Source organism: Lepus europaeus, chromosome 3, assembly GCF_033115175.1.
Source record: "Lepus europaeus isolate LE1 chromosome 3, mLepTim1.pri, whole genome shotgun sequence".
Taxonomy (NCBI): Eukaryota; Metazoa; Chordata; class Mammalia; order Lagomorpha; family Leporidae; genus Lepus; species Lepus europaeus.
In genome coordinates, this window is record NC_084829.1 from 85,564,736 (window position 1) to 86,140,615 (window position 575,880).

Here is a 575,880-nt window from a genome sequence, read left to right on the forward strand (position 1 = left end):
TAAGTAGAGATGCTCCCCACACACTCACCAAGCTGGCAATCCCAGACCTATCAGAAGCTATCAATTAATTACTCCTCTAACTGGCTTTCAATGCTTTGACAAGAACTTTCTAATCCAAATCCCTCTGTGCTATGGTGGCATCTTGTCCTGGCCTGAGACAAGCACATATTAGGTGTCATAAATGTCTCTTAATATTCAGGAGCAGAGCCTAGACTCAAACTTAATACAGTTTGTTATGGGCTGCGGATGTCTTACCCACTGAGCTAAATACCTGTGCCCTAAATGCTGCTTTACTTCCTACCCGTGGCATACTCTGAGTTCCATAAAGCCCCCAAAGGGCTCTGCTCCTCTTTCACTTTTTACCTTCCGTACACAGCACAGTAATTCTCTTAGTGTTAGGGTGATCATAATAATTATCATGGAAACCAGGAAGCTGTGAGAGTGAGAGAGGGTGCTAGCTTGATGAAATACTAGGATGGTAGGTGTAAACCAGGAACATCTTAAGAAAATTGGATTATGGTAACTCTGCTGGTAGGAAATACTTAGATGTTGGCTGGATTAACAAAATCACTCAAATGAAAGAGATTCGTGGGATTGGTCATTCCTGTGAATTTGACAGGTTTGGGTATCTCTTAGCTGAGATAAGGCTTCCCTAAGAAACCCCATATATTACGAAGCATGCACTGAGTGCTGAAGATGTTGTTTAGTATCCACTGTGCCCTGACCCCACAAACAAGCTAATGAAATAGCACCTGGCACAGAGCAAACACTATAAATATCTGTTGAATTGAATTAATGCACCTTGCCAGAACACTCACAGAGTTGAGGTCAAGAATGGTGTTGTGTGTTGAATGATGTCCTCCAAAAACACATTCACATCCTAACTCCTGGTGACAGTAAATATGACTTTATTTAGAAATGGGATCTTTGCTCTTGTAATCAAATTAAGATGAGGTCATCCCAGTTTGGGGTCAGCCCTGAGCCAACAGCTCTGTGGCCTCTTGGGATGCAGAATACCACATGGAGACAGTGGCAGCAGTCGGAATGATGAGTCTGCAAGGCAAAGGGCCCCCAGGATCGTCAGCAACCTCCAGAAGTTAGGAGAGCAACACGGAACAGATTCTCCCCGAGATTCTTCAGAGAGGACCAACCATGATGACATCTTCATTCCAGACTTCTGGCCTCCAGAACAGCTGGGAGAAAATCAGTTCCTGCTGTTGTAGGGCATCCAGTTTGTGGCAATGTGTTCCAGAAGCCTAAGGATACTGACGCAGAACAGACATTTTCATCATGAACGAGATCAAAAAGTAGAAGCACAAACATCATCACCAGACATACCCAGTTTTTGGAGTCTTACCCCAACCTACCTCTCCACCCTCCTGTCCTACTCTACTGCTTTGGCCATCCTCCCCTCGAGCCATGTAGACTTGCCTATCATCCCAAGGTCATTCTTGGAATTAGTTCATGATTCTGTGCCTTGGCTCGTGTTGTTCCCTCTGAGTTTGTCTTCCAAGCCACCTTCTCTGGTAGCCTTCTCTAAAAGAAGGAAGAAGTGCTTCCTCCTTCAGAGTCCTACAGAACGCTTTCATCTCAGTCCTGGTGTTCCTTGCAATGATCTTTATTCTTATCCACTTTTCCACTTGGGTCCTGAGCCTTTCTCCTCTCTGAACCCATGGTGCCTGTCCCAGCACCTGGCACAGAGTTGGAGAGAATAAGAATTCAAATGATAGGTAGGAGAAATTTGAAAATGGAGAGCTCCAGAGTTTACTAAGTAGAGTCCAACATGCCACTGGTTGAGAGGTACAAGATAAGGGGAGGAAGGATATGTGCTGTAGAACGATGCTTCTCATAGGAGTGGAGACAGGACAGAGGGGAAGATTGGTAGGACTCAGAACTTCCCTTCTAGGTGAGACATGGCAAGTGAATGGATGAGGACCAAAGGGAAGTGATTCGCCTGGACTCAAGAGATGCATCTGAGACACAATCAGGAATCTTCATGAACAACTCCTTGGACAAAATAGTGGAGGAAAAGACTTGAGGAGTATGCTAAGGTTCCAGCTCATGAACATGGGTAGGCAATGAGATCCTCCATCATGAGAGGGATGGATGCTCAGGACTGGGACTCTCCAGGGAGCAAGTCCTGTTCTGGACCTGCCTAGAGATTCCTGGGAGACTGCTGTCTAAATGGCTCCAGAGCTCAGGGGAAGTGGAGGCAGGAGATGGAGCTTTGGGAGACACTGAGGCACAAGGAGGGATGTTGAAGGCTTAGGAAGCTGACAAGATCCTCAAAGGAGAATGCCCACTGCAGATGGAGCGATGGGCCGTAGGCAGAATGCTGGTGGGCACCAAGAGCAAGCCAGGGCATCCTGTTCCACATGGTGCTTCTGGGTGTCCTTGCTCATGCAAGTGTCAGGCAACTGTGTGTCTCTGCAGCAGCTGTCCTCAGAGCCCCTGGGCTACCTCCCAAACTGCTCTCTGATGAGGAATAATTCTTTCAGTCTGCCATCTCTCAAAATTATTTTTCTGTTTGCTAATAATACTCAGGCACAAAAACTCTGGCTCCCAAGCTTGAGTTTAATGTGATGAAAATCCATATTCACCTTGAACAGGCTATTTCACATAACAGATATTTATTTGATCAGACTCCATTATGCCCTGGGCTATATCCCCTGCCTGCAACAAAAGAAGGCTCTGTCCAAGGTTTTGGAGACCATTGTTCAGGGTCCTTCAGTCCCTGGGACACATGGCAACCACAAGAAGAGACAGATTAAAAATTAATGAATGTGCTGTACTCGATGTCTTATCATCAAGGATATTTAAGTAGATAAAAGAGCTGGGGGAGGGGAAGGTGTTATTGCCAATGTTTTTCTCTGTAATTATCAGGTGGGAAAAACTGGTGAAGAAAGGCGGAGGAGGGGCAGGGCCTCGGAGACAAAGTGAAAGGCTTGCCTTAAGAAGCAAGGCCAGCAGAAAGAGGCTCTTCAGACAAAAGAGGCATTTCTAGTTTTGTATCATGAAGTGGGTGGATGGGGGGAGTGACAATCAAGTGTGGCCTCCGGTAGGAAAAAGGGCAGAACATTTCCACCCAGTACTTCCCCCAAAGTCTGGCCGGCCCTGACTTGAATAATGAGGCTGTCTGGGCTAGCCTGAGGCCAGTAGCTGAGACTTCTGTAATATAAATATATATATATATATATATAGAGAGAGAGAGAGAGAGAGAGAGAGAGAGAGAAGTCTTTGGTTTACCCACCATCTCCAGAGAAAACCGGCGACTTCCTACACAGTTGTTTCTTGTGGCCGTGGAATAGTTTTGTGCAGCTGCTGTGCAGTGGTTCCCACCAAAGAAAACGTGTGTTTCTTAGGAAGCAGTGAATCAAAATGCCAAGAATCAAATAAAACCACTCCCCTCACTCCAAACACACAGGCACATTTGCTGAACTCTGAAAGGGAACAAGCCAATACTTTTTAAACATTAATTATAAGATCAATAAGATTTGAGAGAGAGAGAGAGAAGACTTGGTGAACTAGAAACAAGTCTACATATTTTCTAACTGTATGGAAGTATTATAGCTCCAGAACGTCATTTCCAAATCAAGCCAGAAACAAAGATTGCATTTGGTTCAAGTCATGCTTCATAAAATACACTCCAATGCTATCTTAAGGAGAATACTAAAATTTTGTGGCTTAAATCCTTACAGAAAGTAAAATATGCCTGGGATGGGACAGATTGGTTAAGAGTTGAATTATTTGGGGACAGCTATAGCACAGTAGGTTAAGCATCTGCTTGTACTGCCAGCATTCCTTATGGGTGCCAGTTCAAGTCCCAGCTGCTCCTCTTCCAATCCAGATTCCTGCTGATGCCTTGGGAAAGCAGTAGAAGATGGCCCAGGTACTTGGGCTTCTACACCCGCATAGGAGACCTGGAAGAAGCTCCTGGCTCCTGCCTTTGGATCAGCCCAGAGCCGGCCATTGTCGCCATTTGGGGAGTGAACCAGCAGATGGAAGACCTCGCTTTCTTCCTCTCTCTCTCTGTCTGTAACTATGCCTCTCAAGTAAATAAATAAATCTTAAAAGAAAAAAGGAGTTGAAGTACCTGCAAAGCAGCCTGACTTTTGGTAAATTCTGTCAATTGGCTACAGCTTGGGGAGCAGCAGAGACAAGGTTAGGGCTGCCCTTCCATGGAGGTAGAGTTGTGTGAGGGCCCTTTATCAAAACACATAATCCATATCTAAGAGCAGAGCCCGCGGAGCTCCCAGCACAGTGGCTGTAGTAGTCACCATGCAGCAGAATCCCCCCAGGAGGACACTCAGACCTCAGCCAGAGCTCCAAGGGCTGGGAGACAGCGCTGGGGTAAGCTCTGCAGGAGGTTCCAATGGGCAATCATGGTGACAGCCCTGTTTTCACCCATCCTAGCCCATGGTCCACTCCCTGTCACACTTCCTTCTGGGTCAGAGAATGTCATTCATGTCCCCTCCTAAACCAAATGTCTGCAGATGGTGCAAAGCCTAGTCGTGCTGAGAGCTAAGCGAGTGGAGACTGTCTCTAAGCAAGGAGTGTTGTAATCAGATTTGTATTTTAGGAAAGCAACGGTGTAGGCAGGGAGGCAGAAGGGCTGATGAGGAAAGCCCCAGGGCAAGGAGACCAGTTGGGCACCTGACCGACACTCACTGTCCAGGCCGGGGGCAGGGTGGGGGGCGCTGGAAGCTATGGGAGAAGGTCCAAAGACATGTTTGAGAGTGAACCAATTTGATGACTGCTTGTGGGAGGGGCAGCGTGAGGGAGGAGTTGAGGGTAAAATTCCAAGATGGGGAAAATAAGGTTAAGAGTGACAAAATCAACTAAAAATAAGCCTGACTGGTTCTGGGAAGGAAAAAGAGCACACACCTGTTCCCAATGCTTGTCCTCCTTTCTCATCCGGGGCCCTGGCAGGGCCAAAGCAGGCTGCGCAAAGCTGACCCTGGAGCTGTGCCACTCCTTTGCACCACCACCACCTCTTTTCATATTGAGAAAGTCAGGCACTGTATTCTTCATCTTTTTTTTTTTTTTTTTTTTCAGCCTCAGCACCTCAGTGAGCACACAATAGGCACACAACATGTTTTTGCTAAAAAGGTGAGTGGCAAAATGGAATTGGGAATGGCCTCCCTGGGAAATCTCACCGTCATCAAGTCGGCCTTATGACAAGAGTTTCACATAAAGAGGAGCCAAAATTCCTTGTTCACCTGTGCTGCAAATGGCCGGTGTGTCCGTGATGGTGCTGGTGGCAGCCTTGGGAGGACGTGTTAATGAGGCAGGTGTCCAGGCTGGAGGCCTCGTGCTTTGCTTGCCAGGAAGGTAGGCAGCCTCTGACAAGGGCCGCTGTCCAAGGGAAGTGCCGTCTTCCTGAGGGAGGGAGCCCTGAGATCAGATCCTACAACCGTCCTTGCATGGACTCACTGGCATGGGGTGGGGGGACCCTGAGGGGCTGGAAGTGAACGTGAGGATGTGCCCCTCTGCTCAACACCAGAGAAAACCCCCTCTGAGTGGGGGATGCGGGGTGGTGGCGGTAGCTGCCCACAGAGAGCAGTTACTGCCCAGAGCCTAGGAAAACAGACTTACTCCCCACTTTGCCACAACTGCTTCTCTTTGTTTTCAGCCCTCCCCATGACACTCCCTTCTTTTCCAGAGTTCCCTAAAACACAGTGGATATGTTTGTTTAATCAGTCAATCAATAGCCGGTGATTAGCAGACAGCTGCAGCGCTCTTACCCCAGCATCACCAGCATGCAGACCGGGGGGTAACCCAGACTGGGATGCAACCAGCCTCCCAAGTGCCTGAGGCAGCGTTTGACCCGCGCCCCATCCCACCTCTGCTTATGCACACGTTCTAAGGAGACTGAACCCTCCTAGACCAAGAAATTGATCATGTCAGCCAGAGTTAGGTTTTTCATGCAAAATTCCCCCCATGTGATTTTTTTTAAACTGGAAGCATCTCCCTCTTCTCCCCTCCCCCTCCACCAATCCCCCAAAGGCGGTGGGGTGCAGGGGACAGCAGAGCAGGGCCCCTGAGAAGGATCAGGTGCAGACTTCTTTGTCCGCGCTGCAGGGGAGGCTTCATTTTCACATTTCTCTCTGGCTGGAAGTGTTAGCACCACATTTCAGGAGGCAAGGGTGGGTGAGCTTTTCCCTATCTGTGAAATCCCATATACATTTGTGCTCACGTGCCCTGCCCTGCAGGTTTTCCTCTTGCATTTCTCATTTCCTGCCATCAGAAGTGAGCAAAATTCTGTGCTGGGAGAGTCTGAGGGAGCTGTTGACAGCTTGAGAGGACAGAAAACGAACAAGGGAGAAGAAAGACGAGAAACAAAAGACGAGGAGAAAAAAGGACCCCGGAGGCAAAAGGAGCGGCCAAGACCGGGATGGAAACCACTCGCTGGCTTCTGTTGTCTACCTCGGGCTTTTGTTTTCTGTGCCGTGAGCTCAGTCACCACCTTATTGATTCTGTTCTGGGAGCCTGGCTCAGCGTCTCAGCTCACTCCCTCTGAAGGCATCAGCCGTGGCAAGGAAGCCATGTTGCAAGAACTCACAACAAAAACTGAGGAATTGAAGCTGTGAGACACGGAAAAGAAATATTAACATATAAATATGCAGAGCCTTGCTCTCTTCTCTGCCTGAGAAAGTTCTGGGCTTTTTCTATGAATCACAGAAGCCGTGTGGGGGAGAATCTCAAAGCCTGGCTGGGTTTGCTTCATAAACAGCAGAGAATAAGATAGCAAAAAGCACAGGGAGAGAGGGCCCCTGCTCCCAACAGCTGGTTAGAGAACAGCTATGGGAAGGAGAGGCAGGCTACGGTGGGGGAGGGGAGAAGCAGCGGTACTGGGGCCAGGGAGGGAGCGGGAAGAGCATCTCAGGGAGTTTTCTGTGCATTAGGAATAGAATCTGTCTTCGGCATTTTCTCAGCGAACTGCAGTGAGGACTGTTACCCTTGAGGACTTGGCGTGATGGATTTGACTCTATGCCTCCGTGTGGAGCAAAGGTCACACAGCAGCTTATCTTCCTATGGGCTCCATCACTGTAGACACTAAGTCAGAGACAGCAGGCAAGGAAAGTGGCATCGGTGGGAGGGGAGTTCAAGGAAAGAAAAGCAAGAGAATCAGGGTATCAAGAAGTCAGGCTCGGTTTCCTGCCAGGCTGTCCTAAACTCCGTCACTCACAGAGCAGTGACAATCACGAGGCCCCAAGGGTGTTACTGACATGCAACCAGGCCCGGGTTCCCAGATTCCACTGCGGTGGAACAATCTCCTTCTTGTCACTAAATGTCAGTTAGTGGTTTCCTCGGTGACCAAAGCTAAAAAGCTGACCCCTCCCCAGGCTGCTAGGGAGACCCCATGAGTGCAGGGCAGGAGCTGTCAGCTGGACTTCCCCAGGGATGAGCAGCCTCCCTTTGCTGGACCTCTTAGCAGTTTACCTGGAGTCTCCACCTCTGTGAGGGCTGAAGGGAATCTAGGATAGAACAAGCCTTCTCTAGGGCTCATTGAAATTATTAACAGATTGCCATAGGAGGGTCACTTTACAGCAAAAAGATAGGAGCTGTCCCCCAAAGTCACCACTCTGGAGATTTGAGGGGAGAATGTTTGAGATTCGCTCGGAAGTGGGAGGGGGAAGCCCCCAGCCTTGATGCCACGGCTGCAGCTGTCTGCCATTGAAAGCAGCACAGCAGGTTAAGCCACAGCTTGCAATGCCCACGACTCATACTGGAGTGCTGGTTCAAGTCCCTACTCCCCTGTTCTGCGCCTCTGCTTCTGATCCAGCTTCCTGCTCATGTGCCTGAGAGACAGCAGTGGATGGCCCAAGTGCTTGGGTTCCTGTCACCCGCGTGGGAAACCTCATGGAGTTCCTGGCTCCTGGCCCTTGGCTTTGGCTTCAGCCAGCATAATCCATGCAGGCGCTTGGGGAGTGAACCAGCATAAGAAAGGTCTCTTTCTCCATCTCTGCCTCTCTCCATGTCACTCTTCTTTTCAAATTAATAATGAATAAATAAATCTTTTTTAAAAAAAGGAAGAAAGCAAGCTGCACACCTGGGGTTCTAGCTGGACCTAAGAACCTGCTCCCTAGGCAAGAAGTTCGGGAACACACAACCTCCAACCCTCACAAGCCCTCCTCAAGTAGGACATGGGAGTTCCCTAACCCTGTGAGACGTGGTTTTCCCTAAGCAGCTACAACAATTCTACCCCAAGAGCTCAGCCCCTAGAGTAGCCCTTGGAACCCCAAATTCTCCCTGAAGTCCAGGGTTGAGCCTTTGTACCCAGTATTTAAAATTATATGAACCCCATAATCTCTATTAAACAATGTCAGATAGATAGCCCGAGTCTATATGAGAGCTACTCTTATTTTCTCCATCAAATAAAACTTTTCTACTTTCCCAGTCACAATCATTTATAAGTTTTATAATGAGAAAATACCTCTTTTAATTACGAAAAGAATTAAAAGCCCTAGTTTTGGCCCATGACTCAAGAGTAATTAACCGCTCTAAGCCCTGGTTTTCTCATCTATGAAATGAGAGGGTTGTATATGACTTGCTTGCCAACATCCCATTCAGCACCAATATTCTGGAAATCTGTGAGAAATTTGATTACAAGTTATACTAACTTAGCCACAAGAGAGCACAATCCTCAAAAGCTTGTGAGGAATCCCGGTTATTTGTACCTAAATCAACAGAAAAAAAATTAAATTAGGCTTGGCATAGAGGGTAGTCAGCATAAACACTGATTCTGTTTTATCTTTTGGAGAGCTTAATGGTCCATTCATTTATCAGACGTTATTAAGAGCCTGCTATGTGCTAAGACCTCTGCCAAACATTGTTGTAATCTTCACAACAATTCTATGGTGTTGATGTATAGTTAAGGCAATGCTAGTTGCTACAACAGATAAACCACCAATTATTGTTCACTTTCTGCAAGAGATGTTTGCAGCTCACTCACTTGAGGCCCAAAATGGATATTCCTAGTTGGAATAGAAAGATGTTCTCACCCAAAAAAACAATTCAGGTGCTAAGGCTGTCCTTCTGTGTCTCTGCTACCTTCAACATGTATTTTATTGGGTTCTAGCTCTCTCCCCAAATTCATCTGGAGACAGGGGCATCTTGGAGGTTTTTAAGGAGTAATGTCTTAAGTGGTCCTCATAACTTCCACTCGTATTCCATGGGCTCTCCTTGGGAACATGACCATGGGTAATGGGTTGAGTAATCAGCTCTCAGTCTTTGCCTCAATGAGATTCATTTCTGCAGATGAGGAAATTGAAGCTTAACTAGTAAGGGGCAGCTCTAGAATTGGAACCCAAGGCATCTGACAGTAAGGCAATGCCACATTCACATAAACATCAAATAGGCCATCATGGTGAATACTGTAATTGTGATAGGGAAGCAAAAATGACAAAAGAAGCCACTAGAAAAGGAGATCAGAGACTGTGGGAGACAGGATCAGAGAAGTTACGTGAGCTGCTCAAGATCAGGCAGTCAATCAATGGCTACGCTGGGACTCCAAGCCCATAGGCCTCTTTCTACTGGTCTACCAGATGGCCTGAGACCCCATAATGAAGGATGAGGATGTGTTGGCTAGCTGACAGTGGGAGGCAGAGTATAGGGACAAAAGAACATGTCTGAAGGGTCTTCAGGCAATACATGGAAAACACATCTGATGAAGAAAACTACACATGAGTTTCAAAAGTTTTTGCACCAAAACAAAATTGTCTTTTAATTCCTTTTTCATGGAGGATCCTCATTAGTTCAGAGGTAGGAAAAAGACTCCAGACAAAGAGCCAGTCACTTCATGTGGCCAGTTGTCTGTTACAAAAGCAATCAAACTGTCTATAGCCAGGCTGAAAGTAGATTACGTCTGTGGAATATTATTTCTTGGATAGCTCAATTGTTATATTGCTTGTCATTTTTATTTTTGCATAAAATTGAACTTTATGGTTTTATGATAATAAAATCCTTTCATTTATACCATGTTCCTACCCACTAAGCTTTCACTAAGATATATTCTTTTATGTTACAGCCATATACTTTGATTAAAGCAGTTACAGATCCATCTCATTCTACTCTCAAATAACTGCCTTGATCAATTTTTATTTTTCATACTTTCCCTTTTGATCCATTATCCCATTTCTCTAGAATGGCTATAACATAATTTGCAATCTCTGGCATTTTTCTTTATGTGTAGGTGCCAACCTATATGTTTAATACTTGTGCAAATCAACCTGACTTGATCTGTGTTATTCTTCATCCCTTGCAATCTGATTAAAGTCATGAATCTCTGAAATATAACTTTGTTTTCAAGATTGTCATCTAAATTATGTAAATAACTAGCACTGTAATTAGCTCTCTTCTTTGATGAGCTTCCGTTCAGGTCCAAGGTGCTTACATCTATATTTATGGGTTCAAGATGAGCTTGTCTCCCAGACAGGCAGGGCTTTGCAGGAGGTGAGCCTCCCCAGGGAAGTATACAGCAGCATTCTGACTGAGCATGGCCTGGTCACCTGCTTTCCTCTTTAGGCTCAACCCATAGGCTTGCCAGTCCATCCTCAATCCTGGAAGATTCTTTCAAGGATGCAAACAGTTGAATCCATCTTCCTCCTAGCTGTTTTTCTGGACCTCACAATGGAATACCATTCTCCTTTCCACATCCTTCTAGAAGAACTTTGCCTGTTTTTCATCTTCCTTTGGAGATAAGAAAACAATTAGGCCAATTTCCCTTCATAATCAGTGGGTCTTCTTTCCATGAGATAAGAGCTAAGGCTTCCAAACTGGCCTTCAGGAGTCAGTCATTGGTACTGTCCTTGGCAGCATTACTTGAGATGAAGATTTTTTTAATTGTTGCACACTTTTACTCTTAAAAAAATATTTTTTGAAAGGCAGAGCTACAGAGAGGCAGAGGCAGAAAGAGGGAGAGCAATCTTCTATCTTCTGGTTCAGTCCCCAAATGGCCACAAAGGCTGGAGCTGAGCTGGTCGTAAGCCAGAAGCCAGGAGCTGCTTCTGTGTCCCACACGGGTGTAGGGGCCCAAAGACTTGGGCCATTCTCCACTGTTTTCCCAGGCCATAGCAGAGAGCTGGAACTGAAATGGAGCAACTGGGAATAGAACCAGCACCCACATGGGATACCAACACTATAGGTAGTGCTTTACCCACTACACCATAGTGCCAGCCCCTAGAGATGAAGACATTTTAACCCAGGTTTGAATCTTGGTTCTGCCACTTTTGAGCATGATAGGCCTTCTCTAAGCATCAGGTTCCTCATCCTGATGAGTGAGTGATAATATTCACCTTATAGGATCATCATGAGAACTAAGGGGACCTATGTTCATCAGGGCCCCTGGAAGTGTTGCTTTGAAAAGCAGTGTTGTGTAACATTTGTAGGTCCAGACTCTAGACCAGAATATCCCTCTACCAGTTTCCAGGGACCTAGTGTAACTTACTCGGGTCTATGGATCTCAGTCTCTCCTCCTGTAAAATGGGCATACCTGAAAGCCCCCAGCTCATTGGGCTGTTTTCAAAATTGACTGTGAGCACTTGGAGCTGAGCCAGGCACTCTGTTCTCAGCTGTGCTCATTCTGGCCCAGTGCAGACAGGTGGACCTAGGGAAGAACCTACCTGGACTTATACTCTCAAGAGCAAAATCCGTTGTATACCCTGTAGCCACTTTATAGGACTGGAGCACACTTCAGTCCACATCCCCTAGTCCTAATACTAGGGCTGTTGGTATTATAAGCCACAATTCCAGCTGGACTCTCCTAGAAGGACCTGAAGAAGGGTCCATCTGCATCACACAGTCCTAGAGCCACATCAATTGATGCCACAAGCCCTGGCATCACTCAGGCTTGCCAGTAGACCAAAGGAACAGCCACCTATGTTTCCCTCAGCACCAAGCATAAGATCCTGGCTATCACATTCATAACTGACACAAAACTCTCTGTGGACCAAAGGCATAAACCCTGGAAAATCCATATTCTTCTCAAAGCCATATTTCTATCCCTATGAACTGTAGCAGACTAGACCAGTGTGTCACTTATAGACACAGCTGACATTGATTCAAAAACTCCATTCCTGGGCTCACATAGAACCAAAGCCAAAGCCAAGTGATACCCTGCATTCCAGTTAAACCATAAACTCTTTTTCAATAAAACCTACTTCATAAAGAAGAAGGGAAAATTTTATTTTTTTTTATTTAGTAAATATAAATTTCCAAAGTACAGTTTATGGATTACAATGGCTCCCCCCCCTTATAATTTCCCTCCCACCCACACCCCCCCCATCTCCTGCTCCCTCTCTCATTCCATTCCCATCAAGATTCATTTTCAATTCTCTTTATATACAGAAGATCAATTTAGTATATATTAAGTGAAGATTTCATCAGTTTGCACCCACACAGAAACACAAAGTGTAAAATATTGTTTCAGTACTAGTTATAGCATTACTTCACATTGAACAACACATTAAGGACAGATCCCACATGAGACGTAAGTACACAGTGACTCCTGCTGTTGACTTAACAATTTGACACTCTTGTTTATGGCGTCAGTAATCTCCCTAGGCTCTAGGCATAAGTTGCCAAGGCTATGGAAGCCTTTTGAGTTTGCCGACTTCGATCTTATTCAGACAGGGTCATAGTCAAAGTGGAAGTTCTCTCCTCCCTTCAGAGAAATGTACCTGAAGGGACAATTTTATAAGATGCACAGATATCAGTGTAGGGACACAGGAGACATGAAAAAGTAAGGTAGCATGACACCTCCAAAAGAACACAATAGTCCTCCAGAATTAAAGCCTGAACAGAAGGAAATCTATGAAATGACAAATATAGAACTCAAAACAATGATTATAGGAAATTCAATGAGCTGCAACAGAATACAGAAAGATTAAAGAGATGAGATGAGGAAATCAATCAGTGATGTGAAGAAAATACTACTAAGGAGATAGACCTCATTAAGAAGAGCCAAACAGAAATTTTGGAGATGAAATCCTTAATCAGGAAAATAAAAAACACAGTTGAAAGCTTTAACAGCAAAGTAGGTCAAGTGGACAAAAGAATTTCTGACCTCAGAGGCAAGCATTTTGAAATAACACAATTGGACAAAAAAATAAAGAGAAAAGAATTAAAAAGAATGAAGAAAGCGACAAGAAATGTGGGATACTATTAAATGACTAAATATCCATATTATAGGTATTCCCAAAGGACAAGGGAAAAAAAGGCATTGAGAACCTGCTAAATGAAATAATAGTTGAAAATTTCCCAGGTCTTGAAAGAGACACAGGCATCCAGATACAAAAAGCTCAAAGAGGAACTGGCTCTGTGGTATAGTTCCAAGAAGAAACCCAAACTCCCCCAAACTCCCCTCACTCCTCTGCTTCCCCTCGGCATCCCTCTTTCCCTCCCCTCTCTTCATCAGTTTTTGCAAAGACATAATTTTACCCCACTCTATATTCACAGGGTTTCTGAAGAATGTTCTGTATTAGAAGTAAATACAAAAATACATAACACCACCAAATTCACTAACAGAGCAGGTAGAATCATTACCCAATCAACAAAATGACAAGTTTTAGTTTGTATCTATCAATACTAACCTTGAATATAAATGGATTAACATCTCTAACTAAGACTTAGGTTGGTTGAATGGATAAAATACCATGACCCCACTATATCCTACCTACAAGAAACTCACTTCACCAAAACACACACAAAGACTGAAAGTGAAGGGCAGGAAAAAGATGTACCAGGCAACTGGTAAACAAAATAGAACAGGAGTAGCTATCCTGACATCAGATAAAACAGACTTTGAATCAAAAACTGTAAAAAAAGATAAAGAAGGATATTATATTTTAATAAAGTGTTCAGTTCAGCAAGAAGTCATAACAATCATAAATATATATGTACCCAACACACCCAGATATATACAGAAAATACTATTAGACCTAAAGGGAGAGATAAACTCCAGTACGATAATAGAGAATGACTTCAACATCCTACTCTCATCAATGGACAGATATACAGACAGAAAATGAATACATCAGATTTGGAACATACTATTGAACACATGGATCTAACATTTACAGGACATTTCACCCAACAGCTAAAGAATAAATATTTTTCTCATCAGCACATGGATCATCTAGGATACACCACATATTAGGCCACAAATCAAGTCTCAGCAAATTTAAAAAGATTGAAATCATACCATGCATCTTCTCAGACCACAAAGGAATAAAACTAGAAATCAACAACAAAAAGAACAAATAGAACATTCATAAGTACTTGGAAATTAGACAACATGCTACTGAACAATCAATGGATATTGAAAAAATTAAAAAGAAAATGGAAAACATTCTTGAAATAAGTGAAAATGAAAAACAACCTATCAAAACCTGTGAGATACAGCAAAAGCAGTATTAAGAGGGAAGTTTATGGAATTAAGTGCTTACATTAAAAAAAAGAGAGAGAAATGTCTCAAACTAAAGATCTAATGATGTATCTTGAAGACTTAGAAAAACAAGAACAAACCAAACCCAAAATCAGCAGAAGCCAAGAAATAATAAGGATCAGAGCAGAAATAAATGAAATTGAAATTTAAAAAAAAAGAAATACAAAAGGTTAACAAAACAAAATGTTGGCTTTTTGAAAAGATTAACAAAATAGATAAACCTCTAGCTAGAATAACAAAGAAAAAAGAGAAAAACTCAAATAAATAAAATTAGAGATGAAAAGGAGATATTACAACCAACACCTCTGAAATACCAAGTACTGTAAGAAACTACTATGAAGAACTATACACTAATAAACTGAAAAATCTCAAAGAAAGGGATAAATTCCTGGATAGATATAACCTACTAAGATTAAATCAAGAATATATGGACAATCTAAGCAGACTCATAACAAACAATGAGATTGAAGCAATAATCAAAAGTATTTCAAAAAGTCCAGATCTGATGACTTTACTACTGAATTCCACAAAACATTCCAAGAGGAAGTAACTCCAATACTTTTCCAACTACTCCAAAATATTGAACAGGATAGAACTCTGACAAACTCTTTTTATGAAGCCAATATTACTTTGATACCAAAACTAGACTAATACACAACACAAAAAGAAAACTATAGAGCTATATCCTTAATGAACATAGATGCAAAGATTCTCAACAAAATGCTAGCAAATCAAATCAAAACCACCTCAAAAAGATCATATATCATGATCAAGAGGGATTTATCCCACAATTGCAAGGGTGGTTCAACATTCACAAATCAATAAATGCCATAAGTCACATCAATAGAATGAGAATAAAAGTCATAAAATCATCTCAATAGATGCAGAGAAAGCATTTGATAAGATTCAGCACTGCTTCACGATAAAAAAAAAAAAAAACTTCAGAAACTAGGTATAGAAGGAACATTCCTCAAAATTCTGAAGCCTATAGATCACAAACTGACAGCCAGTATCATACTGAACAGTGAAAACCTGAAAGTATTTCCTGTCAGATCTGGAACAAGACAAGGATGGCCACTTTCACCACTCCTGTTCAAAACAGTTTTAGCAAGAGCAATTAGGTAAGAGAAAGCAATAAAGGGCATCAAAATTGGAAAAGAGGAAGTCAAATTATCCATGTTTGCAAATGACATGATTTTGTGCATAGAGGAACCTAAACACTCCACCAAAAAGCTCTTAAAATTGATAAGCCACTCCAGTAAAGTTGCAGGTTACAAAATAAACATAGAAAAAATGGTAGCTTTTTATATGCTACTTATGAACTCACTGAAAGAGAAACCAAGAAACAAATCCCATTCAAAACAACCACAAAAAAATTGGGGGAATAAATTTAATCAAAGAAGTGAAGTATCTCTACAAGGAGAATAGTCAAGCATTGATGAAAGAAATCATAAAGGACACCAAAAAATGGAAAGATATTCCTTGCTCATGGATCAGAAGAATCAATATTATTAAAATGTCAATACTACCTAATGCAATCTACAGATTCAATACAACCCCTTTCAAAATACCAAAGACATTCTTTACAGAATTAGAAAAACAATCCTAAAACTCATATGGAATCACAAAAGACTCCAAATAGCCAAAGTGATTATTAGCAAGAAAAATCAAGCTGGAGTTATCACAATACCTGACTTCAAAGCATACTACAAAGCTATGATAATATGCTACATAGATCAACGAAACAGAATAGAGAACTCAGAAATTAATCTACATACATACAGTCAACTGCTTTTTGACAAAAGTGCTCAGACCACACAAAGGAGTAAGGATAATCTCTTCAACAAATGGTACTGGCAAAACTGGATAAGCATATATAGAAGAATGAAATTAAATCCATACCTCTTACCAGATACAAAAAGTCAACTTCAGATGGATCAAAGATCTAAATTTAAGACCTGAGACTATCAAGTTGCTGAAGAAAACATAGGGGAATCACTCCAAGACACTGGCATAGGGGACGACTTCTTGGACAAGACCCCCTAAGCACAGACAACTAAAGCAAAACTAAACAAGTGGGACTATAGCAAACTCAGAAGCTTTTGTACAGCAAAAGAAGCAATTAATAGAGTGAAGAGACATCTAACAGAATGGGAAATAATAATCGGAAGCTACAGACGATTAATATTCCAAATATATCAGCAACTTGAAAAACTCAACAACAGCAAAAATCAACCCAGTTAAGAAATGGGGAAAGGACCTCAATAAACAGTTCTCAAAATAAGAAATAACAAATAACCAAGAAATATATGAAAAAAAATGCTCAACATCACTAGCCATCAGGGAAATGCAGATCAAAAACACAATGAGATATCACCTCACCCCTGTCAGAATGGCTAAACTCCTAAACACAGTCAGTAACAAATGCTGGAAAAGATGTGGAGAAAGGGGAACACTTGTAAATTATTTCAGCCACTGTGATAAACAATGTGGAGATTTCTTTAAAAACTAAAAACAGACTTGCCATATGATCCAGCAATCCCACTACTGGGTATATATGCAAAGGACATGAACATATTGTATCAAAGAGATACTTGCACCACCATGTTTATAGCAACACTGTTCACAATAGCTGAAATTTGGAAGTATCCAAAGTGTCCATCATCAAATGAATGGATAAAGAAAATGTGATATATATATATATACATAAAAATACATATATACAGACACAATGGAATATTATTCAGCTATAAAAAAGAATGAAATTCTACCATTTGCAGCAAAATGGATGTAACTGGAGGATATCATGTTGAGTAAGATAAACAGGATACAGAAAGACAAATGCCTTGTGTTCTCCCTTATATGTGGGAGCCAAAATTTTTTTAAAAAGAAAAAAAAAAGAAAAGCCTGTGTGTATCAGTATTGCTTCAAAAAGAGTTTTGGAAAACTTTGTTTTATATCTGTGACAAACCAATGGTTAAGAATGCTATACTACTGCTGGCGCCGCGGCTCACTAGGCTAATCCTCCGCCTTGCGGCACCAGCACACAGGGTTCTAGTCCCAGTCAGGGCACCGGATTCTGTCCCGGTTGCCCCTCTTCCTGGCCAGCTCTCTGCTATGGCCCAGGAGTGCAGTGGAGGATGGCCCAAGTGCTTGGGCCCTGCACCCCATGGGAGACCAGGAGAAGCACCTGGCTCCTGCCATCGGATCAGCACGGTGCGCCGGCCGCAGCGCGCCAGCCACGGCGGCCATTGGAGGGTGAACCAACGGCAAAAGGAAGACCTTTCTCTCTGTCTCTCTCTCTCGCTGTCCACTCTGCCTGTCAAAAAAAAAAGAATGCTATACTACTATAATTTTGATGACCTGTGATTACTTTAAAATTTACCAATTATTAATGAAATAGTCACTTTTCCATTCAATTATTATTTATGCCTATTGTCTATATTCCCAGTAAACTAAGACTTTTTGTTTTTCTCTTGTTAAACTTCCTATTTGGTGAATTATTAAAACTTTTTACTGTAATGGAAATTTAAAATGTTATCTCAAAAACTAAAAAAAAAAAAAGAGAGAGAGAGAGAAGGAAAGACAGTGGAGGGTGAGGGAGGAAGGAAATACCATTATGTTCTTAGAATTGTATCTACAAATCATATTGAATCTGTTAAAAACTAAAATAAAAATAAAAAACAAAAACAAGTGTAAAACAATGAAACACCTAAGGCAGTGGGGAGGAGTCATTGGATGAAGACATGGCACCCCATCAACATTAGCTATTAGATTTTGTTATGGATACAGTAAGACTTGTCTCCCCTAAAGTTCATGCAGGTCTAATGTTAGTGGTTGACAAGTTAAGGATAGAGACTTAATCTAATTATGGCATCTCAGAGGTGGATCTGGTAAGAGGTATTTGGGTGACTAAGGGCGTACCCTCAGAGACTGGTTTTTGTGAGATGGTTGATCATTGTTTGAGTTTCAGTTGAGCCTAGCTTTTCTCTCTCTGCTTCCTGGGACCCTTCCTCTGCACCGTCCATGAGTAGCCTCTACAGACACCAGACTATGGAGCCACCTGAGCCTGAGCTGGAACCTCCAAACTCTAAGCTGAAATAAACCTTGTCTTTGCCAAGAAGCTCCTGTTGGGGATTTTAATGAAAAGCAGACTAACACAGCATTTAAGCCAAACATCTCACATTTGAGAATGGAACCTCACAAACCCATGGGGGCAAAACATTGAACAGAGACTGCCAGGGGCTGGGAGAGCTAATAATGGGCTGACTGCACATGGATGTGCAGGTTTTTGGAGGTAAAGAAAATGTTCTAAGCTAAATAGTGATACAGGTTGCACAACTGTGGATATTCTCAAAACCACTGCATAGTACTCTTTAAAAGGGTGAACTTTACAGCTTGTGAATTATATCTCGATAAAGCTTTCTCTGTTTTTAAGAAGAAGAATAGAATCCTAATATGATCCCATAGTGGAAAAGTCTCTCTGTTCCGCCAGTCCCCCTGGGGAATGGTTAGGAAGCAGCTGTGCTCTTGGTACAATGCCACAAGCCGTGACAATAAGCATGCATATTAATTGATGATTATGTTTTTCCACCCAGCTCCGTGGTTCTCAACTGCATGTGATTTTGCCCCCAAAGGACATTTGGTAACACTTGATGGCATCTTTGGTTGTCATGACTGAGTGTGCTACTGGCATCCAGTGGGTGGAGGCCAGGGATGCTGCTGAACTCCAGACCAGACACCCACCCAGTGAAGAAATATTTGGGGCCAGCACTGTGGCATGGTGGGCTGAAGTCTCCACCTGTGGAGCCGGCATCACACATGGGTGCCAGCTGCTCCTCTTCCAATCCAGATCTCTGCTATGGCCTGGGGAAGCAGCTAGGGCGCCTGCACTCATGTGGAGGACTTGGAGGAAGCTCCTGACTCCTGGCTTCAGATCAGCTCAGCTCCCACCGTTGCGGCCATTTCAGGAGGGACCCAGTAGATGGAAGACCTTTCTCTCTGTCTCTCCCTCTGTTACTCTACCTCCCAAATCAATAAATAAATCTTTAAAAAAAATTATCTAACCCAAATACCATCAGGGTTGATGTTGGAAAACCAGATCTCATTGAAATTCTACGTGTTCCTGTTATCACCTCTCCTTTAGTGCAAGGCTATTTTTCTATGTCACAGAAATGAATATCCAAAACAATTCAAAAGTTCTCTCCTCAAAGTATTTTTCCTATGGCAAATTATAACAATAATATTCTAGTTCAATTTATTCCAGATTCACAGGGGAATTGGACTTTTCCTATAATTTCCCAGTCTATTCCTCTTTTATAAACCAAACTAGGTGGATTCTTTACAGAAATATGGGATTTTCTGTAAATTAAAAATTTGGGGGCCAGCACTGTGGCACAGTGGGTAAAGCTATCCCCTGTAGTGCCAGCATCCCATATGGGCCCAGTTCAAGTCCCGGCTGCTCCACTTCCATTCCAGCTCTCTTCTATGGCCTGGGAAAACAGTAGAAGATGGCCCAAGTCCTTGGGCCCCTGCAGCTGCGTGGGAGACCAGGTAGAAGCTCCTGGCTCCTGGCTCTTGGCTTCAGATCAGCCCAGCTCCAGCTGTTGGGGCCATTTGGGGAGTGAACCGCCAGGTGGAAGACCTCTCTCTCTCTCTCTCTCTCTCACTCGCCCCTGCATCTCTGTAACTCTGCCTTTCCAATAAAATAAATAAATGTCTTTTTAAAAAGTTTGTATGTTCATATTATTCTCTAAGCCTTCTACATATTCTTCTGCATACAAAAAAAGTGATTTTATTTAACTGAACAAAAATAATATTGCTTTTTCTCTTTAAAATGAAATATAGAAAAAATATCTTATTGAAATAACAGAAATGTGTGTCTAGTTGGGGGGATGCCTAAATCAAGAGGCAGTTTGGTGGTGGGAAAGGCACTGGGACTTCGAATTGGACTGAGTCTGATTCTGTCTCTACTTGACCAGCTGTGCAGCAAGTCACTGCTCCCTCCAAGCTTCAGTTTCCTCTCCTGGAAGAATGGGGACATCCGCACTCACTGTACAAGGTGATGGTGAGCATCCGGTGAGACCAGATGTGTGTGCAAACCAAGCCAATGCTTCATGCTGTTTCTCCAGGAGCTTGTGCCATGGGCCAGCCTGCATCCCCTGGCACACCACTGATGCAAACCCTGAGAAAACGCTCACAAGGCCTGAGCTGGATGCACCAGTGGTCATTTCCAGGGACAGCCCTAAGGGAATGGGCTGGTCCCTAGAGGCGGCTCTGTCCATTGCCAGGCTTGACACCTTGGGGAGTTATAGCTGCCATTCTCTTCTCAGGCAGGCTCCCAGGGCTGCCCTAAACAGGGCGTGGCACAGAGACCTTGGAACTTGCTGCACACTCGCTCTCAACCAGTGTGCAATGTGCGCCTTGAGTCCCAACCTCAGAATCTAGGTAGGCCATGAAATGCCTTTAGGAGAGGGGCATTCCCACTTATTGAGGCCCTGCCAAGCAGTAACAAGGTGCTGGGCATTCCCCGTGGTCGTCCCATGTGACACTTTGCAGGAAGGGCTCATGGCCCTGAGCACAACAGTCACAGATCTTTAACAACTACCTGACCATGCCAGGCGGTGCTCGGGACCTCCCATGCATTAATGCATCTTTACATCAAATAGCTGGAGATGATGCTAACAGGATGCCTATGTCACAGATGAGGACATTGAAGCAGAAATGGACTAAGCAAAGTTCTCTGAGACAAACAAGAGAAAACTCAGAACCCTGCACCTGACTCACTGGAGGGTTTTATGCCATGTAAGGAACTGACACTTCCCTCAGCCCTTAGCACCTTGCTTGCTTCCCTCGCCCTGGTCCACCTTACCCTAAGCCAACCGCTTTCTGTTTAACACGAGCCTGCCTCTAAGCTGGACAGCATCATTAACCTCCTTCAGCTTAAACTGGCACATGTGGAGCACTGTCCACGGACTAGCGCACCAGAACCGAGTCCGCCTAGCTCCAGTTACAAGGTGGAATGCTTCGAAAGTCAAGAGCAGGTTTTTTAAACCCAGCCACTGACTTAAAAGTCAAAAGCATACTTTCAAAAATGGAACAGTAGTAAAGCCTCAGCCTTCAAAGTGCTTTTGATTTTCAAATGAGGCTGCTTCACTCGTGTTTTATTCCTCTTGGGGTAGAGACATCTTTGTTGAGTCCTTCACGGGCCAGGTGAGCTCTAGGTGAATCGGAACCATGGTGCCTGTCTGTGCATATCACTACAGCCTTCGAGCATCCTGGTTTATGCCCCAGGACCCCAGGAGATCTCAAGCGGCTCCAGGAGCTCTGTTACACCGTGAGCCGGTTCTCTTCTCTCCAGTCAGCCCTCAGTTCACGGGAAGCTCTGGAATCAATATGGTACCTCTGCACCCACCAGGCTGAGAACAGGCCACATCTGTCAGCACAGCTCTGAGCTGTAATCAATTTCCATGCACAATGCAATCTTGACTCTGAACCAGCAATGTCCTCTGGGCAAATGGAATATAGGTAATAGAATGTACCAAGGAGTCTGTGTTTCATCACATGCTACAGGAGCAGAAAAGAGCAAAGTGAAAGATCCATCACCTTGAATACTCATCAGAGATGTCCCCCAAGTGATACCGCTCTCTGCTTAGGGCAGCTGTTACCAGGCTTCTCACCCTCCAGAGAGAGGGCTCAAATGCTCCCACCACCACCCCCTGGAAGAATGCCCCCCTAGGCCCACTGAATGAATTGTTCCCTCTTTGTCCCCACAGACACCCCAGCGGCTACTGTACTCAGAGTAACATGTTGAGGGCTGTGCCCTCCCCCAGACTGAGCCAAGGGCAGAAATCATGCACACTCATGGCAGGAGTCCCACTGCCCAACAGTCCCTCGAGTGGAGTCGTTAGGGAAGACATTTATGGGAAGAGAGGAACCAAGGAAAGTGAGTTGGAAGGGCGGATGTGGGGAGAAAGAAGAGGACAGAATCCAATAGAGTGGAGTATGCACGTGTTCGTGTTCAAGCTACTCACATGGAAAGCAGTGACAAGATGGAGTTGGATTTGTTTCCTAGGGTCATTGCAGCAAATCACCGGCAAGCCTTCTAGCTTAAGCAACCAAAATGTGTTCTCTCCCAGTTATGGAGGCCAGAGAGGACCCCAAATTCAAGGTACCGGCAAAGGCCCTCCTGGAGAAGCCCTCCTTCATTCTTCAGTATCTGGCGGCTCTGGGAGTTCTCGGGCATGTGGTTGCACAACCCCCATCTCTGCCCTGCTCTGCCCATGGCCTTGACTGTGAGTGTCAAATCACTCCTTTCTCTTGGGAGGATGCCAGTTGTTGGATTTGGAGTCCACCCAACATCCATGATGATCTTATCGCTACATCTTCATTACATCTACCTAGACTATTTCCAAGTAAGGTCAGATTTACGGACACTGGGGATTAGGTCCTGCACATATCTTTTGGGGTGGGGGTGGGGACACAGTTCAACCCACTGTAGAAATAAACCCCACATCCATCCTCAACTTCCCCCCCACCTAACTGCCACCAGGACTCTCCCAGAGTGAGGAGTCTGCTTCAGGGCTCCGCATATCATCCGTAGAGATGATATGAGTATTTCAGCAGTGCACTGGGGCCAGGGGACTCTGGCTGCCCCTGGCCTGAGGGTATCATTATTTCTGCATCCCTGTGACCTGTTATCAGCTTCCCCCCCCCCACCAATGATCTGTGAACACATCAGAGCCACACAACTTGGGGTTGCCCACTCCAAACCCATACTGTCTAAAGCTGGCAGAGGGCTCAACAACAAGAATTCCCTGTTGGGAGCTTCCTCTTTCTCCCCTTCCTTCTCCTCCAGCATCCACCCCACCAGAAGTTCTTGCTCTCCCGGCTTGTCCTCTGAATGGGAAAAGACAAGACAGGCCAGCTTGCACCTTTACCTATGAAGCCTCAGAAGGAGTCAGGAGGGGCTGGCGCTGTGGCCATAGCGGGTAAAGCCGCCACCTGCAAAATGCCAGCACTTATATGAGCACTGGTTTGAGTCCTGGCTGCTCCACTTCCCATCCAGCTCTCTGCTATGGCCTGGGAAAGCAGTGGAAGATGGCCCAAGTCCTTGGGCCCCTGCACCCATATGGGAGACCCGAAAGAAGCTCCTGGCTCCTGGCTTTGGATCGGCACAGCTCTGGCTGTTGCGGCCATTTGGGGAGTGAACCAGCAGATGGAAAATTCTCTCCCTCTCTCTCTCCCTCTCTTTCTCTCTCTCCCCTCCCACCCCCCCACCTCTGCCTCTCTGTAACTCTGCCTTTCAAATAAATAAATCTTTAAAAAAAAAAAAAGGTGTCAGGACCCCCTTGCTCCCTGGGACCCTCTGCTGCCACAAAGCATGGATCTTACCTTTGCAGCTTCAAATCCAGTGTGGAATCTACTGTTTTCAAGCTGCTCTCATTATTCCAGGGGGCTTCCAATTGCATGTAAGCCATGCCCAACACACACAGAAGACTGGTGTCCTTTGCACTTTCACTCAGGTAAGTGCCTGGGGAGGGGCTGCTATTTGGCAGTTCTGTGGCGTTTTTAGCTTGAAGTCATGAAGAGAGGAAGGTAAGATTTTCTTTTTTTCTTTTTTTGACAGGCAGAGTGGACAGTGAGAGAGAGAGAGACAGAGAGAAAGGTCTTCCTTTTGCCGTTGTTTCACCCTCTAATGGCCGCCGCAGCCGGCACACCGCGCTGATCCGAAGGCAGAAACCAGGTGCTTCTCCTGGTCTCCCATGGGGTGCAGGGCCCAAGCACTTGGGCCATCCTCCACTGCACTCCCGGGCCACAGCAGAGAGCTGGCCTGGAAGAGGGGCAACCGGGACAGAATCCCGCCCTGACCGGGACTATAACCCGGTGTGCCAGCGCCGCAAGGCGGAGGATTAGCCTATTTGAGCCACGGCGCTGGCCCTAAAGGTAAGATTTTCTGACATGGAGCACTCCCACTGAGCCCCAGTGTGGGATTCTGGAAAAGTCCATTCCTAGATAGAATTCACTTCACATCTCTAGTTTGTATTCTGCTGGTGATTGGAGCATAATCTGTCCTTCCTGAAACACCCTAATCAACTGACTTGGCCAAGTTCTTTCCTAAACAAACCCTGTGCAGCTTCCAGTTCTTTTTCTGCAAGAAATACCAAATTAGCTGCTTTGTGGTTTGCTGGTGAGCCCAGAGACCTTCATTTCATTATCAGGCACTCCCTGGCCTACAGGGAGAACTGCCTAGAATATCTAACACTGTCTATTGTTGAAGTTCATTTCATCTCATTGCTATGCCTGCTTCCGTCTGATCGCACACATGGGCTGTATATCACAACGTTATCAGAAGAGTGTGCTGGGGCGGAGGGTGGAATACAAGAATAACATGATTGTGATGGCGAAAGGATCCAACTCTTTGGAAATACTCACATTTCTTCTCAGATTTTATCATTCATTCTTTCACCTGTGCAAGGATGATAGGTAACGTTGGTTGATCCTAAAGATAATCAGCTAATTCTTCCAGGAATATATTCTCAAACCTACTGCAAAATATATGTGGCTTAGCTCTCCGTGTTTTCATGGGAGGTAATTTTTATAAAAGCAACCTCTGCAGAGGACATTCAGGGAAGGTCATTGTGGTGCGTAGACTGCCCGCCCTGTCTGAGCTCGCATCTCCGCGAGGACCCTGATAACCCTGGGAATTTGACAGGGCTCATTTGCAGCTTCAGAGACAGGAACCATTTAAATTCACAACCCCCGTAACAGTTGGATGTAAGGAATGGTGGTGAGGCTGACATTTGCTCCTTCACTCAGCTGTGAGTCAGAACTCAAACCATCACAGTGCCAACATTTTCAAAGGCTGACTTTAATGCTCCCCGTTGGATTAAGATGGACCGTCTAGGTGCTTGTCCTATGCCCTGTGACCCTCTGGAATGACTACATAATTTAACATCCAAATGAGGACACTTTGGAGAGGGAAAGGGGCTACACTTCAATAATTTACAGGAAAGGAAAAAAAAAAAAGTCAAGTCAGGCTCATCTCAGGTAAACTGGAAGCTTAGTCATTCTAGCCAACCTCCAACTTCCCTTCCCTCCCCATGTCCCTGGACCCTATCTGAGTCCCACCACATCCCCGAGTGTCCAGTGACTGTGGATAGCTGTGATTAATGGGTGAGGATAGGATTGGGTGGGTGTTGGTAAGTTATCTCTGCAGTGCCCTCCCATCACTTCACTATCACATTTTGCCACGTGGTCATGTGGTCATGTGAGACCACATGAACATGACTGAGCAGGGCTCTCAGCAAGAATGCATGTCTCCCGCCTCCACTCCCCCCACAGCTGAAATGTAGGTGGGGAACTTTTCCCATCTCCACTCAGTCTACTGCTCTTGTCAATTCCTGCCTCACTGCATGAGTACCCACCCACCTCACTCCCCCCAGCTCCCTCAATCTATTTATACCATGGAACCTGAAGCACCTGAACGTGCACTAGGCAAATGATACTTAGCTCTTCTGGCTAATCAACATTTATCCAAAAATAGCTTTAGAATCATGGATTTGGAAGAACATTTGAGAGCATTGCTGCTCTAACCACTGACCCTAAAGGAAATTAAGTCCCACAAAAATCAATACATTTTTAGAATTTGTTTAGAGATGGAACTTCCAAAATCTATTTCAATAAATCTATTCCCATGTTTGCTGACACAAACAGCAAGAAATGCCTTATATTTAACACTCACTGCAGTTCTGGGCTTATTTCCACTTGTTTGTTAATGGAGAGCATCCTCTGTAGAACAATCCATTATTCTTCCCTTTCCTTCAAACACTTTAATCATCTGTCTTGTTCCATGTGGCTTCATAATCATGTTTGTTGCACAGACTATCAACCAGATGACTTAGGAAGGACAGTTTTCCCACCTGTTGCTTATAGATCCTAGAAATGTGACTCTCATAATGACATCATTATTCATGGTTTTACATGGGGATACCCACATGCTATTCTGCCTGACTTGGTGATAGCCAACTTCTATCCCTTGTTTCTAAATATGGACTTTACTTCTAGAGAGTTCAAGGCTGCTTTGCACCAGGAGTTTTTTCTCCACTCAGTCTTTGGCTTCTAACTGCCCCTCTGATTTATCAAGGACATTTTTCCTTTTTATTATGACTCTCAGTTAAGCCAACTAAGAAGAAAACCATCACAAAGTTAGTGACTGATGAAAAAGATCTATAAGAACCTCATCTGGGGACGAAACACAACACTTCGCATTTACTGGGTACTCAATATTTTTGTTGAATTGAATTCATCTCAAGCCCAAGCTGTCTTCTTTAAATAAATGTCCAGACATGTTTGCAATGAATGTCTCCAGTGAAAAGTTCTAGCACTTACCCTGGAGTGACAGCAGGATATATGTCATCACTGACAACATTTTGCTTCTGGACCACAGCTATCACACATAGCTGAGGGATCTCAGAGACCTGAGTTACATCCTGGTGGCACCCAGCTCTGTGACTTTCAGAAAATTCACTTGACCTGTCCAACTTGATGTCCTTATTCACAAAACATGGATCATAAACTAGTATTACATTTTAATCTCTCAAGTCATCAGTTCCATGATTCTATTCCTCTCCTCAAGCACACAGTACATTTCCTTAAACTTTTTAAGAAATGTCTTGTGTGAAACAAATAAAATACACAAAAAATGTAAACACTAACACAGATATTTACCATCTACCAATATTCAACATATCTTAAAATTTTACCAAAATTCCTTGAAATCTTATCTTTAAAAAAAGAAAGCAGCACAAATGAGTCTGAAGCCCTGTTTAAAGACTTCTTTGATTCCCTTCCACTCCTTCTCCTAAGAACTTAACACCATCCTAAGACAGAGGTGCTTTTCATTCGCATCCTTGTTTCAGACTTTCACAATATGTGCAGGTACCCACAAACTATACTCATATTTCTGTGAGTATGTTTTAAAATTTTAGATAATGATGCCATGGCTTAAACACTTCAATCCCTCTTTCTTCTCAGATCTCACATGTCAAATCCCTGTTCCTATTAGTTGTTTCTTTATTTTCTCCTGGGAAATCCTTTTGGTTTATATTCAACTTCATTTGAACTCCTTGCTCTTCCTTGTCACAATCTGAAGATGCATATTCTTTAAAGGGGAAGGAAATTCCCATTCAAAATTCAAATATTAAATGAGAGTAAAAATCATAGAAAAAGATACCATGTTGTGGTATAGTCTCTCTAAAAAACCCTGAACAACTTCTAGTTCATTTGTCCTATGGAGAAACAATTTCTTCAGGATGTCGAATAAAGAATGACGGTTTCATTTCATTTATAACCAATGTCCTGTGGGACGGCCCCTAGAAAGGCTTGCTAAACACTTGGATGGACTGGTAAATTTCTCATACTTATTCATCGACATTGTCTCTCTTAAAAGGTAAAGCACCAGGGAACTCTCTGTCTGGTGGAGTGCCGTGAAAAATACCCACATGTAATAGAAGTTCTTTGATAATTGTGATGACAGTCAGTGTTCTGGACATAAAGCACGGGGAAAAAAGGGCTGAGACAAATCAAGGCAGATGTTAACCTTTATTTGTACTACAATCACATGCCCTGTAATTATCAGACCAAAAGGAAATTAGAGTCAGCATTATTAAATCCCTTCAGCTAAAAATGCGTGAGTTTGATAATGACCACTGTCTTTGGAACATCTCACATTAATATCAGAGTACAAAACAATATTCTAGCATCTGATGGAAAATATAGCTTTTTGCACTTCAGAAATATCAAGCTCTGGGGTACTGAGAGTCCGGACTATTAGATAAAATTACGTAAGCCAGTGAATGGTCAAGCCAGCATCTGAACTCTGACAGAATAATAAAACCATTCAAAGATCTGCCTGTTAGGCAACAAAAACATCTCTAAAGCTGATGAACTACAAGCATCTGAATCATGAGTAAATGAATTCCCCATTTGGGGAACATCTGCCAGATTGGTAGCTATCCACCTGGAGAAATGATCTTTTTCTAAGGTCCTAAGAGATGGGAGACACGTGAGAGAACTGAGATTAGCATCCAATGGAGTGTGTCAGATGAGACAGCTAGTTGTGGTGTTAAACTATGTGCTTTCCTGCATCCGAGACTCTAAAATCAAAATTCAGAAACAAAAGCTTCTTTGAGCATCTTTCTAGCTTACTAGGAGAGTATGACAAAACGCCTCGGGAAATCAGAGATGATGAAGGGAGTTTGTTAGCATGCAAAAACACTCTTTACACAGGAGGCAATGCTGCTGATCCTCTGGAAGGTAACAAAGGGAAGTCCAACTTCAAATGCAAGCCTAGGTGTTTCCCTCCCCCTCCCCCCACCTCACATTCCCAAGGTCTCAGCTTTCATTGCTGCACAGAGCTGGCATTACATCTTATTCTTAACTGCTGGGAAAATGACGACTGAAAATGTTTAAATATTATGTCTTTCTGCCATCACTATAATAATGGCTAACATTTACTGAGCTGTTCCTTTGTATGAGGTGCTATGCTCAGCACTTTATATGCACTGTCCTTTATCATCATCATCATTAGTTGTATAGAGTGGTATTGAGGGGCAGAGTAAGTGGGTAACCCAATGCAAAATTGAAGAAAACCTGAGATAAAAACCAAAAACACGGGATAAGGACCGGATAGTCTTTAATATAAGATTGTAAAATGTTTGAGGGATGATTCGAGGGAAAGACCTGTCAGTGGAATTCGTTGAACATTTCTTTACTTCCAGCAGGTCAGCCTAGTGGATAAACTAACAAGCTGCGTCTCAGGGTAAAATGCCCCAAGACATAATTCTCTGGCTTTCCCTAAGTATGCCAGCCATGGCAGTGGGGACAATTGAAGCTCTCTAAAGGTGAAGGGAAGGTTATGAGCCAAGACAGCTTCTTGGCCCCCAGCATCTGGGGCCATAACATGAAGGAGCCCCATGAGTTTCCACCGAGAAGCCATTGGAAAGGCCCTGGGGTTTCGGAAGTAGGTACTTCAGCTCTTGCTGCTGCTATAGACAAGTGACACAACCGGGGCACTAACTGGAGCCAAAAGATTGTAAAGGCTGGGGCTGACATCGTGGCCCAGCCAGTTAAACTACCACTTGCAACATTCGCATCCCATAATGGAGTACCAAGCTACTCCATGCTTCCAATTCAGCTCCCTGCTAATGCACCTGGGGGAGGCAACAGCTGGTGGCACAAGTACTTAAACCCCTAGCACTCATGTGGGAGACCAGAATGGAGTTCCTGGCTCCTGAGTTCAGTCTGGCCAGATCTGGCTATTGGAAGAACTCTCTCTCTCTCTCTCTCTCTCTCTCTCTCTCTGCCTCCCTCTTTCTTTCTTTCTCTCTTTCTCTGTCCCTCTGCCTTTCAAATAAACAAATGTATATTTTTTAAGTTCTTAAAGGTCTTCTTTCAGGGAAAGAAGTGGCCTGAGAGAGGAACAGTTCCAATTCAGAATTTTTAGTTGAGTAAGTCTGCGTCTAAAAGTGTGTGCAAAATGGTTCCCAGACCTTGACACAAACTGACCTTTAGACAGACATGGACAAATATTCTGGGAACTAACAGGGTTAAACTTTGGGTTCTGAAAATTTGTTCTCCTGTTTCCCTTAAATAAGAGCATAGCAATTTTATTAGTACAGAGGCAAGCAGTTGCTTTTTTGAAATTGGTATGCATTTGTAACCTATCCATGGAGTATTAAAACGTCTGAGCTAAATGCAGGAGAAGGAAAAGAGTACAAGGCCCCATTCTCTGGAAGTTCCGAGTTTCCTATACTGAATTAAAATGGTCTCAGGACAATTCAGCAAAAGCATTAAGCACCTAACTTTCATGTTTTAGACATGATTTTGTTTGGGGCGTAAATGATCTTGCTGGAGCCCAGCCAACAGAGATAAGAGGAAGGCTGGCAGTGTGCCCAGCATCTCCGAAGCTAGAAATCCTAGGAAAACAAGTGTTTTTCCTTTCTTTTGGATCACTGTAGGATCCTGGCCTGAGGCCATGATGTCTTTGGTATCTGAGCTTCAGGGCTAGGAAGGCAGACTAGACAGCCACCTCAATACTTCCTAGGGAAACACTGAGGAAGATGGATACTGTGAAAGCTGGCAAGTGGGTGGTATGGAACAGAGGGTACAGCACTGAGCACTGGAAGAGAAAAAAACATCAGGGTGCTTATTAGAAAATTGTCCCCCTTGGAGCAAATGAACCGAGGCAGTTGGGGAAGAAGACCCAGACAGAGGTGCACAGGAGAGCTTGCACTGTTACTTGGAATATAGTCATATGGAGATGGACAGACAGGGCAAGCAGGAGAGGAGTGGGTGGTGGGAGAGCCAGCTCCTGATCCAGGTAACACCAGGCCGCCACAGCCACTCAACTTCCCCAGACCAGGGAAACTGAGGTGGCGGCCCCTGTCCAGCCCGGAGCTGCTCGGGCTCAGCGAGCCACATTGAGACTTCCTCCTCAAGAGCCTGCCAGCTTTCAGATGAAAGAGCGAGGAGAAAAAAATCTCTTGTTTAATCACTACTGCCCCTGGAGCTGGGGCAGAGGCACCGTCACCCAGCGAGCCCTCCTACCTGTCAACAGCAAATGCAAAAACTGCAAACCAGCATCCAGGTGAGTATGCAGCCCAACCAGTAGAAGGCTGGACAATGAAGACCAGGCTTTGGTCAGAGGGGAGCCTGTTCCAGGACTCCAAGAGGCTGGAAGCAGAGGTTCAAGAGCATAAATGCTACCATCCCTTGCAAGGAAAGGCACGACTGCTTAACCAAGACCTTCTGAATGGTGCTGTGAGCTCGGGTCTGAGGTCTGAGCAACAGCAAGAGTCGTGGGACCAGGTTGCCAGCACAAGGGTGTCCCCAGGTCCTGGGAAGTCCTCAGAGCCAGGCCATCTCTTCCTGCCCTGAGTGTTCACCGCACATCTCACCAGACCTATAGTCTTCAGCTGTCAGCGCCAGGAGCTCATTGTAACCTCCTTGGGAATGAGTGTGGGAGGGTGGCAGGCGTGTAGCAGGAGCTCTCTTTGCCCATCTATAACCATGGACATATTATACAGACCTTCACTTGGGGGAAACGTTTACCTTAACCAAAAGAGCAGGACTGTAACTGCAGGAGCCGGAAGTCAGAAATCTCTAAGTCGTATCCTCTCCCCATCCTTTCAGACATTGAGGACTTTCACCACTGCTGAAAGCACTTCTGATTCTTGCACGGAAAAGTAAAGTTTAGCTTACAAATATTTTCCCCTTACATCTCACCGGAGGCTGTGAGATTTAACAAGAAGGCATTTATGATCTCTGATGAAAGGTACTCATTAAGCATAATTGTTATCATTACCTGAATTCTATTTTTACTTTCCTCATCTTTTAATATATAGATGGCGTGATGGGATGCACAAGATCTGCGGCATTAGCATTCCCCTCCCCCCACCACCACTCCCAGGGCCTGTCCTGGGCTACACGGTGGGCACTGCAAAGCCTTGAGTCTCTGGGCACTGGCCTCGCGGCACCCAAGGTCTCCCACTTCTGTTGGGGGCATTTTCTGGCAAACCTGAAGTCTCCTCCCAAAAACAGCAAGCTGAGGGTTGGCTTGCTGTGGGTACGATTCGTCACTTTCGGAGAATGAGGAGCAAAGGGCTAATCGTTCTGCGAGTGGACAATTGCTGCTGTAATTATTAGCCCTGTAATTTTTCATCCATACATAATTGCACACGCCGCCGAGGCGAGCGCGGGCTGCCGCCCTGCAATGCCGCTCAGGAGGCGTCTCATTGTCATGTTCAGCTTTCTTCCACTTGTGCTGGTCACAGTTGATTGTGTTTTTCCATGACGGTCCTTTTCTACTCTGGAATATAAATGCTGAAGCAGTTTTTAAAAACTTTCCTAGAACCATTTAAACGCTGAAGCAGCCCTCGAGTTACTTGGTTTGTGTTAAGTGTCACTGGGTTATTTACAGAGGCAAGCTTCTGCCTGACATGGAAGCAACCACAGGAAAGAAGGCAGCCAGGAGGCCAGCGTTGTGGCACAGCAGGTTAAGCCATCGCCTGCAACCCCAGCATCCAGTACGAGCACCAGTTTGTGTCCCAGCTGCTCTGCTTCCAATCCAGCTCCCTGCCAGTGCATGTGGGAAAGCAAGAGAAGATGGCCCACGTGTTTGGGACCCTGCACCATGTGGGAGACCCGGATGGAGTTCCAGGCCCTTGGCTTCAGCCTGGCCCAAAGTTGGTCATTGTGGCCATTTGGGGAGTAAACAGTGGATAGAAGATTCTCTCTCTCTCTCCCACCCCTGTGCTGCCCCCCCCCCCCACCCGGACAGTCTCACAGTCTCCCTTTCTCTCTCACTCTTTCTAATGCCGCCTTTCAAATAAAATAAATCTTAAAAAAATAAGAACCCTCCTCCCCAGTTTCCAGTAGCAGGTCTCCCCTAGACTGCTCTTCTCCACGTCTCCAAGAAAAGGAATTGAATTTCATCCCAGCCTCATGCCTCAGACTCTAAAATACCCAGCATTGCAGGACCAGGCTCAGCAGGAAGTGAGTGGTTGGACTCCCTAGGTACTGTGACAGAACTCAATTTGTTATAACCAGGTCTGTACCAGAAGCCGTCTCGAGAGGTAAACTACTGTGCTTGAATTTTACATGTGAAGGTTTGGATTAAAAGGTTCTAGAAGCAACTCAGAGTTCTAATGAGACATTTGGCCAAAGTCCACTTGGCTGCAGTTCACCTGCTTCCCCAGACCCTCAGTGCAGGGCAGAATTGCATCTGGGTGATGGAGGCAGCCCTGGAGGAGACTGTCTCCCTCCAACTTACAAAGCTGCCTGAGAACTCTTTGTACCTAGGGCATCTCACTCTTCCCTTCTTCCCCAGCAAGGCTGGGCGCCCTGACAAACAAGTTTACCCCAGTACCCTTGGAGCTGCAGGCTGCTCTTCAGACAAAAACTCTGAATACTCAAGAGAAGGCTTTTTAGCTTTGTGAACTCACATAATACAAGAAGTCACAAAGCTTGGTAATGCAGGGGAAGGCAAAATTGATTTAAAGGATTTGGGGAGAGTCATGCTATTAGGCAACCCTTTGATTTTTTTTTTTTTCTTGTTCTTTCACTGGTTCCAAATAAAAGCGAAACTCCCTGAAAGACATAATATGTACCTGCTGAAATTGAGAAATAGGCTCGGCAAAATCACCTGCTATTAGAGGTAAATCTGCCTGTTCGTAGACAGTAAATGTGTACCCGCATGCCCGTAGAGCTTTCGGCAGCCTTGAAATAAACTGAACTGCTCTCTATCTGAGGACCCTAGGAGCCATGATCTGAACCCCATCTAAGAATGTTAATAGCCTCTGCAAGATCGTGCATTGCGTTTCCAGCACCAAAATCCCCTCTTTTTTACTCAAAGTGAATAGGATCCTAAATGTGCCACATCTGCTTTTGTGAGGATGCATTTGCCAGAGTCTCCATGCAAGCCCAAGTGCTTCAGCAGCATTGATAAGAGGGCTGGGAATCTGAAGAGCCTTATTTTTGTCCCTAATGTTCACCCCGAAAGGAAATGTGCTTCTTACTAATAATAGAGGATGTGACCAAAAACACTGAGTATATTTATTTGTTCCTAGTTCATTTGCCAAGGCTGGTATTTCTCATCAGAGCGCTTTTAGAAAGGCTAAGACAATTAACCTCTTTCTCACTTGCCCTGCCAAATGCCAAGGTCTGGCAGATTTTTGTTTAGGAAGTTAACGGAAGCTCAGCCCCTACCCACCTGCCCCACAGCCAAGCCAAGTTAACACATCGTAGTGATGACAAGAGCTAATATTTCACCAGGCTGGCAGCCAGGCACTGTTGTAGCATTTTACACGTTTAGCTCAGTTAATCCTGTGAGGTGGATCCCATAATTCTCCCCATTTCACAGCTGTAGACACTGAGATACAGAGGCCACGTAGCTTGCCCAAGATCATAACAGCTGGTAAGTGATAAGCACCTGCACACGCTACACACCATGCCGCTATATGGTGGCGCCTCTGTGTCACCGCCGTTTGGGGCTTTCAGATGTCAAGACGGGTGGGGTTTTAGGGTGGCAGCGAAGGCACTGCCAGGATATTTATATAGCGCATTGGACTGCCTGGCTCAAGTCCCTGCTCTGTTCCCACTCCCGGCTTCCTGCCGCCGATGTGTACCCTGGCAGGCAGGCGGCAGGTGATGAGGGTCAGATTTATTAGCATCCAGCACCTGGCAATGACAGTCACCCAGCCGTAGGGTGTGCTGTTGATTTGCCATGAATGGTGCAATGTTCTCAATTCAGAAGGCAGCAATGCGTAGTAAATCCTGTTGCCATGTTGATTTGGTTCCTCTTCAAATACCATGTCATAATGATCTTTTCTTAATCTGTGTATAAATTCCTTTATTATTTCACAGTAAGTTCTAAGAAACTATTAGCTCTTGTACAAAGCTGATGGCCACTTGTTTGTTGAGATTTGTTTGGGGCTTTTTCAACAAAAGCTAAATTTCCTTTTTTAATTGTTTATCCTGATAAAACTCCTATACTTTCATTTTTAATGCCTTCGACAAACCGTACAGATAAGGAGTTGAAAAGGGAGAGCTGACTCCAAACAGTATTCTCGAGTGTCATAATGCTTCTCTCGGGTGTAACAAAAAGTCAGAGGCAACTTTATTCTACACTGAGCTTGGACACTGTGGCCCCGGGAAATCCACAGGTGCTCCAGGGGTGTGGTCCTTGTGTCTTCCTGAGTATGCCCAGGTCCTGGTGCTCGTCTTCCTGTGACGTCAGGAAACCTAGGAGCAGATGGATCTCCACCAGGCGAGCTGCTCCCTTCTCAAAATCCGGTTGAGGGGTAGGAGGGGCTTGAGAAGACCCTTCCCCTCCAACTGGGTGCAGAGTAATCTCACTCTGGGTTGGATTAACAGTGGTTTTTAACTTTTTACAGAGGGTCAGACCAGCTGTGGGGTTTGGGCCACATGAACAGCTTGTGAGCAGTATGTAAAACACCTCTCCAGTCCCCCAGTCCGTGGTCTTCCAAGCTTTCTCCCCATGCCTAACAGTGTCCCTTCCTCAGAGTAATTAAATCTAGAAGAAACCCGCAGATGCGTCTAGCTTCACCTTCGCTGGTTTCCAGCCAGAAACAAAAGGCACAGAATCGCACACTTGGCCCATGGCCCCGTCACCCACTCCCCCTGCCAGGAGATTTTCAACAGAGGCTGCTGCTTTCGGAGGCCGGGAGACTCAGACTTGGAGCAGCAGGCCCTGCCTCGGCACAGCAGCCCTGGGCTTCCTTCTAGGTCCTGAGGCCACGGTGTCGAACCAGGGCCCGCAGATCGGGGAAGAGGAGTTTTTTTTTCCATGCCGAGCAAAGGAAAGCACAAAGCCCAAGCTGCTCCAAAAGGCAATTTCCCCGCAGTACTTTAATTAAGTGTTAACCTTTCTGTAGAGAATTATAAATTGCAGGAGAACATAAACGTCAAACGACGACATTTAAGACCTGAGCTGAACTTCTGTAATGTTTCCAATAATAAGAGTGTCTATTTAAGATGCCAGTTAAAAGTGCAAAGCCTTGATTGGTGGGTGCCACCCCGGAGGACGGGTGGTCCGGTCTCCTGGGAGGATTTCCAGAGAAGTCACAGATTTCGACCAGAAGTGAAGCTTACTCGCTCTGGGCCTGAAGTTGTGTCTTCTTCCCATTCTCCCGGGGCTCCCAGCTGCGGAGGAGAACAACCTAATAACACTACACACGTGCACAAGTCAGACTCCTGTCCATTTCACAGTCAGGGTCTATAATGCTCTTTCCCCTTCTGCACAAGCTGAGAGCCCCGACTGACATCCCTTCTCGCCGCGGCGATGCTATTGCTGGTTCTAATCTGCCAAAGTCCTTTCTATCTGCTTACTGGTAAGAGAGCCTTTCCCTTCCCGGCGGCTGCCAGGTGCCGTCAATTGCACGTTACTTTGTCAGCCCTGAAGTCAGGGCATCGGTAACTTCCACAGGGACACCGCGGATCATCATCTCCGGGTATAAAAATGTCTTTTAGAAAAATTAGATAAATGTGAAATCCTCCACACTGGCAGGCTCATCACTCAAGGCCGCCTCGCCCGCCGTGACAGCCCATGACCCACGCCTTCGCTTTCGGGCCTGTAGCTCTCCGAGCCGTCTCCCTCTTCACTTGGCCCCACAAAGCGCCTTGGCCACGACCTTAAACCTGGGCAGGCCTGACGACCCTGGGGAATCTGCCTCTCAGAGGCGGCTCCCAGGGCCACTTATTCCGAGGAATAAATAACCCATCTCCCTCTGCTGATATCTCTGTTTAGGGAGCGTTCCATGACAGAGGCTCACAGTCGCCCCCTGGCTGCTGCTGCTGTTGTTTACTTAGAGGTGAGTGAGGAGAGGACCTGGGCAGGGAAAGACGGAAACCCTGGATTGACTTCTTTCTCACGGCCCTCCTGGGGAATTGTTTAAACACAGAAACAAAGTGGATTTCTAAGGTCTCTGCACTGGCCCACAGGCCTGTTGGGTTTACATGAAAGAGAGAAAGAGGTCTTCCATCTGCTGGTTCGCTCCCCGAGTGGCCCCAATAGCCAGGGCTAGGCCAAGCTGAAGCCAGGAGCCAGAAACTCCATCAGGGTCCCTCACATGGCTGCAGGGGCCCAAGTACTTGGGCCTCTTCCACTGCTTTCCCAGACATATTAACAGGGAACTGGATCGTAAGTGGAGCTGCCAACACTCAAACCAACTGTACCACAATGCTGGCAACAACTGCTTCCTGTTTTTAATGGTCCAGGGAGGAATCTCTTTTCCTGGGGCAAAGTTGCATCTCTTGCTGCAGTGGACACCTCTGCTCGAGCGCTTTCTCCTTTCCCTGCCCGCCAACAGACACTGCTGAGGGATCTCCCAGCAGAGGGTACCTGGACTTGTCCCCTGTCCAGCCACCACCCCGACAAGCACTTGGGGTGCATTCCTAAGCCACGTGGCATCTACGTGGAGCCCTGCGCTCCAAGAAATCATAGGCTAAGCTTTAACATTTCGTGAGTTTGCAAAGTTCCAGGAGCAGCCCTGGCAAAGCCTTGCAAATCTGTACGTCACTCTCCTAGACTAGTCCTCGGGACCTGCAGACCTGCTCCCACTGCCACCACCACACACACATGACTGTGATGACTGGAACAGCTCCAGCATCCGCTGCTGCCCTCTTCACCTACCGGGCTCCAGCCACGTGCCTGAGCCTCTCTCAGTCCAGCTCCTACCTTGGGGGCCTTTGCTTGGCCTGTTCCCACTGCCTCCTCCCTCCCCGCAGCATGTCCCTTTAACTCACTCCTCCGTCCATTCAGATCAAGTGTTTGAGCCATCATCTGCTGCCTAGCAGGGTATGCAGTAGCAGGAAGCTGGAATCAGGAGCAGAGCCGAGACTTAAACCCAGGCATCCCAGTGTTCTAACGGCTGCACCAAACACCTCCTTCACTCATCATTTATAACTGGGCCCTGCCTGCCAACACTGTTGTATTGGGAGTTACGTTTCCAACACATGAACGTTGGTGGACACATTCAGACCATAGCAGAAGGGAGACTGATGAGTGAAAGGATCAGAGAATGGAAGGATGGATAGATGGAAGGGAGGGAGGGAGGGAGGGAAGAAAGACTTGAGGAGCTTCTTTACCTCTGATGGAGGCCCCTCTCCAGCCTCTGAGACTGGCTCATGCCAAGCTTCCAGAATTGAGCGCTGTGGCTGACCATGTCTCGCCCTTCCTGAGAGACTCCCTGAGGCTGTGCTTTTGCTCTTTCCATCTCTTCCCTTCCCTGTGGGGCCCAGGGTTTGTGCCCTGGAGCTGGACAGCTTGAACTTGAACCTTGTTCTGTTGCTCCCAACTGTGAGACCTCGGGCTAATCATGAGCTCAGAGAGTTTTGCAGCCACAGTGCCCAGACACTGTGTATCACAGAGTTCAGTTATTGTGATCCACCCTGCATTTCGCAAATGTCTTTTTTGCCTCTAAACCCACCCTTGGGTGCTAGTTTTGTGCATTCTCCCTTCCCGGCACACCTCCACTTTTCCTGTTTCTTTTAGGCAGCACGAGGGACGTCAATGGGCTCACATAAGTGGGAAGAACAGGGAAGAAGCTGGCCAAGCCGAGCCAGGCCCCGCCCCAAGCCTGGCTCCTGCCAATGCGCTCTGTTCCTGAGTGATGGCCTGGTGTGGCCCCGGATTTTCCCATTACATCATCACACCTTGGGGCCTGGGACCTGCCCTGAGATATTCTGCTTCTGACTGTTGCCAAACTCCTGGAGGCAGCTCTGTTTCCCAGAAAATACTTCACAGTGACGGAGTGCAGCCAAGTGGAGTGGATTTAGCACGGTGCCCTTCCATCCTCCTCCTCACTGGTGTGGACGCATTATATGGTAAGTATTTCTGTAAAACAAAACAGCTCCTCCCGACTGCTTCGCAGTTGAGATGACATACCCGACACACAGGACCAGCTCAGCTTTCCTCTAACTGTGGTAAAATACACACAACACAAAATGTATCCTCTAAAGCATTGTAAGTGTACAGTGAGGTGGCTTGGAGCACATGCTCACGGCTGCACAGTCAGCACCCCCATCCACCTCCAGCATTCCTTTCATTCTTCAAAACTGAAATGCCACACTCAGGCAAACATTAACTCCTTGTTCTCCCTCACCGCAGTCCCTGACAGCCACCATTCTCTTTCTCTGGGAACTTGACCGTTCCAAGGACCTCGTGGAAATGAGGTCCCATTGCATAGCTGGGAAGTTGAAGCTCAGAGAGTTTAGATAAGTTGCCTAAGGTAACACAGCTGGCAAGGCACTGCGAGTGAACCCAGGCCTGATCCACAGCTCACGGCCTTTCTGCCTCCCTTTCTGTTGTGTGGTTGGGGAAGGCGGGAGGCTGGACTTCTGTCCTCCTTTTCTTGTATCTAATGGACCAACATCATTTTGTCAGTAGAGAACAAAGAAAAGTACAGAAAATTGAGCCTAAAAGCTGCAGAGAGAAGCCTGACCCTCTAGTTGGAATCGTGAGAAAGGGGGAGGAATTCTTGAAGTCGTCTCGGAAACACAGAGGAGTGGAGGGGACAGTGGACCAGGAAGTACTGTGAGGCTGGTGAGTGGACGGACAAGGGGCAGATGAGCTTTAACCAGGCAAAAGCAAGGAGCTGCACTCACAGAAGATCCCCGAACTGGACTTAATGGGAGGATTGAACTGAGCGCATGGAATAGCTCCATGCTGCAAAGGCCTTGGGGTACATGTGGGCTGGGCAGTGCCGGAGGACACAGAGCTTCCGGGGCATCTCTAAAGGGGTGGGGTGTGAAAACCACTGGGCATCACTGGAAAGGACGTTGGCCACAAAGAAGCAAATGAAAACAAAACCTTTACCAAGGAAGGAAGGAAGGGAGGAAGGAAGGAGGGAAGGAGGGATGGAAGGAGGAAGGAAGGAGGGAAGGAGGGATGGAGGGAGGAAGGTAGGAGGGAGGGAGGGAAGGAAGGAAGGTGAAGACAGGGCTTTCTTTAGGAGAATGAATAGATCCCATTGTGTGACATGGTGGGAGGAGGGGTGTTGCAGCTTGTCTTTGAAAACATCGGGACTGCCTGTTGCTGGCATCAAAAAGTTTGCCAAGGGGCTGGGCATCCTCAGAGACACTCCATGGACAAGCTGAGAACTCGACCCTACCCAGAAGCCACTCAGCGCCCGGCATGTTCACAGCGAAACACCCACCAGGATGCAGCCAGGGGTGAGGGATGACAATGCTCTTCCTGGACCAGTTGTATCCAGGAGCCCCTCTTCTGGTCTGACTTCCTGAGCCCCTCCCTCCCGGGCTCAAGTGTCAGTACCACACTGGCCCTGCCACCAAGCTCTGAAGGGCGGGCTTGCCCAGGCCCCTCGATCTGGCAGGTGCCTGACCCAGGGCCCAGGCCCTGACGTGGGCTGTAGATGTCTATGGATGATCTCACTCAGGGACCACCCTGATACATACTTGTTCCCATGGAAGAGCCCACTTATCACCTGGTGGGCTCAAGATTGGAGAAACAGCAGGGAATGAGTATAGGATATAGGACATGACAAGGGCATATGGCAGAGTGGGGAAACCATATTGCATAGGAAAAGGGTAGACAGCCAATCAAGCTCTCTCAGTGCCAGGAGAGACTGATGGGGGCCCAGTGTAGTTGTGCAGCTCCCGCACTGCACAGAAGCACCCCACAGGGACAAGAGTGGAAGCAGAGGCTGCATGTGGAAGATGCTTGCTACCCACTGCCCCAGGACGGAGCTGTGTCCACCCCGAGGACGGGGGCTCTTTCTCATTCATACCAAGATGCAGCATGCACCAGAGGGCAGCCCTGAGCTTCCCACAAAGGGGATACTTGGCACATAGCACTGGCCTGAGTACAAGACATGTCATGCAAGTGTTTATTTTTTTTTTAAGATTTATTTGAGGGGTAGAGTTACAGAGAGTGAGAGGGAGAGACAGAGAACAATGGCTGGAGCTGCACTGATCCAAAGCCAGGAGTCAGGAGCCTCTCCCAGGTCTCCCACACAGGTGCAGGGGTCCAAGCACTTGAGCCATCTTCTACTGCTTTCCCAGGCCATAGCAGAGAGCTGGATTGGAAGAGGAGCAGCCGGGACTCAAACCGGAGCCCATATGGGATGCCGGCACAGGATTAACCTACTACACCACAGTGCCAGCCCCCATGAAAGTATTTTACACCCTTCTCCTTGGGAACACGTGGGCTACACAGTGAGATGTACCTGTGCCTGTGCTTGATAGGCTGGCTCAGGCTCACCAAAACCACATCCTTGGCTCGCAAGTGCAGGGGAGAACATTGCACAAGAACTGGGCTCCGTAGGCCAAGGACCTACCTGATGTGAACCCAATGGCTGGGCATTAGGCCCTTGCCTGCACCCAAGAACCCAGCCTGCAGAATGGAAAAATGGTCCCTGACCAGGGCAGCCAGCCCCCCGCCCATTCCCACTCGTAGGCACAAGAATCCCTTATTCCCATTAGTCAGCCGTCTCCCAGGGCGCAGGGGATAATGCCCTCCTGGTGGCTGCTCTGTAGGGATGACATATAAGAAGCATCCGAAGTGCGAGGGATTGACCCTGCTCCACAGCGCTCTTTTGGCTTAATAGGAACAGCTGGTCAGTGAAGTGTTTGCTAGCAATTTAACAAGGCTCAAACAGCAAGAGGCATCTGCCGATAAATCAAAAGAGAGCACCCAGTGAAATGAGGCTTAATTTAAATTCCTATCTCGAGCTGAGAGCAGAACCACATTGTGCCTTCCGGTTGCATTAACACCAGCAGGGCCTGGGCCAGTTTGGCACCGGCTGGAGCTGGCCCCTATACTCAAGCTAAATTGCCCAGAGCAAGGTGGAGGAAGACGGGCAAAAAGTCAGGATGCCATTTTTCCTCTCACCGCTGCGAAGAAAGCATCTGGACTCAATTTGGAAGCCATAGAACTCTTCGTGGCCATCAACACATCCACCATGGCGTCCCCGAGATGAAAGAGGGCAGGGCACCAAGGAGCCTGGGAGCACGGGGGACTTGTCCTGTACCAATGTCACAGTCAGAGCCAGGAGGTCACCCAGAGGAGAACAAGGGTCGCTTCTTGCTCACTGTTTCTTCACACAGGGCTGGCACAGACACTGCAGCCCCCACATGAGCCGAGGGCTGGAAGTCAGTCCTCCTTCAGCTCTGAGCTGTCCACGGGCCTGCGTGTGCGTGGGCAGCTGTCCCGTCCTGAATGGACTTGAGCTGCATCCAGGATCCCCAGGCTTGCATCAGCTGCCCGCTGCGAATGCATCCTCACTGCATGTGCCTGTCTGGCAGAGGCGGGGCAGTGAGTCACCCCAGGTGCAGTGACTCAAGAGTGCCTGCAGTGAGGTACTCTTCAAGAGGCACCCGGCCCAGCTGTCCAGCTCCCTGGTTTCATTCCACAGGGGCCAGTGATGGCTTCCGAATGGTGGGGTCTGGAGGTGTAACAGGCAGCCTCCTGGGCAAGGAGAGTGACTCAGAAAAGCAGCCTTGGAACGAGATGACCCTTCCACCCACTTACACCATGGCTTGAAGTTCACACGCATTCACTCAACAATCACGCTCCATCCTCCCCAAGGCAAAGTTCATCCTCTTCCCCACCTACAGCCTCCTCCCAGCTACTCTTCTAACTCTGTCTTCCTTCAGAGTTTCTGATGAAACCAGCACGTGTTCTTCAGGAACCAGCCCCAGCAGAGGCCCCTCAAGGCTGACCGGCCAGGACAGCACCTGGCCCGGACGATAGGCAGCTTTCGGCAACAGTATTCACCTGCTAGGAAAAGCAAAGACAGGACAGAAGCGGATTTTCCCCTCACATAAACCTCCACCGGTGGCATTCTTGGGAGGGCCTGGGCATCAGGGGCCCAGGTGCCTTCAGTCTTTTGATGCTGTCTCTTTAGCTTCTGGCTCTCATCCTGTAGACTGGCTCATGAGCAAAGACTGATGCGAGAACATCAGCTCTCACACCTGCATTCCAGGCAGGAATCAGAGGGAAGAGGAAGGAGCAACCACAACAAAGGCACATAACAACTGCCTGTCTTTTTTTTTTTTCTTTCTTTCCTTCCTTTTTTAAAGATGTATTTATTTATTTGAAAGTCAGAGTTACACAGAGAAGGAAGGAGAGGCAGAGAGAGAGAGGTCTTCCATCCGCTGGTTCACTCTCCAATTGACCACAACAGCTGGAGCTGTGCTGATCTGAAGCCAGAAGCCAGGAGCTTGTTCTGGGTCTCCCACGTGGGTGCAGGGGCCCAAGTATCTGGGCCATCTTCCACTGCTTTCCCAGGCCATAGCAGAGAGGTGGATTGGAAGTAGAACAGCCGGGACCTGAACAGGCACCCATATGGGATGCCAGCAACGCAGGCAGTGGCTTTACCTGCTACGCCACAGCGCTGGTCTTTTAAATAGCTTTTCCCAGAAGCCCCGCACATTACCCTCATAGTGTGTTTCATTGGCTTGACTAGAATTTACTCATGTGGCCACACCTACCCATGCAGGCAGCTGGGAAATGTATCTATTAGCTGGACATAGAACTACCTCCTACAATAAATAGCAATTCTACAAAGGAAGAGGGGAGAACGGATTTGGGTGGCGCCAGCAGCCCTGATCACAATGGGCAGCATCTGATTTCCATTACACCATGGAACGAGTGTTCTCCTGACGTTTCTGAGACCAAGATTGTGACGCCTGAACTGGGGGGAGAAACAATCCAGGTGATTCTGTCTATGCAGCATCTCAAAGGATGTGAAGACTACGCCAGGGTTTGGCACAGTGGGTAAGACCTCCACATCCCGTATCAGAGTGCCTGGGCTTGAGTCCTGACTTTGCTCCTGACTCCAGCTTCCTGCTGGCCCCTGGGAGGCAGCAGTGACAGCCTAAGTACGTGGCCTCCTGTACCTATGTATGAGATCTGGGCTGAGTTCCTGGCTCCTGGTCTCAGCTTGGCCCATCCCCAACTGTTGCAGGCATTTGGGGAGCAAACCAGCATATGGGAGCTCATTCTCTCTCTGCCCCTCTCAAGCAAATAAATAAAAATTTTAAAAAACATGAAAGACTACCCTAGCTGGGACTGAAGTATGTGATGACCATCACAGGGCCCAGTCCTAGTTGCAAATGCCACCAATGTCTGGAATGAACATATCCTGGACGACAGGATCTTTGCTCAAAGTGAGCAGCAACACAGAGAAAAAGCAAATAAGAGTTCCACTGTGGGAGAGCATCTACACGAACCCCAGTGGGAGTGTTTTCGGGCAGCACAATTGGTAGAATCCGGGTGATTAGCCCTGGATTCTGACCCTGGACCCTTCTGGGCCAGCCATGACATCTACAGAGGTTTATGCACATAAGCAAATTCCACTCCTCTTAGCTTATTCTATGTTAGTAATGCGTGATGATTGGTCAGAATTCCTCACCAAGTTCCTCTTACATTGATTTCCAGGGAAGCCAATGGGTGGAGCAGATGCCTAGAGGTTAAAGATTCCTCCACACCTGGAGACAAATCCTCAGCTTTCCTCATGCAGGTATTTTGAGCACGACAGTGTTTGTGGAAATTGCTCTCAAGATGCTCTCTGACAAACGGGGTATCTGATGGTCTAAAGTAAGAGAGGGAGGAGAGAGAACAGGGCAGCTGGAACTCTCACATCTTGCCAGTGGGAAGTTACATAATGTGGCCACTCTGGAAAATAGTTGGGCAGCTTCTTGTAAAGGATGCTTCACATCCTTGCCAGCAATTGGCATGGCCAGGACTTTATTTTAGTCATTACAAGAATGGTGTCTTGGGGCTGGCGCTGTGGCATAGTGAGCTAAGCCTCCGCCTGCAGCTTCGGCATCCCATATGGGTGCTGGTTCGAGTCCCAGCTGCTCCTCTCCTGATCCAGCTCTCCGCTATGGCCTGGGATAGCAGCAGAAGATGGCCCAACTGCTTGGGCTCCTGCACCTGCATGGGAGACATGGAAGAAGCTTCTGGCTCCTGGCTTTGGATCCTGCATTGAGGTCATTTGGGGAATGAACCAGTAGATAAAACACCTTTCTCTTTGTGTCTCCCTCTTTCTATCTGTAACTCTCTCAAGTAAATAAATAAAATATTTAAAAAGAAAAAAAAAACAAGAAGGGTGTCTCATCATGATGTGAATCTGTAGTTCCCTAATGACTAATGATGTTGAACATCTTTCCATAAGCTTATTTGGCCATCCAGGAGGGCTCTTCTCAAAGTTCGTGGAAAGATGGAATGAAAAGACTAGTATATTTTCATGCAAAAAGATTTTGAAATCCATGCGGTTTTTTATAATATGCATTTTTTTCTTGGAGACCACTTACATATTCTATCTGGTAGAGCATCATTAAAATCTTTTGCCTATTTTCTGTTTATATTGTGCTCCTGCTGTTGAGGTTAAAGAGTACTTTATATTTTCTAGGTTCAAATTCTTTGTCAGACATATGATTTGCAAGTAGTTTGTTCTCATCTGTATCTTGTTTATTCTATTGACAGTATCTTTCACCTAGCAAACATTTTTCATTCTGATGAGATCCAAATGAACGGTTGTCTTTTATGGATTGTGCTTTTGGTGTCCTGTCTAAAGAAACCTTCCCCTAACCCTCAGTCATGAGGATTTTCTCCTATTTTTTTTAAAGATTTTATTTATTTGAGAGGTAGAGTTTCAGACAGTGAGAGAGAGACAGAGGGAGAGGTCTTCCACCTGCTGCTTCTCTCCCCAAATGGCCACAATGGCTGGAACTGGGATGATCCCGAGTCAGGAGCTTCTTCCAGGTCTCCCAAATGGTACAGGGTCCCAAGTGCTTGGGCCATCTTTCACGGCTTTCCCAGACCATAGCAGAGAGCTGGATCGGAAGAGGAGCAGTTGAGACTTGAACCGGAGCCCATCTGATCCGGATGCCAGCGCCGCAGGTGGAGGATTAACCTACTGCACCACAGTGCCATGCCTAATTTTCTCTTAGGTATTATTCGGAACATTTGGATTCATAGTTAGACCATGATCCCTTTTGAATTATTTTTTTTAAAGTGCAAGTGTTTGTCATATTAAGGTAAACAAGCACCAAATATATTTCTTTCTCTCTTTTTTTCCTAAGAGAGATTTGTTTATTTGAGAGGCAGAATTACAGGCAAAGGGAGAGACAGAGAGAGAGGGGTCTTCCATCCATTGGTTCACTCCTTATATAGCAGCAATGGCCAGAGCTCAGCTGATCCAAAGCCAGGAACCAGAAGCTTCTTCTGGGTCTCCCATGCTGGTACAGGTGCCCAAGCACCTGGGCCATCTTCTGCTTTCCCTGGCCATCAGGAAAGCTAGATCAGAAGAGCAGCAGCGGGACTCTAAGACATGCCCCTATGAGATGCCAGCGCCACAGGCGGAGGATTAACCTACTGCGCCACAGTGCGGGCCCCTGAATTAATCTTTATCTATAGTGCAAAGTTTAGGTTGAGGATGCCATTCTTTTCTCTAACATTTGTTGAAAATATTCTCCTTTCCCTTTGAATCACTTTTTTTTAAAGATTTATTTATTTATTTGAAAGGCAGAGTTAGAGAGAGGTAGAGGCAGAGAGAGAGAGAAAGGTATTTTCCATTCACTAGTTCACTCCACAATTGGCTTCAATGGCCAGAGCTGAGCTGATCTAAACCCAGGAGCCAGGAGCTTGTTCCAGGTCTCCCACACCAGTGCAGGGGCCCCAGGACTTGGGCCATCTTCTACTGCTTTCCCAGGCCATGGCAGAGAGCTAGATTGGAAGTAACAGCCAGGACTAGAACCAGCGCACATATGGGATGCTGGCACTGCAGGCAGCAGCTTTATTCACTGTACCACAGCGCTAACCCCCCTTTGAATCATTTCTGCAATTTTATCAAAAAGCAGTTGCAGTTTTGTGGCCTTATTCTGGATTCTGTTCTGTTGATTCATATGACTGTCCCACACTGTTAGCAAAACCAGATAACGTGATTACTCCAAATTTATTTTTCTTTTTCAAACTTGTTTTCGTTCTATTGCCTCTACATATAAGTTTTAGACTCAGCCTTTCTACATCTGCAAGAGATCGTGCTGGGGCTGGAATTTAATGAAACCTATAAAGCAACTCTTTATCGTGTGAAATCTCCCGATCCCTGAATACACTATGCCCTCTACTTGTTGAGTTCTTAGATTTATTTCATTAGTCTTTTGCACTTTTCAGCATTCAGACTGTATCCTAAGCATTTTGTTTATTTGAAGTTGTTATAAATGGCATTCTGTTTTTAATTCTGGTTTCCATTTGTATCCTGAACCTCACATTTTAGCTTTAGGAGATTTTGTATTGATTATAGGGTTTTCTACACACAGAATTATATCATCTACAAGTAGGGAAATATTTTTATTGGCTATGATGTATCATTATGTTCCTATATTGCTGGATTCTATTTGTTGGCTTTTTATTGGGGATTTTGTGTCCATGGTCATGTAGGGTATTGGTCAGTAGTCCTTTCTCTGTGTCTCCCTCTGTCTGGTTTTGGTACCAGGGTAATGCTGGCTTCATAGTATGAATTGCAGTATTCTGCTTTCTTCTACTTTCTGTAAGATATTATACAAAATTGGTGTTATTTTTCCTTAAATGTTTGATAGAAATAATTAGTAAATGTGGAGATGCTTTTTTCAGAAAAATTTCTAACTATGAATTTTATTTTCTTAATAGTTACAGGACTATTCAGATTATTTGTTTTATCTTAGTGAGTTTTAGTAGCTTATAGTTTTTGAGGAATTGGCCTATTTCATCAAAATTGTCAGATGTAGGTGTGTAGAAGAGTTTTTTAGTTTTCTCTTGCCATCTTTTAAATATCTTTGTGATCTTTAGCAATATCCGCTTTAATTCTTGATATTGATTATTTCTGTCTTCTACATTTTTCTTTGTCAGTCTTGTTAGAACTTAGTTGTATTGGTCTTTTCAAAAAATCGAATTTTGGTCTTATTAATGTTGTGTATCATTTTCTGTTTCCAACTTCATCAATTTCTGCTCTTACTACTTTTTATCTTTTGTTTACTTTTTTTCCTCTCCTCTGTTTCTAGTATCTTGAAATGGAAGCTTAGATTATTGATTTGAGTTCTTTCTTCTTTCCCAGTGTAAGCATTTAGTGCTACAAAGTTCCTTCTAAGCACTGCTTTAACTGTACCCTATTGATTTTGATTTCCTTTTATTGTATTTTCTTTTCATTTAAGTCAATATATTCTTAGTTTGTCTTAAGACTTCCTCTTTTATGCACAGATTATTGAGAGGTATACTATTATTCTATGCATTGAAAGGTTTGTCTAGTTTTTTTTCTTGTTGCCATTGTCATTACTGATTTAATAGAGAACATACTGTGCTATACATAGATGGTCTTAATTCATTTAAATATGGTTGAGATTTATCTTAGGATTCAAGATATTGTCTGTCTTGGTGAACATTTGACATGCGCCTGAAAAAGAATATGCATCATGTCATCATTGGGTGGGTTTTCCTATATACGTTAATTAGATCACATCGGCTAATATGCTTGTTGAAATCTTGTCTAGTTGGTTTTCTCAGTTACTGAAAGAACAGTGTAGAAGTCTGTCACTAATTGTATATGTCTTTCGCTATGTCAGATTTTACTTCCTATATTGGAAATCCTAATGTCTGACAGATACACTGAGTTCGCATGTCTTCTTCATGAATGGACCCACATCATTAAGGAAAATACTTAACGGGTTAACACCCTGGCCTGAAGCGCCAGCATCTCATATGGGCACCGGTTTGAGACCCGGCTGCTCCACTTCCGATCCAGCTCTCTGCTATGGCCTGGGAAAGCAATGGAAGATGGCTCAAGTGCTTGGGCCCCTGCACCCACATGGGAGACCGGAACAAGCTCCTGGCTCCTGGCTTCGGCGCAGCTCTGGCCATTGCAGCCAATTGGGGAGTGAACCAACGGATGGAAAACCCCTCCTTCTCTGCCTCTCCTCTCTCTCTGTGTGTGTAACTCTGAGTTTCAAATAAATAAATAAATCTTTAAAAAAAAAAAAAAAGGAAAATGATTCTTTTTCCCTGGCAATTTATTTTGCACAAAAACCTACACTGCCTGATACAAAAATACTGTGTCTTCCTTTTGATCAGTTTTGCACAGTCTATATTTTTGCACCCTTTTACATTTAAACACTACAGCCCTTCATTTCAAATGAATTTCTCATAGACCACTTATCACTGGAACAAGATTTTTTACTCCACCCTGTTGATCTCTTTTATTTATTTATTTATTTTCATTTTCTATTATTTGAAAGGTAGAAAGACAGGGACAGACAGAGAAAAAGATAGAGATTGTCCATCTGTTGGTTCATCCCCCAAATGCCTGCAACAGACAAGGTTGGGCCTGGTCAGTCAGGAGCTGAAGGTTCATTCCAGGCCTTCCACATGGGTGACAGGGACACACCTTGGGTATCAACTGCTGCCCCTCGGGAATCACGTGAGCAGGAATTTGGATTAGAAGTGGAGCCAGTGCCAGAACTCAGCACTCTTTTTATTTATTTATTTTTTAACTTTTATTTAATGAATATAAATTTCCAATGTACAGCTTATGGATTACAACGGCTTCCTCCTCCCATAACTTCCCTCCCACCCGCAACCCTCCCCTCTCCTGCTCCCTCTCCCCTTCCGTTCACATCAAGATTCATTTGCAATTCTCTTTATATAAAGAAGATCAATTTAGTATATAGTAAGTAAAGATTTCACCAGTTTGCACACACACAGAAACACAAAGTGAAACATACTGTTTGAGTACTAGTTATAGCATTAAATCAAAATGTACAGCACATTAAGGACAGAGATCCCACATGAGGAGCAAGTGCACAGTGACTCCTGTTGTTGACCCAACAAATTGACACTCTAGCTTATGGTGCCAGTAACCACCCTAGGCTCTCGTCATGAGTTGCCAAGGCTATGGAAGCCTACCAAGTTCGCCGACTCTGATTATATTTAGACAAGGTCATAAAACACAGGGTGAGGATAGTAACCAATGATCCTAAGAGTGGCATTAACCAGCATAAAGTGGGGAAGAGGACCATCAGTACACAAGGTTGGGAGTAGAGCCATTGGAGATACAGTAGAGGTTATGATTACGAAGGAATGAGGCCCAGGTGCGCTAGACAGGGGTCTAGAACAAAGGACAGAGTCATTAATAGAGGAGCTAAGAAAGGTGCTGTCTAAGCTACAATTAAGTTTTCTGATTGAGAGGCAAATAGAACCTGACAGAAGGGGCTTGATAATAATCTGTTGGGCTTTAGGCCTTGTAAGTTAAGAGGCCCAGACGTACCTATCTCTTCACATGGGGTATATCCTAAGGGAGGTGTGAACCTCCTAGGGGAAGGCACTCTGTTGACTTTCATTACTTGGCTGCCCTGAGAGGAGAGCTGGCCAGGTAAAGGCAGGTGGCATCTCTAACAAGAAATTTACAGTTCTGTCTGCAATGTTGCTGACCCTGCTTGGCCGTCCCCTCAGCTGTGGTGGTCACTTTGGAAGTTGGGCTGAGTGAAGGGCTTTTCAGCTTAGAGCCAATAAGATCTGTGGCTCTGACCTGGACATCCTTCGACTCCAGGGCAGGTCCATTTCCAGTGATCCAACTCTTGGCAGAGCTGCCAGGGCTCTTCACAAGCTGACTTCTGCTGAAGCCCAGGCTTACCACATTGAAAGCCATTGCAGTGGACTGGCCTGTTGGGTCTCCTTGAGGGCAGATCACTGTGCAGATCAGCCATTAATAGGCCTGCCACCCATTGCTTCTGATGCCGAGCTTTCTTTTCCTCCTGGTTAGTGTTAAAGCAGACCAGAGGATGCAAGTCAAGGGAGTGCCCAAGTCCCATCTCTAATCTTCAGTGGCCTGAACTATAAGTCTATAGTCACAGGCATGCAGAACTCAGGCACTCTTGACATGGCATGTAGACATCCCAAGAGGTATCATAACCTCTGCACCAAATGCCTACTCTAATTTCTGTCTTTTAATCAACAGATTTAGACATTACATTTAATGTAATTGTTGGTATTTTAGGATTTCATTGTTTTCAGTTTGCTCATCCCTTTTTTTACGTTCCTTTGCTTCCCCTTTCCTGCCTTCCTTTGGGTTCCTGGAACAATTTCTAGTATCCACTTTATCTAGAATGATTTTTAGTTTATCTCCTATAGCTTTTTTAAAGTGATGACAACATAAGTACATACATAACCCAGTATAGTTCACCATTGTCAACAACTTACTCCCTCAAGTAAACTGCCAAGATCTTATCTCCATCTCCTCTTCGTTTACGATGTAATTGCCACAAATAGCACCACTGTGTACACTGGAGACCACTGCGATGTTACAATTTTTCACTGCCAATCATCAAATTTCTTCACAGCTCAAGGGACGAACAGTCCATCTGTAGACATTTACTCCCCGACTTCTTTTTCTTCACGACTATCTGTCACAATTTCCTTTCTTCTCCAAGAAGTTTGGATAGCAGTTTTTTTTTTCCCCAGCAGGTGTGCAAACTGAAATTTGAGAAGGTTTTTAGTTCACTTTCATTTCTAAAAATGTTTGTTAGATGTAGACTTCTGGGTGACAGTTCTTTTCTTCCAGCTCTTGAGAAATGTTATTCCCCTTCCAACTGGGCTCTGTGGTTTGTGATGAGAAACTCACTTCTTCCACTACAGGTAAGGCATTTTCCTCCATGGCTGCTGTTAAGATGCTTTCTTTACCTTTAACTTCCAGGAATTTCTTTCTTTTGTCATCTCCATTCTGCTATTGAACCTATTCTTTGAGTTTTTACATTGTGGTTATTATAGTTTTCAGTTCTAAAATTTCCCTTTAGTTTTTTTTTATATATCCTCCCCCCTTTTTTTGCTAAAAGTTTGTACTTTTTTATGTGTTTCAAGGATATTCATAATTTATTTTTTTAAAGATTTTTTATTTATTTATTTGAGAGGCAGAGTTACAGACAGTGAGAGGAAGAGACAGAGAAAAAGGTTGTCCGTCTGTTGGTTCACTCCCTAATGGCCGCTTCGGCTGGAGCTGCGCCAATCCAAAATCAGGAGCCAGGTGCTTCTTCCAGATTTCCCATGTAGGTGTAGGGGCCCAAGCTCTTGGGCCATCTTCCACTGCTTTTCCCAGGCCACAGCAAAGAGCTAGATTGGAAGAAGAGCGGCTAGGACTAGAACTGGTGCCCATATGGGATGCTGATACTGCAGGCAGAGGATTAACCTACTGTTCCACTGTGCCAGCCCCAATAATTTCTTATTAGAACACGTTTATAATAGCTGCTTTGAAGTCCTTGCAAAGGGCTGGCACTGTGACACAGTGGGTTAAGCTGCCACGTGCAACACCAGCATCCCACATCAGAGTGCTTGGCTGCTCCACTTCCAATCCAGCTTTCTGCTAATGTGTCTGGGAAGACAGTGGAAGATGGCCCACATATTTGGGTTCCTGTCATTCATGTGGGAAACCAGGGTACAGTTCCTGGCTTCTAGCTTTGGCCTGGCCCAGCCCGAGCTATTGCAACCAACTGGGGAATAATCAGTGGATGGAAGATTGTCATCTCTCTTTCTTTCTCTCTGGTGTTCTGCCTTTCAAATAAATAAATCCTTTTAAAATGTAAAATCCTTGTAAGACTATTCTAACATTTGTGTTATGTCAGGGTTGGCTTTTACTAATTTCACCTTCTCATTTGAAGCGGGTTTTCCCTGGTTCTTGATGTGAACATTATTTTGGATTGTACTTGGACATTTTGATTAGATGCTGGTACCTAGGAAATGCTGGATTCTCGGAGGCAGGCTGACCTGCTGAGGGTCAGAACACACATCCTCTCCCCATTTCTGGGCTTGTGATTTAAATGTTGCTTTAGTTTTCAAGGACTTTGTGGCGCTATGTCCACCTGTCCCCCCGTGTGCTACCCAGAGGTCAGCCTGAAACTTTGGTTCTCAAACCTATTGCCGGGGTGATTCTGATCAATCACAGGACACTTGAGAGTTTGCCTACGACTTCATTCATAGGCTTTTTTTTTTTTTTTAATCTTTTTCTTCAGAGAAGATTACAGAGAACCACAGCACTCCTTCCCCAGTCTCTGTAGCTGCTATGAGTAAGGGTGTGGAGGGGGGATGCTGCTGACACCCACTCAGTGCGCAGGCTCCATCCCACACACCCCAGTGGCAGGTGGGGAGCGGCAAGTGCTGCCTCCTTAATGCAGGGAAGGAGTGGTTCAGGGGGCTCCAAGCACCAGCTCCATAGCCAAAGTGGGGAGGGCAACGGCTGCAGCTTTGTCTTGTCTTTGCCTGCACAAGGTGGGCATAGTCAGAGGAGTTCTGCCCTAAAGGATCGTCCTTTGCAGGGTGCTTTACCTAGGTGAGGCAGGTTTTTCTCTGGGCTCCTCTGAGCCAGTTGGCATTTCTAGGTGTGGGGCCTCCCCAGAGCATGCGTACATCCACAGGGCTCACCTCTGGGTCCGTCTCAAATCCCAAAACTCTCCAGCTAGCCCCCTTCTTTCTTCTTTCATGCAGGTCTCTCTGGCAGGGGCAGCACATCTTTTGTCCAGGGACTTGAGCAATAATCGGCAGGAGGAACGAGAAGACTGCTGAGCTCCGGCACCAGGGTAAATCCAGCCTTGGAAGCAGGCGCTCCCCGAGGCCAGCCTTGATGCACAGACTGTGGGCTGCGGCAGCTGCCCTGTCACAGCATCTGGGCTGACATTCTGTTGCGAAGGTGGCATCTGTTCTTACTTCTCTACCACGCAAAGAAGAGGATGCCTACGGAGCATTTTGGTCTTTTTTTTTTTTTTTTTTTTTTTTTTTACAGGCAGTTAGACAGTGAAAGAGAGAGACAGAGAGAAAGGTCTTCCTTCCATTGGTTCACCCCTCAAATAGCCGCTACGGCCACCGCCGCGCTGATCTGAAGCCAGGAGCCAGGCGCTTCCTCCTGGTCTCCCATGCAGGTGCAGGGCCATCCTCTACTGCCTTCCCGGGCCACAGCAGAGAGCTGGCCTGGAAGAGGAGCAACCGGGACAGAACCGGTGCCCCCATCGGGACTAGAACCCGGGGTGCCAGCGCCACAGGCGGAGGATCAGCCTAGTGAGCCGCGGCACTGGCTTGTTCTTATTTCCTAACATCACATGAGAGGAAAATGAATGTTCATGGAGAGTACTAGGGTGCGGCCCAGCACTTGGTGAGATCTGGGGGTGCTGCGGTTCACTGAACAAAGCAATGGTGAGCAAGAGAGGTGACCAGAAATGAGGCCTCTGCAACTTCCCACCTGCAAACGGAGGCGCTGGGAAGGGCTGAGAACCTGCAGGAGGCGTTTCCCCCGGCCTGCGGCTCCCAGGAGAGCACGTGTGCAGCGCGTCGGAAAGGGGGGAGCGTGCTTTCCGGCTGCTTCCTGAGCGAGGCCAGCGCAGCTTTTCATTGGCTACAAACTGGCTACAGGCAAGAAGCAAAGTGAGTCCTTAGTCACCGCGGCTCTGTAAGAAAGGGCAGGCGTGGGGCGAGCTCTTGATCTCCGCCCCAAAGCTAGGCAAAGACCTCATCCGTCGTGAGCGTCAGGGGGGTCACCTACAAGCCCCTCCTCCGAGGAGCACAGGTCGCCTGTCCTGGGGGCGACTGCAGGGGCCGCCGCAGCCGGCAGCTGTGCGTCTCTGGCTTGCTACCCGAACCAAACGTGGTTTCTCTTCCCTCCGTTGGCGTTAGCAAGTGAATTCGCATGCCTGCTGTTGATGTGTCTTAAAAGCCAACGTTTTCAGTGTGTTTTTGGTGTGGAAAATGATCATCCTACCATTGGCACGGCAAGATTACTTCTTCGGGGAGAACGGTTCCTTTGAGACTGAGCTGCCATGTGTACGGTGCCATGATTTAAGGCAACACATTTCCTGAATGCTCAGGGAACAGAACTGGATAAAGTGACAAACTTTCCCTGCGGCGTGGGCACCAGCCTCAGCTCCTGGCGAGAGAGAGAGAGAGAGCGAGCGAGCGAGCTGGTTTTGGATGAGCACCAAGCAGACAACACTCACCTGCCTTGCTTGGGCATCAGATTCCACGTCTGCCCAGCCCTGACCTCTGCCTGCTCCAAAGCCCAGGCGGGTGCCTCGTGCTCTGGCTTCTGGCAGCAAAACTCACTCAGGGTAGAAAAGCACAAAACAGCCTCTTCTTGAGCCAAATCCGAATGGAATGCTAAATCTTTGCAAAGAAAGTGGGCACGCTTTCTCTTTGAGTCCCTCAAGGTCTTGGTGCCTCTGCCCGACACTTGCTCATTTTCCACGGCCTCAGAATGTTTCCCGGAGGAAAACGATTGGATTAGGTGTTCGGCTTAACTTTACAGATGCTCCCATTCATGCCGCCCAAATGGGCTTCTTCTGTGGTGTTTGGTGATCATTCCCCTCAAGGCGAAGGCATTGACTCAGGATATCAGAGGATCTGCGCTGAAAATAAACCCCGATCCCAGTGGACATCTCTGTGCCTCTTGCTGCTAATGTCCACAGTGGTCCGCCCATGAAATCAGATTCTTTCCAAGACGAGAAATGCAGCTGACGTTCCCGTGGGAGTGGCCAGCCTGCCCCAAAGGGAAACGGGGGCTGACACTGTCAGCGGTCAGTGAGCCAGACCACGCCCACCCTCCTCCGCGATGCCACTCCACAGTGTCGGGCTTTCAGCCACATAGATGCATGGGCACACAGATGGATGGATGGACAGAGGGAAGGAAGGAAGAATGGGTGGAAGGGTGGATGAGCAGAGAACAAGGGAGCAACAGTAGGCTGCCCGTGGGCCCCTGAGGCCCTGTGTGTTGGGCGACGGGAACCTCCCAGCCTTGCTGCCTTTGCTGTGCTCTAGGAAAGCCCAGCTCCTCCCTGGCTCTGGCCCTCACTGATGGATACAGAAGTAATGAGAAGGACTTGCAGCGCTCTCGCCCACACCGACATCTGTGTCTCTGCCTCGGCTGATCCAAGAACACGATCTCTACCAAGAAAGGAAGGAAAGAAAGGCCCACAGCAGAGCACCCAGACACGGAGCTATCTGGTTGCAAGGCCAAGATCAACCTTCTTCCGTTGCCTTAACAGTATTTAAAACGTGACTCATCAGAAGAGAAAATAAAAGAATCTGAGCTTGCTGCCGCTGTAGTAGCTCTCCCGAGCAATCCCAGCAGGAATGGGGACGCCAGCAGTGAAACTCCATGCCAGGAAGGGCCTCTTCTATTTGCAGCGGCCAAGAGCACCAGCCTCACATTGGGTGGGTGGGAGCTGGGCTGGGGTCTGGGACCTGCGTCCAGGCCCCGAGCATGAGGGGGTGGCTCTCGGGGCACTCGCCAGCAGGCCCTTGGAAGGGGGGTGCAGGCGTTGAACCATAGGGTTCCCCATGGGGTTCTGCAGGGGCCAGGATGGCTCCGCCCCCATCTTCTTCCTGGGAATGCAGCATCCCTGTCACACACCCTGAACAATGATCTGAGCTCTGAGCTGGCAGGTGAGGTGGGCATGCATAGCCCTGGGGATGAAACCACTGAGACCAGCAGGGCCCTTCTTGGGGGGGGGGGGGGGGCTTCATCCTCTCATGCACATCACAAGAACCTGCCGGGACCCAGCATCCTCCTCCGTCAGGTAGGCTCCTGGGCCAGAGGCTATCTAAGCTCCCAGCATTTTCTTTGAAAGTGAGATGAGTTATCTTCTCATTCCCCAGAACAGAGACCTGCTCCTCAGCCTCCTCGGCTGCTCAACCTGCCTGCGCCTGCGCCGTCCAAGGCCAACATCTATCCAGCCATGGTGGCACCAACATTTCAATGTAAGGTGGTGAGAATTACGCAGCTCAGCAGCTACCTGTGGCTAGTGGCTCCTGCAGGAGATGATACATTTCTACCATCCAGAAAGTTCTCCTGGACAGATCTTCCTCACCCTCCCCACCCCCAGAATGAGGGTTCAAGGACTGCAAAATGCTGTGACATGGGCAGGTGACAGACACAGCCCTAATGATCCTGATTGGAACTCTGGCCTCCAGGCTGTCCTCCGTCCTGCTTCTGAGAAGACTTCAGCGGTGACCATGAGCCAGGGAAGGGCCCCAAGTCCTGAGACATGAGCACCACACTGAGCACAGAAGCAGCTCCAGTCCCGCTGCCTGGGCTACAACGCTTCACCCAAGTCTTGAGTCCAAGAAGGCCCAGAGTCTGCAAAGGCAGGGAGGCCCCATGTCAGTGTGGCACCATTGGCCTCTTGCTTTCCTTTCACATTCTTCCCTTGCTGGGTTTTCTGGGCTGCAGCTCTCCCTCCAGTGCCCCCAGCTCTCCTCCTGCTTGTGCAGCCTCCATACTGCCTTATCCCTGGGAGGCCCCTCTGCCTCACTTTGTCATGTAATGCTGTGTTTCCTGCCTCTCTACCCACACTCTCTTTTCACTCTGTTCATTTATGCTGGGCATTTTCCACTCCCTGCTGCCAAATGCCTGCTTTGGGCTGCTCGGCGAGGCTGGCCTCTCACCCGCTGGCCTCCCGCTGGTTCAGCCACTAGAGATGGGAGCACAGCAGGAGAGAGAGTGGGGGTGTTAATGACCCTCTCACCCCCTCCACAGTCTGGCAGAGGCTGCTGGGGTGCTGGCTTTTCCCAGGTCCCTTCCATCCATGCTCGCCTGGTTCCCCATCACCTTGCTCCCTTGCTTGGGTCCCTTCTGGCCTCGAGACAGGAAAGGCTCATCACAGCGCTGACCAGGTGGTTCACCACCCTCCTCAGTTCTCTTAACCCTCCCTGTACATGTCCACTTCTTCAAATGGCGCCCTCATCCCTCCTTGGGCTTTTTATGGGGATCCAGACACAGGGACACAGTGTCCTTGCCTGCATGTTACCTGTGGCTGCATTAGAAACTCCCAGGACACAGTGACAGAACACAGTCACGCTTATGCACCGCCGATACTTCTCACAGCCCAGCCAAGTGGCTCTTCCACGGTCTCTCACAGGGCAGCGGTCAGACAGCGGCTGTGGCTGGAGACAGCACAGAGGTTCATCGCCCACGTGTCTGGTTGTCTCTTGGGCTCACTCATCATCTACAGCCTTCCACCACGGCCGTGGCTTCCTCATAGCTGGCCGGCTGGATTCCCAGGCACGAGTCCCAGGAAGGAGCCGTGTAGACACTATATTGTCTTTCAGAGTCACACAGTGCTACTTATGTTGATTGTTCTGATTATGAGAAGGTGAGTTCATCTGTATTCAAGGAGAGAATTAACGCCTTTTTATTTTTTAGGTTTCACTTATTCATTTTATTTGAAAGGCAGAGTGACAGGGAGAAGGGGAGAGACAGAGAGAAAGGGGTTTCTTCCATCTACTGGTTCACTCCCCAAATAATAGCCACAACAGCCAGGGGTGGGTCAAGCCAAGCCACAAGCCAGGAACCCCATCTGGATCTCCCACGTGGGTAGCGGGGACTGAACTACGTAAGGCATCCTCTGCTGTTTCCCAGGTGCGTTAGTGGGATGCTGGATAGAGTAGAGGCAGGACTCAATCCCAGACACTCAGATATGGGATGCAGACTTCCCATGCAGTAGCCTAACCTGCTGCACCACAATAGCTGACCTAGACTACACCCCTTAATGGGACAATAGTCACAAATCCACGAATGTCTTAAAAAACCAGCAGAGATGGTAAACTCCTGAGTCCTTCTCCTCTGGCCGCCACCTCATCCTGTGTCAGCCACACCCGCTTGGGTCCCCAAGGCAGAACAGAGTGTCTCACCCGACACCCATTGGGTCCCAGGTCCTGTGGACTCCACCTCCCAAATTTCTCTCGAACACCTCTGCTCACCTGTGTCCCTCCTGCCACTGCTGCGGCTGGGCCTCCATCATGTCCTCTGGGTCATTACTCACCTCTTGCCTCCTCCCTGGGGATCTTACTCCAGCCACACCCACCACCTTCCACTGCCCTGGCTGGGAAGCTGAGTGCCCAAATCTGCAGGAACTCGCCTGCAACCACACAGCTGACGGGAGGCAGTCCCGGCGTGCGTCCTCTGAGGCCTAGGGCTGCGTGCCACCACTACCCTCGCTGCTTGGGCTACATGTTTGGTCGTTCTTTGAAGACCTTCTGCCACCAGAACCCTGGGCTGGCCTCTCGGCCTCTGTTTTAGGCCCTGGGGTGTGGTCTCCAGTGCTGGATTTTGCAAAGACGCCGTTGCTGGAGAAGTCAGTGGCCACTTGTATTATCTTCGTGGTGTGCCAATTCACCATTTAAAGAGGCGATCCAGACTCTGGGTATCATCATCTCGTGAAGGAACTATTCTTGCTCAGAAGGAACTTCCATTCTAAAATTACCCAAGACACAGACAGAGGAGATAGACGCACACGGAGACTATGCTTTGCTTTTTTTGGTAAGGGCTAGGGGAAGCGCAAAGAAGGAGAGAAAATAGCAAAGGATAGAGGACAATCAGCACTGTTGGGCGGATGAAAATAGTGTGAGAGACAGCGAGAGAGAACTTGATGGGATCTGTCCCCGCCCGAGGAGAAAGGAATTTCAAAGCTGCCCAACTCTTTATTTATTTTTGCATATGGAATCAGCCATTTCATGCGACTGATAAAATCAAGGACAATTAGACCAAATTGAGCTTTAATTTTGGATTGAAAGTGTGATTCTTCCATGAGAACTCCCTCCCACAACATCTGAAATTACTGAGGCGCTGCGGAAGGCTCCAGCTCCCGGAGCCATCAGCCTGCAGAAGTGTGAGCTCACTGCTGATAAGATCCCCCAGCTCGCTTGCTCACTCGCTCGCTCCTGCAGGTGCGTCAGGAAGTCTGGACCAGACGCAGAGTAAGGACACACCTTGGGGAGCAGTATTTAAAGCGTGTGCTTTAAAAAAATAAATATTTTATTTATTTTGAGACAGAGAAGTTACAGAGAGAAGCAGAGCCAGAGAGAGAGAGAGAGAGAGAGAGAGAGAGAGAAAGAGAGAGATCTTCCATTCTATTGGTTCACTCCCCAAATGACCGCAATGGCCAGAGCCAAGCTGATCCGAAGCCAGGAGCCAGGAGTCTCTTCCAAGTCTTGTATGTGGGTGCAGGGTCCTTGGGCCATCTGCTACTGTTTTCTCAGGCCATAGCAGAGAGCTGGCACTGCCTGCAAGCTGGGGATTTAACCCACTGCACCACAGTGCCGGCCCCAAGCCTGTGCTGCTTTTTTTTTTTTTTAAGATTTATTTTATTTATTTGAAAGACAGAGTTACAGAGAGAGGTAGAGACAGAGAGAGGTCTTCCATCCGCTGGTTCACTCCCCGATGGCTGCAATGGCTGGAGCTGCACCAATCTGAAGCCAGGAGCCAGGAGCCAGGAGCTTCCTCCAGTATTCCCACGTGGGTGCAGGGGCCCAAAGACTTGGGCCATCTTCCACTGCTTCCCCAGGCCATAGCAGAGAGCTGGATCAGAAGAGGAGCAGCTGGGACTAGAACCAGCACCTATATGGGATGCCAGCACTGCAGGCCAGGGCGTTAACCTGCTGTGCCACAGCGCTGGGCCCACCTGTGCTTCTTTAGCTGGTTTGAGCTTGAACTGGGGAAGAAAACATGATCTCAGAGCCCTGATGTACCAGGGCTGCCACTTGGAGGTCTGGGGGATGGTGAGTGCCGCAGCCACTCACAAGGGGAATTTTGCTTATATCTTCAAGTTCTAAAATGTGTTGAGCTTCCTTTAACCTTTAAACAAATTATTCTTCTTTCCTCTTCCTCCACATCTCCCCCCACCTCTTTGCCAACCTGGGCCATGACAAGTGCCTGAGTGACCCCTCCTCCTTCACAGCCCCAGGTGGCCTGCACACGTAAGCCGTCCCCTCTGAGCCTCGGGGACCACAGCTATCGAAGGCCTGCAGCAGGACAGCGTCCATCTCCTAGGATTGCTGGGAGGCCAGCACCAGGCCTGGCACAAAGTTGGAGTTCAAAGAATGTTTGCCAGGGCAGGCAGAGCAGTTACGACATTGCTCGGGACATCCACACCCCATATCAAAGTCCCTGGTTCAAATCCTGGCTCCTCCACTGCCCATCAAGCTTCCTGCTAATGTGCCTGGGAGGCAGCAGGTCATGGCTCAAGTATTTGGGCCCCTGTCACCCACATGGGAGACCTAGACGGAGTTACAGATTCCTGGTTTCGGCCTGGCCCAGCCCTGGCTCTTATAAGCATTTGGGGAATGAACAAGAGGATGGAAAATCTCTACTTCTCTGTCTCTTGGTCGCTCTGGCTATCAAATAAAATGAAAATTATAAAAACAATTGTAGAGGCCGGCGCCGTGGCTCAACAGGCTAATCCTCCGCCTGCAGCGCCGGCACACCGGGTTCTAGTCCCAGTCGGGGCGCCGGATTCTGTCCCGGTTGCCCCTCTTCCAGGCCAGCTCTCTGCTGTGGCCCAGGAGTGCAGTGGAGGATGGCCCAAGTGCTTGGGCCCTGCACCCCATGGGAGACCAGGAGAAGCACCTGGCTCCTGCCTTCGGATCAGCGCGGTGCGCAGGCCATGGTGGCCATTGGAGGGTGAACCAACGGCAAAAGAAGACCTTTCTCTCTGTCTCTCTCACTGTCCACTCTGCCTGTCAAAAAAATAAATAAATAAATAAAATTTTTAAAAAACCAAAAAATTAAAAAAAAAAAAAACAATTGTAGAAGCATTTGCCATTGTCATCGCATGTGTTCCCACCATCGCTCAGCCTGGAACGGCTCCGGTTCCTTGCTCTTGCGGCTTGTCAGGGCTGCTGGCACTTTGCCCTTCCCGCCTCAGCCGGACTGGGGTTCTTTCCACGAGCAGTGTGGGACTCGGATGTGGTACACTTGCTGCGACCCCTTGGCCAGGTGCACAGAGGATGAAGCTTTTCCAAAGAGCATCCAAGCCAGGTGCAGCTAGGGCCGGGGAAGAGCGCAGGGCAGAGTCCGCCGCTGGTCTTCATCCCTCAGGAAGCAAACTCGGAGCTGAGCCTGCAAGAAGGCTGGCCTTCGGCTCGGGCATCATCACACGGGCATCCCTCGGGGCTAGAGGCCAGTGTTGTACGCAGCCTGTGCCTCCCTCCACACTGGGTCTGGACTGTGCCTCCCTCCTGCAGGGGAAAGGAGAGGCAGAGGCTGAGGGGACAGAGGCTCAGGGGACAGAAGTGGAAGGCGGGGAGAGAATAAGGCAAAAGGAAGGATTTGCTCTCACTCTTTTGCTTCTTCTCCAGAGTAATCAGATTCCTCAACAACCTGCACTGGGCACAGCGCCTGCCTGAGGCTCACCAAGGAGGGTGTGGGGGGGCGCAGATAATGTGAGAGGCGGGCCTGGGGCTTGCTGGAAGTCACAGTGGGGAGAGGGGGATCTGGAGTAGCACGGCAAAGGTGCGTGAGCAGGCGGTAGGGGGCAGCCAGGGTCCTGGGGTGGTGGAGGACAATTCAGACCACCATGTGGTCTGTGGTGTGGTGTGTGGTGTGTGGTATGTGTGAGTGTGGTATATATGTATATGTGGTATGTGTATGTGGTGTGTGCATAGTGTGTGCATGTGTTGTGTGCAGTATATGTGTGTATATGGTGTGTATGTGGTATGTGTGTGGCATGTGGTGTGTTTTATGTGTATTGTGTGGTGTGTGGTATGTGTGTTGTGTGTGAATATGGTATATGTGTGGTATGTGTGGTGTGTATGGTGTGTGTGTAGTGTGTGTAAATTGTGTGTATGTGGTGTGTGTGGTGTGTTATGTGTATTGTATGGTGTGTGGTATGTGTGTTGTGTGTGAATATGGTATATGTGTGGTGTGTGTGTAGTGTGTGTAAATGGTGTGTGTGTATGGTGTGTGTGTAGTGTGTGTAAATTGTGTGTATGTGGTGTGTGTGGTGTGTTTTATGTGTATTGTATGGTGTGTGGTATGTGTGTTGTGTGTGAATATGGTATACATGTGGTATGTGTGGTGTGTGTATAGTGTGTGTAAATGGTGTGTATGTGTGTATGGTGTGTGTGTAGTATGTGTAAATTGTGTGTATGTCATGTGTGTGGTGTGTTTTATGTATGCTGTATGGTGTGTGGTATGTGTGTTGTGTGTGTATATGGTATGTATGTGGTGTATATATGTGATGTGTGTGTATGTGTGTGTGTGTACTTCACTGCTACAGTCCAGTTATGTGGGTGGAGTTCGAGTGTGGGGGCGTGTTGCTGGCAGGGCCCGTACCACAGAGGCCCTGAAGGTTGTGGATTTTCTCAGGTGCTCTATGGCGAAGCCCCTGGAGACGTTGAGGCAGGCGAGTACCACCAAAGGACTGCATCTGAGGTCAGCCAAGATCACCTACATCCCGGCCATGCGTGCTCAGGCGTGCATGGGCCTGGTGGGGCAGGGCTCACACAGTGGCTGCTCCTTTTCTGCCGGGGCCAGTGAGTAGACTGGAGGCTGCAGGATTCGCTCGTGCCTTTGCTTAGCAATCGAAGGCAAACAAATCTGTTTTCCGTGACTTCAGGGCTGTATCTTTATTTTCTTATCAAAGGAGCACATGGCCATAGGTTAAGAAGCCAAACATGACGGCAGGTGTACAATAGAATACAGAAGTCCTGCCCATCCGGCGCCCTCCACGTTCTCAGTCCTCAAATCCACATCTTCCTCTGCCGCTGACCCTGTATCTGTAGCCGGCATCCTGAGGATGCTCTGGGCTTTCTTTTGTTTTCTTCAGTTTGAGATTTATCGTGGAGGACCAGGCCAGCTCTCCCACACAGACAGCTCTCTTCCTCTCTGTTTCCAGGTAAGTCAGCACTGAGCGCTGCACAGCCGAGCCCCCTTGTATACCAGAAGGTGCTGGGAGTCGTCCGTGGGCCTCCTGTGTCCCTGAGCCCGTCTCTGATTCGTTCCCAGCCTCCCCATCAGAGGCCAGCACCTCCTTTCCCGCCTTCAGGCTCAGAGAGCCTTCTGCTCTCAGGGGTACTGTAAGGGGACACTGGGGCCCCTGCTGCCTAGGGTAGGAGGAGCGATACACAACTTACGGAGAAAGCTAGAAGTTTGCACTTTTAATGGTACTGCAAAAACACTCTTATCCGCATGCGTGCTTTGGCTTCGGGAGCTTGCAACACCGAATCCTCTCTCTTTGAAATCACCACTGCCTCTACTGTGCCAATCTGATTTAAACAATGGTGTGCAAGAAAACAGCTGTTATCACTTCCAGGTGCACACACAGCCATTTCTCTAAATGCTATCGGAGGCTTTCCAAGTAAAAAAGAAAAGCCTCCTGGGCTTGTTTTAATGAATAGATAGAGCTAATTTGTAATTAGTACATTCAGTTGTTAATATGCAAATGAGGACTGCTGGTATCTGTAATTAGCACCAAATTTCTGATTGCCGAGGAGGCTGTAAAAGCACTTAGGAAAGCCTGGAATCCCCACACAGGTCCCCAGCTACCTGTGAGCTGTGACCTCACCACAGATTCCCGTCTGTGCTCCGCACCCCCACCTCATGGTCCTCCAGACCTCTCTGCGCCGTGGTCTAGAGGGACGCGGAGACAGCCTGAAGCTGAACAAGTCTGGTCCCTCCCTAAGACACCTGCTCCTCAGCCATGGTGGTCCTCTCCTCCCCCACTTCCACCTCCTCATCCCCCTCTCCCTGCCCCGCCTCCAGCAGAGTCCCCATGGGGGAGACTCTGCCACCACTCAGCAGTCGCCCCACTACTCTGGGCCTCCTCACACACCTCTCCCCTGCACCCTGTCCCTGCTGCTTCCTCTGCCCACTGCCTGCCCCTCCCTGAGCCCAGCCGTTCCAGGTCTTCCCCGGAGCCGACCGCGGCCTCCACCGCCCTTCTCTGCAGATCCACCTACTCCTCCAGTCGCAGCCGGCATGGTTTTGCCAGACCACCCCCTTGACTTTACATCGGGCAGGTCTCAGCGTCCACGTGGCTTCCACCGGAAGACAGCCAAGATGCCGGATCCCTAAGTCCCGACGAAGCACCCCTCCCAGCCCTGGCGGAGCCGCCTCCCGCCCAAACTTGCCCGCTATATTTCTCTGCTCCTGAAGAGCGGGATATGTGTGGCAACTCCCATCAGTCGACACCCAGTAGGCCGTCCGCAAACCTTCCCAGATGGTTTTAGAGTTCCCTATCAATTCTTGTTACTGCATTCGTTTGTTTGGCAAACCGATGCCCACCTGCTGCACGCAAGGGTAACCTCTTGCACTTGATCAAAAGCTTGTGAGTTCTGAACTAGGAAGGCCTGGGCGAGCTGCGGTGTGTGGTTTTACTGCTGTCCCCAGGTAAGCACATGGTCCTCTCTGGAGAGGGCCCAGAGACAGGAGCCTTGATAGAGCCCCTGCCCCGGGAGCCTCGCACCTCCGGGCGTGGCCAGTTCCCCTGTCCAGCCTGGGCGGCTTTGGGGGAGGGTGGGGGCCAGGCCTGCGAGTAGCCAGTGCCCCTCCAGCTCCAGCGCACATCGGGTATGACTCAACTGCCTCCTTCACGCCCCTCTGCAGCCGGCTGGGGCCGCAAACGCTGACGAAGGCCTCTGATGGCAGGCTCTAAACACCGAGGAAGATTTTCTCTTTGGTAGGAACGTTGGAAATCACATCTTTTCGAGTGTGACAAAGATCAGAATATGAATAGGATGGGGTGTGGTAAGAAGGGGTTGTGAAAGGAGGGGGCTGGGCCACAGCTTGGACCCTGAAAGGGGCGGTGGTGGAGTTGGCTTTCTTTTCTCTACAAAATGACAAAATCGCCGTGGAGACATTTATACAGCCAGAATCTCTTTGGCATTTTTAAATCTCTGAAAGCCTCAGAAAATAAAGCCTTGTGCCATGTGTGCTGGCAAAGAAAAGGCTTTACGTCGTGGGGTTGTTTCAGACACCAGCGGGGCCTGGTGCGTGCTGTAGTTTGTTCTCAGTTTCTGGGTAACTGAAACACTAGTTTGTAGTTTCCTGGCAGCCTTTACTGAGAAGGGCAGGACGGGTCACGTCCGAGTCACCTTGCAGACGCGGCCAGCGCACAGGGTCCACATCTTCCCTGCTTGGAAGGCAGGGGAAGGGGCAGTAGTGAAGGTATGCAAGGTGCTGTCCAACCACCACTCACTGAGTTCAAACCACCTTCCCTTTTGAGTGGTTGAGGCCAGTTGTGGACCCGGGGCTCACCCATAGGAACCTGGGAGAACACGAGGGCCTGTCTTTCAGCCCCGTGATTCCTGAAGGGTCCTGGCGTCACCCTGCCTGACGCCCTGGGACAGTAGCTGTGGGGCAAAGCTCCTGAACAGCGCCGGCTGGCACTCAAAAGCTTCTGCTTTCCCCTCTTCTCCACCACGGACTTCATTCCAGCACTAGCCTCAACAGTTTTTGCCCAGTTGTCTTTCAGCAAGCAGTGTGATGCCACAGCCCAGCAGTCCACCAGCACCCATGACAACTCCTGGCAAAGATGCTGACTGCGTCTCTGGGGAAACTGTAGGCATTGCTGAGTGTACTACTTTGCATGGAAGAAGCAAGAGGGGTGGAGTGGGAGAAGGGGCCGCGGCCTCAGAGGCTGGTGCAGCCTGACAAAGAGTCCACAGCTCCATTTAGAAGCACGAGGCAACGTCAGCTGGGGGCTGGCCTGCCTTCTCTGTCACCCTCACAAATGTACACTAAAGGGTCTGGTGGCTCGCTTGAAGGCAAGCATAAAGGAGTCTCCTCACCCAAACTTGGGTGGCCCATGCAAAGCACAGCGCTGAATTTTGGGGAACAGATGTACGCCAACACCCCGACTTCCCAAACTTGTCCACAAGGAGCTTCCATGTTCTGAAACTTTGGATTATAGCAGCTTTGGAGTATTAATTAGGCAGAAGCTAGAGACTCTGATTACAGAAAAATTTTTACTTACAATTCCCCCAGGTTAAGATCTCGGTTTAGGGGTTGACGAAAATGCCTTTCCCAAAAGAAGATTCCGCACCATGATGTGTGCATTGAGTTCCCCCTGAATGCATTATAAATGGCTTGTTTCTACCAAAAAATCAAATTATTTACGTGGTCTCAGTCTCACTGTTGCTGATAAAGTGATTCCCCTATGTGTGAAGGAGAAAGTCTGTCCCAGAGAAAGCTACAAGGGACAGGATTTCTCCAGAACACACATCAACTGCAATGCCCCCTGTTCCTAGAGACCGGGTTGGAGTGCGACTCTGCTATTTTTCTTGGGCATCCTCTCTGCCTTTGATGATTTATCTGAGCAAGGTTTGTAGGTTTGTTTACGGTGGGCGGCGTAGTGATGATGTTAGTATCGAATTTCACGCAGCTTCTCTCCCCCTGATGTGAATGATCACTGATTGGCTGAGCTGAGATTCTGTGCAGCCCACACATCTGGTACCTGGCAGCTGGAACAAGGCCACGGCAGTCAGGCTAGCTCTCCATCTATTTAGTTATGACCCTCTCCTCCCCAGCACCCTGGGTGCACTGTCTGGAGTGGTCACCGGAATGGGGTGAGGGAGAGGTTGGGAGTCACTCTTCAACCCGCATCCTTAGCTGGGATGATGCAAGTGCTGAGTTCGGCAAAGCATTTCTCTGGGGGCAGCTGGGACAGAGCGAGCTGCTTGGCAGGGCACTGGCTCTCCCTGGGAAGAGCAGAGGGGATGCTCAGGTTGGCCCCTATGGTGTGCAGATTGTGCCCTGCTGAGGATGGAAGAAGACTGAGGGCCAGCTCATGGTTGCATTAGCAATCGTGGCAATGTCTGTGCCACATTTGTACAGAAAAGGCAGGTTTGTTTGTTTTTGAATTCTCAAAGGTTCTATGTGGGTAGGTCAGGCTCAAGGAGTGACCCCCTGTGGCTGGGTGTGACAACAGGGCGAAGAAAAGCGTCACAGGCATGAGTTGCCAGGCCTCAGGCCCCCATAAGCACAGACAGGACAAGGCCCATCAACCCATTTGGCTTCGGTATGTGGAACAAGGGGTTGCCTTTAGTCTCAAGAGAAGTCAGCTCTCTCAAAGCAAGAGGCAGAATAGCTGGTGGCGGATGAAAATCAACCTTCCTTCTACTTACGAGTTGCTGCAAATCGTTTTCCAGCGTCTTCACATGGGACACACTGTTCTCAAGTTTGGAGCGGGTTCTAGGAAACTTCAGTCTCCTGGTCTTTTTAAGCCCTGTCAAGGTGCTGTGCCAAGCCCAGCCCTGAGCTTGCAGAATTCAGTGTCTCTGAGTTTGTGCCTTCACTCCTGCAGTCAGCAGTTCCCCTGAAATGCACCTTTGTCCACCGGCAAAGTTTGCAATGATAAGAATACTCTCCACCCTGAAGACCCATGTCCAAAGCCAGCACCAGGCTCTGTGGAGAAAGCGAACAAGGGGTCCAGCTCCCGCTCCACCTGCTCCTGGCAATCACTGAAGCCCCTGTCACTGCGTCCCAGGCCACTTCTCTGCACCATGGGAATAATGATACCTGCTTTCCAGAGCTGCTGTGAGGGGGTCAGTCCTGTGGGATGGGTTTTGTTCATGCCCTCAATGGTGCTTGTCCATAATGGCCCTTCTTCCAGGAAGTGGCTTCCTAAAGCCAAAGGCACTGTCTGCCCCTTTTGAATCTCCACTGCAATTTATGTCCGTCACCCCACTCTTCTGTGTACCAGTTAACGAATCACCTGTACAATATGCTAGTATATTTGCTGGCCAACCCCATGGCCCGATCCTTGGCCCTAACACACCACCCCATTTGTAAGTCTCTGAGGACCAAGCTGACGGCCAGTTCAGCTTTCCATCCGCAAGACCCTCCAGCACACAATGGGGTTAAACAAATGCTGCCTGGATTGAATCACTGAGTGTTGTGGGATAAATATTCTAGTTCCAAGAAGAAACGCTGCAGACACCCCAGTGGTGATGTTTCAAACTTGAAAATTTCCTCTGCAACAAAACTGTTTTTCTATCAGCAGCAGGCTTAGCAAGCCATGTGAATAATTTTAAACAGCCTGAAAAATTACCATTGATTTCAAAGCATTGATTTTCTGCACCACAGTAACACATTAAATCTCTTATCTGAAAAAGACAAAGAGAACTAAGAGAATAAACTTTCATGCCGAAGAGTGAGGATAGAGGGATACTTACACAACAAAATAAATTTAATAAGTTGCCTATTTTTATACTAGATGACCTGCAAAGGACATTTTGCTTCTCTCCCCAAAACCCTGTTACATAATAAGTGAAAGCTCAGATGTGCCCCAAGGATGAAGGGCGCGGGATGGATTGGCTGTGATGCGGCCCACGCGGATGCCTCCCCTGCCTGAGGCTCAGGGACCCGTGACACGGTTGGCAAGGATCTGGAGAACCAGGGGCCAAGCCTTCTGGGTCTATATCCACATGTGGTCCCCTACAGGTGGATACTTTGCCTCCCCATGCTAACTACAGCAAACCATTTCTATTGGTGCTAACTGGATGTAGCATCACAGGTTACATCTCACTGTGGACTGTAAACACTCAGGGCGCTATGATCTGAGGGACATTTAAGAGTTAGCAATGATGCTGCTAACAGAACCTGGGCATGTGCAGAGGAGGAAGCCTTTGGCTTTTGATAACCAATGTTTCCTCTGTTGGAACCAAGGAGATCAGAGTGTGACCAGAACCTGAATGCTGGAACCTTCAGAAGCTGGGGCATCTGTTGACCGGCACATCTGGCGCTAAAGTTCCCCAGTCGGAACTTGCCTCATCCACCTCTGCACACAGCTGGAACACCTGCCCAGAGCCCAGCCCTGGGGGCAGATTTGCTTTGCCTCATGCTGCTTGGCTGTCAGCTGTGTGACCAAGCCTTTCTCTCCTCTGAAGCTGAAGCCACAGTGTTGGCTGCCAATGCAGGTCGGGCAGCGAGCCTTTGTTCCTGGTCAACATCCGAGTCCTGTGAGTTGAGTGAGCCAAGGAGTTCACTTGTTACTGAAACCACAGGTTTTTTAAAAAGGAGTAATGAGACTTTCACCATGGTTTTCAACTGTGAGGAAGGTCTTCAGGCAGATGTGTGATGGTGGTGTCTTAGTTTTCCACATGGGTGTGGGGGCTCAAGCACTTGGGCCATCCTCTGCTGATTCCGCAGGAGCATTAGCAGGGAGCTGAATTGGAAGTGGAGCAGCCGGGGCGCCAAGTGGGGCTCGTGTAGGATGCCTGTGTCGCAGACCACAGCTTAACCCATTGCGTCACAATGCCACCTCCCTCCCCAACCCCATTCCTTTACCTTACCAGCCTTTCACCACTCATCCTGACCAAAAAAGTTTCTGGAAACTTCTTTACTTGGTTTCAAGCTCATAGCAGATTTTAATATTTATTTATTTATTTTTAGAACGCATCAGTTAAATCTGTTCATCTTTTTTGAGTTGAGGGACTGGAAGAAATCACACATCGTTTCTGATGTGATATACCCATGGGCGGTTTCGCATCCTACCCAAAGATAGCTCAACTTCGTTTTAAGATGTTTTGCCTTCTTTGGCAATCAAAATCAAAGTTTTCTAAGTAGACGCGTGCTCCTGGGTTACACAATGCTGAGAACACGTCGCTGTTGCCTGTGATCATCTTCATTTTGCAGTGGACACACTTCCAGTGGTGTGAGCGTGCACCAGCCTTCCCGATGGCATGTGTGAGTGTCCTGGTCTGTCCACGCATGGGATGAGAAGAGATTAAAGAGCAGTCACCTCTGGACAATATGTGGACTTCCTCACAGGTCAAACCGTCTGCCCAATTAGGCAATTATTTTTTCATCCTCATCTTTATTGCCATGGGGAATAATGCCAAATGGACTGAGAGTCAGGATGGGGGACCAGCTGTAGGACCTTGTTAAAGTCAGCTTTCCAGAGTCACTCTGCTCACCTGTTAAATGGGCACTGGATGCTCTCAAAGGCTGTTTTTGGCTCAAAGATCAGGACCATTGCTTTTCTCTTCTCCTGGAAGACCCTAGGGGATGATCAGGGACCAGGAAGTAGTTCCCTGCTCCCCACTCTTCCTCTGTTCATTCAGTCTCTTGCTTGTCCTTACTCTTCTCCTACCCCATGAACAGTATATGAAACCCAAGAAGACAGCCAATAGCACTAGGAGTGGAGAGGTGGAGAGTTCCTGGACCCAGCCATGCCTGTCTTTGGGACTATTCAGTTATGGACGGTCTGTTTGCTTTTCTGTATTTGTAGTAGTAATCGTAATAATAATAATAATAATAGCCCTGATAACCTAGAGTGAGGCAGCATAGGAAAGTCAAGTATAGGAGGAAGGGAAACCAGCACCTGCCAATCTTAGCTTCCCCTACTCAGCTCTTTGGAGCCAGCTCCACACTCTGATCTCGGGATCTGGTCCCCTTACCCTTTCCCAATCACCCAGGCTACCATCCCCTTCTGACCTGCTTGGATTTCTTACCCAGTCTCGCGTAAAATCCTCATCTTTTCAACATTTTTCTGTTCTCACCTTGCCAATCTCTGGGCTATCAGGACAATAGTTCCAGTTCTATTCACATCATGGCAAACACAGAAAATGGTATTTGAATGTTAGCCTGGGGTAAACTAAGGAAGTAGGGTATCTATCTAGGTCTTGGGGGAGGAGTGAAATCCATTTTCTTTCTGTTATGTAACTGTGATGAGCAAAAAGTAAAAGGCAAACTCCCAGGGAAGAAATGGCATTGCATGAAACTTTGAAACAAAACCTTTTCAAAATGTTTAATGAGAAACTTGGACTTGCTTCCATGAACATACCTTTTTTTTATATTAGGTTTAATGCTTTAAATGGCTGTTTTCAAATCCTGATCAAAACTTTTTAATGATAGCTTCTTCCAGTTCTTAGTTGTCACCATCAATGAGGAATTTTGCACATGTGGGGAATAAAAAAAAGTTTTTGCAACTTTTCAAAAATGTCAACGGCTGAAATTATATTTAAAGAATCAACTTTTTCTCACTTCTACATACAAATTTCTTGTACTGCCTCACTGACATTTCTTGTAATAATACAAATGGACTTCTGATCCCATGGGATTGTTTTCACATTGGTTTTTTCCCAAGTAACATGAGGCCCTGATGGGCAGAGAATGCACATGCATTGTTAAATCAGTCTCCCAGTACCTAATACGAACACCCCCAAACTGTCACATCTAAAGGCAGAGAATGAGGGCTACCCCCGAGAGCCCTCACCTGACTCCTGGCTTCCCCTCTTTGATGAGCCACGCTCTGGGCCAGGTCCACAGCAACTCTGGGCCCACTGTCTGGGAGGCCAGTGCCCATGCTCTGTGGCTGGGTCTGCCCAGTCTCCATGGTGGGGTGCCACACACCATGTGTACTGGATGCTGTCATTGCGCTTTCACTCTGGGGGCCCTGCAGTGCTCCCTGTGGGTGGAGGCCATGGTCCAGGAATCCATGGCCACTCTGTGGGCCAAGAGGATCGACACCCGTAACTCCCCAGTGACTCAGCAGGATGTCTCCCAGTAGTGGCTGGGAGGCTCCAGACAACTCAGTCATCACAAATGGAACTTACCCTACGTAGCCGCTAGCCTTTGGAGTATCAATTCATGTGCTCCACGCCTCCACACCCTCCTATTTTCTTTCCCTTGACCCTAGTCATTCCCACGGTGCTTCTGCAGGCCACCTATTAACCAAATTCAAGGTCCTTTCTCAGCTGTTGGCTCTCCAGGACTGTCCTGGAACAGGCAAAACTGTTTTTTCTCTTTCTTTATTTCTTTTTAAGATTTATTTACTTATTTAAAAGGAAGAGTTAAGAGAGAGAAAGAGAGTCTTGTATCCACTGATTCACTCCCCAAATGGCCACACTGGCCAGAGCTGGGCCAGGGTGAAACCAGGAGCCAGGAGCTACTTCTGGGTCTCCCATGTGGCGTACAGGGGCCCAGAGGCCCAAGCACTTGGACTGTCCTCCACTGCTTTCCTAGGCTAATTAGCAGCGAGCTGGATCCAAAGTGGAGCAACCGGGCCTCGAACCAGCATCCATATGCGCTGGGGCTACGCCCCAGCACCAGCCCCAGTCAAAACTGTTTTCTGCTTCCTCTATCCAAAGACATTGCTCCTTTGGCTCTGTGGGCTTGCAGGGCCTCTTCTGGACACATTCTGTGCTTTGCCGTTATTTCTTTCTTCTACAACCACTGATGTGGGGGGTCTCCGACTCCTTACTTCATTACCTCTAGTCACTACTTTCCCCACCATTGATTTGTGAACAAATTAAGAATCTTGCCAGCAGTCCAACACACGGAGCTCCAGTTCAGAACGTGTGCCTTCCATTCTACTGAACAGTTCCACCTGCCTCTCCTGATAGCACCTGCAGCCCATCATGCCCCAAGGCCCCTCATTCATCCCAGGCCCCCACACAGCTCCTCCTCCTCATGCCTCTGTTGCTTTAAGTGCACCAGAGTCTCCTCACCTGGGCTCAAACCTTAGAAGGCAGCCCTGACTTCTCAACTGAGTGAGTCTGCCCGGCAAGTTGGAAAAACAGCAAAGGAGCCAGTGTGGCTGAGCAGAGGGAACGAAGAGGACCAGAGAGGAGATCAGAGAGGTGCAGGGGCCAGGTTTTGTAGGGCCTGTGAACTGTGGTGTACACTTAGGATTTGATTCTGAATAAAGTGGAAGGTATTGGAAGGTTTTTGACTAGTAGAGTGACAATGTTCTAAAAAATGTGACACTGACAGCTATGTGGAGAACAGATAGGGGGTAGGGGACGCTGGTTATGAGGCTACGGCAATAGTCTAGGCAGGAGATGAGAGGAGAGTGCTGGAGAGGTTGAGGGCTTGTCAAATTCTGGTTCTATTTTGAAGTTAGTTCTGACAACATTTGCTGATGGATTGGACGTGACGTGCGAGAGCAAGAAGACTCAGGGATGATTCAGAAGCAACTGGAAAAACACAATTGTCATTAACCCAGCTTCGTAAGACCGTGGGATGAGAAAAAAAAAAAGTCTATAGGAGGAACAAAGTTCAGTCTTTGGTATATGAAGTTTGAGGTGACTTTTAGACATCCAGGTGAAGATGTCAAGTTGTCAGCGGGATATCTGAGTCTAGAATTCAAGAGAAGTCCAGGCCAGAAGTGAATGCGGCAACTGTTCATGTCTAGGTGGTGTCTGTCTTCAGAGATCGAGAGAGTTCACACAGATGGAGGGCAGTGACTCGGCCTGGGAAGGCAAAGTTTCCACAAGGAAGGAGACTGAAAAGGAGCAGCCCATGGATGAGAAGGAAGAAAGACAAAAAAAGACTTCACTGACCTGGAAGCCAAATGCAAAAAGGGTTCAACCACGAGGTGTAGTCTGTGATTTGTTTTAAAACAATCTTGTGTGTATGTGCACGGACAGATTGGTGTAGACAAACTGTCACAGACTGATCATTATTCAGTTGGTATACATGGGAGTTGATCTTTCTGTTTACTTTTGTATATGTTTTAAATTTCCCATTAAATTTTTTTTTAATGGCGGAGGTAAGAAATTGTGAACTACTGCTGACAGGTTGCTCATGAGAACAGATTTGACCGATGGAGGGCACTGGTGGTAGTGACATGAACAGTCTCTGGGCAGATGAAAGCCTTTAGGCAGTGAGTTCAACAGAGACTAGGAGGAAGGATGGATGCGAATACAATCAGGTCCTTCCAGAAATTTTTCTGGAAATGGGACCAGAGAAATGGGTTAGCAGCTGGAGGCAGATCAAGGGGCCGAGGGCAGTCGGTTGGTCAATTTCAGAAGGAATGGTTACAGCTACATTTCTGACTGCCCTTCCCACTACACTGCACAAACCCTTCCATCATCGCCCCCTAACCTACACCTGCTGTCCACACTGGCCTGCCCCACTCACTCCAGTTCGCACGTCCTGCTTCATGTCTCCAGCTGTTCACCTTCCACCTCCAAGCATCACTTGCAAGCACTGTTTTGTAGGAGAGTTTTGGTTGTGGTGTTTGATTGGTCTCTGTAGCTCATGTCTGCAGTGTGTGTCACAGGGCTCTGTGTTTTTACTGTAGATCAAGACTACACAATGTTCCCCTGACAGGCTTCAGAAGGGAGGCAGAACTTCTACTGAAACTATAAAGTTTCTGAATCCTTTAGATCCTGGAAGATAGCATTCGATAGCAGCAACAAGAATAACTTTCACCTGCCTTTCCCACTCAAAAAAGACAAGGCTGGAAGCACTGATTCACACTAAGGGATCGTGAACTGGAACTTATTTTTAAATCTAACAGAAAAGCCTCTATAGTTACCAAAGGATTTCTCTTTGAAAACATCAAAAACTGGGTAGGAATGGGTAGGCAGGGAGAACGAGCCTTCTAGTTTAAGACATGGCAAGTTCAGTGAAACTAGAAACAAGTTATGATTACAAACACTGCTCCCCTCACACCTCCGTGCGAGTGTGTCACAGTGAGGGACCTGGGACACTTCCTCAGGGTCTTTCCTGCTGAGCAGTTCCCCTCGGAAGCACCAGTTTTCAGTGCAAAAGTCAAGAACAGAAAGGACTCTTCTAATCAGGATTAAAATACAAGATGCATCAGAGACGGCCTCGGAAGGAATTCCCGAGATGCTATCAGTGCACCTAAAAGGGTATTTGAATCTCCCCTCCTAAGCGCTACCGAGTGCCCACCATTGCCAAGCCGTGTGAGGGGTCACCCAGACGACGCGGTCACGGCTAAGTGTGGAGCCGCTTCTTTCCTGGGGACACCAGCTGTGATGCAGAGTATGACCTAGGAGACTGTGGGAGCAGGGCTTCCTTGCTCCTGAGATTAAGGGAGACTGGCGTGGGAGGTCTAGCAGAAGCGAGCAGCAGCTCCACGTTGCCAGGGGTCCTGGGCTCAGAGAGCACGGAGTTCTAGAGGAATGAGGAGCCTCTCCTCTGTATCACCGGGTAGGAACGGCAGCCAAACCTGGGCAGACAGGCTGAAGTCAGGTCCCCCAGGGGCTTTCCTGTTGTGTGCCTGGGAGCACTGAAAAAGCAGAATGGGTTTGAGGTTTTGAAAGCTCGCTCTGGTACAGCGATCTAAAGGAGAAAGACTGCACATGAAGTTCAGACTTGAGAAAAGTGGCGATTTTCTCTTGCTGAGAGAATTCTGGAGGTGGGGACTTAGCCTAATAGGTTAAGAGGCCCACATTCTGTATCAGGGTTTTGTCCCCTGGCTCCAACTCTTTTTCCTTATCTTCTTCCCTCCCTCCACCCCCCTCTTTCTCTCTCCCTCCCTTCCTTCCATCCTTCCTCCCTCCCTCCCTCCCTCTTTCTTTCTAGATTTATTTATTTATTTATTTATTTATTTATTTCCTTGAAAGCCAGAGTTACAGATAGGCAAAGGCAAAGGCAGAGACGTTTTCCATTCACTGACTTGGCCTGGGCCGATCTGAAGCCAGGATCTAGGAGCTTCTTCTGGGTCTTCCAGGTGGGTGCAGAGGCCCAAGCACTTGGACCATCTTCCACTGCTTTCCCAGGTACATCAGCAGGGAGCTGGATCGGATGTGGAGGAGCTGGGACTTGAACTGGCGCCCACACAGGATGCCGGTACTGTAGGCAGCAGCTTTACCCGCTATGCCACAGTGCTGGTCCCTGGCTCCAACTCTTCCTGCTAAGGTAGACTCTGGGAGGCAGTGATGATGAATCAAGTGATTGGGTTCCTGCCCTCTGTGTGGGAGGCCTGGATTGCCTTTTCAGCCCCCTGATTTGGGCCCAGCCCAGTACACTGACTATTGTAGGCTTTTGGGGCCACTTGCTCTCTTTCTCTGCTTCTCAAATAAATAAATATGAAATAACTGAAGAAAACTCAAATTCTGTTCTTCGGTGTTGTGTCTGACTACGCTTATTTCTGTGCCTCAAACAGCTGAGTGTTTCATTCTATTTGGGTTTTTAAACACTCAGATCACTGCATTTTTCTCCAATACACCTATGTCACAAGGGCACAGTACAATCAACCCCCACAATCCACCACTGGGAGGTCATTTACTGCGGTCAGCTCTGCTTATGAAAATGACCTTCAGTTACAGACCCACAAGCTGCTGCTGCTTTGAGGGCTTTTCTACGTCCGTCTCCCCACTACCAGGCCCCTGGCTGCAATTTCACCGGTACAGTAGTTCCCGCCGGAGTCCACAAATAAGTCCTCAACAGCGTGAGGTGACATGTGGAAGCCAAGGACAACGTGGGGTCTTTCACAAAATAAAACGTGTTTCACGTAAGCCTTGTTCTTTCTTCTAAACTATATGCTACTTCCTTTTTGAGGGTGAAGATTTCCTTTATTTTATTAAGTGAGGACAACATAATTTTTTCTAATGTCTCATAGGGCCAAATACTGGTAACCAAATAGCTGGTAAGATCCGTGCAATTTAAAAAATGTGAGATCTGGAAGACTGGATGGCCCCTGCCGTGAGTCCTCTCCATGCCCACCTCGCTAGCAAGTACAGTGGCCACCTGGTATCAGTCGGGTGAAGGGAGGGCCACATTTGGATTAACCCAGGCTGACAACGACCTGCCGAAGTGTTAGCACTGACAGCTAACTATGCTAACAATCAGGAAAAGGTTGGCAAAGTGTAATTTCATTACGTATGTCTCCCTAGTAGCTTTGGAATTTAGCACTTTGGAAAGATCTACCTGAAAACCAGAGGGACAGAGAGAGGGGGGAAGACAGAGAAAGGCTTTTTGATCACCTGGACCAATTCTGCCATTTGACAGATGATCTGTCTCTGGGCCTGGCTCAAGGCTTTCTCTACCATGAGTTTCCAATTTGACAATATTTGGTGCTTCACTTCTAAGGTGTTTTTGTTTTTTTTTGTTTTTTTTTTGGGGGGGGGGCTAGGAAGAAATATATTCATAGTTCATTTAATCATTTAAAGATGGCAAAAAGCAAACTACAAAAATGCACGCTCAACAAAAAAAAAGTTGATACTGCATAACTTCAGAATATTTATTGTTGAGTATTCTAAAAGCATTAAGTGCATTAGAAATAATGTAGTGGTAGGCAGCTCAGGCAGAGGAACAGAAATACAAACATCATATGAAGATGTGCGTGTTCTCTCCCCCCTTTCACTTCAAAAATAAGCCTCAAACTACTCCCACCCCCTGCCCCCCGCACGTCAATCACATTTCTTGGTTTTTCACAAGAAAAATAGAGGATTTTTCCAAGTCTGTATGCTCATCTCTAGAATGCAACAGAACCAGATGGATTATACAGGGTGTGGCTGACAGCAGCAGAATCTGTGCCGGCAACAGCAGGGACACAACACATCACCAGTACAACAAAGCAGATATGCATACACACTCTGGTATGTTAAATCAGTAGTTTTATTACAATTCACACTGACACACAATGAGAGAAGGAATGTTCTGACATTTTCTGAGCATTTCACAGAAAGCAAATGTAACTATCCAGGCAGTAGTCATCCACACCTTTTTCAAACAAAAACCAAAAGCTTTTACATGTGATAACTCAGAAAAACAAAGTTTTCATATTCTTGTTTAAAAAACTTCGGTCTCGGAAAACCAGTTACTGCGAAGTAGACTGAGAGAGTGTCCTGCCTCGAGACTCCCCCGACCCCGACCTTCCAAAGGACTTCTGAGAACACTGCAGGGCGGGGGTGTCCAGGGTTCCAGGGGATCCACTCAGAAGGCCAACTATTACACTTCGATGTGATCGAAAGGAAAGGATAAATTAAGGAAATCAAGTCCTACTAAAATGCACAAAGACAAGGGAGAAAATATCTGGGTGTATTAAAAATGAGATGCTCTTTTCACATAACTCATTTAAAAGGTTACAATTACCATAAACATTTTAACTCCATTAAAGATCATTGGCAAGAGCTTGCTTTTGTATCTGCAAAAGAGCTCTGCCTTTGCGCGGGTGTGCAGCAAGCAGCGTCCTGTGTGAAGAGTCCCTAGTCCTGGGGAAGCCGGCATCCGACTACTTGGGGGTTGCATAGGCGTTTTGAGATCCACTGCAAGGAAAGACACTATGGAACCTTGAGAAGTTTCCCTCTTTCAACAGTCGTTGTGGCAGTCAGGTGTTTTAATCCCTTCCGTGCCCAAACACGCAAAAGCACTCTAGGAGAAAACATTACCGTGATGTTTTGGATAAATTCACTACACATTATGTTTTACTTGGGAACAACAAAGGAGAAGAGCCCAAGCATGACCCTGGCATTTCATATAGAAAAGCACTACAGGAGAAAACTTTGCTTAAAAACATGAAAACATGGATGAATATAAATACATTTTTTGGTTAATCTGTGCTATGGCATAGAGAAATCCTGTCACATTCAGTCTACTAGGGAACTCATTTGGATTTTCATGTCTGACTGCATCAGTAGAAGAATATACATTGTTGCATATACTTATATGTATATGCATATACATTTATAAAATTCAGATCACGAAAATGTTTTAAATACATACATTTAAAACCTGTACCTCTAAAAATAAATATATTAGCCACTAATCAGCTAATTCTCAGAGTTCCTTCACAAGCCAGTCAGAACACAGTCAACAAGGGCAGATGACCAACCAGCTGCCCTCTAAACCCATTAACCATGAGTAAATATTTTAAAATTCAGATGTATAACAGAAAGAACATCCCTAGAATAGAATACAGATGGAATTCTGGCTTTGAAACTAGTTTTGATTCCTTGATGTTTTGTGCCTACAAATGTCGACGCTTTACCTCTGCGTTTGTCTAGCAGTGGGAGAGCATTTTCTAGTGACAGCATTCGATACGGTGACACAACCTTTTTATCAAAGGACTTGGCTGGCATTTCCTTGGCTGTTTGGTTCGAGGGAACTAACACAACATTGTGTCTGATATCACTCCCGTAGATCACTGTGAGTTGTGTGTTTCAATGCCATTTCCACTGTGCAGAGACCTGTAAGGTAAAGCAGAAGTCGCCCCGGCATCCACCAAGTGAAAGCTCCCAAAGGAGAACACCACAAAAAGGAGCCGGTGGTGCCAGCGAGGCTCCCCGAGGTAACTCAACGCCATCGCCAGAACGGACACAGTGGATATCTGATGCCGTCGTTCAAACGAGAGAAACAAGACGAAAACACTCAAAATACTTCCTTTAGAAATAATGCGGTTCACAAAAACGGAGTTTCACTTTTTTACTTTTACATTTCAAAAAAAACCTTCTTAAAATGATAGAAACCAGACCAAGTTGTTTAATATAGTACAATACTTAACAACCTTGTCATTTGTATTTGAATACAGGAATCTCAGAAATATAGGAAATCCATGATAAATGATAGCAAGAATGTTTAATGCCATTGCCTAAATTTTTTAAAAGAAAAATTGTCATAGTTGAAACAACTTCTAAAAAATACAGTGTTTTATGTGCTCAAAGTTCCAGATTGCTAACTTTATAAATTAAATGTGAAAGGTATCCATATATAAACAAGGCCTCTTTTTCATTGATTTCAATCTTGGGTAAACCTTTGGATATTTCAATCTTCAGACTCCACAAGGTAAGGCTGAGTTTTCAGATATAAATAAAACGTTTTAAGTCTATGATGTACTGTAGCACTGACAAAACAAATGCACCAAATATTTACAGGCTGGCTACAATACCCTTTGCTTAAAAAAATTCAGCTGTCTATCAACATCAAGCCACACTCACTTCTGAACTTCTCTGTCTGCAAAACAAATGGGGCAACAGGATTTTTTTTCTCACTCATCTCTCCTCTTAACCCTGAAGTCAAGGCAGGGCTTAGGTCAAAGGGCGCGGTCTTTTGGGAGGCGGCGGTGGCATGAGCTCCGCGTCGGGGTCCAGATGATGCTTTCGCTTCAGTCCTTGAGAAGCTGCAGCACATCTGTCAATGAACTCGAACAGCATCTCCTTGGTGACAGGGTTTGAGATGCTATTGCACACGGCTGGGGACAAAGGGAGACATGTGCCCGCATGGGGGTTAATGAAGGCAGCTGACTCACCACCAGCTTATGACAAAGGTTTCCATCCCAGTATGCTAAACACTTGCATTTTACCACTGTGGGTGACATGCTTCACCTTAAGCTAATCTCCTCCCTCTGCCTCTCCCTAAAGAAGTGAGTCTCCAGTGGCCACACTTTACAGCAGTATTCACTTTAAACCCAAATTTTAAGTGTCTGGGATATAAGCATACGCCTTCACTACAGTTTTTCCCCGCTCCAAACCAGTTTTTATGGGATTTTGATGTAGCTCAGTGCCCTGAACTCACTTCAGAAAATGTGCACTCTAAGCTTTTCCAGCCACCATTCCTATCGAATGTATTATTGTAATAACGTTTGAAGATACAGCAAAATAACTAATACATAAAGCATCTTTTCTTAAGTGCTCAAAATTTTGTACCAGTCCTTTTTACCTACCTAGTCTGTTCTGGAAGAAAAGATGCTGGCTCAATCATTCCTACTTTTGAAATTAACTCATTTTTTCTGAACACAGATGTTGTTCTAACAAGAACCCCTGAATACACAAAGTAACTGTGAAATTACTTAGCCTAACCTGGCAACTTCTATATTTTTCTCATAAGCTTATTGTATAACCACAACCATCATCATCATTAACTGAGCACTCTAAAAAGTATACAATCCTATTAACCTTTAATCTTGGTGTTTTTCGATCAAGAGCAATGCTACTAGTAGTGTATATCTCATAAACTTCAGTCAATTTGTGTTGTTCCCCATGAAAGAAATGTACTGTTCTGAATCCCAAAGTGCCCATATTATACCAAAGAACACCCTGAAGGAAAGCATAGCTGATTTTTTTAAATGGTTTTTCATTTACTTTGTTCTCTATTATTTGTAAAGCTATTTTAGGAACTGGAAATTACATTTTCCCCTGCTAATTTTGTCTTTTACCATCTGGCAAACAATGGTTTTATAGTTTTGAATAGATCTGAAATTATCATGGCTTTTGTTGTCATTCAGTAAATTCAACTTGTGTATGGCCCAGTATGCCGCCCTTTCAACTTCTCTCTTGGGCATGTGGACACAAGTCTACCAGTTTAGGAGGAGAACACATAAGCCAACTGGAGCCAAAGAGGACACCAGACCAGCACATCATCTTTCCCACTAAACAAAGATGAGGTCCAAATGATCAGGCCCCATCAAGCGGAACAACAAAGATTGTATATTTGGTTCTAACACCTGAACTACTTCTAACGTTCCACTAGGAGGCTATACTACTTACCCATGGCAGTGTTATAGGCGTTAGGAAAACTTTTGTCTGTTCTCTGTCTCATGAAGACCCAGCTGTTATTCTCAAATTTGCATTCTATAATTTTGTTGTCATACTGTTTTAGCTCTTTTGTCACCTGTTTTAAAAGAGAGTAGAGGAAAATATTTAAATCATTTTAAAGGCTTTTTGCTTTCACCATGTGACAGACACATTAGGAAATGCCAAAAACACCTCAGCAACTCTTCACGCAGAGCTCTTTGTGATCTGAAGTGTCTGATCAGACCTGAAGCCATGGTGTGCACGCCCTTGCACACATACTCATTTAGCCGACATTTTACAAATAGTCGTGAAAATGGCTGTCAATATATAGCCATTAAAAGAAGCTAAGCAGAAAGCAGCTACTTCTGGGCCAAATGCAAATATGTTACCATGGGGACCAATGCCTTCAACACTGTGTCTCTAGAGCTTCCAGAGACTGTGTATACTGCTTAGGTCTCACCAACTCTCAGGACCGTCACGTCATCTACGTTCCTACGTCAGAACTTAACAAATGCCCTTTGCTGGTTAAAAGAGGAAGCTACACATAAAAAGTAAACACTGGGATCAAATTCAGGCAATGTGCATGCTAAATATTTTGCTATTTAAGCAGTGAATTATAATGATCCAAAAAAATATATAGTCTTTAGGCTTTTTACCTTTTCTATCTGCAAACTAGTATGAATTTGGAAATGAAGCTACCTTTCACTTTATTGGTGGTTTTCTGGCATCTTTACCCTAGATGATTGAATATGGATTACAACTTACTCTATCTATCAAAGCTAACAAGTATCCATGGTAACTAGAGAACCTTTTAAAAGATATTTCATCGGGCTGTGAGAAAGGTTTTCATAAATAGGAACCTAAGCTTATCTTTGCAGTTTCAAATCAAATGCCAGTCATGGTAATATTTTAATTCTGTCCTCATCTTTCATAGCTAACAATTTTTCCTCACAATATGGTAGATTGCAATCATTTAACTTCATTAGCATTATTTGAAACACTCTCATTTTTCTACCACCTAGAACTATGAAGGGAAGCAAAATTTTTAAAAACTGCTTTCAATTCATAGATAAGGCAGTGTGTGTCTTCATAAAAAAATTCCAAACTGTATTCGTTTTCCCTTAATGAGTATTACATTTGATTGGACCATTTGCATTTTCAATGTGTCCAACAGGTCCAATGCATTCAGTGGTTCTGGAACTAGCCCTGCCTCTAAAATGATGATCTACATGCCAAATTTGCTAAGTTTGTTCTCAAATATTCATTATTTCAGTCTCAACTCCCTTGTTCTGCTTCCAAGAGACCTAGCTCCTTTTATGTTTGATACATTATTTATAACTAAGTATGGGATACTCATATTTATGTCACACCATATGTAATGTTTAACACAAAGAAGTTTCTAAATCTTCCAGTCTCTTTTTTTATTTCTGAAATGGACAAAGGAGTTCCTAATTGATTGGATTGATGGCAGAATAATAAATAAAAGTGCCTAGCACATAGTAGACAATTGGTAAAACTGTTAACTGAATCTAAAACTAGACAATGCAACTTTGCTTTATAAAAACTAATTTAAAAAAGTAACATTAAATTTACTGCCTTAACCGTTTTTAAGTATACAGTTCAGTGGTGTTAAAGTATATTCATACTGTGTACCACACATCCCTAAACCATTTCTACTTGCAACGCTGAAGCTCAGTACCCACTAAATACTAATTCCCACTTCCTGCACTACACTGACCCTGCCCACCACCCGCACTTCTGTGATTTTGACTGCTCTGGATTTTTTTCTTGAGTCATACAGTATTTGTCCTTTTGTGCCTGGCTTAGTTTGCTTAGCATAATGTCTGCGAGGTCCATTCATGCAGTGTGTGACAGGAGGAGTTCCTCCTTCTTTAAGGCGGCCAAATAGTCCATTGTATATATAGAACACATTTTACTTAACCATTTGGGTTGCTTGCACCTCTCAGCTATTCTGACTAATGCTGCGATGAACCTGGCAATGAGAATATCTCTTGAAATTCTGCTTTGAATTCTTGTGGATAAACACCCAGAAGCAGAATTCCTGGATCATCTATTAATTCTCTGACTTTTTTTTTTTTTTTGAGGAACCTCCACACTGTTTTCTACAGCATGTGTATTACACCATTTTACATTCTCACCAATAGTGCACAAAGTTTCCAAATTCCCAGCATCCTCACATCAAAACTTGTACTTCCCTTTCTTTTTTTTGGACAGGCCATCCTGACGAGGGTCAGGTGATATCTCACTGTGGTGCAGATTTGCATCTCCCCAATGATTCGTGATGCTGATCATCTTTTCACGTGCTTGTATACTTTCTTTGTAGAAATGTCTATTCAAGGCCTTTGCCCATTTTTTAAAAATTAGGTCACTTGTTTTTTGTTATTACTGTTGCTGAGTTAAAGTCCCTTATATAATCTGGATTTCAACCCCTTATCAAACATATGATTCACAATGATTTTCTCCATCCTACTGCTTATTCACTCTATTTCCTTTGGTACACAGAAGTTTTAAATTTTGATGTAGTCCCTTTTGTCTTCTGAAAAATTTTATTGCCTCTGATTTTGGTATTACAGTCAAGAAACCTCTGCCAAATCCAATGTCCTATAATTTCCCCCTATGTTTTCTTCTAGGAGTTTAATAGTTTTAGATATTCTGTTTAGGTAGTTAATCTTTGTGTTTTTTTTTTTTTTTTTTTTTTTTGACAGGTAGAGTGGACAGTGAGAGAGAGAGAGACAGAGAGAAAGGTCTTCCTTTTGCCGTTGGTTCACCCTCTAATGGCCGCCGCGGTAGCGCGCTGCGGCCGGCGCACCGCGCTGTTCTGATGGCAAGAGCCAGGTGCTTCTCCTGGTCTCCCATGGGGTGCAGAGCCCAAACACTTGGGCCATCCTCCACTGCACTCCCTGGCCACAGCAGAGAGCTGGCCTGGAAGAGGGGCAACCGGGACAGGATCGGTGCCCCGACCGGGACTAGAACCCGGTGTGCCGGCGCCGCAAGGCGGAGGATTAGCCTGTTGAGCCACGGCGCCGGCCTGGTAGTTAATCTTTGTATGCGCTATAAGTAAGGATCCAACTTCACCTGTTTGCATTTGGATATCGAATTTCCTCAACACCATTTGCTGAAGAAGCTGCCCTTCCCTACAGCCTTGGTACCCTTGCAGAAAATCATTTGGCCATATATGCAAGAATTTATCTCTGGGCTCTGTGTTCTACTCCATATTTAATATAAAAGTGGATATATTTATACCAATAATTAAATATATCACCTAAATTAAAGTGTTTTGTAGTACATGTTTTGAAATCAGGAAGTGTAACTGTTTTAAAATCAGGCCTGTGACTTTTTCCTTTCTCAAGACTGTTTTGGCTATTCACAGTCCTTGAGATTCTATATGAATTTTAGGATGGGTTTTCCAATTTTTTTTAAATGCCACTGGGATTTTGATAGGGGTTGCACTGAATCTGTAATTACTTTAGGTAATATGGTTGTTATAAAAAATCAAGCCTTCCAATCTACAAGCACAAGCACATAACTATCTTTCCATTTATCAAGAAACATTGCTTATTTTTTTAAAAAAAACAAAACTTTACAAGTAAGTTAATAAAAGGGACTATGATGAAAAGGTACATACTGTAAAAACAGCTGTCAAGAAAATTATAGCATATGCATTTTTCAAGAATGGCTTGCTAGTCAACAATGTGCGGTCTGTATGTTGCTAACTAGCAGTATGGTAAGTCTTTAGCATGTATCGTATCATTCTTCTGTTCTCAGTTCCAAAATTCTTATAAATTATGTGTTGTTCAATCTGATGATAGCAATTAAGCAACATTATTAAGTATCTGTGTATCTGCTTGGCCATGCATCAACAACTTGGGAAACAGAGCTTTCCAGAAAATAAATGCAACTGCCACTACTAATCTAACTGCACTTCCATGTTTCAGTATGTACATCTTTCTTCTTTGATCACCCTGTTATATTCCCAAGACAGACACACTGCAAGGTACCCATTTGGTTAGGTGGCAAAGTATATTTAGCTGATAAAAACAGTTATATCCCATATGTACACAAACTAAAAACAGTTTTCACTAATGGTAAAATTAAAAAAAAAAAAAATGATTGGCTGGGGCCGGTGTTGTGGAATAGTAGGTAAAGCCTGCTGTGCTGGCATCCCACATGGGTGCCAGTTTGAGTCCCAGCAGCTTCACTTCTGATCCAGCTCTTTCCTATGGCCTGGAAAAGCAGAAGATGGCCCAAGTCCTTGGGTTCCTGCACCTGCACAGGACACCCAGAAGAAGCTCCTGGCTCCTGGTTTCAGATAGGCCCAGCTCCAACAGTGGTGGCCATTTGGAGAGTGAATCAGTAGACAGAAGCTTCTTGCTCGCTCGCTTTCTCTCTCTGCCTCTGCCTCTCTGTAACTCTGCCTTTCAAATAATAAATAAGTATTTAAAAAATGATTGGCATATAGGAGAAGAGTTTAATTTTAGTACCCAAATTCGAATTTGATACTATGATGATTATCATCCTTGGCCAATTACATATCATTATTTACTAAAACAGGAACCCATCAGGCCTTCTAAAATCAATTGTGTTATCATAATTTGAGTTAATGAGAGCTTGGAAGTTAAAAGAATAAGATATATTGTAAGTCTAGATTTCACATCTGTATCCACAATTATATCAAATTAATAAAGTGTTAGTATTTTGAAAAAAGGTAAGGAGCAACAAATAGTATATTTACATTGAAACTTGCTTTTTATATCTTTTATATATTTCATTATATATATATATATATATATATACACACACACCTTACATCTTATTGAGTACCACACTTTTTTTACTATTTGAATCTGGGGTTAAGAGACTGTCAGATGAAACTGGATCTAGCACCTCTGAGGATTTTAAATGAGCAGTTCTAAGATAATGAGTATCTGGAATGAAGGGCCCAAACAGACAAATAGTTGCTGTCTGCCACTTCTTTACAGAATCACTTTTTTTGTAACCTAAATGCTGAGAACACCACTAAGTCACAAAGACATACAGTCAGCGTTGGCTGAATTGATCTGCACAAAGTAAGCAAAGATTATTTAACAAGATCCTCTAGAATTTACTGTGCCTGCACTCTGAGAGTTCAGTTTTGCTATCAAGAGATCGGCTTTCTTTTCAACAGACTGCACAAAGACTTGGGGTAAGGGTAATTTCTCTGAAGTAATTTACTCTGAAGACACTTTACAATAACAAGTATCAGTAGACTGAGGTTTTTTGGTTTTTTTGTTTTTTGGTTTTTTTGCTTGAACTTTCATGTTTGAAATCATTGTAGATTGACAGAAAAGTTTGAGAGACAGTTCAGGGAGCCTGTGTATTTCTTTTACTCAGCTTCTCCAATATTTCTATTCTACACATTTATCAACTCAAAAAACTAATGCTAATGCAAAACAACTAACTATAGATTTTGTTCAGACTTCCTCAGCTTTCCACTCACACCGACACCTGTCTCAGGATCCAATCTAGGAAACATGTAGTTGAGTCCTTGTTAGACTTCCAATCCATGCTAGTTTCTCACATTCTCTTTGGCACTTTTAGAGAGGACTAATCAGATATTTTGTAGAATTTCCTTTCTGGCGTTTGCTTATGCTTTGACTAAGGTTAAGGAGTGGGAAGCGGCGCAGAGGGTAAGCGCCCCTCTCACCATCTTGTATCTGAGAGCAGGGACAGCAACGTGACTTGGCACTGAGCGCTTGGGGAGGGTGGCAGCTGCAGGTCTCTTCACTGCACCGTGACCATTTTCCTTGGGATTTGCTGGGTCACCACAGTCACCCCTTGCGAGCAGGTGAATTTGTAGACATTTATTAAGACTACCACAGAAAGCAAACATTTCCTGGAGAGACGCTCTGAGGACATGCAAACATTGTTTCTTAAAGCTTTCCTGTTAACTTTAGCATTCATCTGTGACTCTTACGCTGCAGCAATTACTGCTATGGTGTTCCAATGGCATTTTCATTGTCCTCCATTCCTTCCATCTGTATTATCTGAACTTCTTTTGTAGGGAAGATATGTCCCTCTTCCCTTACTTATTTGTACTGATATGGACTCATGGATATTTATTTTATTCTTTGCTTTATAATAAAACGTTGCCTTCACTTACTTTGTTGCTCAAATTGTTCTAGCTTTGGCAACTGGGAATGGCCAGGTGGGCTCCTAGGTCTTTTTAACTAGTTCCTATATTTTTTCTCTGGAGCTCTTTACTAGGGGTTTTTTGTTTTGTTTTGTTTTAAAGAATAAACTTTAAAATTTTAATTCTTTTTTTTTTTTTTGACAGGCAGAGTGGACAGTGAGAGAGAGAGAGACAGAGAGAAAGGTCTTCCTTTTACGTTGGTTCACCCCCCCAATGGCCACTGTGGCTGGCACGCTGTGGCTGGCGCACCGCACTGATCCAAAGCCAGGAGCCAGATGCTTCTCCTGGTCTCCCATGTGGGTGCAGGGCCCAAGGACTTGGGCCATCCTCCACTGCACTCCCGGGCCACAGCAGAGAGCTGGATTGGAAGAGGAGCAACCGGGACAGAATCCGGCGCCCCGACTGAGACTAGAACCTGGGGTGCCGGCACTGTAGGCGAAGGATTAACCTATTGAGCTGCGGCGCCGGCCAAGAATAAACTTTCTTTTCAACAGTCCAGGCTACAGTAAGAAAGTACTACCACTATAGGGCCAGTGTTGTGGTGTAGCGGGTAAAGCCACTGCCTGCAGTGCTGGCATCCCATTATGGACGCCGGTTCGAGTCCCAGCTGCTCCACTTCCCATCCAGCTCTCTGCTATGGCCTGGGAAAGCAGTAGAAGATGGCCCAAATCCTTAGACCCCTGCAGCCGCAAGGGAGACCCTGAAGAAACTCCTGGCTCCTGGCTTCAGATCGGGGCACCTCCAGCTTTTTGTGGCCAATTGGGGAGTGAACCAGCAGATGGAAGGCCTCTCTCTCTCTTTCTCTCTCTCTCTCTGCTTCTCCTTCTCTCTCTAACTCTGCCTTTCAAATAAATAAATAAATCTTAAAAAACAAAAAAGAAAGTACTACCACTACTTGTTTGGTCCAATTTTAAAACTGTTATTGAGAGGAAGGCATGGAGGGAGAAACAAAGCAGCAAGGGAAGAGAGAGGGAAAGCAGGGGATGGATTTATACATGCATGTCATTACTTCGAGGCTTCTACCCCAGCTTTTGTGCCCTACTATCTGCAGTTAAACTAAGTGGCTACTTTGTTTTTACTGAAGTTGTAATTCTACTTTTTGGTAATTCAAGCTCAATCTCTGTACTGTGACAGAAGGTGGGCTTCTAAAACGCATCTCAAGTAAATGAATAAAAACAAGAATCATTTTCATGTAAATAATTTCATTTTTGAGTATTTATGATGGCAGAGAAAATGAAACAAATAAATCAGGAGTGAAATGGAATTATATCAGAACAATATGAATAGTTTTGGCCTGAGTCAGTAGGCAGTCTTAGAACCACCACAACACACCAGGGGCAGGATACAGCACTACTTTCAGACACAGCATCCACCTGAAGGAAGTAAGATACTTGACAAGTTGACTTTCTTGAGAACATACTACACCTACCACTTTAAAAAAATTTCCTCCACTAGAATCTTGTTGTTTGTGCCTCCATAATGAAGAACTACTGTGTAAATGACACATTTTGCATTGGCTAGGTCACAAACACAGCAGTAGGAAGTCTCTCCTTCATGAATAGTTGGGTTTTTAAACCCTTCAATTAGACATTCTACTAATGAAAGTAGACAATTAAACAGGAAACGGCTACAATCCCAGCTTATTCTTTCTAAGTCACAACTCCAGGGGATGGAATTCACACTAAACTGCAGCTTATAGCCTCTCAAGAAAATCAGAGTGATAACTATTCAAAATATGATAACTCTTTATATAGAATACCTGGACAGATAAATAATAATGATGTTCATTCATTATTGGTAGTTGGTGGAATAAGCAATGAGTTAGTCTCTGCTGTTTGCTGCATTTTCCAAACTTCCTACATTATATATGTTTAACTTTCATACTTTTTAAAAGTAATATAGGAACCCTAAAATAAGCTGTGTAGCATTAAAGATGATAACCTTCAAGCTGGCTTCTAATGCAGAGAGGTATAAAAATAAGAAATAAACATTTAAATGGAAAATACAAAGTCTAAAGCTCTAAGTCCACAGTTTCCAAATGTACAATGAGGTACCTCAGGAAGCTGCAGCAAACCTATAGGGGCACAGCAGGATGTTTTAAGTTTTTAGGGAAATATGATGACATAGTACCATGTAAATTACTGGTTGAAGGGACTTAACAGTTTTTTTTTTTTCCTTAAAGGTTTATTTTATTTATTTGACAAGCAGAGTTGAAGAAAGGAAGAGAAAGAGAGAGAGTGAAATCTTTCATTCACTGTTTCACTCTCCAAATGTCTGCAACAGGTGGGGCTGGGCCAAGCAGAATCCAGGAACCCAGGTCTCCCATGTGGGTGTCAAGGGCCCAAATACTTGGGCCTTTTCATTCTGCCTTTGCAGGCACATTAGCAGGGAGCTGGATCAGAAATGGAGCTGCTGGGAATTGAACCAGGACTCATATGGATGCCAGCATTGCAAGTGGCTGCTTAACCCACAATGCTGGCTGGCCCCAGGACTTAACAGTTTTGATAATAGATTCCTTTAGATACCATGGTAACTGAAAAATTGAGTTTTTGACAATATTTTGAAATGAGAAAAAAAATGTGGAATAGAACATGAGGCTAGTGTTGTCCAATCTGATTCCAAAATTTGAAAAATTATGCAGACCCTAATCCATGCTAAATTGTTAGGATATACACTTACTTGATTGGCTGGATTTCTCTATTTCATTAATGGAATCAAAGGTATTTCTTTTGACTTAAATGGTGTTGTGGGGCTGGCACTGTGGCATAGCGGAAAAGGTTGCCACCTGCAGTGCCAGCATCCCATATGGGTGCCGGTTTGAGTCCTGGCTGTTCCACTTCAGATCCAGCTCTCTGCTATGGCCTGGGAAAGCAGTAGAAGATGGTCCAAGTGCTTGGGCCCTGCACCCACGTGGGAGATCTGGTAGAAGCTCCTGGCTCCCAGCTTCAGATCAGCGCAGCTCTGGCCTTTGCGGCCATTTGGGGAGTGAATCAGCAGATGAAGACCTCTCTCTCTCTCTCTTTCTGGCTCTACCATCTCACTGTAACTCTGTATTTCAAATAAATAAAATAAATCCTTTTTTTAAAAAAAGGTATTGTATGTGAGACCACAGGAACCAAGAAAGTTTGCTAACATCTGTCTTCAGTTTTTTTTATTCTTCCTTTTCCAGATCCTAGTCTCTAAAACCACACAGATTTATATCTGGCACTTGGTGGAAACCAACCAGCCCAGTGGAAAACACTGTGTGAGGTGCTGAATCCAGATCATGGTACAAAATGAGAATTTCTATCAAGTTAATTTCACCAACATTGATCTGGATCATTAAAATACGTATTCCTCTTTGTCTTCCCACTGTCATAGTACTTGGTTTCCAGTGGACCTCAGGGAAGATGCCTTCAAAATTCAAGAGAACCATGAGTCTTAGCTTATCAAGATTGCTGCTTAAATAAATAAGCTAATATTACATCTGAACGTTTTTCTGCCACCCTCTCTCCTTCCCACTTTTTCTTCCCCACCACCTCAAACAAAGCAAACAATTTTAAGGCTTATATATTCTCTGTTTGGATATAATACATTTGAATTCTCTATTACTGGGTGCCATAGGCAACATTCCCCTCTTTGACTATGAATGAATAGAGGGAAAGGATAAGACAAAGGAAGACGTCTTCCTTTTTATTGGCCAGGCAATATTAATTCTACTTGGAACTGTATAATTAAACTTTATATAAATAAATATTAATAACATTCACTGAGCAGTCAGTATGAGGCAAACATTAAAAATTTGTAATCCATAAGCTGTATACTGGAAATTTATATTCATTAAATAAAAGTTAAAAAAAAAAATTTGTGATCTGTATTTGAGGAGGTTTCAAAAAGTTCGTGGAAAAATGAAACAAAAAGTTAATGCCCATTTCCAAGACTTTCTGACACACCCTCATACATAATCTCATTTAATGTGGACTACAGTCTTATGAGGTAAGAACTACATTACTGCCCTTTCATAGCCTTGGAGACCACAGTTACAAAATCTCACCCAAAGCCACAGATCTGCAAAATGGAAAAATAATCTCAAAAGCAGTTCACCCTGTTCAAGGCCACAGAGTCATTTTATATCCCAAATACTATTAGAGGACATGGCACTCTGTGGACAATAAATGTAAGATGAGACAAACAATGTCATTTTCTTGCTCAGATTTCGGCTGATATTTGGCGCAGAAACTTCTGCCTCTTAAGCATAAAAGTTACTCAAATGAAACACAGACATTGGACTTCACTTAGCCACAGCTGTCCCTGCAGCTGGCAGCCTATGCCCTACAGTCTTCTGAAGATGGCCCCAGGAATGGTGGTGACACCAAAGTAGGGCTCCAAAGTATTAAACTATAAAACCAGTTTTGAAACAAGTTTTTTCATCTATTCTTAGTTTTTTTTAAAAAAATATTAATATAAAGAGAACAGATTTAACATATTTCATAGGTATAATTCTAAGAAGATAGGTATATGGGCCAGCATTGTGGTGTAGTGGGTTAAGCTGCTGCCTGTGATGCTGGCATTCCATTTGGGTGCTAGTTCAAGTCCTTAATGTTCCACTTCCAATGCAGCCCCCTGCTAATGTTCTCGGAAAAGCAGCAGAAGATTGCCCAGGTGCTTGGGCTCCTGTACTCACAAGGGAGACCTGGAAGAAGTTCCCAGTTTCTGGCTTCAGCCCAGCCCAGCCCAGCCCAGCCCAAGCCGTTGCAGCCATTTGGGGAGTGAACCAGTGGACATATTTTTTCTCTCTCTATTTCTCCCTCTCTCTGTAATTCTGCCTTTCAAATAAATAATCTTTTTGTTAAAAAGGAGACAGTTATGCACCAATAAAGGTTGATAACCAGAATCTACAAAGAAATCAAGAAAATCCACAACAACAAAACAAACAACCCACTTAAGAGATGGGCCAAGGACCTCAATAGACAGTTTTCAAAAGAGGAAATCCAAGTGGCCAGCAGACACATGAAAAAATGTTCAAGATCACTAGCAATCAGGGAAATGCAAATTAAAATCACAATAAGGTTTCATTCACCCCAGTTAGAATGGCTCACATACAGAAATCTACCAACAACAGATACTGGCGAGGATGTGGGGAAAAAGAGACACTAACCCACTGTTGGTGGGAACGCAAACTGGTAAAGCCACTATGTAAGTCAGTCTGGAGATTCCTCAGAAACCTGAACATAACCCTACCATACAACCCAGCCATCCCACTCCTTGGAATTTATCTAAAGGAAATTAAGTTGGCAAATAAAAGAGCTATCTGCACCTTAATGTTTATTGCAGCAAAATTCACAATAGCTAAGACCTGGAATCAACCTAAATGCCCATCAACAGTAGACTGGATAAAGAAACTATGGGACATGTACTCTATGGAATACTATACAGCAGTAAAAAAAAAATGAAATCCGGTCATTTACAACAAAATGGAGGAATCTGGAAAACATCATGCTGAGTGAAATAAGCCAATCCCAAAGGGACAAATATCATATGTTCTCCCTGATCGGTGGCAACTAACCAAGCACCAAAAAGGAAACCCGTTGAAGTGAAATGGACACCATGAGAAACAATGATTTGATCAGCCCCTGTCCTGACTGTCGAGGAACAACTTATTATTTTATTCCTTTTAGTACATTTTTGTTCTACTTAACACCATCGGCTGAACTCTTTAATTAACACACAATTATTCTGAGGTGTTTAAATTTAACTGAAAAGTGATCCCCATTAAATATAAGAGAAGGAATAAGAGAGGGAGGAGATGTACAGCTTGGGACATGCTCAATCGGACTTACCCCTAATGGTAGAGTTAGAAACGTGCCAGGGGATTCCAATTCAATCCCATCAAGGTGGCATGTACCAATGCCATCTCACTAGTCAAAAGTGGTCAGTTTCAGTTCACAATTGATCATAATGATAGGATTAAGAGTCAAAGGGATCACATAAACAAGACTAGTGTCTGCTAATACTAACTGATAGAATTAAAAAAGAGAGAACGATCCAACATGAAAAATGGGATACACAGCAGACTCATAGAATGGCAGATGTCCTAAACAGCACTCTGGCCTTAGAATCAGCCCTTAAGGCATTCAGATCCAGCTAAAAAGCCCATGAGAGTATCTCAGGCATGAAAAGCCAAGACACTCTGGCAAAAAAAAAAAAAAAAAAAAAAAAAAAAAAAAAAAAAAAAACACCCTAAATCAAAGATCTCTGTGAGATCCCAGCAGAAAGTATGGGCCATCAAAGAAGGAGGTACCTTTCTCTGAAGGGAGGAGACAGCTTCCACTTTGACTATGGCCTTGTCTAATAAAGATCGGAGTTGGCGAACTCAAGAGGCTTCCATAGCCTTGGCAGCTCATGACAAGAGCCTCGGGTGATAACTGACACCATAAATAAGAGTGTCAATTGTTAAATCAACAACAGGAGTCACTGTGCACTTACTCCCCATGTAGGATCTCTGTCCTTAATGTGTTGTACTATGTGAATTAACGGCATAACTAGTACTCAAACAGTACTTTATACTTTCTGTTTCTGTGTAGGTGCAAACTGTTGATATCTTTACTTAGTATATACTAAATTGATCTTCTGTATATAAAGATAATTGAAAATGAATCTTGATGTGAATGGGATGGGAGAGGGAGCGGGAGATGGGATGGTTGCGGATGGGAGGGAGGTTATGGGGGAAAAATCTGCTATAATCCAAAAGTTATACTTTGGAAATTTACATTTATTAAATAAAAGTTTAAAAAGGAGACAGTTATAAACAACCAATTCCAATATTACCATCAAAAGATATGTAACTGTTATGTTTAAATACTGTTTATAAACTATTCTTAATTATTAAATACTTAAGGTGTGCATATGAGTATCAGATGACATACAGAATTAACATAACAGAATTAACAAAGATAGCTGGATGGTAAGTATTTCAGGTCAATTTTCCATCTACTTTGTATTTACCATCATAGCTATCTGTCTTTACCCCAATGTGGGTTTCACTTCTACTCCAATGAAATTCTTCTTGAGTTCATCAATGATCTCTACATTGCTAAATCAAATGGACTCTTATTATTTGACCCCTCAGCATTATCTTACACACTTAACCACTGCCTCTTTAAAACTCTTGTCTTTTCTAAGCTGCCAGGACATACCATGTGGGGTTCTTATGCTACCCTTTGATGCTACTTCTCAGGTTTCTTTGCTGATGACTTCTCTTCTGAAGGCTGCAAGTCCCTAGTGTTTCTACTGGCTTCCTTTCTTTCTCTAGCAATGTCATTTACCTCTATAGTTTTAAATAACATATATATATGGAATAACTCCTCAACTTTTCCTCTTGCCACATCTCCCTGAGCTCTATACCCATTTTTCTATTGAGCAATATGTGCCAGGCAGATGTGGCAGACTGGTGACACAATAGTGCACAGGGTAGACACGGCACCTGCCCTTTCTGAAAGGCAGATGATAGACAAGTAAATAATTAGAAATTATGGTAAGGTCTACAAAGAAAACAGAGGTGTACCAGACACAACTGCAAGGAGGACCCCTGGTTTGAGATGGGCTAGCCTGAGGGAGAAATATTGAACTAGGAGATATTAAAGTAAGACTTACAGGATGATAAAAAAGCAGCTTATAGATGGGAAGAGTGGGAGGAAGAAAAGAGGTGAGAAAGGGTGGACAGATGCAAGAGACACATATTTTAGGCAGTGATTAACAATGTGTCCAAAGGCCTGAGGTTAAAAAAGCTCTTGGGATCTTGGCAAGCTGAAGCTGCAAAGGTGGTACAAAGGTAAGGCAAATGAAAATACTGTCTCCACCAGCCTGTGAAAGGGGTCCCAACAGATCTCACTCTCAACTCTCCATCCATCCACGCATCCATCCATCCATCTTCTAGCTGCCTACCAGACAACTTTATTTTAATTTTACATAGATTTCTCAAATTTACCATGTTCAAAATATCACTTTTCATCTTCTTCTAAATCTATTCCTTCTCACCTTCCCCATCTCAACAAATGGCAGTCCTACTCACCCAGTTTCTTATGCCAGAAACTTTGGTGTCCCTCTGATCCCTTACTCTTCTTTTCCCCCATACACAATCCATTACCAAAGGCCTATTAATTCTACTTTCAAAAATATTCTGAATATATCTATTTGTCCCATCTTTTACTGTTATTTTCTAAGCCATTACCCTCTCACACATTCCTGCAACAGCTTCCAAACTGGTCTCTTCTACATTTCCCTATCAATTCTTGACACTGCAGCCAGATTTATTTTGGAAAAGTGATGTTCCCCTATGTCATACTCCATTTTCTCTTGCTAGTAACACAATACAACAGAATGGGTATGTTGTAAAGAAAAGAGGCTTATATTCCTGGTTTTGAGTCTAAGGAGGAGGGAGCTGCACCTGATGAAGGCTTTCTTGATGGCAACGTCCCAGGCAGTACAGGGCACCACAAATGGCAAGAGACAGGGTACGTGTGTGTGCTGCTTCTTTTGCTTCTTCTTCTTCTTCTCTCTCTCTCTTTCCCTCTCCTTCTCTCTCTCTCTGTCCTTTACACACTGTACAAAGCCACTAGTATTCACCCAGATGACCGTATCTAATCCTAATGACCTCCCAAGGGTCCTCCTCTATACACTGTAGATTATATCTCTACCCTCCTAATATCACACCGTGGGGATTAATCTACACATGAATGTCAGAATCTACAAGCTGGAAAGGGAGAAATTCCTATTCACAGAAGATATGATTATTTACATAGAGGATACATACAACAAAGAACTCCTAGAATTAATAAGTAAGCTTAACCAGGTTGTGGATTATGAAGGGACTTTAAAAGTTGGCATAAAAATGAAATTAAAGATTAAGTTTAAAAAAGATAAAAAATTTTGAAGTCTATGTATGTCATTTTTTTAAAGATTTATTTATTTGAGAGTCAGAGTTACACAGAGACTATCACCCAAAAATCAAAAAAATAACAAATGCTGGTAAGCATACAGGGGAAAACGTACCCTAATACAGTGTTGGTGGGAATGTAAACTTGCACAACCATTACAGAAGACACAATGTAGATTCTTCAGAAATCTGAAAATAGATCTACCATATGACCCAGCTATTCCACTTCTAAGAATTTTACTCAAAGGAAATGAAATCAGCATAAAAAGTGCTATCTGTACCCCCATGTTTATATCAGCTCAACTCACAATACCAAAGATATGGAATCAATCCAGATGTCTATCAACTGATGACTTGATAAAGAAATTGTGGTATATATACATGATGGAATACTACTCAGCCATAAAAAGAATTAAATCTTGTCTTTTGCAATAAAATGGATGCAGTGAGAGACCATTATACTTGGTGAAATAAGCCAGTCTCCAAAAGACAAATATCATTTGTTTTCTGAGTTTTCTCTGATATGTAGTAGTTAATTTAAAATACAAAACAATGTATAGGAATGAAACAGATACGGTATAATTTGATTGTTGCTTTTAGCTCCTGTCTACATTCTTGAGGAATAGTGGTTTGTCCATTTATTGCTTGCTGAAGTCTTTATTTAGTGGAGAGTTAATAAGCTTGTGATAATAAAATAAATTGAAACTATATCATTGTAAAAAAAATAATAAAGGAAGAAGAAGAAAGAGTGGAAGCATGGGCGGGAGGGAAGGTAGGGCGGGAAGATCATTATGCTTTTAAAATTACATATATGAGGTGCCACTGTAATGGCAGAGTGGGTACAGGCTGGTTCCTGCACACCAGCATCCCATATGAGTACCAGTTCATGTCCTGGCTGCTCTACTTTGTTCCAGCTCCCTGCTAAAGCTGAGAAAAGCAGCGGAGGACGGCCCAAGTGCTTGAGCCCTGCCACCCATGTGGGAGAGCTGGAAGAAGCTCCTGGCTCCAGGTGTCAGCCTGACCTATTGCTGGCCATTGTGGCCATCTGGGGAGTCAATCAAAAGATGGAAGACCTGTCTGTCTGTCTCTCCCTCTCCATTTCCCTGTAACTCTAACTTTTAATATACAAATTAATCTTTTTTAAAAAAAACTATACATATGAAATTTAGTCCCTTTACATAAATATAAATTATAAAAGAAAAAGTTTATCTGCAACTGGTAGAATTCATACATGCTGACCACACAGAAGTGGAGGGCAGACTTGTGTGTACCTCAACACATTATTATTCACTGTACACAAAAAATTAACTCAAGATGGAAAGTACACCAAGACATAAACCTGAGAACCATTAAACTTCAAAAAGAAAATATACAAGAAAATCTTTGTGATCTAGAGTTAGGCAAGATTTCTTAGAAACATCAAGAATAGAATCCAAAACTGAAAACTTGATAAGCTATCTCAAAATTTAAAATGTATGTACTTTAAAGAACTGTTAAGGGGCCGGTGCTGTGGCATAGCAGATAAAGCTGTCATCTGCAGTGCCGGCATCCCATATGGGCGCCAGTTCAAGTCCTGGCTGCTCTACTTCTGATCCAGCTCTCTGCTATGGCCTGGGAAAGCAGTAGAAGATGGCCCAAGTCCTTGAGCCCCTGCACCCGTGTGGGAGACCTGGAAGAAGCTCCTGGCTCCTGGCTTTGGATCAGTGCAGCTCGCCGGCTGCAGCGCGCCGGCCATAGCGGCCACTTTGGAGGTGAACCAATGGAAAAAGGAAGACCTTTCTCTCTGTCTCTCTTTCTCTCTCACACTGTCTAACTCTGCCTGTCAAAAAAAGAAAAGAAAAGATCTTCATGACAAATTGTAATCAAACTCTTCACAGTAAAACATAAAGAAAAGATTCTAAAATGTATTCGAGAGATAACACCAGATAACTTTCAGAGGATCTCCAACTAGACTCACAGAGGACTTCTCATCAGAAATCCTGCTGCCTAGGAGAGAATGGCGAGATATATTCCAAGTCTTAACAAAAAAGAACTGTCAACCCAGAATACTAATACCTTGCAAAACTCTTATTTATGAATGAAGGTGAAATAAAGACCTTCCAGGACAAACAGAAATTGAAGGAATTCATCACCACCCACACAACCCTGCAGAAGATGCTTAAGGACATGCTGCACAGAAACACTGAAACTTGGTCATTACTATGAAAGAAGGTAAAGAGAGGAAATCTCCCTGTAAAAGTTCAAAGAAAATCCAAAGGGAAAAAATAAGAATATTTATGGAAAAATGGCAGGGCAAAAGTTGTTACTTATCAATTGTCACCTTGAATATAAATGGCCTCAACTCTCCAGTTAAAAGACACAGATTGGCTGAATGGATTGAAAAACAAAACCATCTATTTGCTGCCTATAAGAAACAATCTCAACTACAAAGATGCATGCAAACTGAAAGTAATAAGATGGAAAAAGATATTCCATGCTAATAGAAACCAAAAAAGAGCTGGTGTAGCCATCCTAATATCAGACAAAATAGTCTTTAACACAGAAACTGTTAAAAGAGACAAACAAGGACACTATATAATGATTAAGGGATCAATTCAACAGGAAAATGTAACTATTATATATGTATGTATCTAATTATAGGGGAACTGGCTATTTAAAAGAAATGTTAAGAGATCCAAAGGGAGACACAGACTCAAATACAATAGTAATGGGGGATTTCAACAGTCCACATTCACCAATGGACATATCAACCGGACAGAAAATAAGCAAGGAAACAGCAGAGTTAACCAACACTGTAGACCAAATGAACCTAACAGATATCTACAGAACTTTTCATCCTACGGTTTCAGAATACACCTTCTTCTCAGCAGTGCACAGAACTTTCTCTAGGACTGAACACATGTTAGGCCATAAAGTAAGTCTCAGCAAATTCAAAAAAACCGAAATAATACCATATATCTTCTCAGACCACAATACAATGAAGCTGGAAATCAGCAACTCAGGTATCTCTAGAACATACGGAAACACAAGGAGACTGAACAACATGCTCCTGAATGAACAGTGGGTCACAGAAGAAATCAAAAGATAAATCAGAAATTTTCTAGAAACAAATGAAGACAACAATACAACATATCAAAACTTATGGAATAGAGTGAAAGCAGTGTTAAGAGGAAAGTTTATAGCAATAAGTGCCTACATCAAGAAATTGGAAAGGCACCAAATACATGAGCTATCAGTGCAACTCAAGAATTAAGAAAAACAATAGCAAACTAAATCCAAAACTAGTAGAAGAAAATAAATAAAATTAGAGATGAAAAAGGATATTTAACAACAGAAACCACAGAAATAAAAAGAATCATCAGAAATTACTACAAAGAGATGTATGCCCATAAATCAGGAACCTAGAAGAAATGGATAGATTCCTGAACAAATATAACCACTGAGCCATAAGGACATAGAAATCTAAACAGACCAATAACCAGAGGGAAACTGAATCAAGTAATAAAGACACTCCCAGCAAAGAAAATCCCATGACTGGATGGCTTCACTGCTGAATTCTACCAGACATTCAAAGAAGAACTAACTCCAATTCTTCTCAAGCTACAAAAACAACTGAAAGGAGAGGGGGTTTAATCTTCCCAAACTCCTTCTATGAAGCCAGCATCACCTTAATTCCTAAACCTGGAAAAGATGCAACAGAGAAAAGAGAACTATGGACCAATTGCCTTGATGGACACAGAAACAAAAATCTTCAAAAAATTACTAGCCAACAGAATCCAACAGTACCTCAGAAAGATTATTCACCTGGACCAAGTAGGATTTACCCTTGATATACAGGAATGGTTCAACATTCACAAATCAATCAATGCGATACATCGCATTAACAAACTGAAGAACAAAAACCGTATGAATATCTCAATAGATGCAGAGAAAGCATTTGATAAAATACAATACCCTTTCATGATGAAAACCCTACGCAAATTGAGTATAGAAGGAACATTACTCGACACAATCAAGGCAATTTACGACAGATGCATAGCCTGTATCATATTGAATGGGGGAAAAGTTGGACACATTCTTACCGAGAGCCAGAACCAGACAAGAATGCTCACTTTCACCATTGCTATTCAATATAGTCCTGGAGGATTTAGCCAGAAGCAAGAAAAAGAAAGAAAAGGGATACAAATTGGGAAAAAGGAAGTCAAACTATCCCTATTTGCAGATGACATGATTCTATATATAGGGGATCCAAAAGACTTCAACAAGAGACTATTGGAACTCATAGAAGAGTTTGGTAAAGTAGCAGGATATAAAACCAATACACAAAAATCAACAGCCTTTGTATACACAGACAATGCAATGGCTGAGAAAGAACTTCTAAGATCAACCTCATTCACAACAGCTTTAAAAAAAAAAAAACAATACCTTGGAATGAATTTAACCAAGAATGTCAAAGATCTCTATGATGAGAACTACAAAATCTTAAAGAAAGAAATAGAAGAGGATACCAAAAAATGGAAAAATATTGCATGTTCATGGATTGGAAAAATCAGTATCATCAAAATGTCAATTCTTCCAAAAGCAAATTACAGATTCAATGTGATACCAATCAAAATACCAAAGACATTCTTCTCAGATCTAGAAAAAATGATGCTGAAATTCATGTGGAAACACAGGAGACCTCGAATAGCTAAAGCAATCCTCTACAGCAAAAACAAAACCAGAGGCATCACAAAACCAGATTTCAAGATACACTACAGGGCAGTTATAATCAAAACAGCCTGGACACTGGTACAGAAACAGATGGATAGTCCAACGGAACAGAATAGAAATACCAGAAATCAATCCAAGTATCTAAAATCAACTTATATTCGACCAAGGAGCTAAAACCAATCCCTGAAGCAAGGACAGTCTATTCAACAAATGGTACTGGGAAAACCAAGACCCCTACCTTACACCTTACACAAAAATCCATTCAAAATGGATTAAAGACCTAAAAATATAACCTGATACCATCAAATTACTAGAGAACATTGGGGAAGTCCTGCAAGATATTGGCACAGGCAAAGAGTTTTTGGAGAAGATCCCAGAGGTGCAGGCAATGAAAGTCAATTAACAAATGGAATTATATCAAACTGAGAAGCTTCTGTATTGCAAAAGAAATACTCAGGAAAGTGAAGAGGCAACCGACAGAATGGGAGAAATTACTTGCAAATTATACAACTGATAAAGGATTAATAACCACAGTATATAAAGAGATCAATAAAATCCACAACAGCAAAACAAACAACCCAGTGAAGAAATGGCAAAAGACTTAAACAGACATTTTTCAAAAAAGGAAATCCAAATGGCCAACACATAAAAAATTGTTCAGGATCATTAGCTATGAGGGAAATGCAAACCAAAACCACAATGAGGTATCACCTCACCCCAGTTAGGATGGCTTTCACACAAAAATCAACAAACACTGGTAAGGATGTGGGGAAAAAGGTACCCTAATCCATTGTTGGTGGGAATGTAAACTGATAAAGCCACTATGGGAGACAGTATGGATATACCTCAAAAATCTGAATATCGTCCTACCATATGACCCAGACATCCCAGGCCTGAGAATTTGGCCAAGGGAAATGAAATCAACAAATAAAAGAGCTATCCGTACCTCTGTATTTATTGCAGCTCAATTCACAATAGCTAAGACGTGAAATCAACCTAAATGCCTGTTAACTGAAGACTGGATAAAGAATTTATGAGATATGTATTCATGTAATACTACACAGCAGTAAAAAAAAATAAATAAATAAAATCCAGTCATTTGCAACAAAATGGATGACTCTAGAAAACATCATACATAGCAAAATAAGCCAGTCCCAAAGGGACAAATACCATATGTTCTCCCTGATCAGTGACAACTAATAGAGCACCTAAAACAAAATCTGTAGATGTGAAATTGACACTTTAAGGAGTGACTTGAACAGCCCTTGTCTTGACTGTCGAGGAAATGTTTTTTTTTTTTCCCTCTTCTTCATGCTATTTATTGAACTCAATATAGAATTAATCATATGTATACAAGGTCAATTGAAAATAGATCTCAGTAAAAAGTAAGAGTGGGAATAAGCAAGTGAGGAGGAAGTTTGGTTTTTTTTTTTTTTTTTTTTTAACTACAAAGTGCAGAGTTCTGCATAAATTCCTTTGGACTTACTTCTAAGGGTGCTATTTAAAAACTTGCCATGGGACCCCAAATCCTATTAAGCTGGATGGTAAAAATGGCATCTTAAATGTTAAAGTGACCATATCAAGTCTTAAGTAATCATATAGATAGGATTAAGTGTTAAAGGAATCATATAAATAAGATCAAGTGTCTGTTAATAATAATAGATAGAATTAAAAAGGAGAGAATGTTCCAACAAGGGAAACAGTCCACCTAGCAGACTCATAGAATGACAACTGCTTTAACTAGCACTTTGACCTTAGAATCAGCCCTTACGGCATTCTGGTCTGGCTGAAAAGCCCATGAGAGCATTTCAGGCATAGAAAGCCAAGACACTGTGGCAAAAAAAAAATGTTCTATATAAAGGTTCTCTGTGAGAGAGACCCCAGTGGGAAGAAGTGGCCATCAAAGAACAATGTACTTTTCTCTGAAGGGAGGAGAGAACTTCTACATTGCTTATGGCCTTATCTAAATACTGATGGAGATTGTGGATTCAAAAGACTTCCACTGCCTTGGCAGCTCATGTCAAGTGCCTCGGGTGATCACTGACATCATACATGAGTGTTTATTATTAAAATAACAACAGGGTCACTGTGCACTTACTTTCCATGTGGGACTACTGTCCTCAAAGAATTGTATTATGAGAATTAACTGTAAAATCTGCTCTCAAACAGTTGTGTGTATGTGTGTAAACTGTTGAAATCTTTACTTAGTATAGAGTTAGTCTTTATGTTAACTGAAAATGAATCTTAATGGAGACTGGGAATGGGAGAGGGAGGAAAAGGTAGGGTGGGAGTGGGAGTTGGAGGACAGGTATGGTGGGAAGAATCACTATATTTCCAAAGTTGTACTTATGAAATTTATACTCATTAAATAAAATGCTTATTTGTGGAGAAAAAAGCTATACAATGCATGACATACTGGAAAAGACAAAATTATAGAAACAGAAAATACATCAGTGGTTACAAAGTTTGGGAATAGGAGAAGTGAGAGATTAAAAAGGGATGTTGGGAGTGAGGAAGCAGTTTAGTGTCTTGATTTTAGTAGTAATCATATGACTGTATATATTAGTAGTTGAGTATTGCTCCAAGTGCTTTACATGAATTAATTTATATAATTGCCACAACAAACCTAAGAAGTGGGTTTTATTTGTATCTCTATTTTACAGAAATAGAAACAGAGGCACAGAGGAATTAAGTAATTTGATCAGGATATAACAGATAATAAACAGTAATGAAATATATTTTACCCTTTCTTGGTTTTCTAGTATAGTATCTAACTTAATGTGCACAAGAATCCAATGAGATTTCTAAAGGTGGAAACTGAAGCCACCAAGTTTAAGTAACTTACATAAGGACAATTGTTCTATTACCAAAACCCAAATTCTAGGTCTTCATGAATCAAACTAAGCTCTAGGTTGATAAAGTAACTAAAGGAGGCCAAGGTATATTACACTTAAGGGTCCTTGTATTATAAACTGTAATTCAACTAATCATTTCTAAGAATTACATTCCATTTGGGTGCGTGTGTAGGTGGGAGACAAAGCGGTGTATGACTGATGAAAAGCAGAGGGCAGAACATATGGTCCTGAATGAAGCACAGTATCTGTCAAGTTTTTCTGCCTTCACTCTGCAAATGCACATCATTCTGACCTGCATCATCTCTGCTGTTTGCTATTCAAGTTGCAGCACAAATCACAGCAAATTGCAGAATTTTTCAATCATTAAGGATTTACAATACGTTAATTTTAAAATGGGCTGTGTTTCACAGCTGCAGAGCTTTTGTCTGATTTCTAGACAAAATGAGAAGCCCTTATTGGGTGGAATGACCTTTCCATGGGCATGACTAGCAAAAGGAAAAGGTCATGTGGACAAAACAGGCAGCTTTGCCAGAGTAAGGTGAGGTAATGGTAATGGCTTTACTAAACAGAATGCCAGACTCCATGGCACAATATATTGGTTCCCTGTCTGTTTAGTACCAAGCATGATGAGAATTACAAGCAGATAATAGATTCATTGCATGCCTGGGATAATAAAACCGATTCATAACCAACGAAAACTTTACAATGTACCATTAACACAGAGGGGAAGTTAAAATGCAATATTCATGTCTAACACTTTTTCTCTTTATAAATAGTTTAAATACAATGAAAGACTTATCTGATTTTGTCAGTTTTTTTAAGGTGTGTACTGTACAATCCATGCATATAATTCATAAAGTATATCTGCCACATGAAAGTTGATAAACAGTCTGCCTACTTCTGGCAGTAACAAATACCTAAATTAAAATCATTTTAGTAATCATTAAAAGTACATGTTTAACAAAGTTCACAACATACTGGATCTAATATTCAAGCTAAGCAATTTACTACAATGTCAGTCACTATGTTGCTAAATCTGTATCTATGAAACACATGAAATTTGTTTACCTTAAATAAAATTAAGAAAAAGGAAGATATATAGTATATAGTTCAAATTTACTTTATGAGTACTTCATTAACTTTGAGGGACTTGCTAACAATTTGGATCCAATGATGTTCTTTCTTTTTCTTCCTTTAGCAATGCATGCTGTTTACCTTTTGTCAACTTAAAACTCAACTATTAAACTATGCTCTTCTTAAGTAGTAGATATCTAAAGACAACTGTCCTCAGATAAGTCAATATACATCTACTATCTATCTATCCACCCATCCATCCATCTATCTATGCTAAATACTTCAGTAATAAATCAGGATTCCCTCCCTTCTCAGTCTAGCACTTAGAATAATGCTGAGATTGTTCTGTTTTAATCATTAAAAGTGAATTATTTGGGGTCGGCACTGTGGCGTAGTGGGTAAAGCCGCTGCCTGCAGTGCCAGCATCTCATAAGGGCACTGGTTTGTGTCCTGGCTGCTCCAATTCCAATCCAGCTCTCTGCTATGGCCTGGCAAGGCAGTAGAAGATGTCCCAAGTCTTTGGGTCCCTGCACTCACATGGGTGACCCAGAAGAAGCTTCAGATTGGCACAGCTCCGGCCATAGCGGCCATGTGGGGAGTGAACCATCGGATGGAAGACCCCTCTCTCTCAGCCTCTGCCTCTCTGTAACTCTGCCTTTCAATCAAATAGAGTGAATATTAAAAAAAAAAAATCAATAACTGTTATCAGCCATTTCCCCTTTTTTAAAAAAAAGTGAATTATTTCTTCTTTAAAAATGACCCAATTTTTCAATTTGTTTTAGCAGCACCTACAGAATGCCAGACTCCATATGGTATCACCAAAGGCCACAGAATCACACAATCTTGGAATCACTAGCTACACAGAACCTCAGTCCAGTGAAATGTTCTTGTGTTGATCAGGACTTGCCTGAGCAACAAAGCTAGCAAGCTACCCAGGTAGCTTCCATCCTTCCTTCTTCTTTCTTAAGATTTATTTATGTATTTGAAAGGAAGAAAGGAAGAAAGGAAGAAAGGAAGAAAGGGAGGGAGGGAGGGAGGGAGGGAGGGAGGGAGGGAGGGAGGAAGGAAGGAAGGAAGGAAGGAAGGAAGGAAGGAAGGAAGGAAGGAAGAAAGAAAGAAAGAAAGAAAGAAAGAAAGAAAGAAAGAAAGAAAGAAAGAAAGAAAGAAAGAAAGAGAGAGAGAAAGAAAGAAAGAAAGAAAGAAAGAAAGAAAGAAAGAAGAAAGAAAGAAAGAAAGAAAGAAAGAAAGAAAGAAAGAAAGAAAGAAAGAAAGAAAGAAAGAAAGAAAGAAAGAAAGAAAGAAAGAAAGAAAAAGAATTTCCATCTGCTGGCTTACTCTTCAAGAGACCATGGGCCAGGATGAAGCCAGGAGCCTGGAACTCCATCCAGGTCTTCCATGTGGGTGGCAAGAACCAAACACTTGTGCCACCTCTGCTGCCTCCCCAGGTGCATAGCAAGGAGCTGGAGCAGAAACAGAGCAGCTGGGACTCAAACCAGCACTTATCTGGGATGCCAGCATTGTGAGTAGTAGCTTAACCCACTGTTGCACAACACTGACCCCTCAGGATTCCTTTCTTGAAAGTATGTACCTTATAACTCAATGCAGACTTACAGAGGCCTTTGGTGCACAGCAGCTGTGATTTGCCTCTGCTATGTTCAATCAGCCATCTAGAGCATTCTTTTACTCTCTAACATGTATGAATTATTGTTTTTAGATATGTTTTCTCAACAACTGTATTACTTTTTTCGAGAAACAGTTATTGACAAAGAAATTATAGCGTGATAATAACATTTCTCAGGATCTTAGGATTCTACTTTGCATCTGAATGTACTCCTTGAAAGACATCCATGATGGATTTATTTAAATTTGGCTCATTAGCTCCAGGTATTGAGGCTATCAAAAACTACTCAAAAGGTAGTGATTTCATTTCCTTTGGATGTATATGGAAACCAGTCTGTTGAAGATATTTGAGCATTCCCATGTTTACTGGAACTATTCATAACAGTTAAGAAACAGGAACAAATTAAGTGTCCATCAATGGATGAATGGGTAACAGAAGTGTAGAACACACACACTGGAATACTATCCAGCCATAAAAAAAGAATGAAATCTTGTTATTTGTAATAACATGGATAGAACTGGACATCATTATGTTAAGTGAAGTAAGCCAAGGCTAGAAAATAAGTATTGCATTATCTCACATATGGAACCTAGAAAGTCAATCTGAGGCCAGTGTTTGGACTAGCTGTTAAGATGCAGGTGCATGGGTTCAGCTCCTGATTCTAGCATCTGTTACTGCAAACTCTAGAAAGCAGTGCTCAAGTAACTGAGTTCCTGTCACCCACATGGGAGTTCCAATCTCCTGGTTTTGGCCCTCAGGGCCATTGTGGACATTTGGTAAGTAAATGTGGATGGGAACATTCATATCCTCTCCCCCACACACACACTCCCACTCACTCATTCACTCATAAGTAAATAAATAACTGGTCTCATATAAGTTGAGACCATAATGATGATTACCAAAGGCTGAAGAAAGTAGGAAAAATGGGAAAAAAATTTAATGGGTATTAAGTTATAGTTAGATAGGAGTAAGAAGTTCTCTACATAGTAGAGCAACTTTGGATAATGAAAATGTACTGTATATTTGTCTGAAAAGAAAGCCAACAGCATTTTAAATGGTTCCACCATAAAGAAAGTCAGTATTTGAGGAGATGGATATGTTTATCCTGACTGAACATTATACAATGCACACTTGTGTCAAATATAATGTGGTACCCAATAAATATATAAACAAGTATGTGTTAGCTAAAGATTTTAAAAACTGTTTCAAAAAGACATTGAGCCACAGCAGAGAGCTGCACTGGAAGAGGGGCATCTGTCTCTCTCTCTCTCTCACTGTCCACTCTGCCTTTAAAAAAAAAAAAGACATTGAGGAGCTGGTGTTGTGGCACAGTGGATTAAACCTCCGCTTGCAATGCCAGCATCCCATACCAGCACTGTCCCAGCTGTTCCACTTCTGATCCAGCTCCCTGCTAATGTGCCTGGAAAAGCAAAGATGGACCAAGTGCTTGGGCCCCTTACCACCCACGTGGGAGACACGGAAGGATTTCTAGGCTCTTGGCTTTCAGCCTGGCAGCCTGGCCCTGGTTGTTGCAGTCATTTAGGGAGTGAACCAGTGAACAGGGGCTCTCTCTCTCTCTCCTGCTGTCTCTGTAACTCTACCTTTCAGATAAATAAAAACAAATCTTTGAAAAAAAGGCATTGAAAGTTTGGAAATAATTACAACAAATTATCTACATCAACTGTCATACTCCCTAAGTATCTTTCTTCAAGAAAACAATTCTTTTTCAAAACACAACAGCCTCCCTCATAAAATAAAACATTTTGGAGCTAAACTTCAAACAGGAAACCTAGAGTCACCAAATCAAACACTTCTTCTTCTTTTTTTTTTTTTAAAGGCTTACTTATTTCTTTGAAAGAGTTAGAGAAAGGGAGAGAGAGTGAGTGAGAGAGAGAGAAAGAGTGATACCTTACATTCACTGGGTCACCCCCTAGATGGCCACAATGGCTGGGACTGAACTAAGTCAAAGCCAGGAGCCAGGAGCTTCACCTGGGTCTCCCACATTGGTGGCAGCATCTTCCACTGCTTTCCCCAGGCCATTAACAGGGAACTGGATTGGAAGTGGAGCAGTTGCAACATGAACCAGCACCCATATGGGATGCCAGTGTTGCAGGTGGCAGCTTTACCTGCTACAGCTCAATGCTGGCCCCATCAAATCAAAAACTTCTATCCTGAACTATTCAAGTGTGAAAGTGGACTCCAATACCTCTGTCAATGTATGTGTGTGTGAACATTTATATAATAAAGTGGTATTAAACCAGAGGAAATAGTATGTCCATTATTTTGATAACTTGTACCCAACATTTATTTAAGAATTTTAGCAAAGGAGTTTATTTTTAATTAAATAAACTTACTTACTTAAATTGTTTGAGTTTTTTCCCTTGTGAGGAAACAATGGAGAGAGAATCTTTATTAAACAGCTGGATGTGACAGGACACTTTGCATATATTGCTGTCACTTTCACAACAATGAAGAAATGAAGGATCGGAGTATAATTCTTTCAATACTTTATTTGGATCTAGAACTCTACATTATACTGTGTCTTGCTAATAATTGTGAAAATCAACATACTAGAGCAAAAGGGAATTTTTATTATTGCTTGAGCCTAATCAGGAAACAATTAAATAGCTAAACCAATTAGCTAATGGAGTTGAGCTAATGAAGTGTCCTTTGCAGTCACCATAAACCAAAGTACTCATTTGGACGCTAGTAGGTCATGTTGAGTTTAATGTAATGTAATCTTCTGAACCACAAATGCTAAGAAAAATAGCCTGTGTGAGAGGAAAAGAGAAACACCAGTACCACGAGCCTCCAGTCTGTCCACTACCTACTACCAGTCTGAAGAAAGAAGTCAGGATAGATGAAATGAAGAAATCTCAGAAGCAGGTAGGGAAAAGAGGGGGAGAAAGAGACAAAGAACATTCTGTGTGAGCTGGGTCTGTGAAACACAAAGTACTTTAGATTAATACACAAAGATTACACTGATGATCAGTTCTATGTAAATTTTTAGCAGGCTCCAGTAGTTGAAAATACTCTTTTTTGCAGGCTGGCATCATGGCATAGCAGGTTAAGCTGCTGCCTGCAACACCAGCATCCCATATTGAGTTCTGGCTGTTCCAGTTCTGATCCAGATGCTAATGTACCTGGGAAAGCAGCAGAAAATGGACAAAGTACTTGAGCTCCTGCTACCCATGTGGGAGACCCAGAATGAAGCTCCTGGCTCCTGGCTTCAGCCTGGCCCAGCAGTGCCCATTGTGGCCATTTGGGGAGTGAACCAGCAGAGGCAAGATAATCTCTTTCTTTCCCTCTTGTTCTGTAATGCTGCCTTTCAAATAAATAAAAAGTCTTAAAAAAAAAAAAAGGAATGGAAGATAGATTTTTCTGTGCTGGCAAGTGTTTTATCTACTTTATTTTCAAGTTAGGAAAAAAAGGGGGGAGGGGGCAATCTTTGCATAGCATTCTGCATGCATATATAAAAAACACATGATATTATATGAAGATTTCTACATTTAGAAGATTCTGGCTAACTTTTGCAAGACAAAATTTTCACAATTCATAATCTCTAAAGATTATATGTGAAACCAGATCAAATTTTTCATTTTCTTCTTCCTTCCCCACTTCCCATTTGCCCTTAAGTTTTTGTTCTAGGCCAGTCCTAGTAGGGGTAGGTAATGGGAATATCTCTCAGTGGGAACAAAGAACAAAATCACCTTTTTGGATGCTCACCACTTAACTTCTCTTACCAAGCCTTTAGAGGACCTATTCTAAATAAAGCAGCTATGGTTACCTATTATTTTCTGGGACATTATTTTCTTGGTACATGAAATTAAGTGTGAGAATAACTAAGGTTTTCTACCTTTCCTCAAAAAGTACCCCAAGTAATCCTGGTGCTTAATGAAAATAATGTCAAGTGCGCAATATGCTTGATAGGAATGCTTTCAAGTTGTCGGTAGTTTTACAGAATATTCTCAGCCTAGTGTGCCTCCCTCTCATTTTGACTAAATCAGCTCAACTCTATGACTGTTAGAAATCACTGCCTGAGTCTTTGAAGAGCGCAACTCCTACCAATGACGCCATGCTGTGCCTTTGCCACTTTTCGGTAGGTCCACCTATACCCCGGGTGCCTGTGGTTTCCATGGTGGTGGGTGGTTGTACCAGAACACTTGCTACATGGGGGTCTGCTGTAGTGAAATGACAGCAGAGCAGGGATGTTTTATTCACAGTTGGAGAACAGTATGGAGCACTGGACAGTCACATGTGAGCACACATCAGCTGCTCTGTGTGCCAGCTGCCAAGCGTCACGCAGGGCAGAGTGCATCACCTCCTCCTGATACCTTTCTGTGCCCAGAGACTCCGCATCATCACTGCTCTGTCTTGCCACTGTGATTCAGATGTTAGCTCCGTCATTTCCATTTTTTGCTTTTGGAACATTCTAGGGACAGAAGTCCTTTAGCTCCTACCATCTAGTTAGTACTAAGTTTACAAATAGTCTTGCTTCCCTCCCATTAGTGTAAAATGGATATGGCAGTCCTCTTTTGAGGAAAGCTCTCTGCTTTACCTGTTGCATAGCCTGGAGTTTCACTAGCAGATGGATGCTCATGAGCCCTCCTCTAGAGCTGTCAGACTAGACAGGTGAATTCAGCCCCAAGTTAGTCATGAAAAGTGAAGCTGGCAATGGTTTGGCAAGTCAGGGGAAGTGGCAGAGTAAATATGTGGGGCTTCTTCATACTTTACTTTTTATTCTGATATGATAAAAGGAAAAGTAAACTCATTTTACTTACATTTCCTTCTTCTGGTTTTGTTTTTCAAAGACTTGTTTTTGGCTTAAATAACTTTTTAGAAATCAAAACCCAACAGGGAGAACAATTATGTTAATAATGCCAGGAATTTGTTTGCTTTGTTAAATTGAGCTTCAAAAGCACTTCAATTGAACATACAGTTGTGATTGCAAGTAATGCCTATTCTTATATCCATTTAAAATGTTTACTTTATTATAGCTTATTATAAATGTGCAGTCTCAAATGCAGCATCATGGCTGTTCAATTTCCAGGCCACAATTTTATGATAATCATATGAAATGTATTCATGTGTCAACAGAACCGCCTAACACTGCCCCAAATGGGGCTGTTGGCAGATCTATCTTTCTGATGGCCACAGTTCTGTGCTTTACAACATTAAGTGCTAAGATAGGACAGCTCTCCATTTGTGAGTTTTAACTCAGCTTTTAATACGCACTATGTTTTTACACTCTGCACAACTGCTATTATCTCAGGATACAGGTAAGCTCCCAAGGGACCCTAAATACCCAAACATGAGTGGAATGAAAGGGATGCGCAAGTTCTGTTGTGCATTATATGGTTATAATCTCATATAAGGCAGCTTTCCAACAAGAGGAGTTGAGACTGCAGAATCCTTCTGTACTTGATATTCCCTACTGAACACAGTGGTAAAAAGGTACCTGGAACATGCCTCCTGTTACTCAGCATTTCACAAAGGAATAAGAGAGTACTTACATGCAGACGCAATAACAGGAAACAAACACAGGTGTACGAGTGTCTCTCCTTCCAAATATGGGTTTCTCTGCAGCATCCAGACCTCTATGGCAAGTAGCCCACAAGTAGCTTACATAACTCTATCCAGTGTAGAGGTTGAGAAGATCTTTAGCAACATTTTCTCAACTCCACATTTTCTTTTTTTTTTTTTTTTTTTTTTGAGGCTTTACTACACAGGTACCATGCCAAGTGCTTTTATGCTTATTGTTTTATTCAGAGAATCAGTTTGTATGCATTGAACCATACACTTGGGAAAATAGGGGTGAGTCAGGAACCAGGATCATGTTGTCATAGTAGGCCGTGTATATGTATTTTGCTTCAGCCATTTTTTTTTTTAAAAAAAAACTACTTTTCTGGATTGACAACAGGGATCTGTGCAATGTTCAATCAGCTTTAAGACAATTATTATTATTTTTTTTTAAATCCCAGTGCTTTTGAAGGAATGCCAAGTTGAAAATCTTGGCTGGAAAGGAGTATAAGAGCTCACTGAGGCCAACTCTTTTTGGAAGGAAAACACTGAGGTTCCTAGAAAGCCTGTAACTTGTCCACAGCATATGCCTCTGGGTGCACAGCTGGAACCAGGGTCCAGACTTCTGGCATCTCAGTGCAAGGCACTTGCTTTGGGGTAGTCTACAGGACAATCCTTAATCAATAAAAGGGATAACTTTGTAGGCCAAATTTTTACTTCTATCATATAAGTTTCACCAAAGGGGGGGGGGAGTTTTATCCAGTTTATCTAATGCATGAAAAGCAGTTTATATTCAGGCCTACTACACACATACATACACACACACACACTTGATTTATTTCCTTACTTTGTGCAAAACATTGTGCTACTTTTTCTTGTATTTTATTCCATTAAAACAAAATGAGACAAATAAAATTAGTTGAGATCCAGTCAATTTCAAGACCTACCACCAAAGTTGGAAAACACTTTGTAGAATATTATACAAAAGGAATAAGGAGCTGATTTCAAGCAAGTAGCAAGAAGTAGGGGAGGCATTTTACTTTTTCTAGTTCTGAATTACATGGAATACACAGGTGGACAACCCTCAGAAGAGCAGTCTTCCTGCTCAGAATGCCAACTCAGACCCCACTTCCTGGCCCCTCTAACTTTCCTTTCCCACAGTGTTCGCAATGTGAAGCAGCGGCGCATCTCATTCACAGCTCCTTTGGTACAGCATGCCAGCAAAGCACAGCTGGCACTTGACTTTGATGGTGGATTTCTCCAGAGAATTGAGCCTATTTAAACACTCATTCATTCATTCATTTATTCATTTTACTTATTTGAAAAGCAGAAAGACAGAGAGATCCCCTATCTGCTGGATCACTCCCAAATGCCTCCAACACCTAGGGCTGAGCCAGGCCAAAGCCAGAAGTCAGGCACTCAATTCCAGTCTTGAAAGGGGTGATGGTGACTCAACTAATTAAGCCATCACCTGTTGCCTCTCAAGGTGCACATTAGCAGGAGGCTGGAATTGGGAGTGGGGCTAGGATAAAGGCATTCAAATACAGGATGTGCGCACTCCAAACACTGGCTTAATTACTCCACAAATGCCTGCCCCAAGCCTAGCTTGTATGCTCTTGAAATATCACATGACATGTAATTCTATAGTTAAGTCCCTCCTTCTGTTTGCAGCCTTCTGCATTAGACAGTAAGAAACTTGAGCAAATAAAACAAGGGCCATCATTTTGTTTGTTGCCAGATCCCCCACTGAACACACAAATGAGGCTCAGTAAGTATGTGCTGGAGCAAAAAACCCTGATGGGCATTACAAAAAGCAATTACAAAAATGGCATCAGATTTCAAAATGTTCCAGCCATTACTAAATGACTCCAACTCAGACACACCAAGCTCTCTTGCTCCAGGCCTTTGTACGTCACTCCTCCCTGGGACTGTTACAGCTCTTCTCAGCCCCCCTGGCAAGCCACTTTCGTTTTACCAGGATCACTTTCTTTAGAAAGTTCCTTCTGATCTCACAGATTCGGGTACTTCACTGACAGCAGTATTCTTCCCTTAGCTTGGAAAGTGGTGTGTCGAATTCTCTAAATCTCAACTTGATAACATCAATCAGGATGGAACTTTAATAAGTTCCAGCACAGTTTGTGCTTGATTAAAATTTCTGCATGTGGCCTGTGTTGTGGCCCACGGGTTAAGCCACTGCTTTCAACACTTGCATCCCAGATTGGGGTGCCAGTTCAAGTCCTGGCTATTTGGCTTCCGATCCAGATCCCTGGTAATGCAGCTAGGAAGGCAGAGGAAGATGGCCAAGTGCTTGTGCCCCTGCCACCTACGTGAGAGACCAGGATGGTGTTCCTGGCTCCTGGCATTGGCCTGGTCCAGACCTGACTACTGTGGCATTTGGAGAGTGAATAAGTGAATGAAAGATCTGCTCTGCCTTTGAAATAAATAGACAGATAAACCTTTAGACAAAAAATAAAATTTCAGCCAGCACTGTGGCACAGCAGGTTAATACCCTGGCCTGAAGTGCTGGCATCCCAAATGGGCACCAGTTCGAGACCTGGCTGCTCTGCTTCTGATCTAGCTCTCTGCTATGGCCTGGGAAAGCAGTGGAAGATGGCTCAAGTCCTTGGGCCTCTGCGCCTACATGAGAAACCCAGAGGAAGCTCCTGGCTCCTGGCTTCGGATCTGGCCGTTGTGGCCATCTGGGGAGTGAACCAGCAGATGGAAGACCTCTCTCTCTCTTTGTAACTCTGACTTTCAAACAAATAAATAAATTTTTTAAAAATAAAAATAAAAATAAAAAACTTTCTGAACACATATAAATGCAAAGTTACATACTTTTGGCCTAAAAACCAAACTAAATGAAAACAGAATAAACCCAAGCTAATGATCCAGTCAAATGGTTACTTAGATCAACTGGATCAACTAAGAAGTTCCTTAAAACTATTACGCCACGTAAAATCTGGCTTTTTCTACCTTTATGGATTTGGGCAAATTTCTAGTATAGGAGCAAAATGAATACTAGCTAGTTGGGAAGACATGAAGGGGGAAATGGAAGAAGAATGTAAGCAAGCAACTCATTTATATGTACTTTTATGTCAGATGGGAAACAAAATGGTTAAAAAGCATCCTACTGCATCATATTCATTATAGACTAAGAATTTTCTCCTTAAAATATGACTCATTAAAAACAGATAACTCATCCACCCAGCATTTATTAATATTGTTTACAGTAGGAAGAACAGATAAATGTACCATTCCCTGAGTGTCCAATTAGGTGAAGTAGTAGATAATATGCACTGTAAATATGCAAATTTTAAGTAAGAAATACATTTACATAGCACAGGTGATAGAAGGGTTTAAAACACTAATCCTTCACATTTTTGTGAGACAGTTTTGCAAGATTCCTATTTTAAACAGTGGACTTAGGACCCATACACACAGGGATGAATTTAAATTAGGCTTCTGTCTCCTGTCTGCCACTCTAAAATGAACTTTGATTTCCTTCTTAATTTTCCACAGTAAAAATCTTAAGAAAAATCTTCACATAATTTCCCACCAAATCTGTAGAGAAGGATCAGCAAACTGTCTCAAGAAATATAATTTGCTAACTTAGTTCGAATTGGCCTCAGGAATAATATTCACTGTGTCTGCATGAGGCTAAAAGGCTATAGGCTGAGAAAAGACATATGACAAACATTGAGAGTCTGCCCTGAATGTATAAAGGGTTGTCTTTTCAAGTTCCTAACAATGTATCACTTTATCAATGACCTAAGGATGACTTACTGAATAGTCTACCAGCAGGATACAAAGTACAACTTGGAGGTACTTTTGAATCTTTTTAGGAAAAACAATGCAATGAAGGAATTTTAGAGAAGGTTTTCTGCAAAAGAAATGCATGAAAATAAGAAAATAACTTGGAAAAGATATAAAAATTGAAGTCCTGGTAAATATTTGATATGTAACTAAAAATAGAAACGTAATCACTGTGGAGACAGAAATGATATTAGATAGAAACTCAGAAAAAGATTATAAGAAGATATATTACATCCATATATTATTGTTACCATTAATAGCTCTTGTACTTTTTAACACAAAGAGGGTTATGTTACTGTAGCAGGACATAGAAATTTGGAGAAAAGACTCTTGAAGGAAGAAAAAGATATCCCAGTGGAGCTAACAATTGTGGATTGAGAATCAAGATGAAGTTTGAGCAGTCTTTTTTCCACCTTTCTCTTTACACTCACCCAGAAAACTACAGAATACTTACAAAGCTCACAAAAGCAATCATTCCTTTGTATTATTTTATGTTTAGGCTGCATGTGTACCCATGCACACTTTCAAGTATATGTGCATGTATGTGCTATATGGGTGTACATAATTGTTTCTTATCTTAAATTACATACTCACAGCTTTTAGAAAGCATGTAGCTGATATTTAGATTTTAAAAAAATCTAAAATTTAGGTAGAGGAATACATCAAGTCTTCTAATTGAGGACAGAATAGGAACAGAAAGCTCATCTTTCATTTTTGAACCCTCCAAAGACTAGAAGGATGAGTAAATCCTAGCTCCTCAGTGCACATGTGTACAACTGCCCATGCAGTCAAAAAATGATAGATCAGAAACAGAATCATACATTTGTGATGACAGATATGCAGATTTATATAGCTTGTAGTTTCCAGTATTCACTCTGGTATCTGAAAGTGTATTATAGATTCAACCTTCTCCTGTTCTTTAGTAAATAGGGGCATGTTCTCTCTTTTTTTTTTTTTTTTTTTTTTTGACAGGCAGAGTGGACAGTGAGAGAGAGACAGAGAGAAAGGTCTTCCTTTTGCCGTTGGTTCACCCTCCAATGGCCGTCGCGGTAGCGCGCTGCGGCCGGCGCACCGCGCTGTTCCGATGGCAGGAGCCAGGTGCTTATCCTGGTCTCCCATGGGGTGCAGAGCCCAAACACTTGGGCCATCCTCCACTGCACTCCCGGGCCACAGCAGAGAGCTGGCCTGGAAGAGGGGCAACCGGGACAGGATCGGTGCCCCGACCAGGACTAGAACCCGGTGTGCCGGTGCCGCAAGGCGGAGGATTAGCCTGTTGAGCCACGGCGCCAGCCCATGTTCTCTTTTTTAAGAGTTGTTATAGGCTGGCACTTTAGTGTAGTAGGCTAAGCGTCCACCTGGGCGCAAGCATCCCATATGGGTTCCAGTGTATGTCCCGGCTGCTTCTCTTCTGATCTAGCTATCTGCTAATATCCTGGGAAAGCAGCAGAGGATGGCCCAAGTGCGTGGGCCCCAGTACCCATATGGGGGAGACCCAGAAGAAGCTCCTGGCTCCTGGCTTCAGATCAACTCAGCTCTGGCCTTTGTGGCCATTTGGGGAGTGAACCAGCAGATGGAAGACTTCTCTCTTTGTCTGTAACTCTACCTCTCAAATAAATAAATAAAATCTTTTTAAAAAATAGAATTAGTATAGTTCTTTCAGGACATGCAGTTTGGTTGCAGCCTCCTAAGGATTTAACTTACTCTGAATTCTGTAAAATAAGAAACATTATTTTTGATTAATTCCGAATTATTATTGCTATTTAATAGCTAACTTCCACTTGACTGCAAAATTCTTATGCATATAATCTGAAAAGAATTCTCAAAGACTTCATTTTACTTTGAATAGTTTCATCTTTCTTTTATAAATTCATAAAGTCAGAGAGTCATAAATGATTGCATTTTGGTTTGGGTTTGAGAAAATAAAAACTAGAAAGAAACCTGGATGTGATTTAATGAAAAAGCCCCATTTTTAATTAAAAAATTGTTTTAAGACAAAGATGAGAATGCCCAATCTTACACCCTGTCATGAGCTCCTCACAACATATCACACTGCTTCCTATTTTCTTCTTCACAGACAACTATACAGCATGCAATTTAAGGAGAGTTCTGTGCAGCGGCCTCCCCATCTTGCTAGATTACTGAGACAATTTAGGAGAGAAAACTACAAAAAAATACACAGGGCTTTGGAGTAGGAAAAATGAGATTAATAACCCGAATCAGATGCCTCTGATAAATGTGAGGCTCCACGCTTCACAATTCTTATGTTAGTGAAATTTTAAGCTGTGTAACCTGGAGCACCAAGCTCAGAACCTGCCAGATGGTTGCTGCTGGGCTGAATGAGTTATCCTATACGCGCAGAAAGCATTTGGAAGATAGCAGAGCACTCAAACTCTGTTGTTTTGCTTTCCTGTGATTTTCTGGAATTATGCTGCCTTCAATTTATGTAGGAAAGTATGATAACATATTACATAAATAGCAGAATTTTCTTCAATTCCGTCTCCTTCAACTTCCATTTTAAATAAGAAAATAAAACTAAATAAACTGAAGAAACCAAAGCCAATACAGTTTGCTCTTATTTATCCTTTAGCATTAAATTATTAATGGTAGTAAAGGAAAATAAACAATAGGCAGGTTTATTTTCATTCTGTTGTCATCCCAAATTAGAAAAGGTTCTGGCTATTAATGAGACTATGAATTAAAATCAAAGTAAAATCTGACTGGACCTTGAGCTCAACATGTCTCCCAGTGCTGGAACTCTGCATCACAGGCAAACCCCTGACACAGCATCCCGTGTGTCCTACTTGTTTCAGGAACATAGATCAGGTTCTAGAGAGCCAGAGTCGCATAACGTGAATATTCAGAAAACATACCCTGTGGTTCTGGTGACTGGCTTGCTCAGTGTCTCATATCGCAATTTCTCAGATGAAGGGAACATGTAAAAGCAAGGTACAACTGAGGAGGCTGATAATCTGCATCCCAAGGTAAGAAAAGAAGGCTGTCTGTGTTTGTAACTGCCTGGGAGAGGGGAGGCACGGGAATGAGGGAAAGGCCATTTTGAAAAGTGCTTTAGTCACACCATTCCATACACTTCAAACAATAACTCTAAGAAGTACATTTTATCATTCACATTTTATAGACAAAAGGACAAGTCCCACCCACTACCACTACCGAATGGTTAAAAAGCCCACCAGGTCTGTTGAGGTCTAAAGACTAACCTAAGGGCCAGGGATTAGTTTGCTTTTCGATTGAATGGCAAATCATCTTTGTGCATTTTAATAGATTCATGAAAAAATTTCCATAAAGATTTCTGAAACTAATTATGACAGTTAATCCTATACCCCATAAAGGACATAAACACATTTTATACTAGCTTGCCCCCTCTCTCACAACTGAATGTAAGCAAAAAAATGACAAGAGCCAAAGCAAACTAAAAAACTGAAGCATTCTATTCCTTTGGATAAGATATACTTTTTCTCTAACGTGCCAATTTCAGTATTGCTTAGATAGTGTGAGCAAGTTTCTCACAGGAAATCTCTTGTATTTATAGCAAGCTAATTGCTTCTTAGAAGTGATTGTCACATGTATATGGATGCTTTTAGGATTCAATTTTGTCAAAAGCTGGAAAATTAATTCATGCCTCATCCCATGTAAGCCTCATGTTTTAAGAGATTAAAAGCCATTGCAAAGATCTATTACCATGGAATTTCTGAAGTCTACTCTTAAACAAGAAATCCATTACTGTACTTTTTATGATGATGATGATCTAATCTACAAGACTGTAGGTGTAACTGCTGTGTTAAGTTCAATGTTCTACCAGTTGGGAAGGATGTGTGTCCAACAGAAAGAATAGCTTTTGGTTTTAAAGTTTAAAGCAAAATTTCAACTTACATCTTAATCATGAATATACTGTATATTCACTAATTTTTTAACCAATACTATTGGTTGTGAAAAGTGAGATGTTAACCTAGTACTGGTTTCCTACCAGTTAAATGAGGTACTTTACCAATTTATTTTTAATACAATTTTTCCTCAAAGCCTACATGATGCCATTTGCTATACAAGAAGTTTTCTCTCAAGAGTGCAATGTGAGCAAGATTTTGAAAACTTCAATTTAGTGAAATATGTAGCTGTCTGTGAGCCTCATACTTTTATCAGCAAAACTGTATTATGCTATCTTTTCTACTGTCAAACAAAAAATAATTTCAAATGATTACCAATTTTGATTCTTACTGTCATCTTTTCAGTTTAATATGGCAATACATGTAAAAAATGATGTCAAAGAGGCCGGCGCTGTGGCTTAGCAGGCTAAGTCTCCATCTGTGGTGCCAGCACCCCATACGGGAGCCAGTTCATGTCCTGGCTGCTCCTCTTCCAATCCAGCTCTCTGCTTATGGCCTAGGAAAGTAGTAGAAGATGGCCACCCAAGTGCTTGGGCCCCTGCAACCATGTGGGAGACCCAAAAGAGGCTCCCGGCTCCTGCTTTGAATCAGCCCAGCTCCAGCTGTTGCAGTCATTTGTGAAGTGACCCAGTGGATGGAGGACTTCTCTGTCTCTCCCTCTTTCTTCCCATAACTCTGCCTTTCAAACAAATAAATAAAATGTTTACCAAAAAAAAAATATCAAAGATGCCATTTTATTTATTTTTTAAAAAGATTTATTTTATTTATTTGAAAGGTAGAGTTAGGGAGAGATAGATAGAGAGAGAGAGAGAGAGAGAGAGAGAGAGAGAGAGAGAGAGAGAGACATCTTCCAGCCTCTATTAATTCCCTAAATGGTCTCAAAGGCAGGGGTGAGACCAGGCCAAAGCCAGGAGCCTGGAATCCCATCCGGGTCCCCCATGTGTGTGGCAGGGGCCCAAATACTTGGGCTATCTTCCACTGCTTTCCCAGGAGCATTAGCTGGATTGGAAGTAGAGCAGCCAGGACTCAAATCAGCACCCAAATGGAATGCTGGCATTAAATGTTAAGGCTTAACCCACTGTGTCACAATGCTGGTCCCCAAAGATGCCATTTTATGACAGCAAAAATATTAGAACAGACATTTGTTGAAATCAACAGATGGTGCCTCCATGAAAAACTTGTATTTCAGAAGAAGCAACATCCTTTTGTACATCTACATTGAGTCCCTCAAGTATGTGATACTATTCTAATAAAGGTCTTGAACAGTTATGAAGCTTTTGAAAATAAATAATCCTAAAATGTCCAAATAATTCATTCAAGACTATTCAACATATACAGCACCTACTTCAGTCTCTGAAATATATTTTCTATACTTTTTCACTTCAATCCTATGGCAAATTTCAGTGGTAAGTAAAGATATACAAGGGTAACATTTTAAAGAATATGGAAAAATTTAGGGAAATATAGTATTTCACAGGCAGGAAATGAGTACTTGCCAAGTAAGTAGCACAGAACATCCCCTGCTTGCAACGTAGAATAATTGCTCCTTCCCAGAAATGGGCATTCACCTCCCTCCTGGTTCTTCCTGGATTATTCTTTGCTTTTTAGCTATTTATATTCAAGTTCCTTGAAAGGATAGATTTCATATTTTTTCATTTATGAATCCCACCACAACGCTGTAAAACAACCAGCACTTGCTCAGAGTTCAGTGGTTGTTGATAGGAATGCCTGAATGAAAGAATGACTGAGAGTGATGGTAGAGAGGATGGAGACAGCATCCACACTCAGGGCCAGGCACTGTTCTAAATGTTTTACATGCACTAACTAACTTACTGATAGTTTCTGTTGGTAACTTCACTTTACAAATGAGAAAATCAACCTATAGACAAAATAAATAGCTTGATCCCACTCATCTAACTCCTCCCAAAGCTTCAATTCTTAGCTTAAAGATGTCTTCATCAGGGAGGTCTGTGATCCATTAGACAAGACTGGCACCCCTGCCATGCTTCTGTATAATCCCTTTATTTTCTTACTCGTTATATTAATCACTCTTGAAGTACTTATTTAATTAAAACTTATACAAGAGACAGAAAGCCCTATGAAAGGAGGGACCATACTCCCAATGCTCATCAAAGAACATGGCACATCCTGTACACTTAATGAATAGCAGTATAATGGCTGAATGATGCACAGCATGTGGTAGGTATGCATAAAATGCTCACTAAAGGAGTTAAGTAACAAAAATGACTGAATCTGAGGTGATGTTGAAATGGCCAATGTAACCAGGATTCATAAGAGAAGAATGAAGAGTGAGGTAAAGAATTGAGTCATCTGCAGATTATTATTCCACAGTTGTAAATGATTATGACAAAGCTGTGGCATTAGAGTTGATTTATTTCTGAGTATGTATTACTTGCATATCAGAAAAACTCAACAATGTCTAAGCTGTAAGCACCCCAATTAACAGAAAAAAAAGATAAAATCATATTTTAAGAGGTTGTTTTACATCACATAGATTACTTCCATACCTGGTAATGTATTTCTTCTAACAAAAGTACCTGGAAACTGCAATTAACCTGTTTCTAGTTGAGTAGGAAATATATATAATATATATTATATTCCCAAAATATATAAATATATAAAATATATTCATCCCAAAATATATTCATATATTAAAACAGTTCTGTCTTCTTTAGATGGCCATGGTGATGCTGAAATACATTGCTGCTATGGCTAGATACCATGAGCGCTCAGACACCAAGGATGAGTCTGCACAGTAGAGACAAGTAAACTGAATCTGCTCATAGGCTTAAATCAGGAAAGTGAATTACAAACCACACTGCACTGCCACTGCAATGACAAAAGCAACATTTCTAGCAAGGCACCGACTGACAAGAGAATAGAAAGCAGAACTGATTCAGTCATTTTCCTGGGGACACTTGAAGACACACATGTGCAAGTGAAGTTGGAAAGAGAGGCATTTCACATCTCAACTCTATTTTAGATTGCTTGGTATGACTGTGAGTGGCAGTGACAGAGACATCAGCTGTTGCCACAGAATAAATGGAGGCTTTTTGAAGAAAACACTGCAAATTAAAGAACATGTTTTCTGAGCATAACTACTGCTGCTATCTATCTTTTTGGCTGGATTCAGACGCACATAGCCAGTCAGGAACACCCCATTCAAATGTTTAGAATCATAAAGCAGGATATGTAATTAAATGAAATAAAAGGCAAGTCTTTAGGTCCTCAGTGGCACAAAACACTGCCACTAATGGAATATCGCCTTAAGGAAACAGAATTAGCCGCTCTTCTCAAGAAAAAAAGGAGGGGGATTAGCTATCAGTGTAACAAAGTACTACATATTTCTACAGAAGGGTAAAGAGATTCCTTTACGTCTACAGGCTGAAATTTAGAATAGACATAGGTACAAATGAAGGTTACTGATTTAACAATTTTAGTTGCTTGATTTTCTCTATAATTTTTGGCACTTCCTAAATCTGTACATATGAAATACATGAAACTTGAATATCTTAAATGAAATTTAAAAAAAAAAAAAAAGATATTGCCAGAAAAAAAAAAAAATCAGAGGCAGCCAAGAAAGGGGCTGTTAGAATTTGACCCAGAGAAATGACAGCTGACAGCAAGTCAGGAACCTCAAAAACACAGTAATCACAGGGCAGAGTTTTGGCACAGAGGCTTAAGCTACCACTTGGGATGTCTGCATATGATATCAGAGCACTGGTTTGAGTCCTGGTTGCTCTGCTTCCAATCTAGCTCCCTGTTAATGTGCCACAGAAAGCAGTGGAAGATGGCCCAATCACTTAGGCCTCTGCCACTGATGTAAGAGACCCAGATGAAGCTGTGGGATTCTGCCTTCAGCCTGGGTCAGTCCTGGCTGTTGTGATCATTTGGGGAGTGAACCAGCACATGGAAGATCTCTCTCTCTCTGTCACTCTTTGAAATAAATAAAAATAAATAAATCTTTTTGACAGGAAGATCTAATTTATTTAGATCTTATGGGGGGGGGGTGGGTAAAGGATACTGGCACAACTTAACCCCCTGTACCATGCCAGACCCAGTTTAAAAAAAAACAAAAAACACAGCAATCAGAGACCATTTTTCAAGGCAGTACCTGAGTTGAGAGACATTAGCAATTCTTGAGTCTATTACTTTATTAAGGCACAGGATAACAGCTGAAGATGATACCCAAAATAAAAGTTACATAAGATAGAGAACACTGTTTTATAAAGACAGGGATACTTCTAAGATACCAAAGAAAATATATTAATATAAATGTTTGCTTTAAAAAGCTACACATAAAATACTCTATTAACTGATGATGATGCTAGACAACAGAAGCAATTCTTCCCTATCTTACATTTGTACAGGGCTTTTTTCTTTTAATTAATTAATTTATTTGAAAGGCAGAGTTACAGAGAGGCAGAGGCAGAGAGAGAGAGTGAGGTCTTCCATCCATTGGTTCACTCCCCAGATGGCCACAATGGCTGGAGCTGAGCCTACAAGAAGCCAGGAGCTTCTTCCGGGTCTCCCATGCGGGTGCAGAGGCCATCTCCCACTGCTTTCCCAGGCCATGGCAGAGAGCTGGACTGGAAGTGGAGCAGCCGGGTCTCAAATCAGTACCCATATGGGATGTCAGCATTGCAGATGGCATTTTTACCACAGTGCCGGCCCCCAGAGCTTTTCCTTTTCAATGCACTGTTGTATGTGTTGGCACCATTGAAATACTTGATCAACATTCTCAAATGAAAAGTTTAAGTCAGCAATATTTATGCATTACAGTATCATAAGAACAAAGAGAGTGGGCTTTAGGGAGTCAGAAAAATCTGGGTTCCATATCAATTCCATCATTTACTGGTTGCATGATCATGAGTAAGTTACTTAATCTGTGTGCCAATTTTTCATCTGCAAACATTAGTAATATTTATTATACAAGACTGCTAATAAATATTAGAAAGTATAACTGTATATTATATATTATATATTTATATAGTATGTGCTCGATAAAATCCAATTTTGTGCCTCTATACAACTACCTTATTTCCTTCTATACCTGGTACAATTAGAATCATACAATTCTATTCATGCTATAGCTTAGTTTTTATTATTATTATTATAATTTATGTATTTGAGAGGTAGAGTTACGGACAGTGAGAGGGAGAGACAGAGAGAAAAATCTTCCATCTGCTGATTCACTCCCCACCAAATGGCTGCAATGGCCAGAGCTGGGCCAATACAAAGCCAGAAGCCAGGAGCCAGGAGTTTTCCGGGTCTCCTACGTGGGTATAGGGGCCCAAGTGCTGGGTCATCTTCCATTGCTTTCCCAGGCCTTAGCAGAGAGCTGGAAGAGGAGCAGCCAGGACATGAACTGGCGCCCTTATGGGATGCTGGCACTGCAGGAGGCAGCTTTACCTGCTACACCAGTGTTGGCCCCTACAGTTAAGTTTTTAAAAACCATATTTGACTTCAATACAAATAACTAATTTTGAGAATAATGTCAAAGATTGCTATTTCCCAAAGAGAAGTATATACATACAAAACCAGAAATATATAAATGCTGTTATCAGGTCATATAATACCAGGGGGCAGGCTTTGGCTTCCAGATGACTAGATAGAAACTAGAAACATTTAAATGATTTAGTGGAAATGATACCCTACAGGAGCTAGAATTTTAGAGATACACAGTATTTGTCCAGTTTATAAATAATGATGACTTTAGACTCAATGCAATGTTTTTAAAGTCAAATTTTTGAAGAGAACTTTCTGAAGAAGCTGTGAATGCAGTAACAGAGGTAATTACCACCTTCGGTGGGGAAAAGGGTACAAAAACATGATTTCTTTCATGATGAAAATCTGCATTGTACATGAACCAATTGGTTTGTTGTCTTTCCAGAACACAATTCTCTTGTGAAAAATATGTCTAACAGATTTAGGCTTAATCTTAACTTCTTAAGACACAAAACACAGATGAAAATGGCTGAAGTAGAAACAGTGGGAAGGTAGAACCTTGCTTGACTTGAATTGTCAGGCTTTAAGAAACAATAGCGACATTTTAAGAAAGGCTCTCTACCTATCACATTCATTTCCTGTCTTAAAAAAAAAAAAAAAACCTCAACCACAGCCACAACAGAAGCATCAACAGAGAGAAAAGGTGACGTGAATTAGTTTTATATTAGCTGCACTTCTTTGTTTCTGTTAGAAATCAATACCTAAAAAATGTGGACGAAGATACAAAAATATTTTGCTACCTGACAATTTAGATTAGGAATCTAGGACCCTTTTGTTACCTATCATTCATGGCAGAGCCGACTCACTGTTAGCTGCTATAGTGGGGAGCTAAAGAAGTCACCTGAAACACTGATATGAATTTCTAAGAAAGATCGGATTCTTCTTTACACTAAGCTTGGTTCTTACCTAAAAATTTTTTTTTTATTTTTATTTTTTTATTTTTTTTTTGACAGGCAGAGTGGACAGTGAGAGAGAGAGAGAGAGAGAGAAAGGTCTTCCTTTGCCGTTGGTTCACCCTCTAATGGCCGCCGCGGTAGCGCGCTGCGGCCGGCGCACCGCGCTGTTCCGATGGCAGGAGCCAGGCGCTTCTCCTGGTCTCCCATGGGGTGCAGGGCCCAAGGACTTGGGCCATCCTCCACTGCACTCCCTGGCCACAGCAGAGAGCTGGCCTGGAAGAGGGGCAACCGGGACAGGATCGGTGCCCCGACCGGGACTAGAACCCGGTGTGCCGGCGCCGCAAGGCGGAGGATTAGCCTGTTGAGCCACGGCGCCGGCCTTACCTAAAATTTTGATGTTTCTCTAAAAAGGCATTAGTTTTCCACCCTAGTTCCAATTTAGAATTTATTTTTTTTAAAAAGCTTTATTTATTTATTTATTTGAGAGGTAGAGTTATAGACACAGAGAGAGAGAAACAGAGAGAAAGGTCTTCCATCTGCTGTTTCAATCCACAAATGGTCACAACGGCCAGAGCTGGGCTGACCCAAAGCCAGGAGCCAGGAGCTTCTTCCAGTTTCCCACGTGGGTGCAAGTGTGGGCCATCTTCTACTGCTTTCCCAGGCCATAGCAGAGAGCTGGACCAGAAATGGAGCAGCTGGGTCTCGAACCAGTGCCCATATGGTATGCCAGCCCTGCAGGCGAATGCTAAGCCTACTACGTCACAGCACCAGCCCCCTAGTTTAGAATTTCTTAAAGTTGTCTGCATAGTCTTGCTATTAGTATGTGTGGGTGTGTGTGTTTAGTTTCTTAAATTTTCTGGTTCCAATTTTTTTTTTTATTAAACTTTTATTTAATGAATATAAATTTCCAAAGTATAGCTTGTGGGTTACAATGGCTTCCCCCCTCCCATAACTTCCCTCCCGCCCGCAACCCTCCCCCCTCCCGCTCCCTTTCCCCTTCCATTCATGTAAAGATTCATTTTCAATTCTCTTTGTATACAGAAGATCAATTTAGTATATATTAGGTAAAGGTTTCAACATTTTGCCCATATAGCAACATCGAGTGAAAAAACTACCATTGGATTACTAATTATAGCATTAAATAGCAATGTACAGCACATTAAAGACAGAGATCCTACATAATTTTTTTTTTCAAAATAATTCATTTTCTATGCCATTTCCATTTTAACACCAGGTTGTTTTTTTTTTTTTTCATTTCCAATTCTCTTTATATACAGAAGATCACTTCAGTATATAATTAGCAAAGACCTCATCAGTCTGCGCCCACACAGAAACGCAAAGTATAAAAATACTGTTTCAGTACCAGTCATAGCATCACTTGGCTTTAGACGACACATTAGGGACAGATCCCGCATGGGGTGTAAGTACACAGTGACTCCTGTTGCTGACTTAACAATTTGACACTCCTGTTCATGGCGTCAGTAATCTCCCTAGGCTCTAGTCATGAGTTGCCAGGGCTATGGAAGCCTTTAGAGTTCGCTGACTTTGGTCTTATTCCGATAGGGTCATAGTCAAAGTGGAGGTTCTCTCCTCCCTTCGGAGAAGGGTATCTCCTTCTTTGATGGCCCCGTTCTTTCCACTGGGATCTCACTCACAGAGATCATTCATTTAGGTCTTTTTTTTTTTTCCCCATGATATCTTGGCTTTCCATGCCTGCTATACTCTCATGGGCTCTTCAGCCAGATCTGAATGCCTTGAGGGCTGATTCTGAGGCCGGAGTGTTGTTTAGGACATCTGCCATCCTATGAGTCTGCTGTGTATCCCACTTCCCATGTTGGATCTTTCTCTCCCTTTTTGATTCTATCAGTTAGTATTAGCAGATACTTGTCTTGTTTGTGTGATCTCTTTGACTCTTAGACCTATCAGAGCTATCAATTGTGAACTGAAATTGATCACTTGGACTAGTGCGATGGCATTGGTACATGCCATCTTGATGGAATTGTGTTGGAATCCCCTGCACATTTCTAACTCCACCATTTGCGGCCAGTCCGATTGAGCATGTTCCAAATTGTTCATCTCCTCCCTCTCTTTTTCCACTCTTAGATTTAACAGGGATCACTTTTCAGTTAAAATTTAAACACCTGAGAATAATTGTGTGTTCATTACTGAGTTCAACCAATAGTACTAGAACAACAACAACAACAACAAATACTAAAAAGGATAAAGTATTACATTGTACATCTAAAGTCAGGACAGGAGCTGATCAGTTCATTGTTGCTTATAGTGTCCATTTCACTTAACAGGTTTCCTCTTTGGCGCTCAGTTGTCATCGATCAGGGAAAACAAATGATATTTTTCTCTTTGGGACTGGCTTAATTCACTCAGCATGATGTTTTCCAGATTGCTCCATCTTGTTGCAAATGACTGGGTTTCGTTGTTTCTTACTGCTGTATAGTATTCTATGGAGTACATGTCCCATAATTTCTTTATCCAGTCTACTGTTGATGGGCATTTGGGTTGGTTCCAGGTCTTAGCTATTGTGAATTGAGCTGCAATAAACATTAATGTGCAGATGGCTTTTTTATTTGTCAAATTAAATTCCTTTGGGTAAATTCCAAGGAGTGGGATGGCTGGGTTGTATGGTAGGGTTATGTTCAGGTTTCTGAGGAATCTCCAGACAGACTTCCATAGTGGCTTAACCAGTTTGCATTCCCACCAACAGTGGGTTAGTGTCCCTTTTTCCCCACATCCTCTCCAGCATCTGTTGTTGGTAGATTTCTGAATGTGAGCTATTCTCACCGGGGTGAGATGGAACCTCATTGTGGTTTTGATTTGCATTTCTCTGATTGCTAGTGATCTTGAACATTTTTTCATGTGTCTGTTGGCCATTTGGATTTCCTCTTTCGAAAAATGTCTATTGAGGTCCTTGGCCCATTTCTTAAGTGGGTTGTTTGTTTTGTTGTTGTGGATTTTCTTGATTTCTTTGTAGATTCTGGTTATCAATCCTTTATCTGTAGTATAGTTTGCGAATATTTTTTCCCATTCTGTTGGTTGCCTCTTCACTTTCCTGTCTGGTTCCAATTTATCTGTTCAACCATAACTCCTTATCATTTTCTTTACATAAGCCAATGCTTCTACCCAATCCTGGCCTCTGGCAGCCAAAGGCAAGTAAAGTTCCTCACCTTAGTTTCTCTGTTTTCCTAAAACACCTGTCATCCTTCTATCCCTACAGGAGGCAAACAGTGAAAGATAAAGACACATCTGCACTCTCACTCAACACCATTCACCCACGTTTTTACAAGAATTCTTCAACTTAGTCAATGAAGACTCTGACTCATCAATATATAAAAGCATGTTAGTCGTTACTGATAATGCCCAGTCTCCACGGAACAGCCTTGTTCAAATATATTTAGTTGATGTCTACTTTTGACTAATAGTAAGCTTTGAGACACTAACAGACAAGAGAATAGTACATAGAGTCACAGGAACAGAGAACAGTGAACACATGTCATTTACTAGAGAGCAGTGGTCCAATCAAAGTGGAAGCCTGACAGAGGAGGACTTTACATGTGCCACAGTGGGCAAGAAGAAGCCCCCACTGGTTTTTTAAAAGCAAACATGAGCAAATTAGTGCAGCATAAACTAATTCACATTTCTAAAGGCCATAAATAGGAGACTGATTTATGTCAGAAAATGTCAAGATGCCTAAAACGGAGACAGTGAAGGAGTGGAAGGTTTTGAGGAAGAAAATGATGTGGACCTACCTAAAGGTATTCAAGAGGTGGTGCTAACTGTCCTAGCCCACAGAGATGACTGGGCTCCAGGGGAGTGGCCCAGGGAATGCAGTTGGGACTCCACCAAGAATGAATGGAATTCAAAAGGACAGAATTGTCATTACTTGTTTCTCTCAAGCTGTACTTTTCATGATTTTCTTTATTTATGAAATGACTCAAGTTTGAAAATCGACAATTACCTAAGGTTTTACCCACTGTGGAAAAATATGGCTCCTAAAAGAGTTGGATACACTAGCATGGAATAGTTCCCCTCTAACAGTAATTTCCCCTCACCAACACAATTCCCACCTGTTCCTCCTGTGGCTCCATTCCATTCCAGACATCACCATTTAGTGACATCTAATGGCCTCTAGCATGTGCATATTACCTTATTTCATTCATCTTTTTTCTAAATGACAACCACTCTGGGAACATCTCCTTGATTATTCTCAGTCACTGTCTTTTACATCATCCAATTACCCTTGTGCTATGCAACCAACCTACTCATCCTGAAGCTTAACAAACATCTGTTCCTTCTCTCTTCAACTCTGCTAGAATTCTTTTTGCAGCTAAAATCAGCCCTGAGTAATCAAAATGCCTCCAAGATACACTGATCTTGAAAAACATAAAAAAAAAAGAAAGAAAAACATCAAAATGTTTCAGTGCTAGCTATGCTCACAAGGCACACTCAATTTTGAGCTAGAAAATGAGAAACTGTTTTCACTGTATTCAGCATAACTGCTATACCTGATCCTCCACCCAAAAAAACAAACAAACAAAAAAAAAACTTGAGAATGAGATACTAACATTATTCTTTTGAGCTATCGAGCTATTGAAAGCACTCATGGCCGGTGCCGTGGCTTAACAGGCTAATCCTCCACCTTGCGGCGCCGGCACACCGAGTTCTAGTCCCGGTTGGGGCGCCAGATTCTATCCTGGTTGCCCCTCTTCCAGGCCAACTCTCTGCTATGGCCCGGGAAGGCAGTGGAGGATGGCCCAAGTCCTTGGGCCCTGCACCCGCATGGGAGACCAGGAGAAGCACCTGGCTCCTGGCTTCAGATCAGCACGATGCGCTGGCCGCAGTGGCCATTGGAGGGTGAACCAACGGCAAAAAGGAAGACCTTTCTCTCTCTCTCTCTCTCTCACTATCCACTCTGCCTGTCAAAAAAAAAAAAAAAAAAAAAAAGCACTCAGAGACTGTTTCAAATTAATAACATATACTTTTAGCTAAATCTTTTAGATATTAAGAAGTAGCAAAGGTAAAAATAAGAGTATTTAATCTGTAAAACAAACAAGTAGAATTGGTCCTTCTGAAGAGTGAAGATCAGGAGAAAAACAAATTCAGAGTGGGACATGTAGGAAAAAGGAAGGAAAATATTTTATAACTATATAAGACACTGTAATTAGAAACCTTCAGGTGTCTCAGGTGTTCACAAGAACTCCCACTACAGGAACTCTCAGCTCTTGCTATTAACAAATAAATAAATGTAAACACTCAAGAATGATTAAGTAAGTAGCAGAGGTGAGACCGTAACTTTCAGCTCCCTATACTCCCAGCTCTTTTTATGTAAACAATGCACAATGATTCTGTATTTTCATCTTTGTAGTAAAACCATATTCTTTGGTCAAGTCCCTTAGTTCAGTCATTGTCTTAACTACTAATACAGGGATAATTTTGGCCTACTATAGCAGCAAAATTCAGTTGAGTAGTTCATATGATTTGTTTAAGCCAAAAGCATGAACAACTACATTTTTAACTTTTAAAGTTAGTATGATAATCAAACAGAAGAATATTATAGCCAAAATTTGTTAAACATTATGTGCCAAGAACTGCTTTAATTCTCAAAAATCAACCTGCAAAATATAGGTACTTTTTTTTTAATGATTTATTTATTTTACTTGAAAGTCAGAGTGAAACAGAGAGAGAGAGAGAGAGAGAGAAAGGTCTTCCATCCAGTGGTTCACTCCCCAATTGGCCATAACGGCTGAATCTGCGCCAACCTGAAGCCAGGAGCCAGGAGCTTCCTCTGGGTCTCCCATGTGGGTGCAGGGGCCCAAGGACTTGGGCCATCTTCTACTGCTTTCCCAGGCCACAGCAGAGAGCAGGACAGGAAGTGGAGCAGCCGGGTCTTGAACTGTGCCCATATGGGATGCTGGCACTTCAGGCCAGGGCATTAACTCGCTGCGCCATAGCGCTGGCCCCGAAAGTATAGGTACTTTAACATTCCAGTACAGGGAGGCTAAGTGCTATGGTCCCACTGCTGTAGTTACTGGGTACTGCCTCCCATGGAGTGTTAATTCTGTGTATACTATTGTGAAGTCGCTATACTTATGTCGTATTATCACATACAGCAAATTATTACAGCAATTTAATTTAAATGAATAAATTAACCCATTTTTCTTTTTGATATTAGAAAGTAACCAAATATGGACAAAGAAAAAGGATGATTTGTCCCAATGAGATATCAGTGTGGTTGGAACATTTCATGGTAAATTTTTTTTTAACTTTTATTTAATAAATATAAATTTCCAAAGTACAACTTTTGGATTATAGCGGCTTTTTTCCCCATAACCTCCCTCCCACCCGCAACCATCCCATCTCCCACTCCCTCTCCCATTCATGGTAAATTTTTAAAAAATTACTATGGATTAGAGATATAGTAAATTTAAATATTCTTTCAGAACATTACTCCTTTCTCAATATTGCAGTCACCTCTGTTCACCCCTCCATTTAATTTAGACAAATTTCCCACTGAAGAGCTACTTTTATTAGTAAAAACAGAAGTCAAATATAATTCTAAAACATGTTTCTACTGATTCTAAAAATATCTACTTAGAAATTATGGATGGTCAAACAACTTAAAATAGTTTTATGTTTGCCCACAAATATTATGGATACACTTTTTTAAGTGTTATACACACACACACACACACACAGAGGTACTTCAAAAAATTAATGGGAAACTGGTGAGGGGTAAATTTATTTTGGTACAAAAAAAAAAAAATCAAGGAATAGGTGTTGTGGCAGGACAATTAGGATACCACTTAGGACACTTGCATCCCATATTAAAGTGCTTAGTTCAAGTCCTGGCTCTTCCACTTCCACTCCAGCTTTGTGTTAAGGCATACTCTGGAACACAGCAACTGAGGGTGATGGCTCAAGTACTTAGTTCCCTGCTGTTCACGGTGGAGTCCCAAATGGAGATCTGGGCCCTGACTTTGGCCTGGCCCAGTCCTAGGTTATTGTAAAACAGCAGATGAAAGATCTCCCTCTCTCTCACTCTATCTTCTAAGTAAATGAAAATAAATATTTTTTAAAAAATAATAAGTCAAAAATAATTTGTAGCATTTTTCTATTAAGTGTTTAGCTCAAGAGAGATTTGAAAGTCATTGGAATTTCAAGGTAAAAAAAATCCTAACTTTCTTAATTGGAAAACAATTTGAGGGCTATATTTAAAATGTTCTCAGAATGTATTCATAAAATCTACATTTCAAATAAAGTTGCTGATGTTAATAATTTACAGCCACAATCTTAAATTATAAAATAGAAATTAATTTATGTTACCACAAAGATATCCCAATTCAAGATGTAACAGATTAGAAAATAAGGCATTAAGGCAATAAATATGCATGTAATTAGAACCAGAATATTTAAATAGTTTGGTGAACTTCAAGGTAAATACTTAATGGTAAAATAAACCTTGGCTTTCCAGGCATTCTTCAATACTGTTAACAAATATCTATTCATTGCTTTAAGTGCCAATAATTAGACTAAACCATGAAGAAGTAGATGTGAACAATCTATATAGCTCAGCCCTCATGGAGCTTATAGCCTTGCTGATAAATTACGTAAGAAAACAAAGATAAGAATACTGAGGTTGACACTCATGCGATTAAAGGCCTTAAGTCTACTCTGTTTTGGCAACAATGCTACAGAAAGCATCCAGGAGAAGAACCACCATTACAGTGTTATCTTTTATATTTATTTGAGAGACAGAGACAGAGAGAGAGCTTTCACCCGCTGGTTTTTCCCTAAATGACAAATAGCCAGACTAAAGGCAGGAGCTGGAAACTCCATTCAGGTCTCCCACAAGAGCGGCAGGAACCCAAACACTTGAGTCGTCACTGCTGCATTAGCAGGGAAGTAGGGAGCTGGAGTCAAGTGCTGCAGCTGGGAACCGTTCCAGGCACTTAGACGTGGGACACGGGTATCATTGGCATTGTAACCACCATGCCAAACACCTGCCTTACACGGTTATCTTTTAGAATGCTGATCTGCAATCATTATACGACTTGTTAGTAAATGATGCATACTTTTAAAGTTACAATGTGGGCTCATTTGTGATCCTGAGCACTCTGTCAGCAACTGTGCAGGATAAGAAGTTGTCATCAAGTATAGCTGATTTCATTGCTTTCCCTCAAGTTCTCACCCATCCTCAGTTTTGTTGTAGTTTTTTTTTTTTCCCCCTAATTTTTTCATCTAGGGGAGATCTTATCTATCCATCCTGCCTGCCTTTCTCTTTCTCTCTCCCTCCTCTGTCACCTTTTCTTTCTAGATTTATTCATTTATTTGAAAGATAGAGTTCCAGAGGGAGAGGGAGAGACAGATAGATCTCCTACTCACTGGTTTACTTCCCAAGTGGCTGCAATAGCCAGAGCTGGGCCAGGAGGAAGCCAAGTGCCTGAAACTCCATCAAGTCTCCCATGTGGCAGGTGTCCAAATGCTTGGGCCATCTTCTACTGCCTTCTCAGGTGCACTGGCAGGGAGCTGGATCAGCAGTGCAGTAGCTGGGATTTGAACCGGCACCCATATAAGATGCCAGCGCAGGCAGCAGTTTAATCCACTGCACTTCAATGCCAGTCCCTTACTTTTATTTTTTTTATCCTCAACATACAAGAATCACTTGAAAGACAGAGTAGCCATGGAAGGCTACCTTCTGTCACTGAGAATAAAGATTTTTGATCAAATAGTTTCACATGGCTTCAAAAAACCATCTTAATTCATTTCTCATTTATGTTTTTCCATACTTTCCTCTTCCCAGGAACTGTGACCTCTCATCCTTTTCTTCCCCTTCAAAGCCACACTGAGGCTATCATCAATTCAGGAGCAGGTGAGCTTTCTCACCATCACGCATATCTCACATCAGTGAGGCATTCTCTTGCCAAAAGCATGTGGCCACATAAGCTGGACAAGAACTGAAGCAGTGTTTGCCAAACTATGAACCACAATCCATTTTCAATAGGAAAATTAATTTAGTGGATTGAGATCAGCATTTAAAAACCAAATCAATAGAAAAACAACAGAATGGCATCAGACTGCTTTGAAATTTCAGTTTATGCTGCATAAGTCTAATAAATATACATAAGTGTATGTGTAACGGATCCTGATGGGAATATATTTCTAACATTTCTGCAGGTTATGGATTGAATGGGTTGAAAGTGTCCCCCAAAGGTCCACATGCTGGAAGCTTAGGTTCCATTGTGGCAGGCCTAGCACCCCTAAATAATGGGGCCTAATGGACAGGGTTAGATCAGTGGGGATGCTCCTCTCAGGACATTTGTTCTCACGGGATCTAGATGATTCCTGCATGAGATGGTTGTTTCAGAAAGAGTGTTTGTGGCCCCTGAATCTCTCAGGAAGCCTGTCTCACCCTGTGATTCCCCTTCCACAAGTGTTCCCACCACTGTAATGCCACCTGCCATAAAGCCCAGCAGAGGCTAAACAGATGGGGCTGCCTGATCTTATACTTCCAGCATCCGAAACAATGAGCTAAATAAACTTCCATTATTTTATAAAGTACCCAGACTCAAGTGTTTTGTTATAGTTACAGATTAAGACAGGGCCAAAAACTTTGGAAGTTGCCAAATTAAACATTAATTTCTAGGGACTACAGATTTAAAATATTAAATATTTTCCTTTAGTAAAAAGAGCATTGATCAGGGGCTGTTGCTGTGGCATAGTGGGTAGAGCTGCTGCCTGCAGTACCCGCATCCTATATGAGCACCAATTCGGGTCCCGGTTGCTCCACTTCCGATCCAGCCCTCTGCTATGGCCTGAGAAAGCAGTGGAGAATAGCCCAAGTCCTTGGGCCCCTGCACTGGTGTGGGAGACCTGGAAGAAGCTCCTGGCTCCTGATCGGCGCTGTTGTAGCCATCTGGGGAGTGAACCAGAGATGGAAGACTTCTCTTTCTCTCTTTCTCTTTCTCTCTCTCTCTCTCTCTGTAACTCTGCCTTTCAAATAAATAAATAAATATTTTCTTAAAAAATAGCATTGATCTAACAAGTCAAATATTTCCTAAAAGACTGTTAGTCAGCAAATAAACCAAATCGTTGCCATCAGTTTTCCTAGTTCAATTTTTCATAATAGAAATGTTCCCCCCAAAATATATTTAATTTACCCTAAAAATGAAAACTGACTTGTTAACCACCTCAAAACTATTTTTAAAATAACAAATAATCAGAGTTCAAAATACCTTAAAGGAAATATATTCTACCTTTTTATGTAAAAAAAAAAAATTTTTTTTTTAATTTATTTGAGAGGGAGAGGAAGAGAGGGAGGGCAGGGAGAGAGAAGAGGAAGACTGTGAGGGAGTGGCGGGCAGGAGAGGGAGAGGGAGAGGGAGAGGGAGAGGCAGAGGGAAGAGGAGAGGGAGAGAAAAGAGAGACTAGTAAAGAAAGAAAGCATACTCCCATCTGCTGGTATACTCCTGAAATGCCCACAGTGGCCAAGGCTGGATCTGAGTTAAAGCTAGGAGCCAGGTCTCCCACATAGGTATCAGGAACCCTAGTACTTGAGTCATCACCACTTCCTCTCAGGGTCTGCATTATCAGGAAGCTGGAGGCAAGAGCTGAAGCCAGAAATCGAATCCAAGCGCTCCAAAGTGTGACACAGGCATCTTAATAGTGTCTTAAATGCTAGGCTAAATGTCTGCTCCTCTACTTCTCTCAAACAGGGAAAAAATGTCTGAGGAAATGGTTTCATGGATTTTCAAGTGACTTCAAAAATGAAGAGATAAATATTTCTTTGCATTTATTACATAGCACATGAATACAAATACCAATCTTATATTTCCTTAGCCGTAAACAGATTTTTTAGAATTCAAGCTCAGAAAGCTTAGAGGGTGTGACTGTGACTAATGGCACCCGGTCACTCAGCACAGAGGGAAGGAGGCTCTGAGGCAGGGAGTAACCTAGCTGTACTGACTACAAAATGACTGCCTCAGAAAAAGTAGTCCCACATAACGGTCACAGTCCTTACTTTTCACATATGTGTCTGAATGGAATTCATCTCTAAACTACAGAAGCCATTTGATAGTCTCTCTGCAGTGTCAGTGGAAACGTCTGAGTCAGCGGCACAGTCTCTCACACTTCTTGGGCTGTCAGAACTGTAAGAGGCAACTAACATCAAGCTGTGCGTGGACGCACAGCACTGTGGCCTCGAGTCTTTCCATAACAACCCTTCGGTTGATTAAAAGTGATGCTGACATGCTTCAGTCCTTCTTGGTTTTACAGCTTCTGGCTGCTACGTGGGGCCTCTACGACTGGAAACCCATGAGAATTAGCATTCAGATTTTTAGTAGGCTGTGAAACACTCTAGAAAACACCGTAGAATAACAGGTATAAAATGTAGACTATTACTTGTATCTACAAAAATAAGGTGTGAATAACAAAACATACCCATGCATGCTTGTACAATTCAGATAAGGATATCTTGCGAAGATATATTTGACTATACAAACCTCATATAAGGGACTTTTTAAAAACCTCTGATAGCTTCATTGTAGATAAACAGGAATAAACCACAATTGTATTTTAACCAAAACTTTCCTTTTTTAATTTCAAAGCCTAAATATGAAGGTACAATAAACCAGATCTCTTACTTAATAAAACCTCAAGTTGCACAGAGCCCAGAATATTTAAAAATTGAATTTCAATATAGTTGAAAGAAGTCAATCTTAGATAAAGGTGAAATCTATTTCATTAACTTCATGAAACAATTACTATGGATATGTGGCACAATTCCTATCTTACTCTGTATTGTAATTCATTATAAAATGATCAGTGCTTTCTTTACTGTATTTTAAGGCAAAACAATCATGAATGTTTAAAATCAAGTTCTTCCAATGACAAATTTCCTCATAAAGCAATTTTTTATATATTCAATATTTCTGGCTAATAAAACTTGAGAAAATACTTTATTCAATTTTTAGAGTCTGTAATTGGGATCCTTACATGCACTTCAATGGAGTTCATGAACGCTATGAAATTATAAGGAAAAGTGCATGTGTGTTCGTAAACTTTTCTAGAGAAAGGGCTCACAGTTCTCCTAGGATCCTAAAATTGGTCAATCATCTCAAAATAGAGTTACTGCCTTGGGTGAAAGTCGTATCTAAAAAGACCAATGGGGCCAGTGTTGTGACATAGTGTGTTATGCTGCTGCCTACAATGCTGGTATTCCCATATGGATGACAGTTCAAGTCCCGGCTACTCCACTTCTGATCCAGTTCTCTGCTATTGCACATGGGAAAACCATGGAAAATAGCCCAAGTGCTTGGGCCCCTGTAGCCATATGGAAGACCTAGATGGAATTTCAGGCTCCTGGCTTTGGCCTGGCCCAGTCCTGCCATTTGGGGAGTGAACTAGCAGATGGAAGACACTTCCTCTCTCTCTTTTCTAACACTGCCTTTCAAATAAACAAGTACATCTTTAAAATAAATACATAAATAAATAGATTGAGTTTATTTGAAAAAGAAACTTCCCAGTGGCTTCATCATAAATGTTAAGAGATAAAAAGTTGAGACTGGCACTGTGGTGCAGTGGGATAAAGCCCTGGCCTGAAGTGCTGGCATCCCATATGGGTGCCAGTTCTAATCCTGGCTACTCCACTTTCAATCCAGCTCTCTGCTACGGCCTTGGAAGGCAGTAGAAGTTGGTCCAAATCCTTGGGCCCCTGCACCCACGTGGGAGACCCGGAGGAAGGCTCCTGGCTCCTGACTTCAGATCATCTCAGCTCCAGCCGTTGCAGCCTTTTGGGGAGTGAACCAGTGGGTGGAAGACCTCTCTCTTTCTCTCTCTCTCTGTAACTCTTCTTTCAAATAAATAAAAATTAAAAAAAAAAAAAGTTGAAGTAACTGTCCCTAACAACAATGAAAGCTATTAACTAACACAAAGATGCACCAGTTTAAGACTATGCTTTAGTCCCAGGTTTATACATACTTATATCCTTACTTAGGGGCTGGGGCTGGATAGAAAACTGAAACCAAAAGATGAGTGAATAATGGAAGAGAGTATGTGTTGTGAGTTCAACTCTAAGAATTGTGGTAATGTCCTATGTTAGAGACTACCAGTGCAGCTATCTGCTGGCATGCCACAGAGAATTTCTGAACTCAGTCATCGTTTGTTCAAATATCTATTATCTTCTTTGTGTTTTTCTTTTTCTCGTTCCTTCCTTTATAAAATGGAGGCCCTTCTCAGAAATACAATTGTAAAATATCTCTTAGCTAACAGAGCCTCTAATAGCAAGCCACTCGCAGCGGAGAACTTATTAAGTCCTATAATGTTAATAAATGGGAATCAAGTGAACAATTTCATAAACTGATTTATTTTTAAAAATCAGCAACCAATATGTTCTTAATAAAAGCAAAACAGTATCTGCTTTTTAAAGTTTATATCTGATATCTATGACACAGAATATATTAACATTATATTTAGTTTACTAGAAAAATGAACATAATAACTACTGGAAATTCATGCTCACAAGAAGTCAGGTACAAGGCAAGGCAGCAAATGAACCTTGAATTTCTAGCTTGATCTCAAGCATTTAAACTATGCTTTGTATTGTTTTATTTTTACTGTTCTCCAATTAACTTATAAGTATTCTAGTTAGGAAGGAATTTAATTAAGGCGAGCCATAGGAATTATAAAAGAACTTCAACAATTAATAAGGATAAGAAATCTTTCCACGTGGACTAAGGGAGACCTTTCCCATAGCAACATCAAAGGAAAATAATGTATTTCTTTTCTACAGAGTTGATTAGCTAGGCATAAAGGGCTGACAAAAGGATTGACCTCTGTCACTGCGCTTGTTAGGAAAGGCCCATATAAAGAAAATATTATGTTAATGAATCAGGTAAGCGACAGAAGAATTACTCTCATACGCACACTGAGATTATGCTTTTGAGACACCATGTAACTTACATTCACATATTTAAAAAATAAATCTATCCTCCCTAAATATATCAGATAGGCTTCTCTCTTTTTACTTATTTCAGTTCTAATAAGGAGAAACAGGATTTTCCAAATCATTGGAGAGAAAAAAATTGGACTGTCAGAAATGTTCCTGCTGAAACCCATTAGGATTCCTGGGATGCTGCTGAATTCAGTAAACGGGATAGGGAGGGAGGTTCACGGAGAGACTCTTGCCAACCCTATTGTGTTCTAGGGATATTAAAAATGGAAGGGAGAAAATGAATGCTTATCATTACTAAGGAAACTAGAAGAGTTCAAAAGGAGTCACATTTTAAGGTACTAATGATAAGATTCTTTAGAGTGTTTAGGTTTATGTTAAATTAGTGGAGGTATTTAAAGAGGTACGAGTGCAATAGTAACTAAAATATAAGATTTCTCATTCAAAAATGTTGCTGCTGAACATCCTCAGTATTAAATAACCTTAATGTTCTATTCAGGTTCAGCTTACTCTGAATCACTTTTATTTCTCAAATTTTAAAAATATGTCATATATGCAGGTAGAAAGGAGTTTAAATTCACAGCCTTCAAATGAGTAAGAAGAAAAAAGTTAATGAAGCCAAGAAACAAATGTAAAGAAAAAAGTCAGAAACTAAACAACAAAAAACTCCTACAAAACAAATTTTGGACACCTTCCAGAAAACATTAATTGTAAGTTAAAAAAACTAAGAAAAGGGATGATCTCAAATCTGCCCTTTTAATAACAGCCTTGAATGTTAATGAAAGGCATCTACATAAGAAAGAAAATTAGATGACATGATCATATATGCATAAAATCCTGTGAAATTTATTTTAAGGACTATAATTGGATATAATAAGGCTGTAGGATTTAAAGTCAAGATATACAAGAATCAACTGTTTTACACACTAGCTTTGAACAATCAAAACAAAAAAACTTTTTATAAACAAAAAATGCTTCTATAATAGCATCAAAAATATGCAACATATACAGATGAATGTTTTAAAAATGTGTAAGACCAATACACTGAAAACAACAAAACACTGCTGAAAGACATTAAAAACTCAAATAAATGAAGAGAGATGTGGTTTTCATGAATATGAAGATTCAATACTGTTATGATTTCAGTTCTCCTCAAATTAATTTATAGATTTAAAACAATCTCAACCAAAATCCCAACAGACACTTAAACAGAAACTGACAAGATGATTCTAGAAATTCATAGAGAAATGAAAAGAACCTAGATTGGTAAAAGCAACTTAAGAAAAAAAAATTGGAAGACTGAAACTACTTGACTTCATGACATATTATAAAGCCACAGTAATCAATCTAGTGTGGTACTGGTAGAAGGACAGAACAGAGATTTGTGGAATAGTGGAATTTACCCAAGAGAAATAGAGGACAGTCTTCAGCTCAAAAGAAGGTATATGTCCATACAAAGACTTACACACAAATGTTCATGGCAACTCTATTTAGACAGTACCAAACTGTAAACAACCCAAATATCTATCAACAGATGAAAGGAAAAATAAATCATGCAATAAGCCATATAATAGAACAGCACTAAAGAAAGAAAAACAATAGCCTATTGATAAGTGTAAGAACATGATGGCTTTAAAATACTTATGTTGAATGAAAGAAGGCAGAAAGAGAGACAGAGAGATGACAGAGAGAAAATACACACAATTTTATTTATATAAAGTATAAAAAATTTCAAATTAATCTATAATGACATAAAACAGATTAATGGTTGCCTGGGAACAACAAGGGAAAAATAAGGGCAGAAGAAAAAAATGTCAAAGGAGCCCAGGCAACTTTGGGGTGTACATATACTCATTATCTTGTTCGTGGTGATGATTCCAAAGCTAGGCATGTCAAAATGTATCAAAGTTGTATACAGTTTGCTGGATGTCAATTATACCTCGATAAAGCTATTAGAATTTTTTTAAAGACTAAAGGGATGATCTGAAAGATTAATCTGAATAGTCCTAAATGTATTCTTTCAAATTATCACTGAATTGTTTTGGTCAAAGTCAACTCCACATTGGGCAATAATATTAAAATAATTTCTCTGAAAATCTGAATGACTTCTTTAGTACAAATATGCAAAGGTCAATAAAATTATTACTTCACATTTACAATTTTTGTATGTTGATGGTTATTAGTAAGTTTCTGGTGGGTTCAAAAGACAAATGAAAATAAGAAGCATGGTAAAAAAGATACCTTAATTTGTGCAAAGGGTCTTTCATAACCTCCAACATACAGAAGGCCAACATTCTGAGGAAGTAACCTAAAAAGAAAAAAAAATATTATTTAAAAAATACTCCTCTTCTTCCTCAAATGTATGATTACATAAATTATCAAGATTTTTACAGAATTACTATGAGAAACTAACATCTTAGCCTTTGTGCTGCAGGATAATAACCAGCCAAGGAATCAAACCCAAGCACTTCAATGTGAAATGCAGGCATATTAACCACCATGTCAAATGCCTGCCACCACCCCCCAATCATTCTTGACTGCACTGAAACACACTGAATGAATACAGTGAATGAAGAAATACTATTAGAACTGTACTTGCAGATTGTACAAAAAGGAACTGGTAGTGGTGCAGGATATGGGAAAGACAAATAGCCCTGTTGTCTAATTAAGTTAAAAGTAGGCATGAGAGTACTTCAAAATAATTCATGTAAAATTGAATTAAAAAAAGTTTATTTTAGTGCAAAAAAATCTTTGCACATGTGGAGACCTTCAAAAAATTCATGAAAAATGCATCATGAAAAAACTAGGCATGGATTTCAACCCAGATGTCCATCAACTGATGACTAGATAAAGAAAATGAGGTGTATAAACATGATGGAATATTACTCGGCCATTAAAAAGAATGAAATCCTGTCATGGATGCAAGTGGAGATCATTCCACTTAGTGAAATAAGCCAGACCAAAAAAAGAAAAATTCATGTTTTCTCTGTTTTGTGGTAGCTAATATATAGAGCACAAAAATAAAAAACCTGAATATATGAGTGAAATTCACGTCTTATGATTTGATTATTGTTTATAGCCTTGTCTATATTCCTGTGGAACACTGACTGATCTTTCTACTTTTCACCTGTTAAAACACCAAATCTAGTGGAGCATTAAGCCTGTGCTTATAAAGTAAATTGAAACTATGTTATTCCAAAATTTAAAAAAAAGGAAGAGGTGGAGGGAGGTAGGGAACTACTTTTATTTATTTATTTATTTATTTGACAGATAGAGTTAGACAGTGAGAGAGAGAGACAGAGAGAAAGGTCTTCCTTCCATTGGTTCACCCCCCAAATGGCCACTACAGCCAGCGCTGCGCCGATCCGAAGCCAGGAGCCAGGTGCTTCTTCCTGGTCTCCCATGCGAGTGCAGGGGCCCAAGCACTCAGGCCATCCTCCACTGCCCTCCTGGGCCACAGCAGAGAGCTGGACTGGAAGAGGAGAAACCAGGACTAGAACTCGGCGCTCATATGGGATGCCGGCACTGTAGGAGGAAGATTAACCAAGTGAGCCACAGCGCCAGCCCAGGAACTACTGTTATGTTCTTAGAATTCTACCTTTGAAATCTGTTGTCCTGTTTACATTAACAAACAAACAAACAAAAAAAAAAAAAAACTGTTTTTTCCTTTCCTTTTTTTTTTTCTTAAAGCTTTATTTATTTGAAAGGCAGAGTTACAGAGAGAAAGGAAAGAGACAGAGATCTTCCAAATTCACTGCTTCACTCCCCAAATGGCTACAATGGCCACGGCTCCCACGTGGGTGGCAGTGGCCCAAGTACTGGGCCATCTTCTGCTGGCCTGGCCGCCAGGTGCACTAGCAGGGAGCTGGGTAGGAAGTGGAGCAGCTGGGACTCAAACTAGTGCCCATATGGTTGCTGGCTTTATAGGTTGTGGCCTAACCCACAATGCCCAATGCTTGCCCTTAAAAGTATGTTAATAGCTGATGAATACAATCTTAAAAGTCCTTTAGCAAAAAGCTAAGTAAAATAATGTAAGTGATGACTAGTAGTAATATATTTTAACATACTGCTAAAAGTTACAAACATCACTAAAGGTATCAGATTCAAGTGGAAAGCACAGGAAATGTCCTCAAATCTCAACAGTCAAATGGAGAATTTCTTAGCCATCATTTGAAAAATAAAAAATTAATTTAACCAATACAACTTCAAAGTGAAACTAGCTTGAATCCCCAATGCCTTTGATGAAGACTTTATTAAGCCCTTGTTTCTTAGTATTCAACTCTTCTGTCTCTACTTTGATGATTAAAAGTTAAAACTTCTTACTAGAAATTAACTCACTAATTAAAGGAATGGTCTGTCCCACAAGACCTCAGACCGCAAGAATCATCCCATGGTTAACATCCCAACCTAGACTCCATTTTGGGATGCTTTATGGTAACCCCAAGTTTTGGTGAAACAAATTAGTAACCAATCTACCCAAAGACCCCATACAGAACAGAGGAACTAAGCCATCACACCATTCTCAGAAGAACATGCAGGTTTCCTATCATTAACCAGTTAAAGCAAGGCCGCAAGCGTGGCCAACTGGAGACCTACACACAAGCTGATGATGCATTCATGCCCCCAGCTTCAGGGGATAAGATTCAATAACTTAATCCCTCAAGGAGTCTGAGAATTGAATAATACATGTTTGTTTGGTACATCACAAAAATAAACACCTACTTTCAGAGGCAGGCACAGAGGTTCAGCAAGTTAAGCCACTGTTTGAGACACCTGCACCTCATATTGGAGGTGTCTGATTCGAGTTCCAGCCAATACACCTGGGAGGCTGTAGATAATGGCCCAAGTACTTGGGTCACTGCCACTCCAACATGGTTGACCTGGATGGAGTTCTTGGCTCCTGGATTCAGCCTGGCCCAGCTAGACATATGGGGAGTCAACTAGTGGGTAAAAGCTCTCTCTCTCTCTCTCTCTCTCTCTCTCCCTCTCTGTCACTCTGCCTTTCAAATAAATAAATAAATCTTTAAAAATAATAAAAAATAAGCACCTGCCTCCTTCTATGCCCCATGCCAGTGACTGGTTTGCTGTACATCAGGCAAGCAGACTCAGGTTGTGGGAGATTCTACAACAAAATCATGGCTGGGATCACAAATTTAACGTTAATTATATATAGCCATGGTAATTTATTTCCTATACAACAAATGTCCACAGAAAGCTTGACAAACCTCCTTTAGAAGAAAGAACAGTTCATACAAATAGATGCTAGAAAAGAAGAGAATAAAAGCTGGCTGACATTTAAAAATCAATATGCCTCTAATGACTATGCATATGCATTACAGGAAGCTTGCCAATATGCTATTTACTGGGCCCCTCCCACTAACCTGTCTATCTAATAATCAGCCTTTCCTAAACAAGACATTTCTTAAATCTATCATTTAGACATATATATATTTCACTTTTAAAATACTGTTCTTTCTTATTCATGTACCTATTATTCCTTACCATATACTACCACCTTCAATTGAGTGGGTTTTAATATGTACCATAATTTAAAGGCCTGCTAAGCATAACATAATTAATACTTTGAGAATACACATTTCCACTTTTAAAATAGAACATTTCTTTAAATGTTTTTACCTTAAAAAGTCATTTTGCCAAATGGTACAAATAATTATTGTCAAGTAACAGGCACCATTTTAAAGTGACAGGGTGCTTGTGTGCAATACAGCAATCACATTTCAAAACCCCAGAGTAAGGCATTAATTCAGCACTGATAGATCTATTGATAGTTATATTTTAAAATAGAAACTCCTGCTCATTTAGTACCAGGTAATTGTTTTGCCCTTAAATTAAGTGAACATTACCATAACCTTTATACAAACATTAACATCTAAAATACTTCCTTGTAACTAAACACTTCTATAGTGTGGCTACCAAAGAGGCTGTTTTGGGAAAGCAGCAATACAGAGGCACTGTTAGAGGGAAAAAAAATCTATTACAACTTTTGAAAAGGGAAGGATTAGATAAGATTATTGCCCATTTTGCTTTCAATTTTCCAAACACAAATTTGAAGAAATATCTATCCAGGACATAAAGCCCCAAAATTGTTTCCAGAAAACTCCTCACATGAAAGAAAAGCAAAATCTTCCAGGTAATAGAATAAACGTTGTTTGAAATAAGTTTATTCATTATACACGGATAGATCAGAGATATAATGATATATTCACCATATACCGATATATCAGCATATACTGACTGACCAGCTACAGAAACATGACATTTGAGCCTGTAATTATTTCAAAATAAAAGAAGGAAAAGGAGATCTTTTTAAAAAATGAGCTAAACAAATCAAATTAACTGTTCTGTCTATGTGCCTTAACTACAGTACCCACCACTGAATATATTTTTTGAAGTGCAACAAAATACCTTGAAACAATTTATAGTATCTTGAAAAATGACATACATACAAACTTTGTAAACAGACAGCCAATTATGCAAAGATCAGACTACATACAATAGACTGTACTACCTGAAAAAAAGGATCAGAAAGCAAATGTATGTTCTTAATGTGGGATCAATAGTGTCATCCTAAATTTAAGAAAATGCCTATTATTGAAAAAGCTGACATTTTTCTTTTTTTATTCTTTGAATTTTTTATACAGTATAAATTTTAAAACCATATTGAATAAAGTAAGTTTCAAGCAAATGAAATAATTCATATTATAATCTCAGAATACAATAATTCAGCTGGAAATCAATAACAAAAAAAATTCTCAAAAAATCTCTATGTCTGAAAAGACATAAGTGTAATTATAAATAACCCATAGGTCAGAAAGGAAATCTCAACTGAAATTATAAAATATCTGAAAGTGGATAACAAAATATAAAAACTTATGAGGTACAGCTAAATCCAATTTAGAGAGAAATGTATAACTTAATATACATATATATATATAAGAAATGCTTTATACAAGTTGACAAGTATCTACCACAAGAAATTTTTTAAATATTAGCAAATTAAATCCAAAGAACACAGAAGGAAGAAACAACAATAAGCAGAAATTCATAAAACTAAAAATTTATACTACTAATAATCAAAACCATATAAAGCTAGTTTGAGATAATTATTAAATTGATTTCTAATTAAACAAAGAAGATAAGCATAAATAATCAGTAATAGGAATTTAACAAGGAACACATATAAATACTAGTAAATAATGAGAGAATGTTATAAACATTTTTATGTTAACAAGCTTCAAAATTCAGGAGAAAAACTCAAAAAAATACAGTTTTAAAACTGACACAAGAATACAAAATCTTTGTTTAATGATAAATTTTTCAAATCATGCATAAGAAGAAAGCAAAAGGTCTGTATGGATTCACAGGTTAGTTTTATCAAACATTTAAGGGAAACTTAATTTCAATCATATAAAAATTTTTTCCAGAAAACAGAAAAGGAAGGAATATTCTCCAATTCGTTTGATAAAGTCTCCATAACTCTTGACATTCAGAAATGAAAATGCAATTCTACCAAGATTAGAATGAGAAGACAATCCATAGACTGGGAGAAAACATTTGCTAAAGGTACTGAGAGGAGAACGTTGCGGCACAGTGGTTTAAGAGCCCCTTGTGATGCCAGCATCCCATACTGAAGAGCTGGTTGAGTCCCAGCTGCTCTGTTTCCCACCCAGCTTCCTGCCAACACATCTGGGTAAGGCAGTGGATGATGGTCCAAGTACTTGGGTCCCTGCCACCCATGTGGGAGACCTGGATGGAGTCCTGGCTCTTGGCTTTTGTCTGACTCAGATCTTGCTATTGCAGGTATTCGGAGAATAAATCAGGGGATGGAAGATCTCTCCCCAACTTTCCATCTCTCTCTTCCCTCCCTTTAATACTCTGCCTTCCAAATAAATAAATCTAATTTTAAAAAATGTTATCTAAAATAGGACTGTCATCTGGTATATAAAAAGAAGTCTTAAAACTCAATAATAATAAAGCAAAAAACATGATGAAAAATGAGGAAACATCTGAATAGATACCTCACCAAGAAGATACACAGATAGGAAATAAGTACATAAAATGATGTTCAGCATCACATGTCACTAGGGAAATGAAAACTGAAACAAGATACCTCTACATACTTAAAAAAAGTGATTCTTCCTTTTTAAAAAGTTTTTAAACTTATATAAGGTGAACAAATTTCATGTATCAGATTAGATTTCATGTATCAGATTTAGGGCGCAGTGATATTTCCCTCTGTCCTGCCCACACTCCTACCCTCCCTCCTCCTTCCTTTCTTACTCTTTCAATTTTTACAATGACATATTTTTAGCTTATTTTATAACCATAAGTTTAACTCCTCCAGTAAGTAAAGAATTCAACAAATAGTAAGAAGAAAAAACCACTCTTCCTCAACAGTATAGACAAGGGCTGTAAACAATAATCACATCTCAAAATGTCAGTTTTGCTTATACACATTACATTTCTTTGTACTCTGAGTTACCACAGACTAGGGAAAACATACGTTATTTGTCTTTTTGGGACTGGTTTATTTCACTAAGCAAAATGGTTTCCAGTTATATCCACTTTATTGCAAGAGACAGGATTTCATTCTTTTTTATGGCTGAGTAGAATTCCGTATTTATTCCTTATATATATTTGTGTTTCTTTTTTCACAATTTTCCTTTATCCAGTCATCAGTTGATGAACATCTGGGTTGATTCCATATGTTAGCTATTGTGAACTGAACTGCAATAAACATGGGGGTTCAGATAACCTTTTCATATGCTGATTTCATTTCCTTTGGGAAAATTCCTAGGAGTGGGATGGCTGGGTCACATGGCAGATCTATTTTCAGATTTCTGCTAAAATCCAGATCACTGACAATACAAAATCTGGCAAGGATGTGGAACAATGGGATCTCTCATTCAGTGCTGGCAGGAATGTAAAAAGGTACAGCCACTACAGAAGTTAGAGTTTGCAATTTCTTGCAAAAGCCAGCAGACTCTTACTGTATCTAATGGAGCCAGGCCACAGCCAGGAGCCCGGAGCCTCTTCTGGATCTCCCATGTGAGTGCAGGGGCCCAAGCACCTGGGCCATCTTCTGCTGCTTTCCCAGGCACAATAGCAGGGAGCTGGATCAAAAGTAGAACAGCCAGGACTTGGACCCGTGCTCCTGGTGCTGCTGGCTGTGGCTTTAATCTGTTGAGCCACAATGCCATCCCCCATTGCCCCAAAACATTTTTAATTAAGGAAGAAAACTTACAAAAGAACTGAAAGCCTTCAATTAATAAAATTATCAAAGAATGAAGAAAGAAATATAAGAAAGTCCAAAAACGCCCTGGTCTGAAGCACCAGCATCCCATATGGCGTGCCGGTTCGAGTCCACTTCCGATCCAGCTCTCTGCTATGGCCTGGGAAAGCAGTACAAGATGGCCCAAGTCCTTGGGTCCCTGCACCCACGTAGGAGACCCAGAAGAAGCTCCTGGCTTCTGGCTCCTGGCTCCTGGTTTCGGATCAGCGCAGCTCCAACCGTTGCGGCCAGTTGGGGAGTGAACCATCGGATGGAAGATCTCTCTCTCTCTTTTTCTCTCTCTCTCTCTCTGCCTCTCCTCTCTCTGTATAGCTCTTTCAAATAAATAAATATTTTTAAAAAGTCCAAATAAAGAAAATAGCATGTTCATGGGAAAATCTCAATGTTAATACATCCACAACTTGATCTATATATTCAATGCAATCTCAGAATCTCAAATCCTAAAAGAATTTGTCTGAGAAACTTCAAACATGCATTTAAAAATATATATAGGAAAGCAAAGGAGCAAGATTATAAGAGATTCTTCTGAAGAACAACAAACTAGGAGGACTTGGCCCGCCAGATAGCAAGGCTTTTATACAGCGTCAGCAATAACGAAAATGTGGTGTTGGCTCAAGGACAAACAACTCAGTCAGTAGAATATAAAACAGAGCCTGGAAATGGACCTACAAAGAGGCACCAACTCTATAACAAAGGCAGCACGTCAGAGCAGTGGAGAAAGGAGACTCTTTCTAATAGGGCTGGGATAATTACCTACCCACCTAGATAAAAATGTACATAAAGAAAAATACCAATAAATTTGACATTCCAATTAATAATTACTGCCTATCAGAGATACACTGAGACCCAAATTTCACACAATTCATAAGGAAAAAAATCAAATGGATTGGGAATCATATACCAAAAAAAGGAAAAGAAAAGAGAAAAAACCTTGCAATTGAAAAAGGAAACCTTGGATGAATTTGTTTAACCTTGCTGTAATAAGACACAAGAAGAAAATACCGGGATATCACGCTATATAACAATAAAAAAATTCTGGTATGACAAAAAAATACCACCATAAACAAAGTAGAAAAAATACTTGACAAACCAGGAGAAAATATTTGAAACGCATACCATATATAAGGGAGTAAAAACGCTAATAACTTAAAGAACTCTTAAAAATTGAATTAAAACGAGTAGCATCCTAATGGAAAAAATGAGAAAAAACAATTCACAGAAAATAAAAAATATGGCTATTATGCATATGTAGAAATATTCAAATTCATTCATAATTAGAAAAATGCAAATTAAAACAGTGAGACACCATTTCTCACCTATCGGATTGGCAAAAATTAAAACGTATGGACAACACATTCTCTTGGCAAGACTTTAGAAAAGAGATACTCTCATATACTGTTTTTGGAAATGCAAACTAGGACAACCCTTCTGGAGGGAAATTTGGCAACATCTAACAAAACGACATATGCACTTCGCTTCTGACCCATTAATCTCCCTTCTAACAATCTGCCTTGATGGTACACCTCAGAAAACTAAAAAATGTATACATACAAGGTTATTCCCTACAGCACTGCACACCCTAAATGCTCATAACTAGCACGGAGATTAAATAAGTCTGGGTAAAACTATACAATACAGGAATATGTAGCTGAAAGAAAACAATGAGGAAAGTCTATTTATTGAAAAAGAGTAATTTCTAAGATGTACTTGTTGCTAAATGAAAAGAGGAAAATGTGAAAGAAGTTACATACTGTGCTACCTTCTATGTAAAGAAAAAGTGTAAGAAAACATTCATGTATCAGTTCATTTGAGCAGAAAAATTACAGGGGGCTAAAACAGAAGCAAAAGAGACTGGTTTTCTACAGGGGATGGATGCAAACAGGAAAGAAATGATGCGAGAATGAATAGGAGTTGCAGGATGAGTGAAGAGTGACACTGCTTTAAGAATGCCTTTTTGTTTAGTTAGAACCATCATAATGTTTCATACGCAAAATACACAAACAGCTGAAATCAATCAGTATACTGGGAGAAACCAAAAGAGAACAGAAATAATTACAAATGAGCACGGTCCACATTAAGGAGGATGGGGATGAAAAAGAATAAACTTAAAAATCTTCACAGTAGGAGAGCGGCAAAATGGCGGAATAGGAAGGGAGCAAACTATTAGTCCAGGGGAGAGACAGTTTAATAAAAGTGGAGATACTGCAGAGTCAAGGAAGAGTAGGGGAAGAAACAGCAGAGGAAACTCTTCCGGAACTAGCGATTCACAGTGGACCTGCGTGGAGAGCGTGGGAGCCCAATTTCGGGACACCAGCGGCAGACTCAACGCACCAGTGCTGGAACGCGAGGTGAGCCAAACCTCAATAGCCCAAGACACCAGCGGGCAAGCGGAAAGAGGAGACTAGAGGGAACGAGGCTTGAAACTCCGTGGGGAAAAGTTCACCAGGCTAACTAGAAGAGAGAGAGAGGAAAAAAAAAGTGACCGATACGGACACAAGTTTCTCTCCGCTCACCTCTCAAAGGCGAGCAAGACAAAGAGCAGGCACCATTTTGACACACGTCATAAGCAGGGCGAACTCAGGTCTGCACCAGCCCTGAGCCTAGCAGAAAAACCTGACTCTGGGGGGAGGGGTGAAATAACAGGAGATTAGCATCTAACTTGGCAACCCAGTGGGAGACTGCAGGAGAATTGGAGCCCACACTGAGGGCAGCAGAGATTCCCTGGGTGGTCCTTGGGAAAGAGCTTCGGATCTCTGGATCCTGTGGGTATATCATTTGCCTGCTAACTACCTCCAATTACATTCAGCTGTGCGGAATTACTTCCCTTTTGAATCAAAAAAAGAAAGAGAGAGAGAGATTTACCACGCCTAACCTGGGAGTGTCATCTTTGACACACCCTCAACCCTGAGGAACCAAACACAGCTCTCAGTCCACACTCATCTCAAGTCTCTAAGGCTCCACCGAAAGCAGACAGTCCACTCAATATAGAGCCATAGTGTAACAAGAAAAAACACCACAGTGAAGAAACCAAATATCTCCAACATGCCAAACAACAAACGCAAAAACCAAGCTAACAAGAACAAGGAAGACACTATGACGCCCCCAAATGAAAAAGACACCCCAATTCAAGATTATGAAGATGATGAGATAGAAGAAATGCAAGAAGCAGATCTCAAAAAATTGATAAGAACATTAAGAAGTTCTCAAAAACAAATTCTTGAACTACAGAAATCCTTCATGGACAAGATAGAAAATCTCTCTCGTGAAAATGAAATATTAAGGAGGAATCAAAATGAAATGAAACAACTAGTGGAACAAGAAACTGTGATAGTGACGAGAAATCATGATGAAATGAAGAATTCAATAGATCAAATGACAAACACATTAGAGAGCCTTAAAATCAGAATGGGCAAAGCAGAAGAGAGAATATCAGACTTAGAAGACAGAGAACAGGAAAGGAAACAGGCAAACCAAAGAAAAGAAGAAGAAATCAGAAGTCTAAAAAATATTGTCGGGAATCTACAGGATACTATTAAAAAACCCAACATTCGGGTTCTAGGAGTTCCTGAAGGCATGGAGAGGGAGAAAGGATTAGAAGGCATTTTCAGTGAGATACTAGCAGAAAATTTCCCAGGTTTGGAAAAGGACAGAGGCACCTTAGTACAGGAAGCTTATAGAACCCCTAATAAACATGACCAAAAGAGATCCTCACCACGACATGTTGTAATCAAACTCACCACAGTGAAACATAAAGAAAAGATCCTAAAATGTGCAAGAGAGAAACGTCAGATTACTCTCAGAGGATCTCCAATTAGACTCACAGCAGACTTCTCATCAGAAACCCTACAAGCTAGAAGGGAATGGCGAGACATAGCCCAGGTACTAAGAGAGAAAAACTGCCAGCCCAGAATACTATATCCTGCAAAGCTCTCATTTGTGAATGAAGGTGAAATTAAGACTTTTCATAGCAAACAGAAACTGAAAGAATTTGTTGCCACTCATCCTGCCCTGCAAAAGATGCTTAAAGATGTGTTACACACAGAAACACAGAAACATGGTCACCAATATGAAAGAAGGTAAAGGAAGGAAACCTCACAGCAAAAGATCACAGGAAGCTCAATTTCTCTTTGACATAGAATTAAACTCTGATGCTCTGTTAAAGCAATGTGTTAAAGTAATCTATTATGTTCTCTTGATGTCTGTTAAATTCTAATTGTACAAAAACAGCTGAATTTTTATTAAGAGCTATGGGTTATATAAATATGTGCTTATTTTCAAAGATTTGAATAATCACCTTGTAACAATGATCAAATTTGGTCTATGTTATGTCATGATTTTAAGGAATCTTATTTCAACCAGATATTTTGGATTTTGAGCCTTCTTGGCCTTCTTGACAGGCATTCAAAAAATCAAAGTTTCAAACAATCTGGTCTCTAAAATTTCCAGTAAATCCTGGACTTCGGTTTTTCCAGTTTGGGCCCAACTGAAAAAATCGAAGGACCTATGTCTCTCATCTTATAGAGAAACCAACTAATCAGGCTATTTGGATTATATTAGAAGTACTGTCAAGATGTGATGTGGTACCAAACTTTAAGTTTCTATAATGGAAAATGCTATCAATACAAATATTTGAGAATTAAAAAGTCTAATGATCTTCTGTTACTAGACATGATAGTTATCTTAATGAGAAAGCCCCAAAGGCCTAAAGGGTTAAATACTTGTAAAATCCTACAGGTGCTTTCAAAAATACTGTGAAGTAAGCAAGTGCCTCTTGTTGGTTGATGAGTTTATAATTTTAAACATGGCGACTTAAAGTCTTTTGTCATCCACAGTTACATATGATTTGCTGCTCATAAAACTAAATCGTTGTTGGTTCTGTGTTTAGCCGTCCTCCTATAGGTTCCTATGGACTTTTTCCAGCCACTTCTATTGTATTCAGTACTTTGGGATGGCTCTGTAAACAGATGAAGCCAATAATGTATTAACAGTACCAACTGAGAGAAAGTATGGTTAACTGAGGTTACTAAAAACAAAAAGCAATTCAAATCAATTGGCAATCTACAAAAAGAGTTAAAGACTTTAAAAGCTATTATTAAAATTGCTATATTGGTCTATTATACTATGTTATATGTGTGTACATATTGTATGTCCACATGGGGAAATTTTATTAAGAGTTTTATTTTAAATGGCTTATAGATAAGATTGTCCATAAATTTAAGCTGCTAAAATCAATCAAAGATACATTTTAATTTGTGTGACCTGAATCTGTGTATCATATGTTTTAAACTTGTTGGTAGAAAGAAACTAAAAACATTTTATATGGTTGTGCTTAAGTTTACTGGTTAAACAAACTACACCATCTTAGATATTTAAGAGGTGTTTTCAAATACATGATTCTTAAAATTTATAGAAGGCATTGGACCTTCTGGTAAATGTTTTCTTAAGTTGTTATCTAATAGTTGAAACTGTTTGCTAAGTATTCATGTGATATTGCTATTGTCAGCAAGCGATCTAGGACTTGCTCCCTCATTTCTCTATTCTAAGCCCAACTTGTTCTTTCATTTCTCTATTCTCTTCAAGGTAGGAAACTAATTCTATTATGAAGGAATCTGTAGGATACACAATTTAATCTTTAGACCTTATAAAAGAGATGGCTAACATTTTTCTGTAATAGCATAGCCAAAATAAGAACTTAAATAATAATCTCATAGCTAGATTCACTTCGCCATCAGCGAAGTATACAGGAAGTAGAAAAAACCTCCCTTTCAGACCAAAGGGAAAGAAAGTTTTAAAGTGAGAATATAATTTTCCTCATGGGCATTGTCTACCTTAGAAAAACTACTACAGAACATGCCTGTGACTATAGACTTGTAGTTCAGGCCACCGAAGATTAGAGATGAGACTTGGGCACTCCCTTGACTTGCATCCTCTGGTCTGCTTTAACAAAAACCAGGAGGAAAAGAAAGCTAGGCATCAGAAGCAATGGGTGGCAGGCCTATGAATGGCTGATCTGTACAGTGATCTGCCCTCAAGGAGACCCAACAGGCCAGTCCACTGCAGTGGCTTTCAATGTGATAAGCCTGGGCTTCAGCAGAAGTCAGCTTGTGAAGAGCCCTGGCAGCTCTGCCAAGAGTTGGATCACTGGAAATGGACCTGCCCTGGAGTCGAAGGATGCCCAGGTCAGAGCCACAAATCTCATTGGCTCTAAGCTGAAAAGCCCTTCACTCAGCCCAGCTTCCAAAGTGACCACTGCAGCTGAGGGGACGGCCAAGTAGGGTCAGCAACATTGCAGGCAGAACTGTAAATTTCTTGTTAGAGATGCCACCTGCCTTTACCTGGCCAGCTCTCCTCCCAGGACAGCTAAGTAATGAAAGTCAACAGGGTGCCTTCCCCCAGGAGGTTCACACCTCCCTTAGGATATACCCCATGTGAAGAGATAGATAGGTCTGGGCCTCTTAACTTACAAGGCCTAAAGCCCAACAGATTATTATCAAACCCCTTCTGTCAGGTTCTATTTGCCTCTCAGTCAGAAAACTGAATTGTAGCTTAGACAGCACCTTTCTTAGCTCCTCTAATAATGACTGTGTCCTTTGTTCTAGACCCTGTCTAGTGCACTTGGGTCTCCTCATTCCTTTGTAATCATAACCTCTACTCTACCACCAATGGCTCTACTCCCAACCTGTGTGTACTGATGGTCCTCTTCCCCACTTAATGCTGTGTAATTGTTCAGACCTGGTTAATGCCACTCTTAGGATCATTGGTTACTATCCTCACCCTGTCTTTTATGACCTTGTCTAAATATGATCAGAGTCGGCAAACTTGGAAGGCTTCCATAGCCTTGGCAACTCATGACGACAGCCTAGGGTGGTTACTGGTGCCATAAACTAGAGTGTCAATTTGTTGGGTCACCAACAGGAGTCACTGTGCACTTGCTCCTCATGTGGGATCTCTGTCCTTAATGTGCTGTACATTGTGATTTAATGCTATAACTAGTACTCAAACAGTATGTTTCACTTTGTGTTTCTATGTGGGTGCAAACTGTTGAAATCTTTATACTAAATTGATCTTCTGTATATAAAGAGAATTGAAAAGGAATCTTGATGCAAATGGAAGGGGAGAGGGAGCGGGGGAGGGGAGGGTTGCGGGTGGGAGGGAACTAATGGGAGGGGGAAGCCATTGTAATCCATAAGCTGTACACTGGAAATTTATATTCATTAAATAAATGTTAAAAAAAAAATCTTCACAGTATTTTGACTTTTTTTTTTTTTTTTTTTTTTTTTTTTTTTTGACAAGCAGAGTGGATAGTGAGAGAGAGAGACAGAGAGAAAGGTCTTCCTTTTTGCCATTGGTTCACCCTCCAATGGCCGCTGCGGCCTGCGCATCGCGCTGATCTGAAGCCAGGAGCCAGGCGCTTCTCCCGGTCTCCCATGCGGGTGCAGGGCCCAAGGACTTGGGCCATCCTCCACTGCCTTCCTGGGCCATAGCAGAGAGCTGGCCTGGAAGAGGTTCAACCGGGATAGAATCCAGCGCCCCAACCGGGACTAGAACCCAGTGTGCCGGCACCACAAGGCGGAGGATTAGCCTGTTAAGCCATGGCGCCGGCCTGACTATATTTCGATAAGGCTACAGACAGAAGAAACAGCTACGCACAAGTATTGTTCTTCAGATAGTACTTCACAAGGGAATGGGCTGGTAATTCTTAAATACTCTCTATATATACTTGTGTTCAGCAAATTTGTCATGGATAATGGGATGTAGGTTTCTCACAGTATAGAGAGAAATTAGCAAGGGGGAACAGCTAGAATTAATATTATGATGCTGCACAAGAATCAGTGGTATCAGTGGAACTTCATGGCTTTTAAATATTCACAGATGGATACAGAAGTAAATATAATTATATGTGTACTTGTGTATATCATACATTCTTGACCCTGACAATTAAGAGTCTGGAATGACACTCAGCCTGGAATGACACCCAACGACAACACCTAGATCTAGATTTTTGTTTCTATTCCTCACCAATAAAAGAAACCAGAGCTCCTTGGAGAAAGGATTAATTCCCGGGCTGAGAAACAGAAAACAGAAGATCCTGGAACATTTTACATTGCCAGGTAGTAAGGAAGTGCTGAAAAGAGAGGGATGCATGTCAAATCCAAGGAGGCCCCCTTGAGGACTTCCCAATGACCAAAGGCAGCATACCAAAACAAAATGACAGTACCAGATTACAGCCCATGGGGTATTCACAAGTCTATATTAGCATAAATAAACACATGGGGAACAAAGGACAGTTCTTCTTTACAGTAAAGTTCCTGTTAATATACAAAAAAGGAAAAACGGAAGTTGAAATTCACCATCACGCGAAATGTTCACAGAACTGAAAAATACCACAACAATGATTGTTGCAAGCAAAAACCCCTGAAAAACAAATTAAAAGATGAAAGTATAATGAGAAACAAGATATTTGCATGGTCTCAAATTATTGTCAATCATCTCAAACTGCCATCCATCCAAATGCCTATATATAGCATACTATACCCCAATAAAAAAGAATGAATTCCACACAACATCATATAAAACACTAAATAATTACAGAAAATTAACAATTTTAGAGTGGAAAAACCCAGCAAACAATCTTAATTACGTCATTGAGATTAATATTGGGGCAGGCATTATGATGCAGCAGGTTAAGCCACAGCCTGCAATACCAGCATCCCATGTAAGTACTGCTTCAAGCTCCAGCTGCTACACTTCTGATCCAGCTCCTTGCTAACATGCCTGGGAAAGCAGAAGATGGCCCAAGTGCTTGGGACCCTGTCACCCATTTGGGAGACCCAGAAGGAATTCTAGGCTCCTGGCTTTGGTATGGCCCAGCCCTGGCTGTTGTATAAACTATTAAAAAAAAAAAAAAAAAGCAATCAGCAAGAGACTCTTAAATAGTGTATAAACATTCCTAATAGTGTTTAGTTAGTATCAGTGTTAGTTGATATATTGATTTATTTTAATATTCTTGTATAAATAGATGACTATTTTAAAGACTGAGCTTCTAGAGAGTCTGGAAGGCCATCTCACCCTACTCTAGTAATGGAGCTACAAATTCTATGCCACATGTATAAAAAACAAGTAAGTCACACATCTGAGCATAATAGTTTTAAATGCAAAGGTATTAAAATTGGAAAAAAAAGAAACATAAATGCATTAAAGCATACAGATAGATTTTCTACTCCCAGCCAAGACAGAGTAATAAGCACCACACTTGCCCCTACACCCACTAAAACATACAGGCACGATGGTCTCAGAAACTGAACAAAAGGCAGCAAAGCTCACTGGTGTATGAGAGAGAAGAAAAATGAAGTGGATCCTAGGACTGCCCCCATTTACTCTCTGAAGTGTTCAGACCACAGTGCAAAAAGGAATTCAAGTCTAGAAAGTCTAAAGTATTTCCTATCTAATTTTCTAGAGACAAAGTTTGCCAACATCTGCTCTAGGGAAATGAAATACTTCCATAAAAAGACCTACGTCCAAGTTTCATAGTGGTTTTATTCATAATAGTCAAAAATAAGAAACACCCCAAATGCCTATCAACATGTAAATGAACAAGTAAATGGTGATACAGCCATACAATAACATACTAAGCAATTTTAAAATGGGTTGTGATGAATTAACCAACATAGATTAATCTAATTTAAAGAAACCAGATCCTACCCCCTCAAAAAAGCAGGTATTGTAAGTTTCCATTTATACAAACTTCTAGACAACAAGTAACGTTATATTCTACAGTTAAATATTGGAAGGTGCTTCTCTGAGTCCAGGAACCAGGCAAGGACACCTACTTACCACTTCTATTCAACAGCCCTGGAAGTTACTGCCAGAGAAATTAGGCAAAGAAAGAAATAAAGGCATATAAATAGAAAACGAAGTAACATAACTTTCTGTGTTTGTTAAATATAGAAAATCATAAAGACTACCAAAAAACAATTAGAACAAATCAATGAATATACTAAAGCTGCAGGATACAAAAAAAAAAAAAAAAAAAAACAGAAAAATCAGAAGGGTTTCTATACACTAACAACAACTATTTAAAAAAGTGATCAAGAAAACTCCATTTACAATAGCCACAGAGAAAATAAACAAAAGATTTACATACTGAAAATTATAGAACACTGATGAAAGAAATTAAACACAAATAAATGGAAAGATATTTCTTATTTAAAACACTGTTCAAATGTTCATACTACACAAAACGATCCACAAATGTAATCCCTATAAAAACTCCATTGAAATTTTTAAAAGAAATTTTAAAAATCCTTCACATGGGGTATATCCTAAGGGAGGTGTGAACCTCCTAGGGGAAGGCACTCTGTTGACTTTCATTACTTGGCTGGCCTGGGAGGAGAGCTGGCCAGGTAAAGGCAGGGGGCATCTCTAACAAGAAATTTACAGTTCTGCCTGCAATGTTGCTGACCCTACTTGGCCATCCCCTCAGCTGCGGTGGTCACTTTGGAAGCTGGGCTGAGTGAAGGGCTTTTCAGCTTAGAGCCAATGAGATTTGTGGCTCTGACCTGGGCATTCAGGCAACTCCCCCCAAATCCCAAATAGTCAAGGCAATCTTGAACAAAAAGAATGAAGCAAGAAGCATCGAGGCCAGCGCCGTGGCTCACTTGGTTAATCCTCTGCCTGTGGCGCAGGCATCCTATGTGGGCACCGGGTTCTAGTCCCGGTTGGGGTGCCGGGTACTAGTCCCGTTTGCTCCTCTTCCAGTCCAGCTCTCTGCTGTGGCCCAGGAAGGCCCAAGTGCTTGGGCCCCTGCACCCACGTGGGAGACCAGGAAGAAGCACCTGGCTCCTGGCTTCGGATAGGCGCAGCGCCAGCTGTAGCGGCCATTTAGGGAGTGAACCAATGCAAGGAAGACTTTTTTCTCTGTCTCTTACTGTCTAACTCTATCTGTCAAAAAAAAAAAAAAAAAAAAAGTAAGAAGCATCAAAATACTTGATTTCAATATATATTAAAAAGCTGTAGTAATTAAAACAGCATGCTACTGGCAAAAAAAAAAAAATAGACACACTGACCAATGAAACAGAAGAGAGCTGAGAAGCAAGCCTAGACATTTACAGCAAGCTGAACTTCAGCAAAGATACCAAGATTGCACAATTGGGAAAAGGACAGAGTATTAGGAAATCCTTCAAGAAAGAATATAAGGAAAATTGGTTATCCACAAGTAGAAGAATGAAATTCACCCTTCTCTCATACCATATACAAAAATCAACTCAAAATGAATTAAAAATTGCTAGGTTTTGAGTATACCCCCCCAAAATTATGTGTTAGAAACTTGATAATCAAGGGGCAGTGCTGGAAAGTAGACAAGCCATGAGAACTCTGCCCTTATGAATGGATTAATGCCATCATCACAGGAACGGGTTCCTGACAAAAGGAAAACTTTGGCATACTTTTGTCTCTCTCTAACCCTCTCTTTGTTCTCCTGCTGTGGGATGACCTGACTTAAAACTGTAGAACTACTAAAAGAAAACACCACTGAAAAACTATATGATATTGGCCTGGGTGATGATTTTTTGGAGTGAATCCCAAAAGTTCAGGCAACAAAAGCAAAAACAAATGGATTTTGACATTTGACATCAAATTATAACACTGCTGCCCAGCCCCTTCCCAAAGGGGATTAAAAAAAAAAAAGAGTGAAGAGACAACCTACAATTTGTGAGCCATGCTAATAAGGAGTTCATATCCAAAATATAAGGAATTCAAACTCAAAAGCAAGAAAACAAATTGAAATTATCTGACAGTCATTTTTTGAAAAAAAAAAAACATACAAATGGTCAACAGATATATGAAAATCCTCAATACCACTAATCATTAAGGAAATAAAAATTAAAACCATAACACCTCATACCTATCAGTATAGTTATTATTAAAAAGAGAAAGATAACAAGTGTTGGGAAACATGGGGAGAAGGGGGAAACTGTTGTACATCACTGGTGGCAATGTAAAATAGTATAGCTATTAATGGAAGACTGCATGGAAATTCCTTAGTAAACTAAAAATCGAATTACTAATATGGAATAATTATCCCACTTCTGGGTATATATGCCAAGGAATTGAAATTAACATGTCCAATAGATATCTGCATTCCCATGTTTACCTCAGCATTATTAAGGACAGCCAAGTTTGAAATCAACCTAAACATCCATCAACAGACTGACAGGTAAGGAAGAGATATGCACACAATAAAATACTATTCAGTCTTAAAAAGGAGAACCTGTCATGTGCAACAAAACAGATGAAACCTAAAGACATCATGCTAAGTGAAATAAGCCAGGCACAAGAAGATAAATATCACATGTTCTCACTTATATTTAGAATCTAAAATCATAATTGAACTCATAGAAGTAGAGAGTAAAATGGTGGTTCCTAGGGGCTGATGGGTCAGACAAATAGGAAAAGGATACAAAGTTTTAGATAGAAAGAATTTTTGGGATGAACTGCACAGTGCGGTGATTGTAGTTAACAGTATACCATATATTTCCAAAATGCTAAGAATAAGTTTCAAATGTTTCCATCACAAAATCAAAGTATGTTGGGTGAGAGATACATTCATTAGCTTGATTTAATCACTCTGCATTGTGTGCAACTCTCATAGCATCGTTTTGTAGAATTTGTCAACTTACAATAAAATTCAACATGAAAAGAAGTCTAAATTGATCCCTCCTTGTCATTCTAAATGGAAAATTGATTTATTATTTGAAGAATGACTTGTGTGAAAGAGTTGAAAAGTAACTTATCAAGAAAAATCCTTAAATATATATGGTTTCCAACCTAATTTGTTAATGACCTTAAGAATTAGTCTTTTGGGGCTGGTGCTGCGGTTGAACGGGTTAAAGCCCCAGCCTGCAGCGCCAGCATCCCATAGGGGCACAAGTTCAAGTCCCAGCTGCTCCACTTCTGATCCAGCTTTCTGCTATGGCCTGGGAAAGCAGTGCACGATGGTTCCAAGTCCTTGGACCCCTGCACCCACATGGATGACCTTGAAGAAGCTCCTGGCTCCTGGCTCCTGGCTTCAGATAGGCTCAGTTCCAGCCATTGTGGCCATCTGGGGAGTAAACCAGCGGATGGAAGGCCTCTCTCTCTCTTTCAAATAAATAAAATAAATCTTTAAAAAAAAATTAGCCATTCTTTATCTACAAAATAAGATAGAATGATTTATGTAAGGATTAGTCTCAAATTTGTAACCATCTGAATCATCATCATAAATTCTTATATCCTTGACATTGACCTCATAATGGTTATTACAAGCAACAATCACAGGCCAGATAACAGAAATGCTGAAATACACACATAGCGTATAAAACATCTGTTAAAAGTTTAAATGAAACAAAGAATTTCTATCCTGTGTTGGGAGAATCTGAATCTTCTTTTATTTTTTTCCTCTCTACTTTTCTTATAAAGAGGTTCCCTGTAAAGTTCAGACTATTTGATATAAAGATATTTGACTGTGAAGTGTTCCCTTTCCCCCTGAGAAACTGCAGGAACATTGTGTTATGAAGCTGTTTCTGCAGAAAAAAAGAAGTACAAAAGATGCTCCGGAGATTAAAAACAGAGAAATTTAAGCTGGGTGGATATAATTCACAAATCAATTTTTCAGTCTAAATTATAATACTATGTCACATGTTACCAGCTGGTTCAATAATAGCTATGATCAATCAAGGAGAAAAATGTTGTTTTTTAAATCACAGACCCCAGAATGACTGAGATTGCTATATTCCACATTAAAAAGGATAACTGCAATTCTGAATTTCAGTTTCATAGAACTCTCCACAAAATACTGATTGACACATGAACTACAACGAAATGAAAGAACTGCCTAAGTGTCACAGTGCCAGACTATACAAGAGTCTTCAGTCTTAACTCTGCTATTAATTTTAGTTGGAATATTCCTTTAGTAAATATAATGTTTGCAACTTTTTCTTTTTTTTTTAACTTTTATTTAATGAATATAAATTTCCAGTGTACAGCTTATGAATTACAATGGCTTCCCCCTCCCATAACTTCCCTCCCACCCGCAACCCTCCCCTCCCCCGCTCCCTCTCCCCTTCCATTCGCATCAATATTCATTTTCAATTCTCTTTATATACAGAAGATCAATTTAGTATATATTAAGTAAAGATTTCAACAGTTTGCACCCACATAGAAACACAAAGTGAAGCATACTGTTTGAGTACTAGTTATAGCATTAAATCACAATGTACAGCACATTAAGGACAGAGATCCCACATGAGGAGCAAGTGCACAGTGACTCCTGTTGGTGACCCAACAAATTGACACTCTAGTTTATGGCACCAGTAACCACCCTAGGCTGTCGTCATGAGTTGCCAAGGCTATGGAAGCCTTCCAAGTTTGCCGACTCTGATCATATTTAGACAAGGTCATAAAAGACAGGGTGAGGATAGTAACCAATGATCCTAAGAGTGGCATTAACCAGGTCTGAACAATTACACAGCATTAAGTGGGGAAGAGGACCATCAGTACACACAGGTTGGGAGTAGAGCCATTGGTGGTAGAGTAGAGGTTATGATTACAAAGGAATGAGGCCCAAGTGCACTAGACAAGGTCTAGAACAAAGGACACAGTCATTATTAGAGGAGCTAAGAAAGGTGCTGTCTAAGCTACAATTCAGTTTTCTGACTGAGAGGCAAATAGAACCTGACAGAAGGGGTTTGATAATAATCTGTTGGGCTTTAGGCCTTGTAAGTTAAGAGGCCCAGACCTATCTATCTCTTCACATGGGGTATATCCTAAGGGAGGTGTGAACCTCCTAGGGGAAGGCACTCTGTTGACTTTCATTACTTAGCTGTCCTGGGAGGAGAGCTGGCCAGGTAAAGGCAGGTGGCATCTCTAACAAGAAATTTACAGTTCTGCCTGCAATGTTGCTGACCCTACTTGGCCGTCCCCTCAGCTGCAGTGGTCACTTTGGAAGTTGGGCTGAGTGAAGGGCTTTTCAGCTTAGAGCCAATAAGATCTGTGGCTCTGACCTGGGCATCCTTCGACTCCAGGGCAGGTCCATTTCCAGTGATCCAACTCTTGGCAAAGCTGCCAGGGCTCTTCACAAGCTGACTTCTGCTGAAGCCCAGGCTTATCACATTGAAAGCCACTGCAGTGGACTGGCCTGTTGGGTCTCCTTGAGGGCAGATCACTGTACAGATCAGCCATTTAATAGGCCTGACACCTATTGCTTCTGATGCCTAGCTTTCTTTTCCTCCTGGTTAGTGTTAAAGCAGACCAGAGGATGCAAGTCAAGGGAGTGCCCAAGTCCCATCTCTAATCTTCAGTGGCCTAAACTAAACTTTTTCTTAAAGTATAGATTATAGGGGCCGGCATTGTGGTGTAGCAGGTAAACCAGCTGGTATCCCATATAGGCACCAGTTTGAGTCCTGGCTGTGCCACTTCCCATCTTGCTCCCTGCTAATCCATCTGGGAAAGCAGCAGAGGATGACCCAAGTGCTTGGACCTCTGTAACCATGTGGGAGACGTGGAAGAAGCTCTTGCTTTGGCTTGGCCCAGCTCTGGCCACCTCAGCCTTTTGGGGAATGAATCAGCAGATGGAAGATCTCTCTATCTCTTATTCTCTCTCTGATTCTATACCTGTCTTTCATCCTTTTAAGGAAAAAAAGTTAACAAAGTGTGAGGTAATTCAGCAACAGTAGCATAACAAGTATAATTTAGATGAAGGTCAGCATCCCGTGTTGGGCTGATAACAGGAAATCATGAGATGGTCATTTAGGAAAGAACCTCTTACTAGACAGCGCTGGTAATGCTATATAGCATGCATAACTTTAAAATAGCTGAAAACCATGACTCTAAACTGTTCCCTAGCTGATGAGGACCACCCATAAAGGACTCAGACCTTCTCAGTCTCATGGTGAAAACAATCTGATTGTTCCCAAAAAGTGAGACCCAGGTTATCTAATAATAATAGTTTTCTATTCATCTTTTCAATGCTGTTAGGCGACTGACTAAATTATGGGCACTGCAATCCTAGAGCTCAGCAAAAACATGAGGAGTGGTCTTTCATAATATTATCTTTGACTCACACAAACTAATGGGCTCTGGGGCAGGTGTTCGACCTACTTATTAAGCTGCCTGTTGAGATGCCCTCATCCCAATTAGATTGCTTAGGGTTTGACTCCCAGTTCTGCTCTTGATTCCAGCTTTCTTCTAATGCATACCTGGGAGGCAGCAGGTGATGGTTCAAATAGTTGAGTCCCTGCCACCTACAAAGCAGACCTGGATTGACTTCCTGGCTCCCAACTTTGGCTCGGCCCTGCCTCAGTGTTGTGGATATTTGGCGAGTGAATTGGTGGATGGGAGTGTTTGTATTTCATTCTCCATTTCTCTCTCTCTCAAAAGAAATTTGACAAATAGGTTTTCAAAACAACTTAAACAGTATTAACATGTAATTAAATGAAACAATCATTTCATGACGATATTTTAAAAATTTCTCATGAAAGATATTTTTAAATATAGTTGTAAAGTTGATTTCATGGTACATCAATGTTCACTGCAGTATATTCACAATAGCCAAAATTGAAATAATCCATATGCCCAACACTGATAAACAAAATGTGGTATATACATCTAATGGAACATTATTCTACCTTAAAAGGAATAGAATTCTGATAGGCTACAACATGAATGAATCTTGAAAATATTATGGGCCGGCACAGTGGCTCAACAGGCTAATCCTCCACCTTGCGGTGCCGGCACACCGGGTTCTAGTCCCGGTTGCCCCTCTTCCAGGCCAGCTCTCCTGCTGTGGCCCGGGAGTGCAGTGGAGGATGGCCCAAGTGCTTGGGCCCTGCACCCCATGGGAGACCAGGAGAAGCACCTGGCTTGTGCCTTCAGATCAGCGCAGCGCGCCGGCCATAGCGGCCATTGGAGGGTGAACCAACAGCAAGCGGAAGACCTTTCTCTCTGTCTCTCTCTCTCACTGTCCACTCTGCCTGTCCAAAAAAAAAAAAAAAGAAAATATTATGCTAACTGAAATAAGTGGGACACAAAAGGATATGCATTGTGTGATTATACTTCTATGAGATATGTCGTATATGTGAACTCATAAAGACAGAAAGAATGGTGGTTACCATGGGTGGGAAAGGGGACTAACTGGTTAATGGGTAAGAATTTCTGTTTGGGATGACAGGAAAGTCCTAAAAATGGATGGTGAAGATAGTTGTACAATAATGAGAACAAGCTTAATTAGCATTGTTTTATACACTTAAAATGGGTAAAATGCTAAATTTCATGTGTATTTTACAACAATAAAGTGCAAAAAATTTTAAACCCAAGAATGTTGACAATTTCAAGCATCTCTTCTTATTTCAGCACTTAAGATTCCCTTATATTTCCAGACTTCCTCCTTTCTTCAAATCTCTTGAGGTCCACTCCTTCCTAGTCTCACTCCAAAAAGAACAAAAAACACTTTCACTTCACACTCAAAGGAGAAGAGTTAGTCGTGGGCTACAACTTATATCCACTCTTCAATTCATGTTATTTCTAGACGTATATTCTTAGCTTTCCTTCTCAACTCCTCCTTGCTAAAGCTGCTCTTCAATTACTGGATATGTTCCCAGCTCCAACAGTTATTCTTTCTTTTCTCAAGGAGCTGTAATATTTTCTTTTCTTCTATTCTACTGAATAATAAATAAGGAGCCTTGCAAAGTCAGAAAATGCTATTTTGAAGTTAACTAAAAATCATTTCAGAATGTATAATATTTATGAAAGTATTCCACCCTACAAAAGATGACTCATGAATAGGAATTTCTAGGTCCTTTCCATTCAGGCTCTGTGATGATATGGAAAGGGTGACTTGAAATTCATGGAGCAAGTCTGATTCCTAATAATTATAGCATTTATTAACTACAGGTTGAGTGTCCCTTACCTGAAATGATTGGGACCAAATACGTTTCAATTTCCGATTCTTTCACATTTTGGAATATTTGCATATATATAATGTATCTTTGGAATGAGGCCCAAGTCCAAATGTGAAATTCATTTATATTTCATGTATATATTATACACATACTTTGAAGGGAAGGGAATTTTATATAAACTATATAAAACTTTTTGTAAAATTTACATTTTTTAAAGGATTTATTTTTATTTATTTGAAAGACAGAGTTACAGAGAGAGGTAGAGATAGAGAGAGAGAGGTCTTTCACCCGCTCGTTCACTCCCCAGATGGCTGTAATGGCCAGTGCTGCGCCGATCCAAAGCCAGGAGCCAGGAGCTTCTTCTGGGTCTCCCACGTGGGTGCAGGGGCCCAAGGACTTTGGCCATATTCTACTGCTTTCCCAGGCCATGTAGAGAACTGGACTGGAAGAGGAGCAGCCAGGACTAGAACTGGCGCCCATATGGAATGCTGGTGCTTCAGACCAGGGCTTTAACCCACTGTGCCATAGCGCCGGCCCCTAAAATTTACATTTTTAATAAAATTTTATATAAATTTTCAATGCCCATGTGCCTTGAATGTGACATGGGGTCAAGTGTGGAATTTTCCACATATGTGTTATGTTGGGGCTCTCAAAAATTCAAATTTGGGAGTATTTTGAATTTTAAGATTAAGAGTGCTTCACTGGTATATAATTTTAGGCAAGTCATTTAGTTTTTCATTGTATTATTTGATATTTTATTGGGCAAATGTTTATGACTTTACAAAAATGTTCTGAGGATTAAACAAAATAATGTATAAATTAATTGAATACATTAAAAGGCAAGGTATGTTCCCAAAATATATTATTTAAAAGTGAAGAAAAATGCTTTGTATGAAATATAGAGGTTTTTGGTTAAGGACAAGAGAATTCAAATATAAAAACTGTCATAGAGGCAGGCACTGTGGTGTAGCAGGGTAAAGCCGCCACCTACTGTGCTGGTATCCCATATGGGTGCCAGTTGGAGACCCGGTTGCTCCACTTCCAATCTAGCTCTCTGCTATGGCCTGGGAAAGCAGTGGAAGATGGCCCAAGTCCTTGGGCCCCTGCACCCACTTGGGAGACCCAGAAGAAGTTCCTGGCTCCTGGCTTCAGATCTGCGCAGCTCCGGCCACTGTGGCCATCTGGGGAGTGAACCAGCGGATGGAAGACCTCTCTCTCGGCCTCTCCTTCTCTCTCTGTGTAACTCTGACTTTCAAGTAAATAAATAAAATTTAAAAAAAAAAAAGAGTATATACAAATACGAAAGAACTAATTTTCTAAGCTCTACTAGAGTTTGAATGAAATATTCTTAAAAATCAACTAACTCATTTTCTTTAATCACCTACTCACAAACAAACCTTCTTTGGGCTGGTACTGTGCCTTAGCAGGGTTAAGGAGCAGCTTAAACACTGGCATCCCATATGGGCACTGATTCAAATCCTGGTTGCTCCACTTCTGATCCAACTCCCTGTTAATGTGCCTGCGAAAGCATCAGAATATGCCCCAAGTCTTGGACCCCTGCACCCACATGCAGGACCTGGATGGAGTTCCAGGTTCCTGGGTTTGGCCTGGCCCAGCCAAGGCCATTGCGGCCAATTGGGGAGTGACCCAGAGGATCTCAATTCCCTCTTCCCCCAAGCTGTGTAATTCTGCCTTTCAAAATAAATAAATATTAAAAAAAAAAAAAAGAAAAGGAAAAAGCTGCTGATGACAGTCTCATGAGTAGGTTAAATATTGTAATACTGTAAATAATAGTCCTGAATATATATGCATGAGTATAGTGCATATCAGTAAATGTTACTAAGAATTAGTACTGACAATCACAAAAGCAACTATAAAATTTATAATTATGTACTAAGAATTTCTATTGCAAGGTAGTGTGCTAAGTTTAATTTTACACTGCATTGGTCTTCTCTCTGCTATTAATTTAATTCGAACAATCCTTTAGTATTAGGAATTTAGGATTGTTTGATTTAACCCTTTAGGTAGAAAAAAAAAATTAAGCCTGCATTGGTGGCAACATGAAGTAAAGCCTCAGATTATCTCGGAGATCAGATTAATTTTACATAGAAGAACATAGAGGTATAGTTATATTTTATTTTACAAGGTACAAACTTTGCCATCAGATAGAACACATACTTGATGAGAAGAAAAATGACACCATGAATTTATCTACTATATATAAATAATTTAGAGATGGATGCAAAGAAATGGCATTATAAATGAGAAACACCACTAATAGATTTCTTGTCAGATAAGTAAGAAGGGTGCATTAATTTGATTTGTTAATTTAGAATGCTTCCATGCAGCAATCTGTCTGAAAGCTAAAAAGAAAAAAACAAAAACACTTTCAACCAGAATCTTATTATAATACCTGAAATGGAAATTACAACTGTTTCAACTATATTACATGGTAAATATAATTTAGTAAATATCAAAGTAGCTTAAAATAAAGTGAAACAACTTTTTATGTGTACAAAGTACAAATATAACTAAAACTTAAGGTGCACAGTTAATGAGGGAAATGTACTATTTCAAAAGTATTAAAGTTAAATTTTCACAGTTTGTCATTTATAGAGAGGTCCTGAAAAGGCTCTAAGTATGGCAAGCTAAAGTAAAGACATCATTGAAAGAAATGTCAAATTTGGTTCTATTTATCTGCTTTTACCTTAACTAATATCACACAAAATGTTTTTGCTTCATTTTTTCTTAGAGTACATGCAGTAATGTTTATCAACTACCTATCACATTTGTATTTATTGAGTTTTTAACCATGGTTTTAAAAGCCATCTGACAATGAGATCTACTCACTAGCTATGTGGTTACTGATAAATCAAAAAAAGCACAGTACTTTCATAACCATTCTGGGTTGTAAGAAACTTGGTTGTAATAACCTCAAGTACTCAATATAGTTTAAAATGAAATTTGTCAAAGGATAAGTGCACATGGATAGGAATAACTAAGTCCAATCTAGAGATTCAGTTTAGCTATTGATTCTTCATCCATCCCTCTCAGAGAAGATAAAAGGAGCACTCATGTCTCCTGGGTGCCAGGAGCATGATGAAAGAAGAGGAACTCATGTACACAGGGACTACTTGTAAGACAAAGTTAACACATTAGACATAACATTATTTATAATTTCTTTCTATCAATATTTAATATTTGGTTCAATCTTTTGTTCCTTTGAAATATTTTATGGGGCCAGTGCTGTGGCACAGCGGGTTAAAGCCCTGGCCTGCAGCACTGGCATCCCGTATAAGCTCCAGTTTGAGTCCCGGCTGCTCTACTTCCAAACCAGCTCTCTGCTATAGCCAGTAGAAGATGGCCCAAGTCCTTGGACCCCTGTACCTGCATGGGAGACCCAGAGGAAGCTCCTGGCTCCTGGTTTTGGATCAGGCCATTGCAGCCATTTGGGGAATGAACCAGCAGATGGAAGACCTCTCTCTCTCTCTCTCTCTCTCTCTCTCTCTCTGGCTCTTCCTCTTCCTCTCTCTTTCAAATAAATAAAATAAATCATTTTTTAAAAGAAGAAATATTTCATAATGCTCCTCACTGCCATTTGCTAAAAGAATGCTTGCAAGAACATGAAGCCACCAGGATACAACAAAACATAGAAAGATCTAGGATTAAAAAGAGAAAATTGATGTTGACTGCATCAACAAACAAAGGCACTAACGAGCATTCACAAGAAATCCTCTGACAACAATAAAAAAGCAAAAAGAACTTGACATGTAGAATGTGTCCTGTCTTAGAGAAATTGACAGGTAAGTACTCATATGCGAACACCATGGAAACAAGTTTCTATACAACGATACTTCCAAAAGTTTGTGGAAAATGGAATTAAAAGATAAGTTCAAGGTTTTTCAAGGTGGCAGACTAGTGATGGAGTTTCCTGCTCTAGTCTTAGGGAAGGATAGTTAATAACAAATATGGACACAGTGCAATCTCAGGGAAGGGTTAGGGAGAAAATGGCAGAAGAAACTTCTCACAAATTGGGGGGATATTGTAGACATATGTGGAAGGTGTGGAGGTGTACAACTCGGGATCACAGCAGCCAAGAGCCTCAGCACCAGCACTGGAGTGAGGTGAGACCACACTATAGCAGCTCAAGCTGTTGGCGACAAAGCTGTGGCAAGACCCTGGTGTGCACCTGGCTTGGAGCCCTGTGGGGCACAGTGTACCTGCTAACCTAGAGGAGTAAAAAGGGGAGACTTTCTATCTCCTAGATGAGCCAGCACTGGAAGATGGCCCAAGCTGTGGGCCCTTGCACCCAAGTAGGAGACCCGGAAGAAGCTCCTGGCTCCTGGCTCCTAGCTCCAGATCAGCCCAGCTCTGGCCATTGTGGGCATTTGGGAGCAGCAGATGGAGATTTTCTGTCTTTCTCTCTCACTGTCTGTAACTCTACCGCTCAAATAAAAAATAAAATCTTAAAAAAGAAAATGGTTGTCCGAAAAATAATTTTTAAAAATACTGTGGAAAGCCTTAAGAACAGACTCAGTGAGGTGGAAGAAAGAGTAACAGAGTTAGAAGACAAACATCTGGAAATTTTACAGTCTGACCAAAAACAAAAATAAGAAGAAATTCGAAAATATAAAAAACAGTGTCAGAGATTTTAAGAGATAATATCAAACGACTCAACATACAGGTCTTAAAGAGTTCCTGAAGGTATGGAAAGAGAGAATGGATTAGAAAGCCTTTGCAGTGAAATAACTACAGAAAACTTGCCCAATTTGGAGAAAGAAAGGGACCTCCAAGTACAGGAAGCACACAGAACTCCTAATAGACATGACCACAAAAGATCTTCACTATGACACATTGCAGTCAAACCCTCCACTGTAAAACATAAAGAAAAGATTCTATAATGTGCTTGAGAGAAACGGTAGATTACTTTCAGAGTATCTCCAATTAGATCTACAGCAGACTTCTCATCAGAAACCCTACAGGCTATGAGAGAATGGAGAGATATATTCTAAGACTTCAGAGGAAAAAACTGTCTCATTAAGGATTGAAGGTGAAACAAAGACCTTCCAAAACAAACAGAAATTGAAAGAATTCATCACCACTCATCCAGCCTTTAAAAAGATGCTTAATGATTTGCTACACAGAAACACAGTCACTACTATGAAAGAAGGTGAAAGCAGAAGGACAAATACCACATGATCTCCCTGATCTGTGATAGCTGACAGAGAACCTAAAAGGTAATCTATAGAAGTGAAATCAATACTTCGAGATGCAATGACTTTGAATAGCCCTGCCTCGACTGTTGAGGAACAGTTTTTTTTATACAATTTGTTGAACTATTTACTTAGCACAGAGTTAATCGAATATGTATGAAGTTAATTGAAAAAAGATTTAGTAAAAAATAAGAATAGGAATAAGAGAGGAAGGAGGAGGAGTGGTGGCAATGTGGGTGGGAGAGCAGGTATGGTGGGAAGAATCACTATGTTCCTAAAGCTGTATTTATAAAAAGAATGAAGTTTGTGTTCCTTAAATAAAAGGTCTCGGGTGGGGTGGGGGGGGAATAAGTTCAGGTTTCAGTGCAAAACAAAATTGAAATCCATGCATATAAGGGGTCTTCAAAAGTTCATAGAAAGTGTGAATTATGAAAGATTACATGAATTTCCAATCTTTTGTACTAAGATAAACTTATTTTGTTTTAGGTTTATTGATCTATCTCAGTGAGATGGGGGGGAGGGGTGTTGAGAAATGCACATATGTGGTTCCATTTGCTGGTCTGTTCCCAAATGGTCACCACAGCAGAGCTGGTCCAGGCTAAAGTTGGGAGAGCAGAGCTCTATCTGGGTCTCCCACAACAGTGGTAGAGGCCTAACTACTTGGCACATCTTCCATCGTTTTCCCAGGCACATTATCAGGGAGTTGAATCAGAAGCAAGGCAGCACGACTCAAATGAGGGTTATGAAATGGGTTGCTGGCATTGGAGGCAGCAGCTTAGTTTGCTGTGACACAACACCAGCCCTTGATCTTTCAGGCAGAAAGCTTGCTTTTTTAAATTTATTTATTTGAAAGACAGAGCAATGGAGAGGAGAGACAGAGAAAGAGATCTTCCACCTGCTGGCTCAATCCCCCAAATAGCCACAACAGCCAAGTCTGAGCCAGGTCTAAGGTGGCAGCCTGGAAGTCCTTGGTCTCCCAACATGGGTGGCAACTTGGGCCTTCTTCCGCTGCCTTTCCAGAGCCAATTAGCAAGAAATACATTAGAAGCAAACCAGCCAAAACTCGAACCAGCTCTCCAATATGGGATACCAGGGTCAAATGCGATGGGTTAACCAACTGGTACCACAACAGCCCAAAACTGATCTTTTAATTCCATTTTTCTGTGAACTTTTTGAAGCACCCTCACATACCTGGATAGCTGGAAAGAAGGAGATGAAATCGCTTAAATATAAAACTTTGCTAACAAAATGCTTGCAGACCAAGACAGGGACTTAGATCTTTCTTCAGATTTGTGTTGACTGTGGTCTTATCATGGATGCCTTCCCTGGCAAGTTTTTATAAAGCAACAATGGCAAGCCTACTTCATTTTTTTCTGTGGAATTTAAGAGTAGGTGATACAGTATATATATTACTTTACAGTACCTCCTCCTCCTCCTAGCAGAAAGACTCCATGAAGGTACAATATTTTCCGCACTGCTCTATCTCTAGGGCCCGGAATAGTGCCCAGCTCATCAGAGGTACAAAGTAAATCACTGCTGAATGAATAAGGCAATGGTCTGCTTATGTCATTTTACTCGTTTTATGTTTACATTATCTGTAATGTTTTATAACTTCATGAAACTAGCTTGACACTATTTTTGGAATAAATCACCTAGCGAAAAATTTACTTACAGGTGGTTTTAGCTAAACATTTGAAAAACCAAAAGGCACTCACCCCATGAATCATTTTGCAATGACTCTAAGCAAATAAAAATGCTACCTCCTTGCAGGGAATCTCTCAGGGTGAAAAGGTGAAGAAAACGGAAAGGCTAACTATCTACTTAATGCTTCAAAACCATCAAATGGTCTGGGGCCTTAATGTTGTTGCCTTGTACTCCACCTGGCACCCATGGGCGACTGCTATATACTGTGTACACAGTGGTCTTGAAAAGACAAACTTGGTAATAATAAATACATCTCAATGTTTCACTAACTTTTTTTTTTTTTTTTTTTTGGACAGGCAGAGTGGACAGTGAGAGAGAGAGAGAGACAGAGAGAAAGGTCTTCCTTTTTGCCATTGGTTCACCCTCCAATGGCCGCTATGGCCGGCGCACTGTGACCGGCGCACCACGCTGATCCAAAGCCAGGAGCCAGATGCTTCTCCTGGTCTCCCATGAGGGTGCAGGGCCCAAACACTTAGGCCATCCTCCACTGCACTCCCAGGCCACAGCAGAGAGCTGGCCTGGAAGAGGGGCAACCGGGACAGAATCCAGCACCCCAACCAGGACTAGAACCTGGGGTGCTGGTGCCGCAGGTGGAGGATTAGCCTAGTGAGCCATGGCGCCGGCCTTCCCTAACATTTTTTAAAAATGGTTAAATGATATAGAATCACCACCTTCTAATGTTATTAAGATAAAAAGAATGAAATGACAATGGCCTCATTTAAAAAATACTAATTCTCCCTCTCTTTCAAGCTCAACACCACTACTACTCAGAAGAAAAAAAAAAAAAAAACTCACAACTTTATCTTCATATTATCAAACAAAAAACCGCCGAGGTCAAGAAACATGGCTAGGGACAGACATTTGGTCCAGCAGTTAGAATGTTGTCTGAGATGCCCTCAATCCATACTGGAGTGCGTGAGTTTGAGTACGGGCTCCATTCCTGCCTCCATCTTCCCACCAGTGCACACCCTAATGAGAGGTAGCATGTTATGGCTCAAATATTTGGGTGCCTGCCACACATGTGAGAAACCTCGAGTGAGTTCCAGGCTCTCAATTTCAGGCTGGTCCACCCCAAGTGACTGCAGGCATTTGATGAGTGAACTAGTGGATGGGAGCTGTGTGTGTGTGTGTCTGTCAAGTGACTACGATTGGGGACAACGCTGTAGCACAGTGGGTTAAGATACCACTGGCATCCCATATGGGCTCAGGCTGCTCGACTCTGATCTAGCTTCCTGCTATTGCACCTAGGAAAGCAGTGGAAGATGGCCCAAGTGCTTGGGCCCCAGCATCCACATGGGAGATCTTGATAGAGTTCCAGACTCCTGGCTTTGGCTAGCCCAACCCCAGCTGTATAGTCATTCTGAGAGTATACCAGTTAATGGAAGATCTCTGTCTCTCCCTCTCTGTAACTCAATTTCAAATAAATAAAACAAAATATTTAAAAACAAAATGACTAAGATAAATTTTTTTTACAACATGGCTGAAGTTTTAATTAGATGGAACAACCACTTTTTCAATTAGGAGGATAAAAAGTCAAGTCTAATCATTTCAAGGTTCTAACGAGATGATGCACAATAAAGTAATATATATATATATATATATATATATATATATGACACAGAAGTCCCTCTTTACATATGGCTTTGCTTTCCAAAGTTGCAGTTACTGATGGTCAATTGTTGTCCAAATATATTAAGTGAAAACTTCTAGAAATAAATAATTTATAAATTTTAACTGTGTGGAGTACTAAATAGCCTGATGAAATCTTGCATCAAACTACTCCATTCTGTTCAAGATCAGAATAATTCCTTGGTCTGGTATATCCACACTATATTAACCTCTGGCTCATTATTCTCTTAATAAGATTAGTTTATAATTAAACTTTATCACAGGTATTATGTATAGGAAAAAACAGTATACATTTGTATGGTTCGGTGCTACCCATGGTTTCAGAGACCCAGAGGCAATCTTGGAATCTCGCCCTCTCAGACAAAAGGAGACTACTATATAGTGTGATATACAATAAACATGTTACATATACATATAATAAATCTATAATATAAAATAAAAAATTATGTTTGCCAAGTCTGATATTTTTAAATAAATGATCCTAAAGCTACCTTTTCTCTCCTCAAACCCTGTAAAACTATACAGATTTAAGCTAGTCTGTAGATGACTAACCCTATAGTAAAATATTTCCTATATCAAAAATAGAATGTTACACAGAAAACAATAACAAATAATTATTATACAAATTAACTATCTCCTATTCAAAAGCAATGACCACAGACACAGACTATCTGAAGAGGTATGAATAAGGTAGATATACTAACATTAAACATACATTTGGGCCAGCACCACAGCTCACTAGGCTAATCCTCTGGCCTACGGTGCCAGCACACCAGGTTTTAGTCCCGGTCGGGGCACCAGATTCTGTCCCGGTTGCCCCTCTTCCAGGCCAGCTCTCTCCTGTGGCCCAGGAGTGCTGTGGAGGATGGCCCAAGTCCTTGGGCCCTGCACCCGCATGGGAGACCAGGAGAAGCATCTGGCTCCTGGCTTTGGATCAGCACGATGTGCTAGCCGCAGCGCGCCAGCTACAGCAGCCATTGGAGGGTGAACCAACAGCAAAAGGAAGACCTTTCTCTTGTCTCTCTCGCTGTCCATTCTGCCTGGAAAAAAAAAAAAAAAAAAACCTACATATGCAGGCTCTATTTCTATAAATCATTCCACAATGGTTGTTCTAAGAGAAGTGAAGGTAAAGAGTACAGCTGATTTCCTGGACTCCCACGGGACTGAGAAACACATTTTAGATAAGGACTATGTTATTACGCAATTGCAAACCATGGGACCCAAGAGACAAGCCTCCTGCCCTCCCAGACTATCACTCACTTTTTTATTTCTCCAACTATAAAGTATTTTAAAAATAAAGCCAGAGATATTCCATCCACTGGTTTACTCCCAGTGAGTGAATGCAACAGCCAGGACTAGGCCAAGCTGAAGCCACATTTGGGTCTTCAATGTGGGTGCAGGGGCCGATGCACTCAAGCCACTCTCCACTGCTTTCCCAGGTGAATTAGCCGGAAGCTGGATGGAAAGTGGAACAGCCAGAACTGAACTATTGCACATATGGGATGCCAGCACTGCAGGTGATCGCTTAACTAACTAGGCACAGAGCCAACCCCCCGAGGTTTCATTTATTAGGGACAATTGAAAATGAACTTCCAACAGCTGAATTTGTTTCAGTGATGCCCTACCATTACCTATGAGAACTGAAAATATAGAAATCTAGTAACACAGTAGATAAAAGATAAAACAGCATCGGTATAAGAATGAAATCCTTGAAGACTTTTTAACTCCCACATTAAAGAAATATGGAACCAAGTGACAAGTCTTTCCAAATAATCTCGCTACAGATACTTCAGCCAAGGCAGACAATTCAAACAACTTTCCTATGCTTGATCTGATAAATGACACCATTATACACAGTAAGAAAAGATAATACTCTTCACAAATTGTATAGGTAATATCTCTGCTACATCTCCAAAATTTTGCTAAGTGGAAAATCCATTCAGGAAAATGAGAACCCACGGGTCACATCAACTAGATTTTTCTACTTTAAAAGTTTGGAATATGTATTTTTTTATTCTGTCAAATGTAACAATCGATTAAAAACATTAAAACACTAAATAATCATAGCTATAAAAAAATTGGGAATTATGACTGCATATGTAGGACATATAGTATGCGACAGATCTATTTTCTAACTACTATAAGCGTACACCACTAAAGTGTTGGTTGGCCATACTAGAAAGGACTAAGTCATGTGTCACTTGGTCTACACAAAGCTAGATCACAAGTCACAGTGATTTCATGAAATGATTAAGAAAATTATTATATTGTAGTTTTTATGACTTCTTACAGAAAGAAGAGAAATCTTAGGGGTTTTATTTTTTTAGGAAAACAAATGGATAAGAACTATTTCTTGGAAAATATTTTCACAGTTCTCTGAAATGTGGTGTTACAAACAAGGCTAATTTCTTGCTGCTATCACTTTTTCCTAATTTGGAGAGACTCTGATGGCAGCCCTGTTCTAACCATGATAACTGCTATTACCTAGTCACGCCATCTCCAAAGTATAAAAGGTCTTTTAGGACACAGGAACTACTTCTTGCTGGAACAGCAGACTCTGCTCTTCAAAATGTTTCAGTGAAAGCCTTTAAAAATAATCAAGATCAACAATTCAATGGGATGAATATATGTTAGAAAGACTGATGTACCAGGGAGGACTTCATCTGCTAGCACATTTCACTTGTCTTTCTCATGTTGTTTTTCTTGTGTTTTAATTGTAAATTTATACTGATGCCACATTAATACATTTTGCATGTTAAGGCAGAAAAGAGCTGATCTTCCAGGATCAGGTAATGCATTTGGCACAGTGTTTATGTCGCTGCTGGAGATGCCTGCACCCCATATCCGAATTTAAGTCCTGGCTCCTCCACTTCAATCCAGCTTCTTGCTAATATGCATCCTAGGAGGCAGCAAGTGATGGCTCTGGTACTTGGGTTCCTGCCTCCCACTCACAGACCCAGACCAAATTCCAGACTCCTGGCTTTGGCCCAGCCCAGTCCTAGCTGTTATGGGCATTTAGTGAGTAAACCAGCAAAAAGAACATTTTTTTCTTGTTTTTTTTTAACTTTTATTTAATAAATGTAAATTTCCAAAGTACAACTTTTGGATTATATCGGCTTTTTTCCCCCATAACCTCCCTCCCACCCGGAACCTTCCCATCTCCCGCTCCCTCTCCCATCACATTCACATCAAGATTCATTTTCAATTCTCTTTATATACAGAAGATTAATTTAGTATATACTAAGTAAATATTTCAACAGTTTGCACCCACACAGAAACACAAAGTGTAAAGTACTGTTTGAGTACTAGTTATACCGTTAATTCACATAGTACAACACATTAAGGACAGAGATCCTACATGGGGAGCAAGTGCACAGTGACTCCTGTTGTTGATTTAACAACTGACACTCTTACTTATGGCGTCAGTTATCACCCGAGGCTCTTGTCATGAGCTGTCAAGAGGCTATGGAAGCCTCTTGAGTTCGCCAACGCCAATCTTATTTAGACCAGGTCATAGTCAAAGTGGAAGTTCTCTCCTCCCTTCAGAGAAAGGCCCATTCTTTCAGCTGGGATCTCACTCACAGAGATCTTTCATTTAATTTTTTTTTTTTTTTTTTTTTTTTTTTGCCAGAATGTCTTGGCTTTCCATGCCTGAGATACCCTCATGGGCTTTTTAGCCGGACCCAAATACCTTAGGGGCTGATTCTACGGCCAGAGTGCTGTTTAGGACATCTGCCATTCTATGAGTCTGCTGTGTATCCCACTTCCCATGTTGGATCGAAGAACATTTTTTCTATCTACCTACCAACCTACCTATCTATTTACCAATCTATCTATGTCCAATCTTTCATCTATCAATTTATCTATCTCTATCTATGCCTTTCAAATAAAATTAGAATAAAAATTTGAAATTTCTTTAACAAAATAGTATTTTATATAAATAAATATTATAAAATATTATCATTTCAAGTGGTAATAAGCATCAGTTACTTGTACAATATTTTACATTCTTTTAAAGTATCAAATCTTAAAAATCTGATGTGCATTTCACACTTACAGCACATCTCACTAGCTACATATCAAGTGGTCAACAGGTAATGGTTACCACACTGAAAAGTACTCACATAGAATATGAAAATTATTTGTTCATTCAGGCATATAACCTGCACAAAAATCCTCCAAGAATCCCACTGAAGAAAGAAGAAAATTCTGCTGTATCTCAAGAAGGAGTCTGTTGTATGCTTGACAGTCAGGAGTGGAAAGCACCTGCTAACAAGACAACCTGCCCCTGTGAACACTGCCTAACAAACTAGGGTAGGCATGGGCCTTGCTAAGACCTATCACCAAGAGAGCATTAGGAAAAGTTAGAGGATCCATCTTAAGGCCAGAAGTTGCACTTTTTTTTGTAGAAAAACATTTTTTTTTAATTTATTTATTTACTTTTTTGCCAGGCAGAGTGGATAGTGAGGGAGAGAGATAGAGAGAAAGGTCTTCCTTTTTGCCATTGGTTCACCCTCCAATGGCCGCCGCGGTCGGTGCATCTCGCTGATCCGAAGCCAAGAGCCAGGTGCTTCTTCCTGGTCTCCCATGCGGGTGCAGGGCCCAAGGACTTGGGCCATCCTCCACTGCCTTCCCGGGCCATAGCAGAGAGCTGGCCTGGAAGAGGGGCAACCAGGATAGAATCTGGCGCCCCAACCAGGACTAGAATCCGGTGTGCCGGCGCCACAAGGCGGAGGATTAGCCTGTTAAGCCACGGCACCGGCCTAGAAAAACATTTTATCCTAACCTCATCCCTATTTGATTTAAATTAAACAGGTAATCTGCTATTTGGTATCTTGAATTTTTATAATCTACAACATATACATCGCATTACTTAGCTTACTTTTTAAAGCCAAGAATTTAAACTGCATTTTTCAGGCAGCTTGCTATTTATTGTGTTTCTTTCATTTAGGCTTGAATTATAATAAAAATGAGCATAAGCAAAGTCGAAGTTATGTTAAACACTGTAAGCAGTATATTGTTTATAAACAAATGAATGTAGTTAAAATTGCTTAGTGATTCTTTGAAACTTTTTTTTCTTTCAGTGGGACCAAATATATTCTTCAACATATATTTGTAATTACCAATTTCCTTTTAACTTTTATTTAATGAATATAAATTTCCAAAGTACAGCTTATGGATTACAATGGCTTCCCCCCTCCCATAACTTCCCTCCCACCCACAACCCTCCCCTTTCCCGCTCCCTCTCCCCTTCCATTCACATCAAGATTCATTTTCAATTCTCTTTATATACAGAAGATCAGTTTAGTATACATTAAGTAAAGATTTCAACAGTTTTCCCCCACATAGCAACACAAAGTGAAAAAATACTGTTGGAGTACTAGTTATAGCATTAAATAACAGTGTACAGCACATTAAAGACAGAGATCCTACATGATATTTTTTAAAAATTGATTAATTTTCTATGCAATTTCCAATTTAACACCAGGTTGTTGGTTTTTTTTTTTTCATTTTCAATTATCTTTATATACAGAAGATCGATTCAGTATATACTAAGTAAAGATTTCATCAGTTTGCACCCACGCAGAAAAAAAAAGTGTAACAATACTGTTTTAGTACTAGTTATAGCATCACTTCACATTGGACAACACATTAAGGACAGATCCCACATGAGACATAAGTACACAGTGACTCCTGTTGTTGACTTAACAATTTGAAACTCCTGTTCATGGCGTCAGTAATCTCCCTAGGCTCTAGTCACGAGTTGCCAAGGCTATGGAAGCCTTTAGGGTTCTCCGACTTTGATCTTATTCCGATAGGGTCATAGTCAAAGTGGAAGTTCTCTCCTCCCTTCAGAGAAAGGTACCTCCTTCTTTGATGGCCCCGTTCTTTCCACTGGGATCTCACTCACAGAGATCTTTCATTTAGGTCTTTTTTTTTTTTTCCTTTTTTGCCAGAGTGTCTTGGCTTTCCATGCCTAAGATACTCTCATGGGCTCTTCAGCCAGATCCGAATGCCTTAAGGGCTGATTCTGAGGCCAGAGTGCTATTTAGGACATCTGCCATTCTATGAGTCTGCTGTGTATCCTAAACACAGAACCAACAACACTTTAGTTTTATGAGCAGCACATCATATATAACTATGGATGACAAAAGACTTTAAGTCGCCATGTTTAAAATTATAAACTCATCAACCAACAAGAGGCACTTGCTTACTTCACAGTATTTTTGAAAGCACCTGTAGGATTTTACAAGTATTTAACCCTTTAGGCCTCTGGGGCTTTCTCATTAAGATAACTATCATGTCTAGTAACAGAAGATCATTAGACTTTTTAATTCTCAAATATTTGTATTAATAGCATTTTCCATTATAGAAACTTAAAGTTTGGTACCACATCACATCTTGACAGTCCTTCTAATATAATCCAAATAGCCTGATTAGTTGGTGTCTCTATAAGATGAGAGACATAGGTCCTTCGATTTTTTCAGTTGGGCCCAAACTGGAAAAACCATCTTGTTAGAGATGCCCCCTGCCTTTACCTGGCCAGCTCTCCTCCCAGGACAGCCAAGTAATGAAAGTCAACAGAGTGCCTTCCCCTAGGAGGTTCACACCTCCCTTAGGATATACCCCATGTGAAGAGATAGATAGGTCTGGGCCTCTTAACTTACAAGGCCTAAAGCCCAACAGATTATTATCAAACCCCTTCTGTCAGGTTCTATTTGCCTCTCAATCAGAAAACTGAATTGTAGCTTAGACAGCACCTTTCTTAGCTCCTCTATTAATGACTCTGTCCTTTGTTCTAGACCCTGTCTAGCGCACTTGGGCCTCATTCCTTCGTAATCATAACCTCTACCACCAATGACTCTACTCCCAACCTGTGTGTACTGATGGTCCTCTTCCCCACTTCATGCTGTATAATTGTTCAATCCTGGTAAATGCCACTCTTAGGATCATTGGTTACTATCCTCACCCTGTCGTTTATGACCTTGTCTAAATATGATCAGAGTCGGCAAACTTGGAAGGCTTCCATAGCCTTGGCAACTCATGACGAGAGCCTAGGGTGGTTACTGGCGCCATAAACTAGAGTGTCAATTTGTTGGGTCACCAACAGGAGTCACTGTGCACTTGCTCCTCATGTGGGATCTCTGTCCTTAATGTGCTGTACATTTTGATTTAATGCTATAACTAGTACTCAAACAGTATGTTTCACTTTGTGTTTCTATGTGGGTGCAAACTGTTGAAATCTTTATACTAAATTGATCTTCTGTATATAAAGAGAATTGAAAAGGAATCTTGATGCAAATGGAAGGGGAGAGGGAGCGGGGGAGGGGAGGGTTGCAGGTGGGAGGGAAGTTATGGGAGGGGGAAGCCGTTGTAATCTATAAGCTGTACACTGCAAATTTATATTCATTAAATAAAATTTAAAAAAAAGAAAAAAGAAAATTTTACAGAAGTTACATGCTGTTTTTTACACAAGAAAAAATCATACAAGTTTCCAAAGACTCAAAATCATAAACCAAGAAATATGTTTCATGTTTTTTTTAAAGTTCCATTATTCTTAGAAAATTGTCTTGGCTTCAAATTAAAAGGTCAGATATTAGTAATGTACTTAAATGCTTTCTTGAGTGAAACAAAACATTTTAACCATAAATAAACCAATCTACTGTTTCCTTCATCATTTCTAACTGAATCAACAGAAAATCTAGTCTTGTTCTTAAATAATCTCTTAAGACAGTTTAATCCTTCAAGTCCAACCTTTCAATATTTGGTACAAATAAATCTGAACCATTTCATTTACAATGAATCCCCACAGCTTCATTTTTTAATTATTGTGCTGCATTAAGAAATCTGCTTTCTAATAATCAGCTATTAAGAGTAGACATTATACAGTTATTAGTTATTTATCACTTTTCTCATACTGGAATCCTTCCAATTAGTTGGGGATACCTTACCAAGAATTAAATACTCCAGTAGTATCTAGTTCCAATCTTCATAATCTACACAAGCCAATCTATATGTTCCTAATAACACACTGCATATTCGAAGAAATGTATTTACAGTCCAGTAATATTTTGAAACATGTATTACCAGTTTTATATTAAAAGCAAAAGTTCTCTTAATGAATGGACTAATCTTTGTGCAGTACTTTACAGTTCATAGACTCCTTCAATACACATTGTATCTCACTTCATCTATACAACAGTGCCACACAATTCTTGGTGGGCCCTAATCTATCAACTGACTTTGGATAACTGTTAACCACATATATCTTAACTGAGGCAGTCTTTACTACTAACGAATTAAAATTAAGACTTTTGAACAAATACAAATGTTTAAACATAGTGAGCATAACAATAAATACCTAAATAGATACACCATTAAATGGACAGGTAAGAAGCAGTATTCATTAGTTCACTCATTCATTCATTTAGGGAGCACCTGCTGTGTGACAGGCACTGTTGTGGTTAGACTAGATATCTAAATGGAATTTACTAGAATGCAATTTATACTTGTAAATAACTTAAGAAATGATCACCTAGCTTCACACTAAGGGAAACAAACTACGGAAACAAACTCCAATAATCTAACTAAAGTATACTACTAATAGATAGCAAAACTAAAAGGAATAGATAATTAGCCCAATGAGAAGCAACCTGGAATAGAAACAAAAATCAAATATCCATATTAAAGGGCCAGATACCAGAAAAGGGATCACGTGTTCATTTTACCATCAGGGACCTGTATTTAATTTAAAACATGTACTTGAAAACAGACAAAATGTAAAACATTTTACATACTATGAGAATCAAGAAAATAGCTCACTATAACATAAGGAAAAAACTACTGTAAATACTAATAAAAATTACTGGGACTTCAAAGGCAGACAGAATTAGTTTTTATAGGAAATAAAATCTATAATTAGTTTCATTATAGACATTTTGAATCTTGTATAATTGAGACAGATGCTTTACGTTTCTTCAGTGTCACCTCAAATTCAGATATTTTATAGAAAATACCCAATTTGAGGGGCCAGTGCTGTGGTGCAGCAGGTTAAAGCCCCGGCCCAAAGCACTGGCACCAAATGGGCACCAGCTGCTCCACTTCCAATTCAGCTCTCTGCTGATATGCCTGGGAGAGCAGTGGAAGATGGCCTAAGTCCTTGCGACCCTGCACCCACCACATAGGAGACCCATAGGAAGTTCCTGTCTCCTGGCTTCAGATTGGCTCAGTTCTGGCTGTTGCCACTATTTGAGGAGTGAACCAGCAGATGGAAGACCTCTCTCTCTCTGTCTCTAACCCTCTCTGTAACTCTTTCACATAAATAAAATAAATCTTTTTAAAAAAAAAAAAAGAGTAAATACCCAATTTGAGAAACAGAAGCACTGAATGGGAAAGCAATACATTATTACCCAGTTTTACCTGACATTAACTAGAATTTTTTTAATTTTTTTTTTTATTTGACAGGTAGAGTTATAGACAGTGAGAGAGAGAGAGACAGAGAGAAAGGTCTTCCTTCCGTTGGTTCACCCCCCAAATGGCAGCTACGGCTGGTGCTGTGCCGATGTGAAGCCAGGAGCCAAGTGCTTCCTCCTGGTCTCCCATGGGGTGCAGGGACCAAGCACTTGGGCCATCCTCCACTGCCTTCCCAGGCCACAGCAGAGAGCTGGACTGAAAGAGGAACAACCAGAACTAGAACCCGGCACCCATATGGGATGCCAGTGCTGCAGGCGGAGGATTAACCAAGTGAGCCAGGGCGCCGGCCCCAACATTGACTAGAATTTTAACAATGGAGTACATTACAAGAGTCTTAGGGCCGGTGCTGTGGTGTAGCCAGTAAAGCTACCACCTGTGGTGCCAGCATCCCATATGGGCGCTCGTCTGAGTCCTGGCTGCTCAACTTCCAATCCAGCTCTCTACTAGGGCCTGGGAAAGCAGTAGAAGATGCCCCAAGTCCAGGTGGGAGACATGGAAGAAGCTCCTGGCTCCTGGCTTTGGATCGGCCCAGCTCCAGCCGTTGCAACCACATGGAGAGTGAACCAGCAGATGGAAGACCTATCCCTCCCTCCCTCTCTTCCTTCTCTTTTTCTCTCTCTGCCTCTCTGTAACTCTGCCTTATAAATAAACAAATAAATAAATAAGCCTCAGGAATAGGAAAAAAGGTACTAGTGATAACACCACAATGCTACATTACAAATGAACTACTACATCAGAATTCTAATAACCAAAAACCACAAATATGCTTCCATGAACACATTTAGCAGAATTACAGCTAAACCAAGAATTAAGGCCCCTAACTTCTAGTGAGAAATTTTTCCTTATATATTACAACAAATTTTACTCTAAAAAGAAAGCATACCTATAAGTTACAGGCTGAATATCTATGTCTCCTCAAACTGTATGTTGAAACCCTAACCCTCAAAGAGTTGGTATTAAGAGTTAGGTTCTTTAGAGCATAATTAAGTCACTGAGATGGAGCCTTCATAATGCGAAAATGCCATCAAGAGAAGAGAGGAAGACAGCTTGCATCCTTTTATGTCCCATGGGAGGAAGCAACACGAAAGCAGCCATCTGCAAGAGAGAGAGCCCTCACAGAACTTGGCCATGCTGGCATCCGAATCCTGAACTTCCCATCTTCCAGAACTGTGAAAAATTAATTTCCATTGTTTACCTCATTCATTCTATGGTTTTCTGACACTACAAATAAGTATTTCATACTGAGAAGACAAAGATGGTAGAAAATTTAAATAAGCCAGGTCCAAATTCCATTTTATTTTACTTATTAGCATTCTTTCATAGGTAGTAGCAATAGATTATAAACCTATCACAAATTCACAGTAAGCATTACTACATATATATAGTATATGTACAATATATACAGATATGTAATATATTTAATGACAAATCCATGCAACATATTCATGTTTGTTATATATCACATTTAACATTTTTGTTTAACTTATAAAAAAAAAGAGTTGTTTAGTTTCACACAATTACCATATTGTTAAAGAGAAAATGCTTTTTTAAATTGCTATATTATGGGCTTTTTATTATGGTGCATTATGAAAGAAGGGATATGAAAATGGTGAAACATTTTTGATTCATTAGACTGAAAAATGAGGTGTTCATGGGCCATTTCCAAAACTGAGTTCTAATTGGATAATCCCCCTCACCTCCCCTGTTCTCATTGTGAGATACATAGGAGAAAACAGCAGAGAAAACTCCATGCAAATTAGAGGAACTCTGTGGATCTATGCGGAAGGTGTAGACATGCATAATTCAGGACCCCAGCAGCTGAGAGCCTCAGCACCAGCTTTGGAGAGTGAGGTGAGACCAGACTGCAGCAGCCCAAGCCCCTGGCAATAAAATTGCAGGAAGAGCCTGGTTGAGTCTGGCTTGGAACCCTGTGGGGAACAGTGTACCTACCAATCTAGGGGGAAAAAGGGGACACATTTTCTTTGTCCCTGGCACTAGTGTGATCCTTTGTGTGGTTCATTTGACAGCACGGATGAATATTAAACTCTCTGGGTCTAGCACTCAGGCATTGGTCTCCTTGGAAGAGAGGACGTGAACATGAGACTATACCAACAGAGCTGAACAAACCTCCCCTCTGAATAAAAAAAATTAAATAAATAAAAAGAGAGAGTAAGATTTATCACCCCAAATTTGGGGGTCACCATGGACATTCTCCTCACCCTGGAGCACTGAACAGAGCTCCCTGGCCACACCCGGCATATGCCTCAGGGTATTCATTCAAAAAAGAGACACACCACTAAGCCACAGAGGCATAGTCCAAAAATAAAAGCCATCACAAGAGGAAAAAAAATAAAAATAAACCAACAAGTATCTCCACAAATGCCCCAATTCAAGAAACAATAAGGAAGACAACATGACACCCCCTAAGGAATACACAACACTTAAATACTAGAATGTGAAAATGAAAACTGAAGAAATGTCATAAACAGAATTCAAAAAATTGATCATAGGATTACTTAGAATCAATCAGAAGCAAAGCCACAAACTAAAGAAATCTGTACATGACATGAATATAAATTTTTCTCATGAAGCTGAGATTTTAAAGAGAATTAAAAACTAAATATGAAAATGAAGAATTCAACAGAATTTTAAAAAGTGGTAGAAAGCCTTAAAAACAGAACTGGTGAAGCAGAAGAAAGAACATCAGAGGTAGAAGATAAATCTCTGGAAATTTTACAGTCAGACCAAAAAAAAAAAAAGAAGAAATTAGAAAACTGAAAAACAGTACTGGCGATTTACAGAATATTTACAAACAACCCAACATATGGGTCTTGGGAGTTCTTGAGGGTGTGGAAAAAGAGAATAGATTAGAAGGCATTTTTAGTGAAATAACTACAGAAAACTTGCCCAATTTGGAGAAAAAAATGGACTTCCAAGTACAGAAAGCACATAGAACTCCTAACAGACATAACCAGGAACATCTTCACCACAATACATTGTAATCAAACTCTGCACAGTAAAACATAAAGAAAAGATTCTAAAATGTGCATGAGAGAAAGGGTAGATTGCTTTCAGAGGATCATCAATTAGACTCACAGCAGACTTCTCATCAGAAACCCTACAGGCTAGGAGAGAATGGAAAGATATATTCCAATCTTTAGAGAAAAAAAAAAAAAATCTGTCAATACAGAATAAGGTACCCTGTAAACCTCTCACTTAGGAATGAAGGTGAAATAAAGACCTTCCATAACAAACAGAAATTGAAGGAATTTGTCACCATTGCTCCAGCTTTTTACAAAAGATGTTTAAGGATGTGCTACACATAAAAACACAGAAACATGGTCATCACTATGAAAGAAGGTGAAGGCAGAAAATCTCCCAGTAAAGGTACAAAGGAAATCCAAAGTAAATAACAGGAATGTTGATGGAAAAATGGCAGGGCCAAGTCATTACTTATCAATAGTCACATTGAATGTAAATGTCCTCAACTCTCCAGCTAAAAGATACAGACTGGCTGAATGGATTATAAAACAAAACCCAGGGCCAGCGCTGTGGCGCAGTAGGTTAATGCCCTGGCCTGAGGCGCCGGCATCCCATATGGGTGCCGGTTCAAGAACCAGCTGCTCTTCTGATCCAGCTCTCTGCTATGGCCTGGGAAAGCAGTAGAAGATGGCCCAAGTCCTTGGGCTCCTGTACGTACATGGGAGACCCGGAAGAAGCTCCTGGCTCCTGGCTTTGAATTGGTGCAGTTCTGGCCATTGCGGCCAATTGGGGAGTGAACCATCTGATGGAAGACCTCTCTCTCTCTCTCTCTCTCTCTCTCTCTCTCTCTCTCTCTCTCTGCCTCTCCTCTCTCTGTGTAACTCTGACTTTCAAATAAACAAATAAATATTTAAAAAAAAATCTATTTGCGGGCTACAAGAAACATATCTCACTAACAAACAACAAAGATGCACTCAGACTGAAAAGATTTGCAGCAATCATATCTACTTTATCAAGCAATGCTGAAAAGCATAAATGTATATCCATTTATGGCATGATGACATACACTATAAATCAAGAGGTCTTATATACTGTAAGTATACAGTGTAAAGAGACAACACTGACTCAGACAACTAAGTAAAGACATACATACAACAAACATTACTTCTAACATGCTAGATGAAGGTAGAAGATTGAGAGTTTACTTTCTAAAGGAGATGAAGGGTCATTAGTCAAGAGAGAGAAATGACAGACAACTGAGAAGAAATGACTTTAAAATGTTTAAAAGCTAACCAATTCTGTTCAAGCCTATTTTAAATACGCAATGGAGAAGTATTTAAGAATGTTTTTATAAGATCTCAAACTGATAATTCATATTATATCTTTTTCAAAAATTAAATGAAGTTTAAGCATTAGAGTTCTATACTATCTGGATAATTTCCAAGGTGTCATCACCATCTGTACAATCTGTTTCTATTCACCAATTGTGATCTCAAGGAAAAATTTCAAATACATTGCGGTGGGGTGGGTTTGAGGGTAGAGGAGACTTGTTCAAAGTTATCTGTAGAGATCAGAGGGCTCCAGGATGTTCTGACTGTGATAAAGAATGCTGTGGGTAAGTGACACAGACCTCCTGACAAGGAATAGAAATGTTAGTGCCAAACATTAAGAGAAAACTTACACCAAGCTCTAGATGAAGTCCAACAGATCACACTACAGTAGCTAACTCCTGAAGTCTGGCAGCAGTTACTCAAAATGAATAGGTGTCAAGTTGTAAAACTTCCTAAAGGGTGCTTATGAGTAGTAATCAGACAGATTTTTTTCTATAATTATAGTTCAGTAGAAAAATAGAATGTTATTCCTATTCCATTTACATGTAAGGCTTGCTAAGTTACAGTTTAAGTTATCACCTTTCATTTAAAGAAGAATACTGATTACAGAAGTAATATCTAAGTAGAAATAATCATGTATGATAGGGTTAACCCTTCAATTTCCAAGCACATGATGATAGGTTAAATATCACAAAGCTAGACCAACAGATTCTTCAAAAATTAAAAAAAAAAAAACTTATTTTTCATTTATTTGAAAGGGAGATGGAGTCACACCAACAGCGAGAGGGAGAGTGAGAGGGAGAGGGAGAGGGAGAGGGAGAGGGAGAGGGAGAGGGAGAGGGAGAGAGAGAGAGAGAGATATCTTCCATCTGCTGATTCACTTCCCAAATGCCAAAACATCCCGGGTTGGGTCAGGCCAATCTCAACATACATTTTTCTTCTTTCTTTTTTAAATCTAGAACTTTCATCTATTCATCTTTTCACTTAAAGGAAACACTATAAAGCTTCTATGTGGCATGTCCAAACTGTAAGCAACATTGCTCTTGGGCAATTAATAAGTAAAAAAAGGAGGAAGTACCTGGCTCCTAGCTTCGGATCGGCACAGCGCGCCGGCCGTAGCAACCATTTGGGGGGTGAACCAACGGAAAGGAAGACCTTTCTCTCTGTCTCTCACACTAACTCTGCCTGTCAAAAAAAAAGGGGGGGGGGGGTGCTACGCAAACATAAGCACTGCAACACTGAGGCAGCTGATCTCACAACCAAGACAGCTACTAAGTGACTAATGGGCTGGTAGTATACACACCATACATATGCTGGACAAAGGGATGAGTAGCATCTTGGGCAGGACAGAGTAGGACAGTGCAAGACTGCATCGCATTACAAGAATGCACAATTTATTTCTGGAATTTTACACCTAATATTTTGGACTGCAGCTGACAATAAGGGAACTGAAACCTCAGAAAGTAAAACTATGGATAAGAGGGGATTGCTAGAAATAGAACTAGACTATCAGAAGGAAGCTTTGAAATTTAATGAAATATCACCATGTACCACTACTATGGCCTTCTATGGGGAAAGAGTTAAGTTTATCACCTGGGTCAATGCACAGTAAAGATATCAAGCCAGGAAGCAGATGCCCAAAGATCAGCATGGTAAACTGTCTTGAGATCTGCTGATACCACAGGGCATAGCAATGGATGGTGGTGGTGGTGGTGGTGGTGGTGGTGCTGGAGTAGGGGAGTCAAACCAATCTCAACCGGGACAGGCATTTGAACCAGCAGTTAAGTGGCTGCTTGGGATACCCACAGCCCCTACCACAGTGTCTGGTTCAAGTCATGGATAATCAGTTTCCAATCAAGCTTCCTGCTCAAGTGCACACCATGAGGTAGCAGAAGATGGCTCAATTACTTGGGTTTCTGGACTCCCATAGGAAACCCAGATTGAATTCCCGGCTCTTAGCTTTGTCCTAACGCAATCCTGACTGCTGCAGACATTTGAGGAGTGAATAAGCAGATGCAAGATCTTTCTCTCAATATCCATCTATCTCTCTGTCTTTTCAATAAATTGAAATAAATATTTTTAGAAAGTACTATCTTGAATTATTAAAAATTCATCAGAAATTCAAATTCTATAAAAATACCTAAAGATCTACTAAAAACAAAACAAACCTCCAAACAGAAGAGAGGAAAGAAAGCAAAAGCCCTGGTGTGATTTCTAGGACAAATGGTATCTAAACAATGACCAAGTAAACTAATGGACCTACTTAATCATTCTCAAGTTCAAGTATCCTTGTAAAATGAGAATATTAACATCCTTATTCAACAAGTGGAGTTCATGTTCGTGTGTAAGAGATGGTAATACTGAAAATCTTATTAATTGACAGCTAATTCATGTTGCTCGCATAATTTACATATTAAAATTATAGGATAAATAAAAGGAGATAATCCATAGGCAAAAATTATTTAATGCCACTGTTCATAAAGGTCTATGAGAATTTCACTTTTGAATGACAAGCCTGTCGCTGCTCTACTTAGCTAAACTGAAGCACAGTCAGTCATTAAGTAGATAATATATATTTCTGGACATAGACTATACAATAGAGTTCATAAAATTCTGGTTTTTAAAGCTTTCATCATGGAGAAATTTATAATGCATCAAAACATTTCAGTATGTCTACACATTAAAACTAGATATTAATTGGGGGGGAATGAAATCATACTATTTCATTTGAAAAACTCCTGAAGAACAACTTATACAAGTAAAAATTAGCCAGTGAAATCTTGGCAAAGAAAAAATTACAGAGAACTTTGCCAGAACATTTGTAATGTTATTGTTTCAAAACTACTTCCAAAACATTTTATAAGTGCAGGGTTCAGAATCTGTTACTTTAAAAATGACCCCTTCAGTTTCACTGAATCATGACAATATTATGAGACATTAGAGAAAAAATTTCCTTTCATTAGTAATAGATATATCTGTATATAACTTCAAAAGCTAAAGAGAACTAATCTAATTTCATTTGTCATATATGGCAAAATAAAATTTTAATTGGAGATTAGTAATATTCTAGTATAATATCTTAAAAATATAAACCTTTCAATACCAATATATTCATCAAATATTTATTGGTCAAAGAAACAAAAAATTATTATATTAGGTCCTTATTATTTATTAGGTATTGCTAATCTGCAGAATGGTAGATCTTAGGAAAAGAGAGAAAAATGAGAGTTGATTATTTCAAGAAGCAAATGAATAAAAGAAATACATAGAGTCGACTGTGGTAATCACAGTAGTCATGTTCTAAAATGTCACTACAAATTAGTGAATACTGAATAAATGTTCCTAAGAGAAATTCAGGAGTTGCTTTTTTTCAATGAGCCTCTGATCATAACATTTTCATCCAATCAATATACAACCTAGTTTTTTATGTGTTTAACAACTCCTTAATATGCATTGTTAATTCACTCACACTGAACTCATGGCCAACTGTATTGTAAAATAATGCTTGAATGAAGCTTACCTAACAAAGTACTTTCTTTCTAAAAGGTACATTATAGTCATCTTGCACCTAGGAACACTAGACAGCATGTTAGCACAACATTTGGAGGGCATTTAAATAGTGAAATCACCAACGAAAAGCCCAAAAATGTTGGGGGAGAAAAGCACTAAGATCGTAAAAAGGCATGTCTCCACAGAATGAGTGCTAAAAGAAGAAAGTACAACACTGTTCTGTTCTATCTTGTTCTGGATATGCCCATCAGGTGATGCTAATTCTTTTGCCACTCTGTGCATGTCAGCAAATGACTGTGAAAACACTGCAGGTGTTAATTCTAGGACTACAAATAAATTTCAGTGAGTAGGCAAATTTGAAACTACAGAATCTGTGAATAGTAAGGATCTACAGTAAATAGTCCACTGTACACAGTCAGCCACAAAAACTGAGAGCAGAAAGTTACTATAGAGATCATCTCTCCAATGTTCTCATTTTTCAGGTGACTAAAGTAAGGAGAGGAAGAGCTTGCATGACATATGCGAGGTCAGAATAGCTAATTCTTGAAGGTCCCCAAATCAAAAATTTATGACATTTCATAGAGAATGGAAACTGTCAGGATGGCTTAGTTGACTTCTTTGCATCAAACCAAATCCTTAACAAATTATTTTAACCATAGCATACTTCATTATGATGGCTCAGTCTTGCCTTCCATCATTCCTGTTTCTTTCAAAGTATAAGCTGTCCCCTCTGACAAATGGGAGTATCAGACCTTCTCAGTTTTCGCCAGTAACCTGCTATAGCCAGTATCAGATTTTAACACCTTGCATCTTTCTAGCATCCTATAAATTTAGGGGAGCAGAAGGCATATGAAGGAAAATATGGGGGTGGGAGGAATATAGTCTGAGTACTTTTCCATCTGCTCAGAGGAGATTCATAATGTTGCATGTATGCAGGAGAATAAAAGTCCCTAAATAAGGAAAATCACTTCTACTCTTCAGAGTCAGTGGTCCAGGAAAAAAAAAAAAAAAAAAAAAAAAAAAAGCCTAGGATTTCTCCTGTGAGACTACAGCTTGACTTTGTCAAAGACAGGAAAGGAGAACTAGTGAACTGGTACCAGACTCAAATTACTGTATTACTAAACCACTTAGCAACCAAGTGTTTCACTATTAACATCAGAATGAAGAACACTACTATCTTCCTTTTCTAATAGGCATTTGGATTGAACATATAACAAACAATGTAAACAGCCAAAGGCCAGACGATAGGGAAAAAAAGCACAAGTATCTTGATGGACCAAAGTCTGATGAGTTCCTACCGAAAGTGGTAAGTGACTAGATTTCATTTAAAGAGAGTACATTTAGTATATTAGCAGGAATCGAGTGAAATGTTTATGACCAATAACAACAAATACTAAAAAGGATAAAGTATTACATTGTACATCTAGTAGTTGTTGTTCTAGTACTAGTGGTTGAACTCTGTAATTAACACACAATTATTCTTAGGTGTTTAAATTTTAACTGAAAAGTGATCCCTGTTAAATTTAAGAGTGGAAAAAGAGAGGGAGGAGATGTACAATTTGGGGCATGCTCAATCAGACTTGCCCCAAATGGTGGAGTTAGAAATGTGCCAGGGGATTCCAATACAATCCCATCAAGGTGGCATGTACCAATGCCATCTCACTAGTCCAAGTGATCAATTTCAGTTCACAATTGATGGCTCTGATAGGTCTAAGAGTCAAAAGGATCGCACAAACAAGACAAGTGTCTGCTAATACTAACTGATAGAATCAAAAAGGGAGAGAATGATCCAACATGGGAAGCGGGATACACAGCAGACTCATAGAAGGGCAGATGTCCTAAATAGCACTCTGGCCTCAGAATCAGCCCTCAAGGCATTCGGATCTGGCTGAAGAGCCCATGAGAGTATTGTAGGCATGGAAAGCCAAGATACCATGGGGAAAAAAAAAAAAGAAGACCTAAATGAAAGATCTCTGTGAGTGAGATCCTAGTGGAAAGAACGGGGCCATCAAAGAAGGAGGTACCTTTCTCTGAAGGGAGGAGAAAACTTCCACTTTGACTATGACCCTAGCAGAATAAGATCAAAGTCAGCGAACTCTAAAGGCTTCCATAGCCCTGGCAACTCATGACTAGAGCCTAGGGAGATTACTGACGCCATGAACAGGAGTGTCAAATTGTTAAGTCAGCAACAGGAGTCACTGTGTACTTACATCCCATGTGGGATCTGTCCTTAATGTGTTGTCTAATGTGCAGTGATGCTATAACTAGTACTGAAACAGTATTTTTACACTTTGTGTCTCTGTGTGGGTACAAACTGATGAGATCTTTACTTAGTATATACTGAATCGATCTTCTGTATATAAAGGTAATTGGAAATGAAAAAAAAAAAACCTGGTGTTAAATTGGAAATGGCATAGAAAATTAATTAATTAATTTTTTAAAAAATATTATGTAGGATCTCTGTCTTTAATGTGCTGTACACTCTTATTTAATGTTATAACTAGTACTCCAACAGTATTTTTTTCATTTTGTGTTGCTATATGGGGGCAAACTGTTGAAATCTTTACCTAATATATACTAAACTGATCTTCTGTATATAAAGAGAATTGAAAATGAATCTTGATGTGAATGGAAGGGGAGAGGGAGTGGGAAAGGGGAGGGTTGTGGGTGGGAGGGAAGTTATGGGAGGGGGGAAGCCATTGTAACCTATAAGCTGTACTTTGGAAATTTGTATTCATTAAATAAAAGTTTAATAAATGAAAAAAAAAAAGAAATGTTTATGACCTCCTAAAAAGAAAGAATGACAATAACAACTGATAGTCTGCCAATATCAGAATTTTCAAAGTAAAATATACTTCTCAATCCAGAGATAAGTTTTACAAAATTAACTATCCTATAGATATATTAGGATATAAAAACATGATATAAAACTCAAATAGTATCATAAGGCAGTTCGAATAACAAGCTGAACACACACACATACAAGTACAAAGTAAACAGAAACATCCATTCTCAGTCTTCAATATATTTGACTTCTGAGCATTATTTGAACAATTACATTGACTTCAATTCTAAATTTTTTTAAAGATTTGTTTATTTATTTATTTGAAAGGCAGAGTTACATATAGAGAGACACACACAGAGAGAGGTATTCCATCTGCTGGTTCATTACCCAAATGGTCAACAAGGGCTACAGCTGGGCTGATCTGAAGCCAGAAGCTAGGAGCTTCTTCTGGGTTTCCACGGGGGTGCAGGGTCCCAAGCACCTGGGCCATCTTCCACTGCTTTCCCAGGTACATTAGCAGAGAGCTGGATCAGAAGTGGAGCAGCCAGGACTGGAACCAGCACCCATCTGGGATGCTGGTGCCACAAGTAGAGGTTTAACCTACTATGCCACAGCACCAGTCCCTTGACTTCAATTCTTAATAAACTTTTTCAACAAAGCTTTTAAGATATTTCTTAGGTTTTTCTTTTAATGTTAGTATTCTTCACTGATTTCTCTTCTTCCAGCCTCTATGTACTGACAAGTCCCGGAACACCATCAACCATCTTCTTTACTTATACTCCCTTAGCTAGTTATATCATCCAGTGTTGTGGCTTCAAATGTCACCTATATATTGAAAATGTCCAAACATCTCTCCAAAATTCTAAACATACTAAATTCACCACCTACATGACATACTGGAACCTATGTCTGTTTTTTACACACATAAACAATGCAGTAGGTGACCTGCTAAAAAACATAGCTGGCCCTATGACTCAGAGAAAAGTTAAGGAGGAGAGCCAGGGAGAAGTAGGCTCAAGAGCTGCCCCAGGGCCGGCGCCGTGGCTCAATAGGCTAATCCTCCGCCTTGCGGCGCCAGCACACCGGGTTCTAGTCCCGGTCAGGGCACCAGATTCTGTCCCGGTTGCCCCTCTTCCAGGCCAGCTCTCTGCTGTGGCCAGCGAGTGCAGTGGAGGATGGCCCAAGTGCTTGGGCCCTGCACCCCATGGGAGACCAGGAGAAGCACCTGGCTCCTGGCTTCGGATCAGCGCGGTGCGCCGGCCGCAGCACACCAGCCGCGGCGGCCATTGGAGGGTGAACCAACGGCAAAGGAAGACCTTTCTCTCTGTCTCTCTATCTCTCACTATCCACTCTGCCTGTCAAAAAAAAAAAATAAAAAAATAAAAATAAAAACAAAAAAAAGAGCTGCCCCACACCAATGAGGTAAGTAAGGGGAACACAGACAATGTATACACAAAATGTAATGGCTGAGGCTTTACTTTTGCCTTCCAAATATCACACATTTCTTATGATCAGCTCTAACCCAATCTTAAGGAAACAAATTCTGGGAAATGTTAATAAAGTAAAGATTATCACCATCCTAAAAACTAACACCAACTAGATCTAACCAGTTCTCATCATCACCAATGTTACCATCCTAGTCAAAAGAACTACAATAAATTCTAGGGATCAGTATTGTGGCACTGGGCCAGGTCAAAGTCAGGAGCCAAGAGCTTCATTCAGGTCTCCCATATGAGTGGAAAGGTCCAATCACTTGAGCCATCTTCCACTGCTTTTCTCAGGCATTTTAGCAGGGAACTGGACTGGAAGTGGAGTAGACAGGACACGAACCAGTGCTCATATGGGATGCTGACATCAGAGGTGGTAGTTTTACTCACAATGCCATAATGCCTGCCTCACTTATATCTTACTTAATCAGTGAGACAGCATTTCAATTTGTCTCTCCCTCCCCTTCAGCTTGGAATTCCCAATTCCTTACATGACTCTCCTTTTTCAATTCCAAACACTGATTGCTTTACAATACATTATTTATTTTATTTATTTATTTTGTCTATTTTCCATCTCTCTTGACTAAAATTTAAGTTCCAAGATTCATAGATCTCACCTTTTCTGAATGTATCACAAGTTCTGAAACCGGTAACTGGCAAAAAGAGGTGCCTAGTTTTAACTTGTTTAACAAATTAATCAGTTAGTATTCCAGATAGAGAGGGCAAATGCTGTAACTGAATAAATAATGGCAAGAAACAAAATGGAGGCATCTGGAAAACATCATGCTGAGTGAAATAAGCCAGTTCCAAAGGGACAAATATCATATGTTCTCCCTGATATGTGACAACTAACTGAGCACCTAAAAGGAAACCTGTAGAAGTGAAACTGACACTATGAGAAGAAATGACTTGATCAGCCCTTGTCCTGACTGATGAGGAACACCTTACTATTTTATTCTTTTTAGTATTTTCTTTTTCTACTTAATACCATTGGTTGAACACTTTAATTAACAGACAATTATTCTTAGGAGTTTAAATCCAACTGAGAATTGATCCCTGTTAAAAATAAGAGTGGGAATAAGTGAGGGAGGAGATGTACAGTTCAGCATATGCTCACTTGGACTTACCCCTAAGGGTAAAGCTAAAAACTTGCCATGGGACTCCAAATCTCATTAAGTTAGCAGGTACCAATGCCGTCTTATTGTTAAAGTGAAAAGTTTAAGTTCATAATTGATCATAAAGATAGAATTAAGTGTCAAAGGGATCACATAAATAAGACCAAGTGTCTACTAATAATAATTGATACAATTAAAAAGGAGAGAATGGTCCAACACGGGAAGTGAGATATGCAGCAGACTCATAGAATGACAAATGCTCTAAACAGCACTCTGGCCTCAGAATCAGCCCTTAAGGCATTCAGATTCAGCTAAAAAGCCCATGAGAGTATCTCAGGCATAGAAAGCCAAGACACTCTGGCAAAAAATGACCTACATGAAAGATCTTTATGAGTGAGATCCCAGTGGAAAGAACAGGTCATCAAAGAAGGAGGTACCTTTCTCTGAAGGGAGGAGAGAACTTCTACTTTGACTATGACCTTGTCTAAATAAGATTGGAGTTGGTAAACTCAAGAAGCTTCCATAGTTGGCAGCTCATGACATGAGCCTCGGGTGATAAATGACGTCATAAATAAGAGTGTCAATTGTTAAATCAACAACAGGAGTCACTGTGCACTTGCTCCCCATGTAGGACCTTTGTCCTTAATGTGTTGTACTATGAGAATTAACAGTAAAACTAATCTCCAAACAGTACTTTATACTTTGTGTGTCTGTGTGGGTGTAAACTGTTGAAATCTTTACTCAGTATAGAGTTGATCTTCTGTATATAAAGATAATTAAAAATGAATCTTAATGAAGAATGGGATGGGAGAAGGAATAGAAGATGGGATGGTTTGTGGGTAGGAAGGTGGTTATGGGGGGAAGAACCACTACAATCCAAAAGTTGTACTTTTGAAATTTATGTTTATTAAATAGAAAATTTCTATTAAAATTAAAACAAAAATAAATGAATAAATAAATAATGGCAAGATATGTTCAGAATTAATGAAAAACAGCATAACTGATTTTCCAAAAGTCCAATAAGCTCCAGTTGGGGAAAAAAAATCTATAGTTAAGATTCATGAAAATGAATCTGAAAAACAAAAAAGACAAAGATTTGATTTTAAAAGCAAACACAAGACAGGTTACCTTTTCAGGAAACAATTACACTGACAGATGATTTCTCAACACCAACAATGAAAGCCAGAAGACACTGGGATATGCTGATAAAAAATAACTGTTTACTTACAATTCAATGTCCAATAAATAAAGACAGAATTAAGACTATCACTGAAATAAATCTGCTACCAGCAGAGCCAAAAGAAATGTTAAAGGACCTATCTATTAGCAGAAGTAAAATGTTAAAGTATATAACTGCTGGCAGAAGTTTAGTAATTCCACATATAAAAATGCACATTCAAAAATCCATAGCAAAAGAGGTTGCAAGTATGTAGGAAAAACAAATGAATATGGAATATGTAACAAAATTAATAATGTATTGTGAGCTTTAATAAAAGAGATAGAAAAAAGAAGTTAGAAAGGAGTGATTATAATAATTATACTTCCTGAAGAGGTAAAGATGCTAATTTTAGACTTAATGAAGTAAACATGTGGGCTAAAATTTCTAGAGTAACCATCCAAAGAACAAAATGTTAAACTATGACTTTAAATTCAGCAAGGAAAAAAATAATGAAGGAAAAAAATCAATAAAAATAAAGGCAAGACATAAGAGGAAAAGTAAATGTAGAAAAGGTAAAGACAAAATAAGATGGCAAAAATAATTTCATATATATAATTAAAACAAGAGAAAATGGACAAAAATCTTCCATTTAAAAGGCAAAAACTGCCAATGTCTACAAACAAGAAATAAACCCAGCCAAATGCTGTTTATGAGAGGTAAATCTAAACTATAAGGAAACCAAAAGATTGAAATCTCAAAAAAATAAAAAATATATGTATACCAGGAGTATTTGTTTTCTAGGGTTTCCAAAACAATGTGGCTTAAAACAAAAGAAATGTGCTGTCTTACAGTCCCAGAGGCTGGAATTGAAATCAAGATATAGGGTCATGCTCCCTTTGAAACTTGTAGAGTAGAATATTTTCTTGCCTCTTCCTAGCTTCTTCCTTAGTGACATAGTATTCTCCCCTAATATATCTCTGAGTGTATCTTCTTAAAAGGGCACCAGATACTGGATTAAAGGCATACTTTATATTAGTATGACTTTATCTTAACTAGAACTACAAAGATTGTTTCCAAAAAAAGTCACATTCACAGTTACCAGAGGTTAAGACTTCAACATACCTAATAGAGAGGGACAAAAATCAACACACTAGGCAAACAGTAATGAAAAATAATGGAAGAAATAAAAAGATGACAGAGATCTAATAATGTCTAGTAGTGTCAGAGAATCAACTAGGTGAGAACAGGGGTAATATGGTTGGATTACTTAAAGGTTATCACAGTAATCTAGGTAATGTAATGCTAGTTTGAAATGAGGCCATGTCTATGCGATAGGGAAAATTCAACATATTTAAGTAATATCTAAAAAATAAATAGAACAGGACTTTACTGAAAGGTCATATAAATAAGACAAAGGTCATTCCTAAGGTTTCTGGCTTGTGAAAGTGAATGTAATATGTCAGTAACCTCCATCCTCAAGCCAGAATTACTGAGAAATACAATGAATATCAATTCCTTTTTATAATCTCCAACTCTCTAGAGTAAGTCCTAATTCTTCAATCTGCGTTTATTGTTCTATCACAATCAGGCCCATGCCTACTTTATTCAAGTCTCTCACAGGCAAAAACCTTAGGTATTTGACAAATATTTCAAAGTTTCATGTGTTCTTTCAAATTCCCTTTTCTATCTCAAATGCCATTCCTATATATTTCCAAAGTTCTACTTAAGTGAACCAGCTTCCATGGAATCTTCTTTGTCCTATTATAATCAATTAAAATATTTCCATATTTTGTTTTTAAATTTTGTGTTCTAAGATATAACACTGGCCTCTTGCAGTACTTTATTCACATGAACAGTATAGCATTGTCACACTGATATTTATATTTGTTATCCGTCAAGATATTCATTCTTTCAAGATAGAGATTATCCATCTCTTTACTCCCAGGACCTAATCATATGGCTTACACATAGATGGTTTTTAGTAAATGTTGACTGAAAAGCAATAAATCAGTTATAATTAGCACTGCTCCTTACAGTACTGGAAGTTTAAAAATAAATGAAAGACTAGTAAGGTGGTGAATTTTTTTCATAAATTAGATTCTGAAAATGATGAATAAAGGTCTTTGTTCCTTAGTAATGAATTCATGTAATTTACAGTTAATTTATTCTAAAATCCCTAGAGGCCATGTAATATGGTCTATACCTTCTACAATGAATCCTTATTCAAATGACCAGTCTACTTTTAAATCTACTACATATGTCAGCTCTACTTATAAAAATTAAAACACTACTAAAGAGAGATAAGGAGATAAGGAACTCATGCAATTGCACAGTTTTCAGTAAAAATATTTCTTGATACTAACATGTTACTTTTAATATAATTTAAGATTATATATTTCAAATAATTAAATGAAAAATCAAATGTATTTTTCAAAATGCATAATCTAGACTTCCTTTGATGATAGAAAACATGTTTCTGAAAACTGCAGTGGCTTCTTTTTAGCAATATAAACACAAAGTACCTTTGCGTTGTAAACACAGAAACCCTCCAGTTGACAGGGGTTTCTAATTAAGAGAATACAAGGCAATAATTTAATACAAACACATTGCTAAGTCTGTAGAGGTTATGTTGTGTGGACATTCTAAAAAATCTAAAGCTTAAATTGCTATTACAAGGTGAAATGCCCTTCTTACAACTGAATATAATAAGTATCAATGCAACGAAACCCAGATATCAGAAACCACTTATAAAAAAAATAGCTCTACCACTATATATGTAAGCCTGCAAGAATCTTGTATAATTGTTCCTACTATCCCATTATTCCAGACTTGGAAGTCTAGTTTGCAAAGATAGTTTTTAAAGCTTAGAATAAATTTAGCCTTTTCCATACAATCCCACACCCAATATACTCTCCCCTGAGATTTGAAGCTTAATATGAGGTCCATTTTAAAGATAAAAGGACTGCATTAACAATGATGTACTTTCTTCTATTTATAATAAATTATCATATTTTATATTTTGAAGCTGTCATATGCTAAAGGATATTAAACATCCTCTCATCAAATTTAACTCTTTAAACTAGATTAAATGGTTTGATTCAAAATATCATAAAAAACTTAAGGAATAAAATTCTATTGCTAATTCTTTTATAATTATTTTAATTGTTAGTTATTTAATTTATTCCTAACTGATTGTGATTGTGAAATAAAAAAAGGGAAAGGTACAGTGGCTAAAAAGCTCAAATTTTTCACCCTTTTATCTTTAAGGATACAAACAAGAATTTGAAGTTGTGGTTTTTAGCAAAAAATATACAGCAACTTCATAAACACTTTAGGCCAAATCCTAATACAGCAGCAGTGATAAAATGCTAATTTTTAAAATTCCATGCACAATTCTATTAATATAAGTGACTGTACTACAACATAACTGCTTTATTTTACTAAGGTTCAGTAATATTTTTATTGTAAACAATTGTTTCTGCAGTCAACGAATGCAATGGCATGGAAAATATTCTAATAAAATCCAAATTTAGGAAGAGAAATGTATACTTAGAAGTAAATAGGAATTCACCACCTTCTAAATGACTAATTTAATTATCAAGCTTAAGAAGAGAAACCTGGCCGGCGCCGCGGCTCACTAGGCTAATCCTCCGCCTTGCTTTGCTGGCACACCGGGTTCTAGTCCCGGTCGGGGCACCGGATTCTGTCCCGGTTGCCCCTCTTCCAGGCCAGCTCTCTGCTGTGGCCAGCGAGTGCAGTGAAGGATGGCCCAAGTGCTTGGGCCCTGCACCCCGTGGGAGACCAGGAGAAGCACCTGGCTCCTGCCATCGGATCAGTGCGGCGTGCTGGCCAGAGCGCGCTAGCCACGGCAGTCATTGGAGGGTGAACCAACGGCAAAGGAAGACCTTTCTCTCTGTCTCTCTCTCTCTCACTGTCCACTCTGCCTGTCAAAAAAAAAAAAAAAAAAAAGAGAGAGAGAGAGAGAAACCTGTCTCTATATACTGTTTGGTGAAGTTTCTTACAGAAAAAAAAAGTATGGGCCAGCATTGTGGCATAGCAGGTTAAGTTGCTACCTGTGGTTCAAGTCCCAATTGCTCTACTTCTGATCCAGCTCGCTGCTAATGCACCTGGGAAAGCAGCGGAAGATGGCCCAAGTCCTTGGGCCCTTGCACCTATGTGGGAGACCGAGATGAAGTTCCTGTTTCCTGTCTTTGGCCTGGCCCAGCCTTGGCCATTGCAGCCATTTGGGGAATGAACCAGCAAATGGAAGATCAATCGATCAATGGATCTATCTATCTCTCCCTCTCTCAGGACACTTGCATCCCATATCGAAGTATCTAGCATTGATATCCACTGCCACTTCTAATTCAACTTCCTGCTAATGTTCCTAGGAGGCAGGAGAAGACAACCCAACTATTTGGGTTCTCACCAACCACAATGCAGATCTGCGCCTTCAGCCCAGTGCAGCACCAGCTGTTGTGGGAATTTGGCAAAAGATCAAGCAAGTGAAAAATCTCTTTCCCTCTCTGTCACTCTGCCTTCAAATAAATAAACAAAACAGAAGGACTACTTGGAAATCAAAAATAAAATATTAAGGACTCTAGGAAGATAATAATTTAAACACATCTCACTTCTCATTCTTGATTCCAAACTGTACGTCTTTTCAGCCAATGACCTATTAAAAGTGAGGCACAGAATTTGAGGGTTTGCTGGCAGAAGAAATGATATGTAGCTTTTTACCCTCCTTGGCTCTAGAAATTCTAAAATACACCTGAGAATCAAAACTATTAAGATGTTTCATATTAGAATAACAAGAAACATGAATATCAGTTGTAAATCTCCAAAAATGAAACCTACATTGCATCCAAATATCAATCATTATATGCACAAAGAGAAATTGAGTACAAATGTACTCAAACGTGTCTCATATGGGCAGTCAGTAAAGAAAATAAAAAAACTGACTAATGCAATAAAATAATTCCATTTCATAAATACTGAGAAAACATTATATTCTTGAAATAGTGAAAATAACTTTTTATGGTCTTGATATGTCCAAGGAACATTAGAAAGGTTATTGTATGATATTAAAGTTGAGATTATTAATTATTTGTAAGATTATTAACCTTAAAAATATACTTAACATGCTATATTTTCTGTTTAAAATGCAGTGAAAGAAATTACAAAACACAACAAAATATGTTTCCATGAAAATAGACAAGACTTAATTCAAAGTCATATCACAAGATTTTGACAATATTTAAAATTTGGCAGGTCAATCACAAGGCTACATCTTCATAAATTAATACCAAACTCCTTTTGGAATTTTCAGGGATTTTTTTTCCACGAATTCTATAAAAACAACATTGACTTCTATATTTATTTGTTTAGGCAATTTTAGGCAATTCCTGTCATACAAACATTTTTTTCTGTTGTTTCAGTTTGCCAAATTTCAGATGTATGATTATTTAAGTGATTTAAAAGATTTCAAAACTATTTTTAAATGAATTTTAAATCTTTTTTCTTACATTACCTCAAATTCAGTTATTATCTCAGACTGATCTTACTTATTCACTGCTTTGCCTCTACACTGAATCACAGAAAAAGGTCAAGATGCTCCCTCATTATAAGCGAGAGGAAAACAAAAAGTCCTTAAGTGATCAACGTTTGGCAGAACGTTGTGAATTGTTCCATAATAATTAAAAGACTGTTTGATAGGAAATTTTCACAATTAATTTTAAAATGTGCTGTGATCATTTAATTCTGAGTTTCAAGTTAGAAAATATTCATTGAATACATTCCAGAGCTGGAACACAAGAAGTAATAAATGAACAAATGCGTGAGAGGAAAAGGAAAGCAAAGTATAGGAGACGAGCCTCTGAGAGAGATTACGCTTTTATGGAAAAATGATTACTGATCTAGATAGTAATTGACCTCTGGAACTGTATGCAATGTTTTATGTATCCAAGTCAACTTTCATGCCCCTGACACAGTTGAATAATGTAAACCCCTTCCAAACAAAAAAAAACAGTTCAGGGTCATAGAAGAAATCAAAAGAGAAATCAAAAACTTTCTGGAAGAAAATGAGGATAACAACATAACATATCAAAACTTATGAGATACAGCAAAAGCAGTGTTAAGAGGAAAGTTAATATCAATAGGTGCCTACATCAAGAAATTGGTAAGGCACCAAATAAATGAGCTTTCAATACATCTCAAGGATCTAGAAAAACTGCAGCAAACTAGACCCAAAACTAGCAGGAAAAGAGAAATTATTATTAGAGAAGAAATCAACAGAATGAATCAAAAAAAAAAAATTACAAAAGATCAGCCAAACAAGGAGTTCGTATTTTTTTTTTTAAATAAATAAAACTGACACCCCACTGGCCCAACTAACTAAAAAAAAAAGATAAAAGACCCAAATCAATAAAATCAGAGATGAAAAAGGGAATGTAACAACAGACACCACAGAAATATAAAGAGTCATCAGAAATTACTACAAAGAGTTGTATGCCAGCAAACAGGGAAATCTATCAGAAATGGATAGATTCCTGGACACATGCAACCTACCTAAATTGAACCATGAAGACATAGAAAACTTAAACAGACCCATAACTGAGACAGAAATTCAATCAGTAATAAAGGCCCTCCCAACAAAGAAAAGCCCAGGACTCGATGGATTCACTGCTAAATTCTACCAGACATTTAAAGAAGTACCTAACTCCAATTCTTCTCAAACTTTCAGAACAATCGAAAAAGAGGGAATCCTCCCAAATTCTTTCTATGAAGCCAGCATCACCTTAATTCTTAAGCTGGAAAAAGATGCAGCATTGGAAGAGAATTACAGACCAATATCCCTGATGAACATAGATGCAAAAATCCTCAATAAAATCCTGACTAATAGAATACAACAACACATCAGAAAGATCATCCACCCAGACCAAGTGGGATTTATCCCTGGTATGCAGGGATGGTTCAATGTTCGCAAATCAATCAACGTGATACACCACATTAACAAACTGCAGAAGAAAAACCATATGATTATCTCAATAGATGCAGAGAAAGCATTTGATAAAATGCCCTTCCATGACGAAAACTCTAAGCAAATTGGGTATAGAAGGAACATTCCTCAATACAATCAAAGCAATTAATGAAAAACCCACGGCCAGCATCCTATTGAATGGGGAAAAGTTGGAAGCATTTCCACTAAGATCTGATACCAGACAGGGATGCCCACTCTCACCACTGCTATTCAATATAATTCTGGAAGTTTTGGCCAGAGCTATTAGGCAAGAAAAAGAAATTAAAGGGATACAAATTGGGAAGGAAGAACTCAAACTATCCCTCTTTGCAGATGATATGATTCTTTATTTAGGGGACCCAAAGAACTCTACTAAGAGACTATTAGAACTCATAGAAGAGTTTGGCAAAGTAGCAGGATATAAAATCAATGCACAAAAATCAACAGCCTTTGTATACACAGGCAATGCCACAGCTGAAAAAAAAATTTCTAAGATCAACCCCATTCACAATAGCTACAAAAACAATCAAATACCTGTATCCTTCTGCCATGCTCTATTGGTGGAGTGGAGGGACACTTTCTGGCATAAGAATGTTCTAAGGATTATCCTGTATCCTCCCTAGAGTAAGTCATTTCTCTGAGGACTTCTGGTTCTCTTCTTCAAGGAATGTTATTAGACACCAGTGTCTGGGTGTTAAATGTGCTCATTATTGCTGAAGTATCTTTGTTTCTAGGTCCTGTCAGTGCACAGAGCTAGGAAATGTGTTAATACATATATCAGCTATTACACACAAATTTATATATACTCCTATTCATGCACAAGTATGTATACATACATATATGTATATATATATATGTATGAATAAATGTGTATATACATATATATGTATATATTTATATATAAATTTATAAAATATATAAAATATATAATATATTTTATAATATATATATGTGTATACACATATATATATTAAAAGGCAGAGTTAGAGAGAGAGAGAGATCAATCTTCCATCCGTTGGTTCACCCACCAAATGGCCACAATGACCAGGGCTGGGCCAAGCCAAATCAGGAACTTCATCCAGGTCTCCCACATGGGTGCAGCAGCTCAAGTACTTGGTTCATCTTCTGCTGCTTTCCCAGGCACATTAGCAGAGATCTGGATGGGAAGTGGAGCAGCTGGGACTCCAACCAGTGCTCATATGGGATGTCAGAGTTGCAGGCGGTGCTTTAACCTGCTGCTCCACAACACCCGCCCCTAGATATGTATTATTTTAAAACTCCTATCATCTAACAGGATGCTTCACTGCATTCCACCATTTCATATTTGTATCTTTTTCCTTCCTCACAGAGAACCCTAACTCCCAAAATGTTCAATACTCATTTGTTCAATCCTATAACACTTCTAAAACAGTTCAGAGGTGAGCCACACACACAGGTAACTTCTTTCCTCTCCCAGGCCACACTGGGAATGAAACAGTATCAAGAATGTTGACATTAATAACCATTTTAAGACCAGAAGTCAAGGAAGCATTTGTCTTCAAAGACATCTGGGTGATGAGAATATTTTCAAATAAGAAAGCAGTTACTATGGGCCCTTTTCTAAAAATGTTATTCATTTAGAAATATGATAAGCAATATGCCAAAGAGCTTAGTCATAAGTATTGAACATAATGATACTGACTACTTTAGAATTTGTATCTTTAATTTAACTTCTTTGAAATAATTTTTAAATGCAATATAAATGAAACCATTAAATATTTCATTTCAAAACAGAAGCAAGCAGGGATGGGAGATGAGGGGAAGGCTCTCCCAGCAAAGTAATGACTTTCCCCTCCTAGGTAGTTTATTAGCTGTATTCTTGCTGACTTACTCCTTTCTTGCATAAGGACATTTTTTCAACATCCTGAATCATATTTTACTACTGTAATCTTTCCTAAGAAATAATAACACTAGTTAAAATATGCATGAGCAACAAAATCATTTTTAAAATAAACCTAAGCAAAAGGGGGAAAAAAATCACTCTTGTCAGCAGAGCTGGAGGATTGTTTCAACAGGAGGTAAAGTTTGTGGTCAGTTCTAAATAGTCCACTGTGCTTGCTATTAAGTTACCATTTTTCAAACTTCAAATGCACAGAACTTAGTTGCTTAACAGATCTGAGTCCTTTGATAGCAAGACTAAACCAGATTTCCTTCTAGAATACCCCAGCAATACTATCACAAGTATCTACTAAAAACCCAAGGCTGGCATACTATAGTTCACCACTTATATTTGGGCTGACACCTGTCTCTGTAAATAAAGTTTCCCTGTAAAACAGCTACATTCATTCTTATATTTTGCACTACAATGTCAAAATTAAATAGTTGAGAGACTGTGTAGACCACAAACCCTAAAATACTACCTTGCCTTTCATAGAAAAACAAACAAGAAAATATGTTGCCCCTTCTGTAAATCTTCCAATTATTTTTCAAAGGACCAGTGACATTTGCTAGGGTTGATTATACAATGGAAAATAGGGAAGTTCAGACCACTTGGAGATTACCAGATATTAATTTTAAACAGTAAATAAACATGAGTGGATGCCTTTGAAGAAATAAATAACTTAAGTGGGACTGTATGTCCACAAATACAATTTGTGGTTATTTTATTTTTTTAAAAGATTTATTTATTTATTTGAAAGTCAGAGTTACACAGAGAAAGAAGGGGAGGGGGAGGGGGGAGAATGGGTGCTGGGGCCCAAGGATTTGGGCCATCTTTCACTGCTTTGCCAGGCCATAGCAGAGAGGTGGATCAGAAGTGGAGCAGCTGGGACTTGAACCAGCTCCCATATGGGATGCTGGCACTGCAGGTGGCAGCTTTACCTGCTATGCCGCAGCACTGGCCCCCTGTGGTTACTTTCCAGCTACTGGATTGTGTAAGTGGAACAGAAAGACTTGGCATTTGTAAGAATTCTCTTATTGACTCTCTGACCCATGGAGTAAGGGTCATTCTGCCAGTGCAGGCCAAAACGAAGCCCCTAACTTCGCCCTCCCTCCCAGAGGAATAAACCAAAAGCATTCCCAATGTAAGTGCAGAGATGAGTGCCACCAGCAAAGACTTGGAATGACTATGGATTATCATAAATTTGCAGTTGCTGTTCCAGATGTGCTACCTCTAGTGAAGCAAATCAACACAGCCTCTGAAATCTTACATGCAACTTCAAGCTAGCAAATATTCTCTCTATATACCAATCTAAGGTCTGTCAGGATAGCCTTTCCAAAGCAAAAGCCTTGCACTACACTTGTACTATCTACTAATAAAGGGGAGTTACAGTGCTAAGTTTTTATGGATTTTGGAGCACATTCCAACTCCTCTGGTCACTTTTTTTTTTTTTTTTTTGGGACAGGCAGAGTGGACAGTGAGTGAAAGAGACAAAGAGAAAGGTCTTCCTTTTCTATTGGTTCACCCCACAATGGCTGCTGCAGCCAGCACGCTATGGCCAGCGCACCACGCTGATCCGAAGCCAGGAGCCAGGTGCTTCCTCCTGGTCTCCCATGAGGGTACAGGGCCCAAGGACCTGAGCCATCCTCCACTGCACTCCCAGGCCACAGCAGAGAGCTGGACTGGAAGAGGAGCAACCGGGACAGAATCCAGTGCCCCAACCGGGACTAGAACCAGGTGTGCCAGCGCCACAGGTGAAGGATTAGCCTATTGAGCCGTGGCGCCAGCCTTGGTCACCATTTTTAAGCTGTGATCAGAGCACGGGAAAGGTCTACACTAAGTCCTGACTGCAGCATAAGCTGTTCTGCTCCTTGGGCTCTTATGACTCAGTGTGAGCCTCTAGCAAGCCCCAACCAGACAGCATACCACAATCTTTAGGATTTTAGGTTAAAACTGTGCCACTTTCTAAAGATCATTATACTTTTGATAAACAAACCGTGGATTGCTACCAGCCTTGACGGACACTGAAGATCAAAGCCTGGGGGGCAAAAAAGCATGTGATGACGGAAGCTGCCCATGATAAACTGGATGACTAAAAGACTGGACAGCTGCTCACAGCAAAGATGAGGTGGCAGTTGATTCTGGTAGTCCCAGCTGGTTCTGCTGAGGTTTATCCTAACAGGCCTAGACCCAGCTTCACTGGGTCTCATAAGAAACACAAACACCTGCTGGCCAAGACCCTCTTCCTCAGATGTCTGAGCACAGAGCCCCAGGACCCTTCCTGAGGCAAGAACAGCAGCTGGGCAGCAACCATCTTACGAATGCTGCAGGGCCCCACCGAATGTTTGAATTTAATGAGGGAATCCTCATTCCTGTGTTCCCCCAGTATCTGCAAGGTAAATGCTTCCTGCAGTGCTTGCTTCTGCTTAAGATTCTTTTGTCTTTTTGGTGTGTTAGTAACGAATAATAATTCTTCATGTTAAATGCATTCTACTAAAATAATTGCTGTTTTCCTGGTTTTTATTAGATTCAAACTGATATATCTATTTTAACATCATAAAACTATGCGTGAATGTAAAATCAAGTAATAAAGTAGGATGCTAGGTCTGAGTCCAATCTCAAAGCTCTAAGAAAATCTTGCATCGCAGCAAAAATTTTATGATCCAAAATGCAGATCCTTTTCTTTAAAACACACACACATACACACACAGGCCGGCGCTGTGGCACAGTGGGTTAAAGCCCTGGCCTAAAGCACTGACATCCCACATTGGCACCTGTTCGGGTCCCGGCTGCTCCTCTTCCGATCCAGCTCTCTGTTATGGCCTGGGATAGCAGGGGAGGATGGCTCAAGTCCTTGGGCCCTGTACCCATGTGGGAGATCTGGAAGAAGTTACTGGCTCCTGACTTCGGATAGGCACAGCTCCGGCCCTTGCGGCCATCTGGGGAGTGAACCGACAGATGAAAGACCTCTCTCTCTGTCTCTACCTCTCTCTGTAACTCTGTCTTTCAAATAAATAAAATGAACCTTTAAAAAAAAAAAAAAACACTATTAGAGATTCTTAGAATGTTATTAGCAAATTTCCTGGACTGAAAACACAAACAGAAAGATATATGAGCACGACTATATTTTTAAAAGAGGCTTTTACAGTAAAAAAGAGATTCAGTATTTCCAACTTTTCACTATTAAAAGTGATACTTTGGGGCCAGTGCTGCGGCGCAGCGGGTTAACGCCTGAAGCGCCAGCATCCCATATGGGTGCCAGTTTGAGACCCGGCTGTTCCACTTCCGATCCAGCTCTCTACTATGGCCTGGGAAAGCAGTAGAAGATGGCCCAAGTCCTTAGGCCCCTGCGCCTGCGTGGGAGAGCTCAAGGAGGCTCCTGGCTCCTGGCTTTGGCTCGGCACAGCTCTGGCAGTTGTGGCCTACTGGGGATTGTACCAGTGGATGGAAGACCTCCCACCCCTCCTCCCTCCCTCTCTCTCTCTCTCTCTGCCTCTCCTCTCTCTGTGTAACTGTGACTTTCATATAAATAAATAAATTAAAAAAAAAAAAGTAATACTTCATGGGGTGGGCAATTCACCTAATGTTAAAGAGCCTATTTAGGGTGCCTGCATCCCATATCAGAGTGCCTGGGTTTGAATCCCAGCTCTATTCCTGATTCCAGCTTCCTTCAAAAATACACTCTAGGAGGCAGCAGATGATAGCTCTAGCAGTTCAGTCCCTGACACCCACATGGGAGACCTGAATTGAGTTCCCGGCTTCAGGCGGACCCAACTGCGGACATTTGAGGATTGGACCAGTGGATAGGAATGCTCATTCATGCTCTCGCTCACTCTCTTCCTATCTCTGTGTCTCCCTGTCATATGATTTTTTTAAAATTCGTACATACAAACATTTTTTAATTATCTTTTGTTTATATGTTCCACAAATTACTATTTCTGGAGAGACTACTACATACTAGCCATCATGCTACTAGGTACTAGAAATACAACTCTGTACAAGACATACAATATATCTCCTTTCACAAAATCTGAGCATATCTTCTCAGGAGATTTTATATATATATAAAACATACACACACATACACACTAACTTACTGATCCATAGAAGAGTTGTACACAATTTGTATTCCTACCAAACAGCTTAGGAAACTGCCTGTATGCTTACACCCTAATCAAAAAGGACACTGCAGATATTTACAATGTGATAAAAAAATTAAATTTCACTATTGTTTTAGAATGTATATTTCTTATTATAAGGAGAAAAATATCCTTATAATTTACCAGAAAAGTACTGCTGTTTCATCCAGAGTATTTATATTTCCTCTTAATAATACCAAATGAATGTATTTTTGAATCAATGAGTTACAAATAAATTCTGAGATTAAATTAATAACCACAAACATCAAGATGAGAAAAGGAAATTCTTATCGAGTTCTGTTCTGAATTTACTTACATCATTTATTTAATCCTCATAAAGGCTTATAAAGCATTTTTTGCATTTTGCATCTTCACATTTTGCCTACTAGTTCACTCTTCACAACAAATTATGCCTCATGACTTCGGACACTTTACGGATGAGGAAGCTTAGATAGATTAAGAAACAGCCACACATTAAGTAAGAAATGCACCTGGGATTCCGTACTCAACAGCTTTGGCCAATAACCCATGTTCTTACTCACTATACATACTGCTAAGGTTATTTTAAGAGACTTGCTACAAAAAAAACTGTATGAATAAAAGTCATGTGCCTTTGTTGTGGTCTTACTCTCTGGATTTTTAACAGTTCATAATCAATTATACAAAGAAGTCAATGATACATGCATCTTAAAAGGGGAAGATCGGGCCGGCGCCGCGGCTCACTAGGCTAATCCTCCGCCTTGCGGCACAGGCACACCGGGTTCTAGACCCGGTCGGGGCACCGATCCTGTCCCGGTTGCCCCTCTTCCAGGCCAGCTCTCTGCTGTGGCCAGGGAGTGCAGTGGAGGATGGCCCAAGTCCTTGGGCCCTGCACCCCATGGGAGACCAGGAGAAGCACCTGGCTCCTGCCATTGGATCAGCGCGGTGCGCCGGCCGCAGCGCGCCTACCGCGGCGGCCATTGGAGGGTGAACCAACGGCAAAAGGAAGACCTTTCTCTCTGTCTTTCTCTCTCACTGTCCACTCTGCCTGTCAAAAAAAAAAAAAAAAAAGTGGGGGTGGGGGTGGGGGGATCAACATGGATTACAATCAAACAGGAAATAATTCACATGGACTTACACGATGCATTGGAAATTGTAGGAATAGCAGGAAGGAATATGGACTTCTAAATCTATTTTCATTAAAACAACAAAAATAACATCTAACAATTAAATGCTTAGTATGCCCAATTCTGCTCTAAATGTTTTACGTATAAATGCTTTTCAACCCTCACAGAAGTCTTATGAGGTAAATTCCTATTTTATTGTTGAAGAGACTGCTCCATGTAAGAAGTGATGTGCTCAAAGTCTCAGAGCTAGTACACAGATTTCAACCCAGGAGGTCTGGCTCTAGAATCTGTGTTCTGAACTCCTATGCTATATAAATAGTATGTTTATACTCTCTAAGTCACTGACACTGAAACCAAGAGCTCAAGACTCCCAAAGCAGAGACTACCTTTGTAAGTCTCATCATTGATAATGACAATGGTTTTCTAATACAAATTAGTTAATACACAACCACAAGATTTTTAAAACAATGGAGAGTACTCAGATGAAAATCTATACTATATGTTTATACAACTCAACACAAACTCTAAGATATATAAAATTTATTTTAGGCTATGATAAATCACCAGAAATTATAAAGGACAAAAAAAATTTAGGTTCTAATTGCCATTAACAGGGCATTTAACACATAGATCTATATGTGTGTGTGTTCATTATAGCAGCTAAGTGAGACTCAAAACCATAGTGAAGGTAGGGATTTAACCTAGCAGTTAAGACACTGGTTATGACACCCACGATCCCCACTGAAGTGCCTGGGTTTCATTCTTGGCTCTAGTTCTTGACTCTAGCTTCCCGCTAATACAGACTCCAAGAGGGAGCAGGTGATGCCTCAAGTATTAGGATGCTGTCACCCACATGGGACCTGGATTGTGTTTCCAGCTCCCAGCTTTGACCCCAGTTCAGTCCTCACCAGTAGAGGAATTTGAGGAATGAACCAGTAGATAGGAACTTTATTTGCCTGTCTCTGTCTCTCCTCCTCTCAAATAAATAAATGAATAAATTTTAGGAAAAAAAAAAAAAACCTAGAAAACCTAAGACTTCATTAAATAGAATCACTGCAGATATTTTCAAAAGTTAGTATTTATATTATATTATACCTTTCAAGACATTTCGTCCCATATTAAGTTTTGTTGAAATAATCTGGAAGCAAAATCATGAAAAGAAATTAGTTTATAGAGGCTGGCGCTGTAGTGCAGCGGGTTGACGTCCTGGCCTGAGGTGTCAGCATCCCATATGGGCACTGGTTTGAGTCCTGGCTGCTCCACTTCTGACCCAGCTCTCTGCTATGGCCTGGGAAAGCAGTAGAAGATGGCCCAAGTCCTTGGGCCCCTGCACCTGCATGAGAGACCCAGAGAAAGCTCCTGACTCCTGGCTTCAGATCAGCATAGCTCTAGCCGTTGTGGCCAACTGGGGAGTGAACCAGCTGATGGAAGACCTTTCTCTCTCTGCCTCTTCTCTCTCTGTGTAACTCTTTCAAATAAATAAATAAATCTTTTAAAAAAAAATAGTTTATCACATGGTATTTCAGTATCTTAGTCCCACTTTGTTGTTAAATACTATAATTCCTTTTTTTTTTTTTTTTTTTTTTTGACAGGCAGAGTTGACACGGAGAAAGAGAGAGGAGAGAGAGAGAAAGGTCTTCCTTTTCCATTGGTTCACCCCACAACGGCCACTGCAGTCAGCGTGCTGCGGCTGGCACACCGCGCTGATCCAAAGCCAAGAGCCAGGTGCTTCTCCTGGTCTCCCATTCAGGTGCAGGGCCCAAGGACTTGGGCCATCCTTCACTGCACTCTCGGGCCATAGCAGAGAGCTGGACTGGAAGAGGGGCAACTGGGACAGAATCCGGCGCCCCAACCGGGACTAGAACCCAGTGTGCTGGTGCCGCAGGTGGAGGATTAGCCTAGTGAGCCACGGCGCCAGCCAGGCCTATAATTCTTAAATAAATTTTTTTAAATGTATTTATTTATTTGAAAGGCAAAGTTACAGAGAGGCAGAAGCAGAGGCAGAGGCAGAGAGAGAGAGAGAATCTTTCATCTGCTGGTTTATTCCCCAAATGGCTGCAACAGCCAGAGTCAGGCCAATCCAAAGTCAGGATCCAGGAGCTTCCTCCGGGTCTCCCATGTGAGTGCAGGTGCCCAAGCACTAGGGCCATCTTCTACTGCTTTCCTAGGCAATAGCAGAGAGTAGACTGAAGTGGAGCAGCCAGGTCTTGAACTGGAGTCCACACGGGATGCTGGTACTGCAGGTGGCAGCTTTACCCGATATGCCACAGTGCTGCCCCACATACTATGATTCTTATGACCAAGGGACCCACTACTCTCCTTTCATAGTATTACATCTTCTCTCATATTTAATAACTGTTGATCATTATATATAAACTCATTTATTTACTGAAAACTGCTATACTGTCTAACATTCTTTACAAGAAAAAGGCATATTATACTACTCTAACTGAATAATGCATGTTTTATGTAATTTACCAATTATACTTCAAATTTAAATATTATTTTAAAACTGACACCATGTTACATAAATTATGTGCCTGCACTGATGTAACCTGCATATTCCTATCTGAAAATCACCTTTAATAGTGACATTGGTATGTTTAAACATGCACTAGGATTAAGAGGAATTCAATTATTTGTAAGAAGACATAAACAGGCCTTAAATTTTTAAAGAACAAAACATTTAGAACATACCAAGAAAAAAGCAGAAAACTACTAAAATAATAACTTTTTGCTATATTTCATTATAACATGTAATTGCAAGAAAAGATATCAGTTTTTGCTACGTGGAGAAATGGGCAATCTATGTATAACCTCATATTATAATCTGTAAAAGGCAAAACTAAATGATTTCTCAAAACTCAAAGAAACAATCAAAAAAACACATAGAGCTTATACTCCTTTACCAAATGTAAATAAATATCACAATAGGCAAAAACAGAGCTTTAGTGATAATGAAATTTAACACATTCTACCTTCTTTTAATATTTTCCATCTGTTTATTTTAATAATAAATAATAAGTTTTAAAAGTTATGTGCCAGCTGAATTAATTACTCAGTTTCCACTATTTTAGAAGTGCACAAGGCACTTCCATGAGATGGTATCAAGCCTATACCCAGCTTTCATGATTACTGATGGACAGACTCCACAATCCTCTGGCAACCCTTTGTTGAGAAGAATAATCCTTAACTTACTATGTATTGCCATTTATCCCACTTTTAGATAAGAGAAACACTATTTTTGTAAACTACCTCATAATCATTTGTGTGTGTGTATGTGTGTTTGTGTGTGTGTATGTGGGGGCTGGGAGTCTAAAATTATCTATCCTTAGATTAAAAGCAGAACAAAGCTAAATACCTATTTGAGGGCTTCAGATAGTTGTTTTAACAATTTTTTTTTGCCATTAAAGCCACATGGCAAATTAAGGCACAAAAATTTAAAGATATCAAATATTAAATTGTCTACTTTTTGAATATACACATCCATTATGTCTTTATCATATTCTCTTTTTTACTTAAAATTCAACAACACTGCATGGTATCCCTTCTTTGAGAATGGACTTCCCCTTAAGAGACTATTTTAATATTATGGAATCTAGACTCATAACTAATAATCTTTTTAATTAGCTACAAAAGGGTGTATCTGTGTTTTACCTTTGACAAGTAAAAAGAATGTCATGGCATGCATTGGTAAACTTTAATCTCTTTGCTAGCATTATTTTATTTACTCTCTTTATTATTTCCTTGATTAAAATTTTCTATTTTATTATATTTACTTAGATTAGAGACGGGGTAAAGTGAAATAATATGAAGCTTTGGAAAAATTATGAAAATATTCATGCTTAAGCATCCTTTACTCTAAAAGCATGTAAAAAGCATAAAAGATTAAGAAATAAAAAATACTTAATGAACATTGTGAAAAACATTAGTGAGAGTAAACAACTAAAGTATGGAAAAATAAGTATGCTTGCCATGTAGATGAAAGCACAAAGTAATTTCCGCCAATGTTGTAAGCACTTACTTTAATGTACTTAATGTACTTAACGATAATACCAATGATCACAGTTTACATAAATAACTCACTTGCCAGTATTACTTTTGAGTGAAATCTATTTGCACTTTAACAATTTAACAATCTTTAACTGTACTATTTTTAAAAAGGCTCTTAATATTGAAATTACTAAAGTTGAAAGGATATTAAATTTTAGCAAAATAACTGTCACAGGTCAAAAGAATAATCTGTGAAAATGAAACAGATGCATATGTACATACATAAAGTATACTGTAAAATATTTTACTTTATTTTTATTAAAGTATTACCTGCAGATAGTAAAGCTTTCCACAAAGAGTATTATTTCATGTAAAAATGGTAGGGAATCAAATTGTGTACTCACCCTTCTCCTCCCATTCTTGTTATCTTCAGGCGAAAATCCACAGAATTCAGACTGGGAGGTTTCCACTTCAAAATATCATCACATCGACCAGGTTTATATTTCTGTAGTGAATTAAAATGGTCATTAACAGTCAATAAGAAGCTAAAAAGTAAAGATTCAATTTAGTAAACACAATATTACTTTTTTATTAAGAAAAACAACTACTTTTATCTTCAACCACCAAGTGACGCTTGATATCTACCTTCTTATTGATGGCCTTTCTCCTTTTCCTACCAAATACATGCAGAAAGTTAGTGAAAGTTCACAAGAAAAATAAAACCAGTTATTCTGGCCAATCTTTCTATGACTTCAAAGAAGAATGGTAATGGGAAAAATTTTCTTGTTCAGCTTCACTGAGGAATAACGGATAATGAATAAAAGTTAACAGGACAAATAGATACAAGTAAATACCAAGGAGAGTGGAATGGCTGAGTCACAAAATGTATGTCAGACTTTGTAAGAAATTCTTGGTGCCAGTGCTGTGGCATGGCAGGTAAAGCCACCTCCTGCAGTGCCAGCATCCCATATGGGCACCAGTGCCAGTCCCAGCTGCTCCACTTCAGATCCTGCTCTCTGCCATGGCCTGGGAAAGCAGTAGAATATGGCCCAAGTCCTTGAGCTCCTGCACCCATGTGGGAGACCCAGAGGAAGCTCTGGGCTCCTGGCTTTGGATAGGCCCAGCTCTGGCCATTGCAGCCATTTGGGGAGTGAACCAGAGGATGGAAGTCCTCTCTGCCTCACCTCTCTGTAACTCTGCCTTTCAAGTAAATAAATAAATCTTTTTATTTGTTTAAAGAAAAAAACCTGTCAAACTGTTTTTCCAAAGTGGCTATAACATCCATCCCCACCAGCAACTAAGAGAGGTCCACATCTTCCAAGGACAAACTAGGCCCTTCTCAACTTTCTAATTCTAGTCATTCTAAAGTGTGTGTCTCATAATTTCAATTTGTGGTGTTCTAATGAAAAAACATGGTGAAGACCATTGCATCTGCTTGTTGCTAGCTGTATGAATTCTTTTGGTGAAGAAATTGTTCAGATATTTTACTCTTGTTTTTACTAAGCCTTTTCTCTCATTGTTGGCCTTTAAGAGTTGTTTATATATTCTGGACAAATACCCTTGGTTGTATATATGTACTACAGATATTTTTTGACCATTGATGACTTTTCTTTTCATTTTCTTAACAATTTCTTTTGAAAATTTTTCATCTTTTAAATTATGTAATTTGTGCTTTTGGTGTCCTACTTAAGGAATATTTCCCTAACTTAATGTCACTACAACTTTCTACCATGTTTTTATTAGAGATGGTTTACAATTTTAGCTCTTACTTTTAAGTATATGATCTATTTAAGGTTTATTCATTTATATGCTGTGAAGCAAAAAGTTGGGTTCACTGGCAAATGAGTCAAATAAATCCACAAAAAACCATTTGTTGAAAAGACAATGTTTTCCTCACTGAATGGTCTTGGTTCGTTTGTCAGTAATCAGCTGTTCAGGGACAGCAACTGGCCTAGTGGTTAAGCCAACAGTTGGGATGCCCACTTCCCATGACAGAATGCCTGGGTTCAAGTCCGAGTTCTGTCCCTGATTCTAGCTTTCTGCTAATACATATTCCACAAATAAATTCCTGTATACTTGCTTAGAATAAAAATTTGTTAGAAATGTTAAAAATAGAGACCGGCACTGTGGTGCAGCAGGTTAAACACCAGCATCCCATATGGGTACCACCAGCTGCTCCACTTCCAATCCCGCTCCCTGCTAATGTGCCTGGGAAAGCAGCAGAGGATGGTCTAGTGCTTGGGCTCCTGCCACCAATGTGGGAGACCTAGATGTGGCTCCTGGCTCCTGGCTTTGGACTGGCCCAGTCCTGGCCGTTGAAGCCATCTGGGGAATGAACCAGCAGATGGAAGACTCTGACTCTCTCTCTCTCTCTCTGTTTCTCCCTCCTTCTTTGTACTGCCTTTCAAATAAATAAATAAATCTTCAAAACAAACAAAAAGAGATTAATGAAACCTTTTGTCACTAGTGATTGTCCAGAGAATAGTATCATTTGTTTGTATAGTGCTGTCCATTGTAGTCATTTGGGGAATGAACCAGCAGATAGAAAACCTCTCTCTCTCTAACTCTGCCTTTCAAATAACATAAATAAATTTAAGGAAGGAGGGTAAATTTTTCAAGTTGTTGACTCACAAATAAAAGCAGATAAACAATTCTAGCAATAAAAGTATAAATAAATAAAACATTGATTTAAGCTTTTAAACTTAGGAAAATTTAAGGATTACAGTTTTGAAATATCTCATAATAGGTACTGCTATGGTTTGAATATGTCCCCTAAAGTTCATGTGTTAGAAACTTAACCCCCAAATTCCTGTATTACGGATTCTTAAGGTGGGGCCCCAGGACAGCAAAAGTGGCTTTGTAAAAGATCAAGCAGGCTTGCTCTATCTTGCCACATGATGCCCCCGCCATACTACAACACAGCAAGAAAGCCCTCCTCAGACACTTGAACAGATGCTGGTACCATGTTCCTGAACTTCCCAGTCTCCAGAACCAGGAGACAAATAAACTTCCATTCTTTATAAATTACCCAGTCTCAAGTCCTTTGCTATAACAATAGAAAACACATTGAGGTAAGAAATAATCAAACCTAAGAAGTGTTTTAATATGTAATTTTATTTGTATATTAAATATCATTCACATTCTCCTCTGTGGAAATCAAGACTCAATCTTCTCTATTGAAAAAACAGCATGAACTAACGCTCCTATTTTTACATAGCAATAATTCAGAAACTTAAGTCATTCCTTATCACAATGCCAAACAAATCACTTATTTTAATCTGAAATACTAGACTTGACATTATTAGGAATTTCAAAGCACTTTTATAAAAATTAATGTAATACATGAAAAAAATTAGAAAACAGTAGTTTTTTAATTACTGTAATTCCCAAATACTGAATGTACATTCAACAATGACAGATTTATGAGCAAATGTGCTGAAATACCTATTGGAATATAAATTCTACTTCAGAATTAAAATAACAATTTTGTACCTATGAATCACCTAGTAAAATGTTCAGTAAGTGTATGATAAATAATAAAATAAAAAGGAAAAAAAATTTAAATTCACTATAAAATATTTGTCAAGTATATTTATTTTTAAAATTAAAAATTTGAAATTATGAAATTAACAATGTTCATCAAAAATATATATACACATCACTATAAAAAGAAATCTTTTTTTCATGATCCCCAAAATAAGGGGAAAGATATACAACATAGGGACTTAGTATCTTAAAAATAAAAATTTGTAATTCATCAGACTTGAAATTCAAAATCTCAGTGATTTATAAATAAGGATTCAAGACATTCTTTCAAGCTACATATTCTAGGGTTTAAAGAGGGAGTAATGCACTTTATTGTTTTTATCTATTTACTTTTATTGATTTGAGAGTCAGAGAGTGACAGACACACAGAGAAACTCCCATCCCCTGGATCACTCCTCTAATGCCCTCGAGACCAAGGTGGGGCCAGGCTTTGCCAGGAGCCGGAACTCCATCCAGGTCCTTTAGGCGGGTGACCAAGGACCCAACCACTCGAAGAACTGCCTCCTGTCTCCCACGGTATGCATTATCAGGAAGCTGGAATCAGGAACAGAGCCAGAAAGAACTCAAACCCAAGCACTCTGATATGGGATAAAGGCATCCCAAATGGCATCTTAAGGCTGCACCAAACACAGGCACCAAGGAAATAATGCATTTTGAATTCACCAAATTCATCAGCACGTATCTAGTTTAAAATAAATATCAAAGCTGAATTTCTGGGTGGATGTTTGGTCTAGCAGTTAAGATGCTGTTTAAAATCCCTGTGTTTCATACACAGCGCCTGGATCAAGCTCCTCATTCTAGCTTCCTGTTATTATGGACCCTGGGTAGCAGAAGATGATGGCTAAGTAGTTAGGCTACTGCAACTTGGATTGAGTTGCCAGCTTCTACAGAAATGAACATGATTTTATCAGGTGAGCTGTCAGGGACAAAAAAAAACTGGAGATAGATTACAACTGAAGGTAATCACCAATATAAACTAAGACAGCCCTTCCATCTTAAACAAAACATGGTATGTCAGATAACAAAAAAAAAAAAAAAATGTCAGAAAGGTATTTACCTAATGACAGCAGAACCCACTTATAGGTGTGGGATGGCCAAACATCAAAGAAAAGTCTCTAAAATTAAAGTAGGAAGAAAACTGAGTGGAGGCATGAGTGATACATTTGTTGTATAAAGCAGCGGTTCTCAAGAAGGGGTCACCTCCCACCCTCCAACGCCCAAGGCACCTTATGTCCTGACCCAGGACATATTTGCCAATGCCTACAGACTTTTTGGTTGAATACAGGGAAGGGAATGTTACTGCCATCTAGTGGCTAGAGGCTATGGATGCTGCAAAACCAGCTATAATGCACAGGACAGTAACCCACAAATTGCCCAACTCAAAATGTCAGCTATGCCAAGGTTGAAAATCTTGATGCAAATGAAGCTGGTACTAATAACAGCAAAAAAGGTGAGATATTTAGCCCTTCTCGGCTTCTACTACTACCTCAATGATTTTTTTTTAATTTATTGACAGAAAGTGAGAGAGAGACAGAGAGAAACGTATTCCTCCTGGTGGTTCACCCCACAAATGGCCGCTATGGCAGGCGCGCTGCACTTGTTCCGAAGCCAGGTGATTCCTCCTGGTCTCCCATGCGGTGCAGGGGCCCAAGCACTTGGGCCATCCTCCACTGCCTTCCCGGGCCACAGGAGAGAGCTGGACTGGAAGAGGAGCAACCAGGGCTAAAACCTGGCGCCCATTTGGGATGACGGCGCCACAGGTGGAGGATTAACCAAGTGAGCCACGAGGACCCAGCCCCAACCTCAATGATTTTTAAGAGAGTTCAAAGTTTGGACATTATCCATCTCTTTAAAAGCTTTTTCTTGCCTCAAACAGGTATCTAGATCCGAGGCATCTAAACTGTCCAGTAGTCCTACATTACTCTACTATTTCCAACTATTTGTGCTAGTAGAATATACACTATTTCCAACTATTTGTGCTAGTAGAATATACATTCTAGACCCTACATTGAAAACTGAGACGTAATGTCTTCTTCACAAGAATCATGCCTGCAGCTAAGAAAATCCCTGTCTTCATTATAATAGCTTTATTTGTTGTTGTTCTAGCAGGTAGTTTTAAATGCTAAATTTAGTTTTAAATGTTCTAGCATTTAGTTTTAAAGAAAACTGAAGAAACCCTAGATGGCAATGTACTGAAGAAAGAAAGAATGAAATCAATCTGGAATACATACTCTTAATGCATCTACTCTCTGCTTTCTTTTTACTGTTACTATATATAAACCACTCTTCTAAGACTCTAAATATACCCTCAATGAAAATTACTCCCAATTCTTCATCTCTAGTCCTAATTTTTCTCCCAAGATCTTGATCCTCATTTTCAAACATGAAAGTATGTCAAGTACCAAGTCTATAATGATAACCTAATAATTATCCTTCTTACAACATGTACTACCAAATATATCTGACCCTGAATACATCTGGTTAGATCACAGAATACAAGCTTCTCAATGAATAGAATACAAGATTCTCAATCAAACACCTAAATATCTCTACCACCCTCATACCTAGCCTTACTCCTCCTCCTCTCTAATTTTAGCCTGTGCTATGTCTCTTAGACAGAATAATAAAGGCAGTAATAATTTTTGATGGCTAACACTTACTGAATTTTATTTCCACCAGTCACTGCATTGAGTGCTATTAAATCATTTTTTCTCAGAATAGCTTTTATGAGGTAGCCTAATTTAATATAAACCCCCTTCTTCTTGGATCACAAAACTGAGGCATAAACAAGTTGGTAAAGTATGAGCAGACTTCAAAATGGCCACAGAAAATTCCTATGACCTTCTAAGTCCACTGTTCCATGAACTTTCGAAGTCCTCTTCACAGATATACAGCCCAGATCCCCAAATATTTTCTAACTACCACATTATACTGGTTTAATGGAAGGACAAGAGTTCATACCATATCTTTTTTTTTTCACACCATATCTTAAAAACATTAACTCAAAATTGATAAAAGACTTAAATATAAACTTGGTGCTACAAAAACCCTAGAAGAAAACAGGAAAAAATCTTGACATTGATCTTGGAAATGACTATCCTATTATGACATCAAAAATAAGCAACAAAAGCAAAAACAAATGACACCTTATCAAACTAAAAGGCTTAGAATACAGAAAAGGAAGCAAGCAACAGAATGGAAATGCAACTTAAGTATGGGGGAAAAATTTTGCAACCCATATATCTGATAAGAGGCTGATATCCAAAACATATAAGGAAGTCACACAATTCAACAGTAAAAATACAAAGAACTTGATTAAAATAGGCAAACAGGGCAGGGTAGGCACTTGGCCTAGTGGTAAGACACTTATTGGGATGCCCATTTTCCATATCATAGTGTCTGCTCCTGCCTCTAGCTTCTTGCTAACGCACATGCTGGGATGTGCTGGATCCTTGCTACTCATGAGGCAGACCAGACTGATTCTTGGTTCCCAGGGCTTGCCTGGCCCAGCCCCAGCTATGGAGGGCATATGGGGAGTGAACAGGGACAGGAGATCATTCTCTCCGGAGCTCACTCTCTATCTCTTAAATAAATAAAAATAAAAATTAGGGGGTCAGTGTTGTGGCACATCTGGTTAAACCACCACTTGGCCCACATCCCATATTGGAATACCTGATTCAAGTCCAGGTTACCCTACAATTCTGATCCAGCTTCCTGCTAATGCAGCTGGGAGGCAGTATATGATGACAAAAGTACTTGGGTTCCTACCACCCAGATGGGTGACCTGGATGGAGTTCCTGTCCCCTGGCTTCAGCCTGGCCCAACCTTGGTTGTTGCAGGCACGTGGGGAGTGAACTAACAAATTAAGATCTCCCTCCAAACTTGTTTGTTTATTTAGGGGTGGGCATTTGGCACAGAGGTTAAGATTCTATTTGAGACATCATCATCCCATATCAGACTGCCTGGATTCAGGTTCCAGTTCCACTCCTGACTCCAGTTTCCTGCTGATTTGCATTCTGGAAGGTAACAGATGATGGCCCAAGTACTTGGGTTCCTGCCTGCCACCCACATGGAAGACCTTCATAGAGTTCCTGACCCCTGGCTTCAGCCTAGCCCATCTCCAGGTGTTGTAGGCACTTGGGTAGTGAAATCAGTGGATGGGACCTTGTGTTCATTCTCATTCATTCTCTCTCTCTCTCTCTCTCTCTCTCTCTCTCTCTCCTTTTCAACTAAATAAAAAAAAAATAAAAAAATTTAATAAGACATAATGTCTTTTAATTGGCTGAAGACCTATCCAGACACTCCCCAAAAGAAGTCCTGACAGCCAACAGGCATATGAAAAGGTGCTGAGAATCTCTAATTCTCAGGGAAGTGCCCCAATGAAATATCTCCTCAAACCTACTAGGATGATAATTATTAAAAAGGTCAGTCAGCTAGGATATGGACAACATGGGATCCTTATACCCTATTGGCAGAAGATGTAAATGGGTACGGGCATTAGGGAAAAAGAGTACAGAGGTTTCTCAAAAAATTAAAGACAGAATACCACAGCAATCCACTTCTGCATATACATATATTTGAAGTTCTTGAAAACAGATGGAGATACTCAGGGTCAACGTTGTGGTGTGGTGGATTAAACTGCCACTGGTGACACCAGCAAACAGCATCAGAGTGCCAGTTCAAGTACCAGCTACTCCACTTCCTATCCAGTTTCCTGCTAATGTGCCTGAGAAGGAGTACAGGATGGCCCAAAGGATTCAGGGCAGAGACCAAGATGGAGTTCCTGACTCCTGGCTTTGGCTTGGCTCAAACCTGGCTGTCGTAACCATCTTGGGGAGTAGACAATTAGATGGAACATCTCTCTGTTTGTCTCTCCTTCTCCCTGTCACTTTGCCTTTCAAATAAATAAATAAATAAAACTTTTAAAATAAATATTTAAGGTAAGAGAGAGAAAAAGAGAGATCCATGCTCCTGTGTTCACTGAAGCATTATTTACAACAGCCATGGATGAAAAGATAAAGAAAATGTTGCATATGTGTGTATGTGTGTGTGTGTGTGTGTGTAAAATAGAAGATTATTCAGCCTTTAAAAAAAAAGGAAACTCAGCTATTTGCAAAATAAGCAACTGGGAGAGCAGATAATGTTACGCTAGGCAAAACAAATAAGACAAACGAAGAGAAATAATGCCTGACCTCACTTAAATGTGTAATCCAAAACAGTAAAATTCCTAGAAGCAGAGAGTAGGATAGTGGTAGCCAGGAGCTACAGAGAAGTGGTAATGGATGGTATCAGTCAAAGGGTAGCAAATGGTGACTATATAGAGGGGATCAATATGTTAACAGGCTGAAATATAGTGATTATTTCACAATGTATATCAAAATCAATTTGTGTATGTCAAAAAATTAAGCTAAGGCCTGACACTGTGGCATAGCTGGTAAAGCTACCACCTCCAATGTCAGCATCCCATATGGACGCTAGTGCAAGTCCCAGCTGCTCCACTTCTGATCCTACTCCCTGCTAATGCACCTGGGAATGCAGCAGAAGACGGCCCAAGTGCTTGGGCCTCTGCACACATGTGGGAAGCCCTGAAGAAACTCTTGGCTTCTAAGAGGCCAAGCACTGGCTGCTGCTGTCATGTGGGGAATGAGTAGTGGATGGAGGATCTCTCTCTCTCTTTCTCTCTCTCTCTTAAATCCTGCCTTTTAAATAAAATATTTTTTAAAAAAAAAATAAGCTGTCAATAGATAAAGGATTTAAAAGGAAAAAAAGAAATGGGTCAAGGTGTTGACTATTCAAGTATATTTAAAAGCCCTGTAAATTTGTGAATCCACAAATCTGAGATAATATGAAGAAAGTAAAAGCATTAAATCCAAACACTAATGCAGGATTCCTCATCAACTGACACTGGAACTAGGTAAGTCTTTGTTGTGGAGGCTGTTCTGTGTGTTTCAAGAGGTTTAACAGTATCGCTGGCCTCTGTGAGATGCCAGAAACAACAACCATTTCCCCTTCAGTGGGAATAATCAAAAATATCTCGATATTGTCAAATGTTATCTAGGAAGTAAAAACCACCCCAACTAAGAAACGCAAGTCTCAAGTATACACTCATTTTTTTTTTTCCAACAAATCCCTACTAATCACTACTATGTCTGTGTCAACCACTGTGCTAGAGGCTAGAGCACAAAGAAAATGGAGGATTCCAGACAAAGAACCGTTATAATAAATCATGAGAAACACAATGAAATATGAAGTTCAGAGTGCTGGGACATGTAATAGGAAATAGAATATGATCAAAAAAATCAAGAGAAGTTCCCAGGAGAAGTAAAATTTAAGCTGAGAATCATACAGGGAAAAGGAACAAGTCAAAGAGACAATACAACAAATCTGAGGAATGAAGACATTCTGAATGTACACTGTGTCAAGCCCAGTTGTCACTCTGTATCCTTGGGAGATTGATTCCAGGACACTAAAAGGTTCTGCAACCCCCAAATCTACAGATATTCAAATACCTTATATAAAATGGAATAGTACTTGCATATAACCTACTCATACTTTTCCATGTACTTGCACTTTTAAACATCTCTAGATGACTTATAATATCTACTTGTAAACAGTTGTGTTACATTGTTGAAGGAACAATGAAAAGGGAAAAGTCTATACCTGTTTAGTGCATTTATAATTGTTTTTCAAATAATTTTCCATGGTTGGTTGAATCCATAGATACGGAACCCAGCTGTATCTAGTATTCTCCCTCTTTGAACCTACTGTTATGGGCACTATAAATACCACTGTGACTGAGACAGACAAGGCCTCTGCCTTCATGATACTTAGTGTCTAACAAGGAAAAAGGAAAATTTAAAAACAACTAAAAATCAACATAGCATTAAAAGCTTTGGAGCCAAAGAGTAATGTGGGACAGGAGTCACGTTCACCCAGTCAGACCAGGTTTTCCCAAGAAAGCACACCTATTTCTTATAGTCAAAGGATGGGTGCGCGTAACACACAAAAAAAGAAGAAAACAATCTCAGAAAGAACAGCTTGTATAATTAGGTATTCATAGAAACTATTTAAGTTTACAGTTCTTACAACAAGAATTGGTCTACCAGTAGAAACAGCTAAGTTAACACTGAACAACAGAAAGAAAACCAACTTTCTTACTCTAAACTGATAAAATGTGTGCCCTCAAATGTTTTCTTCTCAAATTCAGAATTGCTGTAAGCATAAGTGATAGTGAATGATAATAATAAGCCCTATCTTTTTCCTATTATTTCATTATGTCCTGAGGTGCTAAAATCAGAACATAACAAAATACACATTAATAAGTATACCTGGGGCCAGCGCCGCGGCTCACTTGGCTAATCCTCCGCCTATGGCACCGGCACACCGGGTTCTAGTCCCGGTTGGGGCGCCGGATTCTGTCCCGGTTGCCCCTCTTCCAGTCCAGCTCTCAGCTGTGGCCAGGGAGTGCAATGGAGGATGGCCCAAGTGCTTAGGCCCTGCACCCGCATGGGAGACCAGAAGGAAGCACCTGGCTCCTGGCTTTAGATCGGCACAGCATGCCGGCCTTAGTGGCCATTTGGGGGGGGGGGGGGGGGGGGGGTGAACCAATGGAAAAGGAAGACCTTTCTCTCTGTCTCTTTCTCTCACTAACTCTGCCTGTTTTTCAAAAAAAACCTGGACAAATTTTGAGAAGCAAACTGAAAAAAAAATTTATGCTTCTCTTCTTGAAAACTGCATCAGTACATTTGGATTTGATTATAAATTAATTCAAGGAAATTATTTAAAAATAAATTAAAAACTAACAACAGATAACTGGGGGGTGGAAAATTATGACTTTACATATTTTTAATATGTGCTAAAATTTCTGAACAATATGAATGTATTATCTACTTAAAAACTATAATTAAAAATATATCACTGTGAAATGCAAATTTTTAAATTATCAATAATTAATGGATCATTAATTATGTTATCAATAAAAAATAACTAGCCTGACTTCACTAAGTGTTTTAATATGTATCATTTATGTGAGAACTGATTTTGTGCTCTATATATTTACCCTCTAGGAATTCACTGCTTTCATTTTTGTGAAATCTTTATTTACATTTATTTCTCCCTTCTCGATTACAAATATATTATCATTAGTAACCGCTTTCAGTTTACAATAACGTTATATATCCATGTCCAGCCAAGACTGATCACAAATTTTTCATCTGTAGCTGCTTATTTTGTCAACAAAATTCAGTAGAAAGGCAAATACCTTATGTATTAAGAAAATAGAAAATGATGGTGTTCTTTTCCTTCCTTACACAAAACAAGCTAAGAATATTTTGCTGTGCTCTTAAAGTTGAACAAAGAAAAAATTCAAAACAAATAAGGTATATTTTCTTTCTTGGCACTTCAGTATAACCATTCCTTGGAAATTATTATATTTTTTCAATAAAAAAAAACCACATCTGGGGAAAAGATAAAAATGACACTTTTCCAGTCTGCCCGGAAACAGAGCCCTTCTTCAATTGAAGATCTATCAAAATATGCAAGCAAATGTCATGGAAACAGAAGCTCTCACCATGGTAACATCATCCCTGCTTCAGAGGAAAACCACTCTAATTCGTCATGTATTTCAAGACAGGGCATTAGACTAATTCCAATTTTCATTTTACAATCAATCCATAACATTCAATATACCTGGCAGTAGTAAAGATTTAATAAAAACATTAATATTTCACAAGAATGCAATATTAAAATAAAAGCTGACTCTAAATTTACATGGAAACTAATGCCAGAGACATAAAATCAAGCTGACCCACCTTAAAGAAAATCAAGATAGTGATGAAATCATTAAAAAACAATTATATCACTACTGCTTGAAAGTAAACACTCCAGACTCAATATGGTAACAATTATGCTTTCATAACCACAGTAAAGCTGGTAGATAAAGAAAAGCCATTCTGCTAAAAAAGAAAACAAACAAAAATACTTTCAAGATTTTTATTCTCACCTCAATTACACAATTCATTATAAACAATCCTGGTTTTATTTCACAGTGGTGGATTGCTGATGGCATAAAAATTCTTGTCCAGAAACATAAGTGTCTCCAGATGATAAAAGTAAAATCAAAGATGATTTTTAAAAGGTTAAAAATTAATCAGTTTAGTAATTGCTACCAGTAAAAATTTAATATGCTACATAAATCACAATGAAAATCCTCTTGTAAAAGTTAATAAACAAATAAGATTTAATGCTGCACCAACTTTACAAATTAAATTAAATCATCTGATGGTTAGCAAGGTATACTACTTATGGCATATTAATATGTCAATTTGTCATTTTTAAATATTCATTTTTAAGGGACAAACCACAAAAGATTAGTAATTCAAAATGACAATGAAATAACAAAACTGAAAAGCATATAAGTAGGAATTTAATAAAACCTACTCGTTTTATGATATGGACTAATAAGGAGATGGAAAATTCAATTTTAAATGGCTCTTTTTCAAAATGACCATTTCAGTTTAAAAAATATTTAAATCATTAAAAGAATTTGGGCGGTCAGCCCATCCCATATGGGTGCCAGTTCAAGTCCCAGCTGCCCAGCTTCTGATCCAACTCCCTTGCTGGTGGCCTGGGAGTATAGTAGAGAATGGCCCAAGTGCTGGGGCCCCTGCACCCACATAGGAGACCCAGAGGAGGCTCCTGGTTCCTGGCTTCAGATTGGCCCAGCTCCAGCCATTGTGGGCATTTGGGGAGCAGATCAGCAGACTGAAGATCTCTCTCCCTCTCTCTAACTCTGCCCTTCAAATAAATAAATAAATCTTTTTCAAAAATTGGAATTAAGTTAATACTGAAGATAAACAGCTAACATTTCTCTTCCAAAAAAAAAAAAAATCTTATTAAAATATTTGTATTGTCAAGTATACCTTACATTTGAAATTTAAAAAAAAAAAATTGTGCTATAGATGGAGTGCTTGTGCCCCTCCCATGTCTCACATGTTGAAATCCTAACCATCAAGGTGATGTTACTATTTGGGGCCTTTGGGAAGTGATTAGGTCATAAGGGTAGAACCTTCATGATGGGATTGGTGCCAACATAACAGAGGCCCAGGAGAACTCCCTCGCCCCTTCCACCATGCAGAAGGCCAATTATGAACCCCAAAGCAAGCCCTCATCACACACTCTATGCCAGTGCCCTAATCTTGGACATCCCAACCTCCAGAACTAGGAGAAATAAGTTTCTGTTGTTTATAAGCTACTTAGTTTATGACATTTTGTTAAGTCATCCCAAAGATACACTGATTTTGAGTAACACAATTAAACCACTTTAGATAAAAAATATTATAGTTATTTTTGAGTCAACAGTAAAACACATCAGGAAAGCAAAAGGCAGCATGTGACAAAAGAACAGCAGGGAGACAACAGTAGATGTTGCAAGACCAGTTAGAATACTACTACAGTTGGCCAGCGCCATGGCTTAACAGGCTAATCCTCCACCTTGCAGCGCCGGCACACAGGTTCTAGTCCCGGTTGGGGCGCCGGATTCTGTCCCAGTTGCCCCTCTTCCAGGCCAGCTCTCCGCTATGGCCCGGGAAGGCAGTGGAGGATGGCCCAAGTGCTTGGGCCCTGCACCCCATGGGAGACCAGGATAAGCACCTGGCTCTTGGCTTTGGATCAGCACGATGCGCCGGCCGCAGCGCCACTGGGGGGTGAACCAATGGCAAAAAGGAAGACCTTTCTCTCTGTCTCTCTCACTATCCACTCTGCCTGTCAAAAAAAAAAAAAAAAAAAAAAAAAGAATACTACTACAGTTTTCTAAACAAGAAACAATGAATGCTAGCTTGGACTACAGCTGTGTCAATGACAGTAGAGCCAGAAAAAAAAAACACATGGGAGACCAGGAGAAGCACCTGGCTCCTGGCTTCAGATCAGCACGGTGTGCTGGCCTCAGCACGCCAGCCACAGCGGCCATTGTGGGGGTGAATCAACGGAAAAAGGAAGAAAAGGGAATAATTTAAGAGATACGAATAAGACAGAGCAAGACTTGGAGATAGGAAAAAGAGAAAGTGTCAAAGATCACACATTTTTATTTTTTTGACAGGCAGAGTAGACAGTGAGAGAGAGAGACAGAGAGAAAGGTCTCCCATGCGGGTGCAGGGCCCAAGCACTTGGGCCATCCTCCACTGCCCTCCCGGGCCACAGCAGAGAGCTGGCCTGGAAGAGGAGCAACCGGGACAGAATCCAGTGCCCTGACCGGGACTAGAACCTGGTGTGCCGGCACCACAGGTGGAGGATTAGCCTATTGAGCAGCGGCGCCAGCCCACACATATTTTTATTTAAATAACCAGGTTAGAAAATGGTAGAAAAGGCTTGCGGCACCGGCACACCGGGTTCTAGTCCCGGTCGGGGCGCCGGATTCTATCCCGGTTGCCCCTCTTCCAGGCCAGCTCTCTGCTATGGCCCGGGAAGGCAGAGGAGGATGGCCCAAGTCCTTGGGCCCTGCACCTGCATGGGAGACCAGGAGAAGCACCTGGCTCCTGGCTTCGGATCAACACGACGCGCCGGCCGCAGCGGCCATTGGAGGGTGAACCAACGGCAAAGGAAGACCTTTCTCTCTGTCTCTCTCTCTCTCACTATCCACTCTGCCTGTCAATAAAAAAAAAAGAAAAAGAAAATGGTAGAAAAGGACGAGTATGTATGCTTGCTTGATTGTTCTGAGTAGAGTCCAGCTTGAAATTAGTCAGTTTCTGGTGTTTTTGAGAAAGTCATTAAAGTAGTATCAAGGTAGGCAATCAGACAAACTAATATGGAACACATAACAGAAATCAGAAATCTGAATGCGAGGCTGATTACGACAGAACTAAAGCCATGGGTATGGATGAGAGTCCTTTGGCAAGAGTACAGCAAAAGAAAGAATAATGGTTCAAGACATGGAGCCTTGAGACAACCAAGACTTCCACAGCTACTAAAGAAGGAAGAGTTTGACTGAAGCAGAGAAGAAATGGCCAAAGATTAGAAGAGGAATAAAAGTGTGTAGTGTTGAAGACACAAAGAGAAGTGATGAAAAGAGGGGACAAAATATAGACTAATATTAGATGATCAAGTTTCAAAAGAGCTGAGAAATTATCTTGATTGGGCAATGAAAGATCACTAGTGACTTTTCAGAAAAAGTGGCTGATTCAAATGCCATTTACTTAGCAAGCAAAACCTTTTTAAAACATATGAAGGGTCTTCAAACAGTTCATGGGAAATGTATATTATGAAAAACTATGCATGGGGGCCGGCGCCATGGCGCAGTAGGTTAATCCTCCACCTGCAGCACCAGCATCCCATATGGGCGCTCGTTCAAGTTCCCAGCTACTCCTCTTCCGATCCAGCTCTCTGCTATGGCCGGGGAAAGCAGCAGAAGATGGCCTGAGCACTTGGGCCCCTGTACTTACGTGGGAGACCTGGAAGAAGCTCCTGGCTTCTGACTTTGGATCAGCCCAGCTCCGGCTGTTGTGGCCACTTGGGGAGTGAACCAGTGGACGGAAGACCTTTCTCTCTGTCTCGCCCTCTTACTGTCTATAACTCTATCTTCTACCACTCAAATAAATAAATAAAATCTTTAAAAAAAAAAAAAAACAACCATGCATAGATCTCAAATTTTTATATACCAAAATAAATAAAACAAAAAGATACTTTAATCCCATTTTTCCACAATTTTTATAGTACCCTCATATTCTTACCCACAGATATAACTATAACAGTAATAAATCAGGGCTGCTGTGCTGTAGACAGAACACTTAGTTAGCAACTTGTTCCTTCATGTGGTTTCATGAGGCAGTCCACAGAAACCCTGAACTTTATAGGTTACTGTTTTGAAACCAGTGGACTAGATAATCCAGGAGGTACATTTGCCAGCAATTCTGTAAATGTAATTTAGTCCACCTTGTATGAATCAGGGCTTTTAAGATGATTAATGACCGTTCTCTGTTTTAGCCAAAATCAGATACTGAAACATTTCTTTATAAATGCAAATAAATATCCTAAGCTTACTGTCTAGATTAAAGCATGGATGAACTTTGTTTTTCCTCACAAAAGTAATCTATGTGCAATTCTGGATATCCTATGGTTATCTTTCTGAGAATAGAATATTAAACCAAACTAAACAAGTTTTTTTTTTTTTCTAAGCTGGTTTTGGAGGGTTGTCCTCAATAGAATTATCCCCTAAATATAGTAATAACCACTTTATCACCATCCTTTAATATTTTACCAGGATTCAAAATATTTTCTTTTTAGCAGTACTAACATCATTTACCTTTTTTTAAGATTTATTTATTTGAAAGTCAGAGTTACACAGAGAGAGAAGGAGAGACAGAGAGACAAGGAGAGACAGAGAGAGAGAGAGATGTCTTCCTTCCGCTGGTTCACTCTCCAATTGGCCGCAGTGGTGGAGCTGTGCCGATCTGAAGCCAGGAACCAGGAGCTTCTTCTGGGTCTCCCACGTGGGTGCAGGGGCCCAAGGACTTGGGCCATCTTCTACTGCTTTCCCAGGCCACAGCAGAGATCTGGATCAGAAGTACAGCAGCCAGGACTCGAACCGGCGCCCATATGGAATGCCTGCACTGCAGTTGGCAGCTTTACCCACTAAGCCACAGTGCTGGCCCCATAGTTTACCATTTATTTGACTGTAATTCACTAATTATAATTAATGTAACAGGACAGAATTAAGTTCTTGCCATGTTTTCAGTAACCAGTACCAAACACAATTAGGTCATGGAGTTTTTTCACAAGTACATGAGCCAAGAATCTGCTTTATGACTTGCCATTCCTTGAACTTTAGAAATTTCTGTGTTACCTAAGGAAGGATTTAGGGTTAAAGTCAAGCTTGGCCTGCCCTTCACCAGGACTTCCTCTCTACATAATGTAGACTTAGTTCAGATCTCCAGGCTGGTCACTTAAAAAAGCCCTTTTCATGACTGACTTGAATTGTTGGCTAATAGAAGCCAACAAATGCAACACCACACTGTGAAATGTTGGAGATTCTGATTAAGCATGTACACCTATATCCACTTTGATTTAAAGCCTCACTAAAATGCACATTACAGACAAAAGTGACACCAACAGAAAAGTTAAAAAAATGGAATAGGTGATAACAGCAGAAAAACATGTCAATACATTTTTGAAAGACAGAAAAGCAGATGGAGAATTTAACAGAGCATACAGCAAAGAAAATTGAATATCAAGTGTTTGCAAAGAAGACTAGCAATGCAACTACAATTCATTCTTCAGTGCCTCAGAATGGGCCAGGTAACAGAGGTAAAACAGGTAACAGAGAAGGCTGCAAAGAGAAGGGTGAGGCTTGCTGCTGTAAACAAGGAGACTGGTGAGTCTAAATATTGAACTTTGGGTTCCTTCCTCTAACCCAGGCAATAGGCAAGGCAAATGCTTACTCTGTGGAAAAACTAAAGGCAGAAAGCTGCAATCCAGAAGTTCAAGCAAAACCAAAGAGAGATACGGAAACCTGGAGAGTTAAGTTTGCATGCTGGGGAGGAGAGCGGCAAGATGGCGGAATAGGAAGGGAGCACACTATTAGTCGGGGCAAGAGACAGGTTAATAAAAGTGGAGATACTGCAGGGTCAAGGAAGAGTAGGGGAAGAAACAGCAGAGGAAACTCTTCTGGAACTAGTGATTCACTGTGGACCTGCGTGGAGAGCGTGGGAGCCCAAGTTCAGGACACCAGCGGCAGACTCAACACACCAGCGCTGGAACGCGAGGTGAGCCGAACCTTATAGCCTGAAACACCAGCGGGCAAGCGGAAAGAGGAGACTAGAGAGAATGAGGCTTGAAACTCCGTGGGGAAAAGTTCACCAGGCTAACTAGAAGAGAGAGAGGAAAAAAAAAAAGTGACCGATACGGACACAAGTTTCTCTCTCTCCGCTCAACCCTCAGAGGCAAGCAAGACAAAGAGCAGGCGCCATTTTGGACATACGTCATAAGCAAGGCGACCTCAGGTCTGCACCAGCCCTGAGCCTAGCAGATACACCTGACTCTGGGGGGAGGGGTGAAATAACAGGAGATTAGGATCTAACTTGGCAACCCAGTGGGAGACTGCAGGAGAATTGGAGCCCACACTGAGGGCAGCAGAGATTCCCTGTGTGGTCCTTGGGAAAGAGCTTCCAATCTCTGGCTCCTGTGGGTATATCATTTGCCTAACTACCTCCAATTACGTTCAGCTGTGCGGAATTACTTCCCTTTTGAATCAAAAAAAGAGAGATTTACCACACCTAACCTGGGAGTGTCATCTTTGACATACCCTCAACCCTGAGGATCCAAACACAGCTCTCAGTCCACACTCATCTCAAGCCTCTAAGGCTCCACCGAAAGCAGACAGTCCACTTAATATAGAGCCATAGTGTAACAAGAAAAAACACCACAGTGAAGAAACCAAATATCTCCAACATGCCAAACAACAAACGCAAAAACCGAGGTAACAAGAACAAGGAAGATACTATGACACCCCCAAATGAAAAAGACACCCCAATTCAAGATTATGAAGATGATGAGATAGAAGAAATGCAAGAAGCAGATCTCAAAAAATTGATAAGAACATTAAGAAGTTCTCAAAAACAAATTCTTGAACTACAGAAATCCTTATGGACAAGATAGAAAATCTCTCTCGTGAAAATGAAATATTAAGGAGGAATCAAAATGAAATGAAACAACTAGTGGAACAAGAAACTCTGATAGTGTCTAGAAATCATAATGAAATGAAGAATTCAATAGATCAAATGACAAACACATTAGAAAGCCTCAAAAACAGAATGGGTGAAGCAGAAGAGAGAATATCAGACTTAGAAGACAGAGAACAGGAAAGGAAACAGGCAAACCAAAGAAAAGAAGAAGAAATTAGAAATCTAAAAAATATTGTCGGGAATCTACAGGATACTATTAAAAAACCCAACATTCGGGTTCTAGGAGTTCCTGAAGGCATGGAGAGGGAGAAAGGATTAGAAGGCATTTTCAGTGAGATACTAGCAGAAAATTTCCCAGGTTTGGAGAAGGACAGAGGCATCTTAGTACAGGAAGCTTATAGAACCCCTAATAAACATGACCAAAAGAGATCCTCACCAAGACACGTCGTAATCAAACTCACCACAGTGAAACATAAAGAAAAGATCCTAAAATGTGCAAGAGAGAAACGTCAGATTACTCTTAGAGGATCTCCAATTAGACTCACAGCAGACTTCTCATCAGAAACCCTACAAGCTAGAAGGGAATGGCGAGACATAGCCCAGGTACTAAGAGAGAAAAACTGCCAGCCCAGAATATTATATCCGGCAAAGCTCTCATTTGTGAATGAAGGTGAAATTAAGACTTTTCATAGCAAACAGAAACTGAAAGAATTTGTTGCCACTCATCCTGCCCTGCAAAAGATGCTTAAAGATGTGTTACACACAGAAACACAGAAACATGGTCACCAATATGAAAGAAGGTAAAGGAAGGAAACCTCACAGCAAAAGATCACAGGAAGCTCAATTTCTCTTTGACATAGAATTAAACTCTGATGCTCTGTTAAAGCAATGTGTTAAAGTAATCTATTATGTTCTCTTGATGTCTGTTAAATTCTAATTGTTCACAAACAGCTGAATTTTTATTAAGAGCTATGGGTTATTTAACTATGTGCTTATTTTCAAAGATTTGAATAATCACCTGTAACAATGATCAAATTTGGTCTATGTTATGTCATGATTTTAAGGAATCTTATTTCAACCAGATATTTTGGATTATGAGCCTTCTTGGCATTCTTGACAGGCATTCAAAAAACCAAAGTTTCAAACAATCTGGTCTCTAAAATTTCCAGTAAATCCTGGACTTTGGTTTTTCCAGTTTGGGCCCAACTAAAAAAATCAAATGACCTATGTCTCTCATCTTATAGAGACACCAACTAATCAGGCTATTTGGATTATATTAGAAGGACTGTCAAGATGTGATGTGGTACCAAACTTTAAGTTTCTATAATGGAAAATGCTATTAATACAAATGTTTGAGAATTAAAAAGTCTAATGATCTTGTGTTACTAGACATGATAGTTATCTTAATGAGAAAGCCCCAAAGGCCTAAAGGGTTAAATACCTGTAAAATCCTACAGGTGCTTTCAAAAATACTATGAAGTAAGCAAGTGCCTCTTGTGGGTTGATGAGTTTATAATTTTAAACATGGTGACTTAAAGTCTTTTGTCATCCACCATTATATATGATTTGCTGCTCATAAAACTAAAGTGTTGTTCGTTCTGTGTTTAGCTGTCCTCCTATAGGTTCCTATGGACTTTTTCCAGTCACTTCTATTGTATTCAGTACTTTGGGATGGCTCTGTAAACAGATGAAGCCAATAATGTATTAACAGTACCAACTGAGAGAAAGTATGGTTAACTGAGGTTACTAAAAACAAAAAGCAATTCAAATCAATTGCCAATCTACAAAAAGAGTTAAAGATTTTAAAAGCTATTATTAAAATTGCTATATTGGTCTACTATGCTGTGTTATATGTGTGTACATATTGTATGTCCACATGGGGAAATTTTATTAAGAGTTTTATTTTAAATGGCTTATGGATAAGATTGTCCATAAATTTAAGCTGCTAAAATCAATCAAAGATACATTTTAATTTGTGTGACCTGAATCTCTGTATCATATGTTTTAAACTTGTTGGTAGAAAGAAACTAAAAACATTTTAGATGGTTGTGCTTAAGTTTACTGGTTAAACAAACTACACACCATGTTAGATATTTAAGAGGTGTTTTCACATAAATGATTCTTAAAATTTATAGAAGGCATTGGACTTTCTGGTAAATGTTTTCTTAAGTTGTTATCTAATGGTTGAAACGGTTTGCTAAGTATTCATGTGATATTGCTAATGTCAGCAAGTGATCTAGGACTTGCTCCCTCATTTCTCTATTCTAAGCCCAACTTGTTCTTTCATTTCTCTATTCTCTTCAAGGTAGGAAACTAATTCTATTATGAAGGAATCTGTAGGACGCACAATTTAATCTTTAGACCTTATAAAAGAGATGGCTAACATTTTTCTGTAATAGCATAGCCAAAATAAGAACTTAAATAATAATCTCATAGCTAGATTCACTTCGCCATCAACGAAGTATACGGTACGTAGAAAAAACCTCCCTTTCAGACCAAAGGGAAAGAAAGTTTTAAAGTGAGAATATAATTTTCCTCATGGGCATTGTCTACCATAGAAAAACTACTACAGAACATGCCTGTGACTATAGACTTGTAGTTCAGGCCACCGAAGATTAGAGATGGGATACGGGCACTCCCTTGACTTGCATCCTCTGGTCTGCTTTAACACAAACCAGGAGGAAAAGAAAGCTCGGCATCAGAAGCAATGGGTGGCAGGCCTATTAATGGCTCATCTGTACAGTGAGCTGCCCTCAAGGAGACCCAACAGGCCAGTCCACTGCAGTGGCTTTCAATGTGGTAAACCTGGGCTTCAGCAGAAGTCAGCTTGTGAAGAGCCCTGGCAGCTCTGCCAAGAGTTGGATCACTGGAAATGGACCTGCCCTGGAGTCGAAGGATGCCCAGGTCAGAGCCACAGATCTTATTGGCTCTAAGCTGAAAAGCCCTTCACTCAGCCCAACTTCCAAAGTGACCACTGCAGCTGAGTGTATGGTCAAGTAGGGTCAGCAACATTGCAGGCAGAACTGTAAATTTCTTGTTAGAGATGCCCCCTGCCTTTACCTGGCCAGCTCTCCTCCTAGGCCAGCCACGTAACGAAAGTCAACAGAGTGCCTTCCCCTAGGAGGTTCACACCTCCCTTAGGATGTACCCCACGTGAAGAGATAGATGGGTCTGGGCCTCTTAACTTACAAGGCCTAAAGCCCAACAGATTATCAATCCCCTTCTGTCAGGATCTATTTGCCTCTAAATTAGAAAACTTAATTGTAGCTTAGACAGCACCTTTCTTAGCTCCTCTAATAATGACTCTGTCCTTTGTTCTAGACCCTGTCTAGTGCACTTGGGCCTCATTCCTTTGTAATCATAACCTCTACTCTACCTCCAATGGCTCTACTCCCAACCTGTGTGTACTGATGGTCCTCTTCCCCACTTAATGCTGTATAATTGTTCAAACCTGGTTAATGCCACTCTTAGGATCATTGGTTACTATCCTCACCCTGTCTTTTATGACCTTGTCTAAATATGATCAGAGTCGGCAAACTTGGAAGGCTTCCATAGCCTTGGCAACTCATGACGACAGCCTAGGGTGGTTACTGGCGCCATAAACTAGAGTGTCAATTTGTTGGGTCAACAACAGGAGTCACTGTGCACTTGCTCCTCATGTGGGATCTCTGTCCTTAATGTGCTGTACAATGTGATTTAATGCTGTAACTAGTACTCAAACAGTATGTTTCACTTTGTGTTTCTATGTGGGTGCAAACTGTTGAAATCTTTATACTAAATTGATCTTCTGTATATAAAGAGAATTGAAAATGAATCTTGATGCAAATGGAAGGGGAGAAGGAGCGGGAGAGGGGAGGGTTGGGGGTGGGAGGGAAGTTATGGGAGGGGGAAGCCATTGTAATCCATAAGCTGTACACTGGAAATTTATATTCATTAAATAAAAGTTAAAAAAAAAAAAGTTTGCATGCTGGAAAGTGGGCTCTAGCTTATCTTCTCTATTCCTAGAATCTTGTAACCAGGCAAATGTCTCCACACAAAGGACTGAAGGATTAACCAACAGGCAGAGAAGTCCAGAAAAAAGAACCACAGATTCTAACACTTAGAGATCCTCAATTTAAAAATAAAAGTTAAATATATACACATTTTAATATAAAATAAGGGCTTCCTCTAATACACTGTACTATTAATTTTATAATGGTATATCATATAGCCTGCATTTAATTACTAAAGCTAAGTTCATCAAGCACTTTTAATGTTCCCAGAAGGAAACTTCTGAAATGTTGGCAGATTTCAGACTAAAATTTCTTGGCCTCATTAAGGGTTCTAAACTTCTCATTCAAAACTAACTTGCCTTCAAATCCAACAAAGGAAGGTAATTTACAAATCCAACAAAGAATCAAAAATTCAATTGGGTATTAGGATCTACAACTACTAGATGAATGTCTTATCAAGTTATAAACACAGTACCTGAAAAATGGGCTCCAAATATACTATCCAGGTGGGCCCTAAACACAATCACAAGTATCTTTATAAGAGGGAAGGAAAGGGACATTTCCCACTGAGTACGGCAATGTGACCAAACAAAGCAAGATGGTACACAGCTGGCTGTGAAGATGGAGGAAGGAGCCACAAGCCAAGCAGTGCAAAATCTACAGGTGTAGAAGCTGGAGAAGGCAAGGGAAATGGATTTTCCCTTGAAGACCTCAAAGGAAGGATGGCTCTTGCAACACGGTGATCTAACGTGGGACACCTGACCTCCAGAACTATAAGAGAATAAGTGTGGGGCCAGCCCCATGGTTCACTCAGTTAATCCTCTGCCTGTGGCACCGGCATCCCGTATGGGTGCCGGTTCTAGTCCCGGCTGCTCCTCTTCCAGTCCAGCTCTCTGCTGTGGCCCGGGAGGGTAGTGGAGGATGGCCCAAGTGCTTGGGCCCCTACACCTGCATGGGAGACCAGGAGTTAGCTCCTGGCCCCTGGCTTCAGATCGGTGCACCTCCGGCAGTTGCGGCCATTTGGGGAGTGAATCAACGGAAGGAAGACCTCTCTCTCCCTGTTTCTCTCTGTTCAAATAAATAAAAAATAAATAAAATAAAATTTTTTAAAAACTTAAAAAAGAGAAGAAGTGCATACTGTTTTAAGTCACCAAGTTTGTAGTAAAGGTGTTAGCTTTAGAGAACTAATATAATGAACTAGTACCACAGTGTTTTCAGAAATTTTGTCATGTCATGCCCTCATAATTTCTGCCGTATCTAAATACTACCAGTATTGTTATCTACTACTTTTCTTAAAATTACTTCATTCTACAATCTAAAAGAATATATTTTAAATGTAAACTTCACACTCATTTGTATATCATTTTACCATAAAGACAAAATGGACTGCTTATCTCAATAGTAAATAGTACTAAAATTAGGTATGATAGAAATTAAACAATGATACTAACTCCAGGAGACATGCTACCTATTGAATAACTGAAAAACAACACCCAAACTGATTGTTGAAAAGGAAAAGATGAGCAAGTCTTAGATACTAAAAATTAAAAATAGCTTTTCCCCTTATAATCTTAGAGAGTGAATATAAAACAGGAAGGACCCAAGTTGTCTCAGTGCATGACAGAATGTCATTTAATGCCTCGTCCCTGGACCATCTAAACTCACATCTTTTCTCACGGCTGGAAGCTACACCTGTCTGTAATCAACTCTCTTCTTCCTTATACAGAAGACTTAAAGCAGACAAAAAGGAAAATTAAGCTGTTTCTTTGGAGCATGCAATAGCAATCCTAAAAAGGCCATTTCACCTGCTAAAGAAAGTGAACATGGTGACAATGTATAAGCACAGTAGTTTCAATCCCAAAGACTTAGATGAGAAAAAATTCAAGTGCTTCTTTTAAAGCCACAAAGCAATGTAAGTCCAAAATTATTAGAAAAATGTCTTAAATTCTGCTTTTGTTAGCAAAATGCCATGAATACAGAGTTTGATGATAGCACTCAAGTTTACCTTTTTGAATAGAAACTTACATTTCTATTTTTCTAAAGGAAGTAGAAAAGTCATAAATCTTTGAGTAGAAGCAAGGTAGTGCCTCAACCAGTGCAAATCAAACCTAAAAGTGGAATACATACAACCACTCTTGTAATGGTGGCCTAACCTGATGTCACAGCAAGTAAAAACTGAAAAACCACCCTTTATGGAAGAATCCAATATTGAGATTGAAAAAGCAACATGCAAAAAAATAACAAAGGCTACACAATGGAATATAATGAAATCTTCATTCTGAAGGAGAAAGCTGCTTCCTGCTTACCCTGAAGAGATTCTTGTTCAACTGGAACCTATTCTGGACAGCATAATTAATAATGGTATTTATACTTTGAATACTTTAGAAAATTTAACAAAAATACTGTAGGAATATAAAAGAACCACTCAGTTATAGAGAATAGGCGGATATGTGACTACCACATTCTTCTTAAAGCAAGAAACCATTTTACTTACTAATGATAAAGTCCCATTAAAGGGTAGCCCATAAATATACTGAGAAGCATTTGTTAATGGTAAAAAGTTAAGAAACTAGACAGAAAATGATCACAAGAAATCACAATTAAAATGAAACATGTCAAGAAACAAAGGCTGAAATCATTAAAATTTCATAAAAAAAGGAAAAGATAGAGACTAGTAACTAGTACAAGGTAGGGTTATACTACAGATTAAACCTCTACCAAAATATGCAGCTGGGATGAGTCTTTCTTTTCTTTTCTTTTTTTTTTTTTTTTTTTAAGATTTATTCATTTATTTGAAAGTCAGAGTTACACAGAGAGAGGAGAGGCAGGGGCAGAGGTGGGTGGTGGGGATTGGTGGGGGTCTTCCATCCGCTGGTTCACTTGCCAATTGGCTGCAACGGCCAGAGCTGCACTAATCTGAAGCCAGGATCTTCTTCTAGGTCTCCCGCACAGGTGCAGGGTCCCAAGGACTTGGGCCATCTTCTACTGCTTTCCCAGGCCATAGCAGAGAGCTGGATCAGAAGTAGAGCAGCCAGGACTCAAACCAGCGCCCATATGGGATGCTGGTACTGCAGGCAGCAGCTTTACCTGCTACGCCCTGAGATGAGTCTTTCATAAACATAAACTGCTACAATAAATTAGTATTTGGGGGGAAAGTTAACAATGTTCACAGATGAACAAAATCTGACACTTTCAGAGGCAATCCCCTATTCTGTTTAATAATGGCCTATATTATACATAATAATAATTTAGGAAGTAAAGTATATAAAAGTGAAAATTCTAACAAACTGATGGCAGGAGGAAAAAAATAATAGAAATGTATATAAGTCACATAGTGGGCATATTATCAAATGCTGTAAGAAGTCTACTTTATATCAACTGTCTGATCTTCCAAGAGATATATAATTTTAAGAAAGTAAGATCTCCTATTAAAGAAAAATCTGCTACACCACAGCTCTGGCCCTTAGAAATAGTTTTATGATGTGCATATGTTATGTGTCAATGTAGCTTCAAGAGCTTTATGATTGGGACTGGCGCTGTAGCATAGTGGGTAAAGCCACTGCCTGTGACACGGGCATCCCATATGGATGCTGGTTGAGTCCCAGCTGCTCCACTTCTGATCCAGCTCCCTGCTGATGCTCTTAGGAAAGCAGCAGCAGATGACCCAAGTGATTGATCCCCTGACCATACAAGGGAGACCTGAAAGAAGTTCCTGGTTCCTGGCTTCAGCCTGGCCCAGCCCTGGCTGTTGCAGCCATTTGGGGACTGAACCAGCAGATGGAAGATCGATCAATCAATCAATCTTTCTCTCTCTCTCTCTCTCTCTCTCTCTCTCTCTCTCTCTCTCTCCTCTCTTCCCTCCCTCTCTCTATATAACTGTCTTTCAAATAAATAAAACAAATCTTTTTTAAAAATTTATTTGAAAGGCAGTTACAGAAAGAGAGCACGAGAGGGAGAGAGATCTTCTAGATATAGAGACTAGAACCAGGACTTCTTAGCTGGAATAAGTTTAAAATCAATAGCACAACTTAAAAAGGAGAGAATTAAGGAAATACAAATGGAATCCTTGTAAATATTACAAAATACTATGATTTAGAAGGGGGAGAAGTGTTGGGGGCCAAGTTATTCTATTTCAACAATAACAGCAACAAAACACATTTTGTTCTATAAGCTGGAGGGGAAAACCCTCTCATTACACACAGAATTACAATTTAAATGAAGGTTACAAACAAATTAATACAAATGTCAGGGCACAAATGAGATAAAGGAAGAAATCAATACATCAACACCTGCACTGTCCAAAACACATGTGGCCACTAAGTATTAGAAAGGTGAAGTCCAAGATATACTGAAATGTAAAATACCCATTAGGTTTTAAATAGCTAGTATAAAGCCAGGAACTGTTTTATATTGAATAAATATTGAAAATTTTTGATAGTGGGATAAATGAATATATTATTAAAATTATTTCATTAGCTTCTATCTATTTTTCCTAATGTCGTTACTACAAAATTTCAAAGCACAAAAAGGAAGGGTACTTCAAAAAGTTCATGGACAGACTAAATTAAAAACTAAGTTTATTTTGTTGCAAAAAAATTATGCAACCCAATCAGTTTTTCATAACACACATTTTCCATAAACTTTTGGAAGACCCTTTATACTACTTAACAAAGATATAAACAATACTTACTTGTGTCATCATAAAAATAGATACTGAATATTCACTTCATTTTATATTATAGGTAAATTGTAATGGAAATGAAGATGGAAAAAGAGGGTATATGGTGGTGAGGAAATTAGAGGACTCACTCTATTCTTTAGTTTACAAATTCAAAGGTAGTGTAGAAAACAGAAAACCAGGTCCAGCTTTGCGGCACATCAGGTTAAGTCGCCACCTGAGACACCAGCATCCCAGATGGGTGCCAGTTCAAGTCCCAGTTGCTCCACTTCTGATCCAACTCCCTGATAATGTGCCTGAGAAAGCAGGGGAAGATGGCTCAAGTACTTGGGCCCCTGCCACTCTTGTGAGAGACCCAGAAGAAGTTCTTGGCTCCTGGGTTGGCCTGGCCCAGCCCTGGAAACTGCAGCCATTTGGGGAGTGAACCAGCAGACAGATGGAAGAACTCTCTCTCTCTCTCTCTCTCTCTCTCTCTCTCTCTCTCTCTCTCCCCAAACCATTGCAGGTGGTTGCCTGCTACCCCACAGTTCTGGCCCCAATAAACCTTAATTTTGAGGGATAAGGTTAGTGAAGAATATAGCACATGATGGCATGGACGCACATGAAATACAACCATTTCCAATGGACTGAGTAGTTCTCACATTTGAATATGCATCAAAATCACATGGAGAGCTTGTTAAAACATAAACTGGACCCCATCCTCAGAGTTTCTAATCAATAGATCTAGGACTATTTGTTCCTACAGCCACTCCCTAGATGGTGCCTATCTCACAGGCAATGCTTGTCTATGTCACTGACTACCACAACTGGGAGGAGGAGTATCACTGGCCAACTAGTGATTAGAGACCAAGGATGCTGCCAAACATTCTACATGCACAAAACCACTCCTTCAGTGAACAATTATCTGCCCAACACATTATCAGTGCTAAGGATAAGAAACTCTGCTATTGGCCGGCGCCGCGGCTCACTAGGCTAATCCTCCGCCTTGCGGCGCCGGCACACCGGGTTCTAGTCCCGGTCGGGGCACCGATCCTGTCCCGGTTGCCCCTCTTCCAGGCCAGCTCTCTGCTGTGGCCAGGGAGTGCAGTGGAGGATGGCCCAAGTCCTTGGGCCCTGCACCCCATGGGAGACCAGGATAAACACCTGGCTCCTGCCATCGGATCAGCGCAGTGCGCCGGCCGCAGCGCGCCTACCGCGGCGGCCATTGGAGGGTGAACCAACGGCAAAAGGAAGACCTTTCTCTCTGTCTCTCTCTCACTGTCCACTCTGCCTGTCAAAATAAAAAAAAAAAAAAAAAGAAACTCTGCTATTGAGTAAAACAACTTACTCCAAACATATCATCTGACACTTAAGTTGGTAAAAGCTCTTCAGTGCATTTCAGAAATTCAACATGGACAGTCTATGTTGTGGCGCAACAGATAAAGCCACCACTTGTGATGCCAGCAGCCCTTCTGAGTGCCAGTTTGAGTCCCAGCTGCTCCACTTCAGATCCAGCCCCTTGCTAATGTGCCTGGGAAAGCAGTAGAAGATGGTCCAAATACTTGGACACCTGCCACCCACTGGGAGACCCAAATGGAATTACAGGCTCCTGGCTCTGGCCTAGCCAAGCCCTAGCTGTTGCAGCCATTTGGGGAGTGAAAGAGCGGATGGAAGATCTCTCTAACTCTGCCTTTCAAACAAAATAAATAAATCTTGGAAAAGGAGAAGAAAAAAGAAAGAAATTCAACATGGAATTAATATTCAAAAATTCTATTTTTCTTCAACTCTTTTACTCACCTATGGCAAAATGAAATTCTAGAGAGATTAATATTTAAAAGTACAATGGTTACAAAAGGATATATTCAATGTTACTAGATTTCTAATAAAACCATAATTTAGCATTCATTTGCAAGAATTAAAAGAAAAAATATTAAAAAATTAACTTCCTTGAAAAGTAATGACCAACAATGCTTATTTCTTAGTATTACATGTTTACACATACATGAAATCTTTTTTTAGTGAACAATTTGTTTAAGGAAAAGTAGTGATACAACAGTAATAATTTGTAAGCAAATAAGTCTGGAAAAGATATACTTTATATACACACACATATTTGTGCATTTATGTGAACATGTGCACACAGACACTAATAAACTTACCCCGATAGGCTGAAATATAAGTCCATCCATTTCATGACTGACTTCTTTGGCAAAATTTCCTTCAAGTAGCTGTAAATAAAAACAGAGGAGTTTGTGAGAAATATAATAATTTATATAAAAACTTCTTAATACATATGGCATAAGAACTGAAATAGGGGAAAGAGGTGGATCCAGAGGAACCTAGGTTAATATATTGGGACACATGAAAAAAATACCACATGAAGACTTCTATTCCATGTTATATCCTGAACATTCCAAACTACAACAACCAAAATAATGGGTATAGTTCTGAAAACATCTTCTATACAAATGTTCATTGATCATTCCACTGGCACATAAGTGCAAACATTTAGACAAGTTCTTTAAATGGCATTTAAAAATTATTTTGAAAGGTAGAGAAAGATCTTTAATACACCTATCTTTACAAATAATTTTTTTTATTTTTAAGTTTTGAAATTATTTTAGTTTTTAAAATTTTTTTGTTAACATATAATATACATTTTTATGGAGACCATGCAGTACTTCAACACATGCATACAATACAAATTAATGAAACTGGACAACTAGTTCTTCCATTTCCTTACCATTTCTTTGTTTTTGGTGCCTCTCTTCCAGCTCTTTATACAGTTTATAATACATTACTGTGAACTACAGTAACCTCACTGGGCTGTGGAACACCAAAACTTATTTCTTCTGACTGCATTTTGGTGCCTGTTATCAACTTCCCTATTTGCCCCAGTTATACCATGGGTGTCTTCCAAACATCCATATGTTAAAGGATTAATTCCTAGGGTTTCAGGTTAATGGATTAAGGCTAGAGCTTGAAGACTGGAGAGATTGTAGGGTAAAATCCCTCTGATCTAATCACTGTGGCTTTATGAAGAGAGTCCATATACAGAGCAGATGATGAACATGCTCTTGGTCTTTCCACTTCAAGGCTTGCTATGTGATCCTCCTTTCACATACTTTCTGCTATCATCAAATGCCAAAACATCGGGCCCAATGAGCTTGGGATTGTGAACCTCCAAAATAAACTTCCTCCCCTCCTTCCTAAGTTCCTTACTGTCTATTGTGTAAAACTGTTCCAGTGATGAAAAGATAACCAACATATCCTCCTCCCCATACCTTCCCAGCCTCTAGTAATCATCATTATAAATGCAGACTGACTATATCTTTCTGGTTTAATTTACTTAACATAATGATCTCCAGTTCTATTCATCTTGCTGCCAAATGTCAGGAATTCACATAGTTTTAAAGCTGAATAATATTTCATTTGTATACACCACATTTTCTTTATCATTCAACCATTAATGGATACCTAGGTTGATCCTACGTATTGACTAATAGGAACAGTGATGCAATGGACAAAGGAGTGCAGGTATCTCTCGCATTTCTTTCAGCTATATGCCCAAAGTGAAACAAATGGATCAAATGGTCAATTTCATTTTAGATGTATGAAGAACCTCTATACCTCATAATGGCCACATTCCATCCAACAATGTATGAGGGTTCCCTTTTCTCTATATTCTTGCTAGAATTTTTTTTTTTTTACTTTTTGATAATGATCATTCTACCTCATGTGAGATGATACCTCATTGTGGTTTTACTTTGCATTTCCATAGTAGAGAGTGATACTGATCATTTTAAAAAGTATTTGTTGGGGCCAGCACTATGTCCTCACCAGTAGATCTGCCACCTGCAGTGACAGCATCCCAAATGGGTGCCATTTTGAGTCCTGGCTGCTCCACTTCTGACCCAGCTCCCAACTAATGTGGCTGGGAAAGTAGAAGAAGATGGTCCAAGTACTTGGGCATCTGCACCCACATGGGAGACCCAGAATAAGTTCCAGAAAGAGAAGGACAGACAGAAAGAAGGAGACGTTCCACTTGCTAGTTCACTCCCCAGATGGCTACAATGGCCAAGGTTGGGCCAGGATGAAGCCAGGAGCTTCATCCAAGTCTTTCCCATGGGTGGCAGGGCCCAGACACCTGGGCCATCTTCTGCTCACTTCCCAGGTCATTAACAGAGAGCTGGATCAAAAGTGGAACAGCCAGAACATGAACCGGTGCTCATATGGAATGCTGGCATCACAGACAGCAGCTTTACCCACTATTCCACAATGTCACTGAAGGAAAAAATATTTTTCAATGCACAGCTAAGCCAGTATAAAATTAAGGAAAATTTCAAGGCCAAAAGCAAAATGAAGGTAGAGAAACTGTGAAAAGTAATAAATAAAGGGAATAAAAAAATACAGATACAGGGCTGGCATTGTGACGCAATGGGTAAAGCCGCCACCTGCAACCCATATAGATGCCTGTTTGTGTCCCAACTGATACATCTCAGACACAGCTCCCTGCTAATGGCCTGGGAAAAGCAGTGAAAGATGACCCAAGTGTTTGAGCCCCTTCACCCACGTGAAGACCTGGATGAAGCTCCTGGTTCCTGGCTTCAGCCTGATCTGCCCCTAGCCGCTGCAACCATCTGGAGAGTAAGCAGCTAATGGAAGATCTCTCTGTCTCTGCCTCTCCTTCAGTAACTCTTCAAAATAAATAAATATTTTTTGAAAAATATAGATATACAGGGGTCAGTCCTATGGCACAGAGGATAAAGCCACTGCCTGCAGTGTCAGCATCTCATATGGGCACCAGTTTGAGTCCTAGCTGCTCCACTTTCAATCTAGCTTTCTACTATGGCCTGGGAAACCAGCAGAAAATGGCCCAAGTCTCTGGGCCCCTGCACCACGTGGGAGACCTGGAAGAAGTTCCTGGCTCCTGGTTTTGAATAGACGCAGCTCCGGCCGTTGCAGTCATTTGGGGAGCGAATCATACAATGGAAGACTTCTCTAACTGTCTCTCTGTCTCTGACTCTCTGTAACTGCTTTTCAAATAAATAATAAAAAAAATAAAAAAAAAGGAGACAGCAAAGAAATGTGCTTGGAGACAAGAATGTGCAATGACCAAGTAGCTCAAACAAGGGGAAAATAGTCTCCTGCCCTCACTCCCCCCCCAAAAAAAGTATTTTCCAAAACTTTTCAGAGAATTTTTAAATATTTTTTATCTTTTTCATGCAGAAAATTTCCTTACAAAGATGCACACTATAAAAAACAATGTACCAGGGCCAGCAATGTGGCATAGTGAGTAAAAGCCGCCACCCACAGTGCCAGCACCCCACATGGGCACCAGTTCAAGTCCCGGCTACTCCACTTCCCATCCAGCTCTCTGCTATGGCCCTGGAAAGCAGTAGAGGATGGCTCAAATCCATGGGCCCCTGCACCCACATGGGAGACACGGAAGAAGCTCCTGGCTCTTAGCTCCTGGCTTCAGATCTGCACAGCTCCAGCCATTGTGGCTACCTGGGAAGTGAATCAGCAGATGGAAGACCTCTCTCTCTCTCTGCCTCTGCCTCTCTATAACTCTGACTTTCAAATAAATACATAATTTTTTTTAAAGTACCATCTTTTCAATACCATTGCTACTAAAAAGCAGAGTTACAGGCATAATTATCTTGTTATTCTGATAAAGTAGTTTTTGCTTGTTTATTTGGGAGATTTTTTTGAGAAGCAGCAAGATAGAGAAAGCGAGACAAATGCTACCAGGGATGTGGTGAAAAGGAAACTCTGATACACTGTTGATGCAGGGCAAGTGAGTGCAGCAGTTAGGGAATATAGAGGTCCCTCTGTTATATGATCCACCTATCCCACTCTGGGTATATAACTGAGGGAAGTAAGATCAGCACATAAAAGAGACTCTTGCTCTAGCACGTTCACTGCAGCACTATTCAAAAAAGCCAATAACCAGAGCTAATCTAGGGGTACATATTTAATACAATGATGTAATTAGCCACTATCCCTGGCAATCTTTTTTGAAAAACATTTCTACTGAAATTACTCAAGATGTTTTTAAAACACTTCTAACAAATAATTTAGAAACATTTAACTTCCAAACTTTGGAGAAAACTCAAGGTATGTTATGTAGCCAACTATCCTCAACTATGATATATTCCTTTTTCATACTATAATTTTATTGACTATTTCCCCTCTAGGTAAATTATAAGCTAGTTGGGTGAAATGTAAAACAGTAGACCTAATACATCAAATCATTTTTTCAGTAAAGCATGATAGTTTTTCATAAGATTTTACTTCCAAATGAAACGCCCTACAAAAAGCAAGTAACTTTCCATGGGCCAAAGCCTGGAAGATCTGAGGAAAGGTATACTACCTCATGACTGACTGAATTGGTATTTAAATGTTCTAATTGGAAACCAAATAATTACAAATACATACTAAAGAAAGAAATTCAAAAAGGCTTGAAATTAGAAACATGAGAAACAAAATAGAAACCATAAAGTTACAAAGCATAGAAGTCTTTTTAGAAATAAGCAAAATGATCAGACTATCTTAAGACTACAGTGAAGAAGAAAACGAAAGTGTAATGTTATTAGAAATATAAGTTAGCATTATCAATTCATTAGTATTTAGAAAAATATGCCAAAGAAAGCTAAATAAAGAATAAAAATAATATCTTTACCTTTCAGTCCTGATCTAGTCTACCCACAAGAGCTATTTTCCAAGTAGATATTACCATGTCTCCTCAACTGACTGCCTGAGTATGCTCAATATAGTAATTTCTACCTGCTGACCTCTTTTATGTGCTTTCATAACTCCCCTAAGTTTAGTTTAACAATCCCCCTCCCCAGAAATGGAATTTTGCACTCAGGTGGATATTAGTCTTTATTGGTTTTTAGTCCCCAAATCTAACTTTTGGTTCAGGTTAAGTATATTCACTATTTCTGTGCCCTAAATAATCGATAAATAATCACTCCACAAAAGCCATTCTTCTCGCTCAACACAGGTCAACATCATTCTGGCAGGGTCTAACGTGAAGGTCCCAAACTCAAATGCCTGTAGGCGCCAGCTCACAAATCTCAACTAGACTAGAAATATTACAATAGGCTCTAGTGAGATGAAGAGACTGGAGAGGACATCCTCACCTAAAAGCAGACAAGGGCAGATGCTTGGCCTAGCAGTTAAGGCACTGGTTGGGATACCAGCATCCCATACCGCAGTGTCTGTGAGTTTTTGTTCACACTGCGATCTGGATTCTAGCTTCCTGCTAAAATGCACCCAGGGAGGCAGCAGATGATGCCTCAAGTACTTGGGTCTCTGTCAGTGGTGGATATTTGGAGAATGAAATCTTAAAAAGGAAGCAAGCAAGCCAGGCAGACAGGCAGAGCATCAGAGAGACAGGAAGAGAGAGATCAATCTTCCCTCTGCTGGTTCACTCCCTAAATGGCCAGAACAGCCAGGTCCAGGCCAGGCCAAAGCCATGATCAAGGAACTCATCCTAGTCTACCATAAGGGTTGTAGAGGCCCAAGTACTTGGGCCATCCTTCGCTGCCTTCCCAGGTACATCATCAGGGAGCTGGATCAGAAGCAAAGCAGCTGGAACTTAAATCAGTGCTCCAATATGGGATGCTGGCATCTCAAGCAGTGGCTTAAGCCACTGAGCCAACAACACTGGTTCCTCAAGTAATTTTTTAAAATTTTTTAAGAAGTAATTTTTAAAAAATGCATCCAACTTTAGTGTTTTTACTAAAGATAGGTCTGGCATTTGAACTCTAAAACTGTGAATTATTCTGCCTAATAGGAGTACCTCTGCATGGTGGGTTTGGCCACTGAAAAGTCTTTAACAATGTGATTTAGGATGGGGCTTGGGAATATTTTTTACCAATTCTGACCTCCAGAGAAACTGGAGACTGAATGAATTGCCTAAACTCCTAGGAGGGGATGAAGACTAAAGGCCAAACATACAAGCAGCTTATAACCACAGCCCAGAAGAAACGACACCAAAGGGTTGGGTGAGCTTTTCTGGTTGGCAATACCTCTGATTATCCTCAGCTATTACAGTTAAGAGGCAATTTGGGGGCCGACAATGTGGCGTGGTATGTTAAGCATCCACCTGTGGCACCAGCATCTCATATGAGTGCCCATTCAAGTCCCGGCTGCTCCACTTCTGATCCAGCTCCCTGCTGATGGCCAGGAAAAGCAGTGGAATATGAATCAAGTCTTTGGACCCCTCCACCCACATGGGAAAACTGGAAGAAGCTCCTGGATCCTGGCTTTGTATCAGCCCAGATCTGACCATTGTGGCCTTTTGGGGAGCAAACCAGTGGATGGAAGACCTCTCTCTTTTTCTCTCTCTGTCTGTAACTCTATATGTCAAATAAATAAATAAAATCTTTTAAAAAATTAAAAACTTTAAAAAAAAAAAAAGGAGGCAACTTGACCCATGACTCCAGCAGGAAAAGACAACCAGAAACTTCATGTTTGGTTCCTCCCAGATGTGGCCCCATGTATCTCTCCTTCGGCCGGTTTTAATTTGCATCCTTTCCATTATAATAAAATGGCAATCTTAAGTAGAACACTTCCCCACATTCTGTGAGTCGTTCTAGTAGATGATCATTCATACCTGAGGGAGTTATTGGGGATCCCAGAATTTGTAGCCAGCAGCGCAGAAATGAAGGTGGTTCTAGGGACTCCCAAGCTTGAGGCTGCTGTCTGAAGTGAGGACAGTCTTTATGGGGACTGCACAGTTGGCCTACACCTAACCCAATTTCGTTTCTGTCATTGAATTTCACTAGATGATAAAATTTAGGCTGTCCTCAAAGTCATGCCCATCAACAGGAAAGCTTATGGCTTCCCCAATGGGCCCATATTGCCAAGAGGCTGTTCAGGAAGTGGCAGACTGCAGAACCATGCCACAGTTGCCCTCTCAGCTAATGAGGGCAGTGGCCCAGTTAGCCACCACAGATGAGCCCTTTCACTTAGTTGTAACAGACACTGAGTATCTCCGGATGAGGACAACCCACACTGGGATACCAAATGCCATGTAGTTGTAAAAGAAACATGTTTTGCAGCCTAATAAAGTAACAGGAAAATACAAGTGAGACTTCCAAGATATAAACTTTTCTTTCCACAACATAAAAGGCATATAACACTTCCTCATTTCAAACTAGGACACAGTGTGAAATCCTATTTAAAAGAAAAGAAAAAAAAAAAAAAAAGACCTAAGATTTTTACCTAGAAGGTGGTATAAAATACTTCACAAACAAAATAGCAAAGTATGTATACCTCTATTGTAGTGCTTTTATTTCCTGTACTTGAAGTTAAGTATTTAGCAACAATTTAATGCAATAAGTCAACTATATGGTTCACTGAAATTTTAAATAACATGCTTAAAAATACTTGCTTTCAGGACAGACGCTGTGGCACAGTGGTTCAAACCAACGCTTGCAACAACAGCATTCCATGTCAGAGCTCCCTGCTGATGTGCTTGGGAAGGCAGCAGAAGATGACCCAAGCCCTTTTGTCCCTGGCACCCACTTGGGAGACCTAGATGGAGTTCCTGGCTTCTGGCTTCAACCTGGCCCAGTCCTGACCATTGCAGCCATTTGGGGAGTGAATCAGTAAATGCAAGATCTCTCTCTGTCTCTCTCTCTGTCTCTCTCTCTCTCCACCCCCCCCCATTCTTTCTATCACTTTGCCTTTCAAATAAATACATTTTTTAAAATAACATTTGCTTTCGCTAATTGTACTGTCATGAGATTGCTATGTCCAAGTCTCAGTTGTTACTAGCTCTCTTCCCTACATCTTTATGGACATTTTCTCCCAGAAGGGCCTCTTCCCAGTGAGTTACATTGTTGTTCTCATGGGAGGTACATAAGTATATACAGAAGATGTGGGCATCCATTGCACTCAGCACCCATAGGCTAAGAAAAGGAATCCCAAGGACATGTTAAAAAAAAGGCAAAGTAGAAGAACATGGAAAGAAATGAAAAGCTTTTCAAATGAGAAAGAATGGATAAAACTAGTAGAAGAAAGCCATAACATCTGATGTAGTATTTGACATAAACTAGTTAGGCTTCAGAGATAACATGAGGCAAAATATGTTTTAGGTATTCAAAAGGCAATGCACCAGTAACAATGCCATTCTAGATTTATCACTCTCTTGTTCTTAAGAGTATGAAACTCTGAGTCATTCACGCTTCTACTTGAAATTATCATTCAAAAACATTTTTATGAGCCTCCTAAAATCAGTAATAAAATCTATTCTAACTATGTTTAGATAAAACACTGACTTATAGTACACCCAAATTTATAAAAGGTGACCTACGTATGAGTATGTGAGTACATAAATTTCAATGTCATATTTATCTGGATGTACTCAGTCTAGAGGGAAGGTAGCACACAGGTCAGGGGAGAATCTCATTATTTCCAAACAATAACATGGAGATTTAAAAATATTCACCTATAAATCACAAATGGAACTTTGAACTCAAATCTTAAAATCTAGCCAGTGGCTAAAACCAGTATCTGAAGCACTCCCCACCCTCCCCCCCAAAAAGACAGGGGTGACACCCTAGGCATTCTAGAACAGAAATAGCAAACAGCTATGGTCTAATAGACCTAAAAGGAATCAAACATATTAATGACTGTCTTTAAAAGAAGAAAAAGCAAAAAAGGAGGAGGAAGAGGAGGAGAAGGAGGAGAAGGAAGAAGAGAAAAATGAAATAAAAACGGAAAACAAAGACAAAGAGACAAACACACATCTTTTCTTCAGATAGCGAACAGCAAGGTACACAGTATTCTGAACCTCCTCATATCATCATACAACCAGACTAAGCAAACACAGCTATCCTACCTCAGATATATCATACAGGACAAAAAGCTACATTCTTGGATCATTTACAATTTGGTCAGAATTTCTGGTCACCCAATCAAAAATAAGGGGCAGTTATATATACACTTAACATATTACATCTCTTCTTAAACTAAGCAGTAAGCTAAGCCCTATATCCTTCAGGTACTGTTTCAAATTCTGAACGTAAACAATAATTAATTCATGCCACCCCTTACCACCTCCCTTACCACCTAAATCTATTTCCTGTAACTTTTACATCATTCTATCTGTACAGATGTTGGATGATGCAACATTTAACACTTTAATTTCTTTTATCAATATGTAATTTCTATGAGTTAGGTATCATGTATAATTGTTCCTAAGTATTCTCCAATTATCTAACATAGCCAGGTAAAATACCATTTTTTAAAAGTCAGAGGATTGGGAACATAATCTTAAGAAATCAGGTTAAACCAGGAGCACAATTTAACTTTGAGTCAGCCTAAACATGAATGCTCATTTACTCATAAAATAAGGCTATGGAATAAGTTACTAGTTCATTATGAGAGAGAAAATGCAGTTTAAGAAGTTTTGTCATTGTGCTACAGAAATAATAATCAACAGAGGAAAAATAATTTTGGTATAATACATACTGAAAGTAATTGTAATAAGATGATCTCACCCTAAAGTCAATAATATGATTTTTTAAAAATTTAATAATTATTTCTTTTCTACATAGAACTATACTTAGATCTCCAAACCCATTTATGTAGCCATTACATTTCTTTTTCTTTCTCAGAGTCTTAGTGACTAGAAAAATTGTAGACTTCTGTTAAAAATCTGCTTATTCATAGTTAAAACTGTATGTACATCAGTTTCAATAGTTAATAACATTATTCCTTTAATATCTTCTATCAATTTCATCATTTCTTCTAGAGATAATTCAACAAACATAGCAAATTATTAGAAGAACCTAAATGCAGTTACTACAACACTCATGAGAATCAGAAGTAAAACAAATTATTTTATACCAAGAATAGTGTTTTTTGTAACCTTTTAAGAATACCCAAAATTACATAAATTGTTCTATATTTCTTAGAAGATAAAGGAGGTAATATAAGGGACTTCTTACCTTCTCAAATGAACTACAGGAAAAAGGACATTAAGAAGGAGGTTTCAAAAAAAATAAAGAAGCTTTCAAATAGTAACAGTTTATTATACTAACAGACAGCAATAAAGAAGACAAGGTGGAGCTCATGGATTAAAGTATGAAGAATTTAAGTCCTCACAAGCCACATGAATGATGCATTCTTGGTGTTGAACTTGTCATTTTTAACAAGAAGATCTATAGACTTGTACCAATTACCCAGTGAAAAAGTCCAAGTTTATAAGTAGAATGTTGGATGATGATGATGATGACAGAATTATCTGAGGCTAGTGGACCCACACTGTTAAATAAAGAAAGCAAAACTAAAAAAAGTTGGGGCCGGCGCCGTAGCTTGGAGGGTTAAGCCTCCACCTGCAGTGCCAGCATCCCATATGGACTCCAGTTCGAGTCCCAACTGCTCCACTTCTGATCCAGCTCCCTGCTAATAGCCTGGGAAAGCACCAGAGGGTAGGCAGCAGAGGTAAGACCTCTCTCTTTCTCTCTCTCTTTCTCTCTCCATCTCTCCCTCTCTTTGTAACTCTGCCTCTTTTTTTTTCTTTTCTTTTTTTTTTTTTATTAAACTTTGATTTAATGAATACAAATTTCCAAAGTACAGCTTATGGGTTACAATGGCTTCCCCCTCCCAAAACTTCCCTCCCACCCGCAACCCTCCCCTTTCCCGCTCCCTCTCCCCTTCCAATCACATCAAGATTCATTTTCAATTCTCTTTATATACAGAAGATCAGTTTAGTTTTTATTAGGTAACGATTTCAACAGTTTGCCCCCATACAGCAACACAAAGTGAAAAAAAATACTGTTGGAGTACTAGTTATAGCATTAAATAAGAGTGTACAGCACATTAAAGACAGAGATCCTACATAATATTTTTTTAAAAAATTAATTAATTAATTTTCTATGCCATTTCCAATTTAACACCAGGGTGTTTTTTTTTTTTTTCATTTCCAATTCTCTTTATATACAGAAGATCGATTCAGTATATAATTAGTAAAGATCTCATCAGTTTGTACCCACGCAGAAACACAAAGTGTAAAAATACTGTTTCAGTACTAGTTATAGCATCACTGCACATTAGACAACACATTAAGGACAGATCCCACATGGGATGTAAGTACACAGTGACTCCTGTTGCTGACTTAACAATTTGACACTCCTGTTCATGGCGTCAGTAATCTCCCTAGGCTCTAGTCATGAGTTGCCAGGGCTATGGAAGCCTTTAGAGTTCACTGACTTTGATCTTATTCTGCTAGGGTCATAGTCAAAGTGGAAGTTCTCTCCTCCCTTCAGAGAAAGGTACCTCCTTCTTTGATGGCCCCGTTCTTTCCACTGGGATCTCACTCACAGAGATCTTTCATTTAGGTCTTCTTCTTTTTTTTTTTTCCCCATGGTATCTTGGCTTTCCATGCCTACAATACTCTCATGGGCTCTTCAGCCAGATCCGAATGCCTTAAGGGCTGATTCTGAGGCCAGAGTGTTGTTTAGGACGTCTGCCATTCTATGAGTCTGCTGTGTATCCCACTTCCCATGTTGGATCTTTCTCTCACTTTTTGATTCTATCAGTTAGTATTAGCAGACACTTGTCTTGTTTGTGTGATCCCTTTGATTCTTAGACCTATCAGAGCCATCGAATGTGAACTGAAATTGATCACTTGGACTAGTGAGATGGCATTCCTCAGAAACCTGAACATAACACTACCATACAACCCAGCCATCTCACTCCTTGGAATTTACCCAAAGGAAATTAATTGGGCAAACAAAAAAACCATCTGCACATTAATGTTTATTGCAGCTCAATTCACAATAGCTAAGACCTGGAACCAACCCAAATGCCCATCAACAGTAGACTGGATAAAGAAATTATGGGACACGTACTCCATAGAATACTATACAGCAGTAAGGAACAATGAAACCCAGTCATTTGCAACAAGATGGAGGAATCTGGAAAACATCATGCTGAGTGAATTAAGCCAGTCCCAAAGAGACAAATATCATTTGTTTTCCCTGATCGGCGACAACTGAGCACCAAAGGGGAAACCTGTTGAAGTGAAATGGACACTATAAGAAACAATGACCTGATCAGCTCTTGTCCTGACTCTAGATGTACAATGTAATACTTTATCCTTTTTAGTATTTGTTGTTGTTGTTCTAGTACTAGTAGTTGAACTCTGTAATTAACACACAATTATTCTTAGGTGTTTAAATTTTAACTGAAAAGTGATCCCTGTTAAATTTAAGAGTGGAAAAAGAGAGGGAGGAGATGTACAATTTGGGACATGCACAATCAGACTTGCCCCAAATGATGGAGTTAGAAATGTGCCAGGGGATTCCAATACAATCCCATCAAGGTGGCATGTACCAATGCCAACTCTGTCTCTTAAATAAATAAATAAATATTTTTTTAAAAATTAAACTAAAGAAAGTTGGCAACTCACCCAGCCCATCAAGTTTGGCTACTATGAGAGGCCAAATAAAAAAAATAATCAGAAGTTTGTTCACTAAGATCAGAAACAAAGCAAGGATGTCTGCTCTGGACACTCCTTTTCAACACTGTATGGGAAGTCCTAGCTAATAAAGTAAGACGAGAAAAGGAAATAAAAGGTATATGGAGTGGGGGACCAGCACTATGGCACAGCGAGTTAACGGCCTGGCCTGACGCGCCGGCATCCCATATGGGCGCTGGTTTGAGACCCGGTTGTTCCACTTCGGATCCAGCTCTCTGCTATGGCCTGGGAAAGCAGTAGAAGATGGCACAAGTCCTTGGGCCCCTGCATCCACATGGGAGACCTGGAGGAAGCTCCTGGCTTCTGGCTTCGGATTGGCGTGGCTCCAGCCATTGCAGCCAAATGGGGAGTGAACCATCAACTGGAAGACCTCGCTCTCTCTCTGCTTCTCCTCTCTCTGTGTAACTCTTTCAATAAATAAATAAATTTTTTTTAAAAAAAAAAAAAGGTATATGGAGTGGGAAAGAAGAAATAAAACTTTTTTCCACAAGTGACCTACTGTTTTGTAGAAAATCAGAAAGAACAAGCAAACATCTCCTGCATCTCCTGGAACTAACAGAAGATTATAACAAGGTTGCAGGATATATGGTCAATACACACAAAAATCAATCACTTGCTTATATACTAGCAATGAACAAGTGGAGCTTGAAATTTAAAAACAGTATCATTTACATTAGCACCCAAAAAAGAAATAAAAAACAATAAGTAGAAAGCTATTGAGAAAAATTTATGTTAGAAAAACTATAGAACTCTGCTGAAAGAATCCAAAGAATAACCAAAAACAAAAAGATATTCCATATTCATGGATAAGAAAACTCAATACTGTCAAAATGTCAGTACTTTCCAACTTTATATACAGATTCAATACAATCAAAATCAAAATCCTACCAAGTTATTTTCTGGGTATCAACAAACATATTCTAAAGTTTATATGCAGAGGCAAGAGAGCCAACATAGTTAAAATAATAGTGAGGAACACAAAGTCAAGAACTGACACTATTGGACTCAAAACTTACTATAAAGCTATAATAATCAACATAGTGTGACAAAAGATCAGACATGTACACCAATGGAAGAGAACAGAGCTTAGAAATAGACTCACATAAATACAGTAAAGTAAACTTTGACAAAGGTGCACAAAGGCAATAAATTAGACAAAAGATTATCTTTTCAATACTGGTATTGGAATTACTGAAAATTCACACTTTAAAAACAAGTTGGCCATTTTAGACATATGTAATAGCTGTTCCCCTTCATGGCACACACACAAGAACCAGCTGAGAGGAGATGCCAAGTCTGGCTGGGAAAACTGACAAGGGACTGGGTGACTGTGACTGTGGGAGGCTTATATGCCATGACTGTGAAAACACTGCAGCTGCATGGAAGGGCACAGGGTGTGGCTGTGACTTTGGGCAGCCACTGTGGGTAGCTCCACACATTCGGAACTAATGGATTCCTGGAGAGGGCCACTGCTATGGGATCCAAGCTCAAACCGAGTACTGCACGGATCCTTTGTGTGTTTCTGGTGGCAGTGCAAATGAATATTATATCACTGGATCTAGCGCCCAGGCAATGGCCTCCTCTGAGGAGAGGGGGTAAGCATAAGACTACACACACACACACACACACACAAAATAGCACAAGTCTCCCCCACAAATTTAAAAAGAGAGAGAGAGAGATGTGGCACAAGCAACTTGGGTGTCAGATTGGACACTCCCCTCACCATGGAGCAATGATCACAGTTCCCACACCACACGCAGCACATATCTCATGTCTTTGGGGATTCACTAAAAAAGCAGACACTGCACTAAGTCACAGAGGCATAGTCCAAAGATAAAAGTCATCACAGAGGAAAAAAAAAAAAAAAGTATCTCCACAAATGCCTAATAACAAAAACAGAAATTCAAGAAACAAAAATAAGGAAGAAAACAGGATGACCCCAAAAGAACACAACACTTCAATACTAGAATCTGAAAATGAAGAGACTAAAGAAATCTCAGAAAAAAATTTAAAACATTGACTGTAGGATTACTTAGAAGTAATCAGAAGCATATCCACGAACTAAAGAAATCCAATAATACATAAATTAAAAATCTGCCAATGAAATTCATTTTAAAGAGAAATCAAAATGAAATGCTAGAAATGAAAAATTCCACAGAACAAATAAAAAATGTGGCAGAAAGACGTAACAACAGGCTTGGTGAAGAAGAAAAAAGAATATCCAAGTTGGAAGACAAATATCTGGAAATTTTACAGTCTGACCCACCCTCCCCCCCCCCCCAAAAAAAAAAAAAAACTAAAAACTGAAAAAACAGAGCTGGCACAGTGGCACAATAGGTTAATTCTCTGCCTGCCGTGCCAGCATCCCACATTGGTGCAGGTTCTAGTCCTGGCTGCTCCTCTCCCAATGCAGCTCTCTGCTGTGGCCTGGGAAAGCAGAAGATGGCCCAAGGCCTTGGGCCCCTGCACCCGCATTGGAGACCCAGAAGAAGCTCCTGGCTCCTGGCTTCAGATCAGCACAGCTCCAGCCGCTGCGGCCATTTGGGGAGTGAACCAGCAGAAGGAAGACCTTTCTCTCTGTCTCTCCCTCCCACTGTCTGTAACTCTACCTCTCGAATAAATAAATAAAACCTTAAAAAAAAAAAAAAAAAAACAGTGTTGGAGACTTATGGGATACTAGCAAACAACCCAACATACAGGTCCAAGAACTTCCTAAAGGTGGGGAAACAAAGAATGGAATAGAAGGTCGTTTTAGTGAAATAATCCCAGAAAACTTTCTTAATTCGGAGAAACAAAGGGATGTCCAAGTACAGGAAGCACATAGAACTAATAGACATGATAAGAAAAGAACTTCACCATGACATATTGTGGTCAAACTCTCCACAGTAAACATAAAAAAAAAAAAATTATAAAATATGCACAAGAGAAACACCAGATTATTTATAGGATCTCCAATTACAATATCTCCAATTAGACTCATAGCTGACTGATTCTGATTTCCTCAGAAATCCTACATGCTAGAAGAGAATAGTGGGATACATTCCAAGACTTAAGAGAAAAAAACTGTCAACCCAGAATACTGTATCCTGCAAAGTTCTCATTTATGAATGAAGGTGAAATAAAAACCTTCCATAACAAACAGAAATTCAAAGAATTTGTCACCTTAAAAAAGATGCATAAGGATGTGCTTCACATAGAAACGCAGAAACATGATTATCACTATCAAAGAAGTTGAAGGCACAAAATCTCCCAGTAAAGGTACAAAGGAAATCCAAAGTAAACAATAGGAATATTGATGGAAAAATGACAGGGCAAATTCATTAATTATCAATAGTTACTTTGAATGTAAAGCTCCTCAACTCTCCAGTTAAAAGACACAGACTGGTTGAATAGATTTAAAAAGAATACCCATATATTTGATGCCTACAAGAAACACATCTCTGGCCGGCGTCGTGGCTTACCAGGGTAATCCTCCGCCTTGCGGCACCGGCACACTGGGTTCTAGTCCCAGTTGGGGCGCCGGATTCTATCCCGGTTGCCCCTCTTCCAGGCCAGCTCTCTGCTATGGCCCGGGAAGGCAGTGGAGGATGGCCCAAGTGCTTGGGCCCTGCACCCGCATGGGAGACCGGGAGAAGCACCTGGCTCCTGGCTTCGGATCAGAGAGATGCGCTGGCCGCAGTGGCCATTGGAGGGTGAACCAACGGCAAAAAGGAAGACCTTTCTCTCTGTCTCTCTCTCTCTCTCACTATCCACTCTGCCTGTCAAAAAAAAAAAAAAAGAAAGAAAGAAAGAAACACATCTCACCAAAAAGTAAAAGCCTGAAAGTATAAGGATGGAAACAGATATTCCATGCTAACAGAAACCAAAAAAGAGCTGGTGTCCCATACTTGTATCAGACAAAATAGATGTTAACACAAAAACTGTTAAGAGACAAAGAAGGGCACTATTTAATGATTAACGGATCAATTCAACAGGAAGATGTGACTATTATAAACATATATGTACCTAATTACAGGACACATAGCTATTTAAAAGAAATGTTAATGGATCTAAAGTGACAGACTCCCATACAATAAGATCAGGGTACTTAAATACCCCACTTTCTGCAATGCACAGATCTACAGGGTAGAAAACCAGCAAGGAAACAACAGAGTGAATCAACACTACAGATCAAATGGACCTAATGGATATCTACAGAATTTTTCATCCTATAGATGCAGAATACACCTTCTCACCAGTAGATGCAACTTTCTCTAGGATAGACCACATGCTAAGCCATAAAGCAAGTAGCAGCAAATTCAAAATTATCAAAATCATACCTTGCATATTCTCAGACAACAATGCAATGAATCTGGAAATCAACAATGAAAGAATCCCTAGAATATATGAAAACACATGGAGTCTAAAAAACATGCTCCTGAATGAACAGTGGGCCATAGAATAAATGAGACAAATCAAAAAATTTCTTGAAACAAATAGAGATGACAATACAACATATCAAAACTTATGGGATCCAGGGGCCAGCGCTGTGGCATAGCAGGTAAAGTTGCCGCCTGCAGGGCCAGCTTCCCATATGGGTGGCAGTTCGAGTCCCAGCTGCTCCATTTCCAATCCATCTCTCTGTTATAGCCTGGAAAAACAGCAGAAGATGGACCAAGTACTTGGGCCCATGCACTGGCATGGGAGACCTAGAAGAAGCTCCTGGCTCCAGGCTTCAGATTAGCACAGCTCTGGCCACTGTGGCCAATTGAGGAGTGAACCAGCAGATGGAAGACCTCTCTCCTTCTTCCTCTCTCCCTCTCTCCCTATCTCCCTCTCCCTCTCCCCCTCTCCCTCTCCATCTTCCTCTCTCTCTCTCTCTCTCTCTCTCTCTTCTCTTTGTGTAAATCTGACATTGAAATAAATAAATATTTTTTTAAAAAAAGAAATTATGGGATACAGCAAAAGCAGTGTTAAGAGGAAAATTTATAGCAATTGGTGACTACATCAAGAAATTAGAAAGGCACCAAATAAATGAGCAGTCACTGCATCTCAAGGACCTAGAAAAACAACAGCAAAACAAATCCAACACTAGTAGATGAAAAGATAATTAAAATTAGAGAAGAAATCAACAAAATAGAAACCAAAAAAATACAGAAGATCAGCAAAATGAAGAGCTGGTTTTTTGAAAAAAGAAACAAAATTGAATTACCATTGGCCCAAGTAAACAAACAATGAAGGAAAAAACCCAAATCAATAAAATTAGAGAATAAAAAGGAAATGTAACAACAAACACCACAGAAATAAAAAGAATAATCAGAAATTACTATAAGAGTCCTATGCCAACAAATTGGGAAACCTAGAAGAAATGGATAGATTCTTGCAACCTACCTAAATTGAACCATGAAGACAAAGAAAACCTAAACAGACCAATAACCAAGACAGAAATTGAATCAGTAATACTTTCTCAACAAAGAAAAGTCCAGGACCAGATGGCTTCAATGCTGATTTCTACCTGACATTTAAATAAGGACTAACTCCAATTCCTTAAAAGCTATTCAGAACAACTGAAAGGGAGGGAATCCTCCCAAATTCCTTAATTCCTAAACCTGAAAAAGATACTACAGAGAAAGAGAACTACAGAACAATTTCCCTGATGGACACAGATGCAAAAATCCTCAACAAAATACTAGCCAATAGAATCCAACAACACACAGAAAGATATTCACCTGGACCAAGTGAGATTTATCCCTCGTATGCAGGGATAGTTCAACATTTACAAATAAATCAATGTGATACATTACATTAACAAACTGAAGAACAAAAACCATATGGTTATCTCAACAGAGGCAGAGAAAGCATTTGATAAAATACAATATCCTTTCATAATGAAAACTTCAAGCAAAGTGTGTATAGAAGAAACATTCCTTAACACAATCAATGCAACTTATTAAAAACTCATGGCAAACAACCTACTGAATGGAGAAAAGCTGGAAGCATTCCCACTAGATCCTGAATCAGACAAGTATGCCCATTCTCACCACTACTTTTCAATATAGTCTGGGAAGTTTTAGCCAGTCATTAGGCAAGAAAAAGAAATCAAAGGGATACAAATTGAGAAGGAGGAAGTCAAACTATCCCTATTTGCAGATGACATGATTCTATATTTAGGGGACCCAAAAGACTCCATTAAGTGTCTATTGAAACTCGTAGAAGAGTTAAAGTGACAAGATGTAAAATTAACACACAAATATCAACAGCCTTTATATATACAGACAATGACACGGCTGAGAAAGAACCTCTAAGGTCAATCCCAATCACAATACCTACCAAAAAAAAAAAAACAAACAAAAATCAAATACTGGGACCGACACTGTGGCGTAGCAGGTAAAGCTGCCACCTATAGTGCCAGCATCCCAAATGGGCATCAGTTCTAGTCCCAGCTGCTCCTCTTCCAATCCAGCTCTCTGCTATGGCCTGAGAAAGCACTGGAAGAGGGCCCAAGTCCTTGGGCCCCTGGACCCACTTGCAAGATCTGGAGGAGGCTCCTGGCTTCAGATCGGCACAGCTCCAGACGTTGTGACCAACTGGGGAGTGAACCAGTGGATGGAAGGCCTTCTCTCACTTTCTCTCTCTGCCTCTCCTTCCCTCTCTGTGTAATTCTGACTTTCAAGTAAATAATAAATAAATCTTTTTAAAAAATCAAATACCTTGGAATAAATTTAACCAAGGATTTCAAAGATCTCTATGATGAGAATTACAAAACATTAAAGAAATAAAAGAAGATACAAAAAAAAAAAAAAAAGGAAAAAAACCTTCCATGTTCATGGATTGGAAAAATCAATATCATCAAAATGCCCATTCTTCCAAAAGCAATTTACAGATTCAATATGATACTAATCAAAATACCAAAGACAGGCTTCTCAGACCTAGAAAAAATGATGCTGAAATTCGTATGTACACACAGGAGACCTCAAATAGCTAAAGCAATCTTACACAACAAAAACAAAGCCGGAAGCATCATAATACCAGATTTCAAGATGTACAACAGGGCAGTTATAATCAAAACAGCCTGGTACTGGTACAAAAACAGATGGGTAGACCAATAACAGAATAAAAATGCCAGAAATCAAACCACACATCTACAACCAAATTTTAAAATCAATCCTTGGAGCAAGGACAGTCTCTTCAACAAATGGTTCTGGGAAAACTGGATCTCCACATGCGTAAGTTTGAAGCAAGACACCTACCTTACATTTTACACAAAAATCCACTCAAAATGGATTACAAACCTAAATCTAAGACCCAATAACATAAAATTTTTACAGATTATTGGTGAAACCCTGCAAGACATTGGCATAAGCAAAATGTCTTAGAAGACCCCAGAGGCACAAGCAATCAAAGCCAAAATTGACAAATGGGATTACATCAAACTGAGAAGCTTCTTCACTGCAAAAGAAACACTCACGAATGTGAAGAGGCAACTGACAGAATGGGAGAAATTATTTGCAAACTATGCAATTGACAAAGAATTAATAACCGGAATATATAAAGTGACCAAGAGACTCAGTGGCAAAACAAACAACCCAGTTAAGAAATGTGCAAAGGACTTAAACATGTGGGATACCCAAATAAAGCTCCTGGATCCTGGATTCTGATCAGCTCAGCTCAGGGCACTGCAGCCATTTGGGGAGTGAACCAACAGATAGAAGATCTTTCTCTTTCTCTGGCTCTACCTTTCTCTGTAACTTTGTATTGAAAATAAATAATTTTTTTTAAGATTTCTTTTTTTTTTTTTATTCGACAGATAGACAGTAAGAGAGAGACAGAGACAGAGAGAAAGGTCTTCCTTCCACTGGTTCACCCTCCAAATGGCTGCTATGGCTGCAGCTACGCCGATCCGAAGCCAGGAGCCAGGTGTTTCTTCCTGGTCTCCCATGCAGGTGCAGATGACTTGGGCCATCCTCCATTGCCTTCCCGGGCCACAGCAGAGAGCTGGACTAGAAGAGCAACTGGGACTAGAACCCAGCACGCATATGGGATGCCAGCACCGCAGGCAGAGGATTAACCAAGTGAGCCACAGCGCAGGCCCAAGATTTATTTCTTTATATGAAAGTCAAGTTACACAGAGAGAGAAGAAGAGAGAGAGAGATGGGTTTTCCATTTCTGGTTCACTCCCTAATTGGCCGCAATGGCTGGAGCTGTGCCAATCCAAAGCCAGAAGCCAGGAGGTCTCCCATGAGGGTTCAGGGGCCCAAGTACTTGGGCCATGATCTGCTGCTTTCTCAGGCCATAGCAGAGAGCTGGATCAGAAGTTGAGCAGCTGGGACTCGAATCGGCGCCCATATGGGATGTCAGCAATGTAGGCAGTGGCTTTGTCTACTTTGCCACAGTGACAGCCCCAAAATAAAATAAATCTTTAAAAATAAAAAGACAGCAGTCTCACCAACCATTGGCTTAAAAAAAAGAAACACTAACAGTCTGTTTCGCAATTCTGCTTGTGAATAGACTATGTTGTTATGTACACTATGTGATTATGTATATGTTAGATTCTGAAAACAGCCTGTTTTACAGTTCTGTATGTTTATATACATTTGATATCTATACAGATACTTCAAAAATGTTCATGAAAATGTAGACAAAAGATATGTTTATTTTTAGTGCAAAAATTTTGAATTCCATGCTTAGTTTTTTCATAATATACATTTTCCATGAAGTTTCTGAAGACCCTCATACGTATATTTTTAAATGTCTCTATTTATGTCCTTAATGTGTTGTCCAATGTGAAGTAATGCTATAACTAGTACTGAAACAGTATTTTTACACTTTGTGTTTCTGTGTGGGTGCAAACTGATGAAATCTTTACTTAGTATATACTGAATCGATCTTCTGTATATAAAGATAATTGGAAATGAAAAAAAAAAACTTGGTGTTAAATTGGAAATAGCATAGAAAATTAATCAATTTTTAAAAAAATATCATGTAGGATCTCTGTCCTTAATATGCTGTACATTGTGATTTAATGCTATAACTAGTACTCCAACAGTATTTCTCACTTTGTGTTGCTATGTGGGGGCAAACTGTCGAAATCTTTACTTAATATATACTAAACTGATCTTCTGTATATAAAGAGAATTGAAAATGAATCTTGATGTGAATGGAAGGGGAGAGGGAACAGGAGAGGGGAGGGTTGTGGGTGGGGAGAGTGGGAGGGAAGTTATGGGGGGGGGGAGCCATTGGAATCCATAAGCTGTACTTTGGAAATTTATATTCATTAAATAAAAGTTTTAAAAAAAAAAGGTCTCTATTTAAATATATGCAAATCTTATCTTTGCTTTGTGTTAGCAACCCCAGTTTGTTAGGAAATGGTAATGATGCTTCTTCCATTGTTCTCGATTGATCTATTAATACAATAGTTCACTACTGCATTCCAGCAACCACTGGCTATATGCACTATTGATATGATTATGAGGATTGTTTTTAAATATTGCCTAAGTATATGATATTTATGGTTGCCAAATTTCATGTGTTCATATAAACACTGTCTAAATGTTCCACTATCATCCTTCTCATCCTTTACTTAGGTTCAACTAAGGCAAGACTAAGAACACAATGACCAAAAACAACCAAACTGATGATGGTTTCGGTCTAACCATTCTAACTTATTCATATATCTGGTTTATTGGAACCAGTTTCACCAGGCAGTATAGAGAAAACATAGAAATCCACCTTCTATCAGGAAATACACATTTCCCTGCATCAAAGCCACATGTTATTGAAAACAAAACATTTCTGACAATGACATATACTTTGTTTGGCAGAGGTCTCTCTTTTCCAGTGATACATAAAATAAGACCATGTTCTTACCATTGATAGCATCTTATTGAATACAAGAAAAGAAAATCTGGTTCCAAGAGAACAATCGAAGTCCCAGACAGCCTTCTCTAATTTCATTCCTTGAAGATGCAGAACCAGAGGCCAGTGCTATGGAATAGTAAGTTACAACTCTGCCTGCAGCGCCAGCACCCCATATAGGCACCGGTTCGTACTCTGGCTGCCCTGCTTCAGAACCAGTTCCCAGCTGATGCACCTGGGAAAGCAGTGGAGTACGGCCCAAATGCTTGGTCTCCTGCAACCACCTGGAAGCCCAAGAAGAAGCTCCCAGCTTCAGACTTGCCCAGCTCTGGCCATTGCAGCCATTTGGGGAGTGAACCAGCATATGGAAGACCTTTCTCTCTATCTCTTCTTCTCTCTGTAACCGTGCCTCTAAAATAAATAGATAGATAGATAGATAGATAGATAGATAGATAGACAGACAGATTGCAGAATCAGTTATACACTAGAACCACACTAGTGATTTAGTTTGTTTTCATGTATGTATCTTCAGAATCTCAAGTCAGAGAGGTCACTTGAACCTATGAGTTTAAGGGCTTCAGCTGAATTGCTTTCTGAAATTATTTTCATGAATAAAAACAAAACTCTACCAAATAACTTAGACAACAAGAGGCTGCCAGACATCAAAGCAGTGAATCTGAGATTCCACAATTAGATCAAGTTCTTCAATGCTTCACATACACCCTTTTTGAAGTGACCAACATGGACTATATATTCTATGATTAAATATCCTATAATATATTTCAAATTATACTGCAAGTAGAAGATGGCCGAAGTACTTGGGCCCCTGCACCCACATGGGAGACCCAGAAGAAGCTCCTACTCCTGGCTTTGGATTGCCACAGCTCTGGCCGTTGCGGCCACTGCAGCCATCTGGAGAGTGAACCAGCGGATAGAAGACCTCTCTGTAACTGTCTTTCAAATAAATAAAATAAATATTTAAAAAACCGTGGCTCATTGGCCAGCGCGGTGGCTCAATAGGCTAATCCTCCACCTTGCAGTGCCAGCACACCGGCGTAAAGACATACATTACATAGGGTAATAAGGAAAGAATTTGATGAGTTAAAAAAAAATTAAGACAATGAAATTAAAGGGAAATAAAGGAACAGAAAAAATATTTCAGAGAAGGGTAAAAATTGCATATTAGAGAAAAGAACTGATATTAGGGAAAGCTAAATCTTTCATTTGATGTCCAATATCAAGATTTCCCAGAATGCAAGAAAAAACTAAACCAATATATAAAAATAATCAATATCCAAGATAATTTTAAATATGCCTGAAGAAACCATAACACTTAGAATTTATTCCAGAAGGGGTAGGTGTTGTGGTGTAGCAAGTTAAGGTGCTACTGCAGTGCTGGCATCCCAAAAAGGCGCCAGTTCCTGCTCCAGTTCCACTTCCGATCCAGCTCCCTGCTAATGTGCCTGGGAAAGCAGCAGAGGGCAAGCCAAGTCCTTGGGCCTCTGCCACCCATGTGAGAGACCCAGAGGAAGCTCCTTGCCCCTGGCTTCAGCGTGGCCCAGCCCTGGCCATTGTGACCATTTGAGGAATGAACAAGTGGATGGAAGGCCTTCTCTCTCTCTCTCTCTCTCTTTCTCTCTCTCTCTCTCTCTCTCTCTCTATATATATATATATATATATATGCCTCTCTAATAAAATAAATAAAACTTAAAAAACAATTATGGTAATACACACTATGGAATACTACACAGTGCTTAAAAAAAAAAATGAAATCCTATAGTTTCCAGCAAAATGGATATACCTGGAAACCATTATACTTAGTGAAATAAGCCAGTCCCAAAAAGTCAAATATTATGTTTTCCTGATCTGCGGTAACTAATAGAGTACCTAAAAGGTAATCTACAGGAGTGAAATTATCACTTTAAGATCCAATGATTGCATGGCACAGGAGGCAATGCCCCTTCCAGCAATGCCTACATCCCATATGGGAACCAGTTTGAGTCCCAGCTGCTCCACTTCCAATACAGCTCCCTGCTAATGGGCCTGGGAAAGTAGCAGAAAATGGCCCAAGTAAATCAGTAGATGAGACCTCTCTGTGTCTGTCTGTCTGTCTCTCTCTCTCTCTCCTCTCCTCTCTATACTTCTGCCTTTCAAACAAATAAATAAATAAATAATTTGATGATTGCTTACTGCCCTTGGCGCAACTATTCAGGAACAGTGTTTTTTTTCTTCATACTATTTGTTGAACTCTTTACTTATTATACGGTTAATCTTACGAGTGTAAAGATAACTGAAAATAGATCTTTGTAAAAAATAAGAATACAAATAGGAGAGGAGAAAGAAGGGTAGGAATGTGGGAAGGAGGGAGGGTAGGATGGAAAGTATCATTATGTTCCTGAATCTGTATATATGAAATGCATGAAATTTGTATACTTTAAATAATTTAAGGCCGGCGCCGTGGCTCAACAGGCTAATCCTCCGCCTAGCGGCGCTGGCACACCGGGTTCTAGTCCCACTCGGGGCGCTGGATTCTGTCCCGGTTGCCCCTCTTGCAGGCCAGCTCTCTGCTATGGCCCGGGAGGGCAGTGGAGGATGGCCCAAGTGCTTGGGCCCTGCACCCCATGGGAGACCAGGAGAAGCACCTGGCTCCTGCCTTCGGATCAGCGCAGTGCGCCGGCTGCAGCGCACCAGCCGCGGCGGCCATTGGAGGGTGAACCAACAGCAAAGGAAGACCTTTCTCTCTGTCTCTCTCTCTCTCATTATCCACTCTGCCTGTCAAAAAAATAAAAATTTAAATTTAAATTTAAATTTAAAAAAAATTCTTCAAAATCAAGGAAAAAAAATTGATTGATCTCGCACTGAAGCTAAAGATGGTGTATACTTTACCCTCTCCACTCAGGAACACTAATAAAATGTCAGGAACTTTATAGAAATATAATAAAGTGATGGGGTCGGCACTGTGGTGTAGCGAGTAAAGCCACTGCCTGCACTGCTGGATCCCGTATGGGCGCTAGTTTGAGTCCCAGCTGCTCCACTTCCTATCCAGCTCTCTGCTGTGGCCTGGGAAAGCAGTGGAAGATGGTTCAAGTCCTTGGGCCCCTGCACCCATGTGAGAGACCCGGAAGAAGCTCCTGGCTCCTGGCTTCTGATTAGTGCAGCTCCGGCCGTTGCAGCCATTGGGGTGTGAACCAACGGATAGAAGACCTCTCTCTCTCTTTCTCTAAGCCTCTGCCTCTGTGTAACTCTGCCTTTCAAATAAATAAATAAATCTTTTTTAAAAAGAAATATAATAAAATGCAATTACAGAAGGATTAACTATCAGAGGATTTAAAATATTTCAATAAATTCCTGAAATGTAACAAGAAAATAGGGATCTGCTGACAGATAAGAGATTACATGCCACAATAGTAGAGGACACAGAAGGATTGGGGAGACATGATCATTAGTAAAGTGTCAGCTGAGAGGACAACTCCTAACCTGCAGGGCCATCAAACAGCAAGGGGGACCAAGCATCACCTCAGTATGGTATTTGGAGAAACTTGCTGTTTTGGTATCACATCCTCAAAATCTGTGTTCTGATGTACAGTTTGAGACATCTCTACCACAAATATCGGCTAATGTTTGCAAATCTCTTCATCTAATATCAGCAAAATAAACTCCAGTGACACACAGGCACATGCCAAATGGGAAGACCCAGATTGTAAGTCTACTTACATTCTTCAGTCAAAAATAGATTACATGACATGAGACCTTAATGTGATCTCTAACAAAAATTGCAAGTATGCCCAGTGCTTCAATCAAACCCAAGGCTTTCAAATTATTGCAGCATGAACATACAAGCAGCTTTCTCCTTCTTCTCCTGCAAATCATACTTAAGCCACAGGAAAGTTTTTTTGGTTTTTTTTTTTTTTTTTTTTTTTTTTGACAGGCAGAGTGGACAGTGAGAAAGAGAGACAGAGAGAAAGCAGGAAAGTTTTAAACAGACAATGTAGCCCAAATTTTCATTAAAACTCAGAGGCAAATATAAGCCACATATTCTAAAATGAAAGCATATATTACAAAAAGAAAATCAGCTGAAGTCCAAAAGAAATATCAAAAAGGAAAAAGTGTTAAGTTTAGAGTGTGGCTGGAAGAACTAGCAACAGGACTCAAATATTGTATATTAAAATATATCCTCTAAAAGTAAACAGCTTTTCCTTAATTGCAAAAGCTAATTTCAATGACTGAAATGCTAAGTGCAAAACTCAGGATGAAAAGGGTTGGGGACAGATGCATTTCAGCTTTTGAGTGAGAGCAACAGATTTGGTGAATTTACTCAAAAAACCACATGGTAAAGCCATACTGTCTAGAACAAATGTGACTCCATGGTAGAAGTGAAGCATGGCAAGTAGGATCATCAGCCCAGGGGTGGGAACATCCAGCCCACAGGCCACATGAAGTCCATGAAATCATTTGCTCTGGCCCTGCCAAGCTATCTGCAGGCAGAAGTCAAAAGTCAATAAATCTATCGCATGCTATAATTTTGGATGGCCCACAAATCATGTTATAAATACCCAAATGGCCCTTGGCGGAAAAAAGGTTCCCCATCCCTGAATAACTCCATTCTCCTTCGCCTCCTGATAGGGACTTCCTGCAGAGAAGTGATCCAGGAAAACCAAATTTATTTAAATATGTTTAATATGAAGAGAACTGACATAGCATCAATATACAATTACTGTATTTCACCTAATGCAATATGTAAACAGCAGAAAATGCAATACTAACAGACAAATGCAGACTTGACAGAAACCACTGCCCTGGAATAGCTGACAGTTACAACCAAATACGTTATTGTGGATTTTTTAAAAATAATAAAACTCTCAGTGCTTAAAAAGGAGTTATAGAGCAGAAATGTAGAGACACAGAAAACAGATGACATAGAAAGCAAGATTAAAAGGACAATGACAAAATACTAGAGAAAAGCTTCAGGGGGAAAAAACCCATCCTCACAAAAATGAAGGCACAGGGAAGAAAATATAAATTTTTTAAGGCAATAAAAAATAGAGGATACAACAAAGTGAAATACAACTAAGGAAAAAGAGTTTTAAAGGACTAGCAAATCAATACTAGATTTAGAGCAGTGGTTCTCCATGCAGGAACCCTAGGCTAGCACCAGCAGTTTCACTAGGGAATCTGATAGAAATTTTAGGTTCTCAGGTCACCAAAATAAGCAAATTTTTTTTTTTAATTTTTTTGACAGGCAGGGTTAGACAGTGAGAGAGAGAGAGAGAGAGAGAGAGAGAGAGAGAAGTATTTTTTTTTCCCATTGGTTTACCCCTCCAAGTGGTTGCTGCAGCCGGCGCCAGCCGGCATGCTGCACCAATCCGAAGCCAGGAGCCAGGTGCTTCCTCCTGGTCTCCCACGCGGGTGCCCAAGCACTTGGGCCATCCTCCACTGCACTCCCGGGCCACAACAGAGAGCTGGACTGGAAGAGGAGCAACCGGGACAGAATCTGGCGCCCTGACCAGGACTAGAACCCGCTGTGCCGGCGCCGCAGGCGGAGGATTAGCCTAGTGAGCCGTGGCGCCAGCCAAAATAAGCAAATCTGAAGGTGGAACATGACAGTCTGTTTTAACATGCCCAAAGTTTAGGAGCTACTGCTTATGAAGATGCAGAAAGACAAAATCTGAGTAGTCAGAATGTCTAAAGAAGAAAATCAAACAATATAACATTTCAAATGCTTAAAGACACAAGTCAATAAAACCTAAGACTTAAATCTATACAGCATAACAAGTGTCAGAGAAAACTAGCACAGTCAACCCCTAAAGAGATCTAGTAAATTACTGAACAATTTTAAACAAAGAGTGAAAAAAGGCTAAGTATTACAGAGGAAAAAAACTGAGAATCAGATGCTATCCTGTTGAAAGGCACAGAGACAGAGACAGAGAGAGATCATTCTTCCTTCCTCTGGTTTACCACACCAAGCACCCTACAAATGTCCACAACAGCCACTGAAGGGGCAGGCCAAGTCAGGTGCCCAGAATTCTATCCGGGTTTCCCACCTGAGAATCAGGGGCCCAAATACTTGAGCTATGCACCTGCTGCCTCCCAGGATGCTTTAGCATGAAGCTGGACTGGAAGCTTAGTGGTTGGGACTTGAACCAGCAATCCAATATGAGATTTGTTATCCCAAGTGGCAGCTTAACCCCCTGGGCCACAATGTTGACCCCTAAAAGACATTTTTAAGAATACTTACAGGTTAAGTGTGAGCTAGGGACTTTGATATCCACCTAAATGATTCTTCTAAAATAAGGGTTATCACACACAAAAAAATTTTGAACATGTAAGAACTTAGGGACCACAGTTCTCATGAAATATTCCTGAGAAAACTAATGAGAATTTTCCAGTCAAGTAAAAATGACTGAGAAATTATTAGAAAATAACCACTGTCTATCAATTATTGAAGAGTAATTAACCATAAACTGAAACAAAGAGGGAGATTAGGGCCAAAGAACAAAGGTAAATATCTATTCCAATAATTAAAAAATAAAAATTGAAAATGGAGAAAAGGGTAAGAACTCCAAAACTGTAATTCAATGCTAGCAAATCAAATAGCACAAGGTAGGCATATTTGACAATAGGCAAATATTACTGATTAAAAACTAGCTGCATGGGGGATGGCTAAAGTGGCTGGGTCCTTGACACACATGGGGGAGACCTGGATTGGCTTCCTGGTTCCTGACTTTAGCCTCACCCAGCTCTAGCCATTGTGAGCATTTGAAAAGTGAACCACTGAATGGAGCTCTCTGCGTACCCACGTAGAACTCTAGGCTTGTCTCTGTGAGTGAGACCCCAGAGGAAAGAAGTGGCCATCAAAGAAAAATGAAATATTCTCTAAAGTTAGGAGAAAACTTTCACTTTTCTTATGGCCTTTGTCCAAATGCTGGTGAAATCTGTTGACTTAAAAGGCTTCCATAGCCTAGGCAGCTCATGTCAACAGCCTTGGGTGGTCGCTGATGTCATACATAAGAGTGTTAATTGTTAAATTAACAACAGGAGTCACTGTGCACTAGTTCTCAAACTGTTTATGTGTGTGTGCAAAATGCTGAAATCTTAGTATGGAGTTGGTCTTTGGTGTACAGTTAATTGAAAATGGATCTTAAGGGAGAATGGGACTGGGAAAGGGAGATGGAGGAGGAAAAGGGGTGAGAGTGGGGGTGGGAGGGCTGGTGTGTGGGAAGAATAACTATATTCCTAACACTGTACTTTTGAAATTTCTATTCCTTAAAAAATAAATCTAAAACAATAATAAAAAAAAAAAAACAAGAAAAGGTGGAAATGTGGAGAATAAGATTAATGCACTCCTAGTAAAGATACTTTCTTCCTAGAACACAGAGTGTGATCACAGGGACTGATTAAGGATAGCTTATGACCTATTAACAATAAGAGTATTGAGCTCCTGTGAGCATGTTGGCTCCACAAGAACATGTAGCTACTTTCCCAGACATGCATATCTAATATGTTTTGCTAAACATGTTTCAGAGAAACCTTAGTTTTATAAACTCATGCATGTGCTGTACAATAGGCTATTGTAATCCTTATCAATAAAGAAAACATACTGGGTTAGCCTGGCAGCACTTTTCTGAAGAAGAGTTCCCATGTCCTGTCTCTTCTTTCACTTGTGCACCACTACACATGAAATACCAGCAATAGCTTGTGCTGGGCCAGGCCATAGCAAGGAGCCCAGAACACAATACAGATCTCTCCTGGAGGTGGTAAGCATGCAACTACTGCCATCACCAGCAGCCTTCCTAGATGCTCATTAGCAGGAAGATGGGCTTAGAAGCAGAGCTGTGACTTGAACACAAGCAGTCCAATGTGGGATTCAGATGTATCATACAGTGTCTTAATCACTACACCAAATGCTCGTCCCATCCATAATCCTTATACCAAATATTTTATTTATGCTTACTCTGAAGAAATGTATACCCACAGAAAGCAAAGATGTTCACTGAATTACTACTGGTGACAACAAAAGACAAGAAGCCATCTAAAAGTCCACCAATAATAACCTAATAAAATAATTTGTGGCATACCCTTACTGTCAGTACTGGGTTGCAGTTAAAAAATAACATTGGCAAGTTTCATGTGCATTCATATAAAAATATTGCTGTGCCATATTCATATTGTTAAGCAAAAAAAGAAGAGAGTCAGATTATTTAGTATTACCCATTTAAAGAGACAAAGCAGGAGCAGGCATTTGGTGTAGACACCACTTGGGAGGCCTGTATCCCATAGCAGAGTGCTTGGGTTTGATTCCTGGCTATGCTCCCAATTCTGGTATGCATATCCTAGCAGGCAGCAGGTGATGGCTGGCCAAGCCCTAGGTGTTGTAGGCAACTGGGGAGTAAACCAGGAGATGGAAGATCTGTGTATGTGTGTCTCTATCTCTTTCTCTATATATATTTCAAATAAATTTTTAAAAAAATGTTTTTAAAAACTAGGTAGGCTGAGGCCAGCGCTGTGGCATAGTGGGTAAAGCCACTGGCTGCAGTACAGGCATCCCAAATGAGTATTGGTTCAAGTTCCGGCTATTCCACTTCCAATACAGCTCTCTGCTGTGGCCTGCGAAAGCAGTGAAGTTGGCTCAAGTCCTTGCGCCCCTTCACCTACATGGGAGACCAAGAAGCTCCTGGCTTCTGGCTATGGATCAGCACAGATCCAGCTGTTGCAGCCATCTAGGGAATGGACCAGTGGATGGAAGACCTCTCTCCTTCTCTGTCTCTCTGTAAGTCTGCCTTTCAAATAAATAAATAAATCTTTTTTAAAAAATTGTTTATAAAACAAAACAAAGACTATGCTATTTCCTATCACTTGAGTTCAGATTTTCAATAAAGCAATGGCAGAGGGGCTGGTGCTGTGGTGCAGCATGTTAAAGACCTGGTCTGCAGTGCCAGCATCCCACATGGGCATCAGTTTGAGTCCTGGCTGTTCTACTTCCGATCCAGCTCTGAGTGGCCTGGGAAAGCAGCAGACAATGGCCCAAGTGCTTAGGCACCTGCACCTGCTTGAGAGACCCAAAAGAAGCTCCAGGCTCCTGGCTTCGGATCAGCCTGCCTCCAGCCATTGTGGCTATTTGGGGAGTGAACCAATGGATAGAAGACCTCTCTCTCTCTCTCCCCCTCTTTCTCTCCCTCCCTCCCTCCCTCCCTGCCTCCGCCTCCCTGCAACTCTACCTTTCACATTGATAAATAAATATTTTAAATAATAAATAAAAGAAAGCAATGCCAGAGAATTTTAATTAAATAAAAAAATGGGCATCATATGACAAACAATGTTTAGTTTTAGGAATCATATAAATAGGCCTAAAAAGTAATTTTTCACTCCATATAATCCTATGTTGTTAATAGTTTTTCTAAAAAAAGTAGTATGGACTAATGGCCATGAATCAAAAACTGTCATAAGAAATCAGAAGCCACCTAGTCTAAGCTTCCAACACTGGGACTCTTACTAAAGAGGAAAAGCCCTAGAATCACACATGTCTGGCCAAAACAGTGCTATAGCCAATTCAAGTGGTTGCTGGAAAAGTCAAGACAAATGGGCGGCAAAATATCATTCATCTTCCCCTCACAAGGTAAATTAGGATACCAAGCACTAATTAGCAAGTAAGATAAATAAACTTTACCTTTCTTGAAGTATGAATGTCAAAAAATGGCTTATTTCTGACACTAAATGGTTCCTGTGTTTTGTCAATGAGCCCAGTCTTCATTTTTTCATGTCGAGGATTTATAATTTCTCGTTCTATACACTGAAGACGGATATTAAAATCACAATCTCCAACTGGCTGTGCCTGAACAGAAGAGACAATTATGTAAATTTCAATACTATTTTAAAATTGTTTTATCAGTATAATTATCAAAACTGACATACAATGATAGTAGTATATGGAAATAGTATCTTTTGGAGTTGTATAGTATACAGTCTGCACCACCATATACATCAGTCCTAACAGCTTGACTAATAAAATAGAAACAATCTAAACACACACATATATATATATGTGTGTGTGTGTGTATATATACAGTCATTTTAAACATAACTGCATAAAATAGTATAGAAAAAAGACACAAATTTACTTAAGTTGACTCAAAGATTTTTGTATCTGAATTAAGGCATTAATATACTTACCTTCTTTTGTAACATCTCTGAATTTGCAAAATACTTGTATAAAAATTAAAATGCATGTAATTCAATAAAGAACAAGAAAATTAGCACTCACAGTGCCTTTCATTGTTTGAAGCACTAACATTTTACAGGCATCAATATGTAGAAGATATTTATTAGATACATACATCCTTAACTCTGGAAACACAGAAAAAGTTTATATAGTACTTCAAAGTTATTGTTATTTAAAAAGGTAAAGTTTTCTTCTCTTCTTCCCAATAACCTTGCACTTCAGTGTCCTTAAAACATACGTGGTTTGCATGGTTAAATAACAAGCGCACGCAGGAACATGTTTGTTCTAGTGTTAGGATGCCAACTGGGACACAAGCATCTGAATATAATTCCTGGCTCAAACTCCTGACTCCAGCTTCCTGCTAGTGTAGACCCTGGGAAGTAACAGTGGTGGCTCAAGTAATTATATTCTTGCCATCCATGGACTGAGTTCCCAGCCTCCAGCTTCAGCCACCCCCAGCCTCTGTATATATTTGGGGAATGCACCACCGAATGTTACACATATTTCTCTCACTTTCTCCCTCTCTGCTTATCCACACCTTCCTGCCTCTGAAGTAAATAATTTTTTTAAAAAATACACATACACTTGTGTATGAGTTGAAGGTGAGGAGCTTGCCCTATCCATATAGTAAATAGGAACATAATCATTGCTCATCATGTGGCTGATAGTAATCATCCAGATCGGGAAGGACTGCTTCAACAGCCTGAAAACTCTGTATCTTCTCAACTGGACACCCTCCCATGCATTTTCCACCATCTTTTCTGTCTTCCTCCTCTTCCCCAATCTATATTACACAACCTAATATTTTTTCAACCTAATGTTTCTACCAGGGTAGCAGCACTTGCTTAAAGGTGAACAATGTTAGCTATGCCTAGGGATGTGTTTTTCTTAGCTTTAGAAGGATGAAAACCTGGAGACTCAACCAAAAAAAAAAAAAAAAAAAGGAGTAAGACAAAGAGAGCAGGAGTTAGGTATAAAGTAGAACATGTTCTCTGCATAAAGATATACAACTGTTGATCTGAAAAAATCATAATATGCAAGCATCTGAAAAGGACACTTATTGAAGAAATGCTAGCAAACAACTGCACAGTCTATGTGTGATCTTTTGCATGCAATCTACGTCATCAACACAGTTGAAGACCTAAGATGGCAAAGTTTTATTTATTGGGTAAATTAAAGAAATTCAGACACCTAAAAAATTAGAATGGGACAAACAACCCTTTTTTCTTAAGAAAAAGTCTAATAACTACTAGCAAGTAACTAAGTAGTCTCAATTCTTTCCTAGAATGCTTCCCACTTCAAAATATTAAAAAACTCACTGCCATAACAAGAACAGATTGAAAGCAAGCTCACCTTCAAATCCACAATGCTTACCACAAAGGAAGCCCTACAAAATATAGCTACTAAATCATTGAGAAAAAAGTACTTAATAACTATTGTCTAATCGGCTCGAAGTTTTAGATTTTTCTGAAACACTACCCATGCTACCACTAAAGTTATCTTTCAAAACAATAAATATGTGAGTATATCATTATAGAAACTAAAATTCCTCTACAGTGCCCTATTACGTAAAGAACGTTAAAATGCCTCATTCAAGTAATCCAGCCACCAATTCAACAATCCATTCCCAAATCATCTAATGTTCCTGACATCCAAGACTCAATCCATCAAACCTAATTTGTCATTTACCCTGTCTGCAAGTTCACACTTCAGTGACTCAAGAATATTCAGTGCTAGGGTTTGAACAAGATTTGCACCAAGAAGTACTAAAAGCATTATAATAATAAACACAAAATTCAGTACAGTGGCTGCTTCTGGTCAAGAAAATCAAGAACAGGATAAGAGAGGTGTACAGAAGAAACATACTGGATTTATAATTATTTCTTATTAAAATGAAGAGAGAATAAATGTTTTAACAAATCCATGAGTATTGACTGTATTATGCTGCATACTCTTAAAATATTAGAAGGTTGTCATCTAAAACAGAAGCCAAGAAGTGAGCCCATGGAGCCAGCCTTGTGGCATAGCAGGTTAAGCCATCACCTGTGATGCCAGCTTCCTACACAGTACCAGTTTGAGACCAAGCTGCTCCACTTCTGAACCAGCTCCCTGCTAAAGCACCTGGGAAAGCAGCAGCACATAGCCCAAGTGCTTAGGTCTCTGCACCCACGTGGAAGACCCAAAAGAAGCTCTGGGATCCTGCCTGTAGCATGGCACAGCTCTGGCTATTGCAGCCATTTGGGGAGTGAACCAGCAGATGAAAGATCTCTCTGTCTTTCTCCAACTCTGCCTTTCAAATAAATAAAAAATAAATCTTTCTATTTTTTAAAGATTTATTTTATTTGAAAGACATAGTTACAGAGAGAAGTAGAGAAAGAGAGAGAAGTCTTCCATCCGCTGGTTCACTCCCCAGATGGCCACAACGGCCAGAGCTGTGCCGATCCGAAGGCAGGAGCCAGGAGCTTCTTCCAGGTCTCCTACATGGGTACAGCAGCCCAACGACTTGGGCCATCTTCTACTGCTTTCACAGGCCATAGCAGAGAGCTGGATTGGAAGAGGAGCAGCCAGGACTAGAACCGCACCCATATGGGATGCCAGCACTTCAGGCCAGGGCTTTAACCCACTGCGCCACAGCGCTGGCCCCAAAAATAAATCTTAAAAAAAAAAAAAAAAAGTGAGAGCACATGAACACGTTACAGTAGAACTCACTATCAAGAGGCAAAGGAGGTAGCACTTCCTTATTCACAAAGATGCAAAGTCACCCCCATCCCTTATTTCTAGTTATAGGTCAAGGACTGTAATTCTGAGAAGTGTGATAAGATTAAGCATTATTTTCCAGGAATACAGTAGTTACAAACAGAATAAGATGAAAATATGATCTTTTCTAGCCTTGAGATTCTTAAATTTTTTCAAATTTTGAATTTAGATATTCACCCCAAAAAATGAGATACATACATGGAAAATTTCCAGAAAAAAAAGTGTGCCCTGAAGTAACCTGCAATAATACAATCCTTAATCTTAATCTTAATACAGTAACTTATTAAAGCAAAATATACCTCAAAAAGGAGTTTTTCAAATGTTGTAATAAATCTTCAGAACCTTAAACATTTTTTAAAGACTTATGTATTTATATGAAAGGCAGAATGATGACGAAAGGAGAGAGAAAGAGGGACAGGGACAGGGAGGGGGGGAGGTAACAGGGAGGAGCAAAGGGATATGTTCCATCCACTGGTTCACTCTCCTAAATTGCGACAATGGACAGGGTTGGTCAAGACCAAAGCCAGGAGCTTGGAGCTCCATCCAGGGCTCACCCATGACTGGCAGGGGTCCAAGTACCTACTTGATCATCTTCTGCTGCCTTTCCGGGCTCACTAGCAATAGCTGGATTGGAAAGAGAGCAGCCAGGACTCACTGGTGCTCTGATATGGGACGCAGTGCTGAAACAGCAACTGAGCTCACTGTGACACAATATAGGCCCCCAAACATAAATATTTAAATTTGAGAATTCTTAAATGTTTTCAGTCTGGATTGAAAACTAAATGATTATTCAGTTTGAATAATGCATGTATACAGGATTGATTATACGTGTTCACAGATATGCACCATCAAGTTTCTTGCATTTACAAAAGTCATATTATACTGCCTAACTAATCTAGATCATCACATTATAAGTAAACATAAACAGGAAATGGATTCTTGGCTACTCTAAAACTGTAGGAAATAGGTAGAGAACATAATTCTCATTCCTTTGACAACTTTTTTTTTTTTTTGACAGGCAGAGTGGACAGTTAGAGAGACAGAGAGAAAGGTCTTCCTTTGCCGTTGGTTCACCCTCCAATGGACGCCGCGACCAGTGCGCTGTGGCCAGCGCACCGTGCTGATCCGAAGCTGGGAGCCAGGTGCTTCTCCTGGTCTCCCATGCGGGCGCAGGGCCCAAGGACCTGGGCCATCCTCCACTGCACTCCCGGGCCACAGCACAGAGCTGGACTGGAAGAGGGGCAACTGGGACAGAACCTGGCGCCCTGACTGGGACTAGAACCCGGTGTGCCAGCGCCGCAGGCGGAGGATTAGCCCATTGAGCAGCAGCGCCAGCCCTTTGACAACTTCTTAAAACAGGAAATTTTGTATTTTATTTTTGTTTCTTACTTCTATTGATAAATAACAATTTCTGTCTCTAAATTACACATTAATTTTTAAGTTACAAATAAAACTAGAATGCTTTTTTAACAATAAAGTATAAAATAACTAAAACCAAGAGATTTTCACATTACTTATCAAACTATTTTCTTTATTCATTTGAAATTAAAGAAACTTAAAGGATCAGCCTTGTGGCATAGCAGGTTAAGCAACCGCTGAGGCACCAGCATCCCATATGGGCACCAGTTCAATTTCCAGCTCCTCCAGTTCCAACCCATACCTGGGAAAGCAGAAGACAGTCCAAGTGTTTGGGCCTCTGCACTCACATAAATAAAATAAACAAATAAATATTTTAAAAGAAACAGAAACTTAAAAGAAAAAGAAATGTGCCAGGGCCAGCATTGGGGCACAGAGGATTACTCTGCTGTCTACAACACAGGTATCCCATGTGAACAACAGAGGCCACTCCATTTCTCATCTAGCTCCTCATTTACGTGCCTAGGAAAGCAACAGAAAATGGGCCAAGTGCTTGGTTCCCCGTCACCCACACAGGAGACTTGGATGGAGTTCCAGGTTCCTGGCTTCAGCCTGGCCCAGACCCAGCCACTGCAGCTGTTTGAGGAGTGAACCAACAACTGGAAGATATCTCTCTTTCTGTTGTCTCTTCCTCTCTATCTATCTAACTCAGCCATTCAAATAAATAAATAAATCCTAAAAAAAAAAAATTTTTTTCTAAAATATCAGACAATAAGAGAAAGAAAAGGAGAGGTTAAAGTATTAACAAGAAGATGACTGGCAAATAACCTAAAATAGTCACAATTTTCCTAACTATCTCTCAGGCAGTGGCAAACGCTTTTTATCTGTTAAACATAAATTTATTATTTCATTGACAATTTTCATTTTCTCAATTATAAACTAAATAAATTTTAAAAGGTACTTACATTGAATTTAATGATGTCATATATCAAATATCTAGGAACAGCCTGTCCGTTTACTCTGTCAATAATCATCTCCTTGAAAGAGAAAAGATAAGTTTCTTCATTTGTTAACAGTAATTAATTTGACTGAAATATACCATATACACAAGAAGCACATAAATCTTAAAAACATAACATGATAGAATGTCCTAGTGATCACACTGTACCCAGTTAAAATCTGTAAATTGTTAGCACCTTAAAAAAATCTCACTATGCATAAAAATCACATGATAGTATCACATCTTTTTTTTTATATTTGAATTAGTATGTTACATGTTGTTTTATGTTTGAATTACTAGCTAACATTTAAGAGTGAAGAGACTACAAAATTAAGTTCTAAAAATCAGGGTCATTTATTAAAAGAATTTTGTTCTAACATTTCTTGCTTAAAACCTCATTTTATGCCAATAATTTTAATCATAACTTTGAAAATTAAATGGCCCCCTTATTATAGATGTAATTCCCATGTGACCCATGTGATCATGGTTCCACGCCATGTTACTAGACTTCAATGGAAGGGAAAAAGACAAAGACCATAAACAGGTTTCTGCAAATCTGCTATAGTGTTAAAAGTCAAAATTAATTCCAGATTCTAACAGAAAGAGATAAGGACACCAAGGGATGATTACAGGAACAATAATAAATAATGCAGTATTTTATAAAACTTTATTTTTTTTAATCTAAAATCATTTTTTTGCCTTGTATTTTTCCTAGGAAACTCAACAGATTTTCTTGCTTTCTTAATTTCATGAAAGAAAACTCACACATAATCATTTAAAATTATAAAGAACATACTGATGTAAGAAACAATTTTTATTTTAATAAGCCAGTATCAATTAATTCATTTCTTGAATATGTTTGTTAAGCAACACGCATTTGCTTAGGATTAGCACCTTTAAGTTAACACTTGACATAAATTAGAATGTATTTATTATAAACTGTTCATTAAAGCATTTTTATTTAAATACTTTTATCTGAGTATTTTACATACTAACAAAGTAATACTGATTACAAAGTTCAATTAAATATTCTTCTAAAAAATAAGTGTTTGGAAATTAAATGACAGGATCAAATAGCAGAAACCACAAGAATTTTCCTCCCAAATTACCTGATAAATGAGCAAAAATGTTTTCCTTTAAACATACTTTTAAAAGCCAAAATTCATTTTCAGAAAACCAAACAATTCAAAAGGGAAAATCAAAAATCTGATAACCAGGGCCCGCATTGTGGCACAGTAGGTAAAGCCGCCACCTGCAACACTGACATCCCATATGGGCACCATTTAGAGTCCCAGCTGCTCCACTTCCAATCCAGCTCCCTGTTAATCGCCTGGAAAATGCAGCAGAAGATGGCCCAAATGTTTGCATGCCTGTCACCCACAAAGGGAGACCCAGATGAAGATCTTCAGCCTGGCCCAGTTCTGGCCACTGTGGCCATCTGGGAATGAACCAGTAGATGGAAGACTCTGTCTCTCTAAAACTCTGACTTTCAAACAAATAAATAAATCTTTAAAGAAAAATCTGAAAACCAATAAACTACCATGATTTTGGTAAGAAAAAAAGACATACCTAGGTGCAGATCCAAGCCAGCTAAGCCTTCAGAAGCTCTAATGGAAAGATTCCTAATAATTTTCAAATTTATATAGAAGGAAACACAGTGGTTACCATTTTCTTTTTCCCCTTCCTCTTCTAACTGAACAGTTATAAAAGTAGATTAACACTCTGTCTGAAGTAAAGGCTCCAGGGATCCACACTTATATTGAGAAATAATCTAGGTATTAGTGGAATAAAATATGGCTCTCTACTAGGCAAAGAAGATATTCACCAAAAAAAAAAAAATTTTTTTTTGACAGGCAGAGTGGACAGTGAGAGAGAGAGACAGAGAGAAAGGTCTTCCTTTTGCCGTTGGTTCACCCTCCAATGGCCGCTGCAGCTGGTGCACTAGGGCAGCACACCGCGCTGATCCGAAGCCAGGAGCCAGGTGCTTCTCCCGGTCTCCCATGGGGTGCAGGGCGCAAGCACTTGGGCCATCCTTCACTGCACTCCCGGGCCACAGCACAGAGCTGGCCTGGAAGAGGGGCAACCGGGACAGAATCCGGCGCCCCAACCGGGACTAGAACCCAGTGTGCCGGAGCCGCTAGGTAGAGGATTAGCCTGTTGAGCCGCAGCACCGGCCTTCACCAAAAATTCTTTTTTTTTTTTTTTTTTTTTAATTTTTGACAGGCAGAGTGGACAGTGAGAGAGAGAGAGAGACAGAGAGAAAGGTCTTCCTTTGCCGTTGGTTCACCCTCTAATGGCCGCCGCGGTAGCGCGCTGCGGCCGGCGCAGCGCGCTGTTCCGATGGCAGGAGCCAGGTGCTTATCCTGGTCTCCCATGGGGTGCAGAGCCCAAACACTTGGGCCATCCTCCACTGCACTCCCGGGCCACAGCAGAGAGCTGGCCTGGAAGAGGGGCAACCGGGACAGGATCGGTGCCCCGACCGGGACTAGAACCCGGTGTGCCGGCGCCGCAAGGCGGAGGATTAGCCTGCTGAGCCACGGCGCCGGCCACCAAAAATTCTTAAGAGAGAACAGAACCCATAGTTCTAACAAAGACCTAACACCAGGCAGAGAATACTAACATACGAGGATATCTGAGTTCTTCACATGACCCCGCCACCACAATGTCTCCTTCCCCAAACTTCTACCACTGCCCTAGGCTACAGAAAAATAAGGAAACATCAAATATGTAAGATTAATTCTTAGTTTACTAACTCGAACCTTGTACACTACTGGTTGGAATGTATATGGAACAAACAGCATAAGGGGAAAAAAAACTAAAAACAGAACTACCATATGATCCAGTAAACCCCACCTCTCTGTATATATCCAAAAGTACTGCTTAAAAAGGGGTCTCAGGGCTGGCGTGGCGCAGCAGGTAAAGCCGCTGCCTGCAGTGCCAGCATCCCATATGGGCGCCAGTTTGAGTCCCGGCTGCCCCACTTCCGATTCAGCTCTCTGCTATGGCCTGGGAAAGCAGTAGAAGATGGCCCAAGTCCTTGGGCCCCTGCACCCACGTGGGAGACCCGGAAGAAGCTCCTGGCTTCTGGATTTGGATTGGCGCAGCCAGCCGTTGCGGCCAATTGGGGAGTGAACCAGCGTATGGAAGACCTCTCTTCTCTCTGCCTCTCCTTCTCTCTATGTAACTCTTTCAAATAAATAAATAAATCTTTTTTTAAAAATTGCTAAAATGGTAAACTTTATGTTGTAGGCTATCACCACAATCTTTAAAAAAATTATTTAAAAAAAAAAAAACTGTAGAGAAGAAAACAAACTTCAATTTCTGACCAAAATGTTTAACAGGAAATGGATTTACTCTTCTGCCTGAAACAACCAAATGCATGAAAAAAATATACAAAGCAGTAATTTCCAAGACCCTGCCTATTCAGCAACAAAGGAGGGGAAGTACACTAGGTCAAGTCTACCAATGTGTCCCAGTCACTATCTGAGGAGAGCTTCGTGGCTTCAGCGTACGAAGGAGATACAGAGAAAGCCCAGTGGTCTCTCTGAACTGAGAAAACAAAATAGGATGTTGAGGAAAAGCAAAGCAGCTGGAGTGCTCAGGGCAGAGAACAGGAGAGAAAGAACTCCAGAGATGTGCTCATTCAGGAGCCCCCTTAGATATTCAGCAGGAACCAATCAGCATATGCATGTAAGGGAACTACCCAAGGCTAGAAGGAATAGCACCTGGCTACCATCACAGGGAAGGGAACACCTGTTCACACTAGCCAGAAAAGAAATTTCATCATTCACAGAGCATCCAAATACTAAAAAGGATCTCCTCTCAGTAGTGAAGGATTGTTATCTCTAAAAATTAACCTGGTGTACCTAAGAAATCTTAAAAGTGAGATCTGTAAAGAACAAATTAGTTTCAAGTAAATTAACTGCATTCCCAAATAAGGCTCAGGAAAATTTACAGGAATTACAAAATAACAGCCCCCCAAAAAAACTAAAATTAAAATGCCTGATAGCCAATATAAAAAAAGTATCAGGCATGCAAATATGATCCAAAAGGAGGAAAAATCAAACAAAACTGATCCAAAACTGACAGAGATATTAAAGTAAGGAAATAAGACACTAAACTTATGACATATTCATTAAAAGACTCAATGAGGGGCAGGTATTACAGTACAACAGACTTAGCCACTGCTTAGGGACATCTGGATCCTATATGGGAGTGCCAGCAGTCCAGGCCCCACCATTTGCGACTGGGTCCCTGCTAGCCACATGGGAGATTCTGATGGAATTCCTGGCTCCTGGCTTCAGCCTGGCCCAGCGCCACTTGTTAAAGGTATTTAGGGATGGAGTAAACCAACAAATAGAGGATATCTAGCTCTCTTCCTCTGTCACTCTGCCTTTTAAACATATACATTTTAAAAAATAAAAAAAAAAAAACCTCAGGGCTGGCATTGTGGCACAGCAGGTTAAGCTGCCATCTGCGACAGGGATGCTCATTCAATGGAAGCCAGTTTGTGTCCCAATTGCTCCACTTCAAATTCAGCTCTCTACTATTATGCCTGGGAAAAGTAGTGGAAGATGGCACAAGTCCTTGGGCCGCCGCCACCCATGTGGGAGAACTGGATGAAGCTCCTGGCTCCCATTTTCAGCCTGGCCCAGCCCTGGCTGTTGGAGCTATCTAGGAAGTGAACCAGGAGACAGAAGATCAATCTCTCCCTTTCTCTCTCCCTCTCTTTCAGATAATAAATTTATTAAAAAATAGATAAATAAATAAATATTTTAAGAAGAAAATATAGCAATAAAAATTTCAAAAATGAAACATAAAATAAATGATTTTTTAATGAAAATAGCATTATTAATTAGATCTTTTAAGAGGAGAATGGTACAGGTTATGGTAAAATGTTTCTACTTTCAATGGAAATTGTAAACTCACATAAAAACTCAACAAACCCCAAACACAGAATACTGAAGAAAATTACACCACTGACAACTGACTAGAAATTAAATCATTGTCTTTTGGCTTAAAATGTTGCTGTGGAGAAACCTGAGGGTTGGATCCTTTTTTACAGCCCCTACTCAACTACTGCATTCACAAAAAAAAAAAAAGAAGAAGAAAAGAAATCCCATAAGTTTACCTTCCTATCCTCTGTACTTCTCTATATTCTTTTTCTTTTTTAAAGATTTATTTATTTATTTATTTGAAAGTCAGAGCCACACAGGGAGAGGAGAGGCAGAGAGAGAGGCCTTCCACCTGCTGGTCCACTCCCCAACTGGCCAAAATGGCCAGTGCCACAAGCCTCTTCCGGGTCTCCCATGTGGGTGCAGGGGCCCAAAGACTTGGACCATCCTCCACTGCCCTCCCAGGCCGTAGCAGAGAGCTGAATCAGAAGTGGAGCAGCCAGGTCTCGAACTGGTGCCCACATGGGTTGTTGGCGCTTCAGGCCAGGGCGCCAACCCAATGTGCCACAGCGCAGGCCCCTGCACTTCTCTATATTCAAAGAGCCCAGGCATCTAATTCATCTGCCTCCCTATTGAGTATTTCCTCAGCAGAAACTATGAATTAGAATAGTTCCAGGTATTAGAGAAATGAACAAAAAGTCCCTACTCTCAAGACCTATTAGAGTTTGAGAAAAAGAGAAAATACATAATGAGGTAGGTCCAATTAAGAGTTAATGGCTTGGGGCCAGCGCTGTGACTTAGCAGGTAAAGCTGCCCGCCTGCAGTGCCAGCATCCCATATGGGCACCGGTTTGAGTCCCAGCTGCTCCACTTCGAATCCAGCTCTCTGCTATGGCCTGGGAAAGCAGTAGAAGATGACCCAAGTCCTTGGGCCCCTACAATCATGTGGGAGACCTGGAAGAAACTCCTGGCTCCTGGCTTTAGATCAGCTCAGCTCCAGTCACTGCAGCCATGTGGGGAGTAAATCAGTGGACAGAAGACCTCCTTCTCTCTCCCTCTCTCCCTCCTTCCTCCCTCCCATCCTCCCTCTCTCTCTCTCTCTCTCTCTCTCTCTCTCTCTCTGCCTCTGGCTCTCTGTAGCTCAGCCTTTCAAATAAACAAATCTTTAAAAAAAAAAAAAAAAGAGTTAGTAGCTTTAAAAACAGATGGCTACATAAATAGAATAACCACATAGCCACATAGCTTACTTTCCAAACCACAATACTTTTGAGAGTGAAACAGGTTGCAATTAATAATTATACTAAAACAAGTGGAGACCTGCACTATCCCAGCCAAATTAGGACATATGGCATATGCGTAAGAAGGAATAGTTTTTCTACTTGAAGAACAAGAGGAAGTTTGCTAATATGGTACACAACATTTCTTGGATCCTGACAGACATAAAGAATATATTCCAGCAGGGCATAAGATGAGCCAAACTGTGTAACAAAGGCATGAAAAAAGACCATTTTGGGGGCCAGTGTTGTTTGACAGCAGGTTAAGCCACAGCCTGCAACACTGACTTCCTACATCAGAACACTGGTTCGAGTCCTAGCTACTCTCCCTTTAGACAGAGTTCCCTACTAAAGTGCCAGAGAAAGCAGCAGTCCTCGGGCCCCTGACAAGACCTTCACACAAGAAACCAGAACGGAATGTTGGGCTCCTGGCGTCAGCATGGCCGGACCTCAGCCACACAGTTCTTTACAAAGTGAACCAGAGTATGGAAGCTCTCACTCCCTCTCCCCTCCCTCTCTTTCTTTCTCTTTCTCTCTGCCTTTCAAATAAATATTTAAGAAAAGAAAAATTTTTTAAATTCAGTTTTGGATAAATCATCCAAAGCTCAGCATACATGAAACTTCAGGGATCACAATCAAAGATGAAACTAAAGACACAGACATACTTCATATACAAAAATATTATTCTGAGTAGTTTCACTTTTATATTTTGGAAATAACCACTGAAGGGCTTTAATCAGTGGGTGTAATCTCTTTCTTGTCATTAACTGCTGTCTGAAAAATCTGTGAGCCTGCAGAGCTCATCTCTGCAACCCATTCCATGAAATCTTTCAGATAAAGCTTTCTGGTTCTAATTATCATAGTCTCTGTAGGTAATACAATATTTTAATCAGATAATGGTAATGATTACACAACACTATGAACATACTAAAACTACAAACACTTGAAAAAGGTGAATTTCATGGCATGTGAATTATATCTCAATTTTTAAAAATAAAAATCCTTAAATTCTTTAGAATGAAGGGAATGATGAAACTTGATATATAATATATATTAAATGTCAACTACAGGGGCCCACACTGTGGTGTAGCTGGTAAAGCTCCCACCCGCAGTTCAGGTATCCCATATGGGCGCCAGTTCAAGACCTGGCTGCTCCACTTCCGATTCAGCTCTCTGCTATGGCCTGGGAAAGCAGAAGATGGCCCAAGTCCTTGGGCCCCTGCACCCACATGGGAGACCTCAAAGAAGCTCCTGGCTCCTGGCTTCAGATCAGTTATCTCCAGCCATTGCAGCCATCTGCGGATGGCTAAACAAGCAAATGGAAGACCTCTTTCTCTCTCTCTTTGCCTCTCTGTAGCTCTGCTTCAAATAAATAAATAAATGATTTTAAAAAATAAATAAAAACAAATGTCAAGAACGTATCTATCAGTTATACATGTTGTACAATACAGGTATAATCAAATGACTAAAAGGAAATACATCAAAATATTAAAAAGTAATCTCTTCTTGACAGTTTACTGTTTAATTTACAAAATTTAAACAATGAGCATGTATACACTTTTATAATAATTAGCAGTTGAAAAAGACAATTTTTCAGGCCGGCGCCGTGGCTCAACAGGCTAATCCTCCGCCTAGCGGCGCCGGCACACCGGGTTCTAGTCCCGGTCAGGGCGCCGGATTCTGTCCCGGTTGCCACTCTTCCAGGCCAGCTCTCTGCTGTGGCCCAGGAGGGCAGTGGAGGATGGCCCAAGTGCTTGGGCTGCACCCGCATGGGAGACCAGGAGAAAGCACCTGGCTCCTGCCATTGGATCAGCGCGGTGCGCCGGCCGCAGCACACCGGCCGTGGCGGCCATTGGAGGGTGAACCAACTGCAAAAGGAAGACCTTTCTCTCTGTCTCTCTCTCTCTCACTATCCACTCTGCCTGTCAAAAAAAAAAAAAAAAAAAAAGATTATTAAAAAAAAAAAAAGAAAGACAATTTCTCTAAGATACTTGCTATTAACCATTTTTTTCTGATTTTTTAAAAATTTTATTTAAGGTATACTATATATATATATATATATATATATATGGAAATTGTCCCATTTCTAATGCCAATTCCTACATAAAACATCTTTAATTCTTGAGTAACTGGATGTGATTTATTTCCTCTCCGAACTACCGTAAGACTTGTTTTAAATTCATCTCTTTGGGTCATTGTTTTATTTGAAGGTCTCTGCCATCAATAGCAAGTATTCTCCACCATACCCAATAAAATAAAATGTCTCAACAGTATGTGAGGCTTTCTCCTCAACTCTCTAAGCAACGCCTACACTACACTCTGGGGATAGCAACATGAACATAATAAGCACTCAGCAAATACTAGCTGAATTATAAACTATGCTAAATTTTGACAAATGATGTTATTTGAGTTTTTTCTTTCTTATTAATTATAATAACAAAGTTGTAATTTAAATAAAATGGATATAACAAAACCAAAAAGGTTCCTTCCTGCTATTCCCATGAACCAGCTACCAGTACTGCCATAACAGGCTATGCCGTTTATATTCTGCATAGCTCTGGAGGTGTCAGTCAAACCCACTATGATGAGAATGGCAAATCCTGGAGATATGCAGGATAAACAATGCTTCCAACTGTATAATGTGGCCCTGAAAGCCACAAAGGGGTATGTTTGGATGGATGGATGGATAGATGGATGGATGGGTGGATGGATAGATAGATGAAGAGACATGTACACATATTCAAAGTTCATGGAAAAATAGAATTATGGGGCTGGCAAGGTGGCTCACTTAGTTAATCCTCCACCTGCGGCGCCAGCATCCCATATGGGCGCCAGGTTCTATTCCCAGTTGCTCCTCTTCCAGTCCAGCTCTCTGCTGTGGCCCGGGAGGGCAGGGGAGGATGGCCCAGGTGCTCGGGCCCCTGCACCCGCATGGGAGACCAGGAAGAAGCACCTGGCTCCTGCCTTCAGATCGGCATAGCTCTGGCCATAGCGGCCATTTGCGGGGTGAACCAACGGAAGAAAGACCTTTCTCTCTGTCTCTCTTTCTCACTGTCTAACTCTGTCAAATAAATTTTTAAAAAATTACAAAGAAAAATAGAATTACAAGTTTGCCTTGGGGCAAAAAAAATGTGAAATCCATGCAGATTTTTCATAATACAAATTTTCTACTTACTTTGTGAGACCCCCTCATGTATCACTTTTAGAAAATATTTCGGCTCAATCTGACTTGGCCCAAATGGTAGAGTTAGAAACGTGCCAGGGGATTCCAATTCAATCCCATCAAGGTGGCATGTACCAATACCATCTCACTAGTCCAAGTGATCAATTTCTGTTCACAATTGATCATAATGATAGGATTAACAGATCAAAGAGATCACATAAATAAGACTAGTGTCTGCTAATACTATCTGCTAGAATTAAGAATTCATGGGAAGCAGAATACACAGCAGACTCATAAAATGGCAGATGTCCTAAACAGCACTCTGGCCTCAGAATCAGCCCTTAAGGCATTCGGATCTGGCTGAAAAGCCCATGAGAGCATTTCAGGCATGGAAAGCCAAGACACTCTGGGGAAAAAAAAAAAAAACTAAATGAAAGATCTCTGCGAGTGAGAATCAGTGGAAAGAATGGGCCATCAAAGAAGGAGGTACCTTTCTCTAAAGGGAGGAGAGAACTTCCACTTTGACTATGACCTTGTCTAAATAAGATCGGAGTCAGAGAACTCAAAAGGCTTCCATAGCCTCAACAGCTCATGACAAGAGCCTAGGGTGATTTCTGACGCCATAAACAAGAATGTCAATTTGTTAAGTCAACAACAGGAGTCACTGTGTACTTACTCCTCATGTAGGATCTCTGTCCTTAATGTGTTGTACAATGTGAATTAATGCTATAACTAGCACTCAAACAGTATTTTACACTTTGTGTTTCTGTGTGGGTGCAAACTGTTGAAATCTTTACTTAATATATACTAAATTAATCTTCTGTATATAAAGAGAATTGAAAATGAATCTTGATGCGAATGAAATGGGAGAGGGAGCGGGAGATGGGAGGGTTGCGGGTGGGAGGGAAGTTATGGGGAGGAAAAGCCACTGTAATACATAAACTGTACTTTGGAAATTTATATTTATTAAACAAAAGTTAAAAAAAGAAAATATCTCATTATCCTACTGTCACAGGAATGATTATTTACTATTCTAGTAGTCCCACAGAGTATGCAGCATAGATAACTCTTTATGATATAATAGCTATGCTTTGTTCTATTTGTCATTAGAGCTCCATCCAACTGCACTGTCTTCTTTCCTCCTTCCTAATCATTAGAGGATGGCTCAGAGGCATCCTCTCTACCTGGATTCCTGTCGTGAACCATCTAATGCTTCCTTCATCTCATTTCCAGTGCTGTTCATCTCCCAAACAGGCACTCGCTCTCTCTAGGCTACATCCTGAACCTTCTCATCACGCCAACACTATACATCAGAAGTGACTAACACAAACATCCCATTCTCCAATCACATTCTCCCATCTTCTGGTTTGCACGTTCCAATATTTACCTGGTCAAACAAACAAACAAAAGCACATGGGATAGGGGAAATAAGCATTGAGGTCACTTGGAAAATGATTTTCCTTCTGCTAAACATGTAAGTACATATTTTCTACGTGATTTTTTTAATTAAAGTAATTTTATCATTGAAATTTGAAAGAAACATTCAAACAAGCCACTCTTCAATGTCTTAACATCTATATGCTGATACAAACCAGAACAGGAGGGTAAATGTTATCTAGATTAAGAACCATTCTCATATTTTCAAAGAATATTAACCAGACATAATTTAGTTCATAAAAGGGGGCAAAATGTCAGTATGGGCATTTAGTCCAGCACTTAAGACAGCAGTTAGGAAACCTATGCTCCACACTGCAGTATCTGGATTCAGTACCCAGCTCTGACTCTTGACTCCAGCTTCCTGTTAATGTAGACCCTGGAAGGCAGCAAAGGTTGCTCAAGTAACTGGGTTCCTGCCACCCATGTATAAGACTTGGATTTATTATCCAGCTCTCAGCTGTCATGAGAGCCAAAATATACAAACTATTTATAATTTATATCTATTTTATAATTAAACTTCTATATATCAGGAGAGACACTAAAGAAGTAAAATATATTTTTAAATGTGAAACAAACTAATAAATACTCCAATAAGACAAAACATCCCATAAATCAGTAAGAAAAAGATAAACATCAAACAGAAAAATATAGAAAGGATCTGAAAAAGCAACTCTCAGAAGAACTGCAATAATTCATAAAGAAATAAAAAAGGTTAAGCCTGACTAACAATAACATTAATGCAAATTAAAAGAGAAACATGGGGCCAGCACTGTGGGTAAAGCCGCCGCCTGCAGTGCTGATATCCCATATGGGCGACGGTTCCAGTCCCAGCTGCTCCACTTCCGATCCAGCTCTCTGCTATGGCCTGGGAAAGCGTTAGAAGGTGGCCCAAGTCCTTGGGCCCCTGCGCCCACGTGGGAGACCTGGAAGAAGTTCCTGGCTCCTGACTTCGGATTGGCACAGCTCCAGCCGTTGCAGCTAATTAAGGAGTGAACCAACAGAAGGAAGAGCTTTCTCTCTGTCTCTCTCTCACTGTCTGTAACTCTTACCTGTCAAATAAATAAATAAAATTTTAAAAAATCTTAAAAAAAAAAGATGCCACTTGAGACACCTGCAACCCATCCGTATCACAGTGCCTGGGTTTGAGTCCTATCTCCACTTCTGATTCCAGCTTTCTCCTAATAAACACTGAGGGAGGCAGCAGGTAACGGCTCCAGTGCCTGAGCCCCTGCCACGCATGTGGAAGATCCAAATGAGTTCCTGTCTCCTGGCTTTAGCCTGGCCCAGCCCCAGCTTTTCTAGGCCCTTGGGGAGTGAAACGGAGGACTGAAGCCCTCTGGCTGTCTCACTCTGCCTTTCAAATAACATGAAAACTTATAGAAATTTTAAATGGAGAAAAACGTTAATTGTACTATGTGCCAGGCACTATCATCATCACTTTACAAGCTTTCCAACTTAGTCACAATAGTTCAAAGAACTAACTACTGTTAGCCTCAACTTACCACCACTGAGTAAACTGCATGAGGTACCTCCATGTAATAACTGAGTGACCCAGTGAAGCCACAGGAATTAGCGCTCTTAACCACTGCTGTACTATTTCCTAAGATGGAAAAGCCAGTCTTCCAACTCATCAAATGAGAAAATACTACATCAAAAACAGTGTTTCAGATCATGTGCAGATCCTCTATACATGACTGGCATAATTGTACAAGTGTTCAAACTTCCTGGAAATGAGGGTGACATTTGTACCAGGGGGTATTCAAAACGTTCATGAAAAATGCATGCCTGCGGCGCCGCCATCCCATATGAGCGCCAGTTCCAGTCCTGGTTGCTCCTCTTCCAGTCCAGCTCTCTGCTGTGGCCTGGGAAGGTAGTGGAGGATGGCCCAAGTGCTTGGGTCCTGCACCCGCATGGGAGACCAGGAGAAGCACCTGGCTCCTGGCTTTGGATCGGCGCAGTGTGCCAGCCATGGCAGCCATTTGGGGGGTGAACCATCGGAAGGAAGACCTTTCTCTCTGTCTCTCTCTCTCTCACTGTCTAACTCTGCCTGTCAAATAAATAAAAAATAAAATAAAAATAAATTTAAAAACATCTTTTCACACCAAAACCAACTTGTATTAATGTATTATAACATGTCTGAACAGGATCTAGTTTCAGGAATGAAGAAGAATAAGATATCAGTTTGAAAAGGACCCTATCAAAACAGCATGAATTCTACTAAAATTGAAGCAAAAACATCCGATTTATGAAACTGTAGGCAACAATGCCCTCAAAGAAATCAGCGTTTTAAGCCGGCGCCGCAGCTCACTAGGCTAATCCTCCGCCTTGCGGCACCGGCACACCAGGTTCTAGTCCCGGTCGGGGCACCAATCCTGTCCCGGTCGCCACTCTTCCAGGCCAGCTCTCTGCTGTGGCCAGGGAGTGCAGTGGAGGATGGCCCAAGTCCTTGGGCCCTGCACCCCATGGGAGACCAGGAGAAGCACCTGGCTCCTGCCATCGGATCAGCGCGGTGCGCCAGCCGCAGCACGCCAACCGCGGCGGCCATTGGAGGGTGAACCAACGGCAAAAGGAAGACCTTTCTCTCTGTCTCTCTCTCTCACTGTCCACTCTGCCTGTCAAAAATTAAAAAAATAATAAAAATTAAAAAACAACAACAACAAAAAAAAAGAAATCAGCGTTTTACAAATAGATAAACTCATTTTAAGAAAGGACAAGTTTGGAGTTAAGGTGGAGGAACAGGGAGGGAGCTTATTGCTCTAGCCTAGGGGAAGAGTTTTAAAAAGTGAAGAGAGGCCGGCGCCGTGGCTCAACAGGCTAATCCTCCGCCTTGCGGCGCCGGCACACCGGGTTCTAGTCCCGGTCGGGGCACCGATCCTGTCCCGGTTGCCCCTCTTCCAGGCCAGCTCTCTGCTGTGGCCAGGGAGTGCAGTGGAGGATGGCCCAAGTGTTTGGGCTCTGCACCCCATGGGAGACCAGGAGAAGCACCTGGCTCCTGCCATCGGAACAGCGCGGTGCGCCGGCCGCAGCGCGCTACCGCGGCGGCCATTAGAGGGTGAACCAACGGCAAAGGAAGACCTTTCTCTCTGTCTCTCTCTCTCTCACTGTCCACTCTGCCTGTCAAAAAAAAAAAAAAAGTGAAGAGAGTGCAGTCTCAGGGAAGAGTTGAGAAAACGGCAGAGGAAACTCCACACAAATCAGAAGGACACTATGGACCTAAAGGGAGGGTGTGGACATGCACATCTTGGGAGTACAGCAGTCGAGAACCTCAGTATCAGCTTTGGAGTAAGGTGAGCCCAGACTGCAGTAGGCCAAGCCACTGGAGATAAAGCTGCAGGAAGAGCCCAGCGGGAATCCCAGTTTGGAGCCCTGTGGGAGATAGTGTACCTGCTAACCTAGAAAGGAAAAAAGGGAGCACGTTTTCTTTCCCTGACCACCAGGCACCGGTGTCCTACAACTAGCAGAGAGGAGGCAGGTGCCATTTTGGACATACGCCAACAGGTGCTCCAGCTCGTGTCTGCATGCCCAGCAACCAGACGAGAGAAGACGCCTGAGTTTGGCTGGGAGAACTGACAGGGGCCTGGGAGCTCGTGACTGTGGGAGCCTTCTGTGCTGGGACTCAGAAAACACTGGAAAACATCATACTTGGTGAAATAAGCCAGTCCCAAAAGGACAATGCCATATGTTTTCCCTGACCTGCGATAACTAATAGAGCACCTAAAAGGCAATCTAAAAGAAGTGAAATTAACACTTTGAGAAGCAATGACTTTGAACAGCCCTTGTCTTGACTCAAGAACAGTTTTTTTTTTTTTCATACAATTTGCTGAACTCTTTACTTAGTATAGAGTTAATCGTATGTGTATAGTTAATTGAAAATAGATCTTAGTAAAAAGTAAGAGTGGGAATAGGACAGGGAGGAGGAAGAGGGGTGCGAGTGTGGGTAGGAGGGTGGGCACAGTAGGAAGAATCACTATATTCCTAAAGTTGTACTTATGAAATGCATGAAGTCTGTATTCCTTAAATAAAAGGTTTCAGGGGGTGGGGGAAGAAAGAAAGGAAAAGGGCAAGATGATGTTGAAGAAGGAATCTGCAACAGTTTCTTTCCACATCAGTTTGCTTGGAAATTTATCTTGTTTGTGTCACAATTGAAGAGGACTGACAACTAACAACAGAAATAATAACCAGGTCTGGCATTGTGGAGTAGCAGGAAAAGCCCCTGCCTGCAGTGCCGGCATCCCATATGAGCAATGATTCATGTTACCGCTGTTCTATTTCAGATCTAGCTCCCTGCTATTGGCCTGGAAAAGCAAGGGAGGATGGCCCAACTGCCTGGGTCCCTGCCACCCACATGGGAGACCTGGATGAAGCTCCTGGCTCCTGGCTCCTGGCTCCTGGCTCCAGGCTTCAGGCTCCAGGCTTCAACCTGGCTCAGCTCTAGCTGTTGGGGCCATTTAGGGAGTGCTGACCCAGTCAATGGAAGATCTCACGCTTTGTATTTCTCTCCCTCTCTCTGTAACTCTTTCAAAATAAATAAATAAATCTTTAAGAAAGAAAAAAATAAATAATAGCCGATACCACAGACATCTGAACTGCTTCAGCTTTACACAAATCTGACTAAAAAAGGCTAAACAAACTTTCTGCTTCATGTTCTGCCTAGATCAGCTGTAGACAAGAACAAAGCTTAAAACAGAAATTATAAACATAAAGTTTGGGTGGGAGCAAGACCCTGAAGTATTTCTTTTAAGAACTGTAAAAGGAGACGAAACATGGCTTTACCTGTATGATCCTAAGGATGATGTATAATCAATGCAATGGCTACCACCAGGTAGAAGCAATCCAATTAAAACAAAAGCAGAACAGACAAGAGCAAAGGTCAGGGTGATAGTTTTTGAGGAGATGCTCACAGCGTTTTGTTTGTTGACTTCTGGAAGGGCCAAAGAAGGATACGGTCTGCTTATCCAGAGAGTGTTTTGAGGAAGTTGGACAAACCTTTAGCAGAAAAGCTTCACAAAAGAGGCCTTACCACTAATTCCTGTCATCCAAATAAGGTAATTCTGTGACAGTTTGAAGAGATACATACCATCAGGTATGCACCTTAGAGTTCTGATTTGGCTCCTTTTTTTAAAAACAAAGATTTGTTTATTTTATTTGAATGCCAGAGTTACAGAAGAGAGAGAGAGAGAGATCTGCTGTCTGCTGGTTTACTCCTCAATGGCCACAAGAGCCGGGGCTGAGCCAGTCCAAAGCCAGAAACTTCTTTCAGGTCTCCTACGTGGGTACAGTGCCCAAGTACATGGGCCGTATTCCCGCTGCTTTCCCAGGCGCATTAGCTGGGAGCTGGATCAGAAGTGGAGCAGCCAGGACTCAAATTGGTACCCATATGGGATACTTGCATACCACAATGCCAGTCCCTGATTTGGCTCCTTGTGACTTATGTTTCCTAACCTTAAAAAATAAATCTTTTAAGGTATCCATTTTTCTTTAGTTAAATATGCAAAAAAGACAGCATCAACATGATTAAATTCCCAGGACTCTCAGATATTTAGGGAAAGACTAAATGCCTGGTATCACTGCTTATAAATAAACTGTCTTGAACTTGATGCACTGTTGGAACAGTACATATTTTAACAGGCAACTTTTTAATCCTACAGTTTATAAAACCAACACAACTTGGAAAGCCTAAATAATGATGCTTATATAGACAATGATAACCATTCAGACATATACATGGGAAAGATGTCCCAAACAAATATAAAGCACAAAAAAAAAGACAAACACTTGCAATGTTTGGTTCCATTCATGCAAAACTATGTAACAACACATGTGCCTATATATTTGACCAGAACTCTCATTTTCAATGAGATAAAAGGTACCATAACTAATCAGAATCTTTCTAAAATGAGGTCCCAATCTTTTTTTTTTTTTTTAATTTGACAGATAGAGTCAGACAGTGAGAGAGAGAGAGAGACAGAGAAAGGTCTTCCTTCTGTTGGTTCACTCCCCAAATGGCCACAACCGCTGGCACCGTGCTGATCCGAAGCCAGGAGTCAGGTGCTTCCTCCAGGTCTCCCACATGGGTGCAGGCGCCCAAGCCCCTAGGCCATCCTCCACTGCTCCTGGGCCATAGCAGAGAGCTGGACTAGAAGAGGAGCAACCGGGACTAGAACCCAGAGCCCACATGGGATGCCGGCGCTGCAGACGGAAGATTAACCAAGTGAGCCATGGCACTGCCTCCCCCACCAATCTTTCTAACAATTCTGATACAAGTCTCTGTTTAAGAATCTATGCTCTTAGTTGCTATCATTAATATGCATGTGTTATATTCCATAGGAACAGATGTATGATTGAGTACCCTATCACAGAGAAAAGTCTGGAATTATGGTCATCCAAATGGTTACAGAGATTTCTCCAACATTCAGAGTTCAGATGATTTTTACTAGCTTTCTGATAATGTTCTACATTATTTTTATTTAAATAAACTAATACTTTCAGGATTAGGGGAAAGAAAAGCTATTCACATGAGAGAAAATAAAATATTTTTAATTAAGTGATTTTGTGATTAATAAATACATATTTTCTGAGACCAGTACTGTGGTACAGTGGAGTTAAGCTGCCACTTGGCAACAATAGCATCCCACATCTGAGTGCCAGTTCAAGTCGTGGCTACTCTGCTTCTGATCCAGGTCCCTGCTACTACACCTGGGAAGACAGTGAAAATGGCCTAAGTACTTGGACTCCTACCATCCATTTGGGAGACCAGGATGGAGCTTTGAGCTCCTGGCTTTGGCCTGCCCCAGCTATATTGTTGTGGCCATTAGAGAACTGAATCAGCAAATGGAAGATGTGGATCTCTCACCTGCCCTCCATCTCTCCCTCCCACTCCCCATCTCTTTCACATAAATAAAATAAATCTTTAAAAAAAAAAAAAAAAAAAACACATACTTTCTGGAATGGGAGTCTTCTTAACAGCTTTACAAATTCAACTATAAAAGTACTGGTTGTGGAGCCAATGCTGTGCTTAGCAGGTAAAGCAGTCACCTGCAGTGCCAGCATCCCATATGGACTACTACAGTTCCCAACCAGCTGCCTGCTAATGTACCTGCGAAAGCAGCAGAAGATGGCCCAAGCACCAGGGCCCCTGGACCCATGTGGGAAACCTGGGAGAAGCTCCTGGCTCCTAACTTCAGATCGTTCAGCTCCAGCCATTGCAGGCATTTGGGGAGTGAACCAGTGAATGGAAGATTCATATTTTCTCTCTCTCTCTCTCTCTCTCCTCTCCTCTCCTCTCCTCTCCACTCCTCTCCTCTCCTCTCTCCTCTCTCCTCTCTCTCTCTGCCTTTCAAATAAATAAATAAATAAATAAATAAATAAATAAATCTGTTTTTTTAAAAAAAAGTACTAGTTGCTTTCAAAGGCATGATTCGCTCTTAAAACAAAGATTATCAGTCCTTATCACTAAAAGCCATGGAAAATGTGGTACGTAGTATTACATACCTCAGATGACAAGTAAAATAAAAAAAAAAATCAGTCTTTTTCTCAGTCTTTTTCAACAAAAATGTTTCCAGCCACAAAAAAAACAAATCAAGATTTAATGTTGCCCCTTTATTCTCATACCAAGTAATAAAGATCAATACAGATTTCATTTTACTCAATTTAACAACTTTCTCCACTAAAGAAAACAGGTTCAAAATTCTATTTAGGTTCAAAGATTAAATTAGCAGCTTTCTCTTTAAAAAAGAACAAATTCAATGAAAGTGCAGTTAAGAAGTAAATGAAACAGCATTCAAATAAAAACTAGATTTTGATTCTAAATAGTTTTTAAAATACAATTTATGAGGAAAAGAAAGATCATAATTTTAATTGTTTAAATATATATGTATGCATAGATAAAATAAATATGACTTACCCCATCCAAAAGAGTATTCGATAAATGCATACGAAGATCTTTACGAAATGGAAATTCCAGATTTGAAACATGAAACACTGAATTGTCTCTATCAATCATAAAAACTTCATTTGTGCCATCAATCAACATCATATAACTGTAAGTTAAACATTAAAAAGGCAAGATTAACAGTATAATATCAAGAATAAGGGGAGTGGGCATTTAGCCTAGTGGTTAAGGTGCCAACATTCTGTATTAGAGTGCCTGGGTTCAATTCCCACCTCTAGTTTCTAGCTGCACCTTCTCTCCAATGCAACCAGGAAGCAACAATGATGGCTCAAGTAATTAGGTTCTTGCTACTCACATGGGCGACAAGGATTGAGATCCTGGCTCCAGGCTCCAGGCTCCAGTCCTGGTCTAGTCCCAGTCATTGTAGGCATTTGGAGAGTGAACCAGCAAATGGGAGCTCGCTTTTATCTGTATCTCTATCTCTGTAGCCTGGTATCCTTCTTTTCCTCTCCCCCTCCCTTCCCTGTCTCTCAAATAAAATAATTCTTTTTTAAAATACGATGGTTGTAGGAAATATAAATAAACTGGTTTTTCTTACCCTTACATCTTTACGGACTTATGTTCACTAGAGTCCCTTTATCAGGTAGATTAAAATATCACAAAAAGAGGCAGGCATTTGGCTAACAGCCAAATGGGACACCTGCATCCCAGATCGGAGTAACTGGGTTAGAGTCCCAGCTCCACTCCCAATTCCAGCTTCCTGCTAATGCATACCCTGGGAGACAAGCAGGTGATGGCTCAAACAGTTGGGTCCCTGCCATCTATATGGAAGATCCAGATTGAGTTCCTAGCTCCAGTTTATCCCACAGTACAGAGCCACATCTGGTAGAGTCACCAGGGGCATGTGAGGAGTGAACTTACAGACAAGAGGAGCTTACTCATACATTCTCTCTCTTTCTCTGCTTCTCAAATAAACAAATATTTTTAAGAAAATGTCACAAAAATAATCTTTAATCTCTTTATTTCCTATAATAAACAAAGTATCAAGTAATGTTTTCATGAAGATAATGTGTACCCAATAACCTTATGACTAATCTTAAGAAAAATATTATTTTTTATTAAACATCAAAATGTTTTAATGTCTACAAAACACACATACACACACATACAACTGCTTGTTATTGACTTAACAACTATATGAATTGAGTACTACTTTCTCCACTTCAGAAGAGAAAAACCAGTGAGTGACTTGAACCTCAAACTATGCAATGCTCTCCCTACCACACCAGTTAGCAAAACTCTGAATGCCTCTCTTTGAATCCATATCATACATAGCCAGAATATCACAATCTCAGATACAATTTTTCTTCTCATTCATGTCTAAACAATTAAGATATTTTCAAATATAATCCACAGGAACTTTTATTAGCCTTGATTTTCTTAAACCCAACCAATATATAAGAAAATTTACTTAATTTGTTGATCTTCCAATGGTCAAGTTACCATCTCTGATTCCCCATAAGCAGATTATCAACAATGGGATTCTATTTCACCCCATATATAAAAGCCAAATTCAGGTAGATTCAAGTTGAGAAAATTACAAACTGAGTGGCTATGCTATCTAATGAATAATATGTCTTGGGGTGATAAGAGAGACCACATCACAGTACCAAAGTCTTCAAAGAATGAGAAAAATTGACAGCAAAAAGAAGGATTGGAATACTAAAGTAGGAGCCTCAAATCAACAATCATTTTGCTAAACTGTTTTTCATTGGTTTTAAATGTGGAAAGAATGGAATAATCAGTCTGTCCCAGAGAAAATAGAGAATGCTGATGAGAGGGACTGTCCAAATTCTTATGTGCAGGATTTATATGGTACATCAGGAAAAAACAGCAGTCAGGGAAAGATGGAGCTCAATCAGATTAAAATCATGGAACAGAAAAAAACATGAAATGAAGAAATGTGAGCCAGTACTGTATATGGAGACAAACATAATAAAGGACAATTGGTTTACTATAAACAAGTGTTATAAAAAGCAAACTATGTATGTTTAGGATAGGTTAGAAGAGACAGGAGAGCTGATTAAGGTTGAAAAATAAATAAAAAATGTGTGCAAACAACAAGGGAAAGAGCAGCAAGGAAGAACAAAGAGGCTTACATTTGGGGAATAGATGGCAAAGCAGGCTGTAACCAGCTGTTCCCAAAATAATTATTCCCAGCAGGTCTCTGAGAAGGGGATAGAGAGCTCAGGACCTGAACACATACTGATACAGGTGCATGGGGCTGGTGCCGTGGCACAGCAGGTTAATTCTCTGCCTGTGGTGCCAGCATCCCATATGGGTGCCAACATCCTATATGGGCACAAGCATCCCATATGGGCGCCGGTTCTAGTCCCGGCTGCTCCTCTTCCAATTCAGCTCTCTACTACGGCCTGGGAAAGCAGTGGAAGATGGCCCAAGTGCTTGGGCCTCTACACCTGCATGGGAGACCGGGAAGAAGCACCTGGCTCCTGGCTTCAGATTGGCACAGCTCTGGCCGTTGCAGCCATTTGGGGAGTGAACCAACGGAAGAAAAACCTTTTCTCTGTCTCTCCTTCTCACTGTCTATAACTCTATCTCTCAAATAAATAAATAAAATCTTTAAAAAAGAAAAAAACAGACAGGAAAAGAAGAAAGAAAGAAAAGAAAAAAGAGAGAGAAAGAAAGAGAAGGGAGAGAGGGAGAGAGGGAGGAAGGGAGGAAGGAAGAAAGGAACAAACGAATGAACAGGTGCAGCCCCGGTAGACTCAGAGTGTGGAGACTCAAGTCCTGTTAGGAAAAATCAGATCAGCCTCAGTCTGGACTGACTAAGCATCAGGAGACTCCTGGATCAAATGCCAGGCCAACAGACTCAGTGGCAACAGGAGTACTGAGTTCCAAAGGCCTCTTGCATGTGCTTTCTAAAGCAGTCATTCCTGTCAGGTAGAGGAAAATCTAGGTTTCTTGAAAGAAGCAAACATTGCCCTGACTTCTGTTTCAATAGGAATTTAAATCAACATGAGGAAAGGTCAAATAAAAAGCAATTATAACATTGTCTACAAAAATGGTACTGAAGATACACCATCCATAATGTTGTTATAGGATCTAGGCCAGCTCTTCGTGAAGCTCAATATTCACTAAAAAGGTTCATGGCAAAATAAGTTAGGAAAGATACATATCAGGATATGTAAAGTCACGAGAAAATATACTAAAAAGTCCATTTATCTTGTTTTTAGCCCATTGTTTCCTAAACTTAATCTTGATATATGTTAATATTTGACAAGATTAGTGCTCAATATTCACAATTCAGGAAAAGCTGGCTTATGCTAATAAATTCAGAAAAAAGAAATGGTTTGCCTCTTCCAAACAGAAATTGTATTTCTCTTCACTAGCTGCCCCAAAGCTCAGAATTAAATTTAAGGTTCAAATAGAATAAATATTATATCTTAGGGCACTGGTATACTCATTTGAGACACGCACACATGTACACAATGAGAATTTCTTTTATTTCAAGCAGACTATCAATTAAAAGAAAATACTATCTCATGCACATGTGTATAAACAGATTTGAAAGACCAAGGAGGAAAATACTATAAAAGTTAGGATTTACTAGAAAAGATTGCTTTTAGGATATAGTTTCCATCTACAGAGATGTCAGAAAAATTATTTAGTGGTTCATATTTAGGGATTCTTCTGCACATACAAATTTTCAGGCTTTGGAACACAAATTTCTGGGCTATGAATTTTGGCTTGAACTCTAGTCATTCCAAATCACATGTTCTTATGCAATGCTTACAAAAAGTAATGTTATTTAAAGAAAGGATGGTAAGAAATGTGAAAATATTTATGTATCACTCCAAAATCTCTGAATTCAGGCACTTTAACAAAGAGACAACCATTTGGGGTCAACACTGCCTGCAGCACCACCATCCCAGAAGGGCCGGTTTAAGTCCCAGCTGCTCTACTTCTGATCCAGCTCCCTGCTAATTCACCTGGGAAAGCAGCAAAGGATGGCCTAAGTGCTTGCTGCACCCACATAGAAGACCCAGAAGAAGCTCCTGGCTCCTGGTTTCAGCCTTGGTCTAGCCCTGGCCATTTGGGGAGTGAATTATCAGGTGGAAGACATGTCTATCTGTGTGTGTGTCTGTCTATGAGTTTCAGTTCTAGTCCTGGCTGCTCCACTTCTGATTCAGCTTCCTGCTAATATACCTGGAAAGCAACAAATGATGGCCCAAGTACTTGGGCCCCTCCCACCCACGTGAAAGTCCTGGATGAAGCTCCTGAGTCTTGGCTTTGGTCTGGCCCAGTAGTTGCAACCATCTGGGGAGTGAACCAGCAGATGTTTCTCTCTGTCTCTCTCTCTCTCTCTCTCTCTCTCTCTCTCCTTCACCCTCTCCCCCCCTTTCTGTAACTCTCTCAAAATAAATCTTTAAAAATGATTCGATCAATTAATATGTTTAGCAGTTCATTAAAGGGTTCCAGACACACTGCCAGTATCAGAGATATAACAGTGAACAGCACAGACCCTCTTCTCAACCTTACATACTTTAATTTACATCCTTAACAAGAAATGAGGCATTAAACAAATAATCGCAAGCATAGTAAGTATTGAAAAGGTGAAGTACAAGCTGCTGCAGGAGCATACAAAAAGCAGAACTTGTCCCAGTTTGGAGGTCAGGGAAGGTGATCCTGAGAAATACACACTCAGCTAATAATGAGAGTTTACACATAACTGAGCAGTAACTACAGGCAGGGCAGTGTTCAAGCACTTGACATTTATAAATTCATTTAATCCTCACAGCCTTAGCAGATAGGTAAAATTATCACCTCCATTTCCCAGATGAAGAAATGGAGACACACATAAGTCACCTGCTTACGGCCGTAAAGGTGGCAAAACAGTAAAGCTCAATTTAAAGCCTAGACAATATATCCATGTAAAGCATTCCAAAAAAGGGTTTTAATGTAGCATTTTAATTCTTTTTTTGTACCCATGCTGTTGAATGGTAAATGTAATAGTCTGATCATGATGCTGAATAAATACGATTCTTAAAAAATTAGCTTAACTATAAAGCCCCTACAGTATACTGCTTCAGACCTGCATTATATAGGTATTAATCAAGGGAACTGCTGCTGGGTGAGAGTGGACAAGAAATGAGGGCTGGGTGGTTGAAACACAGACTAGCAGGTGCAATGTCCTTGAGATACAACAGAATGTGGCATATCCAGGAAACTACAAAAAGTTTAGATTACTGAAGCATAGAGAAAGAAGGAAATGGCATGGTGTAAAACTTAAAAAGTAAGCAAGGACATAGTCAGTACGAAAACTTTTTATTTTATTCTAGAAAATAGAAACCACAATGGGTAATTCAAACACAAGAGATTTAATACAAGAAACTGGTTACACAGATAGTGGAAAGCTGAAAATAGGAAAGGAGAAGGCTAAAGAAATCCAGAGATTAACAATTGCAAGAAGCACTACCATCAGCAGGGCTAGGGGAACAAAATGAAAATGTTTTGTCAGAAGCGAGAGTCTGAAGGAAAGACATTTAGGGGTCACGGCTGGAAGAAGGAGGCCCATGCAGCTGGGTGCTCAAATTGCTGAGGTGGCACCATATGCTGTTACCTAAACATCCAAGGAGAGACGCCCTGAAGCCCAAGTCTGAGTTTCTATGGAACAAAAACACAGAAGATGACGCCGGGAACATTTAAGGAAAAAGCTCAGTGGGCTAGGAAATGATGCATGCAGCACTCTATCTACCAAGATGCCCCGCCTAGAAGCTGGTACCACGGAGAGGGAGCAGCAAAACGAGCGATGAAGGTGCCAAAAGAAGTTGGAGATTGGAGTCACAGGTGTCCTCTGCTGCTGGAGGTACCCTTACAGAAAACAGAAACAAGAGAAGTCCCTTCCACCTTCCAAATTCCTGTATTCACAAATGACAAAATCCAACATGAAGCAAGCAGGCAAGGGAGCCTGGGAAATGCAATTTGTGGAGCCCCAGCCACACCACAGTATAAAAGGGTAGATTGGAATCCACAGTTGGTGAAGAACAAGGGCAGTGAAGGCTTTTAAGCAAATTAATGGCATTATCTGATCAGCTTTTTATTATTTTAATTTTTAATTAGTTTTTAACAGATTCAGTGTGCTTTGTAGATACAATTCTAAGAACACAATGACATTCCCTGCCTCTCTCCCACCCTCCTTTTGTTTCAGTTTTTCAGATAACATATTTTAACTTTACATCACAGTAAAAAGGTTTAATATTTCACTGAGTAAGAAATTTAACAAGTAAAAAGCAAAAAAGACCTAGCTTAGTGGGAATATAAACAACAGCTCTAAACAATAATTAAATGGAAAAATGACCATTTCACCCATATACAGTAAATTTTAAAGTAATCATAGGTCATTAAAAACTATAGTAGTATAACATTCTTAACCATTGGTTCCACAAAGGTATAAACAAAAGTTTTATAAAACTGTTTTCAGCAATATTGATATACACACAGACGTTTCTCTTTTTGTTTGTTTGTTTTTTAAATTTTAGCTCCCACATACAAGGAAGAACATGCAGTATTTGTCTTTCTGGGTCTGATTTATTTCGCTCAACATGATGTCCTCCAATTGCGTCCATTTTGCTATAAATGGCAGATTTTCATTCTTCTTAAAGCTGAATAATATTCCATTGTGTATATATACCACATTTTCTTTATCCATTTATCTGATGATGGACACCTTGATTGGTTCCAAATTTCAGCTATTGTGAACAGTGCTGCTATGAGCATGGTATGCAGGTATCTCTGATTCACTGTGCTCAAGTCTTTTGGGTATATATAGAGTAGTGGGATTGCTGGATCACATGGCAAGTCTATGTCTAATATTTTACAAAATCTCCACACTGCTTTCCACAGTAGCTACAATAATTTGCATTCCCACCAACAGTGTATAAGTGTCTCCCCTTGTTCACATCTTTTCCAACATTTGTTATTCTCCCTGTTTGGGATTTTAGCCATTCTGACAGGGGTGAGGTAAGATTTCACTGTGGTTTTGAATTCCATTTCCCTGATGGCTAGTGATGTTGAGCATTTGTATTTCTTCTTTTGAGAACTGTCTATTTAAGTCCTTTACCCATTTCTCAACTAAATTGGTTGGGTTTTTGTGTTGTTGTCGTTGAGTTTTTTAAGTTGCTGATATATTCAGGACATTAATCCTTTGTCAGATAGGTGGTTTGCAAATATTTTTCCCATTCTGTTGGATGTCCCTTCACTCTATTGATCACCTCTTTTGCTGTGAAAAAAGTTTCTGAGTCTGATATAGTTCCATTTACTTAGTTTTGTTTTTGTTGCCTGTGTTTTGGAGTCTTATTCAAGAAGTCATCCCATACACCAAAGTCTTATAGTGTTTCCCCTACATTTTCTCCCAGCAACTTCATAGTCTCAGGTCTTAAATGTAGGTATTTGATCCATCTGGAGTTCAATTTTGTATATGGTGAGAGGAATTGATCTAATTTCATTCTTCTACATATGTAAACCCAGTTTTGCCAGTACCATTTGTTGAAGGGGCCATCCTTCCTCCACTGGATGGTCTAAGCACTTCTATCAGAAAGCAGCTGGCTCTATGTGTGTGCATTAATTTCTGCTCTATTCTGTTCCACTGATATATGTATCTGTTTTTATGCCAGTACTATGCTATTTTAGTTATATAACTTTGTAGTATGCTTTGAAGTCAGGTTTGTGATGCCTCCAGCTTGAGTTTTCTTGTTTCAGGATCACTTAGGCTATTCTGGGTTTAGTTCTGTAAAGAATGTTATTGGTATTGGATTGCACTGAATCTGTATATTGCTTTTGAAAGTATAGACATTTCAATATTGATTATTTTGATAGTATAGACATTTTAATATTGATTCTGATCCATGAGCAAGGAGTATCTTTCCATTTTTTTGTGTCCTTGCTGATTTCTTTCATCAATGTTTGATAATTTTTATTGTAGAGGTCTTTTACTTCTTTGGTTAAAAAGTTTATCCCCACAGAATTTATACCCCAATAGGGCAGGTGCTAATCTGTAGACAACAGAAATCATGGGGCCTCTGCAGTAGATCAAGTGAGAAATCACAGTAGTTAGGATTATGGTGATAACAACATTTAGAAATCATTGAATAAAAGACATTTAAGAGGTAAACAGACAGGATAATATGCTATTTGCTAGAGATGGAGCTGAGAGAAAGAGAGAAGTCAAGGATGATTTGCAAGCTTCTAGCTTGAGGCACTGGGTACATTTATTTACTGAGCAATGGGGCACTTAAGGAAGAAAGAATAATTGTTCTGCTTTGTTTGGCAGAAGTGATCCATGAGCTCAGTTTTGGATGTAGGTAATTTCATTTTCACAATGGAAACCAAAGTTCCAGATTCTATCTAACCCTGTCCCTAGCAGGTTGAAAACAGTCTCAGGGTCTAAGCCAGACGATCAAATATTCTTTTCCCAAGACTTTTAACCTGAGTAAACTACAGAGGTACAAAAAGAGTTGAAAAAGCATTCACAGCAATAGCAGAGATACTGCCAGCAAGTGCCAACGAAGGCTTCCTGCTCAAAGGGCCCCTGTGCCCATATCTTGCCTCTGATCCTTGTCGCCAACTTCCCTTGATTTCTATCCATTTTCCAAGACTGGTTCTCCTAGGAATTTTCCCATATATTCTGTTGCATAAATTAGCAAAACTGATTTCTACATCTTATAGCCAAGAATGCTAACAGAAATGCTGGTTCTTTCCCCCTGGTTCCCCACCATATACAGTTACATGTGCCTATGGTGTAACCCCATTGATATGTCCCCAAAATAGCCTCAATTCCAAAGATTACACAATACCAACCATTTACATAATAATTTCATCACAAGAAGCACAACATCTATTCCTCATCCTCCAACAGAGACAAATGTACAATCCTAAGCCCAGAGTTGCCTATCCTGATACTTCTTTTCTCTCAATAATCCACTACCACAAAGCCTGCTGTTTCCCTCTCATTTCACATTTACATTCTTTACAGAATTGGCACCCAGTACCAGAATCCTCATGGTTGTAAAAGGTATACAGAAATACATTCAGGTATACTAATATTTCTTATATCATGAAGAAAATGCAGAATCTATAGCCACTTTTCCTGATACAATTTATGAACATTTCTAACATAAAAGCAGTTGGCCAGATCCTTTCACTACCCAACAACACTCATCATCCCTTGTTCTAAAAAGTATTTAAGAAGAACTGATTTGCCCAGCTCCAGCTTTCTCCCTCCACATCCATGGGGGTTATACACACCAAACCTGATTTCTCTCACTAGCTTACTGTTGAGCAAATTCTAACTCTGACAATCTTTTCCACTCATTTTACTCATTTTTCCCCCTCATTTTAGTTTTTTTTCTCTCTCTAAAAAAAAAAAAACAAAAGAAAAAGAAATTTTCTGTCAAGACTATTTTACAATTTAGGGGGTAGCACTGTCAAGGGGCAGGTGTAACTGCCACTTATGATGCCAGCATCTCTTATCTGAGTGCTAGTTATAGTCCCAGCTGCTCTGCTTCCAATCCAGCTTCCTGCTAATGTGCCTGGGAAGGCAATAGTAGAAAGTCCAAGTGACTAGAACTCTACTACCCATGAGAGAGATACAGATGGAGTTCCTGGCCCCTGGCATCAGTCTGGCTGAGCCATTTGGGAAATGAACCCACAAGTAGAATATCTACCTACCTCTCCCTCTGCCTTTCAATTAAATAAATATTTTTTTAAAGGAAAGGCAGACTCTTAAAGAGGGGGAATATTTGACAACTGAAAAAGGAGGGGGAAAAAAAAAAACATTTTCCTCCTCTTGTTTCCTTTACTTAGTTCCATTCATAAGCCTAAGAAAACTCTGATCAAAGCTGGTGATACATCTGTATTAAGCAAATGTAGTCATTTTTTAATCCATCTAGACAAATAATCAATGTCACATAGTCCCCCCTTCACAATCTCCATAAAGTCCCTCTCTAACTCCTTCTTTTATAAAGTCAAATCAATTTCCCTCAAAAGTTTTTGAACTACTTCCTATGCTACAATTACAATTTGTTTAATTGCCAGTATCACAATTTTTCACAGCAGATATACACAGCAAGTAATTTAACTGTCTTAGAAATTAAATAAGCTTTAAAGGCTAGATTGGTAACCAAATCACCATTTATACTGCAATTTTATAAAATTACAACCTAAAGTTAAGGGATCTCAGAAAAACATTACTGATAACTTAAAACACTGCTTTCATCATTTCCACAAATGGACGAAGATTTAATAATAAAACAATATAACATACATAGGGACTCTAATTTCATATAGCTCTTATCTGTTTATGTGACAAAAAAAATATGTCAACACCTTCAAAAGAAAATCTATTTGAAGGGGAAGTACAGTTTTACATCTTGCCAGGTTCAAAGGATTCCTATTAGGGTCCTAATTCTCATTTAACAAATGAAGGACAACAACACTACAATTACCATTTTTAATTTGTTACCGCTGCTGTTAATAACAACTGCAATTTAAGCACAGTTCTAACATACTCTCTTTATCAAAAGCAATAGTGAGGGGAGGCATTTGGTCTGGTGCGTCAGATGCCCACATAAAATATTCCAATACCTGGCTTTAAGTCCCAGCTTCCGCACCTGACTCCAGTTTCCTGCAACTGCAGACTCTGGAGGCCTGTAAGTGCTTGGCTCCCTGCCACCCAAATGGGAGACCTAGACTGAGTTCTCAGTTTCCAGCTTCAGACCAGCACAGCTCAGACGGCACATCCTTGCCACAGCAGGAATTTGGGAAGTGAACCAGTGAATGGAAGTGCTCTCTCGCTCTCTTTCCCCCTTCCCCAGCTCCCCACCTTAATTAAAAAAAAAAAAAAAAAAACCTCAAAAGTTACATTCAGCATTGTAAAAGGTTCCAATTCTATAGATATTTTTGATATATTCATTCTATAAGCACAGGACATTTCATCAAAAGGATTAGTTAGCTCTTCTTTCATCTTCACATCCTATCAATTTAAAGCCATGAGACAGAGGTGATTAAGGTTTTATGGTCTTAAATTCACTTTATGCCCACAGCTTCATTCTATTATGTGATCACTTACATGCACAACAGTAATTAAACAGACATCATGTATCATTTAATTTTAAATTGCAAAGCCCATTCACTTCTCTGCCAATTTAATTGTCAAATCTGTCTAACCAGTCTTTGATCTTGGAATGTTAATTGTATACTAAGTGGCAGCCAGCAGCATGCCACTGAAGATTTGCACAATTTGCCAACATTTAAATATCTTCTAGATAAGCACAGTCATCTTTATTTTACATGTTATTAATCACTCAAATTTTCAACTATGTTCTGTTCATCAAAATTTTGCTTAAACTCAGCAAACAGTAGTAAACTGTCTACAGAAAAAGACTATCACTTCTATTAGAATTTTAGTTAATGCATCAAGACAAGTGAATCTTGAAACCTAGAGCTACCTACCCAGAAGAACTGCAAAACCTCCAAGCCTTCTCAAACTGCTGTGTGTGCTTATTTCTGTTAATAAACATTACTCATTTCCATAATCATAGGTCATATGTGCTTCCGATTCAAGAAAGCCAGCAAGATTTAGAGCCTTGTGCAAATTTTCCAACAACATAAAAACCAGAACTTGACACACATTCTTTCCTCCCACTCCACAGAATTAATGATACATAACAAAAATAATAAACTATGATAAGGTTAAAAAAATTTGTACCAATCCACCCAACAATTAAAAAACAATCTGTTTACATACACTATCAATGGTTAAGACTGCTAAGATTATGGGATTTGGAGAAAATTCTCCAGTTCTTCAGCTTGTAATTCCAGATTCAACAGTGCTTATCACCTTTAAAAAAAAAAAGCAGGCCAACTAGCACCCAAAAAATCCCATCTAATATTTTAACCACATATGATTTAACTTCAGAATTGCAGCATCATGTTTCCTTCTGATATGGCCATCCCACACTACTCATAAAGTTACTCAGGCCTATTCCTAAGCCTGTCTATCTGTCTACAACACTATCCTGTCCCAAAACGCGTATCTTCAAATTCTCACTCAAAAATCTTCCATGAAATCTCATGTGCTCAAAACAACAGGTCCTATTCCAATCAGTCTACCATTCCAAGTTTTTCACAAATTATACATCTACTAAGTATAACAATTACCTCATGGTGGAAGACAAGCAAGTAGGAGCATAAAATCCACTTTAAAGAATTTCAATCTTATTTTGTAATTGGGCTGATTTATATTGGAAATGTAACACAAACAAGATTAAGGGAGACACCATAACCCCGGCCAAAGGAACACAACATTTCAATAGTACAACGTGAAGATGAAAGAGACTGAGGAAATGCCAGAAACGGAAGTCAAAAAAATTAATCACAGGATTACTCAAAAATAATCAGGAGCAAATCCACAAACTAAAGAAAACCATACATGACATAAATGAAAATTTTCCCATGAAATTAAGATTTTAAAGAAAAATTAAAATGAAACATTAGAAATGAAAGATTCAAGCCGGCGCCGCGGCTCACTAGGCTAATCCTCCGCCTTGCGGCGCCGGCACACCGGGTTCTAGTCCCGGTCGGGGCACCGATCCTGCCCCGGTTGCCCCTCTTCCAGGCCAGCTCTCTGCTGTGGCCAGGGAATGCAGTGGAGGATGGCCCAAGTCCTTGGGCCCTGCACCCGCAAGGGAGACCAGGAGAAGCACCTGGCTCCTGCCTTTGGATCAGCGCGGTGCTACCGCGGCGGCCATTGGAGGGTGAACCAACGGCAAAAGGAAGACCTTTCTCTCTGTCTCTCTCTCACTATCCACTCTGCCTGTCAAAAAAAAAAGAAAAGAAATGAAAGATTCAATGGATCAAATTAAAGCACAAGAAAAACAAAATGAGAGTTAAATACAGGTAACAGCATACAGGCACCAGTACTTCCTCTGATTTGTAAATGTCTGAAAACTGAGTATTCATTAACAATCACTTTATATAAACAGACATGATTTAATTTACTTTATAGCAAGAAGATTCTACTTCAAAAACTAAATTTAATATAATACAGATATTTTAATACATACTAAGGTCACTTAAATTTGTTTCCAAGTGGTCACTTAAAGCCTAAAATGTAAGAACTCTAAAACAACCAGATATAGATATAGCTGAATAAGTCAGTGTATCCATGTGTTTATATTTCTTCAAATCCTCCAAAGCTATAAGGATAGAAAAGAAAATCTTAACATACATCCTAAAGATTGCAGTTGACTACAACTGGTTTAACAAATTAGCTGTCGATTAACTAGAGTAGAATTTCTCTTGGGTTTTTAGTATTTCCTTATGCTAAGAAATATGACTTTTTTCTTACATTAAAAGTTAAAAGTCCACTATTACTAATTAGGTATAGGATGCAGAACTAACCACTTGATCTCTCTGGCTGCCATACCCTCATCTGCAACCTGAAAAAACAAAGAGATTCTTACAAATTAAAGTATTGTCCCTAGATCAATAACAATGGCACCACCTGGGAACTTGTTAAAAATGTAGAATCCTAGGCCCCACCTCAGACTTACTGAATGAGAATTTGCTTTTTAATTAGATCCCTAAGTGATTAATATTCATATAAAATTGTAAGAAGCACTGAATTAAATAACCTCTACTTACCTTTAACACTCAAATTGCAAAATATAATAGGAGAGCCAGAGATCAGATTTTAAAATTTTAAAAAAGAAATTAAAACTCTTTAAAAGCAAGTAAAAAGGAGCAGGCATTTGGCAGGGCAGTGCCTAGTTCAAGTCCCAATTATGTCTACTCTTACTTCTGATCCAGCTTGTAGTTAATGAATAAATACCCTGAGAGGCAGCAGATAATGATTCAAGTATTAGGGTCCCTTCTACCCATGTGGGAGACCAGTATTTTATTCCCAGCTTTGGGCTTCATCTTGGCCCAATCCTTGTTGTTGTTGGCATTTTAGGAGTGAGACAGTGGATAGAAGAACCATCTCCACCTGTCTATCCACCTTTCAAATAAAAAATAATATTTTTTTAACCTATAAACCTTTTATTTAAGGTATACAAACTTGATGCATTTCATATATACAAATTTAGGAACATAGTGATTCTTCCCACTCTACCCTTCCTCCCATCCACACTCCCACCCTTCTTCCTCCTCACCCTCCTATTCCATTCTTATTTTTTACTAAGATCTATTCTCAGTTAACTTCATACTCATAAGAGTATATTTATATTCATAACCCTACACTAAGTAAAGAGTTCAATAAATAGTACGAATAAAAAAACCATTCCTCAAGACAAGGTCTGTTCAAACTCATCACATCTCAAAGTGCCAGTTTCACTTAAACAGATTACCTTTTAGGTACTCTATTAGTTTATTATTATTATTATTACTACCTTTTAGGTGCTCCACAGATAAGGGAGAACATATGGTATAAGTCTTTTTGGGACTGGCTTATTTCACTAAGTATAATGGTAACCAGTTGCATTCGTTTTGTTGCAAATGACAGGATTTCATTATTTTACTGCTGTGCAATATTCCATAGCGTACATATACCATAATTTCTTAATTTTTAAAGATCATTTAAATTAAAAAAAGTGAACAAAGAAGATTCCACTAAAGAACTGGTTCCAGGGGCCAGCGCTGTGGTGTAGCAGGTCAAGCCACCACCTGCAGTGCCGGAATCCCATATGGGCACCAGTTCAAGACCCGGCTGCTCCACTTCCAATCCAGCTCTCTACTATGGTCTGGGAAAGCATTAGAAGATTGCCCAAGTCCTTGGGCCCCTGCACCCACATTGGAAGACCAGGAGGAAGCTCCTGGCTTTAGATCAGCACAGCTCCGGCCGTTGCAGCCAACAGGGGAGTGAACCAGCAGATGGAAGACCTCTCTCAATCTCTCTCTCTCTCTCTCTCTGCCTCTGCCTCTCCTTCTCTCTCTGTGTAACTCTTTCAAATAAATAAAATAAATATTAAAAAAAAATTGGTTCCAAAGTTATATTCAATAGATTTTCCCTGTCTTCCAATTTTTTAAAAATGTATTTACTTACTTATTTTATTTGAAATGCAGAGAGAATGAGAGATTTTCAATCCACTGGTTTATTTCCCACAATAGCCAGGGCTGGGACAGACCAAGGCCAGGAGCCAGAAACTCCACCTAGGTCACTCACATTGGTGGCAGGAACCCAAATACTTGATCTACCATCTACTGCCTCCCAGGCTCCCAGGCATATTAGAACTGGATCAGAAGTGGAGGCAAGGGCCGGTGTCATGGCATGGCAGGTTAAGCTGCCTCCTACAATGCCAGTATCCCATGTAGGTGCCAGTAGGAGTCCCAGCTGCTCCACTTCCAATCCAGTTCCCTGCTAGTGCATTCAGGGGAGGGGGGTTTGCAGAAGAAGATGGCCCCCTTAACACGTGGTGCACTGGCTTCTGTGGCCATTTGGGGAATAAAACAGTTATATGGAAGATCTCTCTCTCTCCCTCTTTGCCTTTCAAAAAAATAAACAAAGCTTTTAAAAAAAAGAAAAGAAATGGAGGCAAAACTCAATTCCAAGGACTCTGATATAGGATAGGGACATCCCAAGCAGTGGTTTAACCCACAGCACCACAGCACCTAAACCTTTCTTCTCTTCTTAGCTGTAGCAATGCTCTTGTTTTTATCCTATCATTTGAAAGAAAAAAAAAAAAAAGGCAAAGAAGAGAATAAGAAAACTAAACATGATCATGAGTTACTTCCAATTAGTCTTCAGATTTTCACACTTGTACCATGCAACTTTCAAAATTCATTATTGGTTAGACTAACTGAACAAATGCTAAATGTAATCTAATTTTCAGTCAACGATTTCACTAAATCCCAAAAAATGTTCACCCCATACTCCTCGAATTATAACTGAAACTGGGAATAAAGTGTTGGGGTGGGAATCACTGTAGGGCCTTGCCGTGGCTCCTGCTGGGAGAGCCACTTGAGATGCCTTCTAAGCCTGGCTTTCAGCAACACCACCCCCTTCATTTCTTCCTCCAGTCCCAGAAGTAGGTGAAGCACTTCCCCTGCCACTGCTTAAAGTGTCTGCTACCTCACCTTCTGTAACACAATGGGAAATACTCTTTTACCATACTCTCTACTGTATTTAAAAAACAGCTCTCGTAAGACCAGAAAAGCCATTAGACTAAATAACTGATGCAGGAAATCAGGTAGTCCTAAGTTTCACAAAGACTTAACTATATGATCTCCCATCTCTCAACTTCCCAAGAACAAATGTAGGAGAATTGACATACAGTCAAAATTTATACTGGAAACTCATGGCTCCAAAGTGCAAGTGGGGGCCAGCACTGTGGCGTAGCAGGTAAAGCAGCAAGCAGCCTGCAGTGCCAGCATCCCATATGGGCACCGGTTCGAGTCCCAGCTACTCCATTTCCAATCCAGCTCTCTGCTATGGCCTGGGAAAGCAGTAGAAGATGGTCCAAGGCTTTGGGTCCCTGCACCCGCATGGGAGACCAGGAGGAAACTCCTGGCTCCTGGCTTCGGATCGGCATAGCTCTGGCCATTGTGGCCAACTGGGGAGTGAATCAGCAGATGGGAGACTTCTCTCTCTCTGCCTCTCCTTCTCTCTCTGTGTAACTCTTTCAAATAAATAAACAAATCTTAAAGAAATAAAAAAGTGAACATGTGAAGGGTGTAAGCGGCCACAAGTAGTGATTCTGTTCCTTTAGTCCAAGCACGTAACAGCTCAGGGCTAGAACTCCCAGAGGTTCTGGATTTGGATCAGTTTTCAGTCAGGTCAGTCCAGTTCAGCTGTGTCTACCTCATGACTTCCTTCAAGTTGCACCCTTGCCCTTGCTGCTCGTCCTGCACTAATCCTCCTCCTAAGAACTCCCACATTCTCAGGATATACATCTTGCTATTTGCATACTGTTACACTGCATGTCATTCCCTCATGCATTCCCAGGTTAATGCTGCAATTAGATTCTGAGCCATTTAAGGGCATGAATCATGTCATAAATTTTATTTATTTTTATTTATTTATTTGACAGGCAGAGTGGACAGTGAGAGAGAGAGAAACGAGAGACAAGTCTTCCTTTTTCCGTTGGTTCACCCATCAATGGCCGCTGCGCTGGCTGATCCAAAGCCAGGAGCCAGGTGCTTCTCCTGGTCTCCCATGGGGTGCAGGGCCCAAGCACTTGGGCCATCCTCCACTGCCCTCCCGGGCCACAGCAGAGAGCTAGACTGGAAGAGGGACAACCAGGACAGAATCCAGCGCTCCGACCGGGACTAGAACCCGGGGTGCCGGTGCCGCAGGCGGAGGATTAACCTATTGAGCAGCAGTGCCAGTCATAAATTTTCTTTTTTAAAATATATGCAAACTCATTTTCCTCTCAAAAACTTTATGCCACTGAAGTTGACCACATCAAAATACTTTATTTGGAGGTTCTTTTTTTTTTTTTATGCTTTATTCATTTACTTGTAAGGCGAAGATACAGAAGGAGAGAGAGATCTTTCATCACTGGTTCATTCCCCAAATGGCCACAATGGCCAGGGCAGGGCCAGGCCCAAGGCAGGAGCCAGGAGCTTCTTCCGGATCTCCCCATGGATGGCAGGGGCCTAAGGATTTAGTTCATCCTCTGCTGTCTTCCCAGGTGCATTAGCAGAGAGCTAGATGGGTAGTGGAACAGCCAGGGCATGAAACAGAGCCCATATGGAATGCCAGCACTGCAGGCAGTGGCTTAATCTTCCACGTCACAGTACTGGCCCCAATTTGGGAGTTCTGAGCACACAGTCAAAACAGGAACCATTTAATGGCTGTCAGAAATTGGAAATTTTCTTTAAAAGTGGTATCTTTTTCAGAATCTCATATTATTTCTACCAGAACAAATATTTTTTAAAAAAAAGTATTTTATTGAAAGCAATTTAGTCTAAAAGAAATAAAAAATAATTTCAATTTTCATATCTATAAAGCACTTTAAATATTTTACAATTTGGGGCCAGTGTTGTGGTATGAAGGGTTAAGCCACCTCCTATAATACCCAACATCAGAGCCCATATGGGATGCCAGTTCAAGTCCAGGTTGCCCCATTTCTGATCCAGCTCCCTGTTTATGATCCTGGGAAAGCAGCAGAAGATGGTCCAAGTCCCTGGGTCCCTGCACCCACAGTAGAGACCTAGATGAAGCTCTTGGCTCCTGACTTCAGGCTGGTCTAGCCCTGGCCACTGTGGCCACTGCAGGAGTGAACAAGTGGATGGAAGGTCTCTCTGTCTCTCCCTTCCTTTTTTTTTTTTTTTCCCCCCTCTCTCTCTCTGTAACTTTGCCTTTCAAATAAAATAAATAAATCTTAAAAAAAAAAAAATACAGGTGGAAGAGATGTAACACAATAATGACTGATTTCATTTGTACTGCTTCTTACACACAGGGAAACTGAAAGTAAATAAAACTGTATGTAAGCATACCAAACTTTTAAATAAGTTCTAGTTTCTCCATTTACTAGTGTCAAAAATAAAATGAGATCAACTTAGACACAGTTTAAGTTTATTGCCACACAATAAGTACAGATGGAGATCTGAAAGCCTTCTAGTCTGTCTCTCTGCACTTACAGTAATTTATAAAGCAGAAAGGAAAAGAATCTCAAACTTTTTCGTGACAGGCTGTTGGACAATATTCTTTCTAAGGCAAGAACTATTGCTGACTTCTCTACAGCTGATAGGCTTAAATTCACTGAATCATGCTGACAAGGACATAAAGCTCACGTTTTAAGTTTCTTTTGTGACTACAGATAGCATTTTGGGGAAATAAGAACAACTTGAGTTTGGGTTATGATGTTATGGGAGGTTGGCCTTAAGGTACATCTAAACTGTGTCCTCTATTTTCATTTTTATTTAATGCCAGTAAGTAATGCTAAATGGATCAGACTGTTAAATTAACTGGTTGCCAGTAATAGTTGTTCATGTTCACATATAAGAACTAGGAAAAATTTGGACACATAAATCCCAATAGCTAAATACTAAATACAAGAAGCTAAATATTACTGGGAATACAAAAATAAATATAATACGGACTCATAATTTTAGGACAACCAAAAAGACTGTATTGAAAAGTAGTCTCAATGTGCAATTGCTTGAAACTTATAATTTAAGCAGCAATTTAATTTCTGGTTATATACCAAATCCTGTAACTCCAGATAGTAGTTTATATTTTATTCAGGCTAAAATAACACATAAAAAGGCTTAAATATCATTCCAAATAATTCATGGGAAGACAAATTCTAGTCATCTGCCCACACAAATGTATTTTTAAAACTAAATTTTCTAAATCTGAACATATTACCAAATTAAAATTGGTCCAAGAAAGCTCATCTGCCAGCAAAAATATCAACAGCAGCAGCAACATCAGGGCAGGACTGAAAGCCAGACACACACTGCAGTAAGATGTGCAGCCTACAAAATCTTCAGATCAGATTTCAAAGACTTAAAAAGAGCCATCAGAATTAATTAACTCATTTTCAAATTTCTTTTCCTAGTTCACAGACACTAATGCCTTTCAGGAACCAAATTTTCAATCAGTCTGCATATAGCTCCTTCGGAACCTAAATAAAAAACCTCTAATAAATGATTAAAAACAGGGTTACAGAAATCCCTTTCCCAAAATACACTATTAGAGCATATCTGTCAATCATTATTGTTCATATACCACATACAAGTCAAATAACCTTTCTACCCTGAGCATAAATTTCACTGTCCAAAATAAAAGCGCTACATTCCAACAGTGAGTTCTTCTATTAGACTACTTTGCTCTCAACACAGTTAAGAGCAAAAAACCTATACTGGATAAAAGAGACTCTTCACATCATTCTTTCATTCTGAGATTACAAATTAAAATGATCTCAATTTCTTGAAGTAGACATAACATGACTAGAGACTTTAAAGTAGCTTAACTGTTTCTATAAAAATAGTTCCAAAATAGCATTTCAAGGTCATCCTCTAAGATAGTAATTCCGATATAATGCACAAAAGAACATGTCGACACTGTCAAAATAGCTATACTTTCAATAATGTTGTATACATGTTGCCACTAATCCTTACTAAATTCTTAACAATTCCAAACTAACATTTTGAGATGTACATCTGAAAACAGATTTCTATGGCTAACACAAGGGCAAAACTGGTCCTCTGCTGCCATCTAGTGAAGTCTCAAAATGCAACTTTAAAAGTGACAAATTTTCAGTGATGAATCTACCTAATAAATCATTAAAATATATTAATTATTTCAGAACATGATGCTTAAAATATCACTGCAGAGGTTGGCATTGTGGCACAGCAGGTTAAGCTGCTGCCTGTGATACCAGCATCCAATATGGAAGCACTGCTTCACTTCCGATCTAACTCCCAGCTAACGCACCTGGGAAAGCAGCAGAGGCCCGACCCATAGTGGCTATCTGGGGAGTGAATCAGGAGATGAAAGAACTCTTTCCACTTCATCTGTCACTCTGTATTTCAAATAAATGAAACTTCTTTTTAAAAAAAATCACTGCAAAAAATTCAAATAATAAACACTTTCCTTTAAAAATGTGTATTCCCATAAATATTTTCTAGAGTATATAGAATAGAGCACCAGATTATTTTAATAAACTATCAGATGAATATTAACTTGAAAAAAGATATCTAGAAATCTAGAATACTGTTGTCAGTATTATTGTTACAAGAGAAAAAATTTCAAAAACAATCTAGGTTTACAACCATACAGAAGTTATCAAATAAAGTATGACACACACACAATGGAACAATAATTCAGAATGATTCCTAACTCTTTCCAAGATACCATCAAAAGAGTAACAATGTTGCTCCATTTTTCTTTTTAAAGTATAACGCTATCTAGTGGTTTTTTGGTTTGTTTTTTTTTTTTTGTTTTTTTTTTTACAGGAAGTTAGTGAGAGAGACAAAGGTTTTTCTTCCGTTGGGGGGGGTCTTTCACCCCTCAAATGGCTGCTAAAGCCGGCACGCTGCGTAGATCCGAAGCCAGGAACCAGGTGCTTCCTCCTGGTCTCCCATGCGGGTGCAGGGCCCAAGCACTGGGGCCATACTCCACTGCCTTCCCGGGCCACAGCAGAGAGCTGGACTGGAAGAGGAGCAACCAGGACAGAATCTGGCGCCCCAACCGGGACTAGAACCCAGGGTGCCGGCGCTGCAGGCAGAGGATTAGCCTAGTGAGCAACAGAGCCGGCCTATCTAGTGGTTTTTTAAAAAGCAGGAATTTGGCACAGCAGTCAAATCATTACTTAGGACGCCCACACCTTTTTTTTTTTTTTTTAATTTATTTATTTATTTATTTGACAGGTAGAGTTACAGACAGTGAGACAGAGAGAAAAGTCTTCCTTCCGTTGGTTCACCCCCAAAATGGCCACCATGGCTGGCACTGCGCCGATCCAAAGCAAGGAGCCAGGTGCTTCTTCCTGGTCTCCCATGCGGGTGCAGGCGCCCAAGCACTTGGACAATCCTCCACTGCCTTCCCGGGCCACAGCAGAGAGCTGTACTGGAAGAGGGGTAACTGGGACTAGAACTCAGCATCTATATGAGACGCCGGCTGCCACAGGCGGTGGATTAACCAAATGAGCCATGGCGCAGGCCCCAGGAAGCCCATACCCTTAATCAGGGTGCCCAACTACACTACTCCAGTCCTGTCAAAAAAAGCAACCTCAGCAGGAATGGACATGCTCTTCAAAAGTCAAAACATAATTATTGAATAATAATTCAACAGAAAACTAAAGATCTTCCACTGCATTCCCAGTTGCACTAGCAGGGAGCTGGATTGGAAGTGCAGCAGCTGGGACTCAATTTAGTGCCCATATGGGACTGCTGGCACTACAGACCAAGTACTCAGCAACAACCAACAGGGGTTAGTGGAAGGGAGCCAGGTGGCACACACAAAAAAATAGACATCGGAGCTGGCGCTGTGGCACAGCAGGTAAAGTTGCCACTTGCAGTGCCAGCATCCCATATGGGCACCAGTTCGGAACCCCAGCACTCTGCTATGGCCTGGGAAAGCAATGGAAGATGGCCCAAGTCCTTGGGCCCCTGCACCTGCGTGGGAGACCCAGAAGAAGCTCCTGGCTCCTGGCTTCGGATCAGCAGAGCTCCGGCCATTGCGGCAATCCGGGGAGTGAACCAGCGGGTGGAAGACCTCTGTCTCCCTCTCTGCCTCTCCTTCTCTCTCCGTGTAACTCTAACTTTCAAATAAATAAATAAATATTTTTTAAAAAATGAGACATCTAGTGGGAAATTTTAGGTCAAGAATAAACAAAAAAATTCTACAAAGTTTCAAGACATTTACAGCAGAATCTGAATAATAACGGAGCTTTTATCAATAACAGGTAACCGAAAGATAAAAGGATAGGTTTTTAATATTCTGTGGGAAAATAATTTCAATCTAAAACTGTATACACAGCAAATTATTAAATATTGGACAAGAGCAATAGCATTTTCATATACCCAGGTCACTTCCTGCTCGTTTGTCGGGAGGAGCCCCTGCAAAGAAAAAGAAAAGAGGAGAAGGCTGGGGCAGAACACATGGAACCCAGAAAGCTATACCCAATCAGGCCAACAGTTGGGAACAGGGCTTTACACAGAGGCAAGAAATCACAGAAGGCTCTCAGTAAGAAAGGTTTTGTGAGATAAGAAAAGAAAGTAACTGAAATGGGGTGGACGTTTGCCAAAGCAGTTAAGACACCAGTAAGGAATACCCACATGCCAGACTGCAGTATGTGGGTTCAGGTTCTGCCTTTGTTCCTTATTCCAGCTTCCTGCTACTATACACCCTGGGAGGAAGCAGGTGATGGCTCAAGTACTTGGGTCCCTTGCCACCCACATGGGAGACAGGGATTGAGTTCCAGTGCTCTTTGGCTTTGCTTTGGCCCAGACTTGGCTGTCATCAGCATCTGAGGAGTGAGCCATCAAACAGAAGACTTCTCTCTCGATATCTCTCTTTCTCTCTCTCAGCCTTTCATGTAAATATTTTAAAAAGTTTGACATTTGAAAGAAAAGATCAAATGACTAAAACTTTGAAGACACTTGATAATACAATAAAGGCAATCCGTAAAATACAGGAGTGTCCACTATAGATTCATAAGAACATTTTACCTGCAGTGGCACACAGATCATGACATTGCACTTTGGGACAATTGGTTGTCTTTTGATGGTTAGCTCCGTTCCTCCATTTGAATGATCTCTGCTCTAAACAGCCTGCTTTGGAAAGCAAACTTCCAGACACCCTTGTCAGCTCACAGGCAGGAGAGAGGGAAAGAACAAAGGGAGAAAAGCTATTCATTTCCTGCCCGAGTGGGATGGCTGCTGTGCAACAGCAGTGAGTGCACACGCACTAGCAGCAGAAGTGCTGCTGGGCTCCAACCACAGGCAGCTGTGGCAGCTCAGCACTCTCGAGGTGGCCCCTTTCTTCCTTTTGCTCTTTTACCTCCCAAAACCTTTGTGATCAATTCTAGGTATCAAATCCCGGTATGTTTGGAGTAGCAGGATGATTTTTCTTTCTTTGCCATAAAAACCCAAATCTAATCCTTTCCACTAACAATACTTGCAGTGAAAATAATTTTAAAAGTACTTTCACCACTTTAATTCAACCATAAGAGAGTTTTAAAAAAATTAAAAAATAAAAAAAAACTATGTTTACCAGACACATGTCAATGCAAACAGGGTTGACAATGTTAAAAGTTACAGCTGACATGACTCAGGAGGTAGATGGAAGTCAGGACACTCTAAGGTCCTCACCTTGCAAGATGCAGAGTCAAGAGCACTCTGTAAGGGTTACTAAAACAAGAAAGCAAGGACTAAATATGCAGGCATGCTCAATAAAGAACAAATGTTAACAGTGCCATTATCCCAGGAGACTAAGGAAGGGTGGGCACAGAGGATTTTGATAAGCTACACTAGCAGGAACTCAACTCAGCTGATTAACAGACAGTGATAGAAACCCACAACTGAGAGATCTGGGGATAAACATAGAGAAAATTAAAAATAGTTAAGAGTGATTGCCCATAGGGAACAGGATTGATGGAAAAGAAGGGAAGGGGCAAAGGACCTAGTGCTCTTCATTACAAGCACTGAACTATTAACAAAGAACTGATTTTATGTTTAATCACCTAATAGTAGAATATTTAATGAAGTTAAAAAATATTCAAGATGCAGGAAGTGAAAACAGCATATCACTAAACTATCAATCAGCCATACTAAACAGTTTCTATATAGGAAACACATTTCTCCTAATGAAAGTTTCAGACCACAGGCCACCATTGTTTTCCAGCATCTAGATTGGTACTTGGCACATAAAAGACTCTAAATACCAATTAGAAAATGAATTTATTTTTCTTTAACAAAAAAATAAATAAATAAACAGGGAGGTAAATCTAAAAGCATACATGTCAAAATGTAAAGAGCAGCCATCTCTAACTGGTGAAATTACAGATGCTTTTCATTTTTGTCCTTTTCCTTATCTTCATTTTCTAAATTTTCTACAATGAATACAAATTACTTTTATAATGGAGAAAATATTTTTAAAGATGCTATCACTTTTTCATTATTACAAGACCAGAAACAGAAAACAAAAAAGAAATTTGTATGGAAATGCATATGAATCCAAGGTAGAAAAAAATCAAAACTAATAATAAAAGGTATAGACATATTCACTGATACTGACCTCATTAAGAAGTTCTAAAAAGCAAATTTACTATTGATAACACAGACCTGGTCATTAGTTCCAACACCAGCAAACAAATCTCATGAATCTACCAGTTCAGTAGGGAAGAAGCTGCTCTTAATTATTTTAAAATTAGTTACTTTTAGATTAAGTAGCTCTATTCATAATGAGAATACATACTGTCTTTAAGACTTCAGAGCATAAAATCAATTGATATACTCATCTATACTAATTAGCATGCAGGCTACAAGTCATGCTTTTCAGAACTTCATACCTATACAAATTAAATCTTTTTTTTAAAGATGTATTTCTTTATTTGAAAGACAAAGTTACGGAGAGGCAGAGAGAGAAAGAGAGGGCTTCCATCTGCTGGTTCACTCCTCAGTCAGCCACAATGGCTGGAGCTGCGCCAATCCGAAGTCAGGAGCCAGGAACTACTTTCAGGTCTCCTATGCAGGGGCCCAAGGATTTGGGGCATCTTCTACTGTTTTCCCAGGCCATAGCAGAGAGCTGCATCAGAAGTGGAGGCACTGGGACTCAAACAGCGCCCAAATGAGATACTGGCACTGTAGGCGGTGGCTTTACCCACTATGCCACCGTGCCAGCCCCAAAATACAACATTTTTTTTAAGTGGTCTTCGATCAAGGAGCTATGTCATATCCACTGCTCAGATTTAACTTCATCTGCAGTAAAATTTAAAAGCTACCTAAAATGGTTTGGGCAGCACATATCCCAGAGGCAGAACGAAGAGAAAAACATTTTTATTTTTATAAAACAATCAGTCTTCATGAGAAAAAAAAATCAAAAGAAATATCCCAATGGTTTTATTTTTCATTCATCCCAACATGGCTGATAACTTTCAATTTTCTTTTGTATAAACCATGCATTCTAGAAAAATCAATTAAAATTTTAATTTTTCACTGATTCATAAAGAGCAGGTTTTTTCTCTTTTTCATCCAACCTAGTATTTTCCATTTCTATAATTGCATAATGGTCTACAACATGTGAGCAAATAATTACTTCTTTAAAACATATTATAGAATCACAAAAATAAGTATGAAACTCTAATTACCATCTCATCCAACAGGTAAGCTCCATAGCTGACATGGGGTAAGGGCAAATGTTCTTCAATCTGGCCAATGGTACCATTCAATGTAAAATTTCATATATGGCTCTATCTCTTATTTATTCCACCATGAAATTTAAAAATATTCTAAGTGGGAAATGAGTGTGCTTCAGTGTGAATCTTTGTATTCTTCTTCATCTTTTAAATTTCTCACAATAAAATTTTTATAATAAAAAAAAAATTAACACATCTACAGGCTCAAGTACTTGGGTCCCTGCCACTCACATGGAGACTCATGAAGTTCCTGGCGCCTGGATTCATTCTGGTCCAGACCTCCCTTTGTGGCCATTTGGGGAGTGAACCATCAAATGGAGTATCTGTGAGTCTGTGTTTGTCTCTCACTCTGCCTTTCAAATAAATAATTAAAATCAATAATTAAATTAAAAATAAATAATTAAGAATTAAAATTTTAATGCTAGATAAAAATACATCTACAAACAGCCAATATTATAGTCCTAAAATCAAAATGAGCAGTCATACTTCATAAGGAATATCAATAATGCTCCTTAGTAGTTCTTTGGAACTTCTCCTCATTTATTTGTCTTCTACATGGTTTACTACATATTAAAGCTACTTGTTGGCAGGAATTGTCCTTTGTTTTCCCACAGCTGCCCCTGAGACCTTCGAAAGCTTACAGAAGTTTAATAATCATCACAATTATTATAAATGTTATTACTACAAAGATATTGAATCTCCTACTAAGTGAGAGATGCAATGTACTTCCACTCGCCACCACAAAGCAATTTAAAAGAAACCTGAGGGGCCAGCGCTGTGGTGTAGCAAATTAAAGCCCCAGTCTGCAGCACCAGCATCCCATATGGGCACCAGTTTGAGTCCTGGCTGCACCTCTTCTGATCCAGCTCTCTGCTGTGGCCTGGGAAACAGTAGAAGATGGTCCAAGTCCTTGGGCCCCTGCACCCACGTGGGAGACCCAGAAAAAGCTCCTGGCTTCTGGCTTTAGATCAGGTCTGCTCTGGCCATTGCGGCCATTTGGGGAGTGAACCAGCGGAATGGAAGACCTCTCTCTCCCTCTGGCTCTACCTCTCTGTAACTCTGTCATTCAAATAAATAAAATAAATCTTTAAAAAAAAAAAAAAACCTGATAAAGTTTTTCTGCAATTTATTTAGAACAGCATAAATTCAGAAAAATGTAATTGGCTTTTGTTGTTAAATACCATTTTTTCCAGATACCATTTCAAAGACAGCATCTATTAATTAGTAGCAACCTTCATACTTAAGACTTTAATTAAGCAAACTATTATTTAGAGAACTTCTTTATCCTTTAGTATAGCCTAAACATGTGACTAGCCAGTAAGTATTTCAAAGCTTTGGCTTTAAAACATTAAATTATTTTCCCTTTACCCACTTTTCTTCTTGTACTACACCCTACTTCTTGTAACTACACCCTAAGAGAACTCTGAACCCACTCCGGGACACCAAATGCTGATTCCAAAGTAATACTGATTTTCAAATCAGTCAACTACGATGACAATAACTAACATTTATTGGGGACTGTACTGAGTATTTTATGTGGCTCTCGTTTAATGAGTTAATGGACAAATTCTCAAGTTTGTCCTTAACTCAATTGCTGGCTAATTATTATTCTTGATCCATGGGCACAAAGGGCAGTGGCTCTCAAACCTAACTAAAAATCAGAATCAACTGCACATGCTCAGGGGCAGGGCTGAAGTTCAGGTTAGGCACTATCCCACATGGGAGGGCCAGCTGTAATCGCAGCTACTCTCTTCCTACTAATGCACCTGGAAAGGAGATCCAACTGGAGTTCCTGGCTCCTGGGTTCAGCCTGGCCCAGTCCTGGCTATTGCAGCCATATAGGGAATCTACCAGCAGATAGAGGATCTCTCTCCCTATTGCTCTGCCTTCCAAATCTTCATTTAAAAAAAAGAGCCAACCTGAACCTACTAAGTCTGAATCTCTGAACTTTTTTTTAATAAAAGCTTCTGAAGATGGTAACATAACTGGTGTTTGGGCCATCCTCTACTGCCCTCCCGGGTCACAGCAGAGAGCTGGAAGAGCAGCAACCGGGACTAGAACCGGCACCCATTTGGGATGCCGGCGCCACAGGCAGAGGATTAGCCAAGTGAGCTATGGTGCCATCCCGGAGGGATAAATTCTTATTGAACACCAATATTCACTAGTCTGAAGATCTTAAGCTACATGTCATAAGGAACTACTTGCTTTGCTATAAAAAGGAAAATAGACACAAACAGATATATTTGGCCTGATCTTTTCCCTCAAGTGGAACTGAAAAACAGTTAAATGGACAGATTCAAATGATAGTAGTATACACAATACTCAATTGATCATAATTTGATTTGCTGATTCTATAGCTAAGAAGTGTATAGTTTGTTTTGCTTTTAGTTCATGAAAATTATTCCAGAGACATCTGAAAAGTCCTTAATATTCCTCTCAGTATCTAAGACTTTGCTAATCTAACATTTCATTACCTTATTCACACTGTTCTGTCTGAACGTTCAGCTCCAGTCATTAGAATAAATATCTGCTACAAACATTATTAATGAGATACATATCAAAGATCCAAGCAAACTACTAACCACCTGGGGTAATTACAATGTTCTATATTAAAACCATCACAACAGCAAATATAAAACCTGCCTGAACATATTATATAGTTTATCCACACAACAGCTGCTTCTACAATGCACCATTCACACACGCTTGTCAGAGCACACACAGCACAATACACTGAGCTCCATGTCGTAGCAATGGCCTAGAAAATGATTCTCATGAGAAACAAAGGGGGGAGGACTTAATTTGCCTTTCACATGTACACAATTAGCAAATTACTTGCACTAAAAATCTTCTCAAAGTACCAATAGCTTAACAATAACTAAATGGGCCTGCACCGTGGCTCAACAGGCTAATCCTCTGCCTTGCGGCGCCGGCACACTGGGTTCTAGTCCCGGTCGGGGCTCTGGATTCTGTCCCGGTTGCCCCTCTTCCAGGCCAGCTCTCTGCTGTGGCCAGGGAGTGTAGAGGAGGATGGCCCAAGTCCTTGGGCCCTGCACCCCATGGGAGACTAGGAGAAGCACCTGGCTCCTGGCTTCGGATCAGCGAGAGGCACCGGCCACAGCGCGCCTACCACGGCGGCCATTGGAGGGTGAACCAACGGCAAAGGAAGACCTTTCTCTCTGTCTCTCTCTCTCACTGTCCACTCTGCCTGTCTTAAAAAAAATAAATAAATAACTAGATGAAAAATATCTGATAAATTTACATTCTTGTCCCTTAAGCTCAATTTATATACTTAACAAAAGAAGGTTTGTAATATAAAGACAATCTTTTAAAGAAAATGTATTTAGTCATGGGCTCGCAAACTATGGCAAGGATCAAATGTGGCCTATTGCTTTGTAAACAAAGTTTTACCAAAAGCAAGCCACCATCATTTCCTTAAGGGCAATGGGGTATGGCTGCTTTAGTGCTACAGAGGCAACACAGTTGAGACAGAGACTACAAGGATCCAGGATGTCTAAAATATTTACTATCAGGCTCTTCAGAGAAAAAGTCTGTTGAAACCTGGACTAGAGGAAGAGCTCAAAGCTGGAGAAACTGTCCTACACAGTCCCGACCCACATAGCACCTAACCAAGCCCTATGTGATAGATTTTCGATATATTTTCTGAATGCATGAAAGAAGGAGACTCTCATATCAGGATCCTGGGGAACAGACCTGTCTATAATTTCCTCCAACAAAATACAAACACATCTCACCTAAACAGACATGGTTTTGAAAACTAATTGTAAATTACATTCTCATAAATGCCTAAGTGACTTTTTTTAAATTCCAGCAGTAATTTTCCTTATTAGTCAAGTCCTAAGGCCAGTGTTGTGGAACAATGGACTGAGTCATCACTTGTGACACCAGCATCCCATATCAGACTGCCAGTTCAAGTCCCAACTGCTCCACACCAATTCGGCTCCCTGCTAATGCACCTGAGAAAGCAGCAGATGAATGGTCCAATATTTGGGGCCCTGCCACACATATGGAAGAACAGGTGGCAACACCTGGCTCCTGGCTTTGGCCTGGCCCAGTGTGACTGCTACAGCCATTTGGGGAGTCAATAGCAGATGGAAAATCTCTGTCTCCCGCTCTCTCTCCGTCACTCTGCCTTTCAAATAAATAATTATTTTTTATTTTTTTAAAAGTAAGTCTCAGATTTACCTTATATATCCTTCAGTTCTTGAAGCAAAGCAGCTTATCTGCAAATGTGCACTATGGCACAGTGGATTAAGTCACTGCCTGAGATGCCAGCATCCCATGTAAGTGAAGGTTTGAGCCCTGGCTGCTCCACTTCTGACCCGGCTCCCTGCTAACGTACCTGGGAAAGCTGCAGAAGATGGCCCAAGCTGCCACCGACATGGAGATTCAGATGGAGTTCCAGGTTTCTGGCTTCAGCCTAAGCCAGCCATGGATATTGCGGCCATTTGAGGAATTAATCCAAGGATGGAAGATATTTCTCTCTCTCTCTCTCTCTCTCTCTCACTCTCTCTCTCTCTTCTTTCTCTCACTTCTCTCTCTCTCTCTCTCCCTCCCATCCTCCCTCTCCCTCTCCAACTCTCTCTGCTCCCACCCCGTAACACTACCTTTCAAATAAATAAATCTTTTTTACAAAATGTGTGTCAAACGATATATGTCAGGAGTCTCAAAGAATTCATGGAAAATACCTATCATGAAAAAAAAAAACATTTGAAAAAAATTTTACACCAAAATAAATTTACTTTTAAGTTCTACTTTCTATAAGCTTTTTGAAATATCCTAGCATATATACATGTATAAATTAGTAGCTAACTTTCACTAAGGGACCACTATTTGCTATAAATTAACTACTTCATCAAACTATTTTACAACAACTTTTAATGGTAACAGAGCATCCCTATTCTATATAAATGCAAACAAAAGAAGTACTTTCTCAGATCTATCTAGCTTTAAATTTTGCCCTACTATACCATTTTGCTTGAAATATACTTTTTTCTTATTTTACTAGTTTATATTTTTGTTTGGTGATTAAATGTGACATATAATTATGGTTTTTAAATTTAAAAATGCACAATCACAAGTCCTTCCATACCTTAAACATGAAGATATTAGCAGCTTTTCACGGGCTAGTTACTTCAATAAATTGAGTGCCTGCCATATGCCAGGAACTATTCTAGGACAAAAGTCCCAGCCCTCATGAAGCTTGCTTTCATTATTATTATTAATCCTTTACAAGTTTTTGTTTCTATATTACAAATTATTCCCATAGCCTTAAATTTTTCCTGTATCAAATATAATCTTTGTGATCTTTTACTTTACTATTTACATTACAGCAGCAGTTATAAAGAATAATAATTTGGGTTTGATTTAGCTAATAACTCAAAGAGTGAAATTAAATTTATAGTATTTAATCTTTCAACAGAAAGAATTAAAGCAAAATACGAGGGTATTAATTCTAAAATCTGTACAGAATTCTCAGTATTCATCACTTTCATGACTGTTGAGTTAATTTCTTTCATTTAACTGATAATTACTTTTTATTGCACTTCAAATTCTGCTAATAAACTAAGTACACAGAGAAATTCTATTACAAAGTTCTAATTATGTTTCCCTAGAATATCTATGAAAAAACAGTATTTCACCTTGCAAGACAGTTCAATCCCAACAGTAACTTGTATCACTCCTGCTACTGCATTTATTCCCAACTAGAACTGACTCTTCCCTCCTGAGAAAAGCCACAGAAAGAATGAAGCATATTAAAGAAAAACCAGCTTTAAAGCTTAATGCATTGTGGGTAACTGCCAGAAGGGCAATGAGCTCCCTTAAAATAAGCTTACTTGGCAGTTCTAAAAAAGAAAAATTGAAGGACAATCTATTCAAGGCAGCACTGACTATCAATGATACTAGTTCATCTCTCCTTGAGTCTACATCTTGAACTCAAAACATGGAGAAGGGGGGGCTGGCGCTGTGGCTTAGCAGGTAAAGAAAGCCTTTAGAACTGTGAGAAAATAAATTTCTGTTCTTTAGAAATGACCTATCTCAGGTACTTTCCTAAAGCAGCATAAACAGACTAAAACACAAAGCACCATTAAGTGCCAGCGTACATTTTCTAAGAAAGTTCTCTGATGTTCCGAAGGTACTGTTCAGATTTTATCATTAGAAGAAAGATGTCTTTTTCTCTTTAAAAATCAACATGAGGGAGGCCAGTGTCATGGTGCAGTGGGTTAAGTTGCTGGTTGGAATCCAGGCTGCTTCTTCCTGTCCTGTTCCTTACTAATGGCCTGGAAAGTAGCAGAGGATGACCCAAGTGCTTGGGCCCCTGCCACTCATGTGGAAGACCAGAAAGAAACTCCTGGCTCCTGGCTTCGGCCCTGCCCAGCCCTAGGCATTGTCGCCATTTAGGGAATGAAACACTGGATTGAAGATATTCTTTCTCTCTCTGTGTGTTAAGTCTGCTTTTCAAATAAATAAATATATCTTTAAAAGGGAAAAAAAAAAAAAAAGCAATATGAGACTAGGTGGAACCCAAAAATTGAACTGGGGCCAGACTTCTGGCACAGAGGTTAAGACACCACTTGGGATACTCACATTCCATATCAAGTCCCTATGATCCAGGCCCACCACCACTTTCAACCCAACTTCCTGCTAATGCACACCTTAGAGAGGCAATAGGTGATGATTCAAGTACCTGATTTCTGCCAACTATGTGAGACCCACACTGACTTCCAGGCTCCTGGGTTCAGCCTGGCCCAGTCCTGGCTGTATCAGGCATTGGAAGAATGACCCAGGAGATCAAAGATTTCTCTCTTTCTTTTTCTCTCTCTCTTTCTCTTTATCCCTCCCCCTCTCCCCGCAATCTCTGGTGTGTATGTGTGCATGTCCCTCTATCTTTTCCTTTTTTTTTTTTTTTTTTTTTGCAAAGATGTATTTATTTATCTCAAAGGCAGAATAAACAGAGAAAGACAGACATCTTCCATCCATTGGCTAACTCCCTAAATGGTTACAACAATCATGGATGGGCCAGGAGAAATCCAGGAGCCTGAAACTTCATCTGGGTCTCCCACATGGGTGGTGGGGGCCCAAGTACTTGGGCCATCTTCTACTGTTTTCCCATCACATTAGCAGGGAACTAGCTCAGAAGCAGGGTAGACGGGGCACAAACAGGTGCCAATATGGGATGCTGGCATTACAGGCAGTGGCTTAACCTGCTATGCCACGTTGCCAGTATCCCCTTCTGCCTTCCAAACACGAGAATAAACAGATTTAAAAGGGGAGGCGGGGATTATGCTAGAGGCTTTATCATCTAGATATAGGCTGTCGCAGTCACGACATGGTCACTGTTCATTGGTACCCTTTCTCGGTTCTCAAGGAACTTTCACTCTTTCTCGGTTCTCAAGGAACTTTTACTTGTGGGGGCAAAAGAAAAGTGGGGAGAGAAAAGAAAAGGAGGGGCCGCGGCGGCGGCCACCAGCAGCGTTGGCCGCGCAGGCCCACCCAGATCCCAATGTCCCTTTATGCTGATATTGTCCAATCAGATGAAAGGGCACGTATAGCCTCAAGTCAAAAGTTCATCTGTTTCACCTGGTTCTTCCTAGTTGTTTATGCAGAGTCCATTCTGTTTCATCTGTTTCACCTGGCTGTTTTCGTAGGACTTGTGGTCGACCGATTGCTGCAAACTATGCAGATAAGGAGGTTCCCACAGGTGGCCAGCCTGCGGTTCCCCACAGGCTGAGTTACAGAAAAAAGAGCAAGAAGGAATGCACACTCTTGATGATAGGAAAAAAATCAAAGTGCATTTGAGAAGTAGAAAAATAGCATGTACAATATAAAATATTTGTACACCCACCATCGTACTTAGCAAAGTTAAGTCAGAACCCTGTGGATTAGAATTAAAGACGCTAGGCCTTCCTTTAATTCCTCCCAAAACCTTCTATTATTATAAAAAAAGAATACAACAAAGAAATAGCAAATAAACACTGATAAATAGTAAATTTTAAATAAGTCTTTTATATATTAACAACCAGTATACAAGGCAAGATGCCCATTATCAGAATGACACAAGTCCAGGTGAACTATCACGACTGAGGAGATATTCTTCATTCAAAATTGAATTCATTTTTCTCTATTTTCATCAGACACTAATTATTTGCAGCAAACTAACAATGATAATGAAATAATAATTACAGAAAGAAGTTTCAAAATATATGGAAATGCTAGGTTACCTATAATCTGAAAGTACTCTAGGATAAAAAAAAAAATCAAACCATACAAATAGTAGAGCAAATATGAGAGAATTCATTCTTTAATCTCAGTCTCGGTATTAGGAAAGGCCTTGTAACAATCATTTAAAACCCAGAGGCAATAGAGATTAATAAATTTGACTTCATAAAAATAATAAAATATTACACTGCAATAAAAACAAAAACAGGGGCTGGGGTTGTGGCATACTAGGTTAAGCTGCCACCTGCAATGCCAGCATCCCATATGGGTGCCAGTTCAAGTCCTGGATGCTCCACTTTCAATCCAGCTCCATGCTAATGGCCTGGAAAGGCAATGGAAGATGGTCCAAGTGTTTGGGCCCCTACTACCCATGTGGGGGACCCGGAAGAAGCTCCTGGCTCCAGCCCTGCCCCGCCCCAGCTGTTGCAGCCATTTGGGGAGTGAACCAGCGGATGGGAGACCTCTCTCTCTCTCTCTCTCTCTGTCTCTTCCCCTCCCTACTTCTGTAATTCTGACTTTTGGGTAAATAAATCTTGGGGAGAAAAAAAAAAAGAACAAAGTCAAAAGACAAAAATTGAAAGAGGCAAGGTCAAATAATTCCAAAAAAAATATAAGCAGCATAAAATTAGTATAAAAATAATGTTCGACCTTACAGAGGGCCTATAAGCAATGACATAATTAAAACTCTACTGAGGTATCATTTCTCACTTAGGCTGGTGAAAATGTAACACCCAACAGACTACTCTGTTAGCAAGATCATGACAGTAGAGGTATCCTCACGTACTGCCTGTGAGAATACAATCTTTATTACCCTCTTGGAGCAGAATTTGGCAATATCTATTAAAACTTAATATTTATCTAGCCTTTAGTTCAGCAATCCTTCCTTCTAGAAATCTACATTGAAGTTACACCTTCAACAATACAAGAGGGAACCGGGTGCAAGGTTTCCACTGCAGCACCATCTGTAATGGCAAAACACCAGGAACAACCCAACTGCCTGCCCGAGAGTGGCTGAATAAAACATGGACACAACGAGTACTTTTCACCTTAAAAAAGAATGAGAGAGATAACAGAGAAGTGGGATGCAGTGATTTCTAAAATGAAAAACAAACAAGGTGTAAGACTATTCAGTTCTAAAGAGTATGACTCCTTTCCTGTAAGAAAAGGGAAAAGGAAAACTACATTTATCAGCTCAACAGAATAAAAAGAAACATGGGAAAGACAAACCAGCAAACTAAAGAGATTGGTTACCTACAGGGGATAGGTAGGAATAGAATGAAAATACAGGAGACTGGGGAAAGAGAGTAACATTCCTCAGAGAAACCATTTTGTGTAGTTTTGATTTTTAGAACCACATTAATATTGCACATACTCAAAAAATAAAAAATGTAAATCAAAACAGGAGAATGAACTCAGAATACAAACAGAAACTATTGAAACTGTTTTACAAATGAAACATAACCACACTGAAGGGTTTGGCAGAAGGAGATAGAAAATCTAAGAAAGATTAGAACATAGCACTTTGACTAACACTAGAGTCAGACCAACTATACACACATATTATACTCTATCCAAGTGAGTTTCTCATAGGAGTTTGGGACAGCAATTCTAAAACTATTCTATGTGTAACATAGTGACGACTGTGGATAATGAAAACCAATTTCCTCATTGTCACAGAGAAGAGATACAAATAGGAAAGGACAAAGACTTGATTAAATCCTGTGCTTTGGAAGTATAAGTCCAAACTCACGACTGAAAAACTGCACAACATACTCAGCTATATACATACACGTATACACCCAAAGAGACACAGAAACCGATACAGGTGTGCCAGAGGGCCTGCAAGCAATGATCGCCAGTGCTAATGAGCCCACATGGTACCCAGAAATTGATTTCTCTAACAGTCCTTGGAGAAATGGTTGATTCTGAGGCTGGAGGAGGAAAATTACAAGATAAGCCTGGAACTTCTGGGGGTGTCAGAAAGCAAGTGATTGTTTAAAAAATAATGAGGAGATGCCAGAAAGACAGGAGTCACTTGATAAGGGCTCACAATGGCCAAATCTGAGAAATTTTGTGCAAGAGTCATTAAATACTAAAAAATATGGTAACACACAGAATACGATATAAATCTGTAAGTCCATGCTGAATGAATGAATAAATGAATAAGTGAAGGAGAAAAGAAAGTTCTTCCTTACAGTTGCACTCCATTATTCTAGTTCACAAACATTAGAGTAGTATTCCTATACATTTCAGGCATGAATCCTCAATAAATGTTAAAATTCTGGGGGAAAGTGTGACATGAAACAGAATATTTACAAGTCTCAGGGTGTCTCCCCGCAAGATTCTTAAGTACAAAGGGAAAAATAGTAACTTTATCATACATAAATATGGCAGACATCAACTTCACCAGAGATCAAAGCTAACGCCACCAGTAATGGGACAATTCTCCACTATGAGCCTCCTGAAATGACACAGAATATTACTTCTGTGATGTTCTTTACAAAATATATAACCTGAGTTGTGAGGAAACATCAGACAAATTCAATTTGAGAAAGAGGCTAAAAGATAAGGGGTCAGTACTAGTTAAAGTTATAAAAGAAAACCTAAAGAATTATTCCAAAATAAAATAAAACACATGACAATCTAGAACACTATGTAATCCTGGACTGGATTCTGAACCAAAAGTAAGATATTAGTAAGACATCTGGTGAAATTTAAATAAGGCCACTAATTAGATAATGTTAAAATATCAGTGCTAATTTCTTGATTTTGATCATCATACTGCAGCTATGTTAGATGTTAACATTTAGTCAATCTCTGGGTAAAAGGCATTTTGGAACTTTCTGCAAGTCTGACATAATTCCAAATGACAAGTTTCTTTTATTTTTTTTAACGGTTTATTTATTTATTTGAAAGGCAGAGTTACAGAGAGAAAGGGAGAGAGATCTTCCTTCTACTGGTTCACTTCCCAATTGGCCAAAATGGTCAGAGGTGTGCCAAAGCCAGGTGCCAGAAGCTTCTTCCAGGTCTCCCACATAGAAAAAGGGGCTGAAGTCATCTCCGCTGCTTTCCCAGGTACGTTAGCAGGAATCTCAATCAGAATTGAAGTAGCCAGGATTTGAACCAGCACCCAACAGGATGCTGGCTCTGCAGGCCATGGCTTAATCCACTGTGTCACAGCATTGGACCCATTTCTTTTTATATTAATTAAGCTTAGAGATTTTAAAATACAACTAAAAGCAGTCAGGTGATGATGGTATAAGTTCTTGGGTCCCGTCATCCCCACAGGAGACCCAACTGAGTTGCTTCAGCATGGCCCATCCCTCGTTGTTGCAGACATTTGGGGAATGAATAAGGAGATGAAAGATTCATATTCTCTCCCCCCTCCCCTTTCCAATCTAGGTTTCTGCTAACACAACTGGGAGGCAGCAAATGATGGCCCAAGAACTTGGGTTCCTGCCACCCTTGTGGGAAATCTAGAAGGACCTCGGGTTCCTGGGTTTGGACTGGCCCAGCTCCAGCTGGTTTGTGAGTGAATCAGCAAAAGGAAGATCTCAATCTCTTGATCTCTCCTCTCTGACCCTCTTTGACACTCTGCCCTTCAAATAACTAATGAATAAACAAATGAATAATAAATTAATTTTTAAAAAAAAGCAGTGGGCAGCAGATACATCCAAAGCTAAAATATTATTAAGATAAAATACTTCCAACCATAGCACTCAGTATACATTTATGTCAAATTAAGAAAACTCTAAAAGCAAAAATTTAGCAGAATTAAGAGATGACTATATTAAATAACTTAGAATACTAGCAAAACAAGTTATACAAGTTTTTGAAACATACTTATTTTGCTATTCAAGTCAGAAATTCACACTCCCAAGAGTGCAAACCTTCCCTAACAACAAAGCAATATTCTTCTAGCATTAGGGTTATTTGTATAATTTTTTTAGAAGTCTAACTCACCGAGTACCATCTGCTTTCCAGCTTACTTTATATGGCTTCTGCTCTAAAAGTTTAATATTTTGCTTGTCCATGGAAACGGGCTGTGCTCCAGGGAATCCAGACCTTAAAGAAGAACATTTTATTACTATCATGGCTGGTATTCATATAAAACAATACATGTCTTAAACCAATCTCAGATGAGTCATGCATTCATCATGAACTTAATGTCAACTGGGTTAATATCAGCTTTCACAAAAATACTAACTGGAACTTGCAAGTTCTTAATATTTTAGCATGTAAATTAACAGGGCTGTAAATTGCCACTCTACACTATAATTATTGAACTAACTTCAAAATATTAGTATGTATGATTTAAATACTAAAGTAGTATGTTTACAAGTCTTTACCTCAGGAAGAAATTTATATCTTGGCTTGCATTAGTATTAGTATTAGTATTAGTATTATATACCCCATATTTCTCCAGCATGATACTACCAACTTAACTGTACAGGGAAAGAAGCTCAAAAGTGGCAGCAATAACAGAAAAAAATTAAGGTGAAGATTAAGATACACTGGCGAGGATTCCACACAACATTAAAATCAGTATTATTTTTCATTATCTTAAATCTTGTACTTAAAGTTATTTCTAGTTGATTATCTGACCTGTATGTACCAATAATAAAAGTTCTACAAACTAGGAATTTATCTTGGGAATTTTTCTGTATTACAATTTTTTGTCAGATACTTGTAATGATCAACAGAAATGATCACAGACCAAGACGTGAGAGCATAAAATAACAGAAATGGAATCTCTCATGTCCACTCCCATAAAACATCTGATAAATTGTCAAGTCACAGAAGGGAGCAGAATATATAAAGCTGATTTTTCCCAGTCTTCTAATCACAGAAAATCTGGAAAATGAGCAACACTCAAGTCTTACTCCTCGACCCCTTAATAAATTGATAAGACCAGCCCAAACATTAATCAGCAGCAGAATCAAAGACCAAAAAAATACTAGAGACAACAAAAATTTGCAGTTGCTTTAGAAAGACATGCGAGTCACCTAATTTTGACTTAACTGTATAGTCATTACCATAATTATCTTGAAAACAAAAAGCAAGTCCTGTGTCAATTTTCACATACTTTTAAGTGTTGCAAAGTAAGAATAAGTTTTATTTAAAATTTTAAAACATTTATTACCCTTCCCAGCCACAGAATTGATGACACTTCTGCTGTACTTCTCCTAGCTTTGGTTGAGTTGTTACTTGAGTTACACCTTTCACAGTTATACCTTCCAAGAAAATAGCACCCTTAAAAAAAGGGAGAAGAAAAATATTTTATTAGAATTTCAATCCATTTACAAAAAGACAACTAAAAGATAAATTTATTGATTTTACAAATCTGAGCAAGTCATTATATATGAGACAGAAATGATCTACTCCAAGAGGTTCTATAAACTCTGCTGGGATTTTACACTAGTTTTCCTTTATCCAGCAAATGTACATAGATAGCCCAGTGTCTACATGATGTTGCCAAAACACTCTATGTGTACTGCTCAGTAAGCTGAAAGTAATAGTTACCTATCAGGTACTGGGAGCCAGAGATTTTATAAACAGTCTCTAATCCCTAGTACCTGTAAAGTACATTCTATATTATATTATATTTACTTCACAGATAACTGAATAAGGCATAAAGATTATGTCTGTTTTTTTTTATTTTATTATTTATTTGAAAGAGTTACAGAGAGAGGTAGAGAGAGAGAGAGAGGTCTTCCAACCACTGGTTCACTCCCCAGATGGCCAAAACAGCCAGAGCTGTGCCAATCCAAAGCTAGGAGCTAGGAGCCTCCTCCAGGTCTCCCATGAGGGTGCAGGGGCCCAAGCACTTGGGCCATCTTTTACTGTTATCCCAGGCCATAGCAGAGAGCTGGATCAGAAGAGAAACAGCCAGGACGAGAACCAGCGCCCATATGGGATGCCTGCGCTTCAGGCCAGGGCTTTAACCCACTGCGCCACAGCACTGGCCATGATTTAATTGTTTATTCAAGTGGTAAAAGACAGAAGCTGAACCCAGATCTACATTACAACATTCACCAATGGGGAAGGAAGGGTTGAGTCATTGGCAGAATATGGCTATTAAGAGGACATACAACCAAAATCTGTACTTTTGTAAACTAGAATATGAGTCTAACAGTATTCAAAGTGGCTAAGCCACAATCATTGGCTATAACAACATAAAACTAAGGATTAGTCAAGATTGAATTTTGAATCTTAATTCTTGAAATCAGAACTACCTGAAGTACCTTACTGTATTTTTATAACAAGTATATTTTTGAAATATCCCAGAGAAGTAAAGCAGATTGAAAAATATACAGCAAAACAACAAAGAACACTCCTGGAAATTTTAAAGACCAGAAAAAGAATTTAGATTAATGTTACAATTGCTTTTCAGTCCTTAAGGGGGCTGACATCAGTCTCAAGAAAAATCTGTAAGATAATACTAGATGTCAACGTAACTGGAGAATAAGAAATATAGTCTAGCAGCTGAAGTAATCAAGCTTCTGGCAAAGACTTGGCAATTCAAGCCACTTTGGAAGGTTAAAAAAAAAAAAAAATCTATTATTTACAAACATCCCTGTCAAATCTAGGAGAGTCCTGAGTTCTTCCAGCAAACACTGGTCCCACTTTTTCTAATCCTGAAATAATTCATAAGGTTATCTAATCTCCTATTTTGTTCTCTTTAAACAATCATAATTTTGGGATTTCATGTAGAATATCATTACCTCTTATTATCAGTCAGTGAAATCTGTTTTAAAACCATTTCCACCCATTAAAGGTAATAATCTTGCAAAGGGGAAAAAAGTTACTTTTAGGATTTATTCATTCATTTATTTATTTCAAAGGTGAAATGATCAAGAGAGATCTTCCATCCACTGGTTCACTCCCCAAATGGCTCCATCTGCCAGAGCTGGTCTAGGCCAAAGGCAGGATCCTGGAACTGTATCCAGGTCTCTCAGGTGGGTGGCAGGGGCCCAAGTACTTGGAGCATCTTCTGTTGCCTTCCTAGGCATATTAACAGGGAGCTGAATTAGAAGCAGAACAGCCAGGACTCAAACTAGCAATCTGATAAGGGATGCTGGTGTCACAAAATGGCAGCCTAACCTTCTGTGGCCCCAGGAAAAAGGTATTCTTAAAGAAAAAGTTGAATCATGTACTTGAGGTTTGTTTCCTATTTAGTTATTAAGAATATTAATTTAATTTCAGTATTCTTATAAGTTATATTTTACATGTTAATTTACAAGATAACATTCAGTAATACAATAGCATTTTTATCCCAAAGGTATTGATAGCACAGCAAATTTTTTTTTCTAGTTTTACATGAAGAAGGTATCTAGCTTCATTTAGGAACACATATTACTTTTTTTTTTTTTTTTTTTTTTGAAATCAGAGTTACAGAAAGAAACAGAGATCTTCCATCCAGTGGTTCACTCCCCAGATGGACCAATCGGCAGTGCTAAACCAAGCTAAAGCCAAGAGCCAGGGACCAAGAGCTTCTTCCAGGTTTCCCACATGGGTAGCAGGGGCCCAAACAGTTGGGTCATCTTTTGCTGTTTTTCCTAGGCCATTAGCAGGGAGCTGGATCAGAAGTGGAGCAGCCAGGTCACGAACCAGCGGCCACACAGAATGTTGGTGTTGCAGGTGGCAGCTTTACCTGCTATGCCACAAAACCAGTCCAGGAAGATGTATTTCTTAAGCAAAGTAAAAAAATAATTTCTAACATGAGCAAAATAAAGCAAATTTAGCATAAGTTAGTTTTAAAATGTAAACATTACTTCTTTTTTAACTAAGTTAATAATACATAGGAAACATGATCAACATTCCAAGTCTTTCTCACAACACTGTCACAGAAATATTTTAATAAGTATAATTGAACAAGCTATTTCTAATTTTATAGAACAAATAAAAATTGAGCATGGTACAGATTTAACTACTGAGTTTGGTTATGACAGATAAACTCAACCACACAGTAAATATCTATCATCTATTTATTTTTCTTCTTCCTTAGTCTTTCCTACAATATGTCAACTTCTTTACCTTTTTTAGCTTCTTCTGTTTTCTTCTGAAATAAATTTTAAGCAAAAGAAAGGCAGCAATCAGTCCAATAAAGACAGTAAGTATGATGTACTTTATATATGAACAGTATTTTGTAACTTCAGACTTTCACATTTTGCTGTTAATGTCATTATAATAGTTTCCTCTGGAATTATGCTATAACTACAAGATCACTAATTCTCAATTATAAACAGCAATGTCTAGAGTCTGAAACTATTTTCAAACATACTGTAACTGAATTTTAAAGTCACTGATGTTTTTAACTTTTCAACAAATTACCATTTTAATTTTTGAAAAAAACAAAAATCAAAATAACCTTCCCCTATAACATCAACCTTTTTCTTGAATACCCGGTACCCTGTGTCTTAACTAAAATCTAGCTCTCTCAGAGAGATCGGTTCTTTCTTAAAACTATTTATTCTCCCACTGCCCAAGTCCAATAGGGGAATTTAACCTATTCTCCTACATCCTCACTGCTTTGCTAACCTCTTTCCAGACCTCTTCCATTTAGACTAACTTTATTTGGCCATGCCACTTAGCAAGAGCTGCCCTCCTCACCCGTTAAGACAGAGCCCTAACAGCCATGTTATATGACATTACAAGATAACATCCAAAGCTGCTAGGAGCATGAACGAACCCATAACTCGTCTGACTCTGTCATATTCTCTCTCCTGGTAATCCGGAAGTGGAATTCTCAGAAAGCCAGTTAGTCTCTTCATGTGGCTAAAATTATAATAGCACAGGCCATTGTGGCAGTAAGACAACTGCCTGGGAAGCCAGCATCCCATGTAGGCACCAGTTCATGTCCTGGCTGCTCCACATCCAATCAAGTTCCCTAATAATGGCCTAGGAAAAGCAGTAGAGGATAGTGAAAGCAAATGGGTCCCTGACACCCACATGAGAGACCCAGATGAAGCTCCTGGCTCCTGTCTTCAGCCTGGCCAAGCACTGGTCACTGCAGCCATCTGGGTAGTGAACCAGAGGATGGAAAATCTCGATATCCATCCATATCCCTCCCTCCCTCCCTCTCTCTCTCCTCCTCCTCCTCCTCCTTCCTCCTTCCCCCCCTCCCTCTCTCTCTGTCTCTCCCTGCCTCCCTCCCTACTTTTCTTTCTGTTAACTCTGACTTTCAAAACAAATAAATCTTTTTTTTTTTTTAATTATAGGCTTTAAAGCTTTGGGAACAGTCATAATCTCTCAGGCATACAAAGAATCAGGAAGAGCCAGTACTGAGAGACACAGACAGTGAGAAGACTAATACAAACAAAAGGAAAAGAGCAGAGATGGAAAATCAATGAAAAGCAGAAACTAGGTTCTCATAATTTTCCAGGTCCAGGATCCAGTATTGTTCTGAAATCTGGCCTTATATGCCTGTCTTTGCTTCTATCCACTTGCTCATAACAAATTCCCTCTTATTATTTAAGATAATCTGAGTTAATTTCTGCTACTTACAACCAAACAGCCCAAACTAATAAAACCCTTCAACCTTCATCTATTGAAGGATATATTGCTACACATGCATCAAAAGCAGTCAGTCCTCATATTCTAACCTCTATCAGGACAATACCAGTAACACCAATATGCACACAGGAGACGACTCCTCAAACCACTTAGGCTTCTTGGTTCAGTAATTTCCATATTGAGCACAGCAGTTAAAACATACTTGGGACATCCACATCTCAAATCACACTGCCTGGGTTCCAGTCCCGGCTCCACTCCCAACTCCAGCTTCCTGCTATTTCATACCCTGGGAGGCAGCAGTGATGGCTCAGGTAGGCAAGCAGGTCCCTGCCACCCAAGAAGGAAACCCAGACTGAGCTGCCAACTCCTGGCTTCAATCTGGCCCAGTCCTAGCTGCTGTAAGCATTCAGGGGTAAATCAGTAGATGGGAAATCTCTCTCTCTTTCTCTCCCCTCTCCCTCTCTCTCTCTCTCTCTGTGTGTGTCTCAAGTAAATTAGTTTTTAAAAATCAAAATTTTAAATTAAATAAATGAATAAATGAAAAACAAAGTAGGAGGATGAGTCCTGCCTAATTATCCACACTTTCTGTTTGGACCACCAAAAAGTGACACTCTAGGAATGCTAGTCCACCAAAACAGAGCAGGCCCTCCAAAACTAAAGTCTAGTTTCTAAACACTTCAGTTCCCAATTAAGATATTCTATACCTAATTCCACGTGGGTAAAAAAGTAAATATTTTGTGAGGAAGATAATATGATCAGAGGCTCATATTATTTCCATAATTTTTCATAAGTAATATTCAGTATTCAATTAAAACTATTCACATTATTCAAAAAAACTGACTGAAGACAAGGGAAGAAAAACTAAAAGAATCCACAGAAGATTCACATATTAGTTATCTAACACAGACTTTTAAAAAAAATTAATTAATATGTTCAAAAACCTGAAGAACAAAATGAAGAACTTCAGAAGTGAAAAACATTTTTAAAATCAAATGGAGGGGCAGTCACTGTGGTACAGTGGGTTAAGCCACTGCTTGGTATGCCTGCATCCCATATCACAGTAGAGGTTCCAGTCCCAGCTCCTGTGCTTCCAATCCAGCTCCCTACTAATGTACCTCAGAAAAAGGCACAGGATGGCCCAAGTACTTGAGTCCCTGCCACCCACGTGGAGACCTGTATGGAGTTTCTGTTTCTGGCTCCTGAGTTTGGCCTAATCCAGCCCTGGCTATCGTGGCCATTTAAGTGAGGAATGAACCAGCACATGGAAGATATCTCCCCACACCGTCTTCTGTCTCTGCCACCCTGCATTTCAAATAAAGATATAAAATTTCAAAAGAAATCAAGTGGAAATTCCAGAATTGAAAATTATAATTAAGTATTCAATGGATGTCAGCTTAGACAAGACCATCAAGGAAATCAGTAAATTCAAAGATAGGTCAGAACAAATTATCCAAACTGAAAAACTAAGAAATAAAAGGATGGAAAATAAAAGAAAGGAGTAAAAGATAGCTTTTAGAAAAAAAGGCTCTTGGGTGAGACAGATCCCCAGAAGAAGAGAGAACAGAACAGATCTGAAACAATATTTGAAAAGATAATAGCCAGGGCTGGCACTGTGGTGTAATAGGCTAAGCCTCTGCCTGCAATGCCGGCATCCCATATGGGCACTGGTTCGAGACCTGGCTGCTCACTTTCCTATCTGGCTCTCTGCTATGGCCTGGGAAAGCAGTAGAAGATGGCCCACGTGCTTGGGCCCCTGCACCTGCATGGGAGACCCAGAAGATGCTCCTGGCTCCTGACTTCAGATTGGCCCAGCTCCGGCTATTGTGGCCATTTGGGGAGTGAACCAGCAGATGGAAGACCTCTCTGTCTCTCCCTCTCTGCCTGTAACTCTACCTCTCAAATAAATAAATAAAATCTTTATTTAAAAAAAAAAAAAGATATGTCTAAAACTGCTAAAAAAAAATAAAATAAATAAAAGCCAGTCAAATTTAAGAACATCTACAGGAGGGTAAATACAAAGAGAACCACAAGTAGCAATACAATAGTGAAACTGTTAAAAAATAAAATAAAACACCCTACCATCAAAAAAGCAGTAACACAGCTGGCTTCTGACAGAAATGGATTATGGAATGGTATCTGCAAAGTGCTTAAAAAAAAAAAAGTAACTGCCAAGCACCAGGTTTTTATGCCTAGCAGAAACATCCTTCAGAATGACATAAAAAGAAGACATTTTTCACAAGAACACTAAAAGAATGTGTCACAGGAAACCCACATTAAAGGAAAAACCATAGGAGTGCTTCAGTTAGAAGAAAAATGACTACAAGTGGAACCACAAAAACAGATGAAAGATGAAAAGAAAACCAAGAAAGCATATATCTCATGAATATTAATTATATGTATAAAATAATAATGATGTCTTAAAGAGTTTAAAACATATAGAGAATTAAAATATACAGAATCATAAAAGGCAGGAAGAGATAAATGAAACCAAAGGTTCTAAGATTCCTGCACTGTCTAAAAAGAATGCTCATCTTGGCTGTCTTTCTCTTAATATTGCTGGAGTTCATTTGGAACTATAGCAATTTAATGGCACTTGATAATATAAAAGGGGTCTTCTTTAATGTTCATTCCATTGGCAAAAAACAAAAACAATAATTCGCTCTTTTAAACTTTGACAGAATCAAACATTGTATCACAATTCAATGCATTTAGGTGTTATGTTCCTGATTAATATTGCTCTTAAAAAATACAATTGCAATCACTTATAAAAATAATGTCACAGAGGGTAATCATCTGGATTTTATGGTATTGCTATTTATTCAACTTTCCTTAAAATAAGATTGTTATTTTTCTAGGTATGTTGTTCAGTAATTTCAGATATCTCATTCTAAGGAATAATAATCAGATTTAAATAATAATTATATTCAAAAAAGTAAGTCATTTTAAAATTGTTTCCCTATTTCAAAGTTATTTATAATTTTCAGTGGCCTTACTCTTGAAGTTGGAAATGTATAAATATAATTAAAACAATGTTTTTCAAAAAGGAACTTTTTTTAAAAACCCAAACTAGCTGTATTACATGACCCACATAAAACATTGAAGGCGTTTTCTTCCCTGCCTGTGAACCTCTGCCTCCTAATACACGAGCTGTGGTGATTGCACTTCTTTTCCTCCACTCTTGCCCTAACCTTCCTCTTTGGCTTACACCAAACACTATGTACGTACTTTTCCTTTTAACAGCTCTCCTGTCCCCCAATAAAAGGCCATAAACTCTTATGTTTTCATTGTCTTTTATATCTAGAAGACTAATTGAGGTTGGCTGGAGAGGAAGTGAGAGTCTTCACAGTCAACTTTATGGAAAGTGAAAACACCACTATATTGGTACTGGGGAGAGCAAGATTCATACGTAAGATTACTGTAACGGTGACATTTGTAAAGTAATGGTAAAAATCCTCACTAGATATTGAGAGGCAAATTCATCATATTTTATAAAGAAATAAATCCTCAATCTAATAATGTCTAGGAGTTGATTTACCTCAGAAACAGAACCAGATGCATTCACCTAACTGCAGTTTTCCTCTACAAAAAGACAGGTTCGTGACTGTCAAGAATCTTTAGATAGCCAGAATAGGGTCTACAGCCATACCACCCTGAACGTGCCCAATCTCGTCCGGTCTCGGAAGCCAGAATTGGGGCCATATGGACTCCAGTTCAAATACCAGCTGTTCCATTTCTGATCCAGCTCCCTGCTGATGACCCTGGAAAGCAGCAGAAAATGGCCCAAGTTCTTGGGTGTCTGCACCCAAGTAGCAGCGCAGCCCTGGCCATTGCAGCCATTTGGAGAGTGAACCAGTGGATAGAAGATCTGTCTCTCCCTCACTCTCTCTCTCTGTAATTCTGACTTTCAAATAAATAAAAGAATAGAAAGAAAGTACTCGAAAATGTTCCTTCAAGAAAAGAGAGAGAGAGAGAGAGCAAAGCAAGCCAGTATGAAAGAACTTTATAAATCTAGCTAAAGAAACACAGTCAACATTCCATTTTCATCACTCTCAATAAGCTTGCAGAAGACAAAGACTATTATACATTTTTTTTAGCATTACCAGTTTTAACCGTTCTTTTCTCCTTTTTCCAAAGGAAGTACTCGACCCAGGTTCCGATTCCTTTTTTCCATCCTCTTCCTCATCTTCATCGTCATCATCTTCAAAACACCAATCTGGCAATAGAGGTGGGGGTGGTGCTTCTTCTATATCACCATAGCGACGAAAAAGTTCCTTCAAATAATCCTCCTTATAGATTCCTGGTGGTCTGGCTTGGGCAAAAGTAGCAACTGCTGCTTCAATACTATGGAAAACAAAGAGCATGCAATTTCTTCCTCCATTTATGTGTCTGTCAAAATATATTTATTACACTGAAGGAGCTACAGAAAGTATAATACAGGTTTATAAAATGGACAAACTGTGCTTCTCAACCTCAAGGCAATCAATCTCTGAAGGGATAAATTCATTCTCAAACAATTTTAACATGACATAGACTGGTACTTCGTAAACTGCCACAGGTATATAGCAGAGAACGGACAGGATCCGTGAAGGAGAATTCAAAGCCTTAAAAGAACAGGTTTTTTTGTTTGGTTGGTTGGTTGGTTGGTTTTTTTTTATTTGTTTGTTTTGCAGGAATTTCCAACAGACCCAGACTAAGGTCATCTGGGCCAGGCTAAGCATCGGCTGAATCTGACACAGAGACCTGGGTTACTGTATACCACATCTCAGAGTTAGAAAGGGCATGCAGCTGGTACTGTAAAACAGCAGGCTAAACTGCTGCCTGCCATCACTGGCATCACATATGAGTCCTGGCTGCTCCACTTCCAATCCAAGTACTTGAGCCCTGCCACCCATGAGGCAGACTTGAATGGAATTCCAGGCTCCTGGCTTTTCAAGCCATTGCAGCCACTTGGGGACTGAACCTGCAGATGGAAGATCTCTGTTTCTCTCTCTACTCTGCCTTTCAAATAAGTAAGGAGAGAGAGAGAGAGAGAGAGAGAGAAAGAAACAGAGAGAGAGAGGACAGACAGGCAAACATACACTGAGGACGCACAAACTAGAAGATGTATGATCATATGTTGATTCCAGCTTATTATATCCAGAAAGGAGCTACTGTGTGTAAGCCTTTGTAAACATAAACAATGACCCACAGTCAATTAAAAAACTTAGTAATGTCCCATTTTCTCAGGAATTTCAGTAATTAAGGTTATACTTTCCCAGAATTTAAAAATGCACTTCACAAAATGCTAAGTAGTAACATGCTGATTAGTTTATATAGAGTAACCTCGTCCCAAAAATACTTCTACATATCTCATTATAAGCTTTGCTTTGTTCTCAATGGCTATTTAAAAAAAAAAAAAAATACTATTAAAATGAAAAAGAACAACAGAACAACACTAGTGACTTCCAAAACTGAATACAAATACAAAATACTGGGAGAATTTGTCTGACAATTCTGGACAATGTGAAAAAAAATTCGGACAGTATAGGAATCTTTAAGCACACGAAAGAAGTGCTACCTAATACAAAACCCCAGTATCAGCATTCTAAAAATTAACCATATCTAAAATGAAAATCATCATATTAATTATGAATTCACCAAGAACTTGGCAATATTATAGGGCAGGTGTTTGGCCTAGCAGTTAAGACACTGGTTGGCACATCCATGTCCCATATCACTGTGCCTGGGTTCAGTCCTGGCTCCTCTCCTCATTCACCCTCCTGCTAATGTGCTCCCTGGGAGGCAGCAGATGATGGCTCAAGTTCCTGGGTCCCTGCCACCCATATGGGAGATCTGGACTGAGTTCCCAGTCTCCAGCTTCAACCAGGCCCTGTTCCAACTGCTGTGGGCATTTGGGAAGTAAACCAGCAGGCAGGAGTTTGCTCTCTCTACCTCTCAATCTCTATTTCTCAAATAAATAATTCTAAAATTATAAAATTATCTTTTAAAACAATATAAGGGGCCAGTACTGTGGTACAGTGGGTTAACACCCTGGCCTGAAGCACCAGCATCCCATATGGGCGCCAGTTCAAATCTCAGATGCTCCACTTCTGATCCAGCTCTCTACTATGGCCTGGAAAAGCAGTGGAAGATGTCCCAAGTCCTTGGGCCCCTACACCCGCATGGGAAACCCAGAAGAAGCTCCTGGCTCCTGGCTTTGGATCCACGCAGTTTCGGCCATTGCGGCCAATTGGGGAGTGAACCATCGGATGGAAGATCTCTCTCTCTCTCTCTCTCTCTCTCTCTCTTTCTGCCTCTCCTCTCTCTGTAACTCAGACTTTCAAATAAATAAATAAATCTTTAAAAATAGAAAAAAATATAAAATGCTAAAACTACAACATCAGTAAATTTTTTAACAATTGCTAAACATATGTTCTTCTATTATAACAAGATACAAATACCTCCAATCCATTTTCTCCACCAAAAAGGCACATATGAGGAAGCCAGTACGATTGAAACCATGGGTGCAATGAACGCCTAGAAAATAAAGCAGCTTTGGTTTAAAATTGATAAATCATTGAAAGGCCACATTTTACCTTAAAATCCCAAACTGCAGTCAAAACATTTCAATCATCTTATAAAATAATCACATTTTTTAATCTCAAAACAGCTTCTCATAGCTTAGTAACTTGTCAGTTTAACTTGTTTAGAATCTAATATTACTAGCTAGAAGTTTAAATGTAATGTATTGGTTTATCGGTTAAAAACTCTCAACTGTCTAAAGATTTCTCTTAAAACTTAAAGATTCCAAGCATTTCAAATAAGAAGGTATTTCACCAAAGACACAACTCAAAAGGACACACACATAAATACTTCTAATCCACAAGCTAGGCATAAATTTTCCAGTCCTTCCTATAAACAAAGGCACACACTGGCAACTTAGTCTTATCACATTTTTTAAAATCCAGGAGCAGGTATTTGGAGTGGCAGTTAAGATGCCCATATCCCATACTGGAATTTCTAGATTCCCAGCTCCAGCTCCTGATTCCAGCTTCCCACAGTGCAGACCTAGAAGGCAGCAGGTGACAGCTTAAGTGAGTAGATCCTTGCCACCACACGGGGGATCTAAATTGTGTTCCTGCTCCCCATTTTAGATCAACCCTGGCTCGGCCCTGGTCACTGTAGGCATTTGGGTAGTAAACCAGTGAACTGGGGATCGCTCTCTCCTACTCTCCCTTTCCCTCTTTGTCTTTCTGCCTCTCTAATTATAAATGAATGAATGAATAAATAAATCCAGAAACTAAAGCAGAACAAAAAAGGAATGGAAGCATTAATTCCTCTAAGGATTGATACTAATTGAATATAATCAACCACAGCGACTGGCTACAGAAAATATTAATTGAAGGGTACATAGTGCAATAAAAATAAAACTACTCAACAGTTCTCAAGAAACCAAATGACTCTATCTTTACACTAGCTTATAATTTTTCAAGTAAATGTTTACATGCAGGCATTTGGCAGTTAAGATGCTGTTTGGGACACCCACTCCCAATATCAGAGTCCTGCCTCTGCTTCCAAGTCCTGCTTCCTGTTAATGCGTACACTGGAAGGCAGCAGGTGACTGCTCAAGTACTTGGGTCCCTGCCAGCCACACAAGAGACCAAGAATGACTTCCTGGCTCCTGGTTTCAGCCTAGCCTAGCCACAGCTTTTGCAAGCATTTCAGTAATAAACCAGTGAGATACCTCCCTCTCCACCCCCATGCCCACATGCGCTCTCTGTCACTTTGCCTTTCAAATAAATAAATAAACTTTAAAAATAAAACTGGGGGGCCGGGTTCTAGTCCTGGTTGCTCCCCCTTCCAGTCCAGTCTCTGCTGTGGCCCGGGAGGGCAGTGGAGGATGGCCCAAGTGCTTGGGCCCTGCACCTGCATGGGAGACAGGAGGAAGCACCTGGCTCCTGGCTTCCAATAGGTGCAATGCTGGCTGTAGCGGCCATTTGGGGAGTGAACCAATGGAAGGAAGACCTTTCTCTCTGTCTCTCTCTCTCACTGTCTAACTCTGTCAAATAAAAACAATAAATAAAATAAAAATAAATAAAATTGGGGGGGGAGGGCCAGCACCATTGTACAGCAGGTTAATCCTCAGCCCGCAGCACTGGCATCCCATATGGGTGCCAGTTCTAGTCCCGGATGCTCCTCTTCCAATCCAGCTCTCTGCTATGGCTTGGGAAAGCAGAAGATGGCCCAAGTCTTTGGGCCTCTGCACCTGCATGGGAGACCCGGAGGAAGCTCCTGGGCTCCTGACTTCTGATCAGCACAGCTCCAGCCATTGTGGCCATCTGGGGAGTGAACCAATGGAAGGAAGACCTCTCTCTCTCTGTCTCTCCCTCTGTCTATAACTCTACCTCTCAAATAAATAAAATCTTAAAAAAAAAAAAGGGGGGTGGGGGAGGGGGAGTTATGCCTTGCCACTGTCTGTCTCATAAAATAAGATATAAAATAAGGGGGGCCAGCACTGTGGTATAGCAGGTAAAGCCACCAGGTGCAGTGCCAGCATCCCATATGGGCAACAGTTCAAGTCCAAGCTGCTCCACTTCCAATCCAGCTCTGTGCTATGGCCTGGGAAAGCAGTGGAAGATAGCCCAAGTCCTTGGGACGCTGCCCCAAGGAAGTAGACCCGGAAGAAGCTCCTGGCTCCTGGCTTCAGATCAGCACAGCTCCAGCCATTGCGGCCATCTAGGGAGTGAACCAGGTGATGGAAGACTTCTCTCTCTCTGCCTCTGCCTCTCTGTAATTCTGCCTTTCAAATAAATAAATTAGGAGCCTGCACTGTGGTACAGTGGATTAAGCTGCAGCTTATGATGCCAGCATCCCATATCAGCGTTCTACTTGGAGTCCAGGATACTCCACTTCTGATCCAGTTTCCTGCTAATGCTCCAGGGAAAGCAGCAGAAAACAGAGCAAGTACTTGGGTCCCTGCCACCCTTGTGGAAACCATGATGGGGTTTTTTGGCTCCTGGCATCAGTTTAGCAATAGCCAAGGCCATTGCAGTCATCTGCAGAGTGAACCAGCAGATGGAGATCTCTCTCTTTCCCTCTCCCTCTCTCTCTCACTTTATCTTTCAAATAAACTTATAAAAAAAAATTCTCTTTAAAAATCAACAGGGTTAGGCCAGCGCCACAGCTCAATAGGCTAATCCTCTGCCTTGCAGCACTGGCACACCGGGTTCTAGTCCCAGTCAGGGCGCCGGATTCTGTCCCGGTTGCCACTCTTCCAGGCCAGCTCTCTGCTGTGAGCCGGGAAGGCAGTGGAGGATGGCCCAAGTCCTTGGGCCCTGCACCCCATGGGAGACCAGGAGAAGCACCTGGCTCCTGCCTTCGGATCAGCGCGGTGCGCTGCGGGCAGTGCACCGGCCGCGGTGGCCATTGGAGGGTGAACTAACGGCAAAAGAAGACCTTTCTCTCTGTCTCTCTCTCTCTCACTGTCCACTCTGCCTGTCAAAAAAAAAAAAAAAAATCAACAGGGTCAGCCACAGAAAATATTCACAATAAATATATCTGGCAAAGGATTTTTATCAAGAACATATAAAGAATACTTGTCAGTCAGTAAGATAACCTAGTTGTTTTAAAAAGTTAGCAAAATATTTGAACAGAGGCTTTACAAAAAATAATATATATGCAAGGCCAAAAAATACATGAAGAGATGTTTAACATCCTTAATTATCAGGAAAAGGCAAATTAAAACCACAATGGCAACCTACCATCACAAATTAGAATGGCTAAAATTAAAAAAACTGACCATATCAGGAGTTTGTGATGAAAATAGCACAGGCACTTCAGAGAACAATTTGGTGGTTTATTTAAAAGTTAGATATACACTTACATTAAGTTACCCAGATATTCTAATCCTAGTTATTTACTCAAAAAAAAATAAAACCACATATCTATACTTAGGCTTGTACATAACGATGAATGACCACAGCAACAAAAAGACAAATGTCCCCACCAACTTTACTGGTAATAGCCCAAAACTGCAAATATCCCAAACGTTCATCACAGGTAAATGAGTAAGAACAGGTGCTATAGTCAAATAATGAATACTACTCATAGATAAAAAGTAAAACACAGTACAGCAACTGACTTTATCAAAAATCAATGTTATCAATTTGACACAAAAAATACCAATGAAACATCACTTTCATCTTCTTTCCATATTAAAGTAAGATTTCTTTACAAAAAAAGCTTTCTGCAAATTAAAAAAATTCGAAAATTACTATGAACTGAACCAAATCACTTATTTCTACATAAACAGTGTAATTAAATGATCACTAATTTTTAACTTTGTGTGTGTGTGTGTGTGTGTGTGAGACAGAGATAGAATATGAGCGCTCCCCTCCCCTGTTTCACTCCTCAGATGCCCACAACAGCTGGCTGGCAAATATTCAATCACTTGAACCTTCATCATTGCCTTTCAAGAGTCTGCAGCAGCAGGAAGCTGGAGTCAGGAGCAGAGCCAGGAGCTGAACTAGAGTACTCCGATTTGGGACATGGGTGTTTTAAATATCACTCTGAACACCCATCTCAATCACTAACATTTAGAATAAAAACTTTAGTTAATGAGCAACCTCAAGAAAGGATACAAAGGAACACAGACTTATAATAAGCTATGCAAATGTAAACACATGAATAAAAAGCACATATGGCAAACTATTAGTAAGTCAGAATGGCCAGAGCATAGGGTGTGATAAGGCACTAATGCTAAATGTAGCTTAAGAAAATGAAGAGGGGCAAAAAAATCTTGTTGGGTTAAGGGGTAATCACACTGTACTGTGATTTTTTTCCCCTTTTGCGTGTTAGTAAATTTGCCTGCCTTTCTCTTGTTTAATCTGTCAGTTTATTCCAATGAATCTTCAGAGATTAAAGGAGAAATTTTCCTTCCAAGGTAGAAATATCTGTCGAGATTGAGAGAAAAAGACATAAAAGGACTCTGATTTCTGCCTCAGGGGACTGGTTAAATAGTGGTGTCATTTACTAGGTAAGAAAGTCCAAGAACTTAAATCAGTGTTGTGGGCAATGAGATCAAGTTTAACATGCTGAGTTGCAGATTCTTAAGGGACTTACCAAGCGTTTGGAAATAATGGTAAGGATGTCTGGCTGGAGCTACGGATTGCAGCGTCATCAATGTAGCAAACAACTGTAAAAGGGGTCTGTGGATGTGCACAGGATTGCCGAGAAAAGATACGTAAAGTAAGAGAAGGAAACTTAGCAGTGGAATCTAAGGGGAAAAAATCCGTCTTTCAGGAACTAGCAGGGCAAGGGGTGGGGGAAGAAATCATCAAAAAGATGGAGAATGGGGCCGGCGCCTTGGCTTAACAGGGTAATCCTCCGCCTTGCAGCGCCGGCACACCGGGTTCTAGTCCCGGTTGGGGCACCGGATTCTGTCCCGGTTGCCCCTCTTCCAGGCCAGCTCTCTGCTATGGCCCGGGAAGGCAGTGGAGGATGGTCCAAGTCTCTGGGCCCTGCACCCGCAAGGGAGACCAGGAGAAGCACCTGGCTCCTGGCTTCGGATCAGCATGATGCACTGGCTGCAGCGGCCATTGGAGGGTGAACCAACAGCAAAAAGGAAGACCTTTCTATCTCTCTCCCTCACTATCCACTCTGCCTGTCAAAAAAAAAAAGATGGAGAATGGGCTTAGGAGAACAGAAAACACAGTCACCAAGAAAAGAGGAAGTTCCACATCTGCGTTTCAGCTGCTGCAATGTCCCATAACGATCACAACTGGAAGCCACAGTGCTCAGGAGGATTCCAGAGTGCAATGAAGTGAACGGGAATAAACGCGACCCATCCTTACAAAGCCAGCTGAGGAATGGAAGCGGGCAGCAAACCAAAAGGAAAGTGTGAGGTTTTCTAGCCTTTAGGGGGGAAAGGACAGGACGTGCTGTTTAACAAGACAGTATTTACAGGGGAAGGAGGAAGTCCTAATTAAATCACAAAGGTTGACCTTAAGAGAAATGATAGAACTGAAATGAAGTTCTGAAAGGACAAGTTGAAAAACAGAAACCAGCTTTGAAAAGAAAAATACTCCTTACAACAGTGATCAGATTTATTTCAATGTGTACCATAACCCAAAATGCAAATGTCCCTTCTACCTTATATTTCAAATCAATTTTTTTTAATATTTATTTTATTTATTTGAAAGAGTTACAGAGAGAGGTAGAGCCAGAAAGAGTTCTCCATTCCACTGGTTCACTCCCCAAATGACTCCAATGGCCAGAGCTGAGCTGATCTGAAGCCAGGAGCCAGGAGCTTCCTCTGGGTACCCTGCTAGTGGGCGCAGGGGGCCAAGGACCTAGGCCATCCTCCACTGCTTTCCCAGGCCATAGCAGAGAGCTGGACTGGAAGAGGAGCTGCTGGGACTCGAACTGGTGCCCACATGGGATGCCAGCACTGCAGGCTGGGACTCTAACCCATTATGCCACAGCACCAGCCCCTCAAATCAATTTAAGCAACAAATATTTCAACTTAAGATGTTTCTCACCTAAAACACAAGTGCTTTGTATCCAAAAAAAAAAAAAATTTTTTTTTTTTTGGACAGGCAGAGTGGACAGTGAGAGAGAGAGACAGAGAGAAAGGTCTTCCTTTTTGCCATTGGTTCACCCTCCAATGGCCGCCAAATTTTTACTCAAGCAAGATGAACTTTTCATGAAAAGGAAAGAATTGCCGATTAAGTAATAAGGCATGTTAAAGTACGTAATTTAAGCAAGTGAGGCAGGCATTCAGCCCAGCAGTTAAGACACCAGGATGGAACACTTTCATCTCATATTAGGGTGCTTAGGTTTGAGTCTTTGCTCTGCTCCCAATTCCAGCTTCCTGCTGATGTACACCCTGGGGGGCAGAAAGTGATGGTTCAAGTAGTTGAGTCCTTTCCACCCATGTGGGAGACCCAGACTGATTTCTCTGCTCCTGGTTTCAGTCTCAGCTCTTCTGGCATTCGGGGTGTGAGCTACTAAATGGCAGTTCTAGCCCTCTCTGTCTCTCAGCAAATAGCCAAAACTTTTTAAAAGATTGATTTATTTGAAAGGCAGAATTAGAGAAAGGAAGAGACAGAAAGAGATTGTCCATCTGCTGGTTCACTTCCCAAATAGCCTCAACAGCCAGGGCTGGAACGAACCCAAGCCAGGAGCCCAAACTCCATCCAGGTCTCCCACATGGATGACAGAGGCCCAAGCACTTGGCCCATCTTCCACTGCTTTTCCAGGCACAGTAGCAGGGAGCTGGATCTGAAGTAGAACGGCAGAGACTCAAATCAGAGCGCATACAGAGAGCAGCATCACAGGCGGCAAGCTCAGTCTGCTGTGCCACAATGCTGGCCCCATGCAAATATTTTTTAAGCAAAGTACAATTTCTGTTAATACTCCATAATATGAAAATACATGAAGTTTTAGTCTTATTGTTCAATCATACTTCAAAATATTAATGGATGACTTGATTCTTAACGTAAAATAAGGGCTATAAACTTAGGAAGCACTCATCAAAACAAATTCTACAGAAAAATTTGAAAGACTCCATATTTGATATTAACAAGTATTACAAGCTTAGGTATATCTCCAGTGTTAAAAAATAAAAGGTATTTTTCAGTTTTCTTCATTTCATTATGAGAATGGGTCCACCTAGTGGCAAATAAAACACAGTTTATATCTGAAGATCAGTTCATTTATCTATTTCAAGGGAAATTTTTATTCAGATCTGTCTTCAATTTCTAGGTAAACCAATATAATGAAATAAATTTATATGACATTTAAAGTAAAATTAAAAGATACCAGGACCAGCACTGTGGTGCAGCAGGTTAAGCTGCTGCCACCTGCAATGCCAACATCTCATTCAGAAATGCTGGTTAAACTCCTTGCTGCTCTGGTTCCAATCTAGCTCCCTGTTAATGCACCTGGGAAAGCAGAAGATGGTCCAGGGTGGGTGCCCCTGCCACCTACGTGGGAGATCCAGATATAGTTATAGGCTCCTGGACTGGCCTGGACCAGCCCTGACCAAGGTGGGCGTTTGTGGAGTATACCAGTGGATGGAAGATCTCTTTCTTTGTCTCTTCCTCTTTCTCACTCTACCTTTCAAATATATAAAAATAGTTCTTTAAAAAAGCTAAGAGGGATGAGATACAACTATACAAATACACATACTATATATGTAAGTATAAACTACAAAAGATGGCTTATAAAGAGCTAATAGCAATGTACCTTTTTTCAATACAGCCTGGTCTCAAAATTTTTAATTTTTTTAAGAATTTATTTATTTATTTGAGAGGTAGAGACAGAAACGTCTTCCTTCCGCTGGTTCACTCCCCAAATGGCCACACTGGCCGGAGGCTGGCCTATCCGAAGCCAGGAGCCAGGAGCTTCTTCCATGTCTCCCATGCAGGTACAGGGGCCCAAGGACTTGGGCCATCTTCTACTGTTTTCCCAGGCCATAACACAGAGCTGGATTGGAAGAGGAGCAGCTGGGTCTAGAACCAGTGCCCATATGGGATGCCAGCGCCACAGGCAGAGGAATAACTTACTATCCCACAGCGCCAGCCCCAATGTTTTTAACTTCTCTCTCACTACCCAGATAAACTTTTAGAGCTAAAAAATTTATCTGATCAGTGTAAATCAGAGTCCCACAAGGGGACATATGCAATGTACGGAGGGAGGTGATTTTGTTACAACTAGAGAGAAACCAGTAACACATAAAGGCCAGGGATGCTTTTTTGAAAAAAAAAAAAAATTTTTTTTTTATTTATTTATTTGAGAGGCAGAGCTACGGACAGAGAAAAGAGAGAGAGACAGAGAGAGAGCAAGAGAGCGAGAGAGCGCACAAAACATCTTCCATCCACTGGCTCACTCCCCAAATGGCTAGAATGGCAAGAGCTGGGTTGATCTGAAGCCAGGAACCAGGACCTCCCTCCAAGTCTCCCAGGTGCAGGGGCCCAAGTGCTTGGGCCATCTTCCACTGCTTTCCCAGGTCATAGCAGAAAGCTGGATCAGAGGAAGAGCAGCCAGGACATGAAGTGGTGCCCCCGCGGACACTGGCAAGGCAGATGGAGGCTTCTCCTACTATGCCACAGTGCCAGCCAGGGATGCTTTCAAACATTTCAGTGCACGGAAAGGCCCCTCACCCAGTCCAGTCCAGAAGTGCCAAGGCCCAGACACTCAGGTCCAAATGAGCAAAAAAACAATGACAGAGAAGAAACTGAATGAACAGTAAGAAGCTATTAAGTGCCAAGTATCTTAAATATTTTTATTAAATCAAAGGAGATTTTTTTTACCAAAACCAAATATGCTCCTCATGGAAATATATGCTCACATTCTGCCACACCTATGTGTAAACAAGTAACATCTAAAATAATTAGAGTTAAGAGTTATGCCATACATTTATTATACAATCTACCATTCAAAAAGAAGTTGGCTCTTTCTAACATAAAACAGATTTTCAAATTTTTCCACTCTACAAAAGCCTCACCCTTGGGACCAGCACTGTGGCACAACAGGTTAAGTTGCCACCTACAGTACCAGCATCCCACTTCCAATCCAGCTCCCTGCTAATGTGCCAGAGAAAGTACTGGAAGATGGCTAACATGTTTGGGCCCTGCCACCCACATGAGAGATCCTGGCTTTGGCCTGGCCTAGCCCCAACCATTGCAGCCATTTAGGAAGTAAACCACAGATGGAAGATTTCTCTCTGCCTCTCCCTCTCTCTCTCTGTAACTCTGCCATTCAAATAAATAAGTTTCAAAACAAAGTCTACTCTCAAAACAGTTTATTTCTGCACATGCAAACAAATGCACACCAGCTCCATAATCTCTTCCTAATTATTATCTGAAAAAAATCTCTGAAAAATGATAAAGTATTTTGCTAAAACATTTAGGGACAAACAACCTGAGATGTGGCATTATACAGTGTATTTTTCCCACTTACTGTGATTATATTCTTGTTTAACTGTAAAAATGATCATGTCTTTAATTATAGGCTACACTCAACACCAAGATTATCTCTAAAAACTATTTTCCACTTAAGGAACAAGATTTCATGGAGAAATAACTGATTCCAAGCCTGGAAAAGCATCTTTTGCCAGAAAACATGAAATTCATCAAACACTGATGGGGTAATACCAAAACCAACCTGCATTGGTTCCCATTGGCAGAGCACAGAGCCACTTGTTCATCAAAATAAATATTAACTGCAATTAACTTAAATACATCAACTATATAAAATTCATGAGTGCACTGACACTCCAAAAATAAAATGAATTAGTCACCACTGAAGATTGCTAAAATACCAATTCATTGTTCTGAAATCAGGAAATAAAAGGAAACAATCAAATATTTAATTCAGTGGCCAGCATCACAGTGTAGCAGATGGATCTGTCGCCCAAGACACCCACATCTCAAGTGGGCGCCGGTTCGAGTCCCAGCTGCTCCACTTCTAATCCAGCTCTCTGCGATGGGCTGAAAGCAGCAGAAGATGGCCTGAGTACTTGGACCTGTCATCCACATGAGACCCAGATGAAGCTCCTGCTCCTGGCTTCCACCTAGCGTAGCCCAAGCCTTTGGGAAGTGAACCAGCAGATCAAAGATCTCTCCCTCTATCTCTGTCTATCCCCCACTGTAACTCTTTCAAATGAATAAATAAATCTTTAAATATATATATTTAATTTGCTTTTCCAGTACAAACTGTACTTCAGAATAATCAAATTGTTGAGAAGGAATACTCTTTACCAAAGAATTCAAACTAATACACAAAGAAATAAAAGAATAAAAAAAAAATCACTATTCTGTAACCCCTAATGAAATACTGGTTCCAGGCAACAATCATCAATGGATGCTGAGATCATTAAGTCAAAGAGCACTTTATGGGGGCCAGAGCTGTGGTGTAGCAGGTAAAGCCACCACCTGCAGTGCCGGCATCCCATATTGGCATTAGTTCGAGTCCCGGCTGCTCCAAACAAGCAATCAAGCTTGAACGAACACTCAATGTGGGACAACCTGGCATTATATGCTTTTGGTGAGTGTGAAAGGAAGTACACACTATCGACTATGAAGTATTCTTGTCTTGTCTAAATCGTAAAACTGAATCCAGTTACAGCTCTCGATTTTACTACTAATTTAAAGGACATTTAGGAGGTAAAGGAACAAGTTAACTGATACCATGAGGAAGCAGTCAGATAAATCCAAAATGTGGAATGTTTTATAGGACAATAACCCAATTTCTCCAATAAATTGGTGATGGCAAAAGAATAGAGAGAGGTGAGCCTATGATATGGCAGAGCAGGTTGAGCTGCCCCCTGTGACAACGTCTACAGCCCATATGAGTTTTAAAAACTAACTTAAAAAAGACATATTTGGGGCCAGCGCTGTGGCATACGGGTAAAGCTGCCACCTGCAGTGCTGGCATCCTAAATGGGCACCAGTTCTAGTCCCAGCTGCTCCAATTCTGATCCATCTCTCTGCTATGGACTGGGAAGGCAGTACAGGATGGCCTAAGTCCTTGGACCCCTGCACCGTGTGGGAGACCAAGAAGAAGCTCCTAGCTCCTGGCTTTGGATCAGCACAGTTCCAGCCATTGTGGCCATCTGGGGAGTAAACCAGCAGATGGAAGACCTCTCACCTCTCACCTCTTCTCTCTCTCTCTCTCTCTCTCTCTGTTTCTGCCTCTCTGTACCGCTGCCTTTCAAATAAAATAAATGAATCTTTAAAAAGGAAAAAAAAAAAAAGACATATTTCAGATATTTGAGGAAATATAAAACTAGATTAGGTTTTGATGACATTAAGAACTCATAACTATTCTGTTTGGTATAATGATTACATAAAACCCAGAAATCTGGGGCCGACATTGTGGCACAGCCAGCAGGTTAAACCACCACAGAGATACTGGCATCCCGTTTTGAGTTGGGGATGCTCCACTAATGATTCAGCTCCCTGCTAACGCTCCCAGGAAAGCAGAGAAAAGTAGCTCAAAATGTTTGGGTCCTTGGCCGGCGCCGTGGCTTAACAGGCTAATCCTCCGCCTTGCGGTGCTGGCACACCGGGTTCTGGTCCCAGTTGGGGCGCCGGAGTCTATCCCGGTTGCCCCTCTTCCAGGCCAGCTCTCTGCTATGGCCCGGGAAGGCAGTGGAGGATGGCCCAAGTGCTTGGGCCCTGCACCTGCATGGGAGACCAGGAGAAGCACCTGGCTCCTGGCTTCGGATCAGCGAGATCCGTAGCGGCCATTGGAGGGTGAACCAACGGCAAAGGAAGACCTTTCTCTCTGTCTCTCTCTCTCTCACTATCCACTCTGCCTGTCAAAAAAATATATAAAATAAAAAATGTTTGGGTCCTTGACACCCATGTAGGAAGGAGATCTGGATGGAGTTCCAGGTTCCTGGCTTCAGCCTGGCCCAGCTCCAGTCTTGCCGAAATTTGGGGAGTGACCCAGCAGACAGAGAATAGATCTCTCTCCCTCACTATTACTCTCTCCTCTCTTTCTCCTTCTTTCTCTGTAACTATTGCTTTCAAATAAATATCTAGGGGCCGGCATTGTGGTGTGGTGGGTAAAGCTGTCACCTGCAGTGCTGGCATACCATATGAGTGCCAGTTCAAGTCCCAGCTGCTCCTCTTCCAATCCAGCTCTCTGCTATGGCCTGGGAAAGCAGTAGAAGATGGCCCAAGTCCTTGGGCCCCTGCAACCGCGTGGGAGACATGGAAGAAGTTCCTGGCTCTTGGCTTTGGATCGGCACAGCTCTGGCCATTGTGGCCATCTGGGGAGTGAACCAGTGGATGGAAGACCTCTCTCTCTACCTCTCCCCTCTCGTGTAACTCTTTCAAGTAAATAAAATAAATCTTTTAAAAAAATAATAATAATTCTTTTAAAAAAACAGTTGTCAGTTAAAGATGTATACTGAAACATCTTTGATGAAATGACAAGATATGTGTGATTTGCTATAAAATAGCCCCCAAAAAAAAATTTGCTAAGAGGATGAAGAGAATAAAAAAAAAAAAAAATTCAGCAATGATACTTAATGAGGTTGGCTCATGTGTAACGCAGCTTCATTTTACAAATCTTTACTATTTTGGGTATGTTTGAAAATTTTCATAATAAAATAAATTAGCGGGTACTGCCCCAGTAGAGAAAACACGTGGCAAATTGGAAACACCTGGCCCTAAGGGTTTCAGATGAAGGACTGCGAGGCTATAGTTCTTCCTATAATGAGAAAAGGTTTCAGGCTTCTGTTTCAAAACCTTTCATTTCCACTCAGCCTACAGTATGAGCCCACATCCATGCACTACATCAAGTAATTTAAAGATGGCTTTTAAAACAGGAGAGCTGTGAAAATAAACCTAAGTTTCAGTTTCACACATCACAAAAGTTTCCATTTCATCACAAAAAACTTTCAAAATAATGGGTGTACTGTTGATGAAAATTATTTCTCTGAAACTAAAAAATAACTAAAACAATGAAGAGCAGACCAGGATTTGCAGGTCCTAAGACCACTTCAGCTTTAATGCATCTGTAGTGCACTGATTTTGTCAGCAGCCAGCCCAGGTAAGCTTCTGTTATTGTCATCAGGATACCACAATAGTTGCCAATTACACCCCAAACCCCAAAACCTGACAGGACCAAAGCAAATGTTTCCTCTTCAATCCACATGAATAAAATCTTCAATAGTAAAATAACACAAATAATAACATTATATATCACAGGAGGTTCTATCATTTTCATAACCCATAAAACCCTCAATTTGGGAATATTTCCTATCAGTTCTGCCCGATGTTACAAGGTGGACTTGTCTTCCTAAACCAGGAGTACAAATCTCGGTAAATCATGACATCTGCTTCCAGATGTTAAGACTTCTTAAGTGCCATCGTTTGAATTCATCCAGCATATTTAGCATTGATGCCTCCAATGGCTTCTCAAATGAGAAAAGGTCTACAAGTTGTTTTTAACTTCTGAAATAAAGAGCTCAATACTATTTTAGGCTATACAAGGACACTTCAAAAAGTTCATGGAAAATGGAATTAAATGATGTTTATTTGGGCACAAAAAATTCTTTGAAATTCATGCAATTTTGTCATAATGCACATTTTCTGTGAGCTTTTTTTTTAATACACCATTTTTAAGTGCATTTAGTTCTAAAGTAATGCTGCAAAAACACTAGAGAAAGAAGAAATACACTTCCACTCCAAATCTGTACCCAGGTCATCTTCGCTCGGGTGGGTTTATTCGCTGAACCACCCCACCTCCATCTGGGACCACAGCCACCTGGAAGGCCTCTTCCTGCCACCCAGGATGCTGAGAGGACAGACGACGATTTTTGCCCTGCCCCCGATCTTTTACCACGTCTCGCTTTCCTCCAGGCTGCTTTCCCGCCCCTTCTATGAACCTTCTGAAGCCTGGTTGTATATGTAATAGCTTTACTCCAGAATTAAATAGTGACTCTAATTTTAAAATATGTACTTTACTTAAAATGTATTGTTTAATATTTAGTATTTATATACTTGCAAGGCAGAGTGTAGGGAACCAGACCGGAGGAACCGTGCCCCTAAGATGGCGCCGACTCCCTGCTTCCGGGTTCTTCCTCATCTCAGGGAGTTCCCGCTCTAGCTCGCTCCTTCCCGCCTTGCCACGAGATTGTCCTATCCCCGCGCTTCTAGCCTATCACCTGATTTGTGACGTGTATTGTGCATATAAACCCTTGCTACGCGGGTGTAAGGGAAGTTCCTGCCCAGAAGAGATCGAAGCTGGATCTCCTGCTTGCCGAGCAATAAAGGAACCCCGTGCAAAGTGTTCGGTCTCTGTCTCTTGCTGGACGAGGACGGCGCCGAGCAGCTGGTGGCCCGTACGGGGAGCTTCCTCTACGTTGCCCGGTAAGTAGAAGGTAAGCGAGGTCAGTCTTACCGTCTGGGCCCCGCGAGTGAGGTATATCTCGTGGTTGGAGGGTGGACGCACCCTAAGATAGCGGACGTGTTTCCCCGCTTTAAACTGAAAGAATAGCAGACTTGTTTCCCCGCTTTAAACTGAAAATGGGAAATTCATCTAGCCATTCAATGTTGCTTAATCCGTTAAAAGCATTATTGCGTAGCAAAGGGATTAAGGTTTCTAAGACCACACTTGTCAGGTTCCTTGGAAGTGTTGATTTCTTTGCGCCGTGGCTCACCCACGAGGGCCAAATAACTCTTGAGTCTTGGGAGAAATTAGGAAAGGATCTCCGGCGCACAGTTAACGATCCCCAGGAACCCGATATCGACCCCGTTGTTCTCCCCTTATGGGAACTACTGCGGGCGTGCCTCCAAGAGGAGAGGTCGGTGGGAGCGGACCGCCCGACTCTTACGGCGGTTCGCGAGGCTCTCGAGGAAGTTCGTTCTCAGAGCTCGGACGGCGCCCGGGACCTCATACAATTTAAGGACACGGGATGCCAGACTTCCTCACTGGCCTCAGGCTCCGAATGTGGCTCCGCCTCCTCTGAGTCTGAGGGGGAAGGGGACGGCGATCCTAAATCCCCGCCTCCTACGTATGCGCAGCTGCGGCAAAAGTTAAAAGATGCCTGTTTACGCCCTCTAGTGCCTACGGCTCCTCCTATCGATGTCGTGCCCGCCCATCAGATTAAAGACGCAGCGCCTCCTACTGGCGGTCATGTAGGCGTGCCTCAGCCCCATCTAACACCCGTGCCGCCATGGCCATTAAACGTCCCAAATGTGCCACCTTTTTCAGACAGACAGTTTCATCAACAAACCTGGAAACAGTTGCAAACTGGCGCTCCCGCTGCCCCCGCTCAGGCTTACCCTGTTTTGGCTTTGGGCACGCGAGAGGCCCGGCACGAACCATTGGACATGACAGTATTAAAACAACTTAAGGCTGCGGTCCATGACTATGGACCCACAGCCCCATTCACATTGTCACTCCTTGAATCAGTCGGCCAGTCCATTTTAACACCTAGCGACTGGACCCAATTGGCTCGGGCCTGTTTAAGTCCAGGCGGCTTTCTTTTGTGGCAATCTATGAATACAGAGTGCTGTCATGACCAGGCAGATGAAAATGCTGAGGACGGCCACCCTACGTGGAATGCTGATATGCTTTTAGGGCGTGGACCTTATCAGGCTGACCAGACCCAATTCCCTAGACAAGTATACAGGCAAATTTCCAACTGTGCCCAACGTGCGTGGAGGCAGGCGTCCAATCCAAGTGACTCAGCTAGCCACCTCACCAAGATCGTTCAGGGCACGGCCGAACCCTTCGCTGATTTTGTCGCTCGCATACTTGAGGCTGCGTCGCGTATTTTCCCTTCCGAGGTTGACGTTCAGCCACTGGTCAAACAAATTATTTTTGAGCAGGCTAATAAAGAGTGCAAAAACATTCTTCGACAATATAGACATAAATCTCTGGACTCCTGGTTAAAATACTGCAGAGATACCGGTGGGCCACTTACTAATGCGGGCCTAGCTGCGATGCTGGCAAAAGTCAAAGAAAACAGTCCAAAATCTAAATCGACCCGACCCCCCATATCTTCAGGACTTTGCTTCCAATGTCATCAACCGGGTCACAGAAAACGCGATTGCCCCAATCTCAGCCATGGGTATTCCACGGCACAGCCTTCAGGCATAGAGCCTTGTCGCCGTTGCCGCAAGGGCCCTCATAGGGCAGAGGTATGCCGTTCTGCTTTCGATATCGATGGCAACCCACTTACAGGTAGCGCCCAGGGGCCAAAAAACGGCCAGAGGGGGCTCCCCAACCCAGCGAGGAGCCCCCAAAATCAAATCTACTCTCAGGTTCCACCTCCCGTGTCTGCGCTACACCCAGTGCACCCTCAGCCCGTGCCACTCACGGGTCCGCAGGCCTGGACCTCCGCGCCACCTCCCCTCTCCTCTTAACTCCGGAGATGGGGGTACAATTAGTGGAGAGCGACTGCTCCGGTCCTCTGCCCCCGGATTCGGTTGGATTAGTGTTGGGTCGGTCCTCCGCCGCCCTCCGAGGGCTAGCTGTGATCCCCGGGGTAGTCGACTCTGATTTCACTGGTAAAGTAAAAATCATGGTTCAGGCCCCTCAGGGACCTTTAGTAATCAATCCTGGAGACCGTATCGCACAAATGTTATTACTGCCCAGTCTTCACTCTTTAATCCCAGCTAAAAACCACGTTCGCGGCACTGGTAACTTTGGGTCCTCTGGCATTAATTTTACCGGCTTACATATGCTTTTAAATAAACGTCCCACTTTAGTGTTGCAGATTAATGGCAAGGACATTAAGGGACTTTTAGACACAGGAGCCGACAAATCCATTATAGCAACAAAGGACTGGCCTAGTACATGGCCTACAAATGTGGCGGAACAAACCTTGCAAGGACTTGGTTTTGCTCATTTCCCAAAAATCAGTGCAGCCTTGTTGTCATGGCAGGATAGCAAGGGTCATAGAGGACAGTTTTCTCCATTCATTTTACCTCTACCCATTTCCCTTTGGGGGAGAGACGTCCTGGCCAAAATGGATGTTGCTTTGGTCACCACTTCCCCTGCAGTACGATCTATGCTACAAAATATGGGTTACGTCCCAGGCAAGGGACTCGGTGTCCAGCTCCAGGGCCACCCTTCCCCCATTGAACCAAAACAAAGACCAAGTAAAGTTGGCCTGGGTTTTTCCTAGGGGTCACTGTTTCGCCTCCTAAACCAGTGGAGCCTTTACCCATCTCGTGGCTAACGGACGTACCCGTCTGGGTTCCACAGTGGCCCCTATCTCAGGAGAAACTGGAGGCAGTCAACACTCTGGTCTTGGAGCAGGTCAACGCTGGTCATTTGATCCCATCCACCTCTCCATGGAATACGCCTATTTTTGCCATCCGCAAAAAATTAGGTCAATGGAGACTCTTACATAATCTTAGGGCAGTCAACGCACAGATGCAGCCTATGGGCCCTGTGCAACGTGGTCTTCCTCTGCTTTCGGCACTTCCCAACCAATGGCCTGTTATTGTAATAGATCTTAAGGATTGTTTCTTTTCCATTCCATTGGACAAAAAGGATACCCCACGTTTTGCTTTTACTGTCCCCACCCAGAACCAGGAACAACCGGACAAGCGTTGGGAGTGGACAGTCTTGCCTCAGGGTATGACTAATAGCCCCACCATGTGTCAAGTCTATGTAGCCCAAGTACTAAAACCTCTTAGAGACCGATATTCCGACTACAGGTGCCTACATTATATGGACGACCTACTGTGTGCAGCCCCCACAGCAGAGAGGCTCCTGGCCTTATACAGTACACTCCAACAAGTGCTGGAAGGGGCAGGGCTGCATATTGCACCTAATAAGGTGCAATTGTCGTCTGTAGTTTCTTATCTTGGGGCTATAGTCGCCCCTACTCAAATTAGACCTCAAAAAATTCAAATAAAAATCAATGCTATCTCCACTCTAAATGACTTACAAAAACTTTTAGGGGATATCAATTGGATTAGGCACTACCTTAACATTCCTAATGCTGCATTGCAGCCCCTCTTTAATATACTTAAAGGAGACCCGGATCTTGCTTCCCCCCGAACCTTCACCTCTGAGGCCAAACAAGCACTGTCAATTGTCAACGATGCCCTTAGTAAAGCTGCCCTAAAACGTTGGGACCCTGCGGGAGACCTTACTCCTTGGGTCCTCGACACCCTTAAACAGCCCACCGCGGTCCTATGGCAGGATGGGCCTCTCCTCTGGATCCATCCCTCAATGTCATCTACTAGATCTATTAGTTACTATCCCGTGGCAGTGGCGGAGATAACTCTCCTAGCCATTCAGAGGGCTATCCAACATTTTGGACGCGAACCATCCACAATTGTTGTCCCCTATTCCATGGAACAGGTACGTGTGCTAATCGCTTGTACTGATGCTTGGGCGGTTTTAGTCTGCTCCACTTCCGCAACTATTACAAACAGAACACCCTCTGATCCTTTGCTAACCTTTGTTCAGTCTCACCCAGTTATTTTTCCAAAGTCCACATCCCAAAAGCCCTTACAGGGAGCCCCAGTAGTGTATACCGACGGTTCTAAAACAGGAGTCGGTGCATATGTTGTTTCAGGATCTGTGCCAAAAACATTCCAATTCGCTACTAACTCCCCCCAGGTAACTAAACTTCTTATAGTTAACCAAGTCTTCTCTGATTTCCCCGGACCTGTCAATATTGTGTCTAATTCACGCTATGTGGTTAATTCTGTGTCTATCCTTGAGGCCGCAGGACTAGTCAATTCTTCATCCTCCGTAGCGACAGTTTTCCTCACCCTGCAAAAATCTATTTGGAATCGGTCTGCTCCTTTCTTTATTACTCATATTAGAGCTCATTCTTCCTTACCTGGACCCATGACCACAGGCAATGCTATAGCTGATCAAGCCACACGCCCCATTTGGATACTCCAATTTTCTTCCCCAGAAGAGCAGGCTATCCAGTTTCATTCAGAGTTCCATGTAAACGCAAAAACCCTTGCCGCCAAATTCGGTCTTTCTCGTGCTGCCGCTCGCGATATTGTTCGCCATTGTGCCGCATGCCCTACTTTAACCCCTGTGCCTTCGGTGGGGGTTAATCCCCGAGGATTACTACCAGGACATATCTGGCAGATGGATGTCACCCACATATCCGAGTTTGGGACCTTAAAGTATGTTCATGTGTCAGTTGACACCTGTTCCCAAGTAATTTTTGCTTCTCTGGAGACGGGTGAGCGTACCACCCATGTCATTAATCACTGCCTTGCTGCATGGGCAGCCTGGGGCAAACCAAAAACTTTAAAAACAGATAATGGTCCTGCATACACAAGTAAATCATTCCAAGATTTCTGCACCCGTATGCAGGTACAACATAAAACTGGAATCCCTTATAACCCTCAGGGACAGGCCATAATTGAAAGGGCTCATCGAACCCTCAAGGCTTTTCTCTTAAAACAAAAGGAGGGAATTGCCACGGGCAAAACCCCTCGAATGCGCCTCTCCCTTGCACTGTTTACTATAAACTTTTTGAATTTGACAGATCATTCTATGTCCCCCGCTGAGAGACACATGTTAAAGGAGCCATCTTCACGAGGCTATGTCCGTTGGAAAGATGTCCTCACGGGAAAGTGGTACGGCCCGGATCCGGTATTATGCTGGAACCGAGGCGCGGTCTGTGTCTTCCCACAGGAATCTGGAAGAGAACCTCTCTGGATACCGGAAAGATTGGTCAGAAAAACAGCCCCGCCGCCGCAAGATACACCTCTATCACCTACGGACGACATCTCCCCCGAGATAACCGAGATTACCACGCTCTCACAGGACGACAAATTGCAACAAAACAACGAGACGTCCCTGTGTACTTCGCTGGGTGAGCTCCTTCATCAACAACAAGTTGGAGAGCGTCAGACATCAGTTCCGCGCGGCAGCGTATGCTGCTCTCCATCACCGTGATCCGGATGCATATGCCATGCTGGCTCGCATGACTTATGACCGGGTCCATACCAGCGATTAAAACCCTCGTCCCCCCATCCCTACTCACGCCTCACATATGGACAATGCCTCCATCAGGCACACACCTTCCTCGAGTTGTCTTGTTCCCCCTCTCATTCATTGGGCTGTATCACCCATCCCTGACGGGGAGCGAAAACTGGGTATGCGAGACCAAAGGTACTGCAGCAGGAGTCCACCCGGGGGTTCCGGGGGTCCTGGGAGAGCATATGCATATGCATGCAGGTTCAATTCCCAGCCTGCCCCAGCAAAAGGGAATAAAAACTGATCCCTAACGGAGACATCAGGGGTTGTGGCCAGGCCCTTAAAGTTCCGTAACTAACGGATCACAAGCACGCTGGGTATGCACCTCTACTCTCTGCCTAGTAAATATTCTCCCGGCCCTCATGAGCCAGGGCCGTCGGGGATGTGATTTGTGCAAAAACAAAAGGAGGGAGATGTAGGGAACCAGACCGGAGGAACCGTGCCCCTAAGATGGCGCCGACTCCCTGCTTCCGGGTTCTTCCTCATCTCAGGGAGTTCCCGCTCTAGCTCGCTCCTTCCCGCCTTGCCACGAGATTGTCCTATCCCCGCGCTTCTAGCCTATCACCTGATTTGTGACGTGTATTGTGCATATAAACCCTTGCTACGCGGGTGTAAGGGAAGTTCCTGCCCAGAAGAGATCGAAGCTGGATCTCCTGCTTGCCGAGCAATAAAGGAACCCCGTGCAAAGTGTTCGGTCTCTGTCTCTTGCTGGACGAGGACGGCGCCGAGCAGCAGAGGACAAAGAGAGAAAGAGAGAGAGAACTTTCATCTGTTGGTTCACCCCCAAAATGGCCACAACAGCCAGGGTGGGGACAGGCTGAAGCCAGGCGTCAGGAACTCCATCTGAGTCTTCCACATGAGTGGCAGGAACTCAAATACTTGAGCCACTGAATCCACTGATACCCAGGCACATTAGTAGGGAGCTGGACTGCAAACAAAGTAACTGGGACTCCAACTGGTGCTCTGAAATGGAATGCAGGCATCCAAAGGGGTAGCCTAATCTGCTGCTCTAATGTCCACCCCAAAATTTATTATATGGTTGGATAAAGGTCTGAACATCATCTGTTAAAAAACTATCACCGATGGGCCGGCGCCGTGGCTTAACAGGCTAATCCTCCGCCTTGCGGCGCCGGCACACCGGGTTCTAGTCCCAGTCGGGGCGCCGGATTCTATCCCAGTTGCCCCTCTTCCAGGCCAGCTCTCTGCTATGGCCCGGGAAGGCAGTGGAGGATGGCCCAAGTCCTTGGGCCCTGCACCCGCATGGGAGACCAGGAGAAGCGCCTGGCTCCTGGCTTCGGATCAGCACGATGTGCCGGCCGCAGAGGCCATTGGAGGGTGAACCAACAGCAAAAAGGAAGACCTTTCTCTCTGTCTCTCTCTCTCACTATCCACTCTGCCTATCAAAAATAAAATTTAAAAAATTAAAAAAAAAAAAAAAAACTATCACCGGGGCCAGCGCTGTGGTGCAGCGGGTTATCATACTAGCCTGAAGCGCCAGCATCCCATATGGGCGCCAGTTCGAGACCCGGCTGCTCCACTTCTGATCCAGCTCTCTGCTGTGGCCTGGGAAAGCAGAAGAAGATGGCCCAAGTTCTTGGGCCCCTGCACCCATGTGGGAGACCAGGAAGAAGCTCTTGGCTCTTGGCTTCGAATCGGTGCAGCTCCAGCCATTGCGGCCATTTGGGGAGGAACCAGCGGAAGGAAGACCTTTCTCTCTGTCTCTACCTGTCACTGTCTGTAACTCTCTCTCCCAAATGAATAAATAAAATCTTAAAAAAAAGGCCGGCGCCGCGGCTCACTAGGCTAATCCTCCGCCTTGCAGCGCCGGCACACCGGGTTCTAGTCCCGGTAGGGGCACCGATCCTATCCCGGTTGCCCCTCTTCCAGGCCAGCTCTCTGCTGTGGCCAGGGAGTGCAGTGGAGGATGGCCCAAGTCCTTGGGCCCTGCACCCCATGGGAGACCAGGAGAAGCACCTGGCTCCTGCCATCGGAACAGCGAGGTGCGCCGGCTGCAGCGCGCCTACCGCGGCGGCCATTGGAGGGTGAACCAGCGGCAAAAAGGAAGACCTTTCTCTCTGTCTCTCTCTCTCACTGTCCACTCTGCCTGTCAAAAAAAAAAAAAAAAAAAAAAAAAAACTGTAACCTTCCTCTTCTGATTTTAAAAGCATCTCTTTTACCACCAGGAAGCCAATACTGGAATTTCCGTTGCTTTACCACACTTTAATAACTGATAAGAAAAAGCCTCTCATTATTTTTGCTTTTCCTATTTTTCTTGCTCAAATTTTGTTTTATTTGTCAAAAGATTTTTTTTCTGTACTCAATAAGTGTTTATTGGTTTACAGAAGACAAACATATTAACTTTACAGTAATTCTGCTAAAGACTCACCAGGATTATGCTTGGAATTACATTAAAAATTTGGAATCACTGTGACAATCAGTAATTTCTTCCACTCTTTATTTTAATCTTTAAATATACTTCCTTCATAAAGAACACCTACATTTCTTAGTAACTTTATTCCCTGGAGTCTTGTTCTTCATTTAGTAGATACTGCTTAGGATTTTACTCCAAGCTCTAGCCCTTATTAGCTGTGTGAATGACCTTGAGCAAGTCACTTACTCTCCCCAAGCCTCAAATTCTTATTATAATATCTACCTAGTAGGATTGTTATGAGACAATGTACGTATGGGAAAGAGTTTACATGGAGACAAACTAGCAGGGAAAAAATGTTCAATAACTGTTAGCTAACATTTTAAGACTAGTAAGACCATTCTCCAAAAATATTTTCCAAGTAGTTATTGCTTGTTTGCAGGAAAGTTGCTGATGTTTCCACATTTATATTGTGTCCAAACTTAAGGGTACCTAAAAAATTCATAGAGTTTATTTTGCTGAAAAAAAAAAAAATTTGAAATGTACATATATGGGGGGGGGGTGGTCTTCAAAAAGTTAATGGAAATACGTATTCTGAAGAAAACTGTGCATGGATTTCAAAATCTCTGTGCAGGGGCCAGCACTAACGTTGCAGGTAAAGCTGCCCCCTGCAACGCTGGTATTCTATATGAGCACTGGTTCAAGTCCAGGTTGTTACACTTCCAATCCAGCTCCCTGCTAATGCACCTGGGAAAGCAACAAAAGATGGCCCAAGTGCTTTGGCACCTGCACCCATAGGAGACCCAGATGCAGTTCTAGGCTTCCGGCTTCAGCCTGCCTAGTCCTCCTGGCTGTTGTGGTCATTTAGGGAGTGAACCAGCAGATGGAAGACCCCTTTGTCTCGCCATCTCTCTGTGTAACTGACTTTCAAATAAATAAAATAAATGAAAAAAAAATTTTCATGGGCACCAAATACTTATCTTTTACTAATCTGTTTTTAAAGATTTTTTTTTCTTTGAAAGGCAGAGTTACAGTGAGAAGAGGAGAGACAGAGAGAGAGAGATTCTATCTGCTGGTTCACTCCCCAAATGGCTACAACAGCCAGGGCTGGGCCAGGCTGAAGCCAGGAGCCAGGAACTTTAATCCACATCCCACATGGGCACAGAGGCCCAAGTACATGGGCCATCTTCTGCTGCTCTCCCAAGTGTGTTAGCAGGAAGCTGGATAGGAAGTGAAGCAGCCAGAAATCAAACTTATACCAGTATTGGATGCCAGTGTTACAGGTAGTGGTGGCTTTACTTGCTATGCCTCAGTGCCGGCCCAATACTTCTCTTTTAATGCCATTTTCCCCACAAATTTTTGAAGTAACTTCACCTACACCCTGAACATTCTTACTACTATTAGTAATTTTTCAGTTACTTCTCTGAATGGCAAAAAACATTAGCTCCTTAAAATCAAAACACAAGAAATCAAAAATATATATATTAGACAGAAAAAAGGTATTTAAATATTACAAAAAACTAATAAAAGATAAATGAATTGGAAAACTTTTCAACAGTGTATGTAATAAGTTAATTTATTTAACCTAGCCAATAGAACAAAAAGAATAATTCAATCAACTATGATAAAACAAATGACTGGTTACACAGAAAACATTTAAATTGGATTCTCAACTTAAACCGTATGTTGGGGCCAGCAAGGCAGCTCAGCAGATTAAGCTGACACTTGCAACACTAGCATGCCACACTGGATTGAAGGTTTCAGTCTTGGCTGCTCCACTCCCGACCCAGCTAGCTGCTAAGGTGCCTGGGAAGGCAAAGGAAAATGGCCCATGTACTAGGGTCTTGCCACCCATGTGGGAGACCAGGATGGAGTTCCATACTCTTAGATTCAACCCAACCCAGACCCAGCCATTGTGGCCATTGGGTAGTGAACCAGCACACAGAAAGTCTTTCTCTCTCTTCCTCTCTGCCTTTCAAATAAATAAATGAATAAGTAAACCCTTAATAAATCATATGCCAACATAAAGGACAGAAAGAACAAAGAATCAAAGTTAAAATCAAATCTTAAAAATTTTAGAGGACCATTCCTAGCAGTATTATTTATAATAGCAAAAGAACTGAAAATAATTCAAATGTCAATTTAGGAAATTTTACCTACTATAATTACTGTTTATTCCTGCCCCTCTCCATGCTCCAGGCCCACATTACAATACAAACTCCACAAAAACAAGGACTTTCGCGGGGATGGGTGTTCTAAAAGGTTGTGCCTAACGTAGGAGAGCAATCCATAAATATTTGCTGAAGGAACGGTCCATCACCAGGAGAATGGATATTCATATGATAAGACACTATACACCAGCAAAAATGAGCTATAATTAACATACATCATAGATCAGTCTCAGAAATATCATACTGAACGAAAAAAGTTTTAGAGTACTACATATATTTTTAAATGCAAAATTATGAAAAAAGTTTGTATTTTTTTTCATAATTTTCATAAGTATGGTATTTCAGGTAGAAGTTTTGAACAGTATACCTGAAGAGGGACAATTAAGACATTATTTTGAAAAATGTAAAAGTTATGGAAATACATTTATTGTAAATCACAAAATTTAGATTCTTAATTCAATAAACACTACTCAGGAATTAAAAAGCAGAAAAAAAGTTTCAATATCAAGTCACTTACAAAACTGTAAAATAAAATATTCAATAATGGTTAAAATAAAACATACCGATAAGTTCAGGTGGATTTCTGTCATTAAACCGCTCACACAGACGAATAAATGTATTAGTAACCTCAGTTGTAGGGCACTCACCATGTCTAGTAATATGGAGGGAAAAATTTTAATAAGTGATTAAAATATCAATGAAAAGCTTTGGTATTAAACAATCTTAACACATAACTTACCCTTTACACTGAAGTTTTATATATTTGATTCCTTCTTTTTCTATGTCATTTCTATCATAAAACCTTGAAGTATTTGTCAGGTCTACCAACAAGCCCATTTTAACCTTAAAATAAAAAGAAAGAAGGGCAGAATTACTAGCAACTGAATTTGTTCCAAAATAAGTTGACTAAAGACACTAGAGTTCAGGTACCTGTATTAAGGGAGATTTTATGCTCACTCTGTTGTTAACAATTACCAAGTCTTATTCACGACTCTAGAACTTAGCAAGCATTCAATGAAATAAACTAATCCACAAACTAATGAAGGAACAAGAACATAAGCAAAACAGATCCCATTTCCAACATCATAAAAATCTACCCAGAAAACACTATTGTAGTTTTATATATATATATATATATATATATATAATATATATATATATTTCTGCACCTTTGATTTATTAGATAAGAATCTAGAACAGGGATGGCATCTATCTGAAACACACCACAACTCAAGCTCCATACGTCCATTGCTCCCTGCATTCCAAGTAGTCACCACCAATGAATATCTGTTAACTATACCATACTATATCCTACAACTGAGGCCTAAAAGATAAAAGAGCTGGAGGCAGGATTTCAGCATGGCAGTTAAGATACAACTGGGGCCGGCGCCGTAGCTCAATAGGCTAATCCTCCGCCTTGCAGCGCCGGCACATCTGGTTTGAGTCCCGGTCGGGGCACCAGATTCTGTCCCGGTTGCCCCTCTTCCAGGCCAGCTCTCTGCTGTGGCCAGGGAGCGCAGTGGAGGATGGCCCAAGTGCTTGGGCCCTGCACCCCATGGGAGACCAGGAGAAGCACCTGGCTCCTGCCTTTGGATCAGAGCGGTGTGCTGACCGCAGCGCGCCAGCCGCGGCGGCCAATGGAGGGTGAACCAACGGCAAAGGAAGACCTTTCTCTCTCTGTCTCTCTCACTGTCCACTCTGTCTGTCAAAAAAAAAAAAAAAAAAAAGACACAATTGGGACACCACATCCTATTTCAGAGCACCTGGTCCGAGTCCTGGCTCCTCTACTTCCATTTCCGATACAGCTACCTGCGATTTGTGAACCCTGGGAATCAGCCGATGATGGCTCAAGTACCTGGGTCCCTGCCACTGACATGGGAGACATAAAATGAGTTCCCAGCTCTTGGATTCAGCCTGGCTTAACCTTGGCTGTTGTGGGCACTGGGGAGTAAACCAGCGGATGAAACATCTCTCCTCAACTCCTTTCAAATAAAATGAAAATTAAAAAATTTCCCAATGAGACAAGCCGTTTATGCCATCCAGTGGTGGGGAAACTTTTTCTAAACCAAGGGTCATTTGGATATTTATAACCTCATTCATGGGCCATACAGAATTATCAACTTAAAAAATCAGCTTGCTGAGGCCAGCACTGTGGCACAGAAGGTTAAGCCTCTGCCTGCAGTGCCAGCAACCCATATGGGCACCAGTTCTAGTCCCAGCTGCTCTACTGCCAATGCAGCTCCCTGATAACATGCCTGGGAAAAGCAGCAGCAGACAGCCCAATTACTTAGGACCCTGCACCCATATGGGAAAGCTGGAAAAAGCTCCTAGCTTCGGCCAGGCCCAGTACAGGCCATTGCAGCCATTTAGGGAGTGAACCAGTGGATCAAAGATTCTCTCGGGGCTAGCACTGTAGCATACCAGGTAAAGCTACTGCCTGCAGGGTCAGCATCCCACATGGGTTCTGGCTCAAGTCCCAGCTACTCTGCTTCCAATCCAGCTCCCTGTTGATGCTCCTAGGAAAGCTGCAGAAGATAGTCCAAGTCCTTGGGTCCCTACACCAACAAGGGAGACCCAGAAGAAGCTCCTGGCTCCTGGTTTCAGAAAGGCCCAGTTTCAGCCATTGCAGCCATTTGGGGAGTAAACCAGCAGATGGAAGATCTCTCTCTCTCTCTCTCTCTGTGTCTCTGCCTCTCTATAACTCTTTCAAATAAATAAATCTTTTAAAAAAATATTTTTCTCTCTTTTGAACCAGTGGAAAGATATCTCTCTCTACCGTTCAAATAAATAATTTTTTTAAAGATTAGCCTGCTATAGATTCATTGAATTTCGAGTCTCGGCAAGGCCAGACCAAATTATTTCACAAGCCGTACACAGCCTGTGAGTCAGATGTTTACCATCCCTGCCTAGTATGTATGTATGGATGGATGGACAGATGGGCATATCAATAGATCCCTGTGTATCCTATTAAAAACCCTTCTATTTTCTGAAAATACACTGATGCCTAAAGTTATATTCTTTGAAAGGGTTAAAAATGAAGATGGTAAGATAAGATAGCAATCTCCCTCTTCTCTTCCTGGATATCCTACAAAAACTGGGTAATGGGGCACATAAAATCTACACATAGATAAAAATGTCTAGGTTCTTCCATTGCCGGTATGCCACAGCACCGACCCCTTTCCAGAAAGACTTAAGAATACTGCAGAAGCTATGTGGGAAGGAAGAATAGAGAAGCAGACATGAGATGGCAGATTTCAGAAAACGCCAATAAAAATGTATTTCCTTTAATTTAGATTTCATCCTCAATTGGTGGGCTTATAAGCTTTCTACAGACAGCAGACTACAGTAAAGCTGAAGCAATGCAGAGGACAATATGCAATGAAGACACAGTAAAAATGAGACTGTCAGTAAATAAAATGCCAGCACAAAAGGAACCACCCAGGTCAATCAGTAAGAGACTAAATAAATAAATCATGGTACACATGCTAATACTATGAAACTACTTTTAAAAAATAAAGTTCAGCCGGCGCCACGGCTCACTTGGTTAATCCTCCGCCTGCGGCGCCGGCACTCCGAGTTCTAGTCCCAGTCAGGGTGCCGGATTCTGTCCCGGTTGCTTCTCTTCCAGTCCAGCTCTCTGCTGTGGCCCGGGAAGGCAGTGGAGGATGGCCCAAGTGCTTGGGCCCTGCACCCACTTGGGAGACCAGGAGAAGCACTTGGCTCCTGGCTTCGGATCAGTGCAGCACGCCGGCCTTAGCAGCTACTGGGGGGTGAACCAATGGAAAAGGAAGACCTTTCTCTCTGTCTCTCTCTCTCTCACTGTCCACTCTGCCTGTCAAAAAAAAATTTTTTTAAATAAATAAATAAATAAAAGAAAGTTCACTATGTATTAATATTTGAAAATCTTCAGAATATACTATTAAGTTTAAAAACTAAGGTTCAGGGGCAGGGGCTAAGATGCTGCAGCACAGTAGGATAAGCTACCACTAGCCACACCAGCATCCCCTATCAGAATGCCAATTCAAGTCCCAGCTGCTCTGCTTCCAATCCAGCTTCCTACTAATGGGCCTGGGAAGGCAACAGAAGATAGCCTAAGTACTTGGCCCCTGCTGTCCATTTGACAGACCAGGATGGACTTCCCCAACTCCTGGTTTTGGCCACGCCCAGCCAATAGCTGTTGTGGCTATTTGGGGATTGAACTAACGGATGGAAGATGTGTGTGTGTGTGTGTGTATTTCTCTGTGTCTCTCCTCTATTCCTCTGCCCTTCAAATAAATTTTTAAAAATCTCATTTTTTGGCCGGCGCCGCAGCTCACTAGGCTAATCCTCCGCCTTGCGGCACCGGCACACTGGGTTCTAGTCCCAGTCGGGGCACCGATCCTGTCCCGGTTGCCCCTCTTCCAGGCCAGCTCTGTGCTGTGGCCAGGGAGTGCAGTGGAGGATGGCCCAAGTCCTTGGGCCCTGCACCCCATGGGAGACCAGGAGAAGCACCTGGCTCCTGCCATCGGAACAGCGAGGTGCGCCGGCCACAGAGCGCCTACCGCAGCGGCCATTGGAGGGTGAACCAACGGCAAAAGGAAGACCTTTCTCTCTGTCTCTCTCTCACTGTCCACTCTGCCTGTCAAAAATAAAAAAATAAAAAATCTCATTTTTTAAAAAAGTAAGGTTCAGGGGCCAGCACCACAGCATAGTAGATTAAGGCTCCGCTTACAGTGCCAGAATCCCATATGGGTGCCAATTTGAGTTGAGTCCCAGGTGCTCCACTTTTGATCCAGCTTCCTGCTAATATGCCTGGAAAAGTAGCAGAAGACAGCCCAAGTCCTTGGTCCCCTGCACCCACGTGAGAGGCGTGGAAGAAGTTCCTGGCTCCTGGCTTCAGATCAGCCCAGCTCCAGCAGTTGTAGCCATTTGGGGAGTGAAACAGTGAATGAAAGACCTCTCTCTGTGCGTCTCTCCCTCTTTCTCTGTAACTGCCTTTCAAATAAATAAATCAATCTTTTAAAAAAAGGTAAGTTTCAGATCAACATATATAATATGCTAACTTGAATATAAAGAGGAGAAAATAATTGAATAACTAAAAAAATCTAGAAATAGTGAAACCCATGAGGGATGTGGTTAGGGACTAGGCAGCTAGAGGGCAAAAGAAGACTTTTGAAGATCTAACATGTGGAACTATTATTAATTTTGAAATTAAAAAATAAAAATGAGAGTAGACATTTAGCTAGCAACTGAGATGCCTGCTTCCCATATCACAGTAGCCAGGTTCAACTCCTGGCTCTAGCTCCTGACTCCAGCTTCCTGCCAATGCAGACTACGGAATACAATGGTGATGATTCAAGTGTTTGGGTTCCTGCCACCAACATGGGAGCCTAAGACTTCCTAGCTCCAGGCTCCAGCCCCATCTCAGCACTTATCACTGAAGATACTTGGAAAGTAAACCAACAGATGAGCTAGCTAGCTCGCTCGCTCTCTCTCTCTCTCTTTCTGAATCTCTATCTCTCAAGTAAGTAATTTTCTAAAAATATAAAAATAAAATTGCAGCACCATTTGGTAGAGCAGTTAAGATGACAACTGGGACACCTATGTTCCATTTGAAAATGCCTGGGGTCAAGTCCCAGCTCTGCTCTCAATTCCAGCTTCCTCCTGGCATGCATCCTGGGAGGCAGCCGGTGATGGCTCAAGGGTCTCTGCCTGCTATGTAGAGACCTGAATTAGTTTCCTGGTTCCCAGCTTCAGCCTGACTCATTCCTGGCCTCTACAAGCATTTGGGGAATGAACCAGAAGGTAAGAGCTCTATCAGTCTATCTGTCTTTGTCTCTCTGCCTCTCAAATAATTTTTAAATGAAAATAATTTTAAATGACAATAAAAAAGATCATTAAGGTAGACTCATATCTTAGGCAGTTAAATTCTAAAATAAATACAAAGGGGCAAAAGTAGGTAAAGTTAAAATTCCATTGTAAATTCCTTAAATAACCAACAGAAAACAATACACATAGTCATACACTGTGTATCTCTTTGGAGACTTACTCCCATCTCACAATAAATCCATCACAGATAGTTTTTCTTTCTGGGTTGAAACAAAAATCATTATTCCTTCTGTTGAACACTAACTGCAATGGTTGGATTGTGTTCAGGGGCCATGTGGTGTGAAGAATCTTTAGAAAAATAGAATCACATTCAACCTGGCAAGACAGTCTCACTAAGCAATGCATGAGTGAACTAAGCTCAGACAAAGGAACAGCTAATTCACACATCTTCCACCTCATTCTGACGCATATGCTCTCTGGCAAGAATAGTGAGAGAAACAATCTGTACTGTTAAATCATTCTTTTTCTCTCCTTTTTATTGGTTTTATTGACTTCCTAATGTTGGATTAGCTTAAATAATGATTAGAATCCACTGCTAAGGGGGAAATTATGACCAAAACATTTAAACTTCACATATGGCAAAACAGACAAAAATGTATACTTCTAAAATAGTAGGAGTCTCCAAAAAGTTCATGAAAAAAAAAAAATGTGTATTCTGAAAAAACTACGATTGCATTTTGAAAACCTCTGCACCAAAATAAAATTTATCTTTTAATTCCATTTTTCACGAGCTTTTTGAAGTTCTTGTGTAAGGATAATGCTAGTTTCTACCTCGGAGCTGTCATGAGATCCTAAAGACTTGGAGCATCCCTAGTCTTTGCCAAGCACTGTTCTACATACTTTACATGTACTCGGTTGTTTAATTTTGTAAGATGAGGAAACAAACATGAAAACGCAAATTTTTAAGTGACAAACTGGGAATCAAATTCACAATACCTGGCTTCCAAGTCCAAGTTCTTACTTAGCACACTGCCAAGAATGTTTTCAACACTCTACAAATGTTAGCTATGATTTTCAATATGATAACAGTTTATGAGCTATAAGATATAAACAAATGACTGGAGGCTCACCAAGAAAAGGAATGAATAATAGGTTTTCAAAATCTAAGTGGTTATTACTTTTCAATCTCATGATATAAGCCTTGCACATAATGGGAACTAGTGTTCACTCAATATGCTAATACAGCATACAATAACAGACTACCAGTAGTAAATAAACCAGTAATGATGATTGGTATTGTGAGTTGACTTCCGTCCTGTAAGAAGATGTGTTCAAATCCCAAAGAACCTGTAAACGTGACCTTATCTGGAAATAGGGTAATAAGGTCTTTGCAGATGTAATCAAGTTAATTCTTGCTGGATTACGGTGGGCTCTAATCAAATGACTGGTGTTCCTCACAAGAAGAAAATGTGAAGATGGAGACACACAGGGAAAATATCATGTGACTGACCATGGAAGCAGAGACTAGAATGATGAAGCTACAAAACAAAGAGCAAAGGGGCCGGCACTGTGTTGTAGCGGGTAAAGCTGCTGGCTGCTCCACTTCCAATCCAGTTCTCTGCTATGGCTGGGAAAGCAGTGAAAGATGGCCCAAGTCCTTGGGCCCCTGAACCCACTTGGGAGACCGGGAGGAAGCTCCTGGCTCCTGGCTTCAGATAGGCCTGCCTCTGGCCATTGTGGCCATTTGACAAGTGAACCAGTGGATGGAAGGTCTCTCTCCCTGTCTCTGCCTCTGCCCCTCTGTGACTCCACCATTCAAATAAGTAAATAAATCTTATATTAAAAAAAAAAAAAAGAGCACCAAGGATGGCACAGTCTGACTCTGAGCCTCCACAAATCACTTTGATTTCAAACTGCTGGCTTCCAAAAGTGACAGACTAAATATCTGCTCTTGTAAGCTACCCAGTCTGTAGTACTTTTTCACAGCAGTCCTAGGAAACTAACACAACTGGTATTATGATAGAATAATATTTAAAAACACACACACACACAAAGGTTCGTTTACTCTTAAAAAGCTACCTGATAGGTACATAAAATGGGAAAGCAGTCTAGAAGAGAGTTTGGCAATTTCTTGTAAAACTAAACATGCACTTATCCTATGACCAACAATCATATACATCAGAGGGCGCTGATCCCAGACAAAGGAATACTTCCATTCACACAGAACACCAAACAGGAATGTTCACAGCACCTTTATTACCCCACAACTGGGAAAACCCAAATGTCCTTCAGCAAGAGAAGCAGTACATGCAAGCAACTTAATACTACTCAGCAACAAAAGAACCAAACTTTTAGTTGATACATGGAACAACCTCAATAGCTCTCAAGCCCATTATGCAGGGGGGTGGGGATTCCCAAAAGGTCACATCCTATTCTATTCCATTTATACAACATTCTCACAGGGACAAAAGTACGTGATGAAAATAAATTAGCAGCAGCCAGGGTAGCAGGAAAAGAGTCTGACTACAAGTGGTAGCTTGACAGTGTTCCTTTGTGGAAGCATAGAAGGTTTGTAATCACAGCAGAAATTTACACATGGGATCTACCTGTACAGGACTGCACGTACACAGATACCTAAATAAACACCTAAATAAAGTCTAGTTGACAATACTATGCAAATGCTGATTTTCCTGCTTTTCATACTGTGCCTCAATCATATAAAATGTCACCACTGGGAGAAGCTAGGGGAAGTATTCTTTGTACAAATTTTGCAACTTCTGAGTGTATTAATTATATCAAAATGAAAAAGGTTTTCTTAAAGGTGCCTAAAGAACAAAAGAAGAAAATGTATATTAAATCAAGTTTTTGATTCTTACCTTTAGACTCTTTAGATAATTTGAGAGCATACTCGGATGGAATCGATTTTCTTCAGCAACTTGACTATCATATCTTGGTCCTAACATTGTCTTCAGAGGTAAGAATCTTCCTAAACAACATTAAGATAGGTAGTAATTTTTAGTAAAGAAAATGTTCCAAGTTAAAGCCCTACAATTAGCAGTTTATAAAACCACTTTCTTACTATACTATATTTTAAACAAAAAAATAATCTATAAATGCAACTTTTCATGAAGTACTCTCAATGGAAACTAAACTGTTATGATTTGAATATCTTCCCAACCAAGTCACTTTAGTCCCCAAAGTATTACATTAATGGCAATGAAAGAGCAGAAAACATAATCTAGTCATGCTGCCTGTTGGTGGTGGCTTGGATTAAGTTGTTGGGTGGGGCCCATGACTGAAACCTGGAGAAGGGCCACACAGAGATATAGACATGCATACTTCCTGTCTCTTGCCCTGAGGTACTCCATGCCACCTCAGGATTCTGCCAGCAAGATAACCATCACCACAGACTGTACCCATGGGGCCCACCTCATGTTACACGGTAAATCTCCACAACTGGAGCCAAAATAAACTCTTCTTTATAAAGTACCCTGCCTCAGTTATTTCATTATAGTAATGAAAAGCTAATACATAAGCTTTTTAAAAGTACACCTTGGAGGACTTAAAGAGGCGTTTTTCAAAAGAGGAAATCCAAGTGGTCAACGGACACATGAAAAATTGTTCAGGATCACTAGCCATCAGGGAAATGCAAATCAAAACCACAATGAGGTTTCACCTCACCCTAGCTTTCATACAGAACAACAAACAACAGATGCTAGCGAGGATGTGGGGTAAAAGGCACACTAATCCACTGTTGGTGGGAATGCAAACTGGTAAAGCCATTATGGAAGACAGTTTGGAGATACCTCAAAATTCTGAATATAGCCCTACCATACGACCCAGCCATACCACTCCGCAGAATTTACCCAAGGGAAATTAAATTGGCATATAAAAGAGCTATCTGCACCTCCATGTTTATTTCAGCACAATTCACAATAGCTAAGACATGGAATCAACCTAAATGCCCATCAACAGAAGACTGGATAAAGAAATTATGGGACATGTACTCTATGAAATACTACACAGAGGTTAAAAAAAAAAAAAAATGAAATCCGGTCATTTGCAGCAAAATAGAGGAGTCTGGAAAACATCACACCAAGTGAAATAAGCCAGTCCCAAAGGGGCAAATATCATATGTTCTCCCTGATCTGTGACAACTAACTGAACACCCAAAAGGAAATCTGTAGAAGTGAAACTGACACTATGAGAAGCAATGACTTGATCAGCCCTTGTCCTGTTGAGAAATGGCTTACTATTTTATTATTTTTAGTATTTTCTTTTTCTACTTACTATCACTGGTTGAATTATTTAATAGAGAATTATTCTTAGGTGTTTAAATCCAATTAAAAATTGATCCCTTTTAAAAATAAGAGTGGGAATAAGAGAGGGAGGAGATGTACAGTTCAGCACACGTTCCCTCAGACTTAAACCTAAGGGTAAAGCTAAAAACTTGCCATGGGACTCCAAATCCCATTAAGTTGGCAGGTACCAATGCCATCTTATTGTTAAAGTGATCAGTTTAAGTTCATAACTGTTCATAACTGATCATATAGAATTAAGTGTCAAAGGGATCACATAAATAAGACCAAATGTCTGCTAATAATAATTGATAGAATTAAAAAGGAGAGAATGGTCCAACATGGGAAGCAGGACACACAGCAGACTCATAGAATGACAAATGCCCTAAACAGCACTCTGGCCTCAGAATCAGCCCTTAAGGCATTTGGATCTGCCTAAAAAAGCCCATAAGAGCATTTCAGGCATGGAAAGCCAAGACACTGTGGCAAAAAAACGACCTACATGAAAGATCTCTGTGAATGAGATCTTGGTGGAAAGAAGGGACCATAAATGAAGGAGGTACCTTTCTTTGAAGGGAGATAAGAACTTCCATTTTGATTACAGCCCTGTCTAAATAATGTCAGAGTCTGTGGACTCAACAGGCTTCCATAGCCTTGGCAGCTCATGACAAGAGCCTCGGGTGATCACTGATGTCACAAATAAGAGTGTCAATTGTTAAATCAACAACAGGAATCACTATGTACTTGCTCTCCATGTAGGACCTCTGTACTTAATGTGTTGTACTATGAGAATTAACAGTAAATTTAGTCTTTAAACAGTACTTTATATTTTGTATGTCTGTGTGAGTGCAAACTGTTGAAATCTGTTGATCTTCTGTATATAAAGATAATTTAAAATGAATCTTAATGAAGAATGGGATGGGAGAGGGAGTAGGAGGTGGGACGGTTTGGGGATGGGAGGGAGGGTATGGGGGGGAAGAACCACTATAATCCAAGAGTCATACTTATGAAATTTATATTTATTAAATAAAAGCTTTCTATAAAAAAAAAAAGTACACCTTGGAGGAGAGAACTTCCACTTTGCTTATGGCCTTGTCTAAATACTGACGGAGTTTGTGGTCACAAAAGGCTTCCATACCTTTAGCAGCTCATGGCAAGAGTCTTGGGTGATCACTGACTACATAAATAAGAGTGCTAACTATTAAATTAACAACAGAAGTCACTGTGCACTTACTCCCCATGGAGGAACTCTGTCCATAATGAGTTGTACTATGAGAATTAACTGCAAAACTTGTTCTCAAACAGTACTTTATACGTTGTATGGGGGGGGTGGGGATAAAATACTGAAATCTTTACTTAGTATAGAGTTGGTCTTCTGTATACACAATTAAAAATGAATCTTCATGAAGAATGGGATGGGAGAAGAAGTAGGAGGTGGGATGAGAGAGGGAGTAGGAGGTGGGACAAGAGTCGGGGTGGTAAGGTGGGTATAAAGGGAAGAACCACTATATTCCTAAAGTTGTACCTATGAAATTTGCATTCATTAAATAAAAGCTTTTAAAAAAAAAAAAAGGTACACCTTGGAACTTTTAAGGACAAAATAAAGTCTAGACCTTAACAATCAAACATAACAAAAGAAAAATTATCAGAAAATGAAACTTTCACAAACACTCTAAGTTCTAAACCACAACAGTAAAAATTTATGGACTTGGAACATGTGTTGTAGTACAGCAGGTTAAGTCATTGCTTATAGTAGAACAGCCAGGATACGAAACAGCTCCCATACAGGATGCAAGTATTGAAGGCGGCCTTAGCCATTACACCACAGTGCCTACCCCTATGATGAAGTAAATTAACTATTTACTATTCCTGATTATATGGTTTTTAACATTAATACTGGAATTTTCTCCATCTTACAGACCTTATCCTACATCTCAGGGCAAAGATCACACTAGGATATGCTATCATGCTGAGGATGAAAACCAAACTCACTCTCCAAACAACCAGAATTTCAGCAAAACAGACTGGCCTTTGAAGTGGCACAGTGCTGCCTGTAGTGCCGGCATCCCATATGGACGATGGTTCAAGACCCAATTGTCATGGGGCCGACGCCATGGCTCACTTGGTTAACCCTCCGCCTGCGGCACCGCCATCCCATATGGGCACTGGGTTCTAGTCCTGGTTGCTCCTCTTCCAGTCCAGCTCTCTGCTGTGGCCCAGGAGGGCAGTGGAGGATGGCCCAAGTCCTTGGGTCCCTGCACCCACATGGGAAACCAGGAGGAAGCACCTGGCTCCTGGCTTCAGAACTTTGGTGGGTGAACCAACAGAAAGAAGACCTTTCTCTCTGTCTCTCTCTCTCTCTCTCGCTGTCTAACTCTACCTGTCAAAAAAAAAAAAAAGGCCCAGCTGCCTCCACTTCCTATCCAGCTCTTTGGTATGGCCTGGGAAAGCAATAGAAGGCCCTTGTCGTTGGGCAGCTGCAGCCACGTGGAAGACCCAGAAGGAGCTCCTGGCTCTTGGCTTTGGATCAGCCCAGCTCAGGCCATTGTAGCCATTTGGTGAATGAACCAGAAGATGAAGACCTTTCTCTCTCTCTGCCTCTGCCTCTTTGTAACTCTGCTTTTTCAAGTAAATAAGTCTTTAAAAAAATAAAGACTGGCCTTTTATTCTGCATCACAATAGTGAAAAATCACCTTGTATGTAAATTTTTAAACAATCTATTGTGACTGATATATATATATATATATATATATATATATATATATATATTTTCCCCCTTGGACAGGCAGAGTTAGAGAGAGAGAGAAAGGTCTTCCTTCCGTTGGTTCACCCCCCAAATGGCCACTATGGCCGGAGCGCTGCACCAATCCGAAGCCAGGAGCCAGGTGCTTCCTCCTGGTCTTCCACGTGGGTGCAAGGACCAAGCACTTGGGCCATCCTCCACTGCCTTCCCAGGCCACAGCAGAGAGCTGGACTGGAAGAGGAGCAACCAGGACAGAATCCAGCGCCCCAACCGGGACTAGAACCCCGGGGTACCAGTGCCACAGGCAGAGGATTACCTAGTGAGCCGCGGCGCCAGCCGAGTGATATATATTTTCAAACACAATAAAATCAGCAATAAGAATATCTGTTTAAAATAACATGTAAATGAAGTCTTAACATATTTCTGTCCAGAGGCTTTAACCTATTTTCAGGAAAAAAAAATTAATTTTTTTAAGTTTTGTTTTCTACAAAACTATTCAAAATCACCGATAATCTCAATTTTGCTAAACCCACTGGTCACTTCTCAGTCCTTACCTCACTTAAGCTCTCAGCAACATAAGAAACAACTGAGGGAGTTCTTGAATCCTTTCTTCACTTAGCTTCTGGGATACTACAACCTCCTGGTTTTCCTTCTGTTTTTCTGACCCCTCCTTCTCAGTCTCCCTTACAAGTGCTTCCTTATGGCCGGCGCCGTGGCTTAACAGGCTAATCCTCTGCCTTGCGGCGCCGGCACACCGGGTTCTAGTCCCGGATGGGGCGCCAGATTCTATCCCGGTTGCCCCCCTTCCAGGCCAGCTCTCTGCTATGGCCCGGGAAGGCAGTGGAGGATGGCCCAAGTCCTTGGGCCCTGCACCTGCATGGAAGACCAGGAGAAGCACCTGGCTCTGTGCTTTGAATCAGCACGATGTGCCGGCCGCAGCGGCCATTGGAGGGTGAACCAACGGCAAAAAGGAAGACCTTTCTCTCTGTCTCTCTCTCTCTCCCTGTCCACTCTGCCTGTCAAAAAGAAAGAAAGAAAAGTAAAAAAAAACAAAAAACACCACAAACAAGTGCTTCCTTATCTCTCTGGTCCCTCTGTGCTTTGTCTGAAGGATCAGTGCTTAGATCTCTTTTCATTTTAAGATTTATTTATTTGAAAGGCAGAGTTACAGAGAGAGAAGGAGAGGGAGGGAGAGAGAGAGAGAGAATGTCTTCCATCCACTGGTTCCCTCCCTAAATGGCCGAAAGAGCCAAAGATGGGCCAGTCTGAAACTAGGAACCAGGAGCTTCTTCCAGGGCTCCCACATGGGTGCAGGGGTCCCAGCACCAGGGCCATCTTCTGCTGCTTTCCCAGGCAAATTAGCAAGGAGCTGGATTGGAACTGGAGCAGCCAGGACTCAAACCAGCACCCAGATGGGATGCTGGTGCCGCATATGGCAACTTTATCCAGTACACCACAGCACTGGCCCACAGATCCCTTTTCTATCTATGCTCTCTCTCTTGGGTCTCATCTAGTCATATGGCTTTAAAAGCCACGAATAAAGGGCTGATGCTGTGGCACAGTAGGCTAATCCTCCACCTGCGGCACTGGCATCCCATTTGGGCGCTGGTTCTAGTCCCAGCTGTTCCCCTTCCAATCCAACTCCCTGCTAAAACCTGGGAAAGGAGAAGATGGCCCAAGCGCTTGGGCCCCTGCACCCACATGGGAGACTCAGAAGAAGCTCCTGGCTCCTGGCTTCAGAGCAGTCCTGCTCCAACCACTGCAGCCATTTGGGGAGTGAACCAGTGGATGGAAGACCTCTCTCTCTCTCTCTGTTTCTCCTCCTCTCTCTCTCTTTCTCTGTAACTCTGCCTCTCAAATAAATAAATAAAAGCTATGAATGTGTTGATGACTTACAAATTTATCTCTAGTCCAGACCTCTCCCTTAACTCTAGACTCAAATATCAACTTGCCTACCTGATACATTCCCTACTTTATGTCTAATGGATATCTCAAATTTGGTATCCGAATCTGATCTCTTGATATTCAAACTCTAAAAGCCATTCCTCTAATGGTCTTCCCCATCTCAGCAAATGGCAACGCCATTCTTTCAGTAGCTCAGGCCAAAATCTTTGGGGTTATCCTGGTCTCCTCTCCTTCTCTCACACCCCACATCCAATCTGTTAATAAATCCTGTCAGATTCACCTTCAAAACACAGAATCTGGCATTTCCCACCACCTTCACCATCATCTCACCTGGATTATACTTCAGTTTATGTAATAGATAATCAATAAGTGCCTACCATATACCAAGCATTGCTTTGGGTGCATGGAATTACAGAAAAGAAAAAACAGGGAAAAAAAATCCTGCTTCATAACATGTACATTCCACTGGAGAAAGACAAACCACACCCAATGAATATAATGGTAAATGATATGACACACAAGGAGATATATCCCATTAGATCTCTCCTCACTATAGTCTCTGAGGTTCAATCCTGCTTCTATCAGCTCTTTCAGACTTCCCTTTCCTCATCTCACCCCAGAGCTTAGCATCACCGTCAGTCTTCTGTCAATATCCTTAACCTCCCTCCTTGCTCCACTCTCATGAATCAGTCACACCCACCTAAGGAAAACCCAGATCTCAGTGAACCCAACTTCCCAATTTCTTTGTGCTCACACCTATGCAAGTAAGGCCTCCTTGAGAAGGCCTCACAGCACAAGACAGGTGACACCATAAATAATAATTACCAATTTCAAAGGCAATCCTACCACACACCACTAACTATCCTCTGTAATAAATGTTCCCATCTTTTTCTGGATGGGCATTTGGCACACCAGTTAAGCCACCACTTAGGAGGCCCGCATCCCATATCATAGTGCCTGGGTTCAAGTTCCCAGTTCCACTTCCAGGATTACAGCTTCCTGCTAATGTACACCCGGAGAAGCAGATGACAACTCGCATATATGGATCCCTGATACCTACACGGGAGACCCAGATTGAGTTCTAGGCTCCTGGCTTCTTCAGTCTTAAAATATACCAAGCTTCCCCAACCCCATTCAACTGACTTCACCTTATACCTCACTGAAAAGAAAAGAAAAAAAGAAACATTAAGTCATTAATAATAAAAGCTAACTCTAAATCATGTTTATGCCAGGCACTATTACAATACTTTACATAATTAATCCATAATAATAAGTAATGCTATTATCCTCATTTTACAGATGAAGAAACCAAGACAAGATTGATTCAGTAACTTCCCAGGTATCACTCTACTAGTGAATGTTAGGAAAAATGACTGGACCCAAGTCCATCCATGTCACCACTACTCTGTAACGCCTCTCCTGCAGTGGGCAGAAACTTGCCTCACCTTTACAGCTAACCTACAAACTTTTCTGTATCTGAGCCCATCCTCTTTCTCCCTTAAAAGCCGATACCCTCCTTTCGGCTCTGGGCTCCCTTCCATCTTTTTTTTTTTTTTTCCCAAGAAGTATCAGTCAACCCTTCTATCTTCCCATACCCCTACCATTTTCAGCACCTCGCTATCTTCTGGATCATTCCCATCAGCACTGAAACAAGCCCTAACCTCTCCTTTATCACTTTCCAACTTCTGCTCCATTTTTACTCCTCTTAATATCCGAACTTTTTTTTAAGACTTGAATATACATGCTCCTATCTTTACTTCCTCACTTCCAATTCACTTACATGTGGGCAAGAATATAGTAACGCAGGGTCCAGCACTGTGGCATAGTGGGTAAAGCCGCCACCTGCAGTGCTGATATCCCATATGGGCGACGGTTCAAGACCCAGCTGCTCCACTTACAATCCAGCTCTTTGCTATGGTCTGGGAAAGCAGAAGATGGTCTAAGTCCTTGGGCCCCTGCACCCACATGGGAGACCCAGAAGAAGCTCCCGGCTCCTGGCTTTTGATCAGCCCAGCTCCTACCATTGCAGTCATCTGGGGAGTGAACCAGTGGATAGAAGATCTCTCTCTCTCTCTCTTTGCCTCTGCCACTGCCTCTGCCTCTGCCTCTCTGTAACTCTAACAAATAAATAAATAAATAGTTAAAAATACAAAAAATTAAAAATATAGTAACGCTACTTCTCTATAACTATGCCAAATCGTATGCTCCCATTCAAAATATGCCACAATCAAATCAGAATACTCCTCTCTTCATCCCACCCCACTCCCACTCTTCACTACCCGTCTTCCTAGAAATCATTACATTCCTAGGAGTTAGAGACCCTGGCATAAGCAGGGGTGGTTGCTATTTGGTACACTATCTTTCATCCTCACTAGTCTCGAGCAAACTGACCACAGCACCTAGTCTTTGGGTAACATTAGTTTCCACCCCAGCAGTTTTTGCTGAGATGACTAAAGCCCCCTCCTGGTATTAGCAAATAGGCCAATGAAGGCTATCCTACCTCTTCCAATTACCAAACCCCAGGGCAAGCAGGTCCCTCTCAAGTCACTTCTGATACCTTCAAGGACCACTGAAACTTTTGGCCATTTTATCCTCACCTCAAAAGATGAGAATTAGACTCTTTACATGGGTCTCAGAGCCATCTACCCACACTCGCAGTCAATATAACTCTCTAAAAAACTTACAACCAAGTAAACTTTCAATCCACTCCAACCTACTCCTGGTCCCACATTCCCAAAATATCTCCCACCAACAAATTTCATGTTGCTATCAACTTTTCTAATACCTTAACATCTTCTTTTTTTTTTCTTTTTCTCTCTCTCTTTTTTTTTTTTTTTTTTTTTTTTTTTTTTTTTTTTTTACAGGCAGAGTGGACAGTGAGAGAGAGAGACAGAGAGAAAGGTCTTCCTTTTGCCGTTGGTTCACCCTCCAATGGCCGCCACAGTAGCGCGCTGCGGCCGGCGCACCGCGCTGATCCGATGGCAGGAGCCAGGTGCTTCTTCCTGGTCTCCCATGGGGTGCAGGGCCCAAGGACTAATACCTTAACATCTTAGCAGCATTCCATATATTTGACAACTTCCTCCTTAAAAACTCTCTTGCCTGCTACAACATCAGACTCCTGTAGGTTCTATCTCCCTCAATTTCTGTCTATTCCTCAATTCCTTTGTTCCCTCTTTTTTTTCCTCAACTTTCAAATGCCAGGTTTCCACAGATTCCATCTTGGGCCTATTTTCTACTCATTTTTTTTAAAGACTTATTTATTTATCTGAAAGTGAGAGTTACAGAGAGAGGAGAGGCAGAGAGAGAGGAAGGTCTTCCATCCACTGGTTCACTCCCCAGCTGGCCACAACAGCCAGAGTTGTGCAGATCCGAAGCCAGGAGCCAGGAGCCTCCTCCGGGTCTTCCCACATGGGTGCAAGGACCCAAGGACTTGGACCATCTTCTACTGCTTTCCCAGGCCATAGCTGAGAGCTGGATCAGAAGTGGAGCAGCTGGGACTTGAACTGGCGCCCATATGGGATGCTGGCACTACAGGCGGCAGCTTTACCCGCTATGCCACAGTGCCAGTGCCCTATTTTCTACTCTTTCTACTTTCTCCTCCTAAAAGGTCTTATCCATCGACATGCTAGAAATTACACTATCTGGGCTGGCGCCGCGGCTCACTAGGCTAATCCTCCGCCTTGCGGCGCCGGCACACCGGGTTCTAGTCCCGGTCGGGGCGCCGGTTCTGTCCCGGCTGCCCCTCTTCCAGGCCAGCTCTCTGCTGTGGCCAGGGAGTGCAGTGGGGGATGGCCCAAGTACTTGGGCCCTACACCCCATGGGAGACCAGGATAGGCACCTGGCTCCTGCCATCGGATCAGCGCAGTGCGCCAGCGGCGGCGGCCATTGGAGGGTGAACCAACGGCAAAGGAAGACCTTTCTCTCTGTCTCTCTCTCACTGTCCACTCTGCCTGTCAAAAAAAAAAAAAAAAATTACACTATCTGGTCACCAAATTATATTTATTTTCTTCCTCCAGAATACACAGAAACACTACATTTCTCAGCTTCTCTTAGTTGGGTGACTGGATTCTGGCAATGAGATAAGGGCAGCAGTGGACTTTACCACTACCAATGCTGGCCATAAAACCTCCTGAGACATCACCCATTCCTGCTCTTGCCCTTTCCAAGGCAACCCTAGGAATCACATGTTTAAAAGGACAGCACTGGGGCCGGTGCCATGGCACACTTGGTTAATCCTCTGCCTGCAGTGCTGGCATCCCCTATGGGCACCGGGTTCTAGTCCTGGTTGCTCCTCTTCCAGTCCAGCTCTCTGCTGTGGCCCGGGAGGGCAGTGGAGGATGGCCCAGGTCCTTGGGCCCCTGCACCCGCATGGGAGACCAGGAAGAAGCACCCAGCTCCTGGCTTCAGATCGGCGTAGCTCTGGCCATAGCGGCAATTTGGGGAGTGAACCAACGGAAGAAGACCTTTCTCTGTCTCTCTCTCTCACTGTCTGTAACTCTACCTGTCAAATAAATAAATAAAAAATCTTAAAAAAAAAAAAAAAAAAGGACAGCATCATACAATGGAAAGAACCTAGACAGTCACCAATCAGCGAGGAGCCTGCTGGGAAAGTTCCCTCACATACAAGGCATTATGATATAAGGAAGAAATAAGCATGTTGATTGGAACTCCTAAGTTTGGGGAGTTGTTAGAGAAATTGGCATTACTTAAATCTTATCCTAACCAATCAACTGCCATGTCTTTAAATATTGTCTTTATGCTAACAATTCTCATATGTACATCTCCACCTCGAACTTTTTAAAGTTCTAATCCACATATCCTACTGTTTACTCAGGAACCCTACTTGAGTAATCAGGATCTTAACAGTATCTCCTCGAGACTACGTGCTCCTCTCTCCTAACACAGAATCATCACATAGCATAAGCCACAAACAGAAGACTCAGTTTTGACTTTTGTTTTCATTCTAAATCCAACACCAAGTTCTGTCCATTTTCCCTTTTTAATAATTCTCAAATCATCCCTCCATGTTCCACTTTCCACTTGTAAACTATCACCATTGTCTTTCATCTAGACTGCAAGTTCTTAACTAGGCTCACCATTTCCACCTTTGTCTCCATGCGTTCGTTAAAGACAAAGTAAGTTTTTTTTGTTTGTTTTTTAAATTTTTGACAGGCAGAGTGGACAGTGAGAGAGAGACAGAGAGAAAGGTCTTCCTTTTGCCGTTGGTTCACCCTCCAATGGCTGCCGCGGTAGCGCACCGCGCTGATCCAATGGCAGGAGCCAGGTGCTTATCCTGGTCTCCCATGGGGTGCAGAGCCCAAACACTTGGGCCATCCTCCACTGCACTCCCTGGCCACAGCAGAGAGCTGGCCTGGAAGAGGGGCAACCGGGACAGGATCGGTGCCCCGACCGGGACTAGAACCCGGTATGCCGGCGCCGCAAGGCGGAGGATTAGCCTAGTGAGCTGCGGCGCCGGCCAACAAAGTAAGTTTTAAAATGAAATCAAATCATCTCGTAGAATGCTTAGAAAACTACAATGTTTTGTCAATGCACAGTAAAGGTGTTCTGAAGATATTTAAAAACTCCTCATTACATCCTGCTAAACCTGTATACTTCATATCCTCACTGAAACCCTCCAGAATAGACTTTTTCAGTCCAAGATCTCCAACAGTATCATCCTAGCCAAACATATGGCCTTTCCAAAAACACCTCCCAGCCCTCTGGCTGCCACACTTCTGTTTATTCAAGATAACTCATGTGTATATTTTCTAAAAAGTCTTCCTTGATCTCTTCTTCCATCATATCTCTTCTTCCACAAACAACCTCAAGCAAAGAATTAGGTTTATTACCTCTGGTAGTCCATCATATTTTACAACAGAATCATTGCTGCATTTATTATGACAGGACTGATGGCTGACTACTCCCAAAAATGTGCTTTCTAAGCTGAGGACCCAGCCAATCTCCCTAGCCCCAAGAACTAGCACAAAGTAGACACACAAATATTTGCTATGGGAAATAAATTCAAAGTCACCACCACTATCACAAAACTATGTCTCATATTTATAGTCCCACAATGCTTAGTAAATTTTTTACATATGGTTAGTGCAAAATAATTACATCTTATATGATATATCTTTAAGAAATGAGATGTTTATTTTCTTCATGATATTACCTGAAATCTAATATTCAAAAGAAAGAAAGAAAGAATCAGAACTTCAGGCCGGCGCCGCACCTCACTAGGCTAATCCTCCACCTGCGGCACCAGCACCCCGGGTTCTAGTCCCGGTTGGGGCGCCGGATTCTGTCCCGGTTGCTCCTCTTCCAATCCAGCTCTCTGCTGTGGCCCGGGAGTGCAGTGGAGGATGGCCCAGGTCCTTGGGCCCTGCACCAACATGGAAGACCAGGAAAAGCACCTGGTTTCTGGCTTCGGATCAGCGCAGCTCACCAGCCGCAGCGCAGCGGCCTTAGCAGCCACTTAGGGGTGAACCAATGGAAAAAGGAAGACCTTTCTCTCTGTCTCTCTCTCTCACTGTCTAACTCTGCCTTTCAAAAAAAAAAAAGAATCCGAACTTCAGAGACAAAGCTTGGCCCTATCACCAGCAGCTCTCTTTCACCGGAAGGCTAGTTTAATTAGAAAAAGATGACTACAGATCTGGTGCTGTGGCCTAGCAGGTAAAGCTGAAGCCTACAGTGCCAGCATCCCATATGGGCACCAGTTCAAGTACTGGCTTTTCCTCTTTTGATCCAGCTCTGCTATGGCCTGGGAAAGCAGAAGATGGCCCTAGTCCTTGGGCCCCTGCACGTGCGTGGGAAACCCAGAAGAAGCCCCTGGCTCCTGGTTTCAGATCAGCATAGCTCTGACCGTTGCAGCCAACTGGGGAGTGAACCAGCAAATGGAAGACTTCTCTCTTTCTGCCTCTTCTCTCTCTATATAACTCTTTCAAATAAATAAATGAATCTTTAAAAAAAAAAAAAAAGAAAAGAAAAGAAAAAAATGGTGACTTTACAGGGGAATAGGTTATAACTAATTAGTTTCAACTTTTTTCTGACTCAGGAAAAGTATGAATTTCTAGTGCTGATAAGGTACATCTTTATCCATGAAAAAAAAAAATCTGAGCAGCCATATATGTTTTCTTCAATATGCAAAATTTCAAAGAAAATATACAATGAGTGTGGGTTACTTTTATAATCAGAAAAAAAAGTAGAAAATGGGAGTATGCATGATTTATTTCTCACTAAAGCTTTCAAGGGTATTACTAGTATACCTTGCTCTGCTCCAGTAAAGTACTGCTAATCCTACATTTCCAAAATACACAATATGATATATGAACACTGCTAGGACACAGAGACACAACTTTAAGGATAAATCAGAGAAACTGATCAAGAACTGTATGTTTGGCCGGCGCCGTGGCTTAACAGGCTAATCCTCTGCCTTGCGGTGCCGGCACACCAGATTCTAGTCCTGGTTGGGGCGCCGGATTCTATCCCAGTTGCCCCTCTTCCAGGCCAGCTCTCTGCTACGGCCTGGGAAGGCAGTGGAAGATGGCCCAAGTCCTTGGGCCCTGCACCCACATGGGAGACCAGGAGAAGCACCTGGCTCCTGGCTAAGGATCAGCGAGATGCGCCGGCCGCAGCGGCCATTGGAGGGTGAGCCAACGGCAAAAAGGAAGACCTTTCTCTCTGTCTCTCTCTCTCTCACTATCCACTCTGTCAAAAAAAAAAAAAAAAAGAACTGTATGTTCACTTTACTTTCTAAAAGTATCACAAGCCAGTGATCCAGTTTGGTTGTCATGAGGTCCAGGGTTCTATTCAGAGAACACAATCAGATAGGTAACGCTCAGTGACTCAATCACAATAATCAAGAGTCTAGGGGCTGGCGCTGCAGCACGGTGGGTAAAGCCAGCGCCTGCAGTGCCGGCATCCGGATGGGCACCGGTTCAAGTCCCAGTTGCTCCTCATCCTATCCAACTCTCTGCTTGGCCTAGGGAAGCAGTAGAAGATGGCCCAAGTCCTTGGGCCCCTGCACCCACGTGGGAAGACCCAGAAGAAGCTCCTGGCTCCTGGCTTCAGACTGGCTCAGCTCTGGCCATTGCGGCCATTTGGGAAGTGAACCACCGGATGGAAGATGTTTTCTCTGTCCCTCGCTCTGTGCCTCTGCCTCTCTGTAATTGTGACTTTCAAATAAAATAAAATAAATTAAAAAAAAAAAAAAAAAGAGTCTAACCTTGGAGGTCAAAATATTCCAATACAATAAAAAGAAAAGAAAAAGCTATTCCAGACCCTCTTCATTACCAGCAGAGTAGGATTTTTTTTTTAAGATTTATTTATTCATTTATGAGGCAGAATTACTGACAGAGAGAGGGAGAAACAGAGAGAACTTCCATCCACTGGTTCACTCTCCAAATGGCTGCAATAACCAGGACTGGGCCAGGCCAAAGCCAGGAGCCAGAAGCTTCTTCCAGTCTCCCACATGGGTGCAGGGGTCCAAGCACTTGAGTCATCTTCCACTGCTTCTGCAGAGTAGGATTTTTAATGAGGCAACCAACTCCCTTTCTCAGAGAGGTATAAACTGTCCAGATCGAAGTACCTTATTCACTACTATCAATCCTCCAACTAGTGCCACTTTTGTCCTATGTTTCTAACTAAAGTCAGTATTCTGATTGCTATTGCCAAGTTGTGAGTCTTTTATTAAAACTCTGTTTTAGAAGCCAGCATTGCAGCATAGTGAGTAAAGCCACCACCTGAGACTCCAGGATCACACGGGTGCTGGTTCCCAGCTGCTCTACTTCCTATCCAGCTCCCTGATAATGGCCTGGGAAAAAGCAGCAGAGGATGGCCCCAATGCTTGGGCCCCTGCCCACCCACATGGATGACCCAGGTAGGTCTCCTGGCTCCTGGCTTTGTCCTGGCCCATCCCTGGCCATTGTGGCCACCTGGGGAGCAAGCTAGCAGATGGAATATATCTTTTTGTCTCTTTCAAAAATAAATAATTAAGTCATTTTTAAAAAAAGACTCTGTTTTAAAATTCCATGAAAAAAATTATCATTTGTTTCCAGATCAGGATCAAGAGCATTATCTGGGAACTAATGAAAAATGAAAATTCTAAGGGTGGATGTCACTGAGTTTTTAATAAACCTTCCATTTTATTCTGATACTCTAAAGTTTGAACTACAAATCTGGAGCACACCATCACTAGTTTAGCTCAATTTCCAAAAAAAATTTTTAAAAACTTGACTTGTGGGGTCAGCGTCGTGGCCTGACAGAGTTAAGCAGCCACTCACAACACCAGCATCCCATATGGGCACCAGTTCCAGTCCCAGCTCCTCCACTTCCAATCCAGCTCCCTGCTAACGTGCCTGGGAAAGCAATGGATAGCCCAAGTGCTTGGGCCCCTGCACCTCAATGGGAGATCCAGATGAAGCTTCTGGCTCCTGGCTTCCACCCGGCCCAGCCCTGGCCATTGCGGCCATTTGGGGAATAAAGGCAATGTATGGAAATTCTCTCTCTCTCTCTCTCTCTCTCTCTCTGTAACTCTGCCGTTCAAATAAATTAAAAAAAAAAAAATCAATTTGATTTGTAAACTGTTTTCTTTTTTTTTTTTTTTTTAATTTTTGACAGGCAGAGTGGACAGTGAGAGAGAGAGACAGAGAGAAAGGTCTTCCTTTTTGCTGTTGGTTCACCCTCCAATGGCCGCCTCGGTAGCGCGCTGCGGCCGGCGCACCGCGCTGTTCCGATGGCAGGAGCCAGGTGCTTATCCTGGTCTCCCATGGGGTGCAGAGCCCAAACACTTGGGCCATCCTCCACTGCACTCCCTGGCCACAGCAGAGAGCTGGCCTGGAAGAGGGGCAACCAGGACAGGATCGGTGCCCCGACTGGGACTAGAACCCGGTGTGCCGGCGCCGCAAGGCAGAGGATTAGCCTGTTGAGCCACGGCGCCGGCCTGTAAACTGTTTTCTAATTCCAAATATACACTAAGAGTTGCTTAGATTATCTTCAATATCACTTTTATCCATTGTTTATATGCTTCATTGATGATTTTACACAAAATGCAAAAAGCTGACAAACTAAAAGATTCAACAAACCTAAACAAAAAATGTCTACAGATAACTGAAAAGTGATCCCTGTTAAATTTAAGAGTGGAAAAAGAGAGGGAGGAGATGTACAATTTGGGACATGCACAATCAGATTGCCCCAAATGCTGGAGTTAGAAATGTGCCAGGTGATTCCAATACAATCCCATCAAGGTGGCATGTACCAATGCCATCGCACTAGTCCAAGTGATCAATTTCAGTTCACATTCGATGGCTCTGATAGGTCTAAGAGTCAAAGGGATCACACAAACAAGACAAGTGTCTGCTAATACTAACTGATAGAATCAAAAAGGGAGAGAAAGATCAAACATGGGAAGTGGGATATACAGCAGACTCATAGAATGGCAGACGTCCTAAACAACACTCTGGCCTCAGAATCAGCCCTTAAGGCATTCGGATCTGGCTGAAGAGCCCATGAGAGTATTGTAGGCATGGAAAGCCAAGATACCATGGAAAAGAAAAAAAGAAGACCTAAATGAAAGATCTCTGTGAGTGAGATCCCAGTGGAAAGAACAGGGCCATCAAAGAAGGAGGTACCTTTCTCTGAAGGGAGGAGAGAACTTCCACTTTGACTATGACCCTAGCAGAATAAGATCAAAGTCAGCGAACTCTAAAGGCTTCCATAGCCCTGGCAACTCATGACTAGAGCCTAGGGAGATTACTGACGCCATAAACAGGAGTGTCAAATTGTTAAGTCAGCAACAGGAGTCACTGTGTACTTACATCCCATGTGGGATCTGTCCTTAATGTGTTGTCTAATGTGCAGTGATGCTATAACTAGTACTGAAACAGTATTTTTACACTTTGTGTTTCTGCGTGGGTACAATCTGATGAGATCTTTACTAATTATATACTGAATCGATCTTCTGTATATAAAGAGAATTGGAAATGAAAAAAAAAAAAAAAACCTGGTGTTAAATTGGAAATGGCATAGAAAATTAATTTTTTAAAAAAATATTATGTAGGATCTCTGTCTTTAATGTACTGTACACTCTTATTTAATGCTATAACTAGTACTCCAACAGTATTTTTTTTCACTTTGTGTTGCTTTATGGGGGCAAACTGTTGAAATCGTTACTAATATATACTAAACTGATCTTCTGTATATAAAGAGAATTGAAAATGAATCATAATGTGATTGGAAGGGGAGAGGGAGCGGGAAAGGGGAGGGTTGTGGGTGGGAGGGAAGTTTTGGGAGGGGGAAGCCATTGTAACCCATAAGCTGTACTTTGGAAATTTAAATTCATTAAATAAAAGTTTAATTAAAAAAATAAAAATAAAAAAATTTTTAAAAATGTCTACAGAATCTCCTCCTCAATAATTTGAAATAATTAGGCTCACAATAAATATGTACATAATTAGTAAATACTCATAACTACAAAATCTTTTAATTTCATTTCAAAACTAGCTCCTAGAAAAAGCAATAAGTTGAAGTTAGTTAAAATGTCAAGCTTTCACCCTTCAAAAGAAATTTTAGAGAATGAAAAAGTAAGTCACAGACTGGAGAAAAGACTTGCAAAAACATATATTCAACAGAGACCATATAAGGAACTCTAACAACTCAGTGAGATGAGCCCAGTTTCAAAATCAGCAAAAGATCTGGATACTTCACAAAAGATATGAGTAGTCAAGAGGCACGTGAAAAGACGCTCAACATCAAACCACGTAAGATCTTACTCCACATCTATCGCAATGGCTACAACTAATATGACTGACCACACCAAGTGTCCTGGACCATGGGAACAAATAAAATGCACTGATGGCAGCAATGGAAAATGGTACTGCCTAGGAAGAGAAGCGGGCAGTTTCTTAGAAAACTATCTGTACACCTACACCTGATCCAGCCATTCCTCTCCTAGAGATTTCCACAAGACAAAAGCAGCATATGTCCACCCAAATAACTGTGCATGAATGTTCACAGCAAGTCTATCTGTAATAGCTAAAAACTGGAAACAACTCTAAAGACCATCAACAGAAGAATAAAAAGCAAAGTACAGAGTATCCCTAACAAAAGGAATACCACTTAGCAACGAAAAGAAATGAGTTATCGATCCACGAGACAACCTGAAGGAGTCTCTAAACAGTACAGCTGAGAAAAACAGGCCAGACACGCACAGCCCAACTATATGTTCCCATATAGTATTTCTAGAATTTAAAAAAAACTCTAGAAAATGCAAACTAATCTATAGAAAGTAGATGACTGGTTGCCTAAGAAGGAAGGGCTTACCAAGAAACAAGGGGAAACTTTGAGGGGCCATGGTTTCATAGGTGTCTCCTGGAATGTATACGTGTGTATAGTCTCTATCAAACCGTACACTTTAAAGCTTATTATATTTCAAACTCAATAAAGATGAAAAACCCACAATAAAAGTCACTTAACAAAAAACCTCCGTCTTCTCAGCCTCGGTGTCGGTCCGTTTTCCACTGGGCGCTCATGCCCTCCTCTTCCTTATCCTTTCTCCCTCCCTAACCCGTCCTGTCTCCTTCCAACGCGAGGGCTGAATCCTAGAAGATTCACAAACTTGTAAGCCTCCAAGTACTGTTTACAGTATCCTGGGTCCTCCACTCCTGCCGCACAAACCATCCCGCCCGCAACACTTAGCCTTGCAGGTGCAGTGACAAGGAACCCCCATCGACCGACCCACCCCCTCCCGTCCGCGGTCCCAAAACACTCATCCACGAAGCTTCTCTCGACCCGGCACATCGGGGTCCTGAAATATCACTGACAGACACGGGACCACCGAAAGCTGTGCTCCCCGGGCGGCCCACCCCCTGCCCGTCTGGGTGCGGGACCGGGAACAGCTCCTGCCCGGGTTACCTGCAACCGGCTGCCCGCGCCGAGGACAGTTCAGCCACCGCGGTGGGATCTTGTTTTGAGCCATGTCTTGGGGCCGCGCAGAGCCGCTCGGCTTCACCAACGCTCTCCGCGCCTCTGCCGCCGCCTCCTCGAGGTCTGGTCCCCACCAGAGGTCCGCGGCACCCGAACACCGCCTGGGATCCGAACGCCAGCCGCTCCTAGCCGGATAACATCAGGGGCGGCGCGCCACTTTCATTCAGGCTCAACTCCGCAGCTCTATCCGAGCCCACAATGCACCGCGACTTCCGCCCCTAAAGACCCCGCCCCCTTCTTTCCGAGGTCAAAGGGGAAAGAAAGGAAACTCGGCAGAGGGATGGCAAGGAGTAAAAGCCACGGCGAATGGGCGGAGCGGGTCTACCTTCGCCCCGCCCCTCCGAGCTGCGAAGCGTGAGTGGACCGCCTCTGCGCGTGCGCAGTCATCCCTGTCCCGTACCGGGGTGAGGGACCTGTATAGTATTTTCTTTTCCCACGTAGATGACTCAAAGTAATCCCACACACTAGAAGGACAGCAAGCTTTTTTTCATGCTTTCATTGACCTGCCGCTTTCATAAAGGCATTTATGGTACTGATGAAAAAGGCCTCTCTCCACTGTCACAGCTCAAGTTTTGTGTCCCGCCCGGATCTGGGTTTGATGGGAAGATTCCCCGTAAAGTGAATCAGAGGAACAAGTACCAGAGAAAGCTCTTGGCTCCTGGCTTCAGATGGCCCAGCTCTGGCCATTGTGGCCATTTAGGGAATGAACCAGCCCCCCGGGGGAACACCTCTCTCTCTGTCTCTCCCTCTGTCTGTAACTCTGCCTCTCAAGTAAATAAATACATCTTTTAAAAAAAAAAAAGAATCAGTGGAGAACTTTCTGGGCAGCTCTGCTCTTCAATACCTGGACCACCTCAGTGGAAGAAGGATTCTCCCACAATTAAAGAGGCCCCAATGACTTTCTGAGGCTGGCTGAGTTAGATCACGCGCCTGGTCTGTCCCACTGAGATCGGCTCAGACTTTTTAGCTAAAATTGAATATGATTTATCTGCAAACTCATGCGAATTAGTTCCCAAAGTTGTATGTGAATGATCTGAAAGGAATGGAAATGTAATGCGGTCGGGGTACGTAGAGGTAGGGTCTCGTCTCTGGGAAGAGATTAGATTGTTTTAGGTAATTAAGGTGTAGCCTCTATGAATCCTGGTGGAAAAGACGGTGTAGAGCATGCAAGCTGCCCATTTATTGCCATGTAATAACCTGTGCCAACTCAGAGTTCTGCAAAGAATACCGTCACTAGAGGCTGTAGCAATGGAAGTTGCCTAGTCTTGAACTGTGACTCTTCAGCGCCATGATCCAAAATAAACCTCTTTTCTTTATAAAGCAGCGAGCCTCAGGTATTTCCTGTTGGTAGCCAAAACATGACAAATACGGGTCTCCCTTCTGGAGACAACTCCCCTGGGAAGCTTTCCTTCTCATATACACTGTGTCCACCCGGGAAGCTCTTGGCCTAGACACAGAAAGCTGCAAACCACTTCTGAGCAGCTGCTATTTGCTCTGTTATTGCAACAGTGTTTGCTCAATTTGTACTCCACTGTTCCATTATCCCCTCTCCACCCTCAGTACCAAAGATTGGTAGGACACTCTGGCTCCCATTTATCCAGTACAGTGCAGAGTAGGGTGGGAACATTGCTTCCAAGTGAGTGAACAGTTTCTCTCTCTCTAACAGGTATCCTTTGCCTGGTGGGTGTTTCTACCTATCTTGCTCCTACTCCCAGGTCTCTGCTATTCAGCAAAGAAAAAATAGATGACCACTAAAATTTAAAAAAAAAAAAAAAGAAACGCCATGTGTATCAATGTCACTGCAAATACAATGTTTTGTTTTAAAACTTTCTTTTAAATCTTTGTCAAACAAATTGATAGGAATTATATGCTACTGCAGCTTTAATAATTTTGTGACTATTTTAAAATTAGGAGTGAAGGGGTCAGCGCTGTGGCATGGCAGGTTAAAGCCCCAGACTGCAGCAACAGCATCCCATATGGGAGTCTGTTCAAGTCCCAGCTGTTCCACTTCAGATCCAGCTCCCTGCCAATGCACCTGGGAAAGCAGTGGAGGATGGCCCAAGTCCTTGGACCGCTGCACACACATGGGAGACCTGGAAGAAGCTCCTGGCTCCTGGCTTTGGATTAGCGCAGCTCCAGCCATTGTGACCATTTGGGGAGTGACCCAGAGGATGGAAGATACCTCTCTCTCTGTCCCTACCTCTGTATAACTCTGTCTTTCAAATAAATAAAATAAATCTTTAAAAAATTAAAATTAAAAAATTATGAGTGAAGTTGAGCATCTTTTCATTTGATTATTGTCTATAGCCCTTTCCTATTCTCCTGCTAGACTATGTTCTTTTTCTATGCCTTCCACTATAATGTAAATTAAAAATGTATCTTCAAAAATTAATAATAAAATATTAAGTTAAAAAATAGATGCCCACAGAGGAAGCAATAAGGCTTTCTAGGATCCCCAACTCAGCCTCCCAAATATGTCTTGGCCTCCTCTTTAAAAAAAAGAAAAATGTATTATTTTGAAAAGCATAGTTACAAAGAGAAAGAGGAAAAGACAGGGAGAGAATGAGAGATCTTCCATCCGCTGGGTCACTCCCCAAATGAAAACAACAGCTACGGCAGGGCCAGGCTGAATCCAGGAGCCTGGGACTCCATCTAGGTCTCCCACGTGGGTGGCAGGACCAAACAAAACACTTGAGCCATCCTCCACTGCCTTAGCAGGGACCTGGAATGGAAGTGGAGCAGCAGGGATTCAAACCAGTGCTCATAATGGATGTTGGCATCGCAGGTGGCCCAACTTGCTGTGCCACAATGCCAGCCCTTGGGCTCCTCTTTGTTGCCTGTAGATTCTCTTTAGGATGAATTCTTCCTTCAGATGTCCACTTTTCCCGTAAGAAAGGCTTTGACAGGGGCCGGCGCTGTGGCACAGCGAGTTAATGCCCTGGCCTGAAGCGCCAGCATCTTATATGGGCGCCAGTTCGAGACCCGGCTGCTCCACTTCCGATCCAGCTCTCTGCTATGGCCTAGGAAAGCAGTAGAAGATGGAACGAGTCCTTGAGCCCCTGCACCTGTGTGGGAGATCCGGAAGAAGCTCCTGGCTCCTCGCTTCAGATTGGCCCATCTCTGGCCGTTGCGGCCAATTGGGAAGTGAACCATCAGGTGGAAGACTCCCTCTCTCCCTCTCTCCCTCTCTCCCTCTCTCCCTCTCTCCCTCTCTCCCTCTCTCCCTCTCTCCTTCTCCTCTCTCTGTGTAACTCTGACTTTCAAATAAATAAACAAATATTTAAGAAAAAAAAATCAGTGAAGGTAGTGCCCCATCTCCTTGTCACTTTGGGAGTTGAGTTTAAGGCACCTAGTGCTGAGCTGTAACTGCTTGTGTTACAGACAGGGAAAGTATTCTTTTCCCTTCAGATAATGGCGGTTACCCAGCACAGATAGCCACTCCAATTACCAAGTGAACCCAGGATGAACTATGAAAGAATGTATAGCAAACGGTTCTGCCAACTCCTCTTAAGTGAGAACAAATTGCTGTTTATCTTACGGCAGTGTAGGCAATGGGCTGCATGTGCTCAGCCATGTAAGAGTGAGATTTTTTTCCTTGCAATCTCATGAACAGATTGCCTGTGAGGCACATTGCAATCTGATTTAATACATATTCAGTAATAAAACCCTTTTACTACTTTTCTACATTTGTGGACACGATTTTCTGGATTGGCAGTAGGTTCTATTTGGGGTGTTTCTATCTCACCTATTGAAAGCTCCCACAGAAATGTGCCTCCTCTGAGGCTGAACAGTGCTCTCTCAAGCCTCGCTGTGGAGTTAGTCTCCCGCTACGTCCATCTCCAACAATGGTTAATCAAGGGCTGAGCATTTTTGCCTGCATTGTACCAGCTGTGGGGGATGGGAGACGTTCGGAAGGAGAATCGCCCTGGGTTAAGCCTGGAGCCAAGGAGGAACACTGGAGCTATGGCTCACTCAGAGTTTTAAGTTCTAAACTCAGGATTTGGGGCAAAAGAAAACAAATTCAAAATGACCCTTCATTTTTTTAAAAAGATTTATTTATTTATTTGAAAGGCAGAATTACAAAGAGGCAGAGGCAGAGAGAGAGAGATCTTTAACCTGCTGCTTCACTCCCCAAATGGCTGCAACAGCCAGAGCTGTGCTGATCCGAAGCCAGGAGCAAGGAGCTTCTTCCAGAACTTACACACAGGTGCAGGGGCCCAAGGACATGGGCCATTGTCTACTGTTTTCCCAGGCCATAGCAGAGAGCTGGATCAGAAGTGGAGCAGCTGGGACTCGAACTGGTGCCCATGTGAGACACCAATGAAATGCCGGCACTGTAGGTGGCGGCTTTACCTACTACACCACAGTGCCAGCCCTGCCCCTTCATTCTTGTTTCTTCCACCTGCATACAGTCAGTGACTGGCATTCAGGACCATGCCGTACACAAACAGCAAACTTCAGACACAGGACTACATTTTTCATAGCCAGCTGATCCTCTTTAAGAAGACTCAGTTCTCATCTCATTGCTGGGCACACAGGTTCAGCAGCTTCTCTCTCTTGCATGCCTGACCTGGTATAGGCAAAGTCGTGAGAGTTAAATGTGGGTAAGTTGTTGTTTCATTGTAGTCAAACTGATACCTGCCAGCAGCTGTTCTAGAGTTGTAATCCAAAAGATTTTCTATGGGGCTTCTTATTTGCATGAACTCTTTCTGAGACCTAATTAGATGTTTTCATTTTGTATCTTTAATCTTACAGAAGGTCCCCAAAGTTGCATAAATTCAAATCTCTTAAAGTCTGCTATAGTTTCAATATGATTTGTCCTCCAAACACATGTAGGAATTTAATCCCCAGAGCTCTACATTGATTAGATTAAGTGGGTAGGCATTTGATCTGATTATAGTGTTTATAAGTAGGACCTTTGAAAAATTATTAGGTTTGATTATGTTGTTAGAGTGGAGCCCCATTATTAAATCCTGGTAATTTTATAAGAAGGGAGAGAGAGACCACACAGATTCAAACACTATGCTCCTGCCCTGTCTCTTGCCAGTGCTATTTTAGGACTATGTCAGCAAGAATGCCATCAGCAAAGGTAAACCACTGGGGCCCACTGGATCTGAGACTGTGAATCTCCAAAAACGTGAGCCAAAATAAAACATTTTTTAAAGATAAAGTCAGTCTGCCTCTGAAGTTTCATTGTAGCATGTCCCTGGCAGTCATGTAAAACTCAAATCCCAGATCCTGGCCCAGCCCCAGCTGTTGTGGGCGGTTGGGGCATAAACCAGCAGATGGGAGATATTCTCTCTCTCTCTCTCTCTCTCTCTCTCTGCCTTTCAAATAAATAAAAGAAATAGGGCTTAGTGGCAGAAAGAATATGTCAAATGAGAGAAGCATCAAATATGACACCAATAATGTAAACTGGTGCCGTCATTATGGAAGACAGCATGGAGATATCTCAGAAATCTGAAAATAGATTTACCGTGTTATCCAGCAATCCCACTCCTGGGAATTCACCCAAACAAAATGAAATCAGCATATGAAACAGTTATCTGTACCCCCTTGTTCATTACAGCTCAATTCATAATAGCTAAGATGTGGAATCAGGGCCGGCGCCAAGGCGCACTAGGTTAATCCTCTGCCTGCAGCGCCAGCATCCCATACGGGCGCTGGGTTCTAGTCCTCTTCCAATCCAGCTCTCTGCTATGGCCTGGGAAAGTAGTAGAAGAAGGCCCAAGTCCTTGGGCCCTTGCACCCTCATGGGAGAACAGGAAGAAGCACCTCGCTCCTGGCTTTGGATCAGTGTAGCTTCGACCATTGCGGCCATTTGGAGAGTGAACCAAGGGAAGGAAGACCTTTCTCTCTGTCTCTCTGTCTCTCTGTCTATCTGTCTCTCTCTCTCTCTCTCTCTCTGTAAACTCTACCTGTCAAATTAAAAAAAAAAAAAAAGATGTGAAATCAACTCAGATGTCCATCAACTGTTGACTGGATAAAGAAATTGTGGTATATATACACTATGGAATACTACTCAGTGGTAAAAAAAAAAAATGATAAATCCTGTCTTTTGCAACAAAGTGTATGCAACTGGAAACCATTATACTTAGTGAAATAAGCCAGTCCCAAAAAGACAGATACCATATGTTTTCCCTGATCTGGGGTAACTATTAGAGTACCTAAAATGCAACATATTGGAGTGAAATGGACATTTTGAGATTCGATGATCGTTCACAGCTCTTGTTTCTACTGTTGAAGAACAGTGTTTTTTCTTACTATTTGTTGAACTCTTTACTTAGTGTAGGATTAATCTCATGGATATAAAGCAAACTGGAAATATATCTTTGTAAAAATTAAGAGCGGCCCTCTGACCCTGCTTCCTGCTCATGTGCCTGAGAGGCAGTGGATGATGTACCAAGTACTTGCATATCCATCACCTACATGGGAGACCTGGATTGAGTTCCCGGTTCTTGGATTCAGCCTGGCCCAGACCTGGCTGTTGTGGGCATTTAAGGATTGACCCAGTTGATGGAAGATATCTCTGTCTTTTTTCCAATTCTTTTTTTTCCTCCTCTCTCTGTCACTCTGCCTTTCAAACAAATAAATAGCATTTATTTATTGTTGTGGCACAGCAGATTAAGATGCTCCCTACAACACCAGTATCCCAAATGGGTGCCAATTCAAGTCCTGGCTGTTCCAATTCTGACCCAGCTCCTGGCTGATGTGCCTTGGAAAGCATTGGGTGATGGCCCAAGTACTTGGCCCCTGCCACCCGCATGAAAGACCTGGATGGAATTCCAGGTTCCTGGCTTTGGCCTGGCACAGCTCTGGCTGTTGCAGCCATTTGGGGAGTGAAGCAACAGATGGAAGTTCTCTCCCTATCTCTCTCTCTCTCTCTCTCTCTTTCCCTCTTTCAAGTAAATAAAAATAAATCTTTAAAAATAAAGAAATAAATAATTCAGTCTGGACACAGAATGTTGACTGCTAGAGATTAAAAAGGGTGGTAGGGTTAGAAGGAGTTTGGATAAAAACAACAACTAGGGGAAGCCTGGTGTAGTTCATTAATTGTGACAAACATATTATACTAACATGAAGTGTTAGCAATAGAGAGTGTGAGGTATATGAGAACTCTTTATACCACTTCACAATTTTTGTTTTGTACATTTAGAAATATTCTGAAATAAAATAAACTTTAAAACTAAAAAAAATAACAGTGGGAATAGGAGAGGGAGGAGGAAGAATGGTTGGAGCATGGGCAAGAGGGAGGTTAGGGTGGGAAGTATCACTATGTCCCTAAATCTGTATATATAAAATACATGAAACTTATATAACTTAAATAAAATTTGAAAAAAGAAAAAATAACTCCAATATTTCTGTTCTAAATAAGAAATCTTACAACCAGCTCCAAGAATCCCATTTTAACAAGCAACATCAAGAATGTGTATGGTGAGTCATTTCCCCTGAATAGTGAGAAGTTGGATATATTTGGAATTTTTTGACTGAATCATGTACGAACACGAGATGGCGCTAAAATCCAGGTAATCTAAGCCTCTCTGCTCTAAGAATGAAGAAAGTAGGTCAGTGAGTCAGGTTCTTCAATTACATATGTGTGTGCCTATTCCAAATGTTGGATTTGGCCCCGATTCACCAAATTCCTAGTAACAGAGGTTAGCCTAACATACCAAGTGATTAAATAATAGTCACTAGCAGAATACCTGTGCTCTCTGCTTTTCTAAGTGTTTCTTCGCTGGGAAATAACAAAGATAAAAGGAAAAACAGGTGTAGGTATTTAGCCAGGTGGTTAAGGTACCCACCCCTCACATCAGAGTACTGGACCCAACACCTGGCTCTGGCTTCTAATTCCTGCTTCCCGCTAATTTGTGCCCTGGGAGGCAGCAGAGATGGCAGAAGCAGCTGGTCCCTGCCGCCCATGCAGGAAACCTAGGTTGAGCTTCTGGATCCTGGCTCAGCCTGGCCATCATACAAATACGGATATTTGAGGATGGGAGCACTCTTTTTCTCTTTCTCTCTCTTAGATAAGTAAATAAGCGTTTAAAACAAGGAAACGCAAATAGCTGCTTTCCAAACAACTACAGAGGCATGAAGATTTTCAGAGACGGCAACTGTCCACTGCTGTGTGCCCTAAAAATTGTAATTGCTATTGCCTTCTCATTTGAGAATAATACAATTTTGTGCGTGGATTGTTCCTTACTTTGTACAACTTTGCAGAGTTAGCTCATGTGAGCTAGTCCTCCCAGTTGTGTGATACGGACATTGCTTTCATCTGCATTCCACAGTAAGGAAACAGGCTCAGAGAGAGGTTTAGCAACTCCCTGGAAGCCTTCCAACCAGGAAGCTCCCAAACCAGGCAATGAGGTGTGTGCAATGCCAGAAAATGCCCCCTTGCTTCATCCGCATTCTGCCTCCCAAGCCTATTAGACCTTAAGAGGGGATAAAACCACTCTTCAAGATCTGCTGTTTCCTTTTTCCATTGGAAAAATGATTAGCTGATCCCTTCAGCAGTGCTGCTTTAATGCCAGTCACTTGGAGGCCTCATTGACATGCAGACTCTGATCCTGAAGGTCTGGGGTGGGCCTGAGACTCTGGCGTGAGGCTGATGTCATCGTTTAGAGGGCCACACTGAGTAGCCTTCCCTTGTGAGATGCTAATAACTAACATGTGCAAGGGAAAGTATCTCCCAAAACTAAGAAATGAGCGAATCTTATGTCTGCATCAGGAGCTGCTATTTGTGATATTCACTGGTAGCTGTTTATTCAAAGTAGAATTTGTCAGTAGCGCTTATCTATACTCGATATCATTTTATGCTTCTAGACAAATGGGAGCCTATCAGATCCTATTGGGGAAGGAAGCTCTGTTATCCCAGTTGTCAGCCACCAACATACACTTAACTTTTGTGCCTGAGATCAACTGTTTCTCATTCCTGATTGGAAGCACACCTGGCGTTGCAGGCAGAACCACCCCAGATTTGCCATGTAGCATTTGATACTAACTGATGTTTTCTGTCTTTGCAACATGAAACGGTCGCCTTTACCTAATTCCATGTTTATGTGGGCATCTTATTTCCCAAATAACCTCTTTCCATTCTGGATCTCCTTTATCTCCTCCCAGATCCCACCTCTCACTTGGGAGTTATTGAGGCTAGCATATGCTTAGGATCAATTTGAGAAGTTCTGCATTTACCCGATGCTGTACTTTTCAGTTTACAAAAGCATTGTCCTCCTTGTTATCTCCTTTGATTCTTAAGAAACGGAGTGAGTTTGATGGGGAAGATGTTCTCATTGCAGATGAAGATACCAGTAAGTTGTGACAGAGAGGGACTCACACCCAGTGTCACCTGATTCTAAATTATCCCATGCACCTTTCTCTTCCACACTGCTTCCCGCTCCTTGGTTCAATGAACATACAATTCTGTGAGAACAGAGTGTGTCCAGGCTGTATATATAAAGAAGAGGGGCCGGTGCTGTGGCTTAGCAGGTTAAGCCTCCACCTGCAGTACCGGCATCCCATATGGGTGCCAGTTAAAAGTCCCAGCTGCTCCACTTCTGATCCAGCTCCCTGCTAATGTGCCTAGGAAAGCAGCAGAAAATGGCCAAGTGCTTGAGCCCCTGCACCTACGTGGGAGATGAGGATGAAGCTCCTGGCATCTGGCTTCATTGTGGCCCAGCCCCAGTGGTTGCAGTGGGGAGTGAACCAGAAGATGGAAGATCTCTCTCTCCTTCTCTCCCTGTATTTCTGCCTTTCAAATAAATAAGTAAATCTTAAAAAGAAAAAGAAAAGAAAAGAAACTAAGAAAGAGGAAAGAAGGAAGTGGGATAAGCTTGAGATCATCTTATAAGGAAATAAGAATAAAAAAACAGAGGCATGTTGATGGCTAGGGAAAAATCTCAAATTTCTAGTGACATATTTCAGTACTCCATGTTTGGATTCTATATAGTCATAACCTCAAATGCCATTGACTCATTTCTATAATGGGTATGTTAAATTGAACACTTATTCAAGTTACCTCACCCCTTCTAAACTGGTTTTCTCTCCCATAAAATGGAGGTAATGAGTTTCCATAAAATGGAATAAAATGAATTAACATGGATCAATTCTGGTTGTTATTGGCCACCTTTCCCTACTAAAGAAAGAGTATATTTTTAAAAGATTTATTTATTTATTTGAAAGGCAGAGCTACAGAGAGGCAGAGGCAGAGGCAGAAGCAGAGGCAGATTCACTTCCCAAATGGCTGCAATGGCCGGAGCTGAGCTGAACCAAAGCCAGGAGCCAGGAGCTTCTTCCAGGTCTCCCATGTGGGTGCAGTAGCCCAAGCACTTAGGCCATCTTCCACTGCTTTCCCAAGCCATCAGCAGGAGCTGGATTGGAACTGGAGCAGCCGAAACTCGAACTGGCACCCATATGAGACACTGATGCTACAGATAAAGGCCTAACCTACTGTGCCACAGTGCCAGACCTGAGAAAGGGGATTTCATCTGTTTTCTTCCCAACCATATCCCCAGTCCTTAGAACACAGTCTACCACAATATGACCTCTCCACAAACATCTGTTATTTTTTAGCACAGCAGTGAGGACACTGCTTGATGCCTTTGTTAAAGATTGATTTATCTGGGCATCAGAGTTACAGAGAGAGGAGAGACAGAGAGAGAAGAGAGAGAAATCTTCATCTGCTGGTTCACTCCCCCAAATGGCTGCCACAGCCAGCGCTGGGCCAGGTGGAACCCTGGAGCCAGGAGCTTCATCCCAGTCTCCCACATTTTCTACTTCTAATCCAGCTCCCTGCTAATGGGCCTGGGAGGGCAGTGGAGGATGGCCTAAGTGCTTGGGCACCTGCCACACACATGGGAAATCCTGATGGAATTTCTGGCTCCTGGCTTTGGCCTGGCCCAGCCCAAGCTATTTCTGCCATTTGGGGAGTGGACCAGTGGATGGAACATCTCTCTCGCTCTCGCTCTCTCTCTCTCTCTCTGACACTCAAATAAAAAAAGTAAATAAATCTGAAATATATGTGTATATACATATTTGATTAAGTATTAGGCCTTACATTTTATCTACATCACCATCCAACTAATATTTATTTTGGATTTGAAAAGAAGTACAGAAAAATGAAAATAGTTGGATGTTGAAATTATAGGGGATTACAGTGATTTTAGCCTTTCCTTTTACTATAATTGCACATCATTTTTACCATTTTTTCCTCCTAATACTAACTTGAGAGTAGCTTCATCTACTCTTGAGAAAGGAAAGAGAAGAAAGGAAAGAGTCCAACAATTGAACTGTACTGAAGAGCTTAAAGCTGCCCTTTTAACAGCTGTAAATTTTTCGTAGAATAGCTCCAGGCACTCCTTGACTTGTGAGAAAATCATTTAGGAGGCTCTGCCTTATGAGCAACTAACAACCCTCAGGGAAGATGATGAAAGGGATGTACGATGCATCAATGAGTCATCTTTAAGGCACTAATATTTTCTTTAATAAGCCTCTGTGATAGGGAAAAATTGTAATTCCACACAAGCTTTGTAGATTGAGTAACCCTTGGAGACGGGCAATCTACTGGCTAGACAGCCTGGAAACAGCTTCTGGACCAATCAAGTGCTTAGAAGCATATCATGGACCAATCAGTCACCTGGAAACAGGACCCAGACCAATCAGCTGTTTTCGGAGAACTGTTCTTCCTAGGATCTGTCCCTGCTGCCAGGCAAGCCCACGCCAGAGCTACACAAGATGTACCTGAATTATTCTGTGCCGACCTCACGTGTCCTAGGCCATCTCTGACCTGTATGACAAGTGCCCAGAACACTGTGTCCCTCACTGGAATTCCTTCCGTTCTGAATATTATTTTAGCCACGCCATACCCTTAATGGTTTGAGGTAAGGAATAAATGTATTCATTTCAAAATATATCATTTTGTACCTTGTAGTTGCTCTGATGGTGTTTGAAATGAGGGTTTTTGTCTTTGTAACTGTTTGGTGCTCCACCTTGGCTGAACATTACCATCACCTGCAAAGTCCCTGTGCCCAGGCCTCAGCCAGACCAATTAAATCAGAATTTCTGTCCTGTGTATTTGTTAAAGGTCCACAGGTGATTTTAGTGTGCCTCTTCAGTTGGAAACCATTGCTTAACTAGATCTTAACATCAAAAGCACACCTTGGGGGAAAAGCAGTTTTCCCCTTATCTTGCTTTATCTCATCCCATGCTGCCCAGTGCAGTTTTTCTGCCTAGACTGAGCAACCAGCTGATAGTAAATACAAGAAGGAGTTACAAAACAGTACCTAAGACTTGGAGTAAGGTCTGGATTACGTCATCCTCTGAGCTCGCTAAGCAAACACGGAGTAGTGGCAAGAGCCTGTTCTGGGGGATTCGGATCTGCATTTGCAATGCAACTCCATCATCACCTCATGCTGTGTCTTAAAGTAGATTCATTGTACAGTGGAAGCAAAAGTATCTATCGGAGGAGTTGTCATAGATTTACATTTGGGAATGTATGTAAAACACCTTGCTTGGCCCTTGGTACTGCTCCATAAATAGCAGAAGAAGCAGCAGCAGAAAATGGTGCTGATGACCCACTTGGAAAAGCAATTCTTCCTAAGAGGTGATTTGTAATGTGTTGTGTGCAAGCCTAGAGAGTAAGCTGCAGTGACAGTATTCAAAGTGTAGCTTCAGGCCTGTTACCTAAGGGAAGAAAATGTAGTCTGGACATTGGAATTGGCATTGGTTGCACGACCAGGGGGAAAAACAAAAGAGGTGGTGGGTGTGGGCCGAGTTCATGGTACAGCTCTGGGTTGTACAGAAGAGAGAATGCAGGGGGATCTTCAACAGGGGGTGCTTTTTTCCCAGTAGGGGGAAACTTACCTGGATTATTGGGATAACAAGAAAAAACGGCTGCAACTCCACCTGTAGTGGACCATTGATATCAACAGGCCATTTTGGAGACAGGAACTCCTTGGGGACCATCAGTTCTGACCAAACCCTCTGGCTCTGAGAGTCAGAATCATATAGCAGCCTGATCTTTTGTCCTCAAGAAATCCATCTCAGAACACCGTGAGTAATGGGAAAAGGTTTTCATTTCTTAGGGCAGAGACTTCTCTTTCTCCACTAGTCACAATAATAATACCAGTCACAATAATAATACATGCAGGACCTGCAGAGACTTGATTCTTTGTTTGTAAAAAAGCCTTAGCAAGAGTTCTATTAACTCTTGCAAGCCATTCAGTCATTGGTTTATGAGGTTTCATTTTGAGCAAGAAGGTAGCACCTGCTCCTCCATCCCCAGCCAGCAGTTTCACAAATATACCTCATAGAGTTAGAAATTCCTCCTACTGTTTGTGTGTGAGGAGGGACTAAAAACATAAGACAACTTTTCTTATATCATCCAGGACATAAAGCATTATTTAATAAATTAGCACAATTTTCTAAACAATACCCTGGTGTCCTCAATGTTATTGTAGCCTCTTAGCAATTTTTCCTTAATAAATAATGCTCTTGTGGTTTGAGAAACTTGATACAGCAGTAACAGATGCATGATGTATTTCCTACAACATAGATAACATGGGCTCAAAATTTTAACTTCTCATAATATATGCTACAAATGTAATATACAATGCCAAATTTTCTGTATAGGGAGCTAGTTGTTCCAGACACGTTTACTGACCTGACCTTCATCTTATCCATTGACTTTCCAGGGCATCTTTGTTGAAAACCAAGTAACTACATAGACGGGTTTATCTCTGCATTCTATTCTGTTCCATTGAGTTACTTACACCAATATCACTGTTCTTTTTTCTTTTCTTCTTTTTTTCTGCTTTAAAAAAAAAAGATTGGTAGAATAATCTAAAAGTCAATTAGGTCAAGTTGGTGAGAGTATTATTCAAGTCTTCTGTATCCTTATTGATATTTTGTATACCAATTCCATCACATACTGAAGAAGGAGAATTAAAATCTCTGAGTATGATTATAAATCTACCTCTCTCATTGGCTTTTGATCTCAAATACTTTAAAGCTCTGTATGAGATGCTCGTGTACTTAGGTTTATTAGGTTTTCTTGATTAACTGGCCTTTTTATCGACAAAACAATCTGCTTTATCCTGAAAATAACTTGTCTTTAAGTCTGCCTAGCTTGATATATAGAAATACTGGCTTTCTGTTGTTTTGTGTTTGCATTGGATAGAATTTCAACTCTAACTTTTAAATTGCCTTTATATGTAAAGGTTGTGTCCTATAAATGGTATATAGTTGGGTCTTGCTTTTTATCCATATTGACTGCCTCTAACTGCAGCATTCAGTATTTGGTGTGATTATGTTATGGGCGATTTAAGACTACCACCTTGCTTTTTTTTCACTTGTCCCCTCTGTTCTTTGTTCCTCCCTTTTGATCTTCTTAGGTTGAGGTGTTTTGTTTTGATTTTTTCCCAGTATATATTCTCTGTTGAGTTTTCAGCTAATATTTTTTTAAAAGATTTGTTTATTTATTTGAAAGTCAGAGTTACAGAGAGAGAAGGAGAAACAGAAGGAAAGAGATCTTCCTTCCATCTGCTGGTTCACTCCCTAACTGGCCGCACCCAAAGCCAAGAACCAGGAGCTTTATCCAGGTCTCCCATTTGGGTAGCAGGGGCCCAAACACTTGGACCATTTTCTGTTGCTTTTCCCAGACCATTAGCAGGGATCAGCTAATATTTTTAAAGTGACTGCATCCTTAATTTATCACAAACTACCTTAAATTGATATTATGCCACTTTCTGAATAATGCAAGGGCCTTGCAACAATATATGAAGACAATTTTTGAGAAACCGTATACTTTTTGAAACTTCCAATTTTTTGGTATACATATTTGTCAAAACTTATCAAGTATAACATGTAAGATGTTTGCATTTCTCTGGAACTGCTTTTATCACAAAAAAGAGAACCATAAGCAAATATGAAGCTCCTGTTCATGATATGCATGCTGAAACTTTAATCTTTTGTTAGTTCAATTAATGACACAGTGACGCCTGAAGAGCGGAAAAGATTTAGGCTCACGAACAGTGTTTTGGCCATGGCGTCCAAGCTCTGCCTCATTCACTGCTTGGCTCTCTTACCTCCAGCCCTGGCCTAAGTGACAAGCTAACACTGTGCAGCCTGTGCAGCTCCTACCCTCGCTGCATTTCCAGTCTCATCCGGCACCGCTTTTCTCCAGGCCAAGAAAATAAGATTTTAGGTTCCCTCAATTCCCCAAACTCAAGCTTCCCTGAGGCCTCGAGGGTTCCGCATAAGCGCTTTCTTTGCGCCTGGAATGCTCTCCCCATTAACCTTCTCATTCCTTTGCATAAATCATACATGGGTAGGATTTTGGTTTCAACTGAAATACCATTCCCCTAGTGAAGCAATCCCTCACCTCCCAAACTAGGTCAGCTTCGCTTCTGGAGGAACTGTGGGAAATCTCCTCACAGGATCTGAAATCCCCCAAGTCAGCAGGAACCATGAAGCTTCCTTCTCGAAGAAAACAGATGTCCCGGGCAGGCTGTGGACTTTGTATATTGGTCTTAGCAAGTCATGCTCCTTCTCAGAGATAAGGAGGGCCACTGAAAGATCCAAAAATCCTTGATTACAAACCTATTTTGGGGGCCGGCCACTGTGGCATAGCATGTAAAGCCACCGCCTGCAGTGCTGGTATCCCATATGGGCACCGGTTCAAGTCCTGGCTGCTCCACTTCCAATCCAGTTCTCTGCCATGCCCTGGGAAAGCAGTGGAAGATGGCCCAAGTCCTTGGGCCCCTGCACCTGTGTAGGAGACCTGGAAAAAGCTCCTGGCTTCAGATCAGTGCAGCTCCAGCCATTGCAGCCATTTGGGGAGTGAACCAGTGGATGGAAAACTCTCTCTCTCTCTCTGCCTTTGCCTCTCTGTAACTCTTTCAAATAAATTAATAAATAAATCTTTTTTAAAAATACCTATTTTGGGCCGGCGCCACAGCTCAATAGGCTAATCCTCCGCCTTGCGGCGCCAGCACACCGGGTTCTAGTCCCGGTCGGGGCACCAGATTCTGTCCCGGTTGCCCCTCTTCCAGGCCAGCTCTCTGCTGTGGCCCAGGAGTGCAGTAGAGGATGGCCCAAGTTCTTGGGTCCTGCACCCGCAAGGGAGACCAGGAGAAGCACCTGGCTCCTGGCTTCGGATCAGCGCAATGCGCCGGCCGCAGCACGCCGGCCGCAGCGGCCATTGGAGGGTGAACCAACGGCAAAAAGGAAGACCTTTCTCTCTGTCTCTCTCTCTCACTGTCCACTCTGCCTGTCAAAAAAAAAAAAGAAAAGAAAAGAAAAGAAAAAGAAAAAGAAAATACCCTACCCTTCAGAAGCTCATAATCCATAAAAGGCTCACCGATTAGGACATCAATAACCCCTATGTGATGTGAAAGTGTACAAACAAAAAAAATACTATAGACACAGAATTTAAAATAGCAAGGAATAACTTTTTTGCATTTCCACATTAGCAATTATAAAAATAGAATAGTACTGATCAACCCCCACACCCTCTACCACCATCCCCCCCCACACACCCCCCCCACACACACACACATCTTACTCCATCCTAAAACAGTCCCAGGTGTTTTTTCAGGTATACAAAGGGTCAAAAACCAATTAATGGCTGATTCTAAACAATCCAAAGATCCTAATCCCATCTCCACCAAGATTGCCAGTGATTGGTTCAAGACTTCAAGCATAAACCAAAGATTAAATTTAGGCTGGATTAGATTGCCTCAGGGACTATTTTTCTTAATATTGTTAATTTTAATTTTTTGATGTGAAATTTACATACATGGAAATGCACAGACCACAACTGTACAATTTAAACAAATGGTTTCACTGGCATGAGCCACATCTTTCCATCATCCCAGTGCCCTGCACCAGTCACCCCACCTTTAGAAGAAACCACGGCTTGGATTTTTGTTTCACCATAGCTTATGCTTGCCTGTTGTAGAACTTCATCTCAGTGGACCTACTCTTTTTTTTTTTTTGGACAGGTAGAGTTATAGACAGAGCAAAACAGGGAGAGAGAGGTCTTCCTTCCGTTGATTCACTCCCCAAATGGCTGCTACGGCTGGCACTGCGCCAATCCAAAGCCAGGAGCCAGGTGCTTCCTCCTGGTCTCCCATGCAGGTGCAGGGGCCCAAACACTTGGGCCATCCTCCACTGCTCTTCTGGGCCACAACAGAGAGCTGGACTGGAAGAGGAGCAGCCGGGACTAGAACCCGGCATCCATATGGGATGCCGGCGCTGCAGGCGGAGGATTAACCAAGTGAGCCACGGTGCCGGCCCCTAAGTGGCCTATTCTGCATGCTGCCTTTTGTATCTGCCTTCCTTTGCTTAGCATAGTGTCTGTGAGATTCATCCGTGATGTTGGTGTATAAGTAGTCCATGTCTTCTTACTGTGAAGCAGCACCTTATTGTTTGGCATTTAATTTTAAATTTCAAGCTACATTAATACAAACTGTGTTTCATTACATTTTGTCTTTCAAAACTTCGAAACATGTAAGTTAGGAATTCTAACATCTTTTGGCTTCTGGTGCTTCTTCCTGTAGGAAGGAGCACCAGACCCCACAGTGGCCCAATCAGACTGAAAGACAGAACTTCATGCCATCATTTAGGCAGCACTCTCACCTCTCTCTTAACCAAGGCCACAGGAGCAGGCTGGCCTGGCTTGTGGTCTAGGGCTCTCTGAGGACAGCATCAGTCCCTCAAAGGAGGACAGAGTTGGCAGTGATGGCAGATGTAAAATAACTACAGAAAAACGGGGCTGGGTCCCAAACAACAACACATCTGGAGCCCATCTCACTGCCGAGATTCCTGGTTTTTGCAGTAACTATCACACACTCCTCACTGTTTAAGACAATTTGAATCAGTTGTTTCTTATACCTAAAAGTATCCTAATAGATAAAACAAAGTTATATGCACTATATCCTTTTTTTAAGATTTTTATTTTATTTATTTGAAAGAGTTACAGAGAGAGGTAGAGAGAGAGAGAGAGAGAGAGGTCTTCCATCCGCTGGTTCACTCCCCAGATGGCTGCAACAGCCGAAGCTGCGCCAATCAGAAGCCAGGAGCTAGGAGCCTCCTCCAGGTCTCCCATGTGGGTGCAGGGGCCCAAGCACTTGGGCCATCTTTTACTGCTTTCCCAGGCCATAGCAGAGAGCTGGATCAGAAGAGCAGCCGGGACTAGAACCAGTGCCCATATGGGATGCCAGCGCTTCAGACCAGGGCTTTAACCCACTGCACCACAGCACCAGCCCCATTTGCACTATATCCTAACTGATAAAACCAAGGAATAGGGGCCGGCGCTGTGTCTCAGCGGATTAACACCCTGGCCTGAAGCGCAGGCAACCCATATGGATGCCGGTCCGAGTCCCGGCTGCTTCTCTTCCAATCCAGCTCTCTGCTATGGCCTGGGAAAGCAGCAGAAGATGGCCCAAGTGCTTGGGCCCCTGTACCTGCATGGGAGACCCCGAAAAAGCTCCTGGCTTCGGATCGGCACAGCTCCAGCCATTTCGGCCATAGGGGAAGTGAACCATCGGATGGAAGACCTCTGTCTTTACCTCTCTCTGTAACTCTTTCAAATAAATAAAATAAATCTTTAAAAAAAACCCAAGGAATATAAAACTGTGCAATAATATGAGGAAATGTTTATGCTAATACCACCAGTCCCAAAAGAGTAGAATACAAAATAATATACATTTTATTACATACTACAATAATGATTGTGATGTCATTAAGAAATCTGAGAATACTTATAAAAATATTAACAACAATTGCATTTGGATCAATGTGCCATCGAGGACTATCCCTCTGAGTCTCCCAGTTTTCTGTAATACATGTGTCACTGCTATAATGAAAAAGCATTTCAAGATGTTATGGCATAAAGCAATGAAAGCCTAACTCTACCTAGAGAAGTCAGAGCAGACTTTATGAGGAAGTGATATGAGCTGACATATAGGAAGCACCATTCCCTCTAGGAAAAAGAGGCAATTCTAGATCATGCTTATTCCCTTTGTGAGATTTAAGCAAATTAATGAACTTCTCTTATTCTTGGTTCTCTCATTTGCAAACTACGGATGGTAAAACCTACCTCTCAGAGTTTGGAATGGAATTTTAGGTTATTGTTGTGTCGAAGGCAGAGAGCATGGAAGTGCATGGTTAGACCAAGGATATTCCAGTATTTTTGGGTGTTTGGAGCAGAGATGGGGCTGGATAGCCAGGTGGTAGTCAGGTCATGAGCAGTCCTGCGTGTGTAAGGGATCGAGCTTCCAACAATCTTGATGCCTTATATTTTTTGGAAAGTTCAGTTTCAAATGTCTTCTTAGATTGTCCTTGGATTTTCTATCTTGGCCTGCTGTGGTTACCTAGAAATATGATAAGCCTTCTGTGTCCCACAGCAACCTGAAAAGAAGGCGGATCTCTCTTGGAGGTGAGTATCGCCAAGGTAGGGTATATTCCTGTCCTGAGAAAGTTACTCCATGGTTAAGCAGACGTTTGGGATGCCTGCATCCACATTGGAGTGCCTGGATCAAGCCTTGGACACTCCACTTCTCATCCAACTCCCTGCTAGAGCACCTGGAAAGCAATGGATGATGGCTCAAGTACTTGAGTTCACTCACGGGGAGACCCGGGAGTTCCAAACTCCAGGCTTCTTCCCAGCCACTTGGGGACTTGGGGAGTGACCTAGCAGTTGAATCTCTCTCTCTCTCTTTCTCTCTCTCTCTCTCTCTCCCCGCCCACACCCTCTGCAAACCTTTCTTTCTTTTTTTAAAAGATTTACTTATTTATTTGAAAGAGCTACAGAGAGAGAGGGAGAGACAGAGACAGAGAGATTGTCCACCTGCTGGTTCACTCTCCACATGGCTGCAATAGAAAGTGCTGGGCCAGGCCGAAACCAGGAGCCTGGAACTTCATCCCCATCTTCCACTTGGGTTCAGGGACCCAAAAACTTGGGCCATCTTCCACTGCTTTTCCCAGACCATTATCAGGGGTCTGGATCAGAAGTAGAGTGGCTGGGACTCGAATCGGCACCCATGTGGGATATGAGTGTTGCAGGCAGAGGCTTTACCCACTATGCCACAAAGCTGGCTCCTATTTGCTTTTGGTTGTTTTGTTTTGTTTTGGTTTGTTTTGGTTTTGGTTTATTTGTTTTTCCCTCTCTTTCTATAACTCTGCCTTTCAAAGTTAATTCATCATTTGCACCAGCAGGCTGTCATGGAAACAGAACCACTGTAATATGCTTAAAGCAATGAGGAAGGTCCTCGGGAGAGAGCCTGCGATGGCCCTTCTTGGAGAATGTTGACCAAGCCATATCATCTGCATAGGATGCCACTGTGGGAACCTGCAGGCAATGAAAGCATGGCTTCCCCAAGGGAGGGTGCTGCCAGGCCCCGGGTCTGTTCTGCATACCAAAGGAAAGTGTGCCTTTTGCTTGTGGCATTTGTGACATCTTTTCACCTCCACTTTTTTTTTTTAATTTCCTTTGTTAGATATTTGTTTATTTCAAAGTCAGAGAGAGACAGAGGTAGCCAGACAAGCAGAGTGATATCTTCCACCCCAGCAAATGCCCACAAAAACCGGGGCTGGGCCAGGCTGAAGCCAAGAGCTCAGAACTCAAGCTAGGCCTCTTGTGTGAGAGGTAGAAACCCAGGTCCTGGGGCTGGTGTCACGGCACAGCTGGTTAAGATGCCACTTGTGACTCTGGCATCCCCTCTCAGAGCGCTGGTTCAAGTCCCAGCTTCTCTGCCTCTGATTACTGTACCTCTAATTACTGTACCTCTAATTACTGTACCTGGGAAAGCAGAGGAAGACAGCCCAAGTATTTGGGCTCTGCCACCCACATGGGAGAGTCAGATGGAGTTTCAGGCTTGTGGCTTTGGCCTGGCCTAGCTTCGGCTGTTGTGACCATTTGGGGAGTGAACCTGTGATGGAAGGTCTCTTTCTGTCCCTCTATGTCTCCCTCTTTCTCTGTCACTCTGCCTTTCAAATAAATCTTTTTTTTAATACTTTTATTTATTTATTTATTTGACAGGTAGAGTTACAGACACAGAGAGAGAGACAAAGAGAAAAGTCTTCCTTCCGTTGGTTCACCCCCCAAATGGCCGCCACGGCAGGTGCTGCGCCGATGCAAAGCCAGGAGCCAGGTGCTTCCTCCTGGTCTCCCATGCGGGTGCAGGACCCAAGCACTTGGGCTATCCTCCACTGCCTTTCCGGGCCACAGCAGAGAGCTGGACTGGAAGAGGAACAACTGGGACCAGAACTCGGCGCCCACATAGGATGCCCGTGCCGCAGGTGGAGGATTAACCAAGTGAGCCACGGCGCCAGGCCTCAAATAAAAAGGAAAAGGAAAGAAAGAAAAACCCAAGTCCTTGAGCCAACATTGCTGCCTTCCAGAGTGTGCATTCGTAGGCAGCTGGAATTGGAGGCCCAGGTGTGACTTGAACCCAGGCACTCAGATATGGGAGACAGGTGCCCCAAGGGTGTCTTAACTGCTCCTCATTTCCACCCTTCTGATGTCATAATACACACCAAAGAGGTTGTTTCCTCCCTAGGCCAGGAGTTCATCCCTCTTTTGAGCCACAGATCTTTTGGAGAATCTGATGAAAGCTACAGACTCCTTCCCAATAAATGGACATAATCATGTCATGTAGCCACACAACTCCCGGCCCTTTCCCAGATATCTGCTAAGTGTCTATGGACCACAGGCTAAAGATCTCTGGTGCAGAGGATGTGGGTCGTCATGGAAGGGTTTTGAGCGTAGTGGAAGGTGCATTTGGAAGTAGATGGAGTGAGGCTGAGATTAAAGCAGGAAGAACCCTGATGAGGCCACAGAAAAAGTCCAGAGGCCAGTGAACAGAAGGTCGAACTGAAGCCGTGTAGGTATACAAGTAGAGCAGGTGCCAGGCTGGAGAGGAAGGGTGCACAGGTACTTGTGATGGCTATGTGGGGCAGAGAGGGGTGCCCGAGGGAGGAGATGGGGATTAGGACCCTTCGTTCTTTGCTCACCACGGGTGAAGCCTTGTACTGCCAATGGAGTAAGTTCTTTCCTTCTTTACTGGGGCCAGCACTGTGGCATAGCAGGTAAAGCCACTGTCTGCAGTGCTAGATCCCATACCAGTGCCGGTTTGTGTCCCAGCTGCTCCACTTCCTATTCAGCTTCCTTCTAATGTGATTGGTAAAGCAGCAGAGGATGGCCCAAGTCCTTGGGCCCCTCCACCCATATGGGAGACCCTGTTGAAGCTCCTGGCTCCTGGTCTTGGATCAGACCAGCTCCAGCCATTGCAATCATTTGGGGAGTGAACCAGTGGATGGAAGATCTCTCTCTGTCTCTGTCTCTGTCTCTCCCTCTCCCTCATAGCTCCGCCTTTCAAATAAATAATTTATGTAGAGAGATTTTCCATCTGCTGGTTCACTTCCCAAATAGCAACAATAGCAGGGGCTGGGCCAGGCCAAAGTCAAGAGCCAGGAACTCCCTCAGAGTCTCCCATGTGAGTTCTAGGGCCCAAGCACTTGGGCTATCTTCTGCTACTTTCCCAGGTGCCTTAGCTGGGAACTGGATCAGAAGTGGAGCAGCCAGGACTCAAACCAGTGTTCATATAGAATGTTGGGATTGCAAGCAGAAGCTTAATCCACTGTGCCACAATGCCAACCTACAATAAATTCTAACCACATTTAGGTCACTACTATGCCATTTCCCCACAAGGAGAACACCCAGTCTGGTAAGTGCTTATCGTCTTTAATGGTAAACATGAAAACAACACAGGATAAATTAATGAAACTTCTCATCCTGGAAGTCCCCTCCACAGTAAATCTCCTATGTGGGCTTTAAAAAAACAAAAGATAAGGAACAGTTTCTCAGAAAGCATCATTTTATCTGGGTGTTGTTAGTTGATGTGGCCACTTAGAAAAGTTCAACATTAAAGAGAACGTTGAGTCCCCCATAAAGACTTTTTACAGACGTGGCTTTCCTTTCTTGAGTTAATGACTCACTGGCAGAATCCGGCAGAATCGGAAGGCTGTGTACTTTGCGAAATTGCCAAGTTAGTCACTGATTTATTTCCTTGAATGTAATTTGAAAGAACCTGCTGTGTAAATCTGAGGACTGTAAAGCTGTAACCTGTGACTCTTTTAAAATCTAGTTTTCCTAGTAACGATGCCTACTGCTTGAGAATACAATCACAAATTGGGGGCTGGGAGGCTGTGGGCCTTTGCCTTGGTAGACTTCTGTGCCCAAACTTCCACTGGACCTACATGCAAGGGATCCACAGCAGGTGCAGCACGAATGGAAGCAGAGAACTGGATCCTAGGGCAGGTGGACAGGGCCTTCCCACCACAGCAATGAGGACTGATGCCTCTGGGTTGGGTAAATACTTCTGGAGTTCTTGAATTTACCATAGGAAAGGGACTCCAAAATGGAAAGACATTTTTCTCTTATAATTTTTTAAATATTTATTTATTTATTTATTTGAAAGGCAGAGTTATTGAGAGGCAGAGGCAGGGAGAGAGAGAGAGGTCCTCCATCCACTAGCTCACTCCTCAGATGACCACAACGGCCAGAGCTACACCAGGAGCCAGGAGCTTCTTCCAGGTCTCCCATGTGGGTGCAGAGGCCCAAGGACTTGTGCCATCTTCTAGGGCTTTCCTAGGCCATAGCAAAGAGCTGGATTGGAAGTGGAGCAGCCAGGACTTGAACTGGAGCCCATATGGGATGCCAGCACTGCAGACAGTGGCTTTACTTGCTACACCACAGTGCAGGCCCCAAGAATTTTATTTATTTATTTATTTATTTGAAGACCAGAGAAAGAGAGAAACAAACAGAGATAGTCCATCTGCTGGTTCACTCCCCAGAAGCTCTCATCAGCCAGAGTTGGGCCAGGGACAAGCCAGCAGCCCAGAACTCAATCTGAGTCTCCCCTGTGGGTAGCAGGGACCCATGTACTTAAGCCAGCACCTGCTGCCTCCCAGGGTATTATTGGCAGGGAGCTGAAATCAAAAGCAAAGCCAGGACTCGAACCCAGGTGCTCTGATAAGGGATATGAGCATCCCAAGCACTATCCTAACTGCTGAACCAGGTACCTGCCCCAGAAAGATATTCTTGAGTTCCATGTATGATTATGGCTTGTGGCAAGCATTGTAAAGGAAGCATGCATCGTGCTGTGGTCATGTCCTGTGGTGGGACGGACTGGTTCTAGAAACGTTAGAGGAGTTATCTTGAGGCGACTCTCAGTTGTCTATTGCTGCACAGCAATCTACCCCAAAATGTGATGGCTTCAAACAACCACGAAGCAGACAACAGGATAGAGAGGACCCATTCTATCTGTTTGTGTGTGTGTGATTTGGGTCAGACTCAGCTGCCCAGTTCCTCTGCTGGTTTGTCGGTGGTCACTCACCCGGCTGCATTTGGCTGGCAGACAGGCTAGGACACTGCCAGGAGTCTCCCGTGTAGCCTCTCCGTTTGATCTCTCCAGTGGATAACCAGACTTTTATATATTGACTCAAGCCTTCCAAGAGCATAACAGCAGAAAGCTGCCAGCCTTTCATAGGCTTACACTTGGAACCGGCACAGCAGCCCATCTGCTGCATTTCACTGGCTAAAGCGGAATTCACACAGCTAACCCAGAGGCAGAGGGAGGGGACCACACAAGAGCATGAACCCCAGAAGGTGTCGTTCATCAGGGCCAGATTGTAATAAACTACCAGAGTGATACTAAGCAGGAATCTGGAAGATGAGTTTAGTTAACTGAGCAAAGAAGGAGGAAGAGTGTGTCAGGCAGTGCAATCACATGTGCAAAGCGATTATTGCAGAGGGGAGCAAAGTGTTCCTTAGTGATGGGAGAAAAGCCAATGTGGCTGGAGTGTAGAAATCCAAGGGGAAAGTGGTTCCGAGCAGGAAAAGGCCAAACCGTGTGGCGTCACTGTATCCCTTAGCAACCTTCAGGATGCACATGGTAGACTCTCAGTGCAAACTGGTGTAAGCAAAAATATAACTGAAAACAAAAATAGAAACAAAAACAAAACTAGAGAAAGAGAACTTACCTCTTCCTGTTCCTAAAAAGTCCAGGGCCCAGCTGACTTCACGCAGAGCCATATCCAGGGCTTCAAATGATGCCATGCTTTGAATATGAATTGTCTCATGCAAGGGTTAGGTTGCCTCAGGTATTTGTTACAGTAATGAAAACTGGACTAATACTAATGACATCACAGAAATTTGTTTGCTGGGGCTGGCCCTGTGGCCACCACCTGCAACATCAGCATCGGCATCCCATATGGGTGCCAGTTCAAGTCTTGGCTGCTCCACGTCCACTCCAGCTCCCTGCTAATGTGCCTGGGAAAGCAGCAGAAGATGGCGCAAGTGTTTGGGCCCCTGCACCCATGTGAGAGACCTAGAAGAAGCTCCTGTTTCCTGGTTTCAGCTTGGATCAACCCTAGCTGTTGTGTCCATTTGAGGAGTGAACCAGCAGATGGGAGACCTCTCTCTCTCTCTTTCTCTCTCTCTCTCTCTCTTCCTGCCTCTGCCTCTTTGTAACTCTCCCTTTCAAATAATTAAATAAATACATACATAAATAAAATCTGCTCCCCTCTACCTCTTAACTCTGCCTGCCTCTTGGTTGGCTTTATTTTCAGACAGCTTCTGAAGCTCTAGGCTCAGGTCACCCCAGATTTAAGTCCTAGGGAAACAAGAGGTCCTTTATTTCAACAGTCAGACAATGGTCCAGGATTTTACAAGCATCAGTCTGGGACCCAACAGGAATGAGACGCATGCTCAAATTAGGATAATAATTCAAAGAGAGCTCACTTATAAAGGAACCATTCTAGCATTCTAGTGGAACGCTAAAGCTGAGTTATAACAACCCGTGGAAGAGTTGGTTCTTAGCATTTCCTCCCAGCTCTGCATTCAATGACTTCATATCATGGCCTAAAATGGGCCATGACTACAAGATTTATACTACAGCAATTGGCAAGTGCTACGAATTAGGGCTTTCCCACCATAGCCCACCTCCTCACACAGCCACCACTGGGTTGTTTGCAAAGGTGTGAAAGAGGTTTAGGGATCCTGCTGGATGAAGATGAGTAGCAGCTGAGGTCCAAAGGAAGCAGAGAGGGAGAGAGGTTACCAGAACCCAAAAGGAAAGAGGAGCAGTGACCTTCAGATAAGGCTCATGGGCAGTCTAAGGGCTGTCACAAGAAAGGAGTTAGAGGATAAGTCCCCTGACTTTGCTTTTTTCTCTTTCCATGTCCTAAGAGGCTCTCTACTGGCCAAACCAAACTGAAGCCAGAGGTACAAGAGCCCTGTTGCTGTAACCCAGCCAGTCCATCTCCCTGGGGAGAGGAGTGTGTGGAGATGGGTGGACAGCTGATGCAGAGGGGCGGAGGAAGAATCTCCGGCACAGCAATCTCACGGGGTCTCCTCAGGTCACAAACCCACCCTCACACTCATCGCGCAGACTAGCGGGCTGCTGTGCTGATGGGTTCAGCTAGGTCACACACCTTCCACGGGACTCAGGGTGGACTTACCCACATCCAAATCCCTTGGAGTAAAAGCAGTGTAAACTCAGAGTGCCTTTTATGGAAAAGGAAAATAGGTGTCCACCAAACACAGCATCTTAGATCAGGTTATGAATCTGAGCAACAAGAAGCTGTTGAATAATTAAATCAAGGAGTGGGGCTGGAGTGAGCAAACAGGTGGATTTGTTGGGGGAAAAAATCATTCTGAGGCAATATGGAGGAGAAATTAAAGGGGAGAAATGAAATTTAGAATCCTAAAAGTAGCAGCCCTGCTTCTTTGGTACAGGTGTATATTTGATGTATAGGTGCTTCTCTGTATAATTTCATCTTAATTTCCCATACCAGAGGAGAGGTTGTTTTATAGATTTTGGAAGGAAAAGGCTAAAATGTCATGAGTGATTGTTAAATCAGGTAATATTATTAGGATGTGGAGTTTTTCACTGCCAGTTTATTTGCCAAATGCAAAAGCTAAAATGCTAAAATGCCCACTTTAGAAAGTCCCCCTGATTTCCTGAGCTGGAAAGTCCCATGGCTAGACAGTTCACAAAGCCAGTTCCAGATCTCCTATTAGGCACTTCTCCTTCCTCTGGTTTCAGATTCACTTCTACATATAAACTTGAGAGTTGCCCTTTACATGGGAATTCAGTATATTTTTTTAAAAAGTAATTCAGGGATGGATGTTGTGGCCCAATGGGGTAAGCCATTGCTTGGGAGGCCCATAATCCCATATTGGTATGCCAGGGATCAAGTCCTGTTTACTCTGCTTCCTATCTAATTTTCTACTAATGTGCCTGGGAGGTAGCAGATGATGGCCCAAAGAACTTGAAATCCTGCCGCTGTGCGCAAGATCAGAATGGAGTTCCTGACTCCTGACTTCAGCCTATCCTAACCTTAGCTGTTGAAAGCATTTGGGAAAGGAAACCCAGGTAGAAGATTTCTCTCTCTCCCTCTGTCTCTCTGTCATTCTGCCTCATAAATAAATAAATAAATAAATTTTGTTAAAGTGTTTGAAAACAATGGCAGATAGATAATCTATGGATAACATTGGGACAATTGTCCAGGCATTTGAGAAATGAAATAAAATAAAGTAGATCCCTGCCTCACACCAAGCTCATATGTGTATGATCTTGCAGGTAAAGAAAGCCTTGAATAAAACACAAAAAGCAAAACCATGAAGTAATAACCAGGTAGGAAATGTCTGCAGCTATAGGCAAATACGTATACAGACATTTACATAGGTATTTACATTTAAATCCTACTAAAGATCAAAAATAAAAAGACAAACGCTCCATAGGGGGAAAAAGAAAGAAAGAAAGAAAAGGCAGGGGCCAGCACTGTGGCTTGGAGGGTTAAGCTGCTGCCTGCAACACTGGCATCCCATATGGGCACTGGTTCTCGTCTCAGCTGCTCCACTTCCAATCCAGCTCCCTGCTAATATATAAGCAGTGGAAGATGGCCCAGGTTTTTGGGCCCTTGCACCTCTTTGGGAGACCCAGATGAAGCTCCTGGCTCCTGGCTTCAGCCTGACTCAGCCCTGACCATTGTGGTCATTTGGGAAGTGAACCAGTGGATGGAAGACCTCTCAGTTTCTCCCTCTCTCTGTAACTCTGCCTTTCAAATAAATAACAAGTATTTTAAAATAAGAAGAAACTGATAGCTTCATTCACCGTCAGAGGAAGTGTGCAATGTTAGGGGCACTTCAGCGATCTGGCAGTACCTCTCAACTTAAAATCCTTGCCTACTTCTTGGTATGTACTGTGAAGAAATGTTCAAACATGCGCACTGAGACATGTACACAGATGCTCATCCGGGCACTTGTTGCCAAATGAGAAACTTGAAACAACCTAAATGGCCATCAATACGGGAATACTAAACAGATGGGAGTCCATTCATATTATGGGATACGATAGGTCAATTTTCAAATATGAAATTTATCTGTGTGGACTGGCATGAAAAACTCTTGAATGAAAAAAGCAAGATGTGGGCCAGCGCTGTGGCATAGCAGGTAAAGCTGCCGTCTGTGGTGCCAGCATCCCATATGGGTGCTGGTTCAATCCTGGCTGCTCCACTTCCAATCTAGCTCTCTGGTGTGGCCTGGGAAAGCAGTGGAAGATGGCCCAGGTCCTAGGGCTCCTGTACCCACATGGAGACCAGGAGGAGGTCCTGGCTCCTGGCTTCAGATCTGCACAGCTCTGGCCGTTGTGCCATCTGGGGAGTGAACCAGTAGATGGAAGACCTCTCTCTCTCTCTGCTTCTGCCTCTCTGTAATTATCCCTTTCAAATAAATAAATAAACATATAAAAAAAAAACAAGATGTAAAATAAAATACAGTATGATGAAAGTATAAAATACAAGTAAAGATCCACAATAAAACAAACAATGCATATTTCTATAAGGAAACAGCCTGAAAGAATAAATAATTATTTATCTTTGAGGAGGGTAAAAGGATTGGAGTTGTTTATCAACAGAGTATTTATCTATAAGGCTTGATGTTTTTAAAAGAATTATTTATTTATGTGAAAGAGTTACAGAAAGAGAGAGAAAGAGAAAAATCTTCTGTCCACTGGTTCACTCCCTAGGTAGCAGCAACAGACAGTGCTGGGCTAGGCTGAAACCAGTGCCCAACAGCCTCATCTGGATCTCCCACATGGTGGCAGGGGCCCAAACAGTTGGGCCATGTTGCACTGCTTTTCCCAGGCCATAGGCAGGGAGCTGGAGAGGAAGCGGAGCAGCCAGGAGACAAAGCAGCACCCATATGGGATGCCACCGTCACAGGTGGCCACTTTACCTGCCACACCACAACATCTGCCCCAATATTTGATATTTTTTAAATTGAGAAGGAATTATTTTTTGTTTAACCAAACCTTTAAATACTGTGCTTTGTCTTTTTCTTAAACATCTTTATTGAAATATGATTCACATATTATACAATCCATCCATTCAAATTCTACAATTCAGTGACTTTCCAGCATATCCACAGAGGTGTGCAATTCCACCACAATCTAATTTTAGAATATTTTCATCACGTACCAAAGAGATAATCATTCTCCCTCCACCACCCACTCCCTAATCTTGGCAGCCATGAATCTACTTTCTGTGGATCTCTTTTTCCTGGACACTTCATATAAATAGAATCATATCATGGGCAGGTTTTTGTTCACTTAGCGTCATCAGGTTTTCAAGTTTCATTCATGCTGTAGCACATATATCAGTATTTCACTCCCTTTTATATAACATCCCATCCATATGGACACAATATTCTGTTGTATGGACATGCCACATTTTACCTGTCCATCAGTTGCTGGGTATCTGTCATAAATTGGCTTTTTGGCTGTCATAAATACTGCAGCTCTGAACATTCATGTACAGGTGTTTGTGTGGACACATGTTTAGGCTCCTCTTGGGTATACCTGGGTGACAGCATCACTCCATGGTTAACATTACAAAGAGCTTCCAGACTGTTTCTCAAAGTGACCGCAGCTTTTCACGTTCCCACCAGCAGCTTAGTCTTTTGAAAATTCCACTATGGGTTATGAGAGACATTGGATGCTTCTCTTCATGTGAGCTGTCATAGTGGGATGGACTGTGCGGTTCCTGAGGTGGTATGTGCATGAAAAACGAAATTTGCAGGGAAGAGCAAAACTCTGGATGGCTTGCATGTGGCCAAGTGCTCCTGGGCTGAGCAAAGAGGAGAGGGTGAGAGCCATTTCTGGCAGTTACTGATTAGAGCAGCCCCAGGGTCAAGGGCAGTGACCCAAGACAAGCAAGCATTTTTGTCTGGAGATGAAGGAAACTATTGTGGGCAGTGGTAGCACTGGCTAGGTTTATTCAAGGATTTTACCTCCAGCTATGTAAGAATTCAAAGTGGAGGTCTAAAGGTGTGTGGGAAAGTAGGATTTATTTAAAGCAAAGCAAAAGGGCACACTGAAGAAATAGGCCAATGAGAGAGAGACAGAGAGAGAGAGATAATAAACAAATAGCCGAAACACAACAAAAAGTCCCCACAAAGAAAAAAGCCCAAAGAAAAGCCCCCATCCACAATATTAGGCCTTCTCTTCTAGAGTCATAAGGGATGATGCCTGATTGAATATTCAAAAAGGAGGCCGGCGCCGTGGCTCAACAGGCTAATCCTCCGCCTTGCGGCGCCGGCACACCGGGTTCTAGTCCCGGTCGGGGCACCGATCCTGTCCCGGTTGCCACTCTTCCAGGCCAGCTCTCTGCTGTGGCCAGGGTGTGCAGTGGAGGATGGCCCAAGTGTTTGGGCCCTGCACCCCATGGGAGACCAGGATGAACACCTGGCTCCTGCCATCGGATCAGCGCGGTGCGCCGGCCGCAGCGCGCTACCGCGGCGGCCATTGGAGGGTGAACCAACGGCAAAAGGAAGACCTTTCTCTCTGTCTCTCTCTCTCACTATCCACTCTGCCTGTCAAAAATAAAAAAAAAAAATAAAATAAAATAAAATTAAAAAAAAGAATATTCAAAAAGGGGGTGGAGTTTGAGCACGGCTGCCCATTTCAGTGTCGGTTTTTGGAAACAGAAGTGTCATGGTGTCAGGTGCATGATGGGAGTGGGAATGGCCCACAGAGTAATTTTACTAATGACATTTAATGACCTAAATGTCATGGTGGGTACACATCCTGTCACAACACTGGATAGTTCCAGCTCATATTGGTTCTACATTTGCAACACTGCGGAACTTGTAGTTTCTGTTACATGGATTGGTTGGGGGTGGGGAGGGGGGGCTTTGTTATGCACAGAGGGCAGGCCTGGACAGTACACAGAAAAGGAAAGGATTTGGGATGGTGCACGGAAAGTGGGTTGTCACCCAGACTAGGCCAGGATGTCATGCAGGGGCCAGGCTGGGTTGCTGTGCGGGGTTGGGCCACAGCTGTCCTGTGGCTTGGATTGCCTAAAGCTGTCCATCAGCAGCCAGCACTGCCACGTGGGTCATCCGGAGCTGTCCAACAGTGGTGCATCCCAGGCTGTCAGATCTCAGCTCCTCGCCCTAAGTACACACCTCCCCACAACACTTGGGGCCAGGAAGTCTTTGCTCTGCTTTGTTTGGGGCATAAGAGAAGTGATGAGAAATAACGTCAGTTTCAGGAAAAGAGGCCTGCTGAGAATCAGAAGCCAGGGCACAGCTCAGAGGAACCAGTTTTGACAGCCTGTCGGGCAGAATTCCAGGTGAGGCCCTGTGCCTGCACCCTGGGACTGCAGAAGGTTGAGCCGCAGAGACGTGTGCTCGTGGGGAGTACGGTGTGCTGGGAGCTAGGTGGCTCTGACACCAGGCATGGCTGCTCAAGGAACCATTTCACACCTGTCCAGTGGGGAGGATGACTTTAATAGATGAAGACATTGTTTTTCTGTTTCTAGGTCTGGATGGCATGCAATATCGTAATAACATTTCATCAAGTTTCAGAGAATTTCCACATACTCTAGGTCTTTTGTTCACAGCGCGGTGAGCTGGCTCACCCAAGGGTTGTTATTATTCCAACAGATCTTGAAACATGTCCAACTTGCCATTGGTAACTCGGTGTGGATTTTTACAACTCCTTCCTAGCCTTCAGTTAAGATACAACTAAAAGGGCTGATGTTGTGGCACAGTGGGTTAAGCTTGGGCCTCTGTCACCCACATGGGAGACCCATATCAAGCTCTTGGGTCCTGGCTTCAGTTTTGCTCAGCCCTGGCCATTGCAGCCATTTGGGGAGTGAACCAGTGGATGGTAGATCTCTTTGTTTCTCCCTCTCTCTCTCTCTCTCTCTGTAACTCGGACTTTCAAATAAGTAAATACATCTTTTTAAAAAGATGTAACTAAGGAGTCAGCTCCCCAGACTGGGAGCCCCACAAAATAATATTCTTTTCTTTCAATGTTTCTTTATTTTTAGATGCTAGCATTGTGGCATAGCCGGTAAAGCCACAACTTGCAAAGCCAGTATCCCATATGGGTGCAGGTTCGAGTCCCAGCTGCTCCACTTCTGCTCCAGCTCCCTGCTAATGTGCCTGGAAAAGCAACAGAAGATGGGCCAAGTCCTTGAGCCCTGCACCCACATGGGAGACCCAGAGGAAGCTCCTGGCTCCTGGCTTCGTATCGGCTCAGCTCAGGCTGTTGCAGTCAACTGGGGAGTGAACCATCGGATGGAAGACCTCTCTCTCTCTCTCTCTCTCTCTTTCTCCCCCCCCCCCCCCCCGTCTTTCCCTCTCTCTCTGTAACTCTGCCTTTCAAATAAATAAATAAATCTTTTTTTAAAAAAAAGTTAAATACCCCGGAAAAAAATCTTCATGGTATTTCTCACTTTTCTGTGATTCTTATTCTCTCTAGGGTTTCCTTTTGTGATAACATTTTTTTAAAACAGATAACTTCTTATAAGGTATGACACAGATTAAAGTGTCGATAAGAAGATAACTCTCTTGCAACATTATTCCATCCATAAGTGTAGTTGATGAGGCTGCTTCTGTGTGCAATTCAAAGGTGTTTCATGTGAGACGAGGTAGGGACATTTTTGGCTTTCATCCTTCTAAATTACACCCACGGGCACCATTTATTTCAACAGTGCCAAGCACGCTTTACAGATGTAAAATTGTCAGAAGCTGTATGTGGAAACCTGAGTTAGCAGACATCTGACCTCCAGTGATTCGTGCCTCTTGGGGCACCTGGGCAGCAGCTGCCCAGCAGCTGTGACCCCTCCGCAGCTCTGCAGGCTCCGGCTGCAGTTTTCACCTGTTCTGTAGTCACAGATTCCTGCGGTAAGAGGCTATGTATTCAGTGCCTGCAACATAAAGAAGATCTCCTTTTAATGTTGTTGGAAAGACCACCAGGCTTCAAGGAATGTTGTGTTTTTACTTTTTTTCAGGATTTGAGAAAATCATCTATGACCTTCTTCGTGAGTTTAAATCTCTAGTTTTTCTGCAAATTGAATCTTTTGTATTTTTACCACCATAAAATTCTCTCTGCCCTTGACCATTTTTAGTGTCCTTCTCTGGATCTTTCCTAGCTCTATTATATCTTCAAGAAGCAGAGGCCAGAACCTATGAAATATTCATCTTATAAAGTATTCTGGGGCCAGCACTCCTTCAATTACAGTCTCTTTCTACAGCAATCCCTAGACTTGTTTTCAATCATTCCCCCTGGCACATTTGCCAGACCTGTGCTTGACAGAGGTTAAACCTCATTTGAGAGTCCACAGCTTGTTCCTCCATTTTCACATTAACTGAATCCAACCAGAACAACAATCACACTTGGGTGGATGTTGAAGCATGGGCTTTAAACCGCTGCTCAGTACACCCGCAGCCCATACTGGGGAGCTGATTTGAGTCCCAGCTGCACAGCTTCCAATCCAGCTTCCTGTTAATGCATCCTGGCAGGCAGCAGATGGTGGACTAAGTGCTCAGGCCCCTGCCACCCATGTGAGAGATCTGGATGCAATTCCCAGCTACTAGCTTCAGTCTGGCCCAGGCATTTGGCAGCTGAAGGCATTTGGGGAATGAGTCAGTGGATGGATGATCCCTCTCTCTCTCTCTTCTCTCTCACTTTGTCTTTCATGAAGGTGAAAATATTTAATTTTTAAAAATTAACAATTTAAAAATTAATCACAATTGAGATCATAATCTTTCCTTCATCAAATATTTATTGGACTTTAAGAAAGTATCAGGTGGGCCGGTGCCATGGCTCACTTGGCTAATCCTCCGCCTGCGGCGCCGGCATCCCATATGGGTACTGGGTTCTAGTCCTGGCTGCTCCTCTTCCAGTCCAGCTCTCTGCTGTGGCCCAGAAAGGCAGTGGAGGATGGCCCAAGTACTTGGGCACCTGCACCTACGTGGGAGACCAGGAGACCAGGAGGAAGCACCTGGCTCCTGGTTTCGGATTGGTGCAGCGCCGGCCATAGCGGCCATTTGGGGGGTGAACCAAAGGAAGGAAGAACCTTTCTCTCTCTCTCTCTCTCTCTCACTGTCAAAAAAAAAAAAAAAAAAAAAAGTATCAGACATGGGGCCATTGTTGTGCAGAGCAGGTTAAGCTGCCACCACCTGTCATGCTGGCATCCTAAATGGGCACCAGTTCGAGTACCAGCTGCTCCACTCCCAATCCAGCTCCCTGCTAATGTGCCTGGGAAAGCAGCAGAAGATGGCCCAATTCCCTGGGCCCCTGTCACCCATGTGGGAGACTCAGATGAAATTCCTGCCTCCTATCTTTGGCCTGGCATTGTGCTAGGTATGTGGAGGTGGGAAGAGGGAGTGGTTTCCAATATTAATAAGCAACAGCATTCTTAAGAAGCATACAGTCTATAGGCTGGCATTGAGGTACAGCTGTCACACCTGCTGCTTGTGACACTGGCACTCTGTATTGGAGTACCCCCAGCTGCTCCACTTCTGACCCAATTCTCTACAAAGAGTACCTGGGAAAAGAGTGGATGTTGGCCCAAGTGCTTGAGCCCCTCCCACCCATCTGGAAAACCTACATGGGGTTCCAAGCTCCTGGCTTTGGCCTGGCCCAGCCCTGGCTGTTACAACAATTAAAAAAAAAAAGAAAAGAAAAGCACACATTCACAGTCTAATTGGGAAGACAAAGAATTAAAAATTATATACTTGGGGTAGGTGTTGTAACACAGCAGGTTAACTCTTTTGAGGCCTAAATCCAATATCCAACTGCCAAGTCTTACCTCTGCCTCCAATCCAACTTTATGCTAACACCTGTGAGACAGCAGATGATGGCTCAAATACTTGGGTCCCTGCTTCCCAAATGGGAGACTCAGATGGAGTTCTGACTCTTGACTTCAGCCTTCCCCATCTCTGGCTGTTGTGAACATATTGGGAATGAACCAGCAGAAGGAAGATCTCTCTGTCTCTCCCTCTCTCTTTATCACTTTGTCTTTCCTATAAATAAAAATCATTTTTTTTTTTTTTGACAGGCAGAGTGGATAGTGAGAGAGAGAGACAGAGAGAAAGGTCTTCCTTTTGGCCGGCGCCGCGGCTCACTAGGCTAATCCTCCGCCTTGCGGCGCCGGCACACCGGGTTCTAGTCCCGGTCGGGGCACCGATCCTGTCCCGGTTGCCCCTCTTCCAGGCCAGCTCTCTGCTGTGGCCAGGGAGTGCAGTGGAGGATGGCCCAAGTGCTTGGGCCCTGCACCCCATGGGAGACCAGGATAAGCACCTGGCTCCTGCCATCGGATCAGCGTGGTGCACCGGCCGCAGCGCGCCTACCGCGGCGGTCATTGGAGGGTGAACCAACGGCAAAGGAAGACCTTTCTCTCTGTCTCTCTCTCTCACTGTCCACTCTACCTGTCAAAAAGTAAAAAAAAAAAAAAAAAAAGAAAGGTCTTCCTTTTGCCATTGGTTCACCCTCCAATGGCCGCCGCGGCCGGTGCATCTCGCTGATCCGAAGCCAGGAGCCAGGTGCTTCTCCTGGTCTCCCATGCGGGTGCAGGGCCCAAGAACTTGGGCCATCCTCCACTGCACTCCCTGGCCACAGCAGAGAGCTGGCCTGGAAGAGGGGCGACCGGGATAGAATCCGGCGCCCTGACCAGGACTAGAACCCGGTGTGCCGGCACAACAAGGCGGAGGATTAGCCTGTTAAGCCACAGCGCCGGCCAAAAATCAATCTTTAAAAAAAAAAAAAACTTGAATTTTGAGTGGTAGCAATTGTTGACCTTGACTGGGTCTTTGCTCTGCGTGAGGCATTTTTACTACACAGTACTTTCTCATTCAATCTTTACACCAAGCCCGAGGGTGGTGGTTGGTACTGTCTCCACTTTACAGAGAAGGAAAGCAAATCTTGAAAGTTTACTTGCCCAACATCCCAGCTAGCAAGCAGAGGAGTCAGGATTTGAATGAAGTGTCTGAGCCAAGTACTCTGCTATCCTCCTAAACAGAGAATGGAAGAAAGGCATTCCAGGTCAAGGAAACAAGTATATTTAAAGGCCTAGAACCATGAAAGAGCACAAGGTCTTCAAGTTACAATTCAGGGGAGGGTGTGAGAGATGAATGGTGCAAGACAAACATGGGAAGGAAGGCAAGGATTTTTTTTTTTTTTTTTTTTTTTTTTTTGGTCTAGATGATGGTGAATCGTTCAGCTTTTTTTTTTTTTTTAAAGGTTTCATTTTATTTATTTGAAAGAGTTACAAATTGAGAGAGGGAGAGATATACAGAGAGGTCTTCCATCACAGGTCCATTCCCCAGATGGCTGCAATGGCCAGGGCCGGGCCAGGCTGAAGCCAGGAGCCAGGAGCTTCATCCAGGTCCCTCACATGGGTGGCAGGGACCCAAACACTTGGACCATCTTCCACTGCTTTCCCAGGTACAATAACAGGGAGCTGGATCGGAAGTGGGGCAGCCAGGAATAGTACTGGCACCCATGTGAGATGCTGGCATTGCAGGCAGCAGCTTAACCTGCTGTGCCACAATGCCAGCCCCAAGATGTTTTTCCCAATAGTAGTAGCCTTTCAAAAATATTTATTTATTTATTTAAGAAGCAGAAAGACAGAGCAGATAGACAGAAACACGGAGATCAACATTCCAGTTTACTTGTTCACTCCCCGAATGCCCAAAACGGCCAAGACTGAGCTGACTCAAGGACAGGATCCGGAAACACAATCCAGGACTTCCATCGGGGTAGAAAAACCCAACTACTTGAGCCATCCCTGTTGTCTCCCAGGAGGTGCCCCAGCAGGAAGCTGAAATCAGAACCAGAATTAAACTCAAATATCTCATGGGGCTCAGACATTCTAATGGGCCTAACCACTAAGCCTCACGCCCATCCCCCTTAAAGGGTTTTAGAAAGCAGAGTACTGTAATATGATCCCGTGATCCTTTGGAAAAGATAACTGTGGCATCAGACCTGCTGTGGGGTTATTATGAAGCTCCTGATAAGATATGATTGAAGCCTAAACTAAAACTGGAGGTGGGGGTGGGGGGTGTTGGGTCCTGCTGAAACTAACAGGAGAATTGAGGGAGATGAGGAGGGAAGCCTTAGGGACATCTTGAGTTCCCAGCATGGGCATCTGGGTGTCAGTAATACAGATGAGTCATTAGAGATTTCATGGATGCATGTTAAACTGCTGTTTAAAAAAAAAAAAAAGCCTTCATTCTGATTGAGGAAGTAAGCGAGGCTTGCCTGCCTCTGAAAAACTGAGCGTTTCTGACGCAAGCAGACAGCCCTAGTGGCTCAGGTCGCCAAGTCACAAGGTCTCCACACCCCCGGCTTCTGACTGCTCCTGCCCCCACAACCTAATAGAACTGGAACAGTGGATCAACAAACTGAACTGCCACCAACCGAGACATGTTCAAGACCTGTCTCATCCTGCGCCATGAGTGGAGCGGACAATCTAAGAGGACTCCCCGCCTCCCCCCAAGAAATAATAGATAAAGAATTTTCTTTCTGGGTAAGGTGGTTTAAGACAGAAGAAATAAGATACATGTCGCATGAATGAGACATGAGATAATGAGAAAAAAGTAGAAGAAAGTTGGTAAGGAAGTGGTAAATTATAAAGGAAATGCCGTTCAGAGGTCAGTGCTGTTATTGTTACACTACAATAGCCAGGAAAAATGTTCATTTGTATTAACTTCTACTGCCCAAGCGCCACCTGGGAGGCTTTGTCCCATTTTGCAAAGAGGACACTTCTCCCAGCCACAGGGCTGCGAGGCGTCCAGGCCAGGGCATGAGGCGAGGAGACAGCAGCTACAGCTGGTGCTCCTGGAAGGCACGCAGCGAGAGCGCAGTCTGCAGGGCTCATCGTGTCTGGTTTGGACAGGTGGAGGAGTGCGGCGGGGAGCCAGAGACTCACGTGACGAACGTCAGGGGGCAGGATGGCAGCCACTCCAGCTGGAGACGTCCGGGCGCCGACCGCTGCTGCTTGTCAAGCATTTCAGCGTTGCAATGAATATAAAAAGTTTAGCAACAGAGGTGTAAGCCGGAACTATTCGGTGACTGCTCACCGGCGTGAGTAATTCCTACCAAACAAGAGCCGTGAGGAGGTCATGACTCAGCGAACCCCACCTCGGCCTGCCCGGGTCCCACCTAAGGGCTTTCCAAAGTCCCTAGAAACCAGGCCAGCTGAGCCCTCAGCCCGCTGCTCGGTTCGAGTCACACTCCAGATATGGAGCGGTGTTGGTGAGAACGATGACTCATCAGTGGGGTGATTTTCCTGCAAGCTCCAACCTGGCTTTTTCCTGTCAGCACATTTTACTGCTGTCTTCCCACTATCTTCCTGCTGCGGTGTTACAAAGGGAGGCGCTCCCGGCAGTAAAGCACAACCAACAGACAGGCACGGAAAAGTGAAGGAGAAGTGCACAGACGACGTGGGCTGGACTTCACCAGGAAGAACAAGAGCCAAGGAGTGTTGCAAGGAAAGAATTTTCTAGAGCCTTATGCAATCTCCAACAACCCGGAGCGATGCCGCAGTTTCACTTCTGGCTTGTATTAATAGTACTAGAAACAAGGAGTGACCTAGTTCTTTTCTAGTGGATTTTCCTTCCATTAGAGCCGTTCCCTCACAGGCTGTTAAACACATTTTTTAAAATGTGGGTTTTTTTGTTTGTTTTTTTTTTTTTTTTTTTTTTTTTGAGAGACAGAGAGCAAGCGAGCTCTCTTCTGCTGATGTACTCCCTTAAATTCTGCAATGACTGGGCTGAGCCAAGCTGGGAGCTGGGAACCCGGTCAAGTCTCCCCCGTAGGTGGCAGGAGCCCAATCACTTGCCCAGGGTCTTCACTGATGGGAAATTGGAGTCGGGAACCAAAGCCAGATACTGAAACCAGGGATTCTGATATGAGCCATGGGTGTTGCAGCCAGCATCTCAACCACTAAGCCAAAGCTCATCTCCAGTTTAATAATTTTAAAAATCAACAATAAGGGCCGGCGCCGCGGCTCACTAGGCTAGTCCTCTGCCTTGCGGCGCCGGCACACCAGGTTCTAGTCCCGGTCGGGGCACCGATCCTGTCCCGGTTGCCCCTCTTCCAGGCCAGCTCTCTGCTGTGGCCCGAGAAGGCAGTGGAGGATGGCCCAAGTGCTTGGGCCCTGCACCCGCAAGGGAGACCAGGAGAAGCACCTGGCTCCTGCCATCGGATCAACGCGGTGTGCCGGCCGCAGCACGCCGGCCGCGGTGGCCATTGGAGGGTGAACCAACGGCAAAAGGAAGACCTTTCTCTCTGTCTCTCTCTCACTATCCACTCTGCCTGTCAAAAAAAAAAAAAAAATCAACACTAAGGGATGAATGTTTGGTGCAGTGGTTAAGACACTACTTGGTTAAGACACACATCCGCCGGCACCGCGGCTCACTAGGCTAATCCTCCGCCAACGGTAATGGAAGACCTTTCTCCCTGTCGCTCTCTCTCTCTTTCACTGTCCACTCTGTTAAAAAAAAAAAAAAAAAAAAGACACACATCCCATAAATGGAAGTGCCTGGGTTCAAGTTCCAGCTCTGCTTCCAATTCTAGCTTCCTGCTAATGTGTTCCCTGGAAGGCAGCAGGTGGTGGCTCAAGTACTTGGGTCCCTGCCACAAACACAGGAGACTCCCATTGAGTTCCTGATTCCTGGCTTTGGCCTGACCCAGGCCCAGCAGTGGTATTTAGAGAGTGAACCAATGTATGAGACCTCCTCCCCTTTCTTTCTCTCTCACTCTCAATCTTTCAAATTAAATAAATAAATTTTTTTTAAAAATCAGCACTGAGTATTACTTTGGGCTTCACCTTAACTTTCTTTTTTTTATTTATTATTATTTTTTTAACAGGCAGAGTGGACAGTGAGAGAGACAGAGAGAAAGGTCTTCCCTCTCCATTGGTTCACCCCTCAATGGCCACTGCGGCCGGCACACTGCTGCCGGCGCACCTCGCTAATCCGAAGCCAGGAGCCAGGTGCTTCTTCCTGGTCTCCCATGCGGGTGCAGGGCCCAAGGACCTGGACCATCCTCCACTGCACTCCGAGGCCACAGCAGAGAGCTGGCCTGGAAGAGGAGCAACCGGGACAGAATCCGGCTCCCCGAATGGGACCAGAACCCGGTGTGCCGGAGCTGCAGGTGGAGGGTTAGCCCATTGAGTCGCGGCACCGGCCCACCTTAACTTTCAATTTGAAATATGCCATTATAATATTTAATAAACATGAATTCAGTTTTTAAAATAGCTTCTTGACATATGATTTTGCATTCCAAGAAATTTAGGGGACCAGGTAAAGGTGGTAGCAGGTAAAGATATCACCTGAAAATAATAAAAAAACACACCACCTAGACGCCAGTATCCCATATGGGCACTGGTTTGTGTCCCACTACTCTACTTCAAACTAGCTCCCTGCTAATGACCTGGGAAAGCTGCAGAAGATGGCTCAAGTGGTTGGGACCCTGCAGTCCCCGTGAGAGACCTAGATGAAGCTCCTGGCTTCGGTCTGCCTCAGCCCTGGCCATTGTGGCCACTTGAGGAGTGAACAAGCAGATGGAAGATCCTCTCTCTCTCTCTCTCTCTCTCTCCCTTCCCTCCCTTCCCTTCCCTTCCTCTGACTTTCAAATGAAGTAAATAAATATTTTTAAAAATAGAAAAAGAAATGTACACATTTAAAATGTATAAAATTTGATAATGTTATAAGGACTGACTTTATTTCTTATTTCTAGTTTTATTAGCTAATGATATCCAATAGGAAATGGTAGGCCACCAGGTGTCTGTAACTTAAGTTATTAACCGAATTCTGCCTGCGAGGCCAGAGGTCTCCCCACTGCTCTTTCCGACCTGTGTTCGGAGAACAAAATGTGTCCCAGTGATGTGGATTATTGCTCCAGCTCATCCTGCGGCTGTTACTGATGTCCCCGGAAGTGAGTGGCCACTGAGTGCGGAGAGGGCTACTCTGGGCCTCCCTCACACAGCAGACAGCAGCCAAACACCCACTCAGGTTATTTTAATAAGCTCGTCCAGTGAACCACAAGAAAGTCACTTTTAATGGTTCTTGGCAATGCCTGTGGGAATCTCCTCACGAACGAGCAACGTGAGGCTTTTGCGTTTTCCTTTTCAGCCCTGACTTTCCCTCCACCCACCTCCATGAGTCACCATGACCTTGAAGTATGGCTCAGTCTCTTTTCAGCTTTTTTCTCTCCCATATGGATCCACGTGACTCTGATTTTAGCTTTCTGTATTTGGTGTATTTTCTTTTATGCTTGAAATGATTACTAATCCACCTCACTGGGTCGATAGCATCCTCAGTACTGTTTTCTTTCTCACGACTCTTCTTGAAAGTTTTATACACAGAAACTTAAACATTGGTCTAAGGAGCTGAGGCAGACATTAAGCCTAGCGGTGAAGAAGCCGGCTAAGACGCTTGCATTCCCCGTCGCTGTACCTGGATTTGAGTCCCAGCTCTGGTTTCTGACTCCACTTTCCTGCTAATGCAGACCCTGGGAGACAGCGGTGATGGCTCAAGTAATTGGGTCCCTGCCTCCCATGTGGGAGATCCAGGCTGAGTTTCCGGCTCTCAGCTTCAGCTGTTGCAGCCATTCAGTGAATGAACCAGTGGATACAAGCTCTCTCTGTCTTTGCCTCTTAAATTTAAAAAAAAAAAAAAAAAAAAAAAAGTTGTTTAAGTTAAATTTTACCTCTCTAGGGAGCTGTGTTCAAAATCTCAGCCCAAGCATCCGACCACCACTTCCTGCCTTTTTTTTTTTTAAAGATTTATTTATTTATTTGAAAGTCAGAGTTATACAGAGAGAGATGGAGAGGCAGAGAGAGAGAGAAGTCTTCCATCCACTGGTTCACTCCCCAATTGGCTGCAATGGCCAAAATTGTGCAGATCCAAATGCAGGAGCTTCTTCTGGGTCTCCCATGCGGGTTCAGGGGCCCAAAGACCTGGGCCATCTTCTACTGCTTTCCCAGGCCATAGCAGAGAGCTGGATTGGAAGTGGAGCAGCCAGGACTTGAACCTGTACCCACAGGGGATGCCGGCACTGCAGGCGGTGGCTTTACCTGCTACGCCACAGCGCCAGCCCCTACTTGCTGCCTTTCTATCTGTGACTAAATCATTCTTCTTGCATCAGAACCCTTTCAGCATCCTCCACACCCTCGTGCCTATCCTTAACCTTGTTCCAGTCCATGATCGTCACTACCTACTCCTCTCCCTTCATCGAATCTGCCAGGAAAAGTCAACCGTGAACCAGCTCCCCCTTTGCACCAATGCAGTCAGATGTGTCCAAGGAAAACAATAAGCCACGTGGAGTGGCAGGTGCTAAATTACGTCCATTAATCTCAGGAGTGTCTGAGTGCTGCCTGACAATCCTACAGTTCCTTAAACCACACATATTTACCCACTTTCCCTCCTCATCTTAAACCTCACTCAGCTGATGACCTTGCCCTTCATCCCCTGAATAGAAGCAAGCAGGACCACAGGCTTCCATAAGCTCCCATCCTCCCATCTATCATTTCCTGTGCCCTCCGCCTGTTGTCGGATTTCAACTACCAAGCCCTTGTCCAAGGTCATCGTCCGTCTCCACCTGGATACCAAATCCAATATTCTCTTCCCCACACAGACATGACTTCAGGAATTACCCATCTCTTCTGCATAATCAAATATTCCTCTCTACAAAGCCACTCCTGTCGGCCCGTCAACGTGTTTAAAATATCCTTGTCTTGACGTGTGTCAACACCTCCCTGCAACTCCACATCACTCTCCAGCTTCTGCCCTCTCTGCTTCCCTTCAAAGTGTCAGCTTCACGTACTGTCTCCCAGGCCTCTCCTCCCATTTTCTTTTGAATCTACTCCAGTGAGGTTTTTCACCCCACCACGACTGTTGTCAACATCAACTGGGAAGTTCCAGGGTTCAAGTCTAAGTCCTCATCATAGTTAGTCTGTTAGCAGCATTTGTCCAGGGTCTCTCTAACATGTTCTCCACTTGGCTCCTAAGACGTCACTCTCTCAGTCTCCCCCTGTCTCAGTGCTGCTCTCTGTCTCCTCTGTTAGCCCCTCCCCACCTGCCAGCTCTAAGGTTGGGTTACAGCTACTATGAACCCCAGGGAACTTGCTCTATCTGTAACAAACTGAGAAAGCAATTAAGCAAAAGAGTTCTATTGAAAAGAGCAGGGGCCGCATTGTGGTGTAGCAGGTAAAGCAACCTCCTACAGTGCCAGCATCCCATATGGGCGCCAGTTCAAGTCCCAGATGTTCCACTTCCAATCCAGCTCTCTGCTATGGCCTGGGAAAGCAATAGAAGATGGCCCAAGTCCTTGGGCCTCTGCACCCATGTGGGAGACCTGGAAGAAGCTCCTGGCTCCTGGCTTCAACAGCTCCGGCCGTTGTGGCCAGTTGGAGAGTGAACCAACGGATGGAAGACCTCTCTCTCTCTTTCTCTTTCTCTCTCTCTCTCTCTCTCTCTCTCTGTGCCTCTCCTACTCTCTTTGTGTAACTCTTTCAAATAAATCAGAAAGAAAGAAAGAGAGAGAGAGAAAGAAAAGCAGAGGAGAGCAGCCAGGAGGGGCTTCAGCAGGAAAAAGCTGTTGAAAGGAAGTGAACTGGGGGTACCGTACCCGTTGGAAAATGTGTCCAAGGTCCTTGAAGAAAAGTGTTTCTTGTGTGGTGAGCTCATCCTGCCTTCTTATCTCCCATTCCTCCCATCTGGTTGTGATTTTTACAGGACTCAGAGAAAGTTCTATCTTGGGGCCTGTTGGGGAGGGAAGCTGTTTGTCTTTGCCCCTACTCCCAAGCCTGGGCACAGGCAACTCCCACCACCTGGCCTTCTGTGTGACCTTGGCACCACAGCCTGCTTTCCTCCTACTTATCAACGAAATTCTTTATGTCTCTTTTAGTATCACACTTGGTTTCTAGCTCAGACCGGTTTCGCAGCTAGGTCAAGAAAATATTCCACGTTACGAGAGGGGTCACTTTGCTCTCTCTACCTTTTGTCCATTCCTGCTCTGGCTGCCTTCAGTCGGAGCACCCCAAGGCTCAGTCCTATATTTACTGCCTTGGGGATCTCAGGCAGCCTAGCAGCTTTCAATACTATGTGTGTGCCGATGATTCCTGCTCACACAGCTCCCGGCGGAACTCCAGGTTCATAAATTCAGTTGCCTGCTTGATATCACGACTGGGTATTTATTAGGCATCTGGATGTATTTGTTCCAAAGAGAACACCCCTAAATTCATGCCTCCTGTAATTTTACTCACCTTACGAAATGGCAACCATGTCCTACCAGCTACTGAGCCAAAACCCTTGATTTTATCCTTGACACCTTCCCTCCTCTCAAATCCTATGTTCAGGCCACTGACCAAATCTGCTAGTTCTGCTCCCAAAATAAATCTAGAATTCTACCACTCCTTACCACCATTATCATTATACGGAAGCCAAGATTCTATCACCCTTTTCCTGCATTACTGTGTCAGCCTCCTAACTGGTGTCCTTAGTTCCTCCCTTGTTCTAGTAACGTGGTACTCAGGGTGGTCCCTTTTAGGTTTTTATTTGTTTATTTTTATTTATTTGAAAGGCAGAGTGGCAGAGAGAGAGAGACAGACACAGAAGAGATCTTCCACCCACTGGTTCACTCTCCAAATACCTGCAAAAGCCAGAGCTGGGCCATTTAGAACTCAATCTGGGTCTCCCATGTGGATGAAAGGGACCTAAGCACTTGAGTCACCACCTGATACCTGCCAAGGTCACACTAGTAAGTACCTGGAATTGAGGGCAGAGCTAGGACTTGAACCCAGACTCTCTGGTATGGGAAGCAGGCATCCAAAGCAGTGGCCTAAACGCGGCACCACAATGCCTGCCCCAGAGTAGTCCTTTAAATGTAAGCAAATCAAGGCCCTCTTTTGCTTTAAGCTTGCTTCCTATCTCAAAAAGAAATTTTCTGTCAGTCTTCACATGAAGCACAGGCCCCATATAATCTCGTCCCCATACCTCTCGGACATCATGCTCTATTGGTTTCTTCCTTATTCAATCTGTTCCAGCCACATTGGCTTCCCTGCTATTCCTCCAACAAGCCATTGTCAGTCCTGTCTCAGGGCCTTGGCACTTACTCTTTCGTTTGGACCTTTCTTTCCCCAGAAATCCTTAAGACTTCCCTCACTTGGTTGAGGATTCAACCTGAACATCGTCTTGTCACTGAGGCTTCCTAACTTCTGCCTCTTGCAGTCCCTGTCCCCTCGCATTTGTCGGCTTTTCATTACTAAAATGAAATGCCAAGGTGGGCTAACTCCATAAAGAAAAGGGTCTTGGGGCCAGCACTGTGGTGTAGCAGGTAAAGTTGACGCCAATGGTGCCAGCATCCCATATGGGTGCTGGTTCAGGTCTCGTCTGCCCCTCTTCCAATCCAGCTCTCTGCTGTGGCCTGGGAAAGCAGTAGAAGATGGTCCAAGTCCTTGGGCCTCTGCACCCATGTGGGAGACCCAGAAGAAGCTCCTGGCTCCTGGCTTTGGATCAGCTCAGCTCCAGCCATTGCGGCCATCTGGGGAGTGAACCAGCAGATGGAAGACCTCTCTTTCTCTCTCTCTCTCTTCTTCTCTTTCTGTGTAACTCTTTCAAAGAAATAAATCATTTAAAAAAGAAAAGAGACTTATATGGGCTCGTGGTTCTGGAACTGTAAGGTCTGGGGCCCACATCTGGCAGTGGCCTTCTTGCTGGCAGAGTCCTAAGGCAGCATAGAGCATCACAAGGCCAGCAACAGGGAATGGCGTGTCCATGTGTATGTGGTCTCTTTCCAAGCCACCAGGATTGACTCACAGGGCTCCACCCTAATGACCTGACCTAATCAAATCGATTCCCAAAGGCCCTGGATTGTTTCCACCCTCTTAGTGCCACTAACACAAGACTTTGAGGACTAAACTCCTGAGTTCAAGGAGACAAATATTCAAAACTTGGAACCCTTACCCTGCTTTATTTTTTCTTCAAGATAGATTTATTTATTTATTTTTAAGATTTATTCATTTTATTTGAAAGGCAGAATTAGAGAGAGAGAACGAGGGAGAGAGAGAGATTTTCCATCTGCTGATTTACACCCCAGATGGCCACAATGGCTGGAGCTAGGCCAGGCCAAAGCAGAGTGCCAGGAGCTTCTTTCAGGTCTTCCACGTGGGTGCAGGCGTCCAAGCACTTGGACCATCCTCTGCTGCATTCCTAGGCACATTAGCAGGGAGCTGGATCAGAAGTGGAGCAGAGGGCTGGCACTGTGGCACAGCAAGTTAAAGCCCTGGCCTGCAGCACCAGCATCCTGTATGAGCACCAGTTTGAGTCCCGGCTGCTCCACTTCCAGTCCAGCTCTCCACTGTGGTTTCGGAAAGCAGTGGAAGAGGGCTCAAGTCATTGGGCCCCTGCACGCATGTAGGAGACCTGGAGGAAGCTCCTGGCTCCTGGCTTTGGATGGGCATAGCTCCAGCCGTTGTGGCCATCTGGGGAGTAAACCAATGGATGGAAGACCTCTCTTTCTCTCTGGCTCTATCTCTCTCTGTAACTCTATCTTTCAAATAAATAAATAAATCTTTTTTTTTTTTTTTTGACAGGCAGAGTGGATAGTGAGAGAGAGAGACAGAGAGAAAGGTCTTCCTTTTTGCCGCTGGTTCACCCTCCAATGGCTGCTGCGGCCGGCGCATCTCGCTGATCCGAAGCCAGGAGCCAGGTGCTTCTTGTGGTCTCCCATGGGGTGCAGGGCCCAAGGACTTGGGCCATCCTCCACTGCCCTCCCGGGCCATAGCAGAGAGCTGGCCTGGAAGAGGGGTAACCGGGATAGAATCCGGCGCCCTGACCGGGACTAGAACCCGGTGTGCCGGCGCCGCAAGGCAGAGGATTAGCCTGTTAAGCCACGGCGCCGGCCAATAAAATAAATATAAAAAAAAAAAATGGAGCAGCAGGGACCTGAACCAGCAACCATATGGGATGCTGGCATTGCAGATGGTGACTTTACCTGCTATAGGACAGCACCAGCCCTTATTCAATTTAATTTAATTTAATTTAAAAGGCAGAGTTACAAAGAGAGGAAGAGAGACAGAAAGAGAGAGAGAGATCTTCCAGAGTTACAGAGAGTCAGAGAGAGAGAGAGAGAAACAGAGAGAGAGGTCTTCCATATGCTGGTTCACTCCCCAAATGGCCGCAACCTCCAGAGCTGTGCCAGTCTGAAGCCAGGAGTCAGGAGCTTCTTCTGGGTCTCCCATGTGGGTGCAGGGGCCCAAGGACTTGGACCATCTTCTACTGCTTTTGGGGGGATATTTAAATCAAAATCACCCAAGGTATAGATATAGATTGAGAAATCCCAGGATTGAACCATGAGATGCTCAAGAAAATGAGTCAGATTAGACAAGAGACTGAGGGAGATACAGAGGAGGGGGATACAGTGGGCTGCTGGAAACCAAGTGTACATACCAGGGGGTTGTCAAGAGGAGGACATGATCAGCTGTGTCAAATGCTGCAGAGAGGTGCAGTTAGATAGGACTGAAAAGTGCTCACTGGGTTTGGCAAAGGGGGAAGCCACTGAAGAAGAGGTGACCTTGGAGTAGCGGTAGGCAGAAAGCCTAGCACAGTTGAAGTGGATCTAACAGATCTGCGATCAGGCAGTACTCACTATGGGCCTTGGGCAGATAGCTCAACCTCTCACCTTTCAGTTTTCTCATCTGCCAAAAGGGAATTATGGGGGCTGGCGCCGTGGCTCACTTGGTTATTCCTTCGCCTGCAGCACTGGCATCCCATATGGGGGCTGGGTTCTAGTCCTGGTTGCTCCTCTTCCAGTCCAGCTCTCTGCTGTGGCCCGGGAGGGCAGTGGAGGATGGCCCAAGTCCTTGGGCCCTGCACCCGCATGGGAGACCAGGAGGAAGCACCTGGCTCCTGGCTTCAGATCAGCGTAGCTCCAGCCTTGGCAGCCATTTGGGGGGTGAACCAATGGAAGGAAGACCTTTCTCTCTGTCTCTCTCTCTCACTGTCTAACTCTATCTGTCAAATAAATTAAAAAAAAGAAAAAAAGAAAAAATGGGGTGGGAGAGCAGGTATGGTGGGAAGAATAGCTATATTCCTAAAGTTGTACCTATGAAATTTGTATTCCTTAAAAAATCAATTAAAAAAAGAAAAAAATGGCTTTAATTGTGCAAATGAATATTGAAAAAGAAACTTAAAAAACAAATAATGATGAAACTGACCTTTTTAAAAATATCTATTTACAAAGAGGGAGAAGCAGAGAGAGATCTATCTGCTAGTTCACTACCTAAATGGCCACAATAGCCAGAGCTGGGCCAGGTCAAAGCTAGGAACTGGGTCCTCCATGTGGTAGGGACCCAGTTACTTGAGCCATCAGTGCTGCCTCTCAGGGTCCATGTGAGCAGGAAGCTGAAGTCAGGGGCTGGAGCTGAATATCAAACTCAGACTCCCTGATATGAATCACAGGCATCCGAACAGCGTCAACCACTAAGCTAATCAGCTGCTCCCATCAGCTTTTCAAAATGAATTTTTTAAAAAAAAGACACAGGCCGGCGCCGTGGCTCAACAGGCTAATCCTCCGCCTTGCGGCGCCGGCACACCGGGTTCTAGTCCCGGTCGGGGCACCGATCCTGTCCCGGTTGCCCCTCTTCCAGGCCAGCTCTCTGCTGTGGCCAGGGAGTGCAGTGGAGGATAGCCCAAGTGTTTGGGCTCTGCACCCCACGGGAGACCAGGATAAGCACCTGGCTCCTGCCATCGGAACAGCGCGGTGCGCCGGCCGCAGCGCGCTACCACGGCGGCCATTGGAGGGTGAACCAACGGCAAAGGGAAGACCTTTCTCTCTGTCTCTCTCTCACTGTCCACTCTGCCTGTCAAAAAAAAAAAAAAAAAAAAAAAAAGACACAACAAATATCTCAGAACAAGTTTCTATCAGTGCAGAAAAAAATCAGAGTAATGAAGCGCACGCACACACAAACACACACACACACACCCCGAAGGAAAACATCATTACCGCCATATCATTTAATGTCAACAATGCAGTCCCGCCCTCAGAACTTCAGGCCTCAGTTGTTGAAGGCTGGTTTTTCTCCTCACCTGCCTCTTTTTTTTTTTTTTTTTTAAAGACAGAGTTACAGAGCAGCAGAGGCAGAGAGAGAGGTATTCCAACTGCTGGTTCACTCCCCAGATGACCACAATGACTGGAGCTGTGCTGATCCGAAGCCAGGAGCCAGACGCGTTCTTGAGGTCTCCCACACAGGTGCAGGAACCGAAGTGCTTGGACTGTCTTCTTCTTCTATTTTTTTTTTTAAGAATTATTTTATTTATTTGAAAGACAGAGTTACAGAGAGGTAGAACCAGAGAGAGAAATCTTCCATTCCACTGGTTCACTCCCCTAATGACAGCAATGGCCAGAGCTGAGCTGAGCTGAAGCCAGGAGCCAAGAGCTCTTCCGGGTCTCCCATGCAAGTGCAGGGTCCCAAGGATTTGGGCCATCTTCTTCTGTTTTCCCAGGCCATAGCAGAGAGCTGGATCGGAAGAACAGCCAGGTCTCAAACCGGCGCCCATATGGGATGCCAGGGATGCGGGCTGGGGCTTTAACCTGCTGTGTCACAGTGCAGGACCCCTCACCTACCTCGTGGCTTTTTAATCAGTTGTCCTCCTGTGGCTGAATCCACTTACCTACATAGTACATTTCAGGAAATTGGATCAATCACAGGACCCAGAGCTGAGAACAAGCCTTATACTCAACAAATATTTGCTGGGTGTGGCACCAGTGGTGGTGCAGCCATCTGGTTAGCGGCCACCTGTGACGCCAGTATCCCAAACCAGTACGCATTTGAGTCCCAGCTGTTCCACTTTCCCACCCAGCTTCCCACTAATGTACCTGGGAAGGTGGTGGAAGATGGCCCAAGTTCTGGGGCCCTGGATAGAGTTCCTGGCTTCGGCCATTTGGAGAGTGAACCAGCGGATGGAAAGTCTCTCTGTCTCTTCCCTCTCTCTCTCTCTGTAACTCTGCTTTTCAAATAAATAAATAAATCTTTAAAAAAAAAATTTGTTGCTGAATGAATGATGGCCACAGGTAGGCGTAGTCTCTCTGGATAGTTTATCCAATATTGCAGGGTGGAGAAAGACACAGACTGCAAAATGCAAGGAAGACCACCTACACCAAGCAGCTCAGGTTCTGACTGGGGACGGGGAGGGGTGGGGCTTGAGGGAGCCGCAGTAGGGTTCCGGGAAAACTTTGTGCAACCAGTCCGGTCTGGATTCCAAAGCTGGTCTCTGCTTACTCAGCATGCGACTTCAATTTCCTGGTGACTCCTCCTGGAGAGAGAGACCTGTCCAACCTGTTCTCATTGCCTTCCGGCATCTCTGCAGCCTCCTTTCTCCCGTGGGACCAACAGGTGGCAACATTTGGGTTTAAATTTGGGAGAAGGAAGGGGTCCATCCAGCCAGAGTTCACTGCCGCTGGGCTTCAGACAGGAATTCAGCCACAAGAAGAAATATTATCACAGTGCGTCTCAGGTGTGCAAAGAATAGGTTGGAGAGAGGACATGAAGGTACCTACTGAAGTCCGTCATTCTTTTGAGTCAAGACAGTCCCATTTCAGCCAATCACTCCCTGATAGAGCTGTTTCTCTCCTGTTTGCTATTCCTCCTCAAGGCGGTGTTTGGAGGGGGTGCTTAGATGACCTCATCCTAGCCCCCAGCCCCCGCCCTTCTCCTCTGGATGTTTGCCAACCTTGCTGCAAAGACACTTGTTGGGTCTTGTGCCTGAGCTGCCAATCCCAGAGTCTGCTCTCCTGGCTCTCTTCCTTATCCTATGCCCAGGATACACTCCTCACCAAGATGAAAGTTGTAAACACCTGTTTCCCAGAGACCTACGTGCAGAATGGCTATAGGGGAACAAATTGTTGAGAGAGGAGAATAAGATACATAAAAATGCAAGCATTCACACACACACACACAAACACACAATCTTTGCCACATTCCTTTCCCATTGTCTGCAATCTATATACTTCCTGTGCAACCTTGAAGGGAAAGGAATTTGGGATTAGGAATTGTCCAAGTATTTCATGAAGGGAAGTTCTTATAGATAATTTTGTGTATTATTTCCACATACAGTTTTATTTCCCATTATACTATTATACTCTTTCAATGAACGACAGCAGAATGCTCAGGGATATTTCTGTTCTGGTTACTGCTGTAAGCCCAGTGGCTGGAAGAGAGTATGGCACAGAATAGGTACAAATCAATACTTGCGAGTGATTGATTACGTCTGCTGTTTATGGATTTATCCAGTTCAGCTCTCAGCGACAATCTTCTTTCTCTGATCCTCAATTCCTCGCACAGCAGCACATGGACACTCACATGCCGCCCACAGCAATTGCCAGTGTGGGGGTGGCAGTCAGTGCAATAGGCTTGGCAAGATCTCTGGGGAAGAACACTCTGATTTGGGATGCAGTTGTCCTAAGTAATGGCTTAACCCACTATACCACAACACCAGCCCCAGTTCTCAAACTTCTAAACCTTGGGACCCTCCCTGTACTTTAAAAAATGCCTGAAGGGACTTGGTGTGCAGGTTCAAGTTCCAGCTACTCCAGTTCCAATCCAGCTTCCTACTAATGCACGTGGGAAAGCAGTAATTGATGGTCCGAATGGTTTGACCCCTGTCACCCATGTGGGAGACCCAGATGCAGTTCTTGGCTCCTGGTGTCAGCCAGACCCGGCCCTGAAATTGTGGCCATCTGGGGAGAGAAGACAGAGGATCATTCTCTCTCTCTCTCTCTCTCTCTCTCTTTCTCCTCTTTCTCTCTCTTTCTGTCACTCTGCCTTTCAAGTAAGTAAATGAATTAAAAAATTCCAAAAAGCTCCTAGATATTTTCTTTACATGAGCTGTACCAATATTTATTGAACTGAAATTAAAAAACTTACAGAATTAATTAATTAACAAAAAATATTATGTATTAGCATCAATAATATATTTTTACTTAAAACACAGCTATATTTTCCAAAACAATCATTATTGAAGCAAGGCATTTACTGTTTTGCAAATTTCTTGTGTCTGGCTTAATAGAAGACAGCTGGATTTTCGTTATTTGCATATGTCTTCAATCTGCTGTGATGTTTTGGTTGGAATGTTTTGGTTGTCATTTGGGCTGACCCAGATTTGTAGCTGGAAAAGGGAGGTATATGGGTGAACCCAAGACTTCTGTGACCACACTCTGAAAACTGCTGAGCCAAAGCAATTGCTGCTGTAGCTCCAGAGTCTTCTCAGTTGCTAAGCCCCTAGCCCACCAGGAGCCCCAGACTCAAACATGAGAACAGATGCTTGGGTTCTCACCCTCCTATCTTTAGCCTCTTTGCTTAGAATTGCTCAGCTCTGGGGCCAGCGCTGTGGTATAGTAGATTAAGCTGCCGTCTGCAGTGCCAGCATCCCACATGGGCGCCGGTTCAAACTCGGCTGCTCCACTTCCGATCTAGCTCTCTGCTATGGCCTGGGAAAGCAGTAGAAGATGGCCCAAGTGGTTGGGCCCCTGCACCCGCATGGGAGACCTGGAAGAAGCTCCTGGCTCCTGGCTTCGGATTGGCACAGCTCTGGCCATTGCAGCCAATTGGGGAATGAACCAGAGGATGGAAGACCCCTCTCTCTCTCTCTCTGCCTCTCCTCCTCTCTTTGTGTAACTCTGACTTTCAAGTAAATAAATAAAAATAATTGCTCAGTTCTTTAGTTGACAGCCTTAAGCAGGAAAATGTGGGCAGCTGTCAGCTGCTGAGGGATCCTGTTGCTCTTCAGTAAAACAGAGGGGACCAGGTATCCTAGAAAAGGGATGGGGGTGTGGAGGCCAGCACTGTGGCACAGCAGGTTAAAGCCCCAACCTGCAGTGCCAGCATCCATATGGGCGCCAGTTCTAGTCCTGGCTGCTCCACTTCAGATACAGCTCCCTGCTAATGTGCCAGAGAGAGCAGCAAAGAATGGCTCAAGTCCTTGGGCCCCTATACTCACATGGCAGAGTCTGGAAGAAGCTCCTGTCTCCTGGCTCCATCCTGGCCCAGCCCCAGCCATAGTGGCTATTTGGGGGAGTGAACCAGCGGATAGAAAACCTCTGTCTCTACTTCTCTCTGTAACTCTGTCTTTCAAATAATGATAAAGGGAAAGCAAGCACATCAGGAGAGAAGTTCAGGCGCATTGAAGAACACTTTGTGCGAGGGCTGAACAAAGGAAACAAAACAGTGGCACTCAACCTGCTTGGGCCTGTGTTGCAGGAGCTGGTTCCTAGAGAGGGAGGAGCTGGGGAACTTTTGTAAACAGGGAACAATCTAACCTTTGTACTTGGAATTCTTAAATACTGAGGAATAAACTTAACTACCTCCACTGCACTTCGCCCTATACTGGCTTGTGACATCGTTTGCATTATTGCACCACATTGCTGTTTAGGTAGCCTGTTTTGTTGAACACAACAATCCCAAGGTCTAATAGTGTTTGCTACATAAAAGGCACGTAAAGTTTTTAGTGAATGGAGTGAAGTGAATGAATTCTGGTGCTTTTATTCAACGTATACCAAAAGCATTATGTTAGGTAGGAAGTTAGTTATGAGCTTATGTGTGTGTGACATAACAACATCTATGTCCAGTATATGCTGCATCTCAAGGTCATCCCGATGGTGTTTGGGGGCAGCCCGGTATTCACAACCTGCCCTGCCCCGCCCCCTTCTACCTGATAATCTGCCTGGTGGAGGTCCCCACCCCTTCTGCCTGACAATCTTCCACAATCTCCCAGGTGCAGCCCAGTATCTGCATCTCAAACACCCTGCTCCCTTCCTCCTGTCTGATAACAATTGCATCCATAAAGTCCTTTTGTTTCAGAAAACTCAGGGAGAAGCTTCTTAACATTTGCAAAACTCAGAGAGAAGTTTCTTCCATAAAGTCCTTTGTCTCAGGAGGAAGTGTGTGAAGACAAAGACCCATCTCCTTAAAAACCCTCGGCCTCAACTGGACTGCTCGCTCAGCTCTCTGCCTCTCTGCTGAGCCGCCGGCCTGGCCTGGTCGGGTGTAATCTCTCCACTCAACATGTAACCTCGCTCCTTCCCCCTGCCCCAGTCTCTCAGGCTCTGTCTGGAGAGGTGCCCGTCCGTTCTTACGGATGTCCCTACCCTAATAAACCTTGCTATTTTACCTCCCACTACTCTATGTCTCATGCCTGAATTCTTTCTTGCGCGAGGACAAGAGCCCTGCAATTTCTCCAGTAACTGTTAATGTAAATTTGTCTCCCCAAGAAGATTTGAGCTCTTTATTTTTTTTTTATTTTTTTTTTTATTTTTTTTTAATTTTTGACAGGCAGAGTGGACAGTGAGAGAGAGACAGAGAGAAAGGTCTTCCTTTTTGCCGTTGGTTCACCCTCCAATGGCCGCCGCGGTAGGCGCGCTGCGGCCGGCGCACCGCCCTGATGATTTGAGCTCTTTAAATGCAGGAAATGTATATTTGGGGTTTAAAAAAATGAATTATTTTATTCATTTGAAAGTCAGGTTTACAGAGAGAGGTCTTCCATCCACTGGTTCACTCCCCAAATGGCCACAATGGCTGGGGCTAGGCCAGGCAGAAGCCAGGAGCCAGGAGCTTCTTCCAGGTCTCCCACGTGGGCGCAGGGGCCCAAGGACTTGAGACATCCTCCTCTGCCCTCCTGAAGTAGGCTCCCATGACTGTTAGCGGGGAGCTGGATCAGAAGTGTACAGTCGGGACTCCAACCCTCAGTGCCAGCCCCATATTTGAGGCTTTAAAAGACTTTCTACAGGACGGCCAATATTCACTTATTTTATGGGAGTGCTCTTCAATTCTTTCTGAGAGACACATCTTTTAAAGTACTGAAAACTGTATTTAGCATTTTGCTACAGGATAGAACTTATTTAAGTTATTAAGGTCTAAGAATTGTTTCCTACTGTTAGGTAGGAAGTCAGATAAGAGCTTATGTGTGTGTAACAGGCCTAAAGAGAAGACATCTATGTCCAGCATATGCATCTGCATCTCAAAGTCATCCCAATAATGTTTCAGGGGCAGCCTGGCCCTCGCATCCTGCCCTGCCCCCTTCTACCGGATAACCTGCCAGGTGTCGGGGGGGGGGGGGGGGGGGGGGTCCCGCCCCTTCTGCCTGACAAATCTTCCACCATCTCCCAGAGGCAGCCCAGTATCTGCATTTCAAACACCCTGCTGGGATCTCCCTCTCTCTGACTCTTCTCTCTCTGTGTGTAATTCTGACTTTCAATAAATAAATATTAAAAAAAAAAAAAAACCGTGATAGGATGATATGGGTAAAATGGTGGTAAGGAAAGGCGACTTTGGTTCTGTCTCACATGAAAGAATTTCCATGCAGACAAGACAGTGAGCAAAGCAAAATTTATTTGAGTCAGAAATCTCCTGCCACAGCAGCCAGGAGGGAGGCTCTGAGAGAGGCAGACCTGAGAAACTGGTGAAGTGCAGGTCCTCTCCCCCGCCCCCCCCCCCCCCACCAATAGAGTTAGACAGTGAGAGAGAGAGACAGAGAGAAAGGTCTTCCTTCCGTTGGCTCACCCCTCAAATGGCCGCTACGGCCGGCACTGCACTGATCCGAAGCCAGGAGCCAGGTGCTTTCTCCTGGTCTCCCATGCGGGTGCAGGGGCCCATGCACTTGGGCCATCCTCCACTGCCTTCCTGGGCGACAGCAGAGAGCTGGACTGGAAGAGGAGCAACCGGGACTAGAACTTGGGGTGCCAGTGCTGCAGGCGGAGGATTAGCCTAGGGAGGCACGGCAATGGCCCCGGCCCTGGCCCCGAAGTGCAGTTTCTAAGACCAATTGGGGGCGGGGGGGGGGACAGCACTGTGGCATAGTGGGTAAAACAGCCACCTGCTGTGCCAGCATCCCATATTGGCACCTGTTCAAGACCTGGCTGATCCACTTCTGATCCTGCTCTCTGCTATGGCCTGGGAAAGCAGTAGAAGATGGCCTGAATCCTTGGGTTCCTGCATCCATGTGAGAGACCTGGAGGAGGCTCCTGGCTCCTGGCTTCCGATTGACACAACTCTGGCCATTGCGGCCAACTGGGGAGTGAACCAGCGGGTGGAAGACCTCTCTCTCCTTCTCTGTGTAACTCTAACTTTCAAATAAATAAATCTTAAAAAAAAATCAATTTGGGGACAAGTGATCAAAAGTGGGAAACAAAACTCATCCTAAGGCTGGAATTGTAATCCTGTGTAGCCTGCTCTTAAAACAAAGAGCCCTCAGAGGAGTTGGGTAGGTAACTTCTCTCTATTCTCATGATAAAACTAGAAACTCGGAAGGGTGGGGTCGGGCACTTTTGTCTTGCTAAAAGACAGCTTCTGGGGAGGAGCACACAACTTCTCTTTTCTCATTCCAACAAAGGCCTAACTTAACCTATTGCTCCCTTTGTCACAGGGAGAGCATCGTGGTACAGCAGCAGATTAAGCTTGGGATGCTGCAGTCTCATATCAGATATGCTTGGACCCCTGCCATTCACTTGGGAGACCTACATGGTGTTCCAGGCTCCTGGCTTCTGCCTGGCCCAGCCCAGGCTGTTGTGGGCATTTGGGGAGTGAATCAACAATAAACTTTGGGCAAATACTTTCACTTTCCTCATCGGGAAAATGAGTAGGTTGAAGAGACTCCGGGATTTACAAATCAGGGTGCATATACACTGGGAGCAGATGTCAGTGATGCAGAAGTCCAAGACTGGAGACTCATGTGATTCATCTGAAATGCCAACAGCACACAACGATCTGGGCTAAGCAGCATCTTGCTTTTGCACATGTGAAAGTCAGAAGAGGAAAAAACAGTTAAAAAAAAAAATCTGTACTGACAAATAGAGAATTTGAGAATCTGGTGGCAACAGCGTGGCTGTTGTTTCAATATAATCAGAGTGAGCAGACTCTGGAGAGATACATTATGCCTGATGATTGAAACCCTTGAACCAATCAGGTGACTTTGCAACAAGCCTCCAATAACTAATTTTTGGGAAAAACAAGGTAGCCAACCTACAAGCTAGTGTTTACTTTATGATTTTTAATTTTTGATGACTTAAAAATCATTAGCTCATACACATCAATTTAGCTTTCTGTCGTCAATTATTTATCATATTTTATTTAGTTCCACTTCCCACTCCTCAATTCCCTGAAAATAACAACAAAAATGGCCATAATGGCTGGGGTTGGGCCAGGAGCCAGGAGCTTCTTCCAGGTCTCCCAGGTGGGTTCAGGGGCCCAAGCACTTGGACCATCTTCTTCTGCTTTCCCAGGCCATTAGTAGGAAACTGGATCTGAAATGGAGCAGCTGAGACACATGGGATGCCATTGCCACTTTCCCTCCTATGCCGTAACGCCAGCCCCAACTCCTGGATTTCTTTTTTTTTTTTTTCTTTTTTTTTTTTTTGGACAGGCAGAGTGGACAGTGAGAGAGAGAGAGACAGAGAAAAAGGTCTTCCTTTGCTGTTGGTTCACCCTCCAATGGCCACCGCAGCCGGCGCGCTGTGGCCGGTGCACCGCGTTGATCCGACGGCAGGAGCCTTTTAAAAAATACCCTGACTAAAAAAAATGGCTAGCAATTTTGCTTTTGTAGCCATATTTTAAAACCACTCATTTATATTTGATAAGGGCCTAATATAACAAACATAACTTAGCAACAAAAAGACAAGCTAAAAATGGGCAAAGAACTTGTGATAGTCAATCTAGGCTGCTGTGACAAAATGCCATAGACTGGTAGCTTTTAAACAGGAATGCATTTCTCACACCCTGAGATCTCAGGATGACCCTGAGGTATGGTAGGTGTGTCCCACCGATGGACCAGGGTTTTGCTGCCTTCTGGCCAAATGTGATGTCTTTATTTTATCAAGACCCCAAGGTAATTTCTTTTTTTTTTCTTTTTTTTTTTTTTGGGTTACAGAGAGGCAGAGAAAGAGCGAGAGAGAGTCTTCCATCTGCTGGTTCACTCCCCAAATGGCTGCAACAGCCAGAACTAGGCTGATTCCAAGCCAGGAGCCTGGAGCTTCTTCCAGGTCTCCAACATAGGTGTAGGGCCCAAGGATTTGGGCCATCTTCTACTGCTTTCCTAGGTCATAGCAGAAAGCAGGATCGGCAGTGGAGCAACCATGACTTGAACCAGTGCCAGTATGGGATGCCAGCGGTGGTTTTACCTGCTACGCCACAGCACCGGCCCTCCAAATATAATGTTAGTTCAGTCCTGGGGAATGGAAGGAATCATCAAAATTGGCTAAAATAAACTTTGTGGTTGGGAAACTCCAAGTCATTCTGAATTCTCTCTTCTCCCTCATTCCATATCCCGTTACTAACAAATCCTGTCGCTTCCACCTGGTGTAGTTCTTACCTATGTAATCCCTCCACTTTCACATCACGAAGGCATTAGTTCCAACAGCTTTTCTCCAGGGAAGTATTTTCTGAATGAGTCTTCTTGCCTTTTAGCTTCTGGTGTCTTGCTTCTCTCTCTCTCTCTCTCTCTCTCTCTCTCTCTCTCTCTCTCTGATTTATTTATTTTATTTGAAAGGCAGAATTACAGAGAGGCAGAGGCAGAGAGAGTCTTCCTGTTAGTAAAATAGTATGGTCTACCCTATGCTGCCATCTTGGGCTCTGTTCCTATCTGTTCCATTTTGTACAATAGCTTCATTCTAAGCCCAGCCTGGCTTACTAGAAGTCAGGTGACCAAATGGCCCAATCACAAGCGTCAGCTCCACTCCTACCCTAACAAGATTTGCTGCTCCCACTTCCTTACCTCTGTAAAGGTATGTAAGACCATGGGGAGGCAGCCTGTCGGGTTTCCCCCACCTGAGGATAAACCTTTTCCCTTACTCTGGTGTTCAGTGTGTTTTGTGGTGCCTTTCACGTCCATCCACTGGTTCACTCCCCAGATGGTTGCAATGGCGGGAGCTGTGCCCATCCAAAGCCAGGAGCCAGGAGCTTCTTCCGGGTCTCCCAGGTGGGCGCAGGGGCCCAGGGACTTGGGCTGTCTTCTACTGCTTTCCCAGGCCATAGCAGAGAGCTGGATTGGAAGTGGAGCAGCCGGGACTCAAACCAGTGCCCATTTGGGATGCCAGCAGTGCAGGCGGTGGCTTCACCTGCTACCACAGCACCGGCCCCTCCTTTCACTCCTCTCCTGAGTGGACTGTCACGTTTCCTAGATCCCATGCCTTACTCTTTATTGGTTTATTCTCTTCAGAGAAGCACTTCTTCAGTAGTTTCCTGAGAAAGACTGCATGGGGAATAAATTCCTCAAAGTGTCCAAAATACTTTTTTCTTCTATCTTTAGTTAGGCTGTTTTGGAGGAAACAGGCTTTTGGAAACATTTATTTATTTATTTTGTTTGAGAGTCGGAGAGACATACCCAGATACACAGACAAACAAAAACGGTTCCCAACTGCTGGTTCACTCCCCAGATGCTCACCACAGCCAAAGCTGAGAGTCTGGACCTCAGCACCAGGTCTCCCATGTGGGTGGCAGCGACTCATATTTGAGTCATCACCTGCTATCTCCCAGAGTGCACCACAGCAGGAAGCTGGATCAGAAACAGAACTGGGACTTGAAGCCAGGCACTCTGATATGTGATGCGGGTTTCCCCAGAGGTGTCTTAACTGCTGCAGCACACACAAACCCACTCTGTTAATTTCCTTCCCTCCATTTATTCTCTTCTCTCTGGAATTTCTCTTTGGAATAATGGAACTCCTGGGCAGATCCTTATTTCGCTTTTCTTTCTTATTCTTCAAGCTCATCTTTAAATTTTTACTTTCTGGGAGATTGACTTAAATTTATTTTTTATTGTTGTGATTGGAATTTTTACTTCTGGTTTAATATTTTAGATTTTTCGGGGCCGGGGCTGTGGCTCACTTGGTTAATTCTCTGCCTCTGGCGCCAGCATCCCATGTGGGTGCTGGGTTCTAGTTAAAGCTGCTCCTCTTCCAATCCAGCTCTCTGCTGTGGTCCGAGAGTGCAGTGGAGGATGGCCCAAGTGCTTGGACCCCTGCACCCTCATGGGAGATCAGGAAGAAGCACCTGGATCCTGGCTTCGGATTGGCGCAGCACCGGCCATAGCGGCCATTTGGGGGGTGAACCAATGGAAAGAAGACCTTTCTCTCTGTCTCTCTCTCACTGTCTAACTCTGCCTGTCAAATAATAATAATAATAATAATAAAAGTACTATTTTAGATTTTTCAATAGCTCTTTTTCATTGTTTCCTTTTTATAGCTTCTTATTTTTATTTCATGAATGCACAATATTCCTCACATTCTACAGTTATTATTTAGAGGGGCTTTAAATTTTTTCCTCTACTATCTATGTTCGAGTTCCCACTGACCTGTGTTCTTTCTTTAATTTGATCTTTAAGACTCTGGTGATCCTTGCCTGACCACTATCGCTTTAGCATTTGGCAATTAGAAGCTGATTGCTGGTTCTGTATGCAGGCATATATTATTGGACAACGAGTGTCACTATGGGATAACTTATCTGGCTGGACTGTATCTTAAAGCACATTAAAAGTAAAAGAACATAAGAAATTAAATATGAGGGTGAAGTTCAGTGGGTTAAGTCCTGGATTGATACCTGCATTCCACACTGTAGTGCTGATTTGAGTCCAGCTACTCTGCTTCTAATCTAGTTTACTTAAAATCTTTTTTTATTATTATTATTTGAAAGGCAGAGTTAGAGAAGGAGAGACACACAGAGAAAGAGAGAGATCTTCTATTCAATGGTTTACTCCCTACATGGCCACAACAGCCAGGGCCTGGCCAGACTGAAGTCAGGAACCAGGAGCTTCTTCTAGGGCTCCTATATAGGTGTAAGGGGCCCAAGCACATGGGCCATCTTCCACTGCCTTCTGGGGCCATTAGCAGAGTGCTGGATCAGAAATGGAGCATCTAGGATTCCAACCAGCATCCATATGGGATGCCATTGCTGCAGGCACTATGCCACAACACTAGCCTCTTATAGTTTCCTACGAATGGATCTTGTGAAGCAATAGAACATGACTCATGTGAGAGAAGTGGAGTTCCCAGTTTCTGGCTTTGGCCTGGTCCAACCCTGGCAAATGCAGCCATTCTGGGAGTGAACCAAAGAATGTAATTCTCTCTCTCTCTCTCTCCTTTCTTTGTCATTCTTCCTTTCAAATAAATAAATCCCTTTTAAAAAAAGAAAACTTAAATATAGATATCGATATTTAAACTAAGCACATTATATTCCTTTGTACATATTACGAATAATTGGGGGGCCGGCACTGTGTTGCAGTGGGTTTACGCCCTGGCCTGAAGCGCCAGTGTCCCATATGGGTGCCAGTTAGAGACCCTTCTGCTCCACTTCCAATCCAGCTCTCTGCTATGGCCTGGGATAGCAGTAGAAGATGGCCCAAGTTCTTGGGCCCCTGCATCCACATGAGAGACCTGGAAGAAGCTCCTGGCTCCTGGCTTCAGATCAGCGCAGCTCCCGTCATTGTGCCCAATTGGGGAGTGAACCAGTTGATGGAAGACCTCTCTCTCTCTCTCTCTCCCTCCCTCTTTCTCTCTATCTGCCTCTCTTCTCTCTGTGTAACTCTGACTTCCAAATAAATAAATAAATAAAAAAGAATAATTGGATAGGTCAACATTGTGGCATAATGGGTAAAGCCACTACCTGTGATGTCAGCATCCCATGTGGGCGCTGATTTGTGTCCCTGCTACTCCACTTCTGAACCAGCTCCCTGCCAATGTGCCTGGAAAAGCAGCAGAAGATGGCACGAGTGATTGGGCCCCTGCACTGATGTAGGGGACCTAAATGAAGCTCCTGGCTCCTGATTTCAACCTGGCCCAGCCCCGGCTGCTATGTCCATGTAGGGAGTGAATCAGTGGATGTAAGATCTTTTTCTCTCTGTCTCTCTCTTTAACTCTGCCTTTCAAATAAATAAATTAAAAAAATAATAATTGGAATATGCTAACTTACTAGTTTAGCTGAAATAGCATTCTCTCCTCGCACCTGAAAGCTAATGACATCATTTTAGACATAGCATTTATAGCAATGAGGCAGAGTTGGCTGAAAGTCACAATCAATATCTAAGGTAAAACTTGGCATAATACCAACAGCACAGGTTCACTCAGAGCTTCTCTGGGAAGGTAGCTGTCTTGTTCTTCAGTTTTGCGATCCATACATTCTTTTAGTCTTTCTCTGTGTGCCCAGAAATTTTCCTAAATGATGCAATACAGGGAGTGGCAGTTTCATCTTCTTGTACAAACCTTAAATTTTCCAGGATTTACAAGGATATGACAAAGATAACTCAGGTAATGTCAGTTTGATTGTTTTGTTCCCTTACATTTTTCTGGATATTATAAGGACATGAAAATGTTCTTTTCTTAGGAAGAATGGCAAAAAAAAAAAAAAATCAGTGGCAAATCCCATTTTTCTTTTTATATTCTAGAGTCACGGTCTAAAGAAAGAAACCCTCCAGAATCTTACTTAGGCTTCCAAATAATCAGCATTTCTGTAAAACAGTCTGTTTTGTAACCATTAACCAATGTATATCCTTGAAAGAATTCTAGAACCTGAAATCCTACTCTCTCAGATTACTTACTGTAAGTTCAAATACTGTAAGAACTGGGGCACTGCGGTGTTTTGTAAAGATGAAATATGTCCTTTTCCTTGTGGAATTTTAGCTGACTAGGACGGGATTTAATTGAGTGTCCTGGGATCTGAAAAATAAATGAGATTTGGCAGAGTAAGTTTCAATCCATTTTCTTTCATTTATTTTAAACTTCTTGGAAGTAGTTTTACTCCTGTTTTCTGGAGATGTCAAGTAAAATAATCAAAGATAACCAGAATGATCAAATACATGGATTTCGATGCTTTGCACTGAACAAGAACTGGAACACATTTCTTTTTTTTTTTTTAAATCAGCGGTTCATAGGCAAGTAGAAAGAAAGTTCATTATTTGGGGATTCTTATGTTTCTGAGTGACAAAGCATAAAAGTTTCAATTCAGCTGGCTCTAAAAGGAAAAACTTGACAAATAAGACTTTAATAAACCAAAGCGAACCTGTTTGCTCCCCAGCTTGTCCCAGCTTGATTTTCCGATTCCTATCAGGGCTGTCATTACTCTCCAAGTCAAGCAGAGTTGGAAACCGAGGTGCCTTCTCTCTTACTCTCCTTTCTCCTCACCTCCTCTGACCCTCAAACTTCTCACCTGTCTGATCTCCCAGTTTGACCTGCGTCATCCATATCCGGGTCTCAGGCTTTTATTCTCCACCTTTCCATTTCCTCTCCACCCTCTCAGCTGAAGTCCCCAGGCGCCTCAGAGCTGAGTTACTTCCACCTGCCTGCACTGTGTTTCTCGGAGTGTCAAGCTTCCTTGCCTAGGGCCAGATTAGTAAAGGAGGGAAGTGAACTGGATGAGCCCAGCTCTCAGCTCCAGCCAGTTGTTGCTTCACCAAGGAGGATGGAATGCTGCTGCTGTTGCCAATCCAAGTTTCCAAGAGGAGGCAGAGGTCCCCAGAGCCGTACTGGGTATCTTGCTTTCCTGGGACTTGGAGGGATGGGAAGAGGGCCACTTGTGCAAAGAGGTTAGGTGATGCAATGTATCTGTGGTCCCTTGGGCTGCTCCAACAGAACACCTTACACGGGGTGGCTTATAAGCAACACACATTTGCTTTTCACCATTATGGAGGCTGAGCCTAAGGTCAGAGCAGCATGGTTATTCCTGGACAACCATCTTTTGGTACAGATTGCACACACATTGCTTGTGTGCTCATATGCCCAAAATGGGAGGAAAATCTCTCTCTCTGTCTCACCCATTCATAAGGGCTCCCTCATAACCTCATCACCCAAAGCCCCCCATCTCCTAATGCATGTACAATCGCCTTGGGGGGATAGGATTTGTGGGTGTTTTTTTTTTTTTAATATTTATTTATTTTACTTCAAAGTCAGAGTTACACAGAGAGGAGAGGCAGGGAGAGAGAGATCTTCCATCCGATGGTTCACTCCCCAACTGGCCGCAACAGCTGGAGCTGTGCCGATCCGAAACCAGGAGCCAGGAGCTTCTTCCAGCTCTCCCACACGGGTGCAGGGGCCCAAGAACTTGGGCCATCTTCTACTGCTATCCCAGGCCATAGCAGAGAGCTGGATGGGAAGTGAAGCAGCCGGGACTCAACCAGCGCACATATGGGATGCCGTCGCTTCAGGCCAGGGTGTTAACCCGCTTCGCCACAGCGCCTGTCCTGGGGTGGGGAATAGGATTTGAACGTAGGAATTGGAGAGGGGAGCTCAAACTTTCAGACCATAGCCACTGGGCTGGCCTGTCTTCCCAATGTTTGCCATGTCCACAGTCTTTGGAGCGGCCCCAAGTGCCTCATGATTGATAGTTGCATCAACATCTGGGCTTTCATTCTGACCAAGAGCCACCTGCAGGAGCAGGCCTAGTAAGAGTTCTTTTGAAGCAGGAGGATGCTGAGAAATCATCCAATCATCTAACTTGGAGCAATCTAAGCTGAACCAATGAGTTTATCTAAAGCTGAACCATAGATAAATAATGAGCTAGTTGGTAGTCAGAGAGAATAGTTGAACCTTGGGAATGTTAGGGCATTAGAGTAAGAGTCAACAGATATATTGATATATAAGAGTGATAAAATGACCTAGTAACTAGGGTTATACTGGGTCCTGGTTAAATTTTGTGCTTCTCAACTTCATTCCAGGTCTGCTAAACACTACCGTAATTCTTGTTCTTCCCATGATTTGGGGTATGAGCCCACAAGGCCTGTGTGTGGTCTGTCTTCTTGATTTCCCTATGTGTCTATGTGTGTATATCCTTAAAACAAATAACCAGGGGCCGACGCTGTGGTATACTGGGTTAAGCAGCTGTTTGCTATGCTGGCATCCCATGCAGGTGCTGGTTGGAATCCTGGCTGTTCCATTTCTGATCCAGCTGCCTGCTAATGTGCCTGAGAAGGCAGCAAAAGATGGCTCAAGTGCTTGGGCTCTTTGCACGTGGGACCCTGGAAGAAGCTCTGGCCTCTTGGCTTCTGCCTGTCCCAACCCTGGTAGTTTCGGCCTTTTGGGGAGTGAACCAGCAGATGGAAGATCTCTTTCTTCTCTGTCCTTGTCTCTCTATAACTGCCTTTCAAATGAATTTTAAAGAGGAAAAAAAAAAAAAAACCTCCAAATATCCTATTACTTTATGTAACCTGAGCAAATTCTAGCAATGAAAAAAAAAAAAACCTAAGAATGTACACAATGATCTTTTTGTTGTTGTTGTTAAAAGATTTTATTTATTCATTTGAGAGGTAGAATTACAGACAGTGAGAGAGAAAGGTCTTCCTTCCATTAGTTCACTCCCCAAATGGCCACAACGGCTGGAACCGCGCCGATCTGAAGCCAGGAGCCAGGAGCTTCTTCCCAGTCTCCCACACAAGTGCAGGGGCCCAAGGACTTGGGCCATCCTCCACTGCTTTCCCAGGCCATAGCAGAGAGCTGGATCAGAAGTGGAGCAGCCAGGTATCGAATCGGTGCCCATATGGGATGCTGGCGCTTCAGGCCAGGGCATTAATCCGCTGTGCCACAGTGCCGGCCCCCACAATGATCTTTTTAAAAAAGAAAAAATCATTGTACTCAAATCTTGATAAGTTGAAAAATGCTTGTCCCAAGTGCTTCTCTTCCAGTCTTCTGCCCTCCTCTGTTTGACTTTGTTGTGCCTGAGTGCAGAGGAGCACCACACATTAATAAAATCTGATGGTCCTTTATTGCCAGCAGTGGAGAGCAGGCTCATGCCCTAAAGAATTCCTGACCCCGAAGCCCAAGGCAACAGGGTTTATAAAGGCAAAAACCACAAGGACAGGAGGGGGAATACATGGTTGCTAGGATGGGGAGGGGGAATACATGGTTTCTAGGGTCAAGCTGACCTGAGGCCTAATAACAGTTACAATCTTGACAATAGACAAATTACAATCTTGACATTAATCCAGGTGCAGGCCATGTGTTTTAAGCTTGAGCAATCATGCTAGGGAGTGTCTATGCGCCAGTGCTTTCTCAAGATGGAGTCCTGAGTGTTCTAAAATGGAGTCCCTTGTCAGGGTGTCACTTTACCTTAATGGAAAATTCTTTTGTACTACTTATAAAGACCAACTGTGGGGTCGATGTTGTGGTACAGCAGGTTAAACTGGCATTGGAGATGCCAGCATTTAATATGGGAGCGCTGGTTTGAGTCTCAGCTGCTCTACTTCTGATCCAGCTCCCAGCTAATGTATCTGGGAAGCAGAGGAAAATGGCACAAGCAGTTGCGTCCCTACCACTCACATGGTGACCAAGATGGAGTTCCTGGATCCTGGCTTTGGCCTAGCTCAGCCCTGGCTGTTGCAGCCATTTGGGAAGTGAACCAGTGGATAGAAAATATCTCTCTCTCTGACTTCCTGTCTGTTGTTCCCCTTTTCAAATAAACAAATAATTTTTTTTTTTTTTTAGAAAAAGAACATTTGTAACTTAAGCAAAAGCATAATAATAAAAATGTGTGAATATTCTAGAATGCATTCTGTCTCACACACACAAATAACATGAAGTTTCTGATGACGTGATCTAGAATACTTACAAATAGGGATCAGCCTGGATATCTCAAGTTTTACAAGAGGCCAACTCTCTGGAGCCACAGAGCACTGTGGAGCTGGGATTATTCTGCTTTGGTGTCACACTGAAAGGTTGACAACATGTTAGTGGGGAGAGGAGAAAGTGGAAGGACAAAGACATCCTGGCCCATGAACTGACGATGGAATGCTGACTGATGAAACAAGTGAGGAATTATGAGGGTCCAATGTCAGTATGAGAGATAGAAATTAAAGATCATTCTGGAAAGAGAATATATCTGATTTTACAATGGAATGAATATTTTAAATGGTTTCATGTTAGAACAAATTAGAATTTAAGTAGATAACATGGGGCCTGCACTGTGGCTTCGTGGGTAAAACCGCCGCCTGCAGTGCCGGCATCCCATATGGGCGCTGGTTGCAGTCCCGGCTGCTCCACTTCCAATCCAGCTCTCTGCTGTGGCCTGGGAAAGCAGTAGATGATGGCCTGAGTGCTTGGGCCCCTGCACCCACGTGGGAGACCCAGAAGAAGCTCCTAGCTCCTGATCAGCTCAGCCTTGGCCATGGTGGCCATCTGGGGAGTGAACCAGCAGATGGAAGACCTCTCTCTCTCTGCCTTTCAAATAAATACGTTAGTAAAATGGTGCCATCTTATCTGTGGCACCATTGAGGCCTTGGACGCCATCTTAGGCTCTAAGCCCCATGGTCAAACCACTGGTGTCAGCTCCACCCCCACCCTAATGGGATTTGCTGCTCCTTCTTCCCTGCCTGCCCCCGGCAAAGGTTGAACAGGACCTTTTCCAGAACATGTGTACTCTCTTACTCTCTCGCCCTCTCCCCTCCTGTAAGGCCGCCACAAAACACACCGGAGTAAGGGAAAAGGTTTACTGGGGGAAACCAGCAGGCTGGAGGGAAGGGGTGAAGAAGGAAAAGAGGGAGAAGGAGAGCGTAAGAGAGAGAGATCAAGGTGGGGAGATCAGGAGATGGAGAGAAAGAGTCACCTGTTCAGGAACAGGCCCTTTTAAAACTTTGCGGGGGGTGGGGGGAGGCAGACAGGGAAGTAAGAGCAGCAAATCCCATTAGGATTGGGGTGGAGCTGACACTGGTGGTTGGGCCATGTGGCCACCTGGCTTCCAGCAATGGTGGTGGGTGCTAGAGCCTAGGAGGGTGTCAGGGTCTAGATTGCACTGTAGATAAGACTGCACCATTTTACTAACACCTCCCTGGCCAATGATAAACATTTCCTCTAACCCGGGTGTTTGGTGTGTCTTGTGGTGGCCTTACAATGAATAAATCTAAAAAAAAAAAAAATAAGTAGCCAACATAAACTCATGAATTTTCAAAAAAAAATTTTTAAAGCCTAGCAGTGTATTGTCCTAATTCCCATTTGCACCCATGGTATATGAGATATATTTGGTTTTTGTCCTCCACTCCTGTCACACAGCTTATCTAAAACTCTTGGAATGTCCTAAGTGATAGGAGTGTCTTTTGTTAATCATGATGAGCCTTTATGTTGATGAGATAATTTAGGGTGCGGTTTGTCCCCAGATAGCCTAAGGAAGGGGCAGTCAGCTGGAAGACCAAGTTGATTAGAGATGAAAGCCACCCAAGCTATCTCCAGGAAAGGGGGAGGAGGATGGTATGTAAGGTTAAGCTTTATTAAAACTTTTTTTCAAAATTTACCTGACAGAGTTACAGACACTGAGAGAGAGAGACAGAAAGGTCTTCCTTCAGTTGGCTCACTCCTCAAATGGCCGCTAAGGCCAGCGCTGCGCTGATCCGAAGCCAGGAGCCAGGAGCGTCTTCCAGGTCTCCCACACGGGTACAGGGGCCCAAGCACCTGGGCCATCCTCCACTGCCTTCCTGGGCCACAGCAGAGAGCTGGACTGGAAGAGAGGCAACCGGGACTGGAACCGGCGCCCATAATGGATGCCGGTGCCGCAGGCGTAGGATTAACCATGTGAGCACCGGCCCCTATTAAAACTCTTGAAGGATGAGATTTGCTGAGTTTCAGAGGTGGTGGGAGGGTGGAGCTCAGAAGCCATTGTCTTCCACCTGGTTCTGAGTCTCAACTGGCTGGTTGTTTGTATTCTTTCCAACAAACCGATAAATGTATGTGAGGCCGACCAGTGCGGCTGGGAACTGTGGGCCCCTTCAGACATAGGTAGAATGTCCTTCACAAGCAAACTCTCAGCTGTGGCTGGGAAGCCTGTCTCCAGGCCAACTGGCATCTCCCCCACTAATAGCTACTGTGCTGCATGTATGACCTTGCAGCCTTAAATCACACCTTCAGGGTGGGTACAATCTTCCACTCAGAGCTGGCAGGGGAAGGGGCTGAGCCCCTGGGGAGAGCTGGACTGGCTCCTGGCTGTCTTGTGTGACCTTGCAGTTTTAAACCATGCCCTCAAAGTTAGTTGCAATCTTCTTACCCAGAGCTAGCAGAGGAGGGGGCTGGGCCCCTAAGGAGACAGTCTCCTGGAGACCCCTGCTATCTCCATGAGCCCCAAGCCAATCAACACACGTATGTGAAACCCCCTGTTCAATGGGCATCCCTAATAGGATGACCCAATGAACAGATAGTAACGCCTTAAAAACCCGGGACACTTCCTCAAAGCCAGTGTTCTGCTCAGGCACACCGCCTGGTCTCTTCTCAGACCAGACACTTTCTCTATCGCTTGCCAATCGAATAAAAGTTTTTGTCTCTTTGCAAATTGTTTCCTGGCTTTTCATTTCTATACTAAGCTGAGGAAAAGAATCCATGAGACTCGCTCCGGCAACTGCCCTCCCCTCCGTGACAGGTAACAGTCTATATTTCTCAGGATTCTGTGAGCCATCCTAACAAATTCATGCAACCCCACACATCTGGTGACAGAAGTGAGACAGACAGAGAGAAAGGTTCCTTCCGTTAGTTCACTCCCCAAATGGCTGCAACGGCTGGCGCTGCGCTGATCCAAAGCCAGGAGCCAGGTGCTTCTTCCTGGTCTCCCACACGGGTTCAGGGGCCCAAGGACTTGGGCCATCCTCCACTGCCTTTCCGGGCCACAGCAGAGAGCTGGACTAAAAGAGGAGCAACCGGGACTGGAACTGGTGCCCATATGGGATGCTGGCGCCACAGGTGGAGGATTAACCCAGTGCACCACCGCGCCAGCCCCAAGTGTGTTTTTTCTACCTCCTGAGAATTCATGAGGAACATTCTGATGCCAGATCTTGTCACTAATGTCGCCTTTAAGTTTCCTTACAGAATAACTCAATCCATGTCTTGAGCTATAGAAAGATCAGACAAGCTTGCTCCAGAAGTTAATAAAAATTTAGGAGGCCACTGTGTTGCCCTAAGCAGCTGCAGTGGAGTCACTCATACTAAATTTCCATGTCACTAACCTGAACCCAAGTTGTTTACTGACCTTCTGAGAAATAGCAATAATAGCCAACTTCCCATTACTATTGAGATCCAGGCATAGTTCTTTGGTAAAACACACCTTCCAAACTTTTTGATGGCCCCTCCATGCATGGATTCCAAATTTGGGGGCAGGGACACAGAAATGAATTTATTTTTAATTCCATTTTCCAAGAACATTGGAGTAGCTAGGACTCAAACTGGGGCTCCGACGTTGTTTGCCTGTGTTGCAAGCAGCAGCTTAATCTGAAGCCGCACAGCACTGGCTCTTGTGTTCCCCTTTTCCTATAGGTGTCCCTCACACCTGAACTCCAAGCAACAATACATGGAGGAATGGGATTAAAGGCACGGGGGGGGGGGGGGGGGGGGCACACATTCAGAAAGGAAGAGAGAAAGAATGTTCAAGGCAGAGACTGGGAAAGAAAGAAGCAAACTGAGAGAGACACAAAGGTAGACAAGAGAGGGTCTGAAGTGTTAATGTAAGTAAACCACCAGTTTTAGGTATGGAAATTACCCCTTTTCCCTGCTCTTTAATACCTGGTTTACTTTTCAATTCTTAATTTCTTCCTAAAACAGCCTCTAAAGAAACGGTTAGTTTAACAAAAATAATACCAGGATGTACACTAGAACACAAAATTCAATAATCCTGGCTCCTCTCAAGAATTAATTCATCCTTGGAATGACTTTCTACCTCCAGGATTGGCCCTTTGGGCCCTAGCAAGAGCAACCAACCGCTTCCTTTATATCATATTGCACTGCTGAGGCCAGGGCTGAACATTAGACTTTAGTACGCACCAAGGATTCGCGAGGACTATACACATGGAGTAACACAAAATCCAAACATATTGTATAAAATCTGCATTACTCTCTTCTGATGGTACATTACAGGCTCCCAATGATTGAAGAACTTCCCAAATTGGTTGGAGGTATCGCTAAGAACCCCCACAGCCCAGTCTGCTTCCCCAGTGTGCAGAAAGCCAATCACTGACTTGGGGTGATGGGTGAAAACTATTTCCCCAAAGCACAGAGCAAGGGCCCAGGCATCCTTCGCATAATTCCTGGACTCCCTGAAGCACAACTAGGAGTGAAGTTTCTTATAGAGTGAAATTGGGACCAAGAGGTGCATGTTCAGCTCATGTCCGACACCCTGGTCAGCACTGCTGTGCTCTTTAGGGAATTTTCATAGTGGCGAAGTGGGCTTCATTGAGTCTGGGGTGTTACATGTAGGTGGTGGTTATATACTGCCGCAAACCTGGAATTTCCCTTCCAAAACCTGCTATTATACCGCTCTGGACACTGCCAGCCAATGAGGTATTTTTAATCTGCTGGAGAAGCAAAGGACTCATTGAGTCCAATATTAGAATCTCCTGGAACCAACTGCATCACTCCCTCAATTCAGTGAGATCCGTTAGCCATCCAAGGGAAGGACAAGGTAACTTTGACCTAACGGCAGGAGACTGGGTCTCAGTTGACATCTTGTATATGTTTTTAGGGGCACCTGAAGAGTTCAGTTTCACTATCTGTTTCTTAGTGGTGAGCTCCATCTTGGCACCTGCCACCCAGATGGCCAAACTGCAAGATAAACTTTCTCACAAGTACAGAATCCAGTGTTTAACATGAAGCCTGTCCTTCAGGGATACCATTCACCCATGAGACACATGATAATTTGTATTCTTGGCTAAGGCCCTCCCTGAGCTGGCTACCAATTGGCAGCTCCCTAAAAGGTATATTGTTCTCCAGGATGGTGTGATAAAGTCAAGCCTTGGGATGCAGTGCAAAAAGCACTAGACTACGTATCAGGAGTTCAACTGGTTGAATTTATGACTTATTTAGAAGCTTTATTTACATCACAGGTAAAATAGGACCCATCTTAGTCTCCCAGAAACGGTTATGGTACCAATAAAATGAGACAGGTGGGAAAATGCTTTGAAAATATATTCTTACATAAATGAAAGAAGTGCCACATTTCTGTCTGCTGTGCTCCACCAACTACGGCCAAGTCATTTTCATGGATTCCTAAACCCAACTCTAATTTCATGAGGATTTAAATTAAAGGCTCTGGAGGATCTTTTTACCACTCTGGAAGTGTATGATTCTTCTTCTCACTATGTACTAAGCATCACAGACACAAAAAATGATAAAACCCAGCAGTCATTTATCAAACTATAGATTAGAACTTTATATAAAATTATTGGGAAGCATTATTCTGGAAATTCCATCTGTTCAACTTTGCTAGCAATCATAAAACACGTCTTGTTTTAGGTACTAATTGCTTACCACTACAAAGCTGAAAAATATCAGTTAGATGTTGTGAGGTTCCAGAGAAGTGTAAGATAATTGTGACTTTCCAAACCTACAATTTAGTGTGGTAGGTACTATGTAGGAATGATGTTAAAACTTTGGTCTTGCCATACTGTGGGCTGAGTTCCTATTCCACAACTTACTGCTTGTTCTTTGACATGTCCTTTTTTTTTTTTTCCCCCTTAAAAATTTATTCAAAATGCCTAGTTGCAGAGAGAGAGAGAGAAAGATAGAGATCTTCCATCCCTGGTACACTTCCCAGATGGCTCCATCAGTTTTCCAGGAGCCCGAACTCTAGCATGGTCCCCCACATGGATGTAGGGGTCCAAGTGCTTGGGCCATCCATCCTCCACTGCTTTCTCAGGTACATTAGCAGGGAGCTGGATCAGAAGCAGAGCTGTGCAGACCCCTACAGTTGCAGATTCCCATACAGTGGAATGCTGGTGTATCAGGCAACCCTGTAAACATGCTATGCCACAACTGCTCTCCTTTGACAAGTTCCTTAGCCTCTCTGAGCTGTTTCCTCGCCAGTAAAATGGGTATAAAATACAGAACCTATTCGTTAGGGTAGTGAAAGTCAAGAGATAACTTATTCTTGTGGGCAACCAAAGAGTAGAGCAGAGACACTCGGTTAGCGCAGGGCTGTAGGAAATCCACTGCTGCAAGCTTTTGCATTTTCTGCCTTGGAGCCACGAGCCAATCTGTGCCGAGCATCAGGCAGCATTGTCGATTCCAGTCTCAAAGTCCTTCTGTTTAAACACGAAGGCAGTAAAAATTCCAACAGCCACTTACGGCTCTATGGCGAACTTTTTGTATATTAAGTAGCTAATTCAATCCCTGAGTTACTGCCTGAAGTCTTCCTCTGATCACCAAGGCGGAATTGAGTAAAAGGAAAAAGAAAAGTGATCCACATCCACCAAATGTGTAGTTTAAAGGTAGACTGATGTTGACCTCTGCTAAGGAAGAAATCCTTGTAAAGTACTTTCAAATCTTTCAGATAACGCTGTGTGGCTGGAAATAAAACACGATACAGCCTCAAGGTCAGCAGATGAGCAGGCACCAGTGGCCTTGACGCTCCCTGATTCTCCGTCTCCTCTTTTGCTCCCTGCCACCCCAAGACCCAGCCCGGACCGCTCAGCCCCCTCCGGGGCCCAGGTGAGCGAGAAGCGGGGGCGACTTGGGAGAGGGGTGGGGGGAGGTAGGGCTGAAACCCAACTTCATTGTTCCCGGCACCGACTCTTCCCAAAAGAGCCCAGGGGCAGCGCCTGCGCAGTGCGCGCTCTTTGTGCCAGGCTGCAGCGAGTTGTTTGTGTGTGTCTCGCCAAAGCGGCGGGGGCGGAGCCACAGGGGCGTGACTTGGCATCTCGCGCTCTGATTGCCTGGCCGCAGGGGGGTGGGCGGGCACAGGGCGGAGCTTCCGATAACAACACTCGGTGCCGGAGCCGGGGCTATTTGTTGCTGCGCCGCCACCGCCCGAGTCATGGTCCGCGCTTCTTTCTGGCTCTCCTAGCAGCAGCAGCCGCCGCCGCCGCCGCCGCCGCCGCCCTGCGATCACTGGCTTCACTTCCTCCTCCTCCTCTTCCTCTCGCTGAGCCACTCGCTTCCTAGCGCTATGACCGTTGTCTCTGTCCCGCAGCGGGAGCCGCTCGTCCTGGGCGGCCGCCTGGCGCCGCTTGGCTTTTCCTCCCGCGGTTACTTTGGGGCCTTCCCGATGGTGACCACGGCTCCGCCGCCTCTACCCCGGATCCCGGACCCCCGGGCGCTGCCCCCGACCCTGTTCCTCCCTCACTTTCTAGGCGGAGACGGCCCCTGCGTGAGCCCCCAGCCTCGCGCTCCGGTAGCTCGGCCCAACTGCAGCCTCGCGACGGCGGGCGGCACGCCTCGGGCGGCGCCGAAGAAGCGGCGGAAGAAGAAGGTGCGGGCCAGTCTGGCGGGCCAGCTGCCCAGCCGCTTCCACCAGTACCAGCAGCACCGGCCGAGTCTGGAGGGCGGCCGGAGCCCGGCGGCAGGCCAGAGCGGGGCGCCGGAGGTCCCGGGCCCGGCTCCCGCGACCGCCGGCCGGACTGAAGAGGCGAGCCCGGACCCTGGGCCGCTGCGGCCCGCGGCGCCCGGCCAAGCCGCGCTCAGGAAAGAGGCAAGGCCGCGCTGGGCTCGCGGGGACCGTTGGGGAGTGGCGGCCCCCCGGCGGGCCGGGGCCGGGGCCGGGCCGGGCGGGTGGGGGCGGGGCGGGGGGCGGCTGTTTACTCGCCTGGGAAGTTTCCGTGACGCCCGCTCGGTCCCGGCTGGGGGGAGGGGGCCGGGGCGGCCTGCGCTGGCGCTGCCCATTGGCTGCCGGGAGCCAGCCAATGAGGAGAGCGGCTGCGCCCCAGCAACAGCCCCGATTTAGAAGGCTGGCGGCGTTCCAGGGGGTTTCGGCGTTCCGGGAGTGCGGGGAGGGGCGAGGGGCCCGCGGGGGGCTGACGTCAGCGCGCGCTACGTGCGGCGCGCTCCGGCGCTCATGAAGGCGGCGGGCGGCGGGCCGGGGGCGGCCGGCCGGGGCCTGAGGGCCCCGGGCCCGGGCGTGCGGCGCGGGGGCCCGGGTGTTCGCCGAGCGGTGGACGCGGCCTTCGTGGGGCGCCCAGTCCCGTGTGGGGCTGGGCCTGACCTACTTAGCGCGCTTTCAAGTTTCCGAGCGGGCAGCCCGCCGCTGGCGTTGGCGTTCCCGGCCTGGAAAGCGCCACGGTGTGCCTGTCTGTATCCGTTGAGCTGATCTCACTGCGCACGACGCCCTGCCGCACCGCCTGCGGGCAAGGTCGTTACTGGTCCGCGGTAGTTGCTCCAAGGAAGTTACTGGCTGAGTGCGCCTGGTACCGATCGACTGGATTGGGATACAATGTCCCCAAGCGGGCTTCAGCCCCGAGTGATCGGAGAGTGGTCTTAGCGAAAGGAAGTGTTGTACTGACTTCCGTGACTTGAGTTTCGTAGGGCAAGTTAAGTTGCTGTCGTTCGGGAGTTTATTGGAGTTAGAGATGGGAGGTTTGTGAGCTGTGTCCTGGGGGGAAATTGCTAAGCTTGGCTGTCACATTTCTGTGGATTGTCTTAGGTTCCTTCCGAGTGTCTCACTTGGCAGTAATAGTGCTATTCTAAAAGCGAGCTCTTCTGCCTCTTCCTGGCCAGTAGGATTCTTTTCCAGAACGGGTATTAATACCAGAAGGCCAGAGCGTTCTGTTGGGCCGCAGGTACCTTGACCTCCAGCTACGTAATAGTAGGCTGTTTCTAAACGTGCGTGGAAAATGGAATTAAAAGTAGAGGTTTATTTTCGTGCAGGAAAAAAGAATTCACAGTACGTGGAAAACACATCTTACGAAATCGGTATGGCTTTAAAATTTTTGCACGAAAATTAACTCCTACTTTAATTCAATATTCGCACTGACTTTATGAAGTATCCTCTTTTTATGAGTATCCTGCTTAGTTACCATATTACAAATGTTGGAAGGACAATGGCGAGAGGTCCGTGTCGGGTTTTAGCATTAGTGTAGCCAAGTTCTCAAGCAGTTGTTAAACTAGTAGGGGTCAGATGGAATAATTTTTGGTCACACGTGTTTGAAACAAAGCTCGTTTACTCTTTACAGTAACGGAAGGTGGATTCTGGTTGCTTTGGGTTTTTTGTTTTTGACATTTTAGAAATGGTTCATGTTGCATACAACTTCTAATTGAAAACAAAATAGACATCCAGTGATGTAAGGGGCGCATTCAAGTACTTAATACAGTGAACTGAAGTCTAAGGGAACTTGTTGAAAGAAATACATAAAATATGTGAGGTTTATATCTTTGATTTTTTTTTTTATCCTTAAACTGTGTTCACGTTTATGTTCCTTGTCTTTATAGGTTTTAAAATCAAAGATGGGAAAATCGGAGAAAGTTGCCCTTCCCCATGGCCAGCTTGTTAATGGTATACACTTGAGTGAACAACCAAAGATAAACAGACAGAAAAGCAAATATAACTTGCCACTAACCAAGATCACCTCTATGAAAAGGAATGAAAATAACTTTTGGCAGGACTCTGTGTCATCTGATAGAATTCAGAAGCAGGAAAAAAAGCCTTTTAAAAATACAGAGAACATTAAAAACATGCATTTGAAGAAGTCAGCATTTCTAACTGAAGTGAGCCAAAAGGAGAATTACGCTGGCGCGAAGTTCAGTGATCCGCCTTCTCCTAGTGTTCTTCCAAAGCCTCCTAGTCACTGGATGGGAAGCTCTGTTGAAAATTCCAACCAAAACAAGGAGCTGATGGCAGTGCATTTGAAAACACTGCTGAAGGTTCAAACTTAAGATTTCAGATTTCAGTGTGTATGTAAAACAGTTTTTTCCAACTTCTTGGACTCTCGAATTGGTACAGATCTGGAAATCTGCCTTGTTGCAATGTAAGAGTACAAAAGATGAGTTTAAAAAGTTACATACAAACAGCTTGTATTATATTTTATATTTTGTAAATACTGTATACCATGTATTATGTGTATATTGTTCATACTTGAGAGGTACATTATAGTTTTGTTATGAAAGTATGTATTTTGCCCTGCCCATGTGGCCGGTGATTTGTGTATATATATATACATATATATATATATATATATAATGGAGAAATTTTAAGTGTGCTAAGGCACATGGAACACCAGTTTATTTGCACAAGGTACTGAGATTTTACAAGAAACAGCTGTCGAATCTCAAGGTGAAGATCTAAATGTGAAGAGTTTACTAATGCACTACTGAAGTTTAAGTCTGTGGCACAATCATTGTAAACAATGGAGTTTTGTCTTTCGCTAAATTGATTCTGCCTTCCAATCTATAATTACTGGAAAAACTCCTCCCCATTTCTACCAAATTTTAATTTCTTGTTTTTGGTATATATCCATTATTCAAATTTAAGATGCCTCTAATTTTAATGCCAACAAAATCGGTTGTAATCAAATTTTAAAGTAATAATAATTTGGCCTCCCCCCTTTAAACTAGTCTTGACTTTTTGTGTGTGACTGTCCTGTGCGTGGCCATGAGATTTTGTGTGATTGGATTTTTAACTTCTCATTTCACTGGCTCTGTTTATGACCTTGTACTGATGATTCTTCCTCTACAAAATTTTGAGCAATTATTTAACATTTCTACCTCTTAGTGGGGAACTGCCCATGTCACAAGTGGAAATGGTAGTGGATAAAGTAAAACTGGTTAGTTTATGACTTAGAGTATATTTTTATATGTAAACTTTTTTATGAAGTATTATTTGACTTAATATATCGTACATTTTTCAGTCTAAGACAATGACACCTATGTTTTATTACATTAATCTTGAATGGTGGCACTTCTACTGAAAAAAAAAGCATAGTTGATGCTGAAAACAGTGGGTGGAGATTTTGGAGGCTTGCTTTGAAGATCGACATGGCAGTTCAAACCATTCTCAACATATTACCGATTCAAATTCTAAAATACACCTTCTATATGGTTTCACTTGTACAAACCAAAAGTTTGTCTCAAAGGAGAAAATTTTTTTTTTGACAGAGTGGATAGTGAGAGAGAGAGACAGAGAGAAAGGTCTTCCTTTTTGCCATTGGTTCACCCTCCAATGGCCGCTGCGGCCGGCGCATTGCGCTGATCCGAAACCAGGAGCCAGGTGCTTCTCCTGGTCTCCCTTGCGGGTGCAGGGTCCAAACACTTGGGCCATCCTCCACTGCCTTCCCGGGCCATAGCAGAGAGCTGGCCTGGAAGAGGGGCAACCGGGATAGAATCCGGCGCCCCGACTGGGACTAGAACCCTGTATGCTGGCGCCGCAAGGTGGAGGATTAACCTATTAAGCCACGTCGCCGGCATCAAAGGAGAAAATTTTTCTGCGTAAATGGGCGACATTTAGAGAGGAAAAGGAAAAAAGATGTTAAAGGTACATACTTGCACATGATTCTTAAGGTTGAATTCATGAGAATGGTGCTACCTGGAGGTGTCTTAGGTCTCACACTGGTTCCCACAAGGAGAGTGAAGACTTAACTTTCTGTGTGGTGTAGGGAGTGTGAGCAGAAGCTTAAACTTGCTCTTAACTTGATACTCAGTTCCAGGAAGGTAGGATGACTTGTTCTGTAGCTGTCCCACAAAATTTGTGTAATAATGGCAAGGCATGCTATCTTGTATTTGCAGCTCTAGCCAGCCAGCCATTCATTGTCCCTGGGTATAAAATGCTTGTTCTTATAGAAATTAAGCTATGCTTTAACATTCATTGAATATATATATATATATATATACAAATAGCTGGCTCTGAAAAAAAAAAAACGGTTTAGAGAAATGGGTGCTAAAACTAATGTGAAAATATAGGTAAACTTTTCAGCCTTGGAAAATTATTTTCTGAGAATGCTAGAGTTAAAACATTGATAAATAGCTTTAAAGAAGTGACAAGTAGACTACATTATAGTATTAAGATAGGTCTTACACTTGTAAGAGTAAACATAAGTGAATTATACCAGATAATATAATATATATTCAGTGAGAAGGTACTGAATTTGTTTTGGCTAGTGATGTTAAGCCACCTTTATTTTTCTTCTGTTGGAATCTCTTGAAATGTTTCCTCTAATGTTGATGTAATTTGGTTTTGTGGATGTATGAGACCATGTAGTTCTTAGCTTCAGGCCTAAATTTATAGTGGCCTAAGGAAATGGCTTTTAATTGCAAAGGAGTAAAAGGTTTGTCAGCTTATGTGAGTGGAAAAAATGGCTGGCAGTGGCACTTAAGCAACATGTTGCTGTGATTAGTATTTATGCTGAAGTTGTTTGGGGATAATCTGTACAATCTGATAATTGAGTTTACTCCGTTTATGAGTGACAGCTGCTTTTATTTGCATTGATCTTGGTGCTAAGTTTTTGTTAGTGTCTTTGTAGGTAGATAAAGGAAAAGGCAATAAAAAGATCAAATTATACTATTACAAGGTTGACAGGAGCCATTTGTTTTTCAGTCTTTAAGACAGTTCTTAAATTTATGATGGCTTTTGTGGTTTATAATTTAAAAGGAATATGTGTTAGGTCTGGGTATAGTCCCGTGTTCCCCAAATATTCCACTTCTTTCCTATATTTTCATTGATCGGGAATAATGTGGCACACTAGATGAGATTTGAATAAGGCCCCTTCATGCTCTGCTTGGGGAAAACTTGTATTTAGATTACTTCAAACTGTCTTTAATAGACAACAGTACCTACTTTTTGGTCTTTACCCTGTTTGTTGAACTTAAATTATCCGAGAAGGGACAAAACAGGTGCCAGTTCAGCCTCCATGTTTCTGCTCAGGATGGACCTAGAAGAGGGAGGCCCAGCTGGGAGCTGTGCAGTGTAATTAGAGCTGTGAGGTGCTGTGGCTGCAGTGGATAAGCCAGAGTCAGCTCCGTGCTGACCCTGATCCCCCTCCCCACCAGCTCAAGTATGAGCATTAGATGCCAGAGGGAGGCTGGAGAGCCCCTAGCCAAGTCTTAACTCTGGCAGGAGCAGCCTAAATAAATGGTTCAGGTCACCAAAAAACCAACCACCAAAAAAGGGAGGTGGAGCTATTTTATTTGAAAGAGTCAAGAGAGACACAAAGAGATCTTTATCTGTTGGTTCAGTTCCCAAATGGCCCTAAAGCCTGGGCTGGGCCAGTTTGAAAGCCAGGAGACTGGATCTCCACCCAATTTCAAGCCTTAGATTAAGAAAAGGGAAGGAAAACTTCCTTCAGGAGTCTCAAGTACCTGGGCCATCTTAGGCTGCTTTCCCAGGCACGTTAGCAGCAGGGAGCTGGACTGAAAGTGGAGCAGCTTAATGCCTCAACACCAGCCCTGGGAAGCCCATTTACAAGTTCACTCCACAGTTTGAGTTTCAGCTTTGTCTTAGGTTTTGTAGATATCCACAATAATGGGTAACCTAGATGAATTCTGACAGCTCCCAAGTTTAACAGCCTGTGGTTCTAGAAAGGCATTCACAGATTTTAATAGCACACTTCTGTATGAAGTTAGAGTCCCTCTGTTTTGGGTTAACTTCTTCACTAACCCTTTCCCTGTGCTTGACATTGGGTTTTTGTTGAAAAAGCATGTCTGATTTAATGTGTGAGGGACTTAGGTGTCTTAAGTCCTGTGCAGAAAACAAGGGTAAGTGGTAGAGCTGAAAAAACTGTAGGTGAAATGAAGACAAATACAAGCTGTATTCCCCTTATCTAGACTAAGTGCCTAGAGAGGTAAACAAAAAACTTGTCTTTCCCAGAAGGAGGGACTAACTGCTGAGTAGGAGCTTGCTCTTCAGGAGTCTGACACCTGAAAAATAGCGTTGGAGTAAACCTTAAAAATCAAGAATATTGGACACAGGAGTGGAAACTGGGAGAGAGCAGGCTGTCCAGGAGCTCAAGAGAAGTGCAAGGCAGGCAGACTGTGCTTGAAAGGAGTAATGGGGTAAGAAAATGTAGGGTCTGGAATGTTCGGTGCAGAGCTTTGGCTGTGTTCTGTGAGCATGCACAGTCATCAGAGGTTCGTGAGAACAGGTAGAACAGCTTGGAAAGAAAAACTTGAAACAGGAAGAGCATCTGAGAGTGTTGGTAGCTACAGGGAAAAGGCCCTATAGGACATCAGAGGGAAATCGGAGGCGTGGGGTTACTTGGTGGGAGAGGGCTTGTGGGAGGGAGAATTGAGAATTGAGCTTTTGTGAGGGAAGCATAGGGAAAGGTCTTCAAATTGAGCGCCTAGGAAGATAAACCTGGCATTTAGGGAACTGCAGAGGGAGGGGATTGTAGAGGAGTATGACCTGGCGTGCTAAACTTGGAGGTGCCTGTAGGACATCCCTAGAAAGGCCCAGCAAGCAGAAGACAGGTCAGACCTAGTGGTACAACCGATACATAGGGCACAGAAGCAGTAACCACAGCACGAACACGGAGTATTTTATCTTCCTGTGTCCATCCTCAGGCTTAACTCTGCCTAGTACTCACGAGCTCATGCTGTCTTCTGCTGATTTTGTCAAATTAGAATGTGTTTCTTCATCAAATAGTGTTAGATGCTGGTTGCTTTCTCTGTCCAGCCACATGTAACTTAAGTTCTGAATTCTGATAGCAGGAGCCCAGGTGGTGGAGGATGGAAGAGTTTTCCTTCCCTTAATCTAAGGCTTGAAATTGGATGAAGCTGACCTCTTCTAATTCTGTTTCTTTTTGTACCTCTCCCATCTCCCAGCGACCCTTACTATCGTATTGCTGAATGGATTATCCTATTTTTTTATGGGGTGGAAGGCAACAGATTGCTTTCAGTTGAGGGTATTGCATATATTTCTGTATACTCAGGTACGAAAGTCCGAGCATCCACCTATAAATATTTGACTTTTTGAGGGGTGTTGCTAAACAATGTGTTTTTTAAACACAGGCTTTCCTTGCTGAGTATCTGATTCTCTTTGGTTTTGTTTTTGAGATTTATTTATTTGAAAGTTTCTCATCTGCTGGTTCACACCACAACAGCCAGGGTGAGGCCAAGCCAAAACCAGGAGCAGCTGGTCTCCTATATGGGTGGCAGGAACACAGGTATTGAGCCATCATCTACTCCTGCCCAGGTACATTAGGAAGCATGGAATAGCTGGAACTCAAACCAGGTCTTTCTGATCTGGGATGTGGGCTTTCCAGGTGCAGAGTGCCCAAGAGGGCAGAGGCCCAAGCACTTGGGCCGTCTTCCACTGCTTTCCCAGGCCATAGTAGAGAGCTGGATCAGAAGTGGAGCAGCCACCTACTACATCACAGTGCAGGCCTAGATTGCTACTTTTCATATCCTTTCTGCTTCTCTTGGTTTTAAATTAAATATACTAAAATGTATTTCAGTAACACCCAGGAATTATATTTGCAAATTTCAGCTTAAATTATAAAAACCCCCAAATTTAACTATAATTTTTTTAAAAGGTGTTGCCTTTACTGAGGATTTAAATTTTTTTTTTTTTTTTTAAATGTAGAGTTAGAGGAGAGACATTAGCAGGGAACTGGAGCAGCTGGGACTTGAACCCATGCTCATATGGGATGCTGGCATCCCAGGCAGCAGCTTAACCCGCTGTGCCATAATGCCAGCTCCCATGACTCATTGTTGGAACTACAGAATGCATTTTCTAGAGTTGAGTGCATGTGTGTACTCTAGCGTATCTCGGGCTATGTGGTGGCATTCATTACAGTTTCTGAATTAAGGAACAATAGGGACAAAATGGGAAGGTTGATGGAAGCAACCTATATTTTATGAACATCAAGATGAATATTTATCATCTTTGATCAGGAGACTACATGTTCTATTCAAGCTCCATTTAATTAAAACAGGTCAGAGATCATGAACATTTAACAGCATAAATAAAAGGCAATGATCTTTTTTGTTCTTAAAGCTTTAGGTATTTGAGAGGAGAGCCACTAAGAGAGAGACAGCAAGCCTCCATCTGCTAGTTTGCTCCCCAAAAGGCCACAGCTGGGCCAGGCCAAAGCCAGGAGCCAGGAACCAAGTTCTTGAGCCATTATCTGTTGCCTTTCCAGGCACATTAACAAGGAGCTGGATAGGAAGTGAAGCAGCTGGGACTCAAATACAATATGGGATGCTAGGCATCCTAATTGGCAGGATAGCCCACTGTGCCACAATGGTGGACTTGAAAATGACTTTTTTAAAGATTATTTATTTAAAGGCAGAGTTACAGAGAGGCAGAGAGAGAGAGAGAGAGGTCTTCTATCTACTGGTTCACTCTCCAGATGGCTGCAACAGCTGGAGCTGCACCAATCCAAAGCCAGGAGCCAGGAGCTTTTTCCGGGTCTCCCATGTGGGTGCAGGGGCCCAAGCACCTCGGCCATCTTCCACTCCTTTTCCAGGCGATAGCAGAGAGCTGGATTAGAAGTGGAGCAGCTGGGACTTGAACCAGAGCCCATGTAGGACATTCTTAATAGTGATGTATCATCCACATGGTGATGATACCTGCCCCATAAATTTAAAATTCCATGTTTTCCTACAAATTTTTGGAAGTACTCTCATGTCATGCCCAGGAACTCTCATGTCATGCCTTTATCCTTTCAGGATTAAGATGCCATCAAAAGTTTCAAAGCAGGAGATGAAAGAAGATGGGATTTTAGGAGCAGGCATTATAGCACAGCTGAGTGCTAGTTTGAGTCCTGGCTACTCTGCTTCTGACTGAGCACCCTGCTAATGTGTCCTGGGCGGCAGCAGATGGTGGCTCCACTTGGGAGACCTGGATGGAGTTCCTGGTCTCTGGCTTTGACCTGGCCCAATTCTGGCTGTTTCCAGCATTTGAGAAGTGAACCAGTAGATGGAAGATCTGTTACTCTGCCTTCAAGTAGAAGAAAATAAACATTAAAAAAGAAGAAAAGAAAAATAAAAAGATCTATTTTATAAGGGTGATTCTTACAGAAACGTGCAGGAAGAATCGGAGGTAGTAGCAGAGGTGGTGTCAGATCAGTTTACAGGCTCTCGCATGTGATACATTTTCACACAGACCACAGACCATCGCTGCTCCATGTCATTTCTCCTTAGAAGGAACCGTGACTGGAAGAGAGGCTGCGTGCAGGCCTGTGGCAGGAAAGGTACAGGAGGCGGCTAGAATATCTTGTCATGTCGGAAGAGGGGAGCCATCAGAGGCTTCCGGGGCCAGGTCCAGAGGATTCATTCTGAGGACAATGGCAGCTAAGGACGGGGCAATTTGAGTGTCACAGTAATGACTGCATGGTGGGCGTTTGGTGCAATGGTTAACTGACCACTTGGGACACTAGCGCTGGTTTCAAGTCCAGGCTACTCTTGTAGCCTGCTAATGTGTGCCATGCATGGGAAGTAGCAGGTGACAGCTCAAGTCCTTGGGCCCGTGCCCACATGGGAGATCTGGATGGAGTTCCGGCCTCCTGGTTTCAGCCTGGCCTACTTCCAGCCGTGGCAGGCACTTGGGGAGTGAACCAGCAGATGGAAGATTGTTGTCTCTGCATTTCAGAGAATAGGACAATAAAAAATATTTTAAAAATAAGAATTTTAAACATAGCTGCAATGAGTTAAAATGTACCGAATATATAATAATAGTAAACAAAAAAAGCCCAATTTATCTCATTTTTTAATGCTAACTCTCCTCTGCAAAGTTACACCTCAGAGTAACTCAAACAGTTGGCTTTTTTTTTTTAAGATTGATTTATTTATTTGAAATGCAGAGTTACAGAGAGGCAAAGGTGGAGAAAGGGAGAGCTTCCATCCACTGGTTCACTCCCGAAATGGCTGTAATGGCTAGGGCTGCGCCAGGCTGAAGCTAGTAGCCAGAAGCTTCTTCCAGGTCTCCCACATGGGTGCAGGGGCCCAAGAACTTGGGCCATCTTCTACTGCTTTCTCAGGCCATAGCAGAGAGCTGGATCAGAAGTGGAGCAGCCCCTCAAACTGGCGCCCATATGGGATGCCGGCACTGCAGGTGGCAGCCTTACCCACTATGCCACAATGTGGGTCTCACAGTTGACTTTTTTTTCTTAAAAATATTCCAGTCAACAATAAAGAAGGAATTACAGCATTAGAAGATTGCAGTTTTTCAATCCTAGTGGTATAATGGGTCCAGGCAATGGCCATACAGGCCTGCTAAATTGATGAGAACCCACCAGACATCCCTTCTGAAGGAAGTTCCCATCAGTACCTGTGAAATGGCTCTTGTGCTAAATGCCTGCTCCAAAAACTTTAACAATAGTTCACTCCCCAAATGCTCTAAGTAGCCAGGGCTGGGCCACGCCAAAGCCAGTCTATCTGGGTCTGGTCTCTCACGTAGATAGAGCTCGAGTACTTGAGCTACCACCTGCTTCCTAGGTGCATGAGCAGGAAACTGAATCAGAAGGGCAAAGCAGCTAGGATCCAACCGGCACTCAAATATGGGAGCCCATGATGCAACACCCACCCTTGGGAGATTGTGTGAAATTAAAGCCCTGTTTAATAGCCTTTCAGCCATACTGCTAGGATTAAGCTAAGAAAACTGGAATGCAGATATTTCTTTAGAAAACTGGTGGTCATAAGCCAAGAATTCTGGGTTGCTTCCATCACTCCTCCAGGAGGGATTTCTAAAAAGCGTATCATGGGGCCAGCACTGTGCCGAGGTAGGCTAAGCCCCCACCTGCAGTACTGGCATCCCATGTGGACGCCAGTTTGTTTCTGTCCCAGCTGCTCCACTTCTGATCCAGTTCTCTGCTTATGGCCTGGGAAAGCAGTGGAAGATGGCACCCTGAAACTGTGTGGGAGACCCGAAAGAAGCTCCTGGCTCCTGGTTTCAGATTGGCCCAGCTCTAGCCTTTGCGGCCATTTGGAGAGTGAACCAGCGAATGGAAGACCTTTCTCTCTCTCTCTCTCTCTCTCTCTCTCTCTCCATTCAATCAATCAATCAATCAATCTTTTTAAAAAAAACGTGGCCATTTCATTAACAGAGTTATACTCCTGGAGTGGGAGTAATTTCAATGACACACTTTCTGAGGAATATTCACCCTGCACAATCTAACACACGGAAGGTAAAATGGTGAACACACAATCTATTTTAGGACTAAATACCGACTACTGGAGAGCATTCTCTTACTTGAAAAGGTTGGGCCTTTTAAATTTTCTAGGAACCTTCTGAAATGCTTAATTTGTAACTGGCTTCATAGCCTATAAAAAGATGTAGGTTCAAAAAAAAAAAAAAAAGATGTAGGTTCAGGATAATGTTTTGAATACATATACTTAAAATCACATAGGACTTAAAAAATAAGTAACCAAGAATCCACTTAGCATCTGTCTACTTCCACAAGCTGCCATTCTTTCTTTTCACAAGTTCAGAGTAATGGCATATCCTTAGACTAAAAAAAACTCAAGAACAATTATGGAACCGTTTTCCCAAAATAGAATAAAAACATCCTTACACCATGCTTTGCAAAACACTACTGTTGGGTTGATAGTCTCTGCACATTTACTTTTTGGTCATTGCTTCTTTACATGGTTCCCTTAAATAAAAGAAGTAGTATTTGTCAATTATTCACAATACTTTTTTGAGAGAAGTGGAGTCAACCTGAACTATCTAACACTTCTACCCAGTAGTGTCATATTTCAGAAAATGTATTTGACTCAATTTCTTTGTATTTAATTTTATGAACATCTTCTTAAAGGTTCATATGATCAATTTTCCAGGACCTGGTAGAGTACAGTTATTGCTGTGGTACTGAATACCCTATTTTTATCAAGGGACTAATTTTACATGCTAAAGTCCATACCATCGATTTTATACTTGGAAATGTCTTCTAATCAATTATATGTCTAAATAAAAAAATGAAAAGTGAAGTCAACCTTTGCCTGCCTACTCTGTACTTGGCACTCTGGGGTATCTTTTTAAACTCTTAAACTCTGGGACAGATAAAGCCACATTTTACAGGCAAAGATGCTAGATAATTTGGACAAGGTTGCATAGCCAGTGAATAGGGGTATGGAAGTACCCAAGTCCAAGTCCTTGGATCTGCCACCCATGTGGGAGACCCAGACTGAGTTCCAGGCTCCTGGCTTCAGCCTGGCTCAGTCCTGGCCATTGCAGCCATTTGGGGAGTGAATCAGCAATAGTAGCTCGCTCACTGGCTCTGTCCTCCTCCAACTCTGCCTTTCAAATACTTTAATAATAAAAGCAGTAACTCTTAACTGTAATGAACAGTGTATCTGATAATAGTTGTATTTCCAGGAGACATTATATAAAGTCTTGAGTTTAGCTAATTTATGTTTAAAAATAAATTAACCCAGTTAAGATTACATCGTGGCTCCAAGCAGCTGCAAAATACTAGTTGTTAAACAGAAATTGTTTGGGCATTAGTCATCAGGATATCAAGAAAACAAGCTGATGTAGTGGGTTATGTTTCACTGTAATTTACCCTCCATGACCCTGAATGGGGCATGGGGTGGGCGGTAGTTTCCCCACACTAAACTTGTGAAGTATCTAAACATCCATAAGCGAAGAGCTGGATTGGAAGAGGAGCAGCTGGGAATCGAACCAGCACCCATGTGGGATGCCGCATCACAGGTGGTACTTTTACCTTCTATGCCACAATGCTGGCCCAACATATATTCTTTTTAAAGGAATTGGTCACAGGTGTCTAAAATTAAAACATTTGCTTTATTTGTTAACAGTCTTGCTCTCTCTCTTTTAAATAGTTCAAGAACAAATCCTATGACAAAAGTGAATCCCAGAATGAAGATACTTCCAAAAGACAGTTTCCAGGATACCCAGAGAATCAATCTTCACCTAGAGTCACTTTTTCACCCAGAAATTCCCATATAGGATGTGGGTATTTTAAGCTGGTGGGTTTTTAAAGGTATTTTAAAAATTTATTTATTTTGAAAGAGTTATAGACAGAAAGATAGAGACGGAGAGAGATCTTCCATCCACTGGTTCACTCCCTAGATGGCCACAACAGCCAAGGCTGGGACAGGCTGGGATAGGCGAGGAGCTTCATCTAAGTCTCTCACTTGTGTGAAGGAGCCCAAGGACTTGGGTTATCCTCCTCTGCTTTCCCAGGGACATTAGCAGGGAGCTAGACCAGAAGTGGAGCAACAGGTCTCCAAGTGGCAACCATATGGGAGGCTGGTATCACAGGCAGAGGCTTTACCTGCTGCACCACAGTGTGGCCCCCTCAAGTCATTTTTAACTGGAGTCAATAGGTATTTTTATTCCTAATTCAGGTGTCCCTTTCAACTTCTTAGTTTAGCATCTGTGAAAGACTTCCTAAACAATACCACACAACACTCATGGAGAGGCCTCTCAAAGTTAACGTCTGTGTGTCTGTGTTACTTAACCTCTCTGCAACCATTTCCTTGACTGTAATGGTCTTTATAAGACTGTTACAACGACTAAATAGGTAACTTAAAACTTAGAGAGCAGTGCCAATCACACTGTAAAGACTCAAGAGTTTGAGCTATAGTAATTCCAGTTTTTCTAAGATTTTTTTTTTTTTTTTTTTGAAATTGTACAGAGATGGAGAGGCAGAGAGAGAGAGAGAGTCTTCCATCTGCTGGAAAAGAGTAGAGAGGGAGAGGCAGAAGTATCTTCATCTGCTGGTTCACTCCCCAGATGGCCATATTGGCCAGGGCTATACCAGGCCAACGCCAGGAGTCCAGAGCTTCCTCTGGGTCTCCCACATGGTTGAAGGGCCCCAAGCACTTGGGCCATCTTCTGCAGCTTTCCCAGACGCATTAGCAGGGAGCTGGATAGGAAGTGGAGCAGGCGGGACTCAACCGGGGATGCCAGTGCTGCAAGTGGTGGCTTAATCCCCTATGCCACAGCGCGAGCCCCCAGCTTTTCCATCAAACCAAACAGTATCCCCTCTTCAACAGCCTAGAGATTAAATAGAAAAATCAAATCACGGGGCGGTGCTGTATAGTGCAGTGGGTTAATGCCCTGGCCTGAAGCGCTGGCATCCAATATGGCTGCCGGTTTGAGACGAGGCTGCTCCACTTCCAATTCAGCTCTCTGCTATGGCCTGGGAAAGCAGAAGATGGCCCAGATCCTTGGGCCCCTGCACCCGCATGGGAGACCTGGAAGAAGCTCCTGGCTCCTGGCTTTGGATTGGCGCAGCTCTGGCCGTTGCGGCCAATTGGGGAGTAAACCAGTGAATGGAAGATCTCTCTCTCTCTCTGTGTAACTCTTTCACATAAATAAATAAATCAATCTTTAAAAAAAAAAACCAAATCAGAGGTAAATGAAAGGATTAAATCTATTCAGTAATATTGCTTTACCTTTTTACCAAGATGATTTGAGAATGCAGAGTAAAGATATAATCATTTTCTAGTTATTTAAAATGACTGCATTTATGTGTGTGAACTCATTTAGAAAACATAATTACTATTAATATCTTATTTTTCAGACTCCCATTTAAATTTTCCATAGTGCCACATAATTGTATAACTAAATTTTATTATAGCTGAATACTTCCAAGAGTTGTAATTCTGAAATAAATTTTGGCATGATTAAATAGAGAAAATCTTTTCATAAAGTACAATATACATGAATTTAGGGTACTTGTCCAAATATTACCAGCATACAAATTATTCTGTAAACTTGTTTCTAACATATAGGATCTAAAATGCAAAGAAAAATGGGATTTGTATTTAAAACAAACAGAAGCAACGCTGGCTCCTGTATGCTAAAATATAAGACAAGACACGTTTTTCTTACGCACTCTAGATACAAACATTAACTATATGGACTGAGAACTTTTAAGTTTCAATAATATAATTCAACAAGGTATACAAGTAGAGCTCTATAAATATATCCCCCATAATAATCATATGTAAAATCATTTTATCACAAATACTACCAAAACCCTCTGAAAAATGTAAACTACAAACACATTTTAAAAGAAATTCTTAGTTATAACAACTACAAAACAGTAAATATCAACAGTTATTTGGTTTAAAAAATGAAAGGTCGAGTCATGTAAAATTCAAATACTGTCAAGTTGTTTTTTGACCACGTAGTCTTGAATTTCATAATACAGGTACTAAATACTCTTTCAAAAATAATAAGACAGTTTATATAATTTAAAATCTTGAGCTGGAGCTCTAAGAAGAATGAATTAAATAGCGGATGAAAAGTAGGTATGTAGAAATAATGGTATAAAATATGATTTGTATACAAAATGTACCACTCTTCAAATGTATAAGACTTAATATAAATATTTTTACATTTTGATTTTTGTACTCCATAATCAAAATTCAGTATTTATTGACTGTTTTGATATTTCTGAAGTGAACTTGGTGCAGGATGGAATTTCCTGTTGCTATATCTAAATTGTTCTACCCCATAAAAATGTATCCTTGAACACAGGGGAAAAATTTATCTTTTGGATATTTGACCTCTATATAAATTTTACTTTTGGGGAAATCAGATTTTGTAATTTGAACTAATACTCACCAGGAATTGGCCCAAGTTTAAATAGAAGATACAACAGAGAAATAGGTGTCAAATAGTTTAAGTCCACCTTAGGTAATTATATACTCATAATTACTTTTTACATGAATGTAAAGTGCTTTAAAGTAAAAAATAAAATCTAATTATTTTCTAAATTACTTCCATTTTACCCACTTCCTTTGAAAAGTACCTTTCTGCTACAATGTAAACAAAAAATGGTATGTAAAATGTAACATCAGACACATCATAATTTGTGGTGTGGGCCCTTACATTGAAACCAAATCTTTATTAATCCAAAGCTAGAGGATTTTATTTCTTCCATATGCCCAAAGTAACTAGTATCAATTCACATTTTCTGTAAGCCTTGAAGAATTTTATTTAACATAATAAGAGGTTTAATAATTTATATTAAAGACTATGTAGTACTCCTTTGTTGCTGTTCACCAACTGTTTTTATGACGGTAACTCCGAGATCTGGAACGTGACCGGCAATGGGAATGCTTTGCGGTTTGTGCTTTAGTTTCAGAATTGGTGTACCCTTTGGGAGATTTACATGGGGATCTTGCTATGGAGTCAGAATGTCTTCCATGTGATCTTGATTTTGTTCCTGAGCTAGTTTGCTTTTGAGGTGAACTTGATTGTGATTTTCCTATTGACTTGGACCTTTTTTGTAAGGACTTGGACCTTGATCGTCCTCTGGAACCAGAATTCCTTCTTGGAGTTCTTGACTGCCTTGCTGAGGTAGACCGCCTTGGTAGTGATTTGGAACGAGACTTAGACTGGCTGTAAGAAAACCGCCGGTGTCGCGACCTGCAAACATTCATAATGTTAAAGCACGTTTTCCACACAGAACAACAGGTTAAGAAACACTCTCAGGAACTTAGACACTTTATGTAACAGTAGTTATGTTTTTACTACTGTTACTCTTTTATAATATATAAAAAATTCTGATTCATTATGCATGCTTTTAGTTTAAACATAAAGGAAAAGTTTGCAATATTTGCTATACTAGAATATATGACCAAAAGACTTTTTTAAAGATTAAAGTGACTTCAACTTTTTTTTCTAAAAGGTAGAGAGAGAGAGAGAGAGAGGGAGAAAGTTCCCTCCCCAAATGCCTACAACAGGTGGAGGCTGAAGACTGAAGTCCAGAACTCAATCTGGTTCCTCCATGTGGGTGTCAGGGACCTAATTTGTTTGTTTGTTTGTTTTCTTTTTAAAGATTATTCATGTACCTGAAAGGCAGAGTTAGAGGCAGAGGCAGAGGCAGAGAGAGAGGTCTTCTATACAGTGGTTCACTCCCCAAATAGTTGCAATGGCCAGAGCTGGGCAGATCTGAAGCCAGGAGCCAGGAGCTTCTCCAAGTCTCCCATGGGGGTGCAGGGGCCCAAGGACCTGGGCTATCTCCACTGCTTTCCCAGCCATAGCAGAGAGCTGGACTGGAAGTGAAGCAGCCAGGACTCGAACTGGCGCCCATATGGGATGCCGGCACTACACATAGTGACTTTACCTGCTACGCCACAGCACTGGCCCTGGGACCCAATTTCTTGAGCAATCACCTACTGTCCCCAGAGTGCACATTAGCAGGAAGCTAGAATGGAGAATGGAACCAGGACTCAAACTTAGGCACTCTGATAGGGGGTGTAGGTATCCCAAGTGATGGCTCCACTGTCAAATGCCTGTGCTGACCAAGAGAGGTTTACATTACTGGATATCTAAAGGTCAATTCTGAAAAAGGTCCTGCATATTTAATCTTGATTGCACAGCACATAATGAGGTGCAAAATCCTGAATTGGGGGAGGGAGTAAGATTTTTAAAAGGAGAGAGGAAAGAAATAAGTTACATCAAATAATGCTAAAACCCAGATGCAGGACTTCTGGGTCTTGCTTGATAAAGCAGATTTTTAAAAAATTTTATTTATTTATTTATTTATTTTGACAGTGAGAGAGAGAGACAGAGAGAAAGGTTTTCCTTTTGCCTTTGGTTCATCCTCCAATGGCCGCCGTGGCCGGTGCGCTGCAGCTGGCACATTGCGCTGATCCGAAGCCAGGAGCCAGGTGCTTCTCCTGGTCTCCCATGAGGGTGCAGGGCTCCAAGCACTTGGGCCATCCTCCACTGTATTCCTGGGCCACAGCAGAGAGCTGGCCTGGAAGAGGGGCAACTGGGACAGAATCCGGCGCCCTGACCGGGACTAGAACCCAGTGTGCCGGCGCCGCAGGTGGAGGATTAGCCTAGTGAGCCGCGGTGCCGGCCTGATAAAGCAGATTGTATTAGACCAATCTTCCCACAGAAGTATATGAAAAAGTTGTACGACATCTGTAAAATGAGTGAAGGCATTGGAGACTGACTAACACAAGCAGAACTTGAGGCATTACAAGCCTTGGCTCTTTTACTAAGATCGCTTTCCAAAGGATAGCATGGGGCATTTGTGTACAAAAATGCTGTCTGACTAAGCTGGAGAGACAGACATTGGAATTCAGAGCTAACCAAATGGCTGGGACATGAGAAGTCAAAATCCCAGAGACAAGGGAATTATACATATACAGACCAAAATAACTCTTCTTCTTCTTCTTTTTTTTTTTTTTTTTGACAGGCAGAGTTAGACAGTGAGAGAGAGAGAGAGAGACAGTGAAAGGTCTTCCTTTTTCTGTTGGTTCACCCCCCAAGTGGCCATTATGGCCAGCGCGTTGCAGCCGGCGCGCTGTGCTGATCCGAAGCCAGGAGCCAGGTGCTTCCTCCTGGTCTCCCATGCGGGTGCAGGGTCCAAGGACCTGGGCCATCTGCCACTGCACTCCCAGGCCACAGCAGAGAGCTGGACTGGAAGAGGAGCATCCGGGACAGAATGTGGTGCCCCAACCAGGACTAGAACCCACCAGGGTGCCGGTGCTGCAGGTGGGGGATAAGTCTAGTGAGCCATGGCGCCAGCCCCAAAAGAACTCTTAAACTCTGCCTGCGAATCTGCCTGTGAATCTCCTTATGTCACTGGCCATCTTATGCATTGGATGCGACTCCAAGAGGTCAGCAAAAAACAGCAATTGGGAAATTCAAGAACAGAGCTGAAATGAGAGACACAGGGCTAGGTGGGGGGCTGCAGTTCAGGCCCCTAAAAGCTGATAAAGTTGAAGAAGCTTGGGCAACAATCTATGATTTCAACTGCTTGAATTTTCACCCAACAGCCAATGAAAAAGATTTGAAGTGTATGAAAAAATAGGCAAAAATTACTGAAGTAAAAATGCCTTAAAGGAAAATTAAAGACAAACAGATCCAAAGTGATTTGGAATTTGGCATTATCAGACAGAATTTTAAAAATTACTGAGTAATATGTTCCAAAAACTAGGAAAAAGACAAGGCAGATGAAAATATGGAGAATTTCAGTGGAAAACTGGAATCCATAGAAATAAACAAGCAGTTTTTTAAAAAAAGATTGATTATTTGAGAGACAGACAGACAGACACAAGTATCTTTTGTTGGTTCACTCCCCAAATGGCAGCAACAGCCAGGGCTGGAACAGGAGCTTAATCCTGGGTCTCCCATGTGGGTGGCAAGGGCTCAAGTACTTGGACCATCTTCCACTGCTTTCTGTCACTGTGCCTTTCAAATAAGTAAACAAAAGTAGACAGGACTCAAACCACCCACTTGACAGGTAGCCTGAGTAGGGAGCTTAACCCACTGGGCCAACACAACTGCCCCCAGAAAAGGAAGTTTGCATAAGATGTATGTGTGGAATAATCACATAGCCAAGAGTAAATGTTCAATAAGGCAGAGCAGTAACAAAGAGATAATGGCCCAGACTTTTCCAAAACTAATGAAAGCCATTAACTCAGAATTTCAAATTCAATAAACTCCAGGTAGAGTAAAAATAAAACTAGACTGGGCTCATTACAGTGAAAATGCTGAAAACCAAAAGTCAAAAATCTGAAAAGCTGCCAGAGAATAAAGGACAACTCACCTTCAAAGGATCAACACTAAGACTGACAGCTGACTGGATAGCAGAAAAACATCATTAAAAAAGAGCAGTACTTGGACTTGGCACTGTGGTGTAGTGGGTAAGCCACCGCCTGCAGTGCCGGCATCTCTTATGGGTGCTGGCTCAAGTCCCGGCTGCTCCATTTCTGATTCAGCTCACTGCTACGGCCTGGGAAAGTAGTAGAAGATGGCCCAAGTCCTTAGGCCCCTGCACCCATGTGGGAGACCTGGAAGAAGCACCTGGCTCCTGGCTCCTGGCTTTGGACTGGCGCAACTTTGGCTGTTGCAGCCAACTGGAGAGTGAACCAGTGGATGGAAGACCTAAGAATTAAAAAAAAAAAAAAAAAAAAAGAGCAGTACTGGCATTGTGGCAAAGTGGGTTAAGCCACTAACTGAGACATCCCATTCAAATCTCGGCTTTCTGCTTCTGATCTAACTCCTTGCTAATGCACCTGGGAGGTAGCAGATAATGGCCAAAATACTTAAGTTTCTGCTACCCATGTGGGAGGCCCAGCCTGAGTCCCAGGTTCCTGGCTTCAGCCTGGCCCAACCCTGGCTGTTGTAGGCATTCTGGGCTCCTCTCTGTCACTCTGCCTTTAAAAAAAATAAAGAAAAAGAAAAAAAAGAAAGGAAGAAAAAAAATCTCTGTTATCCACAGAAAAATATCCTTCAAAAATGTATCACCGCCAGCATGCCTGTACTTTTAAAAACATTGAAAATTCTTCAGAATGAAGGAGAGTGATCTAGAAGAGGAAGGGAGAACTCTGGAAGGTGTGCCTATATTGACACAGAATATTCCAGAATAAGTGCACAGTCTTAGAAATTATTAAGTTTCATTCATTTTGTAAATAGAAAACAAAATGGAAAAACATTCTTAAACAAAAGGCTATATTTGGACTAAAGAAAAGGCGGCTTGGGGCAATTTTGATTCTTCAGGAACATTAGAGTCGTAATGTGTATATTAACTAATATGAAGTCAGCAAAGACTTAGGTAATAACATGAGCTAGGGACTACTGTTAAGTGCAGGGGATATAAATATGACTAAGAGAAAAGTCCTGTGGCTCAAAGAATTCATAGTAACAGCAGCAAACTAGTTTTCATTTCTACATCCAGGGAAGGCAAAATAAAAGACTTTCTTAGTCCAAGGTAACACCACATATACCATATGTACTTATAGTATACATTAGGCTTTTTTTTTTTTTTTTGACAGGCAGAGTGGACAGTGAGAGAGAGACAGACAGAAAGGTCTTCCTTTGCCATTGGTTCACCCTCCAATGGCCGCTGCGGCCGGCACATCATGCTGATCCGAAGCCAGGAGCCAGGTGCTTCTCCTGGTCTCCCATGAGGGTGCAGGGCCCAAGCACTTGGGCCATCCTCCACTGCCTTTCCGGGCCATAGCAGAGAGCTGGCCTGGAAGAGGGGCAACCGGGACAGAATCCAGCGCCCCGATCGGGACTAGAACCCGGTGTGCCGGCGCCGAAAGGCGGAGGATTAGCCTGTTAAGCCACGGCGCCGGCCGCACTATTCTATTTTTAAACATACACACACACACACATATATATATCTTTTATGTAATCTTTCATTTGAAACACTTTTTTTTTTTTTTGGACAGGCAGAGTTAGACAGTGAGAGAGACAGAGAGAAAGTTCTTCCTTTCCGTTGGTTCACCCCCCAAATGGCCGCTATGGCCAGTGTGCTATGGCCGGCGTGCCAATCCAAAGCCAGGAGCCAGGTGCTTCTCCTGGTCTCCCATGGGGTGCAGGGCCCAAGCACTTGGGCCATCCTCCACTGTACTCCCGGGCCATAGCAGAGAGCTGGCCTGGAAGAGGGGCAACAGGGACAGAATCCGGCACCCTGACCGGGACTAGAACCTGGGGTGCCGGCGCCGCAGGCGGAGGATTAGCCAAGTGAGCCCCGGTGCCGGCCGAAAAACTCTTCTTTCAATCTAGTTCCCTGCAAATGTTCCTGGAAAAGCAGCTGTGGATGGCCCAAGTGTTTGGTCCTTTGCCACCCACATGTGAAACCTGGATAGAGTCTCAGGCTCCTGGCTTCAGTGTGGCCCATACCTGGCATTGTGGCCATTTTGAGAGTAAACCAGAGGATGAAAGATCTTCCTCCCTCCTCCTGTTGTTTTTCAAATAAATAAATACTTTTTTAAAAATAAAAAATAACTAAAAACTCATTTCAACAGTGAATTTGATAGGCAATTAAAAAAATCTTGGTGGGGAGTAAAAGGGGGCCCGGAAGAGAGAGAGATCCCTCACCCACTGGTTCACTCCCCATATGCCCACAATGCCTAGGGCTGGGCCTAGGAACCTGGGAGTCAGGAATTCAATCTAGGTCTCCCATGTGGGTTGCAGGGACCTGATCACATGAACCATCACTGCTGTCTCCAAAGGTCTGTATTAGCAGAAAGATGGAGTCAGGAGCCAGAGCTGGGCATCAAACCCAAGCACTCCAATATGGGATATGGACATCTTAACTGCTAGGCCAAATGCCTAGCCTTCTCACCTCGTCTTAAGTTCTTTTTTTTTTTTTTTTTTTTGACAGGCAGAGTGGATAGCGAGAGAGAGAGAGAGACAGAGAGAAAGGTCTTCCTTTTTGCTGTTGGTTCACCCTCCAATGGCCGCTGCGGCCGGCGCATCTCGCTGATCCAAAGCCAGGAGCCAGGTGGCTCTCCTGGTCTCCCATGCGGGTGCAGGGCCCAAGCACTTGGGCCATCCTCCACTGCCTTCCCGGGCCATAGCAGAGAGCTGGCCTGGAAGAGGGGCAACCGGGATAGAATCCGGCGTCCCAACCGGGACTAGAACCTGGTGTGCCGGCGCCGCAAGGCGGAGGATTAGCCTGTTAAGCCACAGCGCCAGCGCGTCTTAAGTTCTTTTTTTTTTTTTTTTTTTTTTGACAGGCAGAGTGGATAGTGAGAGAGAGACAGACAGAGAGAAAGGTCTTCCTTTTTGCCGTTGGTTCACCCTCCAATGGCCGCCATGGCCGATGCATTGTGCTGATCCAAAGCCAGGAGCCAGGTGCTTCTCCTCATGCGGGTGCAGGGCCCAAGCACTTGGGCCATCCTCCACTGCCTTCCCGGGCCATAGCAGAGAGCTGGACTGGAAGAGGGGCAACCGGGATAGAATCCGGTGCCCCAACTGGGACTAGAACCCGGTGTGCCGGTGCCGCAAGGCGGAGGATTAGCCTGTAAAGCCACGGTGCTGGCTGCGTCTTAAGTTCTATAAACATAATTTTGTCTTTGAGCATACAAACTATATATCATAGTCTAAGCCTCAAATAGCCAGTGTCCCTTAGCCATGGGACAAACCTGGATCTTCCTCCATAAAATGTAAGGAAGATTTATATTGTTACTATATAATGACGATAAAAAGGATCAAGTTCCAAGACACGCTATAGCTTTTTCTAAGTAGTTCTTCAGTAATCTTGCTGATGGCCCAATCTTGACTTGGGTTTTTTTGACTTAGAAAAGGAGCTTAAAGCCGGTGCCGCGGCTCAATAGGCTAATCCTCCACCTGCGGCGCCGGCACACTGGGTTCTAGTCCCGGTTGGGGCTCCGGATTCTGTCCCGGTTGCCCCTCTTCCAGGCCAACTCTCTGCTGTGGCCAGGGAGTGCAGTGGAGGATGGCCCAAGTGCTTGGGCCTTGCACCCCATGGGAGACCAGGAGAAGCACCTGGCTCCCGCCTTCGGATCAGCGCGGTGCGCCGGCCGCAGCGGCCATTGGAGGATGAACCAACGGCAAAAAGGAAGACCTTTCTCTCTGTCTCTCTCTCTCACTGTCCACTCAGTCTGTCAAAAAAAAAAAAAAAAAAAAAAAAAAAAAGAAAGAAAGAAAGAAAGAAAGAAAGAAAGAAAAGGAGCTTAAACAAACCTACTCAAGGATGGGCCAAAAAATCAAAGCATGTGGTTCACACCAAAGGAGAGTACTTCTCAGACATATAAGATTTGAGAGCTCTGACTAGACTGTATTTTCTAGCAATCAGGATATATTAATAGTAAAAAGTCAAAGAACAAAGATGCGGTTTTCTCTTCTTACCACCCTTCGTTCCACTTGGCTGGAGGGATAGGAGTCAGGCTATTTCACAGTCTTGTTTTAGAACTAAGGACTTCGGGCAATGACTCAGTCTCTTTAGTTCTGATTATGTTATTTTTTCTTGTTTAAGCTCTGGGCATTGAAAATGAAGAGACTGAAAGTTAATAGCCTGGGTGGCCAGCCTGATTTGAAGCTATGTGAGGTCTCGGACAGTCAACCTGGTCAGACAGCAAGGATATGGTTGCAGACATGGGTGCTGTGGTGCAGCGAATTAAGCCTCTTTTGGACACCTGCATCCCATATCCGAGTACAGTTTGAGTCCCAGTTACTTGGCTTCTGATCCAGCTCCCTGCTAATATGCCCGGGAAAGCAGCAGATGATGGCTCAAGTACTTGAATTCCTGCCACCCATGTGGGAGACCCAGATGGAGTTCTTGGCTCCCGGCTTTGGACTGTTCCAGCACCAGCTATTGCAGCCATTTGGAGGTTGAGCCAGCAGATGAAAGATCTCTCTCTGTGTCTATTTGCCTTTAAATAAATAAATAAATAAATAAATCTGTTTTAAAAAGATACTGCTGCAAATGCTCATCATTAAGGGCAGAGTTCACCTTGGAACTGTACATGCTTATGAGAAAATTATAGATAAATTCTATACATGTTTAATGAAAGTCAACAGAGTGCCTTCCCCTAGGAGGTTCACACCTCCCTTAGGATGTACCCCATGTGAAGAGATAGATAGGTCTGGGCCTCTTAACTTACAAGGCCTAAAGCCCAACAGATTATTATCAAGCCCCTTCTATCAGGTTCTATTTGCCTCTCAATCAGAAAACTTAATTGTAGCTTAGACAGCACCTTTCTTAGCTCCTCTAATAATGACTCTGTCCTTTGTTCTAGACCCTGTCTAGCGCACTTGGGCCTCATTCCTTTGTAATCATAACCTCTACTCTACCACCAATGGCTCTACTCCCAACCTGTGTGTACTGATGGTCCTCTTCCCCACTGAATGCTGTATAATTGTTCAAACCTGGTAAATGCCACTCTTAGGATCATTGGTTACTATCCTCACTCTGTCTTTTATGACCTTGTCTAAATATGATCAGAGTCGGCAAACTTGGAAGGCTTCCATAGCCTTGGCAACTCATGACGACAGCCTAGGGTGGTTACTGGCGCCATAAACTAGAGTGTCAATTTGTTGGGTCAACAACAGGAGCCACTGTGCACTTGCTCCTCATGTGGGATCTCTGTCCTTAATGTGCTGTACATTGTGATTTAATGCTCTATCTAGTACTCAAACAGTATGTTTCAGTTTGTGTTTCTATGTTGGTGCAAACAGTTGAAATCTTTATACTAAATTGATCTTCTGTATATAAAGAGAATTGAAAATGAATCTTGATGTGAATGGAAAGGGAGAGAGAGCGGGAGAGGGGAGGGTTGCGGGTGGGAGGGAAGTTATGGGAGGGGGAAGCCATTGTAATCCATAAGCTGTACACTGGAAATTTATATTCATTAAATAAAAGTTTAAAAAAAAAAAAAGAATGCAGGCATGCCAATACAATTTCAGTTATTATTACAACCATTTTGCCATGTAATTAATTTCCATTGTGGTTTACTCCAATTCTAATAGAAAAAATGGCTAGCAAAGTAGATAAACTGCAGATACCCCTTCCCACCCAAATTTACTATTTTTTATGTCCTCCTCCAAAACTCAGAATTTACTCTTGCTAATAATTTACCACTTATAAGTAAATCAATTTACACTAAATTAGTCAACTTCCTTTCATAAGTGACTTTATATTTCTTGTATGTTTAATCATTTGCAGAACTCAAGATTCTGAATTGTTGGGCTTATTTAGAAAAATTTTATGTATCGATTGTTTCTCACCTTGTCTGTTGAGACGTTTTCTTCAGTATATATTATTTTTCCATTTAAAAAAGTTAAATGTGTCACGAACTCAAACAGTATCCCATAACTAAGCAACATGCTAAGTGGAGAAGAGCGTATCTTTCTACCAAAGCTGACTGTTTCATTGAACAAAATGAGGAGAGGCAGAACCTCCAGGCTCTGGTCCCCGCACTCACTCTTTCAGGCTGTCGGACCGTCTCCGGTCCCTCCCCCAGGAAGAGCTCCTGCTGCGCGTCCTCCTCTGGCTGGGGCTCCTGGACCTGCGGTGCTCACTGGGAGAGCAAGGGTGCCGCTCCTTTGACTTCATCTGCCCTGGTGCTGGAACATGAACAGTGAGGCTAGCCACAGAGTCTATTACCCAAAACCCTCGGTCTCAGCCACGCAACTAGTATCACTTCTTAAGAATTTTACGTGCAAAAGTCTGTCACTGCGTAAACTCATTCTGAATAAGCAAGAGCTGATGTTTAGTCACACTTACTTTTGCGATCACCTTGTGCAAACTGTATTTCAATTTGACGGCCACATACCCACTTTCTATTGAGGTTATAAAGGGCATCTTCAGCATCTCGAACATCTTCAAATATGACTAGCCGTTAAGGACACTTTGAACATCATGTATCAAGCAAAAATATTTGAAAAGTATTCTTTACATGTGAAATGGAAGACACAGGAAACAAGTTCAAGTTATTAAGCTCACATTTCCCACATAATATGAATAATCAGAAAAAAACCCAGTTTTACTTTTTTATTATGAAAACAAATATCCTACTTATGATTTAGAAAAGTGAATCTAAAAATAAAAACAGAAATAAACATGTAACTTACTTTTAATGTATACTGCTTGTGTGGTTGCAATATACAAGTATAATTTGAAATATGAGAAAAAAATTAAGTCCAAAATTAGCATTATAAATATAAACTGTTCAGGACTCACTCCCTTCTTTCGGATAAAGGATCCACCAGGTTTTTCACTGAAAATATCAGGATGCAGAAGCCTTTATTCTGAAATTAAAATTACTCTTTCATTAAAAGGCTTTTTAATTATGACATTTAGGAGAAATTACTTATAAACAAAACTGTACACATACAAGTGAACTAAAACAAAACCTCATTTGGCCCTTTAAAAATGATATCTACCTTTGAATCAGCACTTTAAACATTATTTTATGTTTTTAATACTTGGGATCTAAATATTAAAGAACTACAGAGAAGCAATCTATAAACATTTGGAGTTACATATACTGGTTTGTAATACCCCCACTGAACTCCTTTATCATATAAATTATATAATAGTAAACCTAAGTATAATGGATATTAGCTATACAAAATACTTGAATAGCTGTCTTTCAGGAAGTTGTTCATTGGTTTATTTTTAAAAAATAGCAAACAGAAAAAGCTCAAGAAATGCAATACAAAATGAGACTTTGGCAATTACCTCAATTTCACTTGATCTTGAACCTTGACCTTTACTCTTTATGGCTTGCAAGATGGACTTTATAAGAGACGCAGAACCAACAAAATCAGACTTGGCTTTGACTCTGGAACTCTGAGTAAATGTAGGAAAGCCGAAGTCTCAACCTGGTGTTGGCTTTGTCTTTTGCTTGATAAAGACTTCCCCTCTTCCAGGTCTTTATATCTGTGTCCACCCTCCCTCTTTACTCCTTGATGCTTGAACTTTAGGTGCCTTTTGTCTTGCCTGCTTGGTTTATGCTTGGATTCTAGCTAACAGGTTGGTTCAAACTGGGGGGCGCTTGCCAGCTACTGTGGACTGGTTTAGATTTTCTGAGATAAAGAAATAAACACATTTAATTAGGCAATATTAATTCCATAACATATGCTCCTGAACACATTTAAACATATGTATGCAGTATATTCACATGCACACAGTAAAATAAAGGATATTGAACATAAGCAAATCCTCTTGGGCGGCGAGTGTAGAAGTCAAGTGGAATGTAAACGTCTACTATAGGGCCATATCGACCAAACTCACGGCGCAAGTCCTCAGGCCTGAAGTGTTTCAGAAATAAGGCAAAGAAATACGAATAGCTGAATTAAAATATTTTGCCTACAGAAATTCTGTTGAAACCCTCAAAAGAAAGTATAGCATCTAGACCAGCATTATCTGAAACTGCCTAAGAATCACTCAAGGTTTCAAAAGGAAGGGAAAAAAAGAAGGAAAAATTAGACTTTCAGGCATCTCCTGCATATTCTGATTCAGAAAGTCTGGATTAGGGACTGGATATCCATTTTTTTTTTTTTTTTTTAAGATTTATTGATTTATTTGAACTGCAGAGTCAGAGAGAGGCAGAGGCAGAGAGGTCGGTTGGTCTTCCATCCACTGGTTCACTCCTCAGATGGCCGCAACAGCCAGAGCTGCGCCGATCTGAAGCCAGGAGCCAGGAGCCTCTCTGGGTCTCCCATACGGGTGCTAGGGCCCAAGGACTTGGGCCATCTTCCGCTGCTTTCCCAGGCCACAGCAGAGAGCTAGATTGGAAGTGAAGCAGCCGGGATTCAAACCGGCGCCCAAATGTGATGCCGGCACTGCAAGTGGCAGCTTTATCCACTATGCTACATTGCCGGCCCCCTATTCATGCTTTTTAAAAAAATATTTATTTACTTATTTGAAAGGCAGAATTATAGAAAGGGAGGGAAAAGGCCGGTGCTGTGGCATAGTGGGTAAAGCTGCTGTCTGTGGTGTCGGCAACCCATATGGGTGCCTGTTCAAGTCCTAGCTGCTCCACTTTCTATCCAGCTCTCTGCTATGGCCTGGGAAAGCAGTGGAAAAAGGCCCGAGTCCTTGGTGCCCTGCAGCCATGTGGGAGACTCGCGGAAGAAGCTCTTGGTTCCGGATCAGCCCAGCTCTGGCCGTTATGGCAATTTTGGGGAGTGAACCAGCGGATGGAAGACTTCTCTCTCTCTCTGCCTCTCTCACTCTTTGAAATAAACAAATAAATAAATCTTTTTTAAAAAAATAAGAAAGAGAGGGAGAGAGAGGAACAGAGAGAGAGTTATCTTTCATCCACTGGTCTACTCTCCAAATGGCAAGGGAACTATGCCAGTCCCAAAAATTAAAAAAAAATATATTAAAAGATTTATTGAAAGAGTTACAGGGAGAGACAGAGAGGTCCTCCATCCACTGGTTCACTTCCCAAGAGGCCTCAATAGGAAGGGAGGAGCCAGGCTGAAGCCAGGGCCCAGGAGCTCCACCCAGGTCTCCCACATGGTCCAAGCGCTTGGGCCATCTTCCACTGCTTTTCCCAGGTCACCAGCAGGGAGCTGGATTGGACATGGAGCAGCTAGGATATGCCCACCCATATGGGATGCTGGTGTCGCAGGCTGCAGCTTTACTCTCTATGCTACAACACCTTCCCCATAAACAAATACTTTTTAAAAGTATGAATAGGGTCTGTCATTGGGATGCAGCAGGTTAAGCAGCCGCCTGCAATGCCAGCATCCTATATGAGTGCCAGTTCGAGTTTCAGCTGCTGCTCTACTTCCAGTGTAGCTCCCTGCTACTATGCATGGAAAAACCATGGAAGATGGCCTGAATGCTTGGTCCCAAGCAATCCATGTGGAAGACACTGATGGAGTTCCAGGATCCTGGCTTCAGCCTGGCTGTTGTGACCATCTGGGAAGTGAACCAGTGAATGGAAGGTCTCTGTCTTCTTTGCTGTAACTGTGCCTTTTGAATAAATAAATATTTGAAAAAGAGGCCGGCGCCGTGGCTCACTAGGCTAATCCTCCACCTGAGGCGCCAGCACCCCGGGTTCTGGTCCTGGTCGGGATGCCAGAGTTTGTCCTGGTTTCTCCTCTTCCAGTCCAGCTCTCTGCTGTGGCCCAGGAAGGCAGTGGAGGACAGCCCAAGTCCTTGGGCCCTGCACCCACATGGGAGACCAGGAGGAAGCACCTGGATCCTGGCTTCGGATCGGCGCAACACGCCGGCCATAGCGGCCATTTTGGGGGGTGAACCAATGGAAAGGAAGAACTTTGTCTTTCTCTCTCACTGTCTAACTCTGCCTGTCAAAAAACAAAAACAAAAACAAAACAAAACAAAAAAAACCCATTTTATTTGAAAGGCAGAGACAGACAGCAAGACAGAGATCTTTGGCTGATTCACTCTACAAATGCCTACAATAGCTGGGCTGGGCAGGCCAAAGCCAAGAACCTGGAACTCAATCTGGGTCTCCCATGTGGGAGCCAGGGTTCCAGGTACTTGAGCCATCACCTGCTGCCTCCCAGGGTGCACATAGCAGGAAGCTGAACTGGAAGCAGCGTAGTCAGTACTCAACCAAGCACTCCAATATTGGATGCAAGTATCCTAAGCGGCAACTTAACTGCTATGCCAAAGCCCACCCGAAGGATATTCATATTTTTAAAAAGCACAATAAAGGTGGAGAAATTTCAAGACACTGGCCTGGTAGATAGACTTTAGAAGTTATTTGCATTAGGCCACGCCGTGGTTTAACAGGCTAATCCTCCGCCTTGCGGCGCCGGCACGCCAGGTTCTAGTCCCGGTTGGGGCTCCAGATTCTATCCCGGTTGCCCCTCTTCCAGTCCAGCTCTCTGCTATGGCCCGGGAAGGCAGTGGAGGATGGCCCAAGTGCTTGGGCCCTGCACCTGCATGGGAGACCAGGAGAGGCACCTGGCTCCTGGCTTCGGATCAGCGAGATGCGCCAGCCGCAGCAGCCATTGGAGGGTGAACCAGCGGCAAAAAGGAAGACCTTTCTCTCTGTCTCTCTCTCTCACTGTCCACTCTGCCTGTCAAAAAGAAAAAAAAAAAAAAGAAGTTATTTGCATTAAAGATTTAATAATTCACTGTTTCCTTAAAACACACTCATTTGCCTCACTGTAAGTTTATATTTATGTTAATTTTATTTTCAGATAGAAATAACTAGATTCTAAAGAAGTCCTAAGATTATTTCTTCGGCTTTAACAAAAAAATATAATGCAAAATAACTAACATATTCTCAAATTTGATAGTATTTTGAGCCTCCTATATGCTTTCTATTGTGATAAGTACTGAATATTATTATTGTCTTCATGGTGGTACAATTTCAATGATGAGATTAAATATTTAGCAGTAATAGCTGACAGTTGTAATGTATTTACATATTATCCACTGTTCATCTTAAGACCACCTGATTCTCACAGCAACCTTACAGTTGTTTATAAGATGGGGACCAGACAGACAGCTTCCTAAGGTTCAGGAGCCAGCAAGGGAGAGCTGGAATCACACTTCGAGCGTGACACAGGCCTGGGTTCTCCACCACCATCCCTCCTCCAGGAGATGGAGGGATTCAGCATCAATGTGAACGCAAAATGTGGTTCAGGAGAAATAAGAGTACTTCAAAACATATTGTGCAAGCGGCTCAAAGATGACTGCAGAGCTGTTAGTCTGGACAAACATTAGTGACAGAAATTAGATGTTAGAGAACAGAGCTGGATGAAGAGGGGGAAAAAGGCTGAGCCCTCAGGTTTAGATACAGACTTTGAGGTGATGGTGGAACATCTCTAAGAGTTCTACAAACAACTGAAAATTGTGATTATGCAAATTATTTTGTTTTCTCTGAAGACTAGAGGTATTTAAGGCTAGAGATGGAGACTCAGGAGTTAGCATCCACTGTAGGCCAGGCAGTGCCGTCATTATCATGACCTACTTCATTTCGTTTATCTGCCTTCCCTCATAGACTGTTAACTTTTAGATGGCAACAATATCTCTTTTCTTTCATTTATCCATTCAGAAAATATTTATTGAGCATCTACTGTGTGCAAAGCTCTACAGATATGATGGGAAAACAAGAAAAACACAATTTCTGCTCCTAGCTTCTCAAACATGGCTGCATTTTAGAATCACCTGTGAAGGTGATGTTACAGAAACAGGCACCCCAGCCTGACAGATTAACTTTGGACCTAACTGATGTTTCCCATAGTAAGTTCCAGTTACATTTAATTTTTGAAAAAGTTTTATCTATTTTTATTTTATTCTTTAAATATTTATTTATTATTTGAATGGCAAAGTTACACAGATAGATAGATAGGTCCTCCATTTGCTCGTTCAATCACCAAAATGACTGTTTTGGCCCGCCCTGGGTCAGACCAAAGCTAGGAGCCTGGAACTCCACCTGGGACTCCCACATGAGTGGCAGGGGCCCAAGCACTTGGGCCATCTTCCTCTGCTTTCCCAGGCTCATTAACAAAAAGTTGGATTGAAAGTGCAGCAGCCAGGCTACTGGGCATACTGGTGTCACATAGGTGGCAGCTTAACCCACTGTGCCACAACACCAGCCCCAAAAGTGTTATTTATGAGAGGCAGAGAGACAAAGCTCCCATCTGCTAGGTCACTTCCCAAATGCCCAAAATGGCCACAACTGGGCTGGGCCAAAGTCCAGACCCAGGGACTCAATCCAGGTCCCACAGGGGTGGCAGGAACCTCATTATTTGAGCCACTATTGCTGCCTCCCAGGAACTGCACTAGCAGGAGCTGGAGCCAGCATTCTGATGTGGGATACAGGCATCTTAACTGCTAGGGTAAATGCCCATTCCTACGCTGAATTTTTTTAAGTGTTTCATAAGAAATTCTGAGATTGAGAATTATTGCTAAGGCAGTATAGCATATCTCTGTACTTAGCACAGCCACACAGGAAGCACTCAATATACATAGACTTGCTTGTCAATAGAGAAGAACACATTACTGGTACCACTTGAGAGTCAAGGAGACTAAGGATGAGAGAAGTTACCTTCTACACAGGTATTCACAACCTGTAACAAAGCGAGGTAGCAAAGCTAGAACACAAATAAAGGTCCTCTAAGGCAAACAATCCATCACCCATTTATGAGGGGCTAACAAGACATGTATCTCAGATCACATGTAAAAAAAGGCTGGAGCACTGTGTGTGTCAGAGGTTTGGAGTCCTGAATGCCAAGGACAATGGGAATCTCAAGGAACAGGTCTCTTCCAAAACGCTGGCCACCAGCTCCAATCCCCCACTGCTGGCCGTTATTCTATTTTTGCATTTCTGCTGTGATCTTCAGGTCAGGAAAGTATGGAGAATAATGAAACAAATAACCTATATACCCACCAACAAGATTTATTTTATTCTCAATACCTACTGTATCTGCTATAACTTTCAGTATTTTTTAGAAATAAAATTATATTCTTCTTAGAATATAATCTTAGAAATAATCTTACTGCTCATCATTCCCTGGCATAACTATATTTTTACTGTGAATGTATTTATGTCTATTTTTACATAAATGTAAACTTTTTACATAAATGACACCAAACCATGTGTATTTCTGTACCTTAGCTTCTTCCCCCGCCCCATGAGATTTCTCCAGGTAGTTCCAGTTCACTCATTTTTACTTTAAATAGCACTGTTACGAATAAACCACAATGTATTCATCCAGTTTTCTGTAGACTAACATTTAAGATATCTCCTTGTTAAAAATGTTTTAAATTGCAAGCTGTGCTACAGTGCACCTTACGGTAAGTGTGCTTTCCAGAGCTCTGTCCAGTTCTCTGTGCTGCCTCCCTGACAAGGAAAGGTGGCTGAAGGATAAACCTGCCTTCAGCTTTGCTACATAATCTCCAACGTGGCCAAACCCACTAACATCCCCCACAACATCCCCCATCTCCTCATTAATATCTTCCAACCCTGGCATTCTGAAGGAAAAGAAGTGAAGGAATTTTACTGTTAATTTACCTAATGAACCAGTGTAATACAACATCTTTTTATGCTTTATAGGCCAATTATTTTGGTTAAATACCCAGAAGGAGAACTCCTGGGTTAAAGAGGATGTATGAGTGTAAAATTAACTTTTATGAAACTGCCAAACAGTTCTGCAAAGTGTACTATTTTATACTCCTGCCAGCAAAGTATAATACTCCAAGGGGTGCCAATATTTATCAACAATTGGTATTGTCAATCTTTTCCATTTAGTCATTAAAGTAACAGTTGGGCAGGTTTTTTGTTTTTGTTTTTTATCATTATTTCTTTGAAAGGGGAGAGAGAGAGATTGAGACCGAGACTGACTGATTTCCATCGCTAGTTCACTCCCCAAATGCCTGCAACAACTGGTGCTGGGCCAGGTGAAGCCAGGAGCCCAGAACTCAATCCTGGTCTCCGAAGTGGAGGCAGGGGGCTACTGCTTGAGACATTGCCTGCTGCCTCTCAGCAGGAAGCTGGACTAGGAAGAGAAGCCACAGACAAATTCAGCCACTCAGATAAGGGATACAGGTGCCATGTCTCAAGCAGAGTCTTTTTTTTTACATAGATATATTTTTTATAGATTTTTAAATAGATATATTTATTTATTTGAAAGTCAAAGTTACGGGGGGGGGGGAGTTAGGGAGAGGGAGAGAGGGAGGGAGAGAGAGAGGTCTTCCATCTGCTGGTTCACCCCCCAATTGGCTGCAACAGCTGGAGCTGTGGCTATCTGAAGCCAGGAGCCAGTAGCTTCTTCCCAGTCTCCCACGCTTCTACTGCTTTCTCAGGCAATAGCAGAGAGTTGGACTGGAAGTGGAACAGCCGGGACTCAAACTGGTGCCCATATGAGATGCCAACACTGTAGGAGGTGGCTTAACCCGCTACACCACAGCACCACACCATATATAAATTTAATTTATTTATTTGAAAGGCAGAGTGATGAGTGAGGGGAGGGAAGAGCCGAACAGACGGAAACTGAGATTTCCATTCCCAGGTTTACTGCCAAATGCAAATGCCCACCAATAGCCAGGCCTGGGCAAGGCTGAAGCCAAGAGCCAGGAACTCCATCTGGGTTTCCTATGTGGGTGGCAGAGACAACATCCACTGCCTTCCCAGGTGCATCAACAGAAAGCTGGATCTAAAGCAGAACAGCTGGGGCTTGAACTAACCCTGATATGGGACGCTGGTGTCCCAGGCAGGGGCTCAGTCCATGATACCACAACATCCTCCCCTGTACACATTTTTTCTTTATAGATCCATGCATATGGCATATATAGATATCTATTTAGGTCTTTTAAAATTTCTGTTGGCAATATGTCAGAGTTTGCAATGCAAAGGATTTTTAATTTCTTTTTTGTTGTTGTTGTTAAATTTATTCCTAAGTATGCTTTCTGATGGTATGGTTAAATGGAATTGTTTTTTAAATTTCATTATTTTTAATTGTTCACAATTCTAACTTACTAAACTCATTGTGAGTTACAGTAGTTTTGTTGTTAATTTTTTATTGTCTTCTATGTAAACAAACATGTCACCAAAGGGGACTGGTTTTACCGCTGCCTTTCCAATTTTTATGACTTTAAAAAAAAGATTTATAGGCCGGCTCAATAGGCTAATCCTCCGCCTTGCGGCGCCGGCACACCGGGTTCTAGTCCCAGACGGGGCGCCGGATTCTGTCCCGGTTGCCCCTCTTCCAGGCCAGCTCTCTGCTGTGGCCAGGGAGTGCAGTGGAGGATGGCCCAAGTCCTTGGGCCCTGCACCGCATGGGAGACCAGGAGAAGCACCTGGCTCCTGCCATCGGATCAGCGTGGAGCACCGGCCACAGCACACCGGCTGCGGCAGCCATTGGAGGGTGAACCAACGGCAAAGGAAGACCTTTCTCTCTGTCTCTCTCTCTCACTGTCCACTCTGCCTGTCAAAAATAAAAAAAAGAAAGAAAAAGATTTATTTATTTCAAGGTCAGAGCTACAGTGAGAGAGGGAGATATACAGAGATTATTTTCCATCCACTGGTTCACTCTCAGATGGCCGCAATAGCTGGGACTAAGCCAGGAGCAGCTTCTGGATCCCCCATGAGGGTGGCAGGGAATCAAGCACTTGGGCCATCGTTAGCTGCTTTCCCAGGCCATTAGCAGAGAGTTGGATTAAAAATGGAGCGCCCTGTACACGAATCAGCACCCCTAGGGGATGCTGCCATTGCAGGCAGTAGCTTTAATTGCTATTCCACAATGCTGGCCCCCCTATTTTTATGCTTTTTATTTCACTTTCTTGACTTACTTCATTGGTTAGGAATTGCAAAAAAATGCTGAATGGAGGGGCCCAAGTGTTTCGGCCCTGCCACCCATGTGGGAGACCCAGAAGAAGCTCCTGGCATTGGCTTTGCTCAACCCTGACCATTGTAGCCATCTAGAAAGTGAACTAGCAGATGGAAGGCCTCTCTCTGTCTCTCCCTCTCTCTCTGGAAGTCTAACCTCTGACTTTCTAATAAATAAATAAATATTGTTTTCTTTTTCCAACATTTTGTTATAAAGTTTTTAAAACATACAGAAAAGTTGAAAGAACTGTGTGATGAAAAAAATCTACCACCCAGATTTCAAAATTAACATATTACTCTACTTTTTCACATATGCATTTCTAAATTCTTATTTTTGATGCTTTTCAAAGTAAATTGCAGACTTCAGTAGTTTACCCAAACAGTTCAGTATGAATATTTCCTTTTTAAAATAATTTTTATTTAAATAAGGTGAACAAATTTCATGTATTTCATATATACAGATTTAGGAACACAGTGGTACTTCCCACCCTACCCTCCCTCCTGCCCACGCTCCCACCACGCTCCCTCCCTCTTTCCTTTTTCTTTGTTTTAATTTTTACACTGACATACTTTCAGTTTATTTTATAGTCATAAAGAAATCTTTTTTTTTTTGACAGGCAGAGTGGATAGTGAGAGAGAGAGAGAGAGAGAGAAAGGTCTTCCTTTTTGCCGTTGGTTCACCCTCCAATGGCTGCTGCATCTCGCTGATCCGAAGCCAGGAGCCAGGTGCCTCTCCTGGTTTCCCATGCGGGTGCAGGGCCCAAGCACTTGGGCCATAGCAGAGAGCTGGTCTGGAAGAGGGGCAACCGGGATAGAATCCGGCGTGCCGGCGCCGCAAGGCGGAGGATTAGCCTGTTAAGCCACAGCGCCGGCCAATAAATCTTTTTAAAAAGCTGACTGGAAGAACAGACATTTGGCATGACAGGTTGCTATGTGGATGTCCATATCCGTCTCAGAGTTCCTGACTGAGTCTCATCAATTCTTCTTATCCAGCTTCTCACTAACATGCAGCCTGGGAGGCAGCAAGCAATGGCTCAAATACTTGGGAGACCTGGACTAATCCCAGGCTTCAGGTTTTGGCCTGACCCAGAATCAGTTGCTGCAGGCATTTGTGGGGGTGAACCAGCAGATGGACGATCTCTTTGAGAAAGTCATTCTCTCTCTGCCTTTCAAATAAAATGAGAATAAATAAATAAAAATAAAAGAGACTGAAATTTGTTTTAAAAATGTTGAGTGGAGGTTGTGAGAATGAGCATACTTGTTACTATCTATTTAAAAAAAAATTTTTTTTTACTGATTTAAAAGGTAGACCCAGAGACAGAGAGCTACAGAGAGATCTCTCATCCATTGATTCACTCCCCAAATGTCCATAATAGCTGCCTAAGCCAGCCTGAAGCCAGGAGCTCAGAACTCAATCCAGGTGTCCCATGTAGGTGGCAGGGCCCCAAATACGTCAGTCATCACCTGCTGTCTTCTAGGGTGCGCATTACCAGGAAGCTGGAATTAGAAGCAGAGTTGTAACCGGAACCCAGGTACATGGATAAGGGATGCTGGTATCCCATAGGGCAGCTTAACCGCTAGGCCGAAAGCTGGCCCTGCTGTTCTAACCTTCAAGCGAAAGCACTCGGTCTTTCACCATTAAGCTAGGCTTTCTAAGATGTCCTTTAACAGGCTGAAGCAGTTCCCCTCTATTCCTAGCCTGCTGAGACTTTACATCACAAATGCTGGTGAGTTCTGTGTAATGTTTTTATTGCACTCCCACTGAAACACAAAGCTTCATATACACTGAAACCAAAGAATGTTACTAAATCGTCCAAGAGAGGTACCTGGCTGTAGTTCCCAAGACAAGAGGAGATCTGGATATTACTTTGTTTCATTAATTAGTATACTGTGCTTGACATTTTAAAAACTTAGTCTTCTACACAACAAAAAGCAAAGATACTAAAGCATTTTTCCTGACTCAAATTTTGTTTCACCAGTAGAAATTAACATTAAAACTTTAAAAATTAACTAAGATTTTTCTTTAATTCTTGGGCTCAATTTCATTCCCATCAAGATTCTGTGCAACACTTTTTAATGTCTTGTGATTTATCTCACAGCTAGATTTACTTCGCCATCAGCGAAGTAAACAGTAAGTAGAAAAAACCTCCCTTTCAGACCAAAGGGAAAGAAAGTTTTTAAGTGAGAATATAATTTTCCTCGTGGGCATTGTCTACCTTAGAAAAACTACTACAGAACAAGCCTGTGACTATAGACTTGTAGTTCAGGCCACCGAAGATTAGAGATGAGACTTGGGCACTCCCTTGACTTGCATCCTCTGGTCTGCTTTAACAAAAACCAGGAGGAAAAGAAAGCTAGGCATCAGAAGCAATGGGTGGCAGGCCTATCAATGGCTGATCTGTACAGTGATCTGCCCTCAAGGAGACCCAACAGGCCAGTCCACTGCAGTGGCTTTCAATGTGGTAAGCTTGGGCTTCAGCAGAAGTCAACTTGTGAAGAGCCCTGGCAGCTCTGCCAAGAGTTGGATCACTGGAAATGGACCTGCCCTGGAGTTGAAGGATTTCCAGGTCAGAGCCACAGATCTTACTGGCTCTAAGCTGAAAAGCCCTTCACTCAGCCCAGCTTCCAAAGTGACCACTGCTGAGGGGACAGCCACGTAGGGTCAGCAACATTGCAGGCAGAACTGTAAATTTCTTGTTAGAGATGCTACCTGCCTTTACCTGACCAGCTCTCCTCCCAGGCTAGCTAAGTAATAAAGTCAACAGAGTGCCTTCCCCTAGGAGGTTCACACCTCCCTTAGGATGTACCCCATGTGAAGAGATAGATAGGTCTGGGCCTCTTAACTTACAAGGCCTAAAGCCCAACAGATTATTATCAAGCCCCTTCTGTCAGGTTCTATTTGCCTCTCAATCAGAAAACTTAATTGTAGCTTAGACTGCGCCTTTCTTGGCTCCTCTAATGAAGACTCTGTCCGTTGTTCTGGACCCTGTTTGGTGCACTTGGGCCTCATTCCTTTGTAATCATAGCCTCTACTCTACCACCAATGGCTCTACTCCCAACCTGTGTGTACTGATGGTCCTCTTCCCCACTTAATGCTGTATAATCGTTCAGACCTGGTAAATGCCACTCTTAGGATCATTGGTTACTATCCTCACCCTGTCTTTTATGACCTTGTCTAAATATGATCAGAGTTGGCGAACTTGGAAGGCTTCCATAGCCTTGGCAACTCATGATGACAGCCTAGGGTGGTTACTGGCGCCATAAACTAGAGTGTCAATTTGTCGGGTCAACAACAGGAGTCACTGTGCACTTGCTCCTCATGTGGGATCTCTGTCCTTAATGTGCTGTCCATTGTGATTTAATGCTATAACTATTACTCAAACAGTATGTTTCACTTTGTGTTTCTATGTTGGTGCAAACTGTTGAAATCTTTACTTAATATATACTAAATTGATCTTCTGTGTATAAAGAGAATTGAAAATGAATCTTGATGTGAATGGAAGGGGAGAGGGAGCGGGAGAGGGGAGGGTTGCGGGTGGGAGGGAAGTTATGGGAGGGGGAAGCCATTGTAATCCATAAGCTGTACACTGGAAATTTATATTCATTAAATAAAAGTTAAAAAAGAAAAAAAAAGTCTTGTGATTTATGGTCTACATTAAAATAGCCACCTCAAAGAAACATTCTAAATAAAGTTTGGCTGTGTTTGAAAATTAACAACCTTATTAAATAAAATTTAAAAATTTTTTTGAAAATAGGAAAAAAGTACTAGCCAAGTTCTGCCACCCAAATGAGTTTTCTCGTCTCATTTTTCTAGTTTTTCCTCTCTTAATTTTTATATGCTTCAAATCATATTCATATATAATCATAGTATTTCTTTAAATATTTAATTCCAATAATTTTCGTTATAAGCATACTGTGTGAAAGCTGATGTAAAATGAGTTCAGGCGTCATATTGCTAGACAACCAACACTGTACAACGCCTTGCACAAAAAGGTTAACACAGGCCACATGCGGTGATTCTACTTTATGAACACTGCTCACTGGCTACACAAGTCTTGGACAAGAAAATCTCTCTAAGCCTCAGTTTCTTATCTGTAAGTGGGGGTAATAAAATATACTGTAGAGTTATCGTGCAAACCTATACTGTGAAAGTTGTTAGTATGCCTTGTGGCACATGGTGATTATAGTCAACAAATATTAGCAATTATTTTATTACTACAACTCACCACCCAGATTTTGAGTGCCCCCTACTGGTAGTGCTAAAAGGTGGTGAGAGAATGCAGAAGGACTCCCCTTAATTTCAATTACATTCAGCCTCAGTAACTCTATGGTGTCACTCAGATGTGTTATATTTGGCCTGCACAACATTTAAACGTGTTTAAAAAATGTCTGTGGCCTGTCGGGTTTCCTCCACCCGACAATAAACCTTTTCCCTTTAAAAAAAACAAAAGTCTGGAAACACGAAATTGTCAACATTCTACAGCTTTAAATCTACCCAAAAAACAGGGACTTCATGCAATTCGACTTTGACAAATGCTGACATTTTTGAAAACTGAGTTTACATACACAAAATCTGGATTTGCGCCTTCTCTTTAAACTTTGGAAAACGAGGCAACAAGGAATCTGAATGACTGCATGGCGGCTCTCAGCGGGAGCTCAGCAGACAATTCCCCTCAGAAGGCACACGTCCTGCTGCGTTTGCTACAGCCCGCGGTCCTGTGGTGCCTCACAACCTGACAGCTTCACTCATTTATAATCCCACCCGGCCGCCCGCCCTGACCATCACCCTGGAAACCCCCCACCCCTCTCTTTAACATACTGGAGAGACAGGATGCTCATTCAGTCGTCAAGTAGTCTGTTTCATTGTGGGATTCATTTATTTATCTCTACCTAAATCACAGATTTTGCGTGTGTCTTCTAGATACCGTACTGATAAACAAGAGAAGAAACGTAAACGAGGCAGCTTTAGATGTTAACTAGAATACACGAACTCAGTCTGCGGTCGCGGCATCTGTATTTGCAGCAACCACATTCACTCCTCAAAGGTCAACTATGGTCACTCCAGATGGCCACGGAGTCCAGAGCTCCTATCTCGCCCCAGGCGAAAACTCTTGCGCCTCAGCTCGCCTCCCTTGCGCATAATAAGGCGACACTGCACACCTAGAGGGGCTGGTGCCCAGCGACAAGGAAATGTCTCCTCATGCCCGCCCCCATCCCCACCCCTCCGGCTCCTATTAAGGACAAAGTGCCGTATGAAGGAATCGCTCCTTAACGTCCATCTTTAGACGCCCGGGGGGCGGAATTCCCGCGGGAGCATCCCAATGAAGCAGGCGGAGTCCACCCACCCCGTTACACAGAGGGTGTTCTCACTGCGCTCAGCACTTGGGAGCAAACCGCATCCATCCCACTCGCCCAAGTTCTCTTTTGTACACAGGGTAACACTGTGTGCAGCCGGGAGCAGACCCGGACCCGAGGCGAGGCCCGAGGCGCGCCTTCTCCCCGTCCCCAACCCCCCGAGGGCCGGCCACACGCCAGCAGCCTCCGTCCGGCGCGGCCACAAAGGGAGCGCGGCCTCGGCGCTCCGCCGGCCCCCCGGCGCGGCGCGGCGTGCGAGGGCGGAGGCGCGAGTCCCGCCCAGGCCCGGAGAAGCCCGCGGGCTCGGCGCTCCCCGGCCCGGGCGCGTCGGCCGCGGCCCGCGCAGGCCCGACCCGCCCCGCGGGCCTCCCGGGCCTCGGCCGTTACCCGACCCTCCCCCGCGCCCCCACCTGCGGCCGGCGCCGCTCACCTGGTGGCGTCCGCGACGTTCCTGACGAACAGGGACGTGTTGGGGGGCCTCGTGTAGCGAGACATGTCCGCGTCCTCCGTCCCCTCCGGCTCTGCCCGCGGCGCTGGGCTCGCTCGCTCTCCCGCCGCCGCCGCCGCCACAGCAGCTCCGCCGGCCCCCAGCGCGACCCCCTCCCCTCGGCCTCGGCCCCGCCAGCGCGCAGCCGCAGAGGCCGGCGCGGAGGGGGCGCTGTGCGGCGCGAGCCGGCCGCACGGACCGCGGGGGCGGGGGTCCGGGGGTCCCGGCCGGGGGCGGCCCGACGGGGGCGGCGCGCGGGCCCGGAGGCCGCGGGGCCCGGGGAGGGCGTGCGCCGGGCGCGGCAGGTGAGCCTCGGGTTGGGGGACGCGGAGGGGCAGCCGAGGGGCTGGTGGGCGAGGGCGGAGGTGCGAGCCGCGCTGAGGCGCGCGGCAGCCAGGCTCGGCCCTGCACCGCGGCGGCGGCGGGGCCTGCTGCCCCCTCGGGTCTTGAGCGTTTTAACCGGGCGGTCTTGCTCCATTTGGTTGTCTTTTTCGCGTTGGTTCTTCTTCCATGATTCGCTTAGGGCGTACTCTTCGGCGATGAGCGCGCGCTCTCACGTGTTGGCTGGGCACCTGCCATGCGTCAGGCACTGTTGCAGAAGTGGGATGTGGCAGTGGGCAGGCGAAGTCCGTCCCTTAGCGTCTCCATTCCAGAGAGGGGGACGGATGGCGAATGAAGGAGCGGACGCACGTCGTCGGAGAGTTAAAACGCAAAAGGCAACAGCTGAGGGAATGAATACGATCCTTTTTCCAGTCTCCATCCCTTTTAGTGATCCGCTTGCCTTTGCCTTAGTTCCCATGGTCAGCACAGCCTGTTCCCCGGGGCCGGGATTCTATCCAGGGAATTCAGTTATTCGCGCACCCCGTTTCATTCTTGGAAGTGGTCTGCTTTGCCGTGTAGATGATTCGGTCACTGGAACGAGCACACGGCCCTCGCAAAAGCTACGAGAAGCTCCCAGGGTGTTCAGTTCAGACAGGATTGCTGTGGCACAGCAGCCTGGACAGGGAATATGGCGGTGAGGTAGGGCAGGCGGGGTCCCTATCCTCGGAGTTCACAGCACGGTGGGGAGGAAGAATTACTAATCACAGTGTTAAAGATACGCGCCATTAGGCTATGGGTAGAACTGCAGGCTGCCGGAGGGGACGGTATGCGCAGAGGTGAGCAGTGCCAGAGGGTCACTTTTGTAGAGTCTTGAAGAGTCAGCTCAAGGATGAGCAAAGAGCAGTCAGTGTACTAGACCAGCGTGTGCAAAGACCTCGAAGCAATATGGGAAATGGAAGGAAGCAAATAGCATAAAGCTAGAGAATTGGAATCTAGGCTAGAGAGTGTATAATAAAAAGCTCAGACTGGGGCAGGTATTTGGTGAGTGGTGAACGTGCTGCTTGGGATGCCAGCATCCTATATTGGAGTACCTGGGTTTGAGGCTCCGCTCCACTTCCTCTGGGAGGCAGCAGATGATGGCTCCAGTACTTGAGTCTTCACCACCCACATGGAAAGGCTCCTGGTTTGCCCTGGCTCAGACATGGCTGTTGTGGGCATCTGGGGAGTGAACCAGGGATGGAGGATCTCTCTCTCTCTTTCTCTCTCTCTCTCTCACCTCACCTCACCTCTCACCTCTCACCTCTCACCTCTCACCTCTATTTCAAGTAAATAAAAATACACAGAATTTTAAAGGAAGAAGAAAGTTGAGAGTGCTATGTTATGTATGAGTTTGCTAGGGCTGCTGTAACAGATTAACCACATGTGATGGTTTAAAGTAACAGACGTTTATTCTCCAGGAATTCTGAGAGCCAGATGTGTGGAATCGAGGTGCCTACAGGGCCATACTCACACTGCTGAAGGTAGAGGGGAGACTCCTTGCTGGCTCTTCCAAGCTCTGGGGGCCCCAGGTGTATGTTGCCTGTGGCTGCTTGGTTCCTGTTTCCACCTCTGCCTTCTCTGTGTGTCGTCTCCTCTGTCTGTTATGAAGACATTTGTCAGTGGATTAGGGCCTACCTGATTAATTCTAGAATGATTGTACCTCAAAACTCCCCATTATGCCTGCAAAGACCCTTACCCCTGATAAGGTCACAAACCAGGGCTTGAGACTTAGACATAATCTGTTGGGAGCCACCATTCAACCCACCACATTAACTTCACAAAGAAAAAGAATCTTGATCTGGTGGGTGCTTAGAGTTACCCTGATATATTGTTAAGTGGAGAAAAAACAAGTCACCAGATACCGTATAAACTATGAACTTATCTAGTTAAAATTTATATCTCAGGGCCAGCATTGTGGTATTGCAGGTTAAGCTGCCACCTGCAACACCAATGTCCCGTATTGGCACCGGTGCAAGTCCTGGCTGCTTCACTTCCCATCCAACTTCCTGCTCATGCACCTGGGAAAGCAGCAGAGGATGGCCCAAGTGCTTGGGTCCCTGCCACCCACATGGGAGACCTGAATGGAGCTCCTGGCTCCTGACTTTGGCCTGTTCCAGCCCTGACTGTTGCAACCATATGGGGAGTGAACCAGCAGATGGAAGATATGTGTCTCTCTCTGTGTCCCTCTCTCACTGTAACCCTGCCTTTCAAATAAATAAATAGGTAAAAATTTATTTCTCTGCATGTTTAGGTAGAAATAGAATTTTCCCAGGTGGAGGCATTGTACTCTGATTTTTACTTTCTTCTTCATACCTTTCAGTACTGTCAGATTATTTTAAAAAAATTTTTTATAATTAGAGAACATATACAGATCCTTACAATTTGAAAAAAGCTTCTGTAGGAAATTTGAAAAGACAGTGTAGATGGGGAGTGGTTTTGCTTTTCCTGTTTCTTTTGTTGGATGTACCCAGAAAAGCTCTTCAATTGTAAAAGAAGATTCAAGTAGAAACTTGGGCTTTAAAGGCATTTGGAGTTGGTTTAAAATGGAGCCAGGATTATTTATATTACATAAAAATATATGTTCTTCCTATTTTCATATGTGATATGAGGAAGCTAAGTATAAAGAAGTGGAAGGTAAGGGCAGGTGTTGTGGTGCAGTGGGTTAAGCTGCTGCTTGAGATGCCAGCATCCCACATCTCCGTGTCTGCTGCTGTGCCTCTGATCCAGCTCCCTGCTAATGCACCTGGCAAGGTAGCAAGTGCGTGTTCAAGTACTTGGGCCCCTGCCACCCACCTGGGGGACTCCAATGGAGTTCCTGACTCCTGCCTTCCACTTGGCTCAGCCTTGGCTGTTGTGGACATTTGGAAAGTGAACCAGCAGATGGAAGATTCTCTCTCTCTCTATCTCTCTGTCTTTCAAATAGATGAAAAGTAAATGAATAAACATTTTAAAAAGAGAAGTAGGAAGAAAGGCTTAGGTCAGAACTAAAGGCCCTGCCAGTCCCTGGGCTCACAAACATATTCATATTTACCCTGAGTCCTAGCAGTGAGTTAGATGACATTTAGCAGAAGTATTGCTTTATTGAAGCATTGTATTAAGGCACCAAATGGTGCCCTACAGGCTTTGGAGAATTAATGTTCTTGCTTAATTGCCAAAGGATTTCCAAGGAGTGTACCATTGGCAACTATAACAATTGTTTAATAGCTGTGGCTCCTTTTTACAGCAGGATTTAATGTATTATTCTTTGCTATGATTATTACTTCCTTTCCATTTAACACATTTTAAAAATTACAGCTTAATGCTTCTTTATTTTTCCCCTAAGAGACATAGTTTGAAAATATTTTAGGAAAACTAGTGTCACTTCTCAATTTAAATCCTATCATTGCCTTTTTCTCTGTCTTTAAAGTAAATGAATTTTAACTTTTTAAAAAAATATTTATTTTATTTATTTGAAAGAGTTACACAGAGAGAGGAGAGGCAGAGAGAGAGAGAGAGAGGTCTTCCATCCGTTGGTTCACTCCCCAGATGGCCGCGATGGCCTGAGCTGTGCCGATCCGAAGCCAGGAGCCAGGAGCTTCTTCTGGGTCTCTCATGCAGGTGCAGGGGCCCAAGGACTTGGGCCATCTTCTACTGCTGTCCCAGGCCATAGCAGAGAGCTGTATCAGAAGAGGAGCAGCCAGGACTAGAACCGGTGCTCATATGGGATGCCGGTGCTTCAGGCCAGGGCTTTAACCCACTGCGCCACTGCACTGGCTCCTAAATTTTAACTTTTCATGGAAACCATACTTCCACAGAGTATTGCAAGAAAAATTCAGAATCCTTTTTCCAACTTCTTAAAACTTGTCTTAGTAGACAAGTCTTTCAAATCAGTAGTTTACATTATGTTTAAAATAGAGGCACATAAAAATGTATTCCTTTAATGCTTGGGTGGTTTACTGCTGTCTCTCTGGGGAAACTGCTAGTAGCAAACTTACTATCATTTAGAATCTAACACTTGGAACTTTCCCTCTTCTCTCTTACCCACCACACCCAAAACTGGCAGTCTCTTAGAGTCTTTTTGCCACTCTGGGGCATCTTTTCTAAACGACACCCTCCCAATTTCATAGGTAGACTTTGGAGAGTAGAGTTTGAGAGTAGAACATCACTGTTCCTGGGTTGTTAGTAATGTTCAAAATTCAAGGCTATCCCTGTTTTTCATTACCATGGATGATCAAGAAATGCCAATGTTGGTTTGTAATATTGAGCAACACAGATTTGTTATTCCAAAGCAATTGAATAGTGTGTTTGGTTGTTTAATATAACTAACTTTTCTTCCATTTCTTTTCTTTAAAGATGATTGATTTGAACTGGGGTGGGAGAGAAGAGAGAGAGAGATATCTTCCATCTTCCATCTGCTGGTTCACTCCTCAAATGGCAGCCAGATCTGGGCCAGGCCAAAGCCAGGAGAACTCCACCCAGGTCTTCCACATGGGTGCCAGGGGCCTCAAGTACTTGAGCCATCATGCACTGCTTTCCCAGGCACATTAGCAGGAACCTGGATCAAAAGCCGAGCAGCTGGGACTCATTCTGCCTGTCTGATACCAGGTGCTGGTGTCACAACCAGGAGCTTAACTTGCTGTGCCACAGCAACAGCCCCTCTTCCATTTCTTAAATGGATCAAAATTGGCTAGTCATCAGGTCTGTAGGCAGGGATCAACTCAGAAAAGACTAGTGTTTTAATTTTTAAATAAATTTTAATTTTCATGTAGTTGAGAGAGAGAGAACCTGCTTTCTGGTTCGCTGTCCAAATGCCAACAACCAGGGCTGGACCAAGGTCTCCTACATGGATGGCAGGGGGACAAACACTTGGGACATCATTTGCTGCCTCCAGGATGCATTAGTGAGAGACTGGATCAGAAGTGAAGTAGCTAGGATTGGAACTGGCACTCTGATATGGGATGCAGACTACCCAAGCGGCAGCTTAACTGCTGAGCCATCAGCCTGCCCCCAGACCAGTATTCTGACTGTCACATGGAGAACTAAAACTGATGGAAATTAAGTTCTGCTTGGGTATATATTCACGCCTTGAAATTTGTGTGAGAAAAAGTGCTTTGAAGAAACAAAGCACTGGGATTAAGGGTCACCCTCGTGAACCCTGTCCTATGAAGGGAACTCGCTGCTCCCCAACAGGTGGCGCTAGCTCTCCACTAGTAAAGGCTGCCTGGTGTATCCTTTCTTAAAATCAACCACGACATTGAAGATAAAGCGTGATGTGTACAGAACACATCGTGAACATTTTTCTGGTGCTCCCTGCGCTTTGGCTTATAAAACACCATTCTGTACAATATAATTGGAGAATCCACTATTATGCCTTCTTATGAATTTTATCTTTTCTACTAAAATCGTGTAAGAGGTCATTTGTATGATAATGTAACAAGAAGGGATTAAGCTAATACAGTAGTTTCAGAAAAGTTAGTGTAGTGAAGGTTTGTCACTTTACTGCATATTCCACAAAATGACATTGGGTCTTAAAAATGATGGAGATGCATGATTCATCTTTGTTAATTTATCAACTATTTAATGTTGATCCTCCGGCACCGTGGCTTAACAGGCTAATCCTCCGCCTTGCGGCGCCGGCACACCAGGTTCTAGTCCCGGTTGGGGCGCCGGATTCTATCCCGGTTGCCCCTCTTCCAGGCCAGCTCTCTGCTATGGCCCGGGAGTGCAATGGAGGATGGCCCAAGTGCTTGGGCCCTGCACCGCATGGGAGACCAGGAGAAGCACCTGGCTCCTGGCTTCGGATCAGCACGATGCGCTGGTCGCGGCGGCCATTGGAGGGTGAACCAACGGCAAAAAGGAAGACCTTTCTCTCTCTCTCTCTCTCTCACTATCCACTCAGCCTGTCCAAAAAAAAAAAAGTTGATCCTTTGCATATTAAGCATCCTACTGGAACTAGGAATGAAAATAGGCATTATTTCCCCCTCCCCCTTTCTTAAGGACCTAGCCCAGAGATTTCCCAGATTTAAGTCATTTTCATCCAGTGTATGAAATTTTTGCCATAATAATATACCTATTTACCACAAAGCACTTACTTTAAACTAGTCACTTTGATTTTAAAAGAAAACTGTTACCAATATTAATTTCCAAAGTTTCAAAAAGAGAATATAATCACTGGAAAATATTGTGAGGTTCAAATTGTTTTTTTAGGCCGGCGCCGCGGCTCACTAGGCTAATCCTCCGCCTTGCAGCGCTGGCACACCGGGTTCTGGTCCCGGTCGGGGCGCCGGATTCTGTCCCGGTTGCCCCTCTTCCAGGCCAGCTCTCTGCTGTGGCCAGGGAGTGCAGTGGAGGATGGCCCAAGTCCTTGGGCCCTGCACCCCATGGGAGACCAGGATAAGTACCTGGCTCCTGCCATCGGATCAGCGCGGTGCGCTACCGCGGCAGCCATTGGAGGGTGAACCAACGGCAAAAGGAAGACCTTTCTCTCTGTCTCTCTCTCACTGTCCACTCTGCCTGTCAAAAAAAATAAATAAATAAATAATAATAAAAAAAAAAACAAATTGTTTTTTTAGTTACTTATTTGAGAGAGAAAGAGAGACAGAGACAGAGCTCCTGTCTGCTGGTTCACTTCCAAATCTTTACAGTGGCTGAGCCTGAGCCACAACCTGAGTCAGGAGCCAGGAGTGCAATCCGTGAGTCCCAGGTAGGAGGCAGGAGCTCAGCCACTTGAGCTGTTACCGCTGCCTCCCAGGATCTGCATTGGTAGGAAGCAGGAGTCAGAGCCAGGACCAAGTGTGGAACCCAGGCACTGCAATATGGGACATGGACCTCTTTAGGCCAAATCATTTTTATGTACAAAGTTCCAAGCCTGATGTCTGTTTTCCCTTACAAAAGAGAAATTAATCTTCCAATAGAGAGATGTTAAAGACTTTACCTCACCTGGGGCTGGCGCTGCAGTGTAGCGGGTGAGGCTGCTGCCTGCAGTGCTGGCATACCATATGGGTGCCAGTTTAAGTCCTGGTTGCTCCACTTCTGTTCCAGCTCTCTGCTGTGGCCTGGGAAAGCAGTGGAAGATGGCCCAATTCCTGGGCCCCTGCACCCACGTGGGAGACTCAGAGGAGGTTCCTGTCTCCTGGCTTCGGATCGGCGCAGCTCCGGCTGTTGTGGCCAGTTGCGGAGTGAACCAGCGGATGGAAGACCTTTCTTTCTCTGTCTCTCTGCCTCTCCTTCTTTCTCTCTGTGTGACTGTGACTTTCAAATAAATAAATAAATCTTTAAAAAAAAGACTTTACCTCACCTAGCGTGATGTAAAGTCATTAAAAGGGCAATCATTCCACATTTAGTGTTGCATCAGCGCAACACATACAACTAGAGTACCAGCAGTGGTCAGTATCCTGCATTTGGGAGTGTTGCTAGAGATAGATACCCATGTAAACAAATTATTATAATACAGTTCTGCTGTGCTACATAAAGGTAGCTCAAAGTACTGTGGAGAACATAATGGAAACAGGCTAGTTTGTGGGGAAGAGTGCCTGGAAGTTATTTTATTTTTTAAGATTTATTTATTTATTTGAAAGAGTTACAGAGACAGAGGAGAATCTTCCTTGTGCCAGTTCACTCCCCAGATAGCCACAATAGTAAGGGCTGAGCCAGGCCAAAAGCCAGGAGTCAGGAGCTTCATCTAGGTCTCCCATGTGGGTGGCAAGGGCCCCAACACTTGGGACCTTATTTTGCTTTTCCAGGCCATACCAGAGAGCTGGATCAGAAGTGGAGCAGCTGGATCTCAAACAAGTGCCCATATGGCATGCCAGTATCGCAGGCAGCAGCTTTACCTGTTACACCACAGCACCGGCCCCCTGGAAGTTATTTCAGAGGAAAGCAATGTTTGAGCTATTTATTGAAAGATGATTATAAATTTACCCACGAAGAGAAAAAAGAAATAGGGCACTAGGGGCTGGCATTTTGGTGCAGTGGTTTAAGCTGTCACTTGCTATAGGCGGGCATCCAGTATGAGTGCCAATTTGAGTCCCGGCTGTTCCAGTTCCTATCCAGTTCTCTGCTATGGCCTGGGGAAGCAGTGGAAGATGGCCCAAGTGCTTGGGCCCCTGCCACCCACATAGGAAACCCAGATGAGGTTCCAGGCTCCTGGCATCTGCCTGGCCCAGCTGCAGCCATTGCTGCCATTTGAGGAGTTTTCCTTTCAAATAAAAAAAGAAGGAGAAAATACATAGGACATTGAGGCAGAGGGAACCAGATTAGCAAAGACATGATGGTTGTGGTAGGAGCCGTGTGGTGTGAGTGAGCTAGATGGGAAGGAAGGATGAATGCTAAAGAGATTGTAATGGAAATTTGGACAAGTTTTAAAAGACTGTGCATGTGTGAGAGTACTTCAAAAAGGTTATGGAGGGGCCAGTGTTGTGGCATAGCAGATAAAGCTGCTGCCGATGACACTGGCATCCCATATGGGTGCTAGTTTGAGTCCTAGGTGCTCCACTTCTGATCCAGCTCCCTGCTAATGGCCTGAGGAAAGCAGAAAATGGCCCAAGTTTTCAGGCTCTGCCACCTTTGGGGGAGACCTGGTGGAAGCTCCTGGCTCTTGGCTTTGGCCCGGCCCAACCCCTGCCATTGCAGCCATTTGGGGAGTGAAGCAGTGGATGGAAGATCTCTTTCTGTGTCCCTTTCTCTCTGCAAATCTGACTTTCAAGTAAATAAATCTTTATTAAAAAGCTTATGGAAAAATAAATTTAAGTATAGGTTTATTTTAGTGTATAATGTTTTAAAATTCATGAGTATGAGGAGTCTTCAAGAAGTTCATGGAGAATACATATTATGAAAAAACACATGAATTTCAAAATCTTTTTGCACCAAATAAACTTACATTTAATTTTTTTTTTTTTTTTACTTATGTGAGCAGCAGATGGGCGGAGAGACAGAGATCTTGTTTTCTTCAAATACCCGCCACACCCAGGGCTGAGCCAGGCCAAAGACAGGAGCCTGGAAGTCAATCTGGATCTCCCACAAGGCTGGCAGGGACCTAAGTTCTTGAGCCCCTACCTACTGCCTCGCAGGTGCATCCCAGGCATCACAATGGGGTGTGGGCGTCCGAGTGATATCTAAACCACTGCACCAATCATTTGCCCCATCAGCTTATCTTTTAATTCTATTTTTTCCTCAAACTTTTGAAGTCTCTTCATATGTCATGCCATGGACTTTGTCTTTATTCTTTTAGGAATGAGATTCCATTAAAGACTTTGAAGCAAGACCGGCGCTGTGGCTCAACAGGCTAATCCTCCGCCTTGTGGCGCCGGCACACTGGGTTCTAGTCCCGGTCGGGGCACCGGATTCTGTCCCGGTTGCCCCTCTTCCAGGCCAGCTCTCTGCTGTGGCCAGGGAGTGCAGTGGAGGATGGCCCAAGTGCTTGGGCCCTGCACCCCATGGGAGACCAGGAGAAGCACCTGGCTCCTGGCTTCAGATCAGCGCGGTGTGCTGGCCGCAGCACGCCAGCCGCGGCGGCCATTGGAGGGTGAACCAACCTCAAAAAGGAAGACCTTTCTCTCTGACTCTCTCTCTCTCACTGTCCACTCTGCCTGTCAAAAAAAAAAAAAAAAAAAAAAAAAAAAAAAAAAAAAGACTTTGAAGCACAGGATTAAGATAAAATCTGTTTTATTTTATTTTTTAAAGATTTATTTATTTGTTTGAAAGGCAGAGTTAGAGAGAGAAAGATCTTCCATTCATTGGTTCACTCCCCCAAATGGCCCCAATGACTGGGGCTGGGCTAGACCACAGCCAGGAGACAAGAGCTCTATTGAGGTCTCCCATGTGGGTAGCAGGGTCCAAGTCCTTGAGCAATCTCCTGCTGTTTTCCCAAGCACTTAGCAGGGAGCTGGATGGGAAGGGAGCAGCCAGGACTTAAACCGGCAATCATATGGGGTGCCGGCATTACAGGCAGAGGCTTAACCCATGGCTCCACAATGCTGGCCCCGTAGGACCTGTTTTATAAAGGTGATTCTGACAGAAACATGGAGGAAGAATCGGAGGTAGTAGCAGAGGTGGTGTCAGATCAGTTAACAGGCTGTCTCATGTGATACGTTTTCACACAGACCACAGACCATCGCTGCTCCATGTCATTTCTCCTTAGAAGGAACCGTGACTGGAAGAGAGGCTGCGTGCAGGCCTGTGGCAGGAAAGGTACAGGAGGCGGCTAGAGTACCTTGTCATGTTGGAAGAGGGGAGCCATCAGAGGCTTCCGGGGCCAGGACCAGAGGATTCATTCTGAGGACAGTGGCAGCTAAGGACGGGGCAATTTGAGTGTCACAGTAATGACTGCACGGTGGGCATTGGGGCACACAGGCTTATGCTCCCACTTGGGATTGCTGGATCCCATATCAGTGTCTGGGATCCAGTCCTGGTTACTATGCACTTCCAATCTAACTTCCTGCTAATGCACCTGGGAGGCAGCAGGTGATGGTCCAAGTGCTTGGGACCCTGCCACCCACATGGAAGAGCTTGATGGAGGTACAGGCTCCTGGCTTCATCCTGCCTTAGCCTTGGCTAATGTGAGCATTTGGGGGAGTGAAGCAGTGGATGAAAGATCTCTCTCTCTCTCGCTGCCTTTCAAATAAGTAAAACATTTTAAAAATAATAGCTACCATGAATTAAAACAAATCAATAATTTTGAAGTGCACAAGCTCATAATTAAACTTAAAAAGCGCCTAATCCCATTTCAAGGCTAACTGTCTAGTAAAAAGTTATACCTCAGGGCAAATCAAATGTCCAGTGAGTAGAGTTTATTTTTTTCTTTTTTCCCTTAAAAATATTCCAGTTGGGGCCAGTGCCATCACTCACTTGGCTAATCCTCTGCCTGTGGTGCCAGCACCCCAGGTTCTAGTCCCAGTTGGGGCACCAGATTCTGTCCTGGTTGCTTCTCTTCCAGTCCAGCTCTCTGCTGTGGCCTGGGAGGGCAGCGGAGGGTGGCCCAAGTACTTGGGTCCCTGTACCTGCATGGGAGACTGGGAGGAAGCACCCGGCTCCTGGTTTCGGATCGGCGCAGCGCCGGCCGTAGCGGCCATTTGGGGAGTGAACCAAAGGAAGGGAGACCTTTTCTCTGTCTTTCTCTCACTGTCTATAACTCTACCTGTTAAAAGAAAAATAAAAAATAATTTTAAAGAAGTATTCCAGTTAGGGCCAGCACTGGTGTAGAAGGTTAAGCCTCCACCAGCACTGCTGGCATCCTTTATGGGCACTGGTTCAAGTCCTACCTGTTCCACTTCCAATCCAGCTGCCTGCTAATGCACCTGGGAAGGTGGGGGAAGATGGGCCAAGCTCTTGGGCCCCTGCACCCATGAAGGAGCCCAGGAAGGAGCTCCAGGCTCCTGGCTTTGGCCTGCACAGCCCTGCCATGTTGCCATTTGGGGAGTAGGCCAACGGATGGAAGATCGATGAATCAATCTCTCTCTCTCTCTCTCTCCCCTTCTCTAGCTCTGCTTTCTCAAATCAATCAATCAATCAATCTTTATAAAAAAAGTATTCCAGTCAATAAAATAAAGTAGGAATTATAATACTAGAATAGTATCGTTTTTCAGCCCCTGGTGGTAGATGACAGCTAAATGGATAGAGAGACAAAGAGACATTATGTGCCCTTCTGAAGGCATTTCACATCAGTGCCTGTGAAATGGCTCTTGCAAAAGCCTTGAGCCTAGCCTGCCACTCAACTTTGGCTGATGGAACTTTCTGTGCTGATGGCCACGTTTTGTATCTGTACCATCCAGGACTGTAGCCACAAACTGCATGGGGCACTTTAAAGCACGATTTTTAAATTCTCTTACTCTGTCACATGAGCCACGTTTCAAGTGCTCGGTGTCTACATGTGGCTAGGGACAGCCCTACAGTTTTCAGGCAGTGAAGAGACAGAGAATGGGAAGCGAGTGAGATGGGCTCATGTCCAGTCGTGGTACTCAGAATGAAGGACCCACATGGTACCACACGCATTGAGTGGTCACTGGGTAGTAATGGCAGTAACCTTTTTAAAAGGTTTATTTGAAGAGAGAGAGATCTCTCACACTTCCATCTGCTGGTTCACTCCCCAAGTGCTGGGCTGAGGCTAGGATTCAGGAGCTCAATCCAGGTCTCTGACATTGGAGGCAGGATCTGAAATACTGGAGCCAACACCACTGCCTCCTACAGTCTGCCTTAGCAGGAAGTTGGACTCAGGAGCCGGAGCCAGGTATCAAACCCAGTGCTATGATGTGGGGCATGGGTGTGTTCACCTCGAGGCTAAACACTGCCCTGGCAATAAAATTTTTAAGACTTTATGTTTTTATTTGTAAGGCAGAGTTACAGACAGAGAGAGGGAGAGACACAGAAAGACCTTCTGTCTGCTGGTTCACTCCCCAAATAGCGGCTATGGTCAGAGCTGCGCTGATCTGAAGCCAGGAACCAGGAGCTTCAGCTGGGTCTCCTCTGCAGGTACGAGGGCCCAAGCATTTAGGCCATCTTCCACTGCTTTCCCAGCCCATAGCAGAGAGCTGGATAGAAAGAGAAGCTGGGATATGAATTGGTGCCTATATGGGATGCCAGCATCACATGTGGAAGCTTAGCCTACTATTCTACAGTGCTGGCCGCAATAAGTTTTGTTTTTGTTTTTTTAAGACCTGTTTTATTTATTTGAAAGACTGAGTCACAGAGAGAGGTAGAGCCAGAGACAGAGGAAGGTCTTAAATCCTCTGGTTCACTCTCCAAATGACCGAAATGGCCAGAGCTGCGCTGATCCAAAGCCAGGATCCAGTAGCCTCCTCCACGTCTCCCATGCGGTTGCTGGGGCCCAAGGACCCAAGCCATCCTCCACTGCCTTCCCAGGCCACTGCAGAGAGCTGGATCAGAAGTGGAGCTGCTGGGACTTGAACTGGCACCCATATGGGATGCCGGCACTGCAGGCCAGGGCTCTCACCCACTGTGCCACAGTGCCAGTCTCCCCAGTAAGGTTTTTTTTTTTTTTTTTTTTTTTTGACAGGCAGAGTGGACAGTGAGAGAGAGAGAGACAGGGAGAAAGGTCTTCCTTTTGCTGTTGGTTCACCCTCCAATGGCTGCTGTAGCTGGCGCGCTGCGGCTAGCACATCGTGCTGATCCGAAGCCAGGAGCCAGTTACTTCTCTTGGTCTCCCATGGGGTGCAGGGCCCAAGGACTTGGGCCATCCTCCACTGCACTCCCAGGCCACAGCAGAGAGCTGGCCTGGAAGAGGGGCAACCGGGACAGAATCCGGCGCCCCGACTGGGACTAGAACCCGGTGTGCCGGTGCCGCAGGCAGAGGATTAGCCTATTGAGCCGCGGCACCGGCTCCCAGCAAGTTTTAAAAATCAGAATCTATCCTCCTGACCAGCTCTGTTGGTGGCCTCTTTAAGTTGTCAACATGGAATGGTTGCAGGTGTAACTGCAGAGTTCTCAGAAGTTTACTGTGGGCCAGTGGAAGTCTGGGTTTTAAGTGCTGTGGAAGGGCTTCAAACCACAGAGGGCTAGGCTTCACCCTGACCCTTGGGAAGCCACAAAAGATGGTAGTGGCGCTGTGGATGGATGACAGGAGTCCCAGGCCTGGCCTCTACAGCCTCTAGGTAGAACCAGTGCTGTGCACACCTGTCACCAGCCTGTATGTGAAATGGAAATGTTGCTTTCACAAACACTGGTGTGTCAATTCAAGAGAAGTGTCAACTCCTCAACAAGCTTGGTTGTGTTCCGAAGGAGAGTGCAGAGATTCAGTCAGCTTTGGAAGATACCAGCCTAGAAGAAGCCATCAAAAATACAGAGCCTCAGAGTGGGCATTGTGGCACAACAAGTTAAGCCACCGCTTGGGATACCTATGTTTCATATCAGAGTGCCTGGGATTGAGACCTGCCTCCACTTCCAGCTCCCTCTTAGTGCACCTGAGAGGCAGCAGGTGATGGCCCTAGGACTTGGGTTCCTGCCACCCACATGGGAGATCCGGAAGGAGTTCCAGGTTCCTGGTTTCTGCCCGGCCCATATGCCATTTTTTCTTTGAACTAATCATGCAAAAAACCATTGGAGTTTTTCGTCTTAGTTGTCTTTGAACAGTGAGCACAGAACACACTAATGTACAGAGTCCTGGCTTTCCCCGCAGCCTATCGGCCAATACATGCTTTCTTGAACTGGGACCTTCAGAATTCGAGCCCGTGTCTCCCACTGGCAACTTCAGGACTTGTGTTCAGAGGCCCTGACGCTGCTGGTGGGGTGGATCTTGCAGATGTTTCTCGAATATCCAGTGATTCCTGGCTCTCGGATCTTATTTAAGAGCGAAACTCCAACAACTGAATTGGAAGCCTAGCCAAGGATGGAAGATCAACTACAGCCACTGCTCACTGGCGTTACTTTGTCAGACCCCCCAATATCCATAACTATAGATTGGGGTTTCTTGTTTTGTGTGAAGATTGATTTATCCCTCTGAAATGCCCCCTGAGTCTAGAGCTTTGTTTGAATTTTTCCAGCGACAAATCAGCCTTCTCATATTGGGATAGGAAAGGTTTAGCTGCCCGGATCCACAATGTTCCTGGGGCATCGGGAGAGCTAGCTGCTCCTGAGATGGACTTCCAGCCAGTCTTGCTTTTACTCGGCGGGGAGAGGGGGGCCCTGCATTCAAAGTGACAGGTTTTTGTCTTGCTTTTCTGTTTCAGCTTTCTCTACGTGTTAAGTCTCCCATTGTCTACCTGCTTGCCGTCTTCCCTGTCATACTCCATGGGTAAAGCTACCCATCTGAAAGTTCTACATTTCCCAGCCTCCCTTGCGTGTAGGTGTGTCGACGTGACTATGTTCTGACCAAACTCACTTGAAGGGAAATGTGGTAAAGATATTCTGAATGGACCCTTGCAGGGATTCTGGTCAGGTGAGGAGTGCACCGTTTTGCCCTTCTCTGCTTCCTTTGTTCTAGTGCCTGAAATGTGGACATGCTAGCTGGCGTGCCAGCAATTACCGTGAACTACAGAGGAAACCGTGAGGAATGAAGACACGAACTGAGGAAAGCAGGGCAGAATTGTAACCATGGGTCCCTAATAGCAATGAAGTTGCCCCAGACAAACATCAGGCATCTTTTATGTACGTGAGAGGCAAATAAAATTCTTCCTTGGGGCCAGCATTGTGGCTTGGTAGGTTAAACCTCTACCTGCAGTGCCGGCCTCCCATATAGGCACTGGCTTGAGTCCCAGTTGCTCCACTTCTGATCCAGCTCTCTGCTAGTGTGCCTGGGAAAGCAGTGGAAGATGGCCCAAGTGCTTGGGCTCCTGTACCCCCATGGGAGGCCCAGAAGAAGCTCCTGGCTCCTGACTTCGGATTGACCAAGCTCCGGCCATTGCTGCCGTTTGGGGAGTGAACCAGCAGATGAAAGACCTCTCTCTGTGTCTCTCCCTCTCTCTGTAACACTGCCTCTCAGACAAATAAATAAATCTTAAAAAAAAAATTCTCCCTTAAATCACATGATATATTGAGTTTTGGAGGAAATACTGTTAAGTCTAATTTTAGCTGATTTTTTTTTTTTAAGATTTATTTATTTGAAAGAGTTACAGAGGTAGAGTAGTTGAGGCTCAGAGTGGAATCTGTCACTACAGTATTTTCATCTTACAGATCAGTAGATGTTTTGCATAAAATGTTTCCTCCGGATTGTGTTGTCAGCATTTACAGTTTTTCAGCTTCCGCAGACTTGCTGTCCTGTCATGGCCAAGGGTTGGTTAAGCTGATTTTCTGAAAGCAAAGCAATTTCTTTGCAGTCACAAGTTTCAATTCTGTGGAAGCTTTACTAATAAATGCTCTTTTGTATACCAAGTGAAACAAAATTAAGTAATAAGCACATAATGAGTTTCTGCATTGATTAAAAATATACAATGAAGCTAACAGAAATATTATGACCTGAAAGTCCAAAAGCAACATAAGAAGAACTTTATTAAAGGAATTTTGGAGTTTGGAGTTGGAATCAAAGTTCAAGTGTGTGGATATTTTTTTTTTTCATAGCCTTAGGTATTTGGAGATCAACTTTTCTTGGATTAGAAACTACTGTGGACTGTTGTGCAATGTGAACACTTAGGCAAGTCAGATCTTTCATAACACTCCTTTAGCCATTAATTGAAAACAGACAAATGACTGGTAGTGAATTAACAATCTTGGCTTTTCTATTTAATTACTTGGCTTGTTTTCTTAAACTTCACCTTCAGTATGAAGTTTTATTAGTGAGCTACACATGCATATTCTACTTTTTGTGTTTTATTAATATTTATTGGAGACTTGATTCTTAAAGCAAAAATATCTAGAACAGACTACAGCCAAGTTAAAATTTCACAGCTGCTTACTGTTTTCCTTATTTCCCCTCTTTTTTGTGTTTCCTTCATAGTCATTGTGCTGTCAGTTTCTTCTAATAGTTTTTCTAGTACACTAAAATTAACTTCTGTGACCCAAGGTCTGTCTCATTTCACAATGAGTATAAATCACTGGACACTCCAGGGTAATGTCTTTGAGTTCAGGCCTTTTGTTGCCACTGTGAATAATTTTAGTTCACTTTCCGTGAAGTGCGTGCACTGCTCCACAGTGGTCTCATGCTAAAGCCTGCTGTGAGCGCTCTGGTCAAATCTGGGCCTGCAGCTTGCAGCAGTGTGAGAGGTCTGTATTACGTGTGCTTGTGGCTGCGGGCCTCTGTGTAGTCAAGTGTTCCTGGGGGATGAAACTGACCACTAGGCAACATCAACACCACTCGGGTGAAATGATAAACTAATTTTAGACAAGAAAATCAGTGACAGCATGTGTTACTGCCATTTGATATGAATTACACAGTGAGTAAAGTATTTGTTTTTATGAGCTTTTCTCCTAAACCAAATTACTTTATAGCAAAAGAAGCTAGTTTTCATGAAGGTAACTCATAATACTAACAATAATGAAATTTTGTTAGTTGACATAAAAGCTTAACACTGCAAACAGAACAGGACTGTGAAGTATAGCTTTTGAGAAAGCTGTTTTTTTTTTTAAAAAAAATTTACTTATTTGAAAGGCAGAATTACAGAGAGAGGAAGAGGCAGACAAAGAGAGAAACAGAGACAGACAGAGATATTTTCAACCACTGGTTCACTCCCCAAATGGCCACAACAGCCAGGGCTGGGCCAAGCCTAAGCAGGAGACAGGAGCCTCTTCTGGGTCTCTCACATGGGTGCAGGAGCTCAAACACCTGGACTATTTTCTGCTGCTTTCCCAGGCACATTATCTGGGAGCTGGATTGGAAACAGAGCAGGTGGGACTCAAACCGGCACTCATATTGGATGCCGGTGGTGCAGGCAGTGGCTTTACCCTCTACGCCACAATGCCAGCCCCTGAATGATGAGTTTTAAATAACTTTTGTTATAGCATATTGTTATAATTAGTTCTTAACTAGCTTTATTATTAGCTATTTTTGCTAAGCTCTCACTATGTCTAATTTATAAATTAAACTATCTTACACACACACATATATACACATGAATACATATTATAGGAAAAACAGTATACAGTCTTGTTATCCATGGGTTCTGCATCTGTGAATTCAACCAACCATGGATCAAAAATATTTGGGGAAAATATTGTGTCTGTATTGAACATGTACAGAGTTTTTTGCTTGTCATCATTCCCTAAACAATGCAGTCTAACTCTTACATCATATTTAAATTGTAAAGCACTGATTTAAAGTATATGAGAAGGTAGCCGGCGCCACGGCTCACTAGGCTAATCCTCCGCCTTGCGGCGCCGGCACACCGGGTTCTAGGCCCGGTCGGGGCGCTGGATTCTATCCCGGTTGCCCCTCTACCAGGCCAGCTCTCTGCTGTGGCCAGGGAATGCAGTGGAGGATGGCCCAAGTGCTTGGGCCCTGCACCCCATGGGAGACCAGGAGAAGCACCTGGCTCCTGCCATCGGATCAGCGTGGTGCGCTGGTCGCAGCGCGCCGACTGCGGCGGCCATTGGAGGGTGAACCAACGGCAAAGGAAGACCTTTCTCTCTGTCTCTCTCTCTCTCACTGTCCACTCTGCCTGTCAAAAATAAAAATAAAAATTAAAAAAGTATATGAGAAGGTATGTGTCGGTTATATGAAAATACTGTGACATTTTCTATGAGGGATTTGAGCATCCACAGATTTTGGTATCCCCGTATGGAGGGCCCTGGGAACGACTCCTGCTCCCTCTGAGTAGAGGATTTGTACACACCCACTGGCGGTCTCGGAGTGTACCCAATGAAGGGAAGGCGACTACTGTGGTGACGTCATGGAGTTCTTTCAACAGCCTACAGCGAGGTTACTGTGGAGGTACCGTTTCCGTTTACCATTTGACAGATGAAGAAGCTCCTAGGCCCTGCTACTCTTTAAAAAAAAAATCAGAACTTAGAAAAATGGAACTTACAAAGAAAGTTACAGGGGCCGCTGCTGTGGTTCACTTGGTTAATCCTCCGCCTGTGGCGCCGGCATCCCATATGGGCACTGGGTTCTAGTCCTGTGTGCTCTTCTTCCAGTCCAGCTCTCTGCTGTGGCCTGGGAGGGCAGTGGAGGATGGCCCAAGTGCTTGGGCCCTGCACCCCATGGGAGACCAGGAAGATGCTCCTGGCTCCTGGCTTTGGATTGGTGCAGCGCCGGCTGTAGTGGCCATTTGGAGAGTGAACCAACGGAAGGAAGATCTTTCTCTCTGTCTCTGTCTCTCTCACTGTCTATAACTCTACCTGTCAAATGAAAAAAAGAAAGAAAAGAAAGTTATAGAGCAGAGGGGACAACGAGGCCAGGCAGAAACCAGCAGAGTCGGATCTGTTCTTGGTCTGTTCTCAGCCAAGGTCAATGAGAATGAAAAGGCACAAAGAGTCTGAACTGTCTGAGGAGAGCCAGGCAGCATCAGAGCTGGGGATGAGATACCCGGCTCTTCTGGGCATATGAACACGGGAAGTACACTTTACAGGTATGTTTTTAAAAGGTCAGACTTGAGTCTAATTCCTGCATCCCATATCGGAGTGCTGGTTTGAGTCCTGGTTTCATGGTCTGATTTGTTTCCATGCTAGCAACTATCCCTACAGTCTCTTAGAGTTGCCTGTACCTTCTAACCTGGAAATGACAATGCTCTGGGAGAAAGACATCCAATATTATAAAGGCTTTGAGACACTTCTCTCTAGCCATGGAATCGTCCACAGTTGCTCCTGTGGTTTTGATGTAAGCACTTGTCAGAGGCTCAATTTATGTCATGTTTACCAACAGTAACTATTTTAAAATATCAGCTGGCAAGAATGACTGGCCTTGGCTTTCCTGTCTTTCTGATCAGCCAGAATCACCACCAGCGCCTCTTCTGTCCTTTTTTTGTTCTCTCACCTTGTAGCAAAGGTGGAAGAAGAAAGGTCCTTCATATTCCTGAAGACCTGCAGGAGTGTTGTAATCATATTTTCTGATTTTAAAAAATGATTCTTTATTTTCATCTCCTTGAAAGGCAATGTGACACACAAGACAAGGACAGATAGAGACAGAAAGATCTTCCAGCTGCTGATTCACTTCCCAGACACCCACAGCAGCCAGGGCTGTGGGAGCAGAGAGCCCCCTCTGCGTCTCCCACATGGGTGGCGTGGACCAAGTACTTGAGTTATCATCTGCTGCCTCCCAGGATGCATTAATGGAAGCTGGATCACAAGCAGAGGGGTAGAACTTTAGCACTCTGATGTGGAGTACGGGCTCACAGCCACAGCTTCACGCGCCGTGTCACAGTGCTGCCCCTAATTGTATTTCCCTAATGTGTTTTATTGGAAATTTCTGATTTGTTCCCTGCTTCATCTTCTGTTATCCTCTCATGGCTAGATGTTTACTTATTGATTTTTAGACCAGACATCTGATCACATCTTTCATATAAATTTCTTTCCATAGAACAAACATCTTGAGGATTTTAAGCACCTGGTGACCATCTTCAGCCCAGGGGTGAGGAACATCTGACCCACGGGCCATGTAAGGCCTGCAAAATCATTTGCTCTGCTCCTACCAGGGCAACTGCAAGTGGTACTCAAATTTCAAGAAATCCATAGCAGACTAATTTTTTTAAAAAGATTTATTTTATTTATTTGAAAGAGTTACAGAGAGAGGTAGAGAGAGAGAGAGAGAGGTCTTCCACCTGCCAGTTCACTCTCCAAGAGATTGCAATGGCCAGAGCTGAGCTGATTCTGAAGCCAGGAGCCAGGAGCCAGGAGCTTCTTCTAGGAACCCCTCATGGGTGCAGGGAACCAAGGACTTGGGCATCTTCTACTGCTTTCCCAGGCCATAGCAGAAAGCTGGATCGGAAGTGGAGCAGCCAGGACATGAACTGGCACCCATATGGGATGCTGATGTTGCAGGCCGGGGCTTTATCTGACTGCACCACAGCGCCAGCCCCACAGGCTAATTTTTAAGTTGATTGTTTTTATATGGCCCACAAATGATAAAAATATCCAGTTGTTCCCCGCCACTGATTGACGACTCATTCTCCCCAGCAACTTTGAAATATGCAGCACCAGGTTGAGCAGGAAGTCTGAGAAGTGAATCCCTAGTGAAGGTGATGACCAGTGGCAGGTGCACGTGGTCAAGGTGCACACATTGCTTGTGAGATCAGCACAGAAGTCTCTGGAAGGACCCTCAAGCGCCGCCTCGGGCTCCAGCTCTAGACATTGAATCAGTGGGAGTGGGGGAGCAATAAAAGTCCCCCATCCATTTTCCCCGGGGCCATATCCTGGGGAGGAAGTGTCCTCGTCCACACCATGTTGGGTTGTGTCTTTGCAGTATTACGTCAGGGCAGAGGAAGAGCCTGTCCTCTCAGAGAACCCCGCTGTCCTCATTTCCAGGAACGGCTACAGAGAGCAGAGCAGTTAATCTTACTGGCACGAGGGAGGGGAGCCAGAGGGTGCCTCAAGTCACCGAGTACCAGGACATTTGGGACTTTAAAACAGATGCCCCTTGGAGAAACCTGGGCAGAACCTGGCAACAAGTCGGAACAGAATCTTACCCGGCAGAATGCTGGGCAGGTGCATGGGCTCATTTCTTTTCTTTTTATGGTCCACTGTTGTTTCTCCAGCTCAAGGCTCCCACTCCCTGGATAGTGAATTCTCCTCTGAGTGTAATTACGACGCATAGGAGATATGCAGAAATGCAGTTCTCCTGGTGCCCCTGCCAGGCTCCTCTTGGACGGCTGCTTCTGCGTCCTCTCCCCGTGTTCAATGCACATCTATCCGCTTGCCTCTCATTCTCCCATTGGCCCATTTTGTTGAATGTCCTACCACCCCCCACCCTGTTGTAACCCTGTCTTCCTCTTCCCCCTTGTGGCCCTCCTCCCCATCCCCCAAACACAGATTTTCAATCAGGCATCAAGTCTGGCCACTTCTGCCTGTGGAATGTTTCTGGAATCCTTGACTTTGCAGGAACATTTTCAGCTTCTCTCAGACCCAAGTCTCCCTGTTTCCAATTAATCCTCCATGCGCTCATGAATTGTTCTCATAGGACAAAATTCTGATCTTCCTTCTCTGCGTAACAACACCCACTAGTTCACCTGTTGTCTGGATTGTTTTAATTCCTCGGCATTGTGCACAGTTCCTCTATGTCCTGCTGCTGCCCGAGTCTCTCAGTTCTCTGCTTTCTGCTGTGACTGCCAGCTCTTCCAATTCCTCAGCCCACGTTGATTTCCTGATGTGCTGTATCCAGTGTGAGTTACATGTTTGTTGCACTTAGAGAGCTTTCTGGAAATAACTGTACTTGTACGTGGCAGAGGGGTTGTGGTGGTGGCTGAGGGGACGTTGTGAGGGACCAGTATGCTAGAGTGGTGCTCTGTTTCCCTCATTCTGGATACTGGAAATGGCAGCCCCCAAATCACGCAGTGGCCAGTGTGTAGTGTGGTTTTAATGGATTTTATTTCGGTGAAATTGTTGTGCTCTTTCCACAGGCCGAAGCATTTTCGTGCCTTGCATTCTGCCTCCTCCCCAGCACTTACACCTGCTTCTGCTCAATTCTTTCATTCCACCCCTTTTGTGTTACCAAAATACCTATTTTTTCTCATTTAGGTCATGCTTTCCTAGTTTATATTGGGGGATTTTATTCTATTATTGTTTTTAGTCCTAATTCAAAGAATATATAAGACATACCAAACCCTGTCATCTTGTCAAAAGGAGCTCTGCACCCAAAGCCAAATAAGATCTAGGATAGCCTTGTATAGTAAAATATTGGGTAGTACAGTGTAGTGTAGTCGTGTACATTTTGGCTGGTATTCCATCATGAATGCTTCTTTCTATGGTAAAGGAGAATTTTTTTCTTCTATTCTTCACACTTCACACTCACTTGTTGTGAATTTCCTGTTCTCAGCATTATTGAGTCTGTCGTGATGGCAGCTGGTATTTTGAGCAGCCAGGGAAGAACAGGCGTCTCTGTATTTACAGATCCATCCCTGGGGCAGGTGTTTGGTGCAGAGGTTAAGCTGCTGTTCAGGATAACTGCATCTCAGACTGCAGTGCTTGGGTCCTAGTGCCAGCTACTCCACTTCTGACCCATCTTCCTGCTAATCCACAGCCCGGGAAAAGGCAAGCGATGACTTAAGTACTAGGGTCCCTGCCACCCACATGATAGGCCTGAATGGGTTCCAGGCCCCTGGCTTTGGCCTGGCCTAGCTCAGCTGTTGCAGGTATTTGAGGAGGGAAGGAGCAGATGGAATCTTTGTCTCCATGTCCTTCAAATAAAATGAAAATTAAAAATCAGTTCTTCAGTGAGAGCTATCTTCACTCCCCAGCCACCAAAAAGGTAAACAGTTAACACTGAGCTGATTGAATTCAGAAAGGCCACTTGTCCAGCCCATCGGCTTCCAGAGCTATTCTTGTCCCTCGATTGCTCCACATAAAGGACTGAGAAGTCTAAGAAGAAGCAAACATTAACAGACAGTGTCTGCAGATAGTATAGTTAGTGGTTAATTTCTACCATTACTCAATTAGTGCACTAGACAAGAAGAACAATCAACCAATAAATATTCGTTGACACAGGGGCCTCATTGTAACATAGCAGGTAAAGCCACCTCCTGTACGCTGAAATCTCATATGGTCGCTGGGTCCAGTCCTGGCTGCTCCACTTCCCATCCAGCTCCCTGCTAATGCACCTGAGAAAGCAGCAGCAGATGGCTCAAGTGCTTGGGTCTCTGCACCTAATGGGAGACCTGGAAGAAGCTGTTGGCTCCTGGCTTCAGATCAGCACAGCTCTGGCGGTTGTGGCCATTTGGGGAGTGAACCAGTGGATTGAAGACCTCTCTGTCTCTCCCAGAAGAACCTCCTGGCCCAACTTGGCTGTTGTGGCTTTTTAGGGAGTGAATTAGCAGATGGAAGATCTCTCTCTCTCTCCCTCCCTCTCTCTCTCTTCCTCTGTATTTGAAACTCTGACTTTCAAATAAATAAATAAAAATCTTAAAAAAAATGTGTTGACACAGATGAAGGGCTGCATCGTGACCCACAGGGATCCAGCTTGATGTGGCTGCAGCCTTGTTTGTTGTACCTGCCATCTTATCCTGTAGGTGACCTTGACAGTCATCTCAAACTGTTTGGAGTAAAGCGGTAAAAATAATCTGCCAAGTTTTACCTGCTGGGAACTGATCCCTGGAATATCTGTTATGTGAAGTCTGAAATGTTGATATTTCTTGAGAAAGTCCAAGTAGGTTCCAGTTTGCCACCTTTCTCTAGCTTGGTACATAAACTATTTCTCTCCTGCCTTGTGGCATAGGGGGATCTTCTTGTCTCATTGCTGTGGAAGAAATACTTCTGTCCTGGGTCCCTAATAAATTTAACTCTGTGTAATCATGAATCTGCCTGCTTCTTCCTTTGGTCTCTTGGTACCTTACACCTTTGGTGGCCAGTTCTTATAAAACGAGTTTTTCTGAAACACAACCATATGGAAATAGGTTCTGGAGAATACAATGGTAAAACAAATGAGTTTGAACACTATAGGGGGAAGATATGCATTCAACAAATTATCGCAATTTATTCAATAAATGGATTCAAGGGCCCACAGTATCATGAGTAAGACATATAAGGTATCAACAAAAGAAACTTAACACATGCACGCATTCATGCTCACACAGAGAGCTTGGAGCAATTTTTTCCCTACCTCAAGTACAGCTTCGTTGATTTGCAACAAGCGGTATAAACAGCAGCCTGTACATAGAATATATACACAGCCCTTACTCTGTTGTAAGGGCTCTGTTCATTGCTGACTGATGAGAACAAACGGGTTCTACTGATGACAGCAGGGAGAGTTGCTGCAGTAAAATTGCTTCAAAATGGGTGACTGTTGTGAGTTGTGATATGAACAGATGAGCTGTAGATGCACTTATGAACTTGGATTTCCAGCTACACAAATAAGACTGGTGGCCTAAAGCAGTCCACTAAAGGCCGACTCTGGCTTCTTCTCTCCACTTGGTCCATTACTTACTAGCTGTGTAATCTTGGACAGTTGTCTGTAAAGCGATGATAAATAATCACATTAACAACCTCCTAGGCTGTTCGGTGGATTAAATGTGTTAATACATGTAAAGCACTTGGAACAGTACCTGGCACAGAATAACTGTTCTGCAAATGTTGTTTTTACAGGGCCCTGGTTTTTTAGCCAACTAATGGAGCACAATACTGAATCTCATAGACAGGAGAGATCTTAGAAGTATACCCGACAGGGTTTATAAGTGCAGCCTAAGGGGTCCAGGAATTTAATACCACTTTTATTGTCTTTAGGGCTGACTCTCAGGGTGTTCACTGAGAAAGACAATGTATTCAGATTAGAATGTGACATTTACTCTGGCACTATTAACTTACAGAGTAGAAAACAAAACTACCCCATCATTTCACAGTCTTTGTGTATGTTAACTTCCCTTAGCTTTAAAAAGTATAATTATTGTGGGCCAACGCCACGGCTCACTTGGCTAATCCTCCGCCTGCGGCGCCGGTACCCTGGGTTCTAGTCCCGGTTGGGGCGCCGGGTTCTGTCCCAGTTGCTCCTCTTTCAGTCCAGCTCTCTGCTGTGGCCAGAGAAGGCAGTGGAGGATGGCCAAAGTGCTTGGGCCCCTGCACCCGCATGAGAGACCAGGAGGAAGCACTTGGCTCCTGGCTTCGGATCGGCACAGCGCGCCAACCATAGCAACCGTTTGGGGGTGAACCAATGGAAGGCAGACCTTTCTCTCTGTCTCTCTCTAACTCTGCCTGTCCCCCCACAAAAAAAAGTATAATTATTGTGTCCTCCTTAACCTTGTTGTGACAATTTTTATTTATCTATTTGAAAAGCAGAGTTACAGAGAGAGAGAGAGAGAGAGAGAGAGAGAGCTTTTCATCTGCTGGTTCACTCTCCAAATGACTGCAATGGCCAGAGCTGGGTCAGGAGGAAGCCAGGAGCCAGGAGGTTCTTCTGGGTCTCCCATGTGGATCCAAGAGCCCAAGTACTTGGGCCATCTTCCACTGATTTCCCAGGCACATTAGCAAGGAGCTGGATTAGAAGTAGAGCAGCCAGACTCAAACTGGTGCCCAGATGGGAGGCTGGCATCACAGGTGGCAGGTTTACCCATTATGCCACAGCATCAGCCCCAGTTGTGACAAATTAAGGAAAGAGATTGGATAGAGTGGGGAGATCCATCCGATATAAGCTTTTTTTTTTTTTTTTGACAGAGTTTTTTTTTTTAATGATATCTGTGAAAGAGAGAGACAGGGAGAAAGGTCTTCCTTCTGTTGGTTCACCCCCAAAATGGCCGCTACGGCCGGAGCTATGTCGATCCGATGCCAGGAGTCAGGTGCTTCCTCCTGGTCTCCCATGCGGATGCAGGGGCCTAAACACCTGGGCCATCCTCCACTGCCTTCCCAGGCCACAGCAGAGAGCTGGACAGGAAGAGGCGCAGCCGGGACTAGAACCCGGCGCCCATATAGGATACTGGTGCCAAAGGCAGAGGATTAACCAAGTGAGCCACAGCGCTAACCACGGCTTTTTTTTTTTTTTAATAGAAAGCTTTTAGTTAATGAATATAAATTTCATAAGTACAGCTTTTGGGTTATAGCGCTTCTTCTCCCCATACCCGCCCTCCCACTCCCTCTCCCTTCCCATTCTTCATTAAGATTCATTTTTAATTATCTTTATATACAGAAGATCAACAGATTTCAACAGTTTGCACCCACACAGACATACAAAGTATAAAGTACTGTTTGAAGACTAGTTTTACCATTAATTCTCATAGTACAACACACTAAGGACAGAGGTCCTACATGGGGAGCAAGTGCACAGTGACTCCTGTTGTTGATTTAACAATTGACACTCTTATTTATGACATAAGCGATCACCCAGGGCTCTTGTCATGAGCTGCCAAGGCTATGGAAGCCTCTTGAGTCCATAAGCTCTGACATTATGTAGACAAGGCCATAATCAAAGTGGAAGTTCTCTCCTCTCTCCAGAGAAAGGTACTTGCTTCTTTGATGGTCCCTTCTTTCCACCAGGATCTCACTCACAGAGATCTTTCATATAGATCATTTGTTGCCACAGTATCTTGTCTTTCCATGAATGAAATGCTCTCATATGCTTTTTAGGCAGATCCAAATGCCTTAAGGGCTGATTCTGAGGCCAGAGTGCTGTTTAGGGCATTTGTCACTCTATGAGTCTGCCGTGTGTCCTGCTTCCCATGTTGGACCATTCACTCCTTTTCAATTCTATCATTTATTATTAGCAGACTCTTGGTCTTATTTATGTGATCCCTTTGACACTTATTCCTATATTTATGATAAGTTATGAACTTAAACTGATCACTTTTGATAACTTGTAAGATGGCATTGGTACCTGCCAACTTAATGGGATTTGGAGTCCCATGGCAAGTTTTTAGGATAGAAGCTTTTAATATGTGGAAAATCTCAGAATGTGAACTTCCCGGATGTTATTAATAGGCCTACCATCAACAACAGCATTTCACACTTGGGGCTTCACCCTGGAGAAAAACAAGAGCATGACATCTTGAATTTCCTCTTTGGGTAATCTAAAACCCTGTTTTAATGTGAACACCAGCTGCACATATCATGTTACTTGAGCTCAGCATCAATTAAAATTGTAAATGCAACCAGTCATATGTTCTCTATCAAAGCTGTTACTGTTAAACCATCATCCATATCAACAACACAGTATGAATATTACCATAAACTTTTTAACTTTTTTTGGTTTTTAAGCACATTTTAAATTCCTAGTTCTACTTTCTTCAAATAAACTATCATAACTAGTACATATTGAGAGCTTACTGTAGAATGCGGGTGTTGTGGAACACTTAGTTTTTATCCTAATGAGAAAACTGTGCAGATCGGTGGCAGCTTTTAGATAATACAACCCCAAGGAGAAGAAAGTGAGGACAGACCCGAAAATTCAAGTGTGTGAAGTACATAGATCAGTGTTGTTTGTACAGTTTCAATATTGATACTCTTCTTTTGGAAACTAAAAGCCTTGTACAATATGTTTATTACTGTTTCTAGAAAGAATAGCACGTTTCAGCTGAGTGTTCCACGTCGTCTGTCTCCGATAGCTCTTAACCAGTAAAACCACCCTCATTCTGCTGCTGAGGGCAAGAAGCAAAACAACAAGTAATCAGGATCCTAGAGGATGATCCAAACGCCAGGACCTCCAAGGAGATGCAAGTCCGGAGTCCAGCCCCGAGCCCCGCCTTCCCCGCCCACTGGACCACAGCTCCCGGGAGCGCTGGGGGCGGCGCCCGGGCTCGGGGAGGGCCTTGGGGAGTGCGCGCGAGCGAGGGTGCAGAGAGCCGCTGCGAGCGAGCGAGCCAGCAAGCTAGCGGAGGGCTGCAGGTCGCCGGCCGGGGCACGATGAGACCCGGAGAGGAGCGGCCCGTGGAGGGGGGCGCGTGCGTCGGCGTCTCGGAGCTGGAGCTGCTGAAGCTGCGCGCCGCGGAGCGCATCGAAGAGGCGGCCGAGCGGCTGTGGGCCCTGAGCCGCGCCATCTGGAGCGAGCCCGAGCTGGCCTACGAGGAGCACCATGCCCACGAAGTGCTGACGCGCTTCTTCGAGCGCGAGCCGCCGGCCGCCTCCTGGGCGGTGCAGCCGCACTACCAGCTGCCCACGGCCTTCCGCGCCGAGTGGGAGTCGCCGGGCGGCCGCGCGCAGAGCGCCGCGCCGCGCCCGCTGCACCTGGGCTTCCTCTGCGAGTACGACGCGCTGCCCGGCATCGGCCACGCCTGCGGCCACAACCTCATCGCCGAGGTCGGGGCGGCGGCCGCGCTGGGCGTGAAGGGGGCCCTGGAGGGCCTCCCCGGAGCGTCTCCGCCGGTCAAGGTGAGGTGGGGCCGGGGCGCGCGACTCCAGGAGCGCAGCTCCCCTGCGCATCCCGATCGCCGGCAGCCGTCGCCTTTGCCCAAAGTCAGAGCAAAACCCCGCGATGGAGAGGCAGGGGTTCCCGAGTTGCCGACCAGAGACATTTTGCAGACTTTCGTAACCCCTTCTGTAGTCGTAAACAACTCCACGAACCGTCCCTTAGGAAGGAGCTTAGAACCGGGCCCGATTGTCCTCACGGGTTATTTTTGGTAACCGAGGCCACCGCAATTTGCTGACAACATTATGCAATCGCTAGAGGAAATCATTTTTGGTAGGAAACCTACAGTCTCACTTTAATTCGTTAAGGAGCTCCGGGAGATCTTTTTTGTTTATGGAGGTCATAGGAGCTGCTTTAGAGTCTTTAGACAGGAAGTTTTCAGTCGTCAGGACCGCGGAGCCGCTAGAAGTGTACCAATGACGAAGCGAAAGCCTTAACTAAGTCGAGGAGTCCGTCCTTAAGTCAGAATGTTTAGTTCATGATGTTAAGAAATATCTCTGTCTTGTCTGTAAAGGGGGAAATGCCGTTTTACGCTTGTCATAGGCAAGTTTAATCTTGTGTTACTCTGTTTTTCCAGATGGTATTTTCTTCATTCTGTGAGCTAAGATTCAATCATCATTCAGGTTAAAGGGAAGACAAATGTTTTAATATTCCATAGTTCATTCTCCCCTCCCCATGTCAGTAACCTTTCCCCTTTGACCCTAACAGTTCCATCTTTTGTGGCTTTTTCTCTTTAGTTGCCTTCTCTTTTCTGCTTCTGGGCTTGTTTTTGCATTTTATTAGCTTTTGTTTTGTTTCGCTCTGGAGGGGGGGTGTCCTTTGTCATTGCATGACTCGTTGGAGAGAGATGAACTTTCCGGAAGCTTATGAAAGATCTTGAGTAGCCAGCAACAGAATCATCAAATTTTGGCCGGTGCCGTGGCTCAACAGGCTAATCCTCCGCCTTGTGGCGCCGGCACACTGGGTTCTAGTTCCGGTTGGGGCTCCGGATTCTGTCCCGGTTGCCCCTCTTCCAGGCCAGCTCTCTGCTGTGGCCCCGGGAGTGCAGTGGAGGATGGCCCAAGTGCTTGGGCCCTGCACCCCATGGGAGGCCAGGAGAAGCACCTGGCTCCTGGCTTCAGATCAGCATGATGCGCCGGCCGCAGCGGCCATTGGAGGGTGAACCAACGGCAAAAAGGAAGACCTTTCTCTCTGTCTCTTTCTCTCACTATCCACTCTGCCTGTCCAAAAAAAAAAAAATCATCAAATTTTGATGTTAAGAGTAACAAGCAGCTTAAAAGAGTTGAGGTGCTTCACAGCTTCTAAAGAAAGCTAGACTTTGGGAAATGCATAAATTTCTAATTTCAAATGGTTGTGCTCAGTTTTAGCAAGGTTAAGTTATCTGCCTTACCTGAAAGTGGGATTTAAGCCGATTCCTTTGTAAGCCAAGACTTTTTCAAGCTTGTATCCTCGTGTTCTTTCTTGTACTTGACCTTGAAAATATATTAGTTGTTTATCGATCCTTTTTAAGCTTGTTTTTAAGAACTGTTTGCAGAAGTTAAGCTTAAATATCAAAGTAAAATGTTTATTCTGTAAAGTTCTCTTTTGTTTAATTAGGTGTTTGGTGACCAATAAATCTGCCTGGTTGAACTGGTGGAATCGAATTAGTAAGTTTGTGTAATAGTTGGTCGTTTCTAACCATGGTATTAAGACTTGTTTAATGATTTTCGTAAAGGATTAATGAGTAAAGACCTTGTAAGTAGGGAGCTCAGTGAGGAATCAGAGTTCAGGCCTGGAGGTCAAGGCCTCTGCTAATGCCAGCTCTGCCTGAAGACTTGTCCACTTTGTCCCTCAGAACCACCTTCCCACAGTGCTGGGCAGAGTGCTCACCTACCTCAGGGGTGTTGTGAGGATAACTAGCAAGGAGCTGGACAGTTCCTTGCCGGTGAAGTCCTCCTGGGTCGTTATGCATGTACTAAAAGGCCCAGGAAGAAGCTTTAAGAAATGAATTCTAACAAAAGTTGAGGAAGTAGGTATGTAGTATGTAACTTGTTTCATATTTACCGTGGGTTATATAAACTCGCTATAAAACTGGGGAAGGCTTCTGCAGTGTCTCTAATCCATACCTTATACCAAGTTGGCTCGACTATGTAGATTCTACAATGAATTTAGCATCGTATTTACGACCACTGTATAAGTATCAGAGAAGAAAACCTCTCTCTGTAGTTTGAGGACTTCCGTGTAGATTGTGAATATGTATATGCGAGGGAACCTATTTGATATTTTCCTACGAGGAACTTTTTTTGCTTGTTTTGCTCTGACATAGCTATTTCCTTCCAGGTCGTTGTCCTGGGAACCCCTGCTGAAGAAGATGGTGGTGGCAAAATTGATTTAATTGAAGCAGGGGCCTTTAAAAACCTTGATGTTGTTTTTATGGCCCACCCATCCCAGGAGAACGCTGCTTATCTACCGGATGTGGCTGAACACGAGTAAGTAATCAAGTTGAAGGTAAACTTAGTGGAAAACAGGCCATAGAATATTTGACATTTACCCATTTAAAACATTAATTGAAATAAATTGAAAGATAATGATGTGATACTTTGTAATTTACACTGAATGACATTTGGCAAGCCTCTGGTAATTGAAAAGTTAATGGTGTTTATAATTGGAGTATTAAAATTGTGCTCAAAAGCATAGGAATATCAAATAGAACATGTTAATGCTTGTGATCTAATTTGAACTCTGAGAGTAATAGTTTCTTTGATTAGTTTGATAAGGAGTTGTCTTTTTTTCCCCCCTAAAGAAAGCTTTTATTTAAGAAATACAGACTTAATGCATTTCATAAGTACAGATTTAGGAATATAGTGAATCTTCCCACCATACCCACCCTCCCACCCACTCTCCCACCCCTCTTCCTTCACCTTCTCCTCCTTCCATTCTCAGTCCCATTCAAGGAGTTGTCTTTGCAACTGAAAAGAGAGTGTATACTTGGGAAGAAAACATACTTTTTATTTGGATTCTCTGCAAAGAGGATAAATTATGTATGGAGAGGGGATGCAGAAACCTGAGTAGCTGTGGATTTTTTTAAAAAAAGGGTTATTTTTATTTATTTGAAAGGTACAGTTAGAGAGAGAGAAAGAAAGAGAGAGAAATCTTCTATCTGCTGGTTCACTCCCCAAATGGCCACAACAGCTAGGGCTGGACCAGGAGCTTCTTCCAGGTCTCCCACGTGGATGCAGGGGCACAAGGACTTGGACCATCTTCAGCTGTTTTCTTAGGTGGATTAGCAGGGAGCTGGACTGGAAGTGGAGCAGCCAGGACTGGACCTAGCGACCATATGGGATGTTAGCATTGCAGGTGATGGCTTTACCTGCTAAGCCACAAAGTTGGCTCCAGTAGCTGTGGATTTTAGTGGAATTTGTCAGTCTGTGCTTTTCAGATTGATTGGTTTGGTACTGAAACCTATTTATCTTTCTCTGTGTTGAGAAACCCACTTTTTTGATGCATCATTAAGTGGCTTGAATTTTTCACAGGAGAAATTTCAGCCGTAGTGTTAGTGGTCCAGTTAGTGTTGTAGTCACAGGGAATCACTGCTCAGCTGCTTCAGGAAAACCCTGGGTTCTCCCTGCAGTAGGGAAATACCCTCCCAGTGGTGCATCTAGATTGTCCTCAAGCATCTCGCACTGGAACCCCACCATTTCTTTTCCTGCAGTTGTGCATCAGTTATAAATAGAAGTAAACCTGGAAGAAGTGAAGGGCTTCTTTTTCCTTTTTATAATATTTATCAACAGTTTTGATAAATTCTAGTTTCAAGGTGATGACAATAAGAAGTTATAAATGTAGGAAATGACAAGTACCCTAGAGTCTTATAGGTGAGGCTCAGTGGAGAAATGACATGAGCTTTCAGAGAACTCCTGAATCTAGCCCATTAAAAAGATCAGGCAGCTTTCCCACCCAGCCTGCCTCCCTGAGAGCCATCCAGAGCTCTCAGCTCCTGCTCTGGTGCCATCAGGATTATCTAGGAGGAGCTCATCAGCCACAGGAACAGGGGAGGATTAGTGATGATGCGCTCGTTGGCGGAAGTGCCACTGCCCAAGCCCTCGAGGGCTAAGGTAGACAGCACGGTGATCACAGGCATTGACACTGTTAGGACAAACGCTTGCAGGAAACTCACAAAAGAATCATAGAAGTACGTCAACAATTACATGAAGGGGCTGGCGCTGTGGTACAGCGAGTTAAAGCTGCTGCCTGCAGTGCTGGCATCCCATATGGGCACAGGTTTGTGACCCGGCTGTTCCACTTCCGATCCAGCTCTCTGCTATGGCCTGGGAAAGCAGTAGAAGATGGCCCAAGTCCTTGGGCCCCTGCACCCAAGTGGGAGACCTGGAGGAAGCTCCTGGCTTCCAGCTTCGGATAGGTGGAGCCCTGGCCGTTGCGGCTAACTGGGGAGTGAACCAGGGGATAAAAGACCTCTCTCTCTTTCTCATTCTCTCTCTCTGCCTCTGCCTCTCTGTAACTCTGCCTTTCAAATAAATAAATAAATCTTAAAAAAAGTCAGTGCTTTAAAAAAAATTGTCCAAAATCAATTAAGGGCAGATTTGAAGAACAGAGACCAGAGAAAGTGAAAGCTTTTATAATGGGCTACAGAACAAACCAAGCAGATCCTTGCTGATTTCAAGAAAAATCAGTTCTTTCTTTTTTTTAAGTTTTTTTTTTTTTCAATTTATTTGACAGATAGAGTTAGACAATGAGAGAGAGACAGAGAGAAAGGTCTTCCTTCCGTTGGTTCACTCCCCAAATGGCCACTACAGCTAGCGCTGCGCCAATCCAAAGCTAGGAGCCAGGTGCTTCTTCCTGGTCTCCCAAGCGGGTGCAGGGCCCAAGCACTTGGGCTATCCTCTACTGCCTTCCCGGGCCACAGTAGAGAGCTGGACTGGAAGAGGAGCAGCCGGGACTAGAACCCTGCGCCCATATGGCATGCCGGCACTGCAGGTGGAAGATTAACCTACTGTGCCATGGCACCGGCCTCTGCCAGTTCTTTCTTGATGAGAACATGAATCCAGGTGGCATGGTTGCTTTGCTGGACTTGCATGAGAATGGCGGTGCCCTATTGATGGTTTTCTTTAAGGATGGTTTAGAAATGGAGAAATGTTAACAAATTTGGCGATTACTTTGGATCTAACTGGCTGCTGCTTGTCCAGGACTTATAAGACATGGGACTGATGTTATCTTGGGCTCTGGAGTTATTTTGACTGTGGTTTACTTGGAGTGGAAGCATTTTTTTTTTAAGGTTTATTTGTTTATTGGAAAGGCAGTTACAGAGAGAGAGAGAGAGAATCTTCTATCTGCTGATTTATTTCCCAAAAAACCACAGTGACTTGGACTAGCTGAGGCTAAAACCAGAAGCCCAGATACCTATCACAGTTTCCCCCCATGGGTGGCAGGGGCCCAAGTACATGGGCCAGCTTCTACTGCTTTCCTAGATGCATTACCTGGGAGCTAGATTAGAAGTAGAGCAGCCAGGACTCAAACCAGCCCTCTGATCTGGGACACGGGAGCTGCAGGTGGTGGCTTAACCTGCTGTGTACAGCACGGTCTCCCAGAAGCATTGTTTCTAAGGAAAAAACATGTCATGTAGGTTGTCTCAGCATAAAAAGAGACAGACATAAAAAGAGTTCAGAGTGCTTTTCAAAATAATCTGAATGTAAGTACTATTAGGATTAAGAAATGTTAACTAAGCAAGTAAATCATTGAGCATTATAAGTAACTAATATGCAGTTGTTTTTCTAAACCCATTTTTTAATTGTATCTGAGTATGTAGACTGGCATGAAAGCAATCACAAATAGAGTAACAAACAGTTTATGAAATCTTAAAATATTAGTGATACATATATTTTGGGGCATTAAAAATTCTTGGTCATTAATATATGTAATAGATATAGTTAGTGATATATATTTTTGGGACGTTAGTAAATTATTGGTTATTAATATAATATATAATGTATATTTTGGAACATCAATACATTATTGGTTTATTAATTATGATTAATACATTATTGATTAACTGACCTAATGCTAGGGTATCTTCCAGGGAGTTGTAAATAAAACTTCATCTTCAGAGGTCGCCCTAGCCTACTTCAAATGTGACTTCCTTTTTGTCTTTCCCTGGCCTCCCCCTCTGCAGACAGGATTAGGTGTTTTTGCAGACCTTTGGTACAGAAGTATCTCAGTGCAACATAAAAGGAGACAAGAGCCCTTGGCTTGTGATTCTAGCCCTACTGCAGTAGTGCATATCAGTTTGAATTGGGTTGCGTACAGATTTAGTCTGAGTAAGCAGAGTTCTCTTTCTCTTTTCGGAATGCTTTCTTTGTGTCAGGCACTATGTTACGTAAGAGCGCGCTGTAACACAAGTGGATCATTTACACGTCAAAGTTCCAGCAATGCGATCTCATTTTGAATAACTGCTGGGTACCTCTGAGTTCTCTTACTTTAGTGATAATGGGAGAAGTAACTTCAGATGCTCTTTATTCTCTAGCATGACTGTGAAATACTATGGAAAAGCGTCCCACGCTGCTGCTTACCCCTGGGAAGGAGTAAATGCCTTAGATGCAGCGGTTCTCGCCTACAACAACCTGTCTGTGCTAAGACAGCAAATGAAACCAGCCTGGAGAGCTCACGGTATGAATGCCAAATACTCGGTGTACCAGATGGTGCTTGGTATATTCGATGTAGTTTAACTGCTTACTGTTTGATCTTTAAAAAGCATTTCACAAAATGTTACCTACTTCATATGAATATTGTGAACTTTTAAACATATTTTCAGACGTTCATGTAGCTGCATCTTAGGCTATTTGTCCATACAAGGGTAGGAAGACAACTATAATTATGATAAATAAATGGAATGGTCGTCTTTCAGTAACAGAGATAAAAGGTTTTGCGTAGGAAGTCAACATTCTTTCTGTGGGATTTGAAAATTAGAACTTGGGGCTGGCGCTGTGGCACAGCGGGTTAATGCCCTGGCCTGAAGTGCCGGCATCCCATATGGGTGCCAGTTCAAGACCTGGCTGCTCCACTTCCGATCCAGCTCTTTGCTATGGCCTGGGAAACCAGTGGAAGATGGCCCAAGTCCTTGGCCCCCTGCACCCACATGAGAGACCCAGAAGAAGCTCCTAGCTCCTGGCTTTGGATTGGTGCAGCTCCAGCCGTTGCAGCCAACTGGGGAGTGAACCAGCGGATGGAAGACCTCTCTCTCTCTCTCTCTCTCTGCCTCTCCTCTCTCTGTATAACTTTGACTTTCAAATAAATAAATAAGTCTTTAAAAAAAAAAGAAAATTAGAACTTGATTATTTGTTAAAAGGTAATGATAAAATAATGTTTTTCTTCAGTTTATAAACAGTGTAATAATTACTGGTTTCATTTATTCAAGTGCTATTAAATTTTGAGTAATTTTTTTTAAAAGGATTTATTTCTTTATTTGAAAGGCAGAGTTACAGAGAGGCTGAGGCAGAGAGAGGGAGAAAGGTCTTGCGTCCACTGGTTCACTCCTCAAATGGCTACAATGACCTGAGCTGGGCTGATCTGAAGCCTGCAGCCAGGAGCTTCTTCAGGGTCTCCCACATGGATGCAGGGGCCCAAGGATTTGGGCCATCCTCTGCTGCTTTCCCAGGCCATAGCAGAGAGCTGGATTGGAAGTGGAGCAGCTGGGTCTCAAAACAGTGCCCATAAGGCATGCCAGCACTGCAGGCTGGTAGTATCAACCCTGAGTAACATCTTTTAAAATTATATTATAATTTTAATTAATTATAATTATAAAAATACAATAATAAATACTCTCTTGAAGGCAGAAGTTTGTTTTTAATTTATTTTCTTACGATTCAGGAAATTGTTATACTTTGATACCTGTTCTTTACCTGATCTTGCTATAGGCTGAAATCAGTTTGTAATTGTACTTTTACCAATCTCCTGCATTAGTTTTCTTAAAAGGAACAAATCGGATATGTGGAAATATTTTTTAGAGTAGGTCATATGAAATTACTTTTGCGTATCTATTCTAGTTCTTACTTTCGGTGAACAAGTCTTTGTTCTGTATAATAGATAAATTGCTTTGCCTTGACTGTTTAGAGTACTTTGTGATCTTGCCCTGCATTGATTTCTTTTTGGCATGAAAACTGTTTTCCTAGCTAAATGCCATTTTAAAGCATTCATGGAATTCTTGAAGTACAAGGGGAATGATATGAGGGCACTTCAAAAAAATTCATTGAAAATGACATCAATTTATTTTGGTCTAAAACATTTTTGAAATCCGTGCATATGAGTAGAATCTCATGTTTTCCCCCTTTTTTATTTCAGAAGTTTATCAAATTGTCCAACTGAAACAAAGCCTACTGAAATAAAAATATTTTCCAGGAAGCTTAAGATGTTACTATGTTTATTTTTGTGGTTAGATAATTTCTAACAGTATTTTTTAATAATCTCATATAATTTGTTAACATTATATATTTTTCTTAGAATAAATTTATATAAGTAATTACTTTATATATATTTTTCCAACTAGTGAGAAAATAATACCCTGCATATAAAAATTTTGTTGTATAACATATCAAAGTCTTTGGCATATTGATAAAGCAAATAATTTAAAATGATCTCTATGTCATATTGGCTGGAAAACTATATGGGTGTGTTTAAATTTAAGGAAGTGGTCACCAAGGTTAATTCCAGTAATTTGATTCTTTTCGTAGGTATAATAAAAAATGGTGGTGTAAAACCCAATATCATTCCCTGTTACTCTGAATTAATCTATTACTTCCGTGCACCCTCAATGAAAGAGCTTCAAGTTTTGACCAAAAAGGCAGAAGATTGCTTCAGAGCTGCAGCTTTGGCTACAGGGTGCACAGTAAGAACCTTTAAGAGTTACTCTAAGTTAGACTCAAAGGTATAGAGGCAGGCTGGGGCAGTTATATATGAAGTATGATGGAAACCTATTGTGCGTCCTTTTCATTTGGTGATGTCGTCAACATGCAATTTGGGTTGGCTGAATAGTTAATGTGCAAGTGTTGAATTCTTAGACCTTTTACTGTTTTTTTTTTTTTAAAGATTTATTTGTTTATTGGAAAGTAGTTACAGAGAGGCAGAGGCAGAGAGAGAGAGGGAGAGAGGTCCTCCATCTGCTGGTTCACTCTCTAAATAGCTGTAATGGCTGGAACTGTGCCAATCCAAAACCAAGAGCCAGGAGCTTCTTCCCAGTCTCCAACATGGGTACAGGGGCCCAAGGACTTGGACCATCTGCTATTGCTTTCTCAGGCCATAGCAGAGAGCTGGATCGGAAGTGGAGCAGCCGGGACTCAAACCAGCACCCATATGGGATGCTGGCACTGCAGGCAGCAGCTGTACCCGCTACGCCACAGTACCGGCCCCAACCTTTTACTTTAATGCCTGCGATAGGAAAGACTACAAGTGGTCTTGCTTCATGATGGGGATGACTGACGCTGCTGTACTTGCGTCCTTGCCTTTCTGCAGGTTTCCTCCTTCCTAATTGTCAGCTGTGCTTGTAGAATTGCCCTGGATGGTTCCTATTTTATGACAGAACCAGGAAGCCTATTTTTGGTGAATAATTCATGTAACCATGTAGTAGGGATGTAAATACTTTGGGCTTGTTGGAATGGAAGTGAAATAGTCACAGAAGTTGGCCACAAGGCCTTGTTGAGTTCAGCCATGAAGTCAATCACTTTGTTTCTTCATTTTTTTAAAAAACTATTTACTTATGTATTTGAAATGCAGAGTTACAGAGAGAAAGATGTTTCATCTGCTGGTTCACTCCCCAAATGGCTGCAATGGCAGGGTGTAGGCAAGGGTGAAGCCAGGAGCCAGGAATTCAATCAGGGTCTCCCAAATGGGTGGCAGGGATCCAAGTACGTGAGCCATTACCCGATGCCTCCCAGGGTGCCCTTCAGCAAGAAACTGGAATAGGAAGCTGAGCCAAGACTCAATCCCAGGCACTCCAGTGTGGGCTGTGGCATCCCTGGTGGTGTCGTAACTGCTGCACCGGACACCCACCCCATCATCATTCCTTTCAGACCAGGCTGTGTTTTCAGGGTCAGTTTGTATGTTGGATATTAGTGAAGCCTACTTCCTTTTGGAGATTGAATCCTAGAGCAGGGTTCCTCAGAGTGTGGTTTGTTTGTTTAATGCTTATTTTATTTATTTGAAAGGCAAGTTAGAGAGAGGGAAAGACAGAGAAAGAGAGATAGAGATCTATCCACTGATTTACCCTCCAGATGGCTACAACAGCCCAGGATGAGCGAGTCCAACATCAAGAGCCTGGACCTCCATCTGGTGGGTCTCCCGCATGGGTGTCAGGGTTCCAAGTACTTGGGCTATCTTCCACTGCTTTCCCAGGCCTATTAGCAGGGAGCAGCCAGGACTTGAACCTGCACTCCTTTGGGATGCCAGCATTGCAGGCAGCAGCTTAACCCAGCGCGTCATAATTCCAACCCTATGGAGTGTGGTTTTTTTCAAACCCACCTGCAACAGAATTCCTTAGGGGTGCTGATTAAAATAGAAATTTCCAAGCTCTTATTGGCTACTGTAGAGCTTGGTGACATTGTGTGTTTGGTACATATATAACATAAAAGAGAAAATATACATTTTTTTCAAGGTAAAGAGATTTGAGAGAGTTTCCATCTAGAAGGAGAAGTGCTTTCCCTTTTCTCCTCCTGTTAGAGAACCATCACTGCTTTGAAAATTAGATAGTGAATTTTGAGGTTTTTATTTCAAAATTTGTTTTGTGATTTTTTTTAACTAGGTAGAAATTAAAGGTGGAGCACATGATTATTACAATGTTCTTCCCAATAAAAGCTTATGGAAAGCTTATATTGAAAATGGAAAAAAACTGGGAATAGATTTCATTTCAGAAGAAGCAACTTTGAATGGCCCTTCAGGTAATTCAGTTCTTTTATTACATATTGAGCCATTTGAGGAAGAGAACTGTGTTTGGTTAAATGGTTTTACTGTTTTGGGAGATAGGTATTGCTGATGTTTTTAATGATGTTTTCTCATAATGGTTAGGGGAAAGAAGCTGATGGGCTCTTCAATGAGTGTAGAATGTCAACCTACTCTTTGGTCTGTAATCTGAATATCTCTAAGGTCTAAATTTGCTTGGTTTTAATTTTTCGATTTACTTTTATTTTATTTGAAAGGTAGAGAGAGAGAGACCTTTCATCTGTTGGTATATTCCTCCAAATACCCACAACACCCAGGGCTGGGCCAGGCTGAAGCAAGGGGCATGGGACTCAATCCAGGTCTCCCATGTGGTTGGCAGGGGCCCAACTACTTGAGCCTTTACCTGCTGTCTCCCAAGGTTGTGCATTAGCAGGAAGGTGGATCAGAAGTGGGATGGCCAGGACTCAAACGAGGTACTCCCATAGGTGATGCAGGTGCCCTAAGCCATGGTTTAAGTTGGTGCACTAAATACTAGCTGACCTCCCTCAATTCGGATTTTAATCCAAATCTACTAAAGTGGGACATAGAATTTAAATTCATCCTCAGTTATCATAATAGGCAAGTTACTAAGTACTTCTTTATCTGGGGTCCTTTCAGTTTCTAGGGATTGACAGACAAATATTGGAATTTAAAAAATCGTGTCATTTTATATTTTTTTCCTTTTAAAAGTATATTACTAATAAGTTTGCAAGGTAGAGATGTCTCCTCAAACAATAATGGATGTTGAGGAAGTTGCTCCCAAAGAACTTGCTACTGTTTCTTGAGATGAGTTCAAAATAAAGAGGTTGGGCTAAGTAGATTGGTATCAGCTGTTAGCGTGTTCAATTCGGGGTGCTTATAGGATTTCTTAGTGGAGCTGTTTAGCAGCCTGTTGAATCTGGAGCCCCCAGGAAGGTCTGGGTTGGAGATTTAGGAGTTGCTGCTATGTGGGAAGTAATCGACAACATAGGTATTCATGTGGTTGCCTGAGTCCAGGGAGGGAAAAGACCCTGAAGAGGAAGTCCTGGGGGCCTGCAGCATTTAAGGGATCCAGAGGACACAGAGAGGCAGAGAGCCTGGCAGTCAGGAGGGTGCAGGCCCGGAAGCCGAGGGAGGAGAGAACGCGTAGGAAGGGAGGAGGAGGAAATCATGGCAGGTGTGAGTGGGAGTGAGATGAGTGTGGTCCAGGCGCCCTCGGAGCACCAATGAGAAACTCTTGGGTAGTTGGGAAGAAAAAACATCTGATGGCTGGTGGGACCCAACTGGATCTCACTTTACCTGCTGCACTGAATGGTGAGACAGTGGAGATGGTGGAGGAAGGCAGCTCTGTTTCAAGAACGTTATCTTTCAAGGAAAACAGAGTAGATGCAAACTTGAGGGAGATATGGAACAGAAAATAGTTTTTAAAGGAAGATACTTAAGAGGATTGCTCCTGAGAGGAGTTGTTTTCTGAATAGCATGCAGAGGTCAGCTTTGCTTTGGAGTCCATGAACTTGGTGTAGGGCAGCCTTCACGGTCGTCAACTTTGGCCCTAGCCTCTGTCAGCAGTTTAGCTACAGGAGGGAAGGCACGTGGTCAGATCCACTCAGGGTAGACATTAACCAAATAACCCAATGAAAATGGAAAACTAAAACGGAGCTGCAAAGTGCTATCCAGGAGGACAGTAGACAAGGAAGGGCAGGGTCCAGTGGGAGTGGCTGTGGGGTTGGGAGGGGACAGGTCTCCGGGACCCTGGGAGCGCGGTTGTGGTGACTGACGGAGATGTAAACAACCTGGAGTGAGGGAGGTGAAAGCATGAGCACGTGGATGACTCTTAAGTTCACCTGCCAAGGTCTCTTCTAACAGGGCGGACAGCTACACCCAATGCAGAATTCTGGTTATAGCCTTGTCAGTCAAAAACATTTAACTAAGTGTCAGTATTTTGTGTTTTGGAAGGATCTACTGATTTTGGAAATGTGACTTTTGTGGTTCCTGGGATTCATCCCTATTTTTACATTGGATCTGATGCCTTGAACCATACTGAGCAATATACCGCAGCTGCAGGTGAGTGGTCAGCCGTGAATGTTCTGGCATGTGCTCTCTCTCTCCCCAGTGTGGCTGTCTTTCTCACTGTTTACTTTAGCTGATCACTACCTAGAATACTGTACTGTGGTGGGCATTGGAGAGGCGACTTAGATGTAGGGAGCTCCCTCGGGAAGCCAAATAACGTAATTTTTAGTTAAGATGAAGATATTTTATTTTCTCTGCCTTTTAGGATCACAAGAAGCTCAGTTCTACACATTGCGCACAGCCAAAGCGCTGGCCATGACTGCACTGGACGTTATTTTTAAACCAGAGTTGCTGGAAAGAATCCGAGAGGACTTTAAGTTGAAACTTCAGGAAGAACAGTTTTTAAATAAAGTAGAATGAGAGGAAGACTTAGGAGCCACTTATGAATCATTAAGAAGTGATGATTTTTTTTCTTTATAATCTTTTTTTAATGAAAGACGGCATGCTTGGTTTTCAATCCTAAAGGAGTCAGATGCCTCTTTTCTAATAAGTGAGGATTGGATGTGCAGAAAATGTTACTCCCTTATGCAAAATGAAGAGTTTTGTAAATCTCGACTTGATGAGATTGTGGGTATTTCAGGAGCTGGTATGTAATGCCATTTCTTATCCACCTGGATGATGCAAAGTTTACCAGTGGTTATGTTTTAGGCACTTATATGCTGTGTAAGTATATTATAAGAGCTTTCAAGGCTTGTAGTCAGCATTGACACCCATGAAAGAGTTCTTGGTATTCTCTTCTAAGTAGTTTTACATTCGACTTCTACCTTTAGGGAGAGTTGCTGTGGAAAACCTGACCCTCTGTTTTGGTGTAGAGAGCATCTGAAGGTGGCTTTCATTCAGAAATGCTTGTGGGAAACAGCCAGGAAATCAAGTACAAAGAGTCAGCGTTGGTTCTGGCGATTTGAAGGGAACTGAGAATGTTCTTTGTTTTACATGGAGGGTAATGTCCCCATATGCACAGTTGTTCTTCCCGTGGCTTCAGTCAGCTATAATCAACTGCAGTCCTAAAATATTAAATGGAAAAGAATCTCAGGAATCGACAGTTCCTCAGTTTTAAAAGCTATGTGCTGATGTGAGTAGCATGGTGACATCTCACAGTCCACCCCCACCCCACTCAGGCCACCGATGATCTCCGTGCCGCCTACGCCACCTGCCTGTCAACCACGGGGTGGCCATCTGGGTTATCAGACTGGCTGCAGCACAGCGCTTGCAATCAAGTAACCCTTATCTTACTTAATCACGCCCCAAAGCAGAAGAGTGGTGATGCTGTTAATTCAGATACGCCAAAGAAAAGCCATAGAGTGTGTCCTTTAAGTGAAAAGCTAGAAGTTTTCGGCTGAACAAGGAAAGGGAGAAAGAATCCTATACTGAGGTTGCTGATATGCCTGGTAAGAACAACTCTGTGGCCGGCGCCGTGGCTCAACAGGCTAATCCTCCGCCTTGCGGTGCCGGCACACCGGGTTCTAGTCCTGGTTGGGGCACCGATCCTGTCCCGGTTGCCCCTCTTCCAGGCCAGCTCTCTGCTGTGGCCCGGGAGTGCAGTGGAGGATGGCCCAAGTGCTTGGGCCCTGCACTGCTATGGGAGACCAGGATAAGCACCTGGCTTCTGCCTTCGGATCAGCGTGGTGCGCAGGCCGCAGCGCGCTGGCCGCGGCGGCCATTGGAGGGTGAACCAATGGCTAAGGAAGACCTTTCTCTCTGTCTCTCTCTCTCACTGTCCACTCTGCCTGTCAAAAATTTAAAAAAAAATTTAAAAAAGAACAACTCTGTCTGTGAAATTGTGCAGAAGGAAAGAGAAACTGGTGCTCATTTTGCTGTCGGACTTCAAACTTCAGAAGTACAGCCACTGTGCATAATAAGTACTGAAATCCAAGATGGAAGAAGCATTAGGTCCGTGTGCTTATGTATAGAAAAGAGCAGTATACATAAGGTTCACAGTTTCGGGCATCGACTGGTCAGTGTTGGACTGTGTCTCCTGTGGATGAGGGAGGACCACTGTCATGAGCTCTGAGAAGTGTTCAAGGAATTCTTGAATTAGTCAGGTCATGGGAAAAATTATAGACTGGCAGGATTGGACTCTCCCTCTGAGCTATTTGCATCGTAACCCAGGATGTCCTGGGAGGGTGAGAGAGAGAGAGAGAAGCACTGGCTGTGCTTTGAGCTCTGCTGTTTTGAATCTTCAACGTCACACAACTGGTTTTCCCTGCCTTGCAGCTTTCTAGAGTCTTCTGCTGGGAAGCCAGACTGCCCAGCCTGGCTGGATCATGCTGTGATTGGCTGAGTTTGGAAGACAGAATGTGAGCCTCCTTAAGCCTCTTGCTAGCCCAGTATTAATTTAAAATGGTGCATTTTTCCTGATTCTTAATTTCATGTGAATTTCTTGAAGATGGTAAGAGTGTGAAAAGTACTGGTAAAACCGGTGTTTTCAGCTGTGAATATAGTAAAGCTCTGCGTTTTGAGCTGTGACTATTACAGTTTTATTTTAGGGAGAATTCGGAAATGGGAGAGTAGGACTTCCAGGAATGGAGCGGGTAGGAGAGGAACAGGAGCAAGTCCTTCGGGCCCTCTGAGTGTCCGGCTGGCTGTTTGGAGAGTAAGATTCAATCCCTTATCCCTTGGTCCCTTCAGTCCTCTGAAATGTTTTGCTGAGCAGCTTGCCTTTTAAAATACAGCCAGCTTGCTGAGAATGAGTGGTTTTTACATTTTTAAAACAGGTCTATTTGAAAGGCAGAGAGAGAGATCAGAAGTCTTCCGTCTGCTAGTTCATTCCCCAAATGCCCACAACAGCAGGGCTAGGCCACGCTGAAGCCTGGAGCCGGGAACTCCATTCGGGTCTCCCATTGGGGTGCCAGGGGCCCAAGCACTTGGGCCAGATCTGCTGCTTCCCAGGGGCATGAGTAGGAAGCTAAGGCCAGACTTGATCCCAGGCACTCAGATGTGGAATGTGATTAGTGTGGCACAACACCCACCTGCAGTGTTGTTTTGAAGGCACAGCGATCGGGTGCTATGACTAGCAGAACCTAAAATAGTGTACTGGCTGGCCCTGTATCAAAAACTTTGCTAGCTCCTATTCTGTGTAACAAAACAAAACCTGATTCTCTGACTTGCAGCCTATCATCAGTTTTCCTAGGATAAAACTTAAGGCCTCTGAATGGAAAGCGCTGAGAAAGGGATTTAGGCCGCAGTGCCCTGACCAGTTGACTTTGAGCTGATGGCACCTGAGCCGTTTTGTCCTCCCTGGACTTTCTGGTGCTTAGAAATGTGTTCCTTTTAGCACTGACCTCACCCGAGCAGACGGCCACCCGAGTGCCCTTAGCCTTTGCTCTTTGCAAGCCGGGCTTCTGACTGTTCATATCGGTGTCTGGCACTTGGTGCTCCATGTCACCCTCGTCCGATTATTTATACTCTGCATTAGTCAGGGTTGGTGTCTGTTTCCTATAGAAGGGGGCAAAGGCATCAGGAAAAGCTCCAGGCTAAGAATTAGACGTGTGAAACTTCTCATTTAGCTAAGTGGAATGAGTTTCCTAACTGCCAACTTTATAAATTTCTCAAATACAAATTCCTATACAGACTTTTAAGGAGTGCAATTTTATTTTCTGCAGCCTTGGTAAAATTCTAGAACAATGATAACTGAATGTCCCAACACACTGATACAGCCTGTGCTTTGTGAAGTGTCACAAGTTAACGTCACTCATAAAAAGTGTTTGTGTTCTGTGTGCGCATTATTTACTGTTGATGACTAACTAGCGAAAGTTCAAGGTTGACATATTCTGTTACCGGTTACTGGCCCTCTGATGAACATTCTTGCATGGAGGAACAAGATGTGAAATTGCAGCTGGGAGTGAGGTAAAGTCTGCACGATTGCTCCCTGCTGTAACCCAGAGTGAGAAACCCGTCCCCACCTGCCACTAGGATTCAGGTCACTTGGGCTTCTGTGATATTTCTCTTTCCATTTTTAAAAAATGTAGTCAAAGTATGGCTTTACACATTAGGATGTGGTCAGGTTTATCATGTCGGGGACAAAGATTGAGAACTGATGATCTTGAGTCTTCTCTTGATAGATCTATCAGGAGGAAAACTTACTCTGCTATTTTACATTATTTTACTTTAACAGTTATTGAGTATAGTAGAGGTTTTTACAGGCTCTTTCTTGCTTTAATTGAACTGTAAAAAGGATGAATAAGTCCATGAACACTGGAGTTTATTCTGAAGTTCAGAGGAAGCAACCTTTGAATTTCGGAGAGGGCTGCTTTTGTGATGGTGATTTTGCCTTTGGGAATGAAGTTCTTTGTTCCCTCTCCAATGTCCATGTTTCCTGAGTGACTGCTGAGTTGTCATAAACATGTACACTCGGGGCGAGTTCCCCTCGTTGGTTGGTCTTTTTTGGATACAGTGCTGGGGATTCTGGAAGAGAAACGCTCGACTGTAGGTGAACAGGATGACTTTTAGGTGAGGACAGGTTCCATTTAGCTCTGATTCTTGGACGATGAATGCTTGATCTTTAGGAGACTGAGAAATGAACAGGGTTTTTTGAAATTTAGAACTTTGTGTATTGTTTTCGAAGGAGACAGATTTTTTTTCTCCCAGAATTAGTTCAAATGGGAACATTTTATTGTCACTTAACAAGTTTGGTGATTCCACAAGGAATCTTCAAAAAGTTCATGGACAATGCACATTATCTTTTAATTTCCATTTCTGCAGGAGCTTTGTGAAGCACCCTCATATTACTCCTCCACTAGGTTGTATATTTAAAGCCAGTGCCTTTTTAAAATACGTCTGTATGTGTGTATTTTTCATCTCTTGCAATATCTAGCAGAGTAGCTTACTGGTAAGTATTTAGTGCTTTTTGAGTATGTCCTCCTGCTGCCTTGTTTGGAATCCTCAGAGTTTGAAATAGCTCTGGGAACAGATGGTGGTGCTTCGATGAGTTTAATTGTGTGGTTGTAGCCGTCTCCACAACTTGGAGAATAGAAGAGGGCTAGGCTGACTTAGTGCAAAGTTTACAATGATACGGCTCTTGAATCCTAGTTACAGTTTCTGACCTAAACTAGAGGTTCTGGCGGGGTTACCTGAGGTGGCCCTGTTCTTCTGGAGAGCATTTTATTAAATGCCTTGACCACACTTTGTACCGAAAGCCTTTTCCTCAGACTTCAGCTTCCGGCTTGTAATAGACTTTGAGAGGTTTGGTCTAAATGAATGATGGAAACCCAATACCAAATGGAACGTTATTTCTCTCCTGAGTGACCTGGTTTTGACAGCAGGAGGCAAGCATTTAGCTTGATGGGTGAAACACTGATGAAGACGCCTGTGTCTAACAAAGCGGTGTCTGAGCTTGATACCAAGTGCCCCTCCTGGCTTCAGCTTCCTGCTACTGCAGACGCTGGGAGGCAACACGTGAAAACCTAGATTAAGTTCCTGGCTCTCAGCTGCTGGCTTCAGTCCAGTCTGTTCCAGCCCTGGCCACTGTGGGATTTTTGGGAGTAAAACCACACAGATGGGAGCTTTTTCGGTCTCTCTCTTTCTCTGTGTCTGCCTGTCAAATTTTTTAAAAAGGAAGCAGAGAGGCCCGTGCTATGCTGTAACAGGTAAAGCCGCCGTCTGCCATACTGGTGTCCCATATGGGCGCCAGTTTGAGTCCCAGCTTGGGCCCCTGCACCCACATGGGAGACCTGGAAGAAGCTCCTGGCTCCTGGCTTCAGATTGTTGCAGTTCTGACCGTTGCAGCCATCTATGGAGTGAACCAGCGGATGGAAGACTCTCTGCCTCTGCCTCTTCTTAACTCTGCCTTTCAAAAAAAAATTAAATAAATAAATAAATAAAAAGGAAGCAGACCTGTATATGGGACCTGTACAAAGCAATTAATTATGTGACATGGGTTGAGTATTTTTTGTTTCAAGTTGAATATTTCTTTTTCTTTTCTTTTTTTTTTTTTTTTCATTTTTTAAAAGACTTACTTATGGGGGCCAGCACTGGGGCTGAGCTGCCACCTGTGACTCCAGCATCCCATACTAATAGCAGTTCAAGTCCCAGCTGCCCCACTTCCAATGCAGCTCTTGGCTGATACGCTTGAGAAAGCAACAGAAAGTGGCGCAAGTAGTTGGGCCCCTGTTACCCTTGGAGGGGACCTGGATGGAGTTCCTGGCTTCAGCCTAGCCTAGACCTAGCTGTTGCAGCCATTTGGGGAATGAACCAGCAAATGAAAGATCTTTCTCCTTCTCCTTCTCCCTCTTTGTCTATAACTCTGCCTTTAAAATGAAAAATAAGTCTCTAAAAAAAAATCTTTAAAAATTATTTGAAAGGCAAGTGACAGAAAAAGAGAAAAAGAAAGAAAGAAATTGATCTTCCATTATGCTTGTTCACTCCCCAAATGGCTGCAATGGCCAGGGCTGGGCCAGGCTGAAACCAGGAACCAGGAACTCCATCCAGGTCTCTCATACGGTAGCAGGGGCCCAAGCACTTGCACCATCTTCTGCTGTTTTCCCAGGCACTGGAATTGAAGCCAGCATTCTGAAATGGGATATTGGCGTCGCAAGTGGTGGCTTAACCCCCTAAGCTACCCCATTGGCCCTGGGTTGAGTATTTCTTATCCAAAATGCTTGGGACCAGATGTCTTTCAGTTTTTGATTTTGGAATATTTGCATATGCATAATGAGATACATTGGGGGTTTAACCCAAAGGTTTATAAACATGAAATTCATTTATGTTATATAATGAATGTTACATAACCTAAAGATAGTTGTATACAAAATTTTTAGTATGTATATTGATTTGTTTTGTTTCATTTTGTTTTGCATGTTTGTTTTCATTTTATCTGAGAGAGATCCATTTGCTGATTTATTCCCCAAATGCCTACCATAGCCAGGTTAGACCAGGTCGAAGCCAAGAGCCAGCACTCAGTTAGGGTCTCCCACGTAGGACAGGGACTCAAGCACTGGAGTCCCCCTGCTGCCCCCCAGGACGTGCATTTCCAGGAAGCTGGGTCAGAAGCAGAGCAGGGACTCAGACCTGGCACTTCCATCTGGAATGTAGGCATCCAAGCAGCGTCTTAACCGCTGTGCCTAATGCTTGCCCCACTACACGAGTGTTTGGACTGTACAGGCCACATGAGGTCAGGTGTGGATTTTCTACTTGGGGGTCCTGCTGGCACTCGGAGACTTTCAGAGCTTTAAGCATTTCAGGTGTTCTGATTAGAGATACTCAAGCTGTACAATCAGTTCCTAAATTGTTACATACCCGCAGGACTGAGTTTGGCTGGTGGATAACTTGCCTCTTCAGAGTTTTAGACTGCCCTTTAGTTTTAACAGATTCCCTATATTATGTGAATCACTCAGGAAATGTTTCCCTTTTAAGTCTCTTCATATTGCTTGTAAGAGCAAGGGCACCCAGTGTAAACTGAAACATATGTGTTTATGAATACTTGTATAGCCTTGTGTGTTTTGATCACTCACAATCCCCCAAAGGACTCTTATTTGTTGTTGGTAGTTATGTGGACATTTTAGCTGTTACAGTTCCAGCATTTGAGTTCAAATGAACATTTGTTGAGGGGTCCCTTTTGGTAAGCAGTGGTTGTGAAAAGAAGAGTAAGACATGGTCCAAAAGCCTGTTGTTGGTGGTCAAGTTCTCACAAGAATTATTTTATTTGCGCAACACTAGGATTGAGGGAACATCTGAAAGCTACTGTCTTGGAAGTTTTTCTAAAATATTTAAAAATACCTGAATCACTGCAATCTGTGTGGATTTAAAAAAAATGATGTAAAAGTCTTAAAGAATGGTTATCTAATTTTATAATATATTCTTTTTGAAAAAACCTTTCTGGCAATCAGTTTGTGTTTTATACATTTCCAACTTTTTACCTGAAGTGCTTCTTTAGTCTTTTGGAAAATATCCTACATAGCACTGGCCTCCAAACTCTCAAAGTGAATTTTTGTTGTAAGATAAATGATCTTAATGGTATAAGACTGTAAGGTACGATACACAGCCTTTTTTTTTTTTTTTCCTATAACTTCAGCAGCATTGTGTGGTCCAGTTACATACTTGAGGATGCTACATTTTGATGTCTGTGAAGTTAATATTGGTAAGCAGTCTCTACGAGCATCAGATATTTTAATAGATACATTTTACAGTGTATGAAAAACCTCAAATTCTAATAAAGGTTATCTAACAACAATTGTCTTATTTTTCTTCATGACATATATGGAGATATAATGAAAAATATATATGTAGGTAGAACATAATGTGCCCAACACGGTGATGTACCGTATGTTCTAGAAATTCATCAGTATTGTATATGTTGGTTTTCTTTTCAACTAAATATATGTCACATGTTACTAAAATAATGTGAATTTTAAAATTTTTATAACGTTCTGTTTAAAAATGACTGTTTTACTAGTCTCAGAAGCTGGAAAATAGCAATGAAAATCATACATGGTAGGAGTTAGGTCCCTTATTCTAGTATTGAATTTCCAACTTGAATACAAAGTAATTCCATGTAGTAACGTGAAAGTGATAAAATAGGCTTTGGTTTTTTTAAAAAAAGATTTTTTTTTTTAAAGGCAGAGTTACAGAGAGAGATCTTCTATATGCTGGTTCACTCTCCAAATGGCTGCAATGGCCTGGGCTGGGCCAGACTGAAGCCAGGAGCCAGGGACTCCATCCAAGTCTCCCATATGGGTGCAGGGGCCCAAGCACTTGGGCCATCCTCCACGGCTTTCTCAGGCGCATTTGCAGGGAGATGGATGGGAAGCGGAGCAGCCGGGACTCGAACTGGTGCCCATATGGGATACCGGTGCTGTAGGCAGTGGTTTATTACAATGTGCCACAGCGCCAGCCCCAGGTTTTAGAGTTTTATCAATAGCTAAACAATTAGTGCCTCATGAGAAAAACTGTTTCTTTGTTTAAACTGGCTTTCTACATAGAGTACAAATCTTTTTTTCCCTGAAGGTGTAAGATGAGCTTTGGTTAGCTTAGTGGGTCAAAGCATCCAATCACCTAAAAAATAAACCTCAGAAATTTAAACTAGAAAATAACATCAGACAAGATTCTTGTTTAGGTCAATGACTAAGTAGACATTGTTAACACCTGAATTTTATTTATTTATTTATTTGAGAGACGATGAAGAACTCCCATCTGCTGATCCACTCCCCAAATATCCACAAGGGTTGGGGCTGAACCAGTGGGGGTTCAATAATTCAGTTACTTGAACCATCACCAGCGTCTGCATTAGCAGGAAGCTGCAGCCACACATCTCTAACCCAGCTACTCTGGTGTGGCGTGCGGGTATCTTAAACACTAGGCTAAATAAATCCCGACCTGAGAGCTGGAAGGTGTATGTGGTGTTAGCAATCACTGACACAGTACTTTTATTTGGCTCAGAGAATGAAAGCAGTTAAAGAAAACTTTCACCTTTTCCACTTGGGTTTAATTTACTCCAGGTATACCTAAGCTTTGAAATCCACGCGTTGTTGCTGCCCGTAAATGATAGGGATTCAGAATTAATAATAGCCTCATGGCGTGTCATCTGACCTGGTATGTTCCTCGAGGAATCTTGTGTTACTGTACCAAAACTTTAAAAAGAGTTTGACGGGAACCTAAGAAGCCCTTAACTATAAATAGAGTGAGTTTGTTGGCTCCTTACTTGAGAGGGATAGGATGCTGCCGTTGAAGTGACATAGATGCAGTTGAAACCTAAAGCTATAAATTAGTACCCAAGCCCCATTCATCTCTGAGGTGATGTGTTACTTACTGTTCAGACTTAAGGTTTCTTCTGGGGCCTGGGAGCAGCTGTCACCACAGCTGTTTAGGATATTTCCATAGTGTGCCAAAGGCTTTTAGCCTCTGCCCATCCATCCCATGTGTTGTGTGTTCTTTAAGAAGCAGCTCCTGGCAGAAAGAGATTGCAAGCATGATTTGCTTAGATTTTCAGTGTTGGGTATTTTCTCCAAGTGGAGTTGAGCCCACGTCCCCCCAACATCTGATGTTGCTGCTACTCTGACTACCCTCTGCCACTTCTAAGTTCCGTCCAAAATATGCTTGCTACTGTTCCATGGATCCAAGGTTGAACAAAAAAAGAAAATAATAAATAAAAATAAAAAATTACAAAAGCTTGGATTTTTTTTTTTTTTTTTTTTTTTTGACAGGCAGAGTGGATAGTGAGAGAGAGACAGAGAGAAAGGTCTTCCCTTTTGCCGTTGGTTCACCCTCCAATGGCCACTGCGGCCAGCGCATCGTGCTGATCCGAAGCCAGGAGCCAGGTGCTTCTCCTGGTCTCCCATGCGGGTTCAGGGCCCAAGGACTTGGACCATCCTACACTGCCTTCCCGGGCCATAGCAGAGAGCTGGCCTGGAAGAGGAGCAACCGGGATAGAATCTGGCGCCCCGACTGGGACTAGAACCCAGTGTGCCGGCACTGCAAGGCGGAGGATTAGCCTGTTAAGCCACGGCGCCTGCCAAAAGCTTGGAAACTGATTCACAACACAGAAATTTCTTGTCCTAAGATAGATCATTTGACAACTTTTTTTCAGTCCTCAGCTCAATATGTTGCAACCATATTTATTACCTTT

The 575,880-nt window shown here is 42.5% G+C and overlaps 4 protein-coding genes across 8 annotated transcripts; 2 read left to right on the forward strand and 2 right to left on the reverse strand.

Moving 5' to 3' along the window:
- Positions 1 to 80,200: 80,200 nt before the first annotated feature.
- RNGTT (RNA guanylyltransferase and 5'-phosphatase) lies at positions 80,201 to 407,549 on the reverse strand. The gene is made up of 16 exons (XM_062186494.1): positions 407,276 to 407,549; positions 388,297 to 388,406; positions 380,352 to 380,455; positions 380,176 to 380,264; positions 355,042 to 355,117; positions 352,702 to 352,942; positions 344,229 to 344,338; positions 343,049 to 343,150; positions 304,974 to 305,109; positions 286,268 to 286,339; positions 280,638 to 280,802; positions 248,796 to 248,864; positions 219,175 to 219,275; positions 143,203 to 143,269; positions 81,951 to 82,074; positions 80,201 to 80,656 (listed from the first exon to the last, which is right to left on the reverse strand). The coding sequence occupies exons 1-16, from the start codon at positions 407,337 to 407,339 to the stop codon at positions 80,493 to 80,495; spliced, it is 1,794 nt and encodes a 597-aa protein (XP_062042478.1). The 5' UTR covers positions 407,340 to 407,549; the 3' UTR covers positions 80,201 to 80,492.
- A 73,864-nt stretch (positions 407,550 to 481,413) lies between these two features.
- On the forward strand, positions 481,414 to 484,949 carry PNRC1 (proline rich nuclear receptor coactivator 1). The gene is made up of 2 exons (XM_062186495.1): positions 481,414 to 482,098; positions 483,832 to 484,949. Exons 1-2 carry the CDS (start codon positions 481,577 to 481,579, stop codon positions 484,273 to 484,275), a joined length of 966 nt encoding a protein of 321 aa, XP_062042479.1. The 5' UTR covers positions 481,414 to 481,576; the 3' UTR covers positions 484,276 to 484,949.
- A 12,620-nt stretch (positions 484,950 to 497,569) lies between these two features.
- Positions 497,570 to 523,689, reverse strand: SRSF12 (serine and arginine rich splicing factor 12). Of its 5 annotated transcripts, none has more exons than XM_062187607.1 (6): positions 523,574 to 523,662; positions 509,208 to 509,554; positions 508,707 to 508,774; positions 508,251 to 508,374; positions 507,949 to 508,090; positions 497,573 to 498,676 (listed from the first exon to the last, which is right to left on the reverse strand). In XM_062187607.1, exons 5-6 carry the CDS (start codon positions 508,077 to 508,079, stop codon positions 498,307 to 498,309), a joined length of 501 nt encoding a protein of 166 aa, XP_062043591.1. In that variant the 5' UTR covers positions 508,080 to 508,090; positions 508,251 to 508,374; positions 508,707 to 508,774; positions 509,208 to 509,554; positions 523,574 to 523,662; the 3' UTR covers positions 497,573 to 498,306. The 5 variants fall into 5 exon arrangements, with proteins under 5 accessions (XP_062043586.1, XP_062043591.1, XP_062043590.1 ...); XM_062187606.1 differs by having other exon boundaries at positions 508,251 to 508,416; XM_062187602.1 differs by lacking the exons at positions 508,707 to 508,774; positions 509,208 to 509,554 and adding an exon at positions 509,673 to 509,779 and having other exon boundaries at positions 497,570 to 498,676; positions 508,251 to 508,352; positions 523,574 to 523,689.
- Positions 523,690 to 551,763: 28,074 nt separating this feature from the next.
- PM20D2 (peptidase M20 domain containing 2) lies at positions 551,764 to 567,687 on the forward strand. The gene is made up of 7 exons (XM_062186496.1): positions 551,764 to 552,280; positions 554,637 to 554,785; positions 558,832 to 558,974; positions 561,035 to 561,189; positions 563,098 to 563,233; positions 565,209 to 565,316; positions 565,528 to 567,687. Exons 1-7 carry the CDS (start codon positions 551,816 to 551,818, stop codon positions 565,680 to 565,682), a joined length of 1,311 nt encoding a protein of 436 aa, XP_062042480.1. The 5' UTR covers positions 551,764 to 551,815; the 3' UTR covers positions 565,683 to 567,687.
- Positions 567,688 to 575,880: the final 8,193 nt, after the last annotated feature.

Bases quoted from the DNA above. Each gene is read 5' to 3' on its own strand.
- SRSF12 (XM_062187602.1), bottom strand. From the start codon at position 523,638: ATGTCTCGCTACACGAGGCCCCCCAACACGTCCCTGTTCGTCAGGAAC. The intron at 509,780-523,573 runs GTGAGCGGCGCC...GAAACACTTCAG, and splicing joins AACGTCGCGGACGCCACCAG to GCCTGAGGACTTGCGCCGTG. The intron at 508,091-508,250 runs GTAAGTGTGACT...TTCATGTTCCAG, and splicing joins TGCACAAGGTGATCGCAAAA to CACCAGGGCAGATGAAGTCA.
- PM20D2 (XM_062186496.1), top strand. From the start codon at position 551,816: ATGAGACCCGGAGAGGAGCGGCCCGTGGAGGGGGGCGCGTGCGTCGGC. The intron at 554,786-558,831 runs GTAAGTAATCAA...TTTATTCTCTAG, and splicing joins CCGGATGTGGCTGAACACGA to CATGACTGTGAAATACTATG. The intron at 558,975-561,034 runs GTATGAATGCCA...TTCTTTTCGTAG, and splicing joins ACCAGCCTGGAGAGCTCACG to GTATAATAAAAAATGGTGGT.
- PNRC1 (XM_062186495.1), top strand. From the start codon at position 481,577: ATGACCGTTGTCTCTGTCCCGCAGCGGGAGCCGCTCGTCCTGGGCGGC. The intron at 482,099-483,831 runs GCAAGGCCGCGC...TTGTCTTTATAG, and splicing joins AAGCCGCGCTCAGGAAAGAG to GTTTTAAAATCAAAGATGGG.
- RNGTT (XM_062186494.1), bottom strand. From the start codon at position 407,339: ATGGCTCAAAACAAGATCCCACCGCGGTGGCTGAACTGTCCTCGGCGC. The intron at 388,407-407,275 runs GTAACCCGGGCA...AATGTTGTTTAG, and splicing joins GCGCGGGCAGCCGGTTGCAG to GAAGATTCTTACCTCTGAAG. The intron at 380,456-388,296 runs GTAAGAATCAAA...TTTTATTTTAAG, and splicing joins ATTATCTAAAGAGTCTAAAG to GTTAAAATGGGCTTGTTGGT.